We start from the raw sequence: 563,302 nt of genomic DNA on the forward strand, positions 1-563,302 counted from the left end.
AGATTTTGGTAAAAAGAAAGCCCAGGGTAGCACATTTGAGAGTGTTTGGCTCATTAGCGTTTGCTCTAGATAAGACAAAGAAATCCAAGTTTGCACAAAAAGGAATAGAATACATCATGGTAGGGTATTCAGAATCGGCAAAAGCTTATAGGTTATACAGTAAGGAATCAGGAAAATTGATTGAGAGCCGAGATGTCATTTTCGTAGAACCTGAAGAGGGGAAAATGGAACATATAGCTTCTGACGACATGACATCTATTACTGCTGAAAACGACGAGCAAAATCCCGATGTTGACTCGAACGATGAGGCCAATCAGTCCGATCATGGCGGTGCTCAAAGCGAGGACGAGAATACAGAGGATGATGATGAAGGTGCTGAGGATAACGGTGGGACTCCACGAATTGGACCAGGCAGACCTAGGATCAAAAGAGTATAATATACTTAGCATGCTGTACAACGAAAACATAGAAATCCCAGCTACAGTGCAACAAGCACTAAAAAGTCCCCAATCACAGGAATGAAAAAACGCAATGCAGGAAGAATATGACGCCTTAGTAAAAAATCAAACATGGCAGCAGGTAAAACTCCCACATGATAAAAAGACAATAGGCTGCAAATGGGTATTTACGCTAAAAAGAAATCCAGCTGGGAAAATCGAACGTTATAAGGCTCGCTTAGTGGCAAAAGGCTGTAGTCAAAAAGGAGGTATCGACTATGATGAAACGTTCTCAACAGTGGTACGTTATGCTACTATACCCATGGTTTTAGCAATGGCAGCAGAATACGAACTGTACGTTCATCAGCTAGACGTCTCAACAGCATACTTGAACGCCGAGCTTGAGGAGGAGATTTACATGAGACCGCCAGAGATGTTTGACAAGGATCCAAAAAGTGTTTTGAAACTGAAGAAATCTTTGTACGGATTAAAACAATCAGGCCGTGCATGGAACACTAAACTGGACACCGTATTAATCAAGCTTGGTTATAAGGCATGCGAAAGCGAACCATGCTTATACACAAAAGCAGCCAGACATTCGATCAACGTGATAGCAGTCTATGTGGATGATTTGCTGATAGCATGTTCAGACATGGGTGAGTTGGCAACGGTTAAGAAATCTATTTCTTATGAATTTCAGGTTGTCGATAAAGGACCAGTCTCGAGCTTTCTGGGCATTGAAGTTCAGCGTGAAGGTGAAACAGGCTCTATAAAAATCAGCCAGACGAAACACATCCGTGGCTTGCTGGAGGAATTGGGCATGAGCAGTTGTCGATCTGCTACGACACCATTGGGGCCCAATTTTCAAGTGAAATGCGACAAGGATACATGCAGCAAAGTGACAGAATATCAGTCAATCATTGGATCTCTGGTGTATATTGCGCTTTCAACGCGCCCAGACATATTGCATTCGGCATGCAAGCTTTCTCAAAGAAACAAAGATCCACACAGTGAACATTTGGCAGGTGCTAAGCACGTTCTACGGTATGTACAGTCAACTGCTGATCTGACCATCAAGTACGAGAAAACAGGCAAGGAGATCACAGGATATACAGATGCAGACTGGGCCAGCGATGCTACAGATCGCAAATCCTTCACTGGGTACAACTTATGGGGAGGTTCTGCATTCGCATGGGCCACTAAAAAGCAGGCATCCGTGGCTCTCAGCAGCACAGAAGCGGAGTATATGGCGTTATCCGAAGCAGCAAAAGAAGCCATATATTTAAAAACCTAATTAATGAAATGAAATTGCCATTTAAATTGAATTGTATAACTATACATGGTGATAATTTGAGTGCTTTGAATCTTGTAAAAAATCCTGTTTATCACGCCAGGAGTAAGCACATAGAAGTAAAGTACCACCATATCAGAAACTTTTATAAAGAAAAAATGATCAATTTAGAGTATTGTCCAACAAAAGAAATGATTGCAGACGTATTAACTAAAAATTTGTCTAAGGTAAATTGCACCTTTAAGAAAAACTTTGAATTTAAAATGAAGAATTATTGTTTTTAGCATTAAGGTTGTAAACATGTGCGTGTGTTGAGGAGGAGTGTCAAAATGTAAAGCAATCAGGGCTTCTCAATAAGAAAAAGAAGAACACACTTCATTTTTACCACGGGCTCCTTTACGTACGAGCGACCGAGTGCTTTACGATCAGTTCTTGTTTGGCCGTGAACACGAGCGCGTGTTAATTCAATTACATTTGTACTTACATATTTGGTTATACATAAGTCTACTATGCTACTCAATAAATAAAAACAATTAACAGAACTTGAAGAAGGAATCCTCTATGGCCCAGGGATATGCGACTAAAATCCTGATGTAAGTAAAATTCAGCAATATTCTTTATTTTTGCAGCAATAAACTTTTTTTTTCTAGTTTTCGCCAACGTCGAACGTTGATTTTCGGTGAAATCAACGTTCGGCGTTGGCGAAAACTCGAAAAAAGTTTTTGTCACAAATTTCCGGAAAAAAAGTTTTTAACGTCCACTGTACTGTATTTGTGATCTTTTATTAAAAAAGTAATGATTAATACGCGTCCACTAACCACGAAAACTAAAGAAACAGACGTTTTCATGTAAATTAGAAAATGCAAATTTTTTTAAATCCGCCATATTGGGTCCGCCATTTTGAATTTTGACATTTTGACTTCAAATTCGTGTTCAGCGACCCTGAAAACCTATAAGACCGAATGGTGGCCATAATAACTAATCAAACAAACAAGTTATTCTACAATAAGTCATACTTTTAAAAAACTTTAAACGCGTTTTTTTCGAAACCATGTTTTTCAACAAAATTACGCGTCCACAGCTTCATCCTGTGAACCGATTTGCTTCATGTAAAATTTTTATGAAAGTATATGCTTTTTTATTGGAAACTAAGCTACTCCGGAAATAAACAATAATTTATTTATAATTCTTCAACGTGGTTAAACTGAAAAAAAAGGTACAAAAATCGAACTTTAAAATTCGAACGTTCATTACGCGGTCATTTTATGGCCGCAATTTGATGCCACTAGGTTAGTGCTTCAGAAAAGTATATTAACTTTAACTAATGATAAATATTTATCATTTTGCAGCCGCCATTTTGAATTTTATTGAGCGGCAGAAATTAAGGAAAGAAACGAAACACCGTGTGTATGCTGCGGAATTTTATTTGCGACTGAAGTTTGGCAAAGGAGAAACATTTTGGTATACATATTTTCTTATCCCTATTTTGTTAGATCGAGACAACTATATAGGTCTCGCGATCTGTGTTTACATTCATACATATACAAGCGTGCATTGTCACATAGATAATATACAGGGGCTTTATTTTCAACACCCTTCCTCAATGCAAGCATGTTTACAAAAAATTAAGTACAAATTTAACATTTTTGTAAAGTCTTCATGTTTCTTCTTAGGGAGGTTCTTTGTGAAAATATCTGCTAACATTTCATTTGTACATTTATATTTCAACAAAACTTGACCATCCTTCACAACTTCTCTTACAAAATGATAACGTATATCAATGTGTTTGATCCTGAAATGATGAACTGGGTTCTTTGTTAACTCCTGTGCGCTCAGATTGTCTCCATACACGATGATTGGAGTGCTTTGGTCTCCGCATCCAATATCCAGTATGAGCCTACGCATAACTATGGCCTCCTTAAACGCTGACGATAGAGCCATGTACTCAGCCTCAGTACTGCTTAGTGCCACGCTCCGCTGCTTCTCTGATCGCCAAGAAATTGGACCACCAGCCAAAAATAGATATAGCCAGTGTAAGACTTCCTGTCGTGTCTATCACCTGCCCAGTCCGCATCCACAAATCCACAAAACGGTTGACCACACTCCCTGTAGTGTAATTTCATTTCAACTGTTGATGCGAGATACTTGAGCACATGTTTTATGCCAGCCATATGTTCAGCATGCGGGTTTTGATTCCGCTGTGCCAGCTTCGAAACGGAATGCAAAATATCGGGTCTTGTTGTAAGAGCTAGCCACATAAGCTCCCCAACAATGGACTGATACAACGAGGGGTCAACTTTCTTGCAAAGCTCACTTGTGCAATCTACTTGAAATCCTGCATCCAGAGGTGTCTTGGCAGTCCTGCAATTTTCACTGCCATGGGTTCGCAATAAGTCCTTGATGTACTGCGAATGGCCCAAAGTGATCTCTCCAAGATCGCCTTGCCTCTCTATTTCCATTCCCAAGAAATGGTTTAGCGGACCCTTGTCAGTGCATTCGAATGATTTCGAAATTCCGGCCTTAATTTTTACCAAATCTTCTTGCGTCTGGCAGGCTATAATGAGATCGTCAACATATGCAAGTATTTGTAAAAGGTTACCTTTTCCACACTGCTTGTATAAACATGGTTCGTTGTCACAAGCAACAAATCCCAAATCCACCAGAACTCCATTCAGCTTCTCGTTCCAGGCCCTTCCTGACTGCTTCAAACCATATATCGCCCTTTTAAGCAGCAATACCTTCTTTGGATTCTTCTCGTCTAGATATCCTTCCGGCTGCTTCATGTAGACGGTCTCACTTAGATCGCTGTTGAGATAGGCGGTGCATACATCCATTTGATGAAGATATAGTTTGAGCTCCGTTGCGAGTGCTATCATAAATCGCACACTTTCTGGTCGGCAAACTGGAGAAAATGTTTCCGTATAATTAACGCCGAACTTTTGGGAGCATCCTTTTGCTACCAAACGCGCCTTGAAACGCTCTATGCCGCCGTCCTTATCGTGCTTTACGTTGAACACCCATTTGCAACCAATTACCCGCTGATTTTTTCGGCAAATCCACGATCTGCCAAGTTTGATTGGCAACCAGAGAGTCATATTCTCTTTCCATGGCTGCGCGCCACTCGGGCGCATACGTACAACTCAAAGCCTCCTCACAAGTCAGGGGAATCGAAACATTTTCCGAAAGCAGAGCGCTCAGGATGTTGAATTGCTTCTTAGGACGACCAGGTTGCCCAGTCCGGATAATCTTGGGTCGACCAGGTCCTCTGCGTTCCTCGACGTTCACATCTGCGTCCTTATCTTCAGCACTCTCGTAGTGATCTGAGCTCTCACTAGAGCTGCCGTTGTGCATGGATGCGTCAGAATCGTTTTCTGCATTATCGGGCTCATCCTGTTGACACGGTTCCTCCAACTCCTCCAGTTCAATTGACACAGAATCACCCTTGGATTCCACGTCATGGTTTTCGTCGAACAGGACATCTCGTTTCTCCACTAGTTGTCGAGCTGCAGCGTCGTATAAGCGATAACCTTTGGCTGCTACCGAGTATCCAACCATGATGTACTCCTTGCCTTTGGGTTGAAATTTGCTCCCCTTCTTTGGACCTTTGTCTAGAGCAACTGCAAGAGAACCAAATATTTTTAGATGAGTTACACTAGGCTTTTTACCCGTCCACGCTTCCATGGGCGTCATGCTCTCCAATGCGCTGGTAGGAGACCTGTTTCGAAGATAAACCGAAGTGTTGACTGCTTCTGCCCAAAAAGCATCTCCAAGTCCCGCCTGGACCAGAAGGCACCTTGACATCTCCACGAGTGTCCGATTAGCCCTTTCCGCGACTCCATTTTGCTGGGGTGTATACGCTATTGTGAGCTGCCTAGCGATGCCGTGATGCTTGATGAACTGATCGAATTGCTTGTTGACGAATTCTCCTCCGTTATCGCTTCGCAGACATTTAAGCTTTTTGCCTGTCTGCCGTTCAACCAAGCTCTTGAACTCAATGAACTTCGATAGCACCTCGTTCTTCCCAAGCAGAAAATACACAAAAATCCTCCTGGATTTGTCGTCAATGAAGGTCAAAAAATACTTGGAACCTCCCAAAGATTGCGTCGGAAAGGTCCGCAAACATCTGCATGTATCAATTCTAATAATTCCTTAGCACGCTTACTTGTCGATGTTGGAAAACGCTGAACATGGATCTTGCTAACCATACATGTCTTGCAATTGATATTTTGTGGCAATGAAATATTTTCTACTCTGTTGGGTCAGTAAGCTTTTTTACTAACCGTTACCTTGTGACCAAGTAAATAAAACGCACAAATTTTAGCTTAAATAATGCACTTATTTATTACTGGCACCAAGGCCTTAAATTCACAGAGTTATTGTTTGTTGTAGATTTAGCTAGGCAGGCAGACCGAATTGTCTGTGCCTTTTTACAGCGATAAGGTATGTTGGGCAGGCAGACCGACTTGTCTGTGCCTTTTTGCAGCGAAAAGGTATAGTTAGCAGGCAGACCGATTTCGTCTTTAGACGAAAGTATATAACCGAGATTTGGCAGGCGATCAGCGATCGTGCCTTCTATGAGCGTGTGCAGATTCGAACTAGTATAAAGTTACGTTGGGCAGGCAGACCGATTTGTCTGTACCTTAAACGTCGCGAAGAGTATATACATAGGCAGGCGATCAGCGACCGTGCCTTCTTGTAAGCGAAAACGAATTGAATTACATGAAGCTTGCCGTGGACAAGGCCAGGAAGCGATAAGCGAAAAGGTGCAAAAGGCAGTTAGCAATGACAATCAAAACAGTGTTGCCGCGCAGGGCAAATAGCAAACAAAAGGAGAACATCGAGAATTTGGTTTTACGTTACGATTTGAAATTAGTGGTTTGATTTAGGCTGCGGCATGACCGAACATACTCCCCCGTTGGGAGACCAGGGCTTTCAACCAGATCCAGCTTCGGCAGCACGCACAGCTTGCGGACAGCCCTTCGAGAGATCCGAGCCACACGACCAACTTCATCAGATCCAGGCACCAATTCCATGATCCTGGCTAATGGCCATTTAAATGGAGGCAGAGTGAAGACGACCTCGTTGATTTGTAGCACAGGTTTGGGAGTGCGCCACTTTGACAGTTGCTGTAACAGGGTCAAGTACTCTTCACGACACCGTGACCAGAAGATTTGTTGGAAGTAAGAAATTCTCTGCCAGCGGTCCAAACGGTTGAAGTTCAGCTTTGTGACGTTAGGCTCAGAGTACAACACCAGTGGAACTGTGCCATGAAAGTGTGCAGGAGTTAGCGCCTCAAGATCTGCCGGATTCTCTGAAAGAAGGAGTAAAGGCCGTGAGTTTACAATCGCCGCAATGTGGCAAATGAGAGTGCGCAATTCATCGAACGATAATAACGATGGGCCAACAGAACGGTAGAAATTAAGTTTGGCCGTTTTTACTGCAGCCTCCCAGAGACCTCCAAAGTGAGGTGAACGAGGGGGAATAAAACGCCACTCAATCGAATCTTCCAGGCAGAATTCTTCAATCGCTCGAATGTGGGGGCTCGATAAGAACAGATTCTTCAGCTCAGCTAGCTCGTTCTTGGCTCCAACGAAGTTCGTGGCATTATCCGACCATATTCGGACAGGTTTGCCTCTGGTGAGAATAAACCGCTTCAGTGCTCCCAAAAATGCTTGTGTCGAAAGATCCTGGACAAGCTCCAGATGCATCGCTTTCGTCGCGAAACAGATGAAGACGCAGACGTATGTTTTCACAGGCACCTTGCTTCGAACTCCGGTTTTGTAATAAAATGGACCGCAGAAGTCCAGACCAGTAACCATGAACGTAGACGTAGCGTTTACGCGATCCTTGGACAAGTCAGCCATTATGTGTTGAGAAAGCTGTGGTTTGGCACGAAAGCATATGACGCATTTAGACGCTGCAGCGGACACTGTTTTTCGGCCACCTATTGGCCAAAACTGAAGGCGCATGTGAGCAAGCAGAGCTCGTGGACCAGAATGCAAGTTCCTCCGATGCAAGTCCAGTATAATGGCACGTGTAAATGGATGCTGGCGTGGCAGTATGACAGGATGCTGCGCATTGTAATCCAAGGACGAATTCTGTAGACGGCCACCAACTCGCATCAGACCGAAGCTATCGATGAATGGCAAAAGAGAGGACAACGGGCTTGATGATGAAATTTGCTGCTTAGAATGCAGTCTCCAGTAGTCATCAGCCAGGTTGCTCATTTGGATACATCTGATGAGCATCTGAGTGCCCATCTTGACATATTTGACGGCAAGACCAGGACGTCTTTTACGGTGTGCAAATTTGTATTCGAATCCGAAAGTGTGGGTCATCTTTTGACAGGAATTCACGAGATTGCGTTTTAAGGGTAGATCCACTTTGGTAGAGACGCCAACCAAAATGCCCTTTCTGAACTCGGGAGGAGTCTTCACAGGCAAACAAGATTCAGACCAATCGTGCTGATTCTTGAGAAGGATCGCTGGGCCTCTGAACCAAAGGGCAGAATCCAGAAGCTCATTCTGGGAAGCTCCTCTTGTCAAAATGTCGGCTGGATTGCAGTCAGTCAAAACGAAGTGCCAACTCATGCCACTGGATAGCTTCTGAATTGAAGAAATTCGATTAGTAACAAATACTTGAAAGCGTGAATGTTCATAGCTTATCGATGATAAAGCTCCAGCAGAAACGAAGAGCTTCATGTTGCGTACGTCCCGCATCAGTTGCGCTAGTAGCAAGTCAGTGCAGAACTCCAATTTGGAAACCGTAAGAGTCTTCCAAGGTGCCACACGAGACTTTGAAAAAAGTAGATGCACCTCTCGTTCGCCATCAGCATCTGGATCCAACGCACGTCGAAGAATCTCCATTTGATGGGTACGACCCATGCCAGATGGCAACAGGACAACAGGAGAGCTCTTATCCCACTTCAACCTTTCTCTCCAGACTTGTTGCAGGAAGATTTTGGCCTTGGCAGATGGCTTTGGAGAGACCTGTATGGAAGAAAGGGAAAAACGAGAAACATCCGCTACAGGGTCCCAGGCAAGACCGAGCGTCTTGTTGCTGCTATCGTCTATCTTCAGGAATGTTTCCTTTTCCAAGTCAGGAATTTGATCACGGACGTCGTTGATTTCGAGAACCTCCTGTGTTGATTGCCCTCTCTTCTCATCACTCGCCAATTGATGCATCGTTCGAACGGATAAAAAGGTTAGTTGCGCCACGGGAGTTCGCTGAATCGCGGACGAAGGCTGAGAGCCAGGGTGCAAAGGGCTATGACGCTTGGTCCCTTTTCGCTTACGCAATTCAACATTCAATTTTGTTTTTGTTGAGATGAAAAGCTCCTCGAAGTCATCGCGCACCATTTACCAATTTCATTGAAGTCCAGCTGCTCAAGTCTGTCGTGGATCTGGAAAAGGCAGAACACCAAGCTCCAATTCCTCCTCGCACATTTCCTGGAGCTTGTTGGCAGTCAGGGCCTTCTCGAAGGCTTTCGTTTTAAAAAGCATTGACTCAGCCTTCAACTTGAAACATTTTGCTCCCGCAACTGGAGCAGAAAGAGTTTGGTTCGTTGACATTTTATTAAGTTTGATTTTAATTGCTTCAAGAATTTATCACTTGCACACTAAACAAGTTCCACTGTGCAATGATTAGCGCCAAAATTCTAAGCCAGCGAAAACGAAGCGGAATCTATGTGCAAGTCTATTGCATATGCAATGTAGGTAATGAACCCGCGCACAAACGTTTTGTCGCCGCTGTAAAACGTTTAAAGCGGGAACGACGGCACAAAGCGAAAACGAAAATGCACTTTACGATGCGCGGGGGCGGGCGTGTACGAGACTCTAGCGAAGTTTTCAGCTTGCGTTTATGTACATATGTACATACATATATGCGCGATCACCAACTTTATCCGAACGAAAATAATAAAATTATTGTTTGGTTGCACTTTAGGTTTGATTGTTCGTACTTCTATTGTTTCACTATCACGTCGGGGTCACCAAAATGTTGGGTCAGTAAGCTTTTTTACTAACCGTTACCTTGTGCCCAAGTAAATAAAACGCACAAATTTTAGCTTAAATAATGCACTTATTTATTACTGGCACCAAGGCCTTAAATTCACAGAGTTATTGTTTGTTGTAGATTTAGCTAGGCAGGCAGACCGAATTGTCTGTGCCTTTTTACAGCGATAAGGTATGTTGGGCAGGCAGACCGACTTGTCTGTGCCTTTTTGCAGCGAAAAGGTATAGTTAGCAGGCAGACCGATTTGTCTGTGCTTTAGACGAAAGTATATAACCGAGATTTGGCAGGCGATCAGCGATCGTGCCTTCTATGAGCGTGTGCAGATTCGAACTAGTATAAAGTTAAGTTGGGAAGGCAGACCGATTTGTCTGTACCTTAAACGTCGCGAAGAGTATATACATAGGCAGGCGATCAGCGACCGTGCCTTCTTGTAAGCGAAAACGAATTGAATTACATGAAGCTTGCCGTGGACAAGGCCAGGAAGCGATAAGCGAAAAGGTGCAAAAGGCAGTTAGCAATGACAATCAAAACAGTGTTGCCGCGCAGGGCAAATAGCAAACAAAAGGAGAACATCGAGAATTTGGTTTTACGTTACGATTTGAAATTAGTGGTTTGATTTAGGCTGCGGCATGACCGAACATACTCCAAGAACCATTCCTTTGGATACCAGCTCTTTCATGCTAGAGAAATTAATGTGGCCGTATCTCTTGTGTAGCAAAACACCATCCACTGCTTTCATGGCAAAACACTTACTTCGTCCGCCTTCAAACAAATACAGGTTGCCGATCTTATTAGCTTTCACAATGCATTCACCATCTTGCACTACCTGGGCGTTTTTCATATCGAAGATCACCTTGCACCTGTTCTGCACAGCACTGCTTACCGACATGAAATTTCCGTTCATCTTTGGAACATGGAGAACATTTTTTAGCGTCAATATACACAGGTCTGTCTGTATCTTGACGTTACCTTTTCCTTCGGCTTGAAGAAAACCAGCATCGGCCAGTCCGATCTGTTCTGTGTGCTTCTCGAATTTTGTGAATAACTCCTTTTCACAACACATATGGCTCGTTGCACCACTGTCTAAGCACCACACTGAGTTTTTTAAGTTGCTGACGTCACATGCATTTAGCAAGCTGCTTTGGCGGTTCACCGTGTTTTTTGCCAACGTGGAATTGTTGCCATCACTCACACTTCGACACTGTGATTTGATGTGCCCTTTTTTTCCACACTTGAAACAAACGATACTTTTCCGTTTCGTCTGCAAGTCCTTTCTTGTCTACATGTCTGTGGACTGTGCTGCGACGAACGCCTTTGTACTGTCGCCATTCTCGTCTGCTACTACTTTTCTCTCGCTCTCTTCTTTCAGCTCTATGGTGAGAACCTCAAAGGAAGGCAACTGATCTCGTGTCTCTATAGCCACCACGAAATTCTCGAACTGTTCTGGAAGGTTCGACAGCAAAACGATACTTCGAAGTTCATCGCCCAGCTCTATGCCTATTCCAGCTAGACTATCCAGAATTTCCACGAACTCACTTATGTAGGTCACCATACTTTGCCCCTGCTCCATCCGCTTGTTAAGCAGTTTCTTGTATAACTGTACTTTTCGTACAGGTCCGCTTGGCTGATGTACATCTCTCAATTTCATCCAAGCCTCCAACGCAGTCCGACAGTTCTTGATATGGCTCAATTGAGAAGTCTTTACACTCAATGTAATTGTGGCCAACGCCTTATTATCCAAGGCCACCCAATTTTGTCCTTCTGGAACATTCGATTCCGTAAGCTCTCCAGAAGTGACGCTCCACAAGCCGGAATGCACCAATACAGATCGCATCTGTATTTTCCAGGTGACATAGTTAGTCTCCTCACTTGTCAATTTGATAAAGAGCACTCATTGTTCTTTATCCTGAGTCACACACCGCACAACCTTTATTTAACTTCTTTAGTGCCTGGGCCCATAATCTATTGAGCGGCAGAAATTAAGGAAAGAAACGAAACACCGTGTGTATACTGCGGAATTTTATTTGCGACTGAAGTTTGGCAAAGGAGAAACATTTTGGTATACATATTTTCTTATCCCTATTTCGTTAGATCGAGACAACTATATAGGTCTCGCGATCTGTGTTTACATTCATACATATACAAGCGTGCATTGTCACATAGATAATATACAGGGGCTTTATTTTCAACAAATTTCACCATCAAATAAATTTTTAAAAAATCTTGAATAACACTGTGCGACAAAATTTAACAAAATCTTTGTTTAAGTTACTTTTTTGATTGTTTTCGGTTAAGGTGCATAAATATGCACAAAAATATTTATGCCACCTTTTAAGTGATACGATGTCTTTTTTCATGGTAAATTTTATGAAATTATTATTATGAAAATAATTAACACAAAATATTTTTTTTTTGTACTTCCAATAAACTATCTTTTTTTTTTAAAGTGAAATTTTTTTCTGATTTTTTTGGCTTTTTCAGAGGTATCCTCGCGTAACAAGTTCCATACGTAGTCGCCCAGAGTATAGAGCTGGGAGAAAAAAATTTTAAAGCATTGTGATAAAAGCCTAACGGTATATTTGCTTAATACATTTTAATTAATAGATATTGAACTTGCATGAACGCTTATAACGGTGAAAAAATATTTTCCCAATATGTGATTATAAGGCTGTGAAATATGCAAAAACGCGCGTTTTTTGGGACATTTGAGTGTGCGTAAAAGCTGATTGGCTATTGATATTAACAAATCCACAAACATATATTCGTATTTTGATTAGTAGAAGCGAAAAATAAGAAAAAATTAACTTAAACATTTTTTTGTCGCACAGTGTAATAAACAAATTCAAAAAGCAAAACCCGAAGTTCGTACGCCTTTTCATTATCCCACAAAAAATTGACGAACTTTGCCTTCATTTCGACCAAAACAAAGAGAACGTTCCCTTAAAACGTTATTTAACGTATACCATAAACAGGAAAGGAAGAAAGAAAATTTTTCGATGACTTGCTTACCTTCTTGTGCTGAACGGGTTAAATGTTCGGTTATTAACGTCAATTTCGAAACAATAGTCCAGCAAAGGTATAGTGAATTGTGCTCCGTAAGAGTCCACTATAACAAGTTTTGTAACAACCTGTACTGATATAAGTGTTGAAAGAAAAATATAAGGTGTGAACAGTCTATTTTTTAAAAATTTATTTTTGACCTCTTTGCGATTTATCGGTTTGAGTATTTATAATCATCTAGAATGAACATTGTTGAAGTCGAATTGCAATATTTGAAAGCTAAACATAAATACATTTATGTTTAGTTAAAAACACATATTTTGAACACTCAAAACACATTTAGCAATGAGTAATGTTGATGATATTGTTGTTGATCAGCCTCCCCTTAAATTTGAGAAAAGTAGGTGAAATAAAGTTGTGTGTTGTAATTATAAAATTATATTTTTACAGTTCCGGAAAGTGATGAAGAGCTTTGCAAACGACTGGAGATAGAGGAATTTATAAAACAGAGCGTCGAAAATAATTTTCCTATGGAACAGCTGGTAAAGTTGTCCTTGTCGCCTCACGGTTTGGTCAATGACCATTTACGCAAAATTTTGTGGCCCCAACTGGCGGGAGTCGACGTAAATGATTTAGAAAGAGCCCCAACTGTTGATGAGTTGCAATGCCATCCTGAGTACAATCAAGTGGTGTTGGACGTTAATCGTTCTTTAAAGCGTTTCCCACCTGGCATTCCCTATGATCAACGCATTGCACTGCAAGACCAACTTACTGTGCTTATATTACGAGTTATTCAGAAATACCCCAATTTACGATACTATCAAGGCTATCACGATGTGGCAGTCACGTTTTTGTTGGTGGTTGGTGAAGAAATCGCTTATGCCATTATGGAGCAGCTCTCCACGACCCATTTTTCCGAATGTATGCAGGAGACAATGGAGGCCACCCAAAGACGTCTCATGTTTGTATGGCCCATCATAAAGTTTGAAAACGCAGAGCTTTATAAGTTCTTGCAAAGCTCGGCGGTAGGGACTTTGTTCGCCTTGCCCTGGTATTTAACATGGTTTGGACATAGTTTAAATTCCTACAAATCCGTAGTTCGATTATATGACTATTTCTTAGCATCACCTATTTATTCACCAATTTTCGTAACAGCAGCGATTCTGTTGTATCGTTCAAAAGATATACTAAAGGAGGACTGTGATATGGCATCAGTTCATTGCCTTTTGTCAAAGGTAAAATACTTGTTGAAAAAATATGCATATTTATTCAAATATTTTATTAACTACATTTTCTTTTAGCTGCCGGAAGATTTACCTTTTGAAGAGTTACTAAAAACTTCTAGTAATCTTTTAAAAAAGTACAGCTTAACAGTTATAGAGAAAGATGTTGATGAGCTCATTAACCAAGAGTACGTACGTATTTGAATGTCTAGATATATACTACATTTTTTTTATTGAAACAGGAGAGAACAGCTCAAGGCCCAAGAAAGTATGACACGGAAGCGACAGCGAAAAAGGCCAGACATAGAAAACCGAATTTTTAGCATAAGCCAATGGGTTCCAAATATGTTGACTTCAAAGTCAATTCTATTCACAAGTGCTGTTTCCATTGTAGTAGGCGTATGTGCATATTATTACAAAAATCAGTATTTTTCGGCAGGTATTAGCTGAGTATTAACTGCATGTCTTCGTGTAAATATGTTTTACATATTGCGATTTGAACCTATTGTACCCAAATTAAGTTTTATAGTAGAGGTTCGCTATTAGTAAATTATGTTATTAATTTTAAACTTATAAACCAAATCGTAAAAATGTTTTATATATATTTAATTATAAAAATAATGTTATAAAAGAAATAATATAAAAAAGTGTACAGGGGGTATTTTTGTCTATTTTTTGCAGCACTTGGGAAGTGAAAAGTGCGATTTTAGCTCAAAAGGCCAAAAAAAGGGCCATGTTTGATTTTTTTTTTTTTTTTTAGGCGGTGAAATGAGTAAGTTTTTTTTTTTTTTTTTGAGCTTAATTACATTTTATTGTTCAACTTTTGAAGAGTATTAAAAAAAAAATTATTAAAAAATATTTAGAAATAAGCCTGTGGCGGTTAATCTTCCGAAGCGGGTAAAGAAAAAGTTGTTTTGCGGTGAACATCATAGGGCGTTAACGGATCATCTTAAAAATAAAATGTGATATGCGTTGTAAAGATAATGAATTTCGCGAGGTAATCAGGAAGAGTTTTTTTAAAATTTATTTTTTGTCTATTTTTGGGAGCACTTGAAAGTGAAAAGTGCGATTTTAGCTTTAAAAATCGCTGTTAATTTATTTTTTAAAAATAGAAAAAAATTAAAAATTAAAAAAAAACTCTTCCTGATTACCTGCGTATTTATGTTGAGAATTTGTGTTAAAAATTTGAAAAAGATCGGTTTAGTAGATTTTGAGTTCTGATGTTCACCGACTTTCAAAATAGCGTCTTCGGCAAAATCGATTCAAAGTATTTTTATACGTGAAAATACGTCCAAATACGGTTGTTTAAAACGCTGTAACTCCGTTAGTTTGACTTTAATTGACTCAAAATTTGTACACAATGTTCTCGACGTATTGGTCATTCATAAAAAAAAAAAAAAAAAAATTTTGTCATTCGGAAGTCGTCAGCAGTCGAAGCCTCAAAAAACGAGGTATTCGACTTATTGCTGTTTTTGATTTCGACGCTGCTGCTTTTAATTAGAAGATGAATAATTTAAAATTATGTTTTTTTTTTTTAATATATGCCTGCGTATTTATGTTGAGAATTTGTGTTAAAAATTTGAAAAAGATCGGTTTAGTAGATTTTGAGTTCTGATGTGCACCGACTTTCAAAATAGCGTCTTCGGCAAAATCGATTCAAAGTATTTTTATACGTGAAAATACGTCCAAATACGGTTGTTTAAAACGCTGTAACTCCGTTAGTTTGACTTTAATTGACTCAAAATTTGTACACAATGTTCTTGGTCATTCATAAAAAAAAAAAAAAAAAAAAAAAAAATTTTGTCATTCGGAAGTCGTCAGCAGTCGAAGCCTCAAAAAACGAGGTATTCGACTTATTGCTGTTTTTGATTTTTGATTTCGACGCTGCTGCTTTTAATTAGAAGATGAATAATTTAAAATTATGTTTTTTTTTTAATATATGAACATACACGTTTAACCATTAAATTTTTTTTTAGAAAAATGTAGATTTGTATGTACTTATTTTCTCAGCTGCTTATTTTAAAATCAAAAATCAAAATCCGCACATGTCAAATTCACTCCCATTATCCAACGGTATCCCACAAGGATCACCTATATCGGTAATCCTATTTCTCATCGCATATAATAAACTCTCAAACGCAATATCTTTACACAGAGAAATTAAATTTAACGCATACGCCGATGATTTCTTCATCATAATAAATTTCAGAAAAAAAAAACCTAAATTTCAACATAGACAACTTATTACATGACATAAGCACCTGGTGCTCATACTCAGGGGCATATCTATCCTTAACTAAATGCCAACACCTCCATATTTGCCAAAAACACAATTGCACTAGCACCATAAGCTGTAGCAATACACCAATACAACAAGTGACAGCACTCAAAATCTTAGGGATAACCATAAACAGTAAATACAAATGAGACACACAAATAAAATCACTTCTTCCATCACTACACCAAAAATTGAATATAATAAAATGCCTCTCCAACCTCAAATTCAATTGTAACACACAAACACTACTCCACGTCGCGAAAGCAACAGTCATAGAAAAAATTGAATATGTCCTGTTTCTATACGGACAGGCTCCGAAAAGCGTGCTAAACAAATTAAAAACACCCTTTAACACTGCAATCCGTCTAGCCCTTGGCGCCTACCGAACCACACCCATAAATAACTTACTATACGAAGCCAACATCCTCCCATTAGAGCAAAAAAGAGACCTTAAAACAGCCAAACTCACAAAAAACCTTATTTTTTCCAGAGATACACCAATACACAAACTTGTCAAACAAAGAAAATCAAAAAAGAACCTATCAAACATAGACCGCATAATAAACCTTTGTCAAGCACTAAACCTGACCTACGAACCAGTTAAACTACACAAATACCAGCCACCTTGGGATCTCCCAAACCTCATAAACACAACATTTAGAACCCACAAGAAACAAACCACACCACCAGATACATACAGGAAACTATACGAGCATACCAAAGACAGCTATAAAACACACAAATTCATATTTACGGACGGATCAAAAATGAACTCCACTATTTCATATGCAATCACAACAGATACTTATAATATTCAGTACTCTCCGCAGAAATAATAGCCATATTAGTAGCGATCGACCAAGTCAAAAGCACAAGGGGAAAGTTCATGATCTGCTCTGACTCTCTCTCAGCAATTGACGCCATAAGAAACACAAACAACAACAATTTTTACTCCAACAAAATCAGATCACTTGTCACAAAACTAGCCCCAAAAATGAAAATATTGTGGATCCCCTTATTTACACCCCAAACATTAATTTAACAGACATAAACAGACACTTAAAACTAGAATTCCTAACAAGAAATAAGCTAAACATAGAACACTGCAATCAATGGTACAAAAACATTAACAAAGACAATTCAAACATCGACAATTATTGCAGATTCTTCCATCCCAAATTAAGCAGACTCGACCAAATTAAAATAACACGCCTTAGACTAGGCCACACAAAACTCACACACGAGCACTACTTTAACCAAAACCAATTTATGGTCGGTTATACCCAAAAAAGAAAGGTACACTTAAAGGATGAAAAATAAAATTGAACTGCTCATTCTTTTGCGTTGTGCGTTGACCATTAGTTGTGAAATTACTTAATTTGTGCAACGGGCAGCGGAATCGTTTAAAAATCATGTAAGTGTCGTTAAGATTACAAAAATATTCTGTCTTTTACTACAAACTTATTTAAATCTTTTTAGTATTCAGAATGTATGTACGATAAATTCGCTTGAAAGGTAAGTTTGCTTTAAATTAAAAAAAGTAATACATATATAATATGTAATAATAAAAATATTTTTTGTACCATAGATGGACGCAAAGCAGCCGTTGTCCTGCAAATATTCCACATAAATGGTAAACAAAAACTTTTTAATTTCATATTACTTATGTATGTCGGGTTATGATTCTCCTTGTCCATACATATCTTATTATAATTTTTAGACGGTTGTAGATGGCGAATAGACTTGAGCGCACCACTGCCTGTTTTAGACTGTTCCAGAATCCCGAAAACTGGGCTATCGAAGATGTTGTGATGCACATACTGGCATCTCTGTCTCTCGCAGTCGCTTAAGCATACACGCACGACAATCGCCTAGTGCGTAACCCTTTTTCCAAACCTCTAACCTCACGCAAGATGTTCGCATTGAACTATTCTGAACACCTGGCGAATAGGTAGACTAAAGCGCACTAACAAACAATCGTTAGAGTGCAGCGAGAAGAATCGTTACACTTGATTTGATTCCTTATACACTGACTATCATAATTTATGACCCGACACGGCCATTATGACACTTACACGTCCTCGTGTACTGTAGTCTTACACATTTTCCTTTTATTTCAAAGCCTTTCTTTATTTTCATCTATCTCAACGATTCAAATAATTTTCAATTTTTACTATCATTGCATAATCAGATTAAATTTAACAGTTTATTCATTTTCTTCTCAGCAATTCAAAATTGGACTCTAGCCATTTCCACTATGATTTCCTTTTGATTAAGAGCACAGTCGCGTTAAGAGCGCCACACGCCATGTTCCAACTTTCGTTTTTCACTTGTGCTTGCCCAATAACGCAGTTATCTCCAATCTCAAAACCATATCTTCAAACATGACAACTAAATATTGTCATACAACAACCACGCATAAGCTTTGCATCCGCCAGGTTATTTCCATTCGAATTCTCAAACACCTATAATATCGGGAAAAATAATAACGCGTTGTCGTTGTGGGTAGTGTCTCTAGACTGATCTTTATTCTCAAACATATATTCTTAAAAGCTAAAAGCTGAAGTGAGCAGCGATAGGAGTATATACTTGCATTGGCATATTTTCCTTATGTTTATATATACCACGAGACGGCTGGCTATAAGTGTTAGTCGTTTAAACAAACACTTATGTTTGACGAATTTAACCCTCAGCGCACACACCTCTGTTTTTTAACACAACGCACACACTGGGTGTTTTTCACCCATTCGACTTTGCCCGTTAATAACTTTACTTGTCCGATTTTCAAAAACTTTTTTTTTGTAATATGGAGAATTTTCTCAAGAATTTTATGGTATAAGCTGTGAAGTTGTAAATTCAATTTTTTATACTTTAATTCGTAAAAGACTGATTGGTGTTCATGAAAAAGTCACTTTTTTTTTCAATAATTGTTATTAAAATGAAAAAAGTGATTAGTCTACAAATGAAAGCATTTTTTCGAGAGTTCAGGGTACGAAATTTCAGATTTTAATGGCAGTTTTACCGTACTCTCCAAAAAGTATATTTTTTTAGTCATTTGAAAATGGGTAAATTTTTTCGTTGTTGCGGGTAAAGTGTGGTATAGAGTAATGCATTTTGGGGCTCAAATTCTTTGTTTTTTGTGTTTAGACATTTTGTTCTCAAGTGAAAAGTCTTTTGGGTCGTCCATTTAAGGCCTATCTTGGTAGTTTACGAATTGTTCAATTTGCAACCGCAATTGCATTTGCAACGATGGTAACAACAATCTCCTAACCAGAAATGGCTTCACAAGGGCCCGCGTCAGCATATTGGCGCCTTTTCTATGAAAACAATGACATGTCACATGTAAAAACGCGAAAAAGGGGGTCTACAATTAAAATTTCAAAATAACACGATGTCTGTACTTACGTGGAATTTGGAACACAACGCACACACTGGGTGAAATTCACCCGCTGAGCAACTTTCGATATTTCCCCTTCAACGAATTTTGGGACACTGAAGCTGAAACTCGGTGTGCGCGTAGTGGTGGCGCATAAGTTTTTTCCCCCCACTCCCAAGCCCCCACCTCCTTCCATTTTTAAATGCCGAACCGCCGAAAAATCGCGCTGGGTGAAATTCACCCAGTGTGTGCGCTGAGGGTTAAGTTTCACATATGTATTTCCTGATGTCATTGTTATTGACAACGTCGTAGACTCTGGGCTCCGGAAGCTGCAAGGGTTCTTTTTCTGATTTCTGATCCTGGTTTTTACGAGTTTCTGACCTGGTTGTAATTTTCATTAACTGTCTGTTTATTGACTTTAGGTCATTTATTGTGATCATGGACAGCGCGTCCGCCACACAACTATTTTTCCCCTTGAGGTATTCCGCAGTAAAATCGTATATTTCTAAATCTAGCCTCATTCTTGTTAATTTTGAACTAGGGTCTTTCATTGAAAATAGATAATTTAATGGTCGATGGTCTGTTTTTACTATAAAATGTCTCCCGTAAACGTATGGTCTGAAATATTTTATGGCCCAGTGGATGGCTGCTTTTTTTGGGCTCATTAAGGCTTCTTTTAAATAATTAAATGCATCATTACAATCTTTGTTCCATTCGAAGTGGGCATTTTTCTTGCAAAGTTTTGTTATATGTCTAGAATAATCTGCAAATAAATCTTCTATATTTATTTTTATTTATTTACATTCTGTTTGCTTAAAGTTAAAACTAAAGCAACAGGGGGGGTGCAGCCGTAGCTACTAGGGCTTTAGGCTGACTTAATAATTTTTTTTTTTTTTTTTTTTTTTTTTTTTTTTTTTGATAATATATGTATGTGTATTATTCTAGGGAAAATTCAAATGGCTTTAGCACAATTTCTTTTAACTATCTTAAAAATATAATTGTAATTTTATAATTTTCATATTCTTATTGTCTACAAATGTAATAGTAGTAAAGATCGATGCTTAATTATTAAAGTAGATTAGTTGTATTTGTTTCATACTCTTTATGTCTACAAATGTAAAGTTAGTAAAGGTCAACGTTTAATTATTAAAGAAGATTACTTATATTAGTTTTTTTAAGAAAATCTAGAATTTTAAGAATGTTGGTGGTTGTGGGGTTGGAAAGGGAAGAGTTCAGATTTTTATTAGGGAATTCGGCACGGGCTGGATCAAATGCTATGCACTCATTTAGAATGTGATTTAAAGACATTGAATCATGGTTGCAAAATTGGCAGGGGTTGGATGTTGCCTGCATTAGTCTGTACTGATGGGTGAGTCTTGAATGACCTAGACGTAATCTAATGAATTTCGTTTGGTCTCGTCTTGATAGGTTGCTAATTTCGTTTTGCTTAGAGTAGTCGTTGATATTTATTTGGCTTGTATTTATAGTTTGGTACCAGCTTGATGTTTGTTGTATTTGGTTTAGGGAATTATTTGATAGTTGAGATTTTATGTATCTGTTGATGTCGGTCTGGTTAAGATTTTTGGTAGTAATCAGAGGTGCTCTGGTTGAGTATTTTGCGGAGTCGTCAGCAAATTCATTTCCCGAGATTCCCACATGGCTTGGAACCCACAGGATTTTAATTTTCGGATACAGGTTTATTAGTAATCCTCGAATTAATGTGGGATAATATGAGGCATTGTCAATGTTGTTTATTGAGTTTAAAGCAGACAGTGAGTCAGAGCAGATGCAAATTTTCCCTTTGATTGTACGACCTATCTCAATGGCTTCTAATATTGCGACTATTTCTGCTGTAAAAACGGAGGAGTATGTCGGAAGTATGGCCCTTTTAAGAACTGTGGTTTCTGTTGTTATAGCATAAGCAGCTATATTATTGTAAAGTGATCCGTCAGTATAGATAAATGTATAATTGTTTAGTTTTGCTTTTATGTCTAGAAATTCTTTTGTAAATACTGACCTATTTGTTTGAGTTTTGTTGTATTTGCTTAGACCCATGTCTATGGATTCAGCTTGTAAATGCCAGGGTGGCTTTGATTTTGGTAGTGATTTTGTTGGGCTGACAGAGAGGTCAAGATTAGCACAAGAGGTAATACATTTCTGGATAGCCGAGTTTCTGTATTTACGAATTTTCTTTTTTGTAATTTTGTCAATGATTGGTTTTAGCGGAGTATCAGTTGATTGGGTTATAGTTTTTGAAAGCTTAGCTTGAAGGAGCTGTATTCTGACTTCTAGAGGAGTAACGTTGGATTCAAAGTAGATATTAAAAATAGGTGTTGAGCAGAAGGCTCCTAGTGCAGTTCGAAGGACATTGTTGGTAATGGTCTTTATTGGTTTTATGACTGTTTTCGGTTCTAGTCCATACAGTGGCAGACCGAAATCAATTTTTGATAGGCATAAGCTTTTCGCGATTTGGACTAGGGTTGTTGACTGGCAATTGTACTTTTCATTTGCCAGGAATTTAATTATGTTTGCCGACTTTGTCAGGGATTTTTTTAAGTTTTTTATGTGTGGTTTCCAACTGTACTTAGAGTCAAAGGATAATCCTAATATTTTTATTTCTTTTACTGAGTTAATTATGTGTGATTGTGTGGATACTTGGCAAGTACAGTTATGCTTTCTGCAAATATGCATATGTTTGCATTTTGATACTGAAAGTGATGCTCCTGATGTATCACACCAGATGTTAATGTCCTGGAAAAGGCTGTTTAGATCTATTGTATTTGTAAGTTCTTGTCCTTTTTTAAGTCTGCGATAATGTTGTAGTCATCTGCATACGCAATCCAATTAAGATGTTTGTGCTTGCTTATGGTGTCTAATAGTATTACCGACAACGGGGAACCCTGGGGTATCCCGTTGTGGAGTGGGTGTATATTCGATTGACTGTGATTTACCCGAACTCTGATTTTGCGGTTTGTCATGAATTGTGTTACATATTTTGTTATTTTGGGTCCACACCCCCATTTTATCAACTGACTTTTTATGGTGTGTAGCCCTACTTTCTCGAATGCCTTTTCGAAATCAAGAGATATTATTGACGCGTGCTTTTTTTCGGATAAGGTCCTGCTGATGATAGCGTCTACATATAGTAGACAGTCTATCACAGATTTCCCTCTTTTAAATCCTACTTGACGACTGTTGAAAAGTTTGTTAGAAGTAACAAACCACCAAAGTCGCTTTGAAATTATTTTGTCAAGTGTTTTTGATATACATGGATTAAGGGAGATTGGTCTGTATGAATCTATTGTCGTTTTGTCTTTGCCAGTTTTATGAATTGAAACTATTGTACTGATTTTAAAAGCTTGAGGAATAAAAGAACTTAGAATTGAGTTAAAGAATTTGATTAATCTGATTTTGACTGGTTTTCCAATGTGCTGTATCATTGCATAGTTAATTCTATCGCTCCCTGGGGTGTTTCCCTTTAGACTGTTCAAAGCAGCATTGAATTCTAAATACGTTATATCTTGTTCCATAAAGTCTGCTGTTTTGTTAGTTAGATAGTCGTTATCTAGATTGGATGTGTTGTGTTTGGCGTCTATAAACGCCTGAGAAAATTTGTGATCCTCAGAATTAGACGACCAGTGTTTGGAAAAGACTGTGGCTATGTCTTTTGATTTTATAATCGTTGAGTTTGTATTGTTGTCGTGAATACCATGTATATGTGTTGATTTGTGAATCCCACAAAATTTCCTAATGTTGTTCCGGCTTAGATTGGCTTGAAATGGTGGAAGTGAGTGAGTGCAAGCTTTCTTTCTTACTGAGCCGAATTTCTCTTCTGAATTGAGCATTGCTTTTTTTGAATTGAATTAGGTTTTCTTGGCTCATATCCCTATTAAACATTCTCCAAGCTCGGTTTTTATTTAATTTCAAGGTTTCTAATTTTTTGTTCCACCATGGAACATTGTGCTGAGTTTTTGGTGGTTGAGATTGGGGAATACTACCGTAGGCGCTATTTAATATGATTTTATTTATGTTACTGTGTTCTATGTTTGTGTTGGTTGATACTGGGATTTGACTATTAAGACTGTTGGTAAGACTTTCAAATTTTGCCCAGTTTGCTTTTTTGGTTATGAACCTTTTTGTGTAATTGAATATCTGTTTTTCTTGTCTAAAAAAGTTTATTGTTATGGGGAAGTGGTCACTACCCTGGGGTGTGTTCATGATTTTGAATTCGCAGTGAATTTGAAGGCTTGGTGAACAAAAAGCAAGATCTATGTGAATGTAAGAGCTATGAGTGGAGAAATGTGTTGGTTGGCCGTTGTTTAGTAGAATATAGTTCTTTTTGAGGATGTATTCACCGAGAATCTTACCCCTGCGGTTGCTTTTAGGAGAACCCCAGAGGGTGTTCCAACCGTTAAAGTCACCGGTTATTAGCGAAGGTGTAGATGACTGTGGTATTGTGTTTTCTAAGTCTGAGTTGGTGAATTTTTGTGAAGGTGAAATATAATTGGAAAATATGTTAAATTTTTGTTTGGAGTGTATTTCTAAGGCGATAGTATCGAAAATTTGTCCTACCGGGATTGGTTTATGTTGGATAGACTTATGGATGAGTATGGCTACTCCGCCTTTTGCTATAATCGAAGTAGTATTGTACATTTCATAATTAACAGGGATGGGAAATTGTTGGGTGAGTGTTATGTGTGTTTCCTGAAGGCTGATAACTTTGGGTTTGTGTAGTTTTATAAGAATTAATAATTCGTTATAATTTTTAGTGTAACCGTTGATGTTCCACTGTAATACTTTGAGTGACATATTTTTATTAGATTTAGTGGTTATTTAGATTTAACGATTAGTCTTTAGATAATTCAGTAATATTTTTAAGCTTAGACCTTGTAATGATATTGCTGGCAGATTTTTCTTTATTAATTCGTGTCATGTCTTATCATAGGTCTGCCGGTGTCTTCTGATGATGTTGGGTGGTGGGAGTTTGATGCTGAGGTCGAAGTGCTGTTCTGTGTCAATCGATGTGTTTGGGGTATGTTTTGTTTCGTTGAGCTTGCAACCGATGCGTATAGGGATCCGTCATGCTGGTGTCTCTTACTGTAGATGGACCAGGCCGTTCTGTTGTTTACTTTTTGGAGAGTTTTGATGGCTTGTATTTCTTTCTGTGTAATAAATACTGGGCAGTTTCTGTCTCTGGGGTGGTGTTTATTATCCGGCATCTTTTTTTCGGTGCAATTGATGCAGCAGGTCCACGCAAGCATTTTTCTCCAATTGTCATGTCGATATGGGCTGGTTGGCTGCACATGAAGCAGGTCTCTGTGTTTTTACAGAATTTTTCGAGATGACCTAGACGTAAGCAGTTGTTGCATCGCATTGGGGCTGGTATATATGGCTGAACTTGAACTCTTTCATATCCTATATATATGTATTCCGGGAGGTCTAATTTTTCGAATGTTAGGATGATAAGTCCAGTTTCGGTCGGCGTTTCTATGAGAGTGTTCATCATTTTCCTAACTGCTGTCACTTTTTGGCTTTTCAAGTTTTCGAGGATCTCTTCTTCATCGATGCCTCGCAGATCGTTGGAATATATTATGCCCCTTGTGTAGTTCAGCGTTCGGTGTTCTGAGACTGCCACAGGTATGTTTAGAATATTCTTTAGTTTCAGAAGTTTTTCCGCTTGTTTCATGTCTTTTGCTTGTAGGAGAAGGTTTCCGTCGCGTAACTTCTTACAACTGACGACTACGCCTCCGCAAGTTAAATCTATTACTTTTTTTATATTGAATGGTGAGACTCCTGCAAAGGTTGTCTCGTCGGTTCTCGATATTATAAGGAATTTACTGGTTGGTGAAGGTTTTTCCTTCCAAATGTCAGGTGGATCCCGCATTGTTATTTGGGTTTTAAGCCCTTTATATTCGTCAGAAGCTTGTCACAACCGATGCACCAACTGATAAGCGATCTATTAATAGAAATGTTCGTGTGTTTGTTTGTTTGTTTGTCACTTAAGCTTGACTCGCTTTGAAGTTTGCTTTGGGAGAAAAACACGACTGGTCGCTTCGACTGCCAAACGTAAACTGATCTTCTATAGTAATTACAGAATGCAACGAATCTACGCGCCTCATCTGAGTTTTTGGGCACTGGATAATTTTTAATTGCTTCGTATTTATTTTCGTCTGGTAATATACCCTTGTCTGTGCACCTATGAAACAGATAAGTAACTTCGTGCATAAAGAATGAACATTTTTCTGGATGAAGTTTTAAGTTAAATTTACGGCATAACTGAAATACTTTTGTTAAACATATGTTGTTCGGAGCATCCTATGACTACTAGATCGTCCATGTATAGGAACGCCTGTGATGGTTCTAGACCGGAAAATGCTAAGGTCATCATTCTTATGAATGAATTTGGTGCCACTTTTAGTCCGTACGGCAATCTCGTATAACGAAATGAACCTTTATTTGTAGAGAATGATGTTAAGGTTTCTAGACCTTTCGGACAACTCTATTTGGTGAAACCCGGACATAAGGTCCAAGCAAGAAAATTATTTAGCCCGTCCTAACTGATCTAATATATCTTCTATGCGTGGTAAAGGGAATTTGTCAGCTAATCATTTTTTGTTTATTTGTCCAAGGGCGTCGCCAAGGGGGGCAGGGGGGGGGGGAGGTAAGCTTGTTAGCTGATATCGGTTCCGATTCAAGACCGAATATATAACTATAAGTTGTACACAGTTCTGATAATTTTGTTTGGAATTGAGAGGGGAAACTTAGTTTTTTCAATACTTCTTTTGTTCTATCATTACTGTACTTGGGTTTGAGTACCTTGGGCTTTTGTATATCATAGTTTTCTAACGACTCGAATTTTATTGTGTTAACATTTAAACTAATTGTTTCGGAGTTTGTATTTAAAAATCGGACTGTTGCACAACCCGTGTTAACTAACGTGCTCGGAACCAGCACACCTTTAAATGGTTCTTGACTCGGAATAAAAACGGACGATTCTTTTGAGTTTATTTTTACTGTTCTAATTACTTCTGCTCTAGATGGCAGTAAGAGAGTATTTTCGGAAACCGAATTGTGCATTGGAATTTGTATTGAAAAAGTCAGGTTATTAGGTTAATACTAAAGAACCCTGTGAGTCTTGAAAATCTAAAATGCAATTGAACTCTTTAATAAAATCTATCCCCAGAATGCCATCGCATGGAATCGGAAAATCAGGTGGAACTATTTGAAAATCGTGTGGTATAATGACATGTTTTGTTTTAAGCTCCACTAGGGCTAAACCCAAGGATTTTATAGAACCTTGTCCAATTCCCGTTATATTCGAAATTTTAGAACTGTCTAATTCGGGGTACTCTTGATTACGTTGTTTGAGTAATGAAATCTCGGCTGCCGTATCTACTCACAATGTTAAATTTGTGTTGGTTTTTTCATTTTTAACTTTTATGAAAAAACTGAGGCTGATGTTGATTTTATATATTTTTACTGTTCTTCTTCTACCGTTAAGGGGTCCTCCTCGTTTTCCTGTGTGACCCTAACATTCCGATTAGAGTTATTTCCGCGGTTTGAGGAGTTTTGGGCTCCTTGCGGTGTGGTGTTGTTGTGATAATAGCCGCGGTTATTATAACTACCACGTCCACCACCACGGTTTCCTCTGCCCCGGTATATGTTATTGCCTCGGGAATTGTTATGGTAATACCGATTATTATAAAATAGAACGGCGTTTGACTGTCCTGTTGCTTCGGTACAACTGTTGACAAATTTAGTTACGGCTTCGTTCATATTTGTGAACGTTCCCGCCTGCATGATAAGTTTTACCCAGAGCTCGCAAATAACAGTTGACCGTTTTTCATCTAGTGCTCTGGGTGCGAGCACAACCGAAAAAGTTCATACTGTCTCGCTCTCGCTCTGAGCAAGAGCCCCTTGCTGTCATAATTTGTGTTTTCTGTTGAGCACTTTTCGTTGAGTTTTTTGCATTTCGGTCTTTCAATGAGCAGTGCGTAAGGAGCAGATCGAGAAACGCTCGCACAATGAGAGTCACCAAAAGACCGATTGACCGAAAAACTCAATGCAAACGGTCTTGGCATTTACACACACACGTTCAATTCACGAAGACGATTAATATATTTCGTCCGCAAAACCGATGTTTAACGATTTGCTTGCCTATACGTGCACTGTATACCAATACATATGCAAAAGACCTTTTGCTTCACTGAAAACGACAAAACTGTCCTGGAGTAACCAGAACAAAACCGAATAGAAAAAATCGGTTTCGGTCTGAGCGCAACCGAACCCATTCACGAACCCATAAATCGGTCGTTCTCTGAGACTTTTCGTAAAGGGTCAGGAGAATACTGTTATTAGCAGACAACGAGAAACGGTCGACTGTTATTTGTGAGCTCTGGTTTTACCTTATCAATTGAGCAGTTTGTTGTCATTGCCTTCCCTGCATTTTGGGTGCTATATTTAGATGCTAATTCTAATGATAAACCATCGTTTATATAAGCCCCTTGTAATGCTCTGGTCAAATTTTCTACTTCTTTGGCATATGCATTTGCCGTTTTGTTTTTCTGCTGTAAATTCATAAGTTTGGCTGATAAAACTTCAACCGACTCCCCTTTGACTGATTTACTCAGCTTTGCCACAATTCCTTAATTCCATCTACAAGCCCCAAGGCATCTATGAAACTTCGTAGATTTTCTGCTTTGCCATCAAACTCAGGAATGAGTGAAGCCGCAGTTTTTAAGAATTGGACATTGGTTTGGGCCATTGTTGTCTCTTCCAAGTCCTCAGCTATGTTATTAATGTTAGCTGGATCCACCTTTACTTCTGTTTTGCAGACTTCTAATGGGCTTTCGAGCCCACGAATTATCGTGGACGTCTGTGTAGGCAATTGTTATATTTGCCTCTATTGGTTCTTTAAAGTTCTCTGGTATATGGAAAACAATCTCATACTTTTTGAGAGCTTTTCTTACAATAGATATAATCTGATTATGTATAAGTATTACTTGACTTTCATGACAAGTAGATACTGATTCTCGACTTACTGCTATCGCTCTTCTTACTTAGTTGGCGTTAATGATAATTTCGCCCAAATGTTTTTCGAGCGTTTCTTTCCTTATGTGTGTATTTTTATTAACACACTTATAACTTCTCAAAATCTCGGTCTTTTTATTAGCCAAGAATTTTTCTAGTCTTAACCATTGTCTACTCATTAGCCTGATTAGCAATATTTAAGCTGATTTTAAATTGTATATTTCCTGCCAGCATTTCGTTGCGGTCTAGGACAGATTCAACTTTCACTTGAGGAATAGTTGATAGTATTATGGTGAATGTATTAATGGTGAAAACCTTAAGCCAAACTCTTCCATGTACTTATATTCAAAATCATATATTGTAATTGGCTTATTATGTTTTCCTAAAATGAACTTACTTCTGTTAACGAACTCTGGGTGTTCTATAATTACCCTCTCTAAAGCCTCCTTAGTTGTAGACATTTCCCTATACCGCTATGATAAAATATTTCCCTTAGTTTTAAAAGTTTGTATTTCATTTCCTCATGTAAGCAAAGATATGGAATATATATATATATATATTTTTTTTTTTTAAATATTTATATATGAATATATAGTCGTTTTATTAATTTTCATGAAAAATATATTTGGGTTGTTCTCTCTTTTTTTTTTAAATTTTTTCGAGGTCTTGTGCTCGGCTCAAGTGTTCTTTATACAAATGTTCTCCTTTGATACATTTTTTATAAATGTAATGCACTTTAAGCACTACTTGTATCAACAGAGCTACAGTTATTAGTATTAGAAGAATATACATGGAGTTAAAAAGAGGAGTGTTGTCGCCTATGACATTCACGACATTAGCCGTATTGTCTTATATTTCTTCCTCTTTTGAGCTCCACAGACCCATCCTTGCTTTACAATGTGATTAATTACTTTTTTTTTTTTTAATGTAGGGGGAATAAGCTGTTTAGTAAACCTATAAATGATGAGGTTATTAAGCGACAACTTTTAGTTTACATATCGGCAATATTCAAGTTACAATAGCTTTACTTATATTAAGTTTACACCAAAAGTTGTGTGTTAGTGCATGAGTTTATGTGAAAAAAATAAGTTGTTAATGAACTTAATTAGCGCACCCCGCGTAAACGCGTTGCAAGTGCTAAAAAAAATCAAGCGGTGAACTAATTATTTAGTCCGCTTCTTCTTCTCCCGGTGGAGAAGGCAATTTATTTCCTTAAGCCGCAGTTTCAACTTTTCCTGGTTAGTTTGGGGTCTTCCTTCCTTCAGGTCCCCGATGATCACCACTCTCTCCTTCAGTAATTTGGCTCGCTTGCCGCCCCTTTGTTTTTTTATGGGAGCAGTTTTTGGTATTTGCGTTAACTGGTCGTCCCTGGCCTGGGCTCGCTGACGCTCCCTCGCTGCTTGCCTTGCTTTAAATTCGGCAATGGTCAAAGGCCTTGGTCCACCCTTGGGTTGCGTCTCTAGTGCCTCTTGAAGTGAGGGCTTGTCTTTTTGTGGTACGGGTGTACCATCCATACCTATCCAACGGTGGCACAGGCAGCGGATATTGCTTGCCGTACTAGTACTCCTGTTTTGGATCCCTGACCGTTGGCATAGTGGGCGGTCCTGCCTACCATGCGTTGTAAACTGATGCACTCTTCGTGGCGATGACAGACTTTTATCACCTCTAAAATGTTCGTAATCCCACTTTAATGGTTTAACCAGTAATTTGATAAGGAGTTGTTAAATCAATTGAAAATTGTTCTGTTTTATATTAATTCCGATTCCGATTAATTCCAACATGAATTGTTTGTTTAGTCAAAAAAAAAATCGTGTATTGTTTTTAAATTCTCCTCATTCGGTATCCATAAAACATACGACAATCGTCGGATCTAATTGGAGCCAACTTTAATTCACTCCGCGTTAAAAAAATGTTTCCGTGTCCTGTCACGGTCGCCATATAATATCGGGAGAAATAATAACGCGTTGTCGTTGTGAGTAGTGTCTCAAGACTGATCTTTATTCTCAAACATATATTCTTAAAAGCTAAAAGCTGAAGTGAGCAGCGATAGGAGTATATACTTGCATTGGCATATTTTCCTTATGTTTATATATACCACGAGACGGCTGGCTTTAAGTGTTAGTTGGTGTGAAGGCCAGTCGTCTCTGTGGGAATGCATGGTCAGTATTTTAGGGCCGGCTCGCTGGCCGGACACTTGAGAAGGAATGTGTTAGTTTATATGGGCATATACAATGTATGTATTTATGTAATTAAAATATGAATTGAAATCATTTGCATGTGCCCATACAACGGATATATTTATGTAATTAAAATAGAATTAAAATTATATACTCCGCTCGCTACACACCATCACTATGGTCTTCCGCCATTCACAAACATTTTCTTATAGAAGTCTATTTCAACTCCATCACAACCATTCCATACTATATATGGACACTTCATCTTCACATAACATATCCTCTCACCCGGATATCTTCACATAACATATCCTCTCACACGGATGTCTTCACATAACATATCGACGCATTTCCGCGACTGTATCGTATGTAGAAAAATTAAATTTTGCAGGAGAAGCTTTTTCTTTATTTTTGTATTTCGGTATTTTTGTGCGATTGCAGTATTTCCATACAAATTTGTATGGACATACGATAATTTCGCGCGCACATTGTAACATACGATAAAATTGAAACTTAATTTTTATCGGAACTATAGGGCTTTCAGTTATAATATTTCACAGAGAAGTGGGACATTAGGTTCCTAACAATTTTGCATTAAAATCTCAATTTCGAAAAAAACCGACATACGATACAGTCGCGGAAATTCGTCGATATCCTCTCACACGGATATATTATAACAATTTCAACAAATCTCACGCGGGTACTCCAATTCACTCGGAACATAACCATCTGGCATCTTTCTCAAATCTTCATGACAATATTTGTAGGTTCTCTTATTATGCAATGACTTTCAGACATAGGTATCTATCTCCTTCTAGTACTTCACTAACCAAAATGGTACTTTAAACTTTGAATCCAATTTAGTTTGATGGCGTTCTTCATTTTTCAGTAAAACAAAAGTTCGAGTTCGAACGCCGCCGCGTATGGAAGTGTTTTTCAATCGCTCAGTGAAAACTCCTATTTTGCCAGCATCCAACTGCGAAAATATAGGCCCACTAGTGAACCCAACAAACCCCAGCGAAAAGACGCTTTCCCACACAAAAAAACCCTGTGTTTACCTTATTTAACCTATCATAAACAAATAAGCAAGCTCCAAACAAAAATGAGTGAGCGTTGCGCTCAAACTCAGAGCGCGCGCCCTCGCTCAAGCATCAACAACGCTTACTTTACAATAAAGTCAAGCGCCGACAACAACAGTGCACATAGCACCCTCTCAGTGCAACCTCAGAGAGCACGCTCTTGCTCTCCCGCGCTTTTACAAGCAACGCCAAACACACCAGCCGCTCTCCCTATGGAGCAATTACCTTGGAGCGAGCAATGCACCTCACCGCTGCCCCCACTCTCTACTCTCCCGCCAACCTCAACGTCAACACAACCCACAAAATTACCAACAACGATATCCAATACCGCAGCAAGTACCAAACAAATAAACTCCAAGCTTTTAACATCGTCTCTGCCACTCGCCACAACATCTGCAACAACTACAACAACGACAGCTTCCCTAACAACAACAACTACAACAAGCTACTCCTCTACATCTTCCTGTTCTATAACAACAACACTTACCGAATTAAACCGACTAAGCCTTAAACGGACTTGTGATAGATAGTCGCCTGGACAAGTAAACGAGCCAACGAACTCAACCAAAAAACAACGGAGTAAAAACCAAAGAGCCACTCAAAAAACACTCAAAGAGTATTGGCTAGCAGAACCACGCTCAAACAACCGCTTTGAGTTGCTGGCGCATGAGCAAGACGATGAAGCTCAAAGCGACAATGGGACAAACCGGAACCTAATCGCGCAAACATCACAGCGAAAACCCAAACCTCCACCGATCTACGTACAAAATGTAGAAAATATCCACGCACTAACAACTGCACTAAACTCACTGCCAGAGACAAAATTCGAGCTAAAAGCACTCTCAACGAACGAAATAAAAATACAACCGCAAGAAAGTATACAACAAAGTATGCAACATTCAATTGAACTTAAAACGCAAGATAACAATAAAGACATATACAAAATAATCCATCTATTACACTGCAAAGTTACTTTTGAGCCACCGCACCAAAAACGTATAATACCGCAATGTACAAACTGCCAAAAATACGGACACACAAGAAATTACTGTACGAGAGATCCCATTTGCGTAAAATGCGCTGGTAAACACCAATCAGCCAACTGCCACCTACAAACCACCAACTCTGACAAGAGCCAAATAAAATGCGTTCTCTGTAGCGAGAACCACACTTCCAATTATAAAGGTTGTATGGTCTACAAAGCCCTACAACTTAAAAAATATCCAAGTCTCCGGCAAAAAGAAATACCACAAATCCAGACCCCACCCGAAATTGCCACAAAAAGTACACCTGACCTGATCAATCCTAAAATATCATACGCAGAAGCCCTACAAAAAAACAAACCTCCAACATCAACCCACCAAACCTTCCTACACAATGATGAGCCGTCCATTCCAACAAACAATAACCAACAACAAGAGGACATGCAAGAACTGAAGACACTTATGAAACAACTGATTGCACAGATGTCAGGCATGATGAACATAGTTACCATACTTGTATCCAAACTTGACAAACAATAATTTGTCATATCCTATATCCTAGAAATAAAGAGCTTTCTACAAGAAAACCAGATTGACATAATGCTAATTTCAGAGACCCACGCCACAGACAAAACATATATCAGCATTCTTGACTATAACATATTCTTCACAAACCATCCAGACAACAAAGCCCATGGAGGCACAGCAATCATAATCAAAAATGACCTAAAATGTGTAGAAGTAGAAGGCTATAAGGCTGCAAACATACAAGCCACGACAATAACAATTTCGGACCAGTTTGGACAACTTAACATCTCGGCTGTTTACTGCCCACCCAAATTTAATAACACGAAAGAGCAATACCTAGACTACCTAAATTCGCTTGGGAATCGATACCTGGCGGGAGGAGACTACAACGCCAAGAATGCCATGTGGGGATCGCGCCTGACAAATGCAAAGGGAAGACAACTTTACGAAGCTATCAAAGCCAATAATAGCCGTACAATAAGTACAGGAGAGCCAACATACTGGCCAACTGATACAAAAAAACTTCCCGACTTGATTGACTTTTGCATTACCAAAAACTTGACACACCAAAACATAAAAATAAAGCCAAGCCTGGACCTATCATCAGACCACTCACCAATCTTAGTAACTATAAAAAGCACACCAGACCTGACAAGCAACACTCCGAGCCACAACCACAAAACGAACTGGAACCTATTCAGGGATATATTACTTGACAACATGGATACCATGGCCTCTCTAAAAACAAATGAAGAACTAGACTCTGCTATAATGCACTTAAACGACAACAAAATTAAAGCTCTATGGCAATCGACGCCGGCTCTGATCCCCGTAATAACCAAAAGGACTCCATTACACAAAAAAGACAAAATCAAACATAAGCGCCAACTAAGAAAAATATGGCAGTCCACCAAGCACCCAAATGACAAGGCCAAGCTAAACCGTGCAACAAAAGATCTCAAGCAAACGCTACAAGAGTACAACGAAAGCCAAATCAGGAGTCAACTGGAAAATCTAGGAACAACGACATCTACAAACTACTCCCTATGGAAAGCAACTAAAAAACTGACAAAAGCAATTATACATAAACATCCAATAAAGACAAAGAAAAACTCATGGGCAAGAACAAACGAAGAAAAAGCCGACACGCTGGCAGAACACTTTGAGGACATTTTTACGAACAGTATGGACAACCAAAACGTTGAGCTTCCATCACATTTACCCAAACCCAACTGTGCAATCAGAAGAATAACGATAAACGAAATAAGAGAACAAATATTAAAAGTCAAAGACAAAAAGACACCGGGCTATGACCAAATCAGTGGTAAAACACTAAAAGAGCTGCCAGACAATACGATTAAGTTTATAAGAGACATTTTTAATGCAGTGATAAGACTGAAATCCTTCCCTTCGACGTGGAAAATTGCGCAGATTACAGCAATCCCAAAACCTCATAAAAGTGCATCTCTTGTTAGCTCATATAGACCAATCAGCCTGTTACCATTTTTATCAAAAATCTTCGAAAAAATTTTACTTGACAGAATCAACCCTATCTTAGTAGAACAAAATGTAATCCCACCCCATCAATTTGGTTTTCCAAAAAAAACACTCAACGGTGCAGCAAGTGCACAGAGTTGTCAACAAAATAACAGAAGACTTTGACAACAAGAAAGTTTGCGTAGCAGTATACATGGACATTGCAAAGGCGTTTGACAAAGTATGGCATACAGGGCTACTCCATAAGCTTCACAACATCCTACCATTTAACCTATTCACTATACTAAAAAGTTATTTGACTAACAGATACTTCTATATCAAATGCGACGATGAATGTTCAGATCTTATGCCTGTGGCAGCGGGTGTACCCCAAGGCAGCGTACTAGGACCAGTATTATACCTTATATACACAGCAGACATCCCAAACCCACTGACCCATGGTTCCATGATTGCAACCTTTGCTGACGATACAGTGCTATTGGCCTCTAGTTACACAGAAAAAAGAGCAGCAAACACAATTCAAGAGATATTAACAACAACAATGTCATGGTTTGAAAAATGGGGCATTGAAATAAACAAGGACAAAACCCAACAGGTGGTATACACAAAAAAGAAAATAACTACCCCAACAAGAATAAGAATAGATGACGAAATCCTGAAACTAAGTACTAGCGCAAAATACCTGGGACTCACTATTGACTCAAAACTCACGTGGAATAAACATATAATAAACAAACGAAACGAGGTAAAAAGTAAATTCCGACAACTCCATTGGCTTCTGGGAAGACAATCAAACCTAAACGTATCCAACAAGCTACTTGTAATGATTAAAACTTTAGATCAAACGCACTGCAGTTATTTTAGTTTATTTCAAGTTCATTTATTAAAATTGATAAAGTTCGGAGTAGGAGCCGCTAGGTCCTACTCCAGGAACATCCGATTTTACTCTGCCTTTAGGCATATGTCTCAAGTATAGATATGCCCTCGGCTGCGCAGCTGCGCTGTCGGAGACGCCGGCAGCGGAGCAGCCGTCGCTTATATATTATTATTAGAGCTCGGATAGTTATGCACGCAAAAAGGCCAAAATATGCATGCAAATATGCACGAAAAATAGCAAAATATGCTCAAGAATATGCACTCAAAATACAAAAAAATATGAAAGAATCTTCCAAAAAATAGTCAAATTATGTTGGAAAAACGGTTCTTTATTTCTTTTTGGTCTTATACCTGTCTTATTTATATACATATATACATTTGCATTACATTATAAAATTTACAAGAGGTCATTGTTGCAAGTCAAAACAAGATGCTGCTTGAGATGTTCAAACGTAAAACATCGACGCTTTTCGGTTAAAACGGACTTGTAAATTGAAAAAGAACGTTCCACATCCACTGAGGTTACAACGGCGAATTTGAATAGCGCGATCTCATATGGCGTCAATGATGCTACGTATTCATTCGTAACACATTTTTGTTTATTTCGTACATTTCCGTCCAAAATATTTTTAATGTCGACCAATACACAATAGTTCACATTACGACCTAAAATTTCTTCGAATTTTTTGAGGAAATCTTTAATATGCATTAAGTTCAAGATCGAGCGAACTTCTTCGTATATATCGACGCACTTTTGCATTTCCAAACCTTTTGTTTCCAATTGTTTGATTTTATCAACGATGAACATAAAGTTGGCTTTGATGAACGCCAGATCGTGACAGATACTGGGAATCGCAAGGATTTTCTTCGCTTCTCGAATACTTTCAGCGTCTTTAACATTAAAATCGTCGATCAATGATTTCACTTCTACAAAATGATCTGCATAGTACTTGCAAGCTTCAAGCCAAGTTCCCCATCGAGTAGGAATAGGTTCCGGTGGAAACGGTATGTTTGGATTTTTCTCTTTGAATAGCTGTCGCCGTGCAGGTGACTGAAATAGAGGAAAACAAATCTAAATATTTTCTTGATCATACGACTCGTATTAAAATTTCAAAAACATACTTTTACAAACACCGCCTTTACTTTTGAAATCAAGTTGTTTACATCAGAGTAATGTGAACGAATGAATTCTCCCAATCGGTGTAATCCGTGAGCAAAGCATGTAACGTGCAACATCTTCGGAAAAAGCACACGTAATGATTTCATGGCACAGATCATATACGCAGCAGAATCGGTAGTAACAAGCATTACTTTGTCGTATTGAATTCCTTAAAAAAAAACAGTTACCCACAAAGTCACAAACACCATCAGTCGCTTCAACGTAAAAACTTACCTCTTGGCCACAAAAGTATTAAGGATTCGGTGAAAAATGTTGCGATTGAGTTGGCATTGCATTTGTCCAATTCTTTGACATTCAGCAAATACGACTTCCCGCGCTCACTTTCATCATCCAAAATGCCAAAAAGAAAATTGGCAGCAGACCTTTTTTCGACGTCAGTCGTTTCATCCAGAGTAACCCAAATATATTTTCCTTCAGCCTTAGAGCGCAATTTTTCAACAGCTTCATTGTACAAATGAGGCACATACTTTCGACGCAGAGTACTTTCATCGGGAACAGAATGTGAAGTGTATTTTTCAATAAATTTCACCAGACTCGAATGATTGACTTTGTTTAACGGAATGTTTGCTTCAACCAAAGTTTTGCACAGATCGATATTAAACTCCGACAAATTTGGCCCTGGTTTTAGTTTAATATCCGATATTAAGGGTTGGCTTCCCTGATCGGCATTTTTATTCCTTCTTTCTTTGGCAGCTTTGTGCTTTAAAGAGGCAATATGCTGCTTTACTTGGAATATTTTTTTTCCAGGAACTGCACACTCGCAAAACGTACAAAACAAAACTGACCCATCTGACCGAAAAACTTTCGGAAATTGGGATTTCATACGCAATATAAAATCACCGCGCGTTTCTTTTTTATTCATTGGGACCAATTTTAAATCAACCGACTTCTTTGCATGCCACAACTACACAAGGTAGTCTCGTCGGCTCGTCACTCCCCTATCGACACTACAATAAGAGCGAGAGAAAGAGTGTTTTCCTATGAAAACCCGAGCGTTCGGGTCGACCCGAACCCGTAGGAAAACACTTTTTCTCTCGCTCTAATTATAGTGTCGATAGGGGGAAAAAAAGCCGACGATGGCCACGAGACGAATGAGAATATTAAAATATGCTCGAACATGCACTTTCCATCGAAATATGCTCTAAGGAAAGAAATATGCACAATATGCATGCAACATGCATTTGCATGACTATCCGAGCTCTAATTATTATATATATCGTGAGAGAGTATTATGCTTACGTATGATCAGCTCGGTCGCGCATGTTAGGCATGCGGGGGAGATTTTAGTTTCCGGGGCGCCAAGATTTGAGAACATATCTTGGGTAATTGGGCCAAAATAAACACTTTTTAAAAATAAAATTTTTCGATTTTCCGCTCCGTTTACGAGATATTGACCCTTAAAATTTGGATTATAGTGCGCGCGTTATACGTCATATTGCACATATTTTTTGCGGAACTTGCGATTCTCGCGAATAGTGGCCTCCTCTTGCCCTCGTTTTGTCTGTACTTTCGGCCGAAGACGGACACTTAAGTTAATTTTTTCAATTTTTACTTTAGCTTTTTTTTTTTTTTTTTTTTTTTTTTTGAAAAATTACCTCAATTAATCTTATTTTTAATGATTTGAAGTAATTTTTCTAAAAAAAAAAACTTTTAAGAAATTAAAAATAAATTAAAGAAAGAAATTAATAAGAAATTATTAAAAAAATATTATATAAAAAAAATATTCCAGTAATTTTTACAGTTTTTAACTGTAAATAAAAAACAGTTATTTTAAGTAATTGAAAAAAAAAACCACTAATTTTATAAAAAAAAAATATATATATTCCAGTAATTTTGTAAGTTTTTAATTGTTTTTTTTTTTTTTTTAGAAAAAATTACCTCAATTAATCATATAGCATATGTATCAAAGCAAAAGTGCGCGCGCACTTTAGCTATATGATTAATTAAGGTAATTTTTCTAAAAAAAAAAAAATTTCCAGTAAATAAAAAAAACAACACTAATTTTTCTAAAAAAAAAAAAAAAAAAACAAAAATATTTCAGTAATTTTGTTAGAATACAATTTTATCATCCACAATTTCATCATGACTTGATTCGTCAAAGGATATTTCGTCTTCAATTGTAGACAATCGAGGGTTTTTTTTTGATGGAACAAAATCTCTTAAATTTTCAGAATCCACAGATGGTGGATCAATTTCTTTAAGTTGAAGAGGTTCGACTTCGATTCCATCAACAAATCCAGGGTAAACTTTTTTAATATCCATCAAAAATTGCATAATCGGGACCCTAAATCATTTTTGTAAAATTTTTCAAGACAGTGACGTCTATAATAAAAAAATTCCATATACTGGTGGAGAACTTTGGCGCTTCTGCGGCACAAAATTCACTTTTTTAGTAATTTATTTTGATTTTCCAAGTCATTTATGGTATTATTTGGATTCTTAGCATTGACGTATTCTCCGATACTGTGATTCGTAGTCAAATGCACAGTATTGGTCGAAAAAATCTTATTTACGCCAACATATTGTTTTACGCCGTCTGTGCAAATGCGGCTTGTATTCGCGTCTACAAATTTTTTAATATAAGGTCACAATTCTTCCTTACTTTTGGCGTTTACTTAAAAAAAAAAGCCCTTCTTTGTCCTCTTTACAATATAGTCCAAGTACGACAATGGTCATTTGCTCCGTACAACGACCGCGGTTGTATTTACGTTTTGTTAAAAACGTTTCGTCAATTTGGACTGTCTTTCCAGTCCCGCCAAGTGGAGCGAAGCAATTACTTCAGTTATTTCTCGACAATAACTGAAGTAATCAACCACGGAAGGGATACTTATTTCTGGCTCGTTGTTGTGAGCACGCCACGCTTGTAAATGTTGAAAAACGTCAGTTACCTTCATTTTTGCCACAAAACAAAAAATAATAGCCAAAACATCTCGAATTTCTAAATGGCAATTGAATCCGTCAAAAAATGTCCCAGCCGCTGGATTTTTCGTTTTACGGCAACTGTGACAATTTTTTTTTTTGACCCTTTGGATGCACAACGCCAAATCCATCCTAATTTGGTACTTCCTTTCTCCTCAACGACCATTGCAATATCACAACACGAAGGCGGTTGTGAATTTCTTGAAGGTATCAATCCGATCTCCTCCAAAAATGATTTTGCTTTCTCATTGGTGCCATTAAGAAGGTCAAAAGAGTAGAAAATTGAAAAATTTTCCAATTTGGTGTGAAGTGAAGGGTGTTTCATAATGAATATTTAGAGCGCAACTTACTTCCCAACGTATTCTTTACGAATGACAAGTCGGTGGCAGTGCGTCTTTATTATAGATCACACTACGCATGCACTTTTCCAGTGAATACGGCAGTGGCGCGCAATCCATACTCGCTAATTCCCCGAAAAATATGTGCAATAAGTAATAGGAATATTTATTTTGCCCGCTAACCGCCCGCCGTGTCGTGTAACATTTAAGGCTCAATATCTCGTAAACGGAGCGGAAAATCGAAAAATTTTATTTTTTTAAAAAAGTGTTTATTTTAGGCCCATTACCCAAAATATGTTCTCAAATCTTGGCGCCCCGGAAACTAAAATCGTGCCGGCATGCGGACTTGGCACTTGGGTTGCGCATGTCAAACCTGCAGAGTAAGCACATTGGGTTCCCGTGGCATTCTTGTGTGAGTTGGATAAGCTCGCACTTGAGTTGCTGGGAACGTTTTGTTTATGCTACTCCGCACATTTGGCTTATGTATAACTCGCAACATTGTAATTGAATATATGTAGGCTGGTACAGAGGGTACCCAATATGTGAGCATACTACATACTAATCTATAAAACAATCAGGGGCGGACGCAGGGGGGTGTCCGGGGGGTCTGCGTCCGCCCCTGAAAACAATAATAAGACCAATCTGGACATATGGTATAGAAATATGGGGAACAGCCAGCAAATCCAACCTCAACTTAATACAAAGAGCCCAGTCGAAAATATTAAGAATATTAACTAACTCAGAAAGATACACAACAAATGACCACATCCACAGAGAGCTAAGAATACAGACGATCTCAGAGATAATTAAGCAGAATTGCATTATCCACATCCAAAAATTACTTGCGCACCAGAATCATAGGCTAAGAGACATTCCGAGAAGAGAAGCACAACCACGAAGACTAAAAGGGAAAACTCCCACAGCATTAGCGCACCAATAACAGAATAAAGATAAGTAAATAAAAAAAAGCGAAATTAAAAAAGTTATACCAACACAATGGTGTTGGTAATAATTGAAGCCAACATGTTGTCTTCCAAAACAATTATTTAATATTCTATTGAATAGATATAATAAATAAAGGGGTTAAAAAAAAAAAAAATAATCTGTGAGAACCGAGGCACAAATTTTCGAAAATAAGACGCTAATCCAATAAACTGTCTTACGCTACGAATTCAACGCAAGAATTTTTCGCGGATTAGGCCTTAACTCTCCAGCTCGTACCTCATACCCCAAATACTGTACTGTAGTTTTTAAAATCCACATTTTGATATGTTAAATAAGAATCCAGCTGCACAGCTGCACATTTCACTTGTATTAACCTTTGTGTAAGGGATTCTATCAATAAATAATTTAATTAAATCTTTTTTTCATTACCAATCAATTCAGTATCAATTTTAAGTAAAAAGGCAGATATCTCAGATATTTTACAAAAATTTACAGATTTTGACTTAACGAATTTAATTTTATCAGGTGTCAATATGATTTCTTATCCTTGACTAAGGATTTCTCTACCAATTACAATATCATTTGACGTGAAACAGTATTTTAACAACATTATTAAAAAGCTTAATTATTGGCAACGCTTCTTCAAATTAATGAACATTCCGCCCCTGAGTCAAAGCAAATCGGAAAGATCTCACCTTGGTACGCCAAAAGTCCTTTTGGCTCAGACACAAGACATTGATTTTATTTCTTCTCAGTAACTGCTCCAGATTTATTGACATTGTTTGTGCACCGATTCGCAAGATGCCCAAGTTGTCCACACCGGTAACAGGTTACATTCTGCAAGTCACGATGTTGTTTGTCTTCCGATCCAGACCGTTTGAATTTACACTCCGCCATTTTATGGCCTGTTTCCTTGCATAAGTGACACACAATTTTAGCTCGTTTGCAGTCACCGCTATTACCATCAGTACATCCAGCATTCCGTTTTTTATCAAATGTAAATGCTTTCAGTTCCATTTGTAGTTGACTTCTTGTTTGTACATTTGACGAAAATACCATGCGCTGCAAACGGTTGTCAAATTTGGCCATATGCGCAAGTACCGATGACACAGCAATTTCTTCGGTGCTCATATTTCGCCATTTTGTGGTCAATGACGTCACCATACGGCTTGCGTACACTGCAAGGTACTCGTTGTGGGCTGGACGACTATTGAGCAGATTCAAGAACATAGCTGCCGGCGTTTCCTTAATTTCAAAACGCTGTATAAACAGTTCTTCAAACTGCTCCCAATTGATGCCTGGATAGCAGACCTGTGCAAGCCACGCCGAAGCACTACCCTGCATACAACTACTTAACATCATAATAAGTGCGCTGCCATCAATCTTCTGTTCGTCCATAATAATGCTTGCAGTTGCACACCATTGAGTCGCATCAGTTCCAGTTAAATCTGGATTAAATTTTGGGATTTTGTGGACGCCCAGACGCTTGCATGACTTTACACATTTCGACGAAATTGCGATTCTGTAGTTCCACAATAGCACGCCACTGGTCTTCAGAAAATGCAGGAGTTGGCACTGATCCCACTTCTGATGTCGAGTTATGATTCTCCTTGTCCATATCTTATTATAATTTTTTGACGGTTGTAGATGGCGAATAGACTTGAGCGCACCACTGCCTGTTTTAGACTGTTCTAGAATCCCGAAAACTAGGCTATCGAAGATGTTGTGATGCACATACTGGCATCTCTGTCTCTCGCAGTGGCTTAAGCATACACGCACGACAATCGCCTAGTGCGTAACCCTTTTTCCAAACCTCTAACCTCACGCAAGATGTTCGCATCGAACTATTCTGAACACCTGGCGAATAGGTAGACTAAAGCGCACTAACAAACAATCGTTAGAGTGCAGCGAGAAGAATCGTTACACTTGATTTGATTCTTTATACACTGACTACCATAATTTATGTTCCGACATGTACTTATCTCTTATGTTACAAAATAAGATTTATTAATAAAATAAAAAAAATAAATATATTATGTATATATTGTTTTTCATATGAATTTGGGGATGACATTTTAGACATTGGCATAGATGATTTCACTAAGGGTATCCTCGCAAAAGCCATCGATGACAACATCGCCTCCACGCCATCTACGATATCATCGATGTCTTATACGAATTTTCTCCATACAAGTAGGTGAAAATCCAGGCATTACGACCTCCTTATCTACTTCAAATGACGTCATCTGAAAGCAAGAATTATTCCTTCTAATCCTGCTTAAAAACCGGCGCGATTCGTTACTGTCGTATAAAAGTAAAGATTTGAGAGGTTCCTCTGGCTGGCCAAGTAATGGAATTTTATCCTTTCCACCAGAACAGCACATACCTGGAGTTTATTCTTTCCATTTCAGTGCTTCACAATATCTGCATTTTTTATCCATTCTCCCAATGATACCCAATCGGTGATTAACATAGTCGATCAAAGGGTCATACTCAAAAGAGGCACCATTAAACGCCTTCCACGTTCTCATTGATAACGTACGTGTTCTTTCTGCCTGCCGCTCAGCATTTAAAAGACGTCGTCTTTGTGAATCTTCGTCAGACTCTGCCGCAAACAATTGCGCGTGACGTTCGGCATCTAAAACTCGACGTGTCTGAGTCTGTTCCACTGTCTCAGCAGCTCTTTGAGATGCGTGGCGGTCAGCATCCAGGGTCTGACTGGCCCGAGTCTGCTCTTTGAGTCGCATGGCGCTGAGAATCTAACATCTGACGCGTCCGAGTCTGCTCTTCAGATTCTTGGCCTCTAGCAAGTTTTGCAGCTCGAGCTCTGCTAGAAATACTGCTTAGATTGTATTTACGTTTGCGTGGCATATCGAAAACAATAACGGGAGTTTTAAAAACTACAACGTAAGACAATTTTTTTATGAAAACTTTGATAAAGTAAACCTTTTTACTTAAAACGTAATGCCTACTGCCTACCCCATAAGAACGATTGCGTGATTATTCCGTTTCGCCACCTGCTGCTTACCACCTAAGAACGATGGCGTGATTATTTATAGCCTCATATGAGTTTAACTGCCGATCAGCCAGGCCATGTGCCATCGAATGGAACAAGTAAAAATCAGACGGCGCAATATCTGGGGAATACAGCGGGTGGGGTAGGACTTGCCATTTGAGCGTTCCCAAGTAGGTTTTAACAAGCTTGGCAACGTGATGCCGAGCGTTGTCATGCAGTAAAATCACTTTTTCGTGCCTCTGCTCGTATTGTGACCGCTTTTCGCGCAGTGTTCGGCTCAATCGCATCAATTGAGTTCGATACCGTTCCCCAGTGATGGCTTGACGGGTAACTCCTAGTTCTGAAGTAAGCTCTTCTTGAGCTTGGCACGAATCCTCTTCGAACAAGGCCTCCAACTTAGCGTCTTCGAAGGTTTTAGGTCTTCCTTCACTAGGACTGTCGTCAACATCAAAATCCCCGTCTTTGAAGCGACATAACCAATCACGACGTCTTGTTTCGCTCAGAGCATCATTTCCGCACACTTTTTGGAGTTCTCGATGCGCTTGAGCTGCCGCTTTTTTCAAATGGAAGAAGAAAATCAACACTTCCCGCAAATGACGGTTTTTTGGCACAACATTAAGCATTTTTACTTAACCAGAAGTATATAATGCGAAAACGAAATCACTTATGTGTCACAGCCGTTTGATTACCATATGTCTAAGCTTGGTTTGTGAAGTTTTGGATATGTCAAAATCGACCAACTTTTACTGCTAGAGCCATCTACTAACAAACAGCGAGAACTTAGTGGCGCACCTAATATTAGTATGGAAGTATGGATAAGTATTAACGGCAATTGATAAGTTTTCAAAACTCGCTCAAGGGCGAATAATCAAGTCAAAGGCATTCAGGATATAAAAAAACCGTTACATGATATTTTGTTCTGTTATGGCGAACCAAAATGCGTTGTAATTAAAAATGAGAAATCACGAATTTCCGAATCCATTACCTTCATGCTTCGGGATGAATTGAATATTGAAATTTATAAATTGAGGCAAATTGAGCGATTCCATTCCACTTTTTCTGAGGTAATAAGATGCTTGAAAACTAAACCAGATCATAAAACAGAACTACTGAACAGAGTAATTTACGAATACAATCTTTCAATACACTCTATAACAAAAAAATACTACAGTAGAATCCGGTTATAGAGACTTTAAAGGGACCGGCGGTTTTTCGTCGTTATACCCGGAAGACGCACTAAGCAAAAGGAACAAAAAAATTTTTTTTTGAATATTTTATGGTTGCTGTGTTTGTAATAGGTTTTTTAAATAAATCAAATTAATTTTTTTATTAAAACGAAAAATTTAATAAATTAAATTCAAAAACATAGGTTTTTTTAAGTACTGAAAACTAAATGAGCTTATTATTGCACATATTTCATTTGCCGAATTTACACATTCCATTTTACTCGGAAAAAAGCAAAAAAAAACTAGAAATATAACGGGACAGCTCATGGAATAGGCTATGCACATGCAGTCGGCATTGCACTTCGACTTTCTCTCTCTCGCAGCAGCGTTGTTAAGGCGACAGCTGAAACTAACAAAGAGTAGTAGTAGTAGTAGTAGCTACGCACACAAACAAGGGTGCCGAACACTAATAAATACATACATTTGATGCTTTAATTTGGCACTATTGCAATGTATTTTTTTTTCTGCACGACGTAATAACCGGTTAAATTTTTCAATTTTCACGAAAAATTTCGTTCGTATAAGCGGTTTGTCGCTTAAAGCGGAAACGCTCTAAGCGGAGGCCCTTTCATATAAGTTAGTATGGGGACCAACCAAACCATCGAGTTTCCGTCGCACAACCCAGACGGACACTATAAGCGGAGTCGTTATAACAGGATTCTACTGTATTTGGCCTATTCCTCGTCAGAAACATAAAAATAGACCAAGAACTTTATGACAAAACAAGACAGGAAAATATTGAGCTAACTAATAATAAACTATTAAAAGATTCGCAAAACCATAATCAAAATACTTAAAAACCCAATACAGACTGACACAGTTGATCAAGAGATTTTTATTTAACAAAACTCAAGGCTGGGGACCAAACTAACAGCTACATAGGTATACGAAAGACACTTTAAAAATCGATAAGAGTACAACTTTACTAACAAAATCAGGGAAAATACGGGTAATTCATAGTTCGGGTAGTTCGTAGTTTAAAAAAAAATAATATTAAAAACCAATGATTGCCATTTTCTTTCAGGAAAGATAATTATTACAATAACGAAATAGTCATTAGCTTTCAAAACCAGATTATAATAATAAAATAAGACATTAGAAACATACGGCGCGCAAAAATAGTTAATTTACGGCGGATCCGTTCGATATTATATGCGTGTACATCACTTGCGGTACATGCTTACACATATGTACATATCGACGCATTTCCGCGAATGTATCGTATGTTGAAAAATCAAATTTTACACGAGAAGCTTTTTTTCTTTTTTTTTTTTGTATTTCGGTATTTTTGTGCGATTACAGTATTTCCATGCAAATGAAAAAAATTTCTATGGACATATTGAAACATATTGGACAAAATTGAAACTTAATTTTTATCGGAACTATAGGGCTTTCAGTTATAATATTGCACAGGGTAGTGAGACATTCGGTGCCTAACAATTTTGCATTAAAATCTCAATTTCAAAAAAAAGGGACATATGATACTTTTGCGGAAATGCGTCGATATGTACATACATACATAAACATGCACATAGATCGTCGCTAGACTGCTTCGCAACACGCCACTGGAATCGGAACGAGGGAGCAAAAGGGAATTCGACGCATCAGCTTCGCAGCGCCTTCTCATACCCTTCACAATTGTCTAAGGTCAGTTATGCAAAGGAAATGGTAAGTGCTTGTGTGAGAGTCTATACCAGGGGTGCTCAACGCCTATACACTGAGTGCACTTTTGTTTTTGTAGATGCTCTGTGCTTATGGGTAGTGCGCGCATAAGCACCGTGCATATGGGCTTCGATTTGCATGCGAAACAAAAACAATTTTGCTTGTTTCTTCATTACATCTCTATCCGTCGTCACGCTTCGCTGAACGCAATGTATTTTGTTTTTGTTTTTTCCTCGAGCACATGCACTGAAATTTATTTTTCTGTCTGCGTTGGCTTTTGATTTATTTCGTGGTGGACCATCGTAAGTGTTATGTTAAATTTTTTGGCGGATCAAAATGAGTGATGAATTAGAGAGCAGTTTTTTTAGCATAAACTTTAAATGCGAAGTACAATGCGTAAAATGCTTCGTAGTTCTGGAGGTAAAAACTTTTTTTCTCTCAGTGCACAGCTGCGCCCCAACACAAACGCGCCGCTGCATATGTATATATGTATTCTTGTGGTTGTGTTAGTAAACGCACTGCCATAAGACGAATTTGAGCACCCCTGGTCTATACAAATTTCTTTGAGTGGGTTTGCATACTCAGTGATTCTAAAACCGAGCATAGTTCCAAACTGTAATCAAATAATCATACATATACATATTATATGTATTATTACATACATATTATCTACATCTCGTGGAGTATAGTGCTGATCCATTTTTATTAAATAAACTAAGCGATGGCGAACGACGGCGAAGGTTTTTCATGCGACGAATTGATTAGAATTCAAAAGGATCGTCTTGAAACCATGAAACAAATTTTAACCAATTTTAGAGAAGACGCCGCGTCCCGTAAAACCCCTATCTATATAACAAACGTTTGGAGAAAGTTGATAATATCTCAAAGGCTTTTGCAGAAACACACAACGCGATCGTTTGCTCGGCGAATTACACGGAAACTTTTTATTATCTTAAAAAACTTCAACAGGGATAAGGCAGACGAGCATGCATGCTGAGCACTGTGAATGTTTGTATAGCCGCCTTCGACCGAGTTAACGTTCCGGTACGAAAATGTGATCACTGGCTGGAAAGAAACGCACACCGCCTGGGAGCACTACTTGGGCAGCGAAACTGAAGCCCCAACATTTGAGAAATTCGAGTAATTCTTAAATGACCGTCTGGTTACTATTGATGTAATTGTAAATCGCAATTCGACCTTTATTAACAAAACTCTTTCTTCGCATTCAGATTCAAGACGCCTTCATGTTCATAACGCAAACATACAGCAAAGACCCCCCAGCGTTCGCTGTTGTTATTGTGGTGATAACCATATCCTTCGACGTTGTCCGTCTTTCCTCTCCATGGACTGTTATCATGGACTGTTATCAACGCAAGGATCTCGCGAGCAAAGCAAAACTTTGTCTCAAATGCCTTAGCAAGACTCATGCTCTTCCTCGCTGCACCAGCACGAGAGGATGCCTCCAATGCGGACAGCGTCATTATACGTTGCTGCACTTTCCGGTGCCCACACAGTCTTTCCAAGCACCCCACATTACACCACAGATTGCTCCGCAATAGTCAAATGCTATGAATAGCAACGCACTATGGTTTTTTTTTCGATTTTTATGGCATAAACTCTAATTTTAAACCTATTGAATTGAAATTTGGTTTGAATACATTTTTTAAGCTCCCAAGATGACCTACCAAGTTTCAAATAATTTGGGGCACTATTTCATATAGCTGCCATATAACCGATCTGGCCGACATACAAAAAAGCTCCATTAAACATTTTTACTTCTTATTTTCTTTATATTATATTTAATAAAAAAAAAACAATTACACTGTGCGACAAAATTTAACGAAATGTTTGTTTGAGTTACTTTTTTGATTGTTTTCGGTTAAGGGGCATAAGTTATGCACAAAAATATTTATGCCACCTTCTAAGTGATAGGATTTCTTTTTTTATGATAAATTTTATGAAATTATTATTATGAAAATATTTAACTCGAAATATTATTTTTTTTTTACTTCCAATAAACTATTATTTTTTTTAAAAGTGAAATTTTTTTCTGATTTTTTTGGCTTTTTCAGAGGTATCCTCGCGTAACAAGTTCCATACGAAGTCGCCCAGGGTATAGAGCTGGGAGAAAAAAATTTTAAAGCATTGTTATAAAAGCCTAACGGTATATTTGCTTAATATATTTTAATTAATAGATATTGAACTTGCATAAAACGCTTATAACGGTGAAAAAATATTTTCCCAATATGATATTATAAGGCTGTGAAATATGCAAAAACACGCGTTTTTGGGACCTTTGAGAGTGCGTAGAAGCTGATTGGCTATTGATATTAACAAATCCAAAAACTTGTATTCTTATTTTGACTAGTAGAAGTAAAAAATAAGAAAAAATCAACTCAAACATTTTTTTGTCGCACAGTGTTATCCAAGATCATTTTAATATTTAGTATTCATCTCCATTATTAGTGCTTCAATCTGAAAGTAAAGATACATTTTACAAAATTTTAAATAAGTTTGGTTATGTTACTTACTATAGAAGTTACTGAATTTTCTTTTTTGTTTTTTCGAAAACGTGTGGATTCGGACAAAAATAATTAGTTTCTCATTAATCTGCACACTTTGGTTAATAGTTTCTCATTTACAACTTTTTGCAACACTTTGCCATGCAAAAGTACTGATCCACGAAACACAACTACACTTGTTAAGCTTGTTCTAAAAATACACATAAACAAAACACGGTACAATTGCAAAAAAATACATAACAACGACACAAACATTGGTAAACATTTTAAGATACAAACAAAAAAAAAATTGACTTTATGCCAAAAAAAAACGCGAAAAGAACCATAGTGCAACGTTAGCCAAACGTCTCAAAGCGCTAACTACAATATAGGCTGCTATTCAGCATCGTCGTTCAACGCACCAACGCGACGTATTCTGTTGGCAACTGCTCGAATCAACATTTTTAACCCTGATAACGGTCTCCAAGCTACCATCAACGCTCTTATAGACCAGGGATCGGAAGCAACAATTATCACTCAGCATGCAGTGCAATCACTGCATCTAAAGCGCCACGCCACACAAACATCCATAGCAGGTGTTGGCCAAAACAGTTTGCAGCGCTGTAAGTCCACAGTTAACTTCACAGCTCAAACAATAAATAAGCAATTTTCTTTAGAAGTCGAAACGGCATGTGTTTTAAATTCTTTAACTACCTATTTACCTACTCACAGCTTTCTTCCGCAGCAATGGTCACACATTCAAGGCCTTCATCTTCATCTTGCTGCAAACATCGCGAAATTGTTCCACCCCTTAGGACTTATCGCACCGGTTATTGTCTCGGCAAAGCTCATCATGAAGCACGTTGCAAGGAGTTGTAAAACTCCTTACAATTTCGAGTGCAGGGGAGCTGCATAGCAACAGCGGGATGCGCTGTATGCAAAGGAGAAAAGGGAAATACCGGCTCGCAGGACTTTGGGCTCAATGCTGCGGTGAGTCTGCAGACTTTGGACCCAATAACGGTGAGTCTGCGGACTTCGGACCCGCGCAAAGAAGAGAGACCGTGAACTAACGGTACCGTTCTGGACTTTGTACCCGTTATAACGGTGAAGTTCTGAACTTTGTACCCGTATAACGGTGAAGTTGGCGGACTTTGGACCAGCACAAAGAGGAGAGACCGTGAACTAACGGGACTTGTCCTGCACTTTGGACCCGATCACGCCACTTGTCCTGCACTTTGGACCCGATCACGCCACCGACGAAGGGAAATTACGGGACCAGGATGGCTATAAAAGGAGGACGCGCGCACACTTCGAGACAGTCAAGTGAAAGTCGTGCAACGAGATCGTACTAACGCGAGTGAAACCCAAGGAGAATACCAAGTGCCATTTAATCCGGAATCAAGATCGCCGAGTCGAGAAGCCTAACGACGGTCACGTCTACATAAGCTGAGACTGCCAAGCTGAGATCCCGAGGGTACAAGGTAAGTTGTAGGGTGCGTCTACGAGTCTCGAAAACGACGATATTGGTGGAGTCCGAGCAAGTGGATGTTGTGCGAAAGGTACCCAGCGTCCGTTCGCATGAAAGACGGAGAACCTGCTGAGGGCCAGCTGACGAAGATCCAGTGGATGTTATGCGAGAGGTACCCAGCGTCGGTTCGCATGAAAGATTGAGGACCTGCTGAGGGCCAGCCGACGAAAATCCGAGGAAGTTGTGCGAAAGGTGCCCGGAGTCGGTCCGCACGAGAGTGAGGATCTGCCGAGGCCCAGCCCGACGAAATCCCGACCACGCTCCAGGGTGGAGCGTAAAGTGTTGACTGCAGCAACACTGCTTAGCCCTTCAGTAAGGTTTTCTGCTTAACATACTCCAAGTTGTGAGAGACTCGTAGCGAGCCTAATACCCGACCGATGCCCGAAAGACTCGGCAAGGCAGAAGACGCACGACAGGCGTGCCGCCGTAGAAGTCGACGTGGGAGCCACTACCGGCGTCAACAAGGGCGTTAACATATATTCATCAGCGAGCGGAGCCAGAAGTCGAATATTTTATTGTAAATCTACATGCAACAAGAAAGGAAGCTAGCTTCGGCAAGCCGAAGCTTATATACCCTTGCAGTCATCAAATATGCCGAACAAAATGCATAATGGTTAAACAACATCGAAGCTTAGACGATTTTTCTATTCATTTTCCATATTTTCGACTATAGATCATATGGGAGCTATATGATATAGTTGTCCGATTTTGATCAAATTTACTTTGTAATTCAAGAGTCGTAAGAAAACTCTATATTCCAAAAATCATACTTGTCTGATGAAAAACAACGATGTTATAATTTTATTTCCGTTATTTCTATATAGATTTTTCGATCTTTTCTATGACAGCTATAAGATATAGTTGTCCGATTTTTATGAAACTTTTTTCTCAGTATAGGAGTTGTTAAAAAACTTGATATTCAAAAATCATGCTCGTGGGATAAAAAATAACGATGTTATAAATTTATTTCAATTAATTCTATATATATTTTTCGATTGATCAAATTTAATCCGAAATTCAATAACAGTTCGAAAACGTCATCTTGAAGAAATCAAGTCGATCTGATCAAAAACAACGGCATGAGAATTTTTTATTTTATTCTCTCGTATGGGAGCTATCCGATATAGTCGGCCGATCCGGCCCGTTCCGGCTTATATACTGCGTGCAATAACTACACTGTAGAAATGCAGATTTATTCCCAAGTAAATAAAGCCATTTATAGTTTGCGGATTTATTGATTAAACAAAATTAGGTCTTTATTAACTAAACAAAATTAGGCCTGACCTTCCGGTCTCAGCCGTATATCTTCAATGCTCTCTTATTTTTAGTTAGCATTCGTCAAACTCGGGACTGCGCAGCTACGCCGTCGGTGACGCCGGCAGCGGAGCAGTCCGCGCTCATATACATATCAGGCTGCCCAACAGAAGTTGCGCAAGCCGTTGAGTGAGAGAGTGTAATACGCTGGCATATCATAATTCGGTCGCGCATGCCAGACATGCCGACTCAGCACTTTGGCTGCCCATTGAATTCTTGTGTGGGATAACAAACTCCGCACTTGAAATGCTGGGAACATTTGGTTTTTAGGGAACTGCTACTTTGTATTTATTTAATATATAAAGGGTACAGTGGGTACCCGATATGTGAGCATATTAGAACACACCTTTTGCGAAAGTTTCAGCAAGATAGCTTTAAAACTGAGAGACTAGCTTACGCGGAAACGGACAGACGGACAGACGTACAGACGTATTCCGATTCTGCTCGTGGTGCTGATCAAGAATATATTGTATATACTTTATGGGGTCTGAGGTGTCTCCTTCACTGCGTTGTAACTTCTACGTTCTTCTTTGGTTTTGGGGTCACGCAACAATAAATTTGGTGGGACGAACACATAAACTCAACTGAGCCGCACGTTTACGTAGCGAGCGAAGATATAAAAAGCAGTTCGTTACAACGTGACAATAGCCAAACAAACCCAGCAAGATGGCTCCCAGGTCTCCCTAGTTTGGGACGATCCAGTTCCCGAAGAATTATCACTGCGTTGGAAAGTTTTTCTTACGTCGATGCAGCACATCGATTGCATCATCATACCTCGTTGGCTCGATTTACGACAACAAATATATCGTCAATTCAATTGCACGCATTTTACGACGGCTCATCAGCAGCTTATGCAGCCGCCGTGTACCTATATTCAAGTTGTCCAAAACGATGACTCATTCCAAACATCGCTCATATTTGCTAAATCAAAAATCTCACCGACACAACCAATGACCATATCTCGTACCGAGCTTTGTAGAGCCGTGCTCGTTATCAAACTAGTGAAATGGATACAAACAGTCAACCGATGGACCTCTGCTCCACTTTCTACGTTTTATTGGACAGATGCTACAATAGTTTTTCATTGGCTACATGGCGACGTAAACAGATGGAAAACCTTTGTGGCTAATCGAGTAGCATTCATCTTGGACCACCTAACACCAAATCAATGGGCACATCCGATAATCCTGCACACTGTGGAACCCGAGGATTAGCACCAATGGATCTGGTCAAATTTCATTTGTGGTGGCGCGGTCCGTCTTGGGTCAGCAGACCTTCAGATGAATGGCCTACAATCAACTTTAAACAACATGCAGTCGACGAAGCGACGTTAGAAGCCAAGACTAACAAAATAAATGTGTTTATATCTGCACCTCAGCAAACATATATTCATCGTTTTTCTTCTTATCCAAAACTACTTCGCGTAACTGCATTCATGCTACGCTTTTATAACAACGCGCGAGTTATAATAGGTTCGTAGATGGAATTGGTATTTTTGGTTGGGAATCACTTAAAAAATCACATAAAACGACCGGATTGTTTGAGTTCAATATTCAGACTGATTTTGTATTTTCTCTTTTGTCAACTCGTTGGTTCTTATTCTAACATAAAATGCTGATCTAACGGAAAGTGCTTACTCTATGGATCTGAAGTGGGTCGTATAATTGGAGTAGTTAAGTAGAGTGGATAAGTGGAGCGGATGCTATTGTTTTGATTAGTTTGGGATTCGATGTATTGGTTATTAATAGGGCGATCGGGTGGACGTTGAAGTGTTTGCTGAGGCGGCGTGACGATCGGGTGGCCTCTTAAATGTTTGTTGAGGCTGCGTGACGATCGGGTGGCCGCTTAAGTGTTTGCTGAGGCGGCGTCTATCAAAGTCGTGGTGGTGGGACCGCCGAGGCTAATTGTTGAGGCGGTAACTCCTCCCCCTCAGACTGAACTACCGACCATAACGGAGCGATGGTTGGTGTAAAGGGAGCAGGTGAAGTAATGGTTGATGTGAAGGTGGCAGGTGGATTAATGGTTGGTGTTAACGTCACAATTGGTGAAGTTGGTGTGAAGGTAGTCGTCCTCTTTGAGAAAATGGCCCCGGTCAACAACACTATCAACATTCTCTGTCGCTCTCTTCAAGTGAACGGTCGTGTTTTTTTGTGCGCTCCGAATTTTTCATTTTTATTTATACAAACCAGCGGTGGTTTTTGTTTTAAATTTGAATATTTATACATTTAAATACATTTGTTTTCAAACCCGTTCGCTTCGCGAGTGAATTTTGTGCGTTTTATTATAAAATAATAAACTTTAACGATCTGATTTTTGTCTTTTTGACTACTTGCTTTTGTGCTTCGTCCGTCAACAGTAGTGTTGTTGTTAGAAGTGCATGCTTATTAACTGACCCGCTCTCCCGCTTTTCTATTTTGTACTAACATACTCGAAAGTTCTAAGCGTGCAATTTATACGCTCTTGCGGTACATTTGAGTTGCTCGCTTACAAATTTCGATTTGATTTTCTCTCGGCACAGTGGTCCATAGCATAACAAACATGGAATCTTACAATGTCTGCTTAAAAAAAACCTGCCTTCAGCTAATAAAGCCTGAGCAGGGTAAACTCGCTTGTTGGCTTTGTGACAGGATGGTGCACACTAAGTGCGCTGGATTCACAGGGCGGACAAGTGACGATCTTAGTAAAGGCCTTGGTTTGCAGTTCTGCTGTGAAGCTTGTCGCGAATTTGCGAAGGAAATTAAGTCCTTCATGAGCCAAACTAAAGGGGGCCTTAAGGGACTGATCACTAGTTTTGGCATAGCTAGAGATAGTTTTGCCAGGGCTAGTGATCTACTCTTAGCGCTGGACTCGCAGTTTAATAGCCTTAAGCTATTAGAGGAGTCCCCGAAGCGCAAGAAGGCTGCTGGTGGTAGGCCTGAGGGAATCGTCCCGCAACTCCGAAGCGACCGGCAGAGCTCCTCTGCGGATGAGCAGCCGACTTTAGCAACCCCTCAAATGTTGCTACGATCGGCAGCCAAAAAAGATTCGGACCCCGATCAATCCACAGTGGAGTGTAGTCCAACGCCTATAAAAAGTTCCGATTTGTCTGAAGGTGGTTCTCAAAATGTAATTCCACCTAACCAACCAAATATATCCCCACAAGAGGCTTCTGAGACCGGACTACCGGCCCAAATTGCCACCGCAGGCCCACTGCCTGCAGTAGCAAAACCCATCACAGTGGTTCCACAAATGAGGCAAATATTTGATTCTCGGCTGGCCCCTGATCTCACATCATTTGATGTCTCGTCTTACATTAAAGACAAAATTAATGCCGATAAAGTGAAGGTGGAAAAATTCAACTTTTCATACGCTAGGAACATTTCATCTTTCAAGGTAAGTGTTCCTGACGAACTTTTTAACACCATATGCCCCAGCGACTTTTGGCCGGCAAAAATGGTGGTTCAGGAGTTCGTAGCGAAAATAAAAAGAAAGGCCCTACGGGAATTAAACTCCCCGGCCGGGACCAACAAACCGCGCCGTCTTTACCCCCAAAAAACTAACCACTAACCTCCTAATTAGTTATCAGAATACAAGAGGTTTGCGTAGCAAGCTAACCAAATTGTATACTGATAGCTTTTCGTTTGCATCCCAAGTTATTGTGTTCACAGAAACCTGGTTAAAGCCGAAGATCTTTAGCTCCGAAGTTTTTCCGGGTAAGTACACAATATATAGGCATGACCGTCCCTCTAGACGGGGAGGGGGCGTCCTTATTGCAGTGGACGCTAACCTCACGTCAGAAGAGGTTTTGACAGAAGATCATTTGAACTTTGAGCTTGAATTTTTATGCGTAAAACTGTCTGTCGCTGGCAGGTTAATTTTTATTACCTGCTCTTATATACCTCCTTCGTCCGAACTTGAGGACTATATTAGGTACCTATCAGGTATAAAGTCAATTTCGAGTTCTTTGTCCGATATGGATCAGTTAGTAGTTCTAGGGGATTTTAATATACCTGGAACTACGTGGTCCTCGGATGATAATTCCAATGCTTTACACCCCATAGGCCAAAATGAATTCATTGACGGTCTACTTGACATACCTCTGTGTCAGGTAAACCATGTTCGAAATTCTTTAGATTGCTTACTTGATTTGTGCCTCGTCTCAAATCCTGAAAGTGTTGTTCTTTCTAGAGCAACTCCACTTACGCTGCCTGAAGATCCATATCACCCTGCTTTCGAGGTGACTATCGACACTGGTACTTATAACAGTTAAAAATAATGCTATAAAGCCAGCCAAGCGAATTCATTGTTTTCGCAAGGCAAACTTTCTGAGACTTAATCATCTTATATCTGGCAATTACTGGTCCGATCTCTATCCTTGCAATAATATGGAAGACGCCATTACAATTTTTTATTCGGCAATCAAACTGTTTTTTAACTCATGTGTTCCGCTATATAACCCGTCAACATCCCATAAACCACCTTGGTTTAGCAAAGAGTTCACACACTTTAGGAATTTAAAGTCCAGACTTTATAAAAAATATAAAATTTCAGGTTGTCAGTCTGTTTTTGGAAAATACATAAGAGCTCGGTCAAACTTTACCGTGCTTAACGCTCAGTGTTACAAGAATTATTTAGTCCGTTGCAGGTCCCAGTTTTTACGGGATCCCAAACAGTTTTATAATTTTGTCAACACTAAGCGCAGATCATGTTCCTTTCCGCCTTCGCTTTCGTTTGAAAGTAGGACGGCTAACACTGATCAGGCAATAGCCGATCTGCAGGCCCGTCGAGAGGGAATTTCGGGCCCGGGGGGTACAACTCACGGGCCCCCATATAATAAGAAATATTTTCGAAAACAACGAAAGTTTCAAATATATTTTATTTCTACTACTACTCGAATAATAAAGATCAATATAAAAATTAGAGTGTAATGTGAAATTTTATTTTCTGACAAAAATAAAGTGTTGCGAAATGGACACAATATTCGAGAACGGCGTGAACACCAAAGGTCAAGGACTCGTAACATGACGGTTATAAAAAACGGACTAATTTTCAAGTTATCGTCGCTATCACGGTTAGTTTTTATCCACTTAAATTCGCTTTTCGTGCTTTTGCAGAGGCAAAGGAATCGATTATTACGCTATAATCCAACTGCCTTGCTAACTCCGCCTCCAAACATAAAATCGCCAGACCAGTTAAACGCTCTTGTGTAGAACAAGATCTGTGAAAGTTTTTAACTCGCGATAAAACACTGAAGGAGCGTTCTCCACTAGCGACACTGACAGGGAGAGTACAAAAAATTCTCAAAGCAACACAGACATTTGGAAAAAGATTCTGAAGATTTTTTGAGTACAGAGCGTTCAGCAATGCAAATGGAGGAAGGTTTTTTTCAAAATTATCTACATATATATGATTGAGGTGGACGATTTTATCTTTCAACTCTTCGGAAACATCAGCTACGTACTTCTTCGTGAATTCTACGGCAGACGTCTGAAGAGTATCTTCATCCAACGTGGTGAATTTCCATAAAAAAGAGAACACTTCGTTCAAATTTTTTACTGCTTTGAATATTTTTGTCATTCCTGCAATGACCGAATCGATGATGGTGAAGAAAATGCTGGTCTTGAATTTTTTTCTTCAGAAGTGATGTCGGTTTCTGGACTTGCGTCATCATCATTCAAAAATACTTTCGCACGTTTTCTTTTTCGAATTGTTAGTAAAGTTTCAGGAATGTTCCACCCTCTTACAACAAGTTTACATTCACTCAGAATGAGATCCCATCGATTTCGTATGAACTGCAAATCTGAAAGGAGACCCTTCAGATTGTCAACTTCAACGTCTATAGTAGCTCCTCTTGCTTGAAGGACGACGTTTCTCTCATTAATAGCACCCAAAATATTGAACTAAATCGACGACATCAAGATACATTCGAACGAATTCATGTATTTTTGAATACCGTTGATGTCCCGGGGAGTCTCTGCAGTCAAATTGAGTTCCTTCACTTCGTCAAGTGCTTCTTGTATTCCAGAAAGGTGTTTCGCGAAAGGTTTAACGGCGTCAAGTCTTGCAGACCATCGCGTATCGAACAAACTGTGAAGGGAATTTTCTTTTGAAGGAGTTCCCATCGTTGAGGGCTTGTACTGAATATGTTATAACATTTCTGAACGACTCCGAAAAGAAGAGATTCTGGCAACAGTGATCATTTCTAAGGCTCCACATCTTAGTGATTTCTTTAAAATATCGCGGAGCACTTTTTTGTACACAGTTTATTTGAGTTTTCGCCAAAAATCCGGGCCTCTCTCCGAAGTCCGGGCCCGGGGGGAAACGCCCTTTTAGAGCTCACATCCTTTGTGATAAATGGCTTTAAAAATAATTTTCAAACTGATGTCATTTACACGGACTTCAGTAAAGCATTTGACTCTGTAAATCACTTCCTATTAATTCGCAAACTTGACATGATGGGGTTTCCAGCAGATCTTTTAAGTTGGATCTTTAGTTATCTCAGTGGCCGAACGCAAAGAGTCCTTTTCAAAAATTCCTTAAAAGTATCCTCAGAGTTACCTCTGGTGTACCACAAGGAAGCCATCTGGGTCCATTACTTTTTACCTTGTTTATCAATGATCTTCCATCGATTATTGCGCATTCCCGCGTACTTATGTACGCGGACGATGTAAAACTGTGTCTGCAGTATAATGATTACTCCCGTCACTTAAACCTTCAAGCAGACCTAAACAATTTTCAAAACTGGTGTAACGAAAATTTACTGAAATTAAACAGCTCTAAATGCAAGCTGATGACGTTTTGTCGGGTCAATCCACAAAATGTCACCTATTCACTAAGTAGTGGTGCCTTGGAAAGAATAGCGCTTGTTGACGATCTTGGCGTCCAATTGGACCCCAAACTTAAATTCTCTGCTCATATTTCGAACATGGTTAATAAAGCTAGGGGAATGCTTGGATTTATTAAACGATGGTCGAATGAATTTGAGGATCCTTACGTTACCAAGGCTGTATTTATATCGTTGGTCCGGCCAATCCTTGAGTATGGGGCACCCGTTTGGAGTCCTCAATACGGAGTACATGCTGATTGCATAGAATCAGTACAAAAAAACTTTTTAATTTTTGCCCTACGCCGCCTAAACTGGAATGCAAACCTATTCTTACCCTCATATTCTCATAGATTGCTCCTCATAAACTTGCCCTCCCTTACTAACCGTAGAACGATGCTTGGTACCGTATTTATTCATAACCTTATACGTGGTGAAATTGACTGTCCTTACTTGCTGAGTAGACTAAATTTCTCGGTACCAAGTAGATTTACTAGAAATTACGCTCCTTTAGTTTTAAATCTTTGTAGATCTAATTACGACGTGCATGAGCCTTTCAGGGTACTTTGTTCAGACTATAATAGACTGTATTCTATAGTATCTTCTTCTGACTCTCTGGAACTCCTAAAAAGATCAATACTAACATTTCTGGCACAAAATTAGATCGTTAAATTTAAAATTAAAATAACATTTAACTTTCTTTCATCACCTTTCGTTTTTAAATTTTTTTTCTTTTAAAAATCGCGTCAAAATTTATCGCGAATCGTGCCGTACGTTACACGGCGGTCGCCCCTCGGTCGGTTGGGCGGGATTGTGGGCCGTGGGACTACGCGCGAAAAAAAAAAAAAAAAAAACATCGAGTATGTCGCTGTTGTATGTATAGTGGTTCCCATTTGTAGTCTGTTGATTAGTAGTTTCGTTTCTATATCTTCCATCTTTAGTTCGTGAATTCCCAGTTCTTGTGTCGTTCTATTCTTGTTGATAGTTCCGATGTGTGGTATATCCAGATTCAATTTTGCTGTGCCAAGCTTCTCTGTTGCTTCGTACTGGACGTTATTTATCATAGTCCTGCATTCGTTGAACGTGATTAGCGCTGATCCATTTATTGTCCTCTCCTGTCCACAGTCCGTACGCAATTTTACATTTTCTCCGTTAAAAATCTTGGTTTTGAGCCCAGCATCTCTCGTCTCGCAATCTGCTTCCTTTCCGCTGATCAGTTTTCTTATACAATTTTTATTAACTTGGTTTACAATTTTATCGTTCTTACATATATATAAATTTCTTACTTGCTGATATTTATTCTTATAATAGTAGGTTTCTTCATTATTCATTGCCACATATTCTGGCGTTATTACAAATTCTGTCTTATTCATAGGTAATGCTTTTATTCTATGTAGAGAATATGTTCCATTTTTAAACATTGGTAATTTTATTGCGAATATTAAATCTGTTTCTTTCATTATTGCTTTAAATTCTAGAAGCTCATACATGATTTCTTCTGATGATATTTGAACGCCCTGTTCCTCTAACTCTTGTATGCATTTGGTTGCTTCGTGTTTGTCAAATATAAATTTCGAAATCAATCCCATTTTTGCCAACAAAAAACTGTCAGCAACGTAATTTAAGTTTAGTCCCAGCATATCTATTGTTACTGAAATCCTGTCTATGTATTCTAACCTATAAACCGTTTTATCCTCTTCTAAAAACGTCTTGCTTATTCCATAATTGTTAATAAACGTGGCTACAATCCTCTGTTCTTCATTAATATATTTTGTCAAATTTTTAAACATTATGCCGAACTTGTTACCTGTCTTTTCCTGCGAGGTTACGGCCTCTCGCAATCTTTCTTCTTCGTTCTGTATTTTCCTTATTTCTTGCTCCAATTTTTCTGCATCTTCTGCATCGAGATTTCCTGTTATGGACTTAACAACTGATCCTAACCCGTTAATTAATTCCCTCGGCTTCCTTTTCTTAGGGCATATTATCTCTAGTCTTGTTTTAATCATCTGTAATTTGCTTTGTAACGCTCTCAGAAGGTCTTTTGTTTCTGCATCGTCAGCTACATCTCTGAGTGTCCTTTCTATGTTCTCTATTGCTTCCTGATATTCTTGCAACCTTACAACATGTATTCAGTTCTTATGCGTCTGTATTATTTTTGCAGGACCTAGATTTATTTGTGCTAGAGGCTCATTTCCTTGTAACTCCCGAATCTCGAGACACCTTCCTTAGGCCATGGTCATTGACCATCTGTAATTATTATTGTTCGTTTGGTTTGGTTAGTCTTCTAATTTTTTTTTATGAATTTTCTGGGGTTTGGTAGATGTTAGTGTTAACCCGTTGTCTTCCAGCACCTTGTGTTTTGAAAATCTAGGAGTAAGTTTGTCCCTCCTGTTTTCCTTCCTAAATATTGTATCTTACTTGCTGATATTTATTCTTATAATAGTAGGTTTCTTCATTATTCATTGCCACATATTCTGGCGTTATTACAAATTCTGTCTTATTCATAGGTAATGCTTTTATTCTATGTAGAGAATATGTTCCATTTTTAAACATTGGTAATTTTATTGCGAATATTAAATCTGTTTCTTTCATTATTGCTTTAAATTCTAGAAGCTCATACATGATTTCTTCTGATGATATTTGAACGCCCTGTTCCTCTAACTCTTGTATGCATTTGGTTGCTTCGTGTTTGTCAAATATAAATTTCGAAATCAATCCCATTTTTGCCAACAAAAAACTGTCAGCAACGTAATTTAAGTTTAGTCCCAGCATATCTATTGTTACTGAAATCCTGTCTATGTATTCTAACCTATAAACCGTTTTATCCTCTTCTAAAAACGTCTTGCTTATTCCATAATTGTTAATAAACGTGGCTACCCTGCTCTGTTCTTCATTAATATATTTTGTCAAATTTTTAAACATTATGCCGAACTTGTTACCTGTCTTTTCCTGCGAGGTTACGGCCTCTCGCAATCTTTCTTCTTCGTTCTGTATTTTCCTTATTTCTTGCTCCAATTTTTCTGCATCTTCTGCATCGATGCAGGGTTCGGATTTTCCCTGTTTGCATTTGCTGACTCTATTCTTTTATTTTTTGCTGTTCCACCATTTCCTTGATTTTCGGGTATAATTCCGCCTGGAATGCATTGATTTTCTGTAAATAATCATGTTCGTTGTTAAACGATATGTTATTCAGAAAATTATGCGTTCTACCCGTGAATAGTTCCTGTGGCGTCAACTTTGTAGCCGATTGAATAGCGTTGTTGCATGTTATGAATGCTTCGTCTAGTATCTCCTCATGTTTGATTTCCATTATATTTGTTTTATTTGCCTCGTTTATTAATCTGTATATTTCCGTCAAGTCGTCGAGTAATTCCACAATCGAAAGATTACACTCTACATCTTTCGATTGTGGAATTACTCGACGACTGCTGGAATGAGGTTGTATGCAGTTCTAATTCATACTGCTTACAAAAGTCCTTAAACAAGTTCGAAGAGAATTCCACTCCCTGATCACATACTATCTTTTTGGGTATCCCGAACAAAGCCATAAAGTTTTTTATCGCCTTTACTATGTTTATGCTTTCTTTTGCTGGGATCGTTTTTCTCTACGCGTATCTTGAAAACTTATCTATTATGGTTAATACATTTTTCTTGTTAACAAAATACAAATCTAGATGTACTACTTCCATGGGTCTCTGTGGAGTTTCTGTCAAGTTGTATTTAATCTAGTGTGGGTTTCTATCATATTTTTGTATTTGACAGCTATCGCAGTTACTAATTGTTTGTTCTATAGTCTATCTCATATCCGGGAAGAACACCCTTCTTTTTAGGTGGGCTAAAGTTTCATCTATTCCCCTATGATTACTCCTTTCATGATAATTAGAGCTCGGATAGTTATTCACGAAAAAAGGCCAAAATATGCATGCAAATATGCACGAAAAGTAGCAAAATATACTCAAGAATATGCATTCACAAATACAATAAAATATGAAAGAATCATGCAAAAAATAGTCATAATATGTTGGAAACGGCGGTTCTTTATTTAAAAGCTAAAGTTTTGTACAGATTTACATTAAACTTCGACAAATTTGGTGTGGTTTTGGTTCAAGATCCGATTTTAACGATTGGCTTCCCTGATCGGCATTTTCCTTCCTTCTATCTTTGGCAGCTTTGTGTTTTAATGATGCAATATGCTGATTTACTTGGAATATTTTTTTTCCTTGAACTGCACATTCACATTCACAATACGTACAAAATAAAACTGACCTATTTTTGACTTTCATTCTCAATATAAATTTGATTTGAAACAACCGATAACTTTGAATGCCACGAGACGAATGATACTTTAAGAATATAATAAAGCGTTTATTATGAATAGTCATTGAGAATCCATTAATAAGTTATCAATGTACCTAGTGTTGATCATTTGATGAAAATAAACAACGTGAAAGTCAATTTACTTTCAATTCCACCCAATAATCTTAAACACAATAAGATAGATTAGTAATAGAATGTATTAAGTTTTTTGTTGTTATTCGCATCAGAATGATTTTCATATGTCACAGCTAAATTATTGTCAGTTTTTATGAATGAAATATTAAAATATGCTCGAACATGCATTTTCGATCAACATATGCTCTAAGGAATGAAATATGCACAATATGCATGCAACATGCATTTGCATGACTATCCGAGCTCTAATGATAATCCTTAACGATTTGTTCCTGTTGGATTTTTTCTGTAATGTCTGGTAATAATACTGTGCATCTAATCGCTTTAAATAGCTTACTATACGCAAAATACTTGCTGAAAATTCAATAAGCGTTTTTATTGTCGAATTAACGAAAACTGTTGCGATTGCAGTGGTTATTTCTTTTTGCGATGGTTTTTAGTAAAAATACGAAAACGAGATCGATACGCAGTGCGTACGACAGGGAGTTCGATTTTCAACTAAATTTTAATTTCATAAACTTCTCTTACATGCCTATACCTAAAGTACTGAGCGGGAGATCGGCGGCCGAATTCGCCTGAGCAAGAAAGCTTTATTAAGCCCCGATCCCCGCTTTACATAGACATAACAGAGAGAAATCTCCAAACACCGCCCCCTCTGAAGGGACGACGTCCTTCAGGACAAGATCGGAAGAAGAGCCAGCCGATGGATGGCTCGCCTGTAGACCCCGTCTGCCGTCGTGACGTCCGCCACTCGGACCTTGCCATCAGCGCCGACGTGCACCTCCACGACGCGCCCGATCCTCCACTGCTGGGGCGGCAGATTGTCCTCGCCGACGACGACGAGCGCTCCCACGTCGACGTTGTGGACCTCCTTGGACCACTTTTGCCTCGTCTGCAGGCTGGAGACGTACTCCCGGGACCATCGCTGCCAGAACCTGTGCCTGAGCGACAAGACACTGCGCCATCTTCGCAAGCAGGTTAGGCTGATCTGGTCCGGGAGTGCCGACGGTGATGGAGCTACCAGCGGGCCGCCGATCAGGAGATGTCCGGGTGTGAGGGCTTCGCCGTCGCTGGGGTCGCTGCTTAGCGCTCCTATGGGCCTCGAGTTCAGCACCGCCTCCACGCTGGCGAGGAGAGTTCCAAGCTCCTCCGCGGTCAAGAGGTCGTGACCGACCGTCCGAAGGAACAGGTACTTTGCAGACTTCACACCTGCTTCCCATAGACCGTCGAAGTGAGGTGCTCTGGGCGGTATGAACGCAAACTCGCATCCTTTTTTTGACGCGAATGCTTCGATACCGCCCCCCTGCTCCTCCAGACGGGCCCGGAACTCTTTCAGGTGCCGATCCGCGCCGACGAAGTTGGTCGCGTTGTCGCACCACACTTTCTCCTGAATCCCGCGACGACTCACGAACCTTTGGAAAGCCAATAGAAATGCATCAGTGGTAAGGTCAGACACTAACTCTAAGTGGACCGCTTTGGACGCAAAACACACAAACAAGGCCACATATGACTTGTACGGTGGTTTACCACGGATGCGATACGTTGTGCTAAATGGCCCACAAAAATCGACGCCACAGAAATTAAAAGGGCGGAGAGCTCGGAGTCTGTCTGATGGCAAGTTCCCCATAATTTGCGTCAAGAGCTGCGGCTTGCATCGAAAGCAGCGCATGCACGAACGAACTGTTCGGCGAACTGTTCTTGAGCATTGACCAACCAGACTTTCTCTCGTAGGAGACTCACAAGAGCTCGAGGACCAGCGTGACAATTCGTAACGTGCAGATACGACACGTAGGTTTTAACAAACTGTGAGCTTTTTGTTAGCAACAACGGAAATTTGGCTTCGTACGGGATAGGAGCATTCGATAACCGACCACCAACGCGCAATAATGTCAAAGAGCACCAATCTGATTTCTTTTCCTGCACAAAGGGATTTAGCTTTTGAATCTGCGTTGATACCTGTTTCTTTTTCCGAATTTTGCCTATGTCGTCACTGAATTCGTGAGATTGGATGACTTCTACAATTTTCTCGAACGCAAAATTCAATTCTCTTGGCGTAATGCTTTTTTCGAAAGGCTGTAAAACTTTCTTACACCTCCGAATAAATCTGAAAACCCACACGAAAACTCTCAGCAGCTTCAGGTGCGACGAAAAGGACTCGATTTTCTGAAGCAGGTAGTTGGGCTCTGGTGTGACAACAAGAGTTAACGCCGACTTGCGTAACTCACTCGACACAACTTCTGAAGGAAATTCGAAATGCTGATTTACAGGCCAACTACTTTCTGTGTCGAGCAAAAATGACGGCCCAGCGAACCAAATGGACGTTAAAAGATCTTCAACGTCACATCCTCGAGACACTATATCCGCTGGGTTAACTTTCGTGGGAACGTGTCGCCAAATTGCATTCTCCGACCACTCTTGGATCTCAGCTACTCGGTTTGAGACGAAAACGGACAACGACGAAGGATGAGTTTTGATCCAATGCAGAGTGATCTCGGAGTCGGTCCATAGGACCACTTTTTTGATACGGCAATTTAGTAATGGCCTTACACCATTAAGAAGATCTGCTAGAAGGTGAGCTGCACACAGCTCAAGGCGAGGCAAAGTTTTCGTCTTGAGGGGAGCTACTTTAGATTTGGCAGTTAGTAATGACACTTTTAAACCTTCAGCAGTTTGAGTGCGAACGTAGATGCACGCTCCATGTGCTCGCATGGAAGCGTCAGCGAAACCGTGTATTTCAATCGGGACTTGCGGATCTGTATAAACGAATCGCGATACCTTGACTTTGGGCAGTTGCAGCAGAGTTGCTTTGAAGACTTCCCACGACGTTTGTAGCTGCATCGGTAGCGACTCGTCCCAATCTAATTTTCGAAGCCACAGCTCCTGTAGAAGCATCATTACCTTCGTGACCAAAGGACACAACTGGCCCAGTGGATCGAAAAGTCTCGCAGTCACGGAGAGTATGTTTCGTTTTGTCGGACGAAGATCCTGGAAAGAGTCATCCAACCGGAATTGGAAGTAATCTTTACCAGGTAACCAAACCACTCCAAGGGTTTTAGTCACATCTGAGTCAGCCAATAATGGCATGATAGCGCTGTCAGATGCGGAGATCTCTGGGCAGTTCGAAAACCACTTTGCCAATTCGAAACCTGCCTCTTGCAAAACCTGAGAAACTTCCTCACGAAGGCTTTGCAGGTTCTCAACGCATCCGGCGCCTGTCAACAAATCGTCAACATAAAAATCATTCTGAATGACCTTTGCGGCATTTGGATACTTAGCTTGCGCCATCTCTCCAAGCCGCATTAAACACCGGATTGCCATGAAGGGTGCTGGCGATGTTCCGTATGTCACGGTATTTAATCTAAAGATCTTCAGAGACTCAGAAGGATCTCGTCTCCACACTATGAGCTGATAGTTTCGGTCAGCTTCGTCCACCATCACTTGGCGATACATCTTTTTAATGTCCGCTGCAAGGGCGAACCTGTGCATTCTGAACCGAAGTAGCGTCGAATACAGCTCCTCTTGAATAGTGGGGCCTACCATCAAGATATCATTCAACGCAACCTGCGTCGATGTGCGGCTTGAGGCATCGAACACCACTCTCAACTTGGTTGAGGTGCTTCGAGGCCGCAGCACGCATTGGTGCGGAATAAAATAGTGTGGACCATCTGGAATTCTATTATCAGTAGAAGACATATGGCCCATTGACGCATATTCCTCCATGAAATCCAGATACATTTTTTTTAGGGAAGGATCTTTGGACAATCTCCTTTCCAGCGACAAAAATCTACGTTTCGCAACTTCATACGAAGAACCAAGAGAATTCGGGTCAGATTTGAACGGCAGACGAACCGAAAATCTCCCGGACGACAGTCTTTGAGTATTCTTCTCAAAGTTTTTTTTTTTTTTTTTTTTTTTTTTTTAACGCGCGTAGTCCCACGGCCCACCACCCGCCCAACCGACCGAGGGGCGACAGCCGTGTATCGTACGGCACGATTCGCGGAAAATTGGACGCGATGTTAATTAAGAAAAAAAAAATTAAAAACGAAGAAAAATTTTAAATTTAATTTAAGTTTAAATTTAGCAATCTAATTTTGTGCCAGAAATGTTAAAACTAATTGCTTAAGGAGCTGCAGAGAGTCAGAAGAGGATAAAATAGGAAAAAGTCTATTGTAGTCAGAACAAAGTACTCTGAAAGGCTCATGCACGTTATAATTACGTCTACACTGATTTAAAACTAAAGGAACATAATTTCTAGTTAATCTACTTGGTACCGAGAAATTTAGTCTACTCAGCAAATAAGGACAGTCAATATCACCACGTATAAGGTTATGAATAAATACAGTACCAAGCATCGTTCTACGGTTAGTAAGGGAGGGCAGGTTAATGAGGAGCAATCTATGCGAATATGAGGGTAGGAATAGGTTTGCATTCCAGTTAAGGCGGCGTAGTGCAAAAATTAAAAAGTTTTTTTGTACTGATTCAATGCGATCAGCATGTACTCCGTATTGAGGACTCCAAACGGGTGCCCCATACTCGAGGATTGGCCGGACCAACGATATAAATAAAGCCTTGGTAACGTAAGGATCCTCAAATTCCTTCGACCATCGTTTAATAAATCCAAGCATTCCCCTAGCTTTATTAACCATGCTCGAAATATGCAGAGTGAATTTAAGTTTGGGGTCCAATAGGACGCCAAGATCGTCAACAAGCGCTATTCTTTCCAAGGCACCACCACTTAGCGAATAGGTGACGTTATGCGGATTGACCCGACAGAACGTCATCAGCTTGCATTTGGAGCTGTTTAATTTTAGTAAATTGTCGTGACACCAGTTTTGAAAATTGTTTAGGTCTGCCTGAAGGCTTAAATGACGGGAGCAATCATTATGCAGACAGAGTTTTACGTCGTCCGCGTACATAAGTACGCGGGAATGCGTAATGATCGATGGAAGATCATTAATGAACAAAGTGAAAAGTAATGGTCCCAGATGGCTTCCTTGTGGTACACCAGAGGTAACTCTGAGGAGACCACTTAAGGAATTTTTGAAAAGGACTCTTTGAGTTCGGCCACTGAGATAACTAAAGATCCAACTTAAAAGATCTGCTGGAAACCCCATCATGTCAAGTTTGCGAATCATTAGGAAGTGATTTACAGAGTCAAATGCTTTACTGAAGTCTGTGTAAATGACATCAGTTTGGAAATTATTTTTAAAGCCATCTATCACGAAGGATGTGAGCTCTAGAAGATTTGTTGTGGTAGACCTGCGTTTCATAAATCCGTGTTGGCATGGAGATATGATTGATCTACAAAGGTGCTGCAAGTGGGGGTTACTGCACGTTCGAAAAGCTTTGGAATTGCTGACAATTTAGAAATACCTCTATAATTGCAAGCATCCGACTTGCTTCCCTTTTTATGAAGGGGAATAACAAATGACTCCTTCCAAATAAGGGGAAACTGACAAGTTTGTAGGGATAGGGTAAACAGCTTGAGAAGGGGTTTACACAATGCATTTGCACAGTGTTTAAGAACGCACCCAGGAATCCCGTCAGGACCTGGGGAGTAAACTGGTGTAACACGTTGAAGATCCAAAAGTAGGGAGCTTTCGTTTAAGGTGGGACGAAATATTAGGTTCGACTTAGGTATTGCGTATAAATATTGCTCACTTGAAGACACTGTTGAGTAAGTTGTTTGAAAGAATTGGGCAAACAGATCGGCTATTGCCTGATCAGTGTTAGCCGTCCTACTTTCAAACGAAAGCGAAGGCGGAAAGGAACATGATCTGCGCTTAGTGTTGACAAAATTATAGAACTGTTTGGGATCCCGTAAAAACTGGGACCTGCAACGGACTAAATAATTTTTGTAACACTGAGCGTTAAGCACGGTAAAGTTTGACCGAGCTCTTATGTATTTTCCAAAAACAGACTGACAACCTGAAATTTTATATTTTTTATAAAGTCTGGACTTTACATTCCTAAGGTGTGTTAACTCCTTACTAAACCAAGGTGGTTTATGGGATGTTGACGGGTTATATAGCGGAACACACGAGTTAAAAAACAGTTTGATTGCCGAATAAAAAATTGTAATGGCGTCTTCCATATTATTGCAGGAATAGAGATCGGACCAGTCATTGCCAGATATAAGATGATTAAGTCTCAGAAAGTTAGCCTTGCGAAAACAATGAATTCGCTTGGCTGACTTTAAAGCATTATTTTTTACTGTTATACCAATGTCGATAGTCACCTCGAAAGCAGGGTGATATGGATCTTCAGGCAGCGTAAGTGGAGTAGCTCTAGAAAGAACAACACTTTCAGGATTTGAGACGAGGCACAAATCAAGTAAGCGATCTAAAGAATTTCGAACATGGTTTACCTGACACAGAGGTATGTCAAGGAGTATGGACTTTAGCCTTAGGCGGCAAGTCCTCCACAGACCAAAATTTCTGCAGGGTTGTGTCGATTGACTCCAACGCTTCTTCCTGGCAGCTGAGATGTACCGAATTTTCTGCCTTAATTTTGGTTTCCGAGGTACATCTCCCTGACACTATCCAGCCGAGAACAGTTTTTTGTAAGATGGGAAGTTCAGGCCCCTGCTTTATCTGGCCGACTGACAGAATTTCAAAAAATGAATCTGCGCCGATAAGCATGTCTATATTTTGGGGCTTGAAGAAGAATGGATCTGCCAAATTAATATTTTCAGGCACCCTCCACCCGCTGGTGTTCACCGCTTGATCCGGATGATAACCAGAAATATTCTTTAAGATATAAAAATCGGACGACAACTGGCTGCTCCCTACTCGCGACTTCACTATTGTATGTATTTTCTTTGTTGCTTGGGCATTAGTTTGACCAATGCCCCGCAAGCTCATACACACATCCTCTCTTTTAATTTGTAGTCTCTGAGCGAGCTCGTCGGTCACAAAATTTATTTGTGAACCAGAGTCAAGCAACGCTCGAGCCACAACAAATTCGCCACTTTTCGATAATACGCTCACGATAGCTGTGGCAAGAATGACTCTATCCGAAGCAGTCGCATGCAAAACATGTGAAGTGGATGGAGTCTCTTGCATGAGCGTGGGCTGAGGAGGAGGTGGCAACGCGAGATTTGTCTTAGGCGAGTATATGTGCAGCAAAGTGTGGTGTGAAGATTTGCACACCCTGCACCTGTTCGATTTGCATTTCTTCACCGTGTGACCCTTGCGAAGGCAGTTAATGCATAAGGGCACTTTCTTGGCAAAATCGAACCTCTGCTGCACTGTTAGAGCTGCGAAAGAAGCGCAGTTTCCTACTTGATGCTCTGCTGATCTGCAAAACACACATAGGAAAGGGTCGTCCCTGGCAGCGATCAATGAAAAACTTTTATTTCCACTCTTCTTCGGAAAAGTCTGGCTTGGCTGAACATTTTTCGGCTTGGAAGCCTCTTCGGCGACCATGTGTTGGTATTGCCTGTCCAGAGCCGACTCACATTCGCTCCAAAGCGGAAGCGAAGTATAGTCCAACTGTTCTTCCCACTTTCTTTTTGTCCCTGCATCGACTTTGCTCATGATTAGATGAATGAGGATGGCATTCGTTATACGTTTGTCATCCCCAATGGATAGCAACGAATCGTATAGAGCTCTGACTGTGTCGATCAGGTTCCTCAAGGCTGTAGCTGATGGCTGGGACATTTTTGGCAGATTAAAAAGTGTCGATATATTGTCGAAAAAAATCAGACAATCATTATCGTACACCCGCTTCAGGCTAGCCAGGGCCTTGGGATAATTGGCCGCGGTGACTTGAAATGCCCTGACTGTGCCTAAAGCGTCTCCAGCCAGACACGATATTAAATGGTTAAATTTCTCAATATCGTGCAAAGTGTCATCTTTGTCGACAAACGTTTCGAAAAGGCTTATAAAGTTTTTAAATTCGGAGTGCTTTCCGCTAAATGTTGGAAGAGACACGCTCGGCAGGCGGCATTGGGGAGTGCGCCTTGCCGGTGGAGCGGATTCATCGACGCTCGTACGCCTGGTTTTGTTTATTAAAGAAATTAGCAGGGACTTGGCCAATACAGCGGTCGATGCACGTCAGGAAGTATTTCCTGTCCGTTGAGAAGATGTCAATGTGTAACATCTCCCCTGCATGGGATGTGATCGGTGACTCGCCGATTTCCTGTTTTCTGGGATGCCTATCATATTTGGCCCTCGCGCAGGTCTTGCAGTTTTGGACAACTTCATTGGCTAATTTAGTCATTTTAGGAAAATAATATTCGGAGAGCACCTGCTTGACATTCTCCTGTGCCGATCTGTGTGCCCTATTATGCTCGGCAGTAATGATTTCCCGTCTCTCCCCGATTGCAAAAATGTCCGTCACTCGGTTTTTGCAATGCCAGAATTTGGTGGCCGGGAATTGCCGGACCAATTCGTCCTGTATCATTGCCAGCGTGTGCAGGTCACAATGGATGGCGTTTACGCCTTTAGGAACGATTATGTCTGCGAGCTCATCAAGTAATGACTCTTTGCAGGAGAAGTTAATCGCATGCCGTCTCTTGTTACCAAAGAGGACGAAGCTGCGTTTTAACGGAAAGCGTGCCTCCTCCAGAGTTATCTGGTTCTGGAAACAATTCACGGGCTTATCCGTCGTTTCAATTGTGTGTGTCAAGGAGAGCTCGCTGTGAATGGTGGCTGCGCACGATTCAGCTTCTTGTCCCTCCATGACGTTAAGTTGTTGCCGTGACAGTGCATCGGCAACAAGATTTTCCTTGCCGGGTTTGTAGAAAATCCGCGCTCCTGACTCATCAATGCGCGCTTTCCACCTTTTAATCTTTGCATTCGGATTGGATTCCAACACTGCAAAGGTTAACGGTTGGTGGTCGGTAAAGATGTTGATATCTTTCACCGCGTACAAATAATGTCGTAACTTGGCCAGTGCCCAGATTATGGCTAAGAGTTCCCTCTCATTGGTGGCATAGTTAACCTCCCTGTCTTTCAATGTCCTTGAGATCATTGTTATTGGTCGTCCCTCTTGGGACAATACTGCGCCAATGCCATAGGCCGAGGCATCTGTCGTTAGATCAAATGCCTTTTTAAAGTCGGGGTACCTTAGCATTACGTCGTCGGACGCTAAGATATTTCGTAGTTTCTGGAACACTTGTTGCTGCGCCTCAGAGAACTGAACCGGAATGTTTCGTGATCTGTGTCTACTAACTGTTCCGTTTTCCCCTTTCAGGATGTCCGATATAGGCCTCGCTATTGCTGCGAAGTCCTTAATGAAACATCGATAGTAGCTGGCTAGGCCTAGAAATGATTGTACCTCAAAAACATTTTTGGGTTCCGGAAATTCTTTTATGGCCTTTTCCTTGTCTGGGTCTGTTGTAGCACCGTTACAAGTGACTACAAACCCAAGGAAGCTCACACTTTTCTTAAAAAAGCTGGATTTTTCTATTGATACTCTCATGTTTGCATCGTACAGGCTCTTAAGAACCCAATCTACGTGCTTGATGTGAGAGTCTTCGTCTTCCGAAAAAATGATTACGTCGTCAACGTAAACATAGCAGAACTTGCCGATTTGTTCCCGTAGGATGTCGTCGATGGTCCTCTGAAAAATGCTGCCTGCATTTTTGAGGCCAAACGGTAGTCTGCGGAATTCGTATTTCCCCCCATTTACTGAGAAGGAAGTTTTTTCTCTGTCGCGTTCTGCGAGTATGATTTGGTGATAGCCAGACTTGAGGTCTAGCGTAGAGAAATATTTAGCATTACCTAGGTTGCCTAATATCATGTTTATATTTGGCATAGGATATTTGTCGGACACAGTTCTTTCGTTTAATTTGCGAAAGTCAATAACTAGTCGCATTTTTCGGTTCCCAAGCTCGTCGGTCCCTTTTTTATCCACAACCCATATCGGGTTGTTGTAAGGGGATACCGATTTCTGAATTATCCCGTTTTTAAGCAGATCTTCAATCTCTTTGTTGACGAAATCCGCTGCCCCCATGGGGTACGGGTATAACTTCGCGTATATGGGCTCCTCACTAACTGTTCTGATGGTAGCTACCACCGATGTGTTGTAAGGTAACGCCTCATTAGGGTTTGCAAAGGCCTTTTTCCTGGTCTTTAGCATTTCTAGGAACGCGTTTTTTGCCAATGGTGGTGCATCTGAGCAATTCACGTTGGTGAAGTTTACATCAGTGCACACATGGAAATCGTTTTGCTCTACCTCGGTGCCCCAACTTAGGCTAGCGGAAGCTAGGCATAGTGTTGCCCCTGCCTGTTTTAATAGGTCAAGGCCGATTATTCCATCAAAGGAGGATACGTTCGGTAATAGGAAGAACGTGCTCTTCAAATTAAATAATGACACAAAGCATTTCTTGGTGATTGTTGTAACGCCATGGATTGAATGAATGGTGAAAGGGGAATCGACGGGGCGAATGCCTTTTAAGCCTTTGTGAGGTCGGATAAAATTTTTCGACGCGCCCGTGTCGATGAGGAATTTCATTTCTTTCCCCGCTACTCTTCGTCTGATGACGGGCAGCAGGGATTTTCCCCTAAAAAATTAATCATGTCTGAATCGTATTCGGAGATGGCGTCATCGTCGACTTTGGCCGCCGCGCTGGAAGCTGCGGCTGCATATGTATCCTCGGCCTGATCTACGCTCTGAGCGATATGATTAACCCTTTGTCTTTTGTGAGGGCCTGAATGACCGGATGTGGCCGGCTTCCCATTTTGGTAAGCCTGTGCCTGGGTGGGTTGTTTCATCCTGGAAAGGGATGGGTCAACATCCATCGGTTCTTGGGTATTACCCTGCGGTACAGGATGTACCTGTGCCCTGTGCTGTTTGTTAAAGTGCAGGTTTTTGCCGGCACCGAACTGCTGATTTGCCTGGGAAGAGGATTTGTCTTGTTGACGATCTTGTGACTTTGGAGTTTGCCTACGATCTTTTTCCTCTTGGCTTTTAGCAAACGTAGTTGCGAATATGTACCTTTCGTGGTTTGATTCCACTTCTTGTGCCAGGGCCAGAGCCGATGGCATGTCTCTCGGCTTTGCCGCGAATAGCACATCCGTAAGGCTGCGCTTGAGACCGGATATGAATACGCGCAAGGCGTCTTCACGGAATTTATCGCACAAGGTTTTAGCCTCTGACGGCTCGTGTGACATATTGACTTTGTTTGTCAATAGGGTGAGTTTTTTCTCGACCTCACCGTAATACTGCAGCAGGGTGAGATTTCCCTGTCTGAGGGTGCCCATCTCCTGCTTTATGACATGCATTGGGCGTTTATCGCTATATGTAAAATCGAGGCGACTTATGATCGCATCGAAGTTGAGTAGGGGAGATGTGGGGGTTGTGGGCATAGTTTTGTTTTTGGCTTATAATTACCGAACTAGTGCATATTATTTGGACATATGGATATCTGTGTAAAGCTAGAGATCTAAGCTAACTAATTATTAAGAAACATTCTTGATTTTGTCATGCGAAAAAATTTCATATGGACTTTTGTAAAATCGTAATTTTCAGCTAAAATTTTTTTGGGGGGTTGTGGGCACCCTGGGTAAAAATGATACAAATGGTATAATATGGAAAAAAACAGCAACCAATATCAACAAACTGACAATTTATTTATTTCAAAGACTACATAGGCGTTATTCATCGTCGGAAACACAATTTTGACATGTATAATGACTGCCCCGCATGTCCACATATTTCGGATGAAAAGCTCGATCGCAGATGTCAATTGAGTGATAATCCCTCTCAGTGGGAGAGGATCCTTTTCCAAGAGCCTAAGATTTCTACAAGAATGTTCTAGAGGGTTCCAAACAAATTTTGAAAACAATTTTACAAGAAATTGTAGGTAATAAAAAAATTTGCCAAAAAAAAACGGGTGCCCACAACCCCCCAATTTTGGTGCCCACAACCAACTTTCGCAGACATTTTAAGAAGTAATTAAAAAATGTGTTTGCATAAATTTTTTGGTTCAAATCGATATTGTTCCATTTAGTATAATGCTTTGACTAAATAAAAATGCATTACACTTGCCTTTTTAATCGATTCACTTTAATTGATACACTATTGAAAATCTTTGAATAAAGTTTCACCACATTTTCCAAGCACAAAAAAAACCAATTCGTTCATTTCAAAAAGCGAACGCGTTCATTTACTTTGATATTTGGCATAAATCATACATAGGGTAATTGCTTGCGAATGACATTACCAACAAAAGTCAATCTTCATTTTGTGAAAATGTACATAGGGGTGCCCACAACCGACCCATGCCCACAACCCACACTTCTCCCCTACTGTTCCGAATGACGACAGTACCGCGTCGGCGGGTCCCCTAACCTTGCTTCTGATGATTATTACAGCTTGGTAGTGGCGGGAGCTGCCATTGAATCGTCTAAAAATGTGATAGGCTGCTACAGCCGCCTGCCGCCAGGAGACGTATGTTTCTTGTGCTCCCGCGAATTCGGGCAAGCACTTTACAGCGTCCAGAGTGTCGACTATCTCTATGGTTTTATATGTATTTATTTGGGGGGTCTGGGCTGGAGCTGACGCGGTTCTGACTGCCGCTACCCGCCCGGCCAATTCCTCGATTTGCTGCCTAAGCGCTTGCTCCCTCAGTTCGTTTTGGGCGGCCTGTTCTGTAAGGGCATTACTAACGGCGGCCTGAATAACGGCTCGGAGCTGCTCGGGATCCATTTCTGTAGGGGGGGCTGGGGGCCTGAGTATTGGGGTTGAGTTGTGGAGCTGTCCTTCACTCTCAGACTCTGAGTCGCTCGAGTATTGCTTATTGTTTCTATATTCGAGAAACGGATTACTCATGGGCAGCCGGATTTAACTGCACCGAAATTCGTACGCATAAGCAAAAGCTCTACACAAACAAAGACGAAGACAACAAGCTTGGGGGTCGTATTTCCTTGCAATAAGCGGAGCAACAAAACCAACAATTGTGTCTGCAGGGTGACGATGTATGCACCGCTGCATAAAATGTATGTTGAGTACACAGTGAGAAATAATTTAAGCTGCTCGGCGAAATAACGATGCGCCGTGACACAGGGCGAAAATGACGAGTGATAAAAGAATTTTTTATGCGCCTCACAAGTCATATATCTTTATACATATATGGTAATTAAAATTTTTCGCAGGGAAAATAATGTGCGATAATATTATAATATTTATTTATTAAATAGTGGGGTGGGGGCGAGGGGACCTGCACTGTCGTTAAGTAGAATAAAGGCACAACACTATGTATGTAATGGCCAGTGGTTGGCGGGTAGTCGAATCGCCGCTGAGTGAAACACAAATATGAACACTATAAGCAGAATGGTCGGGGGATTGCGGGTAGACTTGCCTCCGCTGGTTCAAATACAGATGCAAGTAATATAACGCTGCATCGCAAATGTATGTGCCGCCGCAACAAATTTTTTTAGCGGAGTGGGGGGTTGAACAGCAGTCATAGAGATGCGAAGCTAACACACGAAAAATATTCACACAAAACGTATTCGTTGTTAATATTCATATGTAATATTTATTTATTTTGTACCACTTTTATTTGAAACCAAATTCTCAAGGAATATTCAAACTTAACACTTGATTCAGTTTTTGCTGGTAGCAATGTTTTTTTTTTTAATTTACAGACCCGACAAAAAGTTTGACTATCAGTGTCCACTTACATGTTTTTCACTGTCATTTAATTATTTCCAGTTCGGGTCAAGAGGGCCTGTCGAGTGGGTATCTTAAAGTTGAGCGTCAATTAAGTATAGGGGGTGCAGGAGATGAACTATCAGAATTCCCTCGCTGCTGTCTCCAATGGGTGTTAGCTGGTTACTCCGTGTGCGGCCGGTTGGCCTGGTACCTCCAATGCTGAGATAGGAAGGTTAGGTTGGAAGGTTGACTTCCCTTCAACACTGCTGGCCTAGAGACTCAGTCAGTGTAATAATTAATAAGTGATTTAACGACTAAGTGTCGGAGATTCATTTGTATGAGCTTGTGCTCTTGCTTTATTGAATGTCAATCATGAACTGAACTTAAGAATGAAACTTAGAGCTAACAAAAGACTCACAGCGGCCACGCAAATATGCAGTGTTTGCCGTCTGTGCACGAGCGTCCGGCCCAAATGCAACATCAGCAATTTCGGCCGGAGTTGGATAAGGGACAGAAAACAATGCTTATGTCATTGACTTCTGTCAGCTTATGTTAACATGTTAACTTATATAAGCGGGATGCAGAAGCGCGGGAAATGGCGCTAAGGCTTGGGAAAATGGCGGAAAAGCGCGGCAAATTTGGTAATGAAAAATCCGCGCACAAGTTTTTTCCGCGATTTTCTTTGCACAATAGTTCACTCGATGCACTATTAAAATCACTTTATTTTCGGCCTTAATTTTTAACCCTAAATTGGTGCTCACTACGACGAATTGGGGGATTTAATTTGCACTTATTGGGTCAACGAATTTAATTTTATAGGTCCAAAGCGATTCACTTAGTTCAATATTTATAGCATGTTCAATGTTTGTTGTTTGAATTGTTTATCACACACCAAAAAAAAATGCGAAAAAAGAGAAAAAACCAACTGCTAATCACGTCGGGGTCACCATGAAAATTCAATAAGCGTTTTTATTGTCGAATTAACGAAAACTGTTGCGATTGCAGTGGTTATTTCTTTTTGCGATGGTTTTAAGTAAAAATACGAAAACGAGATCGATACGAAAGTTACGCAGTGCGTACGACAGGGAGTTCGATTTTCAACTAAATTTTAATTTCATAAACTTCTCTTACATGCCTATACCTAAAGTACTGAGCGGGAAATCGGCGGCCGAATTCGCCTGAGCGAGAAAGCTTTATTAAGCCCCGATCCCCGCTTTACATAGACATAACAGAGAGAAATCTCCAAACACTTGCAATATACATCCTGGATTGTTATCACCAAGTTATCTGGTATTAATAATACTACTGTCCTTTTTGGTTTTAAAAATTCCTTTAATCTACGGCCAATAGTTTCCTCATTAAATATATTTTCTGTCCAGGTTATTCTTAGCTTATTTCTAAATAGAATCTGTTTCTTTATCTTTGGGTTTTCACCTTCCTCAATAACTATCTGAATATTAAATTCATTTAATGGCTTCTCCGATATAGGAAACCCAAGATGTAGGCCTTCCCCTGCGGAGTGAATCGTTTCACCGTTCGTAGCTTCTGCTGAGGCATTTTCTAATACATTAATCTCCGGCTTGATTCTGCTCAACGCGTCTGCCACTACACTCAGGGAACCTTTTTTATACATAGTCGTATTCTAACATTTGGAGTCTCCATCTTACTAGCTTAGAATCAGGCTCCTTGATGCTCATAAGCCAGGTTAACGGCCTATGATCTGTCATTATCTTGAACTTGGTGCCAAACAGGTAGTGCCTAAAATGTTTAATCGCCCAAACAATGGCCAACATTTCCTTTTCTATTGTCGCGTAATTTACTTCTGCTCCTGACAATGTTCTACTACCATACGCTATTGGTCTATCCATTCCCAAATTCCCTTGGGATAAAATAGCTCCAAATGCATAATTGCTGGCATCTGTAGTAAGGATGAATTGTTTCTCGAAGTCGGGGAATTGTAATATTGGGTCGTTACACAATAAAGTTTTGCACACCTCAAATGTTCCTATGTATTCTTCGTCTATTTGTACGGCCTTTTTCCCTTTCAAAATTTATAAATTTCCTGTAGTACCCCAATAACCCTAGGAAGGACTTGATCTGTTTTCTGGTCTTGGGCATTTCAAATTTCTTTATTGCCTCGATTTTTTCCGGGTTTGGTTTGATGCCCTGCTGGGTTACTACATGTCCTAAATATTCCACCTCTTTCCTTAAAAATTCCGTTTTGTCCAGTTGCAGTTGGCTTCCGTGAGTTTCTTAAAGACTTTTTCCAGGTCCGTGATATGTTCTTGTAGGGATGTTGAATATACCATATTATCGTCCATGTATATTAGGCAACACTTCTCCAGCAATTCTCCAAAAATGTTGTTCATTAATCTCTGGAAGGTCGCCGGAGCATTGTTCAGTCCGAACGGCATCCTTACGTATTCGAAATGACCGCCTTCTGCCGAGAAGGCTGTCTTCGGAATATCTGCCTCCTTTACTTCAATTTGATGGTATCCACTTGCTAAGTCCAGAGTTGACAAATATTTTGCTCTTCCCAAACTGTCTAGCACATCGTTAATTATTGGTAGTGGATACCTGTCCTTGATTTCTTTCTCGTTAAGCTTCTTGTAGTCCACTACCATCCTCCATTTCCTCTCTCCCGATGCATCCTTCTTCTTTGGCACTAGCCAAACCGGAGCACTCCATGGTGAATGGCTATGTCTAATAATTTTCTGCTCCAATAGTTTCTCCAACTGTTTCCTTATCTCTTGCCTTTCCTTAAATGCATATCTTTTCGGCCTAACGTATATCGGGATATCGTCCTTCGTTCTTATTTGATGTTTGACCGCATTCGTGAAAGACAAGTTATCCCCTTCCCTATGAAACACCTTGGGGTATTTTTTACAAATCCTTTTCAATTCTGCCAATTCCTCGAAATTTAAATGTTCCGTCCTTATCTTGTGAAACGGTATATCCTTATTTCCGTTTCCTACTTCCTCTATGTTGGTCAGTTCGAAGTATTGTTCGGACTTGAATTCGATAACATTCAGTGGTTCTTCTAAAAATAATTCCTGGTCTACTTCTGCATAATTTGTCACTTTCACTAGGCTCTGTCCGGCTACCGCTGTGTAAATACCTTCTGAGATAATCATGTCCTCTTTTATTGATGTCTTATTCAACAAGAAATCCCCATCCTGTATTTGTACCGGAACGGAAATAACTCTTCTTGTACCTGCTTCTATTGTGGATCTCGAAATGAATTTTTAACTTCTCGCTTGTAGTGTGGAACCACTTTTTTCTACATCAATAATGGCCCCTAGTTGCTGTAAAACATCTATTCCAATTAGTCCTTAAAAAAACTGGTAAAATTTGAATAGTAGCATTCTTATCTCCCCTACTCCTCCCAGTTCTTTGAACATTATAAAAAATGCTTCTTTCAAAATTTTGTGGGATTGTGTAATTGTTTTAATGTTTATTGACTCTCGTAATTCTTTTATATATTGTCTTTGTACCAATTCAGGCCGGAAAAAAGAAAAATGGATCCTGTATCAATTAATATCTTAACTATTTTTCCCAAAGTATTTCTGATCTTCAAATACGGTAGAGTGGAGTGACCTTTCCTCGTCCCTAGATATCCTGTTGGTTGTTCGAGGCTAGTTGTTGAAAATTTCCATCCTCTTGGATGTTGTGAAGCTGTCCACCGGTTGTCGGGCTGTTTTCCCCTCTATTTGGATTGTTTGTCGAGTTATATGAGCGTTTGGAATTGTTTGAAAAATTAGACTGTCTGGAATTGTTCGAGTTATATGATTGCCCTGAATAGTTGGAATTCCCGGACATCCTCGATTGACCACTACCTTGCGTGTTCTTTGGTGCCCGAATTGGTAATTGGCTTACTCCTCTGGGCTTGTTATTATTTTAATTATAATTAGTGTTCCATTGTCTGTCTCGATTTTGCTGTCCATAATTCCATTTAGAATTTCTATTCTGGTAATTGCGGTACTGCCTTGGGTACATGGCTGTGTCTCCTTGACCAAAATTGTTTGGCCCAAATGAATTGCCCATCATCGGGTATGCAAAACCGAGTCCTGGCCATCCGTTTATTCCCGGCATTACAAACGGGATTGGGAATGCTGGTTGGGCATTGTCTCCCCACCGATACTGAGCCCAGGTGCCCGTTTGCGTTTCTGCTATCGGAATCGCCATCTCCTCCTGCTCATGTTTGGGGACCTCCTTAATCTCTTTCTTTTGCTCGGTCAGACCTTGATTTTTTAGTTCCAAGTTCTTCTTATTAATATCTTCTAAGTTCCTTTCCCTGCAAGCTATTTCATATGCGTTTGCTATAGTTGGCACACTCATGTTTCTTATGGTCACACCTACCGGTCCGTCTAACGCTGATATGAAGGCATTCAAAGCTATCTCTTCATACCACTTGGGCTTCTCTCCCCTGAGTATCATCCCCCGTTCGGAGGCCTTATTTTGGTTGACAAGGGCTTTCTTCAGGGCTATAACTTTCGTGTATAAGGTCCAATTTCTTTTCGTTTAGGTGAGTTAACTCCATAATTAGGTCTTGTTCCGACCTTTTGTCCTTAAAATGTGTTGTTAACGTTTCCTTGATACGGTTCCATTTCAATTCATACTCATCTAGATCTAGGACCCTGTCTGCTGCTCCTACGATCCTGCTCCTAATGGCCCTCAATGCTGTAAGTCCTACATTTGACCTTTCTTCCCCTTTTATAAGACCTAGCACCTGCTCTACCGCTGCTATAAATCCATTTAATTTCCCAGACTCCCCCTCATATTTGGGAATAATCTCCACCAGGTCCACTACCTTAATCGCCTCTAGTACGCTTGTTGTTGCCATTGCTACGGGTTCTTTTTCTACCTGCATTACTTCTGGACTTATTACTCTTGAAATCTCAGTCTATCATACTTATTCGCAATTCTTATTTATAATACTTACTTTAATATTTTAGTGTTGTAATTTACTCTTAAATATTATGTGTGTTCTTATTTACTACGTGTTCTGCTGGTTGGTTATCTCAATGTTATTCTTATCTTCTCTTGTTGTTATAGTGTAGTGGCTTCGTGAGTTCCCGTGTGGAGACTTGGAGTTCTGCAATTAATTAGAGTAAGTAAATATTCTCTCATTCGATTTCTTTTCTTGAAAGATCATAGCAACAATGGATTTAATATTTATCACTATTTCTTGCCATCAAATCTAAGCAGGTCGTTTTCATCACCAACATTATTGCATCTAACCGTTGTTAAACCTAGTGTTGGGGTGTAGGGCGGCGGATCTTCCTTCCTTCTTATTGGAAATTTCGGGTGGAATAAAAACGCGGGCAAAGTTTTCGTTAAACGTTATAAAAAAACTTCACTCTTTATTTTCACGACTTCACTTTTACACTTGGAAATTAGAACTAACTTAAACTACGGGGTGGAAACTTTTTGAGCCGCTCCGAAAGCGGATTGGAGACCCTTAACAGTGCCAGAGAGCGAGATGCAAGTGATCTGGAAGAACTGCTCTCACGACTGTTAAGACTCCAGGGGCGGTTCAAAAAGGACTGGAAAGCGCCGCTCTGGCGCGAACATTCTCCCCCCCTTGCGAGGACGAGCGAAGCAACGGATTAGGCGTATCTGCATGCTCCAGACACGACCCATCCAAATACCGTGCTCTGTGCGACGGGCAGCCCATCTCGTATATTTAGGAACCCGGGCCGGATGACGTCGGGGTATACGTCTGAGCCCAACACCAGCGAGACTGTTGCTGGGCGATGAAATTGCTCATCGGCAAGACGGATATCGTTGAACTGGGCTCGCATATCTTCAGTCAGCGCGCGGATCGGGGTACGGATGCGTAGCTTCGGGCTGATCTTCAGGAGCACCTCGATCTGGAAATCGCCCGTTCTCGACCGGATCGTCGTCGAGCAGACCTCCTCACCCCCACTGTCGTCGTGGGGAGCTTGAAGGCAGTTGCCAGGGAGCTGTCGATGGTGCTGACGGGAGTGCACGGGTCGATCAATGCGGCCGTCTCGAAGGTGGTGGTCCCAAATTCCAGCAACACGATGGCCGTCGGGAGAATGTGGAGGCTCTGATGCTGCGCTAGAGCCGCTACGGATGGAGTTGCCGCTGGAGTTGGTCGTCGTACCAGTGCTTGCCTTGCCGGTGGTGATGGAGACCGGGAGACTGATCTCGACAGGCGAACGGTCGATGCGCGATGTTGCTCGACGGGCGATGGACGGCGTTGAGGGGAAGGCGATTGGCGGCGTGGCTGGAGGACTCCTGGGCATCTCGTGCAGGTGGAGCAGCGTGTGGTGATCCTTCCCGCATTTTGTGCAAGCGTCGCCACTGCGACATTGCCCTTTGGAGTGCTGATGCGCCAGGCAATTCGCACAATATTTATTTATAAGAACGGCGCGGAGCCGCTTCTCCGTGCTGAGCCTGAGGAAACGGCTGCACTTCCGTAGCGGATGGATTCCCCGACAGACTCGGCAGCGGTAGGAGCGAGTACCTCGAGAACGTCTGTCGTCCAAAGTTTGGGCGCTGCGAGGACGTGGAGCCATGGTATCGATGCTTTAATAAAAAAAAATATAAGCGAACTTAGTATCAATTGTGGACGGATTTTGAAGCATAAGGACAGAAGGCACTAGTTTGGAAAAGCGGAGGTTGCCTTGGCCTCCATAGAAAGAAGTGCTAGAAGGAGGACAGAATGCATTATTTTGGAAAGGCGGAGGTTGCCTTGTCCTCCATAGGAAGAAGTACTAGTTTGTGGATGGGACGTGTTATAGTCCCTCGAGCAGTACGGATCTCAACTACGCGAACTCTACTATCGGCTCCTGGAAGAACAGATACAACTCTGCCGAGCCGCCATTCGTTTGACGGCATGTTGTCTTCTTTGACGACCACCATGTCATCGACTTGGATATCCCTGGAAGGAGTCTGCCACTTATTGCGCTTGTGAAGTTCCTTTAAGTACTCCTCCTTCCATCGCGCACTGAACTGCTGATGTAGGGCCTTTAAGTGCTGCCAGCGATTTATAATCGACTGAGCATCGCCCTTAATTTCAGGCTCAGCTGTTGAAAGCAAAGGTCCCCCAATCAGAAAGTGGCCTGGCGTCAATGCCAATAACTCAGATGGATTTTCGGACATGGGAGACAGCGGCCTGGAATTAAGGCAGGCTTCAACTTTGGCGAGAAGCGTGGCGAACTCTTCAAACGTGTACTTCCGACTTGACGTCGACTTGTAAAAGAGTGCCTTGAAGCTCTTTACTCCAGCCTCCCACAATCCTCCCATATGTGGAGCCCCTGGTGGAATGAACCGCCACACAAGTCCCTGATGGCTATAGGTTCCAGCTACAGACTCCTTGATCGTCTGCATGAAATCTCTAGAAAGTAGAGTCGCTGCCCCCACAAAGGTTTTGCCATTATCCGAATGGACTCGCTGAGGACAACCTCTTCTTGCGACGAATCGGGCAAATGCTGCGAGGAACTTCTCCGTTGTCAGGTCGGACGTAGGCTCTAAATGGATAGCCTTCGTGGAAAAACACACAAACACGCAAACATATCCCTTGGTAATAAGGCATGCTCTGCCAGTATAGTTTTTGATTTCAAACGGGCCTGCATAATCCATGCCCGTATATGTGAATGGCCTGGAAAAGGAAACTCGATCGGTCGGGAGATCGCCCATCAATTGCGTCTGGACTCTCTTCCTGTAAATAGTACACACCTTACAGGAGCTCAGCACAGCTTTTACCAGATTTTTGATTTTAGGAATCCAATACTTCGATCGGATGAGGCGTACTACTAGTTGGTTGCCGCCATGCAGGGAAATCTGGTGTGAAAAAAGGACGAGAAGACGAGCTAACCGACAGTTGTATGGCAGTATAATAGGATGCCGCTCGTCGTACTGGAGGGCCGTTGAGGCCGTAATGCGCCCACATGCCCTTAACAGGCCTTGTTGGTCTTGAAATGGAAACAGGTTGGCTGTCGGGCTGGAAACTGGAATCGGACGCTTATCGTTTAGGACTTTGAGCTCTTGGGTATATTCTCCCCGCTGAGCATTTCGAATAAGGACTCTTTCAGCTTCTTGGACCTCTTCCTTGGTGGGTCGCTCAGCAGCGTCCCTCGGCATCTTGCGGCAGCGTTGAGTGAACCGTATTACGTACGCAAGGACCCGCAGAGCCTTGTCCAACGCGGAGAAACGTTCCAAAAAAACTTCGGATGGGGCCTTGGCGAAATTGACCTTCACAGCACGCTGCTCTATGTCTGTGACTGGAGGTCCTAGCTCCCGTGTTGGCCACATGTCCTTCGGCTGTTGCAACCAGTCCGGTCCTTCCCACCAGAGTTGGCTATGAACCAGCTCCCGCAGCGAAACGCCTCGACTGGCCAGGTCCGCGGAATTGTGCTCGGATCGCACATGCGCCCAATGCTCAGCGCTCGTCACCTGAGTAATTTTTGTCACCCGGTTGGCGACAAACGTGGTCCAGTGGCATGCCGGCTTGCTCAACCATGCGAGGACGATGGTGGAATCGGTCCAGCAGAAAATGTCGGAATTGGAAATTGGCATGTTCGGAAGGATAGCTGCAGTCATCTCTGACAACAGCAATGCCCCACACAGCTCGAGCCGTGGAAGGGACACCGTTTTAACAGGGGCGACTCGGGTTTTGGCGGTAAGCAGACGTGTCATAATGTTGTGGCCTACTTCCACCCGTAAGTATATAGCGGCCCCATAGGCCTTCTGAGACGCATCACAAAACCCGTGATGCTCTACCTTCACTCCTGGCTGGAAACCAACCCAGCTTGGAATGCGGATCTGCTCAAGCTCGGAATAGCTGCGCAAAAAATCTTGCCATCTTTGATCCATTTCTGTGGGGATGTTTTCATCCCAGCCCAACTCCTGCAACCAAATTTCTTGCATAAAGATTTTTGAGCGGACAATAAACGGAGACAGCCATCCGGCTGGGTCAAAAAGCTTCGCAATTTGGGAAAGAACCTCTCTCTTCGTATGAGTGGATTTAATCGACACTAGCGGTGGAACAAAACAGAACTCGTCCGAGGTCGCATTCCACCGAACGCCCAGTGTTTTGGCAAAGCTTTCGGAATGAAGATCGCGAAAGTCTTCGTGGAGTAGATGCTCGTTTGGGATGTCTTCGAGTATGCTCTTCTGGTTGGCCGTCCACTTTCTCAATGGGAACCTGGCGCTGCTGAAAGCGTGGCGAAGTTCGCTGATTGCCAGTCGAGCCTCTTGTATGGAAGTGGTCCCTGCCAGAACGTCGTCTACGTACATAAAGTGACGAATAATATTGCTTGCTGCAGGGAAGTCCTTTTCTACGTCGTCTGCCAATTGTTGGAGTACGCGGAGTGCCAGAAATGGTGCACAGTTAACACCAAAGGTGACTGTTTTTAACTCGAAATCGCTTACTTGTCCTTCTTTATTCCGGAATAAGATTCTCTGGAACGGCGTATGTTTGGGATCGACCCAGATTTGACGGTACATCTTGGTGATATCTGCGCTGAACACGTACTGGAAATAACGCCACTTCAATATCTGAATGGTTAAATCAGATTGTAGGACTGGACCAGCATGAAGAATGTCGTTCAAGCTTGTCCCATTGGATGAAGGGCTAGAAGCATTGAATACCACGCGAAGTTTGGTGGTAGTGCTCTCGGGTTTGATCACCGCGTGGTGTGGCAGGTAATAGTTTGGAGAATCGTACGACGGGGGAATTTCTCTCATGTGACCCAGATCCAAATACTCTTGAATGACTGAGTCATACTGCTCTTTTAATGGAAAGTCTCTCTTCAAACGGTTTTCGTTTCTAAGAAACTGAGCTAGGGCACTGGATCGCGAGTGCCCCAATTGGGACCCGAGATTTTCAGGCTCGCGAAATGGTAAAGATACTACGTATCTCCCGCTTGCGTCTCTAGTGGTCGTTTGGAGAAAATTGTTTTCGCAATAGGAATCGGAGTCCTTTACCCTTTTAGTGGGTATATTCTCCACCTCCCAAAACTTAGTGAGAAGTTTTTCTAAGACTCTGTCACCCGTTTCGGTTATCTGGGTCGTGAAAGCGGATACTCGATTCTGACTAGATGTACTTGAAACTGGGCCGGTAAGCACCCAGCCAAAAATAGTTTCTTGACCTAGAAGAGAGCCACAAATGTTTGTGCGCATGCCGTTCAGCAGAACGGATGGTAACATGTCGGCTCCGATCAGAACATCTATCTGGGAGCTCTCAAGAAATGTAGGATCTGCCAGGGGGATAGCAGGTAAATCACTCAGCGCATCTCGTGGGATTGGATAGGACGGTAGCGTTCCGGCCAATTCAGGCAGAACGTAAGCTGCGGTTTCTAGCTGAAGGCCTGGCTTATTAGGAGCTCGAATCGAAAAATGGCAGAGCCTGGTCGCCTGAGCGGAAATGGTCTTATTTAAGCCCGAAACTTGGACTTGGATGAGGCGGAATGGCAGCTTAATTAAATTGAACAGGCGTTCCGTAATAAACGTAGCCTCAGAACCCGAGTCTATTAGAGCGCGAGCCCTGTAGTTCGTACCCAAGTGGCAAATGTCAATGATGGCCGTACCTAGTAAAACCGCTCTGGCACCGGTTGCGAAATAATTCTGCACACCGGGCAGATTTTCTGAAGCGTTGGCGGCCCTCTGTACAGTTGGATTTTGTGGGCTTGCAAAAGAAATATTTCCCGTAGTTGACCCACTGGAATTGGGGTTGCCTTTATGGAGCAACGTATGATGCCGAGCTCGACATGTGAAACAGCTGTGAGTGCTCGTACATTCACGTAGCTGATGGCCTCTCGCGAAACAATTTAGGCCCAGCTGTTTCTTCTTGATGTAGTTGGTCCGCGCATCGACAGACATCTGGAGAAAACGCTGGCATAAGCGGACTGGATGATTCTCCTTTGAGCACAGATCGCAATTCTTCGGTTTGGAAACCACTTTAGCTTCGAAGGAGTTGAGCCTCCTGGAGACGGGTTGACTCTTAGTGGTAGAGTGATTGCTGTGACTTGGTTTCATGTCCTCAATCGCCTCTAGCGTTCGGTATCGGTCACCAAGAAACGTGTTCATCTCATCCCAAGTCGGAATGTCGGACTTCGATGAAAGGGACTGCTCCCATAAGGATAGAGTCAGTTTCGGTAATCTACTGGCGCACAGGAATACTAGGAGACAGTCCCAATTCTCTGTGGAAATTTTGGAATGAGCCAGAGCGACCAAACACCCTTGGATTGTGCTCTGAAGATCTTTCAGAGCCTGGCCTGATTCGGAACTGACGGACGCCAAGTTAAAAAGGAGCTTGAGTTGGCTGTTTACTAGCAGTCTTTTATTTTCGAAACGGTCTCGAAGCGCTGCCCATGCTGAGTCGAAACCCTCATTTGTGAGAGGGGACTTGGCTACGATTGCCTTAGCCTCGCCGCTAGTTTTAGCATTGAGATGGAAAAGCTTTTCGACCGGTGTCAACCTAGGATTGTTGACATAGACTGCTGTAAAAAGGTCCCTAAATGTTGGCCATTTTAGGTAATCTCCTTCGAATACTTCTGTATCGCATGGTGGTAACCGGCACCCAGACGAGATGTAAGCGGACTGATTAGTGGTGCTCGCTGTCGACTGCTGCGGAGTGGCTTGGTCCATCAGCTCGCTGAGATGAACTGATAGCTCCTCATACACCGAATAGCAATATTCATACTTTCGATGCAGAGTCGCCAGAATCTCCTCCGCTCCTTCAGTCGTAATGCTGAAAATCGTGTCTAAACACGCTTCGAATTCTTTTTCGGCCTTTTCCCAGAGTGAGCGTACTTGTTCCTTACGGACTTTGCAGGTGTGGACGGACGGAGCTGACGGCCCTGGAGTTTCTATGGTCGCTCTGAAATTGCTCATGCGGTCGGACACCGTTATGAACCGCGCGAGGGCTGCAATTGCAATGTCGTTGCTCATTTTTGCCTGAGAACGAGTTGCCAGCGACTTTACGGACTTGGTCTGGATCTGTGACCTAACCTTAGGCGTGAGCGACAATCGTTTCGGATTGCTCGTAGGAACAGACAACTTCTTTTCGCCCTCTTGGGTGTCTAATGAAGTTTCGCTCTTTGCCTTGGTTATTGATGTCGGAACTACTGCGCTTGAGGTGCGCGCGCGAGGAGAAGCGGATAGCGATCGCGTTTTATTTGCAGATGGAACCGATAACTTTGTTTTGTCTTCTGGCATTCCCGAAATCAGATTAACTAGGCAACCCTGGCTGGCTTTGTGGTAATTTGACACTCCGGAAAAGTCTGTACTGGAATGTGGTTCCGCTGTTGCGGATCACCGGGGTGTATTTGAAAGGAAACGGAAGGATGGAATCGATAACTTCCGATCAATACAGGTGCGGCTCCAAATATCGAAAATTCTAATAGCGGAATGTCAACAATGTCAATGTATGCGACGCGACAAAAACGTATGGAATTAATTTGATTTTGATTCAAGAAAACAAACAAAAAAATTAATAAAGCGCAGTGGCTGCTTCGATTCCTCGTGATAGACAATTGCAAGCGGTCCGCTTGTGTTCGTTCTTAGCGTTGCAGCTCCGGTCTATTTTTGGAATATGTGGAAACGGAACAGTTGTACCAATTAAAAGTTTTTTTTTTTTTTTTTTGTAACCACTGCTTTGATGTGCGAGCAAAATATCAAAAAATTCGACCAAAAAATGTTTTGCAAAATATTTGCAGTTGGTTGCTGAGCTGCGGAAATGATCGCGAGGAATATGGAAATAAATACGATTCGCACCGCCACGGCTTACACAAAAAGGATTTATTTATTTATTATTTATTTAATGGATGTGTGCCGACGGCGTGTGCGAAATAGCGCTGCTGAAATAAATATCATGCAAAAGTTGGAACGGCTTATAGTGTTGATGTGGAATCAGGAAATTTTTCCCATATGTATAATATAATAAATTGTGTTCGATGGACTCAGGATATTTTTCCAATATGTATAATATAATAAATTGTGTTCGGTGGAATCGGGTTATTTTGCAATATATATAATATATAATAAATTGTTTTTTATTATATTTTATATTTTATTTATAAATTATAAATGATATTGGCTATGTTGTAAATGTCGCTTTTGAAATCTTTGTTGGGTGTACCGCCTTACGTTACGGGCATATGTGTAAATGTTGCGTTCCAAATGGGTATACCGCCTTACGTTACGGGCATATGTACGTACGTACAGTGGCGGACTAAAGTCTACATACGACCCCCTTTTTCGTATTTTCCCCACTCCTATAGATTTTAAAAGAAAAGTAATGATGCAGTCCTGTTTTAACTGTTATTATAATACAAAAACCAAAATTTCATTTTTATTTAACATAAACTTTTAAAGTTAAAAGCGAAAAACTAAAAAAAGGCACTGACAAAAGTGAACATACGATTCGTTGTTTAGCTCTTCTATGATTTAATACTAATATATATACTACATTTAATATTTTGTTGGTCCACCATTGGCATCAATGACTGCTTGTAGTCGTCTGGGCATTGAAGCAACCAAATTTTTCAGCTCTTCTTTTGTGATTTTATTCCATTCCTCTTGGAGCCTCTCTCTTAAAATAGGAGCACTCTTTATCTCGTGTTTTCGAATTTTTCGCTCCAAGATTTCCCAAACGTGCTCTATAACATTCAAGTCGGGGCTTTGTGGTGGGGAATACAATTGCCGGGGAGCATAATACAGCAGCCAATCCTGAACAATCTTCGCCGTGTGCATAGGATCATTATCCTGTTGAAAGATTCAGCTGCTATCGAGGCATATTTTGTCTACAGAGGCCTTCAAATTATTTTCTAAGATGGTCTTATACTGAAATCGATCCATATTACCCTCAACAAAGACCAAATTACCCACTCCCGAGGCTGCAACTGCTCCCCCACACCATGACACTCCCACCTCCGTGCTTTACAGTCGTAATAAGATGCTTGGGATCCATCGCATGGTGTGGGGAGCAGTTGCAGCCTCGGGAGTGGGTAATTTGGTCTTTGTTGAGGGTAATATGGATCGATTTCAGTATAAGACCATCTTAGAAAATAATTTGAAGGCCTCTGTAGACAAAATATGCCTCGATAGCAGCTGAATCTTTCAACAGGATAATGATCCTAAGCACACGGCGAAGATTGTACAGGATTGGCTGCTGTATTATGCTCCCCGGCAATTGTATTCCCCACCACAAAGCCCCGACTTGAATGTTATAGAGCACGTTTGAGAAATCTTGGAGCGAAAAATTCGAAAACACGAGATAAAGAGTGCTCCTATTTTAAGAGAGAGGCTCCAAGAGGAATGGAATAAAATCACAAAAGAAGAGCTGAAAAATTTGGTTGCTTCAATGCCCAGACGACTACAAGCAGTCATTGATGCCAATGGTGGACCAACAAAATATTAAATGTAGTATATATATTAGTATTAAATCATAGAAGAGCTAACCAACGAATCGTATGTGAACTTTTGTCAGTGCCTTTTTTAGTTTTTCGCTTTTAACTTTAAAAGTTTATGTTAAATAAAAATGAAATTTTGGTTTTTGTATTATAATAACAGTTAAAACAGGACTGCATCATTACTTTTCTTTTAAAATCTATAGGAGTGGGGAAAATACGAAAAATAGGGTCGTATGTAGACTTTAGTCCGCCACTGTACATTAATAAGCATGCATTTGGGTTATATGATTGTATGTATGGATATGTGTGTATGTATGGATATGTGTGTTTGGATTGATATGTGTGTCACTATAATTATTTGGGCTTTGACATACATATGTGCGTGTACATATGTATATATATTTGGATGTCAAAAGCACTTGGAATGAAACACAGTGGGCAACGAAAATATGCTTGCCCCAGCTCACGCACAACACTCTTTATTTATATTATTGCTCTTTGATTTTAATGCTGGACGCATGCAATGCACATATGCAGAGCTTTCGTTCCTTGCTTGCTGCTTATGTAAATGCACTTGGAATACACACACTGGAAAAGATCTTTGCTCACACAAAATAATTTTAATTTCGGATTTATTTTTATTTCTCTTTGCAATTTTTGCTGTAATTTTGGAAATTGTATATAATGTGGACTGTATTGTAAATGCCGCTCTCGAAATGTTAGCTGGATATACCGCGAATAGAAGTGTGTAAATGTTTCTCCTTATGTGCATATGTTGAGACCGTCAAGCATATGTACGTACATTAAAAAGCATACATCTAGATTTTATGTGTTTATGTATGTATGTAAATTGGGAAATGTAAGGAGAGCAAAGCCGGAAAATGGCAATACGAAAAAAGAAGCCGGAATATGGCGATCGTATAAAGGTGGAAATAGCAATACGAAAAAAGAAGCCGGAATATGGCGATCGTATAAAGGTGGAAATAGCAATACGAAAAAAGAAGCCGGAATATGGCGATCGTATAAAGGTGGAAATAGCAATACGGAAAAGAAGCCGGAATATGGCGATCGTATGCACAAATGGAATTAGCCGATCAGACAGATATAAGAAAATTGGGATCTTGGGAAATATCTGACTGGTCGGCCACGGAAATATGGAAAATTCGTACTTATCTTGAATTTGAATAGCGCTCAGAACTCCGCCGGTGTGGTCGCTGGTAGTTGTTGAAAATAATCCGGCTCGAAGGACCAAAATATTGGGGTGTAGGGCGGCGGATCTTCCTTCCTTCTTATTGGAAATTTCGGGTGGAATAAAAACGCGGGCAAAGTTTTCGTTAAACGTTATAAAAAAAACTTCACTCTTTATTTTCACGACTTCACTTTTACACTTGGAAATTAGAACTAACTTAAACTACGGGGTGGAAACTTTTTGAGCCGCTCCGAGAGCGGATTGGAGACCCTTAACAGTGCCAGAGAGCGAGATGCAAGTGATCTGGAAGAACTGCTCTCACGACTGTTAAGACTCCAGGGGCGGTTCAAAAAGGACTGGAAAGCGCCGCTCTGGCGCGAACACCTAGCATGCTGAAGCTAGTTGCTCAGCTGTGAGATACAGCTTCACAACTAATTGCGGACAGTCATTGCAAGTTCTTTTCTTTATTTCTTCTATATCACTCCTGGCCTTATAATTGTCTTCTGTCATCCCTACGCTAAGCGATCACTCTGTGCACTACAGTGTGACGCCTAATACGTGTGAATGAGCAGATTTTGTAATTTATACATTCCTTCCGTTGTTCTACTCTTTCCACCTTCATGCTAAACGACCGCCCTGTGCGTTACAACGCGACGGATTCTTCTATTATTTCCCAATATTACCTCGAATTAGCACTTCCCTTGTAAACAGTCGCCCCGTGCTCTTCAGTTCGCCGTTTAATACAATTGAAAGCCCAACCGAAATAAAAATTTCACCAATTAAATGACACAGTGCACCTTTTTGTATAATATTCGTTAGTCATTATTTTCTTGTTTTGCTACCTCTAACTCCACTCGGTGCCCGAGTTTGTTCGATCGAACCATTGCGTATCAAACATTGAACCGCAACCGTCGTCGATCGAACCTCTCGACCGGACCACTCGGTGCGCATCGACTCATCGACCTGCAGCTAACCCCGCTCGAAATGCTCGTTGATCGCACCGACCTACTCAACGCCGAGCTGTTGGTACCCATGCCTAAGTCGACGCTTAATAATTTCCGTTATTCAACTTGACCTCTTTTCCTTTTCGGCTGCATCGACATTATTCAATTCACTCATAATCACCTACTTGTAACGACTCACTGTTCACGATTATAATCCTCTCCTTTTTCTTTCTATTATTTTTCCTAGCTTACTCTAACTCGAATTCGATATCATATCCACTAGATTTACTCTTATTCTTTACGCGGGTGCGATTCGATCCCGCTGCACCAAGCTCCTTTTACTTGTGCAGTGGGGGTGGACTTCCTTCTGGATGTTGGCACTCGAAACGGAAAAAGAATATTTTGCGCGTCGCGGAAAATAAAACTCTGTGGTTTTCGAATTAAGTCGCACTTTATTGCCGTAGGTTAGTTTTTACACTGACTGGATGTAACTCCAGGAGAGGGCGGCAAAGCGGTGTGGAGACAATTAGCAGACCAAGAGAGCGAGATGAGAGATCATCTGGAGAGAACTGCTCTCTCTCGCTCAAGCTTTCTGATTCTAAGGTTGTCATTTTTCCATTATTATTGCTTTATCTTTACTTTCGTTACTATTACTTTACTTTTCACTCCATGTCACACACTTCACTCTACTCACTTTCTTACATAATTATGGTTAGGATCCTGTACATCCTTCTTGGTCTTCGTCGTCTCGGATCCTCCTTGTCCTTGATTTTCCAAAGGTCCTTGGTTGAATCCGTTCGTGGGCGAAGACTACCGACTGCTCCAGTTATAATAGATTCGTAGATGGAATTGGTATTTTTGGTTGGGAATCACTTTGACTTGTAATGTTTGAATAAAACGACCGGATTGTTTGATTCAATATTCAGACTGATTTTGTATTTTCTCTTTTGTCAACTCGTTGGTTCTTATTCTAACATAAAATGCTGATCTAACGGAAAGTGCTTACTCTATGGATCTGAAGTGGGTCGTATAATTGGAGTAGTTAAGTAGAGTGGATAAGTGGAGCGGATGCTATTGTTTTGATTAGTTTGGGATTCGATGCATTGGTTATTAATAGGGCGTTCGGGTGGTCGCTGAAGTGTTTGCTGAGGCGGCGTGACAATCGGGTGGCCTCTTAAATGTTTTTTGAGGCTGCGTGACAATTGGGTGGCCGCTTAAGTGTTTGCTGAGGCGGCGTCTATCAAAGTCGTGGTGGTTTTGGTGGTGGACCGCCGAGGCTAATTGTTGAGGCGGTAACTCGCGCACCAGCTCATCCCGACAAACTTGTCTCCTTTCTATTCACGAATTAAATTCAGCATTATTTTGCCTAGCTCGGATTGTTCAAGCGGAATCTTTTCCCGAAGAAATACGCGTCTTACGATCATCCAAACAAATCTTCAAGAACAGTAAGATAGCAGATCTAACTCCGTATCTTTCGAATTCGTGGACGCTTACAGAACTCAAAGCTACCTTATGATCGAAAACATCTGATTATTTGACAAAAATCGCATTTTATTACAGAATTACTCATCAAGTTATCGCATCAAATGACGCTTCACGGAGGAGCACAATTAACATTGGCTCACAGACGGCATCGGTTCTGGATTATCAACGGCAGACAAATCGTGAGGAACATTATGCAAAAATGTATTCCATGCTTTCGCACCAAGCCATCCATCGGAACCCAATTAATGGGAGACCTACCGCTACATCGGATCACTCCGCCGAATCGGCCTTTCTGGGCAACAGGGGTGGTCTACACCGGTGCCATCGAGATTAAGGCTGCTCGTATGCGCTGAACAAGCTATTACAAAGGACACATCGCCATTTTTATTTGCCTGGCAACCAAGGCTATCCACTTGGAGGTAGTCACTGGGCTCACAGCAGAGCATTTTATATGGGCACTAGATCGGTTAACTGGACGTCGAGGTCTTTGTAGACATATATACAGCGACAATGGAACCAATTTTGTCGGCGCAGATCAGACGCCTACGACAAGCTAAAATCGGACTTCAAATCTGTAGTCGACCAAAAGCTAGCTATCCATAGTATACAGTGGCACTTCAACCCTCCACACTCTCCGAATTTCGGAGGACTTTGGGAAGCGAACATTAAATCAGTCGAGCATCATCTGAAGAGAGTAGTAGTCGACACACGCCTTACATATGAAGAATTATCCACTGTCCTGATCAGGATTGAGTCTTGTCTCAATTCGCGGCCACTCTGCCCACTCACAGCAGACCCTGACGACCTTAATGGACTTACACCAGCACACTTCTTAATAGGTGATGCTATGTTGGCACCGCCAGAATGTCAACCACAAACCACATCATTTCGGGAACAATTTTTGGAAGCAGTGGTCTCAAGATTGGTTAGCTCTTCTCCAGAAACGACCAAAGTGGTATCAGGAGCATCCCAATCTGCAGATTAACGACTTGGTTATAATAAAGGACGACAGAACTCCGCCAACACAATGGATCCTCGGACGGATTTTGGAATTAAAACCAGGAGAAGACAACCCAGTCCGTGTGGTGACACTAAAAACCAGGCATGGCCAATTAAAGCGCTCTGTCACTAAGCTAAGTCGCTTACCAATCGCGGGATAACCATGCACATTCTCACTCATTAAATTGTCTCGTATCTCCACATGAACGTATCTTTCCAATGCTTTCAGATAAGACGTATCCGAGGGAAGCAGTTGGAACCTTACCCAAGATGACCAGAAACATCGAGAGTGATCATCATGCTGTTCCAGCATTGGCGGGCGGCATGTTCGGTTTCATACATCTCAAAGAGCGGCGATGTCTCCTATATATCGCTCTCTCTGAGAGAGGACCACCATAACCCATTTTGCATAAGCAGTCAAGTCTGAGAGTCGGTCGATTGAACGCGATATATGTATATCTCATTTCTTTATATTGTTGTTAATTAATTTAATTATATTGTGCCTTAAAACTTGTTAAATACTTAACTCAATATCGTTTGTTTCAAAGTTAGAACCCCTACGAACAATGCAGGCTTGCAGCAATACCTAGCTCAGTCGAAAAAAAATGGGAAACAAACTTGTGCACTCGGAAAGAAATAATCTCACAACAAAAAAAAAAAAAAGAAAGGAAGCTAGCTTATATACCATTGCAGTCATCAAATATGTCTTTGACTTGTTTTTGAAACGATTTTTATGAAACTTTTTTCTCAGTATAAGGGTTGTTAAAAAACTTGATATTCAAAAAATCATGCTCGTGGGAAAAAAAACGATGTTATCAATTTATTTTTTTATTTATTCTATATATTTTTTCGATCTCTCCTATGGCAGCTATATGATAGAGTTATCCAATTTTGATCAAATTTAATCCGAAATTCAAAAACAGTTAGAAAAAACCATCTTGAAGAAATCAAGTCGATCTGATCAAAAACAACAGAGTGAGAATTTTTTATTTCATTCTCTCGTATGGGAGCTATCCGATATAGTCGGCCGATCCGGCCCGTTCCGACTTATATATTGCGTGCAATAACTACACACCTTTTGGGAAAGTTTCGGCAAGATAGCTTTAAAACTGAGAGACTATTTTGCGCGGAAACAGACAGACGGACAGACGTACAGACGTATTCCGATTCTGCTCGTGGTGCTGATCAAGAATATATATACTTTATGGGGTCTGAGGTGTCTCCTTCACTGCGTTGCAAACTTCTGACTGAAATTATAAAACCCTTTTCCTCTGCAAGGGTATAAAAAGAAAGGGAATCAAAACTATACACTCGGGAAAAAATAATTTCACAACAAGAAATGACCCGAACAATATGAAGAAAAAATACACAAGAACACATATTCACGCACTTAAAACAAACATTTTTTTTAAAGGCGGCAAGGGGGGAGGGGGTTGTTGTCAAGTAATATCTGCAAGAAGAGAAGAAGGGAAATTAACACAGATAGCTAAGTGTCAAGAAGTACTTGCGGTTTAAAGGGGGCATTGGCCTTTTCCAAGGGTTCAAAGTGAAGGGCAGATCAAGGCTAGAGAGATCTGTAGGGGAAAATGAAAAAAATGAAAAATGAAAAAAGAGTAAGGAAAAAGAGAAAACTTACCATGGGAATTTTTCCATACCGGTGTGGAGGATCTCGGGGTGGGAGGATCTCTATAAGGCACGATTAGGTGGGAACGAAAGGCGATGCTATCGATAGGCTAAATATTGATGCGCGTTAGGTCACACTGCACTAAGTCAGGTGTGCAGGTGGAAACAGATCAGCGCAGTGGCGGATCTAGGGGGGGCGAAAGGGGCAAGTGCCCCGGGCGCCAAATCTAAGGGGCGCAAAATCGTTTTTGAATTACACTGTATGTTTCGAAAAATCATTTTCATCTAACAAAATAATTATAACAAGAAGGGAAGCTAGCTTCGGCAAGCCGAAGCTTATATACCCTTGCAGTCATCAAATATGCCGATAAAAATGCATAAAGGCTAAACATCATCGAAGCTATGACGATTTTTCTATAAATTTTCCAAATTTTCGACTATTGTTTAATTCGTATTTCAAGAAAAACGACGATGTTATAATTTAGTTTCCATAATTTCTACTTAGATTTTTCGATCTTTCCTATGGCAGCTATATAACAACGTTGTCAGATTTTAATGATTTTTTTTTCTCAATTCAAGGGGTATTAAAAAAATCCTTATTTTGCTCGTGGGATTAAAAACAACGACGTTATAATTTTTTTTCCATTATTTATATATATTTTTTTTATCTATCTATATGATTACAGCACTTGGAAGTCAAAAAGACGATTTTTTGAGCTTAATTACATTTTATTGTTCAACTTTTAAAGAGTGTTAGAAAAAAATTATTAAAAAATATTTAGAAATAAGCCTGTGGTGGTTAATCTTCCGAAGCGCCTAAAGAAAAAGTTGTTTTGCGGTGAACATCATAGGGCGTTAACGGATCATCTTAAAAATAAAATGTGATATGCGTTGTAAAGATAATGAATTTCCCGAGGTAATCAGGAAGAGTTTTTTTTAAAATTATTTTTTGTCTATTTTTGGGAGCACGTGAAAGTGAAAAGTGCGATTTTAGCTTTAAAAATCGCTGTTAATTTATTTTTTTAAAATAGTAAAAAATTAAAAATTAAAAAAAACTTTTCCTGATTACCTGTATATTTATGTGGAGCCTTTGTGTTAAAAAATTGAAAAAGATCGGTTCGGTAGATTTTGAGTTCTAATGTTCACCGACTTTCAAAATAACGTTTTCGGGAAAAACGATTCAAAGTATTTGTATACGTTAAAATACGTCCAAATTCGGTCGTTTAAAACGCTGTAACTCCGTTAGTTTGACTCTGACTAAAAATTTTTACACAATATTCTGAACATATTGGTCTTTAGAAAATAAAACTTAAAAAAATTAAAAAAAATTTTTTTTTTAATTTTAAAACCTTTCTCTTAATAAACCTCCAAATACTCAAAATATTTTAAATGTTATTAATTTGAAAAACAATAATCTGTCACGTTCATTGGACAGAGGGGGTAGGGGGGGGCGCAAATTTTTCGCTTTGCCCCGGGCGCCAGTAACCCTAGGTACGCCACTGGATCAGCGGGCAGTGGGAGCAGCGGGAAGGGCGCAAATTCAGATTTACGAAGGAAAACGCGTAAATTCAAATCTGCGTGGATAGTCTGGAATGCGCGAAAGTCAGAAGTCTACGAGGGAGCATTAGAAAGGCGCGTAAATTCAAATTTGAAGTTTACATCTGGAAGGCGCGGAATTTAAACGTCGACGAGGGATACGGCTACAAGGAGCGAGGAAGGAAAACGTCTTCGTCGCGGGAAGGATTTCAAGCGTTTACGGGGGAGACGTCACGGGAGGAACTTCAATAGTCTACAAGGGGAAACGTCTTGGGAGCAATTTCAAACGTCTGCAAGGGAAACGTCTCGGGAGGGATTTCGTGGATCTGCGAGCGATACATCGGCGGCGAAGGAAGTCATCAGGAGACAGCCGGAGCGGAGGCGCGAGCTTTGTTTTCCTTCCCGAAGTAAGGGGGAAATGTGAGGAGTTGGACAAAGGAATAGCGTGGCCGCGGGGAATCTTGGCCCCAAAGAACGGGATCGCGTTGGACCTTGGACCCGGTCACGCGATCAAACCAAAGGAAAACAACGGGTCGGCGTTTTTACCTTGGACCCGGACAAAAAGGAGACGCTGAGGATTAACGAGACCGGGAGCCCTATATAAGCGGGGCCAGCAGTTCAGCAGGGATCAGTCAAGGATAAGCCAAACGCGAGTGCAGATCATTTCGACAAGAAGTCATCGCGAGTCAGCGAGAAAACAAGCAAGGACGAGAAGCCAACACGAGGAGCAGGACGAGAATCGGGATCAACGGCGTGGACAAAGGACACGAGGATCCCCAAGCAAGTAGTCTACAAGGAGCAAGATCGCTACGTCGAGACGTTTGGGACTTTAATTTGCAAGTTTCCGAATTGAGACACAGGTAGCTGAGGTGCTGTAGGCAGCACACAACTCGACCTAGGCGCCTGTGACGACTACTGGTTAGAGACATTGAGCCTGGCGTATTGCCCGGCGCGTCCTGATCAAGTCTACACACGCGAGTCCTTATTCAAGGAAACGTGTCCTCGGGGGGTAAAAGTCAAGAACTAGACGCGTACCGTAGAGTCTACCAGGCGACGATCCGGCGTACGCTTGGTCCGTCTCGTGGCGAGAGTTGCGTTCTGGTGCGGCAAGCCGCGAAGGACGCGCAGTTAAACGGCACGGGTGTTAAAGGCGTGCACGCCGAGAACCCTGCTGTGTATGCCAGAGTCCTTGAGCAGCAGAACCCCGAGAGCCGAGGATTGAACAGCCCAGCACGGAGTAGTAGAGACTAGAGTGGAACGTTCGCCTGAACTGATCGTATCGCGAAAGGAACATTCGTCGGGTACCCGGCGTACGCCTGGACCGACGGTAAGAATTGAGCGAGCGTTCGGTGAACCGGCCGGAACACAGCAAGGGACAGGATGTCGCGGTTGCGAGGGCATACGCCTGGAGAGCACGGCGCCTGTTCACCCTAGTCTGAGAACGGTGACGCTTTACATAGCCCAGATAGTCCGACTCCCCACGAAAAGTACCCAGAGTTAACGGCGAGCGGGACCACTAGAGAGGCTGACGATTCAAAAGGAGGCTTCGTGAGAATCATACAAAGTTAATATTATATAAGATATTCAGATCCAGAGATCGAATAAATAAGTTTGGAGTTAAGAAATAAAAGTTGTGTTCTTATTCACTGGCTGCGCAATCACAACATATAAATTTGGTGGGACGAACGCACAACAACTACTGAGCTAGCCGCACAATTCCGTAGCGAGCAAAACAAAGCAAACAGATCAGTTCGTTACATCTGGCGCCCAACGTGATTGTCCTAGCAAGTGAATAGAAACAGCAAAGATGGGAAAGAGTTGGATATACCTCCTAAAGTCCGAGGATTTCGCAAGAGTGGCGGCGAAACTTAACATCCAGTTAGAAAGCAGATCAAAGGATAAAAGGAAAGCATTATCCGCGTATTACAACGAAAACGACCCAGAAATGGCCAAAATCTGGATGAGTCGGGAAGCTACATATAGCCAGAAACCAACGCCATCATTCAAAATAGCGAGTCAAGATCCCGAACAACTAATAGCTAGCCTGGATGTTGATACCATAAGGGAATTAGGCAGAAGGAGGAGCACCGGGCGAACAAGAAAGGAACTAGGAACCCCAAGGGCAAGCCTGTAAGACTACACAAAGGTCGCAAAACAGGTTACAGAGTGGTCGTTCAAGTTCGACGGAACGGACAAGCCACAGGAATTCTTAGAACAAGTAGAATGGTCCGCAAACACCTACGGCTTCAACCTGAACATGGTTTCTCGAGCGATGCCTGAGCTGCTGCAAGGGAAGGCTTTAAAATGGTTCATCTCAAATAACGAGCACTGGAAAACGTGGAGCGAGTTCAGCTAATGTTTCTAGACATACTTCCTGCCGAGGGGTTTTTTCACCAAATTGGCAGACAAAGTGAAGCAGAGAAAACAAGGATTCGGATAATCATTTAAGGACTACATGGACGACATGCAAACATTGATGAGGCCACTCGGATACTCGCAAAAAAAAGGCTTCGAGGCGATAAAAGAAAACTGCACCCCAGATCTTAGGATCCCCCTAAGGACGTATAAGATCGACGACCTGGAGACGCTGATGATTCTGGCGGACGAATACGAGGAGCACAAAAAGGAGCGAGAGGCATTCGTGCAGGAGAATAAATTTAGCAAAAGCAAATGACCATACCAAGCGCAAGTCACCTGCAGAAGATGGGAGGAATCGGAGATTCCAGTGTCGTCTACAAGAGGCCAATGGACACCACAGACAGCGAGTCCGCGAATCCAGCAACCAAATGCAAATTGGAGACCGCAGCATACGAGTCAGAGGCCACAAGGACAACGAAACGGCGGAGCCCAATCGGTAGTCTCCAACCCACAAGAAGCTTGCAGACGATGTGGAGGACATGGACACTGGGCACAAGGGTGCCGACATCAGCGACTGCTTTTTTGCTGGATCTGCGTTAAATAGGGCATTAAAAGCGTAGAATGCTGTCAAAGCATGGGAAACGGCCAACGATCCCAGCCGCAGAGAGGCGAGCAGGGTACGTACCTCTCCAAACTATCTGGCGAACTGATCGAGGAGGAGCAGCAGCTACTAGCAATAGTGGCCATCGGACAGCAGAAATACAAGGCCACTGTCGATACAGGAGCCACAGCAAGCTTAATTAGCGAAGCGTTGGCAAAACACTGGCTGAAGTAGGTAAAATCGAAGACACAAGATGGCAAGTTAGGTTGGCAGACGGAAGGTGCAGCGAGATATCGTCGCGGCTCAAGGTCTTGTTCGAATTTGGAAATCAGAGACTAGACATGAGTTTGTTGATACTCCCAGGAGTGGTAGACGCATGGGTGCTAGGGTGGAATTTCCTAACAAGCATAGGCGTCGAGGTCAAGTGCGCTGGCCACGAACTACGCATTCCGGCGAGAGAACGGCACAACGGGTGGCTTGAAGAAAAGTTGTCAGTGGCTGTGGTTACAAGCGAAATCGAGGAGAAAGACGTCGAGAGCTTTTTAAAACCAGAGCTGAATATCGGGAACCTCCAACATAGCAGAACACCGCATAACCATGAAGGACGACAAGCCAATCAAGCAAAGGTATTACCCAAAGAAACCGAAGATCCAAGGAGAAATCAACGAGAATGTGGATGAACTGCCCAAGATGGGATGCGTAGAGCACTCGAGAAGCTCACCCATAGTTATGGTTAGGAAAAATGATAAATAATAATATTTCCATCGGTGTCATATTCTTTATCACCTGACAAAACGGACCAAATTTGTTCACTTCCCAGTAAAATGTCTACGGGTGAAGATGTGTTAAACGAAGTATCGGCTAACTGGAGTCCATCGTAGATCCTTAAAGATGTTTCGTCAATGTCGTCCCGTTGAAGTGATGATGTGATTTTGCCCAGCACATGGGCTGCGACAACAATCGTATGAAGTGACACCATTGACTTGATATGTAGCGTTGCCAATCCTCTAGTAGTTTCGGCCTTGACGGAAGATATTTCGGAAACTAGAATTCTTGAGGGTGAACGAGCGAGCCCAAGTGCGTTGATGCATCGTTCAGAAACGTAGGATAGCTCAGAGCCGCTATCCAAAAGCACACGACAAATTGTGTAAGTCCCTTTTGAGTTTAGGACATACACCAAAGCTGTGGGCAATGTGCTTCTTTTGAGTCCCGGTGACTGTATTAATGAGGTGCTGTTTTTGCGTCTGGGCGACCAAAGTTGAGCTACATCCAGAAGTTTGAGGACTGGCCTGTGCAGTGTCCGCAGGAGCAACTGTCATGGAATCCATGTTTTCAGGATGTACACGAGAATGATGACGGCCATTGCAGTGCTTGCACTGTAACGATGCTTCTCAGGCTGGGATAGACCTCAGTCGTGCCAGAGATCCTTACAAGAAATTTGCAATTCACAGGGGGAACTTGTTTATGATAGGAACTGTAGAGTGCGGATTTTGGATTAACGGTACTCCGGCTTTGGGCACACTGCGCACCCTGTGGCAGGCTCTGCGCCGTTAGCGAGAGGAGAGCGGAGCGGGAGGGGGTGCTCCCACGTGCCGGTGAGACACCTGGTTGTGCCGAATCTATGCTCGGACAGGTAAGGAACACGTGAGCGTGTCTGAGAGGGCTCAGGGATACTAACTACGGGCACAGGAATGGGGCACGCCGACTTCCTCTGGGTTAACCAGGAAGGGGTCGTAGCCACGCCGGAGGGATCACCAACTACTGGCAGGGGTCAGGGTATGAATCCAACAGGGGCACGCCGACGTTCTCTGGATTGACCAGGAATTGTCGTAGCCACGCCTGAGGGATCGCCAACTAGTGGCAGGGGTCAGGGTATGAATCCAACAGGGGCACGCCGACGTTCTCTGGATTGACCAGGAATTGTCGTAGCCACTCCTGAGGGATCACTAACTACTGGTAGGGGTTGGGATAGTAATCAAACAGGGGCACGCCGACGTTCTCTGTGTTAACCAGGAATTGTCGTAGCCACGCCTGAGGGATCGCTAACTACTGGTAGGGATTCGAGGTAGGTTAATGTTAGGGTTAATTTCAACGAAACTACGCAATTAAGGCAAAGAAACGCACTGGAATTAAATGCTCACAATCTATATCTTCACTTTATTTGACACTTGTCCTGTCTGGCTTCCCTGCTGCTGCACCGTTGTGTTTTGTTAGTGTTATGTTTGTAATTTTTAATTTAAGCCGCGGTGGCTGTACTGCGCGACGCGCGATGGTTCTAGAGACCCGTGAGTTGGTTTTACCTGGGCGTGGAGCCTTGTCTGCCCCTTTGCGGCGGACCGGGATGGACACGGCCGAGATGTTTGTAAGTAATGTCCACGTGGCGGCTTTGCCAGGGACCGAAAATGCCGGTTTGCAGAGCGCACGTCTGGTCGTTGCGGCTGCCCGGAAAGGAAGAGATCGAGCTTTCTCGAAAGTTCTCTGACAAGCTGCCGGTTTTTGACAGCGCCGCGATCTGGCCACGGATCAGCTGTCAGCGTGTTAATCGATAGTGCCGTAAATGGCAACGTTGGTGGCAACGCGAAGTAAATGGCAATGTCGTTGGTAACGCGAAATAAATGGCAACTTTGTTTAGCTTAATTTTAAATCTTATTTATGTCGGGATTAACTGATTTACTTAGAACTATTATAACAAATGTATTCCATGATATTTCTCTTACATGACTAATAACCAAAATAATATGAAATGAGATATACTGATTTACTTAGAACTATTATAACAAATGTATTCCATGATATTTCTCTTACATGACTAATAACCAAAAATAATATAAAATGAGATATCAGATGATACGATAAGTAGAAAACATGTGAGCCTCGCTAGATGAGGCGTCACACCCCCTTCCTACTTCGGGGTGGAATCGAAAAGAATCGAGACGGAGCCATTGGTGCGGCTGGTGACCCGGTAGTTTCCCTCTGGGCGTTGAAGGCGGTACCGCTGGCGGGACCTGGCTTGCCGCGCTCGGGCTTCGATGATGTCCGCGATATTGGTGGGGATTCTCCCATCCGGCGTGTCGCAAGTCCACCCCTCCGGGGGGACTACCTTGACTTCGCCTGCGTCTTGTACTGACGGAGCAGCTGGAGTGTCTCCATCCGACAGCCAGTCCAAGACCAGGCTCTCTACCTCTGGTGAGAGTTCGGCCATCGCCTCGTCCGAAATTCCCAACTCCAGTATGTCGGCACTGGTTTCCGATGGAGGTCGATTTTGGGTAGGATGCGTGCTGGCACTCGCTGTCGGCTGCGGTTGGGGTTGCTGCGCACGCTTCCTCCTGCGGCTGCGTCGGAATATGGCGACGCCGTCTGTGTCGGAGTCGCTTGACTGGGACGACCAGACCATACACTTCCCGCTAGCCGTATCCGACGATTCGGCATGGTTCGGCTGGCGGGTGGCGACGTGCGCGGCATAGGTGTCCTCCGCACGCAGTATCCTCAGGGCGACTGGGATCCGATTGGAACTGGCTTGGGTGCCTACCCAGGGAAAAGTGTCGCGGTCGACCGGTTCGTCGAGGCCAAACGTGGAGCCGGCGGCTACGCGGGGGTCATCTGTAGTTGACGTTAAGTCCAACCCGGCGTCATGAGCGGCACAGATGTGTTCTGGCTGGCGCACCATGTCAATGGTTGGGTGCCCGGTGGGCAGCGCAGCGGAGAAGCTTGTGCAGGTGGCGTCGTTGGTGGCGTCCGGAGCGGAGTGGATGCGCTCGTGTTGACGGGCCTGGCGGGTGATTGAATGCTCAGGGGGCAACGTATTGTTGGGTGCGGTGCACAGCGGGGCCGACAGGTCCAGGGCGTCGTCCAGAGCGGAGTGTGGGCGCTCGGGCTGACGAGCCTGAGCGGTAATTGAATGCCCAGGGGGCAACGTATTGTTGGATGCGGTGTACCGCGGGGCCGACAGGTCCAGGGCGTCGTCCAGAGCGGAGTGTGTGCGCTCGGGCTGACGGGCCTGACCGGGAGTAGAGTGCCCAGTGGGCGACGCAGCGCTGAGACTGGTTTGTGACGGGATCGATAGCTCCAAGGCGTCGTCAGGAGCGGAGTTTGCGCGCTCGGGCTGACGAGCCTGACCTGTAATGGAATGCCCCGTGGGCGACGCAGCTCTGAGACTGGTCTGAGACGGGATCGGTAGGTCCAAGGCGTCGTCAGGAGCGGAGTTTGCGCGCTCGGGCTGACGAGCCTGACCTGTAATGGAGTGCCCAGTGGGCGACGCAGCTCTGAGACGGGATCGGTGGGTCCAGGGCGTCGTCGACGTTACCTGGGTCTGGCCCCAAAAGCGCGAGGTTCGGCTCCGGCGATGTTGGGGGCTCTATTATTGGATCCTCCGTTGGCCTAAAAGGCATCCGGATCCAGCACGAGGTGTACTGTTCGCGTAGCAATTGCAACCAGTGGGCGTGTCGGGTGACGTACCTTTCCGTGTGTGCGAAAAACTGGCGCGGAACGCCTCCGTAGCCGACCCCGGCGTCGCTCGGCGTGCCTCGTCCCTCGCTAGCTTCGTCGTCGTCATACGGTGGCCCGTCGTGGTCGTCGCTGTCGTCCTCCACATATGCCTCCGGGGATGGGGCATAACGTGGCTCATCGTAGTACCGCGGCGATGCGCCTCCGAAGCGGATTTCGTCGTCGCTCCACGGGTCGCGTGGTCCGCTGGTCCACTCGTCGTCGCTGACATCCTCAACATATGCCTCCGGGGGACGGCCTTAGCGTGGTGTGGCAGGACGGCGAGGGTGAGGAATTTCCCCATCGCGGTGAGGGGGGCTGATGTTCACGTACTCGCGGTCTGCGTCTGACCCGGTGGATGACCGGGCAAGCGGTGACATCGTCGGTGGGGGCTGCGTCTCACGTCGCAGGCGCGAATCCCGGGGCGTGGGTGACGGAGCTCGTGTTGGAGTCGCATCGCTGTCACTATCGCTGCACAGGTCAACGATCTCCTGGTTGTCCATGGTAGCTTCCTACTAAATATTTTAAAATTAGGCCTTATCTAGCTTAGAATACGAATAGGTATATATATGTTATATATGGGCGCGCGAAAGACTCCTAATATCGGGCAGCAGCTAACAAATTTCCTAACACTGAATTAAGACTTAAAGCTAACAATAGTTTTGGTTTATGCTTATAATCACCCCTCGTTGATACTTGGCGTCGTTGCTCCATCTTCTTCGGCTGGAACGGGTAGGCACGGGCTTCGTTCGTCTTTGTGGTCATCATCCTCGGATTCGCTGATGCCTGTGGAGGAGGGAGAATGGAAAGCTTTTAAATCTGCGATATTGGCTAACCGCCCCTTTCGTTCGCCGGGGAGGCGTAACTGAACGATATTTGGGGACGTGAAGGCCACGACTTTATAAGGTCCATCAAACTTTGGCGCTAACTTGGCCGCGAATCCTTCGGACGCCTTTGAAAGGTGGTGTTGTCGCACCAGAACAAAAGATCCTAGGACCGGACGCCATTCTCTGCGGCGGAGATTGTACTGACGACCCTGATCTTTGCTTGCTTTCTGTATGTTCCCCTGGACGATGCTGTAGATTTCTCGTAAGTGGTCGGCTCTCTGTGTGGGTGTCTGTGGAACGGTTCCAGTTCCCGGGGTGACTTGGTCGTACCAAGCTTTGGGTAACCGCGGTTCTCTGCCTTGTAGCAGGAATGCCAGGCTATATCCCGTCGAGTCGGAGACGCTGGAGTTCAATGCGAGAGTGATTTCGGGGATGAGGGTGTCCCATGTGTTCTGGTGATCGCCGAGGTACTGCGAGATCATCGTCTTGATTGTGCGGTTCGCCCTTTCGGTGGGGTTTTCGCGAGGGCAGTAGGGTGCTGTATACTGGAGCTCTACTCCTATGTCTGATAGAAAGGTTCGAAATGCTTTGCTAGTAAATTGAGTGCTATTATCGCACTCCATTTTCTTCGGTACTCCGAAGTGACCTAGGACTCGTTCACGGAAGGCTCGAATTAGAGACGCCGAGGTTGCTTTGCGTAGAGGGATCAGTTCAATCCATTTAGTGAACGCATCGAAGAAAACAAGTAGCATGTTGTTTTCTTGCTTGGAACGGGGCAGCGGGCCTACGAAGTCTGCGCATAGCACTGCAAATGGTTCCTCTACCTGTCTCGTGAGCATTATGCCGGTTTGCCTTCGTTGGTCTGCTTTAAACTTTTGGCACAAGACACATTTTCGTACATATACCCCGACGTCGCGAAACATGCCAGGCCAGTAGTATTTCTGGGAGATACGGAGGATGGTCTTCCGTACCCCCAAGTGACCTGCTGTGGGCGCGTCGTGGCATTCATGTAGAATTCGTTGGCGGTGTTCGCCTGGCACACATAACTTCCAAGGTATGTAGTCCTGGTCGTCGGGTCGATGTCCTAAGTGGCGATACAGTTCTCCGTTCTCGACGACGTAATCCGGAAACTTCTGTGGGTTATCCTTGATGTCCTGTAGTTTGCGTTGAATCCACTTACACCGCTGGTTGCCGGTCGTGATCCGCTGGAGCCTCTCTAACGGCTGTCGAGATTAAGCGTCGGCGACTACGTTGTATTTTCCTCGGCGGTATTGGACATCGCATTGATATTGTTGTAGCTCTAGCGCCCATCTGGCGATTCTTCCCGTGGGGTTCTCTATATGGTTCAGCCACTTTAGCGCTAAATGATCGGTTATTAAAACAATAACCTTCGAGATAACATCTGAGCTTGCGAATTCCCCAGACGATTGCCAAGCATTCCTTTTCCATTGGGGAGTAGTTAAGCTCGGCCGCGTCTAGTTTACGGCTCACGTAGGCTATCACTCGTTCCTGTTCGTTGATGGTTTGGGTTAAAACACCGCCTAGTCCGTAATTACTAGCATCGGTTTGCAGAGTCATTTTCCCAGTAAAATCGGGGCACGCTAGGACTGGTGCGTCTGTCAAAAGTTCCTTGAGCCGGTCGAAGGCCGAGTTCTGCTCCTCTCCCCAGGTCCACTTCTGGTTCTTTCTGAGTAAGTTGGTCATTGGTTGGACCACTGATGCAAAGTTGGGAACAAACCTCCGGTACCAGAAGGCCATCCCTAGACAACGTCGTAGTTCTCTGAGGTTTTCCGGCGGGTTCAGATTTCGCACAGCGGCGACTTTCTCCGGTTCTGTATGGATGCCTTGGTTACTAATGACATGTCCTAAGTACGTTAGTCTTTGCTGAAAGAAAGAACATTTTTCTTGGTTGATACGCAAGTTGGCTTCTCTGAGCCGCTCAAAGACACGACAGAGATTATCCATGTGCTCCTCTAAGGTAGCCCCGATGACAATTATGTCGTCTAGATAGGCGAAGGCGTGCGGCTCCATATCCGGGCCAATCACGCTGTCTAGCGCACGCTGAAAGGTAGCGGGGGCGGAGTGCAAGCCGAAAGGCATGACTCGCCACTGATAAAGTCCTCTCCCCGGTACTGTGAAAGCGGTGCTTTCCCGGCTGTCCGGCGCCATAGGTATTTGCCAATATCCATTGCGCAGATCCAATGTAGAGATGTACTTCGCGTTCCTGAGTCTCTCTAGAATATGGTTGATTCTAGGCAGTGGGTATGCGTCAGGAATTGATCGGGCGTTAAGCTGACGGTAGTCAACGCACATGCGCCACTGTCCAGTCTTTTTCCGCACCAGCACCAAAGGAGCGCTGTGCGGGCTACGAGAAGGTTCTATACACCCTTGGTCGAGTAGGGCGTCCACCTGTTGGTTAATGACCTCCTGCATGGCAGGATTCTTGGGAAAGTATCTCTGCTTACACGGTTTGTCATCTCGCATGGTGATTCTATGTTGGGCTATAGTTGCTACGCCCGTCATTCTCTCGAACTTCTTGAGCTGGATGCTAAGAAAGTTTTGTATCTGTCGTTCCTGTTCTTCGCTTAACTGTTGTGGTTTTTGTGTTACTGTATCCGTGTCTTCTGTCGTGGTTTCAACGCAGTGGCTTGGTTTCACTGCCTATTGCGTGTCTGGTTGCTGATGAGGCTCTGCCTCAGTAATCCGTGCTGGTTGACTTCGGGGATTCAAGGTCTCTTCCTCTTGTGTTTGTGTTGTCGTGTGTGACTGGGGCTCCTGTGTGTCTGTGGGTCCTGGTGATACGGATGGTTCCGATCCGCTCGTGGGTGCTTGTTTTGTACGTGCATGATGAGTGGCAGGCTTCCCTGGTTCATGGACGTGTCCTGGTTTTGGTGATCGCGTGGGATCAGGGCCAGCGTTTCTCTGAGATGTTGTTGCCCGTCTTTCCTTGTTGCAGCCCATGCTTCGCAGCTCAACCGGATTGGGTCTTGGTGATAGCCGCAGCTCTGCTGTTCCGCAGCGCAGCGTCGTTCCTATACTACTGAGGAAGTCTAATCCTAAAATTAAGGGTTCTAGCATGGATGGCATGACAAGTAGTGGCACCTCGAGGAGATCCTGTGCTAGTGTGATCCTGGCTATGAATAATTTTGACACCTCTATCCTCGAGTTATCGGCAAGACTTATCTGGGTTCGAATTTCTTTGAATTGATGCGATTCGCCGACCGCATCGGCAAACTCTTGACTTACGAAACTGCGAGACGCTCCGGTGTCTATCGTGGCTAGCCTAGTCTGTCCTCCAACTTTTACTGTAGCCACTATCTTTCCGTCTTGTAATCTGAGGGGTGCGGTTACTGGGGGTTCCCTGACTCGCTGGTCCCCGTCGTATTCCGCGCGACGCAAGGACTCGGTCCGTTTCCCGGCCGCGTGTTACGGCAACAGTCGATGGTGCGAATTCCTTGTCGACCACAATCCCAGCAGGAATATCGTTTGCTGGTCCTTACGTCTGTCCTTTGCGATGGTGTGATAATCCTGTTCGATATGGGCGCGGCCGGTTGTCGGGGTCCTAGCTCTGCGTTTGAGTTTCCCGGCCTATTTGGCGGGGCCTGAGTGTTCCAAGAGTGCTCCCGGGACGTCTGATGTGGAGCGCGAGAAGTTGCGACTGGAGTTCTGTGGGAATTCTCCCGGCTTAGGCTACGTTGTTTAACGGTCTCATATTCTGTGGCGAGCTGAGTTAGCTCTCCGATAGTTTTAAATTCGTGGCGGCGTATGTACATTTGGTATTCCGGAGCAGCGTTCTCGTAGAGTCGGTTGAGTTCCTGTTGTTCGGTGTAGCCCGCGTGTCTCATGAGCACACGGAGATCCAGCACAAAGTCCTTAATACTCTCTCCGTCTTGCTGGTCTAGTCCCCTTATCCTATCGTCCAACCGTTGGAGGTACCGTGGAGGTAGGAAAAATTCTAAAAATTCCTTGCGGAAGGTTATCCAGTCCGCGCCTTGGAGTCAGCTGGTCTGGAACCATTTATCCGCCCGGTCAGTCAAAAGCTCGGCCATTGCTCGAGAAAGCGTCTGTAATTCGATGCCGTAGGAAACTGCGCGACTCTCTACCTGTTCGATAAAGGTTAGAGGGTCGGATCGGCCATCAAATTGTAGTCCCCACTTGCGAATTCTTTCCGGGGTGCATATAGAACTCCGAGGGTCTTCGATTCCCGGGGAGGGTTACCGGGGAGCAGATTATCCGGGAGAGGTAGTGAGTGCATATTCCTATTTATAATTGCGTTCGAAACGGAGGCCTTATCGTCGGCGGCGTTGTCTTTCTCTTCGCCAGGGTTCGGGCTTGGGACACGCGAAGAAAAATGCATCTCGAGGGCCTTTAGCCTAGCCCAGACTGCGTCCGTCAGAAGGCAGCGAAATTTTTCTGGAGGTCCTCGACGCGGCCCCACGACGCGAACCCAAACTCTACTGCGAAGGCTAATAACTCCTCCTTACGACGGGAATATATCCAAGTCGTCCCAACGCCAGGATTCTTAAGTCTAATTGGAACAGACTCACCGGGATTGTTTTCTGCGTCTTTGTCCTGCGCTGTGTTATTTAATTCCTCCATGGTTGGCATCTCTTCTTTGATGAGTTTGTGCTTGGGTATTTTCTGACCCAGCGTTTTATTTTATTTTGTGTTGTGAGTTGTTGATTTAATTTGATTTTATTTGTTTTGTGAAGTTGTGTTTCGTTATATGTCATTTATTCATCCATTATAATTTAATATATTTTTTTTTCAGTGTATTATATTTGTATATATTTATTATATATTTTTTTTCCCGTATATTTAGTTTATTAATTAAATATTATTTAAAAATATTTTTTTTTCAGTGTATTTTATATGTGTATATTCATGGATATATTTATTTGATTTTCACATTGTATTTTGTTTGTATATATATATATTTTGTTCCACTGTATGTCACTTTCGCGTTCACTTGTTAGGTTATAAATTTTCCTCTTCCACTGGTTATTTTTCGCTTCGGGAAAATATGGAATTTCCTTCACTGGTTCACTTGGTTCACTGGCTCGGTTTACTTTTCGGATCGCGCCGTTAGCTCGTGGGCTTTCTGCGGTACACTCGATCGCGTTACTTTTCGTCACGTTTCGTGTTTCTGATGATTTTTGCTAATTTTCGGTGCTCCGAAACCGGATTTATTTTCTCCAAATTTGTAACCTGCTCTACAAGATGGAATTTTCCTAGGATTTTACCCTACAAGTCCCTGCTCGGGCGCCATTTGTAACGATGCTTCTCAGGCTGGGATAGACCTCAGTCGTGCCAGAGATCCTTACAAGAAATTTGCAATTCAGAGGGGGAACTTGTTTATGATAGGAACTGTAGAGTGCGGATTTTGGATTAACGGTACTCCGGCTTTGGGCACACTGCGCACCCTGTGGCAGGCTCTGCGCCGTTAGCGAGAGGAGAGCGGAGCGGGAGGGGGTGCTCCCACGTGCCGGTGAGACACCTGGTTGTGCCGAATCTATGCTCGGACAGGTAAGGAACACGTGAGCGTGTCTGAGAGGGCTCAGGGATACTAACTACGGGCACAGGAATGGGGCACGCCGGCTTCCTCTGGGTTAACCAGGAAGGTGTCGTAGCCACGCCGGAGGGATCACTAACTAGTAGCAGGGGTCAGGGTATGAATCCAACAGGGGCACGCCGACGTTCTCTGGATTGACCAGGAATTGTCGTACCCACGCCTGAGGGATCACTAACTACTGGTAGGGGTTGGGATAGTAATCAAACAGGGGCACGCCGACGTTCTCTGTGTTAACCAGGAATTGTCGTAGCCACGCCTGACGGATCGCTAACTACTGGTAGGGATTCGAGGTAGGTTAATGTTAGGGTTAATTTCAACGAAACAACGCAATTAAGGCAAAGAAACGCACTGGAATTAAATGCTCACAATCTATATCTTCACTTTATTTGACACTTGTCCTGTCTGGCTTCCCTGCTGCTGCACCGTTGTGTTTTGTTAGTGTTATGTTTGTAATTTTTAATTTAAGCCGCGGTGGCTGTACTGCGCGACGCGCGATGGTTCTCGAGACCCGTGAGTTGGTTTTACCTGGGCGTGGAGCCTTGTCTGCCCCTTTGCGGCGGACCGGGATGGACACGGCCGAGATGTTTGTAAGTAATGTCCACGTGGCGGCTTTGCCAGGGACCGAAAATGCCGGTTTGCAGAGCGCACGTCTGGTCGTTGCGGCTGCCCGGATACCCGGATGCCACGGATCAGCTGCCAGCGTGTTAATCGATAGTGCCGTAAATGGCAACGTTGGTGGCAACGCGAAGTAAATGGCAATGTCGTTGGTAACGCGAAATAAATGGCAACTTTGTTTAGCTTAATTTTAAATCTTATTTATGTCGGGATTAACTGATTTACTTAGAACTATTATAACAAATGTATTCCATGATATTTCTCTTACATGACTAATAACCAAAATAATATGAAATGAGATATACTGATTTACTTAGAACTATTATAGCAAATGTATTCCATGATATTTCTCTTACATGACTAATAACCAAAAATAATATAAAATGAGATATCAGATGATACGATAAGTAGAAAACATGTGAGCCTCGCTAGATGAGGCGTCACAGCACGAATGTTTCGATTGACATTGTGAAGATCGGTGGCCAGGGCGTAGGCAATTGAAGCAAAGCGACTTTCCTTTCACAAAGAAGCGCCGATGTTCGGTGTTCAGATTTTGAAATTGAGAGCATCTATACAGCTGATGGTCAGCAGAGCCACACTTACTACAATTGCCACGGCTCACTGCAATAAGTGCGCGCTTCGCTTTGGCAGGCTTGTCCGTGTGGCTGCCAGGATCGAGTTTGATTTCCGATGTAGCTTGGCTTAATTCAAAATCCTCGCAACGGTCATCAAGGAATCTAAACAAGTCTGCAACGGTTGGTGTCGCAGAGCCTCTGGTGTCCTCTATCCACTTCCTTCTAGAGTCGGGATCAATTTTAGCCAGTACAAGATGAATTACCCAGCAATCACGGCTTGTCTCCCCAACTGCATCTAGCCCACGAATGATTTCATTGGCGCCATCAGTAAGTTTGCGTAGATTAGACACCTCGCCGTTGGGGGCAGCAGCCAGTGCCATGAAAGTGTCCAGTAAGGAGTTCACGATATGTCTTGGGCGAATATAGCGATCATTGAGGCGTTCCCATGCTGAATCATAAGCTGATTCCGTAATGGACATGTGACTGAGAAGATTGGCCGCTTCACCAACTATGAAAGACTTAAGGTAGTGAAACTTCTGAATCTTTCCCAGGTGGGTCTTATTGTGGACGGTGCTCTCGTAAATGTCCTTGAAGGCTGGCCATTCCTTGTAGTCTCCACCAAAGGGTTTGATGTGGATTTTCGGCAACGGGTTTTCATTTAAACAAACTGCAGCAGGCGGCGGCGTGGCCAAGGTAGATGCTCCGTTCTCAGAAAGTCGCTGCAAGAACTCACTTTGCTGTTGCAGCAATGTGGCCATGTTGTGTTCCGCTTTAGGTATGGCGCTTAGCTGAAGTTCGCTCTTTAACGACGCGAATAAGGTAAGCGCGCGCAGGTACTTCTCCTCATACGATTGGAAATCTTCGGTAGGATCCTCGAAACCTTCAACGTTATCGTACACGTGCATTTCGTCAGTGATCTCCTCAAGGCTTCTGAAGGCTTGATTTAGCCCTGCCAACATGGCATCGACTCCGGAGTAAGTGCTCTGTGGAGGTGGATTCTCAATGTAATTGACCAAGCGAGTTACGGTCGCTTTTAGCCGACCACGTGCTTGGGTAAGGCGTTTAAGCGTCTGTTGCTCCATGGTGTGTAGATATACTGAAAACAGTTTGTAGATGCGGAAGTATTCCGGCTCTCGAAGGACCAGACAATGATGGTGAATAGATCACGCTAAATGGTTTGTAAGACCATTTCCAAATTGGTTGATAGAATAATACTCAATTAGTTCACAATAAGAATTTACGCTTTTATTTCATGTTGACAGCTCGTGGTCAGGAGGAAGAGAGAGAAATCAAAGACAGACCAGACCATCTCAAGAAAATAATATTTTACATGCTATTAAATATACTAGATTATTGTAATTAGTAGTGAGGTTCTTCAACAATTATTATGTATTTACCTTTGTGAAAAAGAAACGCATGTATGTATATATGCGTATGTATTTCACAACAAACCGTAATAGCAGTAATGGCATCTCACGTAGCACTTTTGTTATTGTCACACAAAATTTAGCTTTTAACTTTATAATACAAAATTACAATATAACAACAAAATAACAATATCTTACCTATTTGAAGAAAACGATCCATTATGTTTTTAATAACAATTTATATAACTCTGTAACAAATTCGCGAAATCTCCTTTCCTTTACACTTTTAACGTTGACATGGGAAAACAAAAATATCGACAACAATCGACGATAGCGATTGACCACTTTCGAGAGTGCGCGCAGCTATCGATTGCGTATCGATAGTGGCACACCATCGATAGTCCCGATTGTGCCATCGATAGTTCTCCACCTCTAATCCTCTGGGCCATAAGAAAACTGAAGCCATACCTTTAGGGATACCACTTTAAGGTGGTATCTGATCACATGGCACTGAAATGGCTAAACAGCATAGAGAGCCCGTCCGTAAGGATCGCAAGGTGGGCCCTAAAATTGCAGAAATACGAGTTTGAGGTCAGTTATCGAAAAGGTCAGTTGAACGTGGTAGCCGATACCCTATCCAGACAACCGCTACAAGAAACAGTAAGAATAGCTAAGGAGGGAGCATCGAATGGTGGAGACTGAACGAAGGACATGGGCGAAGCTGAGGACCCAACCACAAAAATTCCCGGACTACGTAGTGGAAGGCGGATCCCTGTACAGGCACAGTCCGGTAATAAGGATGTAGTCGCCTGGAAGCTGGGCGTGCCGCATAACATGCGAGAGTCAGTGCACTCGGAAAACAATTGCACGCCTAGCAGCCCGGTACTACTGGCCAGGCATGCATAGGGATGCCAGGAATCATGTGCGAAGCCTGCCTAAAATTTAAGCCAAATCAGTTGCAGGCCGAGGGACTGACTTTGTGGGACCATTACCAAGATCAAAGCACGGAAATCAAATGCTGTTAGTACTGATCGACAGGTTGTCCAAGTGGACGGAATTGGTACCTCTACGCAGCGCGACAGCAGAGTCGTTGCAAAAGGCGTTCAGAGAAAAGATCGTAGCCAATGATAACACAGTTCGCGGGGCAGGACCAAAGATGCTGGAACGAAAAGTGGCCAGAAATTATGCTAGCAGTCAACTCGAGCGTGTCGGACTCGACGGGCTACTCCTCAGCATTTCTCACGCAAAGGCGGGAGCCACGTCTGTCAAACAGCCTGTACGACAGAAACCATAGGAAGAGGAAAGGCAGCAGAAACGCCGGTCGAGAATGCAAAAAAGCTTCGAGAGTTGTTCGAAGTCGTGCGTCGGAGCGTACAATACATATAAGCGGGCTTAACAGACAGGATACGCTGATGTAAACACGGGGACAGTGCATACCAAATAAAAAGCCACTAAAGACAGAAAAATAAAAGAAAGGGCGAGCAATCTTAGCGTCGGACGAGTGCCAAAGTCAACCGCATCAACGATTAAAGAGTCGGGCACAAGCCAGAGTCCATAATATGCCGCTGGAAGCAGCTATAAACACAAGTAAATTCCCTTCTAAAATGGCAAGCAGTCTTAGCGTCGGACAAGTGCCAGAGTCAACCACGTGGTCAATTTTACCGTCGGGCACGAGTCTATAAGTCTATTCTTATATATATAAATCTCCTGTCACGATGTTTGTCCGCGATGGACTCCTAAACTACTTAACCGATGTTAAATTAAATTGACATACCATGAGCAGTCTGGTCCAACTTGAGAGATAGGATAGCTTAGATCTTTAGTTATAGTCGCAATTTTATTTTATTGCTAATTATTTGTCTATAATTAATTGAAAGTCACAATTATCTGTTAACTCCAAAAGAATCTAATAGATGTCGATACTTTTCGACTAGATTGAGTAAGTAAACAACAGATGGCACTGCTATGAACAATTTTGATAGAAAATAAGTAGATTCTGGGACTGAAGTTCGTAGGTTTGCAAGAAAGGCTAAAAGTACGTAGATCTACGTAAAAAGACGTAGAGTTTGCAAATTTGCTGCTTTGGTAAACCGACAAAAGCCTGATTACCACGTGTTATTGAGGTTAAGGTATAAATTAAATTTATTTTGTAGTAAACGAAATAGCGTGAAATTCAATTATTTCCACTTTTTTCATTTTTGGTGTAAGCATAGCCAACCACGTACGTAGACCGAAGTGTAAATCAAATTCAAATTATAGTGACGATAATACAGTAAAATTATTCCTTCTTTTTAGTTATTTGTGCTTCATTATTCAAAATTCTATAATTATAAAATATATACATGTAAGTATTATCACATAATTATAATAATTAATTAATATATTAATGAAAAAATGGTTCAAATCTCCCCACACTTTTTCAATAACTTTACAAATATTTTTCTTTTATTGTTTTTATTTAACCTCTATTCAAAATTTATTACTTCAATTTCAATGTGCAATAATAGCATGTTTTTTAGTTTTTTTTTTTTTCAAATATTTAAACGAGTAAAATTATTATTCTCAGTAAAATGCCGCCGAAAAATCTAATCTCAACAACGTGAGCAGCAAAGAGGCACGACGCAAACGTGTTGAAAGAGCTCATCAGTTGCCAGAACAAGTCGATACAAGAAATACAGCTCAAAGAATTAGGACAGCGGAAGGTCGTGCACAAGAATCTCAAGAACAGCGTAGCGAACGTCTGCAACAGAATATTACGAGAACAAGAGCAGCACGAGAACGAAACATAGATACAGTACGAGCACAAGAACGACAAAGGCAACGGATCAGCCGCTCATTAGTACGTACATCATTCGTTCGTCTTGCTTTTGAATATGCACCAGATATTAACTACTCTGCGCATTCAAAAATTGCTATTGGTGGAATGGATAAAGTATGTCAATATTGTCAGGCGTTGAAATTTCGAAATGAAACTGCCGGTATGTGCTGTGCAGCAGAAAAGTCGTGCTGCCACCTCTACCCTCACCGCCAGAACCTTTATTATCCCTTCTTGCTGGGAATTCAAATGATTCAAAACTATTTTTGCGTAAAATACGCAAATTTAATTCTTGCTTCCAAATGACATCATTTGGGGCAACTAAAATTTGTGATCTTGCATCCGATGGACGTAATTTTGAAACTACATTTAAAATACAAGGCCAGGTGTACCACAAAATTGGATCATTGATGCCAATGCCTAATGATAATCCGAAATTTCTTCAATTTTATTTTATGGGCAATTGTCAAGAGCGCGCAACGACTCGGTGCCAGTATAATTTCATTGAACAAGCAGAGAAAGAAGCAATTGTGATATTACTGGAAAATTTTTTAGAAGATCAGAATCAACTACTTCAATTAATCAAAAGAGTTTCGCCACGATTGCAAAATGAAATCAATCGATACTGTTGTTGATGAAAATAAAAGTGTAAATTTTACAACTGAATTTTTGAAATCATTAGATCTACCTGGAATGCCACCCCACAATCTTCAATTGAAGATTGGTTCCCCGATTATTCTCCTACGTAATTTAAATCCATCTCAATTATGCAACGGTACACGTTTAATCATCAAAAAGTTCACCGGAAATATTCTCGAAGCAACCATTTTAGCTGGGAAGTTTAAAGGAAAAGTGGTCCTGTTGCCACGTATTCCAATAATACCGTCGGATTCTACCATACCCTTCAAACGGCTGCAGTTTCCAATTCGTTTAGCTTTTGCCATGACAATAAATAAGTCTCAAGGCCAAACAATGTCCATTTGTGGTTTGGATTTAGAAAGTCCGTGCATTTCTCATGGGCAACTATATGTTGCATGTTCACGTGTTGGAAAATCGTCAAATTTATTTGTGTTAGCTAAAGACAGGTTAACCAAAAATATTGTGCACCGATTATTGCTAAATTAAATTGAAATTGAAAGTATTTATAGTTTAAAATAATAAATATTACTGTTAGAGACTTAAGACTATCTGCCTTACCTACCGTTCTTCTTAAATTGTATACTTCAATGTAATATAACAATAACTTTAGCTACAGCAACGCGTGGCCGGGTCTGCTAGTATGTCTATAAGATGCAAGCCAGATCAAGACGAATAAGTACACAGAAAGAAAATTCACAGCGGCAGGCAGGCAATCTTAGCGTCGGACGGGTGCCAGAGACAACCACGTGAGCTGTTTTATCGTCGGGAACGGGTCAAAGTCTATAAGATGCGAGCCACAGTAACAGGACCGAATACACAGGAAGAATTTTTTTTTTTTTGTTTCAGCGCCACAGTAGGCCGGATTGCCAAATAAGCGGCATAAAATCAAAAATTTTATTGAAGCAAATCTTAATTTTTATTTAACTTTTTAATATTAAATTCCCTGTATAGAAAGTATTAAAAAGTATTTTTAGTTCAAATACAACCTTGCAATTTTTATTGAGCTCCAAAGTCAAGTGATTGAACAGCTGATTTGTGTGAGTAAGTTGGCGGGAAACTCTTCTTGACTTTGTGCTCTTAGCAATCACAAACGAGAAAAGATTTTAACATTATTAAAAATGGATTTTGAACTTCGAGGTAAGCAAATTGAGATTAATGAAAGCATTTTGTGTAAAATTATTTTATGTGTATAATATGTTGGGGGGGTCGGTGGTCCAGCAGGTAGAGCGCTGGACTCCGGTCCGGAAGGCCCGGGTTCGAACTTCGAACCCCAGGCTCCCCGAGAAAAAGAAACTGTCTCTTTTTCCAAATCTCCATTATTTCTATGCTCTATCGCTCACTTAGCAATAGTAACAAATTTCGGCTAGCCGGACCCGCACACATTCCTCGTCCACGTTACTATGGACACAACAATAGAACTTTCGTCACTCCTAGATGGCGCCAGGTGGAAATCCCACCGCTAGGATAAGTCGCTACTTGGCTTATCACCAGTACGATCGAAAATTAATGATAAATGAATCCTCTACAAAAATTGTAGGGGCTCTATGCTCCCGGGTGGAGTTAAAGAATGTAATTTTTTTTTAATATGTGTATTGTTTTGTGTTGTACAAAGCGAAAAAAACCAGGGACCGTAATCATTATAAGTAATATTTTAAAAATTACTTTGTAATGATTACTTATCGATTTTTAATTTTTTAAATCAAGACTAATAATTATTTTTGAGCAAAAAAGATAAAAATCACAAATAATCATTAAGCTTGGGCAAAAAAAAATTAAACTCAAAAATAATGATTATTCGTGATTTTTATTTTTTTCGCTCAAAATAAAACTCACCAACTCATCGATTAGCAAAACGAAATTTGTTGTTGCCGACGGCAAATATTTTATGTATGAAATCAAGGTGGGGTCAGAAAAAATTATTTAAAAAATAAATACGAATTAGATTGACCTACTGATGATGTGAAATTAACACCAATAGACCAAGGAGTCAACTATTTTTTTCCTTTTGCAACTAAGAATCGATTTAATGTAGAAAAAGGCATTTACTTTTCATTTCGACAAAAAAACTTGCCCGTTTTTGAAAACGAAAAAGTCTTGTGAAAGTGAAAACGGGAGCACCAATTCTCGTTTTCGAAAACGAAAACGAGAGAATCTTGTGGAAGTGAAAACCGGAGCCTGCCTGTTAGTTTTATTTTTTTAGTCGTGTAAGAGAAACACTAATACAGTATTATGTTATTGTAGTTCTAAGTAAAACCTGGGTAATCATTATATAAATAAGATTTAAATTTAAAACTTAAACAACGTTGCTACTGTCAATGAGAACAGACGTGTTTTTATATCGCTCCGCCGTGTAATTATAAATAATCGTAAATAGCCAAATTCCATTTCGCGAAAAGACGCTGAGGTAACGCATGGGTACATGTACTCGTGCTGCCTATGAAATAATTTCAAGTTGTATTCAAATTACGAAAATAAACAATAAGACAGCTGATCATAAACAAAGCCAACGTTTAAGAGCACCAGCTCTGTAACGAAGAGTGATAATGAGCAAGGCTCGGCAACAACAACAAGACGAACGTCGGGTCTCGTCAATTACAGCCATGGACAGATAAATAGCACAAATCACACAAAAAGATTAAATATACAAAATTTTATTGAAAAGTATATACATAAATTTTAAGAAAATATTGATTCTGTACTATATAGAGTAGACTAACTAATTGTTAAACAAAAGCAAATTTTTAAACGACTAAAAAATTTTCACAGCCATTTTTGTAGAAGTGCCTTTTAAAATGTGTGGACACATAAATAGCACAATATTAAGAAAAAATGTTTTTGCAGGAACTGAAGGGTTTTTTTTTTCAATATTTGGTGCTGAATCCTTTATTGCGTATCACCTCTTCACACCTACGGTTCATACTTTCCACCAGCTTTTGACATGTATCCTTGGGGATAGATGTCCAAGCTGCCTGGACTCCTGCCCACAAATCATCCAAATTTTTAAATTGTTTACTAGAAATTTGAGATTTCACTAAATTCCAGAGGTTTTCTATTGGATTTAGGTCAGGGCTTTGTGCCGGCCAGTCCATAACATTAAACTTCTCGTCCTGCAGCCATTTCTTAACGATCTTGGCTGTATGCTTTGGATCGTTATCTTGCATAAACGTCCACGTAACTGGCATATTCTCAAAAGCGAATGGTTCCATTTCCTTCTGCAGGATGTCTAAATATTGGAACCGATCCTTTAGGCCCCTTATTCGGACAATTGGGCCAACGCCATGCCAGGAAAACCCACCCCAAACCATAATTTTGCCTCCTCCATGTTTAATGGTTTTAGTGTATATCTGGGGTTTCATCGCTCCAAAGCACGTTTTTCCAAAAACTCACTGGCTTGATCCTGTGGGCTTTTGCAAATGTGAAGCGTTTCTTAATGTGGCTCTTTGTGAGGTATGGTTTCTTCCTGCTGATGCGTCCAAAGAGTTTTGCCTCATTCAACCTTCTTGAAATAAGTTTTCTGGTCACATTTAGATTGAATTCTTCATTAATATCATTTCCTATTTCGCGAGAAGATAAAAAAGGATCCCGTTTGCTCTTCCGCACTATGATACAATCAACATGTACAGTCGTTTTTCGAGGACGATTCTTTCGAATTTTGTTTTTGATCAAGTAGTCCTTACTCTGCTCAACTAATTTAAGGGCATTATAAATCATTTTCCTGGAACACTCCATTATTTTTGCAATTTCAGGAACGGTTTTGCCGGTTTGCCTAAGTTTATCAATAAGAATCCTTTTTTCGGGAGTGCAATGAATTCCTCGGCCCATTTTTTTTTCAAGAATAGGTAAATTAACAACCAATTTAGATAATTATAACGAAAAAATAAAATATTAATTAACGTGTGCTATTTAAGTGACCACTTAAAATGTGGGTTGTAAAGATCAAATAAGAATAACAAAGCAAAGACAAAACATAACGGAATAATTGATGGCTCGTTTTGATAAACATAGTTGCTGAAGTAATTGGAATCCAATATTCCAAAAAAACTTCCTTAATAACGGAATAACATGAAGGAAAGTTTTCTTTAACCATTTGTGCTATTTATCTGTCCATGGCTGTAGAAACAACGCTTACTTCTCCATAAGAGCGGAAGAGTTCGAACCGACAACAAATGCAACACTAAAAGTGAGCACGCTCGCTCTTTCCCGCCTTATTATGTCCAAGCGGCGCATCACAAAAACAGCCGTGGAGTGCCCAATGCCCGTCCCCCGACCCCTACAACATTACCAACGATCTGCTGATAACAACAACGACCAGCACAATGCCATCGTTTATGACGGTGACATCGACACAAGCGGAGACAAAAACCACTACAACAACCACATCAACGGCAGTTTCTGTTTCGTCAGCCCTTACTGACAAGCTAGCCAATACCATACCCAAAAATAACAAAAATGTTAATGGATCGTAAATTCAAACCGGAATCGATCGGTACGTGCAAATTAAAAGAAAATTAAGCCCACAAGCAGCCAAAAAAACAAATGCATCAAAAGTCACGAAGAAAGTTGAAGCCACCAAACAATGCGCTAACAAGAAACCGATTTTCTATTTTGAGTGACCCAAAGGAAGATGAAACTGCTCAAAAACCTCAGACCAAGCAACTAAGGCCACCACCAATCTTTGTACGTCAGGCAAATTCTTCTGAATTGGCCAAAAAAAAAAACTGATCAAATAGGAGCAAACAATTTCTACGTTAAATCCTTAAAAAGGGGAAACATCAATGAAACAAAAATACAAGTGAACAACGAACAGGACTATCGATCTGTTGCCAAACACCTTGACAACGGAAAAATAAATTACTACACCTACCAACTTAAAAGTTGCAAAGGACTACAAGTAGTTATAAAAGGCATCGAAGCAACAGTCCCTATTTATGAGATAATAGCTGGACTTAAAGAAAAGAGCTTTAATGTCAAACAGGCTATGAACATATTAAATAAAAACAAAGTTCCACAGCCAATGTTCAAGGTAGAGTTGGAGCCGGAAACTTTGAAACTAAAAAATAATGAAGTCCACCCAATATGTAAGCTTCAATATCTACTGCACCGTAGGATCACCGTTGATGAGCCCCACAAGCGGAATGGGCCTGTGCAATGTATGAATTGTCAGGAATACGGTCATACGAAGACTTACTGCACTCTACGTGCAGTCTGCGTTGCCTGCGGAGATGCACACTCAACTGAGGCCTGCCCAATAAATAAGGATAACCATTCTGCAATAAAATGTAGTAATTGTGGGGGAAACCACACTGCAAATTACAGAGGTTGTCCTGTCTACAAAGAGTTGAAAAGTCGACTAGGCTAACACATAACTGCAGCTCGAAATCCTGTAACCCGAAACAGTTCTTCATTTATACCAACGACCACGATCCCGGGAGTCTCTTTTGCACAGGCTTTAAGTAACAACAAAGGGGCGAACGCCACAGTATCTAAGGTGACAGTTCGGCAAACCACTCCTGATACAGTGCGGCAACAAATATTGAACCAGACTCCAGAAACTACTGGCAAACATGCGAATGCAAATACACAACTGCCTAATGGCGTAGAAGCAATGTTGGTAACTATAACCAACCCAATGGTAGCAATACAGCAAACGCTGCAGGAACTTATGCGCTCTTTAAATCTCCTTTTGGAGCTATTAATTAAACAAAAATCGGTTTAGATGGGTACCCTAAAAATATGTTTCTGGAATGCGAATGGCATTTCTCAGCACAAATATGAGCTTTTGCAGTTCCTAGATCAGTATGACATTGACGCCATGCTTATATCAGAGACTCACCTAACTAACAATAACTACTTTCACCTAAATGGCTATTCATTTTATAAAACAAACCATCCTGATGGCAAGGCTGATGGCGGCACTGGCATACTGATCAAGAAACGCATCAGGCATTATGAGTTGCCATCATTCGCAACAACCTTTTTACAAGCTACATCAATACACATCGATACCCAAAGCGGTTTCTTAAACCTATCCGCTGTATACTGCCCACCACGCTTCTCCATTTCCGAAGATGAATTTGTACAGTTCTTTAACCTATAAGTCAATCTAAGTGCCCCATGACAGCAACGCAAAATATTGGCGCATAGAGGTTAACGAGCAAAAGTGCAAACACGTTACTTTTACCCTTAATAGACAAACTTGCCCCCCACCATCTCTGAACAACATCCATATTCCACAAGCAACGGAAGTAACGTATCTTGGAGTCCACCTTGATAGACGGCTTACCTGGAGAAGGCACATCGAAGCCAAGAGAACACAACTAAAATTAAAAGCAAGAAGCCTACACTGGCTAATAAATGCTCGCTCTCCGCTTAAATTGGAGTACAAGGTACTTCTGTACAATGTAGTTCTCAAACCAATTTTGAAGTATGGCTCCGAGCTATGGGGGAACACATGCGTTAGTAACCTTGAAGTGATCCAGAGAGCCCAATTAAAAATACTAAGAACAATAACGGGTGCACCGTGGTACATACGAAATGAAAATATTCACAAGGATTCAAACGTGGGATCTGTTAAAGAGAAAATCGACAAAGAAAAAGCAAAGTATACGATCAAGCTACAGGCTCATCCAAACAGGCTGGCGCGGTCTTTAACGTGGAACACTAGCCACACACGACTCCGGCGAAGAGATCTCCCCACCCAGCAACAATAGCTAGGGCCGTTTTACCAAAAAAAAAAACTTAATCTTTATCTTAATTAATTAATTATATGTATTAGGCTAAGATTTGAATACTCCCTGACCAACGTTGCCATTTACGGCACTGTCGATCAATACGCTGACGGTTGACACGTTGCCAGATTGCAAGACCTTGCCAGATCGCGACGCTGTCAAAATCGCCACGTTGACAGCCGGGGCAGAGGATCGAGATCGCAACTCGACCTCTTCCTTTCCGGTCAGCCGTAGCGAGCAGACGTGCGCTCCGCAACTTGACCTCTTTGATCTCGGCCACCCACAGCGAGCAGACGTGCGCTCCACAACCCGATCTTTTTTTCCGGCCACCGGTCAGCCGCAGAGAGCAGACATACGCTCCGCAACCAGGTAAAAACCGAATCACACGTGTGGAGAACATACGCGCGCTACAGCCACCGCGGCTTAATAATAAGATATCGGTGCAGCAGCAGGGAAACAAGTCAGGACAAGTAACAATAAAATGAATTCTTATATTCTGATCGTTTAAATCCAGTGCATTTCTTGATTTCGTTGTGTTTCTAGAAACTAACACTAATTCTAACCTCCCCGATCCCTGCCAGGATTTAGTGATCCCTCAGGCGTGGCTACGGCAATTTCTGGTTGACACAGAGAACGTCGGCGTGCCCTTGTTGGATTTATATCCCGATCCTTCCCAGTAGTTAGTGATCCCTCAGGCGTGGCTACGACAATTCCTGGTTGACACAGAGAACGTCGGCGTGCCCCTGTTGGATTTATATCCCGATCCTTAACAGTAGTTAGTGATCCCTCAGGCGTGGCTACGACAATTTCTGGTTGACACAGAGAACGTCGGCGTGCCCTTGTTGGATTTATATCCCGGTCCCGGCCAGTAGTTAGTGATCCCTCAGGCATGGCCACGACATATTCTGGTTAATCCAGAGAACGTCAGCGTACCCCTGTTGGATTCATATCCCGTGCCCGTGGCCGTAACTAGTATTCTTGGGCCCTCCCAGGCACACTCACGCGATCCCTACTCTTACGTACCAAGCATTAGTTCCGGTACAGCCAGGTGCCTCACAGGCACGTGGGAGCTCCCCCTCCCGCTCCATTCTCCTTAAGCTAACGGCGCAGAGCCCGCCAGGGGGTGCGCCCCGTGTCCAAAGCCGGAGTACAATTGATCCAAAACCCGCGCTCGACAATTCCTTTTAAAAACAAGTTCCCCTGTAAATTACAAATTTCTTGTGAGGATCTCTGGCACGACTGAGGTCTATCCCGGCCTGAGAAGCATCGCTACAAAGTCTTTAAAAATAGTTCTGGATAACCAAGCGGATATTCCAAACTTAAAAAAGGGAAGACCAAAGCTAGCTTATGAGGAAGGAGGAACGCGCCTTAAAAGAAAACTTGCTAGTGATGTTGCAGTTACAAATGACAGTGATACCAAACTTTTGATTCACGCAGCCACAATATCAGCCAGAAAAACGAATGAAAACAATACTGCATTTCTACTTTGATTATTGTACGTCAGAAAGACAGGCAACTAAAGTTAAAAGAAAGCTTCTAGCAGCTGAAGCAATACCTCTTACAATAAATGATGCATTCGATTTTTTGCTAGAAAATTGATTAAGCAAACAATTATACAATGAAATTTGTCATATGAGTAAAATACATAATTGTGATATAGAGTACACCCAAACTACCACAAAGTTCAGGAAGCAAAACTACAATTGAGGCCTGTGGGAATAACAGTAACAGAAACAGTTGCAGTCATACTGCTAGCCGAATTGTATTATTACAGGAAGAAATATTCGTTAATTTAGAAAGTGTGTCCAGAATTAAATTAATTGCGAGTTACGGTTTTGATGGATCGTCTGGACAAAGTATGTATAAGAAAAGATTTGAAAGTAACGAAACAGGCACTTCAGATCAGACTTTAATTATTACAACCGTCATACCCTTGAAGCTTGTAGATGAAAAAGGAACAATTTTTTGGAATAATGGATCCCCGCAATCTATAAGATTTTGTCGCTCTCTCAAAATGGAATTCGCCAAGGAAACACATTTTGAAGGAAAATAAACAATTTGGACGGACAAATACAAAATTTAACTCCTTGTGAAATAACGATTTAAGATAAAAAAATCACCGTCGCGTATGAGTTGTACATGGCACTTATAGACAGGAAAGTTTTAAACGTTGTGACGGGAACTAACTCCTGTCAATTGTGTTCGATCTGTGGTGCAGGCCCAAAACAATTTATGAATTCAGTTGATGTAAAATCTTTCCCGCCGAAACCTGGACACCTTCAGTATGGGGTAAGTTCACTACATGCATAGATACGTGTTTTTGAATTACTTCTTAAAATATCCTATAGATTGCAGCTTAAAAAATGGCAAGCAAGAAACGAAAGTGACAAACTTGTTATGCTTTCTAAAAAGAAACATGGGATTGCATGTAGATAAGCCGAAACAGAATGGAAGCGGAAACACAAACGATGGCAATACAGCCAGAAAGGCTTTTTCTAATACAAACTTATTCGCATCAATTTTAGATGTGGACTTGGAATTAATTAACAGAATTTGCTATATATGTTGAATTACCCATGGTATCCGATGTCACCAACTTTACACAAAATTTTAATTCATGGATCCCAAATAATAGCAGAATCAGTAGTGCCAGTAGGCTGTCTTGGAGAAAACGCGTCAGAAGCGCGAAATAAATTCTACAAGCGTGATAGGCAAATGCATGCTCGACAGAACTCTCAAATAAATAATATGATGGATGTGTTCCACAGATCTATGGACTCATCAGATCCCTTTATCTCAAGTGTTTCAATTAAAAAAAGGGCAGCTCGACGTAAAAAACAACCCCTTCCGCAAGCCGTAATTGCAGCACCCCAAAACGATATTCCTAGTACTACAGAATCTTTTCCTAACAACAGCAGTTTTAATGATATTTCAGATGACTCGGAAGACTCGGATGCAAATGAAATAAATCCATTTTCATTTGAATTAGCTGTAGAGAACGATTGAACACATTTCATTTCAGTTTATTTTTTTGGTTTTGCCAAAGCACAATTTTTTAATACTAAGTATATGTAAGCATAAAATCTTAATAAATATCCTTTTTTTCCTATTTAAGTAAAAATGAAATCCATCTTTATTATAGATAATAAAAATTAGTATAATATGTAAGAAAATAATTAACATAGGTTTAAAAAAAGAAATCTAACTTCAGATCACGTATACGTTATATTGTCTTCCATGGGCAGTTAAGGTAGGCGTGGTCAAACTTACTTAAAACATTGCTTATCATTTATAGTGGTGTATTCTGAAAATATGCCAAGTTTCAGCTCGATAAATACAATTTTCGATTTTATGCCGCTTATTTGGCAATCCGGCCTACAGTGCACTGTAACCTAATTTTCCTTGCACGCAAATTATATATAGGTATTATATTATAATAAAATTAACTATCTTGGCATTTTAATATTTTTTGCTTTTAATCCTTTTTAATATCAGTAACAATATTGTTCGGTTATGCCGCAGCCTAACTCAAATGATTAAATTCCAAATCTTAACGTATAGTAAATTGGATGCTTGATGTTTGCCCTTGTTTTTCTATTTGCCCTGCGCCGCAACACTGTCATATATTGTAATTGCTAACTCCCTTTTGCACTTTTGCTTATCGCTGCCTGGCCGTTATCCACGGCAAGCAGCTTCTATTATAGTTCGATTTGGTACTCGCTTGCAGAAGGCAGGGTCGCTGATCGCTTGCCTAATCTTTCGTTTTGTATACTTTCGTTTAAGGCATAGACAAATCGGCCTGCCTGCCCAACATACCTTTTCGCCTGCCTAATCAACCCTCGAACAAACATAAATTTAGGGCCTTGGTGCCATTAAAATAAAAAAGTGCACATGTAAGTAAAATTTGTGCGGGTTTATTTTTTTTTTTGGGCACCACCAAAGGTAATGGTTAATGAAAAAGCTCATTGACCCAACATTTTTGGTGACCCCGACGTGATATAAAAAACAAGTTTGAATAATCAAAACAATCGAAGTGCAACCATAAAAATAATTGTATTATTTTCGTTCGGTTTAAAGTTGCTCTGTGTAAATAGGCTTACATAAATTCCGCTTCGTTTTCGCTGGTCAAGAGTTTTGGCGCTAATCATTGCACAGCGGAACATGATTAGTTTGCAAGTGTTAAATTCTCGAAATAATAAAAGCCAAATATATCAACAACGTTTTCTGCTCCAGTTGCGGGACCAACATATTATAAATTAAAGGCTTGCTCAATACTTTCTCAAGCTTAAGCCTTTGAGAAGACTGTCGAGAGGCTCCAGAAAATGAGTGAGGAGGGGTTGAAACTCGTGTCAAACGCCTGGACGATAGCAAGTCGACATTTATCCAGGTCCATGACAGGCTTGAGGAGCTGGATTTTAACGAAATTGGCAGCATGGTTCGCGATGATTTTGAGGAGCTGATCATCTCAACAAAAATCAGGTTGAATCGAGAATTGGGTAAGCGAAAAAGTCCGGCAATCCGTAGTTCCACGCTTAGGCCACAGCCCTCCATAGATTTCCATTCTGTGTCAGCGGCTAGAAGATCTGAGCTGCCCGAATTGAGACTGCCTGACATTTCTGGTGGCAATACCGAATTTGCCGACTTTCACTCAATGTTCAAGGCCATCATCGACAACGACGTTATGCTCACGAACATTAAGAAGCTGCAACATTTATAGTCTTGCCTGAAGGGTTCCGCCTTGGATACAGTGCGCTCATTGGAAATTTGCGAAGAGCATTATGCTGTAGCCTGGGATTTATTGAATAATTGCTTCAATAATAAGCGTTTAATTTTTCAATCACACATAACGCAATTTTGGGTCTTCCTAAAGTGGACATGCAGTCCGCTGCGAAGCTTAGAGAAATGTCTGACAAAATAAATGATAATCTATGTGCTCTCCAGTCAATGGATTCGGTTGAGCAAATTTCGTACTGCGTTCCTGTCCATGTTTTACTGCAAAAATTAGACAGCAAAACTCAGGCCAATTGCGAAGAATCTGCGGCTATTGATGAAATTCCTTCGATCAATCAGTTCACTATATTTTTGTCCAAGCGGTGTCAAAAATTGGAAAATATAGAGTACACTGCAGCTTTTTATTCGAATTTTTAACCATCAGGAAACACCCGCAGCAGAAGCATTTTAATTGCCACCAACACTTCGGGAAATGGATGTATTGTTTGTGGCAACAGCGGTCATTCGATTTATAGCTGTGGTCAATTCGCTAATCTGTCAATACAAGAGAGCATTCAAAAGGCAAAAGGATTGGCGTTTCGTCTTAATTGCTTCAAGAAGGGGCATCAAAGGCGCAATTGTAAGTCAGGCTGCTGTCGAATTTGCGGGTCTAAGCATCATAGCCTGTTGCATCTTGGCTCTCAGCCTTTGACCGAGGTTCAGCGAGCTCCCGTTGCGGAACCAAGTACGCCAAATGCAATTCCTTCAAACTTTGCTCAAAATGTGGATTCTGATACTGTCCTTCTTCCAACTGCAATCATATGCGTTCAAAGTCGACCAGGTGCTTGGATCCCATGCCGTGCGCTGCTAAGCTCGGGATCACAAGTCCACGTTGTGACCTCCCGCCTCGCTTATCAGTTGAAATTGCCAAAAACAAAGTCTACCGTATCAGTTGCTGGTCTTGGAGATGCTCAATTTGACTCTGAAGGAGTTTCCGTTTGCATCAAGTTAAAGTCGCATACCTCCGATTACTTCGCATTCCTATCGGCTCTTGTTGCTCCAGCAATTACTTACAATCAACCCAGTTCGAACGTTAAGCCTGAAGGCTGGAAAATTCCCTCGAGTATTCAGTTGGCCGATCCTGAATTTTATAAATCTCAGCGTATTGATCTTCTCATTGGCGCAAGCATGTTTTTTGCTGAAGGTCGTATGGATGACGTTGACGATCTGATCACAGGAGGGCAATCAACACAGACTCGAAAAAGGAAACGTTCCTGAAGATTGACGATGGCAGCGACAAGGCGATTAGTCTTGCCTGGGACCCTGCAGCGGATGTTTTTCGTTTTTCTTTTTCTTCCGTACAGGGCTCTCCAAAGCCATGTTAACGACTGGTATTATTCACAACTGTTCGGGATTACAATCCCCTTGGTCTCATTGGTCCTGTTGCTGCCAAGGCCAAATCTTCCTGCAACAAGTCTAGAGAAAAAAGTTGGAGTGGGATGAAAGCTTTCCTGTTGTCATCTGACGTGAGTCGTACCCAGCAAATTAAGTTTCTTCGACGTGCGTTGGACCCAGATGGTGCTATTGAGTTTACGGATTCTGTGACGCAAGCATCGACATCTATCAAGTTTGAATAGCAAATGGCAAAGCCTCGTGTGGCGCCTTTGAAGACTCTCACGGTTCCCAAATTGGAGTTGTGCGCTGCCTTGCTACTGGCCCAACTGATGCGGAACGTACGCAAAATGAATCTCTTCAATTGTTCGTTTTATTGCTGGTCGGATTCTGCTGAAACTTTATCATTGATAAGCTATGAACCTTCGCGCTTTCAAGTATTTGTTACTAATCGAATATCTTTCATTCAAGAGCTATTAGCGTCAGATTACCGACTGACTGCAATCCAGCCGACATTTTGTCAAGAGGAACTTGGTTCAGAGGCCCAGCGTTTCTTCTCGAGAATCGCAATGCGCAGCATCCTGTTATACTGTCACGCCAGCATCCAGTTATACGTGCCATTATACTGGACTTGCATCGGAAGAACTTGCATTCTGGTCCACGAGCGCTGCTCGCTCACATGCATTTTCAATGCTGGCAGCAACGGCCAAAGTGGCGCACTCCCAAACTACAACTCAACGAGGTCGTCTCCACTTTGCCTTCATTTAAATGGCCATTTGCCAGAGTCATGGAATTCGTGCCTGGATCCGATGGAGTTGCTCGTGTGGCAGTGATACGAACTTCAACTGGAATAACTCGAAGGGCTGTACGCAAGTTGTGCGTATTGCCGAAGCAGGATCTGGTTGAAAGCCCTAGTGTTCCAACGGGGGAGAATGTTCAGTCATGCCGCAGCTTAAAATTTTTACATTCTTTTTACTCCACCCGGGAGCTTAGAGCCTCTACAATTTCTTGTAGAGGATTCGTTATCATTGATTTTCGATCGTACCGGTGATAAGCCAGTAGCGACTTATCCTAGCGGTGGGGATGCCACCTGGCGCCATCTAGGAGTGACGAAAATTCTATTGTTGGGTCCATAGTAACGTGGACGAGGGGGTGTGCGGGTCCGGGGAGCCGAAATTTGTTACTAATGTTAAGTGAGCGATAGAGCATAGAAGTGGTGGAGATTTGGAAAAAGAGACCGTTTCTTTTTCTCGGGGAGCCTGGGGCTCGACTTGACCCCGGGCCTTCCGGACCGGAGGCCAGCGCTCTACCTGCTGGACCACCGTCCCCCCCCGCAGCTTAACTCGAATGATTAAATTTCAAAACATTTTTTTTTTTTTTTGATTTGAGCTTTATCTTTATTTAATGAATCTTCTCTTGAAGAGACTTACAATAAGAATTCAAATCTTAACTTATACTATATATTATTATTAGACCTCGGATAGTTATGCACGAAAAAAAGCCAAAATATGCATGCAAATATGCACGAAAAATATCAAAATATTCTCAAGAATATGCATTCAAAAATACAATAAAATATGAAAGAATCATGCAAAAAATAGTCATAATATGTTGGAAACGGCGGTTCTTTATTTAAAAGCTAAAGTTTTGCACAGATTTACATTAAACTTCGACAAATTTGGTGTGGTTTTGGTTAAAGATCCGATTTTAACGATTGCCTTCCCTGATCGGCATTTTCCTTCCTTCTATCTTTGGCAGCTTTGTGTTTCAATGATGCAATATGCTGATTTACTTGGAATATTTTTTTTCCTTGAACTGCACATTCACAATACGTACAAAATAAAACTGACCTATCAGTCCGAAATACTTTGGGGAAATCGACTTTCATTCGCAATATAAATTTGATTTGAAACAACCGATAACTTTGAATGCCACGAGACGAATGATAATTTAAGAATATAATAAAGCGTTAATTATGATTAGTCATTGAGAATTCATCAATAATAAGTTAAACAAAATAAACAACGTGAAAGTCAAATTATATGCACAATATGCATGCAACATGCATTTGCATGACTATCTGAGCTCTAATTATTATTTTATATTATTTATTTGTTATATTATGTTTTTTAATTGGTCGACAGCCCTCAATTGGGCGGTCGTTGCCCTGTAGACGAGAGTGGCTCCTGAGCCGCCTGAGCTGACTGGCTAGTTGGTTTGGATGTATTGATAGTCTATCTTGGTATTTCAAAACTCTACTATCAATTTCTTCTTTGACGGATTTTATATCCAAATCCCTATGAATATTTGCATTGCGAATATAACAGGAGGCCCCCGTTATTGTCCGCAGTATCTTCGACTGCTCTCGTTCGATGGTTTTAGACATTTTGAGCGACTGATTACACTGTGCGACAAAATTTAACAAAATCTTTGTTTAAGTTACTTTTTTGATTGTTTTCGGTTAAGGTGCACAAAAATATCTATGCCACCTTTTAAGTGATACGATTTCTTTTTTCATGGTAAATTTTATGAAATTATTATTATGAAAATAATTAACACAAAATATTATTTTTGTTTTTACTTTCAATAAACTTATATTTTTTTAAAAGTGAATTTTTTTCCTGATTTTTTTTTGCTTTTTCAGAGGTATCCCCGCGTAACAAGTTCCATACGTAGTCGCCCAGAGTATAGAGCTGGGAGAACAAAATTTTAAAGCATTGTGATAAAAGCCTAACGGTATATTTGCTTAATATGATACATTTTAATTAATAGATATTGAACTTGCATTCACGCTTATAACGGTGAAAAAATATTTTCCCAATATGTTATTATAAGGCTGTGAAATATGCAAAAACGCGCGTTTTTTGGGACATTTGAGTGTGCGTAAAAGCTGATTGGCAATTGATATTAACAAATCCACAAACCTATATTCTTATTTTGATCAGTAGAAGGGAAAAATAAGAAAAAATCAACTTAAACATTTTTTTGTCGCACAGTGTAATCGGACTCGGAGAGCCGGTATTGGACTTTTGCTTTTGAGCCAAACGACGAAGGGTTTTCGACTGCTGCTTACTGCCTTTCAAGTTTTTCTCTCGCCGATTTCGCTGCTCTCGCGAGATCACGTTAGTATCGAGGACCAACTTTTCCAACCTTCATTTTCCATCTAATTATTTTAATAATTCAATTAATAATAATTAATTATTGAATTAATAGAAATTTATCCTTTGTTATTTACTGTTTATATATTATATTTTGGCATAATGAGCAATGCGCTTTGCCACAGATTTATTAAAAATCATTACCTTATTAAAAATCTGAATTGAAGTTAAAAGTAGATCCGCAAAAATCTCTAAAAAATAGACGAGGTGTCAATAATGTAATCTTTTTATTATTTTATGACATATGTAATTCGAAAAAAATCGGACATAATGAAAATACGTGTAGTACCGGGTACATCAGTCTAGGCAAAGTGGTTACTCTAATTTTAATTCAGAAACATTTCGCACGCAACTTCGAGAAGATACAAATACAACTAAAATATAAAATTATATTTAAAGATAATCGAATCTTCTTTTTCGATACAAAATTCATAAAACATCGGATAGGGGCGCTTGCATTTAATTTTCACTTGATTCCCCGCATCTGACGGGATCCGAGATGTATGTTTCCAAAAGTCCGCCATAGTCGGAATGAACGCTTTGAATTGACGAGCTACCCCAAAGTTTATGGATTTAACTTGCTGCTGCAAAAATTTGAACATTATAAATACCTATAATGATTATAATGATGGCGCTTATTTATCTTATTACTTAAAATGCAAATAAACATCAATAAAAATATGGGCCTAAAATGGTAACGAGATGGTTTAAAAACAATTGAATTAAAAACAATAATGAAAATTAATTTTTATTTTCTTTTAATTTGAATTCTATATTTGCTACGACATTATTTTTTTTGTGTTACCAATATTTATAGGCTGCTATTTTAGTTATTTTTTATTGACATGCGCTTGCTGGGACGTCTGTCACGAAAAGCTTTCGATATTTAAGGAAAAAAATGAAAAAGTAAAAAAAGAAACAATAAAAATTTCACAATTTCAACATAATGTCTCCATTGACCAAAACCAAAACAAAAAACAAAAAAATAGTATTTGGCATTTTTCACTGATGATAGCAGAAAATACAGTAAAAATATTATTATTTTCTATCCATCGCCGACAATTATTAAATAAAATTAAAACTTTGCTAAATAGGAAACACTTTGATCGTACAACATACAACGAATCTTTCCAAGCTGCTCTGTTCTGTAAGTGTGTATCATGTCATTGCTGTCATATTAAATCTATATAAAATTAATATAACTTTATTATAACGTTAAAATGAACAGTTCTTTTTTATCACATAAGAATGGTTTTTTAGAGTTTCAAGCTTTTAAGCCTCGATTTAATAAACCAAAAACTATCAAGAAAAATACAATACCTGTCTACTCTACCATAATTCTGCCATGAAAAGATTGAACAAGAAAGGAAGCTACATAGCTTCGGCAGGCCGAATCTTATATACCCTTGCAGTCATTAAATATGTCGAACAAAATACATAAAGGATAAACAACATCGAAGCTATGACGATTAATTTTCAATATTTCATATGACTATGATTTCATATAGCTATATGATATAGTCGTCCGATTTTGATGAAATTTAATTTGAAACTCAAGACTCATTAAAAAACTCTATATTCCAAAAATCATGATTGTCTGATGAAAAACAACGATGCATCGATCTCTCTTATGGGATCTATACGGTATAGTGGTCCGATCCGGTCCGTTTTGACAGCTACTGCAGGCAATAACAACACAATTTTGGTACAGTTTTAGCAAGTTTCGTTTATAAGGAAACAAACAGGCGCACAGACGTATACAGCTAAAACGATTCTGATGGTGACGCTGATTAAGAATATAAACATCTGACTGCAATTGTAATACCCTTTGCAAGGGTATAAAACCACAAAAATACCCAAAAATATAAAACAATACTGGCTGTCAGTAACAGATACTTTTTTGAATTGTCTAGACTAGTGTATTTACTCTTAATTTCGAAATTTGTTTTAATGAGATTTGGTTTAGTTTATATATACACATTATAATAAAAACATTTTGTTATTCAGCTGGAACCATGCTTTGGTCTACATCTGGTTTAGTATCATCAGGATCCAAGCTTAGGCATTCCGCAAAATATTGCTCCATAGAAGAATACACATGTTCCAGTACACCATTTAGGTCATGACCTTCATCTGCATAGGTCTTAATAAAATCTTTTAATCGAAATTCCATGTTTGGATATTTTATAATTTACCTGGTAACGAAAAAGAATATTGGCGTTAGTAAGCGCTTTAGCTAATTGCACTCCATGGACAAATGGGGCAGTAGTGTCTGCTAAGCCGTGAATTAAAAAGTATGAGTTTGACTTTATTAGCCGTGCCCTCTGAGTTGCATCAGCCTCAACATATCCTTTATAGTTTTCACCAGGAAGGCCCAACACTCGCTCAGTAAAAGCTGAATCTTAAAATAAGTTCGAAAGTTGATTTGTTAACGTATTTTTAAAGTAGAAGTCTAGAAGACGATCTCCAATGAGTTAAACTTAATGTTTTTTCAATCATGACTTATGGTACCCCCCAATACAATTATGAACATTAAGGCAAAACATGAAAATCACGCTTTTTACTTTCAAATGTTGCACAAAACAGAACAAAAAACAAAAAAAAACCTTTTCCTGATTACCTCGAGCAAAAAATTTGTTTGTTTCGGATGATCCGGTAACGAGGTTTAATGTTCACAGCTAAACCACTTTTTCCATGGCGCTTCTGGAGACAGGCTTATTTGTTAATATTTTTCATCGAAGAAATTTTCTAATATACATAATATACATACATAATAGAATAATAACTTTGGACACTGTATGTACGGCAAAGAATAGTTGGTTTGACCACTGTACGAGTTTGTACATTTTTGAATTGCGACACATTGCGCACCCGAAGCGATCAGAACTTGCTCTGCTTTGAATATGGAAAATCTAGGGCCTCCTCCGACACATACTTCAAAAGCTATACAATAATATGTCATTAAATTTAATAAAATTATGTTATGTCGCCACAAAAGAAACACAACTATGTTCTTTTTTGCGTTTGAAACCCTTGAAGACCGACTTCTATACTATATTTAAAGGTTATTTTTTTCTTACTATAATAAAGCCAATCAGCAATAGGAGAAATTGCAATTCCACATTTAAATACATCCTGTTGTGTGCCGAGAACCATCGTAGTAACATAGCCACCATAGCCCCAACCCCACATACCAACCCTTGTTTCATCCAGGAAGCCTATAGTATCAAGCAAATACCTAATACAAAATGTTTAGTTTTTTTCTTAAAAAAAATTATTTTAAGTACTTACCTCAACACAGATATTTGATCCAATACTTCTACTCCTCCTAAATGACGATATAGCGTTTTTTTACTTTGTCCCTTCGACCCTCTTACATCTAGGCGAACGTATACCACATCGTTTCGAGATGACATGTATGTACCCCAGTCTATTTTAAACTTCTCGGAAATCGATTCTGAACCGGGGCGGCCATTTCTGAAAGAGTATATAGATTTTGCTTATCACCTTTTAACATAAAAGTAATTCAATCTTTTGGGTAGTTTTAACAGTATCAGTGATGATTTCGTTCGCTGTTAAATGTCAGAATAAATCAAAATCAAGAAAAATTAACCGAGGTTGCCAACAGCCCATAAACCACATCAAACTGTGTGTTTTCAGGATGCATCGGCTAATCATGTAAAGCACCGGGCTAAAAACTATAGTTTTGCTTGTTTACGCATCTGTCGAGCCAGATATGAGCCCCATAGCTAAACAAAATTTCATGATGAAACAGCTCAATTTCATTGAGCTTTTTCAAATCCCATTAGACGTTGTAGTAGGTCATTCGGATTTAAATCTGACAGCAGTTTAATTTTATAGGTCTTTATGTCCAAATCGATTCGAAAAACTTTCCATAAAATTGAGTAACAAAACCGCAATCGCTGAGAACGGCGACGAGAACAAATTGTATGTATGAAGATCATATATACAGGGGGCATGGCGATGTTATTCAAACTTACGCGATTCGCTGATTTCGCAAAAATAATCTGTGCATGGCATACATGGAAACGGCTTAGCAACGGCTTCGGTGCGGTTTTTGGTATTGGAAAGTTTTTAAAAAGCCATTTTAAAGGTTTTGTTTAAGTAAGAACTATTTAGAAAGGATAGTTATTTATATTGATGTCGCATTTATTAAACTTCTAAATATGAAACATTATTAAATACAAATTTATTTGTCATATATATACGTATTTGTACTCCTAAGTCTGCTTTGGGCAAAGGTAATAATTGTTTATACTATAAAAAGAAAAAGTCTTTTCGTTTACCTCACTTAAGCCAACTTGCTTTGGTTTAAAAAAACAATTGCAGGCTTTTTGATCGCAATTGCATTTTGGCACAAATAACATCTTAAAACGCTTGGTTTGGCTTGATATCATATCATCAAAGAAGTAACATATTGTTCACATAGCATTATAAAATAATTATTTAGGTACAGCTCCCAGTCCTAGTTGCTTTTCTTGGGTAAATGCATTCGAGCACGGTATGCCGATTTTTCCAGTGCTGGCAAGATGCCTGATCCCGACAACATTTCATTCCCTCCTCGAAAACAAATAAAAAAGAAAGTGACGATTTCCAGCTTAAGAAATTTCTTATTTCTTATATATTCTTATATATTTATATTCTTATTCTCCTTCCTTTTTACTTCTGTTAGTCCGGGGTCATTTCAGCAGGAATTAATAGCCCTTTTTTTCAGTAAAAAAGTAAAAAGTGTATATTTATTATTTAACGGGTATACTGCTACCTATGTGGCAGCTTGAGCAGGTTTTAAATATAGATGTTAACAAAGGGATGGTACAAGATTATACATTAATTCTATTCGTGTGTAGTTTAATTAGATCAGTCTTCGAGGGTATTAAATATGTCTTAATGGAAGGTCATGTGGGTGGAATCTTTTATATCTTCTTCTTCTTGGTCTCCTAATTAGCCTCTTCGCCAGGGAGTTAGGATGCGAGTGTTCGACAAACATCGCCAATCTTTGGGATTTTGAGATCTCTTTCTATATCTCTGGTTCTCATGAACCAGGGGGCATTACAAATCGATCTCACAATCTTGCTGTGCGCTATTCGTATTTTGTTTAGGTTCGACTTAGACGCTATGCCATATACTTGTAATGCATATTTCCAGATTGGACTGAAAATCGATTTGTAAATGCTAACTTTGTTCGACAAGGAGAGCTTATTTTTTTGCGAAAGTAGCCAGGACATACTTGCTGCCTTTGAAAGCACTGCCTGCTTGATCATTGTGGTGTGCCTCTGGAAGTCCTCTCTCCAAAATCACACCAAGGTACTTGTAGTAGTGCTCGTCACGAAGTACAGAACCGAGCATTGAAATGCCTGGGCAGTTCTTTGGCCTTGTGACACAATCACATTTGTTGCAATTTATGCCTATATTCCAATCAGTTGTCCATTTTTCAAAACGTGATACGTACTCCTGCAAGTCCAAGGTTGCAATGTCTATACTTGGACTCCTGACCATAACCGCTGTGTCGTCGGCGTATGATGCGATGAGTATGTCTTCATCGTCAACTTCAGTACATCCCCAGGAATCTGGCATATCTAACGTATACAGCGAGTAAAGTTTAGGGCCTAGTACACTGCCCTGAGGTACACCAGCTGAGATTGGGCGTTTTGACGACTTTTCGCCTTCGACAACAACACTGAATGTCCTATCCGAAAGGAAGCTTTGAATAAGGAGGAAAAGCTGTGGCGTCGTGCCATACCCTATCAAAAGCTTGTTGGATGTCCATAAACACAGCAACTGTGTACATTTTGCTTTCCATGGCTTCCAAAGCGAAATTGACCACGCGATTAAACTGTTCAGGGGTGCCGTGACTTTTTCGAAAACCAAACTGCCACTTTGGAATAGCTCTACTTACATTTTCAAGTCTAAGGATCCGATCCAGTATTACTCTTTCCATCATTTTGCCCAATGCAGGTAAAAGACTTATTGGCCTGTATGCATCAACTTCGGTGGGTGGCTTTCCAGGCTTGGGGATCATCGTGATAATAGCACTCTTCCATGTCCTTGGGTAATGACTCAGCTTTAAGACTCTGTTGAACAACAGGACTATAAAAAGCAGAGCTTTGGTGGAAAGGATCTTTAGCGTTTTGTTGTTTATACGGTCCTCGCCTGGGGCTTTTTTATTTTTGAGCTTTCTGATCTGCGTCACAACTTCTTGTAGGGTAACAGGCCTTGTGGGAAGAGCCTTTTGAAAAGGCCTATCCAGTCGCATTTGCACAAGCATTCGATTTTCCATAGTAGTTAGGTTAAACGGCTTTAATCTGCTCTCTAAATTGTCAGCAAATATATCAGCCTTCTGCTGACTGGACCGACACCAACCACCAGCGGGATTTCTTATAGGAGCCTTTGGTGTAACAAGCCTCTTGAATCGGTTCGTCAGCTTCCATAGCGAGTAGTTGGTCGATGCATCTGCCGACAACTGTAGGCGCGCTCTTGCGCCAAAAGCTGTTGTGCTTATAAAAGACAAATTTGGATCCTATCAACATATAATCAATAATCGGACTCGGGGAGTCCGGGGATTCTCGTATTTACAATAACCATATCCATTACTGAAAGTCAGCCTGAAATGAAATTTTTCCTGAATTTTTTTTGCTATAAACCTCACTGAGCCCGCGACCTTTCCAACAAATGCAAAACCGTGGAAATCGGTTGGTGCGTTATGGAGTCAGGAAGGAAAAACGTACTTATTTTTATATAGTAGTTATATATAGCAGCCATAGGAATTACATCGAAAAAAAATAATTCGTTGGTTTTAGCAACCTCTCCAATCAAATATTTGGTGTTTTGCCGGCTCAAGGTCTGGGTGATATTAAAAAGCAAAATTTATGTTTTTTAATCCAATATATTTCGGTTGCTCCTCGGCAACCTTCTTCAGGGCAACTAAACAAAAACAAAAAACAATCAACATCAAAATACAATTTTTTTACAATTTAAATATTCACATACAGGTTGGGCCATTTAAAGTTGACCCACTTGAGTCTTAAAACAAAAACAAAAAAAGTGGACAATTTTTTTTTTATTCCAAAAATCATTTATTTTGGTCCAAGGAGATTTTTTACAAATTATTATTAAAAATGATATCACGTAAATGGGCACCTTTAGCTCTGACAGCCGAATGCATTCTTTTTTCAACATTTTCCATGACTTTGGTCAATGTTTCAGACGATATGGCGGCTATTTCACGTCTAATATTGTCTTTTAGTTGACTTAAGGTTTTTGGTTTATTAGCGTATACCTTGGATTTCAAATAACCCCACAAATAAAAGTCTGGTGCCTTCAAATCTGGTGATGTTGGGGGCCAGTCAAAATCACCACTTTTCGATATCAACCGCCCAGGGAACAAGGTTCGCAATAAATCAATTGTTGCTCTAGCTGTATGGCAAGTTGCCCCGTCCTGTTGAAACCAGAAGTTATCCATGACATTTTCACGAATAATAGGCATCAGAAATTCGGTTATCATTGCTCGATAACGCTCACCATCGACGGTTATCGTGGCTCCATCATTGTCTTCGAAAAAATACGGTCCGATGATCATATTCGCGCAAATACCGCATGACTGGCATTACTTAGATTACCGGTGTTTACAAATTTTGCGTACAAAGACTTAATTGTGTTTTTTACTGGAGCACTTCTAACTTTATTCATTTTACGAAACGCACGTTGGGTTAACACAATTGAGAATTTATTTTCAATGTAGAGCTGAACAATTTGAGCGCGTTCCTTTGGAGTGTATTGTTCCATGGTATCAATTGCACTGTGCGACAAAATTTGACAAAATCTTTGTTTAAGTTACTTTTTTGATTGTTTTCGGTTAAGGTGCATAAGTTATGCACAAAAATATTTATGCCACCTTCTAAGTGATAGGATTTCTTTTTTATGATAAATTTTATGAAATTATTATTATGAAAATATTTAACACAAAATATTTTTTTTTTTTACTTCTTTTTTTAAAAGTGAAATTTTTTTCTGATTTTTTTTGGCTTTTTCAGAGGTATCCTCGCGTAACAAGTTCCATACGTAGTCGCCCAGAGTATAGAGCTGGGAGAAAAAATTTTAAAGCATTGTTATAAAAGCCTAACGGTATATTTGCTTAATACATTTTAATTAATAGATATTGAACTTGCATTCACGCTTATAACGGTGAAAAAATATTTTCCCAATATGTGATTATAAGGCTGTGAAATATGCAAAAACACGCGTTTTTGGGACATTTGAGTGTGCGTAGAAGCTGATTGGCTATTGATATTAACAAATCCACAAACTTGTATTCTTATTTTGATTAGTAGAAGTGAAAAATAAGAAAAAATCAACTTAAACATTTTTTTGTCGCACAGTGTTGTCTTCGACTGACGCTTCCAACGTGGTATGACATTTGACGATCTGTCGACGCTGTCAGAAGTTACAGGGTTGCCAAATGGGTCAAATTTAAATGGCCCACCCTGTACATTTTGACACGTCTGAGTTAAAAACTAAACCTATTCCCCTAACAAATGTCTTTATATGTCTGTATATGTGCGCAGTTTTCTGTGCCCGTTTTGTAACTCCCCTGCAGTTCTGGCTGTCACCTAGTGTCTTTTGGCATACAAGCAATCAATGTGTAGGAAAGGAAAAGGGATATTCCTAAGTTTCCCCCTCTTTCTCACTCTTCGAATACGATCTCGTTGCTTCCACCCGACGGCGGCCCGACTCCAAATTTGTCTTCTATTCGTTCGTTTTTCTAATTGCACTGTTGTCATTCTCCGTTAGAAACAAAAAATTGGTTTTCGATGGAAAATACGGCTAAGGCGCGCTAGACTTATGTATACTCTTTTGATGTTAAAGTTCTTAAAATATTAAATATAATATATATATAAAGTTATATACATATATAATATATTTTATATATACAACATTATTTAAATTATTGAACCAATATAACCATAACATAACATTGATTGCAAATATAGATATAATATAACTCGCGTGTCATTTATGGTCGGTTATACCCAAAAAAGAAGGGTTTACTAAAAGGGTGCAAAATAAAATTGAACTGCTCATTCTTTTGCGTTGTGCGTTGACAGTTAGTTGTGAAATTACTTAATTTCAGCGGAATTGTTTAAAAATCATGTAAGTGTCGTTAAGATTACAAAAATATTATGTCTTTTACTACAAACTTATTTAAATCTTTTTAGGATTCAGCCTGTCTGTACGATAAATTCGTTTGAAAGGTAAGTTTGCTTTAAATAAAAAAAAGTAATACATATATAATATGTAATAATAAAAATATTTTTTGTACCATAGATGGACGCAAAACAGCCGTTGTCCTGCAAATATTCCATATAAATGGTAAACAAAAACTTTCTAATTTCATATTATTTATGTATGTACTTATCTCTTATGTTTCAAAATAAGATTAATTAATAAATTAAAGAAATATATGTATATATATTGTTTTTCATATGAATTTGGGGATGACATTTTAGACATTGGCATAGATGACAACAACGCCTCCACGCCAGCAACGAAAGCATCAATAGCTTATACGAATTTTCTCTATACAAAATTCGTATAAGCCATCGATGCCTCGCTCGATGACTCGGACAAAATGGTCATCGAGAGCGACATGCATGTCAAATCCTTAAATGCCATACAACAAGTTTATATGAAATGACATCAGTGCGGATCCATCCCTGCAGTTCTGGATGTCCACTGTGGACTTTTGGCAATTAAGCAATCATGTGTGTAGGAAAGGAAAAGAGATATTCCTAAGTGTTCCTCTCTTTCTCACTCTTATAACACGAATCGTTGCTTGCAAACGACGGCGGCCCGACTCCAAATTTGTCTTCTATTCTTTCGATCGGAGAAAAATGAAACTGCGTCATTCTTTTAAGTAGTGCGTCGACGATTGGTTGTGAAATTACTTCACTTGTGCAACTGGCAGTGGAAATGTTTAAAAATCATGTAAGTGTCGTTAATATTACAAAAACATTATGTTTTTTACTACAAACTTATTTAAATCTTTTTAGGATTCAGCCATACATATGTCCCATAAATTCGTTTGAAAGGTAAGTTTGCTTTAAATTAAAAAAAGTAATATATAACATGTAATAATAAAAATATTTGTACCATAGATGGACGCAAAACAGCCGATGTCCTGCAAATACTCCACAGAAGTGGTAAACAAAAACTTTCGAATTTCATATTATTTATGTACTTATTTCTTATATTACAAAATAAGATAAATTAATAAAATAAAAAAGAATTAAATATATATATATTGTTTTTCATATGAATTTGGGGATGACATTTTTGGGCTTGACATAGATGATTTCGCTAAGGACATCCTCGCCAAAGCCATCGATGAAAACTTCGCCTCCACGTCAGCTACGAAAGCAACGATGGCTTATACGAATTTTCTCCATACAAAATTCGTATAAGCCACTGACGACTCGTTCGATGAAACGGACAAAAAGTTCATCGAGAGCGACATGTATCCCGAAAACGGCGGTGCCATATAAAATGTCTCTATGAACTCGCGCCGCTGCGGCTACGGTTGCTACCCCCCGCTGTCGTCGGTGCGGCTTCGCACACTTCTTCGACGACAAAGCAATTTTGGAACTGCAGGGATGTGCTTCGGACACTGACAACAGTGGGTAGTCGTCCATGTCATCCACGACAAGGCACTTTTGGAACTGCAGGGTCCCCTGCAGTTCTGGCTGTCCACTGTGGACTTGTGGCAATTAAGCAATCATGTGTGTAGGAAAGGAAAGGGATATTCCTAAGTGTTCCTCTCTTTCTCACTCTTATAATACGATTTCGTTGCTTGCACCCGACGGCGGCCCGACTCAAAAATTGTCTTCTATTCTTTCGTTTTTCTTATTGCACTGTTGTCATTCTCAGTTAGAAACAAAAATTTGGGTTTCGATGGAAAATACGGCTGAGGGGCGCTTGACTTATGTATACTCTTTTAATGTTAAAGTTCTTCAAATACATATTATATATAATATATATATAAACTTATATATATAATATACATATTTATATTATATATTTTATATTATTTAAATTATTGAACCATGACACAACATTGATTACAAATATAGATATACAGGCAATCTCCGTTTTTCACTTTTTTTTTCGTTTTCGTTTTTGGGCGAAAATGTACGTTTTCGTTTTAGGTGCTCCGGTTTTCACAATTTTTTTGTCATCGTTTTGTTATTGGAACGTTTCATCTTTTCATCGTTTCTCACTGTTCAAACAGCTGACTTGTTTGCATTTATATTTTCAATTGCCTGTTTTGAAGCGAAAAGAAAGCAGAAATTGATTGATTTAAGAAAATCAACACATCTTAGATACAACACATGTGTTTTTAATATGTCTGACATTTCATAATTTCATTTTATAAGTAGTTTTAAGTGGTTGTTTTGTTCCACTACAAGTGCGGCAGCATTGACGATAACTTTTGGCAATAAATTTATCGACCCCATAGCAAAACGAAAGTTGTTGTTGCCGACGGTAAATATTTTATTTATGAAATCATGAAAAAGAAATCAGAAAAAAATTATTTAAAAAATAAATACGAATTAGAGTGATCTACTGATGGTGTGAAATGAACATCAATAGACCAAGGAGTCAACTATTTTTTTTTCTTTTGCAATTAAGAACCGATTTGATGTAGAAAAAGGCATTTACTTTTCATATCGACAAAAAAAACTTGCCCGTTTTTGAAAACGAAAAAGTATTGTGAAAGTGAAAACGGGAGCCTGCCTGATAATCTATTACCTTCTGCAAACTACGATGCATCTATTTAACTAAATTTTGCGGACATTCTTGGGAAATATCTTTCCAAAGAACTTTGACCACAGCTACATTGGACATATTTTATGTTTTTGTGTTTAAGCTCACGCTCTCACACTTTTATTTACATATATTAAGATCGGAACTTTGTAATTACTTTGCACTTGTGACATGGAGCATTGTCCTGTTGCAGGATAAAGTTTGTCCAATGAGTTTGTGCCCGGAAGTAAATGTATGGTCATTCAGGATGTGAAAATATTGGCCTTGATTCATTGTGCCATTGATTGCTATTTAATTACCGATACCATTAGCACACACCTAACCCCTAAACATCACAGACCCTTCACCATGTGGTATTCGCTAGAGCATTGTTCTCACATTCAACCGAAGGTTTTGGGGCAATCTGCTAATTATTTTACATTACATTATTATTACACATTACTATATATATTACTTCGCGCTTTGTCAAAATACTTATATGCACTCTTGTTCGTTTTGCATTGGCATCCAGTAATCTTAATGTCGTGGGCTTGAAGCCCACTTTTTGCCAATATTCAACTTTAAATTTTCTAGTCAGCTCTCTCCAGCTCTCTTAATTAGAACTCGAATAGTAATTCGCATACAGCGCAGTGCTTTTTTAGTGCAACGGCCTCTTTTTCGTTTTCCACCCACAAAATTCGTGGCAACTACAGTTTTTATGGTAGAGTATTTTGGTTTAATGGTTGAATTTAATGAATTTAATTGTGTTTAGACGTGCTGTCTGTATGGATATCGAAATCTTTTGAATTGAACTTGTTGATGATTATAGTGATCTGTTCAACCATCTACTAAACAGGTGCCGAGGCAAAAGATTCCCGTTTGGGCTAAGCTTGGCCGCTACTTTTCTGATAATTGGTTTATTTAGAAGCTTGTGACGAAGTCACAAATTCGCGACCTACCCCACCCTAGAACAGGTTGCCACCCCCGACATATATCGCCCTGTACGCCCAATAGCCCAACGACCACCCTTCCTAATCGATCTGGTGACACCAAAACGACGATCGGCACGCGACGTCGACCGAAGGGCCGACGCAGCAGAGCAGCGAAGCTCGACGGAGGCTGGCAAAGAGGGCATCGAAGAACGATCGGGGAGTTGACTTCGAACTTCCAAAGCGAGCAGGTTGCGAAAATATAACCGGGCAAGAGACATGGCGCGAGGGACCCGTGGAAAATCACCAGGAACACAGGCAGCGACAGAGTGAACAATTATAACGCGTTCTAATAATACAAACACACAAATACAAACTTACAATAACCCGACATCTACCACAATAAAGACACATACCAGCATCGGCACCGTTAATTGTTTTCCCTCCCTCTCCGTGGCAAGTGACCCCGCAGGTATCCGAGCATGGCACAGTTCCCCCTTTCCGCCCTGTCCTGGTAGGTATGGCGCCTGGAATTTTTACCACGCCATCACCTACCTCGGCGGGTGCTATCTGGGTCCCTGTCGCCCGTCCCCCAGCGTGCCTGGAATTTTTACCACGCGCTGGGTCGGCGGCGGCAGGGGCTACTCCAATTCCCAGCGATCAGCCTTACTTCGATCGGGCTCCCGCCCTCTCTCTCTGTGTCCGATTCCGCCCTCCATCGTCAGCCATCCCGTGTGCCTGGAATTTTTACCACGCACGGGACTGGCTACGGTGGAGGCGACTGGGTCCTCTCGACCGCCGCATCCAGAGATCAGGCTCGCCGATCGCACCCGGCGGCAGCATCGGCACAGGTCACCCCCTTTCCGCCCTGCCCTGGTAGTTATGGCGCCTGGAACTTTTACCACGCTAGCAACTGCCTCGGTGGGAACCAGCCCCGTCGTCTGCCACCCAGTGTGCCTGGAATTTTTTACCACGCACTGGGTCGGCTGCGATTGGGGTCGGCTACTCCGACTAGGCAGTGACCATCCTTACTGTCGCCACCAGTGCCCTTCCCCCTCAAGTACCATGCGTCACCCACCGCCCACGAACCTCCAGTGTCCTTTCATAGACTTCTTATAAATTTTCTGTGAAGGACACCCCTGGCACCGCTGAGGCTTCACCCCGGCATAGCCAGAGACATCCTTACAAGCTTAAGAAATTTTTGTTTTATAAAGAGCTAACAAATAAATAAAAGTCAAGGGTCAAAATTTAAATCTAGCCAATATTATTTCAAATTGCTGCCCAGCCGATGGTCTTCGAATCAACATGTGAGCTATCGTTCTTTAAAAGTGGCCAGTTCTTCACTTCACCATTTCCGAGATCGGGTTACACTTTAACGCACCAACAAATCTCTTCTAGAATCTTTTATTAAACACATTTTGTCTTCTATAAACATTATTGGAGTTGTCTCATATGCTTAAAGGCTTATAAACAAAGTTAAAGGTGCTGCGAGGCAAGGACGTTATACACATTTGTATTGACCCTGTTCCGGGAGGCCGATGGCCATGGCCAAGGTTCAAGACAGAAATGCCTATGTGATTTAGCCCCTCTTTTAGATTGGTTAAGGGGCACAACTAGTGTGAAGTTTTAAAAAAATCTATTTTTTTTATACTTTGCACATTGGGCGGAAACGCCGATTTTTTGGCATAAAGTCCAAAATTATTTTGTTAAATTCCCCCTTTTTTTTATTCCGTTAAAAAAATGTTGCCCCATTATAAAAATATTTTTAAAATATTGCCATCCGTGGCTTTTTGGAAGCTATTTAAAGTCAGCTGATTGTTCTAGGTTATGTGTTCCAAACTTTTTCTCTTTCACGTGGCCAACGTTTGTTAATTTATAATTATTAAAACACAGCGCATATTTTGGGTTTTAAGTATGGAAAATAGACATCAAGGTCAGTGGCGGATTTACCGTGTAGCCAACATAGGCAGCTGCCTAGGGCGGCAAATTTTTAGGGGCGGCAAATTTCGACTGTTAACACTACTACGACTGTTAAAGGTGAAAATTAGGCTGCAGTCTAGGGCGGCAAAATCAAAACTGCCTAGGGCGGCAAATTGTCTTAATCCGCCCCTGATCAAGGTATGTAGAACTAGAGGTCTTGTGTCCGCTTCGCTGGTCAACACAATTCAACAACATAAAAGTCAATGTTGCAACATTTTTCAAATATTATATATGGAAATATAGAAAGATGGTGATTTAACACTTTTCCAGTTTGACTTTTCTACTTGCGCAGCACAATCCAGCCGTTTCTCTTTTAAACTATAGTCGCCATTGGTCCAATATCTAAATTTTCATTATCACTGCAGTTCGATATTGGAATGCCAAGCGATTGAATGATGCCAATGATCTCCATGTGCTCATTTGTCTTTCTTCGCTTAAGTTTTGTGAATATACGTTTGTCCATGAAATTAACTGAGCAGAGAACACTAAGGTTTGCATAATATGTGAAAAAACTTAATTCACTTGGAAATGATAAATGAAAACCACAAAAATTGAGTTAAAATGCTATGGTAGCGTGTTTGTCAGTGTGATGACGTAGCAACTCACTTTATATGGGACAATATTGCAATTTTCTTACGGATCCCTAATTTTTTTCAAAATAAATTATAGCCTATTGTTTAATGGCCTATCGTGGAGTTACGATAATGTAGCTTTCTAGTGATGAAAGAATTTTTTAAATCGGACCAGTAGTTCCGGAGCCTATTCGCTGCAAACAAACAAACAAACAAACTTTACCTCTTTATAATATTAGTATAGATGTTAAAAGTTTTAAAGTTATGTATGTGTTTGTGTTATGTTATATTTAGTTGATTTATATATACATGTTTTATATGGAACCTAACCCCAAAATGCCTGTGTTTCGTGGACTAGAACTAATGATATTACGTCGTATTACGTGAACTGCAAATGAGGTTGTATGTGTTATTCGATGTATATTGAAATAAAGTTAACACCTTTTGCGCATACTTGCGCAAATTAAAAATATTTGAATAGTTTTAGGACAACTCAACATTCGTCGATCCGATTTGTTGGATGTGTGGCTGGGCAGGGGACGCAGTATTGATGCTACTTTTGATTGGCTATGCGATAAAATAAACAAAAATTGCTTATCTACCGACGCTCTAAATGGCATAAAGAAACAATTGCAAAATTTTGTTGCCCATGTTAAATAGCTATTAATTAAAAGTAATAGGTATATGGAAGGAGGCAAATAAAAGCTGGCTAGCGTCAGAAATATCTTTTCTGCCCAAGGAGGATCATGCCACAAAACAGAGGGGAAGACCCCATTTAGCTTTCGAAGAAGGAGGAGCTCGTTTGAAAAGAATGTTGGCTTCAAAACTTTCGAAGGAAAATTCAAAAGACATTCTTATACATGCAGCTGCCATGTCAGCAAAGAAGTCCGGAGATAAGGAAACGTCCAGGATTTTAAAGACAAAATTGAATGCAAATGAATGTCATTCGAAGAGTTCGACACCAATTTTACTATCAGCAGATGAGGCGTTCGCATTCCTTATTGAGAACTCCTATATATTAACATTAGATTAATGAATATAAAAAAGAATTGCAATATTTTTCAAGGAAGCGAAAAACAGAGTTGCTGAAGTGCCGTTGCAGAACTTGTTAGACCATACTGATTCAAGAATTATTTTATTTCAAACCCCGGTCTTTGAACAATTTTCTAATATAAATAAACTGAAGTTAACCGTAAGCTATGGATTTGATGGTTCGACCGGACAAAGTATTTACAAGCAACGATTTAATGAAGTAGAACCTAAAAGCCTTGACCAATCTTTGTTTGTGACGACAATTATTCCTCTTGAAATGACTGATCAAATGGGTCGAATTATCTGGAGAAATCGAAACCCACAGTCCGTCAGGTATTGCAGGTCATTAAAGATTGAATTCACTAAGGAAAGTCGAAAACATATTTTAAACTCAAAAAATAGTTTGGATTTACAAATAGCCAATTTAAAAACATTTTTATATGAAGAAGCCCCTCTTAAAGTAGAAATTTCATACGACTTACGCATGACGCTTATAGATGCCAAAGTTTTGAATAGTTTAACGGGGACAAGGTCAACCCAATCGTGTCCGATTTGTGGAGCAGGCCCAAAGGACTTTTTAAAATAACTGATATTAACAGTAAGGTTTTTGAACCAAACCCGAATGCCTTGCAGTTCGGAGTTAGTCCTCTACACGCATGGATTCGATTATTTGAGTTCGTTTTGAATATATCATACCGAGTGGGTGTTCAAAAATGGCGAGTAAATAAAATAATTGAGAAGAGATTATGGACAGAAATGGGACTACATATAAACAAAACCAGTCCAAACGGCTCTGGAAATTCTAATGACGGCAACACGGCGCGAAGAGCTTTTTCAAATGTGCCATTATTAGCATAAATTCTAGATGTAGATGAAACGTTATTAACAAATCTTCAAATAATTTTAATTGTCATTTCCTGCGAATTTAAACGTAATGCCATTAAGTTTAAGAAATTCTGTGAAGAAACCATTATCTTTCACCTAAATAAATATCCATGGTATCCGACGACCGCTACCGTTCACAAGCTCTTAGTTCACGGCGCGGATATTATTATATATATGTATGAGAAAATGCTTCTGAGGCGCGTAATAAGCATTATAAGCGTGATAGACTATTTCATGCTAGAAAAAACAGTAGAATAAATAATTTGACAGACGTTTTCCACAGAGCTCTGGATTCTTCTGATCCGTATCTATCCGGAATCTCATTACACAGAAAATTCAGGATACAAGCTCTACCGAAAAAAGTTACTGAGCTCTTGGAATCACCGACATATGACGAAGAAGGCAAAATGGAATACGATTTTGAATTTAAAAATATGTTTGATTTTGATTTAGATGTAGAATTATAAAAAAAATTTTTGCTAGAAAAATATATGGAATTTAAAAAAATGTTAAAAATATTAAATTTAATAACTAATGGAAGCATATTTAGTAAAAGTTGTAGTTCTATTTATTAAAAACTTTAGTTTATGAAAAAGTAAGTAAAAATGGACAAATGGCCCACTGTTGATGTGGGCGGCGGGCATAGGCGTGGTCAAATATCAAAAACAACAAAATACGAAATTCGACAAAAATAGTTCAAGCATATATGCAAAATTTGAGCCCAGTATCTCTTAAATTAGAATTTATGCCAAAAAATCGGCGTTTCCGCCCAATATTTTTGGATAATCCTAGTTCATTAGTTAAAGGAAACAATTAGGAACATTTAAAAAAAAAATTGATGCCGATTGGTTAACCCCAACGCCTTTAATTACTTCCGTAAGGACCGAAAACGTGGTTCCGAGATAAACGCGCTTAAGGGGAGGTTCTTTTGGATTTTTCCGAAAATTAAGCAAACTTTGAGAATGGATTGCGGGAAAAATGACATACGAACTTATGCTTTTGAACTTTTGATTCGTTGTTTATTAACGATTTAAAAAAATATTCAATATTCAGGAAATTCAAAATGGCGGCTTCAAAATGGCGGATCTCGTAGACCTCTATTTTTCTGCTTTGTCTAGTGTAGGGCCGCTGGTAGTGAGCCGAAATTAGAAATGTATATCTTATATATAAAAATGGAACGCAAAATGTGTTGGTAAGCGCATAACTCAACAACGCCTGGACCAAATTGGCTAAATCTTTTTTAAAATGTTCGTTGAAGTTCAAGGATGGTTTGTAAAAAAAAGAATTAGAATTATTGCTGGAAAAACCATAAAAATAGACCATTTCTTTTTCCCATACAAATGATTTGTAACTAAAACGTAGTCATGCTTTTTTTTTTTTGTCAACGAATACACAAAACAAATTCGTATATCGTGTTTTGTGCGGAGTGTTTAATTAGTGATTAGTGAAAAATAATGCCTCCTATAAGACAAAGAAATTTAGGTAGAAGAACCAGAAATGCTACAAACCAATCTAATTACCGAACTAATCGTAGTGCACAAGAACGTGACGATGGAATTGAACGAGAAAGAATTCGGATATCACAAACAAATCTTCCACTGTTAAATAAACAACGGAAGTATGTATTTGAAACTCTTATGAAAGTAACAAATGATAAAACTGGAGGGATTTACTTCTTAGATGCACCTGGTGGTACAGGAAAAACTTTTTTGATTTTATTAATATTAGCAACAATTCGCTCACAAAATAAAATTGGACTTGCACTCGCTTCGTCGGGAATCGCAGCAACTTTGCTTGAAGGTGGCCGAACAGCCCATTCAGCACTAAAATTGCCATTAAATATGCAAAGCAATGAAACTCCAACCTGCAACGTTTCGAATAACTCTGCAATGGCAAAGGGTTTGCAGCAATGTAAATTGATTGTTTGGGATGAATGCACGATGGCACATAAAAAATCTTTGGAGGCTTTAGACAGAACCTTAAAAGATCTACGCAGCAATAATAACCGATTTGGTGGTGCAATGATTTTATTAGGAGGAGACTTTCGTCAAACATTGCCAGTGATTCCACGATCAACGCCAGCTGATGAACTCAATGCATGTCTAAAGTCCTCCAATTTGTGGAAACATGTCAAGGTACTTCATTTAAGCAAGAATATGCGTGTCGAGTTGCAAAATTACCAATCTGGAAACATATTTTCTAAACAACTCATTGACATTGGTAATGGCAAATTTCCTATAGACATGTTGACTGGCTGCATTAACTTTCCTCAAAGTTTTTGTCAGTTAATACGATCAAAAGATGAACTTATTCAGAAGGTGTTTCCAGATGTTTCTCAAAATTACAGAAACCATGATTGGTTGAGCGAACGAGCTATACTGGCTGCAAAAAACATAGATGTGAATGAATTAAATTTCAAAATTCAAGAACAAATTACAGGCGAACTGAGGATATATAAATCAGTTGATTCGGCTACTAATCAAGATGATGTAGTCAACTATCCACCGGAATTTTTAAACTCGCTGAATTTGCCAGGTTTGCCACCTAACAATCTTCAATTAAAGGTTGGATCGGTGGTTATAATGTTGCGAAATATCAACCAACCGCATCCTTGAAACGGTACACGGTTAGCGATAAAAAAAATTACTAAACAATGTGATAGAAGCAACTATACTCAAAGGAAAGTATAAAGGAGAAGATGTTCTCATACTGCGCATCCCAATGATTCCGACTAATGTGCCATTTGAGTTTAAACGACTACAGTGCTTTTGCTATGACTATAAATAAGTCCCAGGGGCAATCATTAAGTGTTTGTGGTATTAATCTAGAGAACCCATGTTTCTCATATGGTCAATTGTATGTTGCCTGTTCCCGTGTTGGAAAACCATCAGATTTGTTTATCTATGCGCCAGGTAATCAAACAAAAAACATCGTATACCACAAAGCACTACAATGATAATAATAATAATTATGATTCACATGATTAACAATAAAGCGATTACTTACTTTTAAATCCTTATATATGTTTTATTTAATTATTTTTTATTCACAACGCCCTATTACAGGGTGACAGTTCTGTTTAGGAGATTTTTTTTTAAATACGTAGGCACAAAAACTGCCACATAATCTTTTTGACAGGACGAAGTCTGTCGGGTCAACTAGTAATTTATAAAAATTGATGGAATTTCCTATGCCTTATACCTAACTTCAATCAATTTTGGTAAAAATAAACCAATTTCATGGACGTTTAAAAAAAAATGGACTTTTTTTTACTTCGATCTCGTTTAAAAATTATAAATAAACAATTTTTTATGCCAATTTAAGGTATAAGGCCTACAAAAAAGTATATACTTTCAAACATTTTTTGAATGAAGGAATCGGATCAATAGAACGAGCCCTGTGCGCAACATGGTTCCACAGCGTACCACAGCGCGCGTGACATGGGTATGTTTGACACGCTCTAGCTCAAGAAATACGCGTCGTATCGAAATATTCCTTGGCACGTATATTCTACACATATGTAACTTTAATTTTATTACAAAAAAAATCGATTTTTTTCAAAAAAATCCAAAAGAACCTCCCCTTAAAGTTTTGGCTTCCAATGGCCGGTGCTCGACATATGCTCCGTGTAAGGGCCTGTAACTTTTGTAATATTTCAAATTTGGATCTGAAATTTTTTTGAGAACATTTTCGGAACATATACGATAAGCCAAAAAAAAAAAAAAATCCATTTTTTTTTTGCCACAAGGTGAGAACCTGCCTTAATAGTGATCGGATCATTAGTTTTTGAGTAATCACTGCAGCGAATTCGGGAAATGCTGTTTCGAGAAAAACGCGTTTAAATATAAAATGATCGTTTGCACTGTTATAAGAGCGGCTGCTCTTTAAATTGCTATACCTCAAAAACTATTTGAGACATCGGCTTGAAATTTTAATATGTAATTATACCAAAGTATAAAAAAATAGATTTTTTTAAAACTTCACACTAGTTGTGCCCCTTAACCGATCAAAAAGAGGTGCTAAATCACAGGGTCAATACAAATGTGTATAACGTCCTTGCCTCGCAGCACCTTGAACTTTGTTTATAAGCCTTTAAGCATATGAGACAACTCCAATAATGTTTATAGAAGACAAAATGTGTTTAATAAAAGATTCTAGAAGAGATTTGTTGGTGCGTTAAAGTGTAACCCGATCTCGGAAATGGTGAAGTGAAGAACTGGCCACTTTTAAAGAACGATAGCTCACATGTTGATTCAAAGACCATCGGCTGGGCAGCAATTTGAAATAATGTTGGCTAGATTTAAATTTTGACCCTTGACTTTTATTTATTTGTTAGCTCTTTATAAAACAAAAATTTCTTAAGCTTCTAAATAAAAAATGTCTTTTCATATACAAATTTTCTAAAAAGTCCAGAGCCATGAAACCAATTATCCGAAAAGTAGCGGCCAAGCTTAGCCAAAACGGGAATCTTTTGCCTCGGCACCTGTTTAGTAGATGGTTGAACAGATCACTATAATCATCAACAAGTTCAATTCAAAAGATTTCGATATCCATACAAGACAGCACGTCTTAACACAATTAAATTCATTAAATTCAACCATTAAACCAAAATACTCTACCATAAAAACTGTAGTTGCCACGAATTTTGTGGGTGGAAAACGAAAAAGAGGCCGTTGCACTAAAAAAGCACTGCGCTGTATGCGAATTACTATTCGAGTTCTAATTAAGAGAACTGGAGAGAGCTGACTAGAAAATTTAAAGTTGAATATTGGTAAAAAGTGGGCTTCAAGCCCACGACATTAAGGTTACTGGATGCCAATGCAAAACGAACAAGAGTGCATATAAGTATTTTGACAAAGCGCGAAGTAATATATATAGTAATGTGTGAGCGTGTGTAACATTTGAGTACCATGGGTAAATAAAATAATTTGCAGATTGCCCCAAAACCTTCGGTTGAATGTGAGAACAATGCTCTAGCGAATACCACATGGTGAAGGGTCTGTGATGTTTAGGGGTTGGGTGTGTGCTAATGGTATCGGTAATTAAATAGTGTAACAACGCCTGATTTCCGATTTAAATAACAATTCTAAATACGGTCTTTGATCCACTCTTTATTAGCACCGGCACTGCGGGCGTTACCAGGTCAACTAACTCTAATTGCATTGTACATTAATGCTTTAATCTATTTCTTTTGAGAGAGCGCGTCATTCTCACCTATGCCGTCGCTCTTCGCTGCCGGTACGGATCTCCACACCTCTTCTTTTTTCTCCAGACGGAGCTTCAGGTTGTCATTCGGGCCAGGGAGGTCCTTTGATGCCGGAGTTTCCTGTGGCGTCAGAGTTTCGGCAACCGACTTTAACGAAATAGCTGAGGGAGACATCTCAACATCGGGGCTCACCGAATTAGACGACTTTGATGAGTCTGCGCCGATGATCTTTTTCAAATGGCTTACATTCCTGGTGTATGACTTACCACCACCAGAAATTTAAACAACATATCCCTCTCGGTTAGTTACTTCATATGTGGTCGTATCGAATGTTGGCGTCAGCTTATGCGGGAATACTACGTTTTTTAGGAGAACTTTGTCACCCACTTTTATATCGATCTCTCACGCTTTCCTAGCGTTGTCTGCTAACTCTTTCCCTTTCTCTTTCTTTCAGACGTCCCTGTCTTTCTCTTCTGAATCAGCCGTTTCGCCAACGAGATCCTGTATGCCAGGAATTTTGTCCCTTATCACTCTGTTGAACATTAGCTCTGTTGGTGGTGCGCCCGTAGTCCCGTGTGGAGTGACGTTATACATTGATACAAATTTTTGAACCTCTTCCTTGTAATTGTCGTTATTGGCATGAGCTATCTTTAGGCGTTTCACCAGATATCTGTTCATATTTTCGACTTCGCCGTTAGCCTGGGGCCAATATGGGGGAGTTGGCATTAGTCGAATGCCGCTGCTTTCACAAAAATTTTTTAACTCGACGCTGACAAATTGTCTCCCATTATCAGTCGTTAATGTTTCCGGGAACCCCAATCTGGAAAAGATCTCTTCCATTTCCTCAATAATGGTTTCCGATGATATCGACTTGATGAGTTTGAACTTCATATACCGCGAGTAATAGTCTATTAGTACGAGTACATTCTCACCATTTGGTAAAGGGCCCAAAAGATCGGTCGCTAAGCATCTCCAGGGTCCATTAGGGAACGGATGCCTTTTCATGGCGGCCGGATTTGATGGCATTGATACCAAAAGGCAATCGCGGCACTCCTTAACATACTGTTCTGTGTCCTTGTCCATACACGGCCACCAAACTTTTGAACGAAGCCTCCGTTTCATAGCGCTTATCCCGGGATGCCCTTCATGAGCGAGTTCAAGTATTGGTTCACGTAACTTCTGCGGAATTACTAGTCTTGTGCCCCGCAATAGAATATTTCCCACAATCGAGAGTTCTAAACGAAATGGATAGTACGGGCTAGACATATTTGAGTTCCATGAATCCTGACCAAGGCATGTCATCACGTCTTTTATTTCCTCAGCCTGGGTGCTCATCTCTGTGACCTTCGATATGGAAAGTGATCTAGGAATCGAGGTTGACACCACGCGAAATATGTGTTCCTCACCAGCCCAGTCATAAGGGTCTGTATCGGTTACTTTGCAAAGTCTTGATAGAGAGTCGGCAATATTCTCCCTTCCTGCCTTATATGTATACTACACGGAATCGGTAAGATTGTAATCGCAGCAACCACCTTTCAATCCTGGCTGGAGGTCACGAAGTTGGTTTAAAGATTGATTCAAGTGGCTTGTGGTCAGTTATCAGATCAAATTGTAATCCCGCTTTCTTTTTCTGTTTGTGAATATCTTTTTTCCACCGACGACAATTTCTTACTAGTAAACGATATTATGAGTGCAGTATTCGATTTATCAAATTGCACTAACACTGCTCCCAAGGCCACTGGGCTGGCATCTGCGATCAAACACGTTTTATCCTGCAGGTTAAAGTATGACAACATTGGAACTGTGGAAATCTTAGCTTTGAGATTTTGGAATGCTTCTTCCTGTGGCCTGCCCCAATAGAACGTTTCATGGCTTTTCAGTAATTTCCTCAAAGGCTCTGTATTATCCGCCAGATCAGATACGAATTTCCCAATGTACTAAACCGAGAAAGCTGCGTACCTCTTCTTTATTTTTTGGGCGCTCTAAACGTTGTAATCACCTTCACTTTCTCGGGATCAACTTCGATCCCCTTGTCCGAGAGGATGTGACCTAGAAATTTCAATTTCTGTACTCGAAATATGCATTTCTTCTCATTTAGTGCTACGTTATTGGCTCGAAATATTTCCTTAACCTTTGCGAGTGATTTGTCATGCTCCTCAATATTGTTGCCAAATATTATCACGTCATCAATGTAATTCAAAGCATTCTGACCAGGGGCCAACATTTCCTCCATTAACCGTTGAAATATTTCTGGGGCTGAATTCACGCCAAACATCAGCCTCTTATATCGAAATAAACTGCGGTGCGTTATGAAGGTAGTAATTTCTCGGCTGGATTCGGTCAGCTCCAGCTGATGGTAAGCGCTTTTTAAATCCAGTCGTGAAAAATACTTGGCACCTTTCAGCTTGGTCATGAACGTTTCGAACGTTGGCAACGGGTAGTTTTCTCGTTGTATTGCTTTGTTTGCGCGTCTCATGTCCAAACATACCCGGATATCTCCGTCGTCCTAAAACGCAATCACAACTGGCGATATCCAAGCGCTCGGGCCCAATACTGGTTCGATTTAAGGCTTCCTCCAATTTATCGGTGACTTTACTTTCCAACGCTGTTGGCACCCGCCTCATTGGTTGCTTCACTGGGACTATTGACTTATCAATGGACAGCTTGACCGACACATCACGCCATTTGGGGAAAGGCTCGGCCTTTTCAACTCGATGTACGTCTAAACCCAGTTTTAGAACGTTGAGTTTGATTGCTGTGTCACGTCCCAACAGCGATTGTCTACTATTTTCAATGACGTAAAAAGTAGCAATCAGTTCGGGATCGTTTAGCACCGAAATCAGCGCTTCAAAAACTTGTAGCAGTTTAAGTAGATGATCAGAGGCATATGCGCGAAACTGGTTGGCTGATTCCGAGCGCGAGTTAAACATTACTGCCCTTTTCTCGCACAATTGCCGCCATTCCGACTGACTTATTAGATTGTACTTCGAGCCCGAATCAATTATCATAGTGACTGCATCGCCCCCTATTTTACATGGAAGTTCTTCTTCTCGTGATGATCCATATTCCACTCTGAATAATTCCGCGTCTTTTGGACTATCCGGGTAATTTTTAGAACCACTAGATATGGACTTGATTGTAGAATGATCATATTGTCGTCGCTTTCTATTTGGACCTTCCCATTTGTCATATGGCTTCCTTTTCCTTGTACGGCATTTTCGATAAAAATGTCCAATCCTTTCGCATTTCCTGCATTTCGCATTCCTGGCTGGGCAGTCCAAACTATTATCTTGGTGCCCTTTTTGGCCACATCTGCCACATTCGGAACTCGCGCTGCGCTGAACTATTTTGTTGACGCTACTTGCATTCGATTGCGGGATCATCGACTGCGTTTGTTTATTAACTTGTTCGTCAAGACTACATGTTTTAATGACCTCCTCCAAAGTGAATTCATTTTCCAACAGCTTCTTTTTTAGCTCCAACGAAGCCCAGACATCGATGATTCTATCTTTTAGGCAGATATCCTCTATCTGTTCTTTGGTCTCTCCAAATGAACATTTAACTGTTTGGCGGCGAAGCCTCATCAAAAACTCTGTGAAACATTCTCCCTCTATTGGGGTCATCGACCGAAACAAATGTCTCTCAAAAGCCGAGTTGCGCTGCGGTGAAAAATACTCGTTCAGTTTGGTAATAAGAGGTGTTAAAACATCATTTTTCTCCTCCTCGACAAAAGGAATTAATGCTCCCGGAATGCTGTAGACTACAGCCTGGAGCTGCGGTCCGCCCAGGTGGAGAAGCTTGTTCCTTTTCTTATATACGGATGTGTTCTCCTCCGTGTCAATATATATATTAAACGCGCGCAACCATGCCTCCCACTCTGTTCTCCATAGCGCTTTATCCATTCCCTGACACAGGAATTGTTTTAACTCGGTCATGTTTAGTATAACCTGAAAGATAATTCAAATTAGATGGCCATTAGCAATTTCTTATTTTTTTTTTTTTATTAATAGACTCTTTATGCGAACATCTCAAATTATGTTTCGCTCTTTTTTTTTTATATATAGTCGCATTCCCTTTAGAACCGACTCCTTTAATGCAGCAGCCGGAATTTAATCGGCTAACCCTGCTTAATCTCGTTCCATTTGGAACAGATTCTCTTAATGCGAAAATTACACTTTGCTATCGCTCTTATTTTGATCTCGTTCTCTTAGGAACGGACTCTCTTAGTGCAGCCGCCGGAATTTAATCGGCTTGTGCTGTCCACCTTTTCTTTTCTCACCCTTTTTCCTTTTCGCACCTCCCACATATATATGTATAACGGCGAGACACGCATCAGTTTTTTCTTCCTTCCAGTTATTTCTTTTTTTCCGTTAATTTGGCCGGTAGTACTTATAAAATACTTGGTAAATATTTAAAGTCCAGTTTTTCTCCTCGTCGCCAGTATAACAACGCCTGATTTCCGACTTAAATAACAATTCCAAATACGGTCTTTGATCCACTCTTTATTAGCACCGGCACTGCGGGCGTTACCAGGTCAACTAACTCTAATTGCATTGTACATTAATGCTTTAATCTATTTCTTTTGAGAGAGCGCGTCATTCTCATCTATGCCGTCGCTCTACGCTGCCGGTACGGATCTCCAAAAATAGCAATCAATGGCACAATGAATCAAGGACAATATTTTCACATCCTGAATGACCATACATTTACTTCCGGGTACAAACTCATTGGACAAACTTTATCCTGCAACAGGACAATGCCCCATGTCACAAGTGCAAAGTAATTACAAAGTTCCGATCTTAATATAAATAAAAGTGTGTGAGCGTGAGCTTAAACACAAAAACATAAAATATGTCCAAAAAATATTAAAAACGCGCGAGAATACGATTGCTGAGGTCAAAGTTCTTTGGAAAGATATTTCCCAAGAATGTCCCCAAAATTTAGTAAAATAGATGCATCGTAGTTTGCAGAAGGTAATAGATTATCAGGCAGGCTCCGGTTTTCACTTTCACAAGATTTTTTCGTTTTCAAAAACGGGCAAATTTTTTTGTCGAAATGAAAAGTAAATGCCTTTTTCTACATCAAATCGGTTCTTAATTGCAAAATGAAAAAAATAGTTGACTCCTTGGTCTATTGATCTTCATTTCACTACATCATTAGGTCAATCTATTGGGTTGGCAAGAAAGTCATGTCGTTTTTTTAGTAATCGTTTTTAATCTAATTTATTTACGACTAATCGAGCACCAGGGTCACACTTTTTAGTATCGTTTTAAAGCTTATTGTCTTAGGTACTATCGACGAAAATTTGGTAATTATTCGATAACATTTGTGGAAGCTATAGCTAATTAAACATGGAGGACCAAAGTGAGCATTTTCGGCATATTTTGCTTTTTTACTTCCAAAAAGGAAAAAAGCGGTCGAAGCTCGCGAAAAATTGTGCGAAGTATATGGTAAAGATGCCATGAGTAATCGCCAATGTCAGCGCTGGTTTGCCAAATTCAGGCTCAGATTTTGAAGTTAAAACGCCCCACGCTCTGGTCGACCATCGGCCGTTTTTGACGGACAAATTCAGGCTTTGCTGGATGAAAACCGGCGTTATTCAACGCGGGAGATGTCAGAGAAGCTCAGTGTGTCGGATTCAACGGTTGAAAACCATTTGAAGAAACTTGGCTACGTAAGCAAGCTCGATGTTTGGATTCCGCATAACTTAAAGGAAATTCACCTAACTAAGCGTATCAACATCTGCTATTCTCTGCTGCAACGGATTAAATACGATCCTTTTTTGAAGCGGATCATTACTGGCGACGAAAAGTGGGTTGTTTACAATAATGTCCAACGAAAAAGATCATGGAGCAAGAAAGATGAGCCATCCCAATCCACATCAAAGGCCGATATCCATCAGAGGAAAGTTATACTGTCTGTTTGGTGGAATTGGAAGGGTGTAGTGCACTTTGAGCTGCTGGGACGGAATGAAACCATCAATTCAGATGTGTACTGTCGCCAGCTATCCAATTTGGCGGAAAAGATTAAAGAAAAGGAGCCGGCACTAGCTAATCGCAAGGGTATAGTCTTTCACCATGACAACGCTAGGCCCAAACACATCTTTGGTCACTCGGCAAAAATTAACGGAGCTGAATTGGGAAGTGCTACCACATCCACCTTATAGTCCGGACTTAGCACCTTCAGATTACCATTTGTTTCGCTCTCTTCAAAACTCTTTGAATGGTAAAAACTTTGATTCAGATGAGGCTGTCGAAAACCACTTGTCTCGATTCTTTGCTGGAAAAGACCAAAAGTTCTTCGAGCGCGGAATTATGCAGCTGCCCGAAAGATGGTCATTAGTGGTCGAACAAAACGGCCAATACATAATTGATTAATTATAAGTCCTGATATGAATAAATCATCTCTGAAAATATTGAAAAAAAAAACGACATGACTTTCTTGCCAACCCAATATAATTTAATAGAATACTAAAATAATTTTAAACATTCCTGGTATAACAAAAAATGTATACAGGCAGGCTCCGGTTTTTTACTTTTTTTTCGTTTTCGTTTTTGGGCGAACACGTACGTTTTCGTTTTAGGTGCTCCGGTTTTCACAAACTTTTTGTCATCGTTTCGTTATCGGAACGGTTCATTTTTTCATCGTTTCTCACTGTTCAAACAACTGAAATTAATCATATTTATTATAAAAGCTTATTTAACTTTTCTTTACAAATATTTTAGCTTCGTTTTCATTTTATAAGAATTTTTAAGTGGTTGTTTTGTTCCACTACAAGTACGGCAGCATTGACGATAACTTTTGGCAATAGATTTATCGGCCCCTTAGCAAAACGAAAGTTGTTGTTGCCGACGGCAAATATTTTATGTATGAAATCAAGATGGGGTCAGAAAATAATTATTTAAAAAATAAATACGAATTATTGTAGTTTCAGTTTAATTTAATCAAAATTTTTAATAAGATTAAGATTTTTCACTATTCATCTATCTCTGATCGTTAGCGCCTGGGCCCAGAATAGACGCACTTGACCAGATTAATAAATCAGAATGGTTAATCCGTAAAATAGTGAGTTTTTTCTAATAGTCGGCGTCTTCCGTAGGTGAAAACTCAAACAGAAGTGAATATTATGTTTAAAATCATACCAATGTATACTTACACTTCAACAATAACTGGAAAAGCAGCATCTCTTAATTCTTCCCTCCAGCTAGGAGGAAGTAGTAATTGAACTTGAGCTCGTCCTCCATGCGGTAATGGTATTTCAAAAGATCTCTGGGTCGGTAAGGCCAGTTTTAGTAATCTTTCTGTATAAAATGGCCGCGTGTCATATAAAATTTTAACTAAGCTGTGAGTTTTATGCATATGAACTCCTGATACAGGAAGTCCTGGACCTAGGCATTCCAAAATGTAGAACTCAATTCCATAGTTTGTTGCAATTCCTAATGATGGTGTTATAAAAGCGTCAAAATGTGAACAGTTGGTATAATAGTAACGACTACTCCAGAGATCTTCCCCCAAATCACACGTGATACATTGTGGTTGGATTCTGTTGATAAAAATAATATTAAATAAATAATGAACTACTTGTCTGTCTGTATTCTTACTTTCTGATATCATCATGTATTGGGTCTTTAACAGAATATAAGTGCCTTTGACCAGGCTTTTTATCTTGAGTAGCCAAAAAGTAAACTTTGTGATTTTTAGTATCCCAACATATTATCTTTATCACCTAAAAAAAGAAATCAGTTAGCAAAATAATTATCATTTATACTTCTAGGCCAACCCCAATGGGGCTAGCCTGTGTAGTTATTTTGATAGATTATAGAAATCACTAAAAAAAATTTACGACGCGCGCAAACGAAAAAGGCCAATTTCGTCACCCTTTTCTTAAGTTTTTATTTATTGGGTAAATGAAGCTTGATGAACTATGCGGTGAAGGTTTATGCACAAATCAATAAAAGTCGTTATTGTTCACAGTTTATTCATTTATTAATAAGAGAGCACGGTTAGTTTATCCTTTACATTTTCCAAGTGAGTGAGAGTTTTTTAAACCTTAAAGATATCGATAACAGAAAGTCAAAAAGCGCCACGCTTACCAGCGCTTAAATTGGCGCGTATAACAAATCATTTTCCCTGTTCAAAACTCCTTATTAATTTAAGTGTGCGTTTATACAAAATAAAGATTGGTTTTTCCTGAGAGTAATGACTAGATACAAAGCAAAATTAAATGTTCAACATTTAACCTTACGAAAGATCAATTCCTGAATTTAAATACTTAATAACGACTAACATAAAGTTAATTTTCGTCTTTCGTCGTTCACAGCTAATGAAACACTTTACAGTCTTTATTGCATTCGCGTTCTTTGGCACAGGAGATGATGTTGCTCCTTTAGCAGTGGCCTCCTCACAACATTTGCAATCTGGTCCTTGGTACTGACGTACTGAACGTCGATTCTTCTTTTCTCAGCGAGATCACGGAAGATGTTATACTTTACATCGATGTGCTTCAACCGCTTATATTCTCAGCGATGAAGCAGTCGAATTCAGGCTTGGTTGTCCTCATGATGCTTGATTCCAAGGTCGGCCAATAATGTCTCGATCCAGATGAGTTCCGTTGCAGCATTAGCAAGTGCAACGTCAAGTCAAGAGAATTTTGCCTGCGTGATGCCCACAGCACCAAGTTCCCGTGGACGAGTATAACATACCCTGACGTCGTTTTCCAGTTACCCTCACTTCCAAAATTGGCGTCTGCAAAACAACTGACAACTGGAGCATGGTTTTTCTTGTAGACGAGGCAGTAATTCTGGGTCCCTTTTATGTATCGTAGAGCTCGCTTCAAGCCTTTTCATTAGCATCGTGAGCAACAGATGACACACAACGTCGCTTCCCTCCAGAGAGGCACTAGATTGATGCAATTCCCTAACAAATGTATCAGATTTTAGAAAAAATTAGGTTAGTTTTTCACACATCGGGATTAATTTAGTGGTCATCAGTTTTATTTTTTTTATTAACAATTGACTTGCGAGTCCTTTACGCTCGAAAGTAGATATCAAGGACATCCATAATTCAAGCCCGTTTTCCTTGTATTCCTTGGCATATTCCAAGTGGCTGTCCGCAATCCTCTGTATTATTTGGGACTTGCACTTCCGGTCGAGTCGTTTCAATTTTCCACCTCGGTGTCCGATTCCGTATTATCTATGAGAGGTTCCAGCGGTGAATCCGCAAACGGCATAAGATCGAGTTTCTTGGGCGAAGTTTCCATTCGGAATTTCCAGTTCCCGAAATAGAGGAATGCGATACTTCGACTCCGATTCCTCAGACATTTTCCAGGTAGGTTTGGTTGCAAGATTTGCAAGAGAAATGAAAAAATTAATGATTCTAATTTTAAAAATTTCGTTCCAAAATTTCTGTGTTCCCGCAACCTTAAAAGAGTCAGAGCGTATGTTCAGCAAAGTTGGATTTATTATAAGTAACCGGGGTTTCGCTTAAGGCGAATAATGCAGACATTTTACTATTTCAACAAAGCAATGCATGAATACAACTTATTTTTCATAATTCATATAAATTCATATAAAAATGACTTTAATTTTGTTGATTTTTGTTGAAATATCTTATGTTTTATGTTGATGATATGATCAAATAATTTTGACCTTTTTATTTCTGTTTGTAGTAATTTATACAGCACTAAAAACCTTAATATGCAAAAAATTAAATAAATATGCAAAATGCTATCGATACTATTGAATTTTCGCTATGAAATCATCGAAAATATCGAATGGTTTCCGAACTCTAGTTGTTATTGTTTACAGTTTATTCCATTATTAATAAGAAAGCGCTGTTTCTTTATTCTTACATTTTCCAAGTGAGTGAGAGTTTTTTAAACCTTCAAGATATCGATAACAGAAAGTCAAATAGAACCACACTTACCAGCACTTAATTGACGCGTATTTCAAATCATTTTCAACTTTCAAACAAGCTTAACAAGAAAAAAGACTAGCTTCGGCAAGCCGATCAAATAATACAATCTGTAAAATCTTTGGCAAAAAGATTCAAAAGGTAAGCCAGTTCATTTTTATGACGGGAAAAAATCGAAAAGGCGAATAACTTAGTTGTTCAATTACTTTTGACTTTTTATTGATAATGTAAAGGTATTTAATCAAGTAGGTAAGCTAGTTTCGCTAAGCCGAAGCTTGTAAACCCGTGCAGATAAAACTAAGCCTAAAAACTCCAGTCTGCAAAATCCTTTGACAACTTATGTTTTGCCCCAAACTAACCATGCTTCCTATAACGTGCACTATGAGTTATTAAAATACAAAAATTATATATTTTAAAAGTAATAAGTCAGCATTATGCTAATGATGTCAAATTTTTATTCAGAGCTTATGATAATGGACACAGAAAAACAATATGATTTTATATTGCCGAATAAAACGCGATACCTGTGATGCAGTGGTTTATTCTTTTGCGAATTAAGAGCGAAAGCGGAAAACGAAATCGAGAAGAAAGTTACGCAGTGCGTACGATAGAGAGTTCAATTTTCAACTAACTTTAATTTCAACAAATTCTCTTACATGCTAACCTACAAGTACTGAGCGGGAGAGCGGCGGCCGAATTCACCTGAGCGAGAAAGCTTTATTAAGCCCCGATCCCCGCTTTACATTATACAAAAAGAGAAATCTCCAAAACACCGCCCCCTCTGAAGGGGTGACGTCCTTCAGGACACCGTCGGAAGTAGAGCCAGCCGATGGATGGCTCGCCTAAACATCCCGTCTGCCGTCTTGACGTCCGCCACTCGGACCTTTCAATCAGCGCCGACGTGCACCTCCACTACGCGCCCGATCCTCCACTGCTGGGGCGGCAGATTGTCCTCGCCTAAGACGACGAGCGCTCCCACGTCGAGATTTTGGACCTCCTTGTTCCACTTTTGCCTCGTCTGCAGGCTGGAGACGTACTCCCGGGACCATCGCTGCCAGAACCTGTGCCTGAGCGACAAGACACTGCGCCATCTTCGCAAGCAGGTTAGGCTGATCTGGTCCGGGAGTGCCGACGGTGATGGAGCTACCAGCGGGCCGCCGATCAGGAGATGTCCGAGGGTGAGGGCTTCGCCGTCGCTGGGGTCGCTGCTTAGCGCTCCGATGGGCCTCGAGTTTAGTACCGCCTCCACGCTGGCAAGGAGAGTTCCGAGCTCCTCCGCGGTCAAGAGGTCGTGACTGACCGTTCGAAGGAACAGGTGCTTTGTAGACTTCACACCTGCTTCCCATAGACCGGCGAAGTGAGGTGCTCTGGGCGGTATGAACGCAAACTCGCATCCTTTTTTTGATGCGAATGCTTCTATACCGCCCCCTGCTCCTCCAGACGGGCCGGAACTCTTTCAGATGCCGATCCGCGCCGACGAAGTTGGTCGCGTTGTCGCACCACACCTTCTCCGAAATCCCGCGACGACTCACAAACCTTTGAAAAGCCAATAAAAAATGCATCAGTGGTAAGGTCAGACACTAACTCTAAGTGGACCTCTTTGGACGCAAAACACACAAACAAGGCCACATATGACTTTTACGGTGGTTTACCACGGATGCGATATGTTGTTGGATGCCACAAAAATCGACGCCACTGATATTAAAAAGGCGGAGAGCTCGGAGTCTGTCTGATGACAAGTTCCCCATAATTTGCGTCAAGAGTTGCGGCTTGCATCGAAAGCAGCGCATGCACGAACGAACTGTTCGGCGACATACGTCTTGAGCATTGACCAACCAGACTGACTCTCTGTGAGCTTTTCGTTAGCAACAACGGAAATTTGGCTTCGTACGGGATAGGAGCATTCTATAACCGACCACAAACTCGCCATAATGTCGAAGTGCACCAATCTAATTTATAGGAACAAAGGGATTTAGCTTTTGAATCTGCGTTGATACCGGTTTCTTTTTCCGATTGTGCCTATGTCTTTACTGAATTCGTGAGATTGGATGACTTCTACAATTTTGTCGAACGCAAAATTCAATTCTCTTGGCGTAATGCTTTCGAAAGGCTTTAAAACTTTCTTACACCTCCGAATAAATCTTAAAACCCACACGAAAACTCTCAGCAGACTCAGGTGCGACGAAAAGGACTCGATTTTCTGAAGCAAGTAGTTGGGCTCTGGTGTAACAACAAGAGTTAACGCCGACTTGCGTAACTCACTTGACACGACTTCTGAAGGGAGTTCGAAGTGTTGATTTACAGGCCAATAACTTTCTGTGTCGAGTAAAAATGCCGGCCCAGCGAAACAAATGGACGTTAAAAGATCTTCAACGTCACATCCTCGAGACACTACATCCGCTGGGTTAACTTTCGTGGGAACGTGTCGCCAAATTGCATTCTCCGACCACTCTTGGTTCTCAGCTACTCGGTTTGAGACGAAAACGGACAACGACGAAGGATGAGTTTTGAGCCAATGCAGAGTGATCTCGGAGTCGGTCCATAGGACCACTTTTTTGATAGGGCAATTTAGTAATGGCCTTACACCATTACACCAAAGGCGAGCTGCACACAGCTCAAGGTGAGGCAAAATTTTCGTTTTGAGGGGAGCTATTTTGGATTTGGCCGTCAGCAATGACACTTTTAAACCTTCAGCAGTTTGAGTGCGAACGTAGATGCACGCTCCATGTGCTCGCATGGAAGCGTCAGCGAAACCGTGTATTTCAATCGGGACTTGCGGATCTGTATGAACGAATCGCGATACCTTGACTTTGGGCAGTTGCAGCAGAGTTGCTTGGAAGGCTTCCCACGACGTTTGTAGCTGCATCGGTAGCGACTCGTCCCAATCTAATTTTCGAAGCCACAGCTCCTGTAAAGCATCTTTGCCTTTGTAACCAAAGGACACAACAGGCCCAGTGGATCGAAAAGTCTTGCAGTCTGTTTCGTTTTGTCGGATGAAGATTCTGGAAAGAGTCATCCAACCGAAATTGGAAGTAATCTTTACCAGGTAACCAAACCACTCCAAGGGTTTTAGTTACATTTGAGTCAGCCAATAATGGCATGATAGCGCTGTCAGATGCGGAGATCTCTGGGTAGTTTGAAAACCACTTTGCCTATTCAAAACCTGCCTCTTGCAAAACCTGCCTCTTGCAAAACCTGAGAAACTTCATCATGAAGGCTTTGTAGGTTCTCAACGCATCCGGCGCCTGTCAACAAATCGTCAACGTAAAAATCATTCTCAATGACCTTTGCGGCATTTGGATACTTAGCTTACGCCATCTCTCCAAGCCGCATTAAACACCGGATTGCCATGAAGGGTGCTGGCAATGATCCGTATGTCACGGTATTTAACCTGAAGATCTTCAGAGAATCAGAAGGATCTCGTCTCCACACTATGAGCTGATAGTTTCGGTCAGCTTCGTCCACCATCACTTGGCGATACATCTTTTTAATGTCCGCTGCAAGGGCGAACCTGTGCATTCTGAACCGAAGTAGCGTCGAATACAGCTCCTCTTGAATAGTGGGGCTTACCATCAAGATGTCATTCAACGCAACCTGCGTCGATGTGCGGCTTGAGGCATCGAACACCACTCTCAACTTGGTTGAGGTGCTTTGAGGCCGCAGCACGCATTGGTGCGGAATGAAGTATTGTGGACCATCTGGAAATTTATTATCAGTAGAAGACATATGGCCCACTGACGCATATTCCTCCATGAGGTCCAGATACATTTTTTTTAATGAAGGATCTTTGGACAATCTCCTTTCAAGCGACAAAAATCTACGTTTCGCAACTTCATACGAAGAACCAAGAGAATTCGGGTCAGATTTGAACGGCAGACGAACCGAAAATCTCTCGGACGACAGTCTTTGAGTATTCTTCTCAAAGTGTTGTTCACAAAGTTGCTGCTCAGGAGTATGGACTTTAGCCTTAGGCGGCAAGTCCTCCACAGACCAAAATTTCTGCAGGGTTGTGTCGATTGACTCCAATGCTTCTTCCTGGCAGCGGAGATGTACCGAATTTTCTGCCTTCATATTGGTTTCCGAGGCACATCTCCCTGACACTATCCAGCTGAGAACCGTTTTTTGTAAGATGGGAAGTTCAGGCCCCGGCTTTATCTGGCCGACTAACAGAATTTCAAAAAATGAATCTGCGCCGATAAGCATGTCTATTTTTTGGGGCTTGAAGAAAAAAGGATCTGCCAACTTAATATTTTCAGGCACCCTCCACCCGCTGGTGTTCACCGCTTGATCCGGATGATAACCAAAAATATTCTTTATAATATAAAAATCGAACGACAACTGGCTGCTCCCTACTCGCGACTTCACCATTGTATGTATTTTTTTTGTTGCTTGTGCATTAGTTTCACCAATGCCCCGCAAGATCATACACACATTCTCTCTTTTAATTAGTCTCTGAGCGAGCTCGTCGGTCAAAAAATTTATTTGTGAACCAGAGTCAAGCAACGCTCGAGCCACAACAAATTCGCCACTTTTCGATAATACGCTCACGATAGCTGTGGCAAGAATGACTCTATCCGAAGCAGTCGCATGCAAAACATGTGAAGTGGATGGAGTCTCTTGCATGAGCGTGGGCTGAGGAGGAGGCGGCAACGCGAGATTTGTCTTAGGCGAGTATATGTGCAGCAAAGTGTGGTGTGAAGATTTGCATACCCTGCACCTGTTCGATTTGCATTTTTTGACAGTGTGACCCTTGCGAAGGCAGTTGATGCATAAGGTCACTTTTTTTTTGGCAAAATCGAATCTCAGCTGCACTGTTAGAGCTGCGAAAGAAGCGCAGTTTCCTACTTGATGCTCTTCTGATCTGCAAAACACACATAGGAAAGGGTCGTCCCTGGCAGCGTTCAACGAAAAACTTTTATTTCCACTCGTCCTTGGAAAAGTCTGACTTGGCTGAACATTTTTCGGCTTGGAAGCCTCTTCGGCGACCATGTGCTGGTATCGCCTGTCCAGAGCCGACTCACATTCGCTCCAAAGCGGAAGCGAAGTGTAGTCTAACTGTTCTTCCCACTTTCTTTTTGTTCCTGCATCGACTATGCTCATGATTAAATGAATGAGGATGGCATTCGTAATTCGTTTGTCATCCCCAAAAGACAGCAACGAGTCATGTGTCGATCAGTTTTCTCAAGGCTGTAGCTGATGGCTGGGACATTTTTGGCAGATTAAAAAGTGTCGATATATTGTCGAAGAAAATCAAATCTTCAGGCTAGCCTTGGGATAGTTGGCCGCGGTTACTTGGAATGCCCTGACTGTGCCTAAAGCGTCTCCAGCTAGACACGATATTAAATGGTTAAATTTTTCAATATCGTGCAGAGTGTCATCTTTGTCAACAAAAGTTTCGAAAAGGCTTATAACATTTTTAAACTCGGAGTGCTTTCCGCTAAATGTTGGAAGAGACACGCTCGGCAGGCGACATTGGGGAGTGCGCCTTGCCGGTGGAGCGGATTCATCGACGCTCGCACGCCTGCTTTTGTTGATAAGGGAAATTCGCAGAGACTTGGCCAATACTGCGGTCTCTTCCAATTCTTCCCGGAACAAATCTTCTGGGTCTCTCGCTTCGATTTGATTCTGGATTGTCGAAGCATTTTCAATGTGCGAACTTAAAATTTCTAAACGACATTCTAATTCGACTGGATTCAAAGATAATCTACCCTCCTCCAAATATTGTTGAGTTCGGGATATACTTCGCATAATTCCGTCTCGTTTATTTTTAAGCGCTTCGATTTCCTTGTTGCTCATTGTGATTTATTATTTTAATTAAATTTGGTTGGGAATCGAAAGGCTGGGAATTTATTCTTTATTCAAACAACAAAAATTAAAATAAAAATTTTAATTTATTTTTTATTATTTAAACAAATAAAAAAAATAAACGAGTGGTATATGCCGAACGTCTGCACTGTAGGGGATTTGTCGAATAATTTGAACGAAGTCGTTTAGAATACCTACTATTAATTAATTAATTAATTCCTTACGGAACTAATAAACCCCACGCACAAAATGTAGAGGAGCACAAGTTTAGCGCAAATAAGGTATGCGGAATGAAATACAAACAAAATTAAACATGTTCGCAAAAGTTTATTAGAACTGATAGAGATAAACCAAACACACGATAACTAACGGTACTATTCCAGCTTTCATTACAATAAATTATAGCTTTCTGTGTGACTAGTCGCGGTAATGTCTCAGAGCACAGCAGAGCGTCGAAATTTGATTTGCACATATTGTGCAAATACCCCATCTCAGCCAAAAATTCAATTTTTCATTACTTTTCGGCTATGGGGTTCAAGAAAAGTTTTATTTATAAAGTTATTTCGGATATACAGAGTGGAAAAAAATGTGCACTACAGAAGTCTCAAGTTAGAGCCAAATTAAAGGCTTAAATTGTGGGTCGCACAGCTAAATCGTATCTTGCGCTGGCAAAAAAATAAAATGTAAGCGACAAAACTGTAAAAAAATATATAAAAGAAATGGGAGTGATAAAATGTTCAAAAAAAAACTGTTCCTAAAGTCTCAGATGCCCAGAGAGAGGCTATTAAACAGAGGCTGCGTGCGCTTACTAGAAATTTGTTTTCTGCAAGCAGTTCTAAAGTTTGCATAATGAACGATGAGACGTATTTTACAATGGAGGGTCATGAATGGACTCCAAATATGGTCATGAATATTTTCTATAAAATAGCTTAAGGTCTAATAAAAAAATATAAAAAATTGAAGTTTGTCGGACATAGAATAAATTTGTTATTTGTATTGCACAATTTGTTCGTATTTCATTCCGCATACCTTACCGAAAACACAGCGATAACACAACAACAACGCTTGAAATAGTCCAGCAATCGAAAACGAAAAGGGCAATAGAGAGATCGCAAATTCTGCCAGCGCTGCCGGGGTGAGAGTGCGTGTGTGTGTATGTATTTATGTATTTAGCTGGCGGCTCACTCTTTGGTAAATGCTGACAATAGCGGAAAATGATGCACTGACCTATGTATATCTAAGGGCAACGAATATATAAGCGGGATGCGCAGAAGCGCGGGAAATTGCGCTAAGGCTTGGGAAAATGGCGGAAAAGCGCGCCAAATGTGAAATGAAATTACGCGCACAACTTTTTTCCGCAATTTTCTTAGCACAATAGGTTAAATGCACTATCAAAAATCACTTTTTTCGGCCTTAAATTTATGCTCACTACGACGAAATTGGGGGATTTAATTTGCACTTTTTGGGTCAACGACGAATATTTATTGAAAGGTCCAAAGCGATTCACTTTTATCACAATATATAATACTAGCTGCCCGTCCCAGCTTCGCCCGGGTTTTTTTTAAAGTTGCAAAAACTTTGGGTGTTCATTATTTGCGGGAAGTAAGGAACCAATTCTGTGATACACCTGTCCTTGGATGGTAAAAGTAGGTGAAAATCCAGGCATTACGACCTCCTTATCTACTTCAAATGACGTCATTTGAAAGCAAGAATTATACCTTCTAATCCTGCTTAAAAACCGGCGCGATTCGTTACTGTCGTATGAAAGTAAAGATTTGAGAGGTTTCTCTGGCTCGCCAAGTAATGGAATTTTGACCTTTCCACCAGAACAGCACATACCTGGAGTTTCTTCTTTCCATTTCAGTGCTTCACAATATCTGCATTTTTTATCCATTCTCCCAATGATACCCAATCGGTGATTAACATAGTCGATCAAAGGGTCATACTCAAAAGAGGCACCATTAAACGCCTCCCACGTTCTCATTGATAACGTACGTGTTCTTTCTGCCTGCCGCTCAGCATTTAAAACTCGACGTGTCTGAGTCTGTTCCACTGTCTCAGAAGCTCTTTGAGATGCGTGGCGTTCAGCATCCAGGGTCTGACTGGCCCGAGTCTGCGTATAGGTCTCAGAAGCTCTTTGAGTCGCATGACGCTGAGAATCTAACATCGGACGCGTCCAAGTCTGCTCTTCAGATTCTTGGCCTCTAGCAACTTTTGCAGCTCGAGCTCTGCTAGAAATACTGCTTAGATTGGATTTACGTTTGCGTGGCATATCGAAAACAATAACGGAAGTTTTAAAAGCTACAACGTAAAACAATTTTTTTATAAAAACTTTGATAAAGCAAACCTTTTTACCTCAAACGTAATGCCTACTGCCTACCCCATAAGAACGATTGCGTGATTATTCCGTTTCGACACCTGCTGCTTACCACCTAAGAATGATGGCGTGATTATTTATAGCCTATTAGGATTTCTAGGTTATCATCTATCACCATACCAAATTTCATCAAAATCCGTTCAGCCGTTTAGGCGTGAAAGAGTAACAGACAGACAGAAACATTTTCACATTTATATATTAGTATGGATATGGGTATATCAACATAATATGAATGTATAATATTCGAATTAAAATTGTTAGTGCATGCGAAAATCAAATTTTTTGGTTAGACTGCTCACTATCTACCGATTTTTCATGAATGCAAATAGTTGAAAGATTGGCCGAACACAATTTTAACAACACGCCACAGATTAACTTTCCACTCTATACCTGGCTGGCCGATTCATTTTTGCCCTGGCATGAACGTATTTTTGCTTCTCTGTCAGCTCATAAGCTTCCGCGTTTCGCTCGAAAATTTCAAACCACTTTAACACTGGTACCGATATTCCATCAAATTCATGTACGATCTTGTCAAAACTATTTGGTGGTATGTTTCCCTTATTTTCTCTTTGCCCGTCGACTTCGACCTTTAGTGTGAGCAACTGGATAAGCTGCTGCATTTTTATGCTCATGTCACCTATTTCTGCTGCTACGTCGCTCATCTCTGTTGTGAAAACTGCGCCGGCGACTTCTTGTTTTTGTATTTTTATTTCGTCTTCGCTGCTATGCCCTTCTCTTTCACTCCTCAGATCAACTCGCTCCTGCTCCTGCTTTTGCTCCTCTTTTCCGTTCGATTTCGTCTGCTTAGCCGGCGTTCACTTCGTCTTTGTCATGTTGGGCGACAACAACGGGCGACTGAATGGCGCGACTAAATTTCTAACGGTTCTTTCAGCTCTGAACAACTTTCAGAAAATTCGCCGTTCTTAGGAATTTTGCAACGCAATTTCGCAACTTTGCCCTTGAACTTCGCCGCACGACTGATTTTCTACTTTACAACTTTACAACTGATCTTCGGCTTTGCTACTGATTTTCACTATTGCATTTTATTTTGTCTAAACGGCTTAATTTTTTTCTGCAAATCCACTTTCACGATCTCGCGCACTCAGACTCGGTTGAGCCCCCAAATGTGAGAATAGTTTATTCAAACGTTAAATTATTAACCAAACTGAGGGGAGATCGATTTCATACACATTCTCGAAAGTAACATAAAAATAACAAAGTAATAATTCGGCTGCTAGTTTTTCCACGACTGCTGACTACTTTTTGACGACTACTGTTTACGGCGCACGACGAACGATTCCCTTTTCATAGCTCTCTTCTTATGCAGCTCTGCCAGCACCAGCCACCAGTTCTGCCAACTCCTTGCCACTTTACATTCGGCCCTCCTGACCACCGTCATCCGACCCGGATGACAACAGCTCCTCGTTTTCAGCAACGTACTTCCACAGCTTCATATTGTCACAGCTTGTCGCCGTTATCCTTGGTCCCTCGATGGTACCGGCAGACTTTTCCACATCGTACCGGCCGCTTCGCTTGATCCTGATTATAGCTATCCTGATCCTGATCCTAGCTAGTTTCCTGCCTGTCACAAATTGAGTCCTTTTGATGGCCACAAGATCGCCAAACTTTTAGCCATACGGTGAACGACGTTTCTTATCAAAGTTTCTATTGTATTCGTCCTGTGCTTTTTTTTATATTTTTCTTGGCTTCGGCGCGCAACTGCTGTCTGTCTTCGTTAAACTGCTCCACTAACTCCTGTTTCAACAACTCCAGCAAACGGTCATCAGCTTTGGAATTCATTTTTGTGCCAAACAAAATCTCAAATGGTGAAGATTGTGTTGATGCGTGTATTTGCGAATTTATTGCCGTTTGCACACGTGACACATATGTATTTAAACCACTTCGTCGGTTCGCCATTAGATAATTTGGCAATTATGGCCAAGATCGATCGGTTGACCCTCTCAATTTGTCCATTTCCTCTGGGGACTCCTGTAGTCGACCACACGTGCTCAATCATGTTTGTAGTGACGAATTCCTCAAACGCCTTTGAGGTGAAAGCCACACCTTTGTCGCTTATAATACGCCTTGGGAATCCGAACACTCCTGCCCATTCGCTTAGCTTCTTGATCACCTCCTCATGACCCGTCGACTTTATTGGGAACAGCCAAACAAATTTAGAAAAGGCATCGACGACTGCGAAAATGAATTTGTACTGCTTCTAGGTTGCATCCATAGGCCCCATATGGTCAACACGCAGCGTATGCAGCGGGACGTCGCCTTTGTCTATACTGCTTAAAAAGCCCTCTTGTTTACCCAGTTTTTTGCTGTGGATGATACAAACGATACAGTTAGAAACGAGCTTCGATACTTAACCCTCCAGATGTGGTATGTTATACTGCTGCTGTATTGCGTGCATGGTGCGAAGTGACCAATCTCATGAGCATTTTTGATAATTTCGTGTTCCATGATCTTTGGGACAACCAGCAGTTCACTCCCTTCTGTCTGTTTAAAGAGCAGGCCACCCTTAACTTTGTAGTTCTTGTATGGGCCATTTTGAAGCAACTGGGCAACTGCCTTTATATGGTCATCATCTTGCTGCGCTTTTCTCAGTCTGGCGGACAATTCGGCTGCGATAACGTAAACGTCTTGCGGATAGCGTCTTAAATGATCGACGTGCTTCATCCTCTCGCCCTTCCTGTGCTCTATGTCCGGACTGAAGCTTTGTATGTACAAAATCCATTGCTCGACATCTCGTCTTTAGACGCGGTCTGCTTGAAGGCTGCACAATCCGTTACCCGCTTAAAGGGTGTGCCCAACAAAAAATGGCGAAACTTTTTTTAGTGCCAAGTAAGCTGCTTTAATCTCGAGGAAATAACTATGTTTTTTCGACTCGGCTAACGACGTCTTCTTGCTCCAAAAGTATACAGGATGCCAACTTCCATCAAACAACTGCATGAACACTGCTCCGAACCCATCCTTGGACGCATCAGAGTGTAACTCTGTGGATGCTTCCCTGGAGTATAGGTGCAAAACGGGTTCACTCGTCAGTAATCCTTTTAGATTTTCAATGGCTTCTAATTCTGCATAGCCCATTTTGTACTCGACTCAGCAGGTTTGTTAACGGTCGGGCTGTCTCTGCATAGCGTGGTATAAATTTCCGAAAGAATCCAGTAAGACCCAGAAATTATTGAACTCCTCTGATATTTTTAGGCGTACCAAATCGACTTACAGCTGACGTATTTTCGGCACCTGGCCAAACCGGGTGCATGTCATAACGCCCAGTGTCATAGCGCCCACGGGCGCTAAAAGTGTCATATCGCCCGCACCGAAAATGTCACAGCGCCCGTGGGCCTTATGACATTTGCAACCTGTGTCATAACGCCCTCAATTTCTTAAAACTTGCAAAACGAGTTTTTTGACGGCCTAATTAATCAAAAAAAATGATTTGATTAGGTGGGACACCACATTTGAAGAGCAGTCATGCTTAGATAATACTGAAGATGAAGATGAGGACATAAAGTATTGTCAAATGGTTGAAGTTCTTAAATGTATAATTTGCCTTGACACTCCGCGTGATGTGGTACTATTACCTTGTAGCCACTTCAATATATGTTTTGAGTGCTACAAAGTGATGAAAATGAAAGCGGCGAAGTCTCTATTGCTCTGCCCATATTGCAGGCAAATAGTAGACAGCCAAATCAAAGTTTATCAATAATGTTTAAATGAAATAAATACATAAAAATCGAGCGATTTTTATGTAAAAAAATTTTTACCTGCGGCGCTTCTTACGCTATTGAGCACTCGATTCTCACAATAAATTATGCTGGGCGGCTATTTATACCACATATTTCATTACTATAAGGTTCGGGCTGCTCCCTCCTGAGTCGATTCACTCTGTACCCGGCTCTTGGATCTCTTTTGATCCGCACTTACATGCACCCATTTATACCAGGTATTTCATTATTATTAGGTTCGGGCGTTAATGCACTTCTCATAGTGTCATAAGGCCCACAAGAAAAATGACATAGCGCCCGCGGGCGATATGACACTTTCAAAAAGTGACGGAACGCCCGCGGGCGCTATGACACAATTGTTTGTGTCATGGCGCCCGTGGGCGCTATGACACTGGGCGTTATGCCATGCACCCGGCCAAACCTTTCCATCTGCCACCGTGTGTCCCAAAAAGGATATGCTCTGCTGCAGGAAACTGCACTTTTTCCATTTGATTTTTAAGTCGTACTTGGCATCTACTTCCAACACAGCTCTCGTCTTCTGCATGCATTCTTCGATCGTTGCGGCATATACGATGATGTCGTCCACGTAGATTTGCATTATGTCATCGTTAATCAGCTTTTGGAAGACGTGGTTCACGAATCGACTGAATGCTGCTGCCGAATTTCGGAATCCGAATGGCGCTTTTTTGAATTCAAAGAGCCTTTCCCTGGTGATGAACGCTGTAAGGTGACTGCATTTTTTTCTATGGGCACGTGGAAATATCCGTTCTCTAAGTCCATGATCGTATAAACCTTTGCTGCTTGCAACTTGCCGAGGACATCTTCGATAAGTGGAACCGGAAACAAATCCTGCAGTACCATACTGTTCAGTTTTCAATAATCGATGCATACTCTCAGCGTGTGATCCTTCTTTTTTTGTTACTGCCACTCTGCTTGCAACATAAGATGACGACTCTCGAACGATACCCTTTTCCAGCCACTCCTCAACTTGGTTTTTTACAGCCTTAGTTTCCTCCATAGTTAATCGGCGTGGCGCTTGGCGAATCTTCAGATCGATCGGGCACTGCTCGTGGACTACTGACGGCTGGAATGCACTTTCGATCATCTCTTTAACGCTGCTTTGGATCTCTGGTGGGGCTGTAAATAAATTTGGATCTTCAAATATGCTATAGACATCGTTTGGATACTCATCGGCAACTTTGTCTTCGGCTTCCAGACTTCGAAATACGTATCCCTTCGCATCAGCAGTAAACTCGAACTTTTTCAGGAAATCGTGTCCCAAGAGTGCGCTGCAGTCTATTGCGCCCCGTGAGACAACCAAAAATTTTTGCACTGTTTTCAGCTGATCTACCTCGACGTTGGCATTAAAAAATCCAATCGGCTTTGTATTTTTGTTGCCCAAGCTTCGCAGTGTTGAGGTACTTTGGAAAATTTCGATATTGCCCAACTCTTCTAATACAGCTTCATTAATGATTGTCCGAGCCCGTATCCACCAGGCACTAAACTTCAACCCCGTTTATAGTCACTTTCTTAAGGCGACTGCGATCCACAACAACACGAACTTTCGGGACGCTTTTTGGACAATCCATGGATGTATGCCCGTTCTCATTACAGCTGAAGCATTTTGTTTCGGCGTTACAATCCTTTCGCTTATGTTCTGAAGAGCCACAATTAAAACAATATTCTTTTCTTTTCTGGTCCGGTACTTGTTTATTTGAACCCACTGTGCTTTCATTTTTCCTTTGATTAGCTCCGTTTTTTTCGTTCACTCCGTTCCTTTGGTTGCTCTCCTGTTGAATCAGTTCTCATACTCTTCTTTTAACTCTTTGTATGACTTGCACCCTAACATGGCAACTTGTAACTCGTTTTTTATTTGCAACCCGTTTACAATTTAACGCAAAACAGCAGCCTCCTCAACATTTCCAACACTTCCCAGCCTCTTCATATGCAGCAGATACTCGTGAAACGGTTCGTTTTTTTCTCTTCTTACGATCGCGCAACCACTGATGTACACCGGCACTATTCCGGCTGCATTCAAACTCAGCAATCAATTTTTCTTTCAGCTCACAAAAATCACTCACGCATTCTGATTCCAGGAATAACTTGGCCGTGCCGATCATTTTGGCCCTGGCATGAACGTATTTTTGCTTCTCTGTCAGCTCATAAGCTTCCGCGTTTCGCTCGAAAATTTCAAACCACTTTAACACTGGTACCGATATTCCATCAAATTCATGTACGATCTTGTCAAAACTATTTGGTGGTATGTTTCCCTTATTTTCTCTTTGCCCGTCGACTTCGACCTTGAGTGTGAGCAACTGGATAAGCTGCTGCATTTTTATGCTCATGTCACCTATTTCTGCTGCTACGTCGCTCATCTCTGTTGTGACAACTGCGCCGGCGACTTCTTGTTTTTGTATTTTTATTTCGTCTTCGCTGCTATGCCCTTCTCTTTCACTCCTCAGATCAACTCGCTCCTGCTCCTGCTTTTGCTCCTCTTTTCCGCTCGATTTCGTCTGCTTAGCCGGCGTTCACTTCGTCTTTGTCATGTTGGGCGACAACAACGGGCGACTGAATGGCGCGACTAAATTTCTAACGGTTCTTTCAGCTCTGTACAACTTTCAGAAAATTCGCCGTTCTTAGGAATTTTGCAACGCAATTTCCCAGCTTTGCCCTTGAACTTCGCCGCACGACTGATTTTCTACTTTACAACTTTACAACTGATCTTCGGCTTTGCTACTGATTTTCACTATTGCATTTTATTTTGTCTAAACGGCTTAATTTTTTTCTGCAAATCCACTTTCACGATCTCGCGCACTCAGACTCGGTTGAGCCCCCAAATGTGAGAATAGTTTATTCAAACGTTAAATTATTAACAAAACTGAGTGGAGATCGATTTCATACACATTCTCGAAAGTAACATGTTCGGAGCAGAACCCCTAACTTGTAAATTCTACCCTAAATTCAAATGTATAACTGCTAATGTAAAGTAACGTAAACGTAAACGTAAAGTTGTTTACCAACACCCGCATAATGTAATCGCGCCTAACTTAGCTTATCTTGTTTTTTATCTATCTTCTTTATCATCACTTCGTCTTCGCAACTCTTAACCGATTTACATAACTTTTCGTTCGATCTCGCTAAACCCTCGCAAGCAAGTTGTCGGTCGCGATCTTGTATACGCAAAAACATAAACGTTGTACACAAGAACAAACAAATAACACTCAGAGACACAAATATAAAACCACATCTCATTTAAATCGCAAAACATTGGCCTTTTTTTGAAGTGCATAAAGCGGTAGCAACAAATTAGTTGCATTCCTCTGAACATTTGGTGACCCCGACGTGATCTACGTGGGGTGTGTTTTTTATTTCGTTTTTCGGTTTTCACAAATCGGTGAAAAGGCCTATCAGTGCATTTGGACACCACTTCGCAATTCGGTGAAGAGGCCTACAAACATACATACATATATTCCTGAGCTTGGGTATTATTTGGCGCGCTTTCTTTTGTGATCTTGTTCGTATACATAACCACAGTTTGATCTTGGTTATATAAAGTGCAGTGCACATATAAGCCGTGTTAAGCGAGGTCAGTGAACGCTTACGAATTTGTTCCGTTGCATTTTCGTCGACATTTCGTCTCTTGCATTAAAATTCGTGCAGTTGCATCGGCAGCTTAAAGTGATAGTGACTTTCGTATACTCTTTTTGAAAATGATGGCTGAAAGTGATTCGGTTGGTGCAAGATCCGCGGCGGTACCAAGTGACTTAGACTTTTATAAAGCGAAGGCTGATGCTACCTTAAGACAGGTAGAAGCTTTAAAAAGCTATCTGGAGTCAGATGAGGCGGTCAACTTCGACGAGACTGATCTTCAAGTGCGACTTGATTTTGTCGATCAAATGCAAGTGGACTTTGATAAAAGTCAAACCGCGGTCGAAAGGTTAGACTTGCAGGAGTTGTGCAGTGACGCTCGGTCAAAGTTCGCAAACACCTACCTCGTGGTAAAATCGCAAATTTCGCGTGAGCTTGGCAAGCAGCGTAGATTTTCAGCCGTGAATTCTACAGCCCTTCCACATGTCGGTGGTGATTCGAGACCCGCTGCGCGTGCCACAAGGCTCCCAGAGTTCAAGTTGCCAAGGTTCAGCGGTGCCTATATCGACTGGCCTGATTTCTACGCGATGTACAACACCATTGTGGGCAATAATGATGACCTGAGCAACGTGGAAAAGTTCCAGCATCTTCGGTCATGCTTGGATGGCACAGCGTTGGACACAATTCGTTCACTGGAGCCCACGGAAGCTAACTATGAGAAGGCTATTGAATTACTAGTTTCGAGATTCGATAATAAACTTTTGCATTTTCAGGCACACATACGGTCAATCTGCGGGATTTCAGGTGTTGAGCAAGGATCGGCAGCAAGCTTACGACGTTTAAGCGACCAGATGAATTCGCATCTGCGTGCGCTGAATACCATGGCAACGACACAGGAGATCATGGACGGTCTTCTGATCTATCTGGTAGCTTCGAAGTTGGATCGCCACACTCGAGAGAAATGGGAAGAGGGTCTGCAGGCAAACAAGCTGCTGAAGTGGAAGGATATGGCTACATTCCTGGAAAAGAGGTGCCGCATGTTGGAGAATCTTGAAAATGCTATGGTAATCCCGACACCTAGCAAACAGGTGGGAAAACCTAACACTAACAAAAGCATTCATAACGCACTCGTAGCATCATCATTAACCTCCTCTTCATGTAGCTTGTGTGAAAGTAGAGATCATTTCATTTCTAAATGCGCTCAGTTTTTGAACCTCAGTCCCACCTTGCGGTATAAGGAGGCTAAAAGGCTGCACTTGTGCCTAAATTGTTTGCGCAAAGGCCATGGTATGCAACAGTGCAAGTCTGGTTCTTGCAAACGCTGCCATTCGAAGCATAATTCGTTGCTTCACATCGATTCTAATGTCATCGCCGCACCCTCTCCTCCAACTACCACTACTAACAGTCAAAATGTCGTTTCGCTCTTGTCGTCATCATTCTCTGAAGCTCCACCTGTTGTCTCGTCAGATAGTAAGACCGACTATGTGCTGCTTGCAACTGCCATCGTATACATCAGAAATCGATCTGGTGCATTTGTCCCTTGCAGAGCCTTGTTAGATTCTTGTGCTCAAATCAACATCGTCACTTCTCGTTTCGTTAAGCAGTTGCAACTCACTACTCGTCAAGCTAACACATCTATATCTGGAGTTGGTGAATCATCATTGTCATCAAACGCAACCGTCGATCTCGAAGCACACTCCAGGGATAGGAAATATCGTACAGCACTGACAGCAGTAATTAGTGGCAAGATTACGGATTATCAGCCTCATTTCGATTTAAACGCCCTAGGGTGGAACATACCACCAAATCTTGTTCTTGCTGATCCGTGGTTCTACAATAGTCAGCGTATCGATTTGTTGATAGGAGCTGGCATTTTTTACGAATTGCTTTGCGTCGGGCAAATGCGATTAGCCGAAAATCTGCCCATTTTGCAAAAAACGCGTCTTGGCTGGATCGCATCTGGAGGGATTTCGTTCTCAAACTTGAAGCAGTCAGCACTTGCAGTGACCACTGAGCCCGTCATCCAATCGGAAACCGATTCCTTGCCAGATATTGTCAAGCGGTTTTGGGAAATCGACAGCTACTGTGGATCTCCAATTGTCGCAACTGATGAAGATGTATTGTGCGAGCAGCTATTCCAGAACACCTTTTCTCGACTCAGTTCAGGGCAATACTCGGTTCGTTTGCCTGCCAAAGCCAGTTTTGACATGCTCGGTGATTCTTACGGTCGTGCCTTACGTCGATTTAAGACGCTAGAGGGCAAATTGCTCAAGGATGTGGAATTGAAGTCGCAATACGCTGCATTCATCAAGGAATACATCGATCTACAGCATATGTCGCTTGCTTCTGAGCAATCAGTAGCCTCGCAATACTACTTGCCTCATCATTGCGTGCAGAAGCCAGATAGTACAACCACAAAGTTACGAGTCGTATTCGATGGCTCAGCTAAAACGACCTCAGGGTACTCTCTAAATGATTTGTTGTTTTCAGGTCCCTCAATACAGCCTAAAATCTTCAGCACACTGCTTCGTTTTCGCTTTTTCAAAGTTGCATTATGCGGGGACATCTGCAAAATGTATCGATGTGTCCGTGTCACTAGCCCTGATAACTACTTGCAGTCTATCTTGTGGCGTGACAATCCAAATCAACAGGTCAAGGCTTATACGCTCGATACGGTTACCTACGGCACTAAGCCGGCTGCATTTCTGGCAATTCGTGCTATGCAGCAGCTATCATATGATGAGGAAGCTGAGTTCCCGTTGGCAGCCAAAATAGTTCGCCGAGACTTTTATGTGGACGATCTCATTTCTGGAGGTGACTCGATCGAGGAGGCAGCTCAAATTCGTGAGCAGGTGAAGGAATTGCTATCCAAGGGTCATTTTCCAATTCGAAAATGGTGTTCAAATGAGGCAGCAGCTTTAGAAGGCGAGTTAGAAATTGATCGCGAGAAAACGCTCAGGTTTCATGATGGAACTGACGTCCTCAAAGCACTCGGCTTATATTGGGATGCAAAATCGGATCACTTGCTTTTCTCATTGTCTGGAGCTATGACAGAAAGCGGTGCAACGAAAAGATCTATTTTATCGGCCGTTGCCAAGTTCTACGACCCTCTCGGATTGATAGCACCGATTGTCACAAAGTTAAAAATATTTCTGCAAATTCTTTGGAAAGACAAACTGGATTGGGACGAGTCGCTTCCGCAATCTTTGCACTCCTCATGGCTGGAGCACATGAAGCAGATGTCAGCGGTCAATCATCTGAAATTTCCTCGTTTCGTTATGCAGCCCAACTCGTCGTTGGAGATACACGCCTTTTGTGACGCAAGCTTAGCAGCGTATGGCGCCTGCGTTTACGTCAGATCTGAAGTGCATGGCTGTGTCTCAACTCATTTACTCTGTTCCAAATCTAGAGTTTCGCCTCTAAAAACCCTCACCATACCCAAATTAGAATTATGCGCAGCGCTATTGTTATCAGAGCTCATCTCAAACATTGCACTAACCATTTCATCGGATTGTAATTTTTATTGTTGGTCTGATTCAACCCTAACGCTTTCTTGGATTCGTAAACCTCCATCAGATTTTAATATCTTTGTATCCAACAGAATTGCGCAGATTCAGGATCTCACCAAAGGCATGACATGGCGTCATGTACCAACACACTGGAACCCTGCCGATATATTATCGCGTGGATGTTCACCTCTCGAGCTCTTGGAGTCAAACTTGTGGCGAGAGGGACCTCCATTTTTACGTTCGGATTCATCGTGCTGGCCAAATATAGCGCCTATTGTGGACGACTTGCCTGAACGTCGTCGCATGGTTTTAGTCGTAACCGAGAAACAGGATATCTCCTTCGATTGCAAATTTCAAAACTCATTTGGAAAGCTGCAGCGAGTTTTTGGATATATATACCGGTTCTGGCTTCTCAAGTTTCAAAATCAAACGCGTCGCAAAGGACCACTCACAGTCGATGACGTCAAAGGTGGCACACATCTACTCATCAAAGGAATCCAGCGTGTTTTCTTCGCAGAGGACTACAAAGCATTGCGAAAGAACAAGCAGGTTGCATCAAATAGCAAGCTCTCGTCGTTGCATCCTATTCTGGATGACTCAGGACTAATTCGTGTTGGTGGTCGCTTGCAAAACTCGCTTCTGGACTACGATGCGAGACATCCCATTTTGCTGCCAAAGGATCATCCTGTCACTCAAGCAATCGTCGCTCACTTTCATCACAAGTTTTTGCACGCAGGACCGCAAAGTTTACTAGCTGCCTTGCGCCAGAGGTTTTGGCCAATTGGAGGCAGAAAAACAGTCGCAGCTATTGTTAACAAATGCATCAGGTGTTTCAGACTGAAGCCGAGAATGATGGAGCACATCATGGCACCCTTGCCGGCCAGCCGAGTGCAACCAAGTCGTCCTTTTACAACGACTGGAATCGACTTTTGTGGCCCATTCTTCTCGAAATCGGAAGTCAGGAATCGACCGCCTACGAAGTGTTACGTGGCAGTTTTTATTTGCTTCGCAACTAAGGCCTCTCACTTGGAGTTAGTAGAGGATTTATCTACCGCATCGTTCCTCGCCGCTCTCAAGCGTTTCACCAGCATCAGGGGCAAGCCCAACACGATCTGGTCGGACAACGCAACAAACTTCGTTGGTGCGAAAAACGAGTTGCAGGAGCTCAGGGAAATCTTCCTGGCTGATCCTCCAAATATCGAGCTTCGCAATGACCTGTTGTCTAATGGCATTAACTGGCAGTTCATACCCCCCCGCTCGCCTCATTTTGGTGGCTTGTGGGAGGCCGCCGTAAAAGCAGCCAAATACCACTTTCATAGAGTGGTTGGAAGATCGACTTTAACTTTTCATGAACTTCGTACTCTCGTTTGTGAAGTTTCTGCCATGCTTAATTCTCGACCACTCTGCCCCATTTCAGAAAATCCTAGCGGCTTGGAGGTGCTCACGCCTAGACACTTTCTTATTGGCACTGCTTTCAACGCCATAGACGAACCCGACATCACCCATCTCAGCATCAATCGGCTAAGTCGCTGGCAGCGAGTTTGCCAGATGCAGCAGGCGATTTGGCACAAGTGGAGCACTGCCTACCTATCGCTACTCCAGGAACGTGGGAAATGGCGATCAGAAAAGGCAAATTTGTCGCCCGGCAGTATAGTCATCATTAAGGACGACAATCTTCCTTCACTCCAATGGCGCATGGGCAGAGTTGAGAGCATCGTACTTGGACCAGATGGTGTGGCCCGTGTTGCAGTTATTCGAACAGCTGCAGGCATCATCCGAAGAGCTGTTGGCAAGTTGGCCGTTCTGCCCTTTGAGACCACCTCGTCTGTCAGCGTGACTCTTCCAGCGGGGGGAGCATGTTCGGAGCAGAACCCCTAACTTGTAAATTCTACCCTAAATTCAAATGTATAACTGCTAATGTAAAGTAACGTAAACGTAAACGTAAAGTTGTTTACCAACACCCGCATAATGTAATCGCGCCTAACTTAGCTTATCTTTTTTTTATCTATCTTCTTTATCATCACTTCGTCTTCGCAACTCTTAACCGATTTACATAACTTTTCGTTCGATCTCGCTAAACCCTCGCAAGCAAGTTGTCGGTCGCGATCTTGTATACGCAAAAACATAAACGTTGTACACAAGAACAAACAAATAACACTCAGAGACACAAATATAAAACCACATCTCATTTAAATCGCAAAACATTGGCCTTTTTTTGAAGTGCATAAAGCGGTAGCAACAAATTAGTTGCATTCCTCTGAACATAACATAAAAATAACAAAGTAATAATTCGGCTGATAGTGCTGGCTACAATCCGCGTCAAAGCTAGATTTTTTAATTTTAGCATAATTTCCGCGCACGCCCCGACGGAGGAGAAGGACGATGCTGTTAAGGATGCATTCTACGCGAGACTCGAGGACACATACGACCGCTGCCCGGACCACAACGTGAAGATTATCCTCGGGGACTTCAACGCAGAGGTCGGGCGCGAACGCATCCTTGACCCCATCGTCAGTCGTTTCAGCCTCCATGAGATCACCTCGAACAACGGTCTCAGGTTGATTGACTTCGCCGCGGCACGAAACATGGTAGTGAGTAGCACCAGATTTCGACACCTCGACATCCACAAGGCCACATGGCTGTCCCCTGATCAAAGAACGCGCAACCAAATTGATCACGTTTTGATAGACGGAAGGCATGCCTTAAGCGTGATGGACGTGCGTACGTTTCGTGGAGTCAACATTGACTCGGACCACTATCTTGTTGCAGCCAAGATACGCATGCGGCTTTGCCGAACGAAAAACATACGCCCTACCACGCAACGAAAGTTGGACGTCACCAAGCTGCGATCACGACGGGCAGCAGTGGCCTACTCCACTCACCTCTCGGAACTGCTCCACCAACCTAACCCCCTCCCTGTTGACGCTGGCGGACTCTGGGCGCACATATCCCACTCCATGCGAGCTGCTGCTGAAACAACCATTGGGTTCAAGCGCCCACCCACACGGAACCAATGGTATGACGAGGAGTGTCGCGTCGCAGCTGCAGCAAAAAACGCCGCCCACAGAAAAACGCTGCAGTCTGGCACAACGCGAGCTACGTGTGAACGTTACAGGGAGAAAAGGAAGGAAATGTGAGGTAACCCTCACAAGGCCCCCCCACCTACCGTATGTAAATATTAGTTTGGAATAGTTTATAAGATAGGAGTTAGGATTTAGGTTAAGGATCCAGCAAAGACCCATGGAGGGCACTAGGATAAGTTAGTTTAAGGCCCATGAAGGGCAGTCCTTTCTTAGTTAGACCCACGGGAGGGAACCTGTACATACGTTGCCCGGCGGGCGCACTCGCATCCATCGCCAGCAACACCCATCGGCAACATCGCCGACATCATCGCCAGCACACCACCGGGAATATCACCGGCAACAATTATAAAACATGAATTACGATCGGCTCAAAGTTATTTTCCAGTAAGGGCGGTCTCCGGGTGACGGAGCCGCCTCTCCCTCTCCCATGTCCTCCCTCCCTCGTAGTCAACCGATTCCCGGGTGACGGGATCGGCCGCTCTCATCCTCCTCCTAGTTTGAGCACCGGCATCCGGCTGACGGGGCCGGCAAACCGATTCCCGGGTGACGGGATCGGCCGCTCTCATCCTCCTCCTAGTTTGAGCACCGGCATCCGGCTGACGGGGCCGGCCAACCGATTCCCGGATGACGGGATCGGCCGCTCATATTCCTCCCTAGTAGTTTGGAGCACCGGCACCCGGCTGACGGGGCCGGCCAACCGATTCCCGGGTGACGGGATCGGCCGCCCTTAGCCTATCCAGGTCTGCTGGCCGCCCCGGTCGACGGGCCGGCGGCACGACTACGGCAGACACCCTCCCCGGCTACCGCACCGGCCACACGCGGAGTACCCACGGTTGACTGTGTAACGAACTGATTTTGTTACTTTCTATGCTCGCTACTGAATTGTGCGGCTAGCTCAGTAATGGTTGTGCGTTCGTCCCACCAAATTTATATGTTGTGATTGCCCCACAAGTGAATAAGAAGACAGCATTGTTTTCTCGTTTTCAAACTTGTTTATTTGACTTCTAAATCTGACAATTTAATATACTGCTCGCCTCGGTATGATTCCCTCGATGCTTCCTCCTGCTTTGACGCCCTCTCCAGTGCTTCCGCTCGATCGTTGCCGTTGATGTCGGGTGTTTCACGTGATGGAGTCGGACTATCTGGGCTGTGGGAAGCGTCACCGTTCCCAGACTAGGGTGAACAGGCGCCGTGTTCTCCGAATGCCTTTCGCAACCTCGACCTCCTGCCCCTTGCTCTGTCCCGGCCGGTCCACCGAACGCTCACTCAATTCTCACCGTCGGTCCAGGCGTACGCCGGGTACCCGACGAATGATCCTCTCGTGATACGATCAGTTCAGACGAACGTTCCACCCTAGTCCCTACTACTCCGTGCTGGGGCTGTTCAATCCTTGGCTCTCGGGGTTTCGCTGCTCCCGGACTCTGGCAGACACTGCAGGGTTATCGGCGTGCACGCCTTTAACACCCGTGCCGTTCAACTGCGCGTCCTTCGCGGCTTGCCGCACCAGAACGCAACTCTCGCCACGAGACGGACCAAGCGTACGCCGGATCACGGTCTGGTAGACTCTACAGTATGCGTCTGGTTCTTGACTTTTCCCCACCGAGGACACGTTTACTCGATTAAGGACTCGTATGTGTAGACTTAGTCAGGACCCGCCAGGCAATACGCCGGGCTCAATGTCTCCAACTAGTGGCCGTCACAGGCGCCTAATTCGAGTTGTGTGCTGCCTTAAGGACCTCAGCTACCTGTGTCTCAATTCGGAGACTTGCAACTTACAGTCCCGAACGTCTCGGCGTAGCAATCTTGCTCCTTGTAGACTCCTTGCGTGGGATCCTTGCGTCCTTCGTCCGCGCCGTTGATCCTTTCTCCTCTTGTTCTTCGTGTTCGTCCTCGCTTGAATCCTTGCTTGTATCCTTGCTTGACTTCTCGCTGCCTGATGTATACTTGTGTTTCACTTCTCTTTGACTGATCCCGGCTGAACTCCGGGGCCCGCTTATATAGGGCCCCTGGACCCGTTAATTCTCGGCGTCTCCTTTTCCTCTGGGTCCAAGGTCCAACGCCAATCCCGTTACTTATTCGGTTGGATCGCGTGACCGGGTCCAAGGTCCACAGCGATCCCGTTACTTATTGGGTTGGATCGCGTGACCGGGTCCAAGGTCCACCGCGATCCCGTTACTTCTTTGGCTGGATGGCGTGACCGGGTCCAAGGTCCACCGTGGCCACGATATACTTTTATCCAGCCCATTATTATTTGTGGGGAGTTATCCAACTCCTCACATTCCCCCTTACTTCGGGAAGGAAAACGAAACTCGCACCTCCGCTCGGTTGTTTCCTCCTGTTTCCTTCGTTGCCGATGCATCCCTCAAAGATCCAGATGCCCAGAATTCCTCCCGAGACACTTCCCCCGTAGAACTCCGTTCGTAGCCGTTTTCCCTCGTAGACATAGACGTTTCCCTTGTAGACGTTCCCCTCGTACACGTTCCCCCCGTAGACGTTTCCCTCGTAGACGTAGACGTTTCTCTCGTAGACGTTTCCCTCGTAGACGTTTCCCTCGTAGACGTTTCCCTTGTAGCCGTTCCCTTCGTAGACGTTGACGTTTACCTCCGCAGATATAGACGTTTCCCTCGTAGATGTAGACGTTTTCTCGACTCAAACTTCGAATTTGAATCTGCACGCCTTCTTGATGCAAACTGATAATTTGAAATTGCGCGCCCTCTGCCAATTCAAATTTGCGCGCCTTCCCGATGCTCCCTCTGGTCATACTGTCAGCTTGATCATGGCGCTTAGTGCAGTGCGACCCATCACTTATTGGCCCTCAGCCTATCGATAGTTCCGCCTGCCGATCATACTCTATCGAAACCTTCCTACCCCGAGGTCCACACCGGAATGGAAAAATTCCCATGGTAAGTTTACTCTTTCACTTTTCTCTTTTCCCATGTTTTCTTGCATTTTCCCCTACAGCTCTCCATGCTCTTGATTTGCCCTTCAAACTGGACCTCGGGTGGAAAAGGTTATGGCCCCCCCAAACCGCAAGTACATGCCAACACTTAGCTGCCCACAGTAATTACCCTCTTCTTCTTGCAGCTCACATCAAACGATCCCCCCTCTTTTTTTTTTTAATTTTTGAAGTGAAAACTTCTTTAGCGGCGCTGAGCAGGGTAAAAACATTCAAACTCGCGTCAGGGTCCCGTTATGCTGATCGAAAAAACGTAAGATCGTGGGAAAGGGAGAGGAACTAGTATCTCCCACTCTTTCTACCGTGCCTGAGTCATGGTACAACTATACAAGGTAGTCTCGTCGGCTGCAAAATCGCTCGGGTTTTTTCCCCCTATGGTTCAGTGCGCTCGGGATTTCGAAATGAGAGGTTGTCCGCGGACGATTTTTTCTCAAAACGTTAACCCTTGTGTGCTTGTGAAAAATACTTGTTGCTATTATTGCAGCAAGCACATACAAGGCGTAACATGTAATATTGCAGAAAAATATTTTGAAATGTGAACAATATGGGAGCGAGTCCTGAAGGGCAGCTTTGTGTAAAAACCAAAAATTTCGGAAAAATTAATACTCATGGTCATATAACAGTCCTTTTTAAACCCCGTGCACAGCATAAGGGTAAAACGACATCATCTTCTTCTGTTTCTTTCGCACTTACGGGAAAACACCCTCTCACTCGCACTCATTGTAGTGCCCAATAGGGGAAAAAAAAGCCGTCGAGACTACCTTGTACTTACACTTAAATAGGTTCGAATCAAAACTGTTTGTTTCATACTTCAGTTATCATAAACCAATTGTATCAGTTGTAAAAATTTGGGATGATGATTCTTATAATAACGATGGTGCAAAAGTCGTCGAAATTATGGATGGAAGTTGATTTTTCTGAGAGATAAAATTTAATGTAATATATAAATAACGATATAATATTATAAATAACAACATATAAATTGCCATATTTGTGTACGATAGCGCAATAAATAAACATTGTATTCTACCTCTCTCATAAATGATAGTACTTTTATACTTATAATTAAACACAACGTTAATATTGAAGTTTTCACTTCTGCCGGCACTCCCGGAGTGCTACCAATGTTTTTTTTTTTTTTTTTTAAGAGTTAAATGTGTTACTGAGTGTTTTATTTTTTCTGTGCAAGTGCGTTTTTATGCGATCGCCTAAATTCCACCCTTTTTTCTGTTGAGCTGGCCCCCCCAATCTTTTGTTTACATTTTGTTTTTGATTCTCGTTTCCCCTTCCTTTTTTTCCGACTATTAAAACTCCGCTGCGGGTTTTTATTTGCTTCCTGTCTAACTTTCTTTTCCTCAACTTTCCTGTTTCCGTTTCCTTTCTTAGTTTATTATTATAAATGTTTTTTTTTTAGTGCTTCCAAAATCTGTTTTAAAACTTCCTTTTTTTTCTTCTTTTGAGGATTCTTTCGGTTCTCATTCCTCTTTTTTTTTTTTTTTTTTTTAGATCTTTGGCTTTTTTTTTTTTCTTAGTTTATCTTTTTCATTCTTTTTTTTCTCTAGACTTTCCATTCCCTTTTTTTTTTTTTGTAATTCAAGCCTTTTTCATCATTTTCCTTTTTTTTTATTGGTCTCTTTTCCTCTGCTCCGCCGTTTGGCTACTATACACCCTAAGGCCTCCTGGCCCCACTCGGACCCGGAACTTCACTGCCCCTTGCTGCACCATTACGCAGCGCCGGCCACCGCGCCTCCGAGTGGCTTCGACGGCTCCGCACGTCTCGACACCCGCGGGCCACTGCGTCCTCGGCACCTCCAGCCATCTCCGTTCGTCTGCCGCCGACGCCTGCCGCCGCCACTCTGGTGGTCCAGACCTGGCCACGGGAAAGGATGTTTGGCGTCTGATGCCGGGCCTCGACTCCACGGCGGCCGCCTCGGGCCACACCCACGGCCCCCTTTCTCACGGTTCGGGTTCCTCATCCATATCCTCCGGTGCTGCCTCGGCTTCCTTTGGGGATACCTTCTCCATCGGCGTCGCTTCCGTGGGCCACCTCCACTCCACAGTGTGCTGGCACCATCGCACTCCCTCCTCCACATACTCCTTGAGGGAGTGCGAGACCCTCGCCTCTGGAATCTCGGCCCGCCACTCGGGCCGCAGCGGTCCCACACTCGCGTGTGCCTCCTTCGGTGCCTGCTGCTCCATTGGCGATGGCGGCCCACTAGGCGACGGCCGATCCTCTGCTGCCTCTTCTCTCCCCGGATGCGGCGTCGGCGGCCGCGCTGGCACCCATCGCGGGGGTGAGGGCGTGGCCTCCCAGTTGGGTTCGTCGTCCCAAAGCCCTCCTGGCGTCGGCGGCCGTTCCGGCACCCACTCCGGCGACTCTGGTTTGGATTCCGGCGCCCGCTCCACCTCCTCGATCTCCTCCACCCAGTGCCTGGGGGTTGGGGGCACGACCATGCCTGGCGTCGGCAGTGGCACCTCCCTCAGCATTACTGGGCTCTCCCACAGCGCCCGCTCCTCTCGCTCCGCCTCCTCCAGCCTCGCGTCCCTGTTGGCGCGAGCCTCTCGCTCCTTCCTCGTGGTGGGCCGCGATCCGTTGCAGCTCCTCCAGCTGCCTCTCCCACCTCCTTCGACCAGCTCCTGCTTGACGAGGGATCGGCGTCCACTCGTTCCAGAGGGTCCGACACAGCCCTAAAGCCATGTCGGCCCTCGTCACTACGTTGGCCCTCGGAGGCCCAGACGGCCCATCTGGAACCTCCGCTGTCCCGGCCGGGATCGAGCTGCCACTCCTGCCCGCTGCCTTCTCCAGACGCTACCTCCTGGCCTCCATCCATGGGTCGTCGACCATCTCGACCTCGCTGTCCGAGGACACGGTCGGCTCGGGCTCCTGCGGCGTTGGATCCTTCAGAACCCGTCGGGAGGTTCGGGTAGGCCGGGTGCCGGGCTGGCTGCCCACTCCCGACCATCCTTGCCCCCCTCCGAGTCCTTTGGGATCCTTTTCGGCTTCCAGCCTCCGGCGTGCCTTTGCGCGTGTTATTACGGTGCTCATCTTTACGTTGAATTTTCGAATGTCTGTTCCCGGCCGCCCGTCCCGCTTTTATGCACGGGTCCTTTGCCATCTCCTTTTCGACGGTCCCGTTATTTCCCTCGGAGTCGCTCTCTTACGGCACCTTGACTTAAGAGTGCCGTCTTCTCTCTTTCCTCGGGAAGAAACCGCAAGCTTTCCTTCTCCTGCGTTTCTACGGTTCTTGCAGCAGTACCATTGTGTTCCTGGCTCGTGCTTGGCGTTCTTTTTTTTTTTTTATGACTCTGTTCTGTGTTAGAATTCTCTTTGTTTTTGCAAAGATGAGTGAGAACTGTTTTTTTTTTTCCTCCTCTTGTGGCTGTGCCTTGCATCTTATAGACTTTGACTCGTGCCCGACGATAAAGTGCCCCTGTGGTTGGCTCTGGCCCTTGTCCGACGCTAAGATCGCCTGCCATTTTGGAAAAAAAAACCTTTGTGTTTGTGGATACTTCTCGCGGCATCTTATAGACTCTGGCCTGTGCCCGATGCTTAAACCGTTGATGCGGTTGACTTTGGCACTCGTCCGACGCTAAGATCGCTCGCCCTTTCTATTCTATTTTCTTGTGATTGTGGCTGCTTCCAGTGGCATCTTATAAACTCGCTCGCCCTTTCTATTCTATTTCTTGTGGCTACTCCTCGTGACATCTTATAAGTATGCATTGCCCCCGTGTTCGTTTCAGCTCTTCCCGTATGTCTGCCTGCATCATTTTCTTTCTTTGCAGAGCATTTATGGCTGCTTACACCGTCAGCGTCTCCGTGTTTTGCTGTTTGAGCCCGCTTATGTGTATTGCACGCTCCTTCTGTGTTCTTTGGTGACGTATTTTGCTAATTACTGGCGATGTGAAGTCCGTGACCTGGTATGGCCCGTCGTACCTAGGTGCCAGCTTTGCAGCGAACCCCTCGATTGCCTTCGATAAATGGTGTTCTTTAGCCCACACTATGTCTCACACCTTGGGCTTCCATTCTCTCCGCCTTAGGTTGTAGTGCCTGCTTTGGTCCTCGGCGGCCTTCTCCAAATTCCGACGCACGACTTCGAACAACTCCCGCAGCTTCTTCGCATTCTCGTCTGGCGTTTCTGCTGCCTTTCCTGTTCCGATGGTTTCTCTGTCGTACAGGCTGTTCGGCAGACGTGGCTCCCGCCCTTGCGTGAGAAATGCTGGGGAGTAGCCCATCGAGTCTGACACGCTCGAGTTGACGGCTAGCATAATTTCTGGCCACTTTTCGTCCCAGCATCGTTGGTCCTGCCCCGTGAACTGTGCTATCATTGTCTTCACCGTTCTATTCGCCCGTTCTGTGGGGTTTTCCTGAGGCGTATAGGGTGCTGTGAATTGTTGCCTAACACCCATTTCTTCTAAGAACTTCTTGAACGCCTTACTTGTGAACTGCACTCCGTATCTAGCTATGATTCTCTCTCTAAATGTCTTTTTTAGCGAATCTGCTGTCGCGCCGCGCAGAGGGACGAGTTCCGTCCATTTGGCATCTTATAGACTCGCTCGCCCTTTCTATTCTATTTCTTGTGGCTACTCCTCGTGACATCTTATAAGTATGCATTACCCCCGTGTTCGTTTCAGCTCTTCCCGTATGTCTGCCTGCATCATTTTCTTTCTTTGCAGAGCATTTATGGCTGCTTACACCGTCAGCGTCTCCGTGTTTTGCTGTTTGAGCCCGCTTATGTGTATTGTACGCTCCTTCTGTGTTCTTTGGTGACGTATTTTGCTAATTACTGGCGATGTGAAGTCCGTGACCTGGTATGGCCCGTCGTACCTAGGTGCCAGCTTTGCAGCGAACCCCTCGATTGCCTTCGATAAATGGTGTTCTTTAGCCCACACTATGTCTCACACCTTGGGCTTCCATTCTCTCCGCCTTAGGTTGTAGTGCCTGCTTTGGTCCTCGGCGGCCTTCTCCAAATTCCGACGCACGACTTCGAACAACTCCCGCAGCTTCTTCGCATTCTCGTCTGGCGTTTCTGCTGCCTTTCCTGTTCCGATGGTTTCTCTGTCGTACAGGCTGTTTGGCAGACGTGGCTCCCGCCCTTGCGTGAGAAATGCTGGGGAGTAGCCCATCGAGTCTGACACGCTCGAGTTGACGGCTAGCATAATTTCTGGCCACTTTTCGTCCCAGCATCGTTGGTCCTGCCCCGTGAACTGTGCTATCATTGTCTTCACCGTTCTATTCGCCCGTTCTGTGGGGTTTTCCTGAGGCGTATAGGGTGCTGTGAATTGTTGCCTAACACCCATTTCTTCTAAGAACTTCTTGAACGCCTTACTTGTGAACTGCACTCCGTATCTAGCTATGATTCTCTCTCTAAATGTCTTTTTTAGCGAATCTGCTGTCGCGCCGCGCAGAGGGACGAGTTCCGTCCATTTGGCATCTTATAGACTCGCTCGCCCTTTCTATTCTATTTCTTGTGGCTACTCCTCGTGACATCTTATAAGTATGCATTACCCCCGTGTTCGTTTCAGCTCTTCCCGTATGTCTGCCTGCATCATTTTCTTTCTTTGCAGAGCATTTATGGCTGCTTACACCGTCAGCGTCTCCGTGTTTTGCTGTTTGAGCCCGCTTATGTGTATTGTACGCTCCTTCTGTGTTCTTTGGTGACGTATTTTGCTAATTACTGGCGATGTGAAGTCCGTGACCTGGTATGGCCCGTCGTACCTAGGTGCCAGCTTTGCAGCGAACCCCTCGATTGCCTTCGATAAATGGTGTTCTTTAGCCCACACTATGTCTCACACCTTGGGCTTCCATTCTCTCCGCCTTAGGTTGTAGTGCCTGCTTTGGTCCTCGGCGGCCTTCTCCAAATTCCGACGCACGACTTCGAACAACTCCCGCAGCTTCTTCGCATTCTCGTCTGGCGTTTCTGCTGCCTTTCCTGTTCCGATGGTTTCTCTGTCGTACAGGCTGTTTGGCAGACGTGGCTCCCGCCCTTGCGTGAGAAATGCTGGGGAGTAGCCCATCGAGTCTGACACGCTCGAGTTGACGGCTAGCATAATTTCTGGCCACTTTTCGTCCCAGCATCGTTGGTCCTGCCCCGTGAACTGTGCTATCATTGTCTTCACCGTTCTATTCGCCCGTTCTGTGGGGTTTTCCTGAGGCGTATAGGGTGCTGTGAATTGTTGCCTAACACCCATTTCTTCTAAGAACTTCTTGAACGCCTTACTTGTGAACTGCACTCCGTATCTAGCTATGATTCTCTCTCTAAATGTCTTTTTTAGCGAATCTGCTGTCGCGCCGCGCAGAGGGACGAGTTCCGTCCATTTGGCATCTTATAGACTCGCTCGCCCTTTCTATTCTATTTCTTGTGGCTACTCCTCGTGACATCTTATAAGTATGCATTGCCCCCGTGTTCGTTTCAGCTCTTCCCGTATGTCTGCCTGCATCATTTTCTTTCTTTGCAGAGCATTTATGGCTGCTTACACCGTCAGCGTCTCCGTGTTTTGCTGTTTGAGCCCGCTTATGTGTATTGTACGCTCCTTCTGTGTTCTTTGGTGACGTATTTTGCTAATTACTGGCGATGTGAAGTCCGTGACCTGGTATGGCCCGTCGTACCTAGGTGCCAGCTTTGCAGCGAACCCCTCGATTGCCTTCGATAAATGGTGTTCTTTAGCCCACACTATGTCTCACACCTTGGGCTTCCATTCTCTCCGCCTTAGGTTGTAGTGCCTGCTTTGGTCCTCGGCGGCCTTCTCCAAATTCCGACGCATGACTTCGAACAACTCCCGCAGCTTCTTCGCATTCTCGTCTGGCGTTTCTGCTGCCTTTCCTGTTCCGATGGTTTCTCTGTCGTACAGGCTGTTTGGCAGACGTGGCTCCCGCCCTTGCGTGAGAAATGCTGGGGAGTAGCCCATCGAGTCTGACACGCTCGAGTTGACGGCTAGCATAATTTCTGGCCACTTTTCGTCCCAGCATCGTTGGTCCTGCCCCGTGAACTGTGCTATCATTGTCTTCACCGTTCTATTCGCCCGTTCTGTGGGGTTTTCCTGAGGCGTATAGGGTTCTGTGAATTGTTGCCTAACACCCATTTCTTCTAAGAACTTCTTGAACGCCTTACTTGTGAACTGCACTCCGTATCTAGCTATGATTCTCTCTCTAAATGTCTTTTTTAGCGAATCTGCTGTCGCGCCGCGCAGAGGGACGAGTTCCGTCCATTTGGAGAATCTGTCGATCAGCACCAACACCATTTGATTTCCGTGCTTTGATCTTGGTAGCGGTCCCACAAAGTCAGCACACACTGTAGCCCAAGGTTCCTCCGGGACCTGTGTTAGCATTTTCCCTGCGGCCTGGAGTTGATTTGGCTTATATTTTAGACATGTTTCACATTTTCGCACGTGATTCCTGGCGTCTCTATGCATACCTGGCCAGTAGTATCGGGCTGCTATGCGTGCTATTGTTTTCCGAGTGCCCGTATGTCCGGCTGCTGGCGCATCATGGTTTTCCCGTAGCACTGACTCTCGCTTGTTGAGCGGCACACACAGCTTCCTGGCTACTACATCCTCGTTGCCAGCTCGATGTGGCATGTGTCTGTACAGGGATACGCCTTCCACCACGTAGTCCGGGGATTTTTGCGGATGGGTTTTCTGCTTCTTGCGCATGTCCTCCGTCCCGTCTCCACTGTCGGCTGCTCCCTCCTTAGCTATTCTCACTGTTTCTTGTAATGGTTGTCTGGATAGAGCATCGGCTACCACGTTCAGCTGGCCTTTCCGATAGCTGACCTCAAAGTCGTATTGCTGCAATTCCAGGGCCCAACTTGCTATCCTTCCGGACGGGCTCTCTATGCTGTTTAACCATTTCAATGCCATGTGATCAGTCACCACCTTAAAGTGGTATCCCTCAAGGTATGGCTTTAGCTTTCGTATGGCCCAGAAGATGGCTAAACACTCCTTTTCCGTGGTGGAGTAGTTCTTCTCTGCTCCGTTCAGGGTTCTGCTTGAATAGGATATAACCTTCTCGCCGTCGTCTGTCTCTTGTGTCAGGATCGCCCCTATTCCGTAGTCACTCGCGTCTGTCTGTACAGTGAATGGCTTTCCAAAATCTGGGCATGCCAACACCGGATCCGCCACCAATCTTCTCTTCACTTCTTCGAATGCTTCTTGATGTTCCTGTGTCCACACCCATTTTGTGCCTTTCCGGAGCAGGTTGTTTAGTGGATTCACTATTCTTGCGAAATCTGGCACGAATCGACGGTACCACGAAGCCACTCCCAGATACTGCCTTAATTCTTTTGTTGTCGCTGGTGGTTCTAGCTCGGCTATGGCAGCTACTTTTTCGGGGTCTGTCCCTATCCCTTGGCTTGTTACTCGGTGTCCTAGGTACAGCAACTCTTGCCTGAAGAACTGGCATTTCTCCGGATTTATCCTCAGGTTTGCTTCCCTCAGAACACTTCTCGTAGATTTTTCTTGTGCTCCTCCAAAGTCCTGCCGATCACGATGATGTCGTCCTGGTATGCGAATACGTGAGGTGACATTTCTGGACCGATCACCTGATCCAACGCCCTTTGAAAGGTTGCCGATGCTGAGTGTAATCCGAAAGGCATCACTTTCCACTGGAAGAGTCCTTTGCCGGGTACTGTGAACGCCGTGAATTGTATACTTGACTTCTCCAACGGGATCTGCCAATAGCCGTCCTTCAGATCTAGACTGCTGATGAACTTGGCCTCCCGGAGTTGGTCTAATATGTAGTTTATGCGCGGCATTGGGTATGGGTCTTTGATGGACTTCGCGTTTATTTGTCGGAAGTCGACACATAGTCTCCATTTTCCGGTCTTCTTCCTGACCATGACTATGGGCGAGCTGTATGGGCTTCTCGAGTGTTCTATGCATCCCATTTTCAGCAGTTCATCCACCTTCTCGTTTATTTCGCCTTGGATCTTCGGATTCTTTGGGTAGTATCTTATTGTGTTCTGCTATGTTGGAGGTTCCCGACATTCCTTGAAAACCTCTTAGCTCTGGTTTCAAAAAGCTCTCGATGTCTTTCTCCTCGATTTCGCTTGCAACCACTGCCACTGACAATTTCTCTTCCAGCCATCCGTTGTGCCGTTTTCTCGCCGGAATACGTAGTTCGTGGCCAGCGCATTTAACCTCGGCTCCTATGCCTGTTAGGAAATTCCATCCTAGCACCAATGCGTCTACCACTCCTGGGAGTATCAGCAAACTCATGTCCAGTCTCTTGTTTCCGAATTCGACCGTGGCCTCGAGCCGCGATAATATCTCGCTGCACCTTCCGTCTGCCAACCTAACTTGTCGTCTTGTTTCAGCCAGCATTTTCGCCAACTCCTCGCTAATAAAACTTGCTGTGGCTCCTGTATCTATAGTGGCCTTGAATTTCTGCTGTCCGATGGCCACTATTGCTGATAGCTGGTGTTCCTCCTCGATCAGTTCCCCCGTTAGTTTGGAGGGGCGGAGGTCTGCGATCCCTGCTCGCCTCTCTGCGGCTGGGATCGCTGGCCGTTTCCCATGTTTTGGCAGAACTCTACGCTTCGTATGCCCACCTTACCGCAGACCCAGCAGAAAAGTATTCGCTGCTGTCGGCACCCTCGCGCCCAGTGTCCGTGTCCTCCGCATCTTCTGCAGGCCTCTTGCGGGTTGGGGTTACCGATTGTGCTCCGCCGTTCCGTTGACCTTGCTGTCTCTGATTCGGATTCGGTGGTCTCCACTGTGTATTCGGCGGCTGGGCTCGTGGGCTTGCGATCTGTGGCGTCCAATGGCCTCTTGTGGGCGTCGCCGGAGCATCAGATTCCTCACATCTTCTGCAGGTGACTTGTGCTTGAGACTGAATTTGTTTTCCTGCACAAACGCCTCTCGCTCCTTTTCGAGTTCCTCGTATTCGTCTGCCAGGATCATCAGCGACTCCAGATCGTCAATTTTATATGTTCTTAGGGAGATCCTAAGGTCTGGGGTGCAGTTTTCCTTTATCACTTCGAGGGCTTCTTTCGTAGAGTATCCGAGTGGCTTCATCAATGTCGACCATGTAGTCTTTGAATGATTCTCCGAAGGCTTGTTTTCTCTGCTTCACTCGGTCCGCCAACTTGGTAAAGAAACCCCTCGGCAGGAAGTGTGTCTGGGAACTTTCGCTGAACTCGCTCCACGTTTTCCAGTGTTTGTTGTTTGAGATGAACCATTTCAATGCCTTCCCCTGTAGGAGCTCCGGCATAGCTCGCGGAACCATGTTCAAATTCAAGCCGTAAGTGTTTGCGGACCACTCTACTTGCTCCAAGAATTCTAATGGCTTTTCCGTTCCGTCGAACTTGAATGACCACTCTCTGACCTGTTTCGCGATCTTTGCGTAGTCTGGCAGGTTTGGCCTTGGGGTCCCTTGTTCTTCTCTCGTTCTTCCGGTGCTTCTGCTTCTGCCCGACTCCTTCATGCTATCAAAATCCAGGCTAGCAATTAATTGCTCGGGGTCTTGGTTTGATATTTTTAAGGATGGCGCTTGGCTTCTGACTATATGTAGCTTCCAGACTTATCCATATTTTGGCCATTTCTGGGTCGTTTTCCGTTTCATCGTAGTATGCGGCTAGTGCTTTTCGCTTATCCTCGGATTTGCCTTCTAGCTTGATGTTCAGTTTTGCCGCCACTCTTGTGAAATCCTCGGACTTCAGCAGATATATCCAGCTCTTCCCCATCTCTGATGCTTCTGTTCACTTGATAGGACAATCACGTTGGGCGCCAGATGTAACGAACTGATTTTGTTACTTTTTATGCTCGCTACTGAAATGTGCGGCTAGCTCAGTAATGGTTGTACGTTCGTCCCACCAAATTTATATGTTGTGATTGCCCCACCAGTGAATAAGAAGACAGCGTTGGCCGGAGCGGGGACCGGTATCCGGATGACGGATCGGTTCTCCGTCCACCAGTGGCCAGGCGTATTCCTGCGCGGATCCGGATTTTCCCCTCCAGACACACACCTAAGTAAAAGCCCGCCTCCTTTTCCTGCCTGTCTCTGTAAATAAATAAATATTTCTGTAGGGGGCCCTGGATAGACTGAGTATTTATCCTGGCCCGTGATTAACATCCTTACAGATGGCGCCCGAACAGGGACTAGGCAGGATAATGGAAGGATATTTTCACCCTTTTTGGCGTAAAGAACCACCAGGTGAAAAATTAGGTCAAAATTTGGTCAAAGTTTGAGGTTAGGGACGAAAGCTAGGGAAACACGTTTTTTAAACGGAAGAGGAATAGCGAAAGAGAAACTACGAGAGAGGAAAAAGTCGTCGCACACGACTTAAAACAAGCGCAAGTAAAGTACAGTCATACGAGAGAGAGAACAGAAGGGAGAGATGGAAAGAGAGAGAGCCGCCAGACTTAAGCCACGTGGACGCCGCAGCCGGCAACCACGCGATCAGAAAATTTAGTTCCCTTGCGCACAACTGGCCCCTCTAAACAAACTGGACGCCCGATGCCGGCAGAACCGGAAGCATTTAAGTGGCCAGCCGACACACACGAGAGACAGTCGATCAACAGAGCCACAGGAGGAAACATCGATCACCTGGATCACTCAAGGACACCACTCAAGGATACTCACCCCCAGGACATGAAGGGTACACATTCCCTCAAGGATAACAAGGATACACATCCCTCAAGGACATCAAGGATACACATCCTCTCAAGGACACAACCATTCAAGGACACATGACGCCGCTCCTGCACCCTAGCCAGGACAACTAAGGACACACAGGACACGCAACCGACGACAACATGGGAGTCTCCTGGATCTCATACAGGAAGAAGCACGAGCTCGAGGCTATCCTTCTCGATCTCGGCCTGGAACAGAACGGTACGGTCGAGGAACAGCGAGCCCGACTGTACGCGTTCGCCAGGCAACCGGAGCACTTCGAGGACACACTGATCCGGCTTGGGGAGTTAAAACTCAAATATACCACCCCTTCCGGAGACATTAAACCACCGTCGCCGATACCGACCTACCAGGAGAAAGTACCCAGCAGCTACCACACGCTGGCCGTACCACGCAGCACTTCCCCGTCCCCAGGGACGCGAGGGGAATCGGAGACCACCGCACGCGCCAGTGCATCCCAGCCCGACGCAGGCCTCTGCTCGATGGTGGTCGACAAAGCGACCAAATGGGGACTGTCTTTCGACGGCACCTCAGCGGAGCGGGTCTTCGTGGAACACATCGAAGAACGAGCGGATACTTACCGGATTTACCGGAAGTATTTGTCGCACGCTATCATCGCCCTCCTGACTGGCCAAACGGAGAGCTGGTTCCGAACCAGTGATCTGCAGAGACGGACCTGGACAGAAGTCCGCCGGGAACTTTTGGAGTTTTTCCTGCCGCCCCGGTATTATAAACGCCTCGACGACGAGATCCGCTCTCACTTCCAGAAAGTGAATGAGCCGTTCAAGGAATACCTGGTGGACCTTCGCCTCCCGATGCGCCGCGCTGGATTCTCACCAGAGCAAGAATTGGAACGGGTCTACGGGAACATGCTGCCCGAATATCAGATGGTCACCCGCCGCCAGGACTACAAGACGTTGACCGAGCTCACACACCTGGTGGACAACTACGAAGTTTCCCGCAGCCGCGGAGGCCAAGCCGTCCGTGGATACCCGTCAACAAACCCCGACGCTGAGTATCCACCCCAGAGCAGAAACGCACGACCTAGGGCGAACCCTGCTCACGCACCGCAGGTGCCACGCCCTAGGGACGCGAACAACGACGCCGCCAGCCGAGGCAACGGAGGAAACTCCAACCAAGGGGCCACGCCCACCAGGTCAACTGACCCCAGCACCGCCTGCCGAAACTGCGGCCAGGCTGGTCACTATGCCACGGAATGCCGGAACCAGAGGACCATGTTCTGCTGGGACTGCGGCCGCCAAGGCATACGCACTGTCGAGTGCTGTCGGAATCAGACGCCGGGAAACGGGCAAGGGCCTCGAGTATCAGGGAGTCACCCGAGGAACCCACCAAACTCCCGCACCCAGTAACCAACGCCATCCAACAGGATCGGAACCATATCCGCGCACAGGTCACGGTCGAGGGACGCCCGCTCACCGCCACCTTGGATACGGGGGCCTCGCATAGCTTTATAAGCGAGCGACTGGCAAGGGTACTCCATGATGGAAAGAATCACCGCGCCGTACGGACACGGGTGAAGTTAGCAGACGGAACCGGCAGGGAGCTCACACAGGCCCTACGAATCACGATCCAGCTGGGAAAGGCTCGGGTCAGCGTCTCCGCCCTCATCATGGCGGATGTAATGGACGACCTCCTATTCGGTATGGACTTCCTGTGCTATGGCGGAGCCACACTACAGTGTGGGGGCCTGACCCTCCAACTCGAACCACCCATTTCTGCTCAACCCGCGAGAACCAGCTCGCCAGCACCGACCCGGAGCGAACGCGCCGCCACACAGGCGCACTCACAAGCCGCCACCCAGGCGCACTCACCGGCCGCCGCAACACGGGCGCACACCTCAGCCGCCTCACATGCGCACTCCGAAGCCGCCACCCCGGCGCGCCCACGGGTGCACTCATCGGCCACCCAGACGCACCCAACGCCACGCCCTGACGCTCAACGCAGCGCCGGGTACACCAACGCGTGCACGGCCCAAGCTGGGCTGGAGCAATACCTACGCCTGATCCATCAGCGGTTCAGCGCAACTCATTTCGCAAAGGGGCCAAGAGAGTCCGCTTCAGCGATCTGGAACCACCGGCACCATCCTGCGGTATCGCTGACGCTGAGTACGACGCCGAGGAGGAACCAAGATCCAGAGGCCACGAGGAAAACTACCCGGAGCCTTGGATAGGGAAGTTTCTCGAGCGAGAGCTGTCCCGCTTCAACAATATCGCCAACGTCTCCCACATCGCTGAGCACAAGATCGTGATGCGCCACGATCGCCCTATCAAACAACGATATCATCCACGGAATCCCGCGATGAGGGCCGTCATCGACCAACAGATCGACGAGCTTATCCGCGACGATCCATAGCGCGCCGATAGTCTTCGTGGCAAAGAAGAATGGAGAGGCCAGGATGTGCATCGACTATCGGCAATTGATTGAAAATTCGATCCCCGACGCTTACCCACTGCCGCGGATCCACCACATTTTGGAGCGGCTGCGAAACGCCCGCTATATATCGACGTTGGACCTGAAGAACGGGTACAGACAGATCCCAGTCGTCCCAGCCAGCCGCGAATGCACGGCATTCACCGTCCTGGGCCGCGGACTATTTCACTGGAAGTTGATGCCTTTCGGGCTTCACTCGGCTCCGGCTACATTTCAACGGGCGCTGGACACCGTCATCGGCCCAGACATGGAGCCACACGCTTTCCCCTACTTGGACGACATCATCGTCGTCGGCGCCACTCTCGCCGAGCACGTGCGGAATCTACGCGAGGTATTCCGACGGCTCCGAGAGGCCAATCTCCGGCTCAATCGAGACAAGTGCCAGTTCTTCCAGCGGAGTATAAAATATCTTGGCCATGTAATCAGCGAGGCTGGGATACAGACCGACCCCGACAAGGTCGCGGCCATCCGGGTACTGACCCCACCCACGAACCTGAAGGAGCTTCGCCGATGCCTCGGTATAGCGTCTTGGTACCGACGCTTTGTGCCGAACTTCGCGGACGTGGTCGAGCCAATGACCTCGCTGCTCAAGAAGGATCAAAGTTGGAGATGGACAGAGAAACAGGAACAGGCGTTCCAAAAGTTGAAGGACCTGCTCACGGAGGCACCGATCCTGGCGTGCCCGGATTTCGTGGAGAAATCCGTACTCACCCAGACCATCGACCAGCAGGAGCGCGTATTCGCTTACGCCAGCCGCCGGCTAAATACCGCCGAGCGTAACTACTCGGTCTCAGAAAAGGAATGCCTCGCGATAGTATGGGCCATCCGTAAGATGCGCTGCTATATCGAAGGATACCGGTTCGAGGTGCTCACCGACCACCACTCACTAAAGTGGTTGAACTCCATCGACATCCCCACGGGCAGGATCGCTCGGTGGGCATTGGAGCTACAGCAGTTCCAGTATGACGTGACATACCGAGGCGGAACCCAGAACCTGGTCGCGGACGCACTGTCACGCCAGCCTCTGGCCACCATGCAGCAGGCACAAGTTCAGGACAACGGTTGCAAGTGGATTACAAAAATACTACAAAGGATCCGGCAGGAACCAGCCAAGTATCCGGATTTTCGAGAGGAGGACGGACAACTTTACAGACCCATCGGGCTGCGCCCGGAGGATGAGGAATACACCCCCTGGAAGCTATGCGTGGGCACCCACGACCGCGCAAGAGTGCTGACGGAATGCCACGACCACCCCACCGCAGGCCACCTGGGCGTGCGGAAAACAAGCACACGAGTCGCCCAAAAATACTACTGGCCCGGATTATTTCGAGAAGTGGCCAAATACGTGCGACGATGCCCGAGCTGCCAGAAGTTTAAGGTAAGCCAAGAGAAACCGGCCGGGAAATGTTCACCCGCTAGGTCGACGAACCTTTCCACATACTATGTGCGGACTTCGTTGGACCCCTCCCGCGTTCCAAGCAAGGGAACACAGTCCTACTAGTGTTCCTCGACTCGTTCAGCAAGTGGGTGGAACTCGTCCCACTGAGACGGGCCACCGTACCATATCTCGAACGGGCATTTCGAGAACGGATTCTGAGTCGCTTCGGAGTCCCAAAGACACTGGTTTGCGACAACGGGACCCAGTTCACCAGCCGGGATTTCCGGACATTTTGTGAATCTCTAGGAATGGAACTGCAGCATACCGCGCCTTACACGCCTCGCCAAAATCCTACGGAGAGAGCGAACAGGACCGTGAAAACTATGATCGCGCAATACCTGGGCGACGCGCCGCAGAACACCTGGGACCAACTCCTGCCGGAAATCTCGCTCGCCGTCAACAGCAGCGTGTCGGACACGACAGGATTCAGTCCCGCCTTTCTGGTACAAGGCCGGGAATCACGACTACCAAACGCACTTTACGATGAAGTCACCCCAGGACGAGGAACAGCCCTGATTCCCCCTGCGGAGAGGAGTGAACAGTTGCACAACATATTCAAAGTTGCCCGCGACAAAGCCGAGCGTGCCACGGCCGAGCAAAGCCGGCACTACAATTTGCGACGACGACGAGTGGAAGCCATTGGGCTCCCTCGTTCGCGCCCGCCATCATCTGTTATCCAACGCCGCCGAGGGCTTTGCGGCCAAACTGGCTGCAAAATATGAGGGCCCGTTCCGAGTGATCAAGTTCCTCTCGCCGAACATCGTCCGGCTGCAAGACATCGGACGACGACGAACACCAAGACGAGGACAGCCTCAGCGTCACCCCAGTCCACGATGACCATGACGCTCGTGACTTACCAGGACGCCTCCACTCTGACGCTGACTCTGATCCTAAGGAAATATAGGAGAGCAGGAGCATAGGATAGGCGCCACCCTCAAGCAGACGGCACAGGAAATGAGGGGGGTGGATTCTACTAATACTTTTTTTACTTTTCATAGATCCCACACGTTCGTTACAGAGTTGCCAGATCGACAGAAAAGCAACTCCGATACACACGGGACGCCGCAATATCGTGTATCGATAGGTACAGCGCGGTCTTCATTTGGCGAACAACGCAATTTAAAATAAAGTATCAAGACGACAAGATGCCGAGGGAAGGTTACCAACGCTCACACCGCCATCACTCACACCGACCAGGAGAGGAACGACGGCACCACCACCGGCACCGACGCGCCAGTCACGCCGCTCGGGAGTCAGGTGAGGGTCCGGCCGCCACGGCTCCAGCCGCCACGATGCCCGCACTGGAAGGCTGCACATTGCGGCCAACGCCGCCAGCCCCAGGCGCGCCTCGCGGCCACCAACGTCGACGGTCCCAGCCGCCACACCGCCCGCGCTCGAGGGGCCCAACACCGCGGCCGCCGCCAACCCTGAGCGCCCACCACGGCGCATGGTGCGAGGGGCTGACATTGGAGGACGTGGTGGCCTTATTATTTGAAGCAGGCGGAGGGGCAAACGCCGAGGACGCCCGCTTGGGGGAGGAAACATCTCCACCCCAACGACCAGCCACCGCCACGCCGATCCCCGTGGGCCCACTGGGCGCCACATACGAGGAGGTCTCCGACGCTGAGGTCGTGACACTCAGCTCGGACGACGAGGAGACGCGGGGGTCGGCGGGGCCCACAATCATCCTCTCCGACGGGGATGTCAGCGGAGCGGAAACGCTGCCAAGGACGCCACCGCACGAGGAGACTCCGCCGCCCTCGTACGAGGAGCTGTTCCGGCCAGGTCCGTACCCGGAGTCCAACTTTTAAGCATCAGCCGGTCAGCACCGCCGCCGCCATGGCGGTGCAGGCCAACGACGCCGCTGCCACGGGGCAACCCGGCCCCGCACATAATACCGACGACAGCATCACCGTCGCAGGAACGGTCCGGACAGGAGCCAGCACTCCCACGGGGAACGGCACGCTGCGACAGCTCCTGGAGAAGCTGACCGCTACCCCCGAAAGACCCACGACGTCCGCCGCTTCACAGCAGCGGGAAGCCGTGCGGGCAGCCGCACGAACGATCCTAGCGGTGATCCCCACGGCAGGAGCTGCCACCCAGCCGCACGCTGTCACCGCGGCACGTGCGCCAACACCGCCGGCAGTCGTCGCGGCAGTGGCCGCCGTTTCACCACCCAAACCCCTGCGGCGAGTGAAGCCGATGCCGGCTACCGATCAGCAGCGCTGGCGGTGCCGCCAGCCCCAGAGCGACCCCGTCGCAGAGCCAGCATTTACGGGCATTTTACGGCGCCGCCCGGCCCCATGGCCCATGGAGGAGGCCGACACCGAGGAGGAGTCTCTCCCGGAGGAGATTCTACAACGGGGTGCCCAGGTCCGCGCCCTCGACGGGTGGGTCACCGCCGACGGCTGGGTCCCCATCGCCCTGCTGGAGCGAATCAACCAGCACCTACGCCAGCGGAGGCACCGGGAAGTCCGGTACCTGGAGGAGGCAGCCAGCATCCGGTACCGGGTGCAAATCGCCCAAAACGGCCGTGTGAAAATTCTCCCACACCCCCGAGCAAGGGATGGGGTGTGAGGTAACCCTCACAAGGCCTCCCCCACCTACCGTATGTAAATATTAGTTAGGAATAGTTTATAAGATAGTAGTTAGGATTTAGGTTAAGGATCCAGCAAAGACCCATGGAGGACACTAGGATAAGTTAGTTTAAGGCCAATGAAGGGCAGTCCTTTCCTAGTTAGACCCACGGGAGGGAACCTGTACATACGTTGCCCGGCGGGCGAACTCGCAGCATCGCCGGAAACACCCCAACAACTGCCACATCCCCGGCCACACCTGCAACATCATCGCCAGCAACACCCATCGGCAACATAGCCAGTAACACCCATCGGCAACATCGCCGACATCATCGCCAGCAACATCCATTGGCAACATCGCCGACATCATCGCCAGCAACACCCATCGGCAACATCGCCGACATCATCGCCAGCAACACCACCGGGAATATCACCGGCAACATCGCCGCAACATCTCTCCCAACTTTACGCTCTCGGCGCAGCCGACTAACCGGCAGAGCCGGCGGCCAAACCGGGAGAGCCAAGCACCAGAAGAGAGGAGCACGATCGCGTAGAGAGACGCGGGTGCAGGGAAGCAGCGAGAGAAAGAAGGACGACGACAGCTGCACGAAGGCAGCGTAAGGGCCGCTGCCGTGGTCGGCAGCAGCGACAAGAGCTTCGAACAACGTCTGCTGCTAGCCAATCAGGAAGTTGGTTTTGAGATCCCGAAGGAGTAAGACCCAAAGTTATCCAGCAAGAATACGAACGCCGAGGACACGTGGACATGGAGTCCCACCAATAGACGGGTGAGCCGGCCGCGGGCCACCCCTAAGGGGAAGGCCAGGATGTGCGTAGGGCAGTATAGGGACAGTATTAAGTTTGGTAAAGTGTTGTAATAAATTATAAAACATGAATTACGATCGGCTCAAAGTTACTTTTCAGTAAGGGCGGTCTCCGGGTGACGGAGCCGCCTCTCCCTCTCCCATATCCTCCCTCCCTCGTAGTTTGAGCACCGGCATCCGGCTGACGGGGCCGGCCCAACCGATTCCCGGGTGACGGGATCGGCCGCTCATATTCCTCCCTAGTAGTTTGAAGCACCGGCACCCGGCTGACGGGATCGGCCGCTCACATCCCTTCCTAGTAGTTTGGAGCACCGGCACCCGGCTGACGGTGCCGGCCAACCGATTCCCAGGTGACGGGATCGGCCGCCCTTAGCCTATCCAGGTCTGCTGGCCGCCCTTATCCTGTCCCGGTCTGCTGGCCGCCCCGGTTGACGGGCCGGCGGCACGACTACGGCAGACACCCTCCCCGGCTACCGCACCGGCCGCACACAGAGTACCCACGGTTGACTGGCCGGAGCGGGGACCGGTATCCGGATGACGGATCGGTTCTCCAGCGACCAGTGGCCAGGCGTATTCCTGTGCGGATCCGGATTTTCCCCTCCAGACACACACCTAAATAAAAGCCCGCCTCCTTTTCCTGCCTGTCTCCGTAAATAAATAAATATTTCTGGCCCGTGATTAGCATTCTTACAGAAGAGAGTGCGAGGAACTTGAGGTGTTGCAGGACAGGAATGATGTTCGAAAATTCTACCAACAAGTCTACCATCTGACACGAGGTTTCAAGACCGGAGCATCCAACTGTCGGGATGAAAATAGAAATCTGGTTACGGATACGCAGTGCACGCTGAGGTTATGCAGGGAGCATTTCTCCAAGCAGCTATGACGGCACCAATCCCGCCATTGGAGGAAGCAGCCCGATACCATCAATCGACGACAATGTAGATTTACCAACTACTTAGCCATGACAAGGTCTGATCTGCTATAACGCGGCTCAAAAACAACGAAGCAGCCGGTGCTGATGGACTGCCTGCAAAGTTGGTTAAGGTCGGCGGCGAAGAGCTGATAAGGTGCATGCATCAGCTCTTGTGCAAAATATGGCTAGAAGAAAGCATGCCCAACGATTGGAATCTCAGCGTCCTTTGTCCTGTACTGAAGAAAGGTGACCCGACGATATGCGCCAACTACCGGGGAATCAGCCTGATTACCATCTCATACAAGGTCCTATCGAGCGTAATATGTGAACGACTGAAGCCGTATACCAGCACACTGATTGGACCTTATCAGTGCGGCTTCAGACCTGGTAAGTCCACCATAGACCAGATCTTCACATTACGCCAAATCCTGGAAAAAACCCACGAGAATAACATCGACACACACCATCTCTTTGTCGATTATAAAGCTGCATTCGATAGCCCGACGAGGGAACGCCTATATGCCACCATGTCTGAGTTCGGTATTCCTGCAAAGCTAATACGGCTTTGCAGAATGACATTGAGCAGTACCATCAGCTCTGTCAAGGTAGGAACGAACCTCTCCGAACCTTTTAATACCGTTCGAGGTTTCAGACAAGGCCCCCTGTCGTGCGATCTCTTCAATTTCGTGATGGAAGGGGTACTGCGGAAAGCCGGTGTACATCGATCTGGCACTATTTTTTATAAAAGTGTCCAGCTCCTTGCTTATGCCGATGATACTGACATCATTGGCCGCAGCAAGCGTGATGTCACTGCTGCATTTTCGGCTATCGAAAAAGAGTCGGCAAAAGTGGGTTTGGCGGTAAACGGGGGCAAGACGAAGTATATGCTGTCGACAAGCAGGGAGGCGCGGCGCCTACACTCCCATGTGGTAGCGGACAGCTATACCTTCGAAGTGGTCAAGGAGTTCACGTACCTTGGCACTGCCATTAACACCGAAAACGACGTCAGCCTGGAGATCAAGCGAAGAATCACACTTGCCAATAGGTTGTAAGGGTTTGTAAAACGCCTTACAAGTTTGAGTGCAGGAGAGCCGCATAGCAACAGCGGGATGCGCGGCATGCAGAGGAAAAGGGAAATAACGGTGCAAAGGACTTTGGACTCAATGCTGCGGTGAGTCTGCAGACTTTGGACCCAATAACGGTGAGTCTGCGGACTTCGGACCCGCGCAAAGAGGAGAGACCGTGAACTAACGGTACCGTTCTGGACTTTGTACCCGTTATAACGGTGAAGTTCTGGACTTTGTACCCGTTATAACGGTGAAGTTGGTGGACTTTGGACCAGCACAAAGAGGAGAGACCGTGAACTAACGGGACTTGTGCTGCCTTTTGGACCCGATCACGCCACTTGTCCTGCACTTTGGACCCAATCACGCCACCGAAGGAGGGAAATAACGGGACCAGGGTGGCATATAAAAAGGAGGACGCGTGCAGGAAGCTGGACAGTCAAGTGAAAGCCGTGCAAGAGACCTTACCAACGCGAGTGAAAGCCCAAGTGAACAACAAGTGCCAGGATACCAGGAATCAAGATCGCCGAGTCGAGAAGCCCAACGACGGTCACGTCTACATAAGCTGAGACTGCCAAGCTGAGATCCCGAGGGTACAAGGTAAGTTGTAGGGTTCGTCTACGAGTCTCGAAAACGATGGTATTGGTGGAGTCCGAGTAAGTGGATGTTGTGCGAAAGGTACCCAGCGTCGGTTCGCATGAGATATTGAGAACCTGCTGAGGGCCAGCTGACGAAGATCCAGTGGATGTTGTGCGAAAGGTACCCGGCGTCGGTTTCTCATGAAAGAGTGAGGACCTGCTGAGGGCCAGCTGACGAAAATCCGAGGGAGTTGTGCGAAAGGTGCCCGGAGTCGGTCCACACGAGAGTGAGGACCTGCCGAGGCCCAGCCGACGAAATCCCGACCGACGTCAGGGTAGAGCGTGGAGTGTTGACTGCAGCAGCGCTGCTTAGCCCTCCAGTAAGGTTTTCTGCTCAATATCCGCCAAGTTGTGAGAGACTCGTAGCGAGCCTAGTACGCGACCGGTGCCCGAAAGACTCGGCAAGGCAGAGGACGCACGACAGGCGTGCCGTCGCAGGAGTCGACGCGGGAGCCATTACCGGCGTCAACGAGGGAGATCGAGTCGTCAGACAGCAGAGCCACGAATCAAATATCGAGCTGTAAATCTACAAACAATAAACCCAACATATACTCTAAAGCTAACCTATCTCTGTGTTCTTCTTTGGTCTCGGGTCACGCAACAATAAATTTGGTGGGACGAACACACAAACTCAACTGAGCTAGCCGCACGTTACGTAGCGAGCGGAGACAAATAAAAGCAGTCCGTTACATCTGGCGCCCAAGCGTGATACTCAGACCAAAGAGACCAGAATAGGTATAGAATGGGGAAGTCCTGGTTGTACAACCTTAAAAAGGACGATTTCCCGGCAATCGCAAGCGCCCTAGGCATAGAGCTAGAGGGCCTTGTAGATGAAATGAGGCGGACACTGGCCGAATTCATCGACCACTCTGAACATGACCATGAAGCGCTGGCAATTCTGGCGGCCCTGGAAAGGGATTACGCCAAATACCCGTCGGTCGGCCTGAAAGTCACCGGAGCCGAGGGCCTGGTGCGCAGCCTGGACGTGAGCAGCATGCAGAACGCCGGCAGGAGCAGCAGCCGCGACCGACGGGAGAACAGCAAGGAGAGGAAGAGCGTCAACCGCGAACAACGCGAGGAAAATGGCAGGCCAGGACAGGAGTATGCCAAAGTCACAAAACAAGTCAGGGAGTGGAGTTTCCGCTACGACGGGAATGAGAAGCCCCTGGAATTCCTCGAGCAAGTAGAGTGGTCGGCCATGACGTACGGGCTGGACATCAACCAAATTCCGAGGGCGATGCCGGAGCTCCTTCAGGGCAGAGCGCTAAAATGGTTCATCGCTAATAACAGGTTCTGGGAGACCTGGGGCGGATTCAGCCAGAGCTTCCAGGAGTTCTTCTTGCCCAGGGGATTTATGAGCAAACTCGCAGATCAGGTCAGGCAGAGGAAGCAGAACTACGGTGAAAGCTTCAAAGACTACATGGTAGACATGCAGACACTGATGCGACCCCTGGGTATGAACAAGGACGAGATCTTGGAGCGGGTTAAAGAAAATAGCACCCCAGCACTACGGCTGTTTATACGCCCCTACAGGTGCCAGAACCTAGATACCCTGATGGCATTAGCGGACGAATTTGAGGAGCTCGACCAGCAGAGGGAGCGGTTCGAGCAGGAGAACATCCCGAAAGCCCGATACCATGCGCCGGCCATGAGGAGGGAACCAGCAGCAACGTGCAGGCGCTGTCAAGAGGAGCCAAACGAGCGCAACGCACGGCCGGGATACATAAATAATCCATCCCAGGCATGCCGGAGATGTGGAAGCCAAGAACACTGGGCCAAAGAATGCCGCAATAGAAGGATCGCATTCTGTTGGAGATGCGGAAGAATAGGCGTCACGAACGGCGAATGCTGCGCACGAGCGGGAAACGCCAAGCGACCCCAGCCACCGAATGGCGGCCAGGGATCGCAAGGTGCTGCCTCTCGAAACTAATGGGCGACCTGAAGGCGGAAGAGATGCAGCTGTCCGCCACAGTGCTCATTAACCAACGAAAAGTAAAGGCCACGGTGGACACTGGCGCCACGGCCAGCTTTATAAGCGAAGAATTGGCGGACAGGCTGCAGGCCGCCGGTAAGGTCGTACCAACGAGAAGGCAGGTGCGCATGGCAGACGGAAGATGCGGGAGCATCCAATCACAGCTGGAGATAGTGGTTGGTCTCGGGACGAGGAAGGTGTTGATGCAATTATTAATCCTCCCAAGAGTGATAGACGCCCTAGTTTTTGGCTGGGATTTCCTCTCAAAAATAGGAGCGGAGGTAAAATGCGCAGGACTCGAGGTGGCGATACCAGCAAGGAAGCGCAGTCGAGGAATGCTGGAAGAAAGACTGTCGGTGGCAGTGGTAGAAACACCAGAACAGTTTTCGGAAGAGGACATCGCCAAATTCCTGAAGGAGGAGCTGAAAGCTCTAGAAGAGTCAAGCGGAGCATCAAACATAGCCGTCCACAAGATCACGATGAAGGACGACCAGCCAGTGAAGCAGCGGTACTACCCAAAAAACCCCAAAATGCAGGGGGGAAATAAATGAAAAGGTAGACGAGCTGCTGGAAAAAGGATGCATCGAGCCGTCAAGAAGCCCGTACAGCTCTCCAATCGTCATGGTAAAGAAGAAGACGGGAAAATGGAGACTGTGCGTAGATTTCCGACAAATCAACGCAAAGTCGGTAAAGGATGCGTACCCGATGCCTATGATAAATTACATCCTGGATCAGCTAAGGGAGGCACGATACATCAGCAGCCTGGACTTGAAGGATGGATACTGGCAGATACCGCTGGAAGAGAAGAGCAGGCAGTATACCGCGTTCACCGTCCCAGGAAAAGGACTGTTCCAATGGAAGGTGATGCCATTCGGGCTGCACTCAGCGTCGGCAACGTTCCAAAGGGCGCTCGATCAGGTCATAGGGCCTGAGATGATGCCGCACGCCTTTGCGTACCAAGACGATATTATCGTCATCGGACGGACGCTGGAGGAGCATAAAAGAAACCTGAGGGAAGTGTTCCGAAGACTGCGAGCAGCGAACCTAAAGGTAAATGTGGAGAAGTGCAAGTTCTTCAGAAAGGAGCTGCAGTACTTGGGACATCGCATCACCGACCAAGGAATTGGAACTGATCCGGAGAAGGTGGCGGCGATAGCGTTGCTGGAACCCCCAGCCAACGTCAAGGAGCTGAGGCAATACCTGGGGGTGGCATCATGGTACCGACGTTTTGTACCCGACTTCGCCACACTAGTCCAGCCGCTTAATGCCCTACTCCGAAAGAAGGTCAAATGGGAGTGGACCGACGACCACCAGAAGGCATTTGAAGCGGTCAAGGCCAGGCTGGTCGCAGACCCAATCCTGGCATGCCCAGACTTCACGAAGACGTTCATCCAGCGACTACGGGCTTGGCGCCATACTCACGCAGCATTCAGACCAAGGCGAGAGAGTAATCTCGTATTCAAGTCGCTCCCTAAATGGAGCGGAAAGGAATTACTCCGCAACGGAAAAGGAATGCTTGGCGATTGTATGGGCCATAAGAAAGTTGCGACCATACCTGGAGGGATACCACTTCAAGGTAATCACGGATCATATGGCACTGAAGTGGCTTAACAGCATAGAGAGCCCGTCGGGAAGGATTGCGAGATGGGCGTTGGAACTCCAGCAGTATGATTTCGAAATATCCTACCGGAAAGGCCAGCTCAATGTCGTGGTAGACGCCCTGTCGAAACAGCCACTGCCAGCGAAATGTCGCAGAGCTAAGACGACAAAGACAGGCCCGAAGACTGCGGAACGCGACTGGATAGCGGAAATGAGAAACAAGGTGGCGCAGAACCCGCAGAAATATCCGGATTACAGGCTGGAAGGCGATCAAATGTATCGCCACATACCCCACAGAGCGGGGAACGAGGACGTGGTCGCGTGGAAGCTATGCGTACCCAGAGGATCAAGACAGAGGGTGATAGCGGAAAACCACGACGCGCCAACAGCCGGTCACTTGGGCAGCAGGAAAACAATAGCGAGAGTGGCTGCGAGGTACCACTGGCCGGGCATGCATAGGGACGTCAGAGCCTACGTACGTAGCTGTGAGAGCTGCATGAAGTACAAGCCGAACCAGCTGCAGGCGGCAGGCAAAATGTTGACGCAAATTCCCGAGGAGCCGTGGGCGACAGTGTGTGCCGATTTTGTCGGGCCACTGCCGCAGTCAAAACACGGGAATGCAATGCTGCTCGTGCTAGTGGACCGATTCTCGAAGTGGACCGAGTTGGTGCGGATGCGGAAGGCGACCACAGAATCGCTGCAAAAGGCGATAAGGGAAAGAATCGTCTCGAGGTATGGCGTCCCGAAAATCCTGATCACGGATAACGGGGGTGCAGTTTACCAGTAGGTCCTTCAAAAATTCCTCGAAGAGTTGGGGGTACGACACCAATTTACGGCGCCGTATACACCCCAGGAAAATCCAACAGAAAGGGCAAATAGGACCGTAAAGACGATGATCGCCCAGTTTGCAGGGGCCGACCAAAGGACGTGGGACGAAAAATGGCCAGAGTTACAGCTGGCCGTCAATACCAGTGTGGCGGAGTCCACTGGGTACTCGCCAGCATTCGTCACCCAAGGTCGAGAACCCCGGCTCCCGAAGACTCTATATGATGAACACACGATCGGGACCGGCAAAGCCACGCAAACGCCAACGGAAAACGCACAAAAATTATCCGAAATTTTTGAACTAGTCAGGCGAAACATGGAGAAGGCAGCGCAGGATCAGGCAAGGCATTACAACCTGCGGAGGAGGCCATGGACGCCAAAGATCGGTGATAAGGTCTGGGCCAAGGAGCACCACCTGTCCAAAGCGGTGGAAGGCTTCGCAGCGAAATTGGCCCCCAAATATGACGGGCCATTTACTATTGTTGACTTTGTTTCCCCGGTGATATGCAATTTGCGGCACTGCATGAGTGGCAAGGAGAAAAGGTTTCACATTAGTGAGTTAAAACCAGGCTCTGAGGGGAAACAATAAGTAACGGCCGTCATTGCGGGGGCACACTGTACGGGTGTTTCGTAAGAAAGGGAGAGGACGATACGGAGTATCGATGCAGTGCCTCCCACACACACGTACATTGGAGCGCGAGCGCCAGGAGCGCGAGAAGCGGGTCAGAGGAGGGTACTTTGGAGCGCGAAAGCGGGTTAGAGGAGGGTATATACACAAGCCGAAAAAAAGGAGGGAAAAAAACGGCCGGTGTTCAGCAGCAGCAGCAGGAAAGTTCAGTAGCAGCAACCAGCAGCAAACACAAAAGCAGTAACAACAACCGCAACAGCAGTAACAACAGCGGCATCAGCAGCAACAACAACCGCTGCGGGAGCAACAACAGCGGCATCGGCAGCCGCACAACTACAGCAGCGGCAACAATTCAGGCCGAGGCGGGAGGCCGCGGCCAGCGGAACAGCCAGGGGCGAAGTGGAGGCTTCGGCGCTCGTCGTCGGTCCTCCAGCTACTGGCGTCCCCGCTGGTGCCGTGGACCCCGTCGCCGGCCTGGCATGCGGTGGAAGTGGGGAAGAGGAGGTCAGCTGCCCAGGAGAGACGCCTGCCGGGACGCGCTGGGCCAGGGTTGGCGCCCCGGCGCATGAACATTAAGGAGGCATCGGCGGCGCGACAGGCTGGAAGAGAAGGAGAATGGTAAAACGGAGAAAATGGGAATTTTAAGTTTTCTGACTTACCAAAACAAACAAACGAGGCCAGCGAAAAATTGGGAATGGGGTCGCCACGATAACGGCGGTCGATCGATAGTGCGATCGATGGGAGCAAAAAATACTGGAAACATCGCTGGCCGGTTACACTGAATATGACGGCACCCTGAGGAGTGGCAACGCCACAATCGATCGGTAAGAGTTATCGATTGTGCGTGGGGAAATTCTTCGCGGGAGACTTTTTCAAATTTGAAACGAGGATCGGAAGGAGTCGCGCGCTGGGAGTTTTCGACGGTCAAGATGCCCTAGTCAAGAAGCCCAACGACGGGATGTCTACATAAGCTGAGACTTAGGTGCTGAGATTTGAGGAGCTCTCAGCCGTGGCAGGAGGAGGTCGACGAGGGAGTGGCAGCGGCCACAAGGATCAAGGAAGGATGTGCGCGCAAGGAGCCATGAGGGTCGAGACGCCGCAGTCGAGATGCTTAACGACCAGGTAGGGTTTACTAGGCTGAGACTGTCCGGCTGAGATCCAGAGGGCCCTTGGCCGCACTCAGGAGTGGAGGTCAACGTGGGAAGGATGCAATTTGAGAACGTTTCCCCAGGACATTCCGGAGCCCGAAGCTGTTAAAAGTTTCCGAAGGAAGGGGGAGATGTAAGGGTTTGTAAAACGCCTTACAAGTTTGAGTGCAGGAGAGCCGCATAGCAACAGCGGGATGCGCGGCATGCAGAGGAAAAGGGAAATAACGGTGCAAAGGACTTTGGACTCAATGCTGCGGTGAGTCTGCAGACTTTGGACCCAATAACGGTGAGTCTGCGGACTTGGGACCCGCGCAAAGAGGAGAGACCGTGAACTAACGGTACCGTTCTGGACTTTGTACCCGTTATAACGGTGAAGTTCTGGACTTTGTACCCGTTATAACGGTGAAGTTGGTGGACTTTGGACCAGCACAAAGAGGAGAGACCGTGAACTAACGGGACTTGTGCTGCCCTTTGGACCCGATCACGCCACTTGTCCTGCACTTTGGACCCAATCACGCCACCGAAGGAGGGAAATAACGGGACCAGGGTGGCATATAAAAGGAGGACGCGTGCAGGAAGCTGGACAGTCAAGTGAAAGCCGTGCAAGAGACCGTACCAACGCGAGTGAAAGCCCAAGTGAACAACAAGTGCCAGGATACCAGGAATCAAGATCGCCGAGTCGAGAAGCCCAACGACGGTCACGTCTACATAAGCTGAGACTGCCAAGCTGAGATCCCGAGGGTACAAGGTAAGTTGTAGGGTGCGTCTACGAGTCTCGAAAACGATGGTATTGGTGGAGTCCGAGTAAGTGGATGTTGTGCGAAAGGTACCCAGCGTCGGTTCGCATGAGATATTGAGAGCCTGCTGAGGGCCAGCTGACGAAGACCCAGTGGATGTTGTGCGAAAGGTACCCGGCGTCGGTTTCTCATGAAAGAGTGAGGACCTGCTGAGGGCCAGCTGACGAAAATCCGAGGGAGTTGTGCGAAAGGTGCCCGGAGTCGGTCCACACGAGAGTGAGGACCTGCCGAGGCCCAGCCGACGAAATCCCGACCGACGTCAGGGTAGAGCGTGGAGTGTTGACTGCAGCAGCGCTGCTTAGCCCTCCAGTAAGGTTTTCTGCTCAATATCCGCCAAGTTGTGAGAGACTCGTAGCGAGCCTAGTACGCGACCGGTGCCCGAAAGACTCGGCAAGGCAGAGGACGCACGACAGGCGTGCCGTCGCAGGAGTCGACGCGGGAGCCATTACCGGCGTCAACGAGGGAGATCGAGTCGTCAGACAGCAGAGCCACGAATCAAATATCGAGCTGTAAATCTACAAACAATAAACCCAACATATACTCTAAAGCTAACCTATCTCTGTGTTCTTCTTTGGTCTCGGGTCACGCAACAATAAATTTGGTGGGACGAACACACAAACTCAACTGAGCTAGCCGCACGTTACGTAGCGAGCGGAGACAAATAAAAGCAGTTCGTTACAAGGTGCTACTTTGGTCTGAGTAAGCAAATGTGCAATAGAGACCTCTCTCGCCGAACAAAATTAACACTCTACAAGACACTCATCCTACCCATGCTATTATATGGTGCAGAAGCATGGGTAATATCACTGACGGATGCAGCAGCGCTTGGAGTATTCAAGAGAAAAATTCTTCGCAAGATCTTTGGTCCCGTTCGGATTGGGGACGACTTTCGCATTCGGATGAACCACGAGCTGTACGAGTTGTACGGCGACGTGGACGTGGTCCGGCGCATTACGATACAACGTCTGCGCTGGCTCGGCCACGTTGTGCGTATGGATAAAGAATCCCCAGCTCAGAAGGTGTTTGAAGCGAGGGTCGACTACGGGCGACGACAAAGGGGACGACCAAAGCTCCGATGGAAGTACCATGTGGAGGAGAACCTGACTGCACTGGGTATTTCCGATTGGAGGAGGCGTCGATCTCGGCATACATGGCCTTTTCGACCGCGGGTGAGACAGGAAAATTCCGTTGTTTTATAGATTTGGTCGAACCAACATCGATTGGGTGCGTTATCAAATTGGTCTTGCCGAGACCCTCTTGAGTGAACGACGGAAAACAGTTGATCACATTCATTAATTTCGCCTTATCCATTTCCGACAGGATGTGCTGCTCAGCATTTATTTTGCGGTCATGATCGGCATCTAACGCGGATACATTTAGACATTTGGGAAGCAGATCGTAAAGTTTCCAGAACTTAATGCCTAAATACAAATTCTGCTTCAGGGACGGTACTATAAAAATAATCAAAGGTTTTGTAATTTTATTATATTCTACATTAACTTCCATATGACCAACTATCTGCTGAGATTTCCCATCAGCAGTTGATGCGCTGTATTTAACGGCCTTATATTTTATATTCTCAATTATATCACTGGCTAAATTTCCTCCGACACAACTAATTGAGTCTAAAAGTCCGTTAATAGTGCGATCTAACATACGAATAGATAAAAATGGTCGAGGATCTATAGGTCCTGAGAGTTTATATATTTAAGTCCATTTTTGCACGTTTTGACATTTTTCCAAAAAAACTGAAAAAGACGGAATCGGGCGCAACTTCGCGGAATACGCTTTTCTAAATCTGGTATTAAATTCACATCCAGGATAATAATTTTTCCCAATGCCGGGATTTTGCTATGGAGCAATGAACTGTCTGAGAATTTTGGTACTTCCGGTAAAAATGTTGGTGGAATTTCCACAGTATTATCTATTGATTGGTCTTCGTTGCTTGGCTTCGAACGGCAGTCAAGGTCTTCTATTTGAATGGCGACTTCGACATGCCTGCTTTGGAGATTTTTGAACACCTTTTTCAATTGGGTTTGTAAGTGTTAGCAGCTCCGCAACCATAACAAAATACTCTTCTCTCGGAAACGCAGTCCTGATATCTATGACCTTCCTTGTGGCAGTTCCAGCACGCCAAGGAAAATGCTTCGATCTCGCCTTCGGATTCCGATTCCAGTGAGACCTCCGGTTCTGGACAAAATTCAGAAACCTCACGTTTAAAGGTGAAGTCTTAGCATTCCCATGGTATCGTTTAATGTCTGACAAGAACGCTTCACGGCTACGACAGATCTCCCTCAATTGTGAAACTGATTATATATCAATGTTTAGGATTTCATGCCTCATTTCGGGACGAAGATTATTTCGGAGAACCCGAATGAGTTTATGAGGCATCCAAGGCTGTTCTATCTGGTTCAATAGACTTAAAATGGATTCATAGAAACAATCGAACGTTTCGTTTGGTTTTTGCTTGGTGCCCCTAATCATCTCTTCAAGATCACCATCATACCTACTTTGTCAAAACTGCAGACGCAGCGCTGCACAAAAGCTATTCCAGCGGACTTCGCCATTAGCTTTGTGATAATGCCAATAAAATTCTTTTGCTTTTCATTCAAAAAGAACACTTGCATTTCTACAGAGTACAGTGAAATTATTTGCTAACGTTTCCCTCGGTAGTGCTTCCACGCGGTAAATGAAATTGTCGACTGACACTCCTACACCAGAAAATTTAATTTTCCAGCAGGTCAATTTACAGTAGAATCCGCTTATAGCGACTTTCAAGGGACCGACGATTTTTCGTCGTTATACCCTGAAGACGCACTAAGCAGAAGGATTTAAGTGTATAAGTCTGTCTGGGGACCAATTAAGCCATCGAGTTTTCGTCGCAATACCCGGACGGACACTATAAGCGGAGTCGTTATAACAGGATTCTGCTGTATACACTATTTTATCATGTCGGCTCAACAAATCTGTATCGGCTCTTCGTAATGACGCGGAAGAACTCTGAGCTCGCATTTCTTTCCCAGAATTTCCATTTTCTTCCCTATTGTAAAGGTTAAAAGGATGACTCATCATGCTTGGAGTCTCATTTAAACTACCCACGCGATCAGGAATTACCCTTTCCATAGTTTCGGCAATTGACTTCTGAATTGGTTTAGTCATGCTAGCAGTAAGTGTAGATAATAATCTTCGCTCCATTGCTTGTAAAGTAATCGCATTTGCAGAAATAACACTGGGAGTGTTATTACCACTGTTACTTAGATTGGTATTGTATTCTGTTATCTGACACTAGTTTCCCGGCATTTTACGCGGGTTAACGGTTCTTTGATTGGCTACGAGTTTGTCGTCCAGTTCCCTTTCCACTATTCGCGATTGCGGGTCTACTAGAAGCTTTGCACACCGAACATTGCAAAATCTTTGAAATCAACGATAAAGCGAAATAAGGTAATAAGAAAATTACAAGCGGTACGAGAATAGCTTCAACAAAACAAAATCTTTGAAACCAACGATAAATGGAAATAAGGTAATAAGGAAAGTCTTAACGGAATTCTTGCTTGATGTCTCATGTCAAAGGGTATATAATAATTATAAAATCTCTCGGACAAATTTCTAAATAAGAGTTTAGATGGCTTTTAACAAGAAGTTACTTCTGTCATATTGGACTTGGACAGCGGCTTATTCGAACATAAACTCGCATGTATTCCAGCCGATAAAAAAAATAAAATACTTCTGGTCAAAAGAAGAAAAAAAAATGTAGTACAACTTTTTCTGGCTACGGCACAGCTCGTGATTTAAATCAGTATTTTCCATAAAAGGCAGTGTTTGTACTACTTTAATTACATAATGGTAGAACTTGGTATTTGCATCCGGGTCAGAAAATCTACCTAATTATGGTTTAACCTTCTGCTTTCCTCAGATCAAGTCTCCTGGTCTATTCCGCTAATTTTAGGAAAATTCTTTCGTTAACTCGCAATATTCGGACAGATGAAACCTTAATATTGTCTCAGTCTGTTTTCCAGAAATTCTCAAAGCTTAAGAAAGAACTTTAGGAAAAGTAAAGAAAAAGTTGAAAGGAAAATTCATTTGTTAACTCGTAATATTCGGACAGATTAAACTTTAATATTCTCTCAGTCTGTTTTCCAGAAATTATCAAAACTTAAGAAAGGACTTTAGGAAGAGTAAAGGAAATTTAAAGAATAAAGAAATTAAAGATAATAGAATTTTTGCATCTGTGGGTCTCAATGAATTAAGCTGTATTCATTAAGGCCCCACACGTTTGGGCGCCACTTTTCTTAATAATAATAATAAATTATAACTGTAACGTGTAACGTTCAACTGTTGTAGAAAGCAGTGAGACTTCCCAGGATCTGTGTTAGCAGGGCACGCTATAGAGTCCGGCTCTAGCTCGTCGGCTTGGGGGGTGGAAGTCTTGCTCGAACAGATCTGGACACTGTCTACGCATTAGTATTATTAAGATCAGAAATTGAGCATGCGTGCGACAAGAAATAAAGCTAGTAGACTAAACCGGTAGAAAGAATGCATAAAGTAAAAAAAAAAAAATAGAACAAAAGAGAAAGTCAAACAAGAGAAAAAGTGAAAGAAAAGAGAGAGAGATTTAATATTGGCGAAACCTAGAATGTAATTCAGTTTGCAGGCTGCCCACCCTACCTATAACACCCTGCCGCTAGAGCATGACTTTGGTGATCCCTTGTATACCCTAAGGTTGCCTTGACATCAAGCGAGTTCAGTAGGTAATCGTTTAAACTTGCATTATTTAATTCACAAAATCAAGAAAAATATAAAGTGAGAGGTAAAAACGTTCATAATTAATGCTACTGAGCCTTGAGATAATGAAGTAATTTTTTGTTTTTTTTTTTTTTTTTTTTTTTCTTCCTTTATAACTCTTTCTGGGAGCATAAGGCCTCGACTAATTTCTCCATCTTACTCTATTTCTTGCTGTCTGTTTCGCTGTGTCCCATGTGATGTTGTATTGGGACAACTCTTGAAGGACGGTTCGTCTCCATGTTGCTTTGGGTCTGCCTACTCGTCTACTTCCCTGTCGGTCCCATTCTAGCGTCATTCCTGATCCTTTCGCATTGCGTGGCCTATCCATCTCCATTTTTTCTTTCTAATTTGGAGTCTCATTTCTGGTTCATCCGTCATATTCCAAAGGTCTTGTGGGAGATTCTGTTTGGCTAGAAAATTTTGACGGCTTCTCCATATACGGTAGAGTCTCCCGAAGGCTTTGGCTAGCCTACTCGTCACATCTTCTGTCACGCCACCGTTGTTGGAGATTACGGTGCCAAGGTATGGGAAACTCTCGACGTATTCTATTGTGTTTCCATCGACGATGATATTTCCTTCGCTGGCGTGATTGAGGCGCATCGCTTTTGTCTTCGCCGTGTTAATTTGTAGACCCACACGGCTGGCTATGTTCACGAGGTCATCAGCTTTGGATTGAATATCACTCAGTTTGTGAGAGATTAGGCAGATGTCGTCTCCATGTGATTCCACGTTTGTGTTTCCACACTTCTCTCATGACCTCGTCCACCACAATGTTCAAGAGCAGTGGGGATAGTGGGCATCTTTGCTTGACACCAGTGTTTGTTTGGAAAGGTGCACTTGTCTTACCGTTGTGCAGTACCGCCAGGTTGGCGTCATCGTATAACGCAAGCGCTCCCCATATTGCTGCTCTATTTATTGAATCGAACGCCTTCTTGAAATCGATGAACAGGAGGTGCAGTGGTGCTCTGCATTCCACAGCTTGTTCGGTTATGATGCGTAGGGTGTTGGCTTGGTCTATGCAGCTCCTGTGTGGTCTGAAGCCTGCCTGTTCATCTCTTAGTGTAGGCTCTAATTTTTCCGTCAGGCGTTCGTTCAGAATTGTGGCTAGGACTTTGTAGCTGGTGTTCAGTAGTGTGATTTCTCTCCAATTGTTGCAATCGCTAAGGTCTCCTTTCTTGGCTATTTTTCCTCCGCATTTCCAGGAGTCGGGAATGTGTTCGCTCTCCCATGCACTCGAGAAGTGCGGATGCAACATTTCTGCCATCAGTTGAGTGTCAACTTGGAGGATTTCGGCTGGAATGCCGTCCATCCCGGCAGCTTTGTTGTTCTTCAATTTCTTTATTGCATTTCCGATTTCTCTCACTGAGGGTGGGGCGGATGATATTCTCCGGTTCCCATTTGCTGGCGCAACACTTCTGTAGTCATCGCTCCTGCTAGGCATGTCGGAGTTGCTGATTTCCATGAAGTGTTGGCGCCATCTGTGGATTTGGTCGTCGTCACTAGTGAGAAGTATTCCATTGGCATCTTTGACTGGCTGGGTCTTTCTTCTATAGCCTCCTGAGACTTGTTCAACTATCTGGTATAGTGATCGCATGTTGTTTTAATTTGCTGCGCGTTCTGCATTATCTGCCAGTCTATCCAGAAGGGTTCTCTTATCATTTCTGGCTGCTCTCTTGACAGCTTTGCATTTCGCGGCCAGCCAGTAATTTCAGTCAGTTCCTTTTGTTGATCGTGTCCCACGTTGCGATAGAGATCCAGTTGTTTCTTTTTCGTTGTTGGGTGCCAATGATGCCTTCTGCGGTGGTCCTTAATGTATCGCAGGTCTGTTTCCCATGTGAGGGGGACGGGCGGTGGGTCCTTGAGTCAGCGTTTTGCGGGTGATTGCGGTCCAGCTTGATTGAAAGCTCTCCAATGATCAGCTTGTGGTCGCTGTCTATCGATGTTCCCCTCTTGTTTCTTACATCCAGTAGAGACTTCCTCCAATCACAAAACTTGCATCCGCACGCCACGAGGATCGAAACGAAAATAAATTGGCCGGATGAAAAAATTCTTGATCTAGGCTGTAAACGGAAATGCAAGGCAGCTAGCGGTGGAATCATACGCAAAAGTTGGAGCTTTCCAAAACGTCCCTGACACAGCTGACGCGATAGTCACGAACTACAATCTGGCTACCTCCCCAATAAGCGTTCTCTAAGCCAATAGTTATCAGCTATACTTTGAGGAATGCTTCTAGTAAGTTTTTTAAGCTACGCTTACATAACCCTTCAGTCACCTAGGCTGAACGTTTTTCAGCCGCCGCTACAAAATCTTGCCCGAGGGATAAAAACAACGATGTTATCAATTTATTTTTTAAATATATTTTTCGATCTTTCTTATGACAGCTGTACGATATAGTTAGTCGATTTTGATCAAATTTAATTTGAAATTAAATAGTAGTTTGAAAACATCATCTGGACAAAAACAAGTCAATCTGTTTAAAAACAACAGACATACAGACGTATTTCGATTCGGATCGTGATGCTGATCAAGAATATATATACTTTCTAAGGTTGGCCGATCACGCGGTGGACCAGCAGGTTGAAACCTGTGTTCAATTCCCAGGCTAACCTCCGAAAAGAAACGTCTCTTTTTCCAAATCTCCATCATTTCTATGTTCTACCGCTCACTAAACAATAGCAATACAAATTCGGCTTTCCGGACCCGCACACCCCCTTGACCGCGATACTATGGAGACGACAATAAAAACTTTCCCCACTCCTAGATGGCGTTAGGTGGCAGCCCCACCACTAGAATAAGTTGCTTCTGGCTAATCACTAGTTCGATCAAAAACACCAAAGATTACTAAATTCTTTACAAGTTGTTGATAAAGGTACATTTTTTTTTTGTTATAAGGTCTAAGGTGTCTTCTTCACGGTGTTGCAATCTTGTGACTAAAATATGTTGTTTAGCCTAACGCCTCTGACAATAAACTGTCTTGTTCCTGTTTTGCGCTCAGGGTTTTTTTTTTTGTATAGAAAACCCCGGGGTTACGTACATACGTTACATGTAACGACTTTTTGTTATTTATGAATACCCTGTTCGCTTCGCGAGTGAATTGTAAATAATATAATTTTTACTTAATTTGGGGCTCGGTTTGTATCTATTAATAATGTCTATAGTTATCAGAACCGACAACATCTACAACACTGCAAGTGAATACGGGCTTTTTATGACCAAGCGGCACAACACAACAACAGCCGTGGAGTGCCCAATGCCCGTCCCCCGACCCCTAAAACATAACCTACAATCTGCTTATTACAACAACGACCAGCACAATGCCCTCGTTTAAAACAGTAACATCAACACTACCGACGACAACAACCACTACACAACCACATCAACTGCAGTTTCTGTTTCGTCAGCTCTCACTGACAAGCTCGCCCCTACCAAACTCAGAAATACAAAAAATAATAACGGATCTTTAATTCACACAGGAATCGATCGATATGTGCAAATAAAAAGAAAATTAACACCACAAGCAGCTAAATAACAAATGCATCATAAGTTACTAAGAAAGTTGAAGCCACTGTGCCAAAAAATGCGCTAACAAGAAATCGATTTTCTATTCTTAGTGATCCAAAAGATGATGATAATACCCCTCAAACACCTAAGACCAATCAACTTAGGTCACCACCAATCTTTGTACGTCAGGCAAATTCGGCTGATTTGGTTAAAAAATAACGGATCAAATTGGAGCAAACAAATTCTATGAAAAATCCTTGAAAAAGGGTAACATTAACGACATTCAATCTATTTCACCGTAAGATCACCGTTAAGGAACCCCATAAGCGGAATGGGCCACATGAAAACTTACTGCACTATACACACAGTCTGCGTTGTCTGCGGGGATGCATATTCAACTGAAGCCCGCCATATAAACAAGGAGAACCATTCTCCCACGGAATGTAGTAGTTGTGGGAGAAACCACACTGCTAATTACAGAGGTTATCCTGTCTATAAAGAGTTGAAAAGACGACTAGGCCAACAACGGAACGAATTTCTTTCGCACAAGCGTTAAGTTATAACAACGGGACTTACGCCTAAGCATCTAAGCTGCAGGTCAGCAAAAAAAATTACTGGCCGAAATATGACTGCAGACACACAATTTCCTAACGCAGAAACTTATGCGCTCTCAAAATCTCCTTTTGGAGCTGTTAATCAAACAAAAAAAAAATCTGCTTAGATGGTTAAAAATATGCTTCTGGAATGCGAGCAGCATTTCACAGCAGCACACCTCAGGTACCTTCAGCACGGCATGACACCTGATGAAGCATTGAAGAAGGCGAAGGAACCACGACCAGTGGCACAAAACGTTGCCCCTGCCTGAGCCGAGCACATTGAAGGCGGCGGCGACGAGGAGAAAAGATGGAGATCGATGCCTGGAAGGTGATCTCCCGAAAGAACGACGGAGGCGGGGCACTCCTCGTTATTGGGATCGATCAACTCACCCAAGACCGTCTCTAAAGGGCATTAGCTGAACTTTAGATTCGGGACCGTTTCGGTGAGTGGTCTCAGGAAGGCGGCAAAGATGGCCGCAACAGAAGTAGCGCCCCCTGGCCCCACAGACGGCAAAGTGGAGGTCGAGGAATCCTTCGACAAGCCACAAGAGCCTATGGGTGCAAAGGAGGAGGCTATCGCCGATATGGACGTATGGGAGTGAGGATGAGCAGCCCTTGCCCTCCCAGGAGGTGGCACAGGAGCCCCTCCTGGAAGATATCGATGAGAAGGAGGCCGACGTCACCCTGACGGAAGGCAGTGAAGGGGAATGCCCGCCCCCTCCACAAAACATGGAGCACCCGCTCCAGTAATGGCTGCACACCGCAGCACGCCGCTAGCCCAGATGAACTTACACCGGGCCAAGGCGGCATCCGCCGTTCTGGCCAGGTTGTTCACCTCCCAACATCTCGGGCTAGCTCTCATTCAGGACCCATGGTGTAGCCAGGGCATTAAAGGCCTGTACACCAAGGACTCAAAGGTAATACGCGACCAACGGGGTATACACCCAATATCGTGCATATTAATAAGGAAAGATATCAATTACAATATCTTTTCAGAGTTTCTAAGCAGTGACTGTGTCGCGGTAACGGTGAGCGGCACAGGAAAGTTACCAGCGATCGCCGTAGCATCGGCGTATTTTGCTGGGGATGCAGCATGCCCACCACCGGAAATCATCAACAGAGGTGAGCAGCTCAAAGAATTCATTATGAATAGTAACCTAGAAATCGGTAATGTCGGGTCCACACCGACATTCATTACTAGAGTAAGAGAGGAGGTCCTAGACATAACTCTTATGAGCAGGTCTCTAGGACCACTTATTTAGAACTGGCATGTGTCGCCAGAGGAATCAATGTCGGATCACCGTATCATTAGATTTGAATTAGACTTCAACATCGCTAGGGACGCCCCCATAGGAACCCCAAGAAAACTAACTGGGATTGGTTCAAGTCCTCTCTTGAGCTCAATCTCTCTAACAAACCGTCAGGTATACCCAGACATTCTTTAGAATTGGATCAGGCAGTGGATAACCTCTGCAAGAAGATAGCCAATGCCTTTGAAGACAGTTGCCCTCTTGGCAGAAGGAAAGCAGAAAGAGACGCCCCATGGTGGAACGCCAACCTGGAACGGCTCCGCATCTCCACCCGCCGGCTCTTCAACAGAGCAAAAACGAGCGAGGATAACTGGGGACAATATAAACAAAGCCTGACGCTCTACAACAAAGAGATCAGGAAAGCCAAACGGAAGAACTATAGAGACTTCTATGAGGCAATCAGCACAGCCAATGAAGGGGCAAGATTGCACAAGGCTATGGCCAAAGTTGCATCAGAAAGTAACCTAGCCCTGAGGAAATGTAATATCACCTACACTTCCGCTGACAGGGATAAACTAGCCTTACTCTTTGATACTCACTTCCCCGGGAGCTAACCCCTGGCGGAAGATACGTCCACCCTAATGGAAGAAATGTCCACTCCGAGACACCTCAGACCCAGCGCAGAGGACTGGGCAATTGCCAAGTCTCTAGTCTCTCCGGAGAGACTGAAATGGGCAATTGGGACTTTCCAAACATTTATGTCACCTGGTCTGTATGGTATCTCTCCATCATTCCTGCAGCGGGGACTGGATTTACTCCTAACCCGTTAAAGGAGACTGATGCTGAGTAGCCTAGCAATTGGACACATCCCAAAGCGTGGCGTAGAGCTAGGGTTGTCCTCATCCCCAAAGCAGGGAAGAAAGACATCACCAACCCCAAGTCCTTCAGATCTATCAGTTTAACTTCGTTTTGTCTTAAAACGTTGGAAAAGCTGGTAGACTACCATATTAGGAGCCCAGTTCTTAAGATGTCCGCAAGGTGGAGAGATAAAACTCCATGTGGAGCCTACTAGTGGATGAACTACTAAGGAAACTCGCCGATAGAGGAATACAATGCCGATGACATAGTAATAGTAGCCAGAGGGAAATTTGAAGAAACGCTTTGCGATATTGTCCAACTCGGACTCAAGATAAATCTTGACTGGTGCAGGGAAGTTGGGCTTAACCTCAATCCCGCAAAGACAGTCATTGTTCCTTTTATAAAGAAATACAAACTACAGAAAATGAGACAAATCATGCTACTAGGTACTCCCGTAGCAATAAGCCGGGAAGTTAAGTACTTCGGAGTTACCTTCGATAGGAGACTAACGTTTGCAACCCACATGCAAAAGAGAGTGGACAAGTGCCTCAGGGCTCTCTTTACCTGTCGAAAAATTGCAGGGAAGTCTTGGGGGACCTTACCCCAAATCATTAGATGGCTATACCTTATAATTGTTAGGCCAATACTCAGATATGGTTCAGTAGCCTGGGGTAAAAGAGCTAGGCTCATTACCGCACAGAAACAACTACAAAGACTGCAAAGACTGGCATGCATATGTATGACAGGAGCAATGAGGACCTGTCCCACTGCGGCACTGGAAGTTCTCATGGAACTCACTCCACTGCGTAGAAGAGTTATAGCGGAAAGCCACACTATTAAGAATCACTTCTTCTGGTAATGGCAGTGACCGCATCCCCAGCTCGAGGGATGCAGCAAAACTACTAGTCGAACTTCCCCTGAGTTCACACCCCAGGGACGAAATGACAGTAGAATTTATCTTCGAAAAGAATTTCTCGGCTCACCTGAGCAACAAGAAAGAATGGACCACCATGAGGGAAGTACACTCCATGACAAGTCACACCATAGCATGGTATACGGACGGGTCACTAACAAGCCAAGGCACTGGCCTTGGAGTAATAGGACCACAAATCAAGTAACATGAATCTTTAGGCCAATACACCAGCATATTCCAAGCTGAAGTGTGCGCCATAGGACGGTCTGGGCAGCAACAACAGGTTGTCACTAAGATGGATTCCAAGACATAAAGATATATCCGGGAATGAACTAGCCGACAGACTAGCAAAACTAGGGGCGGAACGACCCCTTATAGGACCCGAGCCTTACTGTGGCATAGGCAGACACACAATCAAAGATTAAGACTAAGAAAGGAAGAGGTACATATGAGGAAAGCCTACTGGGATAACACCACAGGCTAAAGACAAGCCAAAACCCTCATTGTCAATTATGACATGAAAAGGTTTAAGAAACTTATACCACTAGGGAAGAGTTACCGGTTTACTAACCGGACACTGCAAACTAAGGAAACCTATGTAATATAGGGATTGCAAACAGCAATACATGTAGATTCTGTGATAGTGAGGATGAAACCCCCTACACATAATATCAGACTGCCCAGCACTAAGTAGCCTGAGGAGTAGAACTCTCAGATAGGGGGTACAATAGATCTAGTTGGGTCGAGGTAATCTCACAGATCGCCTGCCTCGAAGGAGCGGCTTAAAACAGCTAACTATCTTATACGCACAGCTCTAGAGGATGAAATTAATTGATCTCAATTACCCTATTTGCAGCAACTCTCCCCAAACAGAAGACGATATCCATTGTGGAAAGCTACATCTGATATATGTCGACCAATCGAAAGTGAGTCGCAACAACAATTATCTTTCAAACCTCTTTACTCTCACCTAAAATGCTTGTAGATTTGCCGAACTGTGCAGTAAATCTTCTCACCATGAGTTCAACAACATAATAAAATTGGGTTATTAAGTCAAACAGTCCCATAATGCCATTCCAAGCCACCAAGTTGGTTTCCGCGAGAGCACTAGGTGCGCCATAAGAGTAACGCAACATTTAGAAATGGCTAGTAGATTGGCGCAAAAATGTTAACGAAAAATGAGCAAACACGTTTCACTTACCCTAAACAGACAAACTTGGCCCCAATATCTATAAACAACATTAATTTACAAAAAACAACTGAAGTTACATATCTTGGAGTCCATCGTAATAGACGGCTTACTTGGCGAGAGCACATCGAAGCTAAGTGTAAATGCCTCGAAATAAGAACACTTACACGGTTGAGTTTTTGTAGGAAACTGGTTTTATTTAGTTTTGAGTTCGACTTATATAGGGAATATTTGAAATCTATGGCCTACGCAGAGGCCGCGTTTGCTATCAAGGAGGGAGAGTTATCTTTGACCCCCGCACAGCAACCTTTTGGTGTGTACCAATCTTTCAAGTGGTTAATATATTTTTAGACTAAAATAGCCTGTACTTAAAAACTATGAGTGTCCGCAGCACTCACTTATAGTATAGTTATTTATGGCTTGGGCCTGGTGCACATGCGCATAGGTCTTAATAGTGTTCGTCTGAACATTCTGCCAAGGGCCGGCAAGATTGTGTGCATATAATTTATTTGCTCCTTGTTGCAATACAAAAGTAAGTGGACTGTATTTATTTATTCGATATTATTTTGTAGCAACTACACAACTTGCAATGACCTTATTTAATGGCTTCTTTATTTTTGTACATAACAGATTTTTTATTAACGATTATTTTTTCATACGCTAAGTATGCTACTTGGTATAGCTATGGCTTGTAGTTGCCTTTGTATTTTTATTTTTCTTATAAAATATACAGCTAATATTATTATTATTATAATCGCCAACATTAATGAAGTATGGCCAGTGACATGATGAAAATCTAAGTCATGTAACTTTAGCTTATGTGTCTTTAGGTAATTAATTTCGTTTGATAATTTTTTGATTTCTTCGGTATGGCTAATTAGTGGTGTACCTATTGGACTCCAAACTACTTTAGGAATTTCTTTTATTTCACTTATATGTGATAATGATATAGTTCCCTGATCTTCTAGTTGAATACTATGATGAGCAACTAATATGTCGTCATCTGTCCGAGCAGTGCAATCTGCTCTAATTGTTAACACTCCTTGTTCAGGTAAATCGATTACTTCTAGTTTGGAATTAATGCATTGAACCCGAGCCTTAGTGCCACGCTGAACCTTAAAGAGCCAACTACTTCTTTTGTCTAACTCTACCCAGTATGACTTCTTCTCAATAATTGACTTATATCTACATTTTGACTTGTCGCTTGGTTGAGGTGGCGAGAGCTCACAACTGTTATCGTTAGCGCTTCTCCAAGGCCAACTTCCTTCACAAACTCTTTTATTTGACCGCCACCTTTGACATTTATTAAGTGTGGTCTCAGCCATTAGATGGTATGCGTCTATTTCAAAATTGTAGACTAAATACTGGGACTCGGTATGAACTATTATCATGCGTTCGTCAATTCTAACAGGAACTGGAACTATTTTATAAAGCAATGACGCATGTCTTCCAAACAAAGGTATTTTTGCGTTAATAATTAGCTTTCTATCCACAAATAACCCTCTTGCTGTCAGTAAGGTATAAACGTCTTTTAACTCTGTCCCTGTCCTTTTTCCTGGCAACACTAAATTTTCTGACAACATGTCTTTTATTTTAGCTATTTCGAGTTTAAGCTGACTAGGCTTTAGCATGTTTGTATTGAGTCGACCATGATTGATGTCAATTAATAGGCTTATTATTCCTGATTGTATTTTCTCGCAATCACCTATTATATTGCTTAATTGTTTCGTGATCATGAAGAAATTGATTGATTCCTTGTACACATAATAAGATTCTTTAAGTAGAGCAGTCATATTGGCAATTCTCTGATTCATTCCTTTAAAGTTGGCGTTAATATCCTCTGTCGTACTTTTCAAAATGTTAGCTGTAGAGTCGACTATGGATGTTTGATTCTTACTTAACTCGACAAGACTTTGCTGATTGCTTACTAAATTTCTCATGTTATTTTCCATTTGTACCCTATCATCTTCGTCCATAATCCCAAACAATATATGATATAATGATCCCACAAAACTAAAGGGAGCTCGCTTATTTCTTGCTTTACTTTGACTCATAAAAAGTTGATTATTTTCTTCCAAGTCTGAAATCTTTCTCTCTGTATTATCTAAAACTAACAGACACTGATCTTCAAAACTGTGAAGTTTCTCGCAAATCATTCTCATTTTGGGTAATAGTTCTTTGCCTTTATTTAACATTTCAAAATAAGAATCCATATTATAGTAAATTACTAAATTCCAAGAAGATGCCACAATCTCCACATCGCCCATTGGGTCAAGATATATGGCTGATGTACCATTTATTTTTTCAATGGTGTATTTTGGTTTTGTAATACTGGAGGATGCGTTAGAAAGTTGATAACTCAATATAAATAAAAGCATAACCATAATAAACCCGAGTTTTGACATCTTCGATGTCCCTCTAGTATTTATTCTTGGCTCTGGGTCAGCCTCTTGTTTGTCATAAAACTTTGCTCTTTTTAAGTGGTCATTTTTCGTGACAGATCTAGTGATATCTTTATCTTGTATTTTAAGATCTACCCTTCTGATTCTTTTATCTTTCCTGACAGGGACCCTTTCCATTTTCCCCAACGGCCACTTAGCTGGATGACTATTTTTATCTTTTGATAAGACAATTTTTCTTTCTTCAAATTTTGCACTTTCTAATACCTCCGAAGTGAGGTCCTGCCGGGGGGATAAAAAACGGCGATCCATATCTTTTAGTTTGATAGTGGTTGCCCCTATTGTTATTTCTCCTTTGCATTTTTTGCATCCAGAGACAATCCACCCGAACTCGGTTTTTTGCCCTAATAGACCGTTTATTTTAACCACTCCATTTTTTATAATTTGAATGTATAAATCGGCTCCAATTATTAAATCAATACGGCCCGGCTTATTAAAGTCAGGGTCCGCTAAATTATAGCTCTTCCACTTCGCCTTGTCAACATTAACTTTGCTGACTGGTAGAGCTTTTATTAATTTGGGAAGTACTCTTGCTTCCACTTTTGAAATTTTTTCAGAGTTATTACTTTTTATTAAAAGATTAACTTTGTGCTTTGAGATGCACTTTCCTGTGGACGATACTCCACTGATCTCTGTCTGAGTTTTGATTTTTGATAACTTCAGAATCTGCACTGATTCTTCAGAAATAATTGTGCTTTGTGAACCACTGTCTATCAAAGCTCTAAAAGTTTTGAATTCTCCATTTGAGGATTTTATTTTAATGCGTGCAGTAGCTAATAATGCCTGCTCTGACGTCATACATGTATTTACTTTTTCTGGGTTCTTTTTATAGCTCATGTGAAGCATACTATGATGATTTTTGTTACATAGCGAACATACAATTTCGCTAAGACATTTTTTATTGTAAGGGTGTTTCAAACATTTAAAACATAAAGAAGCTTTTTTAACCTTTTCCATTCTTTCTAATGGATTTAAGGCTTTAAATTTGCTACAATAAAATATGGTGTGCCCCACACCTTTGCAAATGGGGCAACAGTTAGTTAACAATTCTTTTGAACTGTTACTAAATGTATTTTTTTTAACGGGTTTTTCATCCTGAATAGAGCTTATTGAACTAAGTCGTTGCTCTAAAAATTCTATAACGTCAGACAGTACTTGGATTTCTTTGGTTTTTTTAATGTGGCTTTCATATAATTGAAGAGCCTCTTTATCAAATTTTATTATGATAATGTGGGCAAAGATGATATCCACATCATCGGAAATTTGTGCCTTAAGTTTAATCATATGAATTGACTCATTAATAGTGTCAATAAACATACGCTATTGCTTCATTGAGTCAATGTTTAAATTACTAAGCTCAAGAAGACGATTTAATTGCTTGGAAAATATCTTCCGTTTATTTTCGTACCGCTTGGTTAATAACTCCCAAGCGGCTTCATAATTATCTCCAGACCCCAATAGTAGGTGAGAAACTACATTCCTAGCGTCTCCCTTAAGGGAAATCTTCAAATAATTGAATTTTAGGGTAGGACTTAGATCCTCCCTTACATGAATGAGTTCATTAAATAACTCATAAAATAGGTCCCAATCTTTGGAATCTCCAAAAAATGTGGGTACCTGAATTTCGGGTAGAGTTGGCAAATCATCAATTTTTTGACTTGTTGCCTCCACCTTTGTTGGCACACTATCTATCAATTTCTTTGTCATATTATTTGACACAGTGATCATATCAAATTCTAGCTCATCTAGAACCTCATCGTATCTCCTATCTGTGACATCAGTCATTTGGACTTGTTTTAAGCTTACAATCCTGTCCCAATAAAATTTTATTTTCTCAATCCTTATTTGGAAGGTTGTAATCTTATTTTCCCTAATATCGTCAAAGGTTTCTTTAAGGTAAGCTTCTAGCTTATTGATTGCTCTATCTAGCTTGCTTTTTATCTAGCGTGGCCGTTTCGTGCGAACTTTGGCTATCGGACAGTTCAGCGGACTTATAGGTTTGGTTAATGCGTGCTTTAATTTTCCCAAAGCACAGCATCATCTCTTCATAATGATTATTTTTAAAGTAGTCATGATCGACTACTCCAATTTTTAACAGGGCTCGGTGATTTATGATACACTCGTCTTTAAGTGTATCAAACTTTTTAATTAATTCGGCTGACAAGAATGGGAGTTCTTGTAATTCCCTACTGGCGGTAGTTATTTCTACTTGCCTTTTAATAAGAGCAATTACTTGCGCGGACAACATGATTATTTACTTTTTTTTTTTTTTTTAAACAGATAGGTCGTTCTTAAGTTTAGTCTTATTTTTACTAGTTTTCTAGTATAATACTATTCTCTAATATAACAACTTAAAATTGACTTATCTTGCTGTTGCTTTTGTTGGTGCTGTAGCTGCTGTTGTTGTTGCTGTTGTTGTCGTTGCCGCTGCTGCTGATGCCGCTGAAGATTGTTGCTGTTGTTGTTATTGCCGCTGCTGCTGATTGTTGTTGCCGCTGCTGTTTATGCAGCTGAAGATTGTTGCTGTTGTTATCGCTGTTGATGTTGTTGCTGCCGCAGCTGATTGTTGTTGCTGCTGCTGATGCCGATAATTTTGCCGTTAATGCCGCCGCTGACAGATGATTTTTTTTTTTCGAATTTTTGAACTTTAAAATTATGTTTTAAAAAAAAAATTTTTTTTTTCACTTCCGATGTTTCACTTAGGGCCTCGGAAACGCCCAAATACAGTTGTTTGATGGCAATTTCAACTGTATTTAATTTATTTTTGCCGATTTCTCGACCACAAAAATTCTTAAAAATTTTTTTTTCACTTTCGATGTTTATACTTAGGGCCTCGAAAACGCCCAAATACAGTTGCCTGATGGCAATTTAACTGTATTTAATTTATTATTGCCAATTTCTCGACCACAAAAATGCTTTAAATTTTTGTTTTAAACAATAAGGACTCTTTAGTATCCTTTTGCTTTTTATTTTATACTCTTGATTCTTACCACTGGTGGGGGAATACTAGAGTTACTTATTTTTGCAACCTTAAGAAAGATTTTTCTTTAAGGTGCTGGTCTTACTCCTGAGTCTCTTACCACTGGTGGGAGAAAACTGCAGGGTGCCTCGATGGACCAAAATGTAAATGCCTCGAAATAAGAACACTTACACGGTTGAGTTTTTGTAGGAAACTGGTTTTATTTGGTTTTGAGTTCGACTTATATAGGGAATATTTAAAATCTATGGCCTACGCAGAGGCCGCGTTTGCTAGCAAGGAGGGAGAGTTATCTTTGACCCTCGCACAGCAACCTTTTGGTGTGTTCCAATCTTTCAAGTGGTTAATATATTTTTAGACTAAAATAGCCTGTACTTAAAAACTATGAGTGTCCGCAGCACTCACTTATAGTATAGTTATTTATGGCTTGGGCCTGGTGCACATGCGCATAGGTCTTAATAGTGTTCGTCTGAACACTAAGAGAACACAAATAAAATTAAAATCAAGAAGCCTACATTGATTTATAAATGCCCGTTCTGCGCTTAAATTTCAGAATAAGATACTTCTCTACAATGCATTCCTCAAACCAATTTGGAAATATGGCTCCGAGCCACGAGGGAACGCCTGCGTTGTTAACCTAGAGGAAATCCAAAGAGCTCAATCAAAGATACTGAAAACTATAACTGGTGCACCGTGGTACAAACGGAAAGAAAACATTTATAGAGATTAAAATGAGGGATCTGCAAAAGACAAAATGGACACTGTAAAAGCAAAGTATACGATTAAGCTACAAGCTCATCCAAATAGACTTGCGCAAAATAGCTAACTTCCCAGCTTCTAAAAACTTAATTTTAACTAACTAGATTTATGTTTTGGGTCAAGATTTAAATACTTGTCGTTTTTTATTTTGTTGTATATTCACCCATATCTATAGGTTTTAAATTTTTGGGAAAAAAAAATATATGGCTAGTGCTAGTAGTATTTGTGGTATGCATTTTGTACTCGGTATCGCATTCCATTGGCAATGATCAGTAATTGATTTTAGCGCAGGATGAAATATTTTCGTTCTGACATTTAAGTAACATGATTTAAATTAGTGTAGATGGCAAATCAATTCTCTAATTTTATCATACTAGGCTCGTCCAGTGGTCAAAAAGCGACCATCAGTTATGTGGTTTAAGGTCGAAAAAAATGTATTTAATTTCACAATTTTCCTTTGTTCTTTCCATCATTTTTTCTACTTTACTTTTATCTCCTTTCCTTTTTTCTGCTTTCCTTCTTTCTCTTTTCCTTTTTTCTCCTTTTATTTTTTTTCCTTTAAAGGTTAGGTATTTAGAACCACTAGGTCAATGTTTCGCCCCCAAATCGATTGAACATGGTTAAAAAAATTCAAGTCTGAAAATTTCAGGTTATGTGTTTTATACCCTTGCAGAGCAAAAGGGTATTATAATTTCAGTCAGAAGTTTGCAACGCAGTGAAGGAGACACCTCAGACCACATAAAGTATATATATTCTTGATCAGCATCACGAGCAGAATCCGAATACGTCTGTGCGTCTGTCCTCCAGTCTGGTTCTACGCAAACTAGTCTTTCAGTTTTAAAGCTATCTTGCTGAAACTTTCCCAAAAGGTGTGTTTTATTGCACGCAATATATAAGTCGGAACGGGCAGGATCGGCCGACTATATCGGATAGCTCCCATACGAGGGAATGAAATGAAAAATTCTCACGCCGTTGTTTTTGATCAGATCGACTTGATTTCTTCAAGATGGCGTTTTCTAACTTCTATTGAATTTCAGATTACATTTTATCAAAGTCGGATAACTTTATCATATAGCTGCCATAGGAGAGATCGAAAAATATATATAGAATTAATGGAAATAAATTCATAAAATCGTTGTTTTTTATCCCACAAGCATGATTTTTTGAGTATCAAGTTTTTTAACAACCCTTAAAATGAGAGAAAAAATTTCATAGAAACCGGACCACTGTATATTACACTGTGCGACAAAAAAATGTTTGAGTTGATTTTTTCTTATTTTTCACTTCTATTATTCAAAACAAAAAATATAAGTTTGTGGATTTAATAATAATAGCCAATCAGCTTTTACGCACACTCAAATGTCCCAAAAACCTGTGTTTTTGCATATTTCACAGCCTTATAATCACATATTGGGAAAATATTTTTTCACCGTTATAAGCGTGAATGCAAGTTCAATATCTATTAATTAAAATGTATTAAGCAAATATACCGTTAGGGTTTTATCACAGTGCTTTAAAATTTTTTTCTCCCAGCTCTATACTCTGGGCGACTAAGCATGGAACTTGTAACGCGAGGATACCTCTAAAAAAGCCAAAAAAAAAAAAAAAATCTAGAAAAAAATTCACTTTAAAAAAAAAAAAAAGTTTATTGAAAGTAAAAAAAAAATAATATTTTGTGTTAATTATTTTCATAATAATAATTTCATAAAATTTACCATGAAAAAAAGAAATCGTATCACTTAAAAGGTGGCATAAATATTTTTGTGCATAATTTATGCACTTTAACCGAAAACAATAAAAAAAAAGGTAACTTAAAAATAAAATTCTAACATCGTTGTTTTTGATCAGACAAGGATGATTTTTCTAACATAAAGTTTTCTAACGACTCTTTAATTACGAATTAAATTTGATCAAAATCGAACAACTATATCATATAGCTGCCATATGATTTATAGTCGAAAATATGGAAAATTAAAAGAAAAATTGTCATAGCTTCGACGTTGTTTAGCCTTTATGTATTTTGTTTGACATATTTGATGACTGCAAGGGTATATCAGCTTCGGCTTGCCGAAGCTAGGTTCCTTTCTTGTTAAATGTACTTCTTTCCAAAAATGAAGAAGAACTTTGGATTAGCTCCTCTGGAATTCGATCCATTTCAGGATTCAGGTTACTTACGCTAATGTAGGGCAGCTTACAAGTTAAGTCTTATAAAGTTATGGCTTCTTCCTAGTCTTAATACTATCTATAAACCGAAGTGCAAGAGAACAGCGCCTAGAAAAAGCGGAGGGGTCTAAATGCAGGATAGGCCACTGTTATCCTGGTCAAACGGTAACAAAAAGGCTTTGAGACCAGTGTTGCCAACTTGGCTATTTTCTGGCCAGATTTGGCTATTTGGCATGACCTTAAACTAGAAACCACTCAATTTTGCAGGAGCCTGTTATGTTGGCTATTTCATAAAAGAAATGTGCTATTTTTTAGCTATTTTAAATAATTTGTAATACACTAGAATCATGTTATAACGACTCCGCTTATAGTGTCCGTCCGGGTATTGCGACGAAAACTCGATGGCTTGATTGGTCCCCAGACAGACTTATACACTTAAATCCTTCTGCTTAGTGCGTCTTCAGGGTATAACGACGAAAAATCGTCGGTCCCTTGAAAGTCGCTATAAGCGGATTCTACTGTATTTGATATTATTTATAGTCGACTAAAAACCGTCGACCTTCAAATTAAATTATCGGAAATCGTATGTTGGCAATAGATACATTGTTTGTGGCTATTGATACATAGACACCTTGTTTACAGCCCTGCGTGATCGAGTTGTGTATTTTAAATGTATGTAGCTTTTGGGTACTTCGTATTTTCTTAACATCGTTTCGCGCTCGCAATGCTACCATCTCTACATTCAAATTCACTGATCAGTGGCGGATCTAGGGTGGGGCGAAAGGGACAAGTGCCCCGGGCGCCAAATCTAAGGGGCGCAAAATCGTATTTAAATTACACTGTATGTTTCGAAAATTCATGTTCATCTAACAAAATAATTATAACAAGAAGGAAGCTTTTTCTATAAATTTTCCAAATTTTCGACTATTGTTTAATTCGTATTTGCAAAGTTGATAGAAAACTCTATATTCCAAAACCATTCTGATGAATGATGACGATGTCATAATTTAGTTTCCATAATTTCTATATAGATTTTTCGATCTTTCCTATGGCAGCTATATAACTACGTTGTCAGATTCTAATGAAATTTTTTTCTCAATTCAAGGGTTTTTAAAAAATCCATATTTTGCTCGTGGGAAAAACAACGACGTTATAAATTTTTTTCCATTATTCTTATATTTTTTTTTGATCTATCTATATGATTATAGCACTTGGAAGTGAAAAGTGCGATTTTAGCTCAAAAAATCGCAGTTAATTTATTTTTAAAAAATAGTAAAAAATTGAAAATTAAAAAAAACTCTTCCTGATTACCTGTATATTTATGTGGAGCCTTTGTATTACAAATTTGAAAAGGATTGGTTAGGTAGATTTTGAGTTTTGATGTTCACCGACTTTCAAAAAAACGTTTTCGGGAAAATCGATTCAAAGTATTTTTATACGTTAAAATACGTCCAAATTCGGTCGTTTAAAACGCTGTATTTTTACACAATATTCTCAACACATTCGTCTTTAGAAAATAAAATTTAAAAAAAATTCAAAAAAATAAATAAAAAAAAATTTTTTTTTTAAATTTTAAAACTTTACCCTTAATAAACCTTTAAATAGTCAAAAAATTTGAAATGTTATTAATTTGAAAAACAATAATCTGTCACGTTCATAAGGCAGAGGGGTAGGAGGGCGCAAATTTTCCGCTTTGCCCCGGGCGCCAGTAACTCTAGATACGCCACTGTCACTGATTATTGTGTTTGTGCGGTTGTTTCTTAAAATGTATAAACAAAAAGTTCGCGATGCTTGGTTGGAGGATCCCCAATATAAGGACTGTGTTGCAAAAGATTTAACTAACAAATCAAAACCATTTTGCAAATATTATAAGTGCACATTGAATGCAAAGTTGTGGAACTTTGTATCGCACGCTGAAACTAAAAAAGAAAAAGAAAAAAATGCTTTTTTCAGTACGACGTCCCCCCATAAGTGCCTTTCACAGATTGGTACAATGGAAAAGTATTTGAGTTCCGAGGAGGTAGAAATTGGGCAAATTTTAAGCAATTTGCTTAACGAAGAAGAATCATTAAATAATCAACACTGAATGTACAAAAATATAAGATTTTATTATTGAAAACTAACGGCTATTTTAATTTACTATTTTTGAAGAAATTTAGCTATTTTTGGCTATTTATTTTGGCATCCACTGCTATAAATGACCACTCAGAGTTGGCAACACTGTTTGAGACAGATTAGAGAGACCTCGAAACTACAGCAAGCTCTGATCATCGGTCTCGCCGGGCAAGTGCAAAGGGGTCAAACGGTGAATTTTCAAACACCCCTCACAAAGAGACACTGTAGCATCGTTAGAGCATAGATCACGTGTGCTGGCTGGCTAAAAAAAAGGCGAAAGCCGCCTTTAAAACGAGGTCCCAAGCTTTGTCACGTGCAGTCACGCACACAAGAACTTAATACATAGTATACAAAAAACGCACTGCATTCGACGCAAGCAATGTCGGGATTCATAATTTGGAAGTCAACCCGTTTTTTTTTATTTGAAATCACTTTGAAGGCGATTTCCAGTGCGACATTGCTCATATCATGGTTAAATTCCAATCCATCCAAGACATGATTGTGTGCTTTCTCGCACATTTTTTAAAGTTACAGCCCTTCAAATTTGGTACTCATTTTTTCTACTAGATCTCCAGGCAATTTGTATAATAAATCGAGCACGGCGTTATAGTGCCACATTTATTTTCGCAGTCTAGTAAAACTGTGTCTTCATCTAGCAATTCAATTATCTTAAATTGATCTTTAAGTTTCTGTTCAAACTTGACTTAATGACGCTCTTCACTTTTTGAACTTTAGAAATTTTACTCTTATTGTCGTCAAACCTACGATTGGCTTAACGTACATTACCACCTATACTTTCCTTATCTTTTTTTTTTTTACATATTTTCTGTCTACTTCTTCTTCGCTTATTGGCGTCCGAAAGATCAAGCCTTAGTGTAGCTCGATTCTTTGGGAAGAAAAAAAAATTCACCAAAGCCCTAGTTTGCTAGTTACTGCCCTTTTAAAAGCCGCGGGATGACTGCAAAGCATTTGGTGTTACCATGTCTTTGTATTTTTCTGTGTAGAATTCCTTTCCTAACTTGGAGTATTTGTCGAAATTGTCTGGAAACTCATTATTTTTTTAACCTAGAAGATATCTTTGCTCCCTCAGGAAAACGATGTTGCTCGGAAACAGCCAGTGTTCCAATTGGACTCCTTTTTATACCCATGCAGAGCAAAGGGTATTATAATTTCAGTCAGAATTTTACAACGCAATAAAGGAGACACCTCAGACCACATTAAGTATATACAATATTCTTGATCAGCATCACGATCAGAATCCAAATACGTCTGTACGTCTGTCCGTTTGTTCGTCTGTCTGTTTCTCTTGAAACTAGTCTCTCAGTTTTAAAGCTATCTTGCTGAAACTTTCCCAAAAGGTGTGTAGTTGTTGCACGCAGTATATAAGTCGGAACGCGCCGACTATATCGGATAGCTCCCATACAAGAGATTGAAATAATAAATTCTAACGCCGTTGTTTTTGATCAGATCGACTTGATTTCTTCCAGTTGGCGTTTTCTAACTACTATTGAATTTCGGATTAAATTTTATCAAAGTCGAATAACTCTATCATACCTATATAAATGGAAAAAAAAAATTGTAACGTCGTTCTTTTTTATTCTACGAGCATGATTTTTACACCAGCGCCTTGAACCGAGGAAAAAATTTCATAAAAATCGGACAACTATGTCATATAGCTGCCATAGGAAAGTTTTCGATCTTTATAGAATTAACGGAAATAAAATGATAACATCGTTGATTTTCATAAGACAATCATGTTTTTTGAAACAGAGTTTTTTAACGACTCTTGAATATCGAATTGATTTTCATCAAAATCGGACGACTTTAGCATATAGCTGCCATATCAAGAATAGTCGAAAATATGAAAAATGAATAGAAAAGTCGTCATAGCTTCGATGCTCTTTAGCCTTTATCAGGAAGGCTCCGGTTTTCCTTTATTTTTCGTTTTCGTTTTTGGGCGGAAACGTACGTTTTCGTTTAAGGTGCTCCGGTTTTGACAAACTTTTTGTCATCGTTTTGTTATCGGAATGGTTTTGATTTCATCCTGGAGCGTTGACTTATGCTTCCCCCTGAAAACAATAGCTTTGCATTTAATTTTAAATACATAAATTAAGTTGTCTTACTTACATTTTCAAAAGTTCAAATAAGCCTCCATCAGATATCAGCTGTTTCCCACAATAACGGGCTGCCACCTTTTTTGCAGTTTTCGTTCCACTATTCTTAACAACTTTTTTACTGCACTTTTACCTTTTTAGAAAGGAAATTAATCATATTTATTTATAAAAAGCTTAAAACTTTTCTTTACAAATATTCTTTTCTTCGTTTTCATTTTATAAGTATTTTTAAGTGGTTGTTTTGTTCCACTACAAGTACAGCAGCATTGACGATAACTTTTGGCAATAGATTTATCGACCCCTTAGCAAAACTAAAGTTGGTGTTGCCGACGGCAAATATTTTATTTGTGAATCATGATGGGGTCAGAAAAAAATTATTTAACAAATAAATACGAATTAGACTGATCTACTGATGGTGTGAAATGAACATCAATAGACCAAGGAGTCAACTATTTTTTTCCTTTTGCAATTAAGAACCGATTTCATGTAGAAAAAGGCATTTACTTTTCATTTTGACAAAAAAACTTGCCCGTTTTTGAAAACGAAAAAATCTTGTGAAAGTGAAAACGGGAGCACCAATTCTCGTTTTTGAAAACGGAAACAAGAGAATCTTGTGAAAGTGAAAACCGGAGCCTGCCTGTATGTATTTTGTTCGACATATTTGATGACTGCAAGGGTATATAAGCTTCGGCTTGCCGGAGCTAGCTTCCTTCTTGTTTATATTTGAGATCAAAAGTTAACGCCTGCAGAAAGCCTCTTACCCTTGGGGATAGGTCCAACTTTGTGAGAATTTCAGTCCAAATATATGCCAAATTTAGTCCCTCTATATATTGACAAAAATAGAATGATAGAATGACAATTGCTAAAGTCTCAAGCTCGTACGAATATTTAACAACATGTGGCTTTTTATGTAGCAACTAGAGGTCCTGTGTCCGCTTCGCTGGTCAACACAATTTACCAACATAATAGTCAATGTTCCAACATTTTCAAATATATGGAAGTATAGAAAGATGGTGATTTAACACTTTTCCAGTTTGACTTTTCCACTTGCGCAGCACAATCCAGCCGTTTCTCTTTTAAACTTTAACGCACTGCAATCTAAATTTTCATTATCACTGTAGTTCGCAGTGGGGTCATATTGGAATGCCAAGCGATTGAATGATGTCAATGATCTTCATGAGCTCATTTGTCTTTCTTCGCTTAAGTTTTGTGAATATACTTGTTGCTGGCTTGGATGTCTGCGGCCAATGTTTGCACGTCGTCCTCTAAGCATTTTGGACTATGGACAGAGTGGTGAATTTATCCTCAATATCCTTACATAATTTTCACAGTTCAACTTAAATTGAATAAAAATTCTTTTTTTTTTCGCAATTTCACAGTGAACACAATACCCGTTTGTCCATGAAATTAACTGAGCAGAGAACACTAAGTTTGCATAATATGTGAAAAAACTTAATTCACTTGGAAATGATAAATGAAAACTTCAAAAATTGAGTTAAAATGCTATGGTAGCGTGTTTGTCAGTGTGTTGAGGTAGCAACTCACTTTATATGCGACAATATTGCAATTTTCTTACTGTCCCTAATTTTTTTCAAAACAAATTATAGCCTACTTTACTCCACCATAATGTAGCTTTCTATCGGTGAAAGAATTTGTTAAATCGGACCAGTAGTTCCGGAACCTATTCGCTGCAAACAAACAAACAAACAAATTTTACCTCTTTATAATATTAGTATAGATATAGCCTCATAGAGAAATGAACTGGCATCTGGGTTTAGTTCTATCAAATATTGAGGGTAAAACATAGTTAGTTTTATCAAATATTGAGGGTAAAACATAGTTAGCACTGGTTCCTGGCTAAGTGGAGTGGTTTTTATGTCTCAGATATTTTTTGGCACTAACTGCCTTAAATATGAGGCAATCTCTTTGAGATGCCTCAATTGCGTAACGCTTTTTGGAGGTGATAGATAGTCAACGCTTGAGTTTCACGTGCATATGAACGAACTTTTCCGTTACTAATAAGATTCTCCATGCCAATTTTAAGAAAGATTAGTTATTTTAAATTTCTTAGTTTTAGCCGCAATGAAATCATCTTCGATGTATGTATGGTGTATGTGTATGCAAGTTTACCAAATGCGTTTAATATAGCACGCTGAAAAAAAAGACGGGAAATTTGTTTACCAAAAGGCATGGTCAAGAATTCACGACAGAAGCTGTACGCTCAATTAAATCCGGAGGTACCGGTATTTGTTATAAACCGCTTGCAATATCGATACATGCGAAAAACCTTGCCCATCACAATTTGGTTATGTGGTCAGAAATAGGAGGCAATGGGTATTCGTCTGCAGCTGTATTCTCATACAAAGAAGCGTAATCCACAGAAAGACAAAAGCACAGCGCAAGCTGTTCAGTTCCCAAGAAACATCAGAATCCTAAGAATTTATCCCTTTAATGTGTAGTAAGCTCAACTGCACAGTATGTCAGTGCCCACAAAACAATTGTACTAGCTCTGCGACACATGTATACGTTAAGGGAATATGAATTGTGTGATTTCGAAATAAACCTTGTTATCAGGTGAAAAAGTCAAAGAACCGAGAACCTGTTTAAGATCCTCTCAATATTAAAACGAAAGAAAAGCCAATAATTTGTGTTTCATTGAGTACAGTTTTGGAGCTCTAGAATGTTTACGTGCTTAACTCAACATTTGGTCCACCATACACCCATTTCACAGATCCAAGTTTTTTTTAAATTGTTTTGCTTACCGTTTTTTTCTATTAGATTTGCTACTGCATTTTTAGTTCTGACTAGTAAATGCATAATCTATATTTGAGAACTTTATAATAATGTTTGTAACAAATTTTAATATAAAAATGATGGTGTAATCGACTTTAACGAATTTTAATAATACTTACTTCATATCGACCATGAGAAATAACAGATACTCTTCGCTGTGATATGGTAACATGTTTTATATGTGTAAACTGGTAGTGACCGGATTCATGAATACTTGACAGTAACAAGAAACTACTTCCATCCGAAGAAAACACAGGGTGAGGAAAAATATCCAACCATTCATTTTCTGGTGCTCGTTCAGAGTGGATCTTAAATATAAAATATTTTTAATTATCGTCAATTTTAAAAAGTATAACTTACTTCAAAGCAACTCCAGTCGCGCAGTTTTGAACACATTGAGATCACACTGTAGTTTTGAGATCTTCCCATATAAACTACCGATACTTGTTGATTTGTATCAGATATCCAACCTGCTGATGTGAGATAATAGTCCCTGATAAATAAATAAACAAAATAATCAATTTTTTACTTATACATGATTAATGAAGTATTCATTTAATACTTACTGTCCATCAAGAGAGGCAGGCGGCTTTAATTGAAATTTTTGTATAGCGCTCAAATTAGTAATGTCAACAGCCCACAACTGGACTTCTGGATTGGCAGTGCCTGGAGTAGGATATCTTACATTTTTGGTTTCTGGGAAGAAATTTCGAGAAAGCAATCCACTTCCAGAAAAAAGTGCTCCGGACGACAAACAGGGGTAAGTCATCATACCAACATTGGTATCGTTAAATAATGCGAACAAAAAATGTGTGCCATCAGAGGAAGACCAAATCGCCTCTGGAGAACCAAAGATTTCTTCTAAAATGAAAAAAAGATTTTATTGGATTTTAATTCTCTTTTACAAAAGTTAAACACTTTAGATCGACGCCTCCTTGCGTAGCATTTTGTAAATTTGGTCAAAAATGGTAACGCAATAAAAAAGACGTTTTCAAACCTACAATGTATTGATTATCATTGACTTGGTCCGTCTTAAAATATATCAAAAAAGTTAGCAAATCAAAGTTTTTTTGTCTACACTCATAAACAACATCGAAGCTAAGACGATTTTTCTATTAATTTTCCATATTTACGACTATTGTTTATATGGCGGCTATATAATATAGTTGTCCAACATTGGTAAAATTTAATTCGTAATTCACGAGCCGTTAGAAAACTACATATTCCAAAATCCATGCTTGACTGATGAAAATGTTGTTATAATTTTTTTTTCGTTATTTCTATCGTTTTAATAAAATTTTCTTGATTCAAGGATTATTAAATCCATACTCCATAATCCATAATCCATATTAAAAACAACGATGTCGTTGGAAAATGCCATATTGAAGAAATCAATAATAAAAACAATGGCGTGAGAATTTTTTTTTCAAACTCTCGTATGGGAGCTAGCCTATATAGTCGCCCGATCCGGCTCTTTCCGACTTGTACACTGCTTGCTTTTGGGTTGCTTGCTATCAGCAAGATAGATTTAAAACTGAGAGACTAGTTTAAAGACAAACAGGCAGACGAACAGACGTATTTCGATTCAAATCGTTATGCTGATCAAGAATATGTATACTTTATGGGGTCTGAGCTGTCTCCTTTACTGCGTTGCAAACGTCTGACCTAAATAATAACACCCTTTGCTCTGCAAGGGTATTATAAAAAGAAAATTCAAATTCTAAAGGTATTTTTTATATTGTTTCCTATTATTAGATTTTCGGTTTTTATTGAAAACTTTTTTAATATATATATTTCTCTTTCAACGATCTATATGATATAGTCATCTGATTTTTATGAAATTTTATTCGAAATTTAAGTGATTTTAAAAAGAAGAAGAAATCATTTTAATATGATAAAAAACAACAGCGTAACAATTTGTTTCGCGTTTTTCGATCTACCTTTGTGACTTATATACATATGTACTGCGTGCAATAACTACACAACTTTTTGTAAAGTCTCTTCAAGATAGTTTAAAACTGAGAACCTAGTTTATAAAGAAACAGTCAGACGTACACGTCTATATCGATTCAGATGGTGATGCTGATCAAGAATAAGTACGAGGGTGGTCCCAGAAGTACCCGTCTTGACAAAGAAAACAATAGGAAAATTAAGAAAATAATTTTTATTTTTCAACGTAGTCTCCTTTTAACCCGACACACTTTTCCCAACGAAGCTCAAAAGCTCGCAAATAAGAGTCGACCGTTTTTCATCTTGTGCTCTCGGTGCGAGCACAACCGAAAAAGTTCATACCCTCTCGCTCTCGCTCTGAGCAAGAGACCCTTGCTGTCATGGTACAATTATACAAGGTAGTCTCGTCCATGGTACAATTATACAAGGTAGTCTCGTCGGCAAAAAGCACTCCGCTATTACATACTCACAACAAGTGCGAGTGAGAGGAGTCTGCGTAGTAAGTGCGAGTGAAACGACAATAGAGCTTGTTGTTTAACCCTTAGATGGTGCATGGGGTTTAAATTGCTTATTTTTATTAAAAAGAAGTTGAAGTTTTTTATAAATTAATTTTTAATAGTTTTGAAATTGAAATAAAGCGTTGTTTTTGTTTTTGGATAGCAATTTTTTTCTTTAGGTTCTTAATTTAAAAAAAATGTCACTCTTAAAGTAAAATTTGTTTATACCTAAATTAATGTTTCTTAGCGACAATTAATAGTTTCCCCTTTACATTTTTTTTTATACTTAACTAATCTGAAACTACATGTAAAAAACAAAAAAAAAGTTTGCATCCAAGGGCAGAACGACATCTTTGCATAAGGGTTAATACTCTGAAAAAAATCGTCCGCACCCATCCTCTTTCTTCAACAAGCACGAACGCACTGACTTGAGCTGGGAAACAATCGATGGCACTATCGAGGGATCGAATTTTTGCCCTTCTGAGCCCCCATCGATAATTTTTTGACACTATCGTTGGTGCTGGGCATTTTTTTCATTACTGACACCAGTGTTGCCAGTTTAGCTTATTATAAGCTAGTTCTAGCATATTTGAAACTAGAAAAGCTTGAAAAATTTTCATCTAGCTTATAGCTTGAAAAATAGCTTATTTTAAGATTCATCTAGTATATTTTAGATTTTTATATATTTTCGACATCCACGGGATGTTTTGTACGAAAAATATGTTTTATGGCATGAAATATCGGAGTTTGTTCTTTTTTTTTGCCAATGGTTATGTGCATTTAATGTGATGTGCGTGGTTACGCAAAGTGTCAGGAGAAGGAACCAAAGCATATGGTTACTACTGTAAGTCGACAATATCAGCCAAAATCTTTGAAATCAGGCAGCATGCGGCATCGAAAAAGCACACTTCAGCAATGGGATCAGTTGCTGAAACGCAAAAAAATACATTTTCCGGCTAAGTGTTTCAAGACTCAGGATCAGGAAGCAGCGCTTTGTTTGTTCATTGCCGAACACTCGGCGATATTGCCAGTGGACCAATTGTCGCGGTTGTGCACAACTAAATTTAAAGAATGAAGTGCAGCGACTCAAATTCAATTGGGGCGTACGAAATGCACGCAAATAACACTGTGCGACAAAAAAATGTTTAAGTTGATTTTTTCTTATTTTTCACTTCTACTAATCAAAATAAGATTATAAGTTTCTGGATTTGTTAATATCAATAGCCAATCAGCTTTTACGCACACTCAAATGTCCCAAAAACGCGCGTTTTTGCATATTTCACAGCCTTATAATCACATATTGGGAAAATATTTTTTCACCGTTACAAGCGTTCATGCAAGTTCAATATCTATTAATTAAAATGTATTAAGCAAATATACCGTTAGGCTTTTATCACAATGCTTTAAAATTTTTTTTCCCCAGCTCTATACTCGGGGCGACTACGTATGGAACTTGTTACGCGAGGATACGTCTGAAAAAGCCAAAAAAATCAGGGGAAAAAATTCACTTTTAAGAAAATAATAGTTTATTGAAAGTAAAAAAAAAATAATATTTTGTGTTAATTATTTTCATAATAATAATTTCATAAAATTTACCATGAAAAAAAGAAATTGTATCACTTAAAAGGTGGCATAGATATTTTTGTGCATAATTTATGCACCTTAATCGAAAACAATCAAAAAAGTAACTTAAACAAAGATTTTGTTAAATTTTGTCGCACAGTGTAATCAATAAAGACCTTATCATAAATATAGCCCCCAATGATTGTTGCCATCCACATAAAAACATAATAATGTTTCGTGTTTTCTCTCATTTGGGTGTAGCTTGTTTTTTTAGCATTTTTTTAAAAATTTTTAAGCTTATTCTAGCTTATTTTTTATAAAAATCTAGCTTATACGGGCGCTCATCACCTGGCAACACTGTCTGACACTAACACAAAATATGAGGTTTGGTTGCAAGATTTGCAAGAGAAATGAAAAAAATTAATGATTATAATTTAAAAAATTTCGTTCCAAAATTTCTGTGTTCCCGCAACCTCAAAAGAGTCAAAGCGTATGTTCAGCAAAGTTGGATTTATTATAAGTAACCGGGGTTTCGCTTAAGGCGAATAATGCAGACATTTTACTATTTCAACAAAGCAATGCATGAATACAACATTTTTTTTTAATTCATATAAAAATGACTTTAATTTTGTTGATATTTGTTGAAATATCTTATGTTTTATGTTGATGATATGATCGAATAATTTTGACCTTTTTATTTCTGTTTGTAGTAATTTATACAGCACTAAAAACCTTAATATGAAAAAAATTAAATAAATATGCAAAATGCTATCGATACTATCGAATTTTCGCTATGAAAATATCGAAAATATCGAATGGCGCGACCATCGATAGTTTCCCAGCTCTAGCACTGACTAAAAGCCGAACGATTAGGCAGCCGAAGAGACTACTTTGTATAGTTTTACCATGGTCTCGTCCATGGTACACCCCGGGTGGTGGGGTGCACCCTTGTATACCTAAACTTATTATAAATCGTTAATACACAAATCGTAAGTGAAAGGACGGTTAGGGGAACATCTAATAGACTTCATCGTCAACTTCAGAATCAGAATGGCTTATATGAAAATTCAACACTATCAAATGATTTTTATTGACATAGCTTTGACATATCTAGCAGTTTATAATGCCTTTTTTTGAAATCTTTGTTGAGATTTTAAAAATCCGCAGAAGTTATAACCGTTCCTTAACTTTTGCTCGACAACTGGAAAAACACCGTCTTCCACTCTCAGTAAGGTTTGTGCTAAAGTTCCATACGTTTGATGTATATAGGGCCAAGTAAACATAATTTTATATAGGATTTTATTTCATATGGCCTTGTTCTCCGGAAACTGCAGAATTTGTCAAAAATATCCAGGCATATCATATGATATCTTTCATCAAAAAGTCATTACCACTAATATCTTTAACATAGATTCTTATGCCGATTAGATATCGAGCAGTATCAAGTCAATGAGAAGTATAGATACAGAGTAATCTGCAATGAACAAACGAATCCTAAAGGACAAAAATAAGTACAACAGCTAATGCTACTTTTAGTTATGAAAAACTTTTTCTAATAAAAACGACCAACATTCTCGATCAGTGGCCAAACACCTCGTCTACGGACAAATATATCACCTACCAACATAAAAGTTGCAAAGGATTACAAATAGTTATCAAAGCTGAAGAAAAGGGCTTTAATGTCAAACAGGCTAGGAAACAGCTAAAAACAAAGTTCCACAGCCAATGTTCAAGGAAAATATGGCGCCGAAGAGTGTGCATTTAGAAAACAATAAAGTTCACCCAATCTTTAAGCTTCAATATCTATTGCACAGACGAAGCACGAGTAACACAGAAAAGTCACAAAAATGGGATTTAATGTTTTAAAAATTGTCGATACGTCAGCAGCTCAAAAGCATTGGGTGGTGTACCTGGCAATTTTTGGAAAATGGTCAACGGATGTATTTTAATCTCAATAATTAAAACAAATTACATGACCTGTTCAGAGCAAGCAGATCGTGAGCACCCAGACTCATAGGTGTACCACTGCATCTGCACCTTTCTTAAATGTCGTGTTATCTTTTCAGCCATGGTACAATTATACAAGGTAGTCTCGGCTGGCACTCAGTTCAACTAAAACATACACATTTCGTATATCACACATTCGAATAATCGTAAATAACATAACAGCTCAATCAAAGGCAGTTGCAGCTCCAAAGATCGTAAATAAAATGCGTTTAACGATGCCTATTTGTGATTTTAAATATTTTAACAAGGTGGAATTTTTTTAAATTGTCTTCCCCACAAACATAACAATCAAACAATCAATCTATAACAACTCTGACAGGCTTTTTCGGGCTTTCAATGCTTACTTCCCCTTAAGAGCGGAAGAGTTATCAGTACTAAATAAAACTGCAACACGGCAAGTGAACACGGAGAGAGCACGCTAGCAAGAAATCCATTTTCTGTTTTTAGTGACCCAAGATGATGATGTTACCGCTCAAGCACCTAAGGCCAAGCAACTAAGGCCATCACCAAAGATTTCAGGCAAATTGGACTGAATTGGTTAAAAAAATAATTAATCAAATTGGAGCAGATACATTCTACTACTGTGGGCAAAAAGTAAAGTGAATTTTCAATTTAAACTTCGCGGGCCTAACAATTCGGGCTAGTTCTATTTTTCTTGAGTTGGCAGGACTGTTAATGACATCTGAGCCAAATTTTATGTCAATGTCAATATCAGTAATATATTTACGCTTGTGTTTTCCAAACGACCAAGATTCTATTTATTTTTGGATTTTTACAATGTCTTATATAATTAAGTAGAGAAGTACCATCAAATTTTGTTTTCGGAATGAAATTTCGGCTGCGGAAACGTTGAGGATGTTACGGAAGGACTTTTGTGATACTACCATGTCACGAAAAAATGTTTTTAAGTGGTACAAAAACTTTAAAGAGGGTCGAGAACGTGTTGAAGACTTGGAGCGCTCCGGAGGCCTGACCTATAAAAAAGGTTGATCATTCTGCCAAAAATGTAGTAATTGTGGTGGGAACCACACTGCAAGTTACAGACGCTGTCCTGTCTAAACAAAATCAAAAAGTCGACTAGGCTAACATATAATCCCAGCTCGAAATTCTGTAACCCGAAACAATTTTCCATATATACCAACGACCACGACCCCGGAAGTTTCTTTTCCACAGGTATTAAGTTACAACAACGGGACTAACGTCTCAACATCTAAGCTGACAGGTCAGCAAACCACTGCTGATATAGTGGGGCAACAAACATTGAACCAGAGTCCAGAAAGTACTGGCCAAAATATGCAAACACACAATTGTCTAATGGCGTAAAAGCAATGATTGTAACTATAACCAACTCAGTGGTAGAATTACAGCAAACGCTGCAGCAACTTGCACCCTCTCGAAATCTTCTTCTGAAGGTCTTAATCAATCAAAAATCTATTTAGATGGTTTCTTTAAAAATATGTTTCTGGAACGCGAACGGGATTTTACAGCACAAATACGAGCTCTCACAGTTCTTAGATCAGTATGACCATGACGCCCTGCTTATATCGGAGACTCACCTAACAAAAAAAAACCATTTTCACTTTAATGGCTATACATTTTATAAAACAAACCATCCTGATGGCATGCCTCATGGCGGCAATAGCATACTGATCAAGAAAAGTGTTTGCAGATTTCTCTGTTATGTTTATGTAAAGCGGGGATCGGGGCGTAATAAAGCTTTCTCGCTCAGGCGAATTCGGTCGCCGCTCTCCCGCTTAGTACTTTAGGTTAGCATGTAACAGAAATTGATGGAATTAAAGTTTAGTTGAAAATTGAACTCCTTTTCGTGCGCATCGCCGCAACTTTCGATTTCGTTTTCGCTTTTCGATTTGAATAAACCTTCGCAAAGAATTAACCACTGCAATCGCCAAGTTTTCGTTTAATTCGGCAATATAAACTAATATTGTTTTTCAAGGTGACCCCGACGTGATTAGCAGTTGGTATTTTTTTGCCTGAAAATATTAAGTTGGCAGATCCATTCTTCTTCAAGCCCCAAAAAATAGACATGCTTATCGGCGCAGATTCATTTTTTGAAATTCTGTCAGTCGGCCAGATAAAGCAGGGGCCTGAACTTCCCATTTTACAAAAAACAGTTCTCGGCTGGATAGTGTCAGGGAGATGTGCCTCGGAAACCAAAATGAAGGCAGAAAATTCGGTACATCTCAGCTGCCAGGAAGAAGCATTGGAGTCAATCGACACAACCCTGCAGAAATTTTGGTCTGTGGAGGACTTGCCGCCTAAGGCTAAAGTCCATACTCCTGAGCAGCAACTTTGTGAACAACACTTTGAGAAGAATACTCAAAGACTGTCGTCCGGGAGATTTTCGGTTCGTCTGCCGTTCAAATCTGACCCGAATTCTCTTGGTTCTTCGTATGAAGTTGGGAAACGTAGATTTTTGTCGCTTGAAAGGAGATTGTCCAAAGATCCTTCATTAAAAAAAATGTATCTGGACCTCATGGAGGAATATGCGTCAGTGGGCCATATGTCTTCTACTGATAATAAATTTCCAGATGGTCCACAATACTTCATTCCGCACCAATGCGTGCTGCGGCCTCAAAGCACCTCAACCAAGTTGAGAGTTGTGTTCGATGCCTCAAGCCGCACATCGACGCAAGTTGCGTTGAATGACATCTTGATGGTAGGCCCCACTATTCAAGAGGAGTTGTATTCGACTCTACTTCGGTTCAGAATGCACAGGTTCGCCCTTGCAGCGGATATTAAAAAGATGTATCGCCAAGTGATGGTGGACGAAGCTGACCGAAACTATCAGCTCATAGTGTGGAGACGAGATCCTTCGGAGTCTCTGAAGATCTTTAGGTTAAATACCGTGACATACGGAACATCGCCAGCACCCTTCATGGCAATCCGGTGTTTAATGCGGCTTGGAGAGATGGCGCAAGCTAAGTATCCAAATGCCGCAAAGGTCATTGAGAATGATTTTTACGTTGACGATTTGTTGACAGGGGCCGGATGCGTTGAGAACCTACAAAGCCTTCATGATGAAGTTTCTCAGGTTTTGCAAGAGGCAGGTTTCGAATTGGCAAAGTGGTTTTCGAACTGCCCAGAGATCTCCGCATCTGACAGCGCTATCATGCCATTATTGGCTGACTCAGATGTGACTAAAACCCTTGGAGTGGTTAGGTTACCTGGTAAAGATTACTTCCAATTTCGGTTGAATGACTCTTTCTAGGATCTTCGTCCGACAAAACGAAACATACTCTCCGTGACTGCGAGACTTTTCGATCCACTGGGCCTGTTGTGTCCTTTGGTCACAAAGGCAAAGATGCTTCTACAGGAGCTGTGGCTTCGAAAATTAGATTGGGACGAGTCGCTACCGATGCAGCTACAAACGTCGTGGGAAGCCTTCAAAGCAACTCTGCTGCAACTGCTGTCAAGGTATCGCGATTCGTTCATACAGATCTGCAAGTCCCGATTGAAATACACGGTTTCGCTGACGCTTCCATGCGAGCACATGGAGCGTGCATCTACGTTCGCACTCAAACTGCTGAAGGTTTGAAAGTGTCATTACTGACTGCCAAATCCAAAGTAGCTCCCCCAAGACGAAAACTTTGCCTCGCCTTGAGCTGTGTGCAGATCACCTTCTAGCAGATCTTCTTAATGGTGTAAGGCCATTACTAAATTGCCTTATCAAAAAAGTGGTCCTATGGACCGACTCCGAGATCACTCTGCATTGGATCAAAACTCATCCTTCGTCGTTGTCCGTTTTCGTCTCAAACCGAGTAGCTGAGATCCAAGAGTGGTCGGAGAATGCAATTTGGGGACACGTTCCCACGAAAGTAAACCCAGCGGATATAGTGTCTCGAGGATGTGACGTTGAAGATCTTTTAACGTCCATTTGGTTCGCTGGGCCGTCATTTTTACTCGACACAGAGAGTAGTTGGCCTGTAAATCAGCATTTCGAACTCCCTTCAGAAGTTGTGTCGAGTGAGTTACGCAAGTCGGCGTTAACTCTTGTTGTCACACTAGAGCCCAACTACCTGCTTCAGAAAATCGAGTCCTTTTCGTCGCAACTGAAGCTGTTGAGAGTTTTCGTGTGGGTTTTAAGATTAATTTGGAGGTGTAAGAAAGTGTTACAGCCTTTCGAAAAAAGCAGTACGCCAAGAGAATTGAATTTTGCGTTCGAGAAAATTGTAGAAGTCATCCAATCTCACGGGTTCAGTGACGACATAGGCAAAATTCGGAAAAAGAAACCGGTATCAACGCAGATTCAAAAGCTGAATCCCTTTGTGCAGGAAAATAAATCAGATTGGTGCTCTTCGACATTATTGCGAGTTGGTGGTCGGTTATCGAATGCTCCTATCCCGTTGTTGCTAACAAAAAGCTCATAGTTTGTTAAAACCTACGTGTCGTATCTGCACGTTACGAATTGTCACGCTGGTCCTCGAGCTCTTGTGAGTCTCCTGCGAAAGAAAGTCTGGTTGGTCAATGCTCAAGACGTATGTCGCCGAGCCGTTCGTTCGTCCATGCGCTGCTTTCGATGCAAGCCGCAACTCTTGACGCAAATTATGGGGAACTTGCCATCAGACAGACTCCGTGCTCTTCGCCTTTTCAATATCTGTGGCGTCGATTTTTGTGGCATCCAACAACATATCGCATCCGTGGTAAACCACCGTAAAAGTCATATGTGGCCTTGTTTGTGTGTTTTGCGTCCAAAGAGGTCCACTTAGAGTTAGTGTCTGACCTTACCACTGATGCATTTTTATTGGCTTTTCAAAGGTTTGTGAGTCGTCGCGGGATTTCGGAGAAGGTGTGGTGCGACAACGCGACCAACTTCGTCGGCGCGGATCGGCATCTGAAAGAGTTCCGGCCCGTCTGGAGGAGCAGGGGGCGGTATAGAAGCATTCGCATCAAAAAAAGGATGCGAGTTTGCGTTCATACCGCCCAGAGCACCTCACTTCGCCGGTCTATGGGAAGCAGGTGTGAAGTCTACAAAGCACCTGTTCCTTCGAACGGTCAGTCACGACCTCTTGACCGCGGAGGAGCTCGGAACTCTCCTTGCCAGCGTGGAGGCGGTACTAAACTCGAGGCCCATCGGAGCGCTAAGCAGCGACCCCAGCGACGGCGAAGCCCTCACCCTCGGACATCTCCTGATCGGCGGCCCGCTGGTAGCTCCATCACCGTCGGCACTCCCGGACCAGATCAGCCTAACCTGCTTGCGAAGATGGCGCAGTGTCTTGTCGCTCAGGCACAGGTTCTGGCAGCGATGGTCCCGGGAGTACGTCTCCAGCCTGCAGACGAGGCAAAAGTGGAACAAGGAGGTCCAAAATCTCGACGTGGGAGCGCTCGTCGTCTTAGGCGAGGACAATCTGCCGCCCCAGCAGTGGAGGATCGGGCGCGTAGTGGAGGTGCACGTCGGCGCTGATTGAAAGGTCCGAGTGGCGGACGTCAAGACGGCAGACGGGATGTTTAGGCGAGCCATCCATCGGCTGGCGCTTCTTCCAACGTTGTCCTGAAGGACGTCGTCCCTTTAGAGGGGGCGGTGTTTGCAGATTTCTCTGTTATGTTTATGTAAAGCGGGGATCGGGGCGTAATAAAGCTTTCTCGCTCAGGCGAATTCGATCGCCGCTCTCCCGCTTAGTACTTTAGGTTAGCATGTAACAGAAATTGATGGAATTAAAGTTTAGTTGAAAATTGAACTCTTTTTCGTGCGCATCGCCGCAACTTTCGATTTCGTTTTCGATTTGAATAAACCCTCGCAAAGAATTAACCACTGTAATCGCCAAGTTTTCGTTTAATTCGGCAATATAAACTAATATTGTTTTTCAAAATGCATCAGGCATTATGAGTTAACATCATTCGCAAAAGCCTATTTACAAGCTACATATATACACATCGAGGCCCAAATCGGTTTCTTTAACCTATCCGCTGTATTCTGCTCACTGCGCTTTTCCATTTCCGAAAATGGCTGGTGATTAAAAATGCAAAACACACCCCTTGGGAGTCTCGACTCACCAACCCCAAAGAAAGATAGCTGTACAACGCTATAATAACACCAAGAAACAAGCTTGAGGTCTAGGTAAACCAACATATTGGCCGTCAGATCTTAAAATAAAGCTTGACTTGATTGATTTTGCCTTCACAGGAAGAGTGTCTAGTAGAGGTGGAGAACTATCGATGGCACTATCGGGACTATCGATGGTTTGCCACTATCGATACGCAATCGATAGCTGCGCGCACTCTCGATAGTGGTCAATCGCTATCGTCGATTGTTGTCGATATTTTGGTTTTCCCATGTCTACGTTAAAAGTACAAAGGAAAGGAAATTGCGCGCATTTGTTACAGAGTTTTATAAATTGTTATTAAAAACATAAGGGATCGTTTTCTTCAAATAGGTAAGATATTGTTATTTTGTTGTTATATTGTAATTTTGTATTATAAAGTTAAAAGCCAAATTTTGTGTGACAATAACAAAAGTGCTACGTGAGATGCCATTACTGCTACTACGGATTGTTGTGAAATACATACGCATATATACATACATACGTTTCTTTTTCACAAAGATAAATACATAATAATAAAAGTATAGGAATATATAAATAAATATTATTAGAAACACTAATTAAATTAGTTTTTTTGAGTGTACTCTGCACTTTCAACAACTATCGACGATAGATTTTCTTTGCTATCGCCGATAGTCGATAGTTTATGAAAACTATCAAGCGCTATCGATGGCGCAGACTATCGATAGTTCTCCACCTCTAGTGTCTAGAGGTCATGTTTACGTGGAACACTTAACTGACCGTTCATCGGATCACTCGCCCCTTTTACTTCAAGTCTACGACCATCAGAACGTTCAGAACGCATACATTTTCTAACCTCCCGTAAAACAAATTGGCTTGAATACAGAAATTATGTTAGTACCCATATTAATGGCTCCCAAACATGTACTTTAAAAAAGAGATTGACAGCTTAGATGAGGCACCGTTATGATACTATTTAATCTCTCCTAAAATGATTATAGAATAGATGAACTCTGCAGTACATGTTCTCACCATGACAGTAAAATAAAAACGAACTATTATTAACGACGATGGACAAGTCTTTAATCCATAAAGCCGGAAAAGATGAGTCTCAGACTTCATCATATAGGCCAATTAGTTTCCTGCTGCTAAATCGTATAAATCAACACCTACAGTCCCATATTGCCATCCCAAGCCAACAATTTGATTTCCGAGAGAAACACGGAACCATTGAATAAGTAAGCCGAATAACCTCCGAGATACGAATTACATTTGTAAGTCAAGAGTATTATTCAGCAGTTCTTCTAAATGTCGCCCTTGCCTTCGATAGCGTTTGGTTGGACGGCGTGATTTATAAAATTAAAACATTGCTTCCACAAAACACCCATAAAGTTCTGGAGTCATATATGCCAAAGAAGTTTCGCAGTACGATGTTAAGATTTCCTGTCTAAATACCATCCAACTAAAGTTGGAGTACCTCAAGGTAGCGTGCTTAGACCAACGCTGTATATACATAATTTACACAGCAGACCTTCCGGAAATCAGTCTTACAACAACCCCCACATTTCCTTATGGTACTGCCATTCTAAGTCGATCCAAGTGCCCCGTTAAAGCAACGCAACATTAATCAGCTATTCTCGGGTTTTTGAAGACATGGCTAGCAGATTGGCACATTAAGGTTAACGAGCAAAACAGCAAACACTTCACCTTTACCCTAAAAAGAAATACTTGCCCCCACCATCATATTCCACAAGTAACTGAAGTAACATATCTCGGAGTCCACCGTATTTGACCGCTTTAAGTAAGCAAAATCACATCGAAGCTAAGAGAACAGATTTAAAATTAAAAGCAAGAAGCCGACATTGGTTGATAAACGCCCGATCTCCGCTTAAATTGGAGTATTAGGTACTTCTGTACAATGCAGACCTTAAACTAATTCGCAAATATTGCTCCGAGCTATAGGGGAACTCCTGCGATAGTAAACTAGAAGTAATACAGAGAGCTCAATCAAAAATACTGAGAACTATTACTGGTACACCATGCTACATACGGAAAGATAACAACACGGTTCTCAGATTGGTCGAGAAGAAGTCCGAACATGAAAAAGGGTGGAGAGGGAATGTTCCAAAGAAAACACTACGGAAAGCCTACCAAACAAATTGCTATTTCTGTTATGTGGTTTATAAAAAGTGTGCCGCTTAGCTCGTGAGCCAGATCAATCAAAGTTATTTTCAGTAGGCACAAGCACCAGCTGTTTCTAGTAAGAATTTTGTGACTACTGGCTGTAGGCTGTGGAAAAGTTGTTCCACCTAAATACCTAATAATGAGCGTTATAGCACGTTATGCGCCAAGGCATCCAAACGCAACGGGCCAGCTTGGAGAACCAATTTAAACGAAATTAAAGTAACTTCGAAAGTATAGGGTTGAGATTTGTGTTTGAGGGAAAACCATCCATTACGTACATGTCCACAGTTTTTTAAATGTCTTCTGTCTTCGTACCCAGTTTCACAGCATTTTTTCTAAAAAGAGACATTTCTTTAAAAACGACGGTGATCACAGCATGACCACGAAGGTTCAAGTAGTTTTCAACGCCTACAGTCCGTCAGAAAATTGGTTCAGTTCAAATGATGTCCTTCACGCGGGCCCATATCCTTTACTAACCATTTAAATCCTAATGCGCCAGATTTTCGATAAAATCTAAATCTAGGTAGATCCAAAGCACACTCCGTTGCAAATGATTTTATTCCGTTACCGTGCAGGTCACATACAATATTATGAATTGAAGACAGTAATCTTTGAAGTCAGGATTCAACAGCTTACGAAGGGCGAACATCTCTGTCATCCGGGAGCAAGTAAAGTCATTCTAAATTGTATGTGCTTTATTGTATGTGCCGATGCTCATATTCTCTGCGCAAATTTTCTCAAAAATTATTTCGAAAGTACGACAAAAACCTTAGGCATTTAATGTTTTCGAGCCCGCCGGCTGCCTTTTTTTTGTGCGATCTTCGGGATATATTAAAAAAACCGATTTTTATTTTAATATTCAGCGGAATTTTTATTGGTAAAGTTCTTTCAAGTTAGATCCTCAATCGTAAACTGGTTTTACAAAATTTATTATTCTTATAACTATGGCTTCTACCTGTGACAGCGACGCGGGCAGCGAAAATGGACTTTGATTAGAGAATTTTTATTGGTCAAAAATGTGGCATGAAGAATAGTTTCTAGGCTGCATCTTTTGTTTAATTAATTTGGATTGACCAAAGCTTTTATGCTGACGAATGGGTTCTCAGACTGGACCCTTTGTTTAGAGTTCTCAATATTGTTTACGTCTGCCGTCGTCGATAAAGGCGTGTGAAGTGTTTATAATTCAGGTGGCGTCGATCGAAGGCGTGGGAAATATTTATGTCTGAGGTATTTAATGTTTATGTCAAGATGCAATAGTCCAGATGCAATAGTAGGCTCTGGACTTATGTTATTGACAATTGGAATAATGGGTATCTCTGGATAAACTGATTGTATGTTGGTTTTGGTAGCTAGGGTATTTGCGTATACGTCACTTGCAATAGTAGCCTCTGTACTTATGTTATTGGCAATTGGATTTGCGCATACGTCACTCGCCCCTCCTTTAGAAGATTCAACATCCTTGTTGAATTTAAACAAAATTTCTTGTTTGTTGGCTAGGCGCCTAAAGGTAAGTATGACGTAATTAGTGAGGCTTAAAAGTATAATTATTAAAATTGTAAAGACAATCCAATTATAAATTGATTCTTGTTTTTGCTGATCGGTAATAGAATTTTTAAGTTTTAACAATCGTATTGGTTTATATGAAATATATAAAATATAATTTTATATTCGTATATATTCTTTGAAGTTGTAATGTTGAGAACACCGAAAGTCACACTTCTACACATACAAGTTAACTGTGGTCAGCAAGACCAGAGTCGTTGACCATAGTTACGTTAACATTGTCGCGCCGGCCAAACTGCCGACCAAGCAATGGGCCGGACGCTCGTGCACAGACGGCAAACACAGCATATTTGCGTGGCCGCTGTGAGCTTATGTTAGCCTTAAGAATATTCCTTGTATTCAGTTCCATTCTAGAAGTTGAATAAAGAGCACAAGCTCATTCATTGAATAACTCCGGCAACCGCCGTTAGACACTTTATTATTTCAAACTTGACTGAGTCTCTAGGCCAGCAGGTAAAGAAGGGCAGTTACCCTTCCATCATAATCATCCTATATCATCAATAGACGATAACAGCCAGCCGGCTACCCACACAGAGACGGCTGCGCGGGAACCTCGAAGAAGTCTAATACCTGCCGGGTGGACTTCACGGGAGAAAAACATTAATTGGCGCTCAACTCGTGGTATTTAATTACCCTACCGGACGTGGAAATATTAAATAAAAGTGACGGCGGCGTGGGAGAAACGCAGCCAAAGAAAAATCAACTCACACAATTTACAAAAAATGTAAGTGGGCCCTTCGGCCAAACCTTTTAAGTCTTCAAAAAAAATATATTATTAATTCGGATTAGTGCAAAAAAAAAAAAAAAAACAAAAGCATTAAATTCTGTCCCTCAAACAATAAAGTGGACCAAGATTAAAAGATACAAATAAATAAAGTGTGTAGTGAGCTTTCGAAAAATCTCATTATTTAAATTGATGACGACAGTTGGTTTATTTTTTATTGTGTCCGGTGGAGGAAATTTACCCAACATCCCCAATATTAAAAACTTAAAAATACAACAATATTGCACATAATTTTCCCTGCAAGATCTTTTTTTAATAAACAAGGTTTAATTGACAAAGAAATAAAAAATAAACACGTTAATTATAGTGAGTGGTGAAATTTATTCTTGCCCTATAATTTTTTTCTGTGTAACGGCGCATCGATATTTTGCCTAATACTTCAGTGACTCTTTTTTTTTACTGTGTAGTTAATGTAAAAATTCATGCAGTGGCGCATACTTTGTCGCCCTGCAGACACTGTTTTGTTTTTATTGCTCCGCTCATTCGAAGGAAATACGATCCCGGGGCCCTCCGACTTTGTTTTGTTTGTGCAGCGCTTTTGCATACGCGCGCAAAATTCCGTGCAGTTAAATTCAGCTGCCCGATCTATGCCTTCAATATAAAAGACATAACAAATAAGGCAAAGACATGAATCTTTCTTTCAGCGATTTGGGATTCTTTATTGGTAAAATTCTTTATAGCTTCATATGAGATCCTCGTTCCTCCAATATAGGGAGAATAAGCAATACTCAAGTGACTCGGGGTCTGAGAGTGAAGGAAAAGGTCAAATTTCACCCGTAAGTTGCAGCCCCCCAGCCCCCCTACAAACATGGATCCCGAACAACTTCGAACTGTTATTCAGGCCGCCGTCAGCAATGCCCTTGCAGAACAGGCCGTCCAGAACCAGCTCACAGAGCAAGCACTTAGGCAGAGAATTGAGGAGTTGGCCGGGCGAGTAGCGGCAGTAAGCACTGCGTCAGAACCATCCCCGACCACTCAAATAAAAACATATGCAGCTATAGAAATACACGATACAATACAATGCAACGAGCCTTTAGATGCCGTTAAATGTCTGCCAGAATTTGCGGGGGCGCAAGAATCTTACGTATCTTGGCGACAAGCAGCCGTAGCCGCCTATCACATTTTCAGGCGTTTTGATGGCAGCTCCCGACACTACCAAGCGGTCATAATCATTAGGAGTAAGATTAGGGGTCCCGCTGATGCCGTGCTATCTTCGTTTGGCACTGTGCTGAACTTCGACGCGATTATAAGTCGCTTGGACTTCACGTACAGTGACAAGCGACCGATGCATGTCATCGAGCAAGAGTTGGGCACCCTAAGACAGGGTGGCCTAACCTTGTTACAATATTATGATGAGGTCGAGAAGAAGCTCACCTTATTAACAAACAAGGTCAACATGTCTTACGAAGCAGCCATGGCCAAAGTATTGTGCGACAAATTCCGCGAGGATGCTTTGCGAGTGTTCATCTCCGGGCTCAAGCGCAGCCTTACAGATGTGCTCTTCGCAGCGAAACCCAAAGATATGCCGACGGCTCTCGCCTTGGCACAAGAAGTTGAATCCAATCACGAGAGGTACATCTTCGCAACAACGTTTGCAAGAAGCCAAGAGGATAAGGATCGTAGGCCAGTTCACAAGACGTCAGAACGTCAGCAGGACAAGATCCCCTCTCAGCCAGGCCAACAATTTGGCACCAACAAAAACCCGCACTTTAGCAAGCAACACAAGGCGCAGGTTCATACCGAACCACGCAATAATAGGCCCCAACAGGAACCTATGGATGTTGACCCATCCTTTTCCAAGCTGTTACCGCATCCCCCAGCCCCAGCTTACCAGAGGCCAGCTACGTCTGACCGGACGAACATACAAAAGAAGCAAAGGGTTAACCACATCTCACAGGGTGAAGAACAGGCAGGAAAAATTATGCCAGCGTAGCCTCCAGTGCAGCATCGAAAATCGAAGATGCCAATGAGGAATACGATTCAGATGTAATAAATTTTTTAGATCAAGCTCCCTGCTACCCTACCTCAGACGGAGAGTAGCGGGGAACGTTAAAAAATTCCTCGTAGACACGGGCGCCTCTAAAAGCTTTATTAAGCCTTTCAAGGGGCTAAAAGGCGTCCGTCCAGTAGAATCCCCTTTCAGCATCCAATCAATCCATGGCACATCTCACATAGCGGAGAAATGCCTCGTCTCAATTTTTAACATTACGGCCACATTCTTTGTTCTACCGGACTTAGCATCGTTCGATGGGATAATCGGTTTCGACCTGCTAAAACAGGCCGGAGCATCGCTTTGCTTAGAAACTGGGATTCTCAAATGGGGTACGGAAGTCGAAAAACTTTCCTTCCACACCTGCGCTGATGTCAACTTTACTAACGTAGATTGCTCTAGTGCCCCCCTTTCATTAGAGACGCCTTCATGAAAACGTTAAAGAGCAGAAAAAAGGCTTTTGCGGACCCTAACCAGGCTCTGCCATATAACACCTCAGTTGTAGCCACCATAAGAACAGAGAATGAAGAGCCCATTTATGCCAAACTGTACCCGTACCCCATGGGGGCGGCTGATTTTGTTAATAAAGAAATCCAAAATCTTTTAAACAATGGCATAATTCAAAAATCAGTGTCTCCGTATAACAATCCAATATGGATAGTAGACAAGAAGGGCACTGATGAAAAAGGTAACAAGAACATGCGACTAGTAATCGACTTTCGCAAACTTAATGAAAGAACGGTGTCTGATAAATACCCCATGCCAAATATCTCTATGATATTGGGGAATTTGGGCAAGGCCAGATTTTTCACGACGCTGGACCTTAAATCGGGCTACCACCAGATCATGCTTGCGGAACGTGATCGGGAAAAAACTTCCTTTTCGGTAAACGGAGGGAAGTATGAATTTCGAAGACTCCCCTTTGGCCTGAAAAATGCAGCCAGCATATTTCAGAGGACGATTGATGACATTTTGCGCGAGCAAATCGGCAAATTTTGTTACGTATATGTGGATGATGTGATTATTTATTCAGAAAGCGAAGAATCCCACGTCACACATGTAGATTGGGTACTAAAAAGTCTTTGTGAAGCCAACATGAGGGTGTCAGTAGAAAAATCGCGCTTCTTTAAAAAAAGCGTACATTTTCTGGGATTCATAGTCACCAGTAACGGTGCAACAACCGACCCAGAGAAGGTCAAAGCCATTCAAGACTTCCCGGAACCAAAATCCGTGTTTGAAGTCAGATCGTTCCTCGGCCTGGCAAGCTATTATAGATGTTTCATAAAGGACTTCGCAGCAATCGCAAGACCTATCTCAGACATCTTAAAGGGCGAAAACGGAAGTGTTAGTAGGCATAGGTCACGAAACATTCCGGTACAATTCTCTGAAACACAGCAACAAGCCTTTCAGAAATTGCGAAACATCTTGGCATCCGAAGACGTGATGCTGAGATACCCAGATTACAAAAAGGCGTTCGATCTAACGACGGACGCCTCGGCCTATGGCATCGGCGCAGTCCTATCTCAAGAAGGACGCCCCATAACAATGATTTCGAGAACATTAAAAGATAATGAAATCAATTATGCCACCAATGAGAGGGAGTTATTGGCCATCGTATGGGCTTTGGCCAAGCTACGGCACTACTTATATGCCGTTAAAGACATAAATATCTTTACCGATCACCAGCCATTGACCTTTGCGGTTTCGGAATCCAATCCGAACGCAAAGATCAAAAGGTGGAAAGCTCGCATTGACGAGTCTGGTGCACGTCTTCACTACAAGCCAGGTAAAGAAAACCTTGTTGCCGATGCACTTTCTCGGCAGCAGCTAAACGTGATAAGGGAACAAGAGGCTGAATCGTGCGCTGCCACTATACACAGCGAGCTCTCCCTGACCCACACAATCGAAACAACGGATAAGCCCTTAAACTGTTTTCAAAATCAGATAACTCTAGAAGAGGCACGCTTTCCGTTGAAACGCAGCTTCGTACTCTTCGGAAACAAGAGACGACACGCGGTCAACTTTTCCTGCAAAGAGTCATTAATGGATGAGCTCGCAGACATTATTGTTGCTAAAGGTGTAAACGCCATTCATTGCGATCTGCACACGCTAGCGATGATACAGGATGATTTAGTTCGGCAATTCCCAGCCACTAAATTCTGGCATTGCAAAAACCGTGTAACGGATATTTTTGCAGCCACGGAGAGGCGCGAAATCATGACTGCCGAACATAATAGGGCACACAGATCGGCACAGGAAAACGTCAAACAGGTACTCTCCGAGTATTATTTTCCCAAAATGGCTAAACTAGCCAATGAAATCGTTCAAAACTGCAAAACCTGCGCGAGGGCCAAATATGATAGGCATCCTAAGAAACAGGAAATCGGCGAATCACCGATCCCTTCCTGTGCAGGGGAGATGTTACATATTGATATCTTCTCAACGGACAGAAAATACTTTCTAACATGCATCGATAAGTTCTCAAAGTTCGCAGTCGTGCAGCCTATCCCCTCTAGAACGATTGAAGACCTCAAGCCTGCACTGTTACAGTTAATGAATTATTTCCCAAAGGCCAAGACGATCTATTGTGACAATGAACCGTCATTGAATTCACATACAATCTCAGCCATGTTGACTAACCACTTTGGAGTTAATATCGCAAATGCACCACCCTTACACAGTGTATCGAACGGCCAGGTGGAACGATTTCACAACACTCTGGCAGAACTCGCCAGATGCCTTAAAATTGACAAAGGCATCAGCGACACTGTTGAGCTTATTTTATTGGCCACTGCCAGATATAACAAGTCTATTCACTCGGTCATCGACAAGAGACCAGCTGATGTGCTTCAGACTCAAACGGACAGTCCGCAGTATGAAGTACAAGATAGATTAAAAAAAGCACAAGAAAAGCTCAGAAATAGGGAAAATGTGTCCCGTCAGAATAGGGTCTTCGACGTTGGTGAAAAAGTATTGGTAAAATCCAACAGAAGGCTAGGGAATAAACTCACACCCTTATGTGAGGAAAGGGCTGTGGAAGCGGACCTGGGGACCACGGTCCTCATTAAGGGAGGGTGGTCCACAAGGACAATCTCAGATGATAAAATCAAACAATGTCCTTTACTTTTTTAATTCATTTTTTATAACACCTTTTTTATCACACTTTAAAGCCACTTGGCATAATTCATTACTACCGTAACTATAAGGTTCATAGCCAATGGCATAGTTTGTTTTAAGTTTATTTCGGTGGTGGTGGAAACCTCTTTATGAGCAAAAAAATAAGCTAAAGTTTAATCCCACAGGTTCGGACCCATACTTTGTCTATTTATATCCCTGGCGTCGGCTCACATTACTGATTATTCACAGGCCAAGTACATTCCCATCGTTGATGGCGAAGTCCTAGTATGGGAAGAGTTCGCATTCGTCACACACACAGCGAACCTCTCAGAATATGCGCGTGTGATAGAGGAGACGAGCAGCATGATCGACATGTTTCCGCTATCCCACATGAAGAAGCTTCTAATCGTGGATACCGCTCACCTCCAAGATTTGCTAGAGTCCTTGGGTGTTCATCACAGAGTAGCTAGGAGTTTGGACTTCTTACGATCAATGCTAAAGGTTGTAGCAGGGACACCGGATGCCAGTGACTTAGAAAAATCAGATTCACTGAAATGAAGTTAGTTGAGTCGAGCAATAGACAAATCCAAATCAATACTAAAATTCAAAACCAAATCAATCAACTAACCTCTACCGTCAATTTAATTTTGAGATCAGCCAAAAAGTCACAGATAGATACTGGACATTTGTATGAGACACTACTTGCTAGAAACCGAATGTTAATGACAGAATTACAGAATTTGATGCTTGCAATAACCCTTGCTAAAATTAATATTGTTAGTCCGAATATTTTAGATCACGAAGACTTAAAATCAGTTTGGCACGAGGAACCCACCAACACACCCATTGGGGATCTTTTGTCTGTCTCGTCCGTAAAGATTCTGCAGTCCGCTAACATGCTACATTTCATTATAAAATTTCCTAAAATTGAACTAGCCTGTAAGAAAATAACAATTTTCCCGGTCGCCCATGGTGAGACGATTTTGCAGATAAAAGATAACGTCATCGCGGAATGCAATGGAAAAATCCACGCCATTAAGAACTGCTCCGTATCACCAGGAGCCACGTTCTGCCGCTTGGCAACAGAGAGTTCATGCGCTAAAGAACTGCATACAGGTGGGGTAGCGCACTGCCGAATACAAGACAGCGATCTTCAGCCAATAACTTATGTGGACGAAGGGATCGTAATTATCAACAATCGAGCTGCCAAAGTCCGAGTGGACAACGGGACGGAAGTCTGGATAAATGGCACACATCTTGTCACCTTTGAAAAACAAGCCACGATAAACGACACCCTTTTCAGCAATCATGCTAACACTCAGAAGAGAGCCCCAGGGGCGGCCAGCTTCCCTCTGTTGAATATCACCGCCAGCCAGGATGTCCTCAGCCTCCCTTATCTTCATCGCTTAAGTGAAAGAAATTTGGAGTTCATCAAGGAGTTCAGAGAAGAAATCGACGACCACCAGACGCATCTCGCAGTAATTATTGCCGGAGTAATATGCTGCGCACTCATCTGCATCGGCCTTGCGTATCTCCGTCTTACTGGGGCAAAAAGATCTGCGATCCAGATAGGAGAAATGATCGCCGAACTACGAACGGCCGAGGGCGGCCTTGACTTAGAGGGGGGAGTAGTTAACTGTGGTCAGCAAGACCAGAGTCGTTGACCATAGTTACGTTAACATTGTCGCGCCGGCCAAACTGCCGACCAAGCAATGGGCCGGACGCTCGTGCACAGACGGCAAACACAGCATATTTGCGTGGCCGCTGTGAGCTTATGTTAGCCTTAAGAATATTCCTTGTATTCAGTTCCATTCTAGAAGTTGAATAAAGAGCACAAGCTCATTCATTGAATAACTCCGGCAACCGCCGTTAGACACTTTATTATTTCAAACTTGACTGAGTCTCTAGGCCAGCAGGTAAAGAAGGGCAGTTACCCTTCCATCATAATCATCCTATATCATCAATAGACGATAACAGCCAGCCGGCTACCCACACAGAGACGGCTGCGCGGGAACCTCGAAGAAGTCTAATACCTGCCGGGTGGACTTCACGGGAGAAAAACATTAATTTACACATTGAGAGAAAGAGTGTTTTCCTACGAAAACCCGAGCGTTCGGGTCGATAGGGGAGTGAACCCGAACAATTCTGCAGCCGACGGGACTACCTTGTATAATTGTACCATGGACATTGTGTGTTGTGGAAAGGGGATGAACAATGAAGATCTTAGATAGAGGAAAAGCTCTCTCTTCTTTTTGTTTTCTCCCTCTCTGCCTAAGAACGTTGTTTTGTTTTTTTTTGTATGCACATGCGTACCCTTCTTACTAACTTTTAGACAACGAGAGCGTGCGGATGTATAAAATAAAAATTAACTAAAATTACAATTAAAGTGTTTTTACTATTTGGCAAATCGGACTGGTGTGTTCCTGGAGTTTGTATAAAACATTTATTATATAAATTCTATAGGTTATGGGCCCAGACACAATTTGCAACTAAGTGCTATAGTAAAATGCTTTAATTGTTAACGAATAATAAAAGTGAAAAAAAAAAAACACCGGTAGCACTCCGGGAGTGCCGGCAGGAGTGAAAACTTCAATATTAACGTTGTGTTTAATTATAAGTATAAAAGTACTATCATTTATGAGAGAGGTAGAATACAATGTTTATTTATTGCGCTGTCGTACACAAATATGGCAATTTATACGTTGTTATTTATAATATTATATCGTTATTATATCTCTCAGAAAAATCAACTTCGATCCATAATTTCGACGACTTTTACACCATCGTTATTATCAGAATCATCATCGCAAATTTTTACAACTGATACAATTGGTTTATGATAACTGAAGTAAGAAACAAGAACAATTTTTTGATTCGAACCTATTTAAGTGTAAATACAGGGTAGTCTCGTTGGCTTTTTTTCCCCCTATTGGGCACTACAATGAGTGCGAGTGAGAGGGTGTTTTCCCGTAAGTGCGAAAGAAACAGAAGAAGATGATGTCGTTTTACCCTTATGCTGTGCACGGGGTTTAAAAAGGACTGTTATATGACCATGAGTATTAATTTTTCCGAAATTTTTGGTTTTACACAAAGCTGCCCTTCAGGACTCGCTCCCATATTGTTCACATTTCAAAAAAATTTTCTCCAATATTACATGTTACGCCTTGTATGTGCTTGCTGCAATAATAGCAACAAGTATTTTTTACAAGCACACAAGGATTAACGTTTTGAGAAAAAATCGTCCGCGGACAACCTCTCACTTCGAAATCCCGAGCGCACTGAACCATAGGGAGGAAAAACCCGAGCGATTTTGCAGCCGACGAGACTACCTTGTATAATTGTACCATGACTTACATAGGCACGGTAGAAAGAGTGGGAGATACTAGTTCCTCTCCCTTTCCCACGATCCACGACCCTGACGCGAGTTTGAATGTTTTTACCCTGCTCAGCGCCGCTAAAGAAGTTTTCACTTCAAAAATTAAACAATTAAACCTTAAATCAAGTCTAAACAAAATAATTACTATGTATTGAAATTTGTGCTTATAAGTGAACAACGTACATAACATATCGACGCATTTCCGCGAATGTATCGTATGTAGAAAAATCAAATTTTACAGGAGAAGCTTTTTCTTTATTTTTGTATTTCGGTATTTTTGTGCGATTGCAGTATTTCCATGCAATTGAAAAAAAATTTGTATGGACATACAACAATTTTGCGCGCACATTGCAACATACGATAAAATTGAAACTTAATTTTTATCGGAACTATAGGGCTTTCAGTTATTATATTGCACAGGGTAGTGAGACATTAGGTGCCTAACAATTTTGCATTAAAATCTCAATTTCGAAAAATGCGACATACGATACTTTCGCGGAAATGCGTCGATATAGGTATGTATGTATAACAATGCACCAAGTTGGCGGACGTTTTTTCATTTTCAGTGAAAGTGTTAGAGCAGACTAGCAACAAAAATTCTGAGAAGCGCATAACAATCGAAAAGAATAACAGTCTCGGAAGATGGAAAAAGGAAAGAGAAACATAACACCTTTTAACGGAAAAAAGTATTTCATATGAAAATTTAGAGTCAGGGCTTTGTTAGAGGAAAGCGTGTTCATAAAAGAAGTTGATGAGGAAAGTGAGGAAGTGAAGCGAGCAAAAAGAAATGCAAAGATTCTTGTAATTGAATTTTTGAGTGACTCTTTTTTAGTGTTTGCCAACAATAGGAACTCGGCTAAGGAAATTTTTGAAAATTTGGATACTATTTACGAGCGTAACAGCCTGGCATCTCAACTTTTATTACGCAAACAACTATTGTCTTTGAAATTAAAGTGTGATACTCCGCTATTGAACTCCGCAACTTTCGATTTCGTTTTCGCTTTTCGATTTGAATAAACCCTCGCAAAGAATTAACCACTGCAATCGCCAAGTTTTCGTTTAATTCGGCAATATAAACTAATATTGTTTTTCAAAATGCATCAGGCATTATGAGTTAACATCATTCGCAAAAGCCTATTTACAAGCTACATATATACACATCGAGGCCCAAATCGGTTTCTTTAACCTATCCGCTGTATTCTGCTCACTGCGCTTTTCCATTTCCGAAAATGAATTTGTACATTTCTTTCACCTATTGGGAGACCGTTTTTTAGCGGCTGGTGATTAAAAATGCAAAACACACCCCTTGGGGCTCTCGACTCACCAACCCCAAAGAAAGACAGCTGTACACGCTATAATAAGGCAGCGACGCATTCGCATTTATGATGAAATTAGCTAATTCCAGTGAAAAGACAGATTGCGTAGATTTTATATTAGATTCAGGGGCGTCAGATCACATAGTAAACGACATATGTAACTTTATTTTCCGAGTGTGAGAATATAAATTCAAGTGAGTCGATTGAGATTGGAGAATTTGTGTATACTACTGCAAAAGGACTAGTTAGCAGAGCCCGCAAATAACAGTCAACCGTTTTTGTTCCTGTGCTCTCGGTGCACAACCGAAAAAGTTCATACTATCTCGCTCTCGCTCTGAGCAAGAGCTCCTTGCTGTCATCATTTGTGTTTTCTGTTGAGCGCTTTTCGTTGAGCTCTTTGTATTTCGGTCTTTCAATGAGCAGTACGTAAAGAGCAGATCGAGAAACGCTCGCACAATGAGAGTCAGCAAAAGACCGATTGACCGAAAAACTCAACGCAAGTGGGAAGGAGGTTTTTAGAGTACTTGAAAACCTGCTTCTTTTAGCAGGCGTAGGGGTAGGAGTAGAAAATTTCGGACCGCTAAATGGGGTGGGTTTCTGAATATGACCTTAAGTTACAACGAAGTTGTGACTAATTATTGTCTTTCTTCAGAATTATAGAATCATATAGCATATGATGCACGGTCACATCAGTATAAAATGTCGTGCAAAATGTGTCAAAAGTGAAAAAAAGTTAAGTTTATTCTAAAAAACAAGATAAGTTATAACATAAATATTTTTGTTTGTATATCCTTATTTCAGCGTTACGGATATGGTGAACATAAGCATTTTTACGAAAACTAAATATTAGCCGCCAGGGGCGGTTGTCCAGTAAGTAAGTTTTTTATTTAAATTTATTTTTCAATTTCACAAGAACAAACAAATGTTTCTTTTCATAAAATTTGTAATAGATTCGACATCAAAGATTCTGGCCCATATGTCAATATTAATGGCAAATCTGAACGTGCGCAAGCGGGCATTTCCGATTTCATAATTTGAAGAACTCGGCCATTCGGACTCCGATGCCGAAGCCAATCCAGAAGCATTTGTGAGTACTCACTACATTTTTTATAAATTTCAATAGCCATGCTTGTTACTATGTAATTACGTTTTTTTTAAATTCATATAATAATTTCTCCAACGTACTGTATGGTAAGTATACTTGTTTTTCTAAATTTCTCTATTTTCCCAATACTTTTTATATATTTCTTGATTTGTATTAATATGTTATATATTAATATATTATGGTTTTTATTTTCAGAGTCACTCAGAAACGACAATTACAGTCTTCGCCAATATCAAGATGATCTGCGTTCATCGTTCACTGAGGCAAAAAATATAATATACAAAAATACTTATGACAAAGGTCCTTGGACTGTATATAGATTAATAAATGCATATACCAAATTAAAAAGTATTGTTTTTTACATGTGGAAATTCTGTAAAGCGGGAAGGACAAAAACCAGTCGATTTTGGCCTGCATTCAGCAGCCGTAGGTCCACTGGATTTTGCCCTGCATTCAGCAGCCGTAGGTCCACTGGATTTTGCCCTGCATTCAGTAGCCGTAGGTCAACTGGATTTTGCCCTGCTTTCAGCAGCCAGAGCATCCACAGGTTTTTGGCCTGCAAACCTCCTTTACCCCTTCCTTTTGTGTGTCACCCCCGTGTATTTTGAAAGGAGAGACGGCAAAAATGTAAGGGGTGAAGGAGGTTTTTGCCCTTCCGCTTGTATGAAGAAACCACTGAAAAATAGCATATTTTCCACATCTTTTTCCCGCTGGGCGATCTTCGCATTTACACACACACGTTCAATTCACGAAGATGATTAATATATTTCGTCCGCAAAACCGATGTTTAACGATTTGCTTGCCTACCCAGCGGTAAAAAAGATGTGGAAGATATGCTATTTTCCAGAGGTTTCTTCATACAAGCGGAAGGGCGAAAACCTCCTTCACCCCTTACATTTTTGCCGTCTCTACTTTCAAAATACACGGGGGTGACACACAAAAGTAAGGGGTGAAGGAGGTTTCTATGTAAAAATCCACAGGTTTTTGTGTTTTGTTAGAAACCCACCCTTATTTAGCGGACCGAAATTATCAACTCCTACCCCTACGCCTGCTAAAAGAAATAGGATTTCCAGTACTCTTAAAACCTAAAACCTACTTCTAAAAACCTACTTCTCACTTTCCCGCTGGGTATACGTGCACTGTATTCCAATACATATGCAAAAGACCTTTTGTTTCACTGAAAACGACAAAACGATCTTGGAGCAACCAGAACAAACCCGAACAGAAACCCATTCACGAACCCATAAATCGGTCGTTCTCTGAGACTTTTCGTAAAGGGTCAGGAGAAGACGTTTATTAGCAGACAACGAGAAACGGTCGACTGTTATTTGCGAGCTCTGCTAGTTAGTCTTAACAGTTCTGGTAAAAACATTGCATTACAAAATGTGCTGTATTGCAAGGAAATCCCGCACAATTTACTATACGTGAAGAAGATGCTAGATGCTGGAATGTCCGTCGAATTCAATCCGGATGGTATGAAAATTATCAAAATGGTAACTTGGCATTTGATGGGATATGTAAGTATAATGTACCGATTGTGAAATTTTATTTAAAAAGTAAAGTATATACATCAAAAATTTTAAATGATGCAGAATATCGCTTGTGGCATGAAAGGTTAAACCAAATTCTTAGAAATTAAACGAAATAGCTTGTTTGAAGATGTTGAACTTATAAAAAAACATACAGCTACCTAAATAGAAATCAAATATGTGAGGCGTGTATTAACGGAAAGCAATCTAGGCTAAAATTTTAAAAATCTTAAAACAAAGAAAATATTGACTACCCATTGATCGTAGTTCATTCTGACGTACATATGTGGTCCGATTACGCCCTCAACTATTGATATTAAAAACTATTATGTAGTATTTATTGATTAGTTCACATATTACTGTGTGACATATTTGATAACTTATAAATCAGACGTGTTTTTTGTATACAAAGACTTTTTTTATTGGGTTGGCAAGAAAGTCATGTCGTTTTTTTAGTAATCGTTTTTAATCTAATTTATTGACGGCTAATCCAGCACCAGGGTCACACTTTTTAGTAACGTTTTAAAGCTTATTGTTTTAGGTACTATCGACGAAAATTTGGTAATTATTCGATAACATTTGTGGAAGCTATAGCAAATTAAACATGGAGGACCAAAGTGAGCATTTTTGGCATATTTTGCTTTTTTACTTCCAAAAAGGAAAAAAAGCGGTCGAAGCTCGCGAAAAATTGTGCGAAGTATGTGGTAAAGATGCCATAAGTGATCGCCAATGTCAGCGCTGGTTTGCCAAATTCAGGCTTGGAGATTTTTGAGTTAAAAACGCCCCACGTTCTGGTCGACCATCGGCCGTTTTTGACGAACAAATTCAGGCTTTGCTGGATGAAAACCGGCGTTGTTCAACAGGGGAGATGTCAGAGAAGCTCAGTGTCTGGCATACAACGGTTGAAAACCATTTGAAGAAACTTGGCTACGTTAACAAGCTCGATGTTTGGGTTCCGCATAACTTAAAGAAAATTCACCTAACTAAGCGAATCAACATCTGCTATTCTCTGCTGCAACGGATTAAAAACGATCCTTTTTTGAAGCGGATCAATACTGGCGACGAAAAGTGGGTTGTTTACAATAATGTCCAACGAAAAAGATCATGGAGCAAGAAAGATGAGCCAGCCCAAGCCACATCAAAGGCCGATATCCATCAGAGGAAAGTTATGCTGTCTGTTTGGTGGAATTGGAAGGGTGTAGTGCACTTTGAGCTGCTGGGACGGAATGAAACCATCAATTCAGATGTGTACTGTCGCTAGCTATCCAATTTGGCGGAAAAGATTAAAGACAAGAAAGGAAGCTAGCTTCGGCAAGCCGAAGCTTATATACCCTTGCAGTCATCAAACAAATCGAACAAAATACATAAAGGCTAACAACCTCGAAGCTATGACGACTTTTCTATTAATTTTCCATATTTTCGACTGTTGTTCATATGGCAGCTATATGATATAGCTGTCCGATTTTTATGAAATTTTTTTCTCGGTTCAAAGGTAGTTCATAAAGTCGATGTTGTAAAAATCATGCTCGTGGAATAAAAAACAACAACGTTATGATTATTTTGCCATTATTTCTATATATATTTTTTTGATCTTTCCTATGGCAGCTGTATGATAGGGTTATCCGATTTTGATAAAATTTAATCCGAAATTCAATAACCGTTAGAAAACGCCATCTTGAAGAATTCAAGTCGATCTGATCAAAAACAACGGCGTAATAATTTTTTATCCTTTATTTTTTTGACCTCTTGTATGGGAGCTATCCGATATAGTCGGCCGATCCGGCTCGTTCCGACTTATATACTGCGTGCAATAACTACACAACTTTTGGAAAAGTTTCAACACGATAGCTTTAAAACTGAGAGACTAGTTTACATAGAAACCGACAGGAGGACAGACGGACAGACAGACAGACAGACAGACAGACAGACGGACAGACGGACAGACGGACAGACGGACAAACATACATACATATTTCGGTTCAGATGGTGATGCTGATCAAGAATATATATACTTTATGGGGTCTGAGGTGTCTCCTTCACTGCGTTGCAAACTTCTGACTGAAATTATAATACCCTTTGCTCTGCAAGGGTATAAAAAGGAGCCGGCACTAGCTAATCGCAAGGGTATAGTCTTTCAACATGACAACCCTAGGCCCCACACATCTTTGGTCCCTTGGCAAAAATTAACGGAGCTGAATTGGGAAGTGCTACCACATCCACCTTATAGTCCGGACTTAGCACCTTCAGATTACCATTTGTTCGCTCTCTTCAAAACTCTTTGAATGGTAAAAACTTTGATTCAGATGAGGCTGTCGAAAACCACTTGTCTCGATTCTTTGCTGGAAAAGACCAAAAGTTCTTCGAGCGCGGAATTATGCAGCTGCCCGAAAGATGGTCATTAGTGGTCGAACAAAACGGCCAATACATAATTGATTAATTATAAGTCCTGATATAAATAAATCATCTTTGAAAATATTGAAAAAAACGACATGACTTTCTTGCCAACCCAATATTTTTTTTTTTATATTAATTCGATATTTATTACTGTCGCCGGAATCGTTTAGGACCATCTGAGCATAACCGAGCGTTTAGAAGATGGGGTAGGTATGGTACATATGGGATATGGACCTGGGCCATGGTATATACAATTATATACAATTATTTACAACTATTTACAACTATTTACAATGTTAATTTACAATACGCGAAGACAGATCGCTGGGGTGGAATCTTTTTAGGCGTCTGAGGGTTTGCGGGTCGGCCAGCCTGCCTGCCAGTGGATTTGGGTGGCTCGTTACCCTATCCGAGTAACGCCGGCTGTGTTGGTTTAGGAGGTCGCCCACAGGAACAATGCGTAGGTCGTTTTGGATGGCTTGGTTTGTCACATACCAGGGAAGTCCCGATGCCCGTCGAGCAGCACGTGCCTGCACTACCCACAGCCTGTTTAGCTAGTGCTTGGATGCGGTGCCCCATACTTCGATTGCATACGTCCATGTTGGCGTAAGGATTGCTTTGATGAGCAGAACTTTCGTCGAGAGCTGGAGGCTTTTGGAGCTCAGTAGCCAATCGAGCTTTTGGAGTTTGCTAACGCATTTGGCTCTGATCGCCGTGATGTGGGTGTTCCATATGAGCCAGTGATCTAAGTGTACACCCAAGTAGCAGTGAGAGGTGGCGTTTTCAATGGCGTCGCCATTGAAAGTATGCACGATGTCGATCACAAGTCTTAAAGAAAAAGTGACGCATGCCGACTTGCTGCAATTTATAGCAATGTTCCATTGCTTGGTCCAGCGCTCCATTGCATTTAGCCAGTCCTGAACAGCAGCCGAAGTTGTCAGCTGAGACGAGTGGGATGCAAGCAAAGCCGTATCGTCGGCGTAAGTAGCCAGAAGCCTACGAGCGTCTGTGGTGGGCGACGGAACTGGCATATCGCTTGTGTACATCGTGTATAGAAATGGACCAAGTACACTCCCTTGGGGCACTCCTGAGTGAATGCGTGATAAGCTGGATAGTGAGTCCCTTACTGCTACAACAAAGGTTCGATCGGCAATGAAAGACCTTAGGATGGCAAAATTGGGTGCAGGGAGAAGTTCCTTAATTTTGTAAAGAAGGCCCTCGTGCCACACCATGTCAAAGGCTTGTTTAACATCAAGGAAGACGCCTATAGTGTACAGTTTATGCTCGAGTCCGTGGGTGATGTGGTTGACCAGGCGATGGACTTGTTCTGGGCAGCCGTGGGATTTTCTGAAGCCGAACTGGTGTTGAGGAATATGGCCTTATACTTGTGGTAGTTCCAACAGTCGACTGAGTAGAATCCGCTCGATCACTTTCGACAAAGTGGATAGAAGGCTGATTGGGCGGTAGGAATCGATTTGAGTTAGTGGCTTGCTTGGCTTTGGGATTATGATGATCCGGGCTTGCTTCCACTGTCTTGGAAAGTGTCCCAGGTTTAGCATGGCATTGAAAATTTTCACCAGCGCTAGCACTCCTTTAGGTGGAAGAGCCTTTGCCGCTCTATTGTCGATGCCATCGGGTCCAGGAGTCTTTTTTAAATTAAGCGCCTTTAATTGCAGCATGACTTCTTGCGGCGTAGGAGCGTTTAAGAAGTTTGCAACTTCGTCGCGGTGTGAAGCGTATGGAAGATCGAAAGGCGTGAAGGTGGCAGACAGATGTTCTGCAAAAGCGTAAGCTCTGTGGAAGTCGCTCTTCAGCCAGCGGCCACTGTGGTTTTGTATTGGCGATTGGACAAGCGGCTGTCTTTTGATCCCTCTCGTTAGCTTCTATATTGAAAAATCGCTGCAATTGTCCGGGCCAGCTCCCTCCAGCAGGGTATCAATGTTTTTTTGATGGGTTTTCGCTAGCAACCTGCGTAGTCTATTTGTAATGCTAGATAGAAGCTGCTTAGTTGCAGGATCGCCTGACACAATGAAATGCCTTCTGAGGTGCCTTTCTTCATCCAGCAGTGCCCTTGCCTACGGAGTTAGTAGGGGCGCCCTCCTGGTAGGTGGGATACCAGAATGACGTTGAGGTGGAGTAGCTCTCTGGGCGGCTTCAGAAATTGTGGAAGTGAAGCTATTTACGTATGCCTCCAGATCGCTGCAGGTTGTTAATGGTGTGTTAAGCACGGTGTGAGCATCGATGTAGGACTTAAACGTAGCAACGTTTGCATGTGCAGGTAGCATTTTGGGGACTCCTTTATAGAACTGAACTTCTTCATTTATTAGGAAGAGCAGCGGAAGGTGGTCAGAAGATAGCTCGGTGAGTACTCTGATAGAGAACTGCTGCTGTCTGAAGCCTTTTGATATGCCAAAGTCAATTGCACTTGGGGTGGCGTTTGCACGATAGGGGTAGCATGTGGCTTCTCCAGTTGCTACAATATCGACATTGACATTAGCCAGGACAGAGCTAAGGGTCCGGCCTCTGGCACACATTCTGTTGTTGCCCCACCATCTGTGTTCGTCATTCCAATCACCTGCAGCAAGAAACTTATCACCGAGATTGGAGAGGAATGCCGTGAAGTCTGCTTCCGTCCACCTGACAGCGGGAGGGCAGTACACCGAAGCAACGTTAAACCTCCCTCTTCTTGAAGATATCTCGATTGAGACGGCTTGAATGGGCTCTTCCGAGAGAGTGAAGGAGAGATGATGGGTTATGCCTGACTTGACGAGGATCGCTGCGCCCCCGTGTCTCCGGTCGTCTGGATGATCGGCTTTGTGCAAAGTAAAGCCGGGGATCCTGAAGGTGAATCGCGAGCAGAGACGGACTTCTGACAGCAAGAGGATGTCAATTTCGTGTAGCTCTAAGAAAGCAATGATCTCATTTGCTTTCGAGCCTAACCCATTGGGGTTCCAGCAGGCTATTTTAAGCATTCCCATTGTGATGAGTAGAGGAGGAAGGACGCGTCTGCAGGATTGCTTGCATTAGTGTCTCTACTAGAGACATCATCCTGTCGAGCCTCATAAAAAGCTGTTCCAGTTTGGCATTCAGAGCGGCATTTTCGGTGGAATGTGTTGGAGGGGGAGTATTTTCTATCTCGTTGCGAGGGTGGCTGCGTTGTGCGATGTGTAGGTTCCTTCTGGCTACACTTGCAAATGATTCCGTACCAACGTTGGAAGAGAGATGGGTTGGAGGAATCGTGTTCGATTCTGTGGCTGTTGTGAGCTTTGAATGGTGGTTTTGCTTAAATGCGACTTGCAGATAATTGCGGCATCCTCTGAAGTTTGCCGCGTGAGAGTTGCCGCAGTGAAAGCAGCACCTAGGGCCATCTTTTCCGAGCTTGCACTCCAGGGTGGGGTGATTCTCTCCGCATTCTCTGCAGATGTAATGCCGTGTGCAGTATGCTTTAGTATGTCCATATTCCTGACATCTGTGGCATTGTACAGGACCGGTTTGTTTGCGTGGCTTCTCCCAGGTCACAATGTGTTTGCAAACAGCAGAAATGTTTTTGAGAAGCTTGTTGTTGTCAGCCTTCTTTATATGTATACAAAGACTGTGGCGAAAAGTGAAGCATATTTAACTTAAAAATGGTAAATCTTTATATTGATAATGGCAGGGAATATCTCTCTAATGAAATGCGTGAATTTTGTGTAGAAAAAGGTATCAGCTATCTCTTAACGGTTCCTCTTACCCCACAATTGAATGGTGTTGCAGAGCGGATGATTAGGAATAATCATGATTTTGAAAATATTTGGATCGACTGTATACGCACTAAATAAAGTGCGTAAGCGAAAATTTGACAAGAAATCTATCAAAACTATACTCGTCGGGTATGAGCCAAATGACTCTAAACTGTGGAATGAGGAATCGAGAAAATGTATGATAGCTAAAGATGTAGTGGTGGACGAAAAAAGCATAAAATCTATGACTTTAAATGAAAATGACTCGGTGGTAAAACATAATGATGTTAGCAGAAGTCATGATTCTCCTATTGAAGAGAATGAAGAGTTCGATTTTCCATCACAGGAAATGAATGAATCAATGGATTCAAAGTTTGATGAAAACTCAAATGAAAATTCCACTTGCCTCAAGAATACCGATCCAGAAAATGAAAATCAACAAGTCAGAAGATAACCTTGTGTAACCTTGTGGTTAAAGATGAACTAAATTCTAATTTTGTAAAAACAGGATTTTTAAATGGAACTTAAAAGGATGAAATTTATATGAAGATTCCATAAGGTTTAAACCAGTATGATGGAAATAGAGTATGTAAACTAAACAAAGCTATTTATGGCCTCAAGAAAGCTGCACGATGCTGGTTTGAGTTTTTTGAAAGTGCACTTAAAAATTTTGGATTTCAGAATCTAGAAGTAGACCGATGTATATATATTTTTAATAAGGGAGATAAAAGTATAAATATTTATATACTATTATATGTTGACAATGTGGTAATTGCCACCAGTAATTCCGAAAGTATGTCTAAACTTAAAACTTATCTTTCAAGTACGTTTCAAATGACTGATTTATGTGAAGTACATTTCCTTGGTATAAAAAAAAGATGATCAAATTTGTCTCAGTCAATATGCATATATTAAAAATGTTTTAAAGAAATTCAAAATGGAAGATTGTAATCCAGTTAGTAACCCTCTTCCAAGCAAACTAAATTATGAGGACTTGCTTGCTGAAGAATCATGTGAAGCAACATGTAGGAATTTAATTGGCTGTTTAATGTACATAATGTTGTGTACACGTATACTAATACCGGTAAGCCGGTATACCAAAAAAAGGTTCGAGGTAACCAGGAAGAGTTTTAAAAAAAAAATTTTTTGTCAATTTTTGCGAGCACTTGAAAGTAAAAAGTACGATTTTAGCTTAAAAAATCGATAAATTATTTTTTAAAAATAGAAAAAAATTAAAAAAACTCATCCTTATTACCTGCGTATTTATGTGGAAAATTTGTATACAAAATTTGAACAGGATCGGTTAAGTAGATTTTGAGTTCTGATGTTCACCGACTTTCAAAATAACGTTTTCGGGAAAATCGATTTAAAGTATTTTTAAACGTAAAAATACGTCCAAATGCGGTCGTTTAAAACGCTGAAAACTCCGTTAGTTTAACTCTAATTGACTGAAAGTTTTTACACAATGTTCTCAACATATTGCTCTCTTAGACAAAAAAAAAAAAAAATGAAAAAATAAAATTGTTAAAACCTTACCGAAACCTTGCGAATCTTGTTAATATATGTTTTTTTATTGATCTGATTGGGTTTTACAGGGTTTCCTTAATTCTTTGTAGCAAATGCTGTACCAAAAAGAAAAGAGTTCCCAGAGAAGAAAAATACTACAACCATTTGAATATGCACACACTCGTCTGAAAATAATTTTATGTTATTCCTTAAGGGGCTAGTACACATTCAAATTTCAAAAAAATTTTTTTTTTTTTTACATTTTCAAGTACTATATACATCTGAAAATACGGTAGAAACCTACTTTTCCTTCAAAAGGTACGAGAAGTGGCCGATAAACGTATTACCGTTATTTATTTCCAGACGTACTTTTCAATACCTTCAACTTCAAACGCGTTTTTCTCGATTCCATGTTTTTCAAGCTGGTGCCCACGATTCCAGCCGATCTACTGGGCCGATTTATCTCAAACTTTCCAGAAACTTTCCTAAGATGTGTCCCTATCGCATGAACCTCGGTCATGATTTTTCATTAGCTTTTAATATTTTTTTAAACAATTAACTGCTCCAAAAAGTGTCAAAAACAAAAAATCTTCCGCCATTTTTTTTTTTTCAATATTTTTTCACCGCGGAGGTTCATGCGATAGACATTGATGTGTTAATTAAGAATCAATTTCAATTTTGTGTTTCAGATCACCCGGACTTCCAATATCGTGGGCACCAGATAAAAACCAAATTTATTTCGGACGGGGTATCTCAGCAAGGGGTAGTCAAAAATTGGAAAGAATAACTTTTTTTTTATCTTAAAACATCAACAATGTTATGTTGAAAAAACCACTTGTATGAAATAAAATTTACTATAAAAAACAAAATGTCAAAAAAAGGCCATTGAATGTGTACTAGCCCCTTAATTTGTATCAGTGTAACTTTTGAGGTGGCGTGTTGAGAATACCAAAAGTCACACTTGTACACATACACATTGTGTGCAGTGTTTCGTGAGCTGAAATAGATAGAAAAATATGCTAAAAATACCTAACAAAAAATATAAAACTGCTAAAAAAAATTGCTAATTTTTGTATGGTTTTTATTAAAATAAAACAGAAATGTTGTCAATATCGATGGTGTCCTCGACCGAATCTTTGTATTTATCTGATTCAGATATCATTTTCAAATATTTTTTTGGCAATTTGTAGTTAAAACAACACATCCCACTATCTTAGAATTGTAGTTATTAATGTAGCCTACCTTATGGCTACAATAGCATTTAGAGTTTTCAAATGTATTCTATTTCTCAGTCTCTCGCGTTAGCTGATCCGAACAGTCGTATTTGTGGACCGCTCCGTCAAATTATTCCGATTGTGCTATTTAAACAATAAGACTAGCCCTTAACTGTGGCACCTAATTTAACTGAATCGGTGAAGTGAATATATAATCATAAACATTAAATAATTGTTGTGTGGCGGCACAGGTTGACGCCTTGCTGGAAAGCTTCCAAACAGCTGATGTCAACCATAAAGCCCTGGTTTGTCTTTTGGAAACTCCCAAGATTCGAAAAAAGGGTGTTTGTAGCATAGTCTTGGGAGGAAGTTACTATATTCATCTAATCGGAAATGGATTCAAACTTGTCTTCACGACAGCTTGAGTTTGAGAAGATGAGGAATTTGGTAGGTTCACCTGCAGAGTTACGCGCCACTCTGGTTCACTCAATCAAGCTGAACCAGTACAACACAATTGCAACAACAACTGCAACAACTACTGCGAGCTCTAATCCACCTACACACTGACTACTCCAGCTACCTCAATCACGACCCCAGTCATACATTCCTCCTCTCTGGCTGGCAATGTATTTACCACAAGTAGCAGTACATCCCGAAGTAGCGCTATTACTTGTACTACTGAGAACCCCATTCCCGCTGCTGCCTGGCAGGATACCACCCTCCCGCCGAAGAAAAAAGGGGCCAATAAAAGATCAGGTACCAACCTGTCTCCTTCAATCGCCAAAAGGAAGCTACCTAGTTCCAATAATCGTTTCCAACTCCTGGCTGACGAGGATGACGTGGAGGTGATCGAACCCAGCGATGACGGCGAAGATGACAGGCCCTGCACATCTAAAGTTGCGCTAAGCCGTGCCGCTAAAAAGGGAAATCTTCCTTGCAGTCGACAACTACGGAACAGCCTGCCGTCACGACAAATCGCTGTACTTCCAAGGTACCTAGGATCATGGTCCCTAAAGTGTCAGACTTCACTGGTTTTTGCAGAGAATTAGATGCACTGATAGGAGACTCTTACTCTGTAAAGCCTAGTGGAGACATTGCTGTCCAATGCAAGTCCTCTTATGCCTACAGGTCGGTGGCCAGGCACTTCCTTGATAAAGGAACTCTTTTCCACCATCATCAGTTGCCTGAAGACCAACCTTTCCGCATTGTTATGCGCAACATCCATCACGAAGTCCCCTCAGAGGAAATTATTAATTGCCTCCAGAAGGAAGGTCACATAGTTATTCGTATGTACACTCGTCACAATAAGAATACCTTAAGCCCGCTCAATATGACTTTTATTGATCTCAAATATTCTTATTGTTTGTAAGAACAAAATAAGTTGGGAAAAGCCTCGTAAGCAATCTGGACCTGTGCAATGTCAGAGATGCCAGGGGTATGGACACACCAAGGCATACAGCACGAGACACTACGTTTGCAGAGAGTGTGGAGACAACCATCCAACCTTTGAGTGCAAGCTTGGTAAGGACGATGCTAGGTGTTGCGCTCACTGCAACATGCCCCACGCGGCCAACTTTAAAGAATGCAAGAAGTACCTACAAGTAGCATTCAACACAGCCTAGCAACACACCCCACCACCCTAAACCACTTCCTTACATTAATGGGAAGCAATCATACGCGAGCGTTGCCAAGAACAGCTTACCTGTCGATCAGTTCGAAGAGCCCCACAAAAAAGAAGCGAACCCTTCTCCCACCTCCGCCGCCAGCTCAAGTAGTACTTTGGAAGCCAAGTTGGAGCTTCTCTTCTGAAGGCTGGACAGGATGATGTCCCTTGTCGAGACCCTCTTGCAGGCGCTTCTACAGACGCGCACCTCCTCCTCTGTTATTCACAATGGGTGTCCTTAAGATAGCTACCTGGAACGCGAACGGGGCCTCCTCGAAAGCTAACGAGATAATGGCCTTTATTGAACTTCACGAATTAGACACGCTCTTGCTATCTTAATCACACTTCTCCTCTCGGTCTACCTTGAGAATATCTGGATTCACGCCAACCACCCAGATGACAGAATGCATGGAGGCGCTGCGATCTTAATAAAATCCTCCATATCCCATCAGCCTTTCTCTACACTTTGTGAAGACAACATCTAGGCAATCACCATTCAGCTGTCCGCAAGCAGAGGCTCCTTTAATGTGGCTTCTATCTACTGTCATCCGGCATATAGATGGACCGAGTCCGACTTATCGGTATTATTGCCACATTTTGGAGCCAAGTTCCTAGCAGCAGGCGACTGGAATGCCAAAAACAGACTGTGGGGCAACTACAGAATGTGCGCTAGAGGCAGGGTCCTGTGCAATGCAATGACTGATGAGGGTATTGATATTGTAGCTTCTGGTGAAGCTAATCACTACGCCTTTCGTGTTAATGCCACCCCAAGCGCTATTAACTTTGGTATCTCCAAAGGCTTTAGACTGCAACAAATATCAGTACAAGTACTTACTGAACTGTCGTCTGACCATTTACCTCTGTGCTTTGAGCTTAATGAAGACGCTCAATTCTTCAAAGGCGTTTCGAAATTATTGCCACCACATGCAAACATAGAGGCTTTTAAAGCACACATAGATGCCTCTATTGAACTTAACGTCCCCATTACCAATTGTAACGAGCTTGATGATTACACCGTATCTTTTACTTCCCTCATCCCTGAAGCTGCGCGGCAGGCTACCCCAGCCCCACTTCAAACTAGTACCAGAACGGTAAGGAGGACGACAATTTTGAACCCGAAGGCAACCACTCTACTCAACCAAAATCGCAACCTTAGAAGGCAGTACATTGCGTCAGGTGATCCAGCCGTGAAACAAATGTTATCACGCGTCACTAATAGACTGCACCGGCTGTTAGCCAAAAATCGGCAGAAAAACTTTGACACCTTGCTGGAAGGAGCTGGTCCAGACAATAACAGTGACTTCTCGATTTGGAAGCTCACTAGAGGTATGAAGAGCCAACCGTTATTCCAGTCATCCCTAGTCACAGTGGCCATTGGCTCAAAACGGATTATGACAAAGCGAACGCCTTTGCTGCGCACCTCTCTTTTACCTTTACTCCCTTCGAGCTAACAGCCGATCATCATCGCGCGGAAGTTGCAACCTTCTTGAGCTCTCCTGTTCAAACGGCTCGCCCCATAAGACACACAACGCCACAGGAAATCATGTTGCAACTGAAGGCCCTACAACTGAAAAAGACATGACCGGGACATGACTGCATTGATAATCGAGCGTCGAAGTCTTTACCACGCAAAGGAGTCCTTGGCATAGTAAAAATTTTTAACGCCATGCTAAGCCTAGGGTACTTTCCTAAGCTGTGGAAGCGTGCGCGGATTATCATGATCCCCAAAGCTGGAAAGCCTCCCAAGCATATTGAGTCCTATCGCCCAATCAGCCTGCTGGCAACTTTCTCCAAGATTTTTGAGCGCATCCTCCTTATCCGACCGATGGATCTACCACAGGTAGTGAATCACATACCGGCCCACCAATTTGGTTTCAGGAAATCCCATGGCTGCCCTGAACTGATGCATCGTCTGGTTAACCACACGGCTTTGTGCACAAGCTGTACACCGTCGGAGTTTTCCTCGATGTCAAACAAGCATTAGACAAAGTATGGCATTAAGGGAAGTGTACTTGGACCCTTTCTCTACACGCTGTACACTGCTGACATGCCGGCCCCCGGCAGCAACAATGATGACGACTCCGCTGCGAAGCTGCTTCCGGCCACTTATGCTGACGACACCTGCACGCTAGCCTCCCACTCATCGCTGCAATCTGCAACAAATGCAGTTCAGGTCTGGGTCCATGCTATGGAGAACTGGACTGCGAAATGGAATATCGCCATTAACTGCGCTAAATCCGCCCACATGACCTTCGCCCTTCGGCACAGTACTTCGGCTGGTCTCACCTTCAATGGATATGCCATTACCAATGTCCCTTCCCATTGCTACCTAGGAGTACATCTGGGCAGAGCGCTAGTATGGCGGGCCCACATCTCGGCAGTCAAAGCCAAATGCCTGCAGAAGCTACAAAAGCTTGACTGGCTCCTGCGCTCGAGAAAACTACACTTCTCAAACAAGGCCCGCCTACTTGGACGTACGCCATACAAGTATGGGGCACTGCTTCTAAGCATCAGCTTGAGAGGCTTAGAGTAGTACAATCACGCTCAGCTCGGTGAGCATCCGGGCTCCCCCTGGTACGTTACAAACGTAGCCATCGAGAGGGACTTTGGATTATTACTTATCGGGGACCAAATCAATCTACACAGCAGTCGTAACGCTGACAGAAATGTGACTCATCCAAACTCGCTAGCGAGTGACCTGGCTGAGCCAATTTCTCTCCGACGGCTGAAGAAGCTACATCCCACCGATCTCCCTACTCGTAGGATTTTATAATATGTTCTCACCATTTTTGATTCTCACTATTTTTTGTTACTTCGCAACTTAAATTATTTGTTTTAATTGATTTTAATTAATTGTAAGGCTACTATGAATCCATAAAACTGTTTCTCGAAAATTCCGCTAGGTTAAGTTTAGAAGGCACTGAACAGATTCCAGTAAATAAATAAAATTAAAAAAAAAAAAAATATTTCTCATTTTACTTTTAACAAGTTTCACTTGGCTAAATACGCGCCCCATCACTGCGTTCGACCAAGGCAGACTCATTATTTTCACTCCAAAGTGTGCTAAGGGGGCGAATGTTTTGAATCCACCGGCATCTCTGTACTGCAAAACTTCAGCCCAGAACTTTATTGTGTTATTGGTATTTTCCCAATTTACAAAATGAATTTTCTCATAACACAACCTAATTGCTTCAATATTTTTCTCATTGAAGTATTCCAATACCTCGATAACGTCTGGTTTGTTCGTCCGCAGCATGTTATCGACAGAGAAAATGCCTAATTTTTGTAGATCATTAAGTTTGTCTGGCAATCTGAAAGCACACAAAGGTAAGCTTAGCCTTAAATAAATAATTAACCATATTCTATTGTTACGGTTCTCTTAACTGTGTGATTAATTTAATGAAGAAGTTTATGCAATTTCTGCGAATAGTTTGTTGACTGGATATTAATAAACCTTTTTTGATTTTCTTCTCAAATTCATAGCCTAAAACTAAATCATGTTCCACCACGCTTTCAAAATCATTCACTAAAATGTCTATTTTTACATTAGGTGGAATTACTTTAGCCATCAAGGAGTTAATGCAAAGTATTAAATTGTCCAACAATTTTGTGGAATTAAGATTATTACCCTGAAACAACTTATTTAGGGTTTTCATATCTATCAATTTAGGTTTTTAAAATTTTAAATATAACAAGTTGTCATCATTGCAATACAATTCATGCAATAGTTTCGCCTTGTGACAAATTGTGGCTTGCAGAGCAAAAAGTTATTTCAGGTCGGTCCCCTGAACCAAAATCCTTGTAACAGCTGCTTCTATTGACAGCCATCTGGTATCAGAAACTCTTGGAATCTTCAATGGAGCCTATGGAAACAAAATATAATTATAATTATAATTTAAAGGAAAAAAACAAACAGGGTTAGCTAAAACACAGTGGGATATTAGTACGTTTGTTGAGACGATCACAAGTACACATTTTGAATTTGTATATACCTGGTCATTATTTAGACATTGACATATTTTTAAGTAATTAATTTGTCGAATAGAGCTTTTGGCGAACCACGAATATGTATCATGAAAAAGAAATTCTAAAGCTTCTGGAATTTTTGAATCTAATGAAAGGTTTACTGCTAATTGAACGAAGTGACAGACGCACTTGATTAAAACCATAGACGGAACATCCTTTTTTATTTCTGTATAGACACTATTCCTTGGCCCTGTCATTACGCTGGCATTGTCTGTTCCTATGTCAATAATTTTTTGAATATTAAGATAATGTCCCAAAAACTCATTACGCACGCCTCCTGCTATTGTTTTTGAATCTCCAGCGTCTATTAAGAACAAACTTAAAAAGCTAGACACTATTACACCTTTCTTACAATTAAAAAAATGTATGGAAAGTGCTATATAAATAAACGCAAACAAAAAAATAATATAAACATATGAATTAAAATTAAAAATATAATTTACATACCAACTAGTTTTGTCACGCTAATGTCCGTTGACTCACCTATTAGCAGCCTGAATGAAGAATCACCTATCTCCTTACGTAGCTCCTCATTGAAATGAACTGCTAAAACATTGTAAATAATGCTTGTGTATTTAGTGCGGCCTAGTTTAATATTTGCAGCTGCAGAGCACTCTTTAAACTTTTGCAAGAATAATTGGTTGAGGTGATCTATTGGGGCTATAGATGTGTGTTCCGCAACATATAATGATAATGCTGCTTCCTGCCCCGATGTTTTAGTGGGCACCGCTGAAAACTGGAGTTGGTTTTTTTTTTTTGAAAGTTGCCGCTCATTAAGAAGTGTTTTTTTTTTTGACTTTTTTTGCATCTTAATGTCATGCAGCTTCGCGCCAAAACTGCATTTGCAGTAGCAGCAATATGCCTTCTTTGTATCTTTCATATCTTTGCGTATCTAATCCTTAAACTCTCCATTCTGCAACCACGCGTCGCAAAAATATTGTTTATAGATAACTTTCGGCATTATCTAACTTGTTTTTTCTTTTAACAGCTTTTCCACCGTTTCACAATTTCACAATTTGTATCTAGCTCATGGGTGAACGAACTTAGTTCGCACATGAACTATAAACAGAATCGATAATGCAAATTTTTTGAATAAACCTCAAAATACATCCTATCGATAGAAGCGCTATTGGTACTGTCTTACGTCGATAGTGGAGTTGCCTTTTTAACAACTACCCCACACGCGTAGGTCCGAAGAAAAGATAGACTTTAAAGGCGTGCGTTATTGGTCGGTTGTTTTATTCTGTAAAAATCAAATCAGCCTCATATTTTTCAAACAAATTAAAGCTTACCGCAGTGTGCCCTCCTACGATTCACAAGACAGTGAAAGCACATTTTTTGGCGGTATTTTCTAAACGATATAAGTAGGCCCACACTTCAAGGGTCCAAAAAATAACAAAATACTAGATTCCTTACAATACTATGGATTACAATGTTCAACCGTCGACATCCCCGACCCCGTAAAGACCAGCTTCACTTAAATCCAAAACTGCAAGTTTTGAGACGGGCCGCAACATTGTCCGAGATACTCCGTCGTCGTTCACTGATGACTCCATCGGCTCCGCTGTAGACCTCCTCCACGATGCCCTTGCGCCACTCTCGTCTGGGCAAGGCGGGATCGCAGACGAAGACCATATCGCCCTGGCGGATGGGCTCCGTTCTCCGGCACCACTTCTCGCGGCGCACAAGCGTGGGTAGGTACTCCAGGACCCACCTCCTCCAGAAACGGTCTCGCAGCATGCAAGCAATCCTCCACTGCTTCCGCGTAGAATCCTCCTTGGGCAGCTCCGCATCCAGTCCAGGCCTATTCGGCAGGTTAGCTGCTCCCTTGAGCAAATCATTTGGTGTCAATGGCGCCTCTTGGTCCGCATCCACCGGCAAGTGGGTGAGCGGACGCGAGTTGACCACATTCTTCGCCTCGATTAGGAAGCTCTCCAACACATGATCCCTCGGCGCGACTTCCTTCAGGGTATGGCGCAGCACTCGCTTTACGCACTGCACCATCCGCTCCCATACTCCGCCCTCAGAAGGGTTCGATAAGCAATTGAAAACCCAATCAATGCTTCTGCTGGACAACTCGCTCTGTATCCTCTCCGTCTCGAACACGTCTCCGAATCGCCTGGCTTCCCTGTCAGCTCCCACGAAGTTCCTGATCACTATTATGCAGGAATCCGTCGATAGGTCGTGCGCCAGTTCCAGATGAATTGCCCTTGTCGTCAAGCACGTGGTCCTCACCAGGCGACTGAAGCTCGAGAATCTGTGAAACGGGATGGCGAATTCATTTGCGGCCACTAATGCAAACTCACTGGGCATCTCCTCTTCATCAGGCGCATCTGGAACACGCTCGGTTCCCTCCTCAGGTGCCGGCCAGCCGCTCGCTGGCTGCCTCAAAAAATGCGGGTCCGCTTAGCCAACGCGATTCCGGGGTAAGGTCCGCCTTATTCTGCGACCGCGTCGCATCATCCGCTGCGTTGTCAGCTGTTGGTACCCATCGTCACTGGGAAACCTTCGACGACTCCAAAATCTCCGCCACTCGGTTGCCAACAAACTGCTTGTACCGGCGGTGGGTGCTGCCGATCCATCTCAGCACCGTTTTCGAATCCGTCCACAACACCGTCTCGCTGCTGTCCACACTGTGCTCCTCCTTGACAGTGTTCATCAGTCTGGATCCAAGAACTGCTCTTCCGGTAGTGGTTCGTCCCACTGGATCTTCTGCCTCCAGATCTCTCTCAACAGCAGCTTCGCTGTAATCTTCAGGCAGCACAGGAATCTCAGTGGGTCGAACGTTGACATCATCAGGCTCAAATACTCCCTCTTTGTAGGGACTCGATCTCCACTTAGAACGCTACTTGGCACTCGGTGATACTCCACGTTGAATCTGAAGTCGTCCGTGGCTACCTGCCAGCGCATTCCAAGGATCTTCTGCTCAGCCTCACCCCATCCGACGCTCTTGACTTGTCCAGGTGGTCCCAACGCCACTTCCACGATAGGTGAGCTGGATGAAAACTGGCATAATTCGAATCCAGCCTCCGCATGTATCTCCTTCACTCGGGCAGAGACACTGATAGCTTCGTTCTCGGATCCGAATCCCGAAACTTCAGGGCATTCACCGTCTTCACGTAATGCGCAGCGCTCGGCGAGCAGGCTGCTCCAAACGTCATTACGTTTATCTCGTACACATCCGGGTCTCGATCGTCATTGCCATCTCTCCAAAGGAATCGTTGGGAACATCGATCCTCGGGTCGGATCAGCACTTGGTGGAACATCTCCTTGATGTCACCGCAGACTCCGACTGCTCCTTCCCTGAAGTGAAAAAGCACGGCTGGCAAGGGCTTGTAATGCTGAGGCCCCTTGTCCAGCGCCGAATTTAGTGAGGTTCCTCGAAAGGTTTTCGAAACCAAAATGTGGCAAATACCATAGCCGGTCGCTCGTCACCGCGACCTCATCCTGCTGCAACTTCCTCGCATATCCTTTGGCTACGTAATCCTTGATGATACGATCGTATTCCAACGCCAACTGCCCGTTGCGCTTCAACTTCTTCTCGACGATGATCAGCCGTCTGTGCGCCATCTCGTAGCTCCTTGGTAGCACAGCGTAGTCATCCTTCCAGAGTAATCCCGTCTGGTAGCGACGTCCCACTTTCACCGTGGTGTCTTCGAGGATCCTTTGCGCCGGCGCGTCATCGCTGGCTGCGACCTATGGCGCGAGCTTCACACCAAAGCTTTCCGTCTTGAAGTAGTCCTCCACCATCTGCTCCATCGTATCATCCATTGACACGGCTAGTAGGCAGGACCTCAATGACGGCGTAGTTGATTGCCCACTTACTGGCCTAAACACAACCCACCCAAGCTCGGTTGCGGCCGCATACGGTCCCTCTCAGGCAAACCGCCTCGTTCTAAGTGGCAATCCCAAATGTCCATGGTCCAGACCGATGAGCAACTTAGGCACCGCGTTGATGTAGGGCTTCATCGGCAGGCGCGCATCCTTATGCATGCACTGGACATCTCGTCGGCCTAACGTCTGCATCGGCAGACTTAGGCTCGAAACGGAGAACACGGTTCTTAAAGCGTGGCGAGTGGGCTTTCCAACTCCACTTATCTCCAGGCTCACCACGTTGCTGGGCTCTCTGCTGGCCTTTCCTCCAAACCATTGAATGTTTAGCTGTCGATGTTCGCCTCGCACTCCCAGATCCCTCCGTAGCTCGTCATCGATCATCGTGACGGAGGATCCTTCATCCAAGAGCGCGTATGTGTCCACCTAGCGACCAGCTCCGTACAGCGTAACTGGCAATATACGGAACAAAAGTCGGCCTCCCTCGGCGTCAACCCAGCTTAGGCTTCTCTGCACGGGCACCTGGGGACAGCCGACTGCTGGCTCCCCTCCTGGTCCCTGTGACCACCTCGTGGCGAAGCTCCCCTGTCCGGGCCGCGTCTGGAAACAGCAGTCTGCTGGTTTCCTCCGTTGTGGCTCCTGAAGCCACCTTGCTGCGCCGGCCATCTTCGCTCCTCGTCCGCGCCATGTAGCAGACGGTGATGCAATCTGCGGCATCTGTTGATCTGGCACTCGCTATGTACATCACAGAACCTGGTCGTATGTCCACTCCGTAAGCATGTGAAGCAGAGTTGATGCCTCTTCACCATGCCCCACCTACCGGGTGGGGAATCTCCAATGAACTCCCTGCAGCTCGTTGCAGCATGTTGCCCTCCACAGATTGGACAACCTCCATGCCGATCCTTCTGTTGATCGCATCCGCTCTGGTCGACGCTCGCATGCAGAACTCGACGCCTCGGCTCCTTTCCCTCGACATCCAAAACCGTACACACGACGTTTGCGTACTCCTGTGGCCACGCTCTGAAGTGCGCTACAGTGGGAAAGGGCCTGATCGATGCAGCGTGCCTGGCCCAATCTACTCGCCTGCTCGTAGGAAGCTTCGCCACAAGCTCCTCCATTAGCGTTGGGTTCCACAGGTGCTGCTCCGCCTTCGCTGACTGCAAGAAGGCCGTGAGGTTACTCACTCGGGTTGCGAAGGGAACGATCCTCGCCAGGTGCTACTCCGAAATCGGCGGCACTTCTCGCACGCTGTTCAGCTGGCTGCGTATAAGCTGCTCCGGTCGGTCAAACCTAAAGCGCAGCTGCTCCATTACGGCATTCACGTTTCCAGGGTGAATCAGCAGCGACTTCACTGTCTCGCGTGCTTCACGTGCTTCACCAGCCTTTAACAACCTCCGGTTGTTCTGTAAGTCTGTGCAGTTGTATGCTTGGGTCGTCTCCACAAACGCACAATTAAAGATCGGCCACTCCTTGGGCTGCCCTCCAAATATAGGCAGGTCCGGAAGCCTCCTTGGCCCGTACACTCCTTGGGATCCATTCGGCGCATCGAGGCGTAGGATCCGACGAATGGCGATGATGTTGCTACGTTGTGGATGCTCTCGCCCGGTAGCACGAATCCATGCGCTGTCTGCGCAACACTTGTAGCACACAGTGGCTCCACAAGGTGATTGCTAGTCGATAGCAATGGCGGTCCACTCCAAGATGGCGGCAGCGTACAGGCCGCACTGCTCGCACCGACACCGCTATGTAGGACCGGCCCGACCCCGTTAGTTGAGGCCTCACCGTTAGATGTAGCAAATGGCGGTCCGTTCCAAGATGGCGGCCGCTCCTATGCTTCTCTGTTGGCGCCATCTGCGCCTGGGCCAATTGCGATTGGCGCGCAATTGGCGGTGCTCGCACTGTTCAGGGTCTTAACCTGCTTCAGCTCCTCCTCCAACGCCGCAATCCTTTTGTAGTCACCGTAGTGGTTGGGCTAGAAATGGCCGCCGCCGAGGTTATGTTCACTCGCGGCCGGTTTCCTGCTCCACTACTCGCTGGCTGCTGATCCGCTCGTGTTGGTGTAGGGATGGCTTCCCCTCCTCTCGGCCGCAAACTCCTCTTGGGGGAATGCTGCATCCCAACAAGTCCAAAGATGTCGCTGCTTCAACGCTTTTCAAAATGGCCGCTGGCTGCGGCCGCCGATGCTTGACGCTCCTTGCGTCGTCTGGCCCGCTGGCTGCGGACACCGTGCTTGGCGCTCCTTGCGCCTCCTAACCGCTGGCTACGGTCTCATTTACAGACGCTGGCTACGTCTCCCCTGTCGCTGGCTGCGACTCCGTCCGTACCCAGTGTTCGGCGCTGGCTGCGCCTTTCTATGTCGCTGGCTGTGACTCCTCTACTGGTATGGAAAGTGCTCCTTGCAACTCTCTTGCTGGTCGTCAAGCCGTCCTCCAGCGCAAATTGCCCTTACAGTCTCCCTAGGACTGCGAATAAAAGGAGTCGTCTTGCGTCGATAGTGGTGTTGCCTTTTTAACAACTACCCCACACGCGTAGGTCCGAAGAAAAGATAGACTTTAAAGGCGTGCGTTATTGGTCGGTTGTTTTATTCTGTAAAAATCAAATCAGCCTCATATTTTTCAAACAAATTAAAGCTTACCGCAGTGTGCCCTCCTACGATTCACAAGACAGTGAAAGCACATTTTTTGGCGGTATTTTCTAAACGATATAAGTAGGCCCACACTTCAAGGGTCCAAAAAATAACAAAATACTAGATTCCTTACAATACTATCGATTACAATGTTCAACCGTCGACAGGTACTATTCAAAAAGTGCCAAAAGTAGGCGAATCATAAAAAAATGCTAGAATTCTAGCTGAAGTGGCGGGGCGTCCTTCTTGAAGGCAGCAAAAACTCCTGGTCTGTGACGGCTGGGGGTGTTAGCTGTGGGGGCAAGAAATAACACACGACGATCGCGAAAAGTAAAAAAGACTAGAACTTCGATTATGGCGCGGACCGGCCGGGCGTTTATTTCATGCGTTGACGGATTGGAACTAACTTAAGCTAAGCTAAGCTAGGCGCTTGGAGGCGCAGCGGAGACTTCTCGCGCTCGGGGAGTGGAGAGCCTGGACGGCCGAGCGCGACATGCTCCAAGCTTCGGGAGAGGGAGAGTGCGGTGTGGGGAGAAGCTCCGGGAGAGGGAGAGCGGGAGAGGCCTGAACATCCCGCCCCCCTTGCAACCGCTGGCGTTGCAACATAATTAGCCCTGGTTGCAGGCGCCGGACAGGATCCAGCCGAATATGGTCTTCTGGGCCACCGGCAATCCCTCGGCGACCAGGTGGAATCCTGGTTGGATGACCTTGGCGTAGACATCCGCACCCAGGACCATGGAAATCGACGCCGGCAGATAGAACCGCTTGTCGGCCAGCGGAAGGTCCTTGTAGCGGCCGACGACAGACTCGTCGATCGCTCGGATGGGGGTGCGGACGCCGACGCCGGGCTCGATCTTTAGGACGACATCCAACGCAGCTCCCTCGACGACCTTCGATCGGAGGATCGCCGTGCACACCCTCTCTTTCCCGACATTGGTGGTCGGCAGACGAAGGCTGGACGCCAGGGTGGCGTCGATGCAGCTTTGAGGCGAGCAGGGGTCTATGAGAGCCACGGTGTCCACGATCTTCGGACCCGCCTCCAGGGTGACCAAGGCCGTTGGAAGGACGTTGACGACGTGGTGTTGAAGGAGGGTTGCCAACGTCGGAGCAGCGCGCGCTGCGCGAGTCGAGGGCTCTGGTGTCGAGGATGCTGAGCGCGGTGGAGAAGCAAGCGCTCTGCGAGTTGGCGGATCTTGCCGGCGCGAACGCTGCTGAGAAGCGGAGCCCCTTTTGGAAGGCTTGGAAGGCTCGGTGATGTGGAGCAGCGTGTGATGCTCCTCATCGCACGTTCTGCACCGGTCACCGCTACGGCAGTCCCCTTGCGAATGCTCGTGGGCAAGGCAATTTGCGCAGTACTTATTAACCAGAACTGCCCGTAGCCGCTTCTCCGCGCTCAGCTTGAGGAACCTCTGGCACCTCTTTAGAGGGTGGATCCCCCGGCAGACTCGGCACCGGTAGGACTGCGTGCCTCGAGTCCGCCTGCTCTCCAACACTTGAGCGTTCTGCTTACGCGGAGCCATTGTCTACGGATGTCGGCGTTGGATCATGAAAAGAAAAAAAAACACAGGAAGATGTTTTATAATGGAAAGATTCGGGCCTTACGGACTACGGACAACGAAGTATGGATTACTGGGTAGAAGTTTGGGGAGCCTCTCCGGGAAGGAGAACAATTTTGGCTACTGGACGCCGGACAATGCCGCGCGCCGTCCGGATGTCGACTACGCGGACATTGCCATCGGCTCCAGGAAAGACGGAGTCGATTCTACCGAGTCGCCACTCATTTGAGGGCAGATTGTCGTCTTTGATGACGACCATGTCCCCGACACGCATATTCTCGGTGGGACACTTCCACTTGTTGCGCTTGTGGAGCTCTTTCAGGTATTCATCCTTCCATCGAGCGCGGAATTGCTGATGGAGCGCTTTCAAGCGCTTCATTTTCTGTTGGCTGTCCCTTTTTAAACGCTGCTCGTTTCTTAAGAATTGAGCCAACGCGAAGGATCTGGAGTGTCCCAGGGCGGACTTTGCGTTCTCTGGATCACGGAATGGAAGGTGTCCGACATATTTTTCACTAAAGTCGCTCGTGGTTGTCCGGAGGAAATTTTCCTCACAAGCCAAATCGGAATCTTCTGCCATTTTTATTGGCAGATCCTCCACCTCCCAAAACTTGGTGAGAGGTTGATCCAGGTTTGAATCAAATATATGGGAGATTCGAGTGGAGAAAGCAGAAATTTGCTCTTGCCTAGCAGCTGGTATTGGTCCGGTAAGGATCCAACCGAATATAGTCTCTTGACCAAGAAGAGAGCCACAGATGTTTGCTCGGGTGCCGCTTAGGAGTATGGAAGGCAGCAGATCAGCCCCGATTAACACGTCTATTTGTGCACTCTCATAAAATTTCGGGTCGGCCAAAGAAAAATCGGGAAGCTCCCGTAGGAAATGCTGCGGAATTGAGCAGGACGGAAGTTGACCAGCTAATTGTGGAAGGACATACGCCGTTGCGTCTAGTTGCAGGCCAGGCCTGGTCGGAGATCGAATTGAAAATTGGCAGAGCTTTTTGGATTCTGCTGCCAGTGTTTGGTTTAAGCCGGAGACTTGGGCTCGAATGATCTGATGAGGCAACTTAATCAAGTTGAACAGCCGCTCGGTCACGAATGTTGCCTCCGATCCAGAGTCGATCAAGGCACGAGCCTTGACGGTTGATCCCAAATGGCAAACGTCAATAATGGCGGTGCCCAGCAAGACGGATCTATGACCCGTGGCAAGATAATTTTGCACCGTGGAGGTTGCGGCACTGGTAGTCGCTGGAGCGGTCGTAGTTGGTCTTGACCTGGGCGAAGAAGTTGGAGTTGGAGTCGAAAGCGTTGGAGACGCGTTACCTCGATGGAGAAGCGTGTGATGGCGGCCGCGGCACGTGAAGCAACTATGAGTGCTGTCACAGTCCCGTAGCTGATGTCCTCGTGCGAAGCAGTTCAGACACAGCTTTTTGCCTTTGATATACGCGGACCGCTCATCGACAGACATCCGGAGAAACCGTGCGCATGTCCGCACTGGATGGTTTTCTCGATTGCACAAGTCGCACCCTCTACCTCTGGGTACTACTCTAGCTTCATAGGGATGGATTCTGCGTGCCGTGGAATTAGAGGCTGCCGCTCTGGGCTGAGGCTGACTAGAGCCTGACGGACGGACATCATCTATGGCCTCTAGTGGCCTGTGACGCTCAGTGAGGAAGTTATTTAACTCCTGCCACGTGGGAACATCGACCTTGTTGTGGAGCGACTGCTCCCAGAGGGAAAGTGTCAACTTTGGAAGTTTGGAGGAGACCATATAAACTAATAGGCAATCCCAATTGTCGGTGCTAATATCGCTCGTTTCTAAAGCGGTAAGGCAACTCTGGATGGTGTCTTGAAGCTCTCGCAAAGCTGGCCCAGATTCCTGAGTGATGGACTGCACATTGAACAGTATTTTCAAATGACTGTTTACTAACAACCGTTTGTTTTCGAAACGCTTCGTTAGGTTATCCCAGGCTGAGCGAAAACCATCGTTAGTTAAAGGCGACTTTGCCACAATTGTGTGTGCTTCGCCACTCGTTTTGGAATTCAGGTGGAACAATTTCTCGACCGGCGTCAATCTTGGATTGTTAATATAGATCGCCGTGAAAAGGTCCCTAAACGTCGGCCAGCGAAGATAATCGCCGGTGAAGACCTCGGTATCACACGGAGGTAGCCCACAACCTGAAGGAACGTAGGTCTGGGACGGATCAGCTTGTGTTTGGGGGGTTCGTGGAGCTTGCGCAATAAGATCCTCTATATTCGCACCACACCTTTCGTAGACGTCGTAGCAATAATTATATTTCGCTCGGAGAATTGGCAAGCTGTCAGCTGCACTGTCTCCGGCTGAAATCAGGCGTACATTGCACTCATCGTACTCTTTTTTGATGCGCTCCCACAATGCTCGGACCTCTTCGCGTCGGATATTTAGCATGGACATGCTCGGGGGAGTCGGCGACGGAGTGTTACATCTCGCTTCGAATTCACTGAGTCGATCTGAAACCTCAATGAATTGATTCAGCGCAAGATCGGACGCAGCTAGAGCCATTTTTGTCTCGGAACGAGTGAGCCTTGCTTGGGGAGAGGGAGTCTTACTGGAAGGTTTAGGTGTGGGCGGCTTGACAACAATTTTCGGAGTTTTTGTTGGTGGAATGGGAGATTTTTTATTCCCACCTTCACTGGACATGCCAAAAAACGAACCCTCGGTTGGAAAACGAGTGTGCTGGTCGTGAGAAACAAATTTTAGACCTTTGTTGCTGGAATTGCACTCTTGAAAAAATTTGTATTTAGCTGACTTGTGGAATTTGTCTCGCTAAAGGGAGACGGTCTATGGAAGCGACGATAAATTAAAAAGGAATATATGCCCAGTGGAAACGGGGTATATTTAATATGCACAGGAGCGAAAAAAAACCCAGAATAATTAAATAATATTTATTCTTAATGTTATTAAGAATATTATAATTAGTATATTTATAATTCGGATATGTGATTATTATTTTGTGTGGTATTTATTTACTTTATTTTAGAAAATAATACCAACTGTGGTACAGACAAAAAAACCAAAACGGGTAGTTTATTCGAAGAATGGAAGTTAATTATTTATCCAAAATAATTTATTTGCAAATATTTAATTTCTGAGCTATCAACAAACGGTGTGCCGTACGGAGTGACGTTCACACTTAAATTTTTTGGAACCAGACAAAGAAATAATTTTTTTTTAAATTATTGTATGTTGCTGGACAAAAAAAAAACAAATCAAATAATAAAAAAAATTAATTTCCAATTATTTTGGTATTTTTAATTTTAATTTGACTGGAATATTAATTATGTTGTTATTGGAGTTGGAATTTATTTATTGCAGCTCTGAAATAATTTATTTTGTCTTTGGAAAAAATTTATATGTTTAAGACCTTGCACTGGATGTCGTGCAACGGCTCCCTAATGGGTATGGGTGTATATGTGTATATTGGTATGCTGGATTTGGATATAAGTGTATATATGTATATATGTGCGTTTGTGCAGTTCGCGCTCACGCCAAAAAATGTTAGAAATAAAACACACTGCAACCAACAAAGTTTTCCGAGTCGGTGGTGGATTGTAATTATTTATTTTATTCTACACGGAGGCCGACGGAAAACTTTTAATGTTGGTATATTTTCGCTGTAGGAAGTAGAAAATATGTATGGAGTATATGGAATATATTTGGAGATATATATGTATGTATTTTTTTTGGCGGAAAATTTATTTAAATTATTGCCGGCGGGTATGTGTTGAGCTTTCGATTTTAATTAAGTGGACTGTATTGCAAGAAAAGGTGTGCAAAATATTTAGCGTAGGACTGCAGTGAAAAAAAACACTTTGAAAATGGGGGCCCTTTTTTGGCAGAACACTTGGAATTTTTTCACAGAAATTATTTCTTCACTGTTCACTTCGAATATTTTGCACACTTTACACTTGTCGTTAAATTTTGGATTTTTCACTTTTATTCAATTTCGGAATTTGCACTTTTATTAAAGTTTGCAATTTTAGCTCTTTATTAAAGTTTTGGAATTTTGCTCATTTGATGTATGTATACTTGTATGTACATACATATGTGTACGGTTTCACTTTGATGTACGGGCCAAAGAGGAATTGGAGGAATATGGCGGCACGATCAAAGAAAAACGGAAAAATGGAATAGATCTTAATAATTGCCGTTTTCGGATTAAATCGGACTTGGATTTTTAGAAAAAATCATGCAGAAAGTCAAACGAAACAGTGTTTTCGAGTGGCTGACTGCAGACCGGCAACTTAATATATGTAGATCTTCGTACTTATCTTGAGCAATTTCGGGCGCTGATCGAATCTGGCTCGAAGGACCAAAAAATGAAGTGGCGGGGCGTCCTTCTTGAAGGCAGCAAAAACTCCTGGTCTGTGACGGCTGGGGGTGTTAGCTGTGGGGGCAAGAAATAACACACGACGATCGCGAAAAGTAAAAAAAGACTAGAACTTCGATTATGGCGCGGACCGGCCGGGCGTTTATTTCATGCGTTGACGGATTGGAACTAACTTAAGCTAAGCTAAGCTAGGCGCTTGGAGGCGCAGCGGAGACTTCTCGCGCTCGGGGAGTGGAGAGCCTGGACGGCCGAGCGCGACATGCTCCAAGCTTCGGGAGAGGGAGAGTGCGGTGTGGGGAGAAGCTCCGGGAGAGGGAGAGCGGGAGAGGCCTGAACACTAGCTAATAGCATTTCACAAAATCTTATAGCTTTTCCAGTTTCAAAATAGCTAGATCTAGCAATAAAATAGCTAATATGGCAACACTGAAGCTCTAAGAGTTTTAAAATCTTCTTTTGAGGATTTTATTTGAATACGTGCGGTAGCTAATAATGCCTGCTCTGACGTCATACAATTATTCACCTTTTCTGGGTTTTGTTTAAAATTAATATGAAGCATGCTACGGTGATTTTTTGTACACACCGAACATAAAATTTCGCTAAGACACTTTCCATTATATGGGTGTTTAAGACCTTTAAAACACAAAGAAGCTTTTCTTACTTTTTCCATTCTTTCTGATAAATTTAAAGCTTTGAATTCGCTACAATAAAAAAGGGGGGGGCCCTACACCTTTGCAGATGGGACAACTGTTAGTTAACAATTTCTTTGAACTGTTACTAAATGCATTTTTTTAACAGGCTTTTCATCCTGAATTGAGCTAATTGAACTAAGTCGTTGCTCAAAAAATTCTGTTAACTCAGATAATATTGTATTTGAATTTCTTTGGTTTTCTTAATATCGCTTTCATATAATTAAAGAGTTTCTTTACTAAATTTTTAAATAATTATGTGTGCAAAGATGATATCGACATCATGGAAAATTTGTCCCTTTTGTTTTATTATGTGAATTGACTCATTTATAGTGTCAATAAACATTCTTAATTGCTTTACTGAGTCAATATTTACATTTTGAAACTCAAGAAGGCGATTCAGTTGTACGGAAAATATTTTCCGATTATTTTCGTACCGCTTGGTTAACTGTTCCCAAGCGGCCTCATAATTATCTCCAGACCTCAATAATAGGTGAGAAACCACATTTCTAGCTTATCCCTTAAGGGAAATTTTTAAATAATCAAAGATTATGGAAGGACTTAGATCCTCTCTTAAATGAATGAGTTCATTAAACAACTCATAAAATAGGTCCCAATCTTTGGAATCTCCAAAGAATGTGGGTACCTGAATTTTGGGTACAGTTGGCAAATCGTCCATTTTTAAATTGGTTGCCTTAGCCTTAGTTCGCACACTTTCCTTTATCTCGATTTTTATATTATTTGATACCGTGAACATATCAAACTCTAGCTCACCTAGAATTTTATCATATCTCCTATCTGTAACATCAGTCATCTCGACCAATAATAATAAATCTTTTCCATTCTTATTTGAAAAGTTGTCTCTTATATCGTTTAAAGCAGGGGTGCTCAACGCCTATACACTGAGTGCACTTTTGTTTTTGTAGATGCTCTGTGCTTATGGGTAGTGCGCGCATAAGCACCGTGCATATGGGCTTCGATTTGCATGCGAAACAAAAACAATTTTGCTTGTTTCTTCATTACATCTCTATCCGTCGTCACGCTTCGCTGAACGCAATGTATTTTGTTTTTGTTTTTTCCTCGAGCACATGCACTGAAACTTATTTTTCTGTCTGCGTTGGCTTTTGATTTATTTCGTGATGGACCATTGTAGGTGTTATGTTAAATATTTTGGCGGATCAAAATGAGTGATGAATTAGAGAGCAGTTTTTTTTAGCATAAACTTTAAATGTATGCTTCGTAGTAAATATTTAAAACTTTTTTTCTCTCAGTGCACAGCTGCGCCCCAACACAAACGCGCCGCTACATATGTACACGTTTTCTTGTGGGTGTGTTAGTAAACGCACTGCCATAAGACGAATTTGAGCACCCCTGGTTTAAAGTTTCTTTCAGGTAAGCTTCTAGTTGGTTGTAAAGTATAGTATTATATTTGCTAGAATTATAGTATTATAGAATTTTATATGACTGTTAACTTAAAATTGACTTATCTGGTCTTGCTTTGCTGTTGTTGTTTCTGCCGCTGCTGTTGTTGTTGCCGCTGAAGATTGTTGCCGCTGAAGATTGTTGCTGCTTGCGTCTATGTCCCCTTGTTGCTCTTACTTTTGCTGTCTGCCGATCGTACCGCTAATATTTTTTTTTGCAGATGATTCTTCTTCTCTGTTTTTGCTTTTGTTTTTGACGAAATAGAGATTGTTTTGCCCCGACTACACTTGTCACAGATAAAACCCACTGATGTCACTTTATAACTTTTTTTCACTTTCGATGTTTTTAAGGCCTTAAAAACGCCTAAATACAGCTGCTCGATGGCAATTTCAAAAATATTTTTATTTTTTTAGTGTCGATTTCTTGACCGCAATTTTTTTAATTTTGCTTCGTATTAACCCTCTAGTGCCCAAGACCAGCTCTAGACGGGTAATGTTAAAAATACCGTTATTTTATTAGGGGAAGTCCAAAAATTAAGTTGGTTGCATTTGGAATACATACTAGAGCTTGCGCAAGCTGCTGTATTCATTTGAAGCAGAAAATTTGTGCAACTCGGACGAACTAATTATTTTGTAAGAAGTGTATGTATTTTTTTTAATTATAATAAATAGTTTGCTGCTGAAAAAAAATTATACCGTGTTGCTGATAATCTCAAGGACGCAAAAAACGAAACTCACACTTAAAATAAGTTTTAGTTAGCTTTTTATTGCTTTTATAAAGTATCCCGTCTAGAGGCGGTCTTGGGACAGTTCGCGAAAAAAAAATTATACGGTAAGTTTTAAAGGGAAACAACCTATGACATATTTGATTAGAACTAATTGCTTCAGTAGACATGGAACGACGACAAGTTAATAAGCTATCAGCTCTTCCCGTCGTGGAGATTAAAAAATTTTTTAATTCTATTGAATTTGACATTGATACGGATGGAGAAGAAGAATTGGAGGACGATTTTACTAATGATGTTTGCGATGTTTCACTTCCTGTCAATGAGGAAGATGAAGAAGCGATTGAAAAAGTGCTACATATGTCGGATTCTATGTTGGCTAGAGAGATTTGTATAACTTCAAGCGGAAGTCCTACTCCTTTTGCAAAACTGTTGTCACCCTCAAGTTCGATAGTCAGAAACGCAAACGTAAAGCACCTGCTGAGCATAATACTGCTCATGTTAAAGAAAGCACAATAGCTGAATGTGGATCTGTTTGGACTATCGACCCAAAAGCACCGCATTTCAAAAAGATGTTGTGTCGCCAAACGTACCTAGTCATGGATAAATCTGCAATATCCTTTAATGACCCTGACCTCGGAGAACTTAAAAATACGCCATTCAAGTGACTTCAATTTTTTTTAAATGATTCTATTATTGAACATATCACCCAGCAAACAAAATTGTATGCTGCCCAAAAGGATGTCAATACTTCGTTTTCCACAACAAATTTAGAAATTCGACAATTTATTGGCATTCTATTTTCGATGTCAGTTCTTCGCTACTCAAATGTTCGCTCACATTGGGGGAGTACGCATTTGGAACTATACAAAACACAATGTCAAGAAATCGCTTTGAAAAATACGAGGAAATTTGCATTTTAATGATAACAGTAAGTTGCCCTCCAAGGATTCTGCCGACCACGATCCTTTATACAAAATACGGCCGCTCGTGAATCATTTCAATGACAAGTTTCAATTAGTTCCGATGCGCCAACGCTTATCTGTGGATGAACAAATGTGTGCAACGAAGATGAAGACCTTTCATAGACAATACTTACCAGACAAACCACACAAATGAGGAGTGAAATTCAATCAATTTGTGTGACTCTTCTGGCTTTTGCTATAATTTCGAGATATATTGCGGAGCAGGTGACAACGTTGTTCAAACTGGCTTACCGGATCTTGGTGCGGCAGCAAATGTAGTTGTTCGATTGTCACGCAATGTTCCGGATTTCAAAAATCTGATTATCTACTTTGACAATTATTATACTTCGTTGCCGCTTCTTGTATATCTCAAGTCCCGGGGATATTTTCTTTGGGAACTATTCGCTCGAATCGCATTCCAAATTGTAAGCTGCCAACTGACAGCGACCTCAAAAAACAAGTGCGTGGATATTCTACAGAATTTTACGTTTACATAAATTGCCCAAATGTTATCCACAAATACAACAGCCACATGGGCGGTGTCGATTTAATGGACGGACTTATAGGTCGATATAAAATTCCCGTAAAGAGCAACAAGTATACAAATCGACGATTTACGCATATGTTTGATTTGGCCATGGTAAGCGCTTACATTTTGTTCCACCGAATAAACCATCCCGACGCTAATAACGCAAAATACCAATTGCCAAATTTCCGATCAGAGGTCGCATATGTGTTTTGCATGCTAAAAAGAATAGGAGATTCTGCCAAAAAGGCCAGGCGACCGCGACAAGTTGATGGAAAGGAAAATAAATGCACAGGGAGGAAAACTTACCTACCCATTAATAATGTACGTTATGATACCGTCAAGCATTTTGCAATGTTTTTATCACGCGCTAACAAAAATTTGTAAGCTTCCTGGTTGTACTTCTGAAACTCAAATTGTCTGCCGTAAGTGTAATATAAACCTGTGCTTTTCCCAGATAAAAGACTGTTTCTATGATTTTCATCACAAATAAGTAAACGAACTTTTTGTACACAAATATTTGAAGCTTTGTGAATTTAAGTAACTTTAGTTTTAATTGTTATTTGTTTTTGGTGCTGATCTTTATAACATTTATAAAAAAACATGTAAACAAAAGAATTGATTACCTAATTTTTTGCTGGCCTATCTTCCCAAAGCCGCCTCTAGGCGGTCCAAGGTAATAGACATATAAAACTCGATACAAGCAAAAAAAAATTTGTTTTAAAACAAACATTTACTTTTGCTACAAACGGAACCCAAAAATAATTTTTTTCTTGGAAAAGAAAATTTGGGCACTAGAGGGTTAAACAATAAGGATTCTTTTTTATCATTTTCCTTTAATTTTATCAATTATTTAGCAACAAATCTTAAAGTGATAATTTTTAGACTCAAATTGCATGTACTTAAAACTATGAATGTCAGCAGCACTCGCGTATAGATAGTGTTTTATGGCTCAAGCCTCATGCACACGCGCATAGAGCTCATTACCGATGGGATGGACAGACGTACTCTGTGGGGATTACTGGTTTGCTAACTTCTGACTGAAAATTATAATTAGTGGAAGTGGGTAAGTCGACTTTTTTAGTAGCAGGCGACAAGCAAATTCTTTCAAATTAGATAGACTATTTAGGATTGATTATTACTGTCTAATCCATTTTAACGTTATTAAAAATTAAAAAATATATACCTTGATACAGCCAGTCTGGAACACCATTATATACTTGGTTTTCATATCCCGAAGAGGTTATTCTTATATCTGTTTCCATTACTGGGGATTGTCGGATAAATATATCATTTTCCACTACAAATATTATTGCTGTCGAATTGCCAAGCCAAGACGCATACTGAAGGCGAGTTCTTTGCACCTTTAGAGAGTCTTTTAATTTTACTGGCATGTGGTGATCGTTTTCCACGTCATAAATTGTGTAAAATGCTGTAAAAGATTTTTGAAAATCCTAGAGGAAGACAGTGATTTGGTTAATCTTATACTTATATATTATATATAAATTATATATCAATAGTCAAACTTTAGATCTATTACTTACTTTTTTTACATTATGTTTAAACAAAACATATTTAAGATCGTGGGAGCACATGTAGCCATAAACATTTAATTGACGTAGAGTGTGGTTTGTTACTAAAACGTTTATAATGTTCGTAGTTGTATCCAAGATAGCCAAACCTCCATCATCCGATTGGAACACATACTTTTGGGAAGTTACCCAAGAGGGAGGTAACCTTGACGGCGTTAAGTCTCCTTGCAAAAATTCATCTAAAATCATCCTACGGCCTGACCAATACAAAAGCTCATCAACATATCTGAAAAATATTTTTAAAATTTTATTTTTAGGATTATTTAATTATTTATAGGTATTTACCACAAAAATAAACTATTAATACAAACATTTAAATTGTTACCATAAAAACTGAGATTTTAAAAAAGGGAGGCTAACACTTACAAGCAAAGCAACGTTACAACTCATGTTTAATAAGATTGCTTTTACTTACAAGATTACTTATACTACAGCATATTAAACGTATTTACGCGAAACTACCTTTACATAAAAAATGTTATTCAACGACACAACTTTTTGACAATACAGTCGAATCCCGATAATTCGTACCCCGCTAAATCGAAAATCGCGATAATTCGTAAAAAATTCTGTTCCCTTGAAAAAAATTCCTTGAAAAAATCTCGATAAATCGAATTCCCGTCTAATTCGTAAAGAAAAGTGATCCCCTTGCCATTTTGAATTATCGGGACTCGACTGTATTTATAAGAATAAAAATACATAAAAGAAACTAGAAACAAGATACAAAAATAAATAGTTTTCATATTTTTACCCTCACATAAATGCTGTGAAAATAACTTTCATAGGTATTATGTTCGCAAAAACCTTTATGTAGGTACCAATACCGGTTCTCCTATTTTGGCTTTTTGGACGTCTTGCATAGTTAACTAGCTGCGATTTGTCGTGACTTCATTTTCATTAATTTTTATATCAGTTACTCATACAGTAAAAGAATGTATGTAGTTTTAAAAAGCAGTCAAGACCCCATAAAGTATATTCTTGATCGTGTCAAACCGTGGTCGCACACAGACGTGTATTTATTGTGCTCCGGAAAAAAAGTATTTAATAAAATCTATTATAACGCGAGAATACGCTTTCTGAGATGAAATCGCAAATATTTGTCAATTAATTAATATATAACTTAACACTTTAAGCTGAAATTAACTTAACTTCGATTTCAATGAGTTTAAACGACTTTCGCTACATATCAGAGACTGTTAACTTTCTGGTATTTATTATGTTACGATAGTCATGTTACAGAAGCTGCACTTTGCGCAGCGCAATAAACAGATCAGTACGAATGAAATAGCGAAACGGAGAACACTCTTTTTAATCGGTACGGATTTTTGCACGCCTTTTTCACACCACCCAGATCCTAGTTTCATGTCACCACGAAAACGCTTGTGGATGCAACATTTTGGCGCCCAACGTGGGGCAAGTGTGTTAAATAAATATTGAAATAAACTAATAAACTTATAAATTAAACGTGCCACAAGTTTTATCGTTCCCGCGCGTTCCGTCTGCACACAGCTGCACACATATACGCATACGAACACAAGTGCGGGCAGTCAAGTGTCGCTGACAAACGGAACAATTCTTCGATTTCGCTTTGCGTTTGAAATTTGGCTCCACATTTAAATCGAAATTAAAAGGGAATTGTTGCTTGCAGTTCTTTCGTTTTCGCTGATTTCTGCAACCGTGAAGCCGCTTGTCGTAAAACTTGTCGCTTAACAAATTTGTCGCTTTCGGAATCTAACGGCAAGTATTCGCGCTACCCTGTTCAGAAGTTTGATATGCTTCAACTTTAACCTAACTACAAAATAATGGTTCCTGGTGTAAGCCAACTTGACGAGGCCAAGCGTCAAATGGCCAACGTTAAACGAAACATTTCGCGAATTAAATCAGTGGTTGACGAACATGTTAAAGAGGAGTCCTTCAACCGCTCTGCCGCTGAACTCCTATGCCGTCTGGGAATTTTGGAATCCTACTTTAAAAAGGCGCTAGTGATTTAAACTAAAATTGAAACTTTGGATTCAGCGGACACCGGGCGTGTTGACATTGAGGAGACATACATAGCGACCAAATTGGCTATCAAACAACTACTCGGTGAAAATCTAAGCAGCACAATGCTCGAATCCAATACACCGGCACTGCCGCAGTCAAAGCTCCCAAGGCTGCCGCTGCCAACTTTTGATGGTACTCACACGGAGTATAAAAACTTCATGACTTCGTTTATGCAGCTTACTGGACGTGAGAATTTGTCATCAATTGAGAAATTCAACCATCTTCTCAACTGTTTGAAGGGCCCAGCACTAGAAGCAGTAAAAGCGTTTCCAGTGACCAGCGAAAACTTTCCCAAGGCTTTGGATAAGTTGAAAGCTCGATACGACAAGCCAGCGCTAATATTTATGGAAACAATAACCACAATCTTTAAATTGCAGCCTGTTAACTCTTCGAATGCACAACAATTGCGAAGCTTGATCGATAATGCATCCACCCTATTCAGCTCTCTGTCGTCGCTGGGCTCGGATGCACAAATTTCGGAGGCAATGCTAATCTACCTAGTTATGGACAAGTACGATCAACAAACTCGGAATAAATGTAATCTCTGGACTACTCTTCGTTTCCATCCTGGACCCAGTGCGCTAGTGTGCTCGAACGCCACTTCCAATTTCTAGTATCTAGTGGATCTCATTTGCACTCACCAAGACCACATGCGTCTTTTGCTCCAGCGCTGGACACAGACTCATGGCATGCGACCAGTTTCGGAATTTGGATTCACTGCAACGCCTAGAAGTGGTGCCTTTGCGTCAATTGTCTTGGCAAGGGACATAAGGTGTCAAATTTCCCGTCGAAAAATCGCTGTCGAAGTTGAAACCAGCCGCATCATACGCTCTTGCATCACCAGAACTCTCCGCAGGCGCTATCATTACAACCTTCGGCAAGCTCGTCCCAGTCCAGCGGAACAGCAACTTATTCTCAACCACAATTGAACGGAGCACCAAGCTACGTTAATGTGCAGCCGTATCCTATCGGAGCTGCAACCCATGCGCAAGCTCAATCAGATGCAAGAGGGGGATCAGAAGTCATCCTAGCCACAGCAATGGTGCAAGTTCAGGACTCAATTGGCTCCTTCAGACTCGGGAGAGCGCTTCTCGACTCCTGCTCCCAGGTCAATTTTATAATCGAGTCTTTTGCTCAAAAACTCAGATTGCCGAGGGACAAGCATAGTGTTCAAATTCGCAGTATCGGCGACTCGAACGCGCACATCAAACACCGTACATCAACAACAATCAAATCTCGTCTTTCGCCTTTGGAATTGCCTCTCGATCTGTGCATAACGCCTAACATTGCATATCAACCAGACACCCAAATTGACATCTCGAACTGGAACCTTCCATCCAACACGCCGTTAGCGGACGAACAATTTCATCTTTCTGCTAGGTGCTGAGGCATATATTCTTGCAGTGCACATTGGGATGAAATGCCTTTATTTTGGCAACAACCTTATTTTTAAAGCTAGAAAGTTGAAACTTGGAGAATTTGCTGCTTATATTATTTGTGAATTTCGGTTTTTTTTTTTTACACTGCCACCTTTCCTTCCCTGCCGCCCACATAATAGAACTGCAGTATATTCATATAAAATTCATATTAATGTTGTTCTATTTTTTCTTCACTTTTTTTATCCACAATTGTTAGAAAATTTTTTTATTTTAATATTTTTGCATATTATAACATAGCTTAATAAACGAAAACTTAAAAATAAGTACATAAACTTGTATTATTATAAACGTTCTTCTTCTAAATCAAAATCTAAATGTGGTATACTTGTAAGGTCGTCTTCAACACTATATACTTGGGCTGCATCTTCTGGTTTTGGAGAAGCTAAAAGTCCAATAACTTCACTTGGCAATGAGTGTTATTTTGAACTCTTTTTTGAGCGATGCTTGATAAGTAAGGATCAGAAGAATCCAAAGCTTGGTGAAATACGTCAGTTAAATTGTTCACTCGGCTATTTTTCCTCGCATGCAAAAATGGTATAGGCTCTTTTAATGATAGTTGTTGGCTTAATTTTGAACTGTCAGGACTATTTATTGTTGTATTTAAAATGTGAGAAATATCTTTATTTTTTTCCTTATGCTGCTTTAATAAGTAGATGTGTTAAATTTTCCTTTGCAAGTTCGGAAGCAAATCTTCTTTTAAGCCGTAAACTTCCTTCGTCATAAGAGACCCGAGGTCGTCCACCTTTTGAATATAATATTAGCTCCGATGCAAGCCAGCTAGCATTTTTTGCTTTTTATCATCTTCAAATCGTTTTCCGGAAAATCATTTGGAATTACTTCTACGCAAACCCAGTCAAAAGTAGCAATGACATTGCGATTATTATCCAGCCAAACTTCCAGTAAGTCACCTCGACGAATTGCAACCTTGCTCGCATCTGTTGAAATATCTAACCCCCCGCAAATTCCCGCAAATTATTTAAAAGCTATCTGAATATACACATAATAACACTTACTACCACATAAGTTGTTATTTGAATCCTGTTGTATCTTGCTAGATATGATCCACGAAACACAAATATTTTAAGGTTAGAATCAACAAAACTAGTGTTTACGTATTTCATTAAAAACATGACAAAACAAAAGCACATATAATTAAACACTTATACAGATATTTTCTTCCTACCATGTGAAACATTTTCCATTTTAAGGTATTTTAATTGGTCAAACTGTTTAAAAATACGAGAACGTCAAAGTTAAGAAACTTGTCTAATCAGCAAGCTTGCACGCACTACGTGGCAAGAACAGCTGACTTTCAAGGGCTGGTGGAAGACAAGGCCTGCACAATAAAATACCAATTAAATATTTTTGATGTCTAGAGACTTTTCTTAGCTTAAAATAATTGTAAGAAAATTGATATATTAACACGATTTTTTTAGGTTTTGGCCAAAATAAAGGCATTTCATCCCAATGTGCAGTGGGCCAAGTCAAACTGGGCCCCAATTTTCCGACTGTCCAAAAGACACTATTCGGTTGGGTAGCAGCGGGAAGCCATCGCCCAAAACAATCAAAGGAGTCCTACGCATATCTGGCTCAAAGCTCTGCAGCCGTTGATGCAAATCTGAAGCGTCTGTGGGAAGTGGAAACAATCAGCACCTCGGGTGAGCGACTTAAGCCAGAACACCAGTTATGTGAGACACACTTCAAGCAGTCAACTCGTTTAGAAGCAAACGGAAGGATCGTCGTAAAGTTACCATTCAAGAATTCCCCTACTTAGCTTGGCAATTCGTTCAACGTCGAACGGCGACTTGTACATTCACCGGAGGTCTACGCCCAATATAGGATGTTCATGAACGATTATGAACAAATGGGTCACATGGAGCTAGTGGCAAATCCCAAATTATCGGCCCCTCACAACTACATTCCTCACCACTGTGTGATAAAGCCAGCCAGTGAATCCACCGCCGCGGCCAACGCTTATGTATATAAACATGTATTCTTGATTCTCTTTTCAAGCGAACGGTCGTGTCTTTTGTGCGCTCCGAATTTTTCATTTTTTTTGATACAACCAGCGGTGGTTCTGTTCTTAAATTTGAATATTTAATTGCTTAAATACCCTTGTGTTCGAAACCGTTCGCTTCGCGAGTGAATTTTTGTGCATATTGTGTTTAACGATTTAATTTTTGTCTTACTGACTTTCTTTTCTGCTTCGTCCGTCAACAGTAGTGTTGTTGTTACAAATGCATGCACATTAACTGTCCCCGCTCTTCCGCTCTCTCGCTCTACCGCTCTCCCGTTCTTCTTTTTTTGGACTAACAAACTCGAAAGTTCTAAGCGTGCAATTTATACGCTCTTGCGGTACATTTGAGTTGCTCGCTTAAAAATTTCGATTTCATTTTCTCTTGGCACAGTGGTCCCTAATTTAATAAGCATGGAGACCTACAATTTCTGTTAAAGAAAAAACTGCCTTCAGGTAATAAAGCCTGAGCAGGGTAAACTCACTTGTTGGCTTTGTGACAGGATGGTGCACACTAAGTGCGCTGGATTCACAGGGCGGACAAGTGACAATCTAAGTAAAGGCCTTGGTTTGCAGTTCTGGTGCGAAGCTTGTCGCAAAGTTGCGAAGGAAATGAAGTCATTCATGAGCCAAACTAAAGGCGGCCTTAAGGGACTGATCGCTAGTTTTGGTATAGCTAGAGATAGTTTTGCCAGGGCTAATGATCTACTCTTAGCGCTGGACTCGCAGTTTAATAGTCTTAAGCTATTAGAGGAGTCCCCGAAGCGCAAGAAGGCTACTGGTGGTAGGCCTGAGGGAGTCGTCCCGCAACTCCGAAGCGACCGCCAGAACTCCTCTGCGGATAAGCAGCCGACTTTAGCAACCCCTCAAATGTTGCTAAGATCGGCAGCCAAAAAAGATTCGGACCCCGATCAATCCACAGTGGAGTGTAGACCAACGCCTCTAAAAAGTTCCGATTTGTCTGAAGGTGGTTCTCAAAATGTAATTCCACCTAACCAACCAAATATACCCCCACAAGAGGCTTCTGAGACCGGACTACAGGCCCACTGCCTGCAGTAGCAAAACCCCTCACAGTGGTTCCGCAAATGAGACAAATGTTTGTTTCTCGGCTGGCCCCTGATCTCACATCATTTGATGTCTGGTCTTACATTAAAGACAAAATTAATGCCGATAAAGTGAACATTTCATCTTTCAAGTTAAGTGTTCCTGACGAACTTTTTAACACCATATGCTCGAGCGACTTTTGGCAGGCAAAAATGGTGGTTAAGGAGTTCATAGTGAAAATAAAAAATAAAGGCCCTACGAGAATTAAACTCCCCGGCCGGGACCAACAAACTACGCCGTCCTTAGCTCCTTCCACAAAAAACTAACCACTAACTTCCTAATTAGTTATCAGAATACAAGAGGTTTGCGTAGCAAGCTAACCAAATTGTATACTGATAGCTTTTCGTTTGCATCCCAAGTTATTGTGTTCACAGAAACCTGGTTAAAGCCGGAGATCTTTAGCTCCGAAGTTTTTCCCGGTAAGTACACAATATATAGGCATGACCGACCCTCTAGACGGGGAGGGGGCGTCCTTATTGCAGTGGACGCTAACCTCACGTCAGAAGAGGTTTTGACAGAAGATCATTTTAACTTTGAGCTAGAATTTTTATGCGTAAAACTGTCTGTCCCTAGCAGGTTAATTTTTATTACCTGCTCTTACATACTTCCTTCGTCCGAACTTGAGGACTATTTTAGGCACCTATCAGTTAAAAAGTCAATTTCGAGTTCTCTATAGCAACTCCACTTACGCTGCCTGAAGATCCATATCACCCTGCTTTCGAGGTGACTATCGACACTGGTATAACAGTTAAAAATAATGCTATAAAGCCAGCCAAGCGAATTCATTCGATCTCTATTCCTGCAATAATATGGAAGGCCCCATAACAATTTTTTATTCGTCAATCAAACTTTTTTTTAACTCGTGTGTTCCGCTATATAACCCGTCAACATCCCATAAACCACCTTGGTTTAGCAAAGAGTTGACACATCTTAGGATTTTAAAGTCCAACTTTATAAAAAATATCAAATTTCAGGTTGTCAGTCTGTTTTTGGAAAATACATAAGAGCTCGGTCAAACTTTAAAGTTAAGCACTTAAGCTCAGGGTTATAAAAATTCTTTAGTCCGTTGAAAGTCCCAGTTTTTACGGGACCCTAAACAGTTTTAAAATTTTGTTAATACTAAGCGCATATCATGTTTCTTTCCGCTTTCTCTCTCGCTTGAAAGTAAGACGGTTAATACTGATCAGGCAGTAGCCGATCCAATTCTTTCAAACAACTTACTCAACAGTGTCTCATTCAAGTGAGCAATATTTATACGCAATACCTAAGTCGAACCTAATATTTCGTCCCACCTTAAACTAAAGCTCCCTACTTTTGGATCTTCAACGTGTTACAACAGTTTACTCCCAAGGTCCTGACGGGATTCCTGGGTGTGTTCTTAAACACTGTGCAAATGCATTGTGTAAACCCCTTCTCAAGCTGTTTACCCTATCCCTACAAACTTGTCAGTTTCCCCTTGTTTGGAAGGAGTCATTTGTTATTCCCCTTCATAAAAAGGGAAACAAGTCGGATGCTTGCAATTATCGAGGTATTTCTAAATTGTCAGCAATTCCAAAGCTTTTGCGAACGTGCAGTAACTCCCCTTTTGCAGCACCTTTGTAGATCAATCATATCTCCATGCCAACACGGATTTATGAAACGCAGGTCTACCACAACAAATCTTTTAGAGCTCTTTCGTGATAAATGGCTTTAAAAATCATTTTCAAATTGATGTCATTTACACAGACTTGAGTAAAGCATTTGACTCTGTAAATCACTTCCTATTGATTCGCAAACTTGACATGATGGGGTTTCCAGCAGATCTTTTAAGTTGGATCTTTAGTTATCTCAATGTCCGAACTCAAAGAGTCCTTTTCAAAAATTCCTTAAGTGGTCTCCTCAGAGTTACCTCTGGTGTACCACAAGGAAGCTATCTGGGACCATTACTTTGACCATTACTTGGACCCTAAACTTAAATTCTCTCTTCATATTTCGAACATGGTTAATAAAGCTAGGGGAATGCTTGGAATTAATAAATTTTTCTTCGTTTTTAATTTTTTTTTTCTGGTGAGCCGTGGGACTACGCGCGTAAAAAACAAAAACAAAAAAACATATTAATGTACAGTGGTGGCCAAAAGTATTTTGACAAAATAAATGTGACATATACTCGAAACTTGAACTTGCTTCATTTAACTTTTGGTATCAATGGAAAGGTAATTTAAATGCCGTTTGAATGATACCATACTTTTCTTAACTTATTCGATATATATTGAAAAGGGCGAATTTTTGTGAAAATCTACTTTTTAAACAATTTTCCCTCGTCTTGAAAACTAAAATTTTGGGATTCAAAAAGTTTCTTTAAACAAAAATAATAGTAACTGCAAAAAGAATTTTTGAAAAAAAATTTTTCTCTTATTTTTCATGATTATGTAATTTTATTTTTATCTTATGAATGGCCATCCTACAAAATCTATTCTATAACAATTTTTAATCTGTCCTTATGAACTGTCTGTTTTTTGTTTTTTTTTATTTAAAATTGTTATATTATTAGTAGGTTCTATCTTTTCTACCGTATAGGGTCCTGTATATTTAAAGTCTAGCTTATGGCAAGTTTCATTTTTTAATAAAACCTGGTCTCCTATTTTTAATTCAAAATCTAAGCTATTTTTATCGTATCTATCTTTTTGTTTTTGTTTATTAGTTTCTAGCATTATTCTGGCTCTGTTCTAATCTATATTTATATTCCTTAGCATAATCTTCTATATTATATAGTGGTTCTATTCTATCTAGTTATTGAAATGTTTTGGTAAGTTTGGAGTTTTCCCAATCTGTTTTATCAACTGAGATATATGAGCGTATGAACTCGTTAAGTGTTATGAGGCTTCGCTCCACTGTTCCGACAACCTGGTGACGGTGTGCAGTAGAATTTATGTTTTTGATATTTTAATTTTTACACAAATCTTCTATTATTGAATTACTACACTTATTACTTTCTCCCTTGGTAAAGGCTTTTGATGCATTTGCAATGGGAAGTTGGAGTCCGTTATGGTTTTGAGTTAAAACCGCTCCACATGCTTGCTTACTAGCATCCGTAATTATACAAAATTCTTTACTGAAATCTGGATATTGTAGCAAGGTTGGTTCCATAAGTTTTGTTTTTAAGTATTCGAACGCGTTTTGGCATTCAGCTGTCCATTCAAAAGGAACATACTTTTTACATAATCGTGTTATGTGCCGTGAATAGTCGGCGAAATTTTTTATGAATCACCTGTAGTAATTGCAGAATGCTACAAAACGTCTTGCGCTGTCTGCATCGTGTGGGGCTGGATAATTCAGTATGACGTCATATTTCTTGTCGTCTGGAAGTATTCCTTTATCTGTGCACTTATGACCTAGAAAAGTCACCTCATGCATAAAGAATGAACATTTTTGTGGATGTAACTTTAGGTAGTATTCCCTACATTTCTCAAAAACGTCTGTTAAGTTTTTAAGCATATGTTTTTCGGAGCAACCTATAACTATTAAGTCAACCATATAAAGGAATGCTTGTGAAGGTTCAAGTCCAGAGAATGCAATAGTCATCATTCTCTGAAATGAATTTGGCGCTATTTTTAAACCAAAAGGTAATCGCGTGAAGCGATACGAGCCATTGCTCCTTGAAAATGAAGTTATATCTCTTGAGCATTTTTCTAGTTCTATTAGGTGAAATCCTGACATTAAAAGTATTTTGCTCGACCTAGTTGATCTAAAATATCATCCATTCTAGGGAGTGGAAATTTATCGGACAGTAATTTTTTATTAATCTGACGATAGTCAATTACTAGTCGCCACTTCTTTTCTTCGGAACCTGGAGCTGATTTTTTAGGGACAAGTAATAATGGGCTATTATATTCAGATACAGAGGGTTTGACAATCCCGTCGGTGATTAATTTTCCGACTTGCTATTGGATTTCGTTCACCTGACTATGTGGGCTTCTATAATTTTTTATGTATACGGGTTCATCATCTTTTAATCTCAGTTTTTGTTTGTAGAAATTATTTGTGCTAATTGGTTCGGTTTCTAATCCGAATATGTCATTATATTTTTTACATAAGTTTTTTACATTTGAATTGTGGGGGGAAATTTTTTGACAATTGGGATAATACAGACTTTTCTCTAGTTTCTTTGTTTCCTTCGACTACCTCGTAGTTCAAAAGTGATTCATATGCTAAATTATTCGCACTGACCACTTTATCTACGTCAGTTGTATTCAGTAGTCTTATGAAGGCATTTTCTGTTGTAGCTATGGTACTTGCTAAATAAATTCCATGCTCAATTTCTTGAGTTGGAATTAATACACTGTCCTCTTTTGAATTTAATTTTATTTTTCTAATGACTTGTGATCTTGTTGGCAAAAGAATTGAGTTATTGCCAGAACTGTATGATATTGGAACATAAATTGGAAATTTCAAATTGTTTGGTCTTATTACAAGCCAATCCTCAGATGGCTGAAATCAATTCCTAATATGCCATAACAAGGGACGGCTAAGTGTAAGTCTACGAAATGTTTAAGTCTACGAAATGAAAATCGTGTGGAATAATGTATTTGGTAGTCTGTATTTCAATTGATGTTAAGCCTCTGGATTTAGTAATTTCTTGGCTTATTCCCCGTATATCTATTATGTTATTATCTTGTATGTTTTGAAATATATCGGAATTTCCTTCTGCTATAGAGATTTCGGCAAAAAGACAAGTTTTTTTTCCGGTAGCCACATGGGTGAGTAAGACAAATATATTTTGGCTGAGATTAATAGTTTGAACTGTTACGTTGTCTACTGTTGAGTATTTAAAGGGGTTTTGGGGTTTTCCGAAGTGTCATTGGCTACTCTTACATTATTTGTATTGTAGCCTCTGTTCGAGTTGCCACGGCCCCTTGAGTTTCCTCTGTAGTTTCCGCGACCATTGTTATTGTTGGTATTGTTGTAGTAACTATAATTGTTACTACGACCACGGAAATTACCTCTATAATTTCCGCGTCCGCGGAATCCGCCGCGCTGTGTATAGTTATTATAGAACAGGATCGAGTTTGGTTGTCCAGTTGCTTCTGTGCAGCTGTTTATGAATTTTGAAACGGCGTCATTCATTGTGTTGAAATTGCCGGCTTGCATGATAAGTTTAACCTTATCAATCGTGCAGTTTTTAGTCATTGCTTTTACTGCTTGCTGTGTCAAATAACTTCTTGCTAGCTCTAGTGTTAAGCCGTCTGTTATGTACGCACTTTCTAAAGCCTTCGTCATCTGCTCAATCTCTGATGTATATTGATTGGCAGTTTTATTGCGTTGCTGTAGATTCATCAGCTTTGCTGACAATACTTCTACAGTCTCGCCATTGACGTTACTTTTTAATTTGGCAATTAGTTCATTTATTGTTATTTCGTTTCCAATCAGATTTCTGGCTACACCCTTTAGCTTTGTCTTTATTAAAGAGACAGCTAGGCTTTCATGTTCGCCTTTTAATGCATCAATGAAACTGGTTAAGTTTTCTGCTTTACCATTGAAAACTGGTATAAGCTTTGATACAGTGTTAATGAAGTCAATATTTGTTTGTGCCATTTTGAAGTTGTTGTTCTCAGTTATGCTTGCGCTTGAGTCTGAATCCGAGTCTGTTATGTTATCTACGTTTGATAATAAAACGGCTGGGATAGTAAGATTATTTAAATCTTCTTTCTTTATTTTCGCGTTTAATTCTTCTGATTCTATCTGATCGACGCCAGATGTCTATTCCAATGTTAATTCTTCATCGGTTTCAACTGTTATGGCGGTATTAAGAGTGATCGGTACAGAGATATCTAAATTGAGCTTGAATATGCCCTTCAGTATGCAAAAGGAAAAACACCCGGTATAGACCGAATTTCATACCCAATGCTCAGTTGCCTACCGAAGCTAAATACCGCATATTAAAAATATATAACGCTTTGCTCGCTAGGGGTACCTACCCTCATGTGTGGAAATCTGCCATAATTATCCCTATCTTAAAACCTAACAAGCCAACACACGAAATAACATCATTTAGACCTATTTCTTTACTCCCATGTTTAAGCAAGACCCTAGAAAAAATGTTAGCCAAAAGGTTAATGTGGTTTATTACTAAACAAAAACTTATCAGCCCACACCAAACAGCTTTTAAACAACAGCATAGCACTCTTGATTCCCTTCTGCATCTCCACCATTACGCATCGGATGCCCTTTCAACCAAAAATCATTTTACCATATTGGCAACTGATTTTGAAAAGGCTTTCGATCGCGTGGGAGTGCATACAGTATTGGATCAACTTTCCCGGTGGAGGATAGGTCAAAAGACCTTCAACTTAGCGAAGGCTTTCATGATCAACCGCTCTATTCGAGTAAGAGTTAACAACATTCTATCTAAATTCTATATTCTCCAGAATGGCATCCCACAAGGATCGCCCCTCTCTGTGGTATTGTTCATGATTGCCTTCCAGTCCTTAAATAACATAATATTAAGATATAAGCAAATTAAACTGTCAATTTATGCAGACGATGCCATAATTTTTAGCAAATGTAAGAATACTAATACACTAAACAATAAATTTAAAGAAGTCCTTAATAAAATCCAAATCTGGGGTAACACCTCCGGTGCGACCCTTGCTGTAAATAAATGAAAGGTTTTTCATATTTGTAAAAAACAGCGCTGTACATACCCACCATTATCGTACAATAACATAGATATAGAACGCGTTTCTTCTCTTAAAATACTTGGCCTGACAATTGATAAACGACTCACATTTAAACAACACTGTAGCGAACTTAGGATTAAACTTATTAATAGACTTAACATTATTAAATTCTTAACATCTAAGCGATCTCTCATCCACCGGACCACACTAATACAAGCGACAAGGGCTTTGTTGCTCCCTCCCCATCTACGGCTAGTGCGCGCCATCCAACTTAAGCAAAATCTTGCCTCCTTACCATGCTGCCGTCAGGCGCAGCATTGGCGAATTCCCAACTACCCCAACTAAATGCATCCTTGCCGAAGCAGGATTACCGGACATTAAAGACGGAGTCGCGCAAACTACCTTCAAATTAGTTCCAAAACTTATGTGCTCATACAACTCTATTCTGCTGAAGGACTATGAAGTTGCCTTAAAACACCGTAGAAATTTCAAAGTCCAATCCACGATACGAAGATACATAACATTTATAAAGAAACACAAAATAGGATCGCCTTATCGTTGGAACAAAGTCATTCCATCCCCTCCGTGGAAATTACATTCCTCCGCCATTGACACAATACTCCATGATTTCCAAAAATCAAGAACTCCAACCACAACGTTTAAGCAGCTATTTGAAGAACTTACCCACAAATACTCCGATATGAAATGGCTTTACACCGATGGCTCAAAGTCCGACGCCATGTAACGATTCAGGCTAGGTGGTGGGTTGGGATAAAGGGACGCACGCGGAATATGCTCGGCCATGCTCGTCGACAAGTGGTGGTGGTGTTCTTGTCCCTTCGCCCTAAAGATGCCTTTTACCATCAGACTATTAGAAAGAAACGCGTGCTGCGACAAGAGATAATGCGGAAACCGACTTTACACATACACTGCACAAGATAAGAAGGCTTTCCCTTTCACTTCCTGCATAAATAATAGATACCCTCGGATAACGGTGAGGATAAGGTTTGCCCTCCCTTCCTATGGCCAACTCATTCCAATTCAATAGGCAATATGTTTTTGGTGGCCCTTAAAAAAAATGCACGACAAAGGTACTCACTGGGGCGGCATACTGGCGGAGGCAATTATTAGACGGAATTTAAAACATTATAAAATTTATTCTTATCAGCTAACGAAAAATTCTTAAAACTATAGATTTGGTAAAGCTAAACAAGATAAAAAAATATAAATTAGGACACATGCGAATCAAAATGAACATTTAGGTGCGAATAAGAAACGCTTTTGAATTCATAAATAAAAAAAAAACATAATTAGGCGCGATGTAAAATTTCTGGTCGGACGAATCGTTCAAAAGAAGAAATGTGTAACATGATCATATACTTTTCTACTTTGTGCTTTCGCAGTATTGCTCTGACGGAACTCTACCGCAAGACATTTTAACTCTTTCTTTTCGCTTGGCGATTAACTGCACAGTGGGTCACGCGTTACAGGGAAATACAAAAAAAATTCCCGCTAATTTAAATCAAGTACATAAGAAAAGAAAATGGAGGATAAAATTTTCCGTCACTCACCCGATTTCTGCTGGCTCCACCGACGAAAGCGCTTTCTCGGGCCTGCTAAAAAAAAGGTTTTCACATAATTGATGGGCGTCTTGCCCCAGTGTAAATATCGATCGCCAAACTTAATTTGGGCATAAAGCCATGCACAGAAAAGAATAGGAAAAAATATATATTACGTGCACTCACACAAATGCACTCACATAGCGCACAGAAAACCGACAAAAATTCCACACTTGCCTTTACATCATTTTACACCTTTTCACTCTGCCATATTCTTTACTTAGCCTACACGACTGAGCACCATAATAATAAGAATGATGTTAGCCTACAGCGTAAAAACTAAGAAAAAAAAATTAACACTAATCCAAAAACGAAATTAAACGATCACTTGAGATCAGGATCAAAATGCCCGCGCGCGGCTTGGCGTCAGCTCCGCTTGCTGATCAGCTCCAACTGCTCTATCGCTGATTCCTTTTTCTTTCGACTATGCCGGCTGGAATATCGGGAAGGTTGTGCTGGAGACTAACATTTCTGATAGAGAACTCTACATGGGCTCTTCTCTTAGCTTATTATTCTCCCTGTATGAACCGCATAGACTTAGTTTAGGATTGCGTAATTTCTCCCTCGCCGAAATATGCTCCAAGCGATACGGCAAAAATCCAAGTCTCCAACAATATTCGGCCATCCAGGTCGTCGACCCCGCGACAAAAGAGACAAAGAAATGCTCTTCTTAGGCACTTAATAAAGCACTTAAAAAGCGCCAAGACCGGGTGGACCTAGCGCTTCTGGCAAAACAAAGAAAACTCCTTCTGATGCACAATTCAATTTGGCAGCGGCTGATTAAAATTGCTTTATATTTTTATTCACTCCGAAAACTTTGATTTATACGAGTTCAAATATAATTTTAAAGTTTAGAAAAACTGAACTTCCTAGCTCGACTGCCAAAATCAGAAAGAAAGATGGAAGCGCCTCGTCTTACGCTAGAAACCTTCTCTGTCGCCTCTTGCCACTTCGGGTCAGCTACGACACTTGACAGATGCCTCTGTAACGCTAGCCTCCCTATTCTACCACCATCCTACGTGACACGATCGCCTCTCATAGATGGCGGTAGCAAAGTACCTAAACCTGCACCAAGCGCTACAAAAGCCCCCCTCTCAAGATCAAGCTTGGGGGTCAAACTCCCAAGATGGATAACAACCGCACTTGGGGCAGCAACAAAACGAGACTCCTTTTTACTGCTTTAAATCCTTTGCGTGATACTTGCCAACCAGCCGACCCTGCAGGTCCTCTAACTCGTAATATGAGTTACCGAGCTTTCGCCGAACTCTTGCCTTTATGAAGGCTGGACCCAACTTAGCGTTATAGCCGACCTGGAAATTACTTTGTTTAAAATTTCTTCGAAACAGTTCTTGACCTTCTGTATAAGAAACCTCCCTTGAGCGCAGATTATAGAGACGTTCATTCTTTTGATTTTGCTTCTGCATAACTTCAAGAGCTTTGCTTCTTACCAATTCTAGAGAATCTTCTTTATTGAACAAAGCGGACCTATCCTCCAACAAACCCAAGGTTCTTAAAAGTTTATACGTGGAACCTGAACCGATAAAATTTTGACCAAACACCATATAATACGGCGAAGTGCCAATGGTGGAGTGGACTGAAGTTCTCAAAGCACAACAAATGCTGCTAAGTTGCTCATCCCAATCCTTCTGATCGGGCCTTACATAAGATCTTATCGCAGCGATCACTGACCGAATAACCCGCTCCGACGCATTCGCCTGTGGGGAGTATACTGCTGTAAGAGTATGCGACACTTTCCACTTTCTTAGGAATTCCTGAAAAATGTCAGATTTAAACTGAGAACCATTATCCGAAATGATGGTCTCGGGCACTCCAAATGTGTGAAACAACTCCTGCTCCATATATTTAGTGATGACTTCAGCCGTTCAGGAGATTCTAAATCTATTAGCAACCCATGACTGGCATCCAAAACCGCAATATTTTCTTCGTTGACCCTGGACAGCGCATCCGGAACAACATTTAGCTTCCCGCTACTGTGCTCAATTTTAAAATCAAAACTCTGCAGTTTTAAAGCCCATCGTGCCAAACGCGAATGCAAATCAGTTTGCGACATCAGCCATTTCAAAGACGCGTGGTCCGTAATCACAGTAAACTGGTGACCCTCGATGTATGCCCTGAACCTATTTATGTAAACAATTGCTGCCAAACACTCTTGCTCTGTAACAGAATAATTTCTCTGCGCCTTGTTTAGCTTTTTAGACACGAAAGCAATGGGATATTCATCTCCTTCGGAAGTCTTCTGGACCAAAACTCCACCTACACCTATCTTGCTGGCATCACACTGAACGAAAAATGGCTTTGAAAAATCTGGACTGCGAAGTACCGGAGCTGAACAGAGTTTCTGCTTCAGCTTTTCAAACGCTTGTTCTCCCTCTGGAGTCATGCGGAACTTCTGCTTTGGTTTCAACAAATCAGTTAGCGGCGCTGCCACAGATGCAAAATTTTCGACGAACTTCCGATACCATCCGACCATTCCCAAAAATCGTCTAAGGCTCTTCAAGGACTTAGGCAACGGATAATCTTGCATGGCAGAAATCTTCTCCGGATCCGTTTTGATAACGCCTTCTCCCACTATGTGACCGAGGTATTTAACTGATCTTCGGCAAAACTTGCTTTTCTCAACATTTAAAGTCAAGCCGGCGGCTTTCCCATGCCCTGCGACTAATTCCTGAACTCTCATAGAGGACATTTGGGCTCCCCCCTTACTTCTTCCTTATCAGCCATTGCTAATTGTTTTTATATGTCTAAGAATCGAATGACTAATTTTGGGTGTAATATAAATATAAACAAATTTGGTTGAGGAAAGCAAATAAGGAAAGTAAATAAGTTAATTGAGGGATATAATGTGAGAGATATATTAATAAATGAACGTAAGAATAAAAAGTATGTAAATAAAATGAATAAGTATAAAAAATATGTATATAAAATAAGTATAGAAATGTAAAGAGTGTGTAATTAAAATGAATGTATAAGTGGTATGTGAATGTATGTATGTAACTATAATATGAGTATAAACTGATTGTTTTTATTTTTTTTGAATTTGTCCGAAAAGTAAGAAAAACGATATTTGTATGTCTGCCATCCAACCAAGTAGCTCTCCCAGTAAAATCTTTGCCGTTAAATATTAAGAATGCAGGTTAAAAGAGAATTAGAAAAATGATTGTTGCTGCTGTTGAGGCAAAGCTAAAATTTATTTTTTTTTTTTTTTCCAAACATCTAACTGTGGCGTCATCGATAAGAGCCCCAACAACAACTACGCCCTGTGCCTTCAAAACTGAGGCATCAGTGCACCCTACTTTTGCGAACCGCATATCTATTCCGCTATCAGGCGTGGCCGGCCGAAATCTTCCTAAAGATTTCCACCGTTTTCCTATGCACCTGAAAGACGAGACACTGTTCGCAGAGAGAATTAGATAAGCAGCCTTGGCTTGATCCAATTATCCGTGGACAGAAAGCAAATTACTAATAATTTAAAAAAATTCTGTATTCCTATGCGTCTAATTGAATGGCCAGTGCCACTTAGAAAAAATGTTTTTAAGGAAAGATTTTTGTTATTTTTAATTCCAATTTATCCGTGGCCAGTTGAATGGCTGCTGACAACTCTCATCAACTGTATTCCTATGCGTCTAAATTAAAATCAAAAAATAACTGAAATAGAGAAATTGCTTAGGATAAACTTTTCAACCACAGTGGCCGGGATGTCAACACACCCTGTAATCCACTGGCCAAGTATTGCAGCAACCGTGGCTAAAGTATAAACATACTTAAAGCCCACTACAATCCCTTGAGTGATCAGAATGCCGAGCAAAATTAACAAAAAAAGATAGAAATTTCCTATGTGTGTATGTGCTATTTGACAATTTAAGAAAAAAGACAAAACGTCGATCTTGGCCTACACGATTGGGCGCCATAATAATAAGAATGATGTTAATTGTTCGGAGCAGACAGCCAGTCCCTAATCTGGTGCGCATAGGTGTGCCGCTGCAGTTGCATATTTGGAATCCGCTCTTCAAGCCTCTCTTTGCTTATCTATGTTATCTATCTATTTTATCTATAATTGTCAAAGCGCCGGTATAAAGAAGCCGCGCTTTCGGCTTATCTCACCTCACTCAAGCTATTACTTATCGCGCACACATTGTATAACAAAATCGAACATAAAAACGAAGAGTTGGAGCTCCAAATAAATACTTAAAATAATTAAACCTATTCGTGCGTTTGGTTATTTACAAGGGTGGCATATTCGTTGTCTTCCCCATAAACATTTTGGTGACCCCGACGTGATATTCGTTCACGTGATATTCGTTTAGATCGGAGTCTGCAACTCAATTTTCGTTTTGTTTAAAATCGGTTAAACATTTGTCGTCGTTTGCTGGCATTCGGTCACAAACACACAAACATACAAACAGTGCATTTTGTACATTTCGCGCTGTGTTTATCAGTTCTTTCGCTTTTGCTATTCGGGCAAAATCTTTGCAAGAACAACAACAACTTGTACAAAGGTTCCGTAACCTTTTTGTGACGCTTTGTGCCTTAACATTTTCGCGCTTTAAATCACAGGGTGTTTCGTGCATCGTAAATCCGTTCAGAAATTACCTTTTATTTTTTATTTTTTCGTGTGAATTATAAAATGCCTAAATTTGTGAACGAGATTCAGCCTCAAAACGGCCCTAGTGACATAGAATACTTTCGGGCCAAAGCGCAATCCTATTTTCGGCAAATCATCGCGATGAAGAATTTTTTGATGGCCAACAATATCAACCAATTTGATGAGGCCGATATTCTCGCGCGGTTGAAGTGGATTGACGCACAAAACTTGGCGTTTGATTCTGCCCAGACATCGCTGGAAAGGCTGGACTTGGCGGAGCTGGAGCTGGACACAAGGTTGGAATTCTCGGAGGTCGTCATGGATGTGGAGGCTAAGCTAAATCAACGCTTGGCGGCCCAACGCAAATTGCAGTTTGCTGGTGCCACAGCTGGCAATTCTACATATCTGGACAGAATCGTTTTACCAAGGTCCACTTCTGATGCCAAGATTATCGATGACTCTCGCAACACCGCCCCCCGTAAAACAGGACTTGCAGGAGCCACTGGCCGACAGCAAGGTCATGTCGCGTGTCTACTCCATGCCCAATGTCTCTGTTCCACCACCGATGCCTCCACCAGGCAGGCAACCACCCACCCCCAGCGGAACACAGAGGAACAAGGCGGCGGCTGGAGCCCTGGCAGCTATGAGGGCCCGTAGCGATTGCGAGGCGAATCACCAAGCCTACGACATGCAGGACGATGCGAACGACGAGCTGCGATTCATGTTGCATCAGCGGGAGCGACGCAAGGATCTCGATTGTGCCTTTCTTTGCTGGTCTGGCTCGTCTATCGTGTTGGCGTGGATTCGGCAACCTCCGAGGGAGTTTAAGGCTTTTATATCCAACCGAATCGCAAATATTCAGGAGATGGGAATGTCTTGGCATCATGTCCCAACTAATCTCAATCATCGTTTCGCAACTCAAATTGAAGCCGTTTGCATGGATATTTCTATATTTCCATTTCGATACATGTTTCGTTTTATTTCGAATTGCAGAGCCAAAGCTTTACCTTCAGATAGCCATCTATCCGTTGAGGAGATCAACTCGGGGACCGTACTTCTTCTAAGGAGCATCCAACAGGTTCACTTAGCCAAGGAGTATGGGTTTCTCAGCCAGAGCAATTGGCGTTGGACGCGTTCAAGAAGTCATACCCGGCGAGGACGGCATCGTCAGAGTAGCTATGGTCTGAACAGCTACGGGCAGCCGCCTCCAAACTGTTCTGCTCATCGACTTCCATATAGTTGGAACCGTACCTCTTCCAACGGGGGGAGTATGTTCGGAGCAGACAGCCAGTCCCTAATCTGGTGCGCATAGGTGTGCCGCTGCAGTTGCATATTTGGAATCCGCTCTTCAAGCCTCTCTTTGCTTATCTATGTTATCTATCTATTTTATCTATAATTGTCAAAGCGCCGGTATAAAGAAGCCGCGCTTTCGGCTTATCTCACCTCACTCAAGCTATTACTTATCGCGCACACATTGTATAACAAAATCGAACATAAAAACGAAGAGTTGCAGCTCCAAATAAATACTTAAAATAATTAAACCTATTCGTGCGTTTGGTTATTTACAAGGGTGGCATATTCGTTGTCTTCCCCATAAACATTAATAATCATTAATGTAACGATTCAGGCTAGGTGGTGGGTTGGGATAAAGGGACGCACGCGGAATATGCTCGGCCATGCTCGTCGACAAGTGGTGGTGGTGTTCTTGTCCCTTCGCCCTAAAGATGCCTTTTACCATCAGACTATTAGAAAGAAACGCGTGCTGCGACAAGAGATAATGCGGAAACCGACTTTACACATACACTGCACAAGATAAGAAGGCTTTCCCTTTCACTTCCTGCATAAATAATAGATACCCTCGGATAACGGTGAGGATAAGGTTTGCCCTCCCTTCCTATGGCCAACTCATTCCAATTCAATAGGCAATATGTTTTTGGTGGCCCCTAAAAAAAATGCACGACAAAGGTACTCACTGGGGCGGCATACTGGCGGAGGCAATTATTAGACGGAATTTAAAACATTATAAAATTTATTCTTATCAGCTAACGAAAAATTCTTAAAACTATAGATTTGGTAAAGCTAAACAAGATAAAAAAATATAAATTAGGACACATGCGAATCAAAATGAACATTTAGGTGCGAATAAGAAACGCTTTTGAATTCATAAATAAAAAAAAACATAATTAGGCGCGATGTAAAATTTCTGGTCGGACGAATCGTTCAAAAGAAGAAATGTGTAACATGATCATATACTTTTCTACTTTGTGCTTTCGCAGTATTGCTCTGACGGAACTCTACCGCAAGACATTTTAACTCTTTCTTTTCGCTTGGCGATTAACTGCACAATGGGTCACGCGTTACAGGGAAATACAAAAAAAAATTCCCGCTAATTTAAATCAAGTACATAAGAAAAGAAAATGGAGGACAAAATTTTCCGTCACTCACCCGATTTCTGCTGGCTCCACCGACGAAAGCGCTTTCTCGGGCCTGCTAAAAAAAAGGTTTTCACATAATTGATGGGCGTCTTGCCCCAGTGTAAATATCGATCGCCAAACTTAATTTGGGCATAAAGCCATGCACAGAAAAGAATAGGAAAAAATATATATTACATGCACTCACACAAATGCACTCACATAGCGCACAGAAAACCGACAAAAATTCCACACTTGCCTTTACATCATTTTACACCTTTTCACTCTGCCATATTCTTTACTTAGCCTACACGACTGAGCACCATAATAATAAGAATGATGTTAGCCTACAGCGTAAAAACTAAGAAAAAAAAATTAACACTAATCCAAAAACGAAATTAAACGATCACTTGAGATCAGGATCAAAATGCCCGCGCGCGGCTTGGCGTCAGCTCCGCTTGCTGATCAGCTCCAACTGCTCTATCGCTGATTCCTTTTTCTTTCGACTATGCCGGCTGGAATATCGGGAAGGTTGTGCTGGAGACTAACATTTCTGATAGAGAACTCTACATGGGCTCTTCTCTTAGCTTATTATTCTCCCTGTATGAACCGCATAGACTTAGTTTAGGATTGCGTAATTTCTCCCTCGCCGAAATATGCTCCAAGCGATACGGCAAAAATCCAAGTCTCCAACAATATTCGGCCATCCAGGTCGTCGACCCCGCGACAAAAGAGACAAAGAAATGCTCTTCTTAGGCACTTAATAAAGCACTTAAAAAGCGCCAAGCCCGGGTGGACCTAGCGCTTCTGGCAAAACAAAGAAAACTCCTTCTGATGCACAATTCAATTTGGCAGCGGCTGATTAAAATTGCTTTATATTTTTATTCACTCCGAAAACTTTGATTTATACGAGTTCAAATATAATTTTAAAGTTTAGAAAAACTGAACTTCCTAGCTCGACTGCCAAAATCAGAAAGAAAGATGGAAGCGCCTCGTCTTACGCTAGAAACCTTCTCTGTCGCCTCTTGCCACTTCGGGTCAGCTACGACACTTGACAGATGCCTCTGTAACGCTAGCCTCCCTATTCTACCACCATCCTACGTGACACGATCGCCTCTCATAGATGGCGGTAGCAAAGTACCTAAACCTGCACCAAGCGCTACAGCCACAACCACCTTTGCAGTGGTTGACCATAACGGATTAATTGTTTCATGGGGTCAGCTACCTCACCACTTCTCAGTTTTTACTGCGGAAGCAGTTGCTATTATGAAGGCAATTAAATTTGCTATAGGACTTAAGGGAAGTTATATCATCTGCAGTGATAGTCTGTCCACCTTGCAAGGAGTACAAAACTTCTGCAACAATAATACCCTTTTATCGGAAATTCGTCACCTCTGCATCAAAAACAAAGGCAAAATTAAACTATTATGGGTACAGGTTCATATAGGAATAATTGGGAACGAGTTAGCCGACAAAGCAGCAAAATTACTCGATTAAAAACCGGACATACTTATCGCACACATAAGCACATACTTAATGGGGAAGGTCGGCCAAACTGCCCTAACTGCGGAGAAGAACTTTCCGTAAAGCATCTGCTGGATACCTGCCGACACTACCAAAACATTAGAGCTAACCTATTCGGTCTTACCCCGCCATCAAATCTATTAACTGACCTTACTGCTACTAACTCCAATAAATTATTATCTTTCCTCCGGTTATGTAAAATTTCACAACAAATTTAATCACCCCTATGAATTTTCTAATATCACCTCCCATCAAATGTAAATAACAAATGCAAATGTAACAAAATTTCTTTTAAATCTATTAATTGACCAAACAGCTACCAACTCTAAATTAGTATTAACTTTCCCACGGATATGTAACAAATATTAATGTAACAAAGTTGTTATCAATTGTCGAGTCGATGGCCACAGTAGCTAGTTACTAAATGCGTTTTATGTATAATAGCTAATAAATAATAATAATAATAATAATAACTATACCATAAGTTAAAAAAAAAAAATGAATTTTTTTTTGCCACAAGGTGAGAACCTGCCTTAAATAAAAAAAGGGACATTAACATTTGGGTTTCCTCTTCTTCGAGAGAAACATGGTTGGGTGGGTTAAGAAAACAAGTTGCTACCAACATCAACGCCAAACCCTTACAATTCCTTGAAGTTCGCACTTGTTAAATAATTATTGACTCTGTTTTTGACTTTGCACCATGAAGAAGGTTTTGTTGTTTTGAGGGACTCTATATAATCAAATTCGTACCGTCGAATTTAGGCATCAGCAAGAACCTACCCCACCCGGAATGAGCTATCGTTTTAAGGGTCCCGCCGCTGCTGATTGTCCCTAAATTGTTAACCCGTTGTCTTGCTTCATCAACACGAAACCAACTGCAGCTACAAAAGGTTTGGTAGGCAACGCGGCTTGAGAGGTTACATATTTTCACGGTCACTTTTTGATAAAATTTTCCGGCAGATGTGGTGGTATTGAAGCATTGGCGATAACTTAGCACACGCTGAACCTGCATTCGCAAAAACTACCAAAAATTAAAAAACAATAATAAGAGGAACTCCCCATAAAAAAAGTCCACAATTAAAAATTGGTTTAGTTTATATGGTTCAAAGACCGTATGACATAAGGAAATTTGAAAAAGTCTAATATTTTTGGTTTCATGTGTTTCGAAATTGATTTTTGTGTTTGACTGCTAGTAAACAGCAAGCTAATTAATGTTTTTTTTCTTCCATTACCAAATCAAGTAGTTGCATATATCAATTCGTCCACATAAATTTATTGTGACGAGGGAGTAGGTCCTGGTGAGACAAGCCAAGAAAGAGGGGCTGCCGAAGTGTACGGGCATCAAATGGATGGCAGCCCAAAACAACGCTGGCCAAAACGCTTTTTATAAGTGCAATCAAAAGGTATCCCAAATTGCTTTACAATACAAATTTCAAAAGTAACGCGTCTCAAAAACATGTATTAACCTGCGTAGTATAACAAGAAACTACATTTTTAGCCGCAGCGTAATAGTTTTTAAGGTTTACCGAAAATTTGTGTTCAGAGATGAAGCTCATTTTACGCTTAACGGAGGTTTCGTATCATGTCATGAAACGGCTTACCCAAGTTGGGCAAGATAAGCTAAGTTTGCTTATATATGTGGCTTCAGCAATGCCACACAGCTTAAAAAACAATGCACATATTGAAGTATAAATTTGGTGACAAGCTTATATCCTAAGACAAACCGAGTTGGAGTTACTCAAACTAGTCTCTCAGGTTAAAAGCTATCTTGTTGAAACTTTCCCAAAAGGTGTGTAGTTATTGTACGCTGTATATAAGTCGGAACGGGCCGGATCGGCCGACTGTATCGGATAGCTCCAATACAAGAGAATGAAATAAAGAAATCTCACGCCGTTGTTTTTAATCAGATCGACTTAATTTCGTTCAGATGGGGGTTTCAAACTAATATTGAATATCAGATTTAATTTTATTAAAATTGGACAACTCTATCATATAGCTGCCATAGGAAAGATCGAAAAACATAAAGTCGTTGTTTTTAATCCCACGAGCATGATTTTCAAAATAAAAATTGAATTGAGAAAAAAATTTCATTAACATCCAAAAACGTTATCATATACATAGCTCCCATAGGAAAGATCGAAAAATCTATATAGAAATACCTGAAATAACATAATGATATTGATTTTTTTCATCAGACAAGCATGATTTTTCGAATACAGAGTTTTCTAACTACTCTTGAATTACGAATTAAATTTCATAAAAATCGGAAAACTATATCTTATAGCTGACATATGAACAATAGCAGAAAATATGGAAAATTAATAGAAAAATCGTCATAGCTTCGATGTTATTTTTTTTTTTACATTCTTTTACTCCACCCGGGAGCTTAGAGCCTCTACAATTTCTTGTAGAGGATTCGTTATCATTGATTTTCGATCGTACCGGTGATAAGCCAGTAGCGACTTATCCTAGCGGTGGGGATGCCACCTGGCGCCATCTAGGAGTGACGAAAATTCTATTGTTGGGTCCATAGTATCGTGGACGAGAGGGTGTGCGGGTCCGGGGAGCCGAAATTTGTTACTAATGTTAAGTGAGCGATAGAGCATAGAAGTGGTGGAGATTTGGAGAAAGAGACCGTTTCTTTTTCTCGGGGAGCCTGGGGCTCGACTTGAACCCGGGCCTTCCGGACCGGAGGCCAGCGCTCTACCTGCTGGACCACCGTCCCCCCATTATTAAGCCTTTATATATTTTGTTCGTCATATTTAATGACTACAAGGGTATATAAGCTACGGTTTGCCGAAGCTAGCTTCCTTTCTTGTTTTAACTTGGTGGGACGAACTCACAAACTACTGAGCTAACCGCACCGTGAGCAGACAGAGGTAATCACTTCGAAATTTTTACAATACAATACAAAACTAGACTGAAGTTATGTCGTACACGGAAAAGCCGGAATAGGGAAACCTTAACCCACTAGCAAAAGCAATTAAACAAAAAAAGTTTGGAAAAAACTAGTTTCGAACTAAAGACATAAAAGAATTATTTCTAGTCTAGTCGTTTTTAATATTTAAGTTTTAATTATCATACCCAAGGCTTTTAAAATGTATGGGTAAAAGATGAAAGAAATCCTAAAGATTAACATTTTTTTTAATAGGTAGTTGTGAACATTTAAAACTTACCCCAATAAATATATCGCCGTGATGATACCAGCTATTACAAAACTTATAACAATCAAAGAAAATATTATACTTCTCCAATTGTGACCTTCATCCAAATCTATATCTTGATCTTTTTGCTTTGGATCTTGGACTTGTAAAGTTTCGTCCGGTGGGAGTCTCCATGAACCCCCTCCTCCTCCACCGCGATCTGATGTCATGTTTGCGTGCATTTCTTTTTAACAGAGTCCAATATACATCACAAACAACGTCTGCAATAAATATAGGATTTAATAATATATAGGCGTACATTTTTATTATACATAAATTTAACCAAACATTTTTATTATACATACATTCAATAACATCTACGGGGCTTGCTTAAGAAGTTTTTTGTAATCATCATGCTTTTACTCATTTATATATCGTGTGAGAAATAACTGAAATATTTATAAAAATATATGTATAAACATATGTATTATGTATATATGTATTATATGTTAATATATTATCATAAAAAAGTTGATATTAAACTATAACTTAACTATATGAAAATATTCATTGGTCTTCAAACACTGCAACATCGGCCAGGTAACACGTTATCTATAGAAACATACCCCTGTGCAGTCCTCAGAGCTTAACTTAAAAAGGAGGCACTGAACTACAGCTACACATTAGGGTGGAGTGAAAATAGCAAAAAAAAATAATATTTTTTTCAAATTTCCTGTACTATCAATCGATGATCCTAAGTTAAACCTCTGTTCATACCAAAAATTAGACACCTAGGACTTAATCTTCAGGTGGCATAATGCTTCATCATTCCACCATTTAAATTCAATCGCGCCTCCTGCGCTTTAACTTTTGTATTAATTGTGTTGGCAGCCCTACACATTTACATTAAAATTAGTCAACACTGTCACTTGACAATAAGAACAAGAAAAAGTATGCACAGCTACACATACATATGCACGGAGGGACTAACCAAAATTCGATAGAAAAAATTGAAAATTTTGTATAAAATTTTATATCTTTATTCATCATCTCTTTGTATTTTTTCAACGTAATCGCCATTTATTTCGATACATTTTTGAAGTCAATAAATCCACCTTAAAAAACAGTCTTCAAAATCGGCTTTTTGGAGTTTTGAAATTTTATCATTGACCGCATTTATTATCTCCTCATTGGTGTTGAATATTCTTCCTCACAAAATGTTTCTTTATTTTTGAAAATAACCCGAAGTCGCAAGGTGCTAGATCTGGGGAATAAGGTGCTGGTCGAATTTCTTCGATGACTGACAGCACAATAAAGTCACTTGTTTTTTCAGCAGTGTGCGGTGACCCATTGTTATGATGCAAAAACTATCGGCGACGTTCCATTTTTTTGCGTTTTTCCAATAAACTTTGGAATACTTCTGGTAAGTAAGTTTCAGTATATCACTTGGCAGTTACCGTCTGACCTTTTTCCAATGGAATATCATTTAGCAATTAGCAAATTTCATCAAAATGGGACAACAATATCATATATGTACATAGCTGCCATACGAACAATAGTCGAAAATATGGAAAATTAAAACAAAAATCGTCATAGTTTCAATTTTGTTTAGCCTTTATGCATTTTAATCGACATATTTGATAACTGCAAGGGTATATAAGCTTCGGGTTGCCAAAGTTAGCTTCCTTTCTTGTTTTTACTATCGAGGTTCGAATTAAATTTGATCTAAGTCGGGTAACTCGATCATATAGCTGCCATAAGAAAGATCGAAAAGATAAAATAATAATCTATGGAATATGGTGTTTTTTAATTATTTTTGAATTTCAAATTAGATTTCATAAAAATCGAACGACTATATCATAAAGCTGTCATATGAACAGTCGTCGAAAATATAGAAACTTAATAGAAAAATCGTCATAGCTTCCATGTTGTTTAGAATTTTGTTTGACATATTCAACATTCCTTGACGTATTTGATTGCGGCAAACCGAAGCTAGCTTCCTTTCTTGTCTAATATATAAAATTCTCGTGTCACAGTTTTTGTGACCTTACTCCTCCGAAACGGCTATACCGATTATCAAGTGAGTTTCTACCTCATCACACTGACAAAAACACGCTACCATAGCATTTTAAATCAATTTGAACTGGGGTAGAAGTCCTTCATCATTAAATAAAATCATTAATTCTATTTATGAGTGTTTTGTCCAGTGAGCTATGCCAAGAAAATGCAAAGCGGGTACTTTGAGCCGTGATACAAGTAGATCTCGATACATGCGAAATAGAAGATCCGAAAGAATAGCGCAATTGCATCAAGAAGAGCCAGAAGATACACGAGCTGAACGCAATGAAGTCATTAGATTAGAGCAACGACAACCACGCCGTGTCACAGTCAGTAGAGGCAGAACAAATGACCATCAACGACAACAGGTACATCGAGCATTTATATATGTTTCATTACTGCGTCTAGCATTCCAGTATGAGCCCGATATTGAGTATTATGCTCACTCCAAAGTGGTAATTGGTGCTATGGACAAGGAATGTCCGCATTGTCATGCTCTGAAATTTAAAAATAAGCCAGCTGGGATTTGTTGCGCGTCAGGAAAAGTGCAACTACCAGAAATTAAAACACCACCTGAACCATTGAACGGCTTACTTATCGGCACGGATCCAGATTCTAACGTGTTCCTGAAGTCAATTCGAACATTTGATTCATGCTTTCAAATGACATCGTTCGGAGCAACAGAAATAGTTCGAAATACTAATGCAAATGGTCAAAATTACAATTTTACATTCAAAATTAGAGGCCAAGTTTATCATAAAATGGGCTCACTGCTGCCATGGCCAAATGAACAACATAAATTCTTACAAATCTACTTTATGGGCGGAGAGGATTCCGGAAGCGCACTTGCCAATCGCGTGAATGCACGTTGTGATTATAATAACCTGGATTCATTTTATGCCAGACGCAATTATTATAACTTAAACATACATACATAAATACATTTGTAAGTCTAGAACTGAGTAAAAACAACGTTTGCCGGGTCAGCTAGTTTTATATAAATTTTGATTTTGAAGTGAAAACTTCTTTAGGCGCATGAGGGTAAAATTTTTACACATGTAACGGTAACGTCACGCAGGTAGGCAACGGAAGTGTCAAAAAGAAAAAGAAAGCGATCGAGACCGATTGCTGCTTCCATGGTACAATTATATAAGGTAGTCCCGTCGGCTGCAAAATCGTTCGGGTTTTTTCCCCCTATCGACCCGAACCCGTAGGAAAACACTCTTTCTCTCGCTCTAATTGTAGTGTCGATAGGGGAAAGAAAAGCCGACGGGACTACTATACTAATTGTACCATGGCTGCGTCTTCCCCCTATTGCGCACTACATTGAGTGCGAGTGAGAGTATGTTTTCTTATAAGTGCGAAAGAAACATAAGAAGATGATGTCGTTTTACCCTTATGCTGTGCATGGGGTTTAAAAAGGACTCTTATATGACAGTGAGTATTAATTGTTCCGTAATTTTTGGTTTTTATTGTCCTTCAGGACTCGCTCTCATATTGTTCACATTTCAAAATATTTTTTTACAATATTACATGTTACGCCTTGTATGTGCTTGCTGCAATAATTGCAACAAGTATTTTTCATAAACACACAAGGGATAACGTCGAGAAAAAATATCGTCCGCGTACAACCTTTCATTTCGAAAACCCGAACGCACTATAGGGGGAAAATATCTGAAGAATTCTGCAGCCGACGAGACTACCTTGTATAATTGTACCATGGACGAGACTATCTTGTATAATTCTTCCATGATTATACTATGGTCGTATCACGCACAGTGTCATGGAGCGAGAGATGCGAGAGAGCTATAGTGAGAAAGATTGAACGAGAAAGAGAATAAGGGATATTGAGAAATAATAAATAATATATTGGTTTGTGTATTCGTTTACTAGTTAATTATTAGAACTTAAGATGGCAAATCTGTCGCATAACGTCATTCGCATTAAACGCAGATTTTCCATCTAATATTTTGTGATAATTTTAAAGTCGTCCTGTACTAAGCAGTTACTTGAAGTAAGTAATATATCTGTTATCTTTTTGTTTATTTACAATTTTTATGCTAATTGGTTTAAAGGACAGGTAGTTTTAATATTTACAAATAAAATGTTGTATTTCATCTTGCTACTCATCATTTAATAATTTGATTAATCATTTCCCATAAAATACAAATATTTGATAAATTCGCTTTTCTACATTTTAAGTTCAGAAACAAAATTTAATTAACTTTTAATATTTTAATGGCAGTTAAATTTTTAACATATTTTTTCTTTTTCCCTTTCTTTAAGTCTCGGAAATCTAAAGTTTTAGATTTGTATAAATATGGACAAGACTGATAAATTAGTTCGCCAAAAAATAAATTATAAATAAAAAGACAAAAATTAGCGTCACGAGGTTTATGGACGGCCCCTTATACGTTTGAAGGATTGGGCTTTCGCTGAGGCTCCTGCCAGGTCAGCTAACTAGGAAGTTGGTGAAAGTCACAGTAGCGCACTTTTCTGCGTTAATAAAATGCATCGAGGTAAAATGCATCAAGCAAAGCATTTTGTTCTTCAACCTCGGTGGGTAGTGGAACTCCAGCAGAAATTGTTTTAATGAAATTGCATTTTTCAGCAGAGGCATGGAATGTGCGACTTGGAACAGCTGGGGTGTGAATAGTCTATTGCATTTTTTCCCAAAGTGGTCCAGGTGGACCACTAGGGGTTCACGGGTGACTCGACGGGGGTCTACGTTCGGCGTGACAAAAAATGGTGGTCTACACTTTGTGTACGGGGGTGCATGAAATTTAATTTAGTTTCGATAGTGAAGAACTAAAATGTTGGCTTGACTTCTTCTATCAATATCAGCAGATAATGTTTTAAGAAGCTCAGCGACTGCTACTTGTAAAAACATGTATAATAGCATTTAAAAAAGGGTATCAAAAATTTTGGCTGCAGGCAGAAATACCTTACTAAGACTGTGGACAATAGCGCAAAAGCTTCTTATAGCGTTTCCCTCGTCAAAAAAAGTTTTAGTGCCGTTACAAACTTATCAACAAAAAAAAAGGAGCAGATTGAATATCACAAAACGGGGAGATTTGCGGTTATTACTTACAAAACTCAAGCCAGATATTGATAATTTGCTAACAAAACATCAAGTACATCCATCTCTTTAAAATTATATATTTTTCGTAGTTACCATTGTAGAAGTTACATTACTTTACGACTATTATAACAATAATAATTAATATTGTGATAATTTCAATATTTGAATATATACCTGCAACACAATGAAATACCTACATCTTCGTTTTGATGTTTGTTTAATTATAATTTGTGAGAATTGATTTTGAAATTAGGCACAGGGGTCCGCCAGATCTAGCAAAGTTTTGAAAGTGGTCTATGAAAGAAAAGAGTTTGGGAACCACTGGTCTATTGGCTTTGTACAGGAGCCCGGAGTGCCAGACTCTATCAAAAGCCAGTTGTATAATTATTAAGGGATTATATACCTTCTTTGTCGAAGAAAAAGAGGAAAGTTCGGATTTTTTTTAGGTATGTAGCTATTATTTAATTACACGGATGTTTTAATTTTTTGATAGTACACTTTATTAATAATGTTTGTGCAAAATTTCGTGGAAAAATATTAAATAGTTTTTAAGGGGTGGCTGTTTCCCTTAGAGGCCTTTTTTTTGAAGAGCCTTGCGGTGATAATTCCCCAGGTCGAACAGGTCAACCGAAACCATAAAAGTAAAAAAATTTCATTAGTTTAGTGTAATTCCTTGTGCTTGAACGATCGGTTTTAAACATTTTTTTTTATGCATACGGGAACGTTTTATGCTAAAAATGAACTTTTTGGTCTCTAGAAATTTCACTAAAAAATTCATTTCGGCGAAAAAAAGTTTGTGCGTGAAAAGTCGATCGTTCAAGCACAAAATAATTTCATTACGAACATTTGAAAAAATTTGAAGTAAATCGGTTCAGTAGTTTTCCGCCAATCTTTATCACCGCAAAGTCATTTTTCAAGAAACACCATTTCGAGATATTCGCGTTTAAAGTTTCAAGTTCAGTTGCGGACCGCGACGAGGCGCGCGGTTAGGAGCGCTGTAACTTTTTTTCTACTGGGAAAATGTTCTCAAGGAGTTGTTCTTTAAGATAAAGCAATAAAAAAATTTTCGATTTTTTGAAAATAAAAAAGGTATATAACCCCTTAAACGATGGTCGAAGGAATTTGAGGATCCTAACGTTAACAAGTTACTTTATTTATCGTTGGACCAGCCAATCCTTGAGTGTGGGGCACCTGTTTGGAGTCCTCAATACGGAGTACACTCTGATCGTATACGAGGTGTGTTCAAAAAGTATCGCAGTTTTGAATTTTCGCGGGTTACCTGGTATCGAATTTCGATTTTTTTGTGGCGTAATGTTGGTACTCATGTCTCTCACTTATGCCGACAAGCTCGGCCATTTTGAATGTTCACTTAATTGTTGACAGCTGCTTTGCTTGCACGTGTTTTTGATCGTCTTCGAATTTTACCTCTTTACAACAGACAGTTGCTGACAATTTTCTTCGATTGCAGGTGGGTGGTGCATCATGAGTTCTTGACACAGGGAAAGTTATGCGCAATTTGCGGCACGATATTGCCCCTGCACACACATTGTTGCTTGTGCGCGACTTTTTTTGCCAGAAACAACACTCAAATGATGCCGTAGCCACCGTATTCCCCAGATCTGGCCCCTGTGACTTTTTCTTGTTTCCTAAACTGACGAGATAAAGACGGAATCGAAGGAGGAGCTGAACAAGATAAAAAAAATGATTTTTTGAAGTGCTTCGAAGATTGGAAAAACCGTTGGCACAAGTGCATAATTACTTTGAAGGGGACAAAATAGATATTCATGAATAAATAAATAATTTTTGAAAAAACGCAAAATTCGCGATACTTTTTAAAAATACCTCGTAAAATCAGACCAAAAAAGCTTTTTACTTTTTGCCCTACGCCGTCTAAACTTGAATGCAAACCTATTTTTACCCTCCTGTTCTAATAGATTGCTCCTTATTAACTTTCCGTCCCTTATTAATCGTAGAACGTATCCTAGAGTCTTAGGCTGCAAACATAGTGCGCGCTGAGACGAAGATTAAGATGAAGACGAAGCTGAAGACGAATTGTTTGCGTTGCTAGCAAGCGAATAGGTTGCATAGTGCAAGACGAATCTGTTGCGATTTTGTGACGTTAGTCGCAATGGATTCCTCATCAGATGATGAGCTCCTGTTGGAGGAAAGCTTATATTTTAAATTAAAATATTGCAAAAAAGTGACTGAAAGAATCCACCCAATTAATTTGGGTAGAAAGGCTTTCGGCGAATTCCATCATTTATTTAATGAGCTGCGGAAAGACGAAAAAAATTTGTGGAGTACACCAGAATGAAAATCAGCACGTTTGATTACATTCTGGTAAAAATTGAACCGCTAATTATTAAAAATTGGACAAATTTTAACAAAACCCCAATTATGCCTGCAGAAAGGCTAATTGTAACGTTAAGGTAGAACATTATTCAAAATATATTTATTTTCATTTATTTCAATCTTTTCATTTAGTTACATGTTTTTTAATTTTTCTTAATTTGAAAATGTAATAATGTTTCCTGATGAAACGTATTGGATCGGCTCCTGTGGGGATAAAGCATTATCGGAGTATTGAGTTGGCGAAGATTCAAATGCAGTCGGTGATGGTAGAGATATGTTGAAAGCCTCGTTTTGGATGTTTTGAAATTGAAAAGAGCGCCCCAAATTGTACGCATGGTTATAAACTGATTTTTGCATGTCCATTCTGCATAAAAGTTTCGTTTGCGGATCCATTTTTCTAACGTGGGGCAATAAGCTCATAAAAAAAGCCATATCCTCATCGTCAGCTGGAATCTTGTTTTTATTTTTCTGCTCCAACTTCTTTTTTTCTATATTGAGGATTTCACCCTCAATGTTATTATGGCGCCGTTTAAGATTCCTTGGAGTATGTTTTGGGGTGGACGTTTCAACTTCAAATGTACTCAAAGAATTTTCTTCATCATATTGCGGCTCCTCTTTATCTGCTCTATGCATCGCCTCTACATCTGCACTACTAGTAGAATCTTCGCCAACATAAATGCTTATATCCTTCAGCTCATGGGTCTTGGGGTGACTTAAATTTCCGGAAGACTTGCGGCACTTTATCTGGTCCTTTATAAAACTCATCGACTCAAAGTGAATCCATTGAGAACACATCTCGTTGAGGGTATCAGGTCCAGCGTCTCCAGAACGTTCCGGTGGAAATTTCCTTAGTTCAGCTCGAAACGTGTCCCTCAACTGTTTCCATTTTTTTTTAAAGACATGGCTGAAAATACATACATATATTAATATTTCAGTAGTTACGATAATAACATTGTTTTAACTTGCTTTCTTGTTTTAGATATCTCGCTACTGGCACTTCATTTAGATCTATATCTTTTAACTTTCGAATGGGTGCTTCAACGGTTCGTTCTATTGTGATAGAAACATGCGAAGCTTTGTGGACAGTTTTGCAACCTCTACATATGGCTGTTCCCACAGAACAAAATTTAATAAAAGTTGCGGATCAGTATTGGAATCTTTGGCAATTTCCAAATTGTTTTGGATCAATTGATGGAAAGCACATTCGTTTAAAATGTCCAGCGCATTCAGGATCAATGTTTTATAATTATAAGAAATTTTTCTCGATTGTGCTGCAGGCAGTAGCAGACGCAAAGTGTAAATTTGTTACCATCGAAGTTGGTGGTTACGGACGGCAAAGTAATGGTGGAACTTTTGCTTCCTCAGCGATTTACACAAAGAAAAATTCTGGAGACTTAAAGTTTCCGAAGGATTCTTATTTGCCGAATACCACCATAACTATGCCATATGTGTTGCTTGCAGATGAAGCTTATCCTCTTTTGGACTGGGTTCTTCGACCTTATGCCAGAAGAAATCTAACATTGGAAAATGAGTACTTTAATCGTCGTTTGTCCAGAGCGCGAAGGTGTGTGGAATGTGCATTTGGCATAATTAACTCCAAATGGAGAATATTATGGAAGCCAATTGAAACGACACCACCTAACGCAGAAATTATTGTTAAAGCAATTTGTATACTGCATAATACAATGTTGGATTTAGAAGATCTGGACACTCACATGCAAGAGGGAGAAAAATTTATAAGCAACAATCCAAAAAATATATTGGAAAGTTCAAAGAAAAGAGGTCGAATAATTAGAGACACGTTTCGAAGTTATGTTTGCAGCCATAGAAATGCTGATAGTATTTAAGAATTTTAATTTATAATTATGTATCTCACTTTGTATTAATATTAATTAAATTACTTACCATCAACATTTAATTCCGTCGATATGTCGTTCCAATTTTGGTCCACAATGTGCCTATTGTGGTAAAATTTGTTCTTTTGGTCCCATAAACAACGTTTTTTGAAAACCGCTGCAATTAGCTCTTCATTTATTACAGACATTTTAGAAAACACGTGCGTCAGGCAAATCACAAATCAAAAGTAAATTGTAACATGCGCTGCGCCAAAGCATGGGTAGAAAGAGAGAGAAATAATAACAGAGGCAAAATAGCAAGTCATTCGTCTTCAAAAACAGTACTGCACCGTTTAAAGCTGATTGCTTGCGTTTCGTCTTCGTCTTCGTCTTTGCGCGCACTATGTTTACGGACGAGCGAATTCATATAAATTGTTTAACACTGTTTTTCGTCTTCAGCTTCGGCTTCATCTTAATCTTCGTCTCAGCGCGCACTATGTTTGCAGCCATAGTGCGCTTGCGCGAAGACGAAGACGAAGACGAAACGCAAGCAATCAGCTTTAAACGGTGCAGTACTGTTTTTGAAGACGAATGACTTGCTATTTTGCCTCTGTTATTATTTCTCTCTCTTTCTACCCATGCTTTGGCGCAGCGCATGTTACAATTTACTTTTGATTTGTGATTTGCCTGACGCACGTGTTTTCTAAAATGTCTGTAATAAATGAAGAGCTAATTGCAGCGGTTTTCAAAAAACGTTGTTTATGGGACCAAAAGAACAAATTTTACCACAATAGGCACATTGTGGACCAAAATTGGAACGACATATCGACGGAATTAAATGTTGATGGTAAGTAATTTAATTAATATTAATACAAAGTGAGATACATAATTATAAATTAAAATTCTTAAATACTATCAGCATTTCTATGGCTGCAAACATAACTTCGAAACGTGTCTCTAATTATTCGACCTCTTTTCTTTGAACTTTCCAATATATTTTTTGGATTGTTGCTTATAAATTTTTCTCCCTCTTGCATGTGAGTGTCCAGATCTTCTAAATCCAACATTGTATTATGCAGTATACAAATTGCTTTAACAATAATTTCTGCGTTAGGTGGTGTCGTTTCAATTGGCTTCCATAATATTCTCCATTTGGAGTTAATTATGCCAAATGCACATTCCACACACCTTCGCGCTCTGGACAAACGACGATTAAAGTACTCATTTTCCAATGTTAGATTTCTTCTGGCATAAGGTCGAAGAACCCAGTCCAAAAGAGGATAAGCTTCATCTGCAAGCAACACATATGGCATAGTTATGGTGGTATTCGGCAAATAAGAATCCTTCGGAAACTTTAAGTCTCCAGAATTTTTCTTTGTGTAAATCGCTGAGGAAGCAAAAGTTCCACCATTACTTTGCCGTCCGTAACCACCAACTTCGATGGTAACAAATTTACACTTTGCGTCTGCTACTGCCTGCAGCACAATCGAGAAAAATTTCTTATAATTATAAAACATTGATCCTGAATGCGCTGGACATTTTAAACGAATGTGCTTTCCATCAATTGATCCAAAACAATTTGGAAATTGCCAAAGATTCCAATACTGATCCGCAACTTTTATTAAATTTTGTTCTGTGGGAACAGCCATATGTAGAGGTTGCAAAACTGTCCACAAAGCTTCGCATGTTTCTATCACAATAGAACGAACCGTTGAAGCACCCATTCGAAAGTTAAAAGATATAGATCTAAATGAAGTGCCAGTAGCGAGATATCTAAAACAAGAAAGCAAGTTAAAACAATGTTATTATCGTAACTACTGAAATATTAATATATGTATGTATTTTCAGCCATGTCTTTAAAAAAAAAATGGAAACAGTTGAGGGACACGTTTCGAGCTGAACTAAGGAAATTTCCACCGGAACGTTCTGGAGACGCTGGACCTGATACCCTCAACGAGATGTGTTCTCAATGGATTCACTTTGAGTCGATGAGTTTTATAAAGGACCAGATAAAGTGCCGCAAGTCTTCCGGAAATTTAAGTCACCCCAAGACCCATGAGCTGAAGGATATAAGCATTTATGTTGGCGAAGATTCTACTAGTAGTGCAGATGTAGAGGCGATGCATAGAGCAGATAAAGAGGAGCCGCAATATGATGAAGAAAATTCTTTGAGTACATTTGAAGTTGAAACGTCCACCCCAAAACATACTCCAAGGAATCTTAAACGGCGCCATAATAACATTGAGGGTGAAATCCTCAATATAGAAAAAAAGAAGTTGGAGCAGAAAAATAAAAACAAGATTCCAGCTGACGATGAGGATATGGCTTTTTTTATGAGCTTATTGCCCCACGTTAGAAAAATGGATCCGCAAACGAAACTTTTATGCAGAATGGACATGCAAAAATCAGTTTATAACCATGCGTACAATTTGGGGCGCTCTTTTCAATTTCAAAACATCCAAAACGAGGCTTCCAACATATCTCTACCATCACCGACTGCATTTGAATCTTCGCCAACTCAATACTCCGATAATGCTTTATCCCCACAGGAGCCGATCCAATACGTTTCATCAGGAAACATTATTACATTTTCAAATTAAGAAAAATTAAAAAACATGTAACTAAATGAAAAGATTGAAATAAATGAAAATAAATATATTTTGAATAATGTTCTACCTTAACGTTACAATTAGCCTTTCTGCAGGCATAATTGGGGTTTTGTTAAAATTTGTCCAATTTTTAATAATTAGCGGTTCAATTTTTACCAGAATGTAATCAAACGTGCTGATTTTAATTTGGTGTACTCCACAAATTTTTTTTCGTCTTTCCGCAGCTCATTAAATAAATGATGGAATTCGCCGAAAGCCTTTCTACCCAAATTAATTGGGTGGATTCTTTCAGTCACTTTTTTGCAATATTTTAATTTAAAATATAAGCTTTCCTCCAACAGGAGCTCATCATCTGATGAGGAATCCATTGCGACTAACGTCACAAAATCGCAACAGATTCGTCTTGCACTATGCAACCTATTCGCTTGCTAGCAACGCAAACAATTCGTCTTCAGCTTCGTCTTCATCTTAATCTTCGTCTCAGCGCGCACTATGTTTGCAGCCTTATACGAGGTGAAATTGACAGTCCTGACTTGTTGAGTAATTTCTCGGTTCCTAGTAGTGTTCCTTTAGTTTTAAATCATTGTAGATCTATTTATAGCTTGCATGAGCTTTTCAGGGTACTTTGTTCTGATTATTATAGACTGTTTTCTGTAGTATCTACTGCAGACTTTCTGCAGCTCCTAAAGCAATTAGAACTAACATTTCTGGCACAAAATTAGGCCGTTAAATTTAAAATTAAAGTAAAATTTAAAATTTTATCATCGCTTTTAATTTTTTTTTCTTTTAATATCGCGTCCAAATTTGACTCGAAGTTAACTACTCCATATTAGTGCTCAGGAGTACCAAGTAGTAGTCGAAAAACCAAATTTAAATTTCGTAATCTCTCTGGTTACGTTCGCCAAAGTGAACAACCTGTTTAGCACCTCTAGTATGCCCTGAGGGTCATGATTACGCGATTTCTAGACTATTGAAAAATATCGTTATTAAATATCAATGCCAAGAACTGTAAAGCTTGCTCCGGAAGAAGAAGGGTGCTTCTGATGTCAAGGTCTACTCCTGTAGTTTTCTTGGGTGTCAGCTTAGATATTAGAGTTTTTACTTCTCCCAACGTGACAGGGTAGGCAGGTTAATTTTGAATGGGTATTCAAGATACTTCTCAATTTGTTGAGGAGGGTTTCTTGGCGAATCATAAAGAGTGGAGAATGAGCTTGAAAGGAAGAAGGTCGTGTGTTCTCTAAGAAAATAAATCTGTAAAACAAAGTGGAAAACTGTAGAAGCTGCATATCATATCTACATATATTAAATAAAGTGCTATTATATCAAATGAATCGGAGTCAAGAAGCCTTTCTCTACAAATTTGGGGGCTCGTCCAGGATGAATCTACGTGGAAAGTTAACGTGATATGCGGCCAACAAAAACCATTAAGTTTTGTGCCAAAAATCCAACGTTGACGCAGTAAAAAGAAAGAAAAAGCAAGAAGTTTCGGTGAGAAGTGCTTTAATGCAGGAGCAGAGCAAAAGAAGATAAGGAGAATTTTCTTGTTTCGCAACTCCATCAAGTATTGCGAAATATTGCGAAATTCTGGAGGCGTCGCGTCACCTACCAACTACAAAGCAGAGAGAAGCAGAGAAAAGCCGAGAAAACCAGAGGAAAGTCGAGAGAAGAGGAAGGATGAAGAAGCTTAGCAGAAGGAGGAAAGGAGAATTTTCCTGTTTCGCAAGCGCCATCAAGCATTGCGAAATATTGCGAAATTCTGCGCACCAAAAACGAAGAAGAGAGAACAGGAACGAGGATCAGAAGCAGAGAGAAGGATAAAAAGCTAAGAGGAGAAAAGAATTTTCATATTTCGCAACCGCCATCAAGTAATGCGAAATATTGCGAAATTCTGGAGCTACGCACGCAAAGAAATTTAAACGGAGGCGAGATACGAAATCGGTGACGATATTAATCCGTCTTCGCTAAGGGCGACAAAAATTGGCTACAGTGACAGCTTGAGGAGGTGAACACGATCGTGGAGAAGCTGAAGAAGATCAGAAGAGGAAGTCAGCCAGAAAGACGAAGCGACGAAGTTCAAGAAGAGGTGTCCTACGAGAGCAGTGACGTCATCAACATCGAGGCAAGAGGTGGCAAGCAGTTCAACAGGAGGCGCGCAACGGCTGCGAGACAAATCGCAACGGCAACCCAAGCAGTCAAGGCATCCAGGGGTGCATCAACAAAGTCGACCGGAAAGAAGCAGTGCGCAAGTATAAACTCTTTGACGACTTGTGCCATTTATTTAAATTTCTATATAACATATTTTATTGCAACTTTAACTATATATTATTCCCATTTAAATTGTTCTTTAGTTTTAAGAGAAAAGTATTCAAAAAATATTAATAGTCAAAATAGTGTTTTAAGAGTTAGATTAAGTAAGAAGAATATGAATGTTGAAGAGATCACACGATTTTCTGTTGCAGAGCTTAGAGATAAACTAAAAGAATTGAATTGGAAAAGTTCAGGGAACAAACCAGAGTTACAGCACAGACTAGTATCCTATTTTGCGGGAAATAATATAGACCTAGAGGAAACTTTAGAGCACTCAGAGGACTCATCAGTGTATGAAGAATCACACACACTTAATACTCCTTCAACCATGGCGTTTACACTAAGAGACATTGAAGATTCCCTTTCTGCATTTACTGGAAGCGGTTCCCCCAATATCGATGAATGGCTGACAGATTTTGAACTAAATTCCATTACAGTTGGGTGGACTGATCTTCAAAAATTTATTTACGGCAGGCAGTTAATGAAAGGAGCTGCGAAGTTATTCTTAGGCAGCCAACCAGGAATAAATGATTGGAATTCATTGAAAGAAGCCCTAAGAAATGAGTTTGGAGAAAAGCTCACAGCAAAACAGGTCCACAAGTTGCTGGAAAACAGGAAGAAGAATACAAAAGAGAGTTTAATCGAATATTTCTACAGCATGACTGCTTTGGCTAATCAGTCCAAGTTAGATGAGGAAAGCATTATCGATTACATCATAGTGGGTATAACAGACTCAAAGCAAAATAAAAGCTGCTTATACCAAGCTTCTAATCTTAAGGAGTTCCGTGAAAAACTTAAGATTTATGAGAAGATAAGTGCGAGTCAGAGCTATAAGCAGAAGCCAAGGTTTGAAACTCCTTTAAACTAAGGAATCCAAGAGACAAGACGCTGTTTTAAATGTGGCGGCAGCAACCACATCGCAAAGGACTGTAAGGAAGTAAGCATTAAATGTTTCAAATGTAACCAGATAGGGCACAAGGCAAATTAGTGCGGTACCAGAGAGACTCATAGAGAAATAAAAAACGAAAATTCCAACCATCAACAAATGTCATGGTCGACTTACAATAGAGCATTCAAAAACATAAGCATTATTTGATTCTGGCAGCGATATTTGTACTATTTGCGAGACCGCTTACATACGAATCCATCCAGACATCTTAAAACCAAATATTAAGGAGCTGGTTGGAATTGGAGGCAAAAAAGATCTACACTTTAGGCTCGTTTAGAGATTGCTACAAAGTTGGACGACGTTGCCATTGACATGTGCTTCCATGTGGTCCGCGACAAAGATACTCTTTATGAAGGTGTGATTGGCAGTGATGTTTTGGACAACGTAAACGCAACTATTGGAGCAAAGGGAGTGTTTTTCCATAAAGTATCATCTGCAAATGTTCATGATCGCACTGTAGTCGAGGATCGAGTAATTAATAACTCTAGTCGGAACAATGAGATAAACATCACTCATCAAAGTGATTATCAAAATGTTGCTGAGGAAGCTTCAACTATACCAGACTTGACAGAAACGTTTCCTCAGTTAATGACAGCAGATTTTTTCGAAGAGATTATACCAGATTTAGATCTCATTCATCTGTGCCATGATTTAAAGTCGGAAGTGGTGGAGTTAATTAAAACATATCAGCCACGGAAGCCTGAATCAAGCCCAGTAGAAGAGAAGATTCTTCTGACAGTACCAGAGATCCAGACGTTTACCGTTCGAGGATAAAGAGAAAGTTGTTAAGCAGATTAAGGATTGGCTCAAGGAAGGAATCATTCGCCAAAGTGTTTCGGAATACGCCTCTCCCATTGTCCTGGTGGCCAAAAAGGACGGCAAAACCAAAAGATTATTCGCGATAATTCCCCAATGGCACTGATTGATGACGTTTCGCAGAAGCTTCAAAAAGGAAAAGTATTTACGACTTTGGATTTATCAAATGGATTTTTCCATGTTCCCGTACACGAGAGTTCCAGAAAATATACCTCGTTTGTCACTCAAAGCGGACAATACGAATTCTGCTTCGTATTTTGAATTTCTAATTCTCCAGCGGTGTTCATGAGGTACATATTTGCGGTGCTCAGACCATTAATTGAAGACGGTACTTTGATTTTGTACATGGACGATCTGATAATTCCATCAGAAGATGAGCGTGAAGGACTGGAGAAATTTAAGAAGGTTTTGAGTGTAGCACAGGAGTCAGGTCTACGTATCAAGTGGGAAAAGTGTCAGATCTTACAGAAAAGAGTTCAGTTCTTAGGGTACATAGTCGAAAATGCCACTATCAAATCGTCAGCAGAAAAGACGTGTGCGGTCGAAAATTTTCCAGTTCCGCGAGACAAGAAAGAAGTTCAGCGATATCTTGGTCTAACTTCCTATTTTCGAAGATTTGTGAAGGATTTTGCCATTGTTGCTAGACCATTGTCAAATCTGCTCAAGAAAAATACTTTCTTTAAAATTGGCGAAGAAGAATTAGCATCGTTTAACCAGTTAAAACTATTCTTATCCAGATCTCCAGTGTTAAAGTTATTCGACCAAAAGAGTGCCACAGAAGTGCATTGTGATGCAAGCATGTACGGTTACGGAGCTGTGCTCCTGCAAATGGATCCTGTCGATCAAGAATATCACCCAGTGGAGTACATGAGCCGCAAGACAACAGAAACTGAAGAGAAATATCCATCTTATGAGCTAGAAGTACTCGCTATAGTACAGGCTTTAAGGAAGTGGAGAATTTACTTGCTCGGAAAAAAGTTAAAGATAATAACAGATTGCAATGCCTTTGCCATGACAATGCGCAAAAATGATGTTCCCGTTAAAGTAGCTCGCTTGGCAATGTTCTTGGAAGATTTTGATTATATCATTGAGCATCGCCCATGCACAAGGATGAAACACGTCGACGCCTTAAGCCGAGTTCATTGCTTATTAACCCAGGATTCTGTCAGACATCGAATTCAGCAGGCTCAACTTCAGGATAAGTGGATAAAGGCTGTTCTTAAAGTTTTGGAGACAAATACCTATGACGAATTCTATCTCAAGCACGAAATTCTTCACAAGGATCCGATAAAAGAGCTTATCGTAATTCCGTCAGCCACGGAAGTCGAAATAATCCGCACAGCCACCGACAAGGACACTTTGGAGTCAAAAAGACGATCGATCTGGTTCAGCGTGATTATTATATCCCAGAGCTAGATAGAAAAGCTCAAGCAATTGTGAAGTCTTGTGTAGAATGTATAGTTGGTGAGGCAAAGTATGGGAAAAAAGTGTAGTGGTCAGTTTAAATAGAAAGTACAAATACCTATACTCTTAATGTTCTCTTTTTAAATTGCATTTGAGTGAAACTTCTAAAGTATAAGACGTTTTATGATTCATATGCAGAAAGCTTCATCTTGCAAGAGCGCATCGAGAAAACAAACGCTCATACATAATAGATAAGCAATATTCAGGTAACATGCAAGTAGAAAAATCGTATGATTCCTCCGTTATCACCCCGGCTTGAGTAATTCGGTGTCGGCAGCTCCGCACGAACTCTCAAAAGCTCAGTTGCGAACGCAAAACTTCTTTAAGAAGTTAAAGACCAATTCATTATCGTGGATCGTGTGATTGTGAACACAAGTGCCAATCCAAGTTGTCTAAATATATGAAGGCCGCCCACATGTCTGGCCACTTTGGGAGCCTGATACTTTTCGACGAGGGACTTTTAATCGGAAATAACTAAACCTGGTTTTATTGGCTAGTGGAACCGCGGAGCCCAAGTTATCAGAGAGGCTTATTCTCCACGCCTGATCAGGGTCCGGATCAAAGGTCGTAAACTGCACGTGGTCATGGTTACATAAGCCGAAAGAGCAACCCCAACAACAAGAAAATAATAGTGCTCCAATGACCCCATAAATGTGACCTGCTCCACTCCTGGTCGTCTTCAAGGAGCTCGGATGACAATCACGCTTCGCTAAAATCAGTTTTGGCCAGCACATCGCCGACTCTCAAACTGTGCCAATGGGACTACTGGAGTGGCTTTAAAACCGAAGCCGTATGCGCATGGCAGTTGCTCCAAAACTGTTGCTGCTAGAGATGGACTGCTGTTCGAGATTTTTCTTTTTATAAATAATATTTAGATCGTTTACCTTTATATTAATTTTGAGCTTAAATATAGTGTCGAGGATGGTACGTTGAATAAGGGTATGAAAACAAAATAATGAAGTATCTTTCTAGTTAAAATTAGGCCTTGTTTACTTATAAATCTTTTCGATTCCCAAATATAGCACTCATCAAACACCGTCATCCTTGAGCTCAACGATCACGCTTGGAAAATGAAATAAAAAGTAAAGAGTGAGTTTTTAAGTAAAAATAATTAAGTGAATTGAACCCCTCAAAATGTGTATATACTTGCGCCCTATTATTAACTTAAGATACACACCTTGAAATCCAAATATCCTAAATACCTACTATCGTACGACTATTTTGATCATCTGAATTTTGATAACTTAGACTGTAAATATAAAATCTTATATTCTAAGAACAATATTAGAAAACTTTAAGAATTACTATGAATTATTTTGAAACTTATTTGAATCATTAAAATGTACACTTAATATTAAAATGGTCGCCTAATTTCTTTAATTATTCGTCCCGAGTAGAGCATGTGCAGGTCAGTGCTAATGTGAATTAAAACTAGTTCTTTTATAAGGGTCATATTAATATTTAATATGATAAAGGAAGGGAGGGTTAAGAAATGGGATAATTAACATCTAATTCCCAGACTAAGAAGAACGAAACACTACTTGGTTATAGTCGTTAGCCAATTACAATTATTTTATTTGCCAACCCCACTACTTTAATAGCCATAAACTTGCAGTCATACGTGTACCTAAAATATTATGCTAATGGGACCGATTGACTTATAGGAGAGTAGAAAGACCCCACGACAATCCGGCGAGCTAGTTTGAGCATAGCAAGAGGTACACTTCCCGAAATCCTGTCAATCGTCTGTGTCGTCTGCAATCAATAGCTTTAACTATTTCCTCTACAACATCTTCTTTCTTTTAGACACAGGGAAACCACCCACATTACATAAATGGCGCCCAGAACGTGTGGCCTTTGAAACCAGGAGAAAAATTAAGGTTTTAGATACCACAAATAAAGCTCTTCCAATTCCACCCAAAAACAATAGTATTTTTCAAATATGTCATGCTATACTGAGTCTGTCCCTTTTAAGGTCTGGATGATATTAACGGATATGCGGTGTTTAATTCAAAAATGGATTAGCCGACCTTAATTAATTCAGAATATAAGTGGATACAAACTCAGTAAGGCTGACAAAGTAGACATAGATATTTTGGTCAATTTTAGTTTGCGATTTTACGTCATCCATTCGGAGTATCAGGATAGGACGTCCAAACTATAAACCATATATCACCAAAGTTTGTGAAAGGAAATTAAATCAAGGCAGTTGGATATTTAATTTGCTAGATTCATTATTTGGAGATTAACCACTACCAGATTAGTTTCTATAAAAGCAAACAAAATGTATTTTAAATTTCAAAAGGAAGTGTTTCGTTCTAAGCTAGTAGTTTTATATTTTACTGACTAATACATGCTCAAAAGGGACGAATATTTGTATTTGATTATAAAACAAACATTCTTGAGTTTAGAGAAAAGCTAATTCAGAACAATTAATTTCTAAAAGCAACAAATTTATCTAAATTTAAAATGCCGTTACAACGCACCCCAGAAGGTGGCGCAGTAGGCGGCGATCTGGGGGAATCTGTCCCCGAATTTTGCGGCATCTGTAAAGAGACATTAACTACAGCGCAGTTAAATTGTACCACACCATGTGGACATCGCGTTCACGATAGCTGCATGCAGGAATATTTGAAAACGAGCCGAATATGCACTATTTGCAAATTCGAATTTAATCCGGCTATGATCACCTTTGAGGAAAATACTCTAGCAGCTGAACTACAAGATAATATAAATTTGGCTCCAGCTCAACAAAATTTTGAATTTCTATCTCCCGAGCAAAGACCTAGAGGTCGAGGAAGGGGACGAGGGGCTAAGTTGCGACAAAACCGTACAGATTTCGATCGCAGGGCGATGAGAACCAGATCACAGACTCGAAACGGAAGGGATAACTCTGTTGCAAGTACAGCCCCTTACTCTCAAGAAGGAGATGAGAGCGAGAATACTTCAAACGTTATCCATGCTATTATAAAAAGCCAGCAAAAAGACATGATGACAGAACTTAGTTCGTTCGTAAAAAGGACTATAGAAGAGAGTCTTAGAGCACAACTAGGAAGACTTACATTAGCTACGGACTTAACTCCGACACAGCCGCAACAACCGGATCCTCAAAGTGAAGTACAAAGGAATCAACCTTCACAAAGAAACGCAGAAGGGTTAGGAAATCAATTTAGCAGCACGTCTAATAGATCAGTCGCACCAGAGAAGGCTGCAAATATTCTGGCCAGTTGGCGTTTAAAGTTCGACGGATCAAAAGACTCCATGTACGTTGACGAATTTCTGTACAGGTTGAGGTCTTTAACATCTTCAACTTTAAATAACGACTATGGATTACTCTGCGATAACCTGCATCTGTTGTTCTCAGCCAAAGCCAGTGATTGGTTCTGGAACTTTCATCGGAAGAACCCACTCTTTTCGTGGCAAACCTTTTCTGTAGCGTTCAGACAAAGATTCGATGATACGAAAGACGATTTTGACTTGTGGGAGTTGATAAGGAGAAGGCGACAGAGAGAAGGAGAATCATTTGACGATTTCCAATCAGCCATTGAAGACCTAGTATCTCGTCTTTCCAGTGATGTAGCAGAAGATAAAATAGTGGATATTTTAAAGCGCAATGCTAAAGTCTCACTCAGATACGAGCTTCTTCACCTAAAAATTAAAAACCGCTGTGAACTGCGTGAAGAAGTTAAGAAGCACGACAATTTTTGTAGAGAAACTAACAATGCCATACCTAGAAATCGGTTCGGAAAACAACATGTATCTGAGATCCTAACCGATACTGAAGAGGAAGAAGAATCCGTGGCACAGATAGTAAAAAGGGATTGGACAAAAGTGACTTGCTTTAATTGTGATCAGATCGGCCATGGTTATAAGGAGTGTTTGGCGGAAAAGCGTTTGCATTGTTACGGATGTGGTGCTAAAGATGTATACAAGCCTCGGTGTCCAAAATGCAATCCGTCGGGAAACCGGAAACAGGATGCGCAGAACCAGCATCGATCAGCGCATCCGAAACAGTAGAACCATTTAAAATGTTCGACATTAACGTCGCGAAAATAGACCAAATTTCTAAATTACCCTCTTATCCATTAAAATTAGTCAGTCATTCCGCGACTCAAACTTTAGACGAACTATTAGATAAAAATGAAAACGAACTATATAATAATCTATTACTCAATATACGGATCAAGCCCAAACGATCTACATTAAGAAGTCGGGAGTTCTGGAAAAAAGTAAGAGCAGATCGGATCAGAATAATATCAGCAGTCATTTTGAGTTCAGACAACCGTTTATACACAGACATTATAATAGAAGGTACAACGTATAAAGCGCTTTTGGATTCGGGAGCAACTGTAAGTTGTTTAGGGGAGCCGCAGCCAAGGCCTTAATACATCATCAGAAAACCCGCAAATGTTCAGGGAAAATACGAACAGCTAGCAATGAGTCTTGTTCAGTTATCGCAAAACTTTTAGTCCCAATAAGATTTCAAGATAAAGTTAAGGAAATAGAATTTTTTTGATTCCAGAATTAAAACAAGATGTTTATTTAGGAGTTGACTTCTGGCAAAGTTTCGGTCTTTTAGCTAAGTTACTTAATAAAGTAGAAACAGTAGGTGAGTTAGATACAGGAGACGATTCCTCCAGAAAAGAGGAGCCAAAAATGCATTTATTAACGGAAGATCAGAAAATTAAACTTGAAGCAGTCATAAAAACTTTTCCATCATTTGAACGCGAAGGACTTGGTCGTACATCTCTTATTGAACACTCGATGATTATAAATACAGAGACTCCAGTTAAGCAAAGGCATTGGCCAATCTCACCGGCCAAAGAGAAATGGATGTTTGAGGAAGTGGAAAAGATGTTAGCCTTAGATGTCATAGAGCCTTCAAATAGTCCGTGGAGCAGTAATTGCGTATTAGTTAAAAAAGGAAATAAAAACAGGTTATGCTTAGACTCACGCGAAATTAACAAATACACACGAAAGGACGCCTATCCCTTGCCCCATATAGATGGGATACTTAGTCGGTTGCCTCCAGCCAAATACATAACAGGGCTGGATATGAAGCATGCCTACTGGCAGATACCTTTAGCTGAGTCTTCCCGACCTTACACTGCGTTCACTATACCAAACAGGCCACTTTACCAGTATAAAGTTATGCCTTTTGGGCTAACGAATGCCGCTCAGACTCTATGTAGGCTTATGGATCAAGTGATACCCGCCCATCTGCGAACACGGGTTTTCGTCTATTTAGACGATCTTTTAGTGTTGTCGGATGATTTTGAATCTCATCTTATATTGTTACGAGAAGTAGCGGTGCACTTACGGAAAGCTAATCTTACGATTAACGTAGCAAAGTCTCATTTCTGTATGCAGGAAATTAAGTATCTCGGGTTCATAATTGGATATGGCCAACTGAAAACCGATCCCGGCAAAATTAAAGCAATTGTAGATTTTCCAATACCGAGTTCAGTAAAGCAACTTAGGCGTTTTCTGGGTCTTGCCGGATGGTATCGTCGTTTTGTTGATAATTATGCCACAGTCAGTTGTCCGCTTACTGAACTTCTAAAGAAATCGAAGCACTATGCATGGAACTCTACAGCAGACGAAGCCTTTAAAACCCTTAACCGTTGTCTTACATCCGCTCCGATTTTATCCACTCCAAATTTTACGAAACCTTTTCTGCTTTTGTGTGACGCAAGTACTTTTGGATTGGGATGTGTGTTAGTGCAAAACAATGAGGAGAACAAGGAACTACCTATAGCATTTATGTCCGAAAAGTTGACGAAGGCTCAAAGAAACTACTCTGTAACAGAGCTAGAATGTTTGGCAGTAATAAAAGGAATCCGTAAGTTTCGAGCGTACGTAGAGGGTCAGGATTTTGAAGTAGTTACTGATCACGCATCTCTACAGTGGCTTATGAGTCAAAAGGAATTGTCTGGTCGTCTTGCTCGTTGGGCAATACAATTACAAGGATTCTCCTTTCGAATAACCCATAGAAAAGGAACCCAAAACGTTGTAGCAGATGCGCTTTCGCGAAGAGATGAACCTGTCGTATCCGAAGTAGAAGAACAGGGACCAATAGTCGATCTTAATTCCGAAGAGTTCAAATCAGAGGAGTATGTTAATCTTATAGAAAATATTCGTACTAATCAGGCTAAGTTACCCGATTTAAAGATCGCAGATGGGATAATTTATAAAAGAACTGAACCAGTTAAGGGCAATGACATTAAAGACCAATTAGCTTGGAAATTATGGGTACCGGCCGGACAAACATTGGATGTTATTAGCAGAGCACATGACCCGCCTAACGCAGCTCATAGTGGAGTAGGAAAAACTATTGAAAAAATCAGAAGATATATGTTTTGGCCGAAGATGGTAAAGCAGATACGCGAATATGTAACTAGTTGTGATGTTTGTCGTCAGACCAAGCATCCTAACGTAGTCTTAAAACCGCCTATGGGAAAGCCCATGATATCTGATCGACCTTTCCAGAAACTTTACATGGATCTGCTAGGACCTTACCCAAGATCACGAAAGGGAAACATTGGAATCCTTATAATAGTAGATCACTTTACAAGATTCCATTTCTTGCACCCGCTTCGAAAGTTTATTTCAAACCTAATCTGTGAATTTTTGGAAAACAGTCTGTTTTGTACTTTTGGCGTACCTGAAACTATATTGACCGATAATGGGTCACAGTTTGTGTCTAACTATTTTAAAGCCTTCACTACCCGGTTCGGAGTTAAGCATATTTGTACCGCGATTTACTCGCCTCAGGCTAATGCCAGTGAGCGACTAAACAGATCCGTTTTGGCCGCAATACGGGCTTATATAAATCAGGATCACACCACTTGGGATGTTAAGTTACCAGAAATTAGAGCAGCATTAGGATCTAGCGTTCACCAAAGTACGGGATATTCTCCATATCTATTAGCATTTGGGCAAAATATGTTATTAAATGGAAAAGATTATGAGATACTACGGCGACTTCAAATACTTTCGGGGGATACTAAAATAAGATATCCCGATGCGCTCCAAACCATGCGGATAGCCGCACGTCAAAACGTTTCCGAAGCACATGATCGAAATGCAGCTAGATACAATTTGCGTAGTAGAAATATAAGTTTTAAGGAAGGCGATAAAGTATTAGCTAGAAATTTTTGCCAAAGTAGTGCAATCAAAAAGTTTAATGCAAAACTGGCACCAGTCTTTGTACCAGCAATTGTTGAACGTAAGGTAGGATCGTCTTACTATCAGTTATCAAATGAACAAGGTAAAAAGTTAGGAATTTTTCATCTAAAAGATATCCAAGTAAGAACATAAGAAACTGCCCTTCTTTCTGTTTTCTCGTTGCCAGTCATAACTAGCACTCGCAAACTGCCTGTAGTGGTCAGTTTAAATAGAAAGTACAAATACCTATAATCTTAATGTTCTCTTTATAAATTGCATTTGAGTGAAACTTCTAAAGTATAAGACGTTTTATGCTTCATATGCAGAAAGCTTCGTCTTGCAAGAGCGCATCGAGAAAACAAACGCTCATACATAATAGATAAGCAATATTCAGGTAACATGCAAGTAGAAAAATCGTATGATTCCTCCGTTATCACCCCGGCACATGTCTGGCCACTTTGGGAGCCTGATACTTTTCGACGAGGGACTTTTAATCGGAAATAACTAAACCTGGTTTTATTGGCTAGTGGAACCGCGGAGCCCAAGTTATCAGAGAGGCTTATTCTCCACGGCTGATCAGGGTCCGGATCAAAGGTCGTAAACTGCACGTGGTCATGGTTACATAAGCCGAAAGAGCAACCCCAACAACAAGAAGAAATAGTGCTCCAATGACCCCATAAATGTGTCCTGCTCCACTCCTGGTCGTCTTCAAGGAACTCGGATGACAATCACGCTTCGCTAAAATCAGTTTTGGCCAACACATCGCCGCCTCTCAAACTGTGCCAATGGGACTACGGGAGTGGCTTTAAAACCGAAGCCGTATGCGCATGGCAGTTGCTCCAAAACTGTTGCTGCTAGAGATGGACTGCTGTTCGAGATTAAAAATAATAGTGCTCCAATGACCCCATAAATGTGACCTGCTCCACTCCTGGTCGTCTTCAAGGAGCTCGGATGACAATCACGCTTCGCTAAAATCAGTTTTGGCCAGCACATCGCCGACTCTCAAACTGTGCCAATGGGACTACTGGAGTGGCTTTAAAACCGAAGCCGTATGCGCATGGCAGTTGCTCCAAAACTGTTGCTGCTAGAGATGGACTGCTGTTCGAGATTTTTCTTTTTATAAATAATATTTAGATCGTTTACCTTTATATTAATTTTGAGCTTAAATATAGTGTCGAGGATGGTACGTTGAATAAGGGTATGAAAACAAAATAATGAAGTATCTTTCTAGTTAAAATTAGGCCCTGTTTACTTATAAATCTTTTCGATTCCCAAATATAGCACTCATCAAACACCGTCATCCTTGAGCTCAACGATTACGCTTGGAAAATGAAATAAAAAGTAAAGAGTGAGTTTTTAAGTAAAAATAATTAAGTGAATTGAACCCCTCAAAATGTGTATATACTTGCGCCCTATTATTAACTTAAGATACACACCTTGAAATCCAAATATCCTAAATACCTACTATCGTACGACTATTTTGATCATCTGAATTTTGATAACTTAGACTGTAAATATAAAATCTTATATTCTAAGAACAATATTAGAAAACTTTAAGAATTACTATGAATTATTTTGAAACTTATTTGAATCATTAAAATGTACACTTAATATTAAAATGGTCGCCTAATTTCTTTAATTATTCGTCCCGAGTAGAGCATGTGCAGGTCAGTGCTAATGTGAATTAAAACTAGTTCTTTTATAAGGGTCATATTAATATTTAATATGATAAAGGAAGGGAGGGTTAAGAAATGGGATAATTAACATCTAATTCCCAGACTAAGAAGAACGAAACACTACTTGGTTATAGTCGTTAGCCAATTACAATTATTTTATTTGCCAACCCCACTACTTTAATAGCCATAAACTTGCAGTCATACGTGTACCTAAAATATTATGCTAATGGGACCGATTGACTTATAGGAGAGTAGAAAGACCCCACGACAATCCGGCGAGCTAGTTTGAGCATTGCAAGAGGTACACTTCCCGAAATCCTGTCAATCGTCTGTGTCGTCCGCAATCAATAGCTTTAACTATTTCCTCTACAACATCTTCTTTCTTTTAGACACAGGGAAACCACCCACATTACAAAAGGAGGGTTATCTTAATACGATAAACAAGTCAGATGAACCTTTACAAACGTACCATATCGACCACGTTGGTCCGATGGACTTAACAAAAAAGCAGTACAATCATATCCTAGTAGTAGTCGACACTTTTTCTAAGTTTGTGTGGCTTTATCCTACCAAAAGCACTGGCGCCGATGAGGTCGTGGACAGACTACAAAGGCAATCGGAAGTATTCGGTAATCCAAGCCGCTTTATAACAGATCGAGGAACAGCGTTTACAGCGAACGTCTTTGAGGAATATTGCAAGGACAACAATATTCAACATTTGTTATCAACCGGATTGTCATCACGTTACAGACCAAACTTTGTGCAGAAGACCCGAAACCCTGGTACAAACACGTAGGAAGAGTTCAACAGTTTATAAACTCTTCACCACCTAGAAGTACTAAGCTATCTCCGTTTAAAATCTTAACTGGAATGAACATGAAGACTAAGTACGATACTGATTTGGGAAATTTACTGGAAGAAGACTATTTAGGCGAGTTGGAAGAAGCAAAAGAAAATATTCGTCGAGAAGCCAAGGAAAACATCTCAAAGATTCAGGATGAAAATCGTAAGGCATATAACAAGTCTAGGAAACCAGAAACAGACTATAAAATTGGGGATTTAGTCGCTATCAAACGTACGCAGTTTGGAGCCGGATTGAAGTTGAAGAAGAAGTTTTTAGGACCCTATGCCGTTATACGTAAGTTAAGACATGGAAGATACCTCGGGGAAAAGGTTGGAGATGATGAAGGTCCTATCAAGACAAATACAGTTGCAGAATACATGAAACTGTGATCGCCGTCATTCGGGACGAATGACTTGTCAGAATAGACGAATGTAGGATTGCCATCTCTCAGGAACGATTCCAGAAATCTTTATTTAACAGAACATCAGATTTTTAGCATTAGGTTTAACAGAAGGGAATGTCAAGAGAGGGAAATATAAGTAGTTGAAAGAGTGGAGAATGAGCTTGAAAGGAAGAAGGTCGTTTGTTCTCTAAAAAAAATAATTTTGTAAAACAAAGTGGAAAACTGTAGAAGCTGCATATCATATCTACATATCTATACTATCTATACTAATATTATAAAGAGGTAAGATTTGATTGTTTGTTTGTTTGTTTGTTTGCAGCGAATAGGCTCCGGAACTACTGGTCCGATTTAACAAATTCTTTCACCGATAGAAAGCTACATTATGGTGGAGTAAAGTAGGCTATAATTTGTTTTGAAAAAAATTAGGGACCGTAAGAAAATTGCAATATTGTCGCATATAAAGTGAGTTGCTACCTCATCACACTGACAAACACGCTACCATAGCATTTTAACTCAATTTTTGTAGTTTTCATTTATCATTTCCAAGTGAATTAAGTTTTTTCACATATTATGCAACCTTAGTGTTCTCTGCTCAGTTAATTTCATGGACAAACGGGTATTGTGTTCACTGTGAAATTGTGAAAAAAAAGAATTTTTATTCAATTTAAGTTGAACTGTGAAAATTATGTGGATCGTGCATTTGAGGATAAATTCACCACTCTGTCCATAGTCCAAAATGCTTAGAGGACGACGTGCAAACATTGGCCGCAGACATCCAAGCCAGCAACAAGTATATTCACAAAACTTAAGCGAAGAAAGACAAATGAGCTCATGAAGATCATTGACATCATTCAATCGCTTGGCATTCCAATATGACCCCACTGCGAACTACAGTGATAATGAAAATTTAGATTGCAGTGCGTTAAAGTTTAAAAGAGAAACGGCCGGATTGTGCTGCGCAAGTGGAAAAGTCAAACTGGAAAAGTGTTAAATCACCATCTTTCTATACTTCCATATATTTGAAAAATGTTGCAACATTGACTATTATGATGTTAAATTGTGTTGACCAGCGAAGCGGACTCAGGACCTCTAGTATTAAATAAAGTGCTATTATATCAAATGAATCGGAGTCAAGAAGCCTTTCTCTACAATAATAATTAACTATAACATCGACCTAGATAGTACCCACTTTGCATAAAGCAGTTCCAGATCCCCCATTTTAGTTCACGTAGAGGAAAGATCCTTTACATGTATTTAGTTGAAGCATACAGCGGTGGCAGATCAACCCTTTCAAGATAACGAAGACGGGAGTAGACTGGGAGTTGTACCCCGGCTAGAGAGCATTCTTACAATATAGATAACCGAATGTTATTGAAATACATTCGAAAATCAGTCTTGTCTATGTTTATACAAATCTAAAACTTTAGATTTCCGAGACTTAAAGAAAGGGAAATAGAAAAATATGTGAGATATTTAACTGTCATTAAAATATTAAAAGTTAATTAAATTTTGTTTCTGAACTTAAAATTTAGAAAAGCGAATTTATCAAATATTTATATTTTATGGAAAATGCTTAATCAAATTATTAAATGATGAGTGGCAAGATGAAATTCAACATGTTATTTGTAAATATTAAAACTACTTATCTGTTTATGGGAAAGACCAAGAATATGCCACCCTTGTAAGAAACCAAACGCACGAATAGGTTTAGGTAATTAAAGTGTATATTTTTGAGCTGCAATAATGTATGCGAGATAAGTAATTGCTTGAGTGAGGTGGGATAAGCCGAAAGCGCGGCTTCTTTATACCGTCGCTTTGACGATTACACAGCCACACAAAAAAAAAAAAATTTTCGGGCCCGGAGGTCAGACCATGTTTTCTATATGTTTTCGGGGTCGCTGAATCCGAATCCGAGGTCCAAAAAACGCCAGCACGTCAGGGTTCTGACATAACCTCAAAAAACCTCACACAAAATTATATTCGAGTCCGTGGGCCAGACCATGTTTATTATATGTTTTCATGGTCGCTGAATCCGAATCTGAGGTCTAAAAAACTCCAGAATGTCAGGGTTACGACATAACATCAAAAAAACCTGGAGTTTTTTAGACAACGGATTCGGATTCAGCGACCCCAAAAACATATGGTAAACATGGTCTGAGCCCAGAACTCGGAAAATAAAAATTTTATCAAGTTTTTGAGGTTATGTCGTAACCCTGACATTCTGGAGTTTTTTAAACCTCGGATTCGGATTCAGGGACCCTGAAAACATATAATAAACATGGTCTGGCCCACGGACTCGAATAGAATTTTGTATGAGGTTTTTTGAGGTTATGTCAGAACCCTGACGTGCTGGCGTTTTTTGGACCTCGGATTCGGATTCAGCGACCCTGAAAACATATAGAAAACATGGTCTGACCTCCGGGCCCGAAAATTTTTTTTTTTTGTGTGGCTGTGTTATAGATAATGGCATAGATAAACAAAGAGAGGCTTGAAGAGCGGCTCCTAACTCCGTACACCTATGTGCACAAAATTAGGTGCTGGCGGTCTACTCCGAGCACTATCCTTTAAACCAATTAGCCTAAAAATTGTAAATAAACAAAAAGATAACAGATATATTACTCACTGCTTAGTACAGGACGACTTTAAAATTTATCACAAAATATTATTCAAAAAGTTTATTTATAAATTTATCTCTGCTTATACACTGTATAAGTGCTAAAAATATTGTAAATAGATGAAAAATCTCGTCCATGGTACAGTTATACAAGGTAGTCTTGTCGGCTGCAGAATTGTTCCGGATTTTTCCCCCTATGGCTCAGTGAGCTCGGGTTTTCGAAGTGAGAGGTTGTACGCGGACGATTTTTTCTCAAAACGTTAACCCTTGTGTGCTTATAAAACATTTGTTGAGCTAATAAGCTTTTTTATTAGCTGTTGAAGTAATTATGCACGAAGAAAATTTTGTTTTCGAATTCTGTAGCAGCGATTTTATATAGACGAAAATGAGTTATAAATGTTCCGCGAGATCGAAAAGAAGTAATACAATTGAATTGAATCAAGACGCAGAACAACCGATTGCTGACCCAAAGTATAAACCAACAAGCAACGAGAGAGAGCGAATAGAAAGATAAAGAGAGAGAGAGCGATGGTAATTATGCAGATAAGCTAAGAGCTAGCATTAAGGGAATCTGAATATCTGCTGCGGCTGGATGACCCGACATACTCCCCCCGTTGGAAGCCTGGCTTTCAACAGCATCCTTAAGGGGCGGCAGACACAGCTTATTAACTGCTCGTTTTGTCACTCCAGATGTTGTCTTGAGGACGGCAACTCGAGCAACTCCATCTCGAAGCTCAACGACTCTCGCTAGGGGCCACTTCATCGGAGGCAAGTTCTCATCCTTGACCAGCACCACGTCACCGACAACCAGGCCAGGCTTCGGGGTACGCCATTTGGAGCGCTGCTGCAGTAGCGACCGGTAATCTTCCTTCTGGACCCGATCCAGCGGACTTGCTGCAAATAGGCCACACGTTGCCATCCATCCAATCGTTCCGTCTTCCTCCCCCCAATAAGACAACACTGGGATCGAACTATGCAGAATAGGGCGCGAGGTCCAGTGTACAGATTACGCTCATGAAAGTGAGTGGCGGCAGTGACAGGATGGCTTCGTGACAATATGATTGGATGACGGCCATTGAGGCAGTGGTCTGCTTTACAGACGTCAAAAAATCGATTTATTTGTTTTGTCTTAAATCTATTCCAAAACTATCCAAGAATATGTGTTCAAAATTTTAGAGGTCAATTCGACATATTTTCGAAGCTAGATCAGTTTTAGTGGCCGAGCGTCGGGCAGGTTCGTATGCTCGGGCAGACTTTACAGCACGTTTTCTCGAGTTTTTATTTTCACAAGTCTTGAAAAACGGTGCCGGCCATAGTAAAAAAAATATATGTCCGATCGAAAAAAACCAAAGTGATCTAGCTTCAGTATTGAATTATCTTCTATTTGAACTAAAAAAAATGGATAAAAGTACTATTTAAATTACTTGTTTTGCAATTTAAAGTGAACTTTTTTTTTCCAAAAAAGTGAATTTTTTTTCAAACTTAGAAAAAATTTGGAATTTCGTCATTTCTTCGGAATTTTTTTAGTTCATATAGAAAAGGAACTTATAAAAAGTAAAAAAAATTTGGTTCCACTGTTTCAGATGCATAGCACGAACTCTATCAGCGGCACCGATTAACAAGTGCACACTCTAGGCGCCCCAGAAAAATCGTTACAACTTCCGCTAATATCAATTATTTGCAATAATAAAAATTGTTTTTTAAAGTTTAAATATAATATTATATCCTCTCAAAATTTCGTTTACCGCAATCATTTCCTTCCCTTTCAAAAAAATTGTTGAAAAAACGCTCTTTTTCGGCTCCTAAAGCAGACCACTGCCTTGAAGTCCAGCGACGAGTTTCTTAGTCGGCCATCCACTCTAAGAAGCCCAAACTGATCCATAAAGGGAAATGGGGATCCAAACGAACTAGATGGGGCTACTACTCCTTTAGACTGCAAGGATTTTATGGTGCTTTGGATATCTGACGCATTAAGATCCGGCTGACGAATGCGATTGATAAACTTATAGACGTATCCGAAAATCCTTTGAAGCGCAGCGAAGGAATTTGCCAATTTGGAACAGGCTACAATGTCTGCATGTGGTGATTTTATTAGCAGAACCTTCCGACGATCATCAAGGCGATCCAAGCTATTCTTCTTACTAACGAGAGGTACAGCAAGGGGCGAGATTAATGAAGAGCCATTGGAGACGCCATATCCTCCGGAAACAACCCATCCCAGTCGAGTCTTTTGAATAAGCGGTAATCCAGGTGCGAGCTTAATTTGTCCAACGCACAACAGCTCGTAAAACAAACTGGCTCCAATCAAAAGATCCACACGCTGAGGAATATAAAATGAAGGGTCAGCTAATTTAATGTTTTGCGATATTTTCCAGCTGCCGATGTCCACATTGAAACTAGGCTGTAGCTCAGTTATATTGGGGGCAATAACTGCGGTTAGGTTCACCGTGTAATCAGACGTTCGGGACTGGATCGTAATATTAACTGAGTGACCATTTGTAACAAAGCTCGAATCACCGATTCCAGTAACAGATGCCGAGGACTTTATCTTCTTTGTTTGAAGCTGATCTGCAAAGCGGGATGTTATTAGATTCAGTTGAGATCCCGAATCAAGAAGGACTCGACATGGAACGAAAAATCCAGACCGATTTTTTACGAGAACGGTGGCAGTGGCTAGGAGCACATTTTCAGTACTGAAATCCTGAGCAATAAGAGCAGTGGATGTGGAAGGCACGGCAGATGGTTCTACGACAGCATTGAGTGAGACAGCGGCAAGAGCTTCTGGAAGCTGTGATCCTGCCTGTGAAGAAGCTGAGGCTAAATTTCCCAAGTGAAGGAGAGTGTGGTGTTTAGCTCCGCATGCATGACAATTGCTGGAGTTGCACTGCCTCAATTGATGCCCTATCTTAAGGCAGTTTATGCAAAGAGAGAGCCTCTTTACTTCTCGAAGCCGATTAGCAGGGGGCAGGGCATTAAAATCTTGGCAGGAATGAATGGAGTGACCAGAAGCATTACAGAACGAACAAATCCAAGGGTTAATATTTGTGGCAACAAAAGCGGATCTACGAGGATTAGACGTTCCGTTGTTTCCCACCTGATTGCCAGACGCATAGCTTGCCATGGCGAAATCCATAGTCTCCAACGTTCTGCATCGCTGCTCCAAAAATGATGCCATGGATTCCCACGTCGGAATTAGATTAATGAATACTGGATCCTCTAATCGCACCTCCCATTTGGCCTGGCTCGCAGGATCTAGCTTTTGAAGCAGTATTTGGACGATAATGCAACCTGCGATTTGTTCCGTCGTGCCCAATCCCTTTAGAGCACGAATATGAGCGTTAAACTTATCGGACAGCTCACGAAGCATCGATACCACTCTGCACTGCCTTAAGCCCCAGGATCTCAGTAATGTGTGCCTGAAAAACTAAACGACGATTATCAAATCTTTTTTGCAATAAGTCCAATGCCACAGAAAAATTGCCATCCGAAATTTCCAGCGAGCGGATGGTTTCCAACGCAGAATCCCTCAGGCATGAACGTAGATGCTGCAGCTTTTTTATGTTGGTCAGGTCAGGATGACTATCTATGATCGTTGTAAACATAGAATAGAAATCTGCCCAATTCGCATAACCTCTAGCGAATTTCGGAAGTTCAAGAGCGGGAAGTGGAATTGCTCGGCGCAGAGCTTGTCGCTGTTGATGGCCGAAATAACCGGACGTATTACCATCAAACACAAGCGTGGAATAACATGGAGCTTCACCAGACACCTAGAAGACTTGGACTACGCAGACGACATTTGCCTAATCTCTCACAAACTAAGCGATACTCAATCCAAAGTTGATGACCTCGTGAACCTAGCCAGCCGTGTGGGTCTACAAATAAACACGGCGAAGACAAAAGCGATGCGCCTCAATCACGCCAGCCAAGGAAATATCATCATAGATGGAAACCCAATCGAATACGTCGAGAGTTTCCCATACCTTGGCACCGTAATTTCCAGCAACGGTGGCGTGACAGAAGATGTGACGAGCAGGCTAGCCAAAGCCAGGTCTGCCTTCGGGAGACTCTACCGCATATGGAGAAGCCGCCAAATAAGAAGAAAAACAAAGATACGGATCTTCAACTGCGTAAAATCCGTCCTACTATACGGAAGCGAGACGTGGCTCACAACAAAGACAATAATCCAACAATTGCAGGCTTTCACCAACAAGTGTCTCAGAATAATATGCGGGATTTTCTGGCCAAACAGAATCTCCAACATAGACCTCTGGAATATGACGGGTGAAACAGCAATAAGACTCCAAATCAGGAAGAAAAAATGGAGATGGATAGGCCACGCACTGCGAAAGGACCAGGATAGCATAGTCAGAATGGCGCTAGAGTGGAACCCACAGGGAAGCAGGCGTGTAGGCAGACCTAAAGCAACATGGAGACGAACCGCCCTTCAAGAGTTGTCCCAATACAACATCACATGGGACACAGCGAAACAGACAGCCCGAAATAGAGTAAGATGGAGGAATCTAGTCGAGGCCCTATGCTCCCAGGAGGAGTTATAAAGGAAAAAAAAAAAATATTACCATCAGCAAAGGTTGACTGCTGAAGCAATTGCGAGGAGCGCTTTGTGATCTCCGATCGAACCGTCGACTTAAGAATTACGACGACGTCATCAAATTTCTCGTCCAAATCGTTTTCAATTTCGTCGAAATCCAACTCCTCAAGCTCCCTTTTTAAATGATCCTTGAAGTTCCTCAATAAGCTCCGACCTCACTTGAAGGCCAGAATCGTCAAACGAATTCAACGCCGAAGTTGAAAGAGATTCCATTAAACGCTCCACTCTATTAAATAGTGAATTTGCCTTGCGCTTCAGAAATGTCACCCTGTTTGAGCTGCTATTGCCGGTACCGATTACCGAATTTTCTGAAGACATGTTAAGCAGCAACAACAACAAAATAAATGCAGCAGATTCGGCGGGCGAAATTCGGCTTCAGCAGGAAGATAAGCGTAACGGGGAACAGCGAAAAATCGGTCCGCTTCTGGTCTATATACCGCCTTATGTAAAAGCTTGTGTAACCAGAGTGCTATTATTTGCATAAATCAATTAATTTTATTGTTTTGCAACAAACATAAAGTGAGATATGCAGCAGACTCAGCGGGCAAAATTCGGCTTCAGCGGGAAGATGGGCGCAAAGGAGAATGCGAAAAATTGGTCCGCTGCTGGTCTATATACCGCCTTATGTACAAGTCTGTGTAACCAAGAGTGTTATTACACTGGTCAACAAAAAAAATAAAATCGTTTGTTTCCTTTAATTTTTTTTGTGTTTCTATCTCAAAATAACGTGTATTTTTAAAATATGTTAACAGTTTTTCTCTAACAGCTTTTGTTTTTGAGTTACAGCTAACTACCCTCCATTACTTTTGATAAGTCGTGGGGCGGGCAAGTTTTCAGGATTAAGTACAGAAAAATTAAAAGCTGGTATTTTTGATGGGCCACAGATTAGGCAACTCGTGAAAAATCCTAATTTTGTGAAATCAATGACTGAAGTCGAATCCAAAGCTTTGAAGTCATTCGTTTTGGTTATGAGTAATTTCCTAGGCAAAAGAAAACTCACAACCACGTCGAGCTTGTTGAGTCCATGCTATCGAACTTGCAAGAGTTGGGGTGCAACATGAGCATAATAATCCACTTCCTGCACTCACATTTAGACCGATTTCCACAAAATCTAGGTGATTTTAGTGAGGAGCAGGGTGAAAGATTCCATCAGGATCTTCGAACAATGGAAGAGCGGTATCAGGGGCGGTGGGACTCACATATGATGGCAGACTACTGCTGGAGTTTGCAACGTGATCTACCTAAAGTCGTCCATTCAAGAAAATCGTATAAAAGATCATTTGATAATGTTCAATAGACATTTTGTTAACATCATTTATTCATTTTCTGTACTTTTTTATCAAAATAATAGAACTCTATATTTAAAAAACTGGAGCTGTTAGCAATCTTCCAGTATTTTTTTCATACTCAGGGCCATAGAAATACCCAATAACAGATAAAAAAATAAAGGAAACAAGACTTGTGTTGACCAGTGTTATTTTCAGAAATCAATTTATAAACATTTGTGGTGTTTATGGCAGGTAAACGCACAATGTAGCTGTAACACAGATAAAGCAAAATATTTTGCCTGGTAAAATAATTAATTTTTGTGACTTGCACTGAGTCCCTTTTATGCACAAATCACGTCGGGGTCACCAAATGTTGAGCTAATAAGCTTTTTTATTAGCTGTTGAAGTAATTATGCACGAAGAAAATTTTGTTTTCGAATTTTGTAGCAGCGATTTTATTTCGACGAAAATGAGTTATAAATGTTCCGCGAGATCGAAAAGAAGTAATACAATTGAATTGAATCAAGACGCAGATCAACCGATTGCTGACCCAAAGTATAAACCAACAAGCAACGAGAGAGAGCGAATAGAAAGATAAAGAGAGAGAGAGAGAGCGATGGTAATTATGCAGATAAGCTGAGAGCTAGCATTAAGAGAATCTGAATATCTGCTGCGGCTGGATGACGCGACAACATTCTTATTACATTTATTCCAGCAAGCACATACAAGGCGTAACATGTCATATTGCACAAAAATATTTTGAAAGGGGAACAATATGGGAGCGAGTCCTGAAGGACAGCTTTGGGTAAAAAACAAAAATTACGGAACAATTAATACTCACTGTCATATAACAGTCCTTTTTAAACCCCATGCACAGCAAAAGGGTAAAACGACATCATCTTCTTATGTTTCTTTCGCACTTATAAGAAAACATACTCTCACTGGCACTCATTGTAGTGCGCAATAGGGGGAAGACGCAGCCGACGATTCTCTCGATCTTTCTCATTTGTCTGCTCGCTATTCTCACTCCATCGCTAGTTGCTTCATGCTACGTTCGCCCTGTCTTGCTGTGTCTCAATCGGTCTCGATCGCTCTCTTTTTCTTTTTCGACACTTCGTTGCCTACTTGCGTGACGTTACCGTTACATTTTTAAAAGAGCCTAAAGAAGTTTTACATCAAAAAACAAGAGAGAACGCTATAGTCATGTGACCGACTACCAAATACCCTTACATAGAAGGCGTAACATGTCATATTGCACAAAAATATTTTGAAAGGGGAACAATATGGGAGCGAGTCCTGAAGGGCAGCTTTGGGTAAAAACCAAAAATTACGGAACATTTAATTCTCATTGTCATTTAACAGTCCTTCTTAAACCCCATGCACAGCATATGGGTTAAAGAACATACGCATAATAGTGGGCAAAAAAGTGGGCGCGGCACAAACTTGCGCTACATACAAATATCAAGTATCTACATTTTTCCCGAGAACTCGACGCCTATACAGACGGACCGACATTTTGATTCAGAATATTTACCTTATGGAGTCGCAAGAGCCTTCTTCCACCTGTTGCAAACTTTTCAACAGTTATAGCCCCGGAAATAAAAACAGCGTTGCTATAATTGTTTTGTAACTTAGCTTATACAGATTTTTCTCTTTCCAAATTCCGTTATGTCGTTTTTATAGAAAATTCGATAAAACTTTAGAATTACCATTACCATCGCTGACTTTGTGAGGAAAAACTAACAATAAGAAGCAATAGAATAACAAAAACTATGAAATTGCGTTAGTTTGTTTTTCTGATGAGTTGCTTTATACAGTTGAGTTATTACTGTTTATATTGTTTTTGTACACCCCTGCAGAAGGTTTTATAATTTCAGTCAGAAGTTTGCAACGCAGTGAAGGAGACACCTTAGACCCCATAAAGTATAAGTTAACACTTCTGAGGGGTAACAACAGTCGGTAGAAATCTTGGGTGATTCTTGGATCACCCAAGTCTTTCTAGATGCCGACTCAGCATACCCGCCTTTGGGGGCCGTGCCTGGATCCCATTGGTTCCCGGTATGGTGAGTTATGCTCATTTTGCGATCGTTAGCATTTCCCACTGTCATGCGGTCGGCCTGCCGACTAAGCACCCTACTGTTTTATAATCATTTGAATAAAGAGCACTTAGATCCGTAAACTTTACTCCGGCTATCGACACCTTATTATTTCCATTCGCCCACTGAGCTTAGGGCCAGGGGTATAGGTATATAAACTTTATTTTACACTTCATCAACCACCCTACCGGTGGCACACCATCAGCGGCCACCTGGGACCAGCAGCCCGGCCGCCAATTCTAACCTATCTTGAACCGCTACTACTCATCAAGCACCCTACCGGTGCCACCTCATCATCGGCCGGATCTGGAGCAGCCTTACCACCGAGCAACCGACTACAAGATAACTTATATATATTCTCGATCAGCATCACGATCTAAATCGAAATACGTCCGTACGTCTGTCCGTCTGACCGTTTCTATGTAAACTAGTCTCTCAGTTTTAAAGCTATCTTGCTGAATATTTATGAAAAGTTGTGTAGTTATTCCACGCAGTATACAAGTCAGGCCGGATCGGACGACGATATCAGATAGCGAAATATCGAAATATATCGGATAATAAAATAAAAAATTATCACGCCGTTGTTTTTAATCATACCGACTTGATTTCTTCCAGATAGTGTTTTTCAACTACTATCAAATTTCTCATAGAGCTGCCATAGGAAAGATCGAAAAATATAAGTTAACGCGGTCTCCCAGCAAAACGGAAGTTCCCAAGCTGATCATGCATAACCGTCGTGACAATAATGCAAGGCCAGCGACACCTGCGGACATTGCACGACGATGTTGCCAAAATCCCAAGCTTCGGTCATGCACTACGATGCAACGGCGGCTACCCAACACCATGTATGGGCAGCCGGGTCAGCACTTTCAGGGCATAGAGCTAGCTTTCTTTAGAAGAATTTATGTACTTAGCATTTACTTTGGAAATAAATCGTGATGGTCATCACCTCGCAAGCCCAAAGTCTTCTAACTCGAGTAATCCCCGCGTCTTAAAATAAATCCTTAAAAGGACATTTTATTAATTGGCACACAACGCGTCGTAAGACCCTCGACCTTTGTACAAAAAAATACGCGATCGTAAGACCCGCGATTCGACGTTATTTAAACATTAAACATTAAAAAAAAAAAATATTTAAAACGCGTTAGATTCGTTTTATAAAAACATCACAGCAACCTAAACCCAAAAATAAAAAAAGGTAAAAAAAATTTTTTAAGTTAAACCGTTTTATGTAAAACATGTACTAAATGTACTAAAAGCCTAAAAATAATATAAAATATATACAGACGTGGGAATTATAAACATATGCTTAGACTAGACTAAAAGTAAAACCGTGGGGCAAACAAACATTTTAATCAACGATTGTACACAATTGACTTGCCCCACGGTTTTATTTTAGTCTAGTCTAAGCATATGTTTATAATTCCCACGTCTGTATATATTTTATATTGTTTTTAGGCTTTTAGTACATTTAGTACATGTTTTACATAAAACGGTTTAACTTAAAATTTTTTTTTCCTTTTTTTTTATTTTTGGGTTTATAAAACGAATCTAACGCGTTTTAAATATTTTTTTTTTAATGTTTGAGGTCTGTTCGTTAAGCGCTGACATACATGCTAGAAAGAGAGGACTAACAATGTATAAGAATTGAGTAGAAATTAGAAATTTGGAAAGAAGACTCTTGGGAAGTCACTGACTTGGGAGTTCAGAAAGCGCCTGGCAAACGAACAGAACTTGCTGCTGAGGATTCTAGTTAAAGAAATGGAAAAGACAAACGACCCTCCGACATATACATGTTGTGTTAATAGCCTTCTCGAATGCCTGCAGATTATAAGCTCTGCTCTGTGTTTTTGATGCTTTTTGTTCCCGTCGTTTCTGTAATCGACCATTTCTATCAACTTCACTTTCTTTAGCTCGTTTTGCTTTAATATTTTCTTTCGCTTTTTGAAACCTTCGTTTACGCTGTGTTGCAGTTTCTTTCATAATTATTATTATTATTTAGCTTACCCCGTTTGTTTTCAGATTGATCTGAATTAATCTGATGTGTTTGACAGTGACAATGATAGCCATGTTGATGGGATTGATAAAACCTAAGTTATCCGCCATTTTGCAGAGGCCGCCATCTTGAATTTTAATTTTATTTAGTAGGGGAGATGTGGGGGTTGTGGGCATAGTTTTGTTTTTGGCTTATAATTACCGAACTAGTGCATATTATTTGGACATATGGATATCTGTGTAAAGCTAGAGATCTAAGCTAACTAAATATTAAGAAACATTCTTGATTTTGTCATGCGAAAAAATTTCATATGGACTTTTGTAAAATCGTAATTTTCAGCTAAAATTTTTTTTGGGGGGTTGTGGGCACCCTGGGTAAAAATGATACAAATGGTATAATATGGAAAAAAAAAACAGCAACCAATATCAACAAACTGACAATTTATTTATTTCAAAGACTACATAGGCGTTATTCATCGTCGGAAACACAATTTTGACATGTATAATGACTGCCCCGCATGTCCACATATTTCGGATGAAAGGCTCGATCGCAGATGTCACAATTGAGTGATAATCCCTCTCAGTGGGAGAGGATCCTTTTCCAAGGGCCTAAGATTTCTACAAGAATGTTCTAGAGGGTTCCAAACAAATTTTGAAAACAATTTTACAAGAAATTGTAGGTAATAAAAAAATTTGCCAAAAAAAAACGGGTGCCCACAACCCCCCCAATTTTGGTGCCCACAACCAACTTTCGCAGACATTTTAAGAAGTAATTAAAAAATGTGTTTGCATAAATTTTTTGGTTCAAATCGATATTGTTCCATTTAGTATAATGCTTTGACTAAATAAAAATGCATTACACTTGCCTTTTTAATCGATTCACTTTAATTGATACACTATTGAAAATCTTTGAATAAAGTTTCACCACCTTTTCCAAGCACAAAAAAAACCAATTCGTTCATTTCAAAAAGCGAACGCGTTCATTTACTTTGATATTTGGCATAAATCATACATAGGGTAATTGCTTGCGAATGACATTACCAACAAAAGTCAATCTTCATTTTGTGAAAATATACGTAGGGGTGCCCACAACCGACCCATGCCCACAACCCACACTTCTCCCCTACATTTATCTTGAACATTGTATGTTTTCCATAAAACGGTTTAACTTAAAAAGTTTTTTTACCTATTTTTTCTTATATAATCTTTATATAGTTTACTACCAGTTTTTCGAGTGTGGCAGCCTTGTTACTGTACGTTTACACTAAGTCACATGTTTCTGGTTAAAGCGAGACAAATTAATTTTTTGATCAAGGCTATGACGCCATAACCATAATCATAATCAAAAGAAATAGCAAAGAAATCATTAACATAAAAAATTTTATAAACATTTAAATGCAATTTTGAAATAAATTAATAACCTAGTGTTTGGAATCAACGCAGAATTAGCTGTTTTTGTAAATGCGCCATATATAATATTAGGGGCACTGTCTATCTTCAAATTAAGGAAATTAAAAAAATTAATCCTCATTAAAGTATTTAACCTTTAAAAAATATTTTGATGCAAAAATTTTTTATTTTATTTTACAAATACATAGTAATATTGACAAAAATTTTGGCCATAGGTGATCTGCTTAAAAGAAACTTAAGCTAAGGAGATGCAGACTTACCGTTTTGTAAAAGCCAATTGATCCAGCCAATCATAAGCGTTTTGTTTGCGCTTAATGTCTTGAACGAAGAATTACAGTCTTTTTAACTTCCGTAAGAAGAAACATTGATTTTTTATTAGAGCATAGAAATCGGTTCTTTGATAACTTTTTAAAGTCAATCTAAGACATTTTATTGATGATAGGTATTTGATTGATGTCAGCCTGCGTATGTCCACAAATAAGTTTTAACCAAAAAAGTATCATAATATCCTGATTCTTAGGTCCTTCAGCCTCTATCATCTGCTTGCCATTAAAAATATTATCAGGGGAAAACTTATGGCATTATTCCAAACTTTAAATGATTGACATAAATAACTGTCAAGAGCTTTAAAATCTTTGCTTGAATTCATGGAGGATTGGAAACTAGAAAAAAAAATTTGCATGTGTTATAATGTATAAAATTGAAATAAAGTCTTAATGTTCAATAACAAATTTTGTATAAATATGAATGACATTCAATAATTGGATTTTATTTTTTGTAGGGCTATTATTTGCATTAAATATCTAACATAGGGAGAACAGGAAACTAGTGAAGAGATTAAAGAAATCTTTATATGAGAGTAATGGCGTTCAAACATTGTTTAAAGATCCTTAAAGAGCGCATAGCTTCTCTTAGCAAATCATTCGATCCACTCCGCTAAAGCCTGTTGTAATAAATAAGCACTGCACAACTCCAAAATAAAACTCTCAGACAAATCAGAGTTTCCTTGAATTTATTTAGAAATGATTATACATAAGTCAGTAGGTCAGCTTCTTCGGTTAATGCTTACCGAGTACGAACTCTACAATTGGTCAACATTGGCTTGCAATGGTCCATTTTCTGTCCAACTGTGAATGTGTCTCAAGCATATCACTTTGCGCGAAAACTTTAATTTAGTTAATGACTAGGTTAGGTCAGGTAAATGATGTCATGAATTTATTTTATACTATTGAGGTTTCTTATTTATCCCGGGCTCTTTATTAGCACCCACCCTGCCTGGCTCTAAGAAGTTCCAGTTTGAGATTTCCTATGCCCCAAAGTTTATACTCCTTACTTGGAAGGAATAATATGGTGCAGCCAAGGCTGGCCAGATTGTCAGCAATGTAGTTGCAGCCGCGCATCCATTTTCATACCCTTACAGAGCAAAGGGTATTAATATTTCAGTCAGAAGTTTGCAACGCAATGAAGAAGACACCTCACCCCAAAAGTATATATGTGTCGCAGATTATTTTGAATATTAAAATTATAATTATTATTTGTTGGTACATCATTGTTTTGTTTCTTACTGTTTCTCCATTCTTTCGTGCGAGGCAGATATATAGTTCTGTCAACGTAGTTTGGCCGTGGGCATGAGTGATACAGATAGTGTATGTCATAATTCACCACACTGTGCGTGTGTATTAGAAAATGAAGAGGAATTGAAAAGACGCCGACAGGAGTTGTGAAATCAGTCTGGATAAAGAATTTGAACATGCCACGTGCCAAAAAACGTTTCGCCGAAAGTCCAGCTGAAGATTCTGATGGAAATGAATCTTCGTCATCAGAAGTGGGATCACCTCCGCCTCCAGCTAATGATGCACATCTTTTGTCAATTTTGGAGTTGCAAAATCGTAATTTCGCTGAACTAATAAAACAAGTGCAGTGCTCTCAAAATGAGCCAAAAGATGCCAAAAACCTTGTACTGCCAAAGTTTAACCCCGATCGTGTGGGATCAGACGCTCTGTCCTGGTGTTCAACAGTCGACTACATCTTGTCTGAAAACCAACTAGTGGGCAGCGCTCTTGTAATGGCCCTCAGCAGATCACTGGAAGGCACCGCATCTCACTGGCTCTCGCAGACATGTTTTCCCGGTATTACATGGACGCAGTTCCGAGAATTATTTTTGCAATATTTTTCTGGAACGGAGACTTTGGCCGCAACCGTTATGAATTTGCTAAATGCACGCCCAAACGAAGGAGAGTGTTTGTCGCTGTATGGGAGCAGAATGGTCACTTCGCTTATGGCCCGCTGGAGGTCACTCAGCGTCGAGCAGATTGCAGTATCCGTTACGTTGGCACATGCAGCTGGGATAGACAAACGATTGCGCCGTTTGGTTTTTACGACGGACATCAAAACCCGAAACGAGTTGCATCAGGAGCTCAAAGCCTTTTCGTTTGACGCCAGACAGAGCCAGCATTTGAGTGACAACTTCTCAGCACCACAAGGAAAAAGAGCCAGGGCTATGTCTCACATCACGTGTCATAACTGTGGTAAACCCGGCCACAAGAAGGCGGAATGTCGCTTTAACAAAGAGACAATTCAGCGTCAGCAGCTCCGTAATCAACAATCTGGATATATTGGAGCAAAAGATCGATCGTCCGTGATCTGTTACAAATGTGGAAAAGCTGGACATGTATCTACTGTGTGCCCGGATCGTCAGGAGCGTCCGCCAATCAAGAGTAATACCATCAAAGACGTGAACATCTGCACCGTACTTGAGCCCTTAGGAACGTTGCTGCAGTTTGGTGAGTCGTTCCAATTTTACTTCGACTCTGGAGCCGAGTGCTCACTTATCAAAGAGACTGCATCACTGAGATTATCCGGCACTAGAATAAACAACGTAGTGAGATTGAGGGGTATAGGTGGCAACTCTGTTAGCAGCACTTTACAGATATTGGCAAATGTTTTAATTTGTGAGCGTTCTTTTGAAATCTTATTTCACGCAGTTTTAGATAATTGTATCAAATACGACGCTCTGATTGGTCGGGAAATTTTGAGTCAGGGCATCGGCGTAACAATTACATCAAGCGCGCTTACTATGTTTAACACAAGGTCTGTATTACCTGTCGTAGTTTCCGAATTCACTCCTGACCTGGCTGATATTGATACCGGTTTGCATGGACAAGACAAAGATAAACTGCTATCAATATTACAGGGGTATTCAAATTCGTTCATAAACGGTATCCCACAGAGCCGCGTGACTACGGGACAGCTAGAGATTCGCTTGATTGATCAAAATAAGACGGTTCAGAGGCGCCCTTACCGATTGAGTGTGGAAGAAAAAGAAAAGGTTAGACATTCCATTCAAGAGCTGTTGGATGCAAACATAATAAGGCCCAGTTCCTCTCCTTTCGCGAGTCCGATGTTACTTGTCCGTAAGAAAAATGGTACAGACCGTCTTTGTGTCGATTATCGGGAGCTTAATGCCAATACTATTTCCGACAAGTACCCCTTGCCACTCATATCTGATCAGATAGCTAGGTTGAGTGGTGCTAAGTTTTTCACGTGTATTGATATGGCGAGCGGCTTCCATCAGATCCCAATACATGAAAGCTCTATTGAACGGACGGCGTTTGTAACTCCAGAAGGGCAGTACGAATACTTGGCAATGCCCTTCGGGCTTCAAAATGCGCCTTCTGTATTCCAAAGGGCTATTAATCGTGCCCTAGGTGATCTGACTTATACATATGCCATTGTTTACATGGACGATGTAATGGTAGTTGCACGAACAAAGGAGGAAGCTTTCAATAGACTACAAATTACTTTACAAGCACTCGCTGAAGCAGGATTTTCTTTCAACTTAAAAAAATGTTCCTTTCTTAAATCTTGTGTCGAATATTTGGGCTTCGAAGTTAGAGCAGGTGAAATTCGTCCGAATCCTAGGAAAATACAAGCTCTTATAGATTTGCCGCCTCCGCAATCTGTAACTCAACTGAGACAATTTATAGGACTGGTCTCGTATTTTCGTCAATTCGTACCCAAATTTTCACAGTTACTAAAACCCCTCTATGCTCATACTTCAAAAAGTATGTCATTTTTATGGGAATCGGAGCACGAGCAAATACGACAGAAAGTAATTTCTATCCTGACCAGTGAACCTGTTCTTACTATCTTCGATCCACAATTTCCTATTGAGCTTCATACAGATGCGAGTGCTGACGGGTATGGCGCAATTTTATTGCACAAAATCGAACACAAGCCAAGAGTTATCGAATACTTCAGTAAACGGACTTCATCAGCGGAATCTCGTTACCATTCTTATGAGCTGGAAACACTTGCAGTTTATAATTCTATTAAGCATTTTCGCCACTACTTGCATGGTCGACATTTTGTCGTTTTTACCGATTGCAATTCGCTCAAGGCATCTCGAACAAAAACCGAACTGACTCCGAGAGTCCATAGGTGGTGGTCGTACATGCAATCTTTTGAGTTTGACATTCAGTATAGGCCAGGCGAACGAATGGCTCACGTGGATTTTCTGTCTCGAAATCCCATATCAAAAGATCGCATCAAGTCAAAAGGTACAGTGGAAAAACATATAAATTTGACAGAGATTACCGACAATTGGTTGTTAGCTGAGCAGCAACGAGACGAAGAAACGTCGTCCATTGTTTCCAAACTGCGTAACGATGATCTTTCCGAGGATTTGGCCAAAACGTACGAATTAAGGGCAGGAACGCTGTACAGGAAAATCCAAAGAAATGGGAAAACTCGTTGTCTGCCTATCATCCCGAAGCCGTTCAGGTGGTCAGCCGTAAATAATGTGCACGAGTCCATTATGCACCTTGGTTGGGAAAAAACCCTTGAGAAAATGTACGAATACTATTGGTTTGACAAGATGTCCAAGTACGTTCGCAAATTTGTCGACAATTGTATTACATGCAGATTGTCAAAGCCCCCATCTGGTAGGGTACAAGCCGAATTGCATCCCATACCGAAGGTTACCATCCCGTGGCATACAGTCCACATGGACATCACAGGGAAGCTTAGTGGTAAAAATGATCAGAAGGAGTACATAATCGTGTCAATAGACGCCTTCACCAAGTTTGTTTTTTTGTCCCATACAGTGAGACTAGACACGGAGAATTGTATTAAGGCATTAAAATCACTAATATCGTTGTTTGGCGTCCCTTCCCGTCTGATTGCAGATCAGGGACGTAGTTTTTCTAGCTCAGCATTCCGTGATTTCTGCTCTGTACAAAAGATAGATTTACATTTAATCGCCACGGGTGCTAGTCGGGCCAATGGCCAAGTAGAACGAGTTATGAGTACTCTAAAGTCCATGCTAACGGCGCACAGTGGTCGGTCTTGTATGGAGAAGGCGGCCAAAAATACTTCCAGTAGGAATATCGAGTTGAAATTTTTTTTGTATATTCATATATGAATATGAATGTTATATTTTAAGTATCAGCACCATTAAAGCCAAATATATCCGCTACCATCGTGTTTACCATAAAATGTTCAAAATTTGACTCCCAAATGCATACTACACTTTTTTTTAAGCGTAACTGACAAAAATTATATTTATTAAACACTTAATTTTGGTTAAAAAATTAACAAAAGATAACAAAAAACGATGATTAACATAAATTTAAAGTAAAATAAAAGTAATAAAAAATAAATTTTTCAATATATATTAGAAATGGTTACTCTAGAAAACCAAAAACTGATGAAAAAGGAACGAGGTACTCGTCTTCTTTAACAGATTCTGAACGGATTCGCAGCTATTCGCAGATGATTTTCACAGAAAATACTAATCAAATATTGATTAACATTTTAAAAAAAATTTCATTATTGAGAAGTTTTGGGAACACAACTTTTACCTTTGCAGAATATTGATGTTTAGTTCTGCAGAACTTGTAAAATTGAGGTGGATAAACAATTATTGTCACAGTCACATATAGCATGCAAAATTAATAAAAATTAGAAAAACACAATCTACAAACCTTCAACTTTAATATTCATTTCACTTTCGGATATTAAACGATTGTTTTATATTTTTTTTTAATTATTAACTTAACGTTTTCAGAAGACATGCGCACGCTTTCAGTTGATCGCTGGGTTTGTGCGCTCACTTTGCGCGCCAATTTCTCTGCGAATGTGTGGAGCAAAACAAAACTAATAACTGCTTTTAAAGCCTTGTTCTATTGATAAACAGATGAGCCAACTTTGAAATCAAAATTCCAAAATTGATTTTTTGATTTTTGGCCTATGGGACCGACCACTGTGCGGCGGTTGAAACGGGTCAGGGGTCGTGGCAGGATGCTTTGTGTGAAATTCAACTGGCTCTTAATTGTACGACCAATAGAGTGACTAAGGTTAGCGCTTTAGAAATGCTTATTGGCAAAGAAGCAAGGCCATTTGGTCTCGTACCTGTTGTCGAAAATAAGAACGATGTTGATGTTGACAAAGTTAGAGAAATGGCTAAGGAAAACATGGAAAAGAGTGCCAATTACGATAAGGCTAGATTTGATAAGGATAAGGCTATTATTGTAAAACACAAAGTTGGTGACCACGTCCTGCTTAAGAACGAAGAGCGTCATCAGACAAAACTAGACCCTAAGTTTAGAGGACCGTTTTTAGTAACCGAAATATTGGAAGGAGATCGGTATAGACTTAAGGCATTAACCAATAATAGAACATATAAATATTCTCACGAATTTTTGAGACGTATGCCTGAGAAGGGGATTACCACAGAGTTGGATAATGAGTGTGATAATGAAGAAATCACAGGACCAAATGGTGAAGGCAGTGATGAAGATGCCATTGATAAAGCCGGTGAGGGCTGTGACCTTGAGATAGAATAAAGACATTGTAAACTCCCGGATCAGTTCCATATTTCATGGCTTTCTGTAGAGGTGGGCACCCGAGTTATGTGGTTCGCCATCTGCTGCAGTAAGGCTGAAATTTTGGTAATGATCGGAGATCTGTTATTTGGCCGGCTCATAAACTAAACTGCGAGCTATATTTGATGGCCGGTTTTTTTTTTTTGGATGTAAGCTGTGGGCTAAATGAACTTGTTTATCGACTGGCCAGTTTATTTTGTGAATGACTGTGCGCTAGTTGTTGGCATTGATTTTGTAAATGAAATGAATAATATGATCACCTTATGAAAAAAAAGAGGTTGAATAATTTCAATTGTTTGAATTAAATTTGGTGGTAATCTGGATCTCATGGCAAACGTTGTAAGAGAGTAAAAAGAAAAAAAATAAGAAGAATAAGAGAAAACTTTGAAATGATTTTGTTAGATTTTGATTTACGAAAAAAAAAATGTATTTTCGCGAAAATCGCTTGAACTTGAATTTGTATAGAAAATAAGAGAATTGATTTTGTAAAACCTTTATTTTGTAAACTCACGAGGACGTGAGATAGGTCAGGAAGGCCGTGTCGCAGATTATTTTGAATATTAAAATTATAATTATTATTTGTTGGTACATCATTGTTTTGTTTCTTACTGTTTCTCCATTCTTTCGTGCGAGGCAGATATATAGTTCTGTCAACGTAGTTTGGCCGTGGGCATGAGTGATACAGATAGTGTATGTCATAATTCACCACACTGTGCGTGTGTATTAGAAAATGAAGAGGAATTGAAAAGACGCCGACAGGAGTTGTGAAATCAGTCTGGATAAAGAATTTGAACATGCCACGTGCCAAAAAACGTTTCGCCGAAAGTCCAGCTGAAGATTCTGATGGAAATGAATCTTCGTCATATGTATATTATTGATCTTTATCATCAGGGCTAACAGAGTTATGTTTTTAAATGAAAAAATATTTATTTCCATATTTTCGCCTTTTTCCCTATAAATCCATATTTTACACAATCACTTGAATAAATCCATATTTTGAGCATTAAAGTGTCTGAAAACCTATAGAAAGATATGTTTGGCTCAAATATTATGAAATTTCTGTCGTTTGCCTTATACTCGATAATAAATAATGTAAACAAAACATCGTTGCGTCGTTAATCAATCAAAATATGTATCATCGAATGTAACAATTATGAATCTGCGAATTCTTCAGGACATATCGCGAATGTTAGCAGGAAATCTCATTGATAGTTATACAGAAGGTGACGATCTTATCCTGAATTTATCACCTGCTGAACTGAATGCATATGCAAATGCTCCTGTTACATCTTGCGATGTTGAGCGTTCATTTTCATCATATAAACACTTTTTACTAATCTGACACAACATGTCATATTGTTCTGCAATGATCTTTGAGACAAACGGCGCACTTTTGTTTGTAGCGATTTCTAATTTTTCATTGTCATAAAAAGTTGATATGATCGATATAATCGTCTACGTTTATCCATTTTTATCCCTATATTTATATCTTTTTTCGTCTATACTACCTATATTTATCCATATTTATTCATTTTATTCCATATTTGTCAACTTTTTCGTCCATATTTCTCTATTTTTCGTCCATAAATCCATACATATTTTTAGGTTTTTAAGAACTTAACTCTGTTAGCCCCGTTCATCATAAACAGAAGCGAAATACGTCTGTATGTCTTTCCTATTTCTATGTAAACTAGTCTCTTAGTTTTAAAGCTATCTTTCTTAAACTTTACCAAAAGTTGTGTAGTTATTGCACGCAGTATATAACACACACATCGGGCGCATATATGTATAGGATAAGATTTCCATATGACAGAATGAAAAAAATTCCTCACGTCGTTGTTTTTTATCATATCGACTTGATTTCTTCCAAATGGTGTTTTTTAACCACTATCGAATGCCGAATTAAATTTTATCAAAATCGGATAAATATATCAAAGCTGCCATAGAAGCAGAGCTCGCAAATAACAGTCGACCGTTTCTCGTTGTCTGCTAATAACAGTATTCTCCAGACCCTTTACGAAAAGTCTCAGAGAACGACCGATTTATGGGATCGTGAATGGGTTCGGTTGCGCTCAGACCGAAACCGATTTTTTCTATTCGGTTTTGTTCTGATTGCTCCAGGACCGTTTTGTCGTTTTCAGTGAAGCAAAAGGTCTTTTGCATATGTATTGGTATACAGTGCACGTATAGGCAAGCAAATCGTAAAACATCGGTTTTGCGGACGAAATATATTAATCGTCTTCGTGAATTGAACGTGTGTGTGTAAATGCCAAGACCGTTTGCATTGAGTTTTTCGGTCAATCGGTCTTTTGGTGACTCTCATTGTGCGAGCGTTTCTCGATCTGCTCCTTACGCACTGCTCATTGAAAGACCGAAATGCAAAGAGCTCAACGAAAAGTGCTCAACAGAAAACACAAATGATGACAGCAAGGGGCTCTTGCTCAGAGCGAGATCGAGACAGTATGAACTTTTTCGGTTGTGCTCGCACCCAGAGCACTAGATGAAAAACGGTCAACTGTTATTTGCGAGCTCTGCATAGGAGATATCGAAAAATATATATAGAATTAATGAAAATAAATAGATAACGTCGTTGTTTTTTATCCCAAGAGCATGATTTTTAGAATATCGAGTGTTAAGAAACCGGAAAAAATCTATATTTTTAATGGTCATGAAGGACTATCTCTATACTGTATTCTAGCAAGTCATGATCTTCTTCGCCTGTTTTTGCCCTGTTTAATGAAATCCTACACTTACTGCAGAGGACTACAAAATCTACACTCAACCTGGAGTTTTTCCCCAATCCTTACAACGTCAACTATAAGGTGTACTGTATAAAGCACTTCCCTAAATACGTCGAATTTTCCATTATTATGTTTTCTATGGCTGTATGATATCCGGACGGTGTTTGTATAATATGAAGTAACACAACTATACATAGGGGAATGTTGTCAGGGTTGGGCCGTTGTCAGGCTTGGGCCATCTCAATATTTTGAATATTCGTTCTAGTACCATCTGTTAGTGGGTATCTAGAAACTTCTATCGATCACTCGAAACTTTCTACGTGACAACTTATTTCGGGATTTCATTTTTCTACGTGCCGTTGTTCTGTGAAAAAAAAGTGCTCGAAAAAGTTTTTTTAACCTGGCCGAAAAGGTGGAATAACACAAGATTACAACATGTCATCCGCAAAGTGAGCATAAAAATACGTTATATAGTTGTTATATTACAAAATACTAAGATATAGTTTCATTGTTAGATATAGTTTGGCTATATCATACCATAATAGACTAATACCGCATGTCGTCAGGGTTGGGCCACTTTTGTAGTCAGGCATGGGCCATCAAAATTTGTACATTTTATTCGTGTATTTTCGATTTTTGTTGTAATATTTAAGTTTTTGGTAGCAAAAATATGCAAAATAAATTAAATAGATTTCCTTAAAAAAATATTTTGATGGATTAAAAGAAGATGAATCATTTTTATCTTTTTCCTTAGTGTTTCTCGCTACAAACGAAAAACAACTCTGAATAATTTGATATTTACTGTAAAATCCCAAATAATTAAATGAATGAACAAAATAATATCAGATTTACCTGAATTCAATTTTATTCCACCACGTTACGATATTGTCAACGATTTTCTGAAGGTGGCCCAACCCTGACTACATGGCCCAACGCTGACTACATTTTTTTTTTTTCTAACGCCTATAACTTTTTTTGTTTCTGTTTTTTTATTCTCTATTTTTGGTGAACACTTCCTCTCGCTTGTACCTTTCCAAAAATGTATAAACTTATTCTAAATTGTCATTCGTTCAGAACTTATGAACATAGGTCAAAATATGGCCCAACCCTGACAACATTCCCCTATGTGTTTTTTATTAATTGTACCTGCTACTTGTAAAGGTAAGAATATAAAAGGCTCGTAACATAACGGGTGTTTTTTTAGAGGTATAGAACTTTAAGTTGCAATAAAACAACGATGGATTATTCGATTGACATGAATTTTTTTTTATTCGAAAGATAATCTTGTGGCATTATCATCATCATTTTATATATGATTTCTGGCATATGACCGCCATGGCTGGCTCGGATGTAGTCCAATCTGGACGTCCAATTTTCGATGACTTTTCCCAACATTTGCGGCCGTATATAGGCAATAATACGGCGAATGTTGTCTTAAAAATGGTCAAGCGTTTGTGGCTTATCCGCATAGACCAATGACTTTACATAGCCTCACAGAAAGTAGTCTAGCGGTGTTAAATCAAAAGATCTTGGAGGCCAATTCACAGGTCCAAAACGTGAAATTAGGCGGTCACCAAACGTGTCTTTCAATAAATCGATTGTGGCACGAGCTGTGTGACATGTTGCGCCGTCTTGTTGGAACCAGAGCTCCTGGACACAATGGCTGTTCAATTCAGGAATGAAAAAGTTAGTAATCATGGCTCTATACCTATCACCATTGACTGTAACGTTCTGGCCATCATCGTTTTTGAAGAAGTACGGACCAATGATTCCACCAGCCCATAAAGCGCAGCAAACAGTCAGTTTTTCTGGATGTAACGGTGTTTCGACATACACTTGAGGATTAGCTTCACTCGAAATGCGGCAGTTTTGTTTGTTGACGTAGCCATTCAACCAGAAGTGCGCTTCATCGCTAAACAAAGTTCGCTTATGAAAATCGGGAACAACGACAATCTCGTTTTGGGCCCATTCGACGAATCTACGCCTTGCTTGATGATCGTTTGGCTTCAATTCTTGCACGAGTTGGATTTTGTAAGCACGCAAGCCAAGATCCTTCCGCAAAATCTTCCATAAAGTGGATGGACACAGATCCAATTCCTGTGCTCAATGGCGGATGGACTCATTCGGGTCTTCCTCAATACTACGCTCTACAGTAGCAATAGCTTCTTCTGTACGCACCGTACGGCGTCTCTGGGGATGCGAGTTATCAATAAGAGTGAACGTGGTGCGAAAACGTTCCATGGTTAATCAAATTAACTGCTCTGATGGACGATTTTGTCGACGATAAAATGGACGTAGTGCGCGATACGTATTCCGCACTGAACCATTACTTTCGAAATAAAATTGCACTATTTGCAAGCGTTGCTCATGATGAATTACCAAACCAAACTGAGAATAATTCACTTGACAGCTGTTAAATCGGTCGCCATCTTGAACAGTGATGCCAACTTAAAGTTCTATACCTCTAAAAAAACACCCGGTATAAGCGTATTTGGGTTTAGTTGTGTGTTTGTCGAAATGAAGGTACAAGGTACTTGATTTTCGAAGAAATGGTGGAAAATCGGTTTTTTAAAAACTGTAGAAATAATGTTGATCGGAGCAGACCGCCAGTACCATATCTGGTACACATAGGTGTACCGCTGCCGTTACATACACGGTGCGTCCATTAAGTTTCGAGACTGATTCCATAAATCGCAAAATAAACAAGATATTTCAAGTTTTTCAAATTTATTATTCGAAGTATTCTCCCTTCGCTTTAATACACTTCTCACAGCGATTCAATAGTGATTCAAATGCGTGCTTCAGCTCATTTTGTGGAATAGCCTCCAATGCTCGTGTCGAAGCCGTTTTAATGGTCTCAACATCTTCAAAAAAGCATCCTTTCAACTTCAACTTCAACTTTGGAAACAAGGAGAAGTCACACGGCGCCAAATCAGGTGAATACGGTGGGTGGTCCAATACACAGACTTGATTTCGGGCCAAAAACTGACGAACAATGATTGATTTGTGACTCGGCGCATTGTCGTGCAACAGACACCATTTCTCTGGATCGCGATATTCGGGTCGAGTACGACGGATTCTGGCCATCAAATGCTTTAAAACTTCAAGATAATACGTGCCAGTGACCGTTTGACCAGTTGGAACGAACTCTTTGTGGATAATGCCTTTACTATCGAAGAAAGTGATGAGCATTGTTTTGATTTTTGAAGGAGATTTTCGCTTTTTTTGGCTTGTGGTGAGTTTTTTGACTTCCATTCCGAACTTTGGCGCTTAGTTTCTGGATCATACTGAAAGCACCATGTTTCGTCGCCAGTAACAATTGATTTCAGAAAGTTTGGATCATTTCTGGCGGCTGCAACGACTTCTCTGCAATGATCTTTGCTCTTTGTTCCATGTTGGAATTTCAACATCAGATCAAAAACTGTTTAGGGAAAACTGTCATATCCTTGTTATTTGACAAGCAAATGTAATGAAGTTTGACACGTCAATAGAAAAAGGTTTAAGCTTTAAAATGCACCTTCGAATACCTAGCTGGCGCTACTATTTGCTGAGATATGGTTCATGTCTCGAAACTTAATGGACGCACCGTGTATTCCTAATTTGCTTTTCAAGCTACTCTTATGTTTGTTTATCTTTGCTTATCTTCTTCATCTGTACTCGTGAGAACGACTGTATAAAAAAGCGAATTATTTCGAATACATTGTTCACGCATATATTAAAAAACCATAAAACGAAGATTTGCAGCACCAAATAAATACTTAAATTAACTAAACCTTCTCGTGCGTTAGTTATTTACAAGGGTGGCATATTCGGTGTCTTCCCCACAAACATTTTTGTGACCCCGACGTGATTTTCGTTTAAATCGGAGTCTGCAACTTAATTTTTGTTTTGTTTGATTACACTGTGCGACAAAAAAATGTTTAAGTTGATTTTTTCTTATTTTTCACTTCTACTAATGAAAATAAGAATATAAGTTTTTGGATTTGTTAATATCAATAGCCAATCAGCTTCTACGCACACTCAAATGTCCCAAAAACGCGTGTTTTTGCATATTTCACAGCCTTATAATCACATATTGGGAAAATATTTTTTCACCGTTATAAGCGTTTTATGCAATTTCAATATCTATTAATTAAAATGTATTAAGCAAATATACCGTTAGGCTTTTATAACAATGCTTTAAAATTTTTTTCTCCCAGCTCTATACTCTGGGCGACTACGTATGGAACTTGTTACGCGAGGATACCTCTGAAAAAGCCAAAAAAAAATCTGGAAAAAAATTCACTTTAAAAAAAAATAATAGTTTATTGGAAGTAAAAAAAAAAATAATATTTTGTGTTAATTATTTTCATAATAATAATTTCATAAAATTTATCATAAAAAAAGAAATCCTATCACTTAGAAGGTGGCATAGATATTTTTGTGCATAATTTATGCATCTTAACCGAAAACAATCAAAAAAGTAACTTAAACAAACATTTCGTTAAATTTTGTCGCACAGTGTTATCGGTTAAACATTTGTCGTCGTTTGCGGGTAAACACACAAATGTACATACAAAGTACATTTAGCCGGTCGTTTTATTTGTGTTTTTTTCGCGCTGTTTCTCAGTTTTTGCTGGTGCACAAGTTTGCAACAACAACAAAACAAAGTTCCGTAACCTTTTGGTGACGCTTGGTGCTTAACATTTTCGCGCTTTAAACCACAGAATGATTCGTGCATAGTAGCTCGTCCAGAAATTACTTTTTTTTTTTTTTTTTTTTTTTTGTGATTTATGAAATGCAAAATTCTGTGAACGAGAGTCAGCCTCAAAATGGCCCAATTCTTTCGGGCCAAAGTGCAATCCATTTTGCGGCAAATCAACGCGGTGAAAAATTATTTAGTGGGCAACAATATTAGCCAATTTGATGAAGGCGATATTCTCGCGCGGTTGAAATTGATCGAAGCGCAAAACGTGGCCTTTGGTTCTGCCTCTGAGAGGCTGGACTTAGCCGAGATGACGGATGACACAAGGATGGAGTTTTCGGAAGTCGTAATTGATGTGCAGGCTAAGCAAAATCGAGGCTTAGCGGCTTAATGCAAACTGCGATTTGCTGGGGCCCCTTTGCGGTCTAGAAGGCCTCGATTACCAGCTTTGGAGATTGAACGTTTTCATGGATAACAGTAGCCATATTGGCACTAATGCTAAGTGATGTCGAAAAACTTCAATATTTACGGTCTAGTTCGCTCACTAGAACCATCGAATCAATACCATGAAATGGCTTTGGATCAACCGATTTGATAATAAGGTTTTACATTTCCAGGCGTATATAAATGCTATATTTCTGTTGAAGAGTGTCGAGAAGGGATCTGCAACGGGTCTTCAGGAGCTCAGCGACTTTATGAACTCACATCTACGAGCAATCCGAACCTTGGCCAGTGCAGAACAAATATTGGACGGATTCCTGGTTCACATCTTCGCTCAGAAACTGGATCAGAGGACGCTGGAAAGATGGGAGGAGGCCTTGCTCATTACTGAGCTTCCAACATGGACTGACATGGAGTCGTTTTTGGAGAGGAGGTGTAGGATGATGGAGAACCTGGATCTAGCCTTGGTAACCCAAACACCAGGCCAACAGGTGGGAAAAAACTTGCATAGATACAGTTTAAACGAACTTATTGCATCTGCTAGAAACTCAAATCGTATGGTATGCCTATTTTGCAATGGGCGGGATCATTATTAGCCGAAATGCTAGCGGTTTTTGAATTTAAGTCCGAACCTTCGATATCGAGAAGCAAAGAAGATGCACCTTTGCCTAAACTGCTTTAGCAAGGGCCATCAATTGCAGCAATGCAAGGCATCTCATTACCGACATTGTCGCATGAAGCATAACTCATTATTGCATATTTTCATCTCTATCATCAGACCCACTCCTGAACTCTCAGCCATTACCATCTACTTTATCTGCATCACAGTCGAATCATCATTTGACAAACCCTCATTTGACAAACCGTCCACCCAGAACCTCAAATATTACGCCGACTGACTACATGTTGCTTCCAACTGCTATAATCTACCTAAAAAATAGAGTTGATGCGCTTGTCCCTTGTCGAGCTATTTTGGATTTATGTTCTCAATTTAACTTCATAACTTCGCGCCTAACTAGTCAATTAAATTTGAAGCATAGGCCATCGCTAACACTCATTTCTTGGATCCGAAAATCGTCTGTAATGTCTGATAGGTCAGACGATATTCTTGCGCAATCACGAGATGCAAGCTATCGTGCATTATTCTCAGCAGTTGTGACGCCAAGTATCACCGACTATCACCCTCATTTCGACATAGATGCAACAGGATGGAGGATTTCAAAGGACATTTCGCTCGCTGATCCTCACTTCAATAAATCGCAACGTATTGTCCTGCTAATTGGAGCCGGTTTTTTTTTTTAATAATTGCCATGAGGCAAATGCATTTAGATAGTAACTTGCCAACTCTTCAGAACACCAAGCTTGGTTGGATCGTTTCTGGAAGGATATCAAGGCTGCCAAATCAAAGATATATTTCATCTGCCATTGTCCAGGATCCTATTGATTCTTTTACTCTTACTTCCATAGGAAAGTGATCTTCGAATATTGAGGACTTCTACCAGTAAACCCAGTTTCGTTTCCTGAAGACTGCGATCGGAGGCATCATGTTGTTGAAAGAGGACCACATTCCATCTCTAACACGGCCGCTTGGACATCGTCAGAGTATCTACGTACAGCTACGGGAATCATTAAGAGTGCCGTCTCCAAACCGTTCTGCTCATCGATTTCCATATAGTTAGAACCGTACCTCTTCCAACGGGGGGAGTGTATTCGGAGAAGACCGCCAGTACCTCATCTAGTACACATAGGTGTACCGCTGCAGTTACATAATCCTAATCTGCTCTTCATGCTAGTCTTATGTTTGTTTATCTTTTATTATCAATGTTATCTGTGCTCGTGAGAACGATTGTACAAAGAAGCCACGTTTTCGGCTGGCGGCACAGTCAAGCATACGAAATTATCTCGCCTACATTGTTCACGCACATATCGAAAAAACATAAAACGAAGAGTTTCAGCTCCTAATAAATAATTAAATTTACTAAACCTACTCATGCGTTAGTTATTTACAAGGGTGGCATATTCGGTGTCTTCCCTACAAACAAATGGTAAATTTTCAAAATTTTATAATATGAAAATTTATTATGACAGTTTTATCAGTAATAGATATTTTATCAATATTAAAATAAGCAGTCAGTCTGCTAACATGGACAACGCGTTAAAGAAATTTAACATGCTTAGCTCTTAATCAGTTTTTACAACCCTCCCATGCTAATCCTTTTTATGGAAAGGCCCTTAAAATCGGCTAATTCGCTAATTTCGTAATTACAATAACATTTTCGGTTTTCCTTTTGCGTGTCTATTCGCCGTTTCCAATTCTATTTTAGTGTTATTTCATCGACGGTAAGTGTCTATTTAAAAATTTGTTTAAATCTGTCCTAAAATTTGACTTGCAAACATCATAGATCAATCAAATAAAAACTTCTATGAAAAATGCTTTTAAGATGAGCATAATTTTGCTTATTGGTTATAAATAATAGAACATAAAGTAAAAAAATAAGAAGTAAAAGCTTCAGTTTAAGAAAATTGTTCGCTTTTTTGAACATTGAGCAAGTTACTAGGGCAAAAACAAATAGAACTTTAACACTGACATAGAAACCGTCAATTCCGTGCATTGTAAACCTTTAAAAACAAGAAAGGAAGCTAGCTTCGGTAAGCCAAAGCTTATATAAAGCTTATAAATAAATAAAAGCTAAAATTGCACGTTGAACAGTTAGGATGGCATCAAAAGTTTCGCGTGATACGCTGTACGTGGGGGTCAATCGACTCCTGGAGGCTTCGGCCAAGAAGAAGCGCGGTTTCCTCGAGACAGTGGAACTGCAGATCGGCCTGAAGAACTACGATCCCCAGAAGGACAAGCGTTTCTCCGGCACCTTCAAGTTGAAGCATATCCCCAGTCCTAAGATGAAGGTGTGCATCCTTGGTGATCAGCAGCCTTGCGACGAGGCCAAGGCCAACAACGTTGACTTCATGGACGCCGAGGCCCTAAAAAAGTTGAACAAGAACAAGAAGTTGGTGAAGAATCTAGGCAAGTCGTACGACGCCTTCTTGGCTTCCGAGTCGCTGATCAAGGAGATTCCCCGTCTGCTCGGCCCTGGTCTGAACAAGGCCGGCCCTGTCCTGCTGTCGCAACAGAAGTCCATGATCGGCAAGACCGAGGAGGTCAAGTCAACCATCAAGTTCCAGATGAAGAAGGTGCTCTGCCTATCGGTCGCCGTTGGCCACGTGGGCATGAAGTCCGACGAGCTGGCCCAGAACGTCAACCTGTCTATCAACTTCCTGGTCTCGCTGCTGATGAATAACTGGCAGAACGTGTGCTCCCTGCACGTCAAGTCCTCCATGGGTCCACCCAAGCGTCTCTATTAGATTTGGTTGATCTTTTGTAACATTTTGAAATAAATGAAAGCCTACATTTTTACAATGAATTAAAAAAAAAAAAAAAAAAAAACATCGAAGCTATTATATTCATCGGTTATATTTTCGACGTTTGTTCATCTGACAGCTATATGATTCACTCGTCAGGTTTTTATGAAAAGAAAATTCGAAATTCGAGAGTCATTAGAAAACTCTATATACCAAAAATTATGCTTGTCCGATAAAAAAAAAATGATGTTTTCGTATTTATACCCTTGCAGAGCAAAAGGCTATTATAATTTCAGTCAGAAGTTTGCAACGCAGTGAAGGAGACACATCAGACCCTTTAACGTGTAACGTTCAACTAAAGTAGAAGCGGTGAGACTTCCAAGGGTCTGTATCTCCGGGCCACGCTATAGTATAGTGGTGGTCTTGCTTGTACAGATCTGGACGCTGTCTACGCATTACTATTACTAAGATTACGAATTGAGCGAAAAAAAAGAAGAAGAAAGAATGCATAAGGATATGTGAAAGGAAAAGAAAGAGAGATTCGATATTAGCAAAACCCGGATATAATTGGGTACGCATGTTGCCCGCCCTACCTATGATCACCTACCGCTAGAGCATGACTCTGGTGATCCCTTGTATACCCTATGACTGTCAAGACATCAGCTGAGTACAGTAGTTAAATCGTTTAATTTTCCATTATTTAATTGAGAAAATTCACAAATATATAAAGAGAGAGGTATATGTAAACATGTTTATAAATAATCCAGATATGCGTTGTAATAATAATATGTAGAATAAAGTGAGAAAGATAATAATAGAAATATTAGGAAATAAAATTTTATAAAAGAGTCTTGGTAAATATATAAAAATTTTAATTAAGCCTAGGGATTTTAAGTAAATAATATTCGTAGATAAATACATGATTTTGATTGATTTATGTTGCTCTCTTTTAAAACGCTTTTCAATAATAATAAATTTTGATTTTTGACTTAGGTCGATTATTTAAACAATGTCTTTCATCAATTAGTATTACAATTTTTCTTATAATATTTTAAATTAGAGTTTTAAATGGTTTAGAGTTACGTTAAAATGTTCGGGAAAAATAGAATTCATTCATATAATTTCTTGGGACTTTCTGCTTCGTATAAATATGGTGTGAAATTAAACAAACGTTGTTAAAGACTCATGGCATCCATCGGCGAAAAATCGATCTCCCGGCGCGGTGTGCTGAAAAGGAATTGCTGGCAGGTTATGTAATACCACCAGGTTATGTAATGACTTTCACACTGCAATTTACAGCGAAACTGTTTGGAAAATATTCAAATTTTCAACATTTTTTTTTACCCGATATTTTAAACGCGCCTCACCACAATATTTTAATTATTTTAAATTGTTAAAATCTTAAGAAAATTATTATATTATTAAAACTGGCTAATAAAGTTATTATTGAATTTCGCAGGTTAGGTTTCGAACTTTCGTTTAGTCATTTTTCGAAAAGAAAATAATTCAAAGGTGGCGAAAATGTTTTGTTGAAACTAAATACGCAGGCTGAAGATATGCTAATTTCCCATTAATTGCGTCTCACTGTTGATCGCCGAAGAAAACTGCTGCCTGAATGGGTAATAATAATAATTGGCCATCACAACCCTTGACGGGTCACAGCCTGTTGCACGAGTCTTGGTGTCTTGGTAAATATATAAAAATTTTAATTAAGCCTAGGGATTTTAAGTAAATAATATTCGTAGATAAATACATGATTTTGATTGATTTATGTTGCTCTCTTTTAAAACGCTTTTCAATAATAATAAATTTTGATTTTTGACTTAGGTCGATTATTTAAACAATGTCTTTCATCAATTAGTATTACAATTTTTCTTATAATATTTTAAATTAGAGTTTTAAATGGTTTAGAGTTACGTTAAAATGTTCGGGAAAAATAGAATTCATTCATATAATTTCTTGGGACTTTCTGCTTCGTATAAATATGGTGTGAAATTAAACAAACGTTGTTAAAGACTCATGGCATCCATCGGCGAAAAATCGATCTCCCGGCGCGGTGTGCTGAAAAGGAATTGCTGGCAGGTTATGTAATACCACCAGGTTATGTAATGACTTTCACACTGCAATTTACAGCGAAACTGTTTGGAAAATATTCAAATTTTCAACATTTTTTTTTACCCGATATTTTAAACGCGCCTCACCACAATATTTTAATTATTTTAAATTGTTAAAATCTTAAGAAAATTATTATATTATTAAAACTGGCTAATAAAGTTATTATTGAATTTCGCAGGTTAGGTTTCGAACTTTCGTTTAGTCATTTTTCGAAAAGAAAATAATTCAAAGGTGGCGAAAATGTTTTGTTGAAACTAAATACGCAGGCTGAAGATATGCTAATTTCCCATTAATTGCGTCTCACTGTTGATCGCCGAAGAAAACTGCTGCCTGAATGGGTAATAATAATAATTGGCCATCACAACCCTTGACGGGTCACAGCCTGTTGCACGATTTGCCTCCACGCATCCCTGTCCTGGGCGCGCCTTCTCCAGTTGGCAGCACCGGATGTAGACAGGGCTTCCATCACCTGGTCTTGCCAACGCATCCGGGGTCGTCCTCTCCTCCGTTTCCCGACAATTACCGCATCAAACACCTTACGGGCCGGAGCGTCTTCTTCCATACGGGCGATGCGACCCAGCCAGCGGAGTCTGTGAATTTTAACTCGACTGACTACATCAACATCCCCGTACAGCTCATACAGCTCGTGGTTCCATCTAATGCGATAGGCATCGCCAACGCAAATCGGACCAAAGATTTTGCGGAGAATCTTTCTCTCGAACACTCCAAGAGCGGCTGCATCGGATTGCACCACTGTCCAGCACTCCGCGCCATATAAGAGTAGAGTGTTATTTCTGCCTGTCGAGAGAGAGCTCTACTGTTGAAATGCCTACTGAGCCCAAAGTAACACCTGTTGGCAAGTGTGACTCTCCGCTTAATCTCTAGGCTGACATCGTTTGTACTAGTTATTGCAGTGCCAAGGTAGATGAATTCCTTGACGGACTCAAAGCTATAGCTGTCTGCAGTCAGCTGAGAATCAAGACGCCGCGATTCTCTGCTTGAGCACACCATAAACTTTGTCTTGTCCATGTTCACTGCTAGTCCTAATTTAGCCGACTCTTTTTCAATAGCACCAAAGGCTGCTGTAACATCACGCTTGGTTCGGCCAATGATATCAATATCATCAGCGTAACCAAGGAGTTGGACACACCTGTTTGACAGAATCGTGCCCGTCCGATGCACACCAGCCTTCCTTACAATACCTCCATTAGAATATTGAAGAGCATGCAAGATAGCGAGTCACCTTGTCTGAGACCACACTTGGTACTAAAGGTTTCGGATTGGTCGTTTCCTACCTTGACAGAGCTGATGGGGTTGCTCAATGTCATCCTGCAAAGCCGTATCAGCTTTGCTGGTATAGCAAGCTCAGACATGGCGGCATATAGGCGATCTCGCCGGGGACTATCGAATGCAGCCTTGTAATCGACGAATAGATGATGGGTGTCGATCTGGTTCTCATAGGACTTCTCCAGGATTTGGCGCAAGGTGAAAATCTGGTCAATAGTGGATTTGCCAGGCCTGAACCCGCACTGATAAGGTCTAATCAGTGCTTCGGCATGGGGTTTCAGGTTTTCACACAGTACGCTCGAAAGAACCTTGTATGCGACTGGAAGAAGACTTATGCCACGGTAATTGGTGCGCAATGTGGCATCACCCTTCTTCAGGACAGGACTGATCATGCTGAGGTTCCAATCTTCGGGCATGCTCTCCGTACGCCATATCTTGCTGATTAGTTGGTGCATGCTCCCTACCAACATATCACCAGCTGCCTTAAACAATTCAGCCGGCAGGCCATCAGCACCTGCAGATTTATTGTTTTTGAGTCGTTGGATTGCATCCTTGACTTCGGCATGGCTTGGGGTCGGTAAATCTATATCAGTACCATAGATTGGGGTTTGTGGATCATAATCTTCATAGCCCGTGCCAGAGCCACCTAACAGACCTCAACAACAGCCCGTGTAGCCCCAGCTTGCAGTGTTCTTCGGTAGGCGGCGTCTTTTGCAGCTGTTGCGTCCCGACACTCCTGGTCATACCATGGATTCCTTGTTGGGGGGCGCTGGAATCCAAAGACTTCTTCTGCGGAAGTTCGCAGGGAGTGGGATATGAGCGCCCACTGATCGCTGATGTCTTCAGGTGTTGGAGTTGTTCGGCTCAATAGGCCAGAGACTTGAGTGGAGAATGCATCCCTTGTCTGTTGTGATTGCAGCTTTCCGATGTCCAGCCTTCTCAGCAGTCCTTCACGTGCAACCTTCGCAACACATAACCGTGTGCGAATCTTAGCTGCAACAAGATAATGATCGGAGTCGATGTTGGGACCCCGACAGGATCGCACGTCGAGTACACTAGATGCATGCCTTGCATCGATCACAACATGATCGATCTGATTTCTGGTCAGTCGATCGGGAGAGAGCCACGTCGCCTTATGTATGTCCAAATGACAGAACCCAGTACTACGAACTACCATATTATGCGCTGCAGCAAAGCCTATTAATCTGAGACCATTGCTCGAGGTGGTCTCATGTAGACTAAATCGCCCGACGGTGGCACCAAAGATGTCTTCTCGCCCAACCTTGGCATTAAAGTCCCCAAGGAGGATTTTAATGTCATGAGAAGGGCAGCGGCCGTAAGCTCGATCGAGCTCCGCATAGAAAGTATCCTTGGTTATATCGTCTTTTTCTTCGGTTGGAGCGTGCGCGCATATCAGGCTGAGTTGCAGAATTTGGCAGTAATGTGAGAGACTTGGCGCCGCAGTCTGGCGCCAACAACGAAGCCACAGCCAAATTCATGCCTTTCTGGATGGCAGCTGTAGTAAATGTCGCAGTCCTTCTTCTTAATGCAACCTTGCCCTATCCATCGCATATTCTGAATAGCAGCGATATCGGCCCTACATTTTTTGAGGGTATCTGCTAGTTGTTGAGCAGCACCTGGTCTGTACAGTGTTCGTACATTCCACGTGCATACTCTCAAATCATTGTCCTTTTTCGTTTGCCATGGTCGTCAACGTTAAATCGGTCCCGTTCCGAGGCTTCTTCTGCTTCTTTCATTGAGTTTTGCTTTTTCCATGGGTGGATTTCAAGTCCTACGCCACAACCTAGTTTGAGAAGCTAGGACTCTTGTCGCGCGCTTTAGTTTGCTACTCAACGGATGTCGAATGGCAATCCAGGGAGAACCACGTGAAGGTAGTGCATCGGCTTGAGGAGATCAGTGATAAGGATCATGCTGGCATTCACCAAATTGAATGCAGTCAGACACTTTGCCTTATATGCTCTCCCCCATCCCCCCTGCCATATATGCTCTCCCCCATCCCCCCTGCCTGGATGGGTGCCTATGCCTTTATGTGCGGCATGAAGTTAGGTGCGCATCTCTATGCCGAAGTACGCACATCTAAATTGGGGTGCTCCCGGAGATATCCGCGCATGCGCCTATGTGTGTCTTGAGGTTATGCGCGCATTTTAACCTGAGGAGGTGTTCCCTGGTAGCTATGTGTGTCTTGAGGTTATGCGCAAATATTTAAACTAGAGTTTGGCTCCCGGAGACATCTACTTATTTACAGCTTGCGAGCACAATCTGGGGATCAACGAGCGCGGTCAGCACCAATAAAAAATATATGTTATTAACTAACCTGACGACTGTGCCCTCAAAATATCTGGTGGCTCGTGAAAAATATACTGCTGCTTCTCCAGGTCGAAATTTTGTTAAAAATCCAGAAGAAATAGAACTCCCTCTTGGCAGTCAGCAGCCTCGCTGAAGACGTACGTGGGGGGTTTAATATTCCCAGAGAAATTTTTGTCACTAATCCACTTTTTTTGCAAAACTTTAATTATTTCGGAATCACAAAATTAGGTGCATCTGCACGCCGCGAAGGTTAAATTGAAAAGAAATAGATCCGATTCAAAAATTCTTGACCTAGGCTGTAGTCGGAAATGCAATTGCAGCTGGTGGTGAGACTATATGCGAAAGTTGGAGCTTTCCAAAACCTCCCTGAACCAGCTGACGCGATAGTCACGAACTAACATTTGGCAACCTTCCAATTTAGCGTTTTCTAAAACCAATCTTTACCAGCTATAATTTAAGAATGCATCTAGCTAGTTTCCTAAGCTAGGCTTACGGGGTTTAGCTAGTTTCTAAAGCTAAGCTAACGAAACCCGTCATTTAGAGCATACACTTAGCCTGAACTGTAAAAACGTTCTTCAGGCGCCGCTTCAAAGCCCCCTGGAAAATCAGGCTAGAGGTTCCTTGCACTTTAGACTGATACCGACTGAAGACACATTACTTTCGAATGTCTTTTGCATGATAGGTACCTAAAATTCGACCTTGTAAGTCTTTCAATGTGTAATATGAATTTCCTAACTTTTTACGGACCCTCACTTTCACAGAAAAATGGCCGAATTTAACGTTATAACTGGACTAAAAAACAGCTCTGTTTAAATGTTTCTACGAAAAACTTATTGTTCTTCTTCAATAGACACATTTCTAGACCGGAGATTATATCGCTTTTCATTGATGTCGTGCTTTACCTACATTAAATTTCGAGCTTTCCCCGAACTATTTCAAATGAATCCTGAATTTATGAGAGTGATCATCTAACAAATTTAACTTCCTTAACAAGAAAAATGTACTACCGGATGTTATCATATGTTGCCCAAAGACCATGTAGTAAGGAGAGGTTCCTAAACTAGCATGAACTGACGATCGTAAAGCGCAACAAATTGCATTGAGATATTCTTCCCAATCCTTTTGGTCAGGTCGTAGATATGCTCTAATCGCAGAAATAACAGATCGATTAACGCGCTCGGAAGCATTAGCTTGAGGCAAATGGACGGCATTCAGCGTATGCGTAATGCCGTATTTCTGCATTAATTTTTGAAAAGCATGCGAACGAAATTGAGAGCCGTTATTAGACACCACGGTTTCAGGCATCCCATAGGCCATAAACAACTCGCCTTCTAAATACTTTAAAATAGCACTTGTATCGATTATCCTTACAGGTTTGAGAAATACGTATTTAGAAAAATGGTCGAGAAAAATAAATATACCGATATTTCCACTTCTAGACCTGGGATAGTGTCCAAGAAAATCGTTGACTTTCCGGAGCTTTTCCTAATGGGGGTCGCAGTGCACTGTTTGCCGCTTAAGTGGTTTTCCACACTTCGCAGGCATTTATATAAGACTTCATCTGGCACCAACCCAGGCCACAAATAGTAACGTCTTATTCTCTCGATCGTTTTGTGTATGCCACCGTGAGACGATAAAGGATTATTGTGAGCTCGTGAAAGGATTTCTGGAACCAATTCTTTGGGTACCCAGAGCTTCCAGGCATACTCATTGTGGAATTGCTCGCCTCTTAAATGTTCGGCTTTCCAATAAACATAACAACTGTCAGACTTAAGATCGGGAAAATTTTCTTGATTCGCTTTAACATTTTCTGCGAAACATACAAACTCGGCTGATTTGAAATATTCTGAGTTCATGTCAACCAAAAATCGTTCGCGTAAGTCTAAAGCGGCCACTACGTCTTCGTTGACGCAGGAAAGAGAATCGGGAACGACATTAAGAGAACCCCTTTCGATGTTCAATTGAAAAATCATATCTTTGTAATGACAAAGCCCATCGAGCTAGACGTGAATTTAGGTCGTGATTGGACATCAGCCACTTAATGAGGTGATCTATTGAAATAAAAGCAATAGATCGCTCGTTTCCCTCTTCAGACACCTTTACTGATACTGCTCCTATACCTGTTTTGCTTGCATCACAATGTATCGCTAATGGTTTCTCAAAATCGAGACGACATAAGACTGGAGCCTTGTTTCGTTGGTCAAACTGAACTTTCGTTTCGTGGTCATCGAATCTGTCAAAAGAGCTCAGAGCGGGGCAAAATTCGGAACAAACTTTCGATACCACCCACATAAGCTCATAAAACTTCGAAGACTGCGTAAAGTCTTTGGTATCGGTGCATATTCCACCATCGCCAATTATATGACCTAGATATCTCACTCGAAGCATGCAGAAATGACTTTTGCCTTTGTTGATCGTCAAACCAGAAAGCTTTATATGCAGAGCTATCTCTCTTAGAGCTTCGAGAAGTACTGGAAGAAACCACTAATAAATCGTCGAGGTAAATAAACATCTCTTTTTAAGATGAGCTGGTACAACCTTGTCACACACTCAACCCGAAAGGCATAACCTTAAACTGATAAAGCGGTCTACCAGGAACAGTAAATGCCGTCTTGTCTCTCGATAAAACTTCTAGAGGTACCTGCCAATAGGTATACTTAAGATCAAGGCTGGATATGAATTCTGCTTCAGGCGAACGACTTAAAATGCCAGCTATTTGCGGAAGGGGGTATGATATCATTTTCGGTGAAACTATTCACCTTAAGACAATCTAGGCAGATCCTAACTTTTCCGGGTTTTGTCACCATCACGATTGGGGTAGACCACGAACTTTCTGATTCCTCTATGACTCCCAAATGTAACATTCTGTCGATCTCGGCATACATGGCCTTTTCGACCGCGGGTGAGACAGGAAAATACCGTTGTTTTATAGATTTGGCCGAACCAACATCGATTGCGATTACATCAAATTGGTCCTGCCGAGACCCTCTTGATTGAATGACGGAAAACAGTTGATCACATTCATTAATTTCGCCTTATCCATTTTCGACAGAAGGTGCTGCTCAGCATTTATTTTGCGGTCATGATCGGCATCTAACGCGGATAAATTTAGACATTTGGGAAGCAGATCGTAATATTTCCAGAACTTAATGCCTAAATACAAGTTCTGCTTCAGGGACGGTACTATAAAAATTCTCAAAGTTTTTGTAATATTATTATATTCTACATTAACTTCCAAATGACCAACTATCTGCTGAGATTTCCCATCAGCAGTTGATGCGCTGAATTTTACGGCCTTATATTTTATATTCTCAATTATGTCACTGGCTAAATATTCTCCGACACAACTAATTGACGCGCCAGAGTCTAAAAGTCCGTAATCTGTACTGTTCGGGCCAAAGCGGCGCTTTCCAGTTCCCTTTCAACCGGCCTTGGAACCTTAACAGCCGTGAGAGCAGTTCTTCCAGATCGCTCGCATCTCCCTCTCTCGCACTGTTAAGAGTCTACACTCCGCTCTCCAAGCGGCGCTTGAAATTTCCACCCCCACTGGAAGACCCGCCCCACTACATTTTCATGGTCCTTCGAGCCGGTAATTCCAGCTGAGGATAAGAAATTCCAAGTACCAGCGTTCAACCGGCGGATTTTCCTCGTCAATTCAATCAAGATAAGTATGATTATTCCATATTTCCATTGCCGACCAGTCAGATATATTCCAAGAACCCAATTTTCTTATATCTGTCTGATCGGCCATTTCCATTTGTGCATACGATCGCCATATTCCGGCTTCTTTTTCGTATTGCCATTTCCATCTTCATACGATCGCCATTTTCCGGCTCTGCTCTTCATATTTCCCCATTTCTGTACATATTCGTGCTCATACGCACATATAATCCAGATGCACACTGTTTGATGTACGTACATATGCCCGACCATCTCAACGTATGTACGTAAGGAGAAACATTCACACACTTCCCTTCGCGTTGCACATTTATACAACGATATACTCCAACAAAGTAAAGTGGACTTTACATATAATCTCCAAAATTATTGCAAATTACAAATTTAAAGTACAATTATACGCATTAGACTTCTGCATGAATGCATCCAAAACGACAAATTACTTATTGTAAATCACGAATCACTTATTGTAAAAGTGGGCACACTATTTTTTCTGCACAGTATATTTGGGTGTGAGTGAATAGGGTAATATTGTCTGTTTTGATTGACACTCATTCCATAATTGTACAGCTGTTAATGAGAACAGCAACATTGGTGTGCAGTAGTCAACGCACTGTACAGTCCCTGCAGTTCTGGCTGTCACCTGGTGACTCGTGTCATTTAAGCAATCGTGTGTGTAGGAAAGGAAAAGGGATATTCCTAAGTTTCCCTCCCTTTCTCACTCTTATAATACGAATCGTTGCTTGCATCCGACGGCGGCCCGACTCCAAATTTGTCTTCGTTTTTTTCTACGGCAATGTTGTCATTCTCCGTTAGAAACAAAAATTTGGGTTTCGATGGGAAATATGGCTGAGGGGCGCTCGACTTATGTATACTCTTTTGATGCTAAAGTTCTTCAAATATTAAATATAATATATACATAATATAAATATATTATATATATTACCTATATATTATATACTAGAGGTCCTGTGTCCGCTTCGCTGGTCAACACAATTTAACAACATAAAAGTCAATGTTGCAACATTTTTCAAATATATGGGGAAGTATAGAAAGATGGTTATTTAACACTTTTCCAGTTTGACTTCTCCACTTGCGCAGCACAATCCTGCCGTTTCTCTTTTAAACTTTAACACACTGCAATATCGGTATATAGTCGCCATTGGTCCAATATCTAAATTTTCATTATCACTGTAGTTCGCAGTGGGGTCATATTGGAATGCCAAGCGATTGAATGATGCTAATGATCTCCATGTGCTCATTTGTCTTTCTTCGCTTAAGTTTTGTGAATATACTGGCTGCTAGCTTGGATGTCTGCGGCCAATGTTTGCACGTCGTCCTCTAAGCATTTGGACTATGGACAGAGTGGTGAATTTATCCTCAAATGCACGATCCACATAATTTTCACAGTTCAACTTAAATTGAATAAAAATTCTTTTTTTTCACAATTTCACAGTGAACACAAAAATTGAGTTAAAATGCTATGGGAGCGTGTTTGTCAGTGTGATGAGGTAGCAACTCACTTTATATGCGACAATATTGCAATTTTCTTACGGATCCCTAATTTTTTTCAAAATAAATTATAGCCTATTTAACTCCACGATAATATAGCTTTCTATCGGTGAAAGAATTTTTTAAATCGGACCAGTAGTTCCGGAGCCTATTCCCTGCAAACAAACAAACAAACAAACAAACAAACAAACAAACAAACAAATTTTACCTCTTTATAATATTAGTATAGATTATTTAAATTATTGAATCATGACACAACATTGATTACAAATATAGATATAATATAACTCGCGTGTCATTTATGGTCGGCTATAACCCAAAAAGAAGGGTATACTAAAACGAAAAAAAACGGAGCAAAGGGTGAAAATTGAAATTGACCTGCGACATTATTTTGCGTAGTGCGTTGACGATTGGTTGTGAAATTACTTAATTTGTACAACGGGCAGCGGAGAGTGTTTAAAAATCATGTAAGTGTCGATAAGATTATAAAAATAGTATGTTTTTTAACTAAAAACCTATTTAAATATTCTTAAATATTTTCAACATTCAGCCATATGTCCGATATATTCGTTTGCAAGGTAAGTTTGCTTTTAAATCAAAAAAGTCATATATAATATGTAATAATAAAAATATTTGTTATACAATTTCAAGGGAGACGGACGCAAAACAGACGCTGCCCTGCGAATATTCGTCAGAAACCATTTTAATTTGTAACCACATATAAATGGTAAACAAAAACTTTCGGATTTCATATTATTTATCAACTTATCTCTTATGTTATAAAATAAGATATTTTAATAAAATTAAAAACGAATTAAATATATATATTGTTTTTCATATGAATTTGGGGATGACATTTTAGACATTGACATAAATGATTTCACTAAGGGTATACTCCCAAAAGCCATCGATGAAATTGTCTCCCCCACGTCACCAACGAAATCATCAATAGCTTATACGAATTTTCTCCATACAAAATTCGTATAAGCCACCGATGACTCGTTCGATAAAACGGACTAAATTGTCATCCAGAGCGTCATGCATACGAAAACCGGCGATCCCATACAAATGTCTATATGAAATGTCATCGGATAGCCACCAGTGGCAGCTTCCCCTGTCATCGGTGGGTCGTCGTCCATTTCATCGACGAAAAGCCACTTTTGGTACTGCAGGGTACATACTTACATACACACATATAATCCAGATGCATGCCCTGCAGTTTATATATATATAAATACATATATATATATATTATACCTAAGATATGAAGAACTTTAGCATCAAAAGAGTATACATAAGACGAGCGCTCCTCAGCCATATTTCCCATCGAAACCCAAATTTTTGTTTCTAACGGAGAATGACAACATTGCAATAAAAAAAAAACGAAGACAAATTTGGAGTCGGGCCGCCGTCGGATGCAAGCACCGATTCGTATTATAAGAGTGAGAAAGAGAGGAAAACTTAGGAATATCCCTTTTCCTTTTCTACACACACGATTGCTTAAGTGACACGAGTCACCAGGTGACAGCCAGAACTGCAGGGTGCTTATCAATGTATGTACGTACATATGACCATACAAAAGCACGATACAGACGTAAGTTCCTTCGAGGTACACCCTACAAACATTTCGAAAGCGACATCTACAATACAGCCCACATCATTTATAATTTCCAAATATAAAACATACAATTTAAATTTTAAACACATATATTTCGCTATTTCGCACACTGCAAATATCTTGCAGAACATTTTTTTTGAATTTTCGTTATTTACTCACACATCAAGCAGTTGTTCCTAAAACTTTTAAATTTGTACAACTGTTCCGTTTCTACAAATTCCAAAAGTAGACCGGAGCTGCAACGCTAAGAGCGAACACAAGCGGACCGCTTGCAATTGTCAATAACGAGGAAACGAAGTAGCCACTGCGATATATTAATTTTTTTTTTTTTTTTTTAAACAAAATCAAATTAATTCCTTACGATTTTTTTTCGCGTCGCATACATTGACATTGTTGACATTCCGCTATTAGAGTTTTCGATATTTTGGGGCCGCACCTGAATCGATTTCATCGATCCGTTTCATTTCAAATCCACCCCGGTCATCCGCAACAGCGGAACCACATTCCAGGACAGACTTTTCCGGGCGGGTCTAATTTCTACAAAGCCATCCAGGTTTTCCCAGTTAACCTGATTTCTGGAATGCCAGGAGATAGAACAAAGTTATTGGTTCAGTCTGCAAATAAAACGCGATCGCTTTCCGCATCTCATCGCGCGCGAACCTCAAGCACAGTAGCTCCAAAATCAATAACGAACGCAAAGAGCGAAACTTCATTAGCCACCCAAGAAGGCGACAAGAAGTTGTCTGTTCCTACGAGCAATCAGAAACGATTGTCGCTCACGCCTAAGGTTAGGTCACAGATCCAGACCGAGTCCGTAAAGTCGCTGGCAACTCGTTCTCAGGCAAAAATGAGCAACGACGTTGCAATTGCAGCCCTCGCGCGATTCATAACGGTGTCCGACCGCATGAGCCATTTCAGAGCGACCATAGAAACTCCAGGGCAGTTAGCTCCGTCAGTCCAAACCTGCAAAGTCCGTAAGGAACAAGTCCGCTCACTCTGGGAAAAAGCCGAAAAAGAATTCGAATCGTGTCTAGACACGATTTCCAGCATTACGACTGAAGGAGCGGAGGAGACACCGGTCGAAAAACTTTTTTATCTCAACGCTAAAACTAGCGGCAAGGCCAAGGTAATCGTAGCCAAGTCCCCTCTCACAAATGAGGGTTTCGATTCAGCATGGGCAGCGCTTCGAGTCCGTTTCGAAAATAAGAGATTGCTAGTAAACAGCCAACTCAAACTCCTTTTTAACTTGGGGTCCGTCAGTTCCGAATCAGGCCAGGCTCTGAAAGATCTTCAGAGCACAATCCAAGGGTGTTTGATCGCTCTGGCTCATTCCAACATTACCACAGAGAACTGGGACTGTCTCCTGGTATACCTGTGCGCCAGTAGATTACCAAAACTGACCCTCTCCTTATGGAAGCAGTCCCTTTCATCCAAGTCCGACATTCCGACTTGGGATAAGATGAACACGCCAGGTTCCCAATGAGTAAGTGGACAGCCAACCAGAAGAGCATACTCGAAGATATCCCAAAAGAGTATCTACTCCACGAAGACTTTCGCGATCTTCATTCCGAAAGCTTTGCCAAAACACATGGTGTTCGGTGGAACGCGACCACGGACGAGTTCTATTTTGTTTAAGTTTCGATTAAATCCACTCATACGAAGAGAGAGGTTCTTTCCCAAATTGCGAAGCTTTTGACCCAGCCGGATGGCTGTCCCCGCTTATTATTGTCCGCTAGCTCTTTATGCTAGAGATTTGGTTGGAGGAGTTGGGCTGGGATGAAAATATCCCCACAGAAATGAATCATTTGAGCAGCTACTCCGAGCTTGAGCAGATCCGTATTCCAAGGTGGGTTGGTTTCCAGCCAGAGGTTAAGGGGTTTTGTGATGCGTCGCAGAAGGCATATGGGGCCGCTATATATAATACTTGCGGGTGGAAGTAGTCCACAACATTATGACCCGTCTGCTTACCGCCAAAACCCGAGTCGCCCCTGTTAAAACGGCGTCCCTTCCACAGCTCGAGCTGTGTTGTCAAAGATGATTGCACCTATCTTTCCGAATATGCCAATTTCCAATTCCGACGATTTCTGCTGGGCTGATTCCACCATCGTCCTCGCATGGTTGAATAAGCCGACATGCCACTGGACCAGGTTTGAAGCCAATCGAGTGACCAAGATTACTAGCATTGGGCGCATGTGCGATCTGAGCACGATTCCAGGGACCTGGCCAGTCGAGGCGTGTCACTGCGGGAGCTTGTTCATAGCCAACTCTGGTGGGAAGGACCGGACTGGTTACAACAGCCAAAGGACACGTGGCCAACACGGGAGCTTGGAACTCCAGTTACAGACTTAGAGCAGCGTGCTGTGAAGGACAATTTCGCAAAGGCCCCATCCGAAGATTTGCTGGAACGATTCTCCACGTTGGACAATGCTCTGCGGGTCCTTGCGTACTTATTACGGTTCATTCAACGATGCCGCAAGATGCCGAGGGACGCTGCTGATCGACCTACTAAGGAAAAGGTCCGAGAAGCTGAAAGAGTCCTTATTCGATATGCTCAGCGGGGAGAATACACCCAAGAGCTCAAATTCCTAAGCGATAAGAGTCCGATTCCAGTTTCCAGCCCGATAGCCAACCTGTTTCCATTTCTAGACCAACAAGGCCTGTTAAGGGCATGTGGTCGCATTACAGCATCAACGGCCCTTTAGTATGACGAGCGGCATCCTATTATACTGCCATACAACTGTCGGTTAGCTCGTCTTCTCGTCCTTTTTTCACACCAGATTTCCCTGCATGGCGGCAACCAACTCGCGGTACGCCTCATCCGATCGAAGTATTGGATTCCTAAAATTAAGAATCTGGTAAAAGCTGTGCTGAACTCCGGTAAGGTGTGCACTATTTACAAGAAGAGAGTACAGAAGCAATTAATGGGCGATCTTCCGACCGATCGAGTTTCCTTTTCCAGGTCATTTACGTATACGGGCATTGATTATTCAGGCCCGTTTGAAATAAAAAACTATACTGGGAGAGCATGCCTTATTACCAAGTGATATGTTTGTGTGTTTTTCCACGAAGGCTATCCATTTAGAGCCTACGTCCGACCTGACAACAGAGAAGTTCCTCGGCGCATTTGCCCGATTCGTAGCGAGAACAGGTTGTCCTCAGCGGGTCCATTCGGATAATGGCAAAACCTTTGTGGGGGCAGCGACTCTACTTTCTCGGGATTTCATGCAGACGATCAAAGAGTCTGTAACTGAAACCTATAACCATCAGGGACTTTTGTGGCGGTTCATTCCACCAGGGGCTCCACATATGGGAGGATTGTTGGAGGCTGGAGTAAAAAGCTTTAAGGCACTCTTCTACAAGTCGACGTCAAGTCGGAAGTACACGTTTGAAGAGTTCGCCACGCTTCTCGCCAAAGTTGAAGCATGCCTCAATTCCAGGCCGCTGTCTCCCATGTCCAAAAATCCTTCTGAGTTATTGGCATTGACGCCAGGCCACTTTCTGATTGGGGGACCATTGCTTTCCACAGCCCGAAATTAAGGGCGAAGCTCAGTCGATTATAAATCGCTCGCAACACCTAAAGGCCCTGCATCAGCAGTTCAGTGCGCGATGGAAAGAGGAGTACTTAAAGGAACTTCACAAGCGCAATAAGTGGCAGAATTCTTCTAGAGATATCCAAGTCGATGAAATGGTGGTCGTCAAAGAAAACAATATGTCATCAAACGAATGGCGGATACAGATACAGAGTTGTATCTGTTCTTCCTGGAGCCGATAGTAGAGTTCGCGTAGTAGAGGTCCTTACTACTCGAGGGACTATAACACGTCCCATCCACAAACTAGTACTTCTTCCTAAGGAGGACAAGGCAACTTCCGCACTTCCATTCTGTCCTCATTCTAGTACTCCTTCCTATGCCTTCTGTCCTTATGCTTCAAAATCCGTTCACAATTGATACTAAATTCGCATATATTGGGTTGGCAAGAAAGTCATGTCGTTTTTTCTAGTAATCGTTTTTAATCTAATTTATTTACGACTAATCGAGCACCAGGGTCACACTTTTTAGTATCTTTTTAAAGCTTATTGTCGTAGGTACTATCGACGAAAATTTGGTAATTATTCGATAACATTTGTGGAAGCTATAGCAAATTAAACATGGAGGACCAAAGTGAGCATTTTCGGCATATTTTGCTTTTTTACTTCCGAAAAGAAAAAAAGCGGTCGAAGCTCGCGAAAAATTGTGCGAAGTGTATGGTAAAGATGCCATGAGTGATCGCCAATGTCAGCGCTGGTTTGCCAAATTCAGGCTTGGAGATTTTGGAGTTAAAGACGCCCCACGTTCTAGTCGACCATCGGCCGTTTTTGACGAACAAATTCAGGATTTGCTGGATGAAAACCGGCGTTATTCAACGCGGGAGATGTCAGAGAAGCTCAAAGTGTCGCATACAACGGTTGAAAACCATTGGAAGAAACTTGGCTACGTAAGCAAGCTCGATGTTTGGGTTCCGCATAACTTAAAGGAAATTCACCTAACTAAGCGTATCAACATCTGCTATTCTCTGCTGCAACGGATTAAAAACGATCCTTTTTTGAAGCGGATCATTACTGGCGACGAAAAGGTGGTTGTTTACAATAATGTCCAACGAAAAAGATCATGGAGCAAGAAAGATGAGCCAGCCCAATCCACATCAAAGGCCGATATCCATCAGAGGAAAGTTATACTGTCTGTTTGGTGGAATTGGAAGGGTGTAGTGCACTTTGAGCTGCTGGGACGGAATGAAACCATCAATTCAGATGTGTACTGTCGCCAGCTATCCAATTTGGCGGAAAAGATTAAAGAAAAGGAGCCGGCACTAGCTAATCGCAAGGGTATAGTCTTTCAACATGACAACGCTAGACCCCACACATCTTTGGTCACTCGGCAAAAATTAACGCAGCTGAATTGGGAAGTGCTACCACATCCACCTTATAGTCCGGACTTAGCACCTTCAGATTACCATTTGTTTCGCTCTCTTCAAAACTCTTTGAATGGTAAAAACTTTGATTCAGATGAGGCTGTCGAAAACCACTTGTCTCGATTCTTTGCTGGAAAAGACCAAAAGTTCTTCGAGCGCGGAATTATGCAGCTGCCCGAGAGATGGTCATTAGTGGTCGAACAAAACGGCCAATACATAATTGATTAATTATAAGTCCTGATATAAATAAATCATCTTTGAAAATATTGAAAAAAACGACATGACTTTCTTGCCAACCCAATATATATTTGTTTTTAAGGATCAAAACCATGGCTCCGCTTCCTCGCAGCTCCCAAACTTTGGACGACAGACGTTCACGAGGTACTCGACCCTACCGCTGCCGAGTCTGTCGGGGAATCCATCCTCTACGGAAGTGCAACCGTTTCCTCAGGCTCAGCACGGAGAAGCGGCTCCGCGCCGTTCTCATCAGCACTCCGGGGGGCAAAAAGTGCGGGCAGGACCATCATACGCTGCTCCACCTGCACGAGATGCCCGGGATTTCTCGTCGATCGCCCATCCAGCGACTCCGTCAGCCGCCTTCCCCGCAACGCCGCCAATCGCTGTATCGATCGCTCGGCTGTCAAGGGCAGTCTCCAAGTCTCCTTCGCCATCGGCAAGGCAAGCGCGTACACCGGTACGACGTCCAGCTTCAGCGGCAACCCCGTCATTAGCGGCTCTACTGCAGCATGAGAGCTGGAGTCTGGGGCCACCACCTTCGAGACGGCCGCGTTGATCGACCTGTGCACTCCCGTCAGTATCATCGACAGCTCCCTGGCAACTGCGTTCAAGTTACCCACGACGACAGTGAGAGGCGAAGAAGTCTGCTCGACAACAATCCGGTCAAGAACGGGCGATTTCCAGATCGACGTGCTCCTGAAGATCAGCCCAAGAATGTTCGCGCCAAAGCGGCGCTTTCCAGTTCCCTTTCAACCGGCCCTGGAGCCTTTACAGTCGTGAGAGCAGTTCTTCCAGATCGCTCCCATCTCGCTCTCTCGCACGGTTAAGGGTCTCCACTACGCTCTCCAAGCGGCGCTTGAAATTTCCACCCCGTACTTTTAAGTTAGCTCTAATTTACAAGTGTAACCGTGAATAGTGAATAGACAGTGAATTTTGATTATAACATGAACCAAGTTCGGCCAGCGTTTTTATTATTTACCACATTCTGGATTGAGCACACACCCCCACTGGAAGACTCGCCCCACTACATTTTCATGTACGATCAAACAAGCGAATAGATAAAAAGGGTCTAGGATCTATTGGTCCTGCAGATAGAGAACTAATATATTTTAGCCCATTTTTACATGTCTTTACATTTTGCCAAAAGGACTTAATTAGAACAGAACTTCGCGATTTACGCTTTTCTAAATCTGGTAAATAATTCACTTCCGGGATAAAAATTTTTTCCAATGCTGGAATTTTGCTATGAAGCAATGAACTGTCTGAGGATTTTTGTACCTCCGGTAAGAAGGTTGGTGGAATTACCATAGACCTTCATTGCGACAGTTCCAGCACAACAAGGCAAAGGCTTCAATCTTGCCTTCTTTATCGGACTCCGATTCTATTGAGACCTCTTGATCTGGACTAAATTCAGACACATCACGTTTAAAAGCCATGGTATCGTTTAACATCGGACAAAAACACTTCACGCCTACAACAAGTCTCCCTCAATTGTGAAGCTGATTGAATATCGATATTTAGGATTTCATGTCTAATTTCGGGACTATACACAAAAGTTATTCCAGCGGATTTCGCCATTAGCTTTGTTGTAACGGTGATAAAGCTCATTGGCTTTTCCTTCAAATAGAACACTTGCATTTCTACAAATTATTTGCTAACGTTCAACACGGTAAATGAAGTTGTCCACTGACACTCCAAAACCAGAAAATTTAATTTTCCACCCGTTCAAAATATGCACTACTTTATCAGGTCGGTTTAACAAATCAGCATCTGCACTTCGTAGCGACGCAGGAGAATTCGGAGCTAGAATGTCTTGTCCAGAATTAACTCAGTTTTCTTCCCTCGTTTCTGCCCTATGGTATGGGTTAAAAGGCTGATTCAGCTCGCTTGGAGTCCCATTTGAACTACCCACGTGATCAGGCATTACCCTTGCCATAGTCATACTAGTCATGGTCATACTAGCAGAAGATGTAGATAATAATCTTTGCTCCAATGCTAATGAAGTGATCGCATTTGCAGTAATAACAATTGGCGTATTATTACCACTGTTACTGAGATTGGTATTGTATCCTGACGAAGAGGCTATGTCATCTGACACTAGTTTCCCGCATTTTACGCAGGTTGACGGTTCTTTGATTGGCTACGAGTTTGTCGCCCAGTTCCGTTTCCACTATTCGCGATTGCGGGTCAACTAGAAACTTTGCAAAGCGGACATTGTGCGCTTTTCTTCCAATGCTCTTCTATGCATCGCTTGTGAAACTCATGCTGACATGACGTTATGTAAACCTCGATAAGGTAAGCCTCAGCCTTGCATATCGGACAGACTATCTTTACGCTCTTTGGGCTCTTCTATCCGGAGATTGGTCTACTCCCATCATGCACACAGACGGCAATAAAAAATCAAAAAAAAAAAAAAAAACAAAAACATAATAAAATTATATGCGGTACGAGAATAGTTTCCACAAAACAAAATCTTTGTAACCAACAATAAATCGAAATAAGGTAATAATGAAATTATAAGCGGTACGAGAATAGTTTCAACAAAACAAAATCTTTGAAACCAACGATAAATCGAAAAAAGGTAATAAGAAAAACTTAACTGAACTGTTTGCTTGATGTCCCATATCGAAGGGAATATAATAATTATAAAATCTCTCGAAAAATTTGGAAAATAAGAGTTTAGATGGCTTTTAACAAAAAATTATTTCTATCATATCGGACTTGGACAGCGGCTTATTCGAAAGCAAACTCGCATGTATTCCAGCCGCTAAAAAAATATAATACTTCTGGTCGAAAGAAGGGAAAAAAATTTAGTCTCTTTTTTTGGCTACGGCACAGCTCGTGAGTCATACCAGTATTTTCCTTAGAAGGAAGTGTATGTACTAATTTAATTTCATAAAGGTGGTTAGCTCAACAACTCGGTATATGCATTCGGGTCAGAAAATCAACTTAATTATGGATTAACATTTTGCTTTCCTCAGATCAAGACACCTCGTCCATTCCGCTAAAAGTAGGAAAATTCTTTCGTTAACTCGTAATATTCGGACAGATTAACCCTAAATGTTGTCTCAGTCTGTTTTCCAGAAATTTATAAAGCTTAGAAAAAACTTTAGGAAAAGTAAAGAAAAAGGGAAAAGGAAAATTCATTCGTTAACTCGTAATATTCGGACAGATGAAACCTTAATATTGTCTCAGTCTGTTTTCAGAAATTATCAAAACTTAAGAAAGGACTTCAGGAAGAGTAAATAAATTTAAAGGATAAAGAAATTAAAGACAATTGAATTTATGCATCTGTGAGTCTCAATGAATTAATCTGTATTCATTAAGGTCCCACACGTTTGGGCGCCACTTTTATTAATAATAATAATAAACTATATGTAACTGTAACGTGTAACGTTCAACTCAGACTTCCAAGGATCTCTAGCTCGTTGGCTTGGTGGGTGGTGGACGCTGTAACGCATTACTATTACTAAGATCAGGAATTGAGCGTGCGTGCAACAAAAAAAATAAAGCCTTTTGACTAAACCGGAAGAAAGAATGCATAAGTTCAAGAAAAAAATAGAACAAAGAGAAAGAACAAGAGGATAAGTGAAAGGACAAGAAAAAGAGATTCGATATTAGCAAAACCCGGATGTAATTGGGTTCGCATGTTGCCCACCCTACCTATGATCACCTGCCGCTCGGGTGATCCCTTGTATACCCTATGACTGTCAAGACATCAGCTGAGTTCAGTTGTTAAATCGTTTAATTTTCCATTATTTTATTGAGAAAATTCACAAATATATAAAGAGATAGGTATATGTTTATAAATAATGCAGATATGCGTTGTAATAATAATATGTAGAATAAAGTGAGAAAGATAATAATAGAAATATTAGGAAATAAAATTTTATAAAAGAGTCTTGGTAAATATATAAAAATTTTAATTAAGCCTAGGGATTTTAAGTAAATAATATTCGTAGATAAATACATGATTTTGATTGATTTATGTTGCTCTCTTTTAAAACGCTTTTCAATAATAATAAATTTTGATTTTTGACTTAGGTCGATTATTTAAACAATGTCTTTCATCAATTAGTATTACAATTTTTCTTATAATATTTTAAATTAGAGTTTTAAATGGTTTAGAGTTACGTTAAAATGTTCGGGAAAAATAGAATTCATTCATATAATTTCTTGGGACTTTCTGCTTCGTATAAATATGGTGTGAAATTAAACAAACGTTGTTAAAGACTCATGGCATCCATCGGCGAAAGATCGATCTCCCGGCGCGGTGTGCTGAAAAGGAATTGCTGGCAGGTTATGTAATACCACCAGGTTATGTAATGACTTTCACACTGCAATTTACAGCGAAACTGTTTGGAAAATATTCAAATTTTCAACATTTTTTTTTACCCGATATTTTAAACGCGCCTCACCACAATATTTTAATTATTTTAAATTGTTAAAATCTTAAGAAAATTATTATATTAATAAAACTGGCTAATAAAGTTATTATTGAATTTCGCAGGTTAGGTTTCGAACTTTCGTTTAGTCATTTTTCGAAAAGAAAATAATTCAAAGGTGGCGAAAATGTTTTGTTGAAACTAAATACGCAGGCTGAAGATATGCTAATTTCCCATTAATTGCGTCTCACTGTTGATCGCCGAAGAAAACTGCTGCCTGGATGGGTGCCTATGTCTTTATGTGCGGCATGAAGTTAGGTGCGCATCTCTATGCCGAAGTACGCACATCTAAATTGGGGTGCTCCCGGAGATATACGCGCATGCGCCTATGTGTGTCTTGAGGTTATGCGCGCATTTTAACCTGAGGAGGTGTTCCCTGGTAGCTATGTGTGTCTTGAGGTTATGTGCAAATATTTAAACTAGAGTTTGGCTCCCGGAGACATCTACTTATTTACAGCTTGCGAGCACAATCTGGGGATCAACGAGCGCGGTCAGCACCAATAAAAAATATATGTTATTAACTAACCTGACGACTGTGCCCTCAAAATATCTGGTGGCTCGTGAAAAATATACTGCTGCTTCTCCAGGTCGAAATTTGGTAAAAATCCAGAAGAAATAGAACTCCCTCTTGGCAGTCAGCAGCCTCGCTGAAGATCCACTTTTTTTGCAAAACTTTAATTATTTCGGAATCACAAAATTAGGTGCATCTGCACGCCACGAAGGTTAAATTGAAAAGAAATAGACCGGATTCAAAAATTCTTGACCTAGGCTGTAGTCGGAAATGCAATTAAAGCTGGTGGTGAAACAATATGCGAAAGTTGAAGCTTTCCAAAACCTCCCTGACCCAGCTGACACGATAGTCACGAACTAACATTTGGCAACATTCCAGTTTAGCGTTTTCTAAAACCAATCTTTACCAGCTATAATTTAAGAATGCATCTAGCTAATTTCCTAAGCTAGGCTTACGGGTTTTAGCTAGTTTCTTAAGCTAAGCTTACGAAATCCGTCATTTAGAGCATACACTTAGGCTGAACTGTAAAAACGTTCTTCGGCGCCGCTACAAACCATAAAGTATATATTGCATATTCTTGATCAGCATCACGATCTGAATCGGAAAAGTCTTTACCTCTGTCCGTCTGTAAGTCTGTCCTCCAGTCTGTTTCTACGCAATATATTTTAAAAACTGCTGCGTGTGCAATGATAACAACGGATATTGTAATTTTTTTCCAATAATTTATTATGGATTTTTTGATCTTTTGTCTTTATATGATATAGAAAGAGAATGCCGAAGAATAAACCCATGCAGTTAGAACTTCAGTCTATGGTGGTTAATGGGCTTTTTAAAAAATGTAGAAATAATGTAAAATTTTAAAATTAATTAATTAATTAATTAATATGAAAATTTATTATGACAGATTTATCAGTAATAGATATATTATCGATATTAAAATAAGCAGTCAGTTTGCTTACATGGACAACGCGTTAAAGAAATTTAACATCCATAGTTATTATTCAGTTTTTACAACCCTCCCATGCAAATTAAACAAAGAAGTTTTTATCAAGAACCACTGCTCATCAAGCTCCTTTTTATGGAAAGGCCCTTAAAATCGGGGTTCCTTTTGCGTGTCTATTCGCCGTTTCCAATTCACAGAAACGCATCTATATTTGTGTTATTTCATCGACGGTAAGAGTCTATTTAAAATTTCGTTTGAGTCTGTCCTAAAATTTGACTTGCAAACATCATAGAGCAATCAAATAAAAACTTCTATGGAAAAACGCTTTTAAGATGAACATAATTTTGCTTATTGGTAATAAATAATAGGACATAAAGTAAAAAAATAAGAAATAAAAGCTTCAGTTTAATAAAATTGTTCGTTTTTTTGAACATTGAGCAAGTTACTACTGGACTGCCTGCAGAGTTATTTAAGGCCGGCGGCGAAGAGCTGATAAGGTGCATGCATCAGCTCTTGTGCAAAATATGGCTAGAAGAAAGCATGCCCAACGATAAGAATCTCAGCGTCCTTTGTCCTGTACTGAAGAAAGGTGACCCGACGATATGCGCCAACGACCCGACGAGGGAACGCCTATATGCCACCATGTCTGAGTTCGGTATTCCTGCAAAGCTAATACGTCTTTGCAGAATGACATTGAGCAGCACCATTATCTCTGTCAAGGTAGGAACGAACCTCTCCGAACCTTTTAATACCGTTACAGGTTTCAGACAAGGTGACCCCCTGTCGTGCGATCTCTTCAATTTCGTGATGGAAGGGGTACTGCGGAAAGCCGGTGTACATCGATCTGGCACTATTTTTTACAAAAGTGTCCAGCTCCTTGCGTATGCCGATGATATTGACATCATTGGCCGCAGCAAGCGTGATGTCACTGCTGCATTTTCGGCTATCGAAAAAGTGTCCGCAAAAGTGGGTTTGGCGGTAAACAAGGGCACGACGAAGTATATGCTGTCGACAAGCAGGGAGGCGCGGCGCCTACACTCCCATGTGGTAGCGGACAGCTACCTTCGAAGTGGTCAAGGAGTTCACGTACCTTGACACTGCCATTAACACCGAAAATGACGTCAGCCTGGAGATCAAGCGAAGAATCACAATTGCCAATAGGTGCTACTTTGGTCTGAGTAAGCAAATGTGCAATAGAGACATCTCTCGCCGTACAAAATTAACACTCTACAAGACACTCATCCTACCCGTGCTATTATATGGCGCAGAAGCATGGGTAATATCACTGACGGGTGCAGCAGCGCTTGGAGTGATCTTTGGTCCCATTCGGATTGGGGACGACTTTCGCATTCGGATGAACCACGAGCTGTACGAGTTGTACGACGACGTGGACGTGGTCCGGCGCATCACGATACAACGTCTGCGCTGGCTCGGCCACGTTGTGCGTATGGATAAAGAATCTCCAGCTCAGAAGGTGTTTGAAGCGAGGGTCGACTACGGGCGACGACGAAGGGGACGACCTAAGCTCCGATGGAAGGACCAAGTGGAGGAGAACCTGACTGCACTGGGTATTTCCGATTGGAGGAGGCGCGCGAAGATCAGAGGCGCCTGGAGGGAGACGCAGAGGTCGGCCAAAACCCGAATCGGGTTGTAGTGCCACCCTAATGAATAAATGAGCATGTTGGGTGCATGGCATAACGCCCAGTGTCATAGCGCCCACAAACAATTGTGTCATAGCGCCCGCGGGCGTTCCGTCACTTTTTGAAAGTGTCATATCGCCCGCGGGCGCTATGTCATTTTTCTTGTGGGCCTTAACGCCCGAACCTAATAATAATTAAATACCTGGTATAAATGGGTGCATGTAAGTGCGGATCAGAAGAGATCCAAGAGCCGGGTACAGAGTTAATCGACTCAGGAGGGAGCAGCCCGAACCTAATAGTAATGAAATACCTGGTATAAATAGCCGCCCAGCATAATTTATCGTGAGAATCGAGTGCTCAATAGCGTAAGAAGCGCCGCAGGCAAACATTTTTTTACATAAAAATCGCGCGATTTTTATGTAAAACAATTTTTGCTTGCGCTTTTAATTAAGTAAATTTAAATACAAAATTGTGTTAACATGTCATTTATTTCATTTAAACATTATTGATAAACTTTGATTTGGCTGTCTACTATTTGCCTGCAATATGGGCAGAGCAACAGAGACTTCGCCGCTTTCATTTTTATCACTTTGTAGCACTCAAAACATATTTTGAAGTGGCTACAAGGTAATAGTACCACATCACGCGGAGTGTCAAGGCAAATTATACATTTAAGAACTTCAACCATTTGACTGAAGTGTAAAGTATTGTCCTCATCTTCATCTTCAGTATTATCTAAGCATGACTGCTCTTCAAATGTGGTGTCCCACCTAATCAAATCATTTTTTTGATTAATTAGGCTGCCAAAAAACTCGTTTTGCAAAATTTAAGAAATTGAGGGCGATATGACACAGGTTGCAAATGTCATAAGGCCCACGGGCGCTGTGACATTTTCGGTGCGGGCGATATGACACTGGGCGTTATGACATGCACCCGAGCAAGTTACTAAGGCAAAAACAAATATGTAAAACATTAACACTGACAAAAAAACCGTCAATTCTGTGCATTGTGAACCTTTAAAAACAAGAAAGGAAGCTAGCTTCGGTAAGTTTTTGGTTATTATGTTAAGAGAATAACTAAAATAACACCCTTTTATTTTAGTTGTTTGGGCTGGACCAAACAATTTATATACATGTTTTTCGATCTTTCCTATTTCAGCTATATGATAGAGTTATGTGATTTCGACAAGATATAATCCGAAATTCAATAGTTGTTAGAAAACGCCATCTGGAAGAAATCAAGTCGCTCTGATCGAAAAGAACGGCGTGAAAAATTTTTATTTCATTCTCTCGTATGGGAGCTATCCTATATAGTCGCAAGAACTACACAACTTTTGGTAAAGTTTTAGCAAGATAGCTTTAAAACTGAGAGACTTGTTTGCGTAGAAAAAGACAGGAGGACAGACTTACAGACGGACTGACTTACAGGCGTACAGACGTAACTTTTTCGATTCAGATCGTGATGCTGATCAATATATATACTTTATGGGGTCTGAGGTGTATCCTTCACTTCGTTGCAAACTTCTGACTGAAATTATAATACCCTTTTGCTCTGTAAGGGTATAATATAGAAGAAATTTCTTAATAATGAAAGCGTATATATTAGTAAATGGAAACTTTTATAATGCCAATTAGCATTAATTAACTTTTAGAAGTTATTAAATAAAAATCTTGTTCAAATTTCAGTCAAGTAAAATCTCGTTGTGTTCGTTGGTGTACCACTCAGTACTCGTATATGTACCTCTTAGCGCTTGACGGTGTACCACTGCACCTGCAGTGCTTTAGTGGGCTTTTCGCACAAAGCTACTCTCTGCCTATTTTTATCTCGCAAGTTATGCATTAGCTATTTAGTCAAACAAAAATCGAAGCACTCTTATAATTACAAACCAAGCCTGCGACCAATGGTATCAATTGCAGTTTTGAACATTGTAAAGAAAACACATACATTTAATTCTACCTATCGAGCGTTTAACTTACGACGATCGAGCCTGACGGCTATGCCGGCACAATTATACAAAAGAATTTTATATCTAAGGGCACGGAGTCTAAGCTATAAAAATACTTTTCATGAGTTTAGTGGAAACATGATCTATTTAAGTAAAGTTTCGAGCCACCACATGTGCTAACTCCAGTGAAATTCAGGAGAGTAGAAAAGAAAAGAAAAAGGGACGGGCACACAAGGAGTTCAGGAGACTTCTTTCCACGATGCCGAGGAACTGGAGAATACGTATAATAATTCAGTCGACAACTTAGAAAAAGTTAATTTTACCAATTCAGTGGATCCAAAAAAGGAAATAAATAAGGCAAATAGACTAATAAACTAACAGCAAGTAGAGAGACGGTGGGTCCTTCCTACTTAGTTCACATAGCGGGTGAAACGATCCTCCCTATCTAGGTGGCGTAGTGGGACGGCAGATCTTCCCTATCTGCCATGTTTAGGGGGCGGCTGATCCCTGTACTCCGGCAGTGGCGTAAAAAATGGGAATATTCACAGGAGGAAGGATGGCATATAACCGAAGCAGGATCCTGGCAAGTGGATCCAGAGTATGTAAGCCAAAATTCTATACTACCCCAAAAAATTCTTAAGCTTTTTTTTTTTATAATTACGGTATTTAATTATCCAACCTTCTCTCAATGAGACTAACGACAAGTATTCAAATCTTAGTCTAATACATATAATTAATTAATTAAAATTAAGTTTTTTGGTATAACGGCCCTAGCTATTGTTGCTGGGTGGGGAGATCTCTTCACCGGAGTCGTGTGGGGCTAGTGTTCCACGTTAAAGACCGCGCCAGCCTGTTTGGATGAGCCTGTAGCTTGATCGTATACTTTGCTTTTACTTTGTCGATTTCCTTTTTAACAGATCCCAAGTTTAAATCCTTGTGAATATTTTCATTTCGTATGTACCACGGTGCACCCGTTATTGTTCTTAGTATTTTTGATTGGGCTCTCTGGATCACTTCTAGGTTACTAACGCATGCGTTCCCCCTTAGCTCGGTATTTCGTATCTCTGCGGTTATTCGGTTTACTTGTTCAATGGTTCCGTGTTTCTCGCGGAAACCAAATTGGTGGCTTGGGATGGCATTATGGGACTGTAAGTGTTGCTTTATACTTTGTCCTTTCCAGCTTTGTGGATCATAGTGAAAACAGACTTTTTCCATTGTTGTGGATAATAGCCCCATTTCATCATGCTGTTGAATATCGTGGTGAGAAGATTTACTGTACAGCTCGGCAATTCCATAATCATTTTAGGGGAGATTGGATCGTGTCCTGGCGCTTTCTTTTTTTCCTGAGCCTCTATCACTCTTGTCACTCTCTTGATTCGAATGTGATAGGCAGGGTAGCCTCTGGAGTGTTTATTGTTGGGAGCACAAAGCTGTTTGTTGATGGAAGCGGTTTAAAGACGTTTTCCAGATGCGCAGCAAATACATTCCTCCCCTCTTCCTTGTTCCCGCCCCCCCCCCTCCTGTTTGTGTGTGTAATGGCGATTCGCTTTCGATTGATGGACATATACCCGATTTAGCTTTCCACAGTGGATATCGTCTGCTGTTAGGGGAGGATTCTGGAAATATAATAATTGAGATCGATTTCATCTTCTAGGGCTGTGCATAGAAGATAGTTGGCTGTTTTAAGCCGCTCCTTCGAGGCAGGCGATCTGTGGGCTTGCCACTCCCTCCGAAGCCTTCTCTTATTGCGTAGCAGTTGGTTGATATGCCCAGAAGCTCGACTGTTGCTGTTAGAATTAAAATTACAAGCCGATATAATAGGTGTGGAGTGTTGAGCAGCTAGTGACATAACAGACACTAATGCTTCAACTGAGCTGTCAATCTCTTCTTTTTGGTACATGTTTGGAAAGCCATCAATATGGGTACTTACATACTTTCTGTATTTAAGCCAATCTGTTTTACTGGAAGTTAGAAGATGTATTGCTACCATTGTGTTGGTTATAGTCACCAACATTGTGTAACGAACTGCTTTTTATGTCTCCGCTCGCTACGTAAACGTGCGGCTAGCTCAGTTGAGTTTGTGTGTTCGTCCCACCAAATTTATTGTTTCGTGACCCCGAGACCAAAGAAGAACGCAGAGATAGGTTAGATTTAGAATATGTGTTGAGTTTATTGCTTGTGGATTTACAGCTTGATATTGATTCGTGGATCTGCTGCCTGACGACTCGCTCTCCCTCGTTGACGCCGGTAATGGCTCCCGCGTCGACTCTACGGCGGCACGCCTGTTGCGCGTCCTCTGCCTTGCCGAGTCTTTTGGGCACCGGTCGCGTACTAGGCTTGCTACGAGCCTCTCACAACCTTGGAGGATGTTAAGCAGAACCTCCCTAGCGAGGCTAAGCAGTGATGCCTGCAGTCACCACTCTTCGCTCCACCCCGGAGTTCGGTCGGGACTTCGTCGGCCTGGCCCTCAGCAGGTCCTCACTCTCGTGTGGACCGACACCGGGTACCTTTCGCACAACTCCACTGGATCTTCGTCGGCCTGGCCCTCAGCAGGTTCTCAATCTTTCATGGAACACCGACGCCGGGTACCTTTCGCACAACATCCACTGCCAAGACTCCACCAACTTCGTCGATTTCGAGACTCGTAGACGCACCCTACAACCTACCTTGTACCCTCGGGATCTCAGCTTGGCAGTCTCAGCTTATGTAGACGTGACCGTCGTTGGGCTTCTCGACTCGGCGATCTTGATTCCGGATTAAATGGCACTTGGTATTGTGAGCCAAGGCCAATATTTCTTAAGCTGAGAGCCACATTGTCAAGTGAAGCTCCAAACGATATGGTTTATGAAAACGTTTAATAAATATATATAAAGTAAAACAAATTAACCACAGTGTGTACGAATTTATTTAAAACTATTACATGGCGACCGTGACAGGACTCGAACCTGCAATCTTCGGAGCATATATCAAAGACATTTCGCACGCTGTGCCGGAATTCGATGGAAAGAAAATCCATCTGCAAAGATTCATTACGGCAATTAAGTTAGTTGATCTAACAAAAGGCAATTATGAATCAATTGCAATAGAGGTCATAAAGTCAAAAATAATTGGCTCAACCCTCTATAAAGTACAAAATGAAACTACAATAAAAGAAATAATCAAAAAATTGCAAGACACATTTGTAGGCGAAACTTCTGACGTTGTAAAGGCAAAAATGTCAAACGTATATCAGAAGGGAAAAACGGCCACGCAATTCACAACCGAAATCGACAATCTAAGGAAGCTTCTGGAATCATCGTATATTGACGAAGGATTACAACCCGAGCTTGCTGAAAAATTCAGCACTAAAGAAGCTATCAACGCAATGACTAGAAACTGCGAAAACGGGAAACTGAAGACCATCCTGGAAGCTGGCACATTCCCAACAATGAATGATGCCGTAAGTAAATATATAAATTGCGCACAAATGACTGGCAATGCCAGCACAGTATTCTACACTCAGAGGACACGCATATCGTGGTAATTACAGAGGTAATTATCGCGGGAGAGGCTATGGCCGTGGATATGGTAACAACTATAACCGCAATAATGGCCAGCCGAACTACTACAATAATTCGAACTCCAGAGGAAACAACAGTTACAGAGGTAACAGTCGCTCAAATAGAGGAAACAACACAAACAATTTTAATAACAATAACGTGAGGGTAGCCCAGAATACTTCGGGAAACTCCCAGCAACCCTTAGATGCTCAACAACAATAAACCATAAGATTCACACCATCAATCTCAGTCAAAACATATTCGTATGTTTTAATAATGTTGCAACAGGCAAGGAACTTGTATTTCTAGTAGACACAGGTGCAGACATATCACTTATTAAAGAAAATTCTGACGTCTTTCACGACATAAAATCAGACAATCTTATAAACATTCAAGGCATTAGCCAGGAAGTTACTAAATCAGTGGGTCAAATTTCCATTGAGATCCAAACTGATAAATATATAATTCCACACAATTTTCATATTGTAAGTTTACAATTCGCTATTCCCTGTGATGGAATACTAGGAATCGATTTTATCAAAAAATATAACTGTCAATTAGACTTCAAGCCATCAGAAGATTGGCTTATAATTAGACCTAATAACCTTAAATTTCCGATTTATGTTCCAATAACATACAGTTCTGGCAATAACTCCATGATTCTGCCAGCAAGATCCGAAGTTGTCCGAAAAATTAAAATAGACTCCACAGAAGACAGTATATTGATTCCAAACCAAGAAATTCAGCATGGTATATACATAGCAAATACCATAGCAACACCTCAAAGCGCATTCATAAGACTACTTAATACAACTAACGATGATCAAGTAGTCAGCGTGAATAAATTAAAATATGAACCACTTTCAAACTACGATGTAGTAGATTCCAATGAAATAAATAGAGAAAAGTCTGTACTATCTATACTTTCAAAAAACTTCCCACAACAATTTAAAACCCAACTTTTAAGCCTATGCACAAATTATAGCGATGTATTCGGACTAGAAATCGAATCGATAAGCACTAATAATTTTTATAAACAAAAACTGAGATTGAAGGATGATGAACCGGTATACATTAAAAATTACAGAAACCCCCATAGCCAAAAAGACGAAGTTCAAGCACAAGTTCAAAAATTAATTCAAAATAAAATTGTGGAACCATCTGTATCTGCGTACAGCAGCCCACTCTTGTTAGTTCCGAAAAAGTCCCTTCCAGGCTCAGACAAGAAGAAATGGCGATTAGTTATTGACTATCGTCAAATTAATAAAAAACTGTTGTCCGATAAATTTCCGCTCCCTAGAATTGATGACATTCTAGATCAACTAGGTAGAGCAAAATATTTTTCATGTCTCGACTTAATGTCAGGTTTTCATCAAATTGAACTTGAAAAAGTTCAAGAGATATAACTTCTTTTTCAACAAGCAATGGTTCGTATCGCTTCACGCGATTACCATTCGGTTTAAAGATAGCGCCAAACTCTTTTCAGAGAATGATGACTATAGCATTCTCTGGACTAGATACTTCCCAAGCATTCCTTTATATGGATGATCTTATAGTCATTGGTTGTTCTGAAAAGCACATGCTTAAAAATTTAACAGATGTTTTCAAAAATTGCAGAAAGTACAACCTGAAATTACATCCTGAAAAATGCTCATATTTCATGCATGAAGTCACTTTGCTTGGACATAAATGCACTGATAAAGTAATCTTGCCTTTCATCAATCATAAGTAATACCGCATGCGCGGCCGATCATTCGTTTACAGCAGGGGTGCTCAACGCCTATACACTGAGTGCACTTTTGTTTTTGTAGATGCTCTGTGCTTATGGGTAGTGCGCGCATAAGCACCGTGCATATGGGCTTCGATTTGCATGCGAAACAAAAACAATTTTGCTTGTTTCTTCATTACATCTCTATCCGTCGTCACGCTTCGCTGAACGCAATGTATTTTGTTTTTGTTTTTTCCTCGAGCACATGCACTTGAACTTATTTTTCTGTCTGCGTTGGCTTTTGATTTATTTCGTGGTTGACCATCGTAAGTGTTATGTTAAATTTTTTGGCGGATCAAAATGAGTGATGAATTAGAGAGCAGTTTTTTTTTGCATAAACTTTAAATGCGAAGTACAATGCTTAATATGCTTCGTAGTTCTGGAGGTAAACACCAAATACAATCGTTATAGGCATTTTTCTCTCAGTGCACAGCTGCGCCCCAACACAAACGCGCCGCTACATATGTACACGTTTTTTTGTGGATGTGTTAGTAAACGCACTGCCATAAGACGAATTTGAGCACCCCTGGTTTACAGTGTGAGCATAACACTCTCCCTCTCATGCGCGCCCGCTGCTTGCGCCGCCCATATACACTTATGCATAAGCGTTGACCGCTGCTCTGCAGCGGCACACGTACATTAATATACGTGTTTATATACATAAACGTTTGGCCGCGGCGCTGCTCGCGCAGCTATATGAATTGTGAGCCAAGGCCAATATTTCTTAAGCTGAGAGCCACATTGTCAAGTGAAGCTCCAAACGATATGGTTTATGAAAACGTTTAATAAATATATATAAAGTAAAACAAATTAACCACAGTGTGTACGAATTTATTTAAAAACTATTACAGTGTTTTCTTGGGTTTTACTCGCGTTGATACGGTCACTTGCACGACTTTCACTTGACTGTCCCGCTTCCTGCACGCGTCCTCCTTTTATACGCCACCCTGGTCCCGTAATTTCCCACCTTCGGTGGGAAATTGGGTCGAAAGTGCAGGACAAGTGGCGTGATCGGGTCCAAAGTGCAGGACCAGTCCCGTTAGTTCACGGTCATTCCCTTTTGTGCTGGTCCAAAGTCCGCCGACTTCACCGTTATACGGGTGCAAAGTCCAGGACTTCACCGTTATAACGGGTACAAAGTCCGCCGCGGTACCGTTAATTCACGGTCTCTCCTCTTTGCGCGGGTCCGAAGTCCGCAGACTTGCTGTTGTCGGGTCCAAAGTCTGCAGACTCACCGCAGCATCGAGTCCAAAGTCCTTGGCGCCGTTATTTCCCTTTTTAACCATCGCACACAGCGCATCCCGCTGTTGCTATGCAGCTCTCCTGCACTCGAAATTGTAAGGAGATTTACAACTCCTTACATCTCCCCCTTCCTTCGGAAACTTTTGAAAGTTTCGGGCTCCGGAATTTTCTGGGGAAAACGTCCTCGAATCGCCTCCTTCCCACGTCGACCTCCAACTTGGATCTCAGCCTGACAGCCTCAGCCTATTGGACCCTACCTGGTCGTTCAGCATCTCGACTGTGGCATCTTGACCCCCACGGCTCCTTGCGCACACGTCCATCCTCGATCCTTGTGGCCGCTGCCACTCCCTCGTCGACCTCCTCCTGCCACGGCTGAGAGCTCCTCCAATCTCAGCACCTAAGTCTCAGCTTATGTAGACTTCCCGTCGTTGGGCTTCTTGACTAGGGCATCTTGACTGTCGAAAACTCCCAGCGCGCGACTCCTTCCGATCCTCGTTCGAATTCGAACCGTTTCCCGCGTAGTTTTCCCCGCGCACAATCGATAACTCGTCTATCGATCGTGGCGTTGCCACTCCTCAGGGCTGCAGTCATAACCAGTGTGACCACCCAGCGATGTTTCCAGTATTTTTTTAGCTCCCATCGATCGCACTATAGATCGACCGCCGTTATCGTGGCGACCCCATTCCCAATACAGCTGGCCTCGTTTGTTTGTTTTGGTAAGTCAGAAAATTTTTAAATTCCCATTTTCTTCGTTTTACCATTCTCCTTCTCTTTCAGCCTGTCGCGCTGCCGATGCCTCCTTAATGTTCATGCGCCGGGGCGCCAACCCTGGCCCAGCGCGTCCCGGCAGGCGTCTCTCTTGGGCAGCTGACCTCCTCTTTTCCACTTCCACCGCATGCCAGGCCGGCGACGGGGACCACGGCACGCAGCGGTTGTTGTTGCTGCTGATGTTGCTGCCGCTGCGGTTGTTGTTGCTACTGTTGCCGCTGTTGTTACTGCTGTTGCGGTTATTGCTGCTGCTGTTTCGTTTGCTGCTGGTTGCTGCTACTGAACTCTCCTGCTGCTGCTGCTGAACACCGGCCGTTTTTTTTTCCTTTTTTTCGGCTTGTGTATATACCCTCCTCTAACCCGCTTTCGCGCTCCAAAGTACCCTCCTCTGACCCGCTTCTCGCGCTCGCGCTCCAATTTACCCTCCTCTGTCCCGCTTCTCGCGCTCCTGCGCTCGCGCTCCAAGATATACGTGTGTGTGGGTGGCCATTTTTCTCGATACTCCGTATCGTCCTCTCCCTTTCTCGCGAAACACACGTACAGTGCGCCCCCAATATGACGGTCACCTCTATTTTTCCCCTTCGGTTGTGCTCGGCTTCAGCTCGCTAACGTGAGCCCTCTTTTCTTTGCCATTCTGGCTGTGCCGTAAATTACAAATTACCGGGGAAATGAAATTAGTGATTGTGAATGGCCCGTCATATCTGGGGGCCAATTTCGCCGCGAAGCCTTCCACCGCTTTGGGCAGGTGGTGCTCCTTGGCCCAGACCTTATCACCAATCCTTGGCGTCCATGGTCTCCTTCGCAGGTTGTAATGCCTTGCCTGATCCTGCGCTGCCTTCTCCATATTACGTCTGACGAGTTCGAACATTTCCGACAGTTTTTGTGCATTTTCCTTCGGTGTTTGTGTCGCCTTTCCGGTCCCGATTGTGTGCTCGTCGAAAAGAGCTTTTGGCAGCCTAGGTTCTCGACCCTGGGTGACGAACGCTGGTGAGTACCCGGTGGACTCCGCCACACTGGTATTCACTGCCAGCTGTAGTTCTGGCCATTTGTCGTCCCAGGTCCTCTGGTCGGCCCCCGCGAACTGGGCGATCATCGTCTTAACTGTTCTGTTTGCTCTTTCTGTCGGGTTTTCCTGAGGCGTGTATGGTGCAGTGAATTGGTGTCGCACCCCCAATTCTTCCAGAAATCTTTTAAATGCCCTGCTTGTGAATTGTACCCCGTTGTCCGTGATTAACACCTTAGGGACGCCGTACCGTGAGACGATTCTCTCCCTTATCGCCTTCTGTAGAGATTCCGTGGTCGCCTTCCGCATCGGCACCAACTCGGTCCACTTCGAGAATCGGTCCACCAGCACGAGCAGCATAGCATTGCCGTGTTTTCGGCAACACACTGTCGCCCACGGCTCCTCGGGAATCTGCGTCAACATCTTGCCTGCAGCCTGCAGCTGATTCGGCTTGTACTTCATGCAGCTCTCACAGCTACGCACGTAGTCTCTGATGTCCCTGTGCATGCCCGGCCAGTGGTACCTCGCAGCCACTCTCGCGATCGTTTTCCTGCTGCCCAAGTGACCGGCTGTTGGTGCGTCGTGATTTTCTGCTATCACCCTCTGCCTTGATCCTCTGGGTATACATAGCTTCCACGCAACCACGTCCTCGTTCCCCGCCCTGTGGGGTATGTGGCGATACATCTGATCGCCTTCCAGCATGTAATCCGGGTATTTCTGCGGGTTTCGCTCCACCTTGTTCCTCATCTCTGCGATCCAATCGCGTCCCTGTTCCGCTGTCTTCGGGTCTGCCTTCTTTGTCTTCATGCGGCGGCATTCCGCTGGCAATGGCTGTCTTGACAGGGCATCCGCCACGACATTAAGTTGGCCTTTTCGGTAGGATATCTCAAAGTCATACTGCTGGAGTTCCAGCGCCCATCTCGCAATCCTTCCCGACGGGCTCTCTATGCTGTTGAGCCACTTCAGTGCCATATGATCCGTGATTACCTTGAAGTGGTATCCCTCCAGGTATGGTCGCAACTTTCTTATGGCCCATACAATCGCCAAGCATTCCTTTTCCGTTGCGGAGTAATTTCTTTCCGCTCCATTTAGAGAGCGACTTGAATACGAGATTACTCTCTCGCCTTGATCTGAATGCTGCGTGAGTATGGCGCCGAGCCCGTAGTCGCTGGCGTCTGTTTGCAGGACGAACGTCTTCGTGAAGTCTGGGCATGCCAGGATTGGGTCTGCGACCAGCCTGGCCTTGACCGCCTCAAATGCCTTCTGGGGGTCGTCGGTCCACTCCCATTTCACCTTCTTTCGGAGTAGGGCATAAAGCGGCTGGACTAGTGTGGCGAAGTCGGGTACAAAACGTCGGTACCATGATGCCACTCCCAGGTATTGCCTCAGCTCCTTAACGTTGGCTGGGGGTTCCAGCAACGCTATCGCCGCCACCTTCTCCGGATCAGTTCCAATTCCTTGGTCGGGGATGCGATGTCCCAAGTACTGCAGCTCCTTTCTGAAGAACTTGCACTTCTCCACATTCACCTTTAGGTTCGCTGCTCGCAGTCTTCGGAACACTTCCCTCAGGTTTCTTTTATGCTCCTCCAGCGTCCGTCCGATGACGATAATATCGTCTTGGTACGCAAATGCGTGCGACATCATCTCAGGCCCTATGACCTGATCGAGCGCCCTTTGGAACGTTGCCGACGCTGAGTGCAGCCCGAATGGCATCACCTTCCATTGGAACAGTCCTTTTCCTGGGACGGTGAACGCGGTATACTGCCTGCTCTTCTCTTCCAGCGGTATTTGCCAGTATCCATCCTTTAAGTCCAGGCTGCTGATGTATCGTGCCTCCCTTAATTGATCCAGTATGTAATTGATCATAGGCATCGGGTACGCATCCTTTACCGACTTTGCGTTGATTTGTCGGAAATCTACGCACAGCCTCCATTTTCCCGTCTTCTTCTTTACCATGACGATTGGAGAGCTGTACGGGCTTCTTGACGGCTCGATGCATCCTTTTTCCAGTAGCTCGTCTACCTTTTCGTTTATTTCCCCCTGCATTTTGGGCTTTTTTGGGTAGTACCGCTGCTTCACTGGCTGGTCGTCCTTCATCGTGATCTTGTGGACGGCTATGTTTGATGCTTCGCTTGATTCTTCTAGAGCTTTCAGCTCCTCCTTCAGGAATTTGGCGATGTCCTCTTCCGAAAACTGTTCCGGTGTTTCTACAACTGCCACCGACAGTCTTTCTTCCAGCATTCCTAGTCTGCGCTTCCTTGCTGGTATCGCCACCTCGAGTCCTGCGCATTTTACCTCCGCTCCTATTTTTGTGAGGAAATCCCAGCCCAATACTAGGGCGTCTATCACTCTTGGGAGGATTAATAACTGCATCAACACCTTTCTCGTCCCGAGACCAACCACTATCTCCAGCTGTGATTGGATGCTCCCGCATCTTCCGTCTGCCATGCGCACCTGCCTTCTCGTTGGTACGACCTTACCGGCGGCCTGCAGCCTGTCCGCCAACTCTTCGCTTATAAAGCTTGCCGTGGCGCCAGTGTCCACCGTGGCCTTCACTTTTCGTTTGTTTATGAGCACTGTGGCGGACAGCTGCATCTCTTCCGCCTTCAGGTCGCCCATTAGTTTCGAGAGGCAGCACCTTGCGATCCCTGGCCGCCCCTCGGTGGCTGAGGTCGCTTGGCGTTTCCCGCTCGTGCGCAGCTTTCGCCGTTTATGACGCCTATCTTCCCGCATCTCCAGCAGAATGCGATTCTTCTGTTGCGGCATTCTTTCGCCCAGTGGTCTTGGCTTCCGCATCTCCGGCATGCCTGGGATGGATTTTTCACATACCCCGGCCGTGCGTTACGCTCGTCTGGCTCCTCCTGACAGCGCCTGCACGTTGCTGCTGACTCCCTCCTCGTGGCCGGCGCATGGTATAGGGCTTTTGTGACGTTTTCCTGCTCGAACCGTTCCCTCTGCTGGTCGAGCTCCTCAAATCCTGCTAATGCCATCTGGATATCCAGATGGTTCTGGCACCTGTAGGGGCGGATAAACAGCCGTAGTGTCGGGGTGCTGTTTTCCTTAATCCGCTCCAAGATTTCGTCCTTGTTCAAGCCCAGGGGTCGCATCAGTGTCTGCATGTCTACCATGTAGTCCTTGAAGCTTTCGCCGTAGTTCTGCTTCCTCTGCCTGACCTGATCTGCGAGTTTGTTCATGAACCCCCTGGGCAAGAAGAACTCCTGGAAGCTCTGGCTAAATCCGCCCCAGGTCTCCCAGAACCTGTTGTTGGCGATGAACCATTTGAGCGCTCTACCCTGAAGCAGTTCCGGCATTGCCCTCGGGATTTGGTTTATGTCTAGCCCGTATGTCATGGCCGACCACTCCACTTGTTCGAGGAACTCCAGGGGCTTCTCATTCCCGTCGTAGCGGAAACTCCACTCCCTGTCTTGTTTTGCGACTTTGGCATAATCCTGTCCTGGTCTGCCATTTTCCTCGCGTTGTTCGCGGTTGACGCTCTTTCTCTCCCTGCTGTTCTCCCGTCGGTCGCGGCTGCTGCTCCTGCCGGCGTTCTGCATGCTGCTCACGTCCAGGCTGCGCACCAGGCCCTCGGCTCCGGTGACTTTCAGGCCGACCGACGGGTATTTGGCGTAATCCCTTTCCAGGGCCGCCAGAATTGCCAGCGCTTCATGATCATGTTCGGAGTGGTCGATGAATTCGGCCAGTGTCCGCCTCATTTCCTCTACAAGGCCCTCTAGCTCGATGCCTAGGGCGCTTGCGATCGCCGGGAAATCGTCCTTTTTAAGGTTGTACAACCAGGACTTCCTCTTTGGTCTGAGTATCGAGCTTGGGCGCCAGATGTAACGAACTGCTTTTTATGTCTCCGCTCGCTACGTAAACGTGCGGCTAGCTCAGTTGAGTTTGTGTGTTCGTCCCACCAAATTTATTGTTGCGTGACCCCGAGACCAAAGAAGAACGCAGAGTTAGGTTAGATTTAGAATATGTGTTGGGTTTATTGCTTGTGGATTTACAGCTTGATATTGATTCGTGGATCTGCTGCCTGACGACTCGCTCTCCCTCGTTGACGCCGGTAATGGCTCCCGCGTCGACTCTACGGCGGCACGCCTGTCGCGCGTCCTCTGCCTTGCCGAGTCTTTTGGGCACTGGTCGCGTACTAGGCTCGCTACGAGCTTCTCACAACCTTGGAGGATGTTAAGCAGAACCTCCCTAGCGGGGCTAAGCAGTGATGCCTGCAGTCACCACTCTTCGCTCCACCCCGGAGTTCGGTCGGGACTTCGTCGGCCTGGCCCTCAGCAGGTCCTCACTCTCGTGTGGACCGACACCGGGTACCTTTCGCACAACTCCACTGGATCTTCGTCGGCCTGGCCCTCAGCAGGTTCTCAATCTTTCATGGGAAACCGACGCCGGGTACCTTTCGCACAACATCCACTGCCAAGACTCCACCAACTTCGTCGATTTCGAGACTCGTAGACGCACCCTACAACCTACCTTGTACCCTCGGGATCTCAGCTTGGCAGTCTCAGCTTATGTAGACGTGACCGTCGTTGGGCTTCTCGACTCGGCGATCTTGATTCCGGATTAAATGGCACTTGGTATTCTCCTTGGGTTTTACTCGCGTTGATACGGTCACTTGCACGACTTTCACTTGACTGTCCCGCTTCCTGCACGCGTCCTTTTTTACGCCACCCTGGTCCCGTTATTTCCCTCCTTCGGTGGCGTCATTGGGTCCAAAGTGCAGGACAAGTGGCGTGATCGGGTCCAAAGTGCAGGACCAGTCCCGTTAGTTCACGGTCATTCCCTTTTGTGCTGGTCCAAAGTCCGCCGACTTCACCGTTATACGGGTGCAAAGTCCAGGACTTCACCGTTATAACGGGTACAAAGTCCGCCGAGGTACCGTTAATTCACGGTCTCTCCTCTTTGCACGGGTCCGAAGTCCGCAGACTTGCTGTTGTCGGGTCCAAAGTCTGCAGACTCACCGCAGCATCGAGTCCAAAGTCCTTGGCGCCGTTAATTCCCTTTTTAACCATCGCACACAGCGCATCCCGCTGTTGCTATGCAGCTCTCCTGCACTCGAAATTGTAAGGAGATTTACAACTCCTTACAATTGCTTCTACGCCATTAGGCAATTGTATATTTGGATTGGCTTGTTGGCCAGTAGTTTCTGGAGCCAGGTTCAATATTTGTTGCCGCACTGTATCAGCAGTGGTTTGCTGAACTGTCACCTTAGATACCTTGGCGTTCGTTCCGTTGTTGTTACTAAAAGCCTGTGCAAAAGAGACTCCCGGGATCGTGGTCGTTGATATAAATGGAGAACTGTTTCGGGTTACAGGATTTCGAGCTGCAGTTATGTGTTGGCCTAGTCGACTTTTCAACTCCTTATAGACAGGACAACCTCTGTAATTTGCAGTGTGGTTTCCCCCACAATTACTACATTTTATTGCAGAATGGTTATCCTTATTTATTGGGCAGGCCTCAGTTGAGTGTACATCTCCGCAGGCAACGCAGGCTGCACGTAGAGTGCAGTAAGTCTTCGTATGACCGTATTCCTGACAATTCATACATTGCACGGGTCCATTCCGCATGTGGGGCTTATCAACGGTGATCCTACGGTGCAGCAGATATTGAAGCTTACATATTGGGTGGACTTCATTATTTTTTAGTTTCAAAGTTTCCGGCTCCAACTCTATCTTGAACATTGGCTGCGGAACTTTGTTTTTATTTAATATATTCATAGCCTGTTTGACATTATAGCCCTTTTCTTGAAGTCCAGCTATGACGACATAAATAGGGACTGCTGCTTCGATGCCTTTTATTACTACTTGTAGTCCTTTGCAACTTTTAAGTTGGTATGTGTAGTAACTTTTTCCGTTGTCAAGGTTGGCAACAGATCGATAGTCTTGTTCGTTGTTCACTTGTATTTTTGTATCATTTATGTTACCCGTTTTTAAGGATTTAACATAGAAATTGTTTGCTCCTATTTGATCACTTATTTTTTTGACCAATTCAAAACAATTTGCCTGACGTACAAAGATTGGTGGTGGCCTTAGTTGCTTGGTCTGAGATTTTTGAGCGGTATCATCTTTTTTTGGGTCACTCAAAATAGAAAATCGATTTCTTGTTAGCGCATTGTTTGGTACAGTGGCTTCAACTTGCTTCGTGACTTTTGATGCAAAAGTTTTTTTTAGCTGCTTGTGGGCTTAATTTTCTTTTAATTTGCACGCACCGATCGATTCCTGTTTGAATTAACGATCCATTAACATTTTTGTTATTTTTGGGTTGGGTAGTGGCTAGCTGGTCAGTAAGGGCTGACGAAACAGAAACTGCAGTTTATGTGGTTATTGTAGTGGTTGTTTTCGCCGTTAGTGTCGATGTCACCGTCTTAAACGATGGCATTGTGCTAGTCGTTGTTGTAGTTGTAGTTGTTGTTATCAGCAGATCGTTGGTAATGTTGTAGGGGTCGGGTGACGGGCATTGGGCACTCCACGGCTGTTTTTGTGATGCGCCGCTTGGACATAATAAGGCGGGAGAGAGCGAGCGTGCTCTCTCCGTACTCACGCGAAATGGAATTCGGCTGTATATTTGTATGTGTATTTTTAATTACACGGCGGAGCGATATAAAAACACGTCTATTCTCATTGACAGTAGCAAGATCCATTTTTTATACCCCTGAATCCAGAAAAAAATGCATAAAAATCGGACAACTTTATGATATAGCTACCATAGGTAAGATCGAAAAATCTTTGTAGAATTAACGGAAATTAACGAAAAAAAAATTTTCAGCAAAAAAAGACATAATTTTTGAAATATTGATTTTTCCAATGACTCTTGAATTTCGGATTTAATTTCATAAAAATTGGACATCTATATCAGATAGCTTTCATATGAACAATCGTCAAAAATACAGAAACTTCGATGTTGTTTAGCCTCTATGAATTTTGTTCGACGTATTTGATTACTACAAGCAGGGCCGGCGACAGGGGGGGGGTGTTTCCCCCGGGCCCGGACTTCGGAGAGGGGCCCGGATTTTTGGCGAAAGCTCAAATAAACTGTGAACAAAAAAGTGCTCCGCGATATTTTAAAGAAATCACTAAGATGTGGAGCCTTAGGTTGCGTTCAGCAAAACATAATCAATGAATAGTGATCCATCAATGCAACGATTGCTACTTTTAAGAATATTCTTAAGAATACTTTTAAAAATACTTTTAACCCTTTACATGGTGGTGATGCATATCTGCATCATACCGTTCAAATTCAATTATTTTTCAACGGGCATTGCAAAACTGTCTGAAATCTTTTTAATGCAGTTCAGAAACTTTCGTTTTTTATATAACAAGTGTTAGTCAGTCAGAATTCTGTCCAATACTCAACAGATGATTACTTTTCCCGCCAATTTGGTGAATGTGGAAATGTGTCTTAAAAGTAACGAATTTAAGGAACCGTTCTTCCAGTCGAAGACAGCTTTTTTAAGGAAAAGTTGGCAGCACTGAAAATGATCAGTGGCAATGACAATACGGAGCCTGATTTTTCGTGAGTTATTTTCGAAACAAGTTTCCACTAAAAAATCTTATTGAGAATTCACGAATATCTTGACATTCTCAAAATAACTTTTAAATTATTTAATTACTTATGAAGATAAGTACGCAATTCTGACGAAAATTCGTTTTTTTTAAGAAAATGTACCAACACAAAGCTGGTTCTGAAAAGCGCAAAGAGCGTGCAGAACGCGAGAAAAAAAATAAAGAAGAGCAAAAAAACAGACATCCCTTAACTTTTATTTAAAGTTGCAATCACCAGCGGATTCTTCTCCACAGCAAAGTATACTGTCTGAAAACAATGACAAGACAGCGGACAAGTTCATGGCAGCAAATCCATCACCAGGAGCAAAAGGAGCTTTGGAAGATGTTTTATGTGGAATAAACGATCGTGAACAAGCAATTGAAAAAGAAAAAAGCAATGAAAAACATGACTCGGAAACCCTTAAATCGTTTCCGGAAGTTCAAGAACAATTCGACCGAGCAGAGAAACTGAACAATTTTGATATTGGCACACTGAAAGATACGATTTTGAATCCACAACTGACTGAAAATGCTATCCGTCGTGGTCATGAGAAAATGCCAACAAAATTTCCTCGATATCGATTAAATGAGCCCTTCCCAATTTCATTGCTTTCCAAAAATTTACCAAACAAAGAAAAAGTTGAACGGAATTGGTTAGTCTGGAGTCGGACTCTTGAAGCTTTTTTTTGTTTGCCATGTCGTCTATTTGGATTAAGTACTGCAGCAAGTCGTTCTCTTCTTTGTCATCCCGAGGGGTACTCCAAAAACCAAACGTGGAAAAAACTGTACGAGAGGCTACCAGCTCACGAATATAATCAAGACCATATTCAATGCTATGTCAAATGGCGTGCTTTTGAAACAAGACTTAAAAACGACTCTTCAGTTGATGCATTGTTGTCCATGCAAGTAGCAAGCGAAGCGAAGAAATGGAGAGAAATTTTGAAAAGAATTCTGGACACAATTTTGTTTCTGGGCGAAAGAGGTTTGGCTTTAAGGGGAGTTAGTGATCTCATCGGAAATCCGAACAACGGGAACTTTTTGGGAGTTTTGGAGTTGATAAGTCACTATGATTCTGTGTTACGTGATCATTTGCAGAAGGTCAAGAACTCCCAACAAAGTCATCATCGATTGCAAGTCCACTATCTGTCTCATGAAATCCAAAATGAATTCATAGAACTGTGTGCCCGACATGTAGAAGAAGAAATTTTGAAAGAACGAGAAGATGCTAAATATTATGCTGTGATTGTTGACTCAACGCCTGATTCTTCACATGTGGAACAAACAACTTTTGTGCTGCGCTTCCTTCGTTTCGATGAAAAAGAAATGACATTTACAATCAAGGAAAGATTCCTGACCTTTGCTGATTGTAATAAAAAAAACTGGTCGAGACATCGCGAACCTGATCCGTGGAACGTTGGGCAAATATAAAATTCCATTGATCGACTGCCGGGGACAAGGATATGACAACGCAAGAAACATGAGTGGTCAGTACCAAGGGGCGCAAAGCATCATTTGTGAAGAAAATCCATACGCTGTCTATTCACCGTGCGGAGCTCATAGCCTGAATCTTTGTGGTGTCTATTCCGCTGAATGTTGTCCAAAAGCTATAACATTTTTCGGAGTCGTTCAGAAATGTTATAACATATTAAGTCCAGGTGTCAACGATGGGAACTCCTTCAAAAGAAAATTCCCTCTTCCCTTCACAGTTAGTCCGATACGCGATGGTCTGCAAGACTTGACGCCGTTAAACCTTTCGCGAAATACCTTTCTGCAATACAAGAAGCACTTGACGAAGTGAAGGATCTCAAGCAATAAAAAATTTGAACGAAGTGTTCTCTTTTTTATGGAAATTCACCACGTTGGATGAAGATACTCTTCAGACGTCTGCCGTAGAATTCACGAAGAAGTACGTAGCTGATGTTTCCGAAGAGTTAAAAGATGAAATCGTCCACCTCAAACATATATATGTAGATAATTTTGAAAAAAACCTTCCTCCATTTGCATTGCTGAACGCTCTGTACTCAAAAAATCTTCAGAATCTTTTTCCAAATGTCTGTGTTGCTTTGAGAATTTTTTGTACGCTCCCTGTCAGTGTCGCTAGTGGAGAACGCTCTTTCAGTGTTTTATCGCGAGTTAAAAACTTTCACAGATCTTGTTCTACACAAGAGCGTCTAACTGGTCTGGCGATTTTACCTATGTTTGGAGGCGGAGTTAGCAAGGCAGTTGGATTTCAGCGTAATAATCGATTCCTTTGCCTCTGCAAAAGCGCGAAAAGCGAATTTAAGTGGATAAAAACTAACCGTGATAGCGACGATAACTTGAAAATTAGTCCTTTTTTTATAACCGTCATGTTACGAGTCCTTGCCTTTTGTGTTCACGCCATTCTCGAATATTGTGTCCATTTCGCAACACTTTATTTTTGTCAGAAAATAAAATTTCTCATTACACTCTAATTTTTATATTGATCTTTATTATTCGAGTAGTAGTAGAAATAAAATATATTTGAAACTTTCGTTATTTTCGAAAATATTTCTTATTATATGGGGGCCCGTGAGTTGTACCCCCCGGGCCCGAAATTCCCTCTCGACGGGCCTGACTACAAGGATATAAAAGCTTTGGCTTGCCGAAGCTAGCTTTCTTTTTGACATACAGTTGGCCATAAGAAAAACAGTCAACTCTTAAATCTAAGCTTGCAAAGTTGAAGGTTTAGCCCTGTGATTTATTAATGGTCATTGCAAAAGATGTTTTTACCAGAAACTTAACCGTTTACAGTTTCTGGTAAAAACATCTTGGAAGGGTAATCCGATGGTATTAGAGGGATCAGAGGAATCAAAACATCTTCTCCGGTACCGTAACCTGAAAGAATTGTGCACTTTATTATGGAAGCTTTTAGTGATTTTACCAAGAATGGCGTGCCATTGCAAAGTTTAGGTGGATTCAGGTTTATTAATAAAATAACAGGACAATCTACTTTCAACGCCATTTTATGAAAAGGGAGTCCAGGTTTCAGGTCCGAGTCCCCCGGACCACCGCCTGCATCCGTCCCTGCGTAGTTTTAAAGATTTAAGCGTAAATAGGGACAGAAAAAAGATTTTGTTTTATACTATGAAGTAGTTCCCGTTAGTTTTATGTACATTTTCTGATCTTTCTTATGACAGCTATATGGTATAGTTGTCCGATTTTTATGAAATTTAAAAAACAGTAGTTAAAAAACTTGTTGTTCCATAAAATCATGCTCATGTGTTAAAAACAACAGCGGAATCATTTTTTCCCATCATTTAGATTTTTAGCTTCATTTTTCACGGTAAGTACACAATATATAGGCATGACTGTCCCTCTAGACGGGGAGGGGGCGTCCTTATTGCAGTAGATCCACCACTTACGCTGCCTGAAGATCCGTATCATCCTGCTTTCGAGGTGACTATCAACACTGGTATAAAAGTGAAGAATAATGCTACAAAGGCAGCCAAGCGAATTCGTTGTTTTCGCAAGGCTAACTTTCTAAGACTTAATCATTTTATATCTGGCAATGACTGGTCCGATTTCTATTCCTACAATAATATGGAAGACGCCATTACAATTTTTTATTCGGCAATCAAATTGTTTTTTAACTCGTGTGTTCCGCTGTATAACCCGTCAACATCCAATAAACCACCTTGGTTTAGCAAAGAGTTGACACATCTTAGGAATCTAAAGTCCAGACTTTATAAAAAATATAAGGTTTCAGGTTGTCAGTCTGTTTTTGGAAAATACATAGGAGCACGCTCAAACTTTATTCTGCTTAACGCTCAGTGTTAAAATTATTTAGTCCGTTGCAAGTCCCAGTTTTTACGGGATCCTAAACAGTTTTATAATTTTGTTAACACTAAGCGCAGATCATGTTCCTTTCCGGCTTCACTTTCGTTTGAAAGTATGACGGCTAATACTGATCAGGCAATAGCCGATCTGTTCGCCCAATTCTTTCAAACAACTTACTCCACAGTGTCTGATTCAAGTGAGCAATTTATACGCCATACCTAAGTCGAACTTAATATTTCGTCCCACTTTAAACGAAAGCTGCCTTTTTTTGGATCGTCAGCGTGTTACACCAGTTTACTCCCCAGGTCCTGAAGGGATTCCTGGGTGCGTTCTTAAACATTGTGCTAATGCATTGTGTAAACCCCTTCTCAAGCTGTTTACTCTATCCCTACAAACTTGTCAGTTTTCCCTTGTTTGGAAGGAGTCATTTGTTATTCCCCTTCATAAAAAACAATACGGATGCCAGCAATTATAGAGGTATTTCTAAATTGTCAGCAATTTCAAAGCTTTTGAGCGAGCAATAACTCCTCACTTGCAGCACCTTAGTAGATCAGTCATATATCCATGCCAACACGGATTTAAGAAACGCAGGTCTACTACAACGAATCTTTTAGAGCTCATATCCTTCGTGATAAATGGCTTTAAAAATCATTTTCAAACTGATGTCATTTACACAGTCTTAAGTAAAGCATTTGACTCTGTAAATCACTTCCTATTGATTCGCAAACTTGACATGATAGGGTTTCCAGCAGATCTTTTAAGTTTAATCTTAAGTTATCTCCGTGGCCGAACGCAAAGAGTCCTTTTCCAAAAATTCCTTAAGTAGTCTCCTCAGAGTTACCTCTGGGGTACCACAAGGAAGCCATCTGGGTCCATTACTTTTACCTTGTTCATTAATAATCTTCCATTGATTATTGCGCATTCCCGCGTACTTATATACGCGGACGATGTAAAACTGTGTCTGCAGTATAATGAATACTCCCGTCATTCAAACCTTCAAGCAGACCTAAACAATTTTCAAAACTGGTGTGTTGACGTTTTGTCGGGTCAATTCACGTAATCTCACCTATTCGCTAAGTGGTAATACCCTGGAAACAATAACGCTTGTTGACGATCTTGGCGTCCTCTTGGACCCTAAACTTAAATACTCTCTTCATATTTCGAACATGGTTAATAAAGCTAGGGGAATGCTTGGATTTATTATACGATGGTCGAAGAATTTTGAGGATCCTTACATTACTAAGGCTTTATTTATGTCTTTCGTCCGGCCAATTCTTGAGTATGGGGTACCCGTTTGGAGTCCTCAATACGGAGTACCTGCTGATCGCATAGAATCAGCCTAAACTGGATTCGCCTAAACTGGAATGCCAACCTATTCCTACCCTCCTATTCTCAAAGATTGCTTTTCAGTAACTTGCCCTCCCTTACTAACCATAGATCGATGCTTGGTACTGTATTTATTCATAACCTTATAGGTGGTGAAATTGACAGTCCTTACTTGTTGAGTAGACTAAATTTCTCGGTACCAAGTAGATTAAGTAGGAATGACTACAATAGACTTTTTTTTATATTATCCTTTTCTGACTCTCTGCAGCACCTTAAGCAATTAGTATTAACATTTCTGTCCAAAATTAGATCGTTAAATTTAAAATAAACAAGAAAGGAAGCTAGCTTCGGCAAGTCAAAGCTTATATACCCTTGCAGTCATCAAATATGTCGAACAAAATGCATACAGGCTAAACAGCATTGAAGCTTTAACGATTTTTCTATTAATTTTCTATATTTCCGACTATAGATCATATGGGAGCTATATGATATAGTTGTCCGATTTTGATCAAATTTAATTCGTAATTAAAGAGTCGTAAGAAAACTCTATATTTCAAAAAATCATACTTGTCTGATGAAAAACCACGATGTTATAATTTTACTTACGTTATTTCTATATAGATTTTTCGATCTTTCCTATGACAGCTATAAGATATAGTTGTCCGATTTGTATAAAACTTTTTTCTCAATATAAGAGTTGTTAACCCTTTCATGCCCAAATTAATCTGGGGACACATAGAAAATATTTAACGCCATAAATGATTAATAGGAACCCCAAGTAACGTTCATATCGATTTTCGATACTCTAAGTCCTTTGGTATGTCCTTACTGCAATGTTGCCTTTAGGCAACATTTGTCCATACATATATGTAAATAAGTACGTACGTATGAGTAATATTACCTTTAAAAGAGAAGACAATAATGAGATTTTTGATAACAATTTTTATTTTTCTGTGTTAGTTTAGGTATGATACAGTAAAAAACAATTTTTTTTTGGGTTTGAGCACAAATGGACATTACATTTTGAACATTTTGTCCTGGGAAAGCCTTTACTACACATTCTACATCTACCTTTTGATCCCCACTGAACCCAGTGACCGATTTGGTCGTATCTTTTTGCCTTTGCTGGAGCCATAACATAAGGCCTCTTTGGAAATGAAGATTTTGGGGATTCAATCCCTTTGGAAGAAGCTGGAGAACTTCGATCTACAAGATCGGTTGATGAGCTTGGAGAGCTAAAATTTAATAAAGCCAATGCAGGCCGACCTCTTTTTCGGGATCGTACCACATTAGCATTAAGTAGCTCTATGGCAATATCTAGTTGAAAGCTTATAAGTGGCATATGTTTTGTTCCTTCAAGAGATTTCTTATGATCTCGGCGATACAGTAGCCAGCTATTCACCACTGTCACATTTATACACCAATACACGATTCGCATGTACCATTTTTTTGAGCGATGATTTACTTTGTATAATTCTAATAGCATATCTGATAGATCAACACCACCCATGTTTCTATTATACCTATCTACAATAGCTGGCCGAGGTATTTTAACCATGATTTTTTCTTTGCGGCACCAACGCATGCACTCAGAAACTGGTGTATCAGCAATATAATTTGAAAGAAGCTGAACACATTTGTTATCATACCAGCGACACGAGATCAAGTTATAAGTTCCTTCGACCTTTATGTCAAAAGATCCCCTGCCTTTGTCAGCTAACTGTTTTTCATTAAGAAGATTGACATTTTTTAGACGGTTATTGCGAATAGTGCCAACTGCTAAGATACCCCTTTCCTTTAATGCTATCATTAGGCTTACTGAAGTAAACCAGTTATCAAAAAATAGTTTAAAATTTTGATTTTCAGGAATGTTTGAAGCTAAATGCAAAACAATATCTGAAGACAGTCCAAGTCCATAAGACTTACAGGTTCCGTCTCCAACGTAAAGGCAAAAGTCATATATAATGCCAGACACCCCAGCTCTAGAAAACATTTTAAAGCCCCACTTGTGCGGCTTTTTAGGGAGGTACTGCTTTAAACTATGATGACCTGAAATAAAAATTAAATTAAAAACTCATATATTGCAAATAAATTTAACTACTTTTACCTTTGAAGGAAATCATCTGTTCATCACAGCTTTGGTATTCCTCTTGGGATATTTCATTAAACTTCTCTTTTAATTTATTTAGTAAGGGACGGATCTTATAAAGTTTGTCATAGTTATCTTCTCCTTTCCCGGGTTGCTTTAAATTATCATTTATGTGAAAATTTGATTTTATTTTTTCAAATCTATTCCGTGGCAATGCGTCTGATACTGCGGATAACTTAAAATTATTTGTCCATGCCATACGCGTTGTTGGAATTTTGACTACGCCTAGGTAGAGCAGTATGCCTATATATCTTCGCAACTCCCATACCTCACACTTCAGCTCCACTCCTTTATCTTGAAAGGCGTATTTATTAGTTTCCAAGCATATCTTTTCGAAAATGTCATCATCCAAAAATGAATTGAAATATTCAACGGGACTTTTTATGATGCCTGCAGTCACATGGCTTTTCCATTCAGTGTCCATCTCCTTTCCTTTTAAGGCATGTCTCCATCTCAAACTATTTAAATCGATTTTTTCATAAATTTGTTGGACTGTTTCATCAAAGTCGCTTTGTATTGTATTAAGCACGGTACTTTTCATAAGCTCATCTTCAATATTTCCACCTTGCTGTATTATGTCCTGCAGACTTTCTTCTATGAATGCCTCCAAGACATCCATTTTATCCTCCTCCCCTTCATTTTCATCTTCGTCGTTTGAATCTTCCCAATCGAATTCGCAAATTTTTTGAATTTCCAATTCGCTTAATCCCTTCGGACGCATGCCTAATGAGTACAAACAATTTATTACTTGCGAACCTCTTATGACCAATGTTGCCGGTAGGCAACATTTACTTTTGAAAAAATCCACACTCGTTATTAAACAATTTTCAAGCCCAACTTTATACTTTTATCATAGTCTTACCTGTTTTAAAGATATGTACGTACTTATTTTATTAGTATTTGTCACTAATTTTAATTAATCGCACTATTTGCACGGACACTTTTTTGTAAAATTTTTCGGCAGCTGTGGTCGCTTCGAATCTTTAGTGATAACTCAGCACACGCTGCAGCTGCATTCGCAAAAATTACCAAAAATTAAAGAACATTAATAAGGGGAATCCCCAATAAAAAAAAAAAGTCCACAAAAATTTTGAATCGTAACCGAAATTTAAACTTAAAGTCAATGTTGCCTACAGGCAACAGTGGGCATGAAAGGGTTAAAAAACTTGATATTCAAAAAATCATGTTCATGGGATAAAAAACAACGATGTTATCAATTTATTTCCATTAATTCTATATATATTTTTCGATCTCTCCTATGGTAGCTATACGATAGAGTTATCCAATTTTGATTAAATTTAATCCGAAATTCAATAGTAGTTAGAAAACGCCATCTGGAAGAATTCAAGTCGATCTAATCAAAAACAACGGCCTGAGAATTTTTTATTTCATTCTCTCGTATTGGAGCTATCCGATATAGTCGGCCGATCCGGCTCGTTCCGACTTATATACTCCGTGCAATAACTATACACCTTTTGGGAAAGTTTCAGCAAGATAGCTCTAAAACTGAGAGACTAGTTTGAAGAGAAACAGACAGACGGACAGATAGCCAGACGGACAGACGTATTCTGATTTTACTCGTGATGCTGATCAAGAATATATATACTTTATGGGGTCTGAGGTGTCTCCTTCACTGCGTTGCAAACTTCTGACTGAAATTATAATACACTTTGCTCTGCAAGGGTATAAAAATAAATTAAAAATTTCTTTCGTTTTTTAATTTTTTTTCCTCCTTCCTTCTTTTAACATCGCGTCGAAATTTCCGCGAATCGTGCCGTACGATACACGGCTGTCGCCCCTCGATCGGTTAGACGGGTAGTGGGCTGTGGGACTACGTGCGTATACAAAAAAAATATGTTTCGGTCTTTTTATGGTCTTTTTATACCCTTGCAGAGCAAAGGGTATTATAATTTTGGCCAGAAGTTTGCAACGCAGTGAAGAAGACACCTCAGACCACATAAAGTATATAAATTCTTGATAAGCATCCCGATCTGAATTGAAATACGTCTTTACGTCTGTCCTCCTGTCCATTTCTACGCAAACTAGTCTCTCAGTTTTAAAGCTATCTTGCTGAAACTTTTCCAAAAGATGTTTAAGTATTTCACGCAGTATATAAGCCGGATCGGCCTACTATATCGGATAGCTCCCATACGAGAGGATGAAATAAAAAATTCTCACGCAGCTGTTTTTGATCAGATCGACTTGATTTCTTCCAGATGACGTTTTATAACTACTATTGAATCTCGGTTTAAATTTTATCGAAATCGGATAACTCTATCATATAGCTGCCATGGGAGAGATCAAAAAATATATATAGAATCAATGGAAATTAAGGGGCACAACTAGTGTGACGGCCTAAAAAAAAGGTGATTTTTGGGAATTTTTATAAAAAAAACTACTTGATCAATTCTTTTCAAATTTTCAGAATATATTTATACATGTTTAAAGAATGTATAGTGAAATTTTTAAAGAAAAAAGTTAAATATTTTTTAAGTTAGAGTCGATCTCCAACGGCGCTAAAAAAAAAAAGTGCCTTAACTGCTGCAGTGATTCCGGCCCTCTCCGTGGACGAAATCAAAAATGAAAAATTCTCGTTAAACTAGATAATATTTTCCATACCATGAACTACGATAAAAAAAAATATCAAAAAATGACAAAATGGCAGCGTTTTAAACAAAAAAGTCGAATTTTAACCAAAATTTTGGTCGTTTTTGGCCTGTTTTTGATCGGATTAAAAAACCGATAGTTCATGGTACGTAGAACTATATAAAGAACATGTAAAAAAATTTGGTAGTGATTGGATCACTAGTTTTTGAGTTATCACTGCAGCAAATTTGGAAAATGCTGTTTCGAGAAAAACGCGTTTAAAGATAAAATGATCGTTTGCACTGTTATGAGAGCGGCTGCTCTTTAAATTGTTATAACTCAAGAACTATTTGAGATATCGATTTTAAATTTTAATATGTTATTTTTAAAGGTGTAATCTACCGAAATATAAAAAAAAAAAATTTTTTGATTTTTTTAAAACTTTACACTAGTTGTGCCCCTTAATTGATAACGTCATTGTTTTTCATCACACGACTATGATTTTTTGAGTATCAAGTTTTTTTTTTAAATCGGACAACTATATCATATAGCTGCCATATGAACAATAGTCAAAAATATGGAAAATTAATAGAAAAGTCGTCGTAGCTTCGATGATGTTTAGCCTTTGGGTATTCTGTTCGAAATATTTGAAGACTGCAAGGGTATATAAGCTTCAGCTTGTCGAAGCTACCTTCCTTTCTTGTTTTTTATACGATAGATACCTACAATACGTATCCTTGGGTCAATTAAATTAAAAATATGAGTTTTTGAAGTGAAACTTCTTTATCGGCGTTGCAAAAAATTTAGCGTCACATTTTTTTTGGTTACGCGTCACATTTTTCGGTTACGCGTCACATTTTTCGGTTACGCGTCACATTTTTCGGTTACGCAACACATCCCCATCCCTCTCTAACCACTGACGAACGATCTCTCTATCTTCTTCTATCCTCTCTCGCTCTCAGCGCGCTCGCACAAAGTTGAGAGCGTAAAAATTTAAAAATAGAATACGGTTGCGTATGTGAGAACAAGTAAGTGCGTATGTATGTATGTATGCTTACTTGAGCAAGAAGACGATTTTTAAGCCGAAATCCTTTCTGTGCCAAAACGAATTAATTTACAGCAGTAGAAAAAAGGGTGAGAGGTGTGAGTGTCAAAAGAAATTCTAATATTAACAGTTTAATTGATGTATTAGCTTATTACAGCTTAACTATGCATTAACTATTTTTGATTGGCACCTTAATTCTTATCCATTTTTTTCATCAGAGAAGCATAATTTTTGGAACATAGAGTTTTCTAACCACTCTTGAATTACGAATTAAATTTTATCGAAATCGTATAACCATGTCATATAGCTGCCATATAAACAATAGTCGAAAATATGGAAAATTAATAGGAAAATCGTCATAGCTTCGATGTTGTATTTTGTTCGACATATGTAAATACATACATATGTATGTATTTGATGACTGCAAGGGTATATACATACATAAGCTTCTTATCTTGTTTAAAAATAATATAGTAAAATCTCAGATGTTGAATATTAAATTAAATTCCTCGTGATTTTTTGTTAATAGTAAAAATACCTGACCTCAATATAAATTTATACAAAATCATTGTAAATTAATGATAACTATAAAAGTTCCAGATTTTAACTTATAATTGTTAAAGTTGCGCTTTAGGGGCTTTTGCTAAAAATGGGCTAGGAAATTTATTCTTTTTTAAAAATGCTACCTTGTTATTTGTTAAAATAGCTGCGAGACAACCCGTTTTTAGAACATTGCCATGTTTTTTAAGCGAAAAACTTTGCCGGAAAGAATTTATTGTCTTCTCAGATGTTTTTACTATATTATTATACTCTTGCAGAGCAAAGGGTATTACAATTTCTGTCAGAAGTTTGCAACGCAGTGAAGGAGACACCTTAGACCCAATAAAGTATACATACATATTCTTGATCAGCATCACGATCAGAATCGAAATACGAATGTACGTCTGTGCGTCTGTCTGTTCCTATGTAAACTAGTCTCTCAGTTTTAAAGCTATCTTGCTAAAACTTTCCCAAAAGGTGTGTAGTTATCTCAAGCAGTATATACATACATAAGTCGGAACGGGCAGGACCGGTCGACTATATCTGATAGCTCCCATACGAGAGAGTGAAACAAAAAATTCTCATGCTGTTGTTTTTGATCAGATCGGCTTGATTTCTTCAAGATGGAGTTTTCTAACTACTATTGAATTTCGGATAAAATTTTATCAAAATCGGATAACTCTTTCATATAGCTGCTATACAAAAGATCGAAAAATATATATATAAATAGTGGAAAAAAATTATAACGTCGTTGTTTTTCAACGGATAAGCATGATTTTTGGAATATAAAGTTTTTCCACGACTCTTGAATTACGAATTAAATTTGGTCAAAATCGGACAACTATATCATATAGCTGCCATATGATCTATAGACAACAAGAAAGAAAGCTAACTTCGGCAAGCTGAAGCTGATATACCCTTGCAGTCACTAAATATGTCAAACAAAATACATAAAAGCTAAACGGCATCAAAGCTATGACGATTTTTCTATTAATTTTCCAAATTGTTCATATGACAGCTATATGATATAGTCGTCCGATTTTGATGAAATTTAAATTGTAACTCAAGACTCATTAGAAAATTCTTTATTTAAAAAATCATGATTGTCTGATGAAAAACAACGATGTTATTATTTTATTTCCGTTATTTATATATAGATTTTTCGATCTCTCCTATGGCAGCTATATGAATCGGAGTACTACGATTTTTATGAAATTTTTTTCTCGATTTAAGAGTATTTAAAAAACTTGATGTTCCAAAAATCATGCTCATGGCATTAAAAACCACGACATTATAATTTTTTTTTCATTATTTATATGTATATTTTTTGATCTCTCCTATGGCAGCTATATGTATGATAGAGTTATCCGATTTTGACAAAATTTAATACGAAATTCAATAGCAGATAGAAAACGCCATCTGGAAGGAATCAAGTCGATCTGATCAAAAACAAAGGAGTAAGAATTTTTTATTTCATTCTCTTGTATGGGAGCTATCCGATATAGTCGGTCGATCCGGCTCGTTCCGACTTATATACTGCGTGCAATAACTGCACACCTTTTGCGAAAGTTTCAGCGAGATAGCTTTAAAACTGAGAGACTAGTTTACATAGAAACCGACAGGAGGACAGACAGACAGACGGACAGTCGTACAGACGGATTTGGATTCTGATCGTGATGCTGATCAAGAATATATATACTTCATGGGGTCTGAGGTGTCTCCTTCACTGCGTTGCAAACTTCTGGCCAAAATTATAGTACCCTTTGCTCTGCAAGGGTATAATGAATAGCAAAATCGTCCTAGCTTCGTTGTTGTTCAGCCTTTATGCATTTTGTTCGACATATCTGATGACTGCAAGGGTATTCGGCAAGCCGAAGCTAGCTTATTTTCTTGTTTTTAAAAAACAATACTCATAGGAAACGTGTCGAATAGTGTAAATATTGAAGAAATAAATTTAAAAAACTAAATTTATAATTTATATTAATTTTTAACACTTTTAATATTTTAAAGACAATTAAAATACTAACATATCTTCCTTTTTCCCTTTCTTTAAGTCTCGGAAATCTAAAGTTTTAGATTTGTATAAATATAGACAAGACTGATAAATTAGTTCGCCAAAGAAGTTTCACTTCTGACATGTGTACTTTGTACGCACACACTTTTTTTTCTAACCGATCAAATAATACTTTTGTGACTGACTATTGTCGGTTCACGTATAAAATCATTAAGTACCGATATTTATTTATTTATTAAAATTTTTTAATGTAATAAATATAATCCTTATGGTTATGAACTAACATTAATTCGCCAAGGTAATAATAACATAAAAAAATTATTTAAAAATTTTTAAGTGATAATTAAAGCTCGGATAGTTATGCATGAAAAAAGGCCAAAATATGCATGCAAATATGCACGAAAAATAGCAAAATATGCTCAAGAATATGCATTCAAAAATACAATAAAATATGAAAGAATCATGCAAAAAATAGTCATAATATGTTGGAAAAGGCGGTTCTTTATTTAAAAGCTAAAGTTTTGCACAGATTCACATTGAACTTCGACAAATTTGGTGTGGTTTTGGTTCAAGATCCTATTTTAACGATTGGCTTCCCTGATCGGCATTTTCCTTCATTCTATCTTTGGCAGCTTTGTGTTTTATTGATGCAATATGCTGATTTACTTGGAATATTTTTTTCCTTGAACTGCACATTCACAATACGTACAAAATAAAACTGACCTATCAGTCCGAAATACTTTGGGGAATTCGACTTTCATACGCAGTACAAATTTGATTTAAAACAACCGATAACTTTGAATGCCACGAGACGAATGATAATTTAAGAATAATATAATAAATAATTAATATAATAATAATAAAGCGTTTATTATGATTAGTCATTGAGAATCCATTAATAAGTTATCAATGTACCTAGTGTTGATCATTTGATGAAAATAAACAACGTGAAAGTCAATTTACTTTCAATTCCACGCAATAATCTTATACACATTTAATTTGTAATAGAATGAATTATATTTTTTGTTGTTATTCGCATCAGAATGATTTTCATATGTCACAGCTAAATTATTATCAGTTTTTATGAATGAAATATTAAAATATGCTCGAACATGCACTTTCGATCAAAATATGCTCTAAGGAATGAAATATGCACAATATGCATGCCAACATGCATTTGCATGACTATCCGAACTCTACATAGTGATAATAACTGAGTTGAAACGGTGGTTCCTGCCACCAGGGGCAGACGCAGACAAAAATTTGGTGGGTTCCGATCAAAAATTTGTTAGTCCAAGGTGGGCTACTAAAAACTTTTTTGATTGGTTGAAAGACTATGTGCTGTAGGGGGTTTTGAAAAAGTGTGTGATTTCTGAGGGGCGTCCGCCCCTGCCTGCAACGATTTGTAATGCGTTAAAACTTACCTATGTTTTAAATGTATGTATACAGTTGAAGCATCAAGCTTGCAAACGCTTCCTTAAATTAAATAAAATGACAATCTAATTTTTACACTTGTGTTTTTGGTTTTTCTTTACTTGTTTGACTTCTTTATAGCGACGGAAATTTGACGTTTAGTGTAATTTTGTCACTTTTGATTATACTTTTAAAGTCCATTTATTTTTTTTATAGCTTTCGCACATGAATAGTTTCACAAATTTATACACATCATTTAGTTATTAAATTTTTATTTTTATCTGTGTTTTATGATAATAAAAATAGCCCCCAATCTACACAATTTTATTAATTTAGCTCATCTTTTGGCTTTTACTAATCGACAAGCAACATTGAAGTAAAATCCTGTTTTTATAAGTATGCTTAAAATCAAATGAAAACAAAAATCAAAAAGTTTGAATTATTTGAATTTAAACCTTTTTGAGTATATTATCGCTTTAAAGTGTGCATTAATTGCCTCATCTTTTACGACGAATCAACCGGCAACTTTTTTGTAAAGGATTCCCATTTCGACTTACTTTTTGTTGCAATAGGGTAGTTTCGTATTTATATGTATATGAAACAAGGTTATACATATGTATGTACATTCATAAAGCGAATCTTTCGTAAAGAACCAATTCAAAGCATTAGATTTGAATAAATATGTACAAATCTCAGTGGTAATAGTTTACATTTTATTAAATTCATGCAGCTGATTTGTGTATAAACTGATTTGCTTTAAATATATTATGTTTTCAAAATAATTTTATTTGTTTTTTAGTATAAAAGGCTTGTTTAAAACCATGATAGGAGGTAAAGGAATAATAGCTGGTCTAAGACGACTTCTTTCAGACGACCTGTTATTTAAAATAAATTATTCTGGAAAGACTGGGCCAGGTCGGCCTAGTGAAATATAATAATTTCAGCAACCGTACTGTATGGTAATTATACTTATTTTTCTAAATTTCGCTATTTTTCCCATTACTTTTTATATATTTATTATTGAAGTGAAACTTCTTTAGGCGCGTTATGGATTTTCGGATGGATTATCCTCTTCTATCCTCTCTCGCTCTCAGCGCGTTCTCACAAAGTTGAGAGCGTAAAAATCTAAAAATAGAATGCGGTTGCGTGTGTGAGAACAAACCAGTGCGTATGTAGTATGCTTACTTGAGCGAGAAGACGATTTTTAAGCCGAAATCATTTCTGTGGCAAAACAGCTGTAGTGGTTTACAGCTGTAGAAAAAAGGGTGAGAGGTGTGAGTGTCAAAAGAAATTGAACAGGTTGCATACAGATATTAACAGTTTAATTGATGTATGAGGTTACTACAGCTTAAGTATGCATTAACTATTTTTTATTTATCATTAATTTCATTCTCTCGTATGGGAGCTTTCCTATATAGTCGGCCGATCCGGCCCGTTAGGACTTACATATATACAGCGTGCATAGGGTGACCAGATAGCTGAAGTGGAAAATACGGACACTTTTCTCGCCTTCTCTCTTTTTCAAATATGTATGAAACTGTTGACCGGAATATTTTTTGAAATTGAATTGAACCAAGATTATACTTGCCAAGTTTTCGAAAACAAAATTTTTCCGTTCGTCGCTCCATTGAATATTAACAAGTGAAAAAACGCGTTCGCAATTTGCGTTGTGACAAGGAATCGCAAAGAAATATTGAGAAATTTTGAGTATTTCAGGACATGATTCAAAACAACTGTTAGCAGAAAAAAATCACAGACTTTTTCATTGCTACTTTTTTTGAAAAAATCATCTCTTGGTTCTTGTTCTTGCTTTTCTTTTTTATTCAAAAATTTTTTCAAATTAACAAACTGGTCGAACAGTTTTGAATCATCAGCTTGAATATTTTTGGATGCGAGAAATGCAACAGATTTTTCAACAGATTCATACCTCAACTCTTTTCCTGGCTTGAAATTTAACCATTCCAAGTCTTCCAAATGACGCAATGACTGGCTCCATTTCAGCAAATAATCACAAGATCTTTCATACACTACAAGCATGGATTCTGTGAAGTTTTGACACTCAGTTTCTTTACCTTCATTTGTCAGCTTTTGCAATTTCTGCTTGACTGCGAATGGTATAAATTTCGAATTGAGTCTTTCAGCCAAAGTCTCCGATACTTCAATTATTTGCAAAACTAAAACAGAATTGTCTTCGCGTTCGATGCTTTTGATTCTATTGTGAAAGACATTCATAAGTGAACTTATAAACAGCAATTGCAATTCCGCAAAATCATCTTTGAAAAACCTCTTTAAAATAATTGGCGGATGGTCAGGGGATTAAAAAAAATGATTTCAGATCTGGAAAAATTTGCAAAATTCGATCAACGCTTGGCATGAGGGTTAGCCATCGTGTTTTGCTGTGAGATAGCAGTTTCCTGTACTCCACATCAACGAAATCGCAAAAATCCTTTAATTTATTTTTCCGAACGGTGTAAATCGAGAAGTGATTAAAAAATTTTATTACAATAGATTCAATGTGTTAATTATCACAAGCTTGTTGCAAGTGCAACCTGCTTTTTCGTCAAAAATGCGAAAAATACGGGCATTTTACAAAAAATGCGGACTAACGGACACAGAGCTGAAAATACGGACATGTCCGTAATAATACGGACGCCTGGTCACCCTAAGCGTGCAATAACTACACACCTTTTGGAAAAGTTTCAGCAAGATAGCTTTAAAACTGCGAGACTAGTTTGAAGAGAGACGGAAAGACGTACAGACGTATTTGGATTCTGATCCTGATGTTGATCAAGAATATATGTATATATGTATGTACATATTACATACATGTTTTTTCAGGACATAAACCAGTGGATTTCCGCATAGAAACCTCCTTCACCCCTTACTTTTCTGTGTCACGCCCGTAAACAGTGGCTCGCAGCTTATTTCAACCAGCACCTCAAAAAAAACTTTAAAGCCATATATCTAGCAAACCATGAAAGCTAATACAAAAATTTAAATGGGGATTTGTAGTGTGAGCCTTTAACTTAACATTTCTGTTAACAATTTTTTTTTTTTAGCATTTTTTAAATATTTAATTAAAATTTTTAAACAAAAATACTGCTTAAAATACTGCAGCCGCATATTTCAACCAGCTAGGAAAATATATTTTTTAACTGACTAAAATGAAAAAACAAGAAAAATGAATACTTGTTTTGGCCACCATTGTTGTCAATGAACATTTTAAGCCGTTTTGACATCGATTCCACCAGCTTTTTTCTCCCCAATAGGACTATTTTTCCTCACTCTGTAACCATAGCGTTTTTTAGAGCAGATTTGTTAGAAAGCTGGCTTTTTCTGATATTTTGGTACGAAATTGCCCAGAAATTTTGCATTACGTTTATGTCTGGTGCCTAGGCGGGGGGTTCCATCACATGTAGGCAATTCTAAATCAGCCAAGACTGTACAATATCCGATTTGTGGTTTGGGTCATTGTCTTGGTAAAATCGAAAACCCTCCCGATTTCCAATTTCTACCGCATTTTTGAGAAAATTGGCTTTCAAAATTTCAAGATAGTGAACCTTGTCTATCGTAGACTTTATAAAGTGCAGTCTTCCGACGCCAGCTGCCGACATACAGGCCCATACCGTGACACTACCGCAGCCATGCTTAACTGTAGTATTTACATAGATTCTTCTCCTTAAATTTACCAACGACCACTTGTGCAAGAATTTAGCGTTTTGGAACACCCTAATTTTGAAGACGAGTCCAAACTTATTATTTCCGGGTCTGATGGAGCGAGACATGTTTAGCGTAAGTCAAATACAGAGCTCCAAAGCAAGAATCTAAATACTACATTGAGGCATGGCTGTATTTTGAAAAGAGAGATGGAAGAAATGTAAGGGGTAAAGGAGGTTTTTGCCCTTCCGCTTGTATGAAGAAACTTCTGGAAAATAGAATATTTTCCACATGTTTTTTTCCCGCTGGGGAAAGCTAGAACTGCAGGGTTATTTGCACAAATCAATTTGTATACATTTGTGTTGTTTATGGCCGGCCAATGCACATTGCAGCTGCAACACCGATAAAGTGAGATATACAGCCTTGTAAAATAAATTAATTGTTTCTGACTTTTGTGTTTTTTTATACACAAATCACGTCGGGTTCACCAAATGTTGAGATAATAAGCTTTTTTATTATACCCTTGCACAGCAAAGGGTATTATAATTTCAGTCAAAAGTTTGCAACGCAGTGAAGGAGACACCTCAGACCTCATAAAATCTATATATTCTTGATCAGCATCACGATCAGAATCCAAATATGTATGTACGTCTGTCCGTCTCTCTTCAAACTAGTCTCTCAGTTTTAAAGCTATCTTGCTGAAACTTTCCCAAAAGGTGTATAGTTATTGCACGCAGTATATACAGTGGTGGCCATAAGTATTTTGTCAAATAAAAGTGAAATATACTCGAAACCTGAACTTGCTTCTTTTAACTTTTGGTATCAATGGAAAGGTAATTCAAATGCCTTTTGAATGATACCATACTTTTCTCAACTCATTCGATATTTATTGAACAGGGCAATTTTTAAAAAAAGTCAAAAAAAACTTTTTCCCTCGGCTTCAAAACTAAAATTTTTGGATGCAAAAAGTTTCTTTAATCAAAAATAATAAGAACTGCAAAAAGAATTTTTCAAAAATAATTTTTCTTCTATTTTTTATGATTTTTTGAAGGTGACAATGTCGGAAAAAGTTTGTATGGAAAAGAGAAAAATATGGCTGAAATGCGTATTTCTAGTCATTTTCAAAAAATCATAAAAAATAGAAGAAAAATTATTTTTGAAAAATTCTTTTTGCAGTTCCTATTATTTTTGATTAAAGAAACTTTTTGCATCCAAAAATTTTAGTTTTGAAGCCGAGGGAAAAAGTTTTTTTTTGACTTTTTTTAAAAATTGCCCTGTTCAATAAATATCGAATGAGTTGAGAAAAGTATGGTATCATTCAAAAGGCATTTGAATTACCTTTCCATTGATACCAAAAGTTAAAAGAAGCAAGTTCAGGTTTCGAGTATATTTCACTTTTATTTTGACAAAATACTTATGGCCACCATTGTAAGTCGGAACGAGCCGGATCGGCCGACTATATCGGATAGCTCCAATATAATACAATACAATAAAATACATATATAAATATAAATAATGGAAAAAAATATAATGTTGTTTTTAATAACACGAGCATGATTTTTAGAACATCAAGTTTTTTAAATAATCTTAAGTCGAGAAAAAAATGTAATAAAAATCGGAGTACTATATCATATAGCTGCCATAGGAAAGATCGAAAAATCTATATAGAATATAAAGTTTTCTAATAAGCCTTGAGTTTCAAATTAAATTTCATTAAAATCGGACGACTATATCATATAGCTGCCATAGAAGAGATCGAAAAATATATATATAAATAATGGAAAAAAAATTATAGCGTCGTTGTTTTTAATTTCCCGAGCATACTTTTCAATATAAGGAGTTATTTAATTACCCTTGAATCGAGAACAAAATTTCATTAAAATCCAACAAAGTTATCATATAGCTACCATAGGAAGGATCGAAAAATATATATAGAATTAATAGAAATCGATTGATAAATTTGTTGTTTTTTATCCCAAGCCCATGATTTTTTGAGTATCAAGTTTTTTAGCTAGCCTTGAATTATGAAAAAAGTTCCGTAAAATTCGGACAACGATATCACATAGCTGCCATGGATCCGATCGAAAAATCTATATAAAACATATATTGTTTTTATACCCTTGCAGAGCAAAAGGGTATTATAATTTCAGTCAGAAGTTTGCAATGCAGTGAGGGAGACACCTCAGACCCCATAAAGTATATATATTCTTGATCAGCCTCACAAGTAGAATCAGAATACGTCTGTACGTCTGTCCGTCTGTCCGTCTGGCCGTCTGTCCGTCTGTCTGTTTCTCTTCAAACTAGTTTCTCAGTTTTAAAGCTATCTTGCTGAAACTTTCCCAAAAGGTGTGTAGTTATTGCACGCAGTATATAAGTCGAAACGGGAAGACTATATCGAATAGCTCCAATACGAGAGAATGAAATAAAAAATTCTCACGCCGTTGTTTTTGATCAGATCCACTTGAATTCTTCAAGATGGCGTTTTCTAACTACTATTGACTTTCGTATTAAATTTTATCAAAATCGGATACCTCTATCATATAGCTGCCATAGGAGAGATCGAAAAATATATATAGAATTAATGGAAATAAATTGATAACAAGTTTTTTAACAACTCTCATATTGAGAAAAAAGTTTCATACAAATCGGACAACTATATCTTATAGCTGTCATAGGAAAGATCGGAAAATCTATATTGAAATAACGGAAATAAAATTATAACATCGTTGTTTTTCATCAGGCAAGTATTGTTTTTGGAATATAGAGTTTTGTTACGATTCTTGAATTACGAATTAAATTTGATCAAAATCGGACAACTATATCATATAGCTCCCATATGATCTATAGTCGAAAATATGGAAAAAGAATGAAAAATCGTCATAGCTTTGATGTTGTTAGGCTTTATGCATTTTGTTCGACATATTTGGTGACTGCAAGGGTATATAAGCTTCGGCTTGCCGAAGCTAGCTTCCTTTCTTGTTTTATTTTGTTTTTTGTTATACACACATGATGTTGGAATATAAAGTTCTTTAAAGATTACTTAGGTTCGAGAGAAGTTTAAGTAAAATCGGATAACTATACATACATATGTCATGTTGTATAAAATGTATTAATTACAACAACATTTAAGTTTAAAGGATTGCTGCTAGTTGCTGTGAAATTTATTTCGAAATTCACGTACTCAGCCCCCACACCACGACAAGCTCTCAATCCACGAGGGGGAAATTTTAACTTCTTACAAATTATATTGCACATTATTTTATACCAAGACTAAATTTCATACAATTTATTTATACAATTACTTAAGGGTTATTTACCTTAATAAATACAAGTAGCAACTTAAACATACTTCACAATTAGTGAAAATTCGTTATCTAAGAAATTAATTATTAACTTATACAAATTACTTGTAGGCTGTACTTTTAACTTTAAAAAAAAAAAATAAAAAAAAAGTTTTAAGAAAACACCATAATGACAACTGTGTGGGGTCTCATATGTGAGGGCAACAGCTTCTGTAATACCAGTACAGTGGCGGATCCAGAGACGATTCTTGGGGGGAAATTGAACTTATTCTTCGATTTGGGGTTCAAACTTATTATTGCGAGAGAAATTCAGTACAAATTATAAAACTAAAATTATCCATCCCAATTTTTAAGTAAACAAAAAATGCTTTTAAATTGGGTGTGTCATAACGCAAAACGATGGCTGCCAAGTTTTGCGTATCTTTCGATGACTTCTTCGGCGGTGTTTTCGATGTCATGATGCGTATGAAACAACGCTAATCCAACTAGTCTTTCTTGAAGCATGGTCGTCCTAAGCCATGTTTTGATGCGGCGAAGATAAGAGAAAGAACGTTCAGAGCTCGCGTTTATTACGGGAAGTGTACAGAATACTCGGAGATAGGTGTGGATTGTTGGGAATATGTCGACATCACATTTTCTTAGTGTTTCCAGTGCAGAAGTTGGAATTTTGTTGCCTTCAAATTTTTGTTGCTGCTGCCAATGACATTCCCAGTTACTCAATTCACCTTTGAATTATAATTTTTGTACGCTCTTGTCATCATCCAGAAGATTCCCGAATCTTTCTATCAAGCATCCGATTAGATCATCGATTTCGTTTTCTTTTCCCTAATCCAATCTGGATGCTCATTTCCTCTCACTTTTGATCTGGCAATAGCTCCAACCGTTTGATCAGAAAACTTAATCCACAGCCCTGTTACTAAAAGTGAACCGTTTACCATATAACTGTCAATTTGCATGAGGTCGCCAGTTGCACCATTTACCAGTCCATCATTGGTGTCTATATTAACGGTTACCATATATTTTGCAGTTCTTTCCAGATTCAGAATCCCTGGGTTTCCGACGTTTTCATATTTTTTGCATTTCTAAGAGTTCTTTCTTTGTGACTCTGCTGCATGTTTGCCGATTTAATTGTATCTTTTGCAGTTGAAATAAACTCTTCTGTGTTAATTTGTGCCAGTTTCAATGTATTATAGCGATCCACCTCATCATTTGAGCAAAATAGGTGGATGGCATCGTCGGGAACCTCAGTTGGGGGAACTACTCTCTGCCTAAGGAGTTCTATGTCTGTGACCGACATGTTGGCTTCAGACATGTTATTTAGAGCTAGCGCAAATGCGTGATCGTCGCGTTGCCGCATTATTTCGGTCAGCTCAAAAAATTAAAAATTATCCCAAAGATTGGGTCCAGCGATTATATTATAAGGACTATTGGTGTTGAATCATTTCGTTTTATAACTTGAAGTTGTACTAATTAAATGTATGTAGGGTAGTACAAATTTGTGTTTATTTGGGATAGTTACAAGTTTTTATGAACATAAGTGAATGTTTCAATTTGATTTTAAATTATTAACAGAACGGAAATGACCGACTTCTTTTCGGAACCACGCTTTTTATGTCTCCTCCGGTTGGCTTCTCTCTCAACACTCTCCTCTATCCGTCTCGCCACAGATCTTCATTTGTACTCGATATTTTAATAAAGAATGGATACTACTAAATGGCATCGATAAAAAATACTAAAATAAAATTAACGGGCTTTTCTTAATATAAAATGAATACGAACTTAAAGGAAACGTTGCAAAATATATCATTCTCTTGCCTCTGCTTATATTGATGTTGTGTTTAAATAGGAGAATAACTACCACTAACTTCCCCAATCCTACATTCGGCCATCCTGATAATTTATTCGTCCCTGAATAAACTCCACTTCTTCATGAACTCGGCTGCTGTAGTTGTTACTTTTGGACCCTCCTGATTTCCGATTTTTTCAACTTCATAACGCCCATGCTTCATTTTCTTTGTGACCTTATAGGGTCCGAAGAATTTAGGTCTGAGTTTCATTCCTACTCCATATTGGGTTCGCTTTATACCTACGAGATCACCTATTTTGTAGTCTGTTTCAATCTTTCTTTTTTGGTTAAAAGTATTCCTATTCTCCTGTTGTATTTTCTCAATATTTTCCTGCGCTTTCTTCCTTATGTCGTCACGTTCGTCAGCAAGTTCTTCAATGTCAATGTCGTCGAGAAGTCTTCTTAAGTCGTCATCTTTCTTACGCATATTCAGTCCTGTGAGGATTTTAAAGGGAGAATATTTTGTCGTTCTCGGTGGTGTGTCGTTGATAATTTGCTGGACTCTGTCCACATGACAATACCAATTCGCCTGGTTGTTTTGGCAAAGTTTGCTCAGCATAGGGATTACAATTTTATGGATCCTTTCAACTTGTCCATTACCCCTCGGCATGCCTGTTGTTATGTGTAATAGTTGAATTCCTTGGGTTGTACAGTACTCCTTAAATGTACTTGACGTGAATGCGGTGCCTCTGTCCGTTACAATGCGTCGAGGGTTTCCGAAAATCGCAGACTGTTTCTCCAGCCTGTTCACTACTTCGTCAGATCCGGTAGATCGCGTTGGATACAACCATACAAATTTGGAAAACCCGTCTACTACGGCTATGATGTGGTTGTACTTCTTTTTGGTATCCGTGAGAGGGCCGACATGGTCAATGTGATATGTTCCCAATGGTTCTTGAACTTTGTCGATTGGCGTCAACAATCCTTCCTTTTTCCTTTCTTTGAATCAATAATTAGGCATTCTACACAACTCTTGACAAATCTTTCTACTTTTGGTTGTATGTTTTGGATGAAATATGATTTCTCTACCAGCTCTCGAGTTTTCTTAATTCCATAGTGTCCTTCGCGATGTACTATGCCGATTATATCGTCGTGCATGGATTCTGGAACAACTACAAGTTCTTTTGCAACATCTTTGTAGAGAATGTTGTTTTTAACAAAAAAAGTCTTCGTAGCTTTCGACGTTTTCCAGTACAGTTTTCACCGCTTTTATCCAATCGTCCCTGTTTTGCGCTTCTCTTAACCGATATTTTGTCGAATCCTCGATAAGAAAGCAGTTCAGGCGACTGAGAGCATCTACGTGTTTCATCTGGCTTCCTGCTCTGTGCTGAACGGTAAACTTGAACTCCTGTAAAAACATGGCCCATCTGGCGACTCTTGGTGGAACATCATCTTTTTTTATGGTCATCGTAAATGCTACGCAGTCGGTTACAATTGTAAAACTGATTCCCAAAAGGTAAATACGCCACTTCTTAACGGCATTGATGACAGCTAGAACCTCAAGCTCATACGCGCTATATTTCTCCTCGCAGTGTGTAGTTCTCCTGCTCAGACATTCAACAGGGTGAAACAGTTGCCCTTCTGAATCTTTCTGCATGAGGATTCCACCGAATCCGAATTTACTCGCGTCTGTATGGACTTCAGTTATGGCACAGGGATCGTACAGTCTAAGAACTGGGGCATTAACTAAAAGACTCTTCAGGTTTTCAAAGCTGACTAAGCACTGATCGTCTAGCTGAATGTTTTTCCCATCACGCGACTTGTCCGTTTTACGAAGTACATCACTTAAAGGTTTCGCTGCCAGAGCATAGCCTTTCATGAAACGACGCAAATAAGATGTTAAACCCAAAAATCTCTCAAGTGCCTTCCTGCTTTGTGGGACTGGATAGTTGACAACAGCGTTGACTTTGTCTTTTGTTGGTGAAATTGTTGCGTTTTCGATTACATATCCCAGAAATGTAATTTTCCTCTTCAAGAACTGTCCCTTTTCCCACTTTATATGTAACCCTGCCTTGGACGCTACTTCTAGAACTTCTTTCAAAACCGATAGTCCAGATTCCTCGTTTGTTGTCGGTATGATAATGTCGTCCATATACACGACAATTTTATTTGACTGCAGCAGGTCTCTCAATACAGCACCTACATAACGGCAGAATACTGCGGGGGAGTTGCTTATTCCAAACGGAACGTATGTGAACTAATATTGCCCGTTGTGTGTTACAAAGGCAGTAAACTTCCTGGACTCTGCTTCGATAGGAACGTGGAAAAATCCATTGGCTAAATCTAAAGTGGTGAATACCTTTGAGCCCTGTAAGCGATCTAGCACATCATCGATTAACGCCATATGAAAGTTATCTCTCTTTATCTTCAAATTAAGCCTTCTATAATCACAACAGAAGCGTTTTGATCCGTCTTTCTTCGAAACCAATACCACAGGTGACGCGTACTCTGAGCAGCTAGGAATAATGATTCCTGCGTCGAGCCATTCTTGTATTTGCTTTTCAATGAGAATCCTGTTTTCGTAGGATGTTCGCCTCGGATGTTGGGATATTGGGACGTCGTCTTCCAATATTATCTTCATTTCGACTGGCGATTTAATTACTTGCTTAGGTTTGTATCCCATAATCAGTTTTTCCACTTCTGCTTTTTTAAATGTATCCAGGTGACTTAAATCGATTCCATCTATTCTCTTCTGCTCTTTAATTAATTCTGTAACGCACATCATTTTAAAAGTTTCAGCGAATTCTTGATCGGCGGTCTTGGCAATGAACCGAACTCCATTTGTGCTGAATAAAATGTCGACTTTCTGCAGAATGTTGTTTCCCACAATAGCTATATACTCTAACTCTTCCCGTTTCACTACGTGCCAGGTTATTGTAAAGCTGATACTGTCTACGAAAACGTCTAGGTCAAAGCTTCCAGTAGTAATTAATTCGCCTTTTCCGATACCTTTCAGATGTTTGATCTCTTTTCTGAGCTGAATCCCATCGAATTTACTGACTATGTCATCTCTCATGAGGCTTAGATCGCTGCCAGAATCTATCATAGCAGTGAATGAGATATTCTGTGCAGTGAATTTTTTGTAAATGTTGCCTACTTTTGGGGATATATCTTCAAGGACATTCGCGGCTTCCTTCCTAGACGCAGAGGGCTGTTGCATTTCGTTGCACTGTTTGGAAATATGACCAGTTTTGTGACATTTGTAGCATATAACTTCATCGACGCAGTCTTTGGCAAAATGTCCTTCCTTTCCGCATTTGTAACACTTCTTAGTGGAACTACTGTTCACCTTCTTGGTTTGCTTCTGGTTGTTGTGATTAACTTTCTTTTCCTCTTTGTGTATGGCATTTCCTCTGACTTTTTCGTATATCCCTATCTCAACCTTTAATTCTTTAACTGTCTTCGCTCTATACAAGCCGGCTTTGTTTAGTTTGCTGTCAGGGACCCCTTCTATAAAGTAAGTAACTAGACTCTCTTCTTCTAGCTTTATAGGTTTGCTTAATTCCATTAGACTATACAGATATTCCAAACATGTCTCCGTCGATTTCTTTTCCCTTTGCCTCAACATTTTGTGAACGTCTGCCGAACACAATTGTTTTCCAAACTCCTTTTTTAAGCTCAGCCTTAAGTATATTCCATCCACGCACTCCTGACAAACTCCTAATAAAAAGCTTAGCTGCTCCGCTTAAAAGTTGTTTTGCGTAAATATACTTTTGAAGATCATCCCAACCTACGGTTATGGCTACATCTTCAAATTCGTCTAGCCAATGGCTGATATCTTGTTGATCTGATCCTGAAAAAGTCGAAATACTATCTTGAACATCTCTTAAGGTGAATCTTGAGCTCGTATTTATAGCTTCATGAAACTCGGTATTCTGAGATCCAACCTCGCTTTCAGTATCTCCCTCATTAACATCAACAGCATCTGGCACTTGGAAGTGATCTAAAAGTCGATCCTGCAAAGTTCCTTTCCTACCATCCGTATTCAAGCCCAACTCGGTTAGCTTTGCCTTCAGTGAAGCAACTGTCATCGACAAAATAGATTTAGCGTCCATGGTTACGATTAAGATGTCGTTTACAAGTTCAAATGGAGTTTAAATAAGTTCTAAAGAAATTTAAAGAAATCAAAAGAAGATACTCAAGTTCGCGATGCAGTGCTGGGTAGCACTGTGGTCGTCGTCGGCTCAGTGGGTCGGCACTTCTTCCTTCTGATCGCGTCTGGTCGTCCTTCTCAGTACAGCTCTTGGAGTCGCTCTTCTCGGGCAGAGCTGGTCGTCCTTCTCAGTACAGCTCTTGGAGTCGCTCTTCTCGGGCAGAGCTGGTGGCGGGTCTCTTCCTGATGAACCGCTTCTGGTAGAGCTTCTTTGGTGTCTCGTCTTCTTGGAGGAGTTATGTAACTTCTCGGGGCGCGCCTTCTGTTTGCTCGTCTCCGTCTGGTGTAGCTCCTCAGTAAGCCCCTTCTATTCGCAGGACTCTGTGTGGTGCAGATCGTCTCGTTGCAGGATTGTGTTTCTTCTCAAGTTTTATATGCAAAGCATCAGCTGGTCTTGCATCTTCTGGTAGCGCTTTTGTGGCAGCACTTCAGGATCCTCTACTTCTGGCCTCACTGGTCTGGCAATACTTCGCCTTTGTGATGATACTTCTATTGACCGCACCTCTCCGGTGGCGCCACTTCGTTCGTCTTTGGTACGTCTTCACAGATCAACCTTGTTGATGCAACTTCGAATGTATATTTGCCACCTTACAAATACACGGGCAACTCTAGTTTCGCTGGTTCTGTAGTCTCTCAATTCTCCTCGCTGGTTTGTCGTCTCACCGATCTATGGTCGTCCCACTCTCTCCAGTGCTCATCTAATACTGCGAATTTGGCGGCCACACATACAAGCTTTTCCTTAATGGCCTGTTCCGATTCTCGTTACTCTTATATGTGAAAAATTGTTTCACCAGAACTCGATGTTGCAGAAAAAAAAATTCGATGCGGATTTTCAGCTTCATACGAGTTTTTTCCTTCTCAGATTAGTACATCTCACTATCTCAAATTATTTTCTGTATGTTAACGCATACAGGATCCAATCACTTGTTCTGCAACTATCCCGGACGAGCCCCCATTAAATTTGTAGGGTAGTACAAATTTGTGTTTATTTGGGATAGTTACAAGTTTTTATGAACATAAGTGAATGTTTCAATTTGATTTTAAATTATTAACAGAACGGAAATGACCGACTTCTTTTCGGAACCACGCTTTTTATGTCTCCTCCGGTTGGCTTCTCTCTCAACACTCTCCTCTATCCGTCTCGCCACAGATCTTCATTTGTACTCGATATTTTAATAAAGAATCGATACTACTAAATGGCATCGATAAAAAATACTAAAATAAAATTAACGGGCTTTTCTTAATATAAAATGAATACGAACTTAAAGGAAACGTTGCAAAATATATCATTCTCTTGCCTCTGCTTATATTGATGTTGTGTTTAAATAGGAGAATAACTACCACTAACTTCCCCAATCCTACATGTATATGTAATTATAGTTAACTTAAATACTCTTATATTAAGCTCGAATGGAATTACCTGAATTGAAGTAAGCTAACATTACGCTCTTTAATAGTCGCTCACTTGCATATTGAAATTCGCTCATTCTCCAATTATCTATTGTTATCTATGATTTGCATGCTTACATATACACGCGCAATTATGCCAGCGCTTAGCTTAACCCTCTAATGCCACTTTCCACAAAAACGCATGTGAAATGAGTGCCTCAAGGCACTCTTGGGGCTTAGAGGGTTAAGAACAAATATGGAAAATTATAACGATAACTTGAGAAAAGAACTGAAACGAAGCACACGCATTTATCTTTAAATTGTCTGTCCCGTCCGCTTACGCAAGTTGGCCTTCAATAATCGTATTGATATTTTTGCTCTGAAGTTGCTTGTGGCACAGGGCCACGTTAGCAGTAGACCCCCTTTGGATCTACATTTTTTGGCGCCCCCCAGGTGGACAATTTTGCGAGGCGTTTTCGTTGGGACTTGGTTGGACTTCGGAACTCTTATTGGACTTTGACTTGGATCTTTTTGGGAAGTTGACTTTTGGAAATTACATATGGATTTTACATTGGCTAGGAGTACACAGGTAACGAGTAAAAGTGAACTACGAGGAATATAGTGTGTGATTTTTATATTATTAATAAATAAATTTGGTGAAATTTATTGTGCGGCAAAAATAAAAAGTTGTTCAAGCCTACGCGCATACACACATATGTACATGCACTAAAGCATAGAGTGGACCGTAGTTCACTTATCACTCGGTGTAAAAACTTATATTATTCAAAACTCAAAATTTCCGGCATAAAAAATAAAAACATAAATTTGGCAATATACAAATATTAAAATATAATTTTTGTGTGGTAACTTATTCGGATCACCCTAATTGATTTGCACATGCCGCTGTTGAGCGCGCAAATTTTTGGTGTTTTCTTGTGCCTTACTTCCGTGGAAACCAGTAAAAGAAAAAAGAGGTCCCGTATGATTTTGCTAATAGAAAATTGAGCATCGTTGTCGGTACAGTTGTCAAAATTTGCTGTACAATTTTCTGCAGTTCTCTCTTTCGTCACTTGCGCTGCGTCGGCAGCGAACTTTCTTTTGTTGGTGCATTGACTCCGATTGTCTTTGCATTGTTCCCGTTTATTGCTGCTTGTGTAGTGAACTTTGGTTTGATTTGCGTTTGATTTGTGTTACTTATATCGCTGCTTGGGCAGTAAATTTGAATGCTCATCTCATGTACACACATACATATATGTATATACATATATAGTGCGCGAATTGCTTAGTGGTATTCGGCCACTTTTGGTTTAAATTTTAACATCTCGTCACACACATTTACACAAATCGGCATAAGGCGTGTGCATCGCTTACTGGCATTTGACTATACTTGTTGCATCAATTCCTTTTTTGTTTGTTTTTTTTTTACATTTAATTTCGTTTGTATAATTGTTGGCTGCTATTGGAGCAGAGTTGTACAATTATGACGGGTAAAAAAGGAAAAGGTCAAAACAAATCGCTAGGGGAAACCACTTTAGGCCGCCTTGATACATTGTTAGAACAGTATAAAAATGTTGTTGCTGATATTGAGCGTATTAAAACTACAGTTAAAAATTACTCAGGGTACGTCGACCCAATTGAAATTGAATGTCGCTTAGAAATACTTGATAGATATGTAGGAAAAGCCTTTAATATTCAACAAGATTTGGATGACATTAACACCGAACTTGTTTCTCGAGCTGATCTAGAAGACCTATGTGCAACTACAAAGGCTCTGCTTAAAAGCAAAGGCACTAGTCATCACGTCATTAAAGACAATCCTGCAAATTCAACTATGATAGGCTCAACTTCTGCTCAGAGCAAAAAACTGCCTCATATGAAACTGCCATGGTTTGGTGGGGAGTATTCGGAGTACAAGAATTTTATAGGACTGTTCGAAAACCTCGTTGAAAATTACCTTTCTCTTTCAAATGTTGAAAAATTTAACTATTTGTTGTCTTGCTTAGAGAAAGAGGCTTTAGGCACGGTGAAATCGTATCAAGTAACCGATGCTAATTACCCAAAAGCATTAGCTGCCTTAAAAAACGTTTACGATAACAGTTGCTTGATTGTGTTTGAGAGTATTTCGAAGTTATTCGACCTTCCAAAAATGCATGGAGCATCTGCGTCTTCACTGCGTTCGTTGATAGACACAGTAAGAGCGGTGTATGAGTCGTTGTTGTCTTTAGGAAATGACAAACAGATCTCCAACGCTATGCTAATACACTTAGTTATGGGCAAGGTGGATTCTACGACTAGGTCAAAATGGGAGGAGAATTTAGATTATACAAAACTTCCACTTTGGGATGATTGCGAAAAGGCCCTTAATAAAACGTACCAGCACCTCTCTGCTGAAGAAAATTCTTCAGGTGGGGGAGCTTCTCGAGCTCAAAAATATGAGCGCAATGGTGGAAAAAAGGGAGGAAAAACGTCGCTAACAGTGGCTAAGCCAAATGAACAGCATAATCCAAAATGCTCGTTTTGCAAATCGGATGATCACTTCATTCAATCTTGTTCCTCCTTTGCTGCTATCCCATGCAATAATCGTTTTAAGTTTGTAAAATCGTTCCCCCCTGTGTATAAATTGCCTACGAAAAGGCCACACAGTTACTACCTGCAAGTCGAGCACTTGCAGAGTCTGTTCAAAGCCGCATCATACTTCACTGCATAGGTATGCAACAGAATCTCAAACTCAACCAGCACAAACTTCGACATCTAGTCAAGTGTCGTCCACCAATCTCGCTGCTAGTGATTCTGGCCAAGTCGTATTAGCTACGGCAGTTGTAAAAATAAAGGATCAGTTGGGATCTTACCATATGGCCAGAGCGCTCTTAGACTCTGGGTCCCAGGTCAATTTTATTTCCGAAAACCTGGCCAATATTTAAAAACTACCCAAATCGCGCAAAGATATAAATTTAGTAGGCATAGGCAAGACAAAATCTGCCATTCGGCATGCAGTTCAAACGGATATTGCCTCTCGTTTGAATTCCTTTGAAACGATGACTGAATTAAGCGTATTAAAATCTATCACGTCCTATCAACCCGAAAGGCTTGTAGAAAATGTTGACATTCCAAGTCATATTGATCTCGCTGACTCCCTTTTTCATAAGCCGCAACGTGTATACTTACTGCTTGGGGCAGACGCTTTCTTCGATCTTCTTAAAGATGGGCGTCTGAGGTGTAAACAAGAGTCTTTAACTTTACGTGAAACAGTTTTTGGTTGGATCGTGTCTGGTCGTTGTAAAGCCCCACCAGATGCAAATGCTTGCTCAACGACGTTATTGAGTACAACTGGTGAATCGTCGTTAGACTCAAGCTCCAAATACTGCGAATCCAAATTTATATACCCCAGAACAGCTACTTTGCGAGCAATCGTTCACTGAATCTGTGAACAGATTACCTTCGAGCAGGCTAAGTGTTAAATTGCCGATTAAATCTAGTCCGACTTGTCTTGGCTCGTCCTTTGAGACAGCTAAGAGGCGATTTCTTGGCCTAGGGAGGCGAATGGAAAAACAAGCGGAAGTCCGAGACATGTATATCTCTTTTATGAAAGAATACATTTCACTTGGTCATATGAGTGCAATCAGTTACACAGTCCCGAGTGAGCCACATTATTTCATCCCATACCAGTGTGTGCTCAGACCGCAAAGCTCTTCAACAAAGTTGCGAGTCGTCTTCGATGCGTCAAGCAAAACGTCATCACAAATGTCGCTTAATGACACGCTTATGGTTGGTCCAACGATCCAACCATCTCTCTACGCAACTTTGCTTCGTTTCCGATTGAATCCTTACGCAATTACTGCAGACATCACTAAGATGTACCGTCAAGTGGAAATTGACGAGGCCCAGAGATGTTTCCAATTAATCCTCTGGAGAGAAAACCCGAAAGATCAATTACAAATATATCAATTGAACACGGTTACATACGGCACTGCGTCAGCACCTTTCTTGGCTATCCGGTGCCTGAAATATCTGAGTGACATACACGCAACATCGCATAAATTAGCTTGCGAATGATTTTTATGTCGATGATTTATTAGCGGGAGCAGAAACGCCAGAGGAATTAGGGCTATTGCAGCAGGAGTTGGACTCTGTATTAAAACCATTTGGATTTGGTTTAGCCAAATGGTCTTCAAACTGCCAACAATTCCAAGTTTCTGATGCGTCCATTACAATTGGGTCGCAAGAAGACACCAAAACTTTGGGTTCTGGGATTCCAATCCCAGAAGTGATGTGTTCAAATACTCCGCAGACCATCTTTCACTCGATTTTGTGCCGACTAAGAGGTCTATATTATCGTTTGTAGCGCGTTTGTATGACCCACTTGGATTATTGTGTCCAACTGTTACTCGTGCAAAAATTCTCATTCAAGAAATCTGGCTACATAAGTTAGATTGGGATGAAGCATTGCCCACAGATCTAATTGAGCAAGTAAAATCGGTGACTAATTGCTTCTCAAAGCTAGACTCGCTTAACATACCTCGACATATCGGAATTAGAAAAAATATTAAATACCAAATTCACGGATTCGCCGATGCGTCAAAGAGAGCATACGGCTGCTGCATTTATGTCAGAGTGGAGCATCGGAAGGGAACGTTTACACGATTGCTCACAGCCAAGTCGAGAGTGGCACCTCTCAAAACCAAGTCTGTGCCTCGGTTGGAACTATGGAGTGAAATCAGGGATCTGTTAAACTCACCAGTGGACGACGTTTTTTTGTGGTCGGACTCTGAGGTGGTGCTGTATTGGATCAAGAAGCACCCATCATATCTAAATACATTTGTTGCGAATCGTGTAGCAGAAGTTCAAGAATTGACTTCGCAAGCTGTCTGGCGTCATGTGCCTACCAACGCGAATCCAGCGGACATCCTTTCACGTGGCTGCTCAACTAGTGAGCTCAGGGAATCAATTTGGTTTGCGGGTCCAAATTTCTTACAGGAAAATAAAACCTCTTGGCCAGTAAACTACCACCTAGAACCCCCCAAAGATCTCTCTGTGTTAGAGATGCGGAAGGATGCCACAGTCTTGATCGCGGCCGATGCACTGGAGAATCCTTTTGTGGACCTCATTGACAAATCTTCGTCATATTTAAAAGTTCTGCGCATCGTGTCATATATGCTCCGATTTATCAATGGAAAATCGCACAAACAGACTTCACTCGTGCCATCAGCGGAAGAACTGAGTTCAGCGTTTTTAGCAGTGGTGTCCGCATTGCAGCGAATCGAGTTCGCAAATGAAATTGCGAGGCTAAATAAATCCTTGACGTTACAACCAAGTTTTCAGAAACTTAATCCATTCTTGTATCCTCATCAAGATGGCAAGCATGTGTGGTGGCTGCTTAGAGTCGGCGGTCGTTTGTTGAAAGCTCCTGTGCCACACAATGCTAAGTTCCCGTTGATCATGCCAAAAGATAGCCGGTTCGCTAAAATATACCTGCAATACTTGCATCGTTCGAATTGTCATGCAGGTCCACGTGCTTTGATGGCTATTCTTCCGCAGCAAATTTGGTTGGTGAACGCTCGTCAAGCGTGTAATAGCATTGTACGGCAGTGTGTACATTGTTTTCGCTATAAGCCAGTCTTGGCAACCCAAATAATGGGAAATTTACCTGCTGATCGTCTTCACGGAAACAGACCGTTCGAAGTCAGTGGAGTGGACTTTTGTGGTCCAATTTTCGTAACCTTAGGAATTAGAGGGAAGTCAGCGGTAAATATGTATATTGCCACACATGTGGATGTATATTGTTCACATAGAACTTGTTTCAGACCTCACATCTAAATCGCTTATCATGTGTTTGTCTAGGTTTGTTGGCCGGCGTGGACGTGTCCAGAAAATTTTCTGCGACAATGCCACCAATTTTGTCGGTGCTTCCCGAATGCTGCAGGAATTCAGGGACCATTTCATTGCCAACCAGGATGCCAAACGGAGTTCGCAGCCACGCGTGGGATCACCTTCTCGTTCATCCCGCCCCGAGCGCCCCATTTTGGCGGCCTATAGGAGGCGGCCGTGAAATCGGCAAAGGGATTAATGGTCAATGATAATGGTCCGACAGGACGAGTTGAACACCGTCTTGGTAGAAGTCGAAGCCATTCTCAATTCGAGGCCCATCGTCGTGGACAGCTCCAACCCGAACGACGGCGAAGCAGTAACCCCAGCTCATCTGCTGGTCGGAACAACGCTCGTTGCGCTGCCATTCGTGTCAAGTCAGCCAGTAACAGACGACAAACTGAGCTACTTGAAGAGATGGCAACTGATATCCGCCGTCAAGCAACGGTTTTGGGTAGACTGGCAAAAAGACTACGTCCTGAGCCTGCAACAACGACAGAAGTGGCTAAGCGAGAGCCACAACATACAAGTCGGTACAATCGTCGTGGTCCACGAGGACAACAGTCCGCCTCAGCAGTGGCTAATAGGAGTCATCGAGGAGGCCATCAAGGGCGAAGATGGAAAAGTTCGCGTGGCGGTCGTCAGAACTAAATCTGGCGTTTTTAAACGATCTATACGGCGATTAGCTCCATTACCTCTGGATGAACATTGAAGCCTTGCAGCCCTTCAACGCGGCCGATGTTGAATCATTTCGTTTTATAACTTGAAGTTGTACTAATTAAATGTATATGTAATTATAATTAACTTAAATACTCTTATATTAAGCTCGAATGGAATTACCTGAATTGAAGTACTACTCTTAAGCTAACATTACGCTCTCATTTGAAATTCGCTCATTCTCCAATTATCTATTGTTATCTATGATTTGCATGCTTACATATACACGCGCAATTATGCCAGCGCTTAGCTTAAGAACAAATATGGAAAATTATAACGATCACTTGAGAAAAGAACTGAAACGAAGCACACGCATTTATCATTAAATTGTCTGTCCCGTCCGCTTACGCAAGTTGGCCTTCAATAATCGTATTGATATTTTTGCTCTGAAGTTGCTTGTGGCACAGGGCCACGTTAGCAGTAGACCCCCCTTTGGATCTACAATTGGTATTTTCTCAGAATATCCAACGATCCCCAACCGGAGAAAGCTGCTTAAGATCTCCAAACACAATCATTAATTTGCCACCAAATATTACATCTTGGCTTCAAAAAATTTGTCTTAGTCTTTGATCCAAATACCAAAGCATTTTGGAACCGACCATTGAAATTTCATCAATAATTATTAGTTGTAGGTCCATTAACTTGCAATTAATTGTATTGCAATTGTCTTTGCTAAAAGGCCTTAATGGACCAGATGACTGGTTGACTGGAAGGGAGAAAACGGAGTGATTCCAAAAGTAGCTTTTCCGGTAGGAGCACATAGTAATACCTTTGGAGAAACATTTGCCCAAGGAACTTTACTTTACTCGAAAAGTTATAGACTGGTATATGATCGAAATCAATCTACTTTTACCTACTCCAGCCCCTCCGCCAACATATTCATAAAATGTTTTTTTTTTGCTGCTACATTATGCATTACATGGGCATAATACTGGCGCTATTTTGAATTGAGCGACCGGGTAAGCGAGCAAAGATTGTCTTCTGACACCAACGGCGAAAGTCTAATAAGTTGAAGCGCCCTCTTCAACGCTAGCAGCATCATCGTCCTGAAATATATTTAAGTTTTGGCCAATGGTTGGCACTGCCAAAGCTCTGAACTCTTCATCTAGGAGTTAGGAAACAGGTTCGTCAGGAAGAGGACCACTTTCTTGTTTCTGATAAAAAACAGAGATGTCAAACTCTTCCGCTCATAAATGGCATCCAGATTGCCAAAAATAGTTTTATTTTATCTCTTTCTGCTATTCTCCATTCGGGGGTTATTCTTTCAGAAAGGTCATCAGCAATTACCTTAAAAATATTATTTTCGTATAAAAGAGCCCTAACTCTGAATTTACAAATCGAATACCGATCACCGTCAAACGGCTTAAGGGGGGAAATACAATTAGAAGGCCTGAAATGGGGGCTATCTTTGGGAGTGGATTGCAAGTAGGGTATTAAATGAATCTTAGCGATTCTTTTTGCATGTTATTAGGTAATTATTGAGCAATAAAAATCAGTCAAGTTTTTTGAAAAATATTGTAATTAAGCCAATTTATGATCAATAATGTGGAGTCGTGTTTTTAGGGAAGGACTTTGCGCCGTGCAGTCTCCAGGTCCAGGATCACGACTTAAACAAAAAACAGAAACTGGGCTTTAAACTTAAAGGTACAGCGCACACCATGAATTATTCCATATTTGAAAACAATTATTTTTCCATTAAAAAATTTGAAGTTAAAAAAAAAAATTTTTTTAAATACGCTTTTTTCGACTTTGTTTGTAAAAAAAAAACATGTTATAACAAACAAATATGAAAAACTGTTATATTCATGGTGTAGAGAATTTAATTTCAAACATAATGCAAAAAACCGCATTCGATTAAAATAAAATCTCTGACCTGTACATTGCACGGCGACTTTGAAAACACGACTTTTCAGGAGAAGCGTTTAAAATTTACTTTTGTGCCTGTTCGCAATATGACACACCCTCACTAAACTGCGTATAACTTTGAAAATAAGTACCTGACGGCTTTATGCTTTTAAAGGCTTATTCCCAGGCATATTTAGAGTACAATAACCCAAAAAAAAATTTTTCGAAAAAAAAAATTTCTAATTGTATTTCCCCTTTTAATATTTTGTTGGATTTTTCCATTTTCTTTAGATTTTACGAAATAATGGAATGCGCCATCTTGCTCTGCTCAAAACTTTTTCTTGTGAAAAATTATTCTCAAGACACAATTTCGATTTTTTTTTAAATTTTTTTATAAAAGAGCAATATGTCGAGAACATAGTGTACAATTTTTGAGTCAATTAGAGTCAAATTAACGGAGTTACAGCGTTTTAAACTACCGAATTTGGTCGCATTTTCACGTATAAAAATACTTTAAATCGATTTTCCCGACAACGTTATTTTGAAAGTCGGTGAACATCAGAACTCAAAATCTACTTAACCGATCCTTTTCAAATTTTTAACACAAATTCCCAATATAAATACGCAGGTAATCAGGAAGAGTTTTTTTTAATTTTTATTTTTTTTCTATTTTTAAAAAATAAATTAACAGCGATTTTTTGAGCTAAAATCACACTTTTCACTTTCAAAGGCTCCCAAAAATAGACAAAAAAAATAAATAAAAAAAAACTACTCTTGATTACCTCGGGAAATTCATTATCTTTACAACGCATATTACGTTTTTTTTTTTTAAGATAATCCGTTAACGTCCTATGATGTTCACCGCAAAACAACTATTTCTTTAGGCGCTTCAGAAGATTAACCGCCACAGGCTTACTTCCTAGTATTTTTCAATAATATTTTTTTTTTGCTAATACTCTTCAAAAGTTGAACAATAACATGTAATTAAGCTCAATAAAATATAATTACTCATTTCGCCGCAAAAAAAAAAAAACAAATATAGCCCTTTTTTGGCCTTGAAAACCTTACCCAGTGGCAAAATCTGTGATTTCTATTTATTTTTTTGTAAAAATACCAAAAAAAACAACTGGCCATAGCTTTTCTGGATATTCACTCAGTACTATAAAATCACTCTGAGTCATTTCGCAACCTTTACAGCGTTCAGTACTAAAATTGGCAGTGTCTGACATGGTGAAATTGTTTAATTTCTTTTGTTATTAAATTTTCACACAATTGCAGCACTCTTTTTCGCTTGAAAAACATGGCAATGTTCTAAAAACAGGTTGTCTCGCGGTAGTGATAATTGCTATTTTAACACATAAATAATTAAAATTTACGCTTTCCGCCGCTTTTTTTTTTGAAGTGAAAACTTCTTTAGCGGCGCTGAGCAGGGTAAAAACATTCAAACTCGCGTCAGGGTCCCGTTATGCTGATCGAAAAAGCGTAAGATCGTGGGAAAGGGAGAGGAACTAGTATCTCCCACTCTTTCTACCGTGCCAGAGTCATGGTACAATTATACAAGGTAGTCTCGTCGGCTGCAAAATCGCTCGGGTTTTTTCCCCCTATGGTTCAGTGCGCTCGGGATTTCGAAGTGAGAGGTTGTCCGCGGACGATTTTTTCTCAAAACGTTAACCCTTGTGTGCTTGTGAAAAATAATTGTTGCAATTATTGCAGCAAGCACATACAAGGCGTAACATGTAATATTGCAGAAAAATATTTTGAAATGTGAACAATATGGGAGCGAGTCCTGAAGGGCAGCTTTGTGTATTTGTGTGTGTTTTTTTTTTTTTAATTTTTAGGTCCCATGGTAGCTTTTTTAAAAAAGAATAATTTTCCTTGCACATTTTTAGCAAAAGCCGCTAAAGCGCAACTTTACCCTGAATTTAACATATGTTCGTAAATTTTATGAAAAAATTTCGGTAAAGTTGCGCTTTAGCGGCTTTTGCTTTTTTTGTGAATTAATTAAACTAAAGTTGAAAAAATTATTCATATTCAAGTTACACCCATCTGGAGATACGGCATTCAGATTTACGGCACAGCAGCAAAATCCAACCTTAATAAAATACGCGCAATGCAGTCTAAAATCCTGCGTAGAATGTCTGGTGCAGCATGGTACATTCGCAACAGAGACATCGAAAACGATCTTGAAGTACCGAAGGTCGGAGATGTTATCAACCGGCAAGCTCAGGCGTACCTATGCAAGTTTTCGAATCACCCGAACCAACTGGCGAGAAGGCTCCTAAGAAGGACACGCATTCACGGAGCAAGGGTGAGAAAAAGGCTCAAGCGCGTTCACCCTTCTGATCTCAACACCAGAATATTATAATACCCCGTCCTCAAATACCCAACCTATCATCTAGGCTTAAGTATGTACATTTGTATATATTATGTTGAACCTGTAATTCCCTTTAGTATAAGTCGCTATAAACAGTGACACTAAGCTAAATAAAAAAAAAAAAAAAAAAAAATATTCAAGTTAAGTAGATTTTAAGTACATAATTGCTTAAACAGTTTTACCCTTGTTTTGAGATTCAGAGTCTTAGACAATTGTGAAAACATATTTATGTATACTTCATCATTTCAATTAAAGCTTATTAACCCTTTACATGGTGGTGATGCATATCTGCATCATACCGTCCAAATTTAATTATTTTTCAACGGGCATTGCAAAACTGTCTGAAATCTTTTTAATGCAGTTCAGAAACTTTCGTTTTTTATATAACAAGAGTTAGTCAGTCAGAATTCTGTCCAATACTCAACAGCTGATTACTTTTCTCGCCAATTTGGCGAATGTGGAAATCTGAATTGGTTGTGCAGTTTCTCATCCAAATAAAAATAACAAAAAAAAGTTTAGTTGATTTAATTTATATTTTTAAACAAGTAAATATTATACTTAGTTATATATTGTCGAGTTTTTGGGTTGTAGCATTATAATACGAATAAATCAACAATTTTGCTTTGTTGCAGATATGCATCAAAGTAGCTTAACACATAAAAAAAATACTGCAAATATACGAACTTCACTGGATTCTCCCAAACGGAGTGCGAAAAATGAGCATTTTTTTTATGTTTTAATAAAAGAAATAATTGCTTTAAAAAATTTAATTTAAATTCACATATTGTAAACATATGATAATATAGGTACAATTATGATAAGTGATGCTAAATAATGTTAAATGATGCGAGTGATGCAATGTATATTAGTGTGTACGATATATTGGATATATTATATTTAAGACAATTTTATCGATACGAATGTGAACTCGATTGTCGATACACAAATAAATGTAATTGATTTGAAAGGAGAATACAAGAGAACACGCGAAATAAAGAAACCAAATTAAAATCTTTAAACTAAAAGGCCATCGTTTACAATATTTAAAATATAAATTACTATATATTAATATTGAATGAATGTTATTATCTTTCTATAACACATATTAAAAAAATTTTCCTTTTAAGACCATTTGATGCAGAAATGCATCACTCCCCTTTTTGTAAAATAAAATAAGGTAAAACCAAAAACAATTAAAAAAAATAAGAAGAAGTGTTGTTTTTTTATTTTCACTTATCTACCAAACAAAAAAAAATCAAGAAAATCGGAGTTATTGCCATGTAAAGGGTTAATTTGCGGCTGTGAAGTCAGTATTAACAGTGGAAGAAGTGGTGACCGCCGTGCAATGTGTGTTATGATAAGTGGGAGTTCGACATAAAAATAATAAAAAAAAAACAAAGACCGATAACTCTTTCCCAATACTACTATCGGATAGGAGCATCTGTTATCGATGACAAAAAACAAATTTAAATTTGCAATAAAAAGTTTATAAATTAAATAAAATGGAAAATACTATGAGCGATAATCAATGGAAAGACACGTTCGACAATTTGCTGGATTCCGGAGCGTAAGTTAAAATGTTGAGCATAATTTTGCAAAGATCAACAAAATATTCTATTATTTTTTAGTAAACTAAACCGAATTGAGAAGACAGTAAGGGCATCGTTTAACATTGACTCCAGTTTAGAAAACAGCAACTACAACATCCAATTAACGGAACAAAATAAAAATATTTATTTTGAAGACTGTTTGAAAAAATGTTACAACCATAAAATTTCTATATCAACTCCTTGCCACAAACCTTTAGGCAAGCAATTGTTTAACTGCGAACTGTCTCCAATCACTCAATTAAAACTGGATGGTTTTGAATGCAAATCCAATAAAGTCCATAAAAGTCAAAAGCCAAGGTCAAATATTATAAAAACTCAATTATTTGATTCAACATCTCAAGATTGTATTGTCAACTTAAGTAAACTTACTTCAAATCCCATACCATGTTCGGAAAAGATGGTTGACGTTATGCAACCTTCAATTATACTAAAATCTGGCAAGTGGCGTAAATCTCTAAACAATTATTTCCGAACACAGATCAGTGGACAAAATATTAGACAATCTGGAGAAATCTTGCAAACAAGAAAGAGCACAATATACCAGGGTCGTAAGTTGATGTCTTTGAATGGTTTTGAAAAAAATGAATGTAATTGTGAACAAGAAGTCTTAAAGTATTGCGGCCAAAGCAACCCGCTTGAATTTAATACAGTGTATGCGCAATCTAAGCTGTTGAATTTAAAAAAGATTGGCGAAGGTGCTTATGGGGAAGTATTTAGATATACCGCGAAATCTGGCACTGACTTAGTATTAAAGATAATTCCAATAGAAGGTTCTATTGAAATTAATGGAGAAAGTCAAAAAACCTTTAGTCAAATCTTGACAGAAATAGTTATTACAACTAAAATGAGCAGTTTTCAAGGCAGTAAATATAATTTTACTGAGGGATTTGCAAAAATTCACAAGGTAGGTTTTTAAAAAACTTAAAAATTATATGAAACAATGAGAAATTTTATATATATTTTATATTTATTATACAAATATTTCGTATATTTTGAAAGTTCCTTTAAATATTTAAATTCCAGCATGACAAGCAAAACCATAAACTTTATATTTATGCCCTTGCAGAGCATATTATAATTTCGTTTAGATGTTTGCAACGCAGTGACACGTCAGACCCCATAAAGTAAATACAATTTGTCACAAATGTGTTTTCGCGTGAAGATTTTTTTTTATAAATTTCCCATTCTTATTAAGAAAAAACCACTATGCAATAAGTTTTGAGTAAGATTTTGTTTTATTTTACATTATTCATGTATTTCTTAAGAATACACAAAAAACAAAACCTAAATTTTCCAACTAACAAAAAAGATATAACAAAATCAAAAAAAGTCTACATAATCTCCACTGTCAAATAAGTGTTTTCGTTTTTACATTTCTGGTGTTTTCTCGAATATTTTCTTCTAGAATATGCTTTTAGGGTCGACTAGATGATATAAATATGCACTTTGAGCTTTTCAATGTCAGTTCTCCGTACTTACAGACGTTAATAGTCGCCTAAATAAGTGTTTTACAATGCCGGGCAAAAGAGTTCCTTTTGATGTGATCCAATTGGTATATTACAACCATACCATTGGGAAAAGTACTGCAGACATTGCAAATATGTTTAAATTGAATATAAGAACTGTCCAAAATATAATAAGTCGGGCAAAAAATGAGAATAGACTCGAAAATAAGCCAGTAAATGGTCGGTCGGGTAAGCTCTCAAACAGAGCTATTCGGATTATATTGAAAAAGTAGACCCGAACCCCATGATCTCAACAAGAAAACTGGCTGAGGAGGTAAGGGAAGAATGTGGAGTGGATGTTTCTCATGAAACTTTTCGCAGAACTATTGGGTTGGCAAGAAAGTCATGTCGTTTTTTTAGTAATCGTTTTAAATCTAATTTATTTACAACTAATCGAGCACCAGGGTCACACTTTTTAGTATCTTTTTAAAGCTTATTGTCTTAGGTACTATCGACGAAAATTTGGTAATTATTCGATAACATTTGTGGAAGCTATAGCAAATTAAACATGGAGGACCAAAGTGAGCATTTTCGGCATATTTTGCTTTTTTACTTCCGAAAAGAAAAAAAAGCGGTCGAAGCTCGCGAAAAATTGTGCGAAGTGTATGGTAAAGATGCCATGAGTGATCGCCAATGTCAGCGCTGGTTTGCCAAATTCAGGCTTGGAGATTTTGGAGTTAAAGACGCCCCACGTTCTAGTCGACCATCGGCCGTTTTTGACGAACAAATTCAGGATTTGCTGGATGAAAACCGGCGTTATTCAACGCGGGAGATGTCAGAGAAGCTCAAAGTGTCGCATACAACGGTTGAAAACCATTGGAAGAAACTTGGCTACGTAAGCAAGCTCGATGTTTGGGTTCCGCATAACTTAAAGGAAATTCACCTAACTAAGCGTATCAACATCTGCTATTCTCTGCTGCAACGGATTAAAAACGATCCTTTTTTGAAGCGGATCATTACTGGCGACGAAAAGTGGGTTGTTTACAATAATGTCCAACGAAAAAGATCACGGAGCAAGAAAGACGAGCCAGACCAAGCCACATCAAAGGCCGATATCCATCAGAGGAAAGTTATGCTGTCTGTTTGGTGGAATTGGAAGGGTGTAGTGCACTTTGAGCTGCTGGGACGGAATGAAACCATCAATTCAGATGTGTACTGTCGCCAGCTATTCAATTTGGCGGAAAAAATTAAAGAAAAGGACCCGGCACTAGCTAATCGCAAGGGTATAGTCTTTCAACATGACAACCCTAGGCCCCACACATCTTTGGTCACTCGGCAGAAATTAACGGAGCTGAATTGGGAAGTGCTACCACATCCACCTTATAGTCCGGACTTAGCACCTTCAGATTACCATTTGTTTCGCTCTCTTCAAAACTCTTTGAATGGTAAAAACTTTGATTCAGATGAGGCTGTCGAAAACCACTTGTCTCGATTCTTTCTTTAGTGGTCGAACAAAACGGCCAATACATAATTGATTAATTATAAGTCCTGATATAAATAAATAAATAATAAATTGAAAATATTGAAAAAAAACGAGCGAGCGACTCCAGTGCATGCGCAGATGAGAGTGTGTGAGTGGTGTTGCTCTAGAAAGAAAAACACTTTCAGGATTTGAAACAAGGCACAAATCAACTAAACGATCTAATGAATTTCGAACATGGTTTACCTAACACAGAGGTATGACCCGTCAATGAATTCATTGTGGCCTATAGGTTGTAAAGCATTGGAATTATCATCCGAGGACCACGAAGTTCCAGGTATATTAAAATCACCTAGAACTACTAACTGATCCATATCGGACAAAGAACTCGAAATTGACTTTGTAACTGATAGGTGCCTACAATAGACCTCAAGATTGGACGATGGAGGTATATAAGACCAGGTAAAAATTAACCTGCCAGCGACAGACAGTTTTACACATAGAAATTCAAATTTAAATTTCCAAGAATCTTCTTTCAAAACCTCTTCTGACGTGAGTTTAGCGTCCACTTCAATAAGGACGCCACCTCCCCGTCTAGAGGGACGGTCATGCCTATATATTGTGTACTTACCGGGGAAAATTTCGGAGCTAAAAATCTCCGGCCTTATCCAAGTTTTTGTAAACGAAATAACTTGGGATGCAAACGAAAAGCTATCAGTATACAGTATTTGGTTAGCTTGCTACGCAAACCGCTTTTATTCTGATAGCTAATTAGGAGGTAAGTGGTTAGTTTTTTGGGGGTATATCTTGGTTCACTCTGGCTTTATAAGACGGTGCTGAGTCCTGTTGAAATGTCCATGGCCTGCCACCGAAATGTTTGTCTGCCCAAGGCTTCAAGGCTTTCCTGATAATATTTTGCACTTACCTTGACATCCCCATCTGGGGTTACAGCGGCACAAACACATTACCTGTGGAGGGTGGTGGCTCCTGGTTGCTAATCGATGGCTCAAATTCTCGTACGAACGGTCAGTCAAGTAAGCACTATGGTTTTGAGGATTTACGAATTGCGCAATTGTAAAAATTTTCTCATCAGAAAACACAATGTTCGGAAGTTGCCCACTTGCGGCAAAGCAAAGCAACTCCTTTGCTCTCTTAAGTCTGATTTGTTTTTGGTTCGGTGTAAGATCATAAGCCTTCCGCTTCTTCCTTTTTTGAACCACTTCACGTGACGTTGTAGTTTTTTGATGACCACCTCCATGGCGTTTTGCGATGCTACCAAAATCATTGTAACGGGTTATGGTGCGACAAACGGAAACTTTATACACATTAAGCTGTTTGAGCTCACGAACAAGCTCTGGTTGTGATTTTCCAGCTAAATATAATGCAATTACACTATTACGTTTGAATATTATATACCTATATATAGCGAATATTTTATTTTCGCGTTCACTCTCGGTAAAATGCTTGAATGTTGGTAAACAATACCTGTAAATGCCTCGAAATAAGAACACTTACGTGGTTGAGTTTTTGTAGGAAACTGATTTTATTTAGTTTTGTGTTCGACTTACATAGGGAATATTTCTATGAAGAGGCCGCGATAGCAAATCAAAGCGGGAGGGTTATCTTTGACCCCCGCACAGCAACCTTTGGTGTGTACAAATTTTACAAGTGATAAGTATATTTTTAGACTAAAATAGCCTGTACTTAAAACTATGAGTGTCAGCAGCACTCACTTCTCGATACTTATTTATGGCTTAGGCCTGATGCACACGCGCATAGGTCAATAGTGTTCGTCTGAACATAATGCCAAGGGCCGGCAAGATTGTGCGCATATAATTTATTTGCTCCTTGTTGCAATACAAAAGTTAGTGGACTGTATTTATTTATTCGATACTATTTTGTAACAACTACACAACTTGCAATGACCTTATTTAATGGCTTTTTTATTTTTGTATATACAGTAGAATCCGGTTATAGCGACTTTAAAGGGACCGGCGGTTTTTCGTCGTTATACCCGGAAGACGCACTAAGCAAAAGGAGCAAAAAAAATTTGTTTTGATTATTTTATGGTTGCTGTGTTTGTAATAGGTTTTTAAAATAAATCAAATTAATTTGTTAATTAAAACGAAAAATTTAATAAATTTAATTTAAAAAAAATTGGTTTTTCTAAATACTGAAAACTGAATGAGCTTATTATTATTGCACATTTTGCATTTGGCGAATTTACGAATTCAGTTTTACTCAGAAAAAAGCAGTAAAAATTAGAATTATAACGGGACATCTCATGGAATAGGCTATGAGGTCTGCACACGCAGTGTGACGTCGGCATTCCACTTTGACTCTCTCTCTCTCTCTCTCGCAGCAACGTTGTTAAGGCCATGGTACAATTATACATTAGTATAGTTGTACCATGGTTAAGGCGACAGCTAAAACTGACAAACAGTAGTGACAGTGTAAGATCCTTTTTGTCACTGCTACGCACACAAACAAGGGTGCCGATCACTAATAAATACATGCATTTCTCACAGCGTGTTTTCATGCTTGAATTTGGCACTATTGCAATGTATTTTTTTTCTGCACGACGTAATATCCGGTTAAAATTTTCAATTTTCTCGAAAAATTTCGTTGGTATAAGCGGTTTGTCGCTTAAAGCGGAAACGCTCTAAGCGGAGGCCGGATAAAATACAGTAGAATCCTGTTATAACGACTCCGCTCATAGTGTCTGTCCGGGTTGTGCGACGAAAACTCGATGGTTTGGTTGGTCCCCATACAAAGTTATATGAAAGGGCCTCCGCTTAGAGCGTTTCCGCTTTTAGCGACAAACCGCTTATAAGAACGAAATTTTTCAAGAAAATTGAAAAATTTAACCGGATATTGCGTCGTGCAGAAAAAAAACATTGCAATAGTGCCAAATTTAAGCATCAAAACACGCTGTTAGAAATGTATGTATTTATTAGTGATCGGCACCTTTGCTTGTGTGCGTAGCAGCGACACGAAGAATCTAACACTGTCACTACGCTGCTGCGAGAGAGAGAGTCGAAGTGCAATGCTGACGTCACACTGCGTAAGCAGACCTCATAGCCTATTCCATGAAATGTCCCGTTATATTTCTAGTTTTTTTTTTTTTTTTCCGAGTAAAACTAAAAGCGTAAATTCGGCAAATGGAAAATGTGCAATAATAAGCTTATTCAGTTTTCAGTATTATGAGAAACCCATGTTTTTGAATTAAATGTATTACATTTTTAGTTTTAATTAAAAAATTAATTTGATTTGTTTTTAAAACCTATTACGAGGGCAGCAAACATAAATAAACAAACAAAAAAAAATTTTTTGTTCCTTTTGCTTAGTGCGTCTTCCGGGTATAACGACGAAAAATCGTCGGTCCCTTGAAAGTCGCTATAACCGGATTCTACTGTATTACAAAAGCTAACTGTTGAGCTAATAAGCTTTTTTATTAGCTGTTGAAATTAACAATGTACGAAGAAAATTTTGATTTTGATTTCTGCGAAGGCAGCGATTTTATTTTCGACAAAAAAGAGTAACAATGGTCCGCGGGATCGAAAAGAAGTATTACAATTAAATTGAGACGCGGATCAGCCGATTGGTGACCGAAAGTAGAAGCCAACAAGCAACGAGAGAGAGCGAATAGAAAGATAAAGAGAGAGAGAGAGAGAGAGAGCGATGGTAATTATGCAGATAAGCTAAGAGCTAGCATTAAGAGAACCTAAATATCTGCTGCGGCTGGATGACCCGACACTAACATTAACGAAGCAAGACTAGTAACATGATGAAAATCTAACTCATGCAATTTTAGCTTATGTGTCTTCAAGTAATTTATTTCGTTTGACAACTTCTTTATTTCTGAAGTGTAATTAATTGTTGGTGTACCTATTGGACTCCAAACTACTTTAGGAATTTCCTTTATTTCACTTATATGTGATAATGATATAGTTCCCTGAATTTTTAGTTCAGTGGTTCCCAAACTCTTTTCTTTCATAGACCACTTTCAAAACTTTGCTAGATCTGGCGGACCCCTGAATCTAAATTCAAAATCAATTCTCACAAATTATAATTAAACGAACGTCAAAACGAAGTGGCAAAAAGATGTAGGGGAATGTCGTCAGGGTTGGACACACTTTCGACCCTTGCCCATAATTATCGTTTTAATAAGAATTAAGATCATTTGCGTAAATAGTTTGAAAGGTAAAGGCAAAAGGTATGTCTGACAATGAACATTATGTTGTGAAATGAAAAACATAGAAATGGCGAGTATTTAAAAAAAGAAAAAATGTAGTCAGGCTTGGCCACTGTAGTCAGGGTTGGACACTTGAATTGCTACTTCAGAAAAGTAGCAATAAAAGAGGACATTATCCATGGATCAGGTGTATTTTATGTCTTTTGACTCTTTTTTATTGTGAACAACAAATTTTACAACCAAGTATAAAAAAAATTAATCAGATTCGCAATTAGGACAAACAAAATAACTTTTTCAGGGTCTTCTCGAGATCGTCGTCAGTAACAGTAGAAATGTCCTCATATTCTAAATCTACTTTTTTAATATATCGCCGCAAAGTCGTTCTAGGCAGGTCATAAGCTCTTGCTCCTGTCTTTAACTTTCCTTTCTCCAACTTAACTGCTTTAATGGCCAGGACAGCATTATGCAAGTCGACTTTACCTCTTTCCGTCGTTCGCTTGTAGCGTGAACCTCTTCATTACTCAAAGAATTTTTTTTTTTTACTTATTTACTAATTAATTCACTTTTTGTTGAATCAAGTAATTAATTACGACTGTAACTGTAAAAAACATTGGAAAAATTAAAATATTCTGACAAAAGGGAAAAACTAAGGGTGACCAACCTTGACAACAAAAAGTGTCCAACCCTGACAACATGAGTCATAACCCTACCGCACAACATAACCACCAAATCGCTTTATTTAGAACAAATTTTTTTTTAGGATTTCGTTAAGGGGGAACCACTTAACGTATTTTTAAACTTATCCTGCGGATGGCATATTTTCCGCTGAATTATGCCACTTTTATTGCGCGTTCTCCAATACTTTTTCGTCACTATCACGACACTATGTCAACAAAACAGGAAAATAACAGTTCTGGAATGCGGCTTGGGATGAAAAGTTTCCTACAGTGAAAACAATTAATACCACATTCACACACAGATGGCGATAGTTGGTTTAATAGAAAAATTGCAAATGTCCGACCCTGACAACTGTCCAACCTTGACGACATTCCCCTAGGTATTTCATTGTGTTGTATTATTATTATTATTATTAGGGGGGGGAAAAGGTTACCTCGACCCAACTGGATCTATTGTACCCCCTATCTGAGCTTAGAGCTCACCCATCAACCCGGCTCCTTCGATAAGGTTAAGGAGCTTTATCGGATCGATGCTTCCAGAGGTCCCAAGTGTAAGGAACCTGGACCCGAGGGTTCTGCTCCTCAGGCTGCTTAGTGCTGGGCAATCTGATATTATGTGTATGGAGGTTTCATCCTCGTTATCACAGAATCTGCATGTTTTCCTGTTTGTAATCCCTATATTAAATAGGTGTCTCCTTAGTTTACAGTGTCCGGTAAGTAGGCCGGTGACTATCCTAAGTGATCTCTTCCCTAGTAGTATAAGTTTCTTAAACCTCTTCATGTCATAATTGACGATGAGGGTTTTGGCTTGTCTTTGGCCTGTGGTGTCTACCCAGCAGGCTTGCCTCATATGTACCTCTTCTGTTCTTAGGTAATCTTTGACTGTGTGTCTGCCTATGCCACAGTAAGGCTCGGGTCCTATAAGGGGTCTTTCCGCCCCTAGTTTTGCTAGCCTGTCGGCTAGTTCATTCCCGGATATGTCTTTGTGTCCTGGAATCCATCTTAATGACAGCCTGTTGTTGCTGCCCAGAAGGTTCAGCTTTGTCCTTACTTCTCGTACCAGCTTCGAGGTGATTCTATTGCTGCATAGTGCAGTAATTGCCGCTCGACTGTCCGAGAGGATCGCAATGTCCTTGTTTGTGTACCCACGCTTCATATTGAGCTCTGCACACCGTCCTATGGCGCAAACTTCAGCTTGGAATATGCTGGTGTATTGGCCTAACGATTCATGGTATTTGATTCGTGGTCCTACTACTCCAAGGCCAGTGCCTTGGTGTGTTAAAGACCCGTCCGTATACCATGCTATAGTGTGACTCGCCATGGAGTGTACTTCCTTCATGGTGGTCCATTCTTTCTTGTTGCTCAGATAAGCAGAGAAATTCTTTTCAAAGATGAATTCTACTGTCATTTCGTCCCTGGGGTGTGAGCTCAGGGGAAGTTCGACTAGTAGTTTTGCCGCATCCCTAGAACTGAGGATGCGGTCACTGCCATTACCACAAGAAGTGATTCTTAGTAGGGTGGCCTTCCGCTGTAACTCTACTACGCAGTGAAGCGGAGTGAGTTCCATGAGAACTTCCAGTGCCGCAGTGGGGCAGGTTCTCATTGCTCCTGTCATACATATGCATGCCAGTCTTTGCAGCCTTTGGAGCTGTTTCTGTGCGGTAACGAGCCTAGCTCGCTTACCCCAGGCTACTGACCCGTATGTGAGTATTGGCCTCACAATTATAAGGTATAACCATCTGATAATTTGGGGTGAGGTCCCCCAAGATTTCCCTGCAATTTTCCGACAGGTGAAGAGAGCCCTGAGGCACTTATCCACTGTCTTTTGCATATGGGTTGCAAAAGTTAGCCTCCTATCGAAGGTAACTCCGAGGTACTTAACTTCCCGGCTTATTGCTACGGGAGTACCTAGTAGTATGATTTGTCTCATCTTCTTTAGTTTGTACTTCTTTGTAAAAGGAACAATGACTGTTTTTGCGGGGTTGAGGTTAAGCCCAACTTCCCTGCACCAGTCGAGCGTTATCTTGAGTCCGAGTTGGACAATATCGCAAAGCGTTTCTTCAAATTTCCCTTTGGCTACTATTACTATGTCATCGGCATAGCCCTGACATTGTATTCCTCTGTCGGCGAGTTTCTTTAGTAGTTCATCTACTAGTAGGCTCCACAGTAAAGGAGACAAGACTCCACCTTGCGGACATCCTCTGCTTGTGGCAACGGTCATTGTGCTGTTGCCAATGGTCGCCATTGCCTGCCTGGAGCTTAGCAAGGCTCCAATCCACCTTCTTGTTGTCGCTTCTATATTCCTTCTGGCGAGGGCCGCTAGAACAGCATCATGCGACGCATTGTCAAAGGCTCCCTCTATATCCAGAAAGGCGCAGATTGCAACTTCTTTGTTGTCTACTACCCCTTCAAGAGTGTGACAAAGTTGGTACAGTGCAGTGTCTGTTGAACGACCTGCCCTGTATGCGTGCTGCGTGGGTTGCAGCGGACAGTCCCTAAGAACTGTGCTCCTAATATGGTAGTCTACCAGCTTTTCCAACGTTTTAAGGCAAAACGAGGTTAAGCTGATAGGTCTGAAGGACTTTGGGTTGGTGATGTCTTTCTTCCCTGCTTTGGGGATGAAGACCACCCTAGCTCTACGCCACGCATTTGGGATGTGTCCAATTGCTAGGCTGCTTAGCATCAGTCTCCTTAAGCGGGTTAGGAGTAAATCCAGTCCCTGCTGCAGGAATGATGGAGAGATACCATCCAGACCAGGTGACTTAAATGGCTGGAAAGTCCCAATTGCCCATTTAAGTCTCTCCGGAGAGACTAGAGACTTGGCAATTGCCCAGTCCTCTGCGCTTGGTCTGAAGTGTCTTGGAGTGGACGATGCCTCCATTGGGTTGGACGTATCTTCCGCCAGGGGTGAGCTCCCGGGGAAGTGTGTTTTAAAGAGTAAAGCTAATTTATCCCTGTCGTCGGAAGTGTAAGCGTTGTCACATTTCCTCAGGGCTAGGTTACTTTCTGGTGCAACTTTGGCCATAGCCTTGTGCAATCTTGCCCCTTCATGGGCTGTGCTGATTGCCTCACAGAAGTCTCTGTAGTTCTTCCGTTTGGCCTTCCTGATCTCTTTGTTGTAGAGCGTCAGGCTGTGTTTATATTGTCTCCAGTTATCCTCGCTCGTTTTTGCTCTGTTGAAGAGCCGGCGGGTGGAGATTCTGAGCCGTTCCAGGTTGTCGTTCCACCATGGGGCGTCTCTATCTGCTTTCCGTCTGCCTAGAGGGCAACTGTCCTCAAAAGCATTGGTTATCTTCTTGCAGAGGTTATCCACTGCCTGATCTAATTCTAAGGAATGTCTGGGAATACCTGACGGTTCGTTAGAGAGATCGAGCTCAAGAGAGGACTTGAACCGATCCCAGTTGGTCTTTTTGGGATTCCTTTTGGGGGCGTCCCTAGCGGTGTTGAAGTCTAATTCAAATCTAATGATTCGGTGATCCGACATTGATTCCTCTGGCGACACAATCCAGTTCTTAATAAGTGGTCCTAGAGACCTGCTCATCAGGGTTAAGTCTAGGACCTCTTCTCTTACTCTAGTAATGAATGTCGGTGTGGACCCGACATTACCGATTTCTAGGTTACTATTTACTATAAATTCTATTAGCTGCTCACCTCTGTTGTTGACATCGGTACTTCCCCATATCACGTGATGTGCATTGGCGTCACACCCGATGATTAGGGGCATCTTCTTCCTCCTGCAGCATTCCACGAGCCCGACGATTTCCGGTGGTGGGCATGCTGCATCCCCAGCAAAATACGCCGATGCTATGGCGATCGCTGGTAGTCTTCCTGCGCCGCTTACAGTTACTGCGACACAGTCCCTGCTTAGGAACTCTGAAAAGATATTATAGTTGATATCTTTCCTTATTAATATGCATGCTCTGGGGTGTGCACCCCGTTGGTCACATATTACCTTTGATTCCTTGGTGTACAGGCCTTTAATGCCCTGATTGCACCAAGGCTCCTGTATGAGAGCTAGCCCGAGATGTCGGTTGGTGAACAACCTGGCCAGGACGGCTGATGCCGCCTTGGCTCGGTGTAGGTTCACCTGGGCTAGCCTCGTGCTGCTGTGTGCAGCCATCATTGGAGCGGATGCTCCATCTTTGGTGAAGGGGGCGGGTGTTCCCCTCCACTGCCATCCGTCAGAGTGACGTCGGCCTCCATTTCGTCGTTACTGTCGGAGGGCGTAGGATGCTCCTCATCCTCATTCCTCACAACTGTAACGGCGCTAGGGTCCTCCTCTGTACCCATAGGCTCCTGTGGCTCGTCGAGGGATTCCTCGACCTCCACTTTGCCATCTGGAGGACCAGAGGGCGCTTCTTCCGTTACGGCCACCTTTGCTGCCTTTCTCAGCCCACTCACCGAGACGGTACCGTACCTAAAGTTGAGCTGATGCCCTCTAGCTACGATCTCGTCTCGGGTGGGCTGGTCGATCCCGATAACAAGGAGTGCTCCGCCTCCATCATTCCTCCGGGAGACCACTCTCCAGGCGTCTGTCTCCAGCCTGTTCTGGCGCCCGAGCATCATGAGGAGTTCCTCATTACCTCTTTCCGCGCTTCTGGGGCAGAAGACCGTGACGTTATATGCCGCGGGGATATCTTCTCCCACCTTGGTTTCTAGGGGCACGCCCTTCCACGCCCTGAGCAAGGGCACAACGGCCCTCAGCCAGTCCGCTGAGTCCTGGTCCAGGCAGTCGATTATGAGGTATCCTACCCTGAAGTGGATGCCTCTAAATGCAACTGCCGTGTCCCATGCCGACGTGATTACGTCGTCCATGATGGCCTCCTCCAACTCGGACAGCTCTTCGTGGCTCAAGTGCACCTGTGGGAACTCCGCAGGTAGCACCGCCACTCTGACCCTCTTGGCAGCCTCCGCATAGGAGGTGTGTGTGCCAGTAAGAGGGGCTGTGGAGCTGGAGGGTGGCTGCTTCATCCGTGCTGCCGCCGCCTTTGAGGTGCAAGGCTCCTCAAGCTTTGGGCAGGAGGGAGTTGCCTTGACCTCATTAGTGCCCTCTGACTTCGACCTTTTTGGGGTGTCTGTCGGAGGGGTGAGGGTGCTGTTACCTCGCTTGCTGGCAGGTGCACTACTTGGGGCCGTTGGTCGTGGCTCCTTTGCCTTCCTCAATGCCTCGTCAGGTGACATGCCCTGCTTGAGGTATCTGAGGTACCATTTCGCTTTGGACCCCGGCAGGCCTCTCCTGTTGGGGTCGTCTATGCCTCCAGGTTGTCCTCTGGCTGGGAGGACATCCTTCTTCGCGGCAGGCCTGGTCCTCTGTCCAGCCGCGGGGGGTGGGCGAGCCAGCCGGGATGGTCCTGCTGGTCGCGCACATTCCCGGACTGGAACAGTAGACCGTTGTGGGGGATGTCCCACATCTTGCGTCCGAGACGCACTCCTGGCGGTGGCTGCGCTCCTGGGTGGGGATGGTCCCACCTGTGGTCGCTCCCCGTCGAGGAGTTGATTTTCAAAGTGTCTTGCGACACTCGAGGCAGGGATGTCCTGCGGTAACTTGTTTGTGTTTTGCTTCCTCATAGTGGATCCCACGAGTTGCGGAGAAAGTAAGGTCCACCCGGGCAGAGATCCGCCATACCCGGGTAAGGCGCGGTTAGGACAGGCGGTCGCCACTTGCCTGAACCCTCCGTGAGAGACTGGGCTAGTTGTTAATCCGGGCCCCCAGCCAGGCTGACTATCGGCACGGGTCGGATGACACCTTAGTCCGGCACCGGAGTGAGATTGCGGGAAGGGAAGTTGGTAGGTAATTGTGAGGGAAGAGGGGTGTGTGAGGCTACAATTTAAAGACGGCCAAACAAGCGTCTTATCAGTACACCGACTCCGGTGTACCCGCTGTTTGTCCGGGGTTGCTTATTCGCTTGCGCTTATTCACAACTAACCTTGCGAAGAAGGCCGTTCGCTATCCGCAACCTGCGACCCGCCTGGTGGCCTCAGCTAAGCCCCCCTTGAACATCTCACTAGTTCGCGAGGAACAGGGTAGTCATTGTGTTGTAAGTATATATTCAAATATTGAAATTATTAGAATATTAATTATTATTGTTATAATAGTCGTTACGTAATAAAAATTAAACACTTATAACGTAATGTAACTTCTACAATGGTAACTACGAAAAATACAGTAGAATCCTGTTATAACGACTCCGCTTATACTGTCCGTCCGGTTTTTGTGACGAAAACTCCATGGCTTGATTGGTACCTATACTGACTTATACACTTAAATCCTTCTGCTTAGTGCGTCTTCCGGGTATAACGACGAAAAATCGTGGGTCCCTTGAAAGTCGCTATATGCGGATTCTACTGTATATAATTTTAATGAGATGGATGTACTTGATGTTTTGTTAGCAAATTATCAATATCTGGCTTGAGTTTTGTAAGTAATAACCGCAAATCTCCCCGTTTTGTGATATTCAATCTGCTCCTTTTTTTTTGTTGATAAGTTTGTAACGGCACTAAAACATTTTTCGACAAGATATGACGAGGGAAACGCTATAAGAAGCTTTTGCGCTATTGTCCACAGTCTTAGTTAGGTATTTCTGCCTGCAGCCAAAATTTTGGATACCCTTTTTTAAATGTTACTTTCAGCTCCTCATTAGTGCTAAGTTCGAGTAGCTCCTGTTGTAATATCACATTCTCCACTTCTGTTTCACTGTTGTACTGAATATGGAATATCATTATACATGTTTTTACAAGTAGGGGAGAAGTGGGGGTTGTGGGCATGGGTCGGTTGTGGGCACCCCTAAGTAGGGGAGGGTGGCCCGATACCGACCCCCTAAATGGCAAAGGCGTTAAACGTGAGAAAAATCAATTTTTCAGTTCAGTTCAAAAATTTACTATGTAGAGGGATCAGTTTACTATACATCTAATTGATTAGTAAGTGCGTAGGTGCTTTGAAGCGTTAGATATTCAGGCAAATATAAAACTCCACTTTTTGGTCGTACTCAAAAGTAGTGGTCCGAAACCGACCTCCTATTTCTTAACAGAAAAATTTAATAACATAAAATAGAATTTAATGATTTTGACATTTATTAAGAAATATATTGATGGTTCTTTCCAGAAAATAAAAATTAATGTATGAAATAAAGGGCACTATAGTCAATTGATGAAGTCTGAGTTGTCCTCTTTCTCATAGTAAGTTTTCGCGTTGTTTTCGCGTTGCTTTTCGAAAGCCGCTCTTTGATGACTGTCTCTTCGCTTTCTTCTGATGTTTTTGCTGTTTCTGTTACTTTTCTTTACTGAATCTTGTTTACTTTTTCATATTTTCCCTCAAAAATACGCTATGACATATTAAGCTGCCAATAAATGGGGGTCGGTTTCGGACCATCACTTTGCGGTCGGTTTCGGACCACCACAACCTTTTCTAATTAACTGCTCGCCATTATCTAATGACGCAAAGAGCGATGTAATTCTAATAGTGTGAATGACAGCTAGGACTATCAACTATCAGAAAAAAAATTTTAAAAATATTTAAGCTCAGAAAAGAAAAAAAAATGAATGTCACAGGCGTTGAAACAAAACAAACGGAAAAATTGCAGTAAAACAAAAGAAGTCAAATTGGCTATCTATCTCCAAAATGTCTGTGTTATAACAGCTTTTCACTGAAGTTACCGACAATTCGGCTAGCATCGCCATCTCTGAGAAACATGGGGGGGGTCGGTATGGTACGACCGGTACTCTCCCCTATATTTTCACAAAATGAAGATTGACTTTTGTTGGTAATGTCATTCGCAAGCAATTACCCTATGTATGATTTATGCCAAATATCAAAGTAAATGAACGCGTTTGCTTTTTGAAATGAACGAATTGGTTTTTTTTGTGCTTGGAAAAGGTGGTGAAACTTTATTCAAAGATTTTCAATAGTGTATCAATTAAAGTGAATCGATTAAAAAGGCAAGTGTAATGCATTTTCATTTAGTCAAAGCATTATACTAAATGGAACAATATCGATTTGAACCAAAAAATTTATGCAAACACATTTTTTAATTACTTCTTAAAATGTCTGCGAAAGTTGGTTGTGGGCACCAAAATTGGGGGGGTTGTGGGCACCCGTTTTTTTTTTGGCAAATTTTTTTATTACCTACAATTTCTTGTAAAATTGTTTTCAAAATTTGTTTGGAACCCTCTAGAACATTCTTGTAGAAATCTTAGGCTCTTGGAAAAGGATCCTCTCCCACTGAGAGGGATTATCACTCAATTGTGACATCTGCGATCGAGCTTTTCATCCGAAATATGTGGACATGCGGGGCAGTCATTATTATTATTATTAGGGGGGAAAAGGTTACCTCGACCCAACTGGATCTATTGTACCCCCTATCTGAGCTTAGAGCTCACCCATCAACCCGGCTCCTTCGATAAGGTTAAGGAGCTTTATCGGGTCGATGCTTCCAGAGGTCCCAAGTGTAAGGAACCTGGACCCGAGGGTTCTGCTCCTCAGGCTACTTAGTGCTGGGCAATCTGATATTATGTGTATTGAGGTTTCATCCTCGTTATCACAGAATCTGCATGTTTTCCTGTTTGTAATCCCTATATTAAATAGGTGTTTCCTTAGTTTACAGTGTCCGGTTAGTAAGCCGGTAACTATCCTAAGTGATCTCTTCCCTAGTATTATAAGTTTCTTAAACCTCTTTATGTCATAATTGACGATGAGGGTTTTGGCTTGTCTTTGGCCTGTGGTGTCTACCCAGCAGGCTTGCCTCATATGTACCTCTTCTGTTCTTAGGTAATCTTTGACTGTGTGTCTGCCTATGCCACAGTAAGGCTCGGGTCCTATAAGGGGTCTTTCCGCCCCTAGTTTTGCTAGCCTGTCGGCTAGTTCATTCCCGGATATGTCTTTGTGTCCTGGAATCCATCTTAATGACAGCCTGTTGTTGCTGCCCAGAAGGTTCAGCTTTGTCCTTACTTCTCGTACCAGCTTCGAGGTGATTCTATTGCTGCATAGTGCAGTAATTGCCGCTCGACTGTCCGAGAGGATCGCAATGTCCTTGTTTGTGTACCCACGCTTCATATTGAGCTCTGCACACCGTCCTATGGCGCAAACTTCAGCTTGGAATATGCTGGTGTATTGGCCTAACGATTCATGGTATTTGATTCGTGGTCCAACTACTCCAAGGCCAGTGCCTTGGTGTGTTAAAGACCCGTCCGTATACCATGCTATAGTGTGACTCGCCATGGAGTGTACTTCCTTCATGGTGGTCCATTCTTTCTTGTTGCTCAGATGAGCAGAGAAATTCTTTTCAAAGATGAATTCTACTGTCATTTCGTCCCTGGGGTGTGAGCTCAGGGGAAGTTCGACTAGTAGGTTTGCTGCATCCCTAGAACTAAGGATGCGGTCACTGCCATTCCCACAAGAAGTGATTCTTAGTAGGGTGGCCTTCCGCTGTAACTCTACTACGCAGTGTAGCGGAGTGAGTTCCATGAGAACTTCCAGTGCCGCAGTGGGGCAGGTTCTCATTGCTCCTGTCATACATATGCATGCCAGTCTTTGCAGCCTTTGGAGCTGTTTCTGTGCGGTAACGAGCCTAGCTCGTTTACCCCAGGCTACTGACCCATATGTGAGTATTGGCCTCACAATTATAAGGTATAACCATCTGATAATTTGGGGTGAGGTCCCCCAAGATTTCCCTGCAATTTTCCGACAGGTGAAGAGAGCCCTGAGGCACTTATCCACTGTCTTTTGCATATGGGTTGCAAACGTTAGCCTTCTGTCGAAGGTAACTCCGAGGTACTTAACTTCCCGGCTTATTGCTACGGGAGTACCTAGTAGTATGATTTGTCTCATCTTCTTCAGTTTGTACTTCTTTGTAAAAGGAACAATGACTGTTTTTGCGGGGTTGAGGTTAAGCCCAACTTCCCTGCACCAGTCGAGCGTTATCTTGAGTCCGAGTTGGACAATATCGCAAAGCGTTTCTTCAAATTTCCCTTTGGCTACTATTACTATGTCATCGGCATAGCCCTGACATTGTATTCCTCTGTCGGCGAGTTTCTTTAGTAGTTCATCTACTAGTAGGCTCCACAGTAAAGGAGACAAGACTCCACCTTGCGGACATCCTCTGCTTGTGGCAACGGTCATTGTGCTGTTGCCAATGGTCGCCATTGCCTGCCTGGAGCTTAACAAGGCTCCAATCCACCTTCTTGTTGTCGCATCTATTTTCCTTCTGGCGAGGGCCGCTAAGACAGCATCATGCGACGCATTGTCAAAGGCTCCCTCTATATCCAAAAAGGCGCAGATTGCAACTTCTTTGTTGTCTACTACCCCTTCAAGGGTGTGACAAAGTTGGTACAGTGCAGTGTCTGTTGAACGACCTGCCCTGTATGCGTGCTGCGTGGGTTGCAGCGGACAGTCCTTAAGAACTGTGCTCCTAATATGGTAGTCTACCAGCTTTTCCAACGTTTTAAGGCAAAACGAGGTTAAGCTGATAGGTCTGAAGGACTTTGGGTTGGTGATGTCTTTCTTCCCTGCTTTGGGGATGAAGACCACCCTAGCTCTACGCCACGCATTTGGGATGTGTCCAATTGCTAGGCTGCTTAGCATCAGTCTCCTTAAGCGGGTTAGGAGTAAATCCAGTCCCTGCTGCAGGAATGATGGAGAGATACCATCCAGACCAGGTGACTTAAATGGCTGGAAGGTGCCAATTGCCCATTTAAGTCTCTCCGGAGAGACTAGAGACTTGGCAATTGCCCAGTCCTCAGCGCTTGGTCTGAAGTGTCTTGGAGTGGACGGTGCCTCCATTGGGTTGAACGTATCTTCCGCCAGGGGTGAGCTCCCGGGGAAGTGTGTTTTAAAGAGTAAAGCTAGTTTATCCCTGTCGTCGGAAGTGTAAGCGTTATCACATTTCCTCAGGGCTAGGTTACTTTCTGGTGCAACTTTGGCCATAGCCTTGTGCAATCTTGCCCCTTCATGGGCTGTGCTGATTGCCTCACAGAAGTCTCTGTAGTTCTTCCGTTTGGCCTTCCTGATCTCTTTGTTGTAGAGCGTCAGGCTGTGTCTATATTGTCTCCAGTTATCCTCGCTCGTTTTTGCTCTGTTGAAGAGCCGGCGGGTGGAGATTCTGAGCCGTTCCAGGTTGTCGTTCCACCATGGGGCGTCTCTATCTGCTTTCCGTCTGCCAAGAGGGCAACTGTCCTCAAAAGCATTGGTAATCTTCTTGCAGAGGTTATCCACTGCCTGATCTAATTCTAAGGAATGTCTGGGTATACCTGACGGTTCGTTAGAGAGATCGAGCTCAAGAGAGGACTTGAACCGATCCCAGTTTGTCTTTTTGGGATTCCTTTTGGGGGCGTCCCTAGCGGTGTTGAAGTCTAATTCAAATCTAATGATTCGGTGATCCGACATTGATTCCTCTGGCGACACATGCCAGGTCTTAATAAGTGGTCCTAGAGACCTGCTCATCAGGGTTAAGTCTAGGACCTCTTCTCTTACTCTAGTAATGAATGTCGGTGTGGACCCGACATTACCGATTTCTAGGTTACTATTTACTATAAATTCTATTAGCTGCTCACCTCTGTTGTTGACGTCGGTGCTTCCCCATATCACGTGATGTGCATTGGCGTCACACCCGATGATTAGGGGCATCTTCTTCCTCCTGCAGCATTCCACGAGCCCGATGATTTCCGGTGGTGGGCATGCTGCATCCCCAGCAAAATACGCCGATGCTATGGCGATCGCTGGTAGTCTTCCTGCGCCGCTCACAGTTACTGCGACACAGTCCCTGCTTAGGAACTCTGAAAAGATATTATAGTTGATATCTTTTCTTATTAATATGCATGCTCTGGGGTGTGCACCCCGTTGGTCACATATTACCTTTGATTCCTTGGTGTACAGGCCTTTAATGCCCTGATTGCACCAAGGCTCCTGTATGAGAGCTAGCCCGAGATGTTGGTTGGTGAACAACCTGGCCAGGACGGCTGATGCCGCCTTGGCTCGGTGTAGGTTCACCTGGGCTAGCCTCGTGCTGCAGTGTGCAGCCATCATTGGAGCGGATGCTCCATCTTTGGTGAAGGGGGCGGGTGTTCCCCTTCACTACCATCCGTCAGAGTGACGTCGGCCTCCATATCGTCGTTACTGTCGGAGGGCGTAGGATGCTCCTTATCCTCATTCCTCTCAACTGTAACGGCGCTAGGGTCCTCCTCTGTGCCCATAGGCTCCTGTGGCTCGTCGAGGGATTCCTCGACCTCCACTTTGCCATCTGGGGGACCAGAGGGCGCTTCTTCCGTTGCGGCCACCTTTGCTGCCTTTCTCAGCCCACTCACCGAGACGGTACCGAACCTAAAGTTGAGCTGATGCCCTCTAGCTACGATCTCGTCTCGGGTGAGCTGGTCGATCCCGATGACAAGGAGTGCTCCGCCTCCATCGTTCCTCCGGGAGACCACTCTCCAGGCGTCCGTCTCCAGCCTGTTCTGGCGCCCGAGCAACATGAGGAGTTCCTCATTCTTTCTTTCCGCGCTTCTGGGGCAGAAGACCGTGACGTTATATGCCGCGGGGATATCTTCTCCCACCTTGGTTTCTAGGGGCACGCCCTTCCACGTCCTGAGCAAGGGCACAACGGCCCTCAGCCAGTCCGCTGAGTCCTGATCCAGGCAGTCGATTATGAGGTATCCTACCCTGAAGTGGATGCCCCTAAATGCAACTGCCGTGTCCCATGCCGACGTGATTATGTCGTCCATGATGGCCTCCTCCAACTCGGAAAGTTCATCGTGGCTCAAGTGCACCTGTGGGAACTCCGCAGGTAACACCGCCACTCTGACCCTCTTGGCAGCCTCCGCATAGGAGGTGTGCGTGCCAGTAAGAGGGGCTGTGGAGCTGGAGGGTGGCTGCTTCATTCGTGCTGCCGCCGCCTTTGAGGTACAAGGCTCCTCAAGCTTTGGGCAGGAGGGAGTTGCCTTGACCTCATTAGTGCCCTCTGACTTCGACCTTTTAGGGGTGTCTGTCGGAGGGGTGAGGGTGCTGTTACCCCGCTTGCTGGCAGGTGCACTACTTGGGGCCGCTGGTCGTGGCTCCTTTGCCTTCCTCAATGCCTCGTCAGGTGACATGCCCTGCTTGAGGTATCTGAGGTACCATTTAGCTTTGGACCCCGGCAGGCCTCTCCTGTTGGGGTCGTCTATGCCTCCAGGTTGTCCTCTGGCTGGGAGGACATCCTTCTTTGCGGCAGGCCTGGTCCTCTGTCCAGCCGCGGGGGGTGGGCGAGCCAGCCGGGATGGTCCTGCTGGTCGCGCACGTTCCCGGACTGGAACAGTTGACCGTTGTGGGGGATGTCCCACATCTTGCGTTCCAGACGCACTCCTGGCGGTGGCTGCGCTCCTGGGTGGGGATGGTCCCACCTGTGGTCGCTCCCCGTCGAGGAGTTGATTTTCGAAGTGTCTTGCGACACTCGAGGCAGGGATGTCCTGCGGTATCTTTTTTGTATTGGTATTCTTCCTCATAGTGGATCCCACGAGTTGCGGAGAAAGTAAGGTCCACCCGGGCAGAGATCCGCCATACCCGGGTAAGGCGCGGTTAGGACAGGCGGTCGCCACTTGCCTGAACCCTCCGTGAGAGACTGGGCTAGTTGTTTATCCGGGCCCCCAGCCAGGCTGACTATCGGCACGGGTCGGATGACACCTTAGTCCGGCACCGGAGTGAGATTGTGGGAAGGGAAGTTGGTAGGTAATTGTGAGGGAAGAGGGGTGTGTGAGGCTACAATTTAAAGACGGCCAAACAAGCGTCTTATCAGTACACCGACTCCGGTGTACCCGCTGTTTGTCCGGGGTTGCTTATTAGCTTGCGCTTATTCACAACTAACCTTGCGAAGAAGGCCGTTCGCTATCCGCAACCTGCGACCCGCCTGGTGGCCTCAGCTAAGCCCCCCTTGAACATCTCACTAGTTCGCAGGGAACAGGGGGCAGTCATTATACATGTCAAAATTGTGTTTCCGACGATGAATAACGCCTATGTAGTCTTTGAAATAAATAAATTGTCAGTTTGTTGATATTGGTTGCGGTTTTTTTTTCCATATTATTCCATTTGTAGCATTTTTTTCCAGGGTGCCCACAACCCCCCAAAAAAAATTTTAGCTGAAATTTACGATTTTACAAAAGTCCATATGAAATTTTTTCGCATGACAAAATCAAGAATGTTTCTTAATATTTAGTTAGCTTAGATCTCTAGCTTTACACAGATACCCAGATATGTCCAAATAATATGCACTAGTTCGGTAATTATAAGCCAAAAACAAAACTATGCCCACAACCCCCACATCTCCCCTACCAGTCGCTGAGCTTCTTAAAACATTATCTGCCGATATTGATAGAAGAAGTCAAGCCAACATTTTAGATCTTCACTATCGAAACTATATTAAATTTCATGCACCCCCGTACCAAAGTGTAGACCCCCATTTTTTGTCACGCTGAACGTAGACCCCCGTCGAGTCTCCCGTGAACCCCTAGTGGTCCACCTGGACCACTTTGGGAACCAATGTTCTAGTTGAATACTATGATGAGCAACTAATATGTCGTCATCTGTTCGAGCAGTGCAATCTGCTCTAATTATTAAAAATGCTTGTTCAAGTAAATCAATAATTTTGAGTTTTGGAATTAAGTACAGTATTGAACTTGAACCTTAGAGCCTCGCTGAACCTAAAATTTGTCATGTTGATTTCCATTTGTACTGTATTTTCTTCATCAATAATCCCAAACATTATGTGATATAGTAATCCTATAAAACTTAAAAGTGCTCGCAGAAAGGAGTATTATCCTCAACTGAAAGACACTGATCTTTAAAACTATAAAGTTTTTCGCAATTCACCCTATTTTTTGGTAATGGTTATTTGTCTTCACTCAACATTTCAAAAGAGGCATCCTTAATTTTGTAAATCACTAAATTTCAAGAATGGAGATTGTATCTTCTTCGCCCATTGGATCAAAATAAATTGCTGAAGTACTATTTATTTGTTCAATGGTATTTTTTGGCTTTGTACTAATGGAGGATATGTTAGAATATTGACAATAGACTGGAGTCTTAACATCTTCTAGCTTTTCTTCTTCTTTCTGAAACAATTTTTCTTTCTTCTAATTTTGGATTTTCTAATACCTCCGAAGTGAGGTCCTGCCGGGGGGATAAAAAACGGCGATCCATATTTTTTTAGTTTGATAGTGGTTGCCCCTATTGTTATTTCTCCTTTGGACTTTTTGCATCCAGAGACAATCCACCCGAAATCGGGTTTTTGCCCTAAGAGACCGTTTATTTTAACCACTCTGTTTTTTATTATGTATGTATGTATGTATTATGTATTTTTATTATGTATTATGTATAAATCGGCTCCACTTATTAAAGTCAGGGTCCTCTAAATTATAGCTCTTCCACTTGGGCTTGTCAACATTAACTTTGCTGACTGGTAGAGCTTTTATTAATTTGGGAAGTTCTATTGCTTCCACTTTTAAAATTTTTTCAGAGTTATTACTTTTTATTAAAAGATTAACTTTGTGCTTTGAGATGCACTTTCCTGTGGACGATACTCCACTGATATCTGTCTGAGTTTTGATTTTGATAACTTCAGAATCTGCGCTGATTCTTCAGAAATAATTGTGCTTTGTGAACCACTGTCTATCAAAGCTCTAAAAGTTTTAAATTCTCCATTTGAGGATTTTATTTTAATACGTGCAGTAGATAATAATGCCTGCTCTGCCGTCATAGATGTATTTACTTTTTCTGGGTTTCGTTTATAACCAATGGTAATGGTATGGTAATTTTTTTTTAAACCGCGAACATACAATTTCGCTAAAACATTTTTATATTCTTGCAGAGCAAAGGGTATTATAATTTCAGTCAGAAGTTTGCAACGCAGTGAAGGAGGCACCTCAGACCCCATAAAGTATATATATTCTTGATCAGCATCACGATCTGAATCGAAATCCGTCTGTACGTCTGGCCGTCGGTACGTCTGTCTGTTTCTATGTAAACTAGTCTCTCAGTTTTAAAGCTATCTCGCTGAAACTTTCCCAAAAGTTGTGTAGTAGTTGCACGAGCTTGCACGAGCAAGTCGGAACGAGCCGGGTCGGCAGACTATATCGGATAGCTCCCATACGAGAGATCGAAAAAAAAACAATCTCACTCCGTTGTTTTTGATCAGATCGACTTGATTTCTTCCAGATGGAGTTTTATAACTACTATTGAATTTCGGTTAAAATTTTATCGAAATCGGATAACTCTATCATATAGCTGCCATAGGAGATACCAAAAAAAATATATAGAATTAATGGAAATTAATTGATAACGTCATTGTTTTTCATCACACGACTATGATTTTTTGAGTATCAAGTTTTTTAACTAGCCTTGATTTATAAAAAAAATTTCATAAAAATCGGACAACTATATCATATAGCTGCCATAGAAAAGATCGAAAAATCTATATAGAATTAACGGAGATAAAATGATAACATCGTTATTTCTCATCAGAAAATCATGATTTTTGGAATATAAAGTTTTCTAACGACTCTTAAATAACAACTAAAATTTCATCAAAATCGGACGACTATATCATATAGCTCCATCATCGTTTTCATGGTCGCTTTTATAAATGACATGAACTCTATCATGCTTTGTTGCATGGTAAACCATAGTTTCCAAATTGCTTTGTGGCTGGACTGGGACCAGCTAAGCGTTTTCTGAGTGTGGTTGGGTCGGATTTTCCATACCCGTTCGTAGAGCATCAGCGTAGGAGATGTCGTTGGTGGTACTGAGCGGACCGAAAGATGACCTCGCTGCCTTGGCGAAAAATACGTCTGGCGTAGTTTTTGATTTAAAATACACATTTTGTGTATTTTGTTGACGCGTAGCTGTCGCTTGTCGCATGCGACTCTACAGCAGCCGTAGAAAATATCGAAAAATCTATATAGAATTAACGGAAATAAAATGATAACATCGTTATTTCTCATCAGAAAATCATGATTTTTGGAATATAAAGTTTTCTAACTACTCTTAAATAACAACAAAAATTTCATCAAAATCGGACGACTATATCATATAGCTTCCATATGAACAATAGTCAAAAATATGGAAAATTAATAGAAATGTTGTTTAGCCTTTGTGTTTCTGTTCGAAATATTTGATGACTGCAAGGGTATATAAGCTTCGGCTTGCCGAAGCTAGCTTCCTTTCTTGTTTATTATGTGTGTGTTTCATACATTTAAAACACAAATGAGCTTTTTTAACTTTTTCCATTCTTTCTGATGGATTTAAAGCTTTAAATTTACTACAATAAAATATTGTTTGCCCCATACCTTTGCAAATGGGACATCTTTTTGTGAACAATTCTTTGGAAATGTTACTAAATACATTTATTTTAACAGGCTTTATATCAGACAAAATTTGTATTTCTTTAGTTTTTTTAATATGGCTTTCATACAATTAAAGAGCCTCTTTATTAAATTTTCTTATAATAATGTGGCCAAAGATGATATCCATGGAAACTTGTGCCTTAAGTTTTATTATATTAACTGACTCATTAATAGTGTCAATAAACATACGTAATTGCTTCATTGAGTCAATGTTTAAGTTATTGAGCTCAAGAAGACGATTCATTTGTTCGGATAATATCTGCGGCTTATTTTCGTACCGCTTGGTTAATAGTTCCCAAACGGCATCGTAATTACACTGTGCGACAAAATTTAACAAAATCTTTGTTTAAGTTACTTTTTTGATTGTTTTTGGATAAGGTGCATAAATTATGCACAAAAATATCTATGCCACCTTTTAAGTGATACGGTTTCTTTTTTCATGGTAAATTTTATGAAATTATAATTATGAAAATAATTAACACAAAATATTATTTTTTTTTTACTTCCAATAAACTATTATTTTTTTTAAAAGTGAATTTTTTTCCTGATTTTTTTTGGCTTTCCATACGTAGTCGCCCAGAGTATAGAACTGGGAGAAAAAAATTTTAAAGCATTGTGATAAAAGCCTAACGGTATATTTGCTTAATACATTTTAATTAATAGATATTGAACTTGCATGAACTCTTATAACGGTGAAAAAAAGATTTTCCCAATATGTGATTATAAGGCTGAGAAATATGCTAAAACGCGCGTTTTTGGGACATTTGAATGTGCTTAAAAGCTGATAGCCTATTGATATTAACAAATCCACAAACTTATATTCTTATTTTCATTAGTAGAAGTGAAAAATAAGAAAAAATCAACTTAAACATTTTTTTGTCGCACAGTGTTATCTCCAGACCCCAATAACAGGTGAGAAGCTACATTTCTAGCTTCTCCCTTAAGGGAAATCTTCAAATAATTGAATTTTAGGGTAGGGTAGGTCCTCCCTTAATGTCATTTTTCCAATGCTATTTTCCGTTACCAATCCAATATACGATCTTAACAGATGTTTTTTGTTAATTTCAATTTTTATTTTCTTTTTCCGTATTATTTCATTTGACGAAGCTGTTGATACCGATTCAACATTTTCAAAATTCAACAAAAATATTTTGTGCTGCTTGGTTAGATGAGTTTTTAAATTCGACAGTCTTTTATTTTTAAGATAATTTTTGCAGATATTGCATATGACTAGACCCTCAGCTACTTTGTTTTCAAAATAAATCCCCACTCCACTTGGGGCCATAGCTGGTTAGGTCTTTCTTTAGCAGCAGACTTAATACAAGTAATCTTAAAAACGACGAGGAACAGAAATTGAAAGCAGCAGCGACCAAACTCAAAAAGCAACAATAAATCGAATGCCTCGTTTTTTGAGGCTTCGACTGTTAAAGACTTCCAAAAACCGACACCAATAACTACACAACTTTTGGGAAAGTTTCAGGAAGATAGTTTTAAAACATATAATACTCTTTTGCTCTGCAAGGGTGTAATCACATTTACGGCAGTTTTTCAAACGCTGGTCAAGCGTTAGTGGCTTATCCGCATAGAGCAATGACTTTACAATAAGAGTAAGTGTGGTTCGAGAGCGTTAATCGAATTAAGGGGGGAAATACAATTAGAAGGCCTGAAATGAGGGCTATCTTTGGGAGTGGATTGCAAGTAGGGTATTAAATGAATCTTAGCGATTCTTTTTGCATGTTATTAGGTAATTATTGAGCAATAAAAATCAGTCAAGTTTTTTGAAAAATATTGTAATTAAGCCCATTTATGATCAATAATGTGGAGTCGTGTTTTTAGGGAAGGACTTTGCGCCGTGCAGTCTCCAGGTCCAGGATCGCGACTTAAACAAAAAACACCAACTGGGCTTTAAACTTAAAGGTACAGCGCACACCATGAATTATTCCATATTTGAAAAAGATTATTTTTCCATTAAAAAATTTGAAGTTAAAAAAAAATTTAAAAATAAAAGATTTTTTTTCGACTTTGTTTGTAAAAAAAAACATGTTATAACAAACAAATATGAAAAACCGTTATATTCATGGTGTGGAGAATTTAATTTCAAACATAATGCAAAAAACCGCATTCGATTAAAATAAAATCTCTGACCTGTACATTGCACGGCGACTTTGAAAACACGACTTTTCAGGAGAAGCGTTTAAAGTTTACTTTTGTGCATGTCCGCCATATGACACACCCTCACTAAATTGCTTATAACTTTGAAAATAAGTACCGGACGGCTTTATGCTTTTAAAGGCTTATTCCCAGACATATTTAGAGTACATTGAGCCAAAAAAATTTTTTCGAAAAAAAAAAATTTCTAATGGTATTTCCCCCCTTAACTGCTCTGAAGGACGATTTTGTCGTCGATAAAATGGACGCAGTGCGTGATGCCTATTAGAGGTGGAGAACTATCGATAGTCTGCACCATCGATAGCGCTTGATAGTTTTCATAAACTATCGACTATCGGCGATAGCAAAGAAAATCTATCGTCGATAGTTGTCGATAGTGCAGAGTACACTCAAAAAAATAATTTAATTAGTGTTTCTAATGATATTTATTTATATATAAAGTATTTATTTATAAAGTATGACATTGGTTTTCCAATCTTTCGAATTATATGATTTTTTTTTTTAGGCTTACCTTAACTGCTTTTTATAAATTTATATATGTTCGGCGTTTTCCTTTAATTAAATGTATACTTTTATTATTATGTATTTATCTTTGTGAAAAAGAAACGCATGTACAGTGGTGGCCATAAGTATTTTGTCAAAATAAAAGTGAAATATACTCGAAACCTGAACTTGCTTCTTTTAACTTTTGGTATCGATGGATAGGTAATTCAAATGCCTTTTGAATGATACCATACGTTTCTCAACTCATTCGATATTTATTGAAAAGGGCAATTTTAAAAAAAGTAAAAAAAAACTTTTTCCCTCGGCTTCAAAACTAAAATTTTTGGATGCAAAAAGTTTCTTTAATCAAAAATAATAGGAACTGCAAAAAGAATTTTTCAAAAATAATTTTTCTTCTATTTTTTATGATTTTTTGAAGGTGACAATGTCGGAAAAAGTTTGTATGGAAAAGAGAAAAATATGGCTGAAATGCGTATTTCTAGTCATTTTCAAAAAATCATAAAAAATAGAAGAAAAATTATTTTTGAAAAATTCTTTTTGCAGTTCCTATTATTTTTGATTAAAGAAACTTTTTGCATCCAAAAATTTTAGTTTTGAAGCCGAGGGAAAAAGTTTTTTTTTTACTTTTTTTTTAAAATTGCCCTTTTCAATAAATATCGAATGAGTTGAGAAAAGTATGGTATCATTCAAAAGGCATTTGAATTACCTTTCCATTGATTACAAAAGTTAAAAGAAGCAAGTTCAGGTTTCGAGTATATTTCACTTTTATTTTGACAAAATATTTATGGCCACCACTGTATGTATATATGCGTATGTATTTCACAACAAACCGTAATAGCAGTAATGGCATCTCACGTAGCACTTTTGTTATTGTCACACAAAATTTGGCTTTTAACTTTATAATACAAAATTACAATATAACAACAAAATAACAATATCTTACCTATTGGAAGAAAACGATCCATTATGTTTTTAATAACAATTTATATAACTCTGTAACAATTTCGCGCAATTGCCTTTCCTTTACACTTTTAACGTAGACATGGGAAAACCAAAATATCGACAACAATCGACGATAGCGATTGACCACTATCGAGAGTGCGCGCAGCTATCGATTGCGTATCGATAGTGGCAAACCATCGATAGTCCCGATAGTGCCATCGATAGTTCTCCACCTCTAATGCCTATACCGGACAGAACCTGACTGACAATAAATCACTTGTTAGCTGTTAAATCGGTCGCCATCTTGAACAGTAAGGCCAACTTAAAGTTTATTACGTCGAAAAAACTCCTACATATTTTATGGTAACTAACTATACGGAAATTAGCTAATAATTTTACCAATAAATCAAATTTATCTAGCAATGTGCGGTTTGAATAGAAATCTAAATTTATTTTTATTAAGAAGCTCTAAGAAATGACTTTTGGCCACCATCGATTGCAAATTATGAGTATTCTTCAAATATATTTACTACTGTGGGCAAAAAGTGAGGTGAATTTTCAATTTAAACTTCGCGGGCCTAACAATTCGGTACTTCTTTTTTTCTTGAGTTGGCAGGACTGTTGATGACTTCTGGGCCAAATTTCATGTCAATGTCATTATCATTTTCCAAACTACCTAGAGTGCATTTTTCGATTTTTACAATGTCTGATTTAATTGAGCAGAGAAGTGACTTTAGCATGATATTCGCTTGATTGGTCGGCTGTTTCAGGGTCGTAAGTATAAATCCAAGTCTCATCTCCCGAAATCATGCATTTGAGCTTGTTCTGATAGTCAGAAAGTATTGTTTCACACGCATCAATGCGACGACTTTTTGCAAGAAATTGAGAACTTTCGGTACCAAACGAGATTCGTAGGCCCAAATGGTCTTTCAAAATGGTTTTCACAGATCCTTCTGATATTCCGAAATTAACTCACCATCGAATTAATTGAACAACGACAATTCAAAATATGCGCAAAAATGATTTGTCAGGAATAAGGAAAAACAAGAAAGGCAGCTAGCTTCGGCAAGCCGAAACTTATATATCCTTGCAGTCACCAAATATTTCGAACAGAATACACAAAGACTAAACAACATCGAAGCTACGACGACTTTTCTATTAATTTTCCATATTTTTGACTATTGTTCATATAGCAGCTATATGATATAGTCGTCCGATTTTGATAAAATTTTATTTGTTATTCAAGAGTCGTTAGAAAACTCTATATTCCAGAAGTCATGATTTTCTGATGAGAAATAACGATGTTATCATTTTATTTCCGTTAATTCTATATAGATTTTTCGATCTTGCCTATGGCAGCTATATGATATAGTTGACCGATTTTTATGAAATTTTTTTTATAAGTCAAGGCTAGTTAAAAAACTTGATACTCAAAAAATCATTGTTAAAAAATTTATAAGTCAAGTAGGGTTAAGATATTTGACCGACAACTGTGTTGGGTCAGTGAGCTTTTTCACTAACCATTACCTTGTCGGTGCCCAAATAAAATAATCCGCACAAATTTCTCTTAAATAATGCACTTATTTATTTTAATGGCACCAAGGCCTTAATAAACAGAGTTATTGTTTATGTAGGTTTGAATTAGGCAGGCAGACCGATTTGTCTGTGCCTTTTAAATAGCCGAAAGTAATGATTGACAGGACGACCGATTTGTCTGTGCCGTTTTAACTACCGAAAGTATGTTGAGCATGGAGACCGATTTGTCTGTGCCGTTTTCGTCACGAAAGTATATAGCCGAAAAAGAATAGGCAGGCGATCAGCGACCGTGCCTTCTATATGCGAGTACCAAATCGAACTAACAGCAGCTTGCCGTGGACAAGGGCCAGGAAGCGATAAGCGAAGAGTGCAGAAAGGGAGTTAGAAATGACAATTAGAACAGTGTTGCCGCGCAGGGCAAATAGCAAAACAAAGGTAAACATCAAGCAATGAATTTACGTTAAGATTTGAAATTAGTGATTGGATTTAGGCTGCGGCATGACCGAACATATGTTTTATATGAATTTCTTCCACCCGGAAAAATAATAAATGATACTAATCAAATGCTGAGATTCTTTAGGAAGTTTTATACTCTTTATTTTGTTTCTTAAACTTTCCATTTCTGTTGACCAAATAAGTCGATTTCGGTGGGAGGATGACTGTCCTACTTTTTAATTCTGGCCTAGAGACTCAGATAGCAATTTAATGATAAAATGATTTACGGCAGTAGCCGGAGTAATGTGGATGAGCGTCGGCTCTTTATTGAAATCCAGAAAAAAACTGACTTAAGAAAGGAAGCTATATACCCTTGCAGTCATCAAATATGTCGAACAAAATGCATAAAGGCTAAAAAACATCGAAGCTATAACGATTTTTCTATTCATTTTCCATATTTTCGACTATATGGGAGCTATATGATATAGTTGTCCGATTTTGATCAAATTTAATTCGTAATTTAAGAGTCGTAAGAAAACTCTATATTTCAAAAATCATACTTGTCTGATGAAAAACCACGATGTTATAATTTTACTTCCGTTATTTCTATATAGATTTTTCGATCTTTCCTATGACAGCTATAAGATATAGTTGTCCGATTTTTATAAAACTTTTTTATCAATATAAGAGTTGTTAAAAAACTTGATATTCAAAAAATCACGCTCATGGGATAAAAAACAACGATGTTATCAATTTATTTCCATTAATTCTATATATATTTTTTGATCTCTCCTATGGCAGCTATACGATAGATTTATCCGATTTTGATAAAATTTAATCCGTAATTCAATAGTAGTTAGAAAACGCCATCTGGAAGAATTCAAGTCGATCTGATCAAAAACAACGGCCTGAGAATTTTTTATTTCATTGGAGCTATCCAATATAGTCGGCCGATCCGGCTCGTTCCGACTTATATACTGCGTGCAATAACTACACACCTTTTGGGAAAGTTTCAGCAAAATAGCTTTAAAACTGAGAGACTAGTTTGAAGACAGACGGACAGACGTACAGACGTTTTCTGATTCTACTCGTGATGCTGATCAAGAATATATATACTTTATGGGGTCTGAGGTATCTCCTTCACTGCGTTGCAAACTTCTGACTGAAATTATAATACCCTTTTGCTCTGCAAGGGTATAAAAATGGAGACAAAAAATGTGCGGAATCGCATCACATGAGAACGGCTGGGCCGATCTGACTCAAATTTTTTTTCAGTTGTTTGTACTTGCCAGAAGAAGGTTATAGCATAAGAAAATTTTGGGAAAACCTTCTGGAAAAGTCGCTAGCGGCTCAACAGATCTATACAATGTTGTATGTAAAATTCTAAACCACACTACAAAGATCATAGCTGCGTTGATATTGTGTGTCGATGAGCTCGATAAAAAAATATTTAATTAAATAATTTAATTGGAAATAATGCCTGCTGTTAGAAGATTAAGACTTGGACGGCGTTCGCGCAATGTAAAAAATAGTCCGAATTTCCGTAATAGTCGGACGCAAGAGGAACGTGCAGAAACAAATGCATCGACACGTGCCCGAATGGCACAGCTTCGCGCTGCACAAAGCCCACCTCAAGCCCGACAAAATAATAGAGGATGAAGCGTCCAACTATCCGACAGAATTTTTGAACTCACTGGATGTGCCAGGAACTCTGCCGCATAATTTGCAACTGAAGGTGGGATCAGTTATTATAATGCAGCGGAATCTAAATCATCCGAGATTATGCAACGGTACGCGGTTGTCCTTTAAGAAACTAATGAACAACGTGATTCAAGCGACGATCATCAAGGGTAAATTTAAAGGAGAGGAAGTTCTTATCCCAAGAATTCCGATTGTTCCAACAGATCTTCCATTCCAATTTAAGAGGATTCAGTTCCCAGTTCGATTGGCATTTGCGATGACAATCAATAAATCGCAAGTCCAGTCGTTGGAAGTCTGCGGGATAAATCTGGAATTTCAATGTTTTTCACATGGACAGTTATACGTAGCCTGTTCGCGTGTCGGAAAGTCGTCATCATTATTTATTTTTGCACCGGATAACAAATCAAAAAATATTGTTTATCACACCGCTCTCCAATGATTTCAAGTCAAAAAAATTTCACAAAAAATTTGAATTACCAGTGTTTTACTCGTGAAATTGGGGCGAGACAAAGTTCGCCGGGCCCGCTAGTAAACTTATAGTTAACTGAGACTCACAGCGGCCACGCAAATATTCTGTGTCTGTGCACGAGCATCCGGCAGACTGTTTGGTCAGCGATTCGGCCGGAGCGATGTTTTTGGCGTTACTGTGGTCAACGACATTAGATTGGTTGACTACAGTTAACTTACACAAATTTTCAAATCAGTACGAAATTTTTTTAGGCAGACAATATCTAGAAGCAAATAAACCCATAATAAATTATGATAACGAAACTATTACACTCGGTTCTAAGTCATACAAATTCATATACAATAAGGATAAGACCGCATCAAAATGCCTTACTCCGCCTTCTACGGAAGATCAATCAGTCAACTTCGCAATTCACAATGAACTAAGAGAATGTAACGAGTTTAGATTGGAACACTAAAAAAAAGTCCTATATGACTATAGTGACATCCAGTAGAGAGAAGGCGAAAGAGCGCATAGCATTTTCAATCACTGGTTTTCGTCGCGAAAGTATATAGCCGAAAAAGAATAGGCAGGCGATCAGCGACCGTGCCTTCTATATGCGAGTACCAAATCGAACTACATAGCAGCTTGCCGTAGACAAGGCCAGGAAGCAATAAGCGAAAAAGTGCAAAAAGGGAGTTAAAAAATGACAATTAAACCAGTGTTGCCGCGCAGGGCAAATAACACAGCAAAGGCAAACATCGAGAATTTGGTTTTACGTTACGATTTGAAATGAGTGATATTATTTAGGCTGCGGAATGACCAAACAAACTGTTTTTTCAAATCCAACAAAACAAAACCGAAAAACCAAGTAAAGAAAAATTAACTGGAAAGCATTGTTATAATAAGTAGAATATTCTATCCTTAGAAATTGACTAGGTCAATAAAATTGAACAATTTCGATATATTCACATTCAAACTCTACGTTTTATTTTACAGGTATCTCTTATAAAAGGAAAGTATCCACAACATTTCATTAAACTTTGGGAATTATATGACGCTGATAAGGGATCTGAAAATGACCACCCTGGAGTCTTAGAAGAAAATCAACTTTTTGCAGTTCTAGAGCTAAAGTTTGCAGGAAACGAGATGTCAAATTTTAAGTTTTTAAATGCTGAACAGTCTTATAACGCGTTGCAACAGGTAACTTTTTTGTAATAAAATAAAAAATAATAAATAAAAATGGTTATACAAATTTTTTACAGATTATTCTTACATTGGCTGTTGGTGAAGAAGAGTTTCAGTTTGAACACAGGGATCTTCACTGGGGCAACATATTAATTGAATGCACACAACAGAAACTCATTTCATTTAAATTTAAGTCCAGAGTGATCAATTTGCTATCAAAAGGCGTACAAACTACTATTATTGACTATACTCTTTCAAGAATAACCATTGACGATTGCTGCCATTTTAATGATCTTTCAAGTGATGACGAACTTTTTTCAGCAACAGGGGATTACCAATATGATATTTACCGAATGATGAGAAATGAATTAAAGTAAGTCACAAAAATGGGTATGTATACCCTTGAAAAGGGTATTATAATTTCGGTTTAGTTTCCTGCATTGGTTCCTGCTGACGAATCGATGAAGAGTTTGACTATGGTTGGGTTTTGGAAGCGTTACCGTTTCCAGACTTAGGTGAACAGCCATAGTGGTCTTAAAATGTACGCCTTTCGCCACCGAATCCTCCTCTCCCATACTTTGTGCTGGCCGTGCCACAGTACTTCCGCTCAATCTCCAGGCGTACGCCTAAGAAAAGCCCAGACTAACGTTCCACCTTAACTTCTATTACTCGTTTTGTTTCCGCCCTGTTATTCCATTTTTTCTTAAGGGGGGAGTAAGGTTTTAACAAATTTTTTTTTCGATTTTTTTTTTTTTTTTTTTTTCTAAGAGAGCAATATGTCGAGAACATTGCGAAAAAATGTTGAGTCAATTAGAGCCAAACTAACGGAGTTACAGCGTTTCAAACTACCGAATTTGGCCGTATTTAAACGTATAAAAATACATTAAATCGATTTTCCCGAAAACGTTATTTTGAAAGTCGGTGAACATCAGAACTCAAAATCTTCTTAACCGATTCTTTTCAAATTTTTAACACAAATTCTCCACATAAATACGAAGGTAATTAGGAAGAGTTTTTTTTAATTTTTAATTTTTTTCTATTTTTAATTTTTTTTAATATTTTTAAAATATAAATTAACAGCGATTTTGTGATTATCCTGATATCCTGATTACCTCGGGAAATTCATTATCTTTACAACGAATATCACCTTTTATTTGTAAGATGATACGTTAACGCCCCATGATGTTCACTGCAAAACAACTTTTTCTTTAGGAAGATTAACAGCCACAGGCTTTTTTCTAAATATATAAAAAAAAAATTTTTTTTCTAATACTCTTCAAAAGTTGAACAATAACATGTAATTAAGCTCAATAAAATAAACTTACTCATTTCGCCGCCAAAAAAAATCAAACATAGCCCTTTTTTTTTGCCTTTAAAACCTTACCCCCCTTAAAAAACCCGATTCTCCTCTTCAAATGCACAACCTTCTGTGTCCCGCTTGTGAGTTTCAAAGCCTTGATTATTCCTCGCTTTCTTGATGTGCGAATGTTTCGCTTTCCTCGTTCTCCAATACTTTGGTGTTATCCTCGTCTTGTTCTTTGGGCAAATTGCCATTAAATTATTCGGCCCTTGCGCTCCATTTCAAGAATTGGGTTCCTGCATTTTCCATTACAACTGTTTCTCGCAGCACACAGCATCCTCCTTAAAGCCTCTGTGTGAGATGCATCTAATCAGAGGCCCGCCTGCCATAAAGTAAGCAGAAAATTTCCAATTTTCCAATTTTCTCTTCTTATCTATTCGTAGGGTTTTGGCTAACTTATCACGAAGTCGTTTTTTACAATTCTAGGGCCCATACATATGATCTCGTACTTTGAATGGCGACTGTAGTTCGACTAAGGCTGCCACTTATTCGGGACTTCTTTCTATTTTATGCCTTGTTACACGGTGTCCCATGTACAACTCCTATCTGAATAACGGACGTTTTTCGGTTTTGATCCTTATGTTGGCTTTCTCAGGCACTTGCACACCTATTTTAAGTTCTTAATGTTTTCCTCTAAAGTCCTGCCGATAACTATGATATCGTCCGAATCCTGATATGTTATCGCATGGGGAGACATTTCCGGTTCGATTTGTCTAATGCTCTTTCGACCGATGCCGCGTGCAATCCAAGTGGGACTTCATTCTGTTGAATAAATCTTTTGCCTGGCACCGTAAATGCCCTAAATTCTCTGTTTGAATCTTCCAAGGAAATCTGCCCATAGCTGACCTTTAGATCCGGGCTGCTTATGAATTTGGCCTCCCGGAGATGGTCTAAATTAAAATGCGTCTTTGAAGGACTTTCGTTTATTTTCCTAAAGTCAACACATTGCTTTAATTTGCCCGTTTGTTTTCTATTTGATCGTTAAGTTATATCGGCTTCTCAAGTTTTCTATGTACTTCATCTTAAGAGGGTCATAAACTTTTGGGTAGGATATCTGGTGATTGGCATGTCTTCTTTCCTGGTTATCTGGTAATATGTTATGTTGGAAGTTCATCAGACACAGCATGAAATTGTTTCAACTCTGATATTAATAACTTTTCAATGATCTCCTTGCTTTCAGTCTTATCCACTAACAACTAACAACCTTTTTTTTAGCAATCTCAACCCCGATCCCTGTCTGGAAATTAATTAGGTCCCATCACTAATAATTCTACCACTCTAGTACTACAGCGGTTTAATGTCCAGCACTTCTGCATCTTCCTTTACTAAAAGTATTGACATACACATGGCCAGCCATTTTTTTTGCCGAGTTCGACTGTGACCTCGAGCTGTAAACTTATATCGTTGCATTTTCAATTTAAACTTTGCGGATCAACATTTCGGGCTGGTTCTTATTTTCTTGAGTTGGAAGGATTGTTAATGATATCTTGGCGAACATACCTTAGCTTAAGTTCATGGAAGTGATATTGATATTTCTATATTAACAGAATGACTGAGATATTATATAAAGATTGATTTTAGATTTTAACGGCAAAAAAATGTTATATCTGACTAATATAATTTTATTGGCAATTTGGGTATATTTAGTGCATGCTTAATGACATCAGCTTGCTGAAACTTTAATATTTATTCGTATTTTATTTAATTATTTGATTTTTTTTAGGAACAACTGGTCTACCTTTTCCCCAAAAACAAATGTTCTGTGGTTGTCGTATCTTATTGCCAAACTTATTGATGGCGTGAAATATAAAGGCGTCAATACTAAAGTTCACAGGATGTACATTGAGAAGCTAAAGGAATTGCTAAGCATGATAATGACATTTGAAAGTGCCGCTCATTGCGCAGAATATTTGTTTAATAATAATTAGATTTTTTGCTATTCTTAAGGTATAAATAAACTAATATTACATATTTTTATAAAACTTTAATTAATTTTTTATTTATTTGTTTATTGTACTCTGTACTCGGAAGTTGTAAACTTAAGGTACAGATGGGAAACGGCCATAGCAGCGGTGACTTTCGGCCGGGATGAGTATTACATGTTTTCTTAAATATATAAATACTTAAAATACTTTGGTTTACAAATATATAACAAGTTATTTACACATAAGCTATATACAAATTAAATAACAGTTTTTAATGAGTTGAGGAACGAAAACGAATAGGTTTATAAACGATGCAAGATGTTAGCTGATTTGAGGAATTTTAAAATTAGCTGGAGGTTTGCAAAATTAGGGTTAATTAGCAGTTCCGTTAGTTTAACATTTGCTAAATTTGATCTGTATGTTTGTAGGGCTGGGCAGTCGTTAAGGATATGGGGGATTGAAATGTTATCCGTGGTGCAGAACTGGCATTGGGAGTTGGGTGGCTGTGAAAAGCGATGTTCGTGGGTGAGTCTGGTGTGGCCAAGTCGAAGGCGTATTATTTTTGTGATTTCCCTTCTTGGTAGGTTGAAGGCTTGTGAAGTTTTTATGTAGTCAGCTATGCTTATGGCTTCTGGGTTTATTTGTTGATACCACTGCGATGATTTTTGCAATGTGATTGGTTTATATTTAAGGGTGTCAGTTTTTATTTGTTTGTTAATGTCTCCACGATTTACATTTGGTGTAGTAAGTAATGGAGCGTTGGTCGCTTCTTTCGCTGCGGTAACGGCATTTTCGTTGCCTTTTATGCCGACGTGACTGGGGACCCATAGGAGCTTGATTTTGTTTTTATATTTTAATAAAAGGTCGCGGATGGATGTTACATAAAAGTTGAAGTTATTTATGTTTGTTATCGATTCCAATGTGGATAGGGAATCTGAGCAGGTGCAGAATTTCCCTCTAGACTTGATTGCTATTTTGATGGCTTCAAGAATAGCAATCGCCTCTGCTGTAAATACCGATGAGTAGCTTGGAAGGACAGCTTCTTTAAGTTTATCATCCTCTGTCGTTACCGCAAAGCCAATTATTTCCTTACTCAGGGATCCATCTGTAAACAGAAGTGTGTAATTGTTGCTCATAAGTTGGTGTTTCATTTCCCGAAATTGTTGGACAAATATGTCCTTGTTGGTGTTGGATTTTTGTAATCGGCTTAGTCGGGTATCTATCAGATTGATATCCAGAAACCAGGGACGGCAAATAATTATTATGAGTTTAAAAAAATTGAAGCCCAAAACAGTCTCCAAAAAAATTGGAAAAAATTGTCATAAGTTAAATTTTCATGGCGAATTCAAAAACAAGATAAATGTTTTTTTTTTCAATTTTTAGGAAAAAAATTGATTTTTAATACTTAAAATTAATTTTAATAATAAAAAATTAGTAATAATTATTAAGTATCAATTTTTATATAAAAATTACGCAATAACTTTTATTTTCAAGTTTTATTATATAAATTGAAAAATAAAAATTATTCAATAACTTTTATTTTAAAAATTGGAAATAAAGATTGAATTGTGGAGTGGGTGTATCTTTGAGATGTTTTCGTTGGCTCGAACTCTAATTTTCCTGTTTTTCATAAAGTTAACCACATATTTGATTATTAGTGGGCCACAGCCCCATTCCGACAGTTGATTTGTGATGGTATGCAATCCTATTTTTTCAAATGCTTTTGCGAAGTCGAGAGATATAATGGACATGTGTCCTTTTCCAGAGAGGGCTCTGCTAATTAGAGCATCTGTGTAAAGCAGACAGTTCATAGCAGATTTCCCTTTTTTAAATCCGAGTTGACGGCTATTCAGTAGCTTGTTAGTTGTAGCAAACCACCATAGCCGTTATGAGATTATCTTGTCAAGGGTTTTTGATAAACATGGGTTAAGGGAGATAGGCCGATATGATTCCGTCATGGTTCGGTCTGCACCTTGTTTGTGGATAGGAATAATTGTGCTGATTTTGTACGATTGAGGAATATAAGATCTTAATATGTTGTTGAAGAAACAGATAATTCTCATTTTTAGTGATTCAGCTACATGTCGTATCATTTCGTAGTTTATTTTATCTTGTCCTGGGGTGTGACCCTTTAAGCTATTTAGTGCGGATGAGAACTCTAGGATGTTTATATCCTGTTCCATGAACGCTGCAGTTCTGTGTGGGGGAGTTAAATAGTTAAGCGTATTTAGTTTTCGTTTTTCTTCAATGAAAGTATTGGAGAATTGAGAGTCTTCCGATCGAAGTGACCAATAGCTTGCAAAGGCTTCAGAAATATCTTCGGCGTTGGTGAGCAAATCGCTTTTACTGTTGTCCTTGATGGCGTGTATTTGTGTGGCTTTGTGAAGGCCACAGAGTTTTTTTTAGGTTACTCCAAACTGCTTCCGATTTGGACTGAGGGGAGATTGTCGACGTCAATTTAAATAGGCTGTTGGCTTTACTCAATTTTAGTTCCCTTCTGAATTGTGCGTTCGTTTTTTTATAATGGATGAGATTGGCATTGGACATTTCTCTATTGAATGTTCTCCAGGCTTTAAATTTTTCCTTTTTCAGACTATCCAGTTTTTTGTTCCACCAAGGAACATTGTGGTGTGTCTTAGGTGGTCTTGTATGCAGTTTGCAAAATAATTTTCTTGATATTACCTGCTTCCTGATTAATGTTAAGTGATATTGGTATTTTATTGTTTAGGTCTTCAGTTATCATCTCGAATTTTTCCCAGTCAGCTCTGCTGGTTACGAACCGTTGTACAAAGTTTTGATTTGCTCTCTGATTTTTCGGGAAAATTTCGATGGAGATTGGGAAGTGATCGCTTCCTTGGAGGGAGTCACTGATTTTGAAGTCGCAATATACTTTAAGTTCAGGTGAACAGAATGCCAAGTCAATATGTGTAAAGGTCCTGTGTGTAGAGAAATGCGTGGGTTGTCCGTTGTTAAGGATAATGAGGTTGTTGTCCAGAATGAATTTTCCTAATATTCTTCCTCTCACGTTAATTGTAGGGGATCCCCAGCTGGTATTCCAGCTGTTGAAGTCGCCTGTAATTAGGTTTGGGGAGTTTCCCGGTGGTAAAATTGAATGAAGATCCATTTGGTTAAATTTCTTGTTAGGAGGTATATAGGATGATATTATATTAAATTTTTTTCACAGACTGAATTTCCAATGCAATGGAATCAACTGTGCTCTGGAGAGGGATGAATTTGTGTTGTATGGATTTGTGGATTAAAATGGCAGCGCCGCCATCTGGGCTGTGCGAGGCTGAGTGGTGAATGTTGTAGTTAACTGGAATAGGGATTGGTTGGGTGTATGTTATGTGGGTTTCTTGAAGTGAAATTATTTTGGGAGTAAAGTGTTTTATCAGGACTTGCAGTTCGTTGTAATTGTTCAGGTATCCATTCATGTTCCATTGTAGAAGTTTCAGGGTCATTGTGATTGTTACTGTGTTATTTTTGTTTCAATTGAGGCAAGGGATTTAAGTTTCGACCTGGTGATAATTGCGCTCTGATCATTTTTTAAAAGTCTTTTGGTTCTATTTGTTGTGTTGAGTGGAAGGATTTTTACCGGTTTTTTAGCAGTATGGGAAGTGCAGGGAGTTTCCGAGCTGGATGACATAGGTTCGTCTGGGTCTGGGTCGAGGTTCCTGGATGTTGGTGTGTCAAATTCGTTTGGGGCAAAGCTAATTGTTTTCCTTGTTGTCGTTTGGCTAGAGTTGGCTAGATTGGATTTCGCTGCTGACGAGTAGAGAGATCCATCGTGGTGTCTTCGGTTGTATATTGACCAGGCTGTCCTATTGTCAACTTTTTGTAGGGTCTTAATGGCCTGGACTTCCTTGTTCGACAAGAAGACAGGGCAGTCCTTGTTGCGGGCATGGTGGTCAGATGATGGGAGTTTCTTTAGGCAGCAATTTATGCAATTCGGCATGGTTTGGCAAATTTCTCCATTTTCGTAGTTAACGTGGGCATCAAGACCACAGTTGGCGCAAGTTGGTGTGTTGTTGCAGAACTTTGCGGTATGACCAAACCTAGAGCATTTGTTGCAACGCATAGGGCGCGGTACAAATGTACGAACTTCAACTCTCTCATAACCAATATAAAGAAAGTCTGGCAGATTGGTTTGCTTGAATGAGATTTTGATAAGACCCGTTTCGTTTTGTGGGGTTTTTATGTAGAACCTGGTTGGGAATATATTTATATATTTTCTCGACTCTTTCGACTTTCTGCGACTTTAGGTTGTCCAAGATGACTGTTTCATCGATTCCTCGCAAATCGTTCGAATCTATTATCCCAATACTCGAGTTAAGGCTTCGGTGTTCAGATATTTTAATGGGGATATCGACATATGGAATGTTGGAAGGCATACTGACGAGTTTCTTAAGTTTTTCGGCTTGTAATAGGTTTTTGGTCTTAATCAGTAGATTACCGTCTTTGGTTCTCTTACAACTAGTAACTTCACCTTGAATCGCATTGTCGATGGTCTTCTTGATAATGAACGGGCAGATTGCAGCCAGGGGCTAGGAATCTTCATCCGTTCTGGTTGCTACCAAAAAATATTCCGTCTGGAGGGAGTTTTCTCCAGATGTCTGGAGGGTCCAGCATTGTGGGGTCAACAAACTTTAAGGCCTTTTAAATGCTGCCAAAATTGTCCGTCGCTCAGTTGGAGTATAGATAAGAAAATTTTGTTGTTTGCTTTGTGCTTGTGTTGTTGTTTTGAAGCTGCGCTACGTAGACGTCTCGCGGAAGAACACTACCGATCGGTTAGACTGTCGATAGACACATAACTTATTCTTCTTCTCATCACCATATATGTTGGGCCTTTTACGTTTGAAACTATTTTACTTAATTTAAAACAAAAAAATATTTTGTGTTTGTAGCAAAGTACAGTAGAATCCTGTTATAACGACTCCGCTTATAGTGTCCGTCCGGGTTGTGCGACGAAAACTCGATGGTTTGGTTGGTCCCCATACAAAGTTATATGAAAGGGCCTCCGCTTAGAGCATTTCCGCTTTTAACGACAAACCGCTTATAAGAATTAAATTTTTCAAGAAAATTGAAACATTTAACCGGATATTGCGTCTTGCCGGAAAAAATACAGTGCCATAGTTCAAAATTTAAGCATCAAAACACGCTGTTTGAAATGTATGTATTTGAGATGTCCCGTTATATTTCTAGTTTTTTTCTGCTTTTTTCCGAGTAAAACTGAATGTTTTAATTTGCCAAATGCAATATGTGCAATAATAAGCTCATTCAGTTTTCAGTATTTAGAAAAACCTATGTTTTTGAATTTAATTGATTAAATTTTTCGTTTTAATTAAAAAATTCATTTGATTTATTTTAAAAACTTATTACAAACACAGCAACCATAAAATGATCAAAAAAAATTGCGTCTTCCGGTTATAACGACGAAAAATGGTTGGTCCCTTGAAATTCGTTATAACCGGATTCTACTGTATAAAAATCAATCCGGTCTATACAGGGGCGTACGCAGTGGGTAGTTTTGGGCGCTATCTTGTTAAAACTTTACCTAAAGTTGTGTAGTCATTGCACGCAGTATATAAGTCGGAACGGGCCGGATCGGGTGCCTGTATTGGATAGCTCCCATTGGGGAGATCGAAATTAACACGCCATTGTTTTTGATCATATCGACTTGATTTCTCCCAGATGATGTTTTCGAACTGCTTTTGAACTTCGAAATAAATCAAAAATATTAAATATTAAATATTAAATCAAAATCAAAAATCAAAAAATGTATACAAATAATAAAAAAAAATTATATCGTTGTTTTTATACCCTTGCAGAGCAAAGGGTATTATAATTTCAGTCAGAAGTTTGCAACGCAGTGAAGAAGAGACACCTCAGACCCCATAAAATATATAGATTCTTGATCAGTGAAGTGATGGGGCGTCCGACTGAAGGCAGCAAACTGGTGGTCAAACCGCGCTCAACTTGAGGAACGTCTGGCATCTCCTTAGAGGGTGGATCCCCCGGCAGACTCGTCACCGGTAGGACTGCGTGCCTCGAGTCCGCCTGCTCTCCAATACTTGAACGTTTTGCTTACGCGGAGCCATCATCTACGGGTTTTGGCGTTGGATCATGAAAAAAGGAAAAAAAAACAAAGGAAGATGTTTTATAAAGTTATGACTCGGGGCTTACGGACTACGGATAACGACGTATGGATTACTGGGTAGAAGTTTGGGAAGCCTCTCCGGGAAGGAGAACAATTTTGGCTACTGGACGCCGGACAATGCCGCGCGCCGTCCGGATTTCGACTATGCGGAGGTTGCCATCGGCTCCAGGAAAGACGAAGTCGATTCTACCGAGTCGCCACTCATTTGAGGGCAGATTGTCGTCTTTGATGACGACCATGTCCCCGTCACGCATATTCTTGGTGGGACACTTCCACTTGTTACGCTTGTGGAGCTCTTTAAGGTACTCGTCCTTCCATCGAGTGCGGAATTGCTGATGGAGAGCTTTCAAGTGTTGCCACCGGTTCAATATGGACTTGGATTCTCCATTTACTTCGGGTTCCACTATGGATAGAAGAGGGCCGCCGACAAGAAAGTGCCCTGGTGTCAACGCTAGAAGATCAGTGGGATCCTCTGACATGGGAGAAAGCGGTCTGGAGTTTAGACCAGCTTCAATCTTCGCTAGCAGATTGGCAAGCTCTTCAAAGGTATACTTCCGCGTAGCTGTGCATTTATAGAACAATGCCTTGAAGCTCTTGACACCAGCTTCCCATAGGCCTCCCATATGGGGTGCCCCTGGTGGAATGAAATGCCAGTCGAGCTGCTGATGACTATACGCATCAGTCACAGACTCTTTAACGGCCTGGAGGAAATCTCGAGACAGTAATGTGGCAGCGCCAACAAAGGTCTTCCCATTGTCCGACTGCACTTGGCGGGGACACCCTCTTCTGGATACGAACCGAGCGAACGCCGCAAGAAATTTCTCGGTCGTCAGATCTGAAGTAGGCTCCAAATGGATAGCCTTGGTGGAGAAACAAACGAAAACCAACACATACCCTTTTGTAATGAGACATGCTCTACCCGTGTAATTCTTTATATCGAAGGGCCTTCGTAGGGCATCGGACGGGACGGGAGAATGACACTCGTTCTCTTGGCAAATTCCCCATCATCTGAACTTGCAATCTCTTTTTGTAGATAACGCAGACCTTGCAAGCATTGATGACTGCCTTCACCAAGTTTTTAATTCTCGGAACCCAATATCTGGTGAGACCACTAACTGATTACCTCCAAGTAGCGTTATGAGATGCGTGAACTTTTCCAGAAGCCGAGAGAGTGAACATTCGTACGGGAGGATTATCGGATGTCGTTCATCGTAACGCAAACTTTCAGAGGCTGTTACTCGACCACATGCCCTCATCAGCCCCTCCTGATCTAGGAAAGGGTTTAAGGAAAGGATCGAACTGGAAGGGGGCACCGGAAGCTTCTGACTCAAGCAGGGATATTCGTTAGTTAAATACCTGCGCTGAGTGCAGAGAATCATGAGCCGTTCGGCGGCGACAAGTTCCTTGGCCTCCAGACGGATCTCTGAAAGCGGCGATTGTTTTTTTCACCAATTGATAAATCGCTGGACATACGCGAGGACCCGCAACGCTCTATCCAATTTGGAAAACCGATCAAGGATGTCTTCGTTCGGAATATACGCTACGTGCTCACTTTTCGATTTCGGTCATGGGTAGGTCGGTCCCTGGCTAGGCCTTTGGCTGCGTTGTTTTTGCAACCAAGTGGGTCCATGCCACCAGAGAGAACTACCGACAAGCTCTGGAAGGGCCACCACTCGACTAGCCAAGACAGCGGGATTATGTTCGGATATGTAAGACAGGATTATTTTTTGTGGTATTATTTTCTCTAAAGGAATTAAAAGAAAATATTACCAACTGTGTCGAAGACAGAAAAAAACAAACCCAAAAAGGTTAGTTTATGTAGAGAATGGATGTTAATTATTTATTCAAAATAATTTATTTGTAAATATTAAATTTCTGAGCGATCAACAATGGTGTGCCGTACGGAGTGACGTTCACACTTAACTTTTATGCAACCAGACAAAGAAATAAATTTAAAAAAAACAATTATTTTACATATTTTTAAAAAAATTTAATTGAAAGCAGGGCTCTAAGAGGAAAAAGGTCGTAGTTTTATATGTTGGACCTTTTTAGTTAATAAATCGTTTGAAATAATTTTACTATTATTAAATACAAGAAAGGAAGCTAGTTTCGGCTCGCCGAAGCTTATAAACCCATTCACTCGTCAAATATGTCGATCAAATTGCATAGAGGATTAACAACATCGAAGCTACAACGATTTTTCTATTAATTTTCCATATTTTCGACTATTTTTCATATGGCAGCTATATGATATAGTCGTCCGATTTTGATGAAATTTAATTCGTTACTCAAGAGTGGTTAGAAAACTCTAAATTCCAAAAAGCATGCTCTCTGGTGAAAAACAACGATGGTATAATTTTTTTTCCGTTATTTCTATATAGATTTTTAGATCTTTTCTATGGCAGCTATATGATAACGTTGTCGGATTTTATTGAAATTTTTTTCGCGATGAATATTTAGATGAATTTTTTCTAAATATTAGGTTGTTTGGTAATGACATACCGGTTTCTTTATTGATTTTTGACGACAATTTTAACATAGTTAGCATTGTCCGATTTAAGTGCTATATGTACCGTTGTCTTCGATGATTTTCTACCATTTTGATGGTAACTTGTATATGCCTCTTCTAAAGAAGTCCTTGTCCCTACTGGAAAAAAACTCGGCGATTCGATTTTCACAATCCTCCCTTGAACTCAATTTTTGTCCATCGAAAAAATTTTGCATGGCCAAAAACAGATGGTAATTGATTGGGCCAATGTCCGGACTATAAGGTGGATGCATTAATACTTCCCAACCAAGCTCCCGTAGCTTGTGACGCGTCACCAAAGATGTATGGGGCCTGGAGTTGTCATGATGGAACACAACGCCCTTACGATTCAACATGGCTGGCCGCTTCTGTTCAAATGGCAATCTTCAATAGCTCCAGTTGTTCACAGTAGAGGTCAGAATTAATGGTTTGGCCATAGGGCAACACTTCATTTTAGAACCGAAAAGCCAATAAAAAGCAGTTAGTGGTTAAATCTGAAACAATTTTTAGATGAACCGCTTTGGACGCAAAACAAACAAACAGCTTTATGTAGGACTTATAAGGAGGCCTTCCAAGAATTTTCAATGTCGTATAGACGGGGCCACAAAAATCAACGCCACAGATAGTAAATGGGCGAAAAGCACGGAGACGATCTGCGGGTAAATTTTCCATAATTTGTGACATTAGCTTGCATTTAAGGGGGGAAACCAGTTCAGGCCGATCGAAAAATCGATATTTTTTATTGAATCGTTAGTATAACTGTTTAAAAATATGTGGTGAAAATTTCAAACCAAAATTCCCATCAGTTCGAATGCAATGAGCACTTAAATGACCGCCCGTTCGTTCTGTGAAGAAGCGCACATTTTATTTCAAACACGTTTTTCTCGAAACAAATTTTTTTTTTTGACTAGCGGACATTTTAGCTCAAGAAGTTATTGATCAATCGTTCTGAAATTTGGAATAGATATTTATTGGAAATGTAAGTGCTTTATTTTAGGGTACTTGGAATACAAAGAGAATCAAACTTAGAACTTATCGATCTACAGTTGCTCGCAGACAACTATCGCAATCAGCTGAAAAACGGCGTTGCCCTACTATTTCATATTTCTAACACTCCTTCTCAACGCTGTATGTCATTTTACAAGATAATCATTTACAGCAAACACATCATATTAATACATTTCATGTGCTTAAGCTTACTTAAATTCTTCGTTAACACATCTGCCATCATCATGCGCGCTTTGATTATCGCTATGTATTATAATCGGTGGGACTTCACCAAGACCCATCTCGCGCCAAAGCTTACGAATGTATACTGCTTCCTTTGCAGCTGAAGATAGCGCTATATATTCGGCTTCTGTTGTACTGAGAGCTACCACGGGTTGCTTCTTAGACTCCCAGTTGATCGCCGCTCCTGCTACCAAAAATGTCCAGCCAGTGAATGATTTCCTGTCGCTGTCGTCTCCAGCCCAGTCTACGTCCACGTAACAATAGACAGCCTGTCCAGTTCGCTGGTAGTTCAGCTGAAATGTCTTCGTACCCTGCAAGTACCTCAGGATTCGCTTGGCAAACACCATGTGCTCCTGATGTAGATCCGAGTTCCGTTGGGTAAGCTTTGCCACCGAATGGAGTATATCTGGCCTTGTTGTTATAGCCAAATACATAAGTGAGCCTATCAGGGACTGGTATTCAACCTGATTTGCTCTCGGGCACTCCTTCTTGCTGCATCGAGCCTGGTAGCCAGCTTCGAGAGGATGGTTGGAGGCCTTACAGTTCTGCATCCCGTAATCTTCCAATAGAGCCTCTATGTACTGCTTATGGCCCAATCGAACGCTGCCAACTTCGCCATCGTGATCGATTTCCATGCCCAGGAAATGCTTCAGGATACCGCCATCTACAACATCATACCTCTCTGATATAAGGTACTTGATCTCGTCTAGGTCAGCCTTCGATTCGCTCGCCACTATGATGTCATTTACGTAGACTATGATGAAGCTCATTTGGTCACCCTGACCCCGTTTGTAGATGCAGGGTTCACTCGGACATGCTGAGAACCCTAACTTTAGGATGACATCGTTTAGGTTGCTATTCCACTCTCGGCCACTTTGTTTTAGTCCGTAAAGCGATTTGTGCAGCCTAAGAACCTTTTCTGGATGCCCTCAGGTTGCCTCATATATACCACGTCATGTAGTTCACTGTTGAGGTAAGCAGAAGAAACATCAAGCTGGTGCATATACATACGACGTATTCGACCGCTACAGCAATAATTAGCCTTATTGATGAATATCTGGCCACCGGCGAAAACGTCTCAGAGTAGTTGATGCCATACTTTTGTCCACAGCCCTTTGCGACAAGCCGTGACTTCAGACGTTCCACATTGCCGTATTTATCTCGCTTGACCGCGTAGACCCATTTGCACCCAATGGCCTTCTCTCCCTCAGGTAGCTCGACGAGTGTCCCAGTTTTCCTTTCTTGCAAACTACGAATTTCCTCTTGCATAGCATTCTTCCAGTCCTCTGCATATTTGGAGCTTAATGCATCGTTTAAGCTTGCTGGAACCTCAACATCACTTTTGGTTATGACATTGACAGTTTGGTACTCCTTCTGAGGTCTCCCACGCCAGCCAGTACGAACAAGTTTTGGTCTTCCAGGACCCCGCTTTTCGCTCAGCAACACTTCAGCTTCTGGCAGCACGTCATCATCAGAAAACACCTCGGTTTCTGCTAGCACATTGTCTTCTGGAAACACCTCCGCTTCTGGTAGTTCTTCTTCTTTGCCTTCGTTGCTGAAATATGTATCGGACTCATTTTCGTCATACGCTGCTTTCTCTTCAATTTGTGGAGCGAAGTTAATTTCGTTTTGTTCTTGCTTCTGAAAGTACTCCAAAAATATTACATCACGTGACTCTATTAATTTTCCTGTACACGGATTATACAAACGGTAAGCAGCAGACGTATTTGAGTATCCCACAAACACATACTCAATTCCTTTTGTTTGGAATTTACGAAAATGTTTCTTGTTTAAGCCAATCGCTTTAACTCCGAATGTCTTGAGATGAGATACACTCGGTTTCCGTCCGAATCAAGCTTCAAACGGCGTCATGTCCATCAGTGATGATGACTCCGATCTGTTCCGTAAGTATGCTGCAGCAGCTACTGCTTCCGCCCAAAATGCTTCATCCAAGTTAGCATACTGCAACATGCTCCGAGCCATCTCAACCAGCGTCCTGTTGGCTCTCTCCGCCACACCGTTTTGTTGAGGTGTATACGGTACAGTAAGCTCTCTTTTTATTCCATTGCTTACCAGGAACTGTGTAAACTCTTCACTCAAGTCTTCTCATCCATTATCACTGCGCAGGACTTTAAGCTTCTCTCCGGTTTGCTTCTCCACCAGGGCTTTAAACTCTTTGAATTTTTCGAAAACTTCATCACGCGTCTTCAGGAAGCAAACATGCATATAACGCGATTTATCGTCTATAAATGTCACGAAATACCGAGATCCACCGTTTGATCTTTTGCTCATCGGTCCACAAATGTCTGTATGTACACGTTGCAAAATATTGTTCGCTCGATTTTCTGCAACTTTCGGAAACGGCTTTACAGTTATTTTACATTTAGCACACGTTTCGCACACATGATCTCGCATGTCACACTGATTTGCCTTTAATCCACGCACGATGTTATTTTTAATCATTTTGTTTAGGCTTCCAAAATTCAAATGTCCAATCCTGTGATGCCACTTTATTATTTCTGAGCGTTTCGTTTCTGCCGCAAAACATAAACTTTTGTTGGTTTCTAATAAGAATAAGTAATTTTTCTTATCGGCACTTAACACAACATTTCCCTTTTCATTTATGATTTAGGCTCTATTTCCAGAAAACTCTGCTCGAAATCCATTTTCAACTGCCCTCGCTACGGATAAAAAGTTACACTGCAAATCTTTTACATACAGTACATCCACTAGATCGATCGTGCTTTTCTTCCATTGTATGCGTACATTTCCACGACCTTCCGCCATGATACTATTAGTGCCAGCCAACATTATTTTCTCTTGGTGTTCCTTTATAGTTGTAAAACTAGAGCGATCACAACAAATATGCGTCGTTGCACCACTGTCCACACACCAAACACTCTCGGCGTTCTCCGAACTCACTTGATCCATAAGAGAAAACTGAATAATTGCGATTATTCTCCTTCTTTTCTCCTTCTTTCTGTTCGGTCTGTCCCTTTTCACGACAGTTTACAGCAATATGCCCTTGACGGCCACACGTCCAACACGCTCTCTTGTTTTTATTCTTGTTCTTCCATTCGGTTTTTGCAACAGCTTTTTCAGTTCGCGACGCGAACATTTTTGTTTCTTTCTCATGAACCGTTTTGTCGCTCTTTCGTCTCTCTCCTTCCTCCATCAATTTGATTTTTAGCAGATGGATCGACGGTAATCTATCGCGTGTCTCAACCGCGACAACAAAATTTCGAAGGCGTCACTTAGACCAGACAGCAACAAAATAACTGTAACCTCTTCGGGCAGTATCACCCCGATGTCGTTCAGATTCTCAAGAATATCCGAAAATTTGTTGATATGCGATCCAATACTGTCTTCTTCGGCCATTTTCATACGGAGCAGTTGCCGAAGTAGAAATACACGCCGCGCCGGTCCCATTGGCCGGTGTATTGCCAGAAGTCTGTCCCATGCTTCCGCTGCACTAACACAATGTTTTACATGATTTATTTGAGACGGCCTTATATTCAACATTATGCTCGCAAGAGCCTTTTCATCTTTTATATCAAATGCAGCCTATACTTCTTCACTGTCATTTTCGTTTTTTGTCACACGACGGCAAACAACTGCCCACAGATCTGCGTATATTAAAACGCTCTTCATCTGCACAGCCCACGCGCTGTAATTTTCATCGCCAAGTTTTTCTATTGAATTCATACCCGGATTCATCTTTCTTGTTTAATTGCGAAGCCACCAATTTAGCCTTAAGTCCAGAACTTTCCACGCTGGAAAAATTCACTTTTTACCGCAACAATTACACGCACACAACCGCAACCGTGTTTAACGCGAAGCCACCAATTTAGCCTTAAGTCCAGAACTTTCCACGCAGGGAATAGTTCACTTTTTACCGCGATTATCAAGCACGACCGTCAACAACTCTTTATGTATTCTTTTCGCGCATTGAAGTCACTCTGGGCCCATAACCTATTGGAAATGTGAGTGCTTTATCTAAGGGTACTTGGAATACATAAAGGAAACACGTCCGTTCGTTGTGAAGTTACAAAGAGAATAAAACTTAGAACTTATCGATCTACAGTTGCTCGCAGACAACTATCGCAATCAGCTGACAACCGGCGTTGCCCTACTATTTCATATTTCTAACACTCCTTCTCAACGCTGTATGTCATTTTACAAGATAATCATTTACAGCAAACCCATCAATATTCTTTATTCAATTCCACGGAAAATGAACCAAATTCGGGGATTATATTGTTTTATATCTTTTTTAATTATTTACGCGCGTTGTCCCACGGCCCACCACCCGCTCAACTGACCGAGGGGCGACAGCCACAATTCGCAAGAATTTGGACGCGATTTTTAAAAGAAAACAAGGAAAAAATTAGAAAACGAAGCAAAAGTTAAATTTTATTTTAATTTTAAATTTAATTCTAATTTCGTGCCAGAAATGTTAGTAATAATCCCTTTAGGAGCTGCAGAGAGTCAGAAGAAGATACTATAGAAAACAGTCTATTATAGTCCGAACGAAGTACCCTGAAAGGCTCATGCACGTCATAATTAAATCTACAAAGATTTAAAACTAAAGGAACATAATTTCTAGTAAATCTACTTGGAACCGAGAAATTTAGTCTACTTAACAAGTAAGCACTGTCAATTTCACCACGTCTAAGGTTATGAATAAATATAGTACCCAGGGCTTCGTTCTACGGTTAGTAAGGGAGGGCAATAATAAGGAGCATTATTAAAATGTGATTAAAAATATATTATTTTTATGCAAAAAATATAAAAAAATATAGTATAAAAACATGACATTGTGTTCAAACACCTCAAAAACATGCAATTAGGTTCATATTCTTAGAAAATATGTTTTTAATGAAAAAAAAATCCTAATGATTACAGGTAAAAATTGCGACGTCTGGGATGTACGCAAGCCAAATGCTTGAATGGGAATCGCCCTTTGGACTGCACGCGGTAACTCCACTATTTCCGGCGGAAGTCGTTTGATAAAATTTTAAAGTTAACTTGAAAACATAAATAAAATATACTCCAAGTTAAAAAAACTTGTTATTATTCCCTCCTGGTTAAAAAAAAATAATGAAAAACAGCAAAAATGCCCTTAAAACAGCGAATAATTGATCGAACTATTTGACTGCAGACCTCCTGAGCGTTTACGATCCAAAAACAATCCAAAAAAGGAGCATTTACTAATCGACCCCCAACTCGCAGCAACGAAAAATTACACCAAGTACCCGAGTCTTCATGAATGAGAGGGTTCAATCGTTGAAGATTTGGGCCAACTTTTCTAGTACTTCGTGATACTCGTGTTTCTGGATGGTTCAGTCGGTGACAGAGTTTTTTCGATACTATACTCTTGTCTTTGGATTTCGTTATGAGGCGGGTCATGTAAATAAACACTCTAAGCAGCTTGAGGTGTAATGAAAATCCCTCGATGACATCTATCAATTGCGACATCCGTACCGTGGCGGCCATCGTGACAATAGTCTTTCTCGATTTCTCAATTAGGACCTTTTCATCAAGAACGAAGTGTGAATCTTCTTCAGTTTTTGAAAAGGATGGTCTTGTAAACTAATTTTATCTATGTCACAACCTCTTGATATAATATCTGCTGGGTTCTGTTTACTTGGGACATATCGCACCGTAGCTTTTCCTAACCATTCCTGAATATCTGCTACCCTATTCGAGACGAATATCGACAAAGAAGACGGATGGGATCGAATCCAATGCAACGTGACTTCCAAATCTGACTATTCGATAGCAAAACCTGAGTGGTCATTCTATAGTGTTCTTCACACGACTTATGCTCAGGTGACAGAATTTTCTTTATAGATGGCATTTCTTCCAGAGACCAAAACTTTTGTAGTGTGCTATCACTCGATACTAATAGCTCTTCACTACAACTGAAACTATTCACAACATCTCTTGAGGCAGACGCCTTGTATCTACCTGAAACAACCCATCCAAGTAGAGTCTTTTGAATAGTTGGATAGTCAGCACCTTGTTAAATTTGACCAACAGCTAAAAGCTTGAAAAATGATTCTGCTCCTATCAACATATAATTCTTTGTAGAAAAAGGGGTCTGCTAATGGTACGTTCTTTGGAATTTTCCAGTCACTGATATTCACGGACTGGTCAGGATGATATCCGGAAATCGATTTTAAGATCCAAAATCGAACGAAATTTCACTACCATTTATTTGCGACTTCACTCAATCGAACCTTTGCATTACTGACAGCCGACCAAACGGACTGCAGTTTGCTAGGACATGGTCTCCTGTATTGCAATAGCTTCAACCTTGCACGGACTTTGTGATAGTCGAAGAACACAAAAACGAGCTTCGATTATGTTGTTTGCTCGGCATTATTTTTTCTTGCTTTGGCTTCGATGTTTCCTCAGCAGATAAATGCTGATATCAGCGATTCAACATCTTTTCACAATCGGACCAGAGCGGCAACGTTTTATAATTTAGCTGTTCTTCCCATTTTCGTTTAGTCACTTGACGGTCCGTTAACTTGCGGCGCGCCCAAATGAAAAGAACCCAACAACAACGCTGCTAGCGGCGACCAATCCAAAGTGAAAACGAAAAAGAGTTTAACTACTAATTTGCGAGGTTTTAAGGAGAATTAAAAACAAGGCGGGCGACAGTGATTGCAAAAATATTACAAAATTCAACAAAAGTTGCATCCAATGGCGGTTCAAATAGTATAGATATGTATGTAAAGTGGCAAGAAGTTGGCAGGACTGGTGGCTGGTGCTTGCAGAACTGTTCGAGAAGAGAGCGATATTGGAGAAAAAGCTAGAAAAAGAGTCGTTCGTCCTGTGCCGTAAGCAGCAGTCGTCTTCAAATAATCATCAGTCGTCGAAACAATTAACAGCCGAATTATTATTTGATACATACTTTTGTTATTTTATGTTATTTTTGAGAATGCGAATGAATCGATCTCCCCTCAGTGTCACTTACAATTTAACGTTTGAATAAATAATCATAGACATATAAACTATTCTCAGCTTTGGGGGCTCAACCGAGTCTGAGAGCGCGAGGTCATACAAGTGGATGTGTAAAAAGAAAAAAAAATTATGCCGTTTAAAGACAAAATAAAATGCAATAGTGAAAACAATAAAGCCGAAAGTCAGTTGTAAAGCCGAAAATCAGTAGCAAAGCCGTAAATCAGTCGTTAAGCAGAAGATCATTCGTAAAGTTGGTGTGGCGAAATTCAAGGCCAAAGTTGCGAAATTGCGTTGCGAAATTCCTAAGAATGGCGTATTTTCTGAAAGTTGTACAGAGCTAAAAGAACCGTTAGGAATTTAGTCGCGCCATTCAGTCGCCCGTCGTTGTCGCCGAACATGACAAAAACGAAGAGAACCCCGGCTAAGCAGACGAAAACTAGCGGAAAAGAGGAGCAAAAGCAGGAACGAGTTGATCTAAGGAGTGAAAGAGAAGAGCTTAGCAGCGAAGACGAAATAATAATACAAAAACAAGAAGTCGTCGGTGCAGTTGTCACAACAGAGATGGACGACGCAGCAGCAGAAATAGCTGACATGAGCATAAAAATGCAGCAGCTTATCCAATTGCTCACACTCAAGGTAGAAGTCGATGAGAAAAGAGAAAATAAGGGAAACATACCACCAAATAGCTTTGACAAGATCGTACATGAATTTGATGGAATAAAGGTGCCGGTTTTGAAGTGGTTTGAAATTTTTGAGCGAAATGCGGAAGCTTTTGAGCTGACAGAGAAGCAGAAATATGTTCATGCCAGGGCAAAAATGATCGGCACGGCCAAATTATTCCTAGAATCAGAATGCGTGAGTGATTTTTGTGAATTGAAAGAAAAATTGATTGCTGAGTTTGAGTGCAGCCGAAATAGTGCCGATGTATACCAGTGGTATGGCGATCGTAAGAAGAGAATAAAAAACGAACCGTTTCACAAGTATCTGCTGCAAATGACAGGCTGGGAAGTGTTGGAAATATTGAGGAGGCTGCTGTTTTGCGTTACATTGTAAACGGGCTGCAAATAAAAAGAGAGTTCAAAGTTGCCATGTTGCGGTGCAAGTCATACAAAGAGTTAAAAGAAGAGTATGAGATTTGAAAAATGAAAGCACAGTGGGTTCAAATAAACAAATGCCGGACCAGAAAAGAAAAGAATATTGTTATAATTGTGGCTCGTCAGAACATAAACGAAAAGATTCTGACGGAAACTGCCGTTTTAATGAATTGGCTTCAGTTGCTCTGCAAATGCAGTCTCTGCCTTGGTCAAACGCCGACGTCAAGCGGGTATTCAGTCAAGTAAATTCAATTAAAAACAAAAATTCGAAATAGCATGAGCGTTGAAACGTTAAACGCTGTACTAAGTATAAGGTCCATATTTAAATTTATTAGGATTTTGAAATTGGAAATGAATTTACTTAAAATTTTAGAAAGGGGCTGCGTCGACACAATAAGTGCTGTTTTAACTACAATATACCACCCAGCTGCCTAACTACAATTGAACAAAAGAATTTTTATCCAAGCGATGATGTCGTTAATACTGACGATATCTCAAATATACTATAATTCTCAATTTTTGTACATTAATGTGCTGAACTGAGGGTTTATTAATGAAAAACATGCAGCTTTATATATACATACTGCTTTACAAAAATCAGCTTTTTTCTTAACTTTTTTTCTCTGGTATACCGTTTTTTTTAGCTTTATTTTTCGTTGACCCAGCTTTTTTTGCTCAGAAAAAAATAACACCACTGGCGCGCAATCAGATAAAATTTTATAAAGCTTGTTCGGAGCAGAACCCCTAACTTGTAAACCCTATTCAAAATTCAAAGTCTAACTGCTAATGTAACGTAACGTAACGTAAGCGAAAAGTTGTTTACCAACACCCGTCTAATCGCAATCGCACCTAACTTTGCTTATCTAGTTTCTCTAAACTCTTAACTTACATACATTCAACTTTCGTTCGTTCTCGCTTCACCCTCGGTAGCACACGTTTCGCCAAATTGTCGGTCGCGATTGTGTGAACACAAATTACATAACCTTTGTACATAAACTTAAACCACATAATACTCAGAAACCCAAATATAAAAATCACATCTCATTTAAATCACAAAACATTGGCCTTATTATCTATACTAATATTATAAAGAGGTAAAATTTGTTTGTTTGTTTGTTTGTTTGTTTGTTTGTTTGTTTGTTTGTTTGTTTGTTTGTTTGTTTGTTTGTTTGTTTGTTTGTTTGCTTGCAGGGAATAGGCTCCGGAACTACTGGTCCGATTTAAAAAATTCTTTCGCCGATAGAAAGCTATATTATCGTGGAGTTAAATAGGCTATAATTTATTTTGAAAAAAATTAGGGATCCGTAAGAAAATTGCAATATTGTCGCATATAAAGTGAGTTGCTACCTCATCAAACCGACAAACACGCTCCCATAGCATTTTAACTCAATTTTTGTGTTCACTGTGAAATTGTGAAAAAAAAGAATTTTTATTCAATTTAAGTTGAACTGTGAAAATTATGTGGATCGTGCATTTGCGGATAAATTCACCACTCTGTCCATAGTCCAAAATGCTTAGAGGACGACGTGCAAACATTGGCCGCAGACATCCAAGCCAGCAACAAGTATATTCACAAAACTTAAGCAAAGAGAGACAAATGAGCACATGGAGATCATTGGCATCATTCAATCGCATGGCATTCCAATATGACCCCACTGCGAACTACAGTGATAATGAAAATTTAGATTGCAGTGCGTTAAAGTTTAAAAGAGAAACGGCTGGATTGTGCTGCGCAAGTGGAAAAGTCAAACTGGAAAAGTGTTAAATCACCATCTTTCTATACTTCCATATATTTGAAAAATGTTGCAATATTGACTTTTATGTTGTTAAATTGTGTTGACCAGCGAAGCGGACACAGGACCTCTAGTTAAGTGCATAAAGCGGTAGCAACAAATTAGTTGCAGTCCTCTAAACATTTGGTGACCCCGACGTGATATACGTGGGGTGTGTTTTATATTTCGTTTTCACAAATCGGTGGAAAGGCCTATCAGTGCATTTGGACACCACTTCGCAATTCGGTGAAGAGGCCTACAAACATACATACATACATATGCATGTACTTGGGTATTATTTGGCGCGCTTTCTTTTGTGATCTCGTTCGTATGCATAAGCACAGATAGAACTCGGTTATATAAAGTGCATTGCAAATAAAAACCGTATTGAACGAGGTCAGTGAACGCTTACGAATTTGTTCCGTTGCATTTTCGTTGACATTTCGTCTCTCTTGCATCGAGAATTCGTACAGTTGCATCGGCAACTTACAGTGATAGTGACATTCGTATATTCTTTTTGAAGCCATGGCTGAAAATGATTCGGTTTGTGCAAGGTCCGCTGCGGTACCAAGTGACTTGGACTTTTATAAAGCAAAGGCTGATGCTACCTTAAGACAGGTAGAAGCTTTAAAAAGCTACCTGGAGTCAGATCAGGCTGTCAACTTCGACGAGACTGATCTTCAAGTGCGACTTGATTTGGTCGATCAAATGCATGTGGACTTTGATAAAAGTCAAACCGCAGTCGAGAGGTTAGACTTGCAGGAATTGTGTATAGCTCGCCGTAAAATCGCAAATTTCACGTGAGCTGGGCAAGCAGCGTAGATTTTCAGTCGTGAATTCTACAGCCCTCCCACATGTCGGTGGTGATTCGAGAACCGCTGCGCGTGCCACAAGACTCCCAGAGTTCAAGTTGCCAAGGTTCAGCGGTGCCTATATCGATTGGCCTGATTTCTACGCAATGTACAACACCATTGTGGGCAATAATGATGACCTGAGTAACGTGGAAAAGTTCCAGCATCTTCGTTCATGCTTAGATGGCACAGCGTTGGACACAATTCGTTCACTGGAGCCCACGGAAGCTAACTATGAAAAAGCTATTGAATTATTAGTTTCGAGATTCGATAACAAACTTTTGCATTTTCAGGCACACATACGGTCAATCTGCGGGATTTCAGGTGTGGAGCAAGGATCGGCAGCAAGCTTACGACGCTTTAGCGACCAGATGAATTCGCATCTGCGTGCGCTGAATACCATGGCAACGACACAGGAGATCATGGACGGTCTTCTGATCTGTCTGGTAGCTTCGAAGTTGGATCGCCACACTCGAGAGAAATGAGAAGAGGGTCTGCCGGCAAATATGCTGCTGAAGCGGAAGGATATGGCTACATTCCTGGAAAAGAGGTGCCGCATGTTGGAGAATATTGAAAACGCTATGGTAATCCAGACACCTAGCAAACAGGTGGGAAAACCAAACACTAACAAAAATATTCATAACGCACTCGTAGCATCATCATTAACCTCCTCTTCATGTAGCATGTGTGAAAGTAGAGATCATTTCATTTCTAAATGCGCTCAGTTTTTAAACCTCAGTCCCACCTTGCGATATAAGGAGGCTAAAAGGCTGCACTTGTGTTTAAGGGGTTATATACCTTTTTCACCAGAGAAATACAGGGTTTTTATTTATTTTTTTTTAGCATGTTACCATTGTTTTATTTAAATTCAATAAAAATTTTATCAAAGTACGTGTCCTTAACTTAATTCGTATAAAATTTCGAGTGAAAATTTTGAGAATTGTGGAAGTTATAGTCCTTGCCGCAGAAGTCCTTTTTTAAGTAGTGGCTAACGGTGAGCATGAAAACAAGAAAACGGCTCAACGAAAAAAAAAAAAAACTACGTTAGTATATAGTGTTACCTAGTTCGTGAACAGTGATTACAGTGATTATTTAAAAAAAAAAACCGATTTTTCGAGGTCTAATAATTTAGTTTTTCGCCCCAAAAAAATAGAAAAATTTGTCGAAAATAAAATTCCTTCGTTCACGAACTAGCTATTGTATCTACAAACAATCCCCCAAAATTTCAAATCGATCGATGTAGTGGTTACCGAGATATCGTGCTCAACGCAACGACCTTTTTTCAAAAATGCGATTCCGAGATAATCGCGTTTAAAGTTTTAGGTGTACATTAGGTAGTCATGCACACCGTGCGCTATGAACGGCTGTATCTTAGGTTCTAGTGCCCCGATCTCTAAAAAATTTTGCAGAAAAATTGTTGAAAGTATGTACATCAAAAAAAAATCATAAAATTTTTTCGATTTTTTGATTCTGAAAAAGGTATATAACCCCTTAAATTGTTTGCGCAAAGGCCATGGTATGCAACAGTGCAAGTCTGGTTCTTGTAAACGCTGCCACTCGAAGCATAATTCGTTGCTTCACATCGATTCTAATGCCATCGCCGCACCCTCTCCTCCAACTACCACTACTAACACTCAAAATGTCGTTTCGCTCTTATCATCATCATTCTCTGAAGCTCCACCTGTTGTCTCGTCAGATAGTAAGACCGACTATGTGCTGCTTGCAACTGCCATCGTATACATCAGAAATCGATCTGGTGCATTTGTCCCTTGCAGAGCCTTGTTAGATTCTTGTGCTCAAATCAACATCGTCACTTCTCGTTTCGTTAAGCAGTTGCAACTCACTACTCGTCAAGCAAACACATCTATCTCTGGAGTTGGTGAATCATCATTTTCATCAAACGCAACCGTCGATCTCGAAGCACACTCCAGGGATAAAAAATATCGTACAGCACTGACTGCAGTAATTAGTGGCAAAATTACGGATTATCAGCCTCATTTCGATTTAAACGCCCTAGGGTGGAACATACCATCAAATCTTGTTCTTGCTGATCCGTGGTTCTACAATAGTCAGCGTATCGATTTGTTAATAGGAGCTGGCATCTTTTACGAATTGCTTTGCGTTGGGCAAATGCGATTAGCCGAAAATCTGCCTATTTTGCAAAAAACGCGTCTTGGCTGGATCGCATCTGGAGGGATTTCGTTCTCAAACATGAAGCATTCAGCACTTGCAGTGACCACTGAGCCCGTCATCCAATCGGAAGATGTATTGTGCGAGCAGCTATTTCAGAATACCTTTTCTCGACTTAGTTCAGGGCAATACTCAGTTCGTCTGCCTGCCAAAGCCAGTTTTGATATGCTCGGCGATTCATACGGTCGTGCCTTACGTCGATTTAAGACGCTAGAGGGCAAATTGCTCAAGGATTTGGAATTGAAGTCGCAATACGCTGCATTCATCAAAGAATATATCGACCTACAGCATATGTCACTTGCTTCTGACCAATCAGTAACCTCGCAATATTACTTGCCTCATCATTGTGTGCAGAAGCCAGATAGCACAACCACGAAGTTACGAGTTGTATTCGATGGCTCAGCTAAAACGACCTCAGGATATTCTTTAAGGGGTTATATACCTTTTTCAAGCTCAAAAAATCGAAAAAAATTTTATAATTTTTTTTTGATGTACATACTTTCAACAATTTTTCTGCAAAATTTTTTAGAGATCGGGGCACTAGAACCTAAGATACAGCCATTCATAGCGCACGGTGTACGTGACTACCTAATGTCCATCTAAAACTTTAAACGCAATTATCTCGGAATCGCATTTTTGAAAAAAGGTCATTTCGGTGAGCACGATATCTCGGTAACCACTACATCGATCGATTTGAAATTTTGGGGGATTGTTTGCAGATACAATAGCTAGTTCGTGAACGAAGGAATTTTATTTTCGACAAATTTTTCTATTTTTTTGGGGCAAAAAACTAAATTATTAGACCTCGAAAAATCGGGATTTTTTGAAAAAATAATCACTGTAGCTGTAAAAAATTTTTTTTCGTAAAATCCTTCGTTCACGAACTAGGTAACACTATATACTAACGTAGTTTTTTTTCATTTTTTTTAAGTTGAGCCGTTTCCTTGTTTTCATGCTCACCGTGAGCCACTACTGAAAAAAGGACTTCTACGGCAAGGACTGTAACTTCCAAAATTATGAAAATTTTCACTCGAAATTTTATACGAATTTACTTAAGGACACGTACGTTGATAAAAATTGTATTGTATTTCAATAAAACAATGGTAACATGGTAAAAAAATAAATAAAAACCCTGTATTTCTCTGGAGCAAAAGGTATATAAACCCTTAAATGATTTGTTGTTTGCAGGTCCCTCAATATAGCCCAAAATCTTCAACACACTGCTTCGTTTTCGTTTTTTCAAAGTTGCATTATGCGGGGACACCTGCAAAATGTATCGATGTGTCCGTGTCACTAGCCCTGATAACTATCCCGGGTTCGGATGGAAAGCTAGGCTCTAAGCTACCGGGGGGGACGGCAGGTTGCGGATAGCCGGACGGCCTGTAGTAGCAGGTTAGTTGCGAAATAAGTTTAAACGAATAAGCAACCCCCGCCAATGAGCGGCAGGAGCGGAGGATGCGGTTTAAAAGCTAGCAAATCCGATGATGTCCCTGTGACAGTGGCGAATAGACACCGCCTCTTCGAAAATATGTGTCCCACTCACTCATCACGCTTAAGCATGATGAGGTACAAAAATCCAGGGGCATCCCACAGCGGGCGGCTTCCTGGTCGGCGTCTATTCTCCATGGTAGGAGCGGCCGTAACAACACGCGTAAACCGGTCGGCGGACCATCAGGATGGATACCAGTAAAATCCTGATTATGATATACTGGACTCGGACGAAACGAAGCATCGGGCTGGGGTTACGGGTCTCTGTTACCTGAGTACGCGGAGTGACATCTTGCTGAAATGGCTCTCAGAAGGATTCGTAGCCTCCTCCGCCCCAATAAAACCTTGTCTTGCAGAGCGCTCGAAGCGCGTAGTCTTTAGTGACCACGAAGGTTAGGTTGAGATGACTCCCTATTTATTCCGGTTTGAAGTCTGGCTCTGAACACTGGACCCCATAAAGGCCAGTGTCAACCCTCGCATGACCTCACTGATTCAAAGACAACCATGGGACTTACGGAAACTTCGTGCACGCGTGGAGATAGCGGCTGTAAGTTGGGGCCCTTACTGCATGGATTTAAAAGAACTAAACCCAGAACTAAACCCAAACAACAACAACAACGTCGCACACAGCAATGAAAACATTGCAACAGGAGGACTGGCAGAGGTATTTAGGAGGAGTTCTGTGATCGCAAGATCTCCACCATTACCAGCAGCACCAATAAACAATACAAAGGAAGGCGTCTCAAGCCAAAGACGTGTAAACAGACTAGCGCCACAAACAAGCAGTGGTACTGAAACGACCGCTACACCGACGACTCACCTAAACACCAAGGAGTTGGTGAACAATGTCAATGTGCACCAACCAGCACCATTGAATCAAGGCTCACAAGCACTCGTTGTATGCCCGACAGAGAAGGCAGCACCGACACCCACGCTTACACTCGCTAAGGTAGTGGAAAAGCTCGGAAGAGAAATTGACACGCTAGTGCAATATATTGAACCTCGTCGCAACGTACATGGCGATATTAGGAAACTGTGCAGCACCATAAAAAGTGCCCACACAGAAGTTCTTATGCAATTGGAAGCAGATGAACGCAAGGCAAAATTGTTGCCCACCCCTAAACTGAACAGCCTAAGTACACGTATAAGCGCAAATGCCCCACAGTCGGCGAAAAGAACAAGAGCCAAAAGCCCCAAGGATGTTGCCCCTGCAATGGCGAAATCGCCGCAGGCAAAGAAAAAGAAGGGGGACGACGACTCTCCGCACCCACCAAAAGTGAAAGCATCCAGGACTCAAGGGGAATGGACAAAAGTCGAAAAAAGGAAACGAAAAGACCAAAAAAAATGAGCAAATCCGTCAGGCCGCGGTCTGATGCGATACTTATTGAAAAGAAGGAGCAGCATACAACCTACGCGGACATTCTACGTGCGGTGAGATCTAACACCGAACTGAAGGAGCTCTGCGAAAAGGTCAGGACATTGCGACCAACTCAGAAGGGTGGACTTCTGATCGAGCTAAAGAAGGGCAAGGGCAACGAAGCGAGCTCTTACCACTCGGCAATAGAAAAAGCGTTGGAGAAAATGGCAACGGTAAATGTCAGGACTCACACTGTCACTGTTCAGTGTAGGGGACTCATTCCCGAGCTCAGCACAGACGAGGAACTTCTTGAGGCGATTGCGAAACAGGCTCAAGTGAAACGACCGGACATATCGTCCATCAAAAGCAGGCGCGACACATACGGCGGCACGCAATCCGTTTACGTATCGCTGCAGGCGGAGGTCGCGAAGAAGATCCTAGACCTCGGCCACATAATGGTTGGATGAATCCGATGCCGGATAACCGAGGTCAAAACACCAAAAAGGTGTTACAAATGCTGGGCATACGACCATGTGGCAAACGCGTGTAAAGAACCGGACCGCACAAAGCTTTGCAGACGCTGCGGCACCGAAGGACACCAAGCAGCGAGATGCACAAACGAGGAAAAATGCGCGTTATGTAAAGGGACACATGCAGCAGGTAGCGCGAAATGTCCAAAATACCAGGAGGCAGTCCGTAAAATAAGAATATGAGGGTGCTACAACTGAACACCAACCACTGCAGAACTGCACAGGATCTACTATGGCAAACAACAGCGGAGCATAAAATCGACATAGCCTTACTAACGGAGCCGTACAAAGATATCGAATCACACCGCTGGATAACAGATACTGTGAAGCAGGCGGCAATCTGGATCACGGGAAACAAAACGTTCCAGCAGAAGATGACAACCGGCGGCGGATTTGTATGGGCCAAACTAGACGGCCTCTACTATGTAAGCTGTTACGCGCCCCCAAGGTGGTCTGTAGAAGAATTCACAAGCATGATGACTTCTTTGGAGCTGGAGCTAAGAGGAAAGAGGCCGATTTTGCTTACAGGAGACTTCAACGCCTGGTCAAGAACCTGGGGCAGCGACTTTACAAATGCAAGAGGTCGTCTAGTAGAGGAAACTGCTGCAGCGTTGGATCTTGTGTTACTGAATGCGCCAGGAGTCCACACTTTCGAATGCGCCAGAGGAAGATCGATAATCGACCTAGCCTTCGCAGATCGAGCGACCGCAAATCGAGCAACCTGGAAGGTGGAAGACTCAATCCATACTCATAGCGATCACAAAGCTATAATTATGGAGCTAAGCAGGGGAGCACCGCAAGCAGAGTGCAGAGCGACACGACCGAAATGGAAAAAATCTTCCTTTAATTTGGAGGCATTCACGCTAGCGTGGCAGGGTACACACCTACAAGGTACCACAGCGGAAGCTATTGCAGAAGAAATTGCTCACAATATTGAAGCAGCATGCAACGCATCAATGACGCGAGGGAGGTACGGTGGAAAACGGAAACCGGCATACTGGTGGACAAGCGAGATAGCCGATTTACGCAAAGCTTGCATCAAGGCGCGACGGAGAGCAAAACGCGCAACACTTCGACCGACCTTTGCAGAACTACAAGGCGTATACCGTGAGCGGAAATGGGAGCTAAAAAAAGCAATTGTGCGGAGCAAAAATCGCTGCTTTAGAGAAATGCGGGACAGAGCTGACGTCGAACCCTGGGGTATGGCATACCAAACTGTCATGCGAAAGGTGAAAGGACCCTCAGCACCACAGCCGAAGTGTCCAATACTGCTAGAAAAAGCGGTACTTACACTCTTCCCACCACAGGAGGAAACAAGTGTCGAAGCTTTGCCAACGATCGAGCCAGGCGACGTGCCGCCGGTTACAATGGAAGAGGTGCTAAGCACTCTGCGCCGCATCAAAGACAACAAAGGCCCAAAGACTAGACGGAGTCCCAAACATGGTATTCAAAGCAGCGGTAATGGAAACGCCACACATCTTTGCGCATATCTACAGCACATGCCTTACAGAAGGAACTTTCCCATCTCGGTGGAAACTTCAGCGACTGGTGCTGTTGCCGAAACCCGGCAAGCAACCCGACCAACCATCTTCCTACAGACCGTTGTGTATGCTGGATACAGTTGGTAAAGTTTTTGAACGCGTGATCTGCGATCGCCTGCAGGAGTATTTAGAATGCCCTACTGGGCTCTCAAATACTCAGTTTGGCTTTCGACGAGCAAGGTCAACGGTGGATGCTATCAGGACAGTGACAGACATCGCACAGAATGTCATAAGTGGAGGACACCTGCATATGAGTTACTGTGCAGTTATCACACTCGACGTAAAGAATGCGTTCAATTCGGCTAACTGGTCCAGGATTCTGCTATCGCTTAGAAACCTGAGAGTACCGAGCTATCTACTCCGCATTATACGAAGCTATTTCCGTGACCGCATACTACAATATGAAACGGACACCGGCTCAAAAACTTATAGAGTAACAGGTGGTGTACCACAAGGATCTGTCCTCGGACCAACGTTGTGGAATGCTATGTACGACGGGGTACTGAGGCTGAAACTCCCGGACAAGGCGAACATCGTGGGATATGCAGACGACATTGCGCTTGTAGTAGTGGACAAAAGGCTGGACCTGTTAGAGGCGAAATGCACGGACGCCGCATCACGGATACAAAGATGGCTCAGAAACGCTGGGTTAGAGCTAGCAGCACAGAAGACGGAAGCAGTACTGATAAGTGCACGCAGAAAAAAGGAGAAAATGATAATTGCTATCGATGGTCATGAAATAGTTTCCCAAGAAGCCATTAAATATCTTGGAGTTCTGATCGACACGAGATTAAGCTTCAAGCAGCACCTAGTGGGAGTAAGCGGTAAGGCATCAGCGGTCACGAGCGCCTTGACAAGAATACTTCCCAACGTAGGAGGACCCCAAGGGCAACGAAGGGCATTATTGTCAACGGTTGCAGACTCCATCACTATGTACGCAGCACCGATCTGGGCAGGAGCCAAAAAGTCCCATCTGCGAGGGATAACACAGATATACAGACAAAGTGCTCTACGAATAGGCTGCGCATACAGAACTGTATCAAACGATGCAATTTGTGTCATCGCGGGAAAGCCACCAGTCGATCTGCTGGCAGAGGAGCTGTCTCGTCTGTACAGGCCAACACGCGAACAAAAAGAGGCCGAAAGAGCGCGGTCCATACGAAAATGGCAGCAACGGTGGGACCAATCGGATGATGGACGCTGGACCTATAAACTTATACCACAAATAAGTGAGTGGATAAAAGGTGGACACGGCGATATCGACTACTACACAACGCAGATCATCAGCGGTCACGGCTGTTTCCGCGGATACCTTCATCGTTTTCGGCTAGCAGACAGTCCATTTTGTCCCAACTGCCCCAACGAAATCGAAAGCGCAGAACATGTTGCTTTCCACTGCGATCGCTTCGAAGAAGAACGACGAACACTGGAGGCAGTACTTGGGCACTCTCCATCTGCTGAAATTATCACGCACGATATGTGCTCTTCCAGAGATAAATGGAAGGCAATGACAGCGTTCGCATACTCTGTGATGACAAGGCTCCAAGAACTGGAGCGGGAACAAAGGAGGACACCAGAACTGACGACGTTAACAGACGCCTGAGTTCATAGCTCATAACAGAACCAGACAGAAGACAAATCGATTGCGCTTGATCCCAGGCAAAATCGCTTCCGACGTTCCACTCATGTAGAACTATCGATGCGTATCGTCTCCATACGCCAAGGACAGGGGACCCGGACGCGGGTACCAGGCGTGCTAACAGCACAAAACGGCTCCACCCCGTAGTAATGTTTACTCGGTTCCGGGGTGGAATTCAGCCAGGGGAGGAGGATTGTTATAGGTTAGTGGGTGCAAGCCCCACACACCATTAGTGCGACGGCACTTTTGACGGTGTCTTCAGGCATTGGATTTTAACCTCCTCCATAAAAAAAAAAAAAAAAAAAACCCTGATAACTATTTGCAGTCTATCTTATGGCGTGACAACCCAAATCAACAAGTCAAGGCTTACACGCTCGATACGGTTACCTACGGCACTAAGCCGGCTGCATTTCTGGCAATTAGTGCTATGCAGCAGCTATCCTATGATGAGGAAGCTGAGTTCCCGTTGGCAGCCAAAATAGTTGGAAGAGACTTTTATGTAGACGATCTCATATCTGGAGGTGACTCGATCGAGGAGGCAGCTCAAATTCGTGAGCAGGTCAAGGAATTGCTATCCAAGGGTCATTTTCCAATTCGAAAATGGGGTTCAAATGAGGCAGCAGCTTTAGAAGGCGAACCAGAAATTGATCGCGAGAAAACGCTAAGATTTCATAATGGAACTGATGTCCTCAAAGCACTCGGCTTATATTGGGATGCAAAATCGGATCACTTGCTTTTCTCATTGTCTGGAACTATGACAGAAAGCGGTTCAACGAAAAGATCGATTTTATCGGCCGTTGCCAAGTTCTACGACCCTCTCGGACTGATAGCACCGATTGTTACAAAGTTGAAAATATTTCTGCAAATTCTTTGGAAAGACAAACTGGATTGGGACGAGTCGCTTCCGCAATCTTTGCACTCCTCATGGCTGGAGCACATGAAGCAGATTTCAGCGGTCAAGCATTTAAAATTTCCTCGCTTCGTTATGAAGCCCAACTCATCGTTGGAGATACACGTTTTTGGTGACGCAAGTTTAGCAGCGTATGGCGCCGGCGTTTACGTCAGATCCGAACTTCATGGCTTTGTCTCAACTCATTTACTCTGTTCCAAATCTAAAGTTTCGCCCCTAAAAACCCTCACTATACCAAAATTGGAATTATGCGCAGCGCTATTGTTATCAGAGCTCATCTCAAACATTGCCCTAACCATTTCAACGGATTGTAATTTTTATTGTTGGTCTGATTCAACCATAACGCTTTCTTGGATTCGTCAAGCTCCATCAGATTTTAATATTTTTGTATCCAACAGAATTGCGCAGATTCAGGATCGCACCAAGGGCATGATATGGCGTCATGTACCCACTGGAAGCAGGATATCTCATACGATTGCAAATTTCAAAACTCATTTCGAAAGCTGCAGCATCCTATTCTGGATGACTCAGGATTAATTCGTGTTGGTGGTAGCTTGCAAAACTCGCTTCTGGACTACGATGCGAGACATCCCATTTTGCTGGCAAAGGATCATCCTGTTTCTCAAGCAATCGACGCTCATTTTTATCACAAGTTTTTGGACGCAGGACCGCAAAGTTTACTAGCTGCCTTGCGCCAGAGGTTTTGGCCAATTGGAGGCCGAAAGGCAGTCGCAGCTGTCGTAAACAAATGCATCAGGTGTTTCAGACTGAAGCCGAGAATGATGGAACACATCATGGCCCCCTTGCCGGCCAGCCGAGTGCAACCAAGTCATCCTTTTACAACCACTGGAATCGACTTTTGTGCCCCATTCTATTCGAAATCGGAAGTCAGGAATCGAGCGTCTGCGAAGTGTTACGTGGCAATCTTTATTTGCTTCGCAACTAAGGCCTCTCAATTGGAGTTAGTAGAGGATTTATCAACCGCATCGTTCATCGCCGCTTTCAAGCGTTTCACCAGCATCAGGGGCAAGCCCAACACGATCTGGTCGGACAACGCAACAAACTTCGTTGGTGCGAGAAACGAGTTGCAGGAGCTCAGGCAAATCTTCCTCGCTGATCCTCCAAATATCGAGCTTCGCAATGACCTGTTGTCTAATGGCATTAATTGGCAGTTCATACCCCCCGCTCGCCTCATTTTGGTGGCTTGTGGGAGGCCGCCGTAAAAGCAGCCAAATACCACTTTCATAGGGTGTTTGGAAGATCGATTTTAACTTTTCATGAACTTCGTACTCTCGTTTGTGAAGTTTCTCACGCCTGGACATTTTCTTATTGGCACTGCTTTCAAAACCATAGACGAACCCGACATCACCCATCTCAACATCTATCGGCTAAGTCGCTGGCAGCGAGTTTGCCAGATGCAGCAGGCGATTTGGCGCAAGTGGAGCACTGCCTACCTATCGCTACTTCAGGAACGTGGGAAATGGCGGTCAGAAAAGGCAAATTTGTCGCCCAGCAGCATAGTCATCATTAAGGACGACAATCTTCCTTCACTCCAATGGCGCATGAGCAGAGTTGAGAGCATCGTTCTTGGACCAGATGGAGTGGCCCGTGTTGCAGTTATTCGAACCGCTACAGGCATCATCAGAAGAGCTGTAGGCAAGTTGGCCGTTCTGCCCTTTGAGACCACCTCGTCTGTCGGGGTGACTCTTCCAGCGGGGGAGCATGTTCGGAGCAGAACCCCTAACTTGTAAAATTCTATTAAAAATTCAAAGTCTAACTGCTAATGTAACGTAACGTAACGTAAGCGTAAAGTTGTTTACCAACACCCGTCTAATTGCAATCGCACCTAACTTCGCTTATCTATTTTCTCTATCTTTATTATCACTTTATTCGCAACTCTAAACTTATAGACATTCAATTTTCGTTCGATCTCGCTTCACCCTCGCAAGCACACGTTTCGCCAAATTGTCGGTCGCGATCGTGTACACAAAAAATACATAGACTTTGTACCTAAACATAATTCAAATAATACTCAGCAACCCAAATACAAAAATCACATCTCATTTAAATCACAAAACATTGGCCTTATTATTAAGTGCATAAAGCGGTAGCAACAAATTAGTTGCAGTCCTCTAAACAAAGCTCTTTGCAAAATCATATGCTGTGTTTGTCCGTAGAGCTTTTAAAAAGCTTAGATAAATCTAATCAAAGTATATATTATCGAATTGTAAAAAAAAAATCATCGCTTTTTGAAAGTTGAAATTTGAATTAAATGCTAGCTAGCGGCTAGCGAGGCCAAATCGCCCACTGTGCGACCCCCTGTCGTCCGATCTCTTCAATTTCGTGATGAAAGGGGTTCTGCGGAAAGCCGGTGTACATCGATCTGGGACTATTTTTTATAAAAGTGTCCAGCTCCTTGCATATGCCGATGATATCGACATCATTGGCCACAGCAAGCGTGATGTCACTGCTGCATTTTCGGCTCTCGAAAAAGAGTCCGCAAAAGTGGGTTTGGCGGTAAACGAGGGCAAGACGAAGTATATGCTGTCGACAAGCAGGGAGGCGCGGCGCCTAGACTCCCATGTGGTAGCGGACAGCTATACCTTCGAAGTGGTCAAGGAGTTCACGTACCTTGACACTGCCATTAACACCGAAAATGACGTCAGCCTGGAGATCAAGCGAAGAATCACACTTGCCAATAGGTGCTACTTTGGTCTGAGTAAGCAAATGTGCAATAGAGACATCTCTCGCCGTACAAAATTAACACTCTACAAGACACTCATCCTACCCGTGCTATTATATGGCGCGGAAGCATGGGTAATATCACTGACGGATGCAGCAGCGCTTGGAGTGTTCGAGAGAAAAATTCTTCGTAAGATCTTTGGTCCCGTTCGGATTGGGGACGACTTTCGCATTCGGATGAACCACGAGCTGTACGAGTTGTACGACGACGTGGACGTGGTCCGGCGCATCACGATACAACGTCTGCGCTGGCTCGGCCACGTTGTGCGTAAGGATAAAGAATCTCCAGCTCAGAAGGTGTTTGAAGCGAGGGTCGACTACGGGCGACGACGAAGGGGACGACCAAAACTCCGATGGAAGGACCAAGTGGAGGAGAACCTGACTGCACTGGGTATTTCCGATTGGAGGAGGTGCGCGAGGAGCAGAGGCGCTTGGAGGGAGACGCTGAGGTCGGCCAAAATCCGAATCGGGTTGTAGTGCCACCTAATAATAATATACAAGCTACATTAAAACAGATCGACCCCCAAAGCGGTTTCTTTAACCTATACGCTGTATACTGCCCACCATATCCGAAGTTGAGTTTGTACAGTTCTTTGACCAATTAGGTGACCGTTTTATTGCGGCTGGTGATTACAATGCGAAACAACCCCATTGGGGCTCTCGACTCACCAACCCCAAAGGAAGACAGCTGTACAACGTTATAATAACACAAAGAAACAAGCTTGGCCTTATCTCTCCAGGTAAGCCTACATATTGGCCAACAGATCCTAATAAGAAGCCTGACGGATTTTGCCGTCACAAGGAGAGTGCCGAGACCCATGTTTATGTGGAACACTTAATAGATCTTCCATCGGATCACTTGCCCATTTTGCTTCTTCTCTACGACCACCTACAGCTTTTAAAACGCACACATTTTCTAACTTTCAGTAAAAGAGATTGGCTTTAATACAGAAAGTATGTTGTTGGGTCAGTGAGCTTTTTCACTAACCATTACCTTGGCGGTGCCGAAATAAAATAAACTGCACAAAATTTCGTTAATAATTTGCACTTATTTATTAAACTGGCACCAAGGCCTTAAATGTATAAAGTTATTGTTTGTTGTAGAGTTGATTAGGCAGGCAGACCGAATTGTCTGTGCCTTTTTACAGCGATAAGGTATGTTGGGCAGGCAGACCGATTTGTCTGTGCCTTAAACGTCGCGAAGAGTATATAGGCAGGCGATCAGCGACCGTGCCTTCTATGAGCGTGTACAAATTCGAACAGATGAAGCTTGCCGTGGACAAAAGCCAGGAAGCGATAAGCGAAAGAGTGCAAAGGTAGTTAGCAATGACAATTAAACAGTGTTGCCGCGCAGGGCAAATAGCAAAACAAAGCAAACATCGAGAATTTAGTTTTACGTTACGATTTGAATGTAATCATTGGATTTAGGCTGCGGCATGACCGAACATATGTAAACACTCATTTTGATGGCTTCTCAAACATTTACCAAAAAGAAGAGATTGACAACTCAGTTGAAGCACTAGTGTCTGTTATGTCACTAGCTGCACAACACTCTACACCTATTATATCGGCTTGTAATTTTAATTCTAATTCTAGCAGCAATCGAGCTTCTGGGCATATCAACGAACTGCTACGCAATAAGAGAAGGATTCGGAGGGAGTGGCAAGCCCACAGATTGCCTGCCTCAAAGGAGCGGCTTAAGACAGCCAACAATCTTCTACGCACAGTCCTAGAAGATGATTCAATTATTATATCATCTATCCATCAATCGAAAGTAAGTCAACATTAAACACACAAAGAGGAGAGTGGCCTCGCAGCAACAAAGAATAGGCAAACGTATTTGCCTTACATCTTGAAAAACGTCTTCAAACCGCTTCCATCAATAAATAGCTTTGTGCTCCCAACAAACATCACTCCAGAGGCTACCCTGCCTATCACATTTGAATCAAGAGAAGTGACAAGAGAGATAGAGGCTCAGGAAAAAAAGATAGCGGCAGGACGCGATCTAATCTCCCCCTAAAATGATTATGGAATTGCCGAGCTGTGCAGTAAATCTTCTCACCACTATATTCAACAGCATGATGAAATGGGGCTATTATCCACAACAATGGAAAAAGTTTGTCATCACTATGATCCATAAAGCTGGAAAGGGTATGTCCCAGCCTTCATAATATTAGTCAATCAGTCTTCTGCCGTGCCTATCAAAGATATTTGAAAAACTGCTCCTGTACAAAGAAACACATACAGTCCCATAATGTCATCCTAATCCACCAATTTGGTTTCCGCGAGAAACACGGAACCATTGAACAAGTAAACCGAATAACCTCCGAGATACGAAATACAATTTAAAGGCGAGAGTACTGTTCCGCAGTCTTTTTGGATGTCGCCCAGGCCTTCGACCGCGTTTGGTTGGACGGCTTGGTTTATAAAATTCAAAACTTGCTATCACAGAACACCCACAAAAAACTGGAGTCATATCTTGTGGATTGAAGTTTCGCAGTACGGTGTAAAGATTTCCTCTCTGATTACTATCCAATTGAAGCTGGAGTGCCTCAAGGAATCGTGCTTGGACCAACGCTGTATAAAATCTACACTGCAGACCTTCCGACAACCTGACAATAACTTCAACATATGCTGATGATACTACCATTCTAAGTCGATCCAATGAGAGCAACGAGCTTATCAGCTTATCTCGGGCTTTTGGAGAAACGGCTAGCAGATTGATGCATAAAGGTTAACGAGCAAAAGTGCAAACACGTAGCCTTTACCCTTAATAGACAAACTTGCCCCCCACCATCTCTAAACAACATCCATAGGTTTGTAGAATAAACAACGGAAGTAAGGTATCTTGGAGTCCATCTTGATGGACGGCTTACTTGGAGAAGGCTTCCATCGAAGCCAAGAGAACACAACTAAAATTAAAAAAAGGAGACACCTCAGACCCCATAAAGTATAGGTATATGGGTGATTCCATATCAGATTTACAGTCGATATTGGGAAATTCGATGAGATATTTTTTTCATGCTCTTTATCGAAAATAAATCGACACGTATTTTTTTATTTGGCTCAGAAAATTTTTTTGACAAAGTTATGATTTTTGAATTTTTGATGAACTGCCCTTTTTTTGATGACAGTCGCGTTTTCCAGCCCCAATAACTCGAAAACCGTACGTCGCAGAAAAAAAATGAATAGGAAGTAAAAATTTCATCCTTCCTTCTTCTTTGCAAAACTTTCGTGAAAAAATTTTTTAAACAATTTTTCACCACAAAAAGTTCAAATGTTTATAACAAATTCATTTTTCTCCAACTTGGACATTTTTGATTTTTTTTTTTTCACAATAAATCCTTCAATTTCTTCTGATGAACATACTAAAATTTCAGAATGGGATCAAAATTAGTTTTTGAGTTATAGAATTTTAAAGATTATCATGCACGGTCCGCGCGTCAATTCGCTTCGCGCGCGCATAGTAAGGGTCAATAAAATGAATTTTTTAATGCTATTTAATTCTATAACTCAAAAACTAATTTTGATCCCATTCTGAAATTTTAGTATGTTCATCAGAAGAAATTGAAGGATTTATTGTGAAAAAAAAATCAAAAATGTCCAAGTTGGAGAAAAATGAATTTGTTATAAACATTTGAACTTTTGTGGTGAAAAATTGTTTAAAAAATTTTTTCACGAAAGTTTTGCAAAGAAGAAGGAAGGATGAAATTTTTACTTCCTATTCATTTTTTTCTGCGACGTACGGTTTTCGAGTTATTGGGGCTGGAAAACGCGACTGTCATCAAAAAAAGGGCAGTTCATCAAAAATTCAAAAATCATAACTTTGTCAAAAAAATTTTCTGAGCCAAAAAAAAAATACGTGTCGATTTATTTTCAATAAAGAGCATGAAAAAAAATATCTCATCGAATTTCCCGATATCGACTGTAAATCTGATATGGAATCACCCATATATTCTTGATCAGCATCACGAGCAGAATCGGAACACGTCTGTACGTCTGTCCGTTTCCGCGCAAACTAGTCTCTCAGTTTTAAAGCTATCTTGCTGAAACTTTCCCAAAAGGTGTGTAGTTATTGCACGCAGTATATAAGTCGGAACGGGCCGGATCGGGCGACTATATCGGATAGCTCCCATACGAGAGAATGAAATAAAAAATTCTCACGCCGTTGTTTTTGATCAGATCGACTTGAATTCTTTAAGATGGCGTTTTCTAACTAGTATTGAATTTCGGATTAAATTTAATCAAAATCGGATAACTCTATCATATAGCTGCCATAGGAGAGATCGAAAATTATATATAGAGTTAATGGAAATAAATTGATAACATCGTTGTTTTTTATCCTACGAGCATGATTTTTTGAATATCAAGTTTTTTAACAACTCTTATATTGAGAAAAAAATTTCATAAAAATCGGACAACTATATCTTATAGCTGCCGTAGGAAAGATCGAAAAATCTATATTGAAATAACGGAAATAAAATTATAACATCGTTGTTTTTCATCAGGCAAGTATGATTTTTAAAATATAGAGTTTTCTTACGACTCTTGAATTACGAATTAAATTTGATCAAAATCAGACAACTATATCATATAGCTCCCATATGATCTATAGTCGAAAATATGAAAAATGAATAGAAAAATCGTCATAGCTTCGATGTTGTTAGGCTTTATGCATTTTGTTCGACATATTTGAGATTTGCAAGGGTATATAAGCTTCGGCTTGCCGAAGCTAGCTTTCTTTCTTGTTTTTAAAAAAACTTAATTTTAACTAATATGTCAGCCTAAGATTCGAATACTTAGCGTTAGTCTCGTTGAAAGAAGATTCAATAAATCAACACCGGAATTTAAAAAAAAAAAAAAATGTGACTACTGGCCATCTATAACGTAAGCAATACTCATGCGGCTCGGAGTCCGAGAGTGAAGAGCACGCCCAGGCCCCACCCTTAAGTCGCAGCCCTCAGCCCACCCTACAAACATGGATCATTCTAATGTCACACATTCATTCTAAATGTGATCTTCATATTTTCAAGGCACAGTTAAAAAGAACTGCAGTTAAAAATTTTTGAAATTCGGTCCCATTCTACATAAATATGTGTTTGCTATTTAGTTTTGTTTCTGGTGACGTTATAGCCCGAATGGAGAGAATGATTTTGAGTCGCTTCCACTTTCGTGAACCTTTGTGACCTTATAGTTACCAAGCACACTGGTAGTTCTTAGAGCACAAAAGAGTGCTGATATGCGCACAGATCGAAAAATGCAATAGATTCATTTAACGGAACGGAATTAAAAAACATGCAGGGCAATAGTTACAATATACTGCAACAAAATTAAGTTTTTAAACAAGGTCACATTAAACGGGGCAAATACATGTAAAATGAAAATAAAAATAATCTTTCTTAAAAAACTGTTTATTACTAATTATCTATTATTAGTAGAAAATGAACTACTAATTTTGTCTAATTAAAACTCGCAGCAGTATAACTGTTTGTGGGGAAGACAACGAATATGCCACCCCTGTAATTAACTAACGCCCGAGTAGGTTAAGGCAGGTCCTCACCTTGTGGCAAAAAAAAAATTGATTTTTTTTTTCTTGGCTTATCGTATAGATATATGTTCCGAAAATGTTCTCAAAAAATTTCAGATCCAAATTTGAAATATTACAAAAGTTACAGGCCCTTACATGGAGCACATGTCGAGCACCGGCCATTGGAAGCCAAAACTTTAAACTCGTTTATCTCGGAACCACGTTTTCGGACCTTACGGAAGTAATTGAAGGCGTTGGGGTTAACCAATCGTCATCAATTTTTTTTTATATGTTCCTAATTGTTTCCTTTAACTAATGAACTAGGATTATCCAAAAATATTGAAAACTGTTTAATTGAGAAAATAATTAGTAAGAAAAAAAGCGCGAAAATCGAAATTTTTTTCAAAAGCTAATAACTTTTGCAATTTTTATTTTTTTTTTCTGATCCTAGTTCATTTTATGCACAGTACTGTGCACTTTAAGAATCTTTTCGGTTTTTGTGTTTCCGATTACCCGTTTCGGCTGAATCACTTCCGTAAGCGGGACACCTTTTTGCCAAAATGTTGCAACTGAGGAATGTTTTTCGGCCCTACAAGGAGAGAACCTGCCTTAAGTTAATTTAAATGTAGCCGAAAGCGCGGCTTCTTTACACCGTCGCACAGTGTGGGAATCTTACAATTTAACTGTACAAAAGTAAATTTTTCAACTTTTACCAAATTCGCCCAAATAATTTTTTTTTAATGCCCTATTAAATGTATATAATTATTATATAAACTATTTTTCTAGTCGTCGCACTAGAAATAAAATAAAAAAATTAAAAGAAGGTACTTAGCGAAATCTGTTTCTCACTCTTTGGAGAACAGTGAAATTCCGCTTTATTCAAGTACTGATATTCTGCGAAGTTCGAAATCAAATTGTTGTTTTCTGCTTTTCTTTTGTTCGTAGTTTCGTTAAGGTACGATAAACAAAATTAGAGCTTTATTTAAACGGTACTTTAAGCGCAATTCTTATCTAAGCAACAGATCTTTTTCGTTGGTTATTTTCAATTGACTTTTGTGTTGAAAGGAGAAAAAAATTGGTTTCTTATTAAAGTTTTGAGCTCGAAACTTTTAGTATAAGTAGATTGCACATTCAGTTGAAACATTGTGCGTATTTTTGCAGCACCCATACATTTTTTTTTTATTTTTCAAAATGTCTACCGAACTAACGAAAAAACAAATTTATGATATTTGGATTGCAAGTGACAAGAACAAGCGTTTGGATGCGGTTTGTGATTTTTCTTGGAATAATCATCGTTTAGTTACATTTTCTTAAGGCTCTAAAAAAGACTTAAAGGCTTTTCTAAAAAATCTGTGTTTACGATTTGAAATAAAATGGAATCAATGTTATTGTTATGAGGAAAGGTTTTTAAAAAAAATAAAATCTGGTTGAATGGTAATTTGAATTTACCATACACGGTATTGCAAGAAATTTCTCTTCCATCTAAGCCTGGGAGACCACAAAAAGAAGAAAGGTACAAGACCTTATTGATTCTACTAGCCCTGAAGAAATTGCAGTTGCAAACCAGGTTAACCTATTTAAGGAAGGTAAACGCAACTCTGCTGCAATTGTTAAAGAATTGACATTGGATTCTCCAAATAAAGGAACCCAAATAAAAAATGTTCAAAATCAAAATTTTACTGAATCAACTATCAAAGGCAAGGAATAAGGATGTGAGAAGATACCGGGAAATGTTCACCCAGAAAACATCAAGAAAAGATACCAACACAGATCTTATAAATAGATTGTTAGTATCTTTGGATCCATTCCTTGCCAGCTTGCGAAATGTTCCCAAAAAAAAAGTCAGAGTCCACTAGAATACGACGTTTTAGTATTATTGGCCCTACCAATCGCAAATTAATAAATACTTTTTATTGTTTTATAATTATTTTTTTTTTAGTTTTAGTTGTTTTGGATTAAATTTTATTTTTCTATATGACTCCAATCAGTGGCGGATTTACCATATAGGCAGCTGCCTAGGGCGGCAAATTTTTAGGGGCGGCAAATTTCGACTGTTAACACTACATTAAATACTACTTTTTAATAGACACAAAAAATTTTTACTCTAAGGTCTTCAACTTTAACATATTGTTCAATATACTTCTTTTCGCTGCCGCGAACACGCGGAAATTCAAACGCACAATCATTATAACCGGAAATTACCGTGCGTTTGAATTTCCCGCGCGTTCGCGGCAGCCATCGAGTAGTTTGAGTAGTTCGACCAACCGTGTAACACAAGGTCAATAAAACAATGATTTAAAGGGGGCTTCTCATGTAAAATTTTAAAAAAATCGACATTTTTTTTTTTCATAAATCGATAGAATAACGTCTTGAGAGTATATTCCCGAAGTTTTATAACTCAACTCTCAATATTATTGAAAATATCAGTGATTGAACGAGCGCGCTCAAGTTCAAGACCCACACTAACTCAAAACTTTAAATCGTTTTTTCTCAAAACTATGTTTTAAAAAACGCGGTACACGATTACGGAAAAACTACTGAACCGATTTTTGATTTCTAAAAAGTGTTTTGGAGATTATACATTGAACGAGTGCGTGAATATCTGAAATTGTGAAAAAAAGTTATTTTATACACTTTTAAGCCCAATTCAGCAAAAAAAAAGACGAAAAAATGGCACTTTTTTTCAAGACGTGATTTCAATATTTTAAAATCGAATTTTTTGAAGTGGCTGACATTCACGCACTCGTTTGAACCTTGCTGCATACAAAAAAATTTTGTTTGTTTTTTTCAGATGAAAACTTTTTGCTCCACACTGTACCGCAATAAGTCTCTCAGCCGCGTCGAGCCACACGCGACCTTGAATAAGTCCGCCATTTTGTTTTTTAGAATTTTCAAAAAATGTTTTTCTCATACTTTAAACATGTCTTCAAATATGTGCAAAAAATTATTTGTGTAAGTTTTCATTTTCCAAGTGAAAAAAATTCCCAAAAAACCACTACTTTTTGGCATGTTACATGAGAAGCCCCCCTAAAGGTGAAAATTAGGCTGCAGTCTAGGGCGGCAAAATCAAAACTGCCTAGGGCGGCAAATTGTCTTAATCCGCCCCTGACTCCAATATAATAATTTTGTATAAAATATAATATAATATAATGTAATAATAAAATAAAATTGATAAAAACCAAAGTTTAAGTTAAAAAATAATGTATTTCATTCAAATAAATATCGAAACAATTAAATCCCGCTAAATTTTGATTTTCCCACACTGTGCGTCGCTTTGACGATTATAGATAAGATACATAGATCAACAAAGAGAAGCTTGAAGAGCGGCTTGTAACTCCCTACACCTATGTGCACCAAATTAGGTGCTGGCGGTCTGCTCCGAGCAATAACTATTGGGTTGGCAAGAAAGTCGTGGCGTTTTTTTTAGTAATCGTTTTTAATCTAATTTATTTACGACTAATCGAACACCAGGGTCACACTTTTTAGTATCTTTTTAAAGCTTATTGTCTTAGGTACTATCGACGAAAATTTGGTAATTATTCGATAACATTTGTGGAAGCTATAGCAAATTAAACATGGAGGACCAAAGTGAGCATTTTCGGCATATTTTGCTTTTATACTTCCAAAAAGGAAAAAAAGCGGTCGAAGCTCGCGAAAAATTGTGCGAAGTGTATGGTAAAGATGCCATGAGTGATCGCCAATGTCAGCGCTGGTTTGCCAAATTCAGGCTTGGAGATTTTGGAGTTAAAGACGCCCCACGTTTTGGTCGACCATCGGCCGTTTTTGACGAACAAATTCAGGCTTTGCTGGATGAAAACCGGCGTTATTCAACAGGGAAGATGTCAGAGAAGCTCAAAGTGGTGTAGTGCACTTTGACCTGCTGGGACGGAATGAAACCATCAATTCAGATGTGTACTGTCGCCAGCTATTCAATTTGGCGGAAAAAATTAAAGAAAAGGAGCCGGCACTAGCTAATCGCAAGGGTATAGTCTTTCAACATGACAACCCTAGGCCCCACACATCTTTGGTCACTCGGCAAAAATTAACGGAGCTGAATTGGGAAGTGCTACCACATCCACCTTATAGTCCGGACTTAGCACCTTCAGATTACCATTTGTTTCGCTCTCTTCAAAACTCTTTGAATGGTAAAAACTTTGATTCAGATGAGGCTGTCGAAAACCACTTGTCTCGATTCTTTGCTGGAAAAGACCAAAAGTTCTTCGAGCGCGGAGTTATGCAGCTGCCCGAAAGATGGTCATTAGTGGTCGAACAACACGGCCAATACATAATTGATTAATTATAAGTCCTGATAAAAATAAATCATCTTTGAAAATATTGAAAAAAACGACATGACTTTCCTGCCAACCCAATATTTGATTTTTTTTTCTGTGAATGCAATTTGAATTGATTTGAATCTACAAGTAAAATTATAAATGCTTCTTATTAAAATGAGTGTGATATTCTGATATATGAAGATGCACTTAAGGGTAGGCCATCACTTAGGTATTTCATATACATCCCATACTCCACTCCAAAACATTCTAAAAAAAATAAAAAAATCGAAAAGAAAACCTAAAGTTATATCAGTCATACAAAAAGCTATGAAATTCGCCTATGAATATGAAATCCTTTCCCCCCCTCCAAAATTGATCAGACAAAAAATCCCTCCATGGTTCTTTGAGGAAGACTCAGTTAACCTATCCTTGCACTCCTCTTTAAAAACAACAACCCCTCCTGCAGTATTTCGAAGAAAATTTATGTCTATCAAAGAATTGTACGAAGACTATATGTTCATCTACACTGACGGCTCAAAATCAGATCAAGGCGTAACTTATGGCGTCACTACCGATACCCACATCATAAAAACTGCTATATTACCAACCCACAGCTCGGTATTCACGGCGGAAGTGGCAGCCATTTATGCTGCTTGTCAATATGCTGAGAGACAAAAGCGGAAATTCGTCATCTGTTCTGACTCATTATCATCGCTACAATCAATCCGTAATATAAACAACACATCCTTTTATACCGCTAAAATCAGAGACATGCT

The 563,302-nt window shown here is 41.2% G+C and overlaps 6 protein-coding genes across 9 annotated transcripts; 2 read left to right on the forward strand and 4 right to left on the reverse strand.

Annotated features, from left to right (window-relative positions):
- Positions 1-12,955: 12,955 nt before the first annotated feature.
- LOC108088257 (TBC1 domain family member 20) lies at positions 12,956-14,614 on the forward strand. The gene is made up of 4 exons (XM_017185975.2): positions 12,956-13,141; positions 13,192-13,976; positions 14,043-14,152; positions 14,207-14,614. Exons 1-4 carry the CDS (start codon positions 13,087-13,089, stop codon positions 14,412-14,414), a joined length of 1,158 nt encoding a protein of 385 aa, XP_017041464.1. The 5' UTR covers positions 12,956-13,086; the 3' UTR covers positions 14,415-14,614.
- A 69,355-nt stretch (positions 14,615-83,969) lies between these two features.
- On the reverse strand, positions 83,970-89,462 carry LOC122320069. The gene has a single exon (XM_043208145.1). The coding sequence runs from the start codon at positions 89,460-89,462 to the stop codon at positions 83,970-83,972; it is 5,493 nt and encodes a 1,830-aa protein (XP_043064080.1).
- Positions 89,463-137,165: 47,703 nt separating this feature from the next.
- On the reverse strand, positions 137,166-456,167 carry LOC108101621 (inactive dipeptidyl peptidase 10). Of its 4 annotated transcripts, XM_043208356.1 has the most exons (15): positions 455,622-456,167; positions 379,811-380,212; positions 338,362-338,445; positions 338,030-338,277; positions 311,393-311,666; positions 311,035-311,302; positions 250,192-250,486; positions 249,986-250,118; positions 249,745-249,933; positions 165,295-165,419; positions 164,850-165,236; positions 138,564-138,749; positions 138,353-138,510; positions 137,468-137,673; positions 137,166-137,415 (listed from the first exon to the last, which is right to left on the reverse strand). In XM_043208356.1, the coding sequence occupies exons 4-15, from the start codon at positions 338,236-338,238 to the stop codon at positions 137,272-137,274; spliced, it is 2,574 nt and encodes an 857-aa protein (XP_043064291.1). In that variant the 5' UTR covers positions 338,239-338,277; positions 338,362-338,445; positions 379,811-380,212; positions 455,622-456,167; the 3' UTR covers positions 137,166-137,271. The 4 variants fall into 4 exon arrangements, with proteins under 4 accessions (XP_043064291.1, XP_043064292.1, XP_043064293.1 ...); XM_043208357.1 differs by lacking the exon at positions 379,811-380,212; XM_043208358.1 differs by lacking the exons at positions 137,468-137,673; positions 138,353-138,510 and having other exon boundaries at positions 137,280-137,415.
- On the forward strand, positions 396,910-397,663 carry LOC108094488 (60S ribosomal protein L10a-2-like). The gene has a single exon (XM_017195077.2). The coding sequence runs from the start codon at positions 397,016-397,018 to the stop codon at positions 397,661-397,663; it is 648 nt and encodes a 215-aa protein (XP_017050566.1). The 5' UTR covers positions 396,910-397,015.
- LOC122320131 (piggyBac transposable element-derived protein 3-like) lies at positions 446,573-448,851 on the reverse strand. The gene is made up of 2 exons (XM_043208360.1): positions 447,971-448,851; positions 446,573-447,912 (listed from the first exon to the last, which is right to left on the reverse strand). The coding sequence occupies exons 1-2, from the start codon at positions 448,731-448,733 to the stop codon at positions 446,825-446,827; spliced, it is 1,851 nt and encodes a 616-aa protein (XP_043064295.1). The 5' UTR covers positions 448,734-448,851; the 3' UTR covers positions 446,573-446,824.
- A 46,007-nt stretch (positions 456,168-502,174) lies between the features above and the next one.
- Positions 502,175-503,026, reverse strand: LOC122320070. Its single transcript, XM_043208146.1, has 2 exons — positions 502,808-503,026; positions 502,175-502,723 (listed from the first exon to the last, which is right to left on the reverse strand). The coding sequence occupies exons 1-2, from the start codon at positions 503,024-503,026 to the stop codon at positions 502,175-502,177; spliced, it is 768 nt and encodes a 255-aa protein (XP_043064081.1).
- Between the last annotated feature and the right edge of the window lie 60,276 nt (positions 503,027-563,302).

Source organism: Drosophila ficusphila, unplaced genomic scaffold (genome assembly GCF_018152265.1).
Source record: "Drosophila ficusphila isolate 14025-0441.05 unplaced genomic scaffold, ASM1815226v1 contig_414, whole genome shotgun sequence".
NCBI lineage: Eukaryota > Metazoa > Arthropoda > Insecta > Diptera > Drosophilidae > Drosophila > Drosophila ficusphila.

What these genes read in the sequence shown, in the direction of transcription:
- LOC122320069 (XM_043208145.1), bottom strand. Translation starts at nt 89,462, where the DNA reads ATGCCAGAAGACAAAACAAAGTTATCGGTTCCATCTGCAAATAAAACG.
- LOC108101621 (XM_043208357.1), bottom strand. Translation starts at nt 338,238, where the DNA reads ATGCACGCAAACATGACATCAGATCGCGGTGGAGGAGGAGGGGGTTCA. An exon ending in TCCAGACTGGCTGTATCAAG is followed by an intron (nt 250,487 to 311,034) that starts GTATATATTTTT and finishes TTTTCATTTTAG; the next exon opens with AAGAAATCTTTGGTTCTCCA. An exon ending in TTTCCAGTTATTGTTGAAGT is followed by an intron (nt 138,750 to 164,849) that starts GTAAGTATACAT and finishes ATACTCTTTCAG; the next exon opens with AAATGGCCGCCCCGGTTCAG.
- LOC122320070 (XM_043208146.1), bottom strand. Translation starts at nt 503,026, where the DNA reads ATGAAGCAGCCACCCTCCAGCTCCACAGCCCCTCTTACTGGCACGCAC. An exon ending in TTAGGGGCATCCACTTCAGG is followed by an intron (nt 502,724 to 502,807) that starts GTAGGATACCTC and finishes AGGACGTGGAAG; the next exon opens with GGCGTGCCCCTAGAAACCAA.
- LOC108088257 (XM_017185975.2), top strand. Translation starts at nt 13,087, where the DNA reads ATGAGTAATGTTGATGATATTGTTGTTGATCAGCCTCCCCTTAAATTT. An exon ending in TCCCCTTAAATTTGAGAAAA is followed by an intron (nt 13,142 to 13,191) that starts GTAGGTGAAATA and finishes ATATTTTTACAG; the next exon opens with TTCCGGAAAGTGATGAAGAG. An exon ending in TTCATTGCCTTTTGTCAAAG is followed by an intron (nt 13,977 to 14,042) that starts GTAAAATACTTG and finishes ATTTTCTTTTAG; the next exon opens with CTGCCGGAAGATTTACCTTT.
- LOC122320131 (XM_043208360.1), bottom strand. Translation starts at nt 448,733, where the DNA reads ATGCGTCCGAAGGGATTAAGCGAATTGGAAATTCAAAAAATTTGCGAA. An exon ending in ACAGATGATTTCCTTCAAAG is followed by an intron (nt 447,913 to 447,970) that starts GTAAAAGTAGTT and finishes TTTTTATTTCAG; the next exon opens with GTCATCATAGTTTAAAGCAG.
- LOC108094488 (XM_017195077.2), top strand. Translation starts at nt 397,016, where the DNA reads ATGGCATCAAAAGTTTCGCGTGATACGCTGTACGTGGGGGTCAATCGA.